The sequence below is a fragment of the Triturus cristatus genome, chromosome 2_2 (assembly GCF_964204655.1).
Source record: "Triturus cristatus chromosome 2_2, aTriCri1.1, whole genome shotgun sequence".
NCBI lineage: Eukaryota > Metazoa > Chordata > Amphibia > Caudata > Salamandridae > Triturus > Triturus cristatus.
Genome location: NC_140582.1, coordinates 205,874,386 through 206,390,571, shown reverse-complemented (window position 1 = coordinate 206,390,571; position 516,186 = coordinate 205,874,386). Strand labels below are relative to the sequence as shown.

The following is a 516,186-nucleotide window of genomic DNA, read 5'->3' as shown; positions in this document are numbered from 1 at the left end:
ATAACCCAACTCAACAACATAATTCCACCAACCTCTGGTAAAACTGTCCAAAATTCACCATAACCCCCGCACAGCACCTGCTCCAAGCGACAAAATAGAAGCGTAGAAACCCCCTGCACACCTGTCCCAAGAAAAACCGCCCGAAAATTAAGAAAGTGGAAAAAAGAAAAGCAATAAAACTAAAAAATTAAACAAAAAGAGGGGATGCCAAATACAAAAAGTGTTTTTTGTGGGAGGGAAAGGGTGGGGACAAAAAACACGCCACAAGCCTAGCTCCCAGCCACCAGGTCACCAAACCTAAAATGGTGGCCGGGAGCAGGCGCCCAAAGTATTTATACTTGGGCTACATTTGGGCTACAAAAAGAAGCCCAAATTTGAAAATGGCCGCGCGAGGCCAGCCATGCCCCCCCAAACGCCCCCTCCCAAACTGCCCGGGGGTGGGGACTCCCTACGGTCGCCTGCCCCCCCAAGCCCCCCTTGGGAGGGAGGGGTGGGGGGGAAGCAGGCCACTGACCAAGAATTGTGTGTAAAAGGCCGCTTTATTGGAAACAGGTGCACATTACAATTTTAAACCTTGGCCGAACGCCTTCCAAAACTAGACCTCACTAAATATAACATACCTAACCCCGCACCCCGCCCCTCCCCTAAATTCCTTCGAGCCCGCCCCCGCCCGTACATTACAACATTACAACAATATCAAACATTACATTCCTGTATAACCCCCCCAACAATCTCTAAATACAAACCTTCCGTTAACCAAACTCCCCTGCCTGCCCCTTTACAGCTATCGGCCCCCAAACTGTGGAACCGAACTAAACTTACCAACCTATCCTTTCCCTGTCGATAACCCAACTCAACAACATAACTCCACCAACCTCCGGTAAAACTGTCCAAAATTCACCATAACCCCCGCACAGCACCTGCTCCAAGCGACAAAATAGAAGCGTAGAAACCCCCTGCACACCTGTCCCAAGAAAAACCGCCCGAAAATTAAGAAAGTGGAAAAAAGAAAAGCAATAAAACTAAAAAATTAAACAAAAAGAGGGGATGCCAAATACAAAAAGTGTTTTTTGTGGGAGGGAAAGGGTGGGGACAAAAAACACGCCACTAGCCTAGCTCCCAGCCACCAGGTCACCAAACCTAACATGGTGGCCGGGAGCAGGCGCCCAAAGTATTTATACTTGGGCTACATTTGGGCTACAAAAAGAAGCCCAAATTTGAAAATGGCCGCGCGAGGCCAGCCACGCCCCCCCACACGCCCCCTCCCAAACTGCCCGGGGGTGGGGACTCCCTACGGTCGCCTGCGCCCCCCAAGCCCCCCTTGGGAGGGAGGGGTGGGGGGGAAGCAGGCCAAACTGTGGAACCGAACTAAACTTACCAACCTATCCTTTCCCTGTCGATAACCCAACTCAACAACATAACTCCACCAACCTCCGGTAAAACTGTCCAAAATTCACCCTAACCCCCGCCACCCAGAAAGAGAGTGGTGGTGTAACCACCACCCACCCCTCTTTCTGCCCCCCAACAACAGAGAGCTTTAAACTCCTCGAGCATGATTCTGCACGTTCAAACACCGAGACAAAACCTCCCTAATTTCCAACAAATAAAGGTCCATGCCCAACCTTGACAAATGCTCCCCGTCACCACGAAAAAACTCTACAGTCTCAAAACGAATATCCTTGTGTGTCACTCTCCCGAAACCCAAATTGCGGCAAAACCTGGAAATCTCCGCATTCACCTTCTTCCGAGCCCTGTCAATAGCTCTGGGATTCAAAGCCCCTCTCCACACACTCCGCGGGACCAATTCCGTCCAGAGCACATGGCAGCCCGACCAGCGCTCCTTCAACAAAGCCAAATCCCTTTTCATGGCACGCAATAAGACCAGCCCTTTCACACTGCAAAGATCGTTCTCCCCCAAATGTATCAAAAGAATATCCGGGCATTGTCCCCTCACCATGGCTTTATTTAAACATGGAATAAGCTCCTTCCAAAGCATACCCCCTTTCCCCTTCCAGATCATCCGAAAAAGGCTGTCATTGAACCCCAAACTTCCCCCAAAATAACTTTTGCACGCTTGTACATGTGCCCACTTGACGAAGGAATGCCCCACAATCCACACCGTCAATTCCTTTGCGTGGGGCCCAGCCACCGAACCTGAAAAGAAAAACAAGAATGAGACTCATACCAAAGAGATTGACGCATGCGCCTCTGCTGCATTCGCTCTTACATATTTGTGAAAACAGTCTGATGACCAACGCCCTAAGCGCATGATGTCACCCTGAGACCAACCCCCGGTTATGCGCTTCAGTCGCTGCCCCAATCCTAAAAGAGTGAGTCCCAAACTGGGCCCCGTCCAAACCAATCCGCTGTAACCCCTTGCGCAAAACCATACGCAGCTGATAGTCAGTGACGCGTGACCCATTCATAAGTTTAAAAACCAAGTCGCCCCCCATCTCCTCCTGATAGTATCTTCCATTGCTTCGCCAAACGCAGCGGACAAGTACGACTGGGGGTTCCTGCTTCTAACCACACCCCCTTTCCAACACCCCTCTGATCCATTTTTGAACTGGACAGCCACATGTTCACACCTGTGTCCGTGAAGAACACGTCCTGCCAACAAATGCCCTGCTTTACTTTGGTCCCGAGGAGCTCAGAAACCCGAAAAGCCCCAAAAAACATGAACACCATAAGGGTAGCAAACAATGTAGCCTCAGAATCGTCCCTGCAAACTGCAGGCAAAACTGTCAACAAACGTGCTAACGTCTGCCAGAAAATCGGTAAACGGGACATAACGGTTCCACCCCGCTCCCTAGCCCAGCCCTCAAGCATCCTGCGTCCTATTTCCCCAGCAGAAGGGGAATAACTCCAAAAGAGCTTACCCTTAAAGGAAATCCCCGCCAGCTTCCAAGCAATAGTGACTCTAGACAAACCTTTCTCAATGAGGTCCAGGGTAAATTGAACTACATCTTCCGAACTGCGCCACGACTCCTCCCTCCTACAAGCTTCTGAGGACAAAAATTCTTTCCACGCCAAAGCATACGCTGCACGAGTGGAAGGAGACAAAGAACCTACCACCAGTTGAAATACCCTACGTTGCCGACAGACCAGAGGTGCTCCGGCATCGGGGTCGGTGTCCTGTTCGCCTCCTTGGCCAGTCCATGGAATCTCCCCCACTGCGAACGAGACAAAGCATCCGCAATGTCATTGTCCACACCTGGCACGTGCAAAGCCCTGAATGAAATATCGTAGCGCAAACAGCCCAGCACAAACACCCTCATCAATTTCAAAATCTGCTCATCCCTTGCTGACTGCTTGTTGACTATTTGCACCACTGCCATGTTGTCCACACGGAACAGGACCCTCTTATGTTCCAGCTCCTTGCCCCAAATGGTCAAAGCGACCAGGAGTGGAAAAAGCTCCAAAAAGGTAATGCTCCGCCCACCATTCCTCCAATCCTGCGGCCATTTCTCTGCACACCATCGTCCTTGCCAGTAAATACCAAAACCATCACTGCCTGCTGCATCCGAAAACATTTGCACATCCCACTGCACATCCTCGTCCCTGGCCAGTGGCACTCCGTTAAAGGAGTGCAAGAAAAAGGACCACATACGCAGGTCCTCTTTTACACCTGCCGACAAACGCACATGATGGTGAGGTAAATGCTGACCCGCCAAAGCCCGGCCCAGGCGCCTGCAGAAAGTCCGTCCCGCCCTTACAACTCTGCAAGCAAAATTCAAATGGCCTAACAACACCTGGATGTCCTTCACTGTCACTTTCCGCCTAGCCAACATCGTGTCCAGCAAAGCCAACATTTTGCATTTCTTATCCTCAGTCAAACGAGCCTGCATTGCAACTGAGTCAAGCTCAATACCCAGAAAGGAGATGACAGTATCAGGCCCCATTGTCTTTTCCGGTGCTAACAGCACCCCCAGCTCTTCCATAAGCTCATGAAAAGAGTCCAGAGCATGCTGGCACTCCGAAGAGCCCGGGGAACCCACAAAAAAGAAATCATCCAAATATCCAAATAATGTGTGACCAAGCTGTGACCAGTGCGATTCGTGAAAAACCACTGTAAAAAAGTGCTGAACAGTTCAAACAGAGCACATGACACCGAGCAGCCCATTGGTAGCGCCTTGTCTACATACCATTTACCCTCAAATTGTATACCCAGCAAAGGCCAATCGTCCGGATGAACCGGGAGCAGCCTAAAAGCCGACTTGATATCACACTTTGCCATGCCTGCAGCTGCGCCCGCGGTCACCACAAGTGACATGGCGACGTCAACTGAGGAGTATGACACCGAAGCAGCGTCTTCATCGATAAAATCATTGACTGACGACCCTTCTGGCCATGACAAATGTTGAATCAGCCGAAACTGCCTTTCCTCTTTTTTGGGCACCACACCAATAGGGGAAATGATCAAATTATAAATTGGCCACTCTCCAAAAGGGCCTGCCATCCTCCCCTCATGCACTTCTTTACTCAATTTCTCACGCACCACCAATTTGTGCTCTGATGCGGATTTCAAATTATCCGCCCACCTTCTCAGCCGGGGCCCGTGGTACCCCAAATGAAAACCCCACTTAAAACCATCCAAAAGTGTCTTTTTTGCCACCAAATCCCCGTAGCCCTTCAATGCTTCCTCAAGCTGAGCCGATTTAATTGGCGTAGGAGCCCTTTGGCCCAGAACCCTGTGCACCCCTGCCTCCCCGTCCACCCTGCGACTGCTGCGCATTGCCAGACATCCCTGCACCTGCCTGCTGCCCTTGCTGTCCGCCTGATGGTCTAACGCCCCAGCAGTTGACGAGAGAATGCCGCTTACCGCACTTGGAACACTCATGTCGGTATTTGCAAAATTCCCGTGTACATAAGCCCTTGTTGAAATCCCAACATGCCCCAACTCCAGTTTGTGATGCGGCTGAGCCTCCCACCCCACCCCGGGTGGGCTTTCCCTGAAAGGGCCGGTCAACTAGAGGCAGACCTCTAGCCGTAAAAATAGTCTTACCCCCTGGCGCGGCCCCCATGGTATGTTGCCACAAATCATTATATAGCTCACCCCATTTTGCCTCTGAATCCCAAGCCATACGAGCCCTAAACTCTTCGTCATACTGTGCCCAGGCGTAACCACTACCTGTAATCTGGGCCTTCCTTATTACATCCATATACTTAAATATTGCCACGCAGCGCTCCGGAAACTTCTCACAGTACACACTGGCGTAAATTAGAAATGCCGCCGTCCAATTCTCAATTGTCAGCGGCACCTTAGGGCGCTTAGCTAATTCGTACTCCTCCTCCTTAGAGCCCTCCTTAGTCCTCACCTCCCTGTGTAATAGCTTCAAAATCTCGACATAATCGCCATTCCATATACGCTCCTTTGTTGCCAACATTAAATGGGCACCTAAAGGCTTAGTCACCCCCATATAAGGAAGCTTTTTAATTTTCAACTCTTTGCTCTGTGGTGTCTCCTTAATACCCTCTGTATTAGTCCCACTCTCAACCTTGGCCCCCGACACCACTCCCACTGATCCCGTGCCAACCCCTGTATCTCTTACATACTTTCCTTTGTACAATCTGCCCTCCGACACCCCCCCTCCCCCGTCTTCCCCGGACCCCACAGACACCATAATAGGTTTGGCCTGTGATGTAACGCTCTCACCTGGCTCTAAAGAGGGTGCGCGGACCGACTCCGACCGCCGCTCCAACCTCTCAGAAGAATCCCTTGGAGGTTGAGCCCTTACCGATGGGCCGTGCTCTCTCTTGGATTTCACCACTACATCCTGTTTAATTGGTGCCACACCTGAAACCTGCAAAAAACTACGAGAAACATGAGAGTGTCCCTCCTCCTCATATCCCCGTATTTCCCCTTCTTCAGGGCTGTCCTCCTCATAATCAAGCAGAATTGGCTCCTCCACCTGCAAAATTTCCTCAGCAAAATCCACCACACGGGCCTTACCAGACCCTACATCACCACAGCCGGCCTTAACGGCCTTAGAACCACCATGCGGGGGAGCCGACTGTACACGCCGGTCCTCCCCCTTTCGTTGACTCAAATAACCATCCATTTTATCTGAAAACTCTGTCCACCTTGACCGTCGTGATGTTGGGGCCAGCGAGGTCGCGCCTGACCTTCGTATGCTGGCCGCGACGGGATCCCCCGCCGGTACGGAATGTGCCGCGCAAGGCCTCACCCTCCCTTCTCCTCGGCGATAATGGGCCGCACCTCGCCCTACCGAGTCTGCTGCGCTGCTACGCTTCTTGACCTGAAAAGAAAAAGGTTGGACTGGTGTGCTGGGTCCCTGAAAGCTAACAGCGCCGCCTGCCCTATGACCACTCGAAAAAACTTCCCTATTCTGCCGACCCCCAGAAAAACCTGCCTGCACTCTACTGCCCGAAAACGCCGAAACCACACCTTCCTCGTCTCCACTCCAATCTAGCATCGCCTGCACCACCGCAGACGCAGCTCCCCTATCCTGCGCAACCCCACCAACCCGCGAACTGCCTACCCCCACGCAAACCGAGCCACAAACATCCCCACCTGCCCGCACCCCTGAATCCAAATCCCCGCCGCGCCCCTGCACCTGAAACGGGCCCGACGCAACTTCCCCCCCAATCCCCCGAACCCCCTCAGACCAAGAGGGAAAAATATCTAAACCTTCCCAGGCTAAATCCCCCCCAGCTGGCTCCAGATCCCCGAAAACCAAAACCTCCTCTCCACTACTACCCCCACCCGCCCCTGCCCTGCACTGACCTTCTTCAAAACTCATAGAACGCAAACCCCCCCACGCGAAGAAGCTGAAGCCCGAGAAACCCCATAATCTCTGGAAGTACGTAGGTCCTGCTGAGAGCCCCACCCCCCCACCTGGGCCCACTCTCCTTCACCCAAAGAACTCGCCCCTACAGACCCCGGCCCTCCCCTTAAAGATAAGGGGGGGGAAAACAATAAAGGACTCTCCCCTCCTGAGACCCCTACAACCCCTTGCTCCCCAGCCTCATCCGACATGGCGAACGCTCCATAATCCTGCTCCTCGCTTTCATGCCCCACAAAACAATCCTCAAACGTGCCAGCAGCAGACAGCTGGCCCCTTAAACCCCCCACGCTGCCTGCCCTGCCACCCGCCTCCCTGAAAACACACATGCGAGGAGAAAATGCGGCACGCGCCAAATGCGCGACCTCCTGACCCGCCCGACCAGCTCCGCGCACGTTGACGCCTCCCGCCTCCTTCTGTGACAGAGCCGGAGCCTCCGGCATGGAAGAGGAACGCCTCTTGTACACGCGCCCTCCCCCGCACTTGCCTCTCACCGCGGGGGAAGAATATGAGCGCAGCGCTGCAGCCGGCACCCTCGAAGTGAGCTCCCCAGCGCGCCAGCCCTCCCCACTCACACCTCCCGCGTCACCCACCGGTACGGGAGCCCTCCGCTGTATACCGTCAGCTCGGGCCGCCTTCTTAAAGCGCTGGCGGCCCCATTCACTCACCGCCATATGCTTCATTCGCTTCGGCGAAGTGCATGCCGCCAACGCCGCCGCTACGCCTGCCGAGGCCTGTCGCATGGGACGCGACGGCCCCGCAACTTCACCAACGACGAGGTCCATCCGGCCCGCCTCGCTCAGAAGCCGGAGGGCTTCCAAAACGCGGTAATCACCTTCCGCCATCGTAAAAGCGCTAAATACCACCTATTGACAGCTAAAATAACCCTGACAAAAAACACGCCACTAGCCTAGCTCCCAGCCACCAGGTCACCAAACCTAAAATGGTGGCCGGGAGCAGGCGCCCAAAGTATTTATACTTGGGCTACATTTGGGCTACAAAAAGAAGCCCAAATTTGAAAATGGCCACGCGAGGCCAGCCACGCCCCCCCACACGCCCCCTCCCAAACTGCCCGGGGGTGGGGACTCCCTACGGTCGCCTGCCCCCCCCAAGCCCCCGTTGGGCGGAAAGGTGAACTCTAGCTCAATTTCACGTTAAGGCATATTTCATTATAATCTTCGTCTGTTCAATTGTGGAATTATGTTTTCTTAGGTGGTAAATTGCCAGATTTTTACCAACAACTGCCACAATGCAAAGACAGAACAAAAAATATTCTTTTGCGTTGTGATAGCGTCGGTATGCTACAAGTTAGTGGTTCTTAACTTTTTGACTTCTGGGGACCCCCAAGATGCACTTGGAACAGGTACAAAAGCTCTTTTTTGTTTTCCTGCACATCTAAGGAAAATTGGATTCTTGGTGGAGCAAAGAGAAGGGACTATTGGCTTTGAATTTCTGTTACCTGAAAACATATGCCCACAAGGAACATATACACACGAGAAAGATATACACACAAGAAAGATATACACACAAGAAAGTCTAAAAAATAAAAAAGAATAAAGACTGGATGAAATAAAGTTTGGCAATTTAGCATAGTGTCCCACCAGCCCTGGGAATGAAGCGTACTTCTTTTAATTAGGATGTGCGCCTATAAATTAGTTAAATGGTATCTGTGCAAGAGAGCCAATGACTGAAGTGGGTGGGTCCACTGCCACATCAGGCGTGCCCTGGTGGGTGGAACCAAATGTGAATGACTGTTGAAAAGACTAATGGATGAAGAGTGCTGAGGCAAAGCTTCTTTATGTCTGTATACATATATGATTCCAATATTTTATTATTTTTTGATGACATGAGGCAGATAAACAACTAAAACCGTCTCTAGGCCAGATCTAAAAAGAGCATTGATGCTATTGGCAGAAAGGGAGCTTGAAAAGTGCCCTGTGAGGCCACTTAGACAGCATTTTATTGCATTCTGCTGCTTTGCGTATTATTGGCTGTGGTGGTGTGGCAAGGGAGGCAGGGGCGCCACTTTTCAGTCAGAATGACGTATTCCTCTACTCCATCTGTGTCATGCAAATACAGAGGGCATTCTTTCTCTAAAATTAGTAGAGGGCCAATATTCACTGGCATCCAGCCCTGTCAGTAAGTGAGAAATAAATTAAACCTTGGAGTATTTCCTTTTTTGTCAATGATCAATATTCTACTGTTGTAGTATCAATCAATCAGTTCAAACTTTATTTGGAGGCACAGAGCATCCATAGAAGCAGATCGCAGTACATACGAAGTTTAGGCTACATAACATAGAATTTGTTTATATCAGTACAATAAGCAGCCCATTTTAACAAGCATTTGCAATGCAATAGCTCAAACTCTCGCAAATGCGGGACCTATTGCATCGCAAATATTGTCTGTGTCAAAGCGCCCCATGCTGCGTTTTCACGTTAATGGAGGCTGCACCCCTTTCTTTAGACAAGTAACGTTTAAAGAAAGTGGCATGGCCGACATTAAAGTGAAACCACGTCATGGGGGCTTTGACGCAAAAAAGCATCTGTTTGTCAAGTGGACAATTTTTGTAAAAGTGCCCCATGCTGAGCTTTCACTTTAATAGCGGCCGCGCACCTTTCTTTAGACGCGTCTTGTCTAGAGAAAGGGGCACGGCCTCCATTAATGTGAAAGCGCCGCATGGGCGCTAGTAAACAAATAAAATGTAAATAAATAAATAAGTGCAGCCACTATACTTAAAGCGTACTGCACTGCTAAAATAAATAAATAAAGAAACATGGCCGCTATAGTTAAATCGGACCACCATTAGTAATTAAAATAAAAGTGGGCGGTGTGCTCCAACTTAGTGGGTGGAATAGGGCCAAATCATTGAACGAAATAGTGCTCACAGCCAAGATAAAGCAGACCGTGTAACAAGACAAGTAATGGATCCAATCGTTATGGGAGGTTACAAATGCAGACAAGGCGGTACCAAGGAGGGTCTAACAAGACTATTCAGGAATGAAAAGCAACGATTTCACAAAGACGGTAACAGGAGCCAATTGAAAAGAGGGGCGGCACATAGGCGGACCTTCAAATCCGTACCTCAATACAGCATGCCTCGCAGAGCATGCGCTGCCCAGGCTCGATCTAAAAATAACCCAATGTGCAAAAGTGCCTCTTTACTGGTTGATAACAATAAAGTAAAAAAAAACAGGTCTACATTGGACAATATGAGAACAATACTTTTTAAAAAAGGGGTTACAAATTGCCTAGTATACATGGCATAAAATTGACAAAAAAAACATGAAATGAAACATAGATTGGATGGGCACACCATCACAAGGACATACTTTGACTTCAAGGTTATGAACAAAGTCTGATGGAAAATATAGCACGTACTTCATTGTATCCGGTCGAAAGTGGGAAAAGCAAGGAACGTTCCCAACAGCCACGTGCACCTTGAATATAATCGGTGGTGCTATCAGTTTTTGACAGGTTCAGATAACGAATCACATTTGGCTTCCCTGTCAGATTCATTATCCTCTGGGATCCAGCCGGCTCGAAAAATACACCGGCTACTGTTTTCCTATTTATGCTAATACTGAGTAAAGGATCCAACAAATGCAATGCAACCCAATTTTCAAATACTCAGCTTCCCATACGCGATCCTGGGAACTGACAGACCTCTATACAGAGATAGGCAATCGTTTATAATATCTCTCGATAGACTAGCTGCAGTATTTTGCCAGATAGATAGCGACAGTAAAAGAGGCCTTACCCTTGTCAACCCAAGTTCTTTGTGGCAAATTACATCTGATGCCGAAATAGGGACCGATAAAATATTTCTACAAAACCTATTTATACTGTTGTAGTAAGATTCAACAACATTTGTGACTCCAAGCAGGTACTTAATATTGGAAATAGCATTAAACCAGTGGAATGTTGGCCGCCAATTATGTCACAGAAGGCCAATAATGGCTGGCATAGCCCTCCGGCTCAATTATTCCAAAATTGGTCTTTCTGATTCTTCCTGTTTAGCTTAAACATTCTATCCTCAGTGAGTGGAACGTTCTAATAGCATTATAGCCCTTTTGCATCGGCTGTACATTAAAGTCTCATTGCCGTTATCGACCTCGCTGCTAGTTCAGGTATATAATTTAGGTAGACGGCCTTTTATGACACTTTTAGCCCTCTGCAATGGGCTGTGATGCCATAATGTGTCCTATTACACAGTTACATGATATACAATGTTGCATTTAAAGGCATTGCATAGAGGAAAACCCAAATAGCTGATCATTTTCTATTATTGCGGCAAGTTTGTAGGATTAACAAACAGTAAAACCTCTTCTGTTTAAGGCCACTTGAAGTGGGAAGGTGACTTACGAATAATGTTTGTACTTAAAGCCACCATTCTGCTGCACTTCAGCTCCACCCCAGCTCCACCCCCTCGTTGCCACTTGAGGTGTAATAATAACATATTGTATGTGCTCCTGCTTTACAACAAATATTATGCTTGATTCATTTAATGAGCAATTTGCCCCAGCCTGGTGTATTGCTAATATGTGCATTTACAACACTTTGTGTAAAATCAAATTTGATAAGTGGACAACATAGGCGTTTCTTCCACTCCTTATCAATTCACGCCCAGGCAGGTGGAATCTCTCTTGCTTTCCACTGCTAGCTGAATAAATGAACAACCCATTCTCTCATTGAGGACTTTATGGATAAAAGGAAATGAGGCATTTTCAGAGAGCACCAGGGCCAGACTGGGGACCCAAAAGCAGTCTTTGCAAAAATTCTCAAACCAGGCCCCTCTTTTCATCTTCTCGTGCAATCTCTCTTTCCATCCATCCTTTCTCTCTCTCTCTCTCGCTCTCTCTCCTTCTCTCCGCTCTCTGTTCTCCCTCTCTGATTGATTTCTTTCTACATCCCCATCCCTATATTACTGTCTCTTTTGAAGCCTCCCATGCTTGTTGCAATTAATCCCAGAGATATGCGGAAAGTGACAGGCTTCAGGTGCTAAAAACCGTCCTCCAGAGGCTTCAGCCCACCTGGCAAATGCCCGATGGTATAAAAGGCCTATCCGGCCCTGGAGGGCATGCAACCTTTCTTTCTGAGGCATTTCCCGGGTTGGCCCAAGCCTGATGGTGCAGTTCATGGAGTTGAGAGGGCACTTTGTGGAATAAAAAGCTAAGGTGAGGTATTAACTTGCTTTAGGTATCTGTAATTTTCTGTATTTCTTTATTTGGTTTCTTTCGAAAGGACTAGCTTGAAACGACAGCCGCCTTGTATTGCTGGTGGTGTAGTTGACAGAATGATATTGAGGTGACACTCCATCCTGACTTGCTCCCTTTAGGCCCTTGCTTGATAGGGATTATGAATTATGAATGGGCATTCAAACCGAGGGATCCTTGAGTCCAATCTGTAGACAGTGGGGCCCGGGCACATTTTGGAGGGCCAATGGGTAACCTCAGTGCCAGTGTTAACGTGCTGTCACGATAAGACCTCGTTGAGGAGGAGTTATGTTCTCAGTTTCGTCTTGAAGGCAGCAAGGGTTGGTTGTGCACCAGGGTGTGGTCTATTTCAGAGTTGTACTCCTATCTGCCAGAATAATCTGATTCAGAGTGACGTTTGATTAAGTCTGCCTTGAGCCATCTGATTCACATTGCTGGACCTCATGGCAGGCGCGCATCGCCCATAGGGCTAAAAGGGCGTAAAGCCCCCCCAACCCCCCGGCCCTCTCCTCCCTATCGTGTGTGTCAGCCCGAGCTGCTGCCGCTCGAGCTGCTGTGGGCTCAACTGGGCAGTGTCTGGAGTCTTATCTCTGGCACACCTGAGTTTTTCACAGGTCTTTAAAGACCATTTGCATATTTACATGCCTTTGTAAACTGGTTACCAAGGCTTAGTTTTTATTCTGGTTCCAGTACCCTCTGGCACCCCACTCTGCCTATTCCTTATATTTGTATTTTACATTTACTGCTGTAGTGTGAGAATGCATTTCATGAAAAGAAATATAAAGTAGGGTTGTCAAAAGAAAAATGCCAGCCACGTGTTGTTTAAAGAGCCTGCAAAGACCTCGTCTTGACACTAAATAGGGTTATAAATAGAAAAGTATGTATTCATTTGTAATGTGACTTTTCTGTCTTTGTCCCATTTAATTGTCAGTCATGAATCATTCAGGCAGCCCTAGAACACAATTAAAAGTGCTTTCTATTTATATTTGCTGTTCGAAGTATGCACAGATAAGTGCTGAAAATACAGCTTTCGGTGACTGCTTATTTTTGTACTGTCTGGTATAATAAAATAATGAACTGGTAACCCTAATCATAAGACTGGAAGTTTCTTGCAGGATCAGCACATTATTTATTTCCTCCACCCTCGATCCCTGATTAATCCCATAAGAGCAATAGTTAAACTTATGTCTGAAACCCTACGCTGCCGTCAGTAACATGCTGAATTACTTCAAGTGTCTGGGAATGCACCCTGCATTCAGACAACTCATTCCTCATTCTCGGCCTTCACTTTTATGCTCACCCTGCACTCACAGCGATCACAATGCACTCACACTGAAAACCATGCACTCACACCATTTACCTGCTCACCCTGCACTCACAGTGATCACTGTGCACTCACAATGCACTTGCTCTGTTCACCCTGTACCTCAACCTGCAGTCACATGAGCACACTACTCACCCTGCACTCATATGACACTTCACTCACCTGTCCCCCTCACTGCTCAATCTGCAATCTCACTCAAACAAGCCCGTAACTAACCATACATTCATTCGTCCTACTCTGCACTTACAGCCGCACCCAAATTCATATGGTCACCTCACTCACCCTGCAGTCACTCCTCTTACCCTACTCTCACTGTCGCATCCCTCACCGTGCACTGAGATGGGCACTCCTGCCACCCACACAGTGCAGAGGGTTAATCTGCCTGCCACAGAGAACTTATACCATGCAAATCATAGAACTGAGTGTGAGCAAACTATGAGTAGCGCTATAAAAAATGAAATGTTTGTCAGAAAGGTTTTTCAGAAAATGTTTGTAGAGAGATGAGATGCATTGTTGGTGAGTGGTAGTCAGGGAATTCACGGAATAGGAGGAAATGGGGTAGGGGGCACCAAAAAAAGACTGTTGCACCATGTGCGACCAGTGCTAGGACCAGCTCTGGCTGGAATTGTTAGTATCCTCACGAAGTTCGGGTCTAGTTGCGCCGCTGCCATGGTATGGTGGGGTTATATAGTTTAAAAAATTGCATGCTTTTAGGCTATGGCTTTATGGTGCTTTCAAAACGGTACAGCAAAGTCTGTACTCCCTGAGCCAGTAGGAGCTAGTGGAGGGCAATGAGAGGCAAATCTAGATGCCTAGTTTTGTAATATTATAGTTTCACAGCCTCTTTTTGAGAGGCACTTTTACAGATAATGTGGCATTAATCCAGTCTTCACATCACGAGGCCCATGGTCACTTTGAAGTGATGTTGTAGTTGGGGCAGAGGGAGGATCTTTCTCAGGAACCGGAGATAAAAATCAGGATTTCTTATTACAAGTAACATTTGGTGGCCAAAGGATATTTTAGAGTTAGACCATGGCCTGAGATTCTTTTTTTGTTTTTCAGTATTTTCATATTGGTATATATAAGGAACATTTGTGCGACAGGGAAACAATATCATTTTCACTTTCATGTCAGTAGCTAAAGACACAGTTATTTTTTAGGACATACATCCAACAGTAGTAATAGTTTTTGCACAGGAGAGAAAATCCCAAAATAAAATAAAATAAAATAAAAATAACGTGAATGTCTTACTGGTAATTATGAACCCTAATGGAACAGGGCTAAATATGGAAGCAGGGTAAAGGGTAAAACTGGCAAAACACCTAAAACATTAAGAAACTTCAAAGGAAACAACTGACAGGTGCATGACATTCACAAGGGTACAAATTAACCCAGTCAGGATAGTGCAAGGTATGTACGCCAACGACATTAGAATGGTTCCATCTATCACCAATCTGGCTGGGAGTTGTTGGGAGGAACCCCTAGGCACCCATATGATCCCAAAGGGAACTTGTAGTCCCTGACTGTGCTTGGATGACTGCTTAGTCAAGGCATAACAATGTGACCAGGAAAGCATCTGAAGCAGTATTTGGGGCGAGACTGTTGGGTCCCTGGATTGAACAGTTACAATCAATACAGGACATAGGACTGAGGATCAGGGCGGTGTGTTATTGAGATGTCGAATCTCACATCAATGGGTAGTGGCATTGTGGGGCAGGGAGCGTCTAACAGGTTTGGTGAACCATGTCTTATGACCATTGGTGGGGAGCTGGGTGTCTCAACATCATTCATCAGGGGCGTAGCCATATAGGAGAGATCCAGAACTATCCAAAACTATCACAAAATATAAAGACTAAAGGGGTTAGTTAAATTTTGCTGAGCTTTCCAACTGTATCTGTGGTGGGTGTGGAGGGAGCGTCTGTGAGAAGTTGGCCTGATATATGATGTCACTAGTTCTAGTGTACACCTTGTATCAGTCCAAACAACCCTTATGGTGATTGGTTGTAAAGTCAACCTTATAGACCAGCTATCTTAGCGGTAGCATGGACAAGAGCAGTCTTAGGCTAAACTCTGAATGGCATGTGAAGCCAGCTGTTATACCATATATAATCTCTTGAATACCAAATGAAAGGACACCACAACAGATATATATATAAAATAAAGTGTATTTATTCTAGTCAAACCCTCAGCACTCTTTATGAGATTCGAGGTAAGTACAACACAGTCTTATTCAAGCATACATTAAGTCACACAGGTAAGTAATACAGTTAGGCCCTAGGGGCCACGCAAACCATATACTAAGTAAGTGGTATAAGGACCACTGTCACGGAAATAGGATAGGCCTAGGCCTAGGGAATCGCTGGGGCTACACTATACTACCCAAGGTTAGGAAGTGGGAGGCCCACGGGATTCAGGTGCAGAGTGGAAACACTCACGCGTAATGCGTATCATCGATAGAAATAGTACAGTTTAGAATTAATAAGATTTAGGACACTTCTGGAGTAGCTAGGAAGTCGAGACTTGAGAACTAGACACTAGGATAGTCAATACCCTGATGAGTACCGGAGTACCCAAGTTACCTAGCCCACGGGCTGCGGGTGCATAGGTGTGAACTTGCGTCGGGTTTCGTCGTCGACTCCTATGGATGCCTGAAGGAAAGATGCTGACACGCAGTCAGTGAAGAGTGTCCGGTGGATCCCAAGGCCGGGATCAAGAAGGAAGGATATCTGCAAGCAGAAGGGACAGAGTCTGGGTCACTAGCCAGTGACCACGTGGAACCAGGAAGGAACCAGGCAATGTCGGGAGATTGCAGGTGAAGAGGTGAAGCTTGTCGCAGCAGCCACGGGTATCAGGAGACGTCGAGGATGACCAGGACCAGGAGGCGAGCTGTCCCACGAAGGCTTGTGCTGTCGGCGGCGTCGAAGTCGAACTAGGACTCACCAAGCCTTGGCAAGCGGAACCCACGAAGAATGGAGGACTTGCTTCTGGTGCAGACCAGGAACATCTGGGGTGCTTCTCGCTTACAGAGGAGCAGGAGCCAGTCTGGAGGAGCCAAACCAGCAGTGGAAAATTGAAGGTGTGTCGTCGCAAAGGTTACTAGCCAACGGGCAAGCAACCGGACAGATGCGGCAAGCAGGAAAATGCAGAAGGGCCCCACGCAGGACTCGTGGAGTGTGGGGGGCTGATCTTTGGTGCAGATGGTGCTTGGGGTTGGGGCTTCTCAATCCCCGGTGCACAACCTCGAGGGTGCCTCAGAAGCTGCGCTGGAAGATACTCGCCACTTTTCCCAGGTAGCCGGTCCCACGTCTCTCGTCGCCTCCACGGATCTCAGCTCGGCTGTGGGTGTGGATCAGGGTCGGAGAAGTCTGGAAGTCAAGGCTCTGGTCAGGCTCTGCAGTCGGTCCCTCGTAGAACTTCAGCAAAGCAAAGGGTAAGTCTCTTGATGGTGCCTGTTCGCACAGGGTGACCACTCCTTGGCCACAAGGGAGATTCTTCAGTCTTCTTCTTTCGTCGAATGTCGAAGGTCCAGAGTTTCTGTTCAAGTTGCAGGTTCAGGATAATCTAATTTAGAAGGGCCCAACTAGCTACTAATATACTGGGCTAGTGGGCTGGGCTACCTGCAAGGTCCCTCCTATGGGTGGGACCAGGAAGGGGAGTGGCTACACCCCCTTTCCTTTGTCCAGTTTCACGCCAGAGCTGGGGCTGGAGTGCCCCAGCACCGGTTTGAACTGGACTATGCATGGAGCACCTTGTGTGCCCCGGGCATGTCTCATTCCTTTCAGCCCTCCCTGCCCCAATACACTAAAGTCTGTCTGGGGAGGTGCTAGCACCTCCCCAAGCAGGAAACCTATTGTCCTGGCCTCCCTGGCTGGGAGGGCTCCCAGCAGCAGGAGGTCAGACTCGTGTCTGTGGCAGCAGCATCCATTTTGTGATGCTGAGGCTTTGGTGAGAGTTAAACAGCAAAGTAGGATTTTAACATGTCTCTCCCTCTAGAAGGGAGGAATAATATCCTCATCACCAGAAATGGTATGGGGGTATTATTCCAAAGTGTTAGACACCTTACACGACATGTTTTGATAAAGCCAAACCATAGTTACCATAACCGTTTAAGATTATAAGGCACTTTAAGAGTATATGGTAGGCTATATCATAGAACAGCTATAAGGACATGGTTACGAAAGCTGCAAACAGGCTCAGCTCATGCTAGAGCACCATCTCACATGTTACCAAGCACTCTGCCTCCAGGATTGTTAAGGCCTGCCATAGGAGTGGCTGATAGGTACACATGTGTCTATATATAAGGTAGGTATAGGAATACTACACCTAAACAAGGGGTGATTACACGACCTTGCCCCAGCTGAGTGATCAGCCAGTTGTGTCTGATTGGAAGGCCAGACCAGGGGTGGCATAATACATGCTGCAGCCCCTGGGAGGCCTAGGGTACACCTATGCCTTGGGTACCTAGAGTACACTGTACAGGGTCCAATAAGGTGATCCTTACCAATCGGGTATGTACCTAGGGTACATGGAGTCCATTTTAAAGAGAGAGCAGACAGCCTCAGACCCTGAATGGCAGGATCTCAGGCCAACTAAGTCGAAAAACCAGCTAGACACTAGGCAAAAAGTTGGGGGTAACCATAGTCAGATATCCACCTTCCTACAGCGTCCAACATCAATGTGACCCAGTAGAGAGCGGACCACTGAATCAATGGTTTTCTACACAGAAGGTTGCTGAAGCTTCTTTGTTGAAGCTTGCAGTTTCAATTTATATTTTGGCAGAAAGGAAACTCTGTTGCAACAGTGTCGGAGTTCCCTCCCTCCCAAGACTGTGGTCCGTCCGATTTAAATGCCAGTGGACCATAGCTTGGCAACAGCAGAGACTACATGCGTCTCCATCATGATCAAACTTTTTCGATGGCCTGACTATAGGTCTGTCCACCTAATTTAGATGGGTGGAATTATAGCTGTTTTTCAATGCCTGTCACAGCCAGGAAAAACCTGGTGGTAGGAGGCATTGAAAAGTTATCCAAGCCCCCCCTTCACCCCCCCCCCCCGCCATGGGATGAAACTCCCATGGCGAGGGGTGCATTGTGTTTTTTTATTTTCAAAAACAAACTCTCACTTTGTGATTTTCTTTTTTAAAATAAGAGAAAATTGGTAAGTTTGCCATACGCCTCCATCATGTACAATACATTGACAGGACCCGCGGTGCCTGCGGTTTCTGCAAATGCTAGAAATGTCCGCTGGGCCGGCGGACATTTCTAAATTTGGTTGTTGGCTCCTTCATCAGGGCTACAGAATAATTTTCTCCATTGCCCTTTCCGGAGGATGGGCCGACAGTTGTGATATAAATGAGGCCTTAAAGGCTTCAAGGGAACCACAAGTGTAGCGGTGACGAGCACCACCAAATCGCGCCGTTCTCCTGTTCTGACAATCTCTAAACAAGACCCTAAGAAGACTAACATGAAGGCAAAATAGACAAAAAAACTGAAAAGAACTAGTACAGAGACCAAAACCAGCAGTACTCATGTACTTGTAAGAATCAACATAAATGGTGGTGACAGGGAAAATACCCTGCTAAAAAGAGAAATATTTTAATCAAGTCACAGGGCACCCTAAAACCCTAGGCCAATAAAAGAAGCCTTGATACCCTTTTCTGATCATGTCTCCCTCTGCAAAAACTGACTGGAGATTATGTTTCTGCCTCCCAGGTCAGTTGTCTCTCCCCTGACATGCTCTAGGTAATATCTTTCCTCAACATGCTTTGCTGTTTTGCTTTTAGCTTTATACACTTTATGACTAAACCACAGTTGGCCTGTCACCCATTTCCTTGCCTTTTCAGGCTACTTCTAGTCCTGGGGGAAGCACCAAGAAACCACCACAGTATTCCATGGGAAAACACCACACCTGGGGAAGTTCACTCCTTCCCGGGCTTATCTGAACAGCCACACTTCATCCCTTCTAAACCAGCTTTCAGCCTCAAGTGAACACATTCAGTACTGATAATACTGCCTCCATAGAAACAGTTGGAGCTGCTCAGCCTATTTAAATTAGTCAGCAACCTGCTTTTTCTCTTCTGCAACTACAAATCTACCGGAGAGGACACTTCAGGAGACTTTATTCAAGAGAGAACTTTGGGATTATGACTGCACACTGTTTCAAGTATTTAGGTAATTGGTTTTTATGTTTCCGTTTTTTTGTTTTTTACTTGACATGATCCTAGTAGGGAGGAGGGCTTTTGAGAAGCAATTCAATTCAACTTCATTGGAAACACTTTAAGGCCTGTCACTGCACTTTTACGAGGTCAAGGCACACACAATACTTGGGGCATAAGAAAACGGAGAAGCAGTACACCATAAAGTCTGATTTTCCCTTTAATTTGGTTTCAGGTCTTACTGTGTTTGACTGAGTCTCATGTGGGTGATCGAATAGGGACCTGGCACTCATTTGATTATTCCACACAATAACAGACACAATGGTATTAGGGTTGCGGTGCTCTCAAAGGTAGGGAGATTCACCCAACTCCCCAATAACGTGATCAATAATCACTGTCAATAGCACATTCTAGCCTCAAGCACACGCTGCATTAAGTGTTTAGAGTACAGAAACATATGTTTCACAATCTGTATTCCAAATTTTTCTTTAATCATTCGGCCTGTCGGTCACTTCTTTCTTTTTAGCCACAAATCCAACATATGTTTCGCCTTTAATGGGGCGTTCCCTGCGACTTCCTCAGGGCTGAAAAATAGGAAATGATCTTGATTGTATTTTTACATATTCCTATATCACCACTTTACACCCTTAAATCGGTGACCTTGGTGTAAGTATCCAAATTCATTGCTGTCCCTATCCGTGACATACATATGGAAACCCATGCACCAAACCTGTAGCATACTGCACTCACCACTCTATATCATCAAGCATCCAATATTCCATATTTTCCTCATTTGCATGGGACCATGCCTCCATGCAAATGAGGGAATGCCCTTCCTCGATAGCGCCATCGCTTTTATGAATTACAGAAGGCGCCGCACAAGTCTCTGAGGCCCCTTCTGTAATACCAAAGTACTCCAGGGGCAAGCTAAGTGGGCACAAACACCCATTGTGCCCGCGGGGCACTTTTAGTAATACGGCCCTGGTGTGTTATGAGTGTTTTTCAGTTGTTGTACTCTGACTCTACTGTTGAACGTGACTCACTCCCTTTATGGCCACTCTGTTTAGTCTACACATTCAATTTACTTCGCAATGTCTACTGGGCATCTTCTTCAACGAAGGGTTTCCTCTGAAGTTCTTCCACCTCTGTGTCTGGTACTGTATTCCCTTCTAAGGTAAGTTGTTAGTTCTTTTGGGTGTATGATTGGTTTTCCTGTATGTATTGGTCACACACCAGGTATTTTTAGCATCTGTTAGGCTTTTGTCTGTGTCCATTTTAGTGCCAATTGGACTCCATGAGGGTGATGACATAATCATGCAATGGCCCCATGATGTGTTTTTCATTTCCTGTGGCATTTGTGACATACCACCAACTATGTTCCTTGCTTACACCTTAGAAGAATAAGCCATACCTCTCATGATCAGGTGATTTGTTGTGTGCTCTCATTACCTTTGCTTCAGCATGCACTAACAAGGGTTTGCAATAACTCCTGACACAGTTATGATACTTTTGTTTTTATTTGTACATGGAATTTGTGGCCGGCACCACTCATGAGGTAGGCTACAACCACTAGGTGTGAGGGCTGTTCTTTAAGCATGTTTATCATCACATCCAGTTGTTTAAGTACATCACTACTGTTGACTCTATGTGGTAAAGAGAGCCTTTGAAAGTGACTGATCTCAACTACTAATTGGTGAACAGGATGTCACGGCCTTGCCCGCAGACATATTTCTTGCACATTCCTAGGGTACTAGACCGTGGAATGCTACTTGGGGTGAAAACAAATATAAATTCCCCTTATACTCACCCAAAGAATGACTCATCACTCTGTCGTGCACTTCCAGTGAGGTGGGGATACATTAATTTGCCCACATGTCTAAATTGCTATAAAACAATCTGGAATAGGTGAACATGACAAAAATCACACGCACTATACAGACAGGTTCATGAGAATCTACAGTCCACTTGTTGAACAAACGAATAATGCAAAGGATGTAAAAAACAACTTCCTGCAATTTACTACTTATGATGAGGGAAGAAGGGAGAGGGCGGGGTATAGGATAATTAGGGTTAAATGCAACTGCGTAGTGTTACTTCTGCTCCAGTTAGGTCTGGCTAAGGGGTGGCTTTAACTGTTTCGCCAGCCTCATGCTTTCTGAAAAAAATCACATACATAAATATATAAACACAATGCCTTTTGATTAGTTCTCTCCATCCATTGATGTAACCTCCTGTCATTCACATTTTGAGTCTCCCCACCACAGCAAACGCCATTGGGTCAGCACACTTCAGCCATTAGCTCCCTTCACTGAGAGTGACAGGCAGTATTTTTACCACCAAAAAAGCTGTCCACTGACGTGCCAAGGCTGGTGGGCCCATCTCAACTTAAATTTCTGCTGTCATTTAGTTTTGTATGTATTTTTGAAATGGGTCATTTTTTGCTTATTGTTTTGCACACATATGCACACCACTTTTAGACAGCGACATTTTTACTTTTAATACTTTTAAACTCTTAGTGCCTGGGTTTGCAAAAATACATATTAAACAAATCACAGACTTGCCAAGGCCAGACCTATTGGCTTTGACAATGCTTGTTAAACATTTTAGTCATAAATATTGTAACATAACAGTGACGCATTTGTGAAACATTTCTCCAAAAATGCTCAGCAGGAGACAACCCCTAACATCACTGCAAAACTGAATTGAAATGCTGCTGATTGTTCACAGACACAACTGGCCTAATGTATTTTCAAATACACTATTTACATTTCTATCCTGTTTAAAAAACTGTATTTAGCCTCCCATTTTTTTCAAATGCACAATTTTCTATTAATTTATCTAAATATTCATTGGGTTATAATGCTACCAGTATTTTAGAGAAATTCCATAAATGTATTGTGCTTCTTAAAGTCTCACGAAATTGCATAATTTTTTACAAAAATATCCCAAGGGTAAACTTGGCTAAGGATCTAACTGGGCGGAATACCGTCTACTCATCATGGACTTGAAAAAGATGTTCGATGGAAATAGAATTGCATGGAAAGGAATTTGGATGGGGAATAATAGGACTGGACCAATAGAGATGCGGGCCAGATTTATCATTCTTTTACGCAGCGCAACGCAGCAAGCCATCTTGCGGCACCTCGCTGTGTAAAAGGGAAGGAATGCACCGTATTTACCAATATACAGAGCACTCCTCTACTTTCCTTGCTCTGGCGCTGTTTTGGATGCCTAGTGCCAACACAGGCGCCCTTGCAGTGTGGTGCAAGGTTGTCTGCGTTGTAGGCAGGATTGTTTTTTTACGGTGAAGGAAGGGACACCTCCCTGCACAAAAACATTCTTAAGAGTCATTTTCCTCTTTCTAAGTGTGCTGCAGAATGCATCACATGTAGAAAGAGGAAAAACCAAGGAGAAGTAAAGATATTTCACCTCGTTACGCCTCACCTGGGGAGACGCAGCATTTCGACGCATTCCCAGGTCTACCGCTATTAGTAAAACTGGAACTGCGCCAGATTCCACGGGTCGATGCAAAGGAACGCCCACGCTCCACCCATGGAAGGCCTTCATGCCGCAAAGCAACGCAAAACAACGATTTGCACTGCATTACGTTACTGAAGATTTAGCAAGCCATGCAGGGCCACAGAAGGTGGCCTGGCGTGGCTTGATACATGTCACTTAGGTTCTGTGTTGGCCTTGCGTCCCCTTGCGTGGTGCAGGGCATCGCAACACCTTGATAAAACTGGCCTTCAATGCACGTTTTGCTGACCTGAGGAAGGATAATGGCGTTCCACGAGGTGAGTAACAAAATACCACAGTCCCTCTGTTCCCTTCCACCTCCAAACGATGGCAAGGCGAGATGGGAAAATGTAATTAACCTTATTATTGGTAGCTGAGTACATTTTGGGAACTGATGCCTCCTACCTCACGGCCCGAGACATCTGGGACCCTTTCCTGACGTGGTTGAGGGAACATAGTGAAGCAGCTGATGTGGCTCGGGGTGGGACCGTCGGTCCTGACCAATAGCTAGACTTGACTTGGGGTGGTGCACTGCTGGAAGGGACCACTACACTCCTGCAGCACGGACTGTGTACACTGTGGGGACCATAGGCCCTGGGAGAGATGGCAGCGCTGCTACATGGTGCATCAGATGAACTGATCAGTTTGTTATGCAGATATAAGTCGAGAAGGCCGCACTTGGGAAGAAGCGGGGCACTGCTTGACGGGGATGGGTATGAAATTGTATTGCAATGTATACATTGTCATTGAGCCATTACTCATTATGTCGTATGTAAGGCTGGCCTGTTCAATTGTGTTGCCCTTTTTGTATTTTGTAAAATTTCAATAAAAAAATAAAAATAAAAAAAAAACGTATTATTGGTAGAGGAGTATTAATTTATGGGAATCACAAAACAGAACATAAAGTAACTTTACTGATGAAGTTAAAGATCTGGATAACATATATCTTTCTGTGAATATTTACTTTCATTGCAGTTTGAAGCAAAATTAATCCAGTTGCAAACGTACGTCTATGCCCAAATTAAACTATTTTTAGGCATGCCAGGAATCCACAAAGTGATCCTGGGCGGCCAAAAATCCATTCATTTTCGTGGATTACTCTGCCGCAGTGTGGGAGGAATCTGCAGAAGTACATTCTCTCAAGGGGGTAGGAAGTTGGCTTTCCAATAATATGTGGTTTGCCTTCAAAGGATGGGAACAGCCACAAAGATGTACTTTTGTGGGCATTCCCACACTCCTCTCTAACCCATTTCACCCTGGAAATGGTTATACCCCATGCATGAAATAAAACATGCGTTTGCACAGGAGGCGCCATTCCCACCTTGCAGACGTCTCTGCTATGGGGACCTCCCCTCAGGAGGAAAAATACTTTAGAAAACAAAACAAAACACGACATTCTCGGGTGCGCCTGTAACCCTGGGCCTGGAACAGCTGTCAAGAGTATTTCTGGGAAAGGATATGACGACCAAAACGTAGTAAATCTACACGCTTGGGTAGGTGTAATTTTGGGGGTGGAGATGTCCTACTTTACTGCTTTTTAGGTGAATGGAGCCAATAGCGCATCACTATAAAAAGGTGCAGTTGTCATTAAATGAAAAAAAAAATGCTGCTTACCTTTCGTTTCCTGGATCTTTGAGCTCTTGTGTGGGACGCTGACTGTGTTTTAGGACAAGGGAAGGGCCTTGAAATAAATTATTTACAGAAATAGGAGGAGAAACTGAAGATATCATGCGTGCAGCCAATGTATCATGTCTCCATTGACACCTTTTATTTGTTTTCTTGGGCGTGATCACGTTTAATCCCTGACCTCAGTGCAGTCCCAGCATTTACTGACAATTGAGACCTCGAATGGAGGCTGAGGTTGGTGGAGAAACAATACAGGGTGACTCTTAGGTGGGTTACCACAGAGACAGTGCATAACACAGGACACCGCAGAGTCAAATATTAATTTAGAGTTTAAACTATGAATTATCCCTCTGACAGTGCTTCATTTCTGGGGCAAAAAAAAAAAAAAAAAAAATATATATATATATATATATATAAATGCAGGCTCTAAATGTTTTTTTAGGAGCCTGCCATCGATTCTGCTGCTGAATACCACGGCTCCCTAGCCTTCACACCACCTCATGCCTCTTTCTTCCACAACCCTACACTCCCTGCATCTTTAGCTCATTCTTGCAGGTTCTTTTTCATCCATGATTTTTCTTTTTGTCTCTATTCTCTTACCTCTCTTGTCCTCCTTTTTCTGTGTCAGAGTCTGATGATGAAAAATAAGTCCTGCCTCCAAAAGCAACATCAATCCCAACATCAAGCATCACTTAGAGTAAGAGACGGCCTCCCTCTTTGAGAAAACACACACACACACAAACACCCTCCTCCCGTCCCCCAATTGGCAGTTCCTCTGCTCGTGGATCAGTGTAAAAAATTTATATATGATAATAACAGAAGTTATCGTTGTTATCATTTTCTTTTTTGTCCGCTTGGTTGGGCGGGTCCGGCACTTCCGTAACGTTCAGTAGGAGGAGTGGTTTGCACTCCTTAAGTGCGCATGACTGCTTGGCTGGCCCTCTCGGGCTGCCCAAACAGTCATGCGCAATTTGCATGTCCCCCACCAGGCTGCATTACACAGCCTGGTGAGAAACATGCATAGCCTCCCAATCCCAGGGTGAGAGACCAATCACAGCGCTGCAATGCACCGTTGAGATTGGTCAGGGCAGGGAGCCTATGTGTTTCCTGGTTCCGGATAGACGATGAGGGACAACACGATGGAGGAGAGGCGGTCGCGGACTCTGTGCAGAGGTAAATGTTTTTTTAAAATTTTGTAATCCCCCACCTGCGACCCTCCCACCCTCCGCCTGCCCGCCAACCACTCTTGTTTTCTGCCAACTGCTACTGACACACACACACACACACACACACTCTCTCTCTCTCTCTCTATATATATATATATATATATATATATATATATATATATATATAGAGAGAGAGAGAGAGAGAGAGAGAGAGAGTTGAGTGTTTTCAAGGTGGTGCATGCTATCTACAATTGAGAGCAATAGGAAAGGTAACGGTTTTATAGCAAAAAAGGTGCTTTGCACCGCTTTGTGTCAAGGGAGCCTTACAGGGTTGATTCAAGAAAACCACATATATGGTTTGATGCACAACCTAATCTACAAAGATAACCAAAATAAGTTTTGGTCAAATATTAACGCCTCCTTGGACAGGCGTAAACAAAGGGAATTGTGCTAATTTCTCAAAAAATTGACCCATTGCATATGTGCTGTATTGCACAACATATATCCAGGGGGTGGGAATCTTCTGAGTTTGTCTATTGTAAGAAACTGGGGGCCATATTATCAAGATCAGCGTTAAAATGATCGCCGCTTTAGCGGCAGGAAACTGCCGCTAAAGCGGCAATAATGGGCTTGATAATATGCCCTTGTGAATTCCCATAGAAGCTCATGTTCTGGTGTGAACATGGGCTTCTATGGGAATTCACAAGGGCATATTATCAAGCCCATTATCGCCGCTGTAGCGGCAGTTTCCTGCCGCTAAAGCGGCGATCATTTTAACGCTGATCTTTGTAATATGGCCCCAAGTTATTGGTTGAGGAGGGTGAAAACTCTACTCAAGCAACAACCACAATCCCTGTCAAGGTGAACCATTAAAGTCACTAAATGAACCAGTGGTTAACCTTCTGGCAGCTTGGCACAAAAGCAGTCAGGCTTAACTTAGAGGCACTGTGTTAAGTATTTATGCAGCACACAAACAGCACTTAAGTGAAAATACAACACAAGGAAAATCCCACACCAATTTAAAAACATGAAGAACATTTTTAATAAATAAAATGAGACTAAAGTGACAAAAATCCAATCAGTAGAACTGGAGATACTTAATTTTTAAGTTTTAAGTAAAAATAGCACCAAGAAGCAGAAAGCGCTAACTGTGGGTATCCTGTTGCGCTGGACAAGGACAAAGTCACTAGTTTTGGCCGACCGCGAAAGAGCGCAGGCTGGGCACAGGATCAAGTTTGGCCAACTGAGAGTTATACCTTATGTCCTTAGTGCGAGGTCTGCACGGTGTAGCTTTGTGCTGCTTTGCTTCGGTCCCGATGAGGCTTTCAGATGTGTGCCGATGCCTTGCGTCACTCATAGTTAGTTTCGATGAAGCTTATTGTGTGCCGTTAGGCTTTGAGGAGCTTTCTGTCACTCTGTATCAGTTATGATGAAGCTTGTAGCTGTGCAGCGAGGCTTTACGGGGGATGGCGACGCTTGGCATTGGTTACAATTAAACTTTTAGCTAAGTGGCGAGTCTTTGTATTGCTCGGCATTGGTTCTGAAGAAGATTTCAGCTGTGCAGCAAAGCTTTGTAGGGCTTTGCATCGCTGGGCATTGGTTCCTATGAAGCTTGTAACTGTGTGGCGAGGCTTTGCGTCACTCGGCATGGGCTCCAAGGAAGCTTTCAGCTGAGTGGTGAGGCTTTGCAGGGCTTTGCGTTGCTTGGCATTGGCTCCAATTAAACATTCAGCTGTGTGGCAAGGTTTTGCAGAGGTACACGTCACTTTGTGCCAGATGTAATGGAACCTTAAGCCAAGAGAAATTCTCTCTGATGCAAGCCAAGGGTCAAGGACCTAGGGAGGCTCCTCTGGGGATCAGATACCGGTTCCAGCAGAGGCCATCAGGGCTCAGGTAGGTCCAGTTGCAGGTTCAGGCAGGTCCAGAGCAGCAGGTCAGCAGGGCAGTTGCACAGAGGCATCTGGCATTTGTTGTGTCCCTGTAGCTCAGAAAGGAGGTCAGCCAATGGACTCTTGCAGTATGGGTGACTTATCTCTATTAAAAAAGAAGATTTAGGCTTGGCACAAGGGTTATTTTACCTGGTCAAATTGGCAGTTTAAAACTAGACTGCAGGCTGCAATATCAGTCCTGACATGTTTTAAAGTGCTACTCTAGTGGATGACACAATGAGTGCCGCAGGCCCACTGGTAGGATTTAATTTACCAGCCCTGGGTACATGTAGTATCAATTTACTAGGGACTTACAAGTAAAATAAAAATGCCAATGAGGTGTAGTCCAATTTGACCAAGTGTAAGGGCGAGAGCACAAGCACCTTAGCACTGGTTAGCAGTGGTAACGTGCAGAGTCCTAATGCCAACAAAATTCAGATAATAGGAGGCGTGATGGTAAAAAGTTTGGGAGTGACGCGGCAGATAGGGCCAAGTCCAACATCTCTGCATAAAAATGTGTACTGGAAAGTTATGCCTTCATTACAAACCTTATTCTAGACTGCGCACACTCATCTCTGCACTCTAGTGTAAGGCTGTGTGTCACGACGCTCTGATTAGCAAATTTGGATGCTGTGCTGCATTAAAACATAGTAAATCTGGGCAACACCATTACTGCAGCAGGCAAAACAGAAGCAGGTGCTGCTCTGCCTGCTAGTTTTGCAAAAGACCAAAGTATGGACAACATTCTGAACAAATCAAACATTCACCTCCAGTCACAGATCTGGGTTAAATCCATTGGTTTTTTTTTGGTACCAGGATGCTTGTTTCCGGTCCAGGGAGGACCTGTCCTGGCAGGTCAGGCTGGTCTGTTCCCACGAGGAGCAGGGTCAAAACTGATTTGCACTTGGCTAGGTCCAAACTGGGGTGACATGATGAACAAAAAAAACAATTGATTACATCACATCTGTGACTGGGGTGAATGTTTGATTTGTTCAGCATTCCGTCCATCATTTGTTCTTTTAGCTTTTGTCGCCCTAAGTAGGAAGCATATGCCCAGACGTGGGTCACGTACTCACTGTGCCACTGGATTCAAGCTAGCCTAGCTGATGAGAGGTGACACTCATAAACCAATCCATGGATGTGTGTTTCCGGTCCAGGGAGAGCCAGACCTGGCAGTTTGGGCTGGACGGTTGCCATTTGGAGCAGGGTCAAAACTGATTTGCATATGGCTGGGTCCACACTGGGGTGGTGTGGTGAGCAAAAAAACGTTGAGTTAAACCAGATCTGTGACTAGGGTTAAATGTTTGATTTGTTCAGCATTTTGTCCATCATTTGTTCTTTTTGCTCTGCTGCTAGGATTCACAACACTTACTCTGATTAAATTACTTTCTTTGTTCTATGCAGTCCTGCCAAATTCCACACTGCATGACAATCTTAGTTCCTTGCACAGATAAGTGAAGTTTACAAACGTGCAGTTGTCTAACTGGGGATGTGTGGCACTTAGGTAGGCTGCTGACAAATGCATGAAAAATGCATTCCGCTAATTCAACAATATGATACTTCCTCACATATATTAGGGGAGAGGGTTGGCCTAACGGCTACAGAGGTCAACCTCCAAACTGGGGAACCAGGTTCGAGTCTCAGCAGGGATGCTCAACATCGAGGAGCGGTCACTCCTATTGCGAAGTGGTGAAGCAGGGGAGGGGGAACACAACAACAAAAAAGAATTATAAAGAAAGAAAGAAAAGTGCACTTACCTGCTCCGACGGCTGCCGCCTTCCTCCGAATCTTCGCTGCCCCGACGTCCAGGAACTGCTGCACAATGTGCAGGCTTCCTAGCCCAGCACTGCTCGCATGCTGGGAATATTATTCCCACCATGTGAGCAGCGCTGGGATTGGTCTGAGCGCCTCGGTTTGGCGCTTAGACATAGCCTGGGAGCCTGTGTTGGTTTCTCCACCCAACTGTACAATGCAACTAGGTGGAGAAAGGCCAAGTGCGCATGACGGTTTGGCCGGTCCCAGAAGGCCGGCCAAACCGTCATGAGCACTTGGCAGTGCCCACCACTCCCCAATCCTACCTGGCTCCAAATGCAGCGTCTGTGTAGGCAGTCACACCCCTCCCTCGGCTTGCAGTTGCAGCCTGCAGGACGAAAAATAAAATGATAATAAAAATGTTTTATTATCAATTTATGTTTGTGCTTTGCGTCTGCTGGCTTTCAGCGGGGGGATGGGGGGGGTGACGTTCCTCCGCCATAATGGAGCAGCCACCCCTGTCAACATCCTGTGATTCTGGGCAAATCACTTAATCTCCCTGTGTCTAAGAAGAAAAAAAAAATTAATGTGTCCGTGTGTAACGCAACTGGAAACTAATGTATTTGGGTCAGAAGAACAAACCCACAACTTAAGCAGGTTATATATTTATGAACCAACACATAAACTATTTGCATATTCTCATTTACACCCACAAACACGCACATTCACATAATTTACTTCACGCATGCTTCCTACTTCCACACACTCAACCGTTCATGTTTACCTGATTCACACCAACAAACACATAACAATCACAAACACACCAGTCCATCTTGCATCTTTATCGGCCACTAGCCATTTACAGGCACCCAACATGCACGCACCCATGATATTGAGATCAACACCATTCACACACAACCAAACCTGCCAATGTGTCAAGAAGCACTTTCACATAGAAAGCAGTCAGACCTATAGAATTGGACAATTTTTGTTTTATTTATGCCACTGATATGATATATGATATAGATAAGCTATTTAGGTTGCACACAGCTACTCCAAAGAGTGTCCCGGCGCAGAAGTAGCAAGGTCAGCGGAGAAGGAGTTAGGCTTGCACAAAGAACCAGGTTTTCAGTTTCTTTTTAAATAGCACTGGGTTAATCATGAAACACAGCTCCAACGGGAGCTGATTCCATGCTGTCGAGCAATGTACGGAGAAGTGAGAATGTGCTGGAATAAGAGAGTGGACCACTCGAAGTGAATTTAGGTAGCTGCGTATCTGTAAAAGCACTTTCCTTCCACCCTAGTGCAGTGAAATGAAAGGCTCGGGTTGCAGCATCCTTTTCATTTACTAAGAATGTGATGAAATGACAGATTAATTTTTTTAAATCTTTTTATTGAGTATAAAAAACGAACTTGTGGCAGCGTATCATAAAGTGACATCGTGCATCAGTACCTTAACCATTACCAATTCGTCAGTACATTTCAACATTACATTGCATATCGTCACGTTACATTATGACCACTAATTTCACGGAGTTATACATTCCTGTATATGAGATGACAGATTTGACAATTGTGAGGAAAGCAGGAACCCTAACAAATATGGTGGGAAATGGAAGGAGGGGAGGGCTTTGCATTGACTGACTATAAATGAATATTGACTGATACATTTTGTTGTAGAGCACACATTGCAAACGGAATGCTTATGGGCATGAATATATTTTTGGTAGGTAAGAGGGCTAGATATGAGGTTATGGGCCCAAACTCACGTAATCTCAGCTAAGGGGTCATTTGGGATTTCAACAAAGTGTCCTAGTTTCAAACAGTACAACTTTACCTCTAGGACAGATAATAATCCTAGAGAAACACGAACGAGAAGTCACACTCTTCAGCATTCAATGCACACATTGTGAACCTTCTGCACGTCCATAGAAGGACGGCTTCAAGATGTGAACCTGATGTGTTTTCTTTGTAGATGGTTTCCTTGTTTGCATTTAAATTCTACCAAGCACACCGAAGTTTCACAATGGCAAGCTTTCAACGTGTCATTAAAGGGTTCTGATGGGATGAGGTCATTTGGTGTTAATGGGGCTTCCTTCTGCTCGATCCCGAGCACAAAACCTACAAGAGGACACGGTCACCACAAAGTATTTATGTCACACGCATTCTTAAGAGAAATATGACTCGATACAAAGATTAGGGTTAGAAGGACCCAGACATATCAATTATTTAACCGACTTTGTTTGAGGAGTCTGGGAATACACAAGGCCCATCAAATATTAACGGTACGCGTTTAATCATCACCGGGAGGTGTGCAACCCTATAACGCCCCTGAGACAGCATTAAATGTGGTTAAAGGGCAATCACCACCTCGCTGAACAGTGAGTGGGCGTTCATCCTTATATTAAAACTGGCGAGCACGCTTCCCACTACAGCAGTGCACACCAAAGCAGACATCTGATCATTTTATCTTTAATTCTCTTTCCCTGACTTGTGCCCTCTCCCCTCTTTTTATCTGTACACTTCTCTGTCTAGGCAATGCTCTCCGGCTCTCCGGTACAGCAGGAGATGTGAGGTAGAGGTAAAAGGGAGCTAGGGTAGAAAAAAAGGGTGAGGTGGGGAGAGACTTAAGCTAAAGAAAGAAAAGTGAGGTAGCCAGAAAGAAAGATAAAGAGATTAAAAAAACAGGGAGAGAGGTAGGTAATGTTTTAGAGTGCGGCAGATAAGTAGAATGAGCCAAAAATAGAGAGAAGGAAATACAGAGTGAGGAAGAGAACCGGGGTATAGAGAGATGTGTGGGAGAAAGAGGTGACCTGAAGAAAGTCAGAGGCAGATCAGCAGAGAAGTAAGGATCTGAGAGAGGCAGAGTGAAACAAGAGGGATGAAGAGCAAAAAAAAGCTGAGATGTAGAGGGAAAGGAGGTGACGTAAAGCACAGATGTGAGGTAGAGAAAGAGAGAAGAGGGTCATATAGATATAAAGTGAGAGGGTGAGATAGGAAGAAAGTGGTGAGACAGAGACAGTGTGCAGAGAGAGGAGGGCTAGAGAGATGAATACAAAGAGTGCTAGAGAGATGAAGAAGAGAGGGTAAGTTGGAATAGAGAAGGTGATACAGAGGAAGATGCAAGAGGAGGTAATAACAGAAAAAAGAGTAAGAGAATGGAGTAAGGTAGTGATGGAAGTCAAGCACAAGGACCTGAGATTAAAGGAGAGTTTGTGACGTGAAGAAGTATTCAACAAATGGTGAGGTAAAATGCGATGTTGAGTAGTGAGACAAAGGGAGTTGGTGTAGAGAGATGCGAGAGAGAGAGAGGTGTGATATAAAGAGGGGGTGACAGAGAGAAGTAATGAAAGATGAAGGGAGAAAGGGAACTGAGGCAAAGAGAGAGAGATACGGCTGAGAGAGAGGTGAAGTAGGCCAGAAGGTAGGTACAGGGGGTGGTGGAAACAGTAACCAGGTGCAGGAAAAGTGGTGAGTGAGAGAGCTGAGGCAGAGAGGGTAGAGAGGCGGAGGTCATCAGTGAGAGGTGTATTTAGAGAGAGGTTGAAAATTGAGAGAGAGAGGTGAGTAGGTGCAAATGTAGAGATAGATAGTAAGCGAGGTAAAAGAGAGTGGTGAGGCGAAAGAAGTGAGGTGAAGTAAGAAGAGTGATAGGAAACGACAGGTGAGGCAGAAAAGGAAAGAGAAGGTGGTAGGGGAGTTGACAGAGGTAGTCGGAGAGTGAGGTAGGAAAGAAAAGTGATGTAAAAAGAAGGACGGGATGTAGTAACTGGTGTGGTTGAGAGAAGCACAAGATTGTGAGGAAAAAAATAGGCGAAATAGAGAAAGATATGGTAGACAGAGAGGGAAAACGAAGAGGGACACGCAAGATAGATGGATATGACTTGAGAAGGATGTTAGTAGGAGGAAGACAGAGAAGTACAGAGGGGTGAGGTCAAGGAGGCAGACAGAGGTGACATAGGGGATGTAGAGAAAGAGGTAGAGGAAGAGGGTGATAAGGTAGGGATAGTAAGAGAGACAAAGTCAGAGGTATAGGCAGACAAAAAACGGTATAGAGGATGAGATAGAAAGAGACAGGTGAGAGATGAGAAAGATAGAAGGAGGAGGTAGGGCAGAAAGTGTGCGAGAGAGACACATTTAAAGTAAAGGGGAGGGAGAAAGATGTGAGGTAGCGATAAGTGAACTTGAAAGAAGTAACTGTTTTGATATCCAGTTATTAAAGCAGGACTGCCCTGATGTTGTTACGTGGACATCCTTAGAGGTACGGGCAATTGCCCACTTTCCCTGTGCCCTACAACGGCTCTGACCAATAGGTCAGACCTCTTTGTCAGATCTCTGACTAGCTATCTGGACAGCCACCGCGACTAACACCAGACCCCAGGAGGCTCTCTCCTAAATCACTACTAGGAAACAACTCCCTGCATAAACACACTACTAAAAAAATCTTGGGGGACGAGGTAAGGGGGATGGGTGAAAAGTGTAGTTCCGCTAATGCGAGAGCCTAGATGTGACCACAACCAGGCCTACCACACACTCAGGCATTGTTAACATGGATGTCCCACCCAATACTCACATACAAGAACGGTAAATTCCCAAATCTCTAGGGAAAACAGGGAGGAGAAAATTATCTTGCGACCCCTAAAGCCAATTGTAAACCTCTAATTTACAGAAGTGTTTGAATCGCCATTGGCTCGGAACCCTCTGGTAGTTTCTTAAGGTGCTATTGCAGTTTGCAAAGTTGTTCTTTATGAGTTCAATGCCCAGTCGTTGAACTTCACTGGCATCTTAATCCTTAGAGCAAAACATGCCCTTGGCATCTCAAACTCTAAAAACTACATACAACGGCGTCCCAGACCCTGTAAACCGTATCCAATGGCATTTCAGATCTTGGAAACCACATGAATGGCATCTCAGACCCTGTAAACCACATTCAATTGCATCTCAGACCCTGTAAACCATATCCAATGGCATTTCAGATCTTGGAAACCACATCCAATGGCATCTCAGACCCTGTAAACCACATCCAATGGCATCTCAGACCCTGTAAACCATGGGTACTCACAAACTTCCTCTCGGGGGCCAAATTTACAGTGTGGTTTGTGGCTGAGGGCCGCACCGTGGGGGCGGGGTCATTGAGGAAGGGGGCGGGGCTAGAGCAACAAAAAAACCTGTGACCATGAGGTGGAACACAGGCCCCTGCAGCGAAAGCCTACGTCCACTGAGCCACCGGACCCGGCATACACATATCTCTCTCTCTCTCTCTCTCTCTCTCTCTCTCCCTCTCTCTATCTCCCTCTCTCTATCTCCCTCCCTCTGTCTGTCTCACTCCCTCTCTCTATCTCTCTCTCCCTCTCTGTCTCCCTCCCTCTCTTTGTCTCTGTGAGACCGGCCTCGTGGCGTGGGCCCTCCTGACCAGCAAGCCACCCCGCGAACCGCACCGATCCCCGATGTCACAGACTTCCGGCCACCATGGCCCAACATCCCGATGGCCGGCCAGACCCCAACATGCATGCCCGGCCGAGGGAGAGAGAAACCCCCCCAAGTCAGACCGGGAGGCGCCGTCCCTGTCACACCTCTGGTCTCTTCCCCAAGGAAGGTTTCGATCGGCCACCAGGCCCCCGGTGAGCGGCGCCTCGCCTGCTGGGTGTCTGGAGTCCCTCCCAGACCCACCTGAACAGATCAAAGGGCCGAGCGACAGGAAGTCCCGACACACCGCCCCCATGCACCAAGACCCCTCTCGGCGAGGATTCCGGACTTCAAAGAGGAGGGGGAGTATAACAAGGGGTGCTGAAGGGACGGGAGGCAGAGAAGACCTGGACTGACGAGAGCCTGCTGACCTGGTTGCGGCTCGATCGCTCCCCGAACCTAAGAACGCTACCCGAACTCTGAACCATCTGAGCCCTGCTGACGCTGTCGCGGCTCCCCGAACTCTGAACCATCTGAGCCCTGCTGATGCTGTCGCGGGTCCCCGAACTCTGAACCATCTGAGCCCTGCTGACGCTGTCGCGGCTCCCCGAACTCTGAACCATCTGAGCCCTGCTGACGCTGTCGCGGCTCCCCGAACTCTGAACCATCTGAGCCCTGCTGACGCTGTCGCGGCTACCCGAACTACGAACCACCTGTGCCTGCTGAGTGACTCGCGGCACTCTCCTCCAAGGGAATCGGCACAGATTGCCGAGAGAAGCAACATCCCCCAGCTCGAGGATTGAGGGCTGTGCGCAGGATACTCCGCAGAGACACTGAACTCAAAGACTGTCCCGCTACCCTCTTACCCCCATCACGAGATCGCCGCTGCTTGTGGCACTGATTCCATACTTTCATTTCGGATCATAAAGATCCCTTACGTCTACGATAAAGTATACTGTCTTACGAAGAACTACTGTGTGGTGTCCCTCTGTCAGAGAGTGCAAGCGCAGTGTGTACGATCCTAGGTACGAGACCCTTCCAGGAAGGGCCTCCCCGCCCTTGCTCGGCCTAACTCTGGGAGAGGTGGGTCAACGGGTGGTCAGGAACGTATTCCGAAGCCCCCCGGAGAACGCCTTCCAACATTTGGTGGCAGACGACGGGATCCGAGCCGACACCTAGAGATCGTGCAGTAAACAACTGATGCACTACCGGAAAAAAATGGAAGGAGAAATCTCCCTAGGTGCCGCAGGTACCAACACAAGCACGACATTCCGAGAGGACCAGTTAGAATATTATACGCACCGAGAATTAAAACAATTCTGCAAAGACCTTGGAATCGCTACCACCGGCTTAAGCACGAAAGAGGATTTCCAGGGAGCATTGAAGACCTGGGTCGAGGCAGGAGCTTCCCGGGCCCAAACAGAAGGAGAGCCGCGAAACGAATCACGAAGCATCCCGGGGAGGAGCAGCGCCCCAGAGGGGGGCCTATTCCCGGAGGAGCTAGCGGACCGAGAAAGGGGCCGCAACCACGAACTAGAGCTAGCAAAACTGAAAATCGAGGGAGAGCTAAAACTGGCCGAGAAGAAACTGGCAGTAGAACAATTACGCCTGCAAGGAGAACTCGAGGAAAAGAAGCGACAGAGAGAACACAAAGAAATAAAACTCCAACTAGAACACGAACGCAGCCTGAAAGAGATCGAGCTCAAGGCTAAAAGTGAGGAGGCCAGACCCTCGGGAAAACAACCCCTCTCCTCCGTCGTGGAACCAAAGGTCCACATCCCCAAGGATGTGGTGAAAGAATATTACAAGAACAACGACATCCAGCAATGGTTCAAGGCCTACGAAGTTGCCATGACCTCCCACCGAGTCCCGCAGAAAGACTGGGGGGCTGGGTTGTGGGGTCGGTTCCTGAGCGAGGGGAGAGATACCCTGCTAGACCTGCCCTCCACGGTGCTGAACTCCTACAGTCACATGAAAGAGGCCCTAGTAGCCAGATATGGGCTCACCCCCGAAATGTACCGGCAACGGTTTCGAGACTGCAAAAAGATACCCGGTACCACATGGGTGGAGTACGTGAACTTTTACAGCCGGGCGTTGGACGGGTGGATCAAGGGCAGCAAGGTCTCCACCTTTGAGGAGTTGTTCGACCTAATCGCGTGGGAACACTTGTCCGCTAATTGCTTTGTGGAGTTACGCCAGCACCTCCTGGACAGCAAGCTCACTGACCCTCGAAAACTGGCCGTCGAGGCTGACCGATGGGTGAACACCCGGGCCTCCCGGGGTCCCGTGGGAGACTACGGTCGCCACAGTCAGGGACCCCCCCGCCAGAGGGGCGGAGGGAATCAAGGCCAACCGAGAGAATTCCCGGGGGGCTCCCAGCACAGTCCGCCCAGAGGACAACCTCCGCACTTTCCAGCCCCACCTCCAGCCAGCACCGGGCCACCGGGGAAGTCGGGACTCCGAGTCAGGATCACCTGCTTCCGCTGCCAACAGACCGGACACTATGCCAGTGACCCCCAGTGTCCCATGTACCAACGACCCGCAACAACAACCCCTCCGGCTCGACAAATGGCCTCCGTAGCCCTAGGAGAAGAGATGGAAGACTCCGAAGAATGGGAGCCAGCCGCCATGGCCCTGGTCTCCCTAGGTGACCGAGAGATGGCCCCCGGAACACCCCTGCCCGCCAACACGAAGAAGTACCGACAGCAGGTGACGGTCAATGGTCACCGTGTCGAGGGCCTCCGCGACACCGGGGCGAGTGTCACAGCGGTCCACTGCCACCTGATCCCGACGCCTTTTGTCCAGTCATATCTCCGGACAATTCCGAGAGCCTATGCCGGATGGCCCTGGTCCCCTTCGAATGGGGGGGAGTCACCGGTAAATTGAGGGTGGCAGTCCGAACCTCCCAGCCCGTAGACTGCCTCCTGGGCAACGACCTTGAGAGTTCCCCGTGGGGACAAGTGGAACGAAGAGCCCATCTAGAGATGATGGGCCTACCCGAATGGGTATGCGCCACCACGCGCTCTATGACTCTCAGATTGCCTTCCTCCGAGGGAGGTGAGGCCATCCCGCTGAACACAGTCACCGTCCCCGAGGTCCGGGACGCACTACCCGAGGCCGACGACCCTCGTCTGGAAGAAGCAACCATTCCCGATGACGGGTCGGTGCATCCAGATCCCGAACCACTGACCGAGCTCGGGGACCTGCCCGAGATGGCCCAGTGGCACTGCGAGGGAGGTCCCTCCCGAGAAGAATTCTGCCAGGAACAAGCCACCTGCCCTTCCCTCATTGGACCCCGACAACAGGCCGAAGCCCAAGCAGCAGGCGACCAATCCGGAACCCACTGGGTATATTGGGAAAACGGCCTCCTGTACAGCGAACAGAAGTCGGCCGAGTTGGGATCGGCCCGAGTACTGGTGGTACCCCTGCACTTCCGAAGTCTCCTCCTGGGCCTGGCCCATGATGTACCCCTGGCAGGACACTTAGGCCAAGATAAGACCTACCAGCGACTCGTTACCCACTTCTATTGGCCCAAGATGCGAGCGAATGTGGAGGCCCACTGCAAGTCATGCCTCACGTGCCAGGCCAACGGAAAGAGTGGGGGGAAGCGCAAGGCTCCGCTACAACCCTTCCCCATTGTTAGTACCCCTTTTGAGCGGCTGGGAATCGACATCGTGGGACCCCTGGATCCCAAGACCGCCCAGGGCCACCGGTTCATCCTCGTCCTGGTGGACCATGCCACCCACTACCCTGAGGCCATTCCCCTCCGCACCGTGTCGGCCCCCGTGGTAGGCCGGGCCTTGATGGGGATCATCTCCCGCGTGGGGTTCCCTCGCGAAGTCATGAGTGATCGTGGCACAAACTTTATCTCCAAATACATGAGGTCCCTATGGCAGCAGTGCGGGGTATCATACACGTTCACCACCCCATACCACCCCCAAGGGAATGGCCTAGTCGAGCGATTTAACAGGACCCTGAAAGGGATGATCATGGGCCTCGAAGAACCCCTACGCCGGAGATGGGACGTCCTCCTCCCTTGCCTCCTGTTCGCCTACCGAGAGGTTCCCCAAAAATCTCTGGGGTTCAGCCCGTTCGAACTACTGTACGGACACCCCGTCCGGGGACCTATGAGCCTGGTCAAAGAGGGTTGGGAAACGACTCTCCGGGGGACCCCTCCTGATGTGTTCCGATACATCCTGGCGCTCCGCAACCAGACCCGGAAATTCCGAGAACTCGCAGAGACAAACCTCAAGGCTAGCCAGGGAGAGATGAAGCGCTGGTATGACCGGAATGCCACGCTGGTCAAGTTTCAGCCGGGCCAACAAGTCTGGGTCATGGCCCCGGTGACACCCTGCGCCCTCCAAGACAAATGGACTGGTCCCTTCAAGGTGGTCGAGCGGAAGAGCCAAGTCACCTATCTACTCGATGTGCAGTCCCCGCGGAACCCCCTCCGGCTCCTCCACGTGAACAGCCTCAAACCCCACTTTGTGAGGACGGAGTTGAGTTTGCTCCTGGCCACCGACGATGGGACTGAAGAAGACACAGAGCCCCTTCCAGACCCCCTGGGTGCTAAAGAGACCGATGGCTCCGTGGAGGGGGTGAGACTGTCAACCACCCTCACCCCCCAACAGTCCGACGACTGCCGCCGGCTACTAAGGCAGTTCACGGACCTCTTCTCCCTAACCCCTGGGGTCACCGACTGGTGTGTCCACGATGTAGACACCGGCGACAGCCCGCCAGTGAGACACCGAGCCTACCGGGTCCCTGATCGGGTCCGAACCTGCATCCAGACCGAGATAGCTAAGATGTTGGCCCTCGGGGTGATTGAACCCTCCGACAGCCCCTGGGCCAGCCCGGTAGTCCTGGTCCCGAAAGCGGCTGCCCCTGGTGTCGCCCCCGAGCTGAGATTCTGTGTGGACTACCGAGGACTCAATGCGGTCACCCGAGCGGACGCTCACCCTATCCCCCGCGCCGATGAGCTCATCGACCGCCTCGGGGCCGCTCGCTACCTCAGCACCTTCGACCTAACCTGCGGATACTGGCAGATTGCACTCACTGAGGGAGCCAGGGAGCGCTCCGCCTTCTCCACCCCGTATGGGCACTACCGCTTTAGGGTGATGCCGTTTGGAATGAAGCATGCCCCGGCCACCTTCCAGCGACTGGTGAACAGGGTCCTGTCCGGACTAGAGGGGTTCAGCGCAGCGTACCTCGAGGATATAGCAGTATTCAGCTCCCAATGGACCGAGCACCTCCAGCACCTCCGACAAGTACTGCTGGCCCTGCGCCAGGCCGGCCTCACCATCAAAGCCAGCAAATGCCAAATTGGACAAGGCTCCGTTATCTATCTGGGGCACCAGGTGGGAAGCGGGCAGGTCGCCCCCCTCCAGCCGAAGATCGACGCCATCCTGTCCTGGGAAACCCCAACGACCCAAACGGAAGTCCGGGCCTTCCTGGGCCTCACCGGTTACTACCGGAGGTTTATTAAGAACTATGGCAGCATCGCAGGCCCCCTCACAGAGCTAACCTCCAAAAAACACCCGAAGAGAATACAATGGACTCCCCCGTGCCAAAAAGCATTCGACGCCTTGAAAGCCGCTATATGTACTGCCCCGGTACTCAAGGCCCCCGACTACTCTCAGGAGTTTGTGGTCCAGACGGACGCCTCGGAACACGGCATTGGGGCAGTCCTCTCACAGTTCAACGACAAAGGCATAGATCAGCCCATAGCCTTCATCAGCCGAAGGTTGCTACCTCGAGAACAGCGGTGGAGCACCATTGAAAGAGAGACCTTCGCAGTAGTCTAGGCCCTCAAAAAGCTACGGCCCTACTTGTTCGGAACACACTTCCAAGTTCAAACGGATCACCGACCCTTGCGGTGGTTGATGCAGATGCGAGGAGAAAACCCCAAGCTGCTACGATGGTCAATCTCCCTCCAGGGGATGGATTTCACTGTGGAGCATCGCCCCGTGACTGACCACGCCAACGTGGATGGCCTGTCCCGATTCTTCCGCTTCAGCGAGGAGAACCCCCAAGTGGATGGGTAGTTCTCCCCGCCTTTCAGCTGGGGGGGGCACGTGTGAGACCGACCTCGTGGCGTGGGCCCTCCCGACCAGCAAGCCACCCCGCAAACCGCACCGATCCCCGATGTCACAGACTTCCGGCCACCATGGCCCAACATCCCGATGGCCGACCAGACCCCAACACGCATGCCCGGCCGAGGGAGAGAGAAACCCCCCCAAGCCAGACCGGGAGGCGCCGTCCCTGTCACACCTCTGGTCTCTTCCCCAAGGAAGGTTTCGTTCGGCCACCAGGCCCCCGGTGAGCGGCGCCTCGCCTGCTGGGTGTCTGGAGTCCCTCCCAGACCCACCTGAACAGATCAAAGGGCCGAGCGACAGGAAGTCCCGACACACCGCCCCCAGGCACCAAGACCCCTCTCGGCGAGGACTCCGGACTTCAAAGAGGAGGGGGAGTATAACAAGGGGTGCTGAAGGGACGGGAGGCAGAGAACACCTGGACTGACGAGAGCCTGCTGACATGGTCGCGGCTCGATCGCTCCCCGAACCTAAGAACGCTACCAGAACTCTGAACCATCTGAGCCCTGCTGACGCTGTCACGGCTCCCCGAACTCTGAACCATCTGAGCCCCGCTGACGCTGTCGCGGCTCCCCGAACTCTGAACCATCTGAGCCCTGCTGACGCTGTCGCGGCTCCCCGAACTCTGAACCATCTGAGCCCTGCTGACGCTGTTGCGGCTCCCCGAACTCTGAACCATCTGAGCCCTGCTGACGCTGTCGCGGCTCCCCGAACTCTGAACCATCTGAGCCCTGCTGACGCTGTTGCGGCTCCCCGAACTCTGAACCATCTGAGCCCTGCTGACGCTGTCGCGGCTCCCGAACTCCGAACCACCTGTGCCTGCTGAGTGACTCGCGGCACTCTCCTCCAAGGGAATCGGCAGAGATTGCCGAGAGAAGCAACATCCCCCAGCTCGAGGATTGAGGGCTGTGCGCAGGATACTCCGCAGAGACACTGAACTCAAAGACTGTCCCGCTACCCCCTTACCCCCATCACGAGATCGCCGCTGCTTGTGGCACTGATTCCATACTTGCATTTCGGATCATAAAGATCCCTTACGTCTACGATAAAGTATACTGCCTTACGAAGAACTACTGTGTGGTGTCCCTCTGTCAGAGAGTGCAAGCGCAGTGTGTGCGATCCTAGGTACGAGACCCTTCCAGGAAAGGCCTCCCCGCCCTTGCTCGGCCTAACTCTGGGAGAGGTGGGTCAACGGGTGGTCAGGAACGTATTCCGAAGCCCCCCGGAGAACGCCTTCCAACAGTCTCCCTCCCTCTCTCTCCCTCCCTCTGTCTCCCTCCCTCTGCCTCCCTCTCTCTCCGTCTCCCTCTCTCTCCGTCTCCCTCTCTCTCCATCTCCCTCTCTCTCTGTCCTCCTCTCTCTCTGTCTCCCTCTCTGTCTACCTCCCTCTGTCTATCTCCCTCTGTCTATCTCCCTCTGCCTCCCTCCCTCTATCTGTCTCCCTCTGTCTGTCTCCCTCTCCCTCCCTCTGTCTCCCTCCCTCTGTCTCCCTCCCTCTGTCTCCCTCTCTCTCTGTCCCCCCCTCTCTCTCTCTCCCTCTCTGTCTCCCTCCCTCTGTCTGTCTCCATCTGTCTCCCTCCCTCTGCCTCCCTACCTCTGTCTGACTCCCTCTCCCTCCCTCTGTCTCCCCCTGTCTCCCTCCCTCTGTCTCCCTCTCTCTCTGTCTCCCTCTCCCTCTCTCTCAGTCTCCCTCTCTCTGTCTCCCTCTCTCTGTCTCCCTCTCTCTCTGTCTCCCTCTCTGTCTCCCTCCCTCTGTCTGTCTCCCTCTGTCTCCCTCTCTCTGCCTCCCTCCCTCTGTATGTCTCCCTCTGTCTGTCTCCTTCTCCCTCCCTCTGTCTACCCCTGACTCCCTCCCTCTCTCCCTTTTCTCCCTCCTTCTGTCTCCCTCTCTCTGTCTCCCTCCCTCTGTTTCCCTCCCTCTGTCTCCCTCTCTCTCTGTGTCCCTCCCTATTTGTCTCCCTCCCTCTCCCTCCCTCTGTCTCCCTCCGTCTCCCTCTCTGTCTCCCTCTCCATCTCTATGCCTCTCTGCCTCTCTGTCTATGCCTCTGTCTGTCCCTATCTTTGTCTCTATATGTCTCTGTCTGTCCCTGTCTCTGTTTGTCCCTGTCTCCCTCCCTCTGTCTCCCTTTCCATCTCTGTCTGTCTCTGTCTCTATCTGTCTGCCCCGTCCCTGTCTCTGCCTCTATCTGTCTCTGTCTGTCCCTGTCTCTGTCTGTCTCTGTCTCTATCTCTGTCTGTCTCTATCTCTGTCTTTTTCTGCCTCTATCTGTCTCTGTCTGTCTGTCCCTGACTCTGCCTCTATCTAGCTCTGTCTGCCCCGCCTCTATCTGTCTCCCTCCCTCTGTCTCCCTTTCCGTCTCTGTCTGTCTCTGCCTCTATCTGTCTGCCTCATCCCGGTCTCTGCCTCTATCTGTCTCTGTCTGTCTCTATCTCTGTCTGTTTCTGCCTCTATCTGTCTCTGTCTGTCTCTGCCTCTATCTGTATCTGGCTCTATCTTTGTCTCTCTCTCTGTTTCTATCGCTGTCTGTCTCTGTCTGTCTCTACCTCTATCCGTCTCTGCCTCTATCTGTCTCTGTCTCTGTCAGTCTGTCCCTGTCTCTGCCTCTATCTAGCTCTGTCTGCCCCTGTCTCTATCTGTCTCTGCCTCTATCTTTCTCTGTCTCTATCTGTCTCTGCCTCTATCTGTTTCTGTCTCTATCTGTCAGTCTGTCCCTGTCTCTCTCTGTCTCTATCTCTATCTGTCTCTGTCTGTTTCTGTCTCTCCCTACTGCCCTCTGTCACCCTCTGTCACCTCACTCGACTCTAACACCCTGCTGGCCTCTGTCATTCTTTGTCACCTCTCCCTCTCTCTCTGTCCCCCTCTCTCTCTGTCTCCCTCTCTGTCTACCTCCCTCTCTCTGTCTCCCTCTGTCTGTCTCCCTCTCCCTCCCTCTGTCTCCCCCTGTCTCCCTCCCTCTGTCTGTCTCCCTCCCTCTGTCTCCCTCCCTCTGTCTCCCTCTCTCTCTGTCCCCCTCTCTCTCTCCCTCTCTGTCTCCCTCCCTCTGTCTCCATCTGTCTCCCTCCCTCTGCCTCCCTACCTCTGTCTGTCTCCCTCTCCCTCCCTCTGTCTCCCCCTGTCTCGCTCCCTCTGTCTCCCTCCCTCTGTCTCCCTCTCTCTGTCTCCCTCTCCCTCTCCCTCTCTCTCAGTCTCCCTCTCTCTGTCTCCCTCTCTCTGTCTCCCTCTCTCTGTGTCTCCCTCTCTGTCTCCCTCCCTCTGTCTGTCTCCCTCTGTCTCCCTCTCTCTGCCTCCCTCCCTCTGTATGTCTCCCTCTGGCTGTCTCCCTCTCCCTCCCTCTGTCTACCCCTGACTCCCTCCCTCTGTCTCCCTTTGCCTCCCTCCCTCTGCCTCCATCTCTCTGTCTCCCTCCCTCTGTTTCCCTCCCTCTGTCTCCCTCTCTCTCTGTGTCCCTCCTTATTTGTCTCCCTCCCTCTCCCTCCCTCTGTCTCCCTCCGTCTCCCTCTCTGTCTCCCTCTCCATCTCTCTGTCTCTCTGCCTCTCTGTCTCTGCCTCTGTCTGTCCCTGTCTCTGTCTCTGTCTGTCCCTGTCTCTGTTTGTCCCTGTCTCTGTCTCCCTCCCTCTGTCTCCCTTTCCATCTCTGTCTGTCTCTGTCTCTATCTGTCTGCCCCATCCCTGTCTCTGCCTCTATCTGTCTCTGTCTGTCCCTGTCTCTGTCTGTCCCTGTCTCTGTCTGTCTCTGTCTCTATCTCTGTCTGTCTCTATCTCTGTCTGTTTCTGCCTCTATCTGTCTCTGTCTGTCTGTCCCTGACTCTGCCTCTATCTAGCTCTGTCTGCCCCGTCTCTATCTGTCTCCCTCCCTCTGTCTCCCTTTCCGTCTGTGTCTGTCTCTGCCTCTATCTGTCTGCCTCATCCCGGTCTCTGCCTCTATCTGTCTCTATCTCTGTATGTTTCTGCCTCTATCTGTCTCTGTCTGTCTCTGCCTCTATCTGTATCTGCCTCTATATGTCCCTGCCTCTATCTTTGTCTCTCTCTCTGTTTCTATCGCTGTCTGTCTCTGTCTGTCTCTACCTCTATCCGTCTCTGCCTCTATCTGTCTCTGTCAGTCTGTCCCTGTCTCTGCCTCTATCTAGCTCTGTCTGCCCCTGTCTCTATCTGTCTCTGCCTCTATCTGTCTCTGTCTCTATCTGTCTCTGCCTCTATCTGTTTCTGTCTCTATCTGTCAGTCTGTCCCTGTCTCTGTCTGTCTCTATCTCTATTTGTCTCTGTCTGTTTCTGTCTCTCCCTACTGCCCTCTGTCACCCTCTGTCACCTCACTCGACTCTAACACCCTGCTGGCCTCTGTCATTCTTTGTCACCTCACCCCCGCTTGTGTGGCAGCTGAGGCAGCTTCCCTTCCCGGGCACACACACAGCCCCACCCGAGTACTTCACAGTTCTTTAAGAGACCATTTGCATGATAAGGAGGCTTTGTTGTATTTCACCTCATTCTTAGCGCCCCAGCAGCTCCACTCGGACTATCACTTGAATCGCCCGGCCCCCACAGAGCAGAGTCTGTGTTTGCTGACACTGTTAATAAAACCAAAAAACACCGGTACGATGTCTGCAAATTCCGCGGGCCGCCAAGAAAGGCTTGCCGGGCCGCTGGCGGCCCGCGGGCCGTACTATGAGTGCCCGTGCTATAAACCATATCCAATGGCATTTCAGATCTTGGAAACCACATCCAATGGCATCTCAGAGGCTGGAAACCACATCCAATGGCATCTCAGACCCTGGACACCCTGACCAGACATAGAATGCATGCCCTTAGTATCTTGGACTCTATCAACCATATTCAGTGACATCAAACCATTGTGACAATCCTCATAGTCAATCTATTCATTCTTTCATTTATTCTTTTTATTGACACTTCCACAAAAAGAAACACAAGCACAGTCATAGTTACAGTAATGTTGTTAACAGGCAATCACCATAATTACATAAGAGAAGGCGTTAATGCCCAGGGTCAGCATTTGCACACAAGAACATGCACATGGTACAAGCAACACCCCCGCCTTAATTAGAATCGTCACCATCCAGCTATGCATATATACACCTATACAAAGGTAATCTTTATTGCTTGATTATTAAAAACCGTTGCAATACCGCACACTGTAAACACATTAAAACATATATTAAAATATTTACATAAAACAGAAACGTGGTGCCATTGGCTTTTAAAAGACGGAGCCCCGGAAAGGGACTCACTTCCTGCCCTGTAGATTAAGGAGAAACTAAGGAAAAACTGCCCCAAGCCTGTATAAAAATTGAGACGCGCCAATAGAGTGTGACCAGTTTTTTAGGTAAGCTCCTCCGGCCCCAAGGTGTTACGGGTTCAAGTGGGCAGATCTTGTGAAACAGTGAACCCATGAAAGTGTAGGTGTGGCAGCTAAGTGCAGGGGGCCAGATTTACAAGAAAGTGCCGCAGTGCGGCACCGCAAGCCCTTTGGCTGCGCAATGCTGCAGCACTTTCAGAACACAGGAATGCGACATATCATTGTAAAAATTCCTGTGCTCTCCCCAATGCTGGCACACAAACAGCTGCCATGCACCGGCGCACGCACGCTTGCACCATGGTGCAAGGATGCCTGCCTCATGGTGCCTAGGATAAAATGAGAACTGCATCAAGACTGTTGTTGTTAAAAGGTGCATGTGCACAGGTCTAGGCATCTAAAGGTTGTAGCCGACTGATGGACCTGTGCAACGGATAAAGTGCAATGTGCTTAAGCTAGAATAATAACTGCTTCAGAGCAAAGGCTAGTTAAAGTGCTTGGGCTGCTATCACTAAAAAGGTGTGTGTGCAAAGGTCTAGGCTCTGAGGGCTTTAGCCGTCTGGTGGACCTACGTGAACCTCGTGAGTCTTTAGAGGGGAGGTCTTTAGAAGTGTTCCAAGTGATGTACATTGAGGGAAGGCAAGGATAAGAGCACTGTCTGCAATGCCAGGATGATAGGCCATTGGAGACATTATCTGAACAGGCGCGGAAACAGTGGGCTAGGCATGTAGCAATCTTTACCCTGCCTGCGTTCCGGAACATATTGCCATTTGAGCTATTTAGGCTTTGCAGGTTGGACTTTGTGGACTTGATTTAAAAAGTACATTGTAGTCCAGTACATTAACACAATTTGAACGGAACATACTGAGCCATCCACGTCATCTGATTTTTCCATTTGGATTCCATCGTGAGGCACTGTGGGACCAGTAGGCTCTTTAATGTCATTGATTTGCAGATAAGGGCTACAGGGGTAGTACAATGTTTAAAAATGTCAGTAGTTGTTAAAGCCCAAATATGCAATTGTATCTGAAATGAGATGCTAGGAATTACTATGAGTTTACAACATATTTATTAATTGCACACTGACGATCTTAGGTGACACAAAAAACATAAATCATCCGTTTTTGAAGGTTTGTTCTAGGAATAAGCTTTTAATTTGGTAATTCCCCTAGAGCTATTTGTATACATTTAGCATTAGCATGGAATGTGTTACGATACTTATGTTTATTAACTGTTTTTATTTTCGCAGGGTACGAGATTTGCAATTCACTGCAGGGAGGATTTCTTCTATGTTTATGGTTTTAAATAGTATATAAAGGTTGAACTAAACTGCGCATGTCAGATTGATAAAGGCTCTTGTACAGCCAAAATGCGTCTCTCTGTCTTTGAGATCCTGGATCCTGAATGGCCTGATCCAATAAATACAGGTTAAAGTCTCCCCTGTCTCCGAGTGCTGGCTCTTCTGTTATGAGGTGTAAGAGACAGTAAAGTGTTTAAAAAGGCGTCAGCGGTGGCGCCCTACCAAGCACCATCAGCATTTAGGGGCACGCAATATAACCGCAACTTGTTTGGAGGAAATATATGTATATATGACCTACTGGCGGTCGCGAGTAGGTAGTTATAGTTAGGACATAGTTTCCATAGGAAGACTAAGGTTGTCTCCACTGTAAGTTTGGTAATAGAGTGTCTTAGTTTCACTGTCCCTTCACTAATTTCTAAAAAGACAATTCTGTATAGATTCCAGTGAGAGAACGAAGTAAAAAAATAAAAATAAAAAATCTTCTCAGTAACCTTGGACAATTACACTCATATCGCTCACATCAAAATTTATAAAAAGGTAGTCCTAGATATCAGCACATGAATAAATCCAGTCACATGTTGTCACTATAACCCAAACTTCATGTTGTTTCTCAGAACTCAACTTGGTTCCCAGAAAGTACTGTAATTCATGATCAATGTTCAGTCCCTTTTCCACCGAATGTAACTGCATTATCCACCGGCTTTACACTGCCTTAATCTCAGTTCCCGATTGCCACCCATCACATCGTTTAACACAGACTCGACCTCATGGAACCTAAACCTCAGATGCATATTGTGAGCATCACAATCTTTTGCATGTGTCGCTATAGGGTATCTAACATCTTGTTCTTTTAGCACTCTGAAGTGCTCAGAGATATGTTCTCTCAATGGCCTGATGGTACTACCCACATATACTTTACCACATTTACAGATAAGACATTTATACGAACCCTTTGCTTTCTTATGTAACCATGTTTCACATGCTCGTTGTGTGGGGTAACTAGGGCTGACTATATTACGTAACGTCCTACCCCAACGATACATCATACTGGGATGGTCTGTCAAAAAAATGCTGGCTGCAAATTCCTGTCTGAGGTAAGTAAGAACCAATGTTGCCTGAGTATGTTGTACACTTTATGTGAATTTGGGTAGTAATCGGTAATCAATCTCGCTGGTGCCTTTTTTCTCTTGGTAGCATTCTTCACATCTTTGAGTGTCTCAGTGTGTTCCAATGTACAGGAACTCCTACTTACCTTTGTAATTACTGTTTTGTCATATCGGCATGCTATAAATCTATGTTCTATGTCAGTAATGTTCCTCAAAAATTCCGAATCATCTCTACAGTTATGCTTCGCTCACAGGATCTCTCCATATGGTATTGGGTTGATCTGACACCTTGGGTGCGAGCTACTGGCGTAAAGTAGGGAGTTGCATGATGTCTTCTTTCTTTACATCCTGCTGATAATCTTGTCACCACATATATAAAGCTCAACATCTAAAAACACAACCCATTCCTGACTGTGTTACAACATGAAATAAACATCATATGTGCTATCATTTAGAAAGGCAAAAAACTACATCAGTTCCAACTGACTACATGTCCAGATCATTAAGCAGTTGTTAATGTATCCACCCCAGTAATAAATGTGGCCATCTAGATCCTACCGGACCCCAGATATGCACCACCTCGAACCACCCCATAAATAGTTTGGCATAAGGCAGTGCAAATCTGGAGGCCATTGCAGTCCGACACAGTTGTTTATACCACTTCCCGCTGAATAAAAATACATTGTTTTCAAATATCTTGTAAAGAAAGCGTCTCAAAGCAGTCACACCATTTTGATACAATATATTGGTGTACAAGGACACCACATCCCCGGTAACAAGTATCATGTCCGCGTTCCATGCCCCATCATTTAGTAAATTCAAAAAATGCTAAGTATACCCGTATGTGGGAAGGGAGGTTTGATATAAAAGGGCATAAAAATATATCGACAAACTCCAAGCGTCTCTCTGTTGGGCCCCCTATACCCAAAATAATTGGTATGCCTGGTGGGGAGACCAAGTTCTTATGTATTTTAGGCAAGGTGTACATACAGGGGTACCATGGATGGTCCACATTTAGATAAAAGTACTCATCATCACTTAATAATCCTAATCCCTACCATCATTTCAAACTAGTGTTTAGTGGTCTCAGGAATGGGTTTGTGACTCAATCTTTGATAACATGTTACATTGTTCAGTTCTCCATAAATCTCATTATCATATGCACATCTATCCATAACAACCATGTTCCCTCCTTTGTCCGCATCTCTTATGATCAAATTCTGATCCAACCGTAATCATTTTAATGCATCTCGTTCACCATAAGTAAGGTTGCTCTTGTGATACCATGCTTCTTATATAGCAGTTTTCACCTCATCTGTCAATTTCATTCATCACCACTTTATAGAAGAGATCAACATTATTTCCACTTGATAGTTGGAGAGTCCATTTAGATCTTAGTTCAAGACCACTGTCTTCACCTAAATTGGGACATAGTTCTAAGTTATACAATACAATGTGAATAGTAATCGCAACATGTTCACATTCTGTTATGGATTGCAACATAGTCATGTGACGGACATCCTGAATTGAAAATCCCCAACCAATGTGTCCTACATAGACGGTTTACCATTCTTAGGATTAGTTGAAAAATTGTTTTCAACTTAAGCTATCTAACAAATTTGTAAACATCAATCTTAATGTCGGAAATGTCACAATTTGATGTTGGACACAAACTTGTGCCCTTCTGAAGTATAGACAGCATATCCTTTGTTAATACCTAACTAGATAAATTCATCACTTTCACATCTAAGGTCCGATCTCTAATCATTGTTAGTTCCTGCTCCAGGATCTTGTTTACATCCGTCTCTTCTCTTCAAACACCCCCTCTCCCCCTTTCTCCCCTTCTGGTTTTTCCAACTCGTTTCCTCATAGACATAGATATCTGGGTGGAGCCTAAGCACAGATCTCATGGTGAGATCTGATTGAGTGCGACCATTTCAACCAGAAAGTGTTGGCAGCCATCTTGGGACTCAGACTTGGCCGAGTCCAATGAAAAACAGTAAAAAAATACACCAGGTGCAGGGTAAGAATACCCTGATCCCCTAGGCCTGGTGTTGGGGTCCCACAGAAACCCCGACTGAGGTCAAAAACTTTTTAAAAAGTGTTTACTGCGGATCCACGAATCCATGGTAAAATGAAAAGAAAAAAAGCACGTACTGTCGAGCCCTGCCAAGCACCAATCATCAGGGGTTAAACGAACACATTTTAGTGCTGGTGTGCACATCACCACACTAAAATGCATTAGATCACTTCCCACCTCTTGTGTAAATTATGCAAAAATATATTAAAATAGTAGCCAGCACAATTAAAGGTGTTCTCCATTCCACACAGCACCAGGTAATTTATTCAATGCCGGCCGGGCCTGAACTTGTTGCTTTGGTGATGGATCAGGAGGGGAGGGGGGGGGGGGGGGTCACTTAAAACATTAACAACAGAAAGTGCTGGCCCAGCTCGTGTGGATCCGGCACCTCTTGTTGCCTTCCGGTTGACTCCACAGTTGAATGGTTCCAAGAGGTGAGATTCTTGTATGATATTTTTCCATTCTGTGCAACTGCAACTGTGCGATGGTTCGAGCAGTGAGTGCTGTGGGCATCGTCACTCCTGTTTTCTGCCCCTTTGCCATAGTATCCTGATTGTTATCCTGGCAGCGTTTGTGAGGTAAGCAGTCTTTATTTCAGTTTTGTCCCCCCAATCCGTGCCAGAAAGGTCTCCCACTACAGCAGGCCGACCTGTCAAAGGCCTGGCATGGAGAGAGAGAGTCTGACACTCAGACTGCTCCAGGAGTCAGAGGCGGCTCCTCCGTTTAAGCGGAGGAGTGGAGCCCCACTTAAAACTCTCCCAAAGATGAAAAATACTAATTAATTACCATTTTTATTGTTCATCCCCCGTCCCGAGCCGAACGTCAGGACGGGGGCGGGGCCGCTGCTGAGTGACAGAAGCATGTCACTCAGCAGGAGGAGGGTGGGCTGATATGGCACTGTTCAAAGTGCGCATGTTTTTTTGGGCGGCCGTCTTGTGACGGTCAGCTACACATGCGCACTTTAAACATCTCTTACCCAGCTGTCTTAAGACAGCTGGGTTAGAGAAAACCAAAGCCTCCAGATGGCTGTGGAGCACCAAGTGAGGCTGCTCCCACCAATCCTAGGGCTGCCCTCATTCTAGTGAGAGCAGCTCTAGGATTGGCCGAGGGAGTTCCTGCTTCCGGTTCCTGTGTTGAAAGAAGAGGTCTTAATGTTATACCCTACTTAATTGTATAACATGTACTTCAGCCCTGCTGCCTCTAGCTGCTCAGCCAGAGCGTGAGATGGTCATGGAATGTTGGTGTGCCTGTGATGCATGGAATGCCTGGGTGTCTGAGTGGATGAGTGTTGGCAGTTGAAGATGGGCTGAGCAGCTAGGCAGGATGCTCCTGGTGGGGCTGGTACCACACTAGGCTGGCAGTCAAGACTGATGTGACCTGTACTGGAGACTGAATAAAGAAGGCTTAATATTACCTCCTGACTCCAGGTGTCTATCTTCATAGATTACAACATAATTTTGGCGACGAGCGGACTTGGACCCTAGAGACTCTTGGTACAGCACAGAAACAAAGGAACTACAAAGAAATTAAAAGAGAAACCAAGAGATACTACAAGCTTCTACATCTACAAAGAAAGAATTCCCAGGCAAGCCAGCGCCAGCCCCACGAGTGTCCTCACCAACGGACAGCCCCACAGAGAAGTGTCATCACCAAAGGACACTACAGCCTGGGAGTATTACAGCCACCTAAAGGACTACAGTGAGTTGGAGGAGTAGCTAAGCTACAGCCACATCTGGTGTTCCAGCCACATCATATCTAAAGGATTACAGTGAGTTAGAGGAGTAGCTAAGCTACAGCCACATCTGGTGTTCCAGCCACATCAAACATAAAGGATTATAGTGAGTTGGAGGAGTAGTTCAAATACAACCGCATATGGTGTTCCAGCCACAAAGAGGATGAAAAAGACAATTTGGGAGTTTTAGTCATAAAGATGTAAGAACCAGTGTGCTGTCGCTGCTCAGATGGAGAATTTATGGGTGCTTAATTGATAGTTGCAGCGATTTGGAGTGCCTCCAATACCACAGTGACCCGCATCATTCTACTAGGACCGCAGTGACATCAAGGAAAAGGCATAAATTGTGGTACTTTGTACCGGCTGCGCAGATGGAAGAAATTGTTAAGCACACTGTTGCCACATTTGTGTATTCTTGCTACATCGTGTGAGGAGAGGAGGTGCACTAATAGTACGTTTGCCCTGGATTTTGATGGTTTGGAGACTGCGGTTTGGGAAAATGAGGGTCAGCCTCTTTGTAAGGACACTAAACGGAAGGTGTCATGTTTCCTATCTGCACTGGAGCAGGCACGAAGACCGGCCGTGTAACTCCCAAGCACAGAGTTAGCAGTGGACTTTTATTCTGTTCTCATGCTATTATAGGCAGTTGTTGAATCAACGTTTCCCTGCCATCATCTTTATTGGTGCGAGTATGGGGGTAGGCCATTTTCTTGGTTCTTGGCTGCCCTTTGGTATTTTGTCAGTTTGACTGCAGCCTTCATTTTCAAATGTACACGCACGCGCTTACCTTTGCCAAGCTACTGGTCGCGTGCAGTCCTGCGGCGCAGTTCCCTGTGTTCATCTTCAGTGTGACGTGCACGGCTGCTTCGCCTTCGTCTTCTGGCTCTTGTGGACGTTTTGGTGCACGGACGCACCGTGAGCCACTCGGCAGCAACGTAGACAGCGTCCCGCCATCTTGTGGTGGACGGACGCTTTTGTCTTTTCCCTTTCCGTAGTTCCTGTTTGCTGCAGGGTTGCCAACCACGCCATTTTCTGACAACCACAGTGATTTCAATAAAGTTTTGTGAATGTCGACATGAGGGCCGGGGACAACGCGGTGTCTTCACGACTTGAACATCATCTGGAATTGTCGATTTTGGAATTTTCATGTAGATCCTCCGTTTCATGTATGTCGGAGGTATTGTACAGTGTTCCTGCTTGCCACACGTCACAACCATTTTTCTTGCTACGTGTTGTTTTTTTGCCACCAGCTATTCTTTATCTTTGCAGCGAAGTTGTCATGAGGGTGACAAAATTCTGTACTTTGGTAGTGACTTCAACTTATGTATTTGGACAGCGTTTGCAAGTGTGCTGTTTCAGACTAGCTGCCTGTATTTATTCAGAGCCTTATCTGGCAAGTCATGACAACCTGTCTGCGTATCGAGTTTGCTTTAACAAAGTTGGGGGTTATACCGTACACATGAACATGCTCCATTAATTTCACCTACAGTATGGTCTATATCTCATGTCATGAGTGGATGAGTGTTGGCAGTTGAAGATGGGCTGAGCAGCTAGGCAGGCTGCTCCTGGTGGGGCTGGTACCACACTAGGCTGGCTGGAGTCAAGACTGATGCGACCTGTACTGGAGACTGAATAAAGAAGACTTACTAATACCTCCTGGCTCCAGGTGTCTATCTTCATAGATCACAACAGAGTTCCTGCTTCCGGTTCCTGTGTTGAAAGAAGAGGTCTGGGCGAGGTTCTATTTTTATATATATTATTTTAGGTGCGTGCGCCCGTCCCCTGCCGCCATAGATGCCAGCCGCCACTGCCAGGAGTACAAGCGAAGGCTGCCAAATACATTACTTGAGTTCTTTGCACTCAAGGAAAAGCAGGGAATTGTGTTAAAAACAAGATGTGGCGTTAAGGCCAGAGCTGCCGACTTTGGAGTTGGGGAAACAGTTCAAGTATCAAGGTCAGCAAAGTGCCAAAAGCAGTGGCGTCGCCCCACTACTCTGCACCAGTAAAAGAAAGGAAAAAATAAAATGATAATAACGTAATGTTAGAATCATTTTATTTTGTCCTCCTGCTGCTGCAGCTGTGAGTGAGGGGGTGGTGAGGGGTTGCAGAGCAGGAGAGGAGTGGTAGAACTCTCCTAGGTGTGAAATGACTGTTTTACCGGCCCTCTCGGGCTGCCCAAAATGGTCATGCACACTTTCCCTGTTCTCCATGCAGGCTGCATTACAGCCTGAGTGGAGAACATGCCCACCCCTCCGGCCCCTGCGCTCAGACCAATCACAACGCTGCTTTGCAGCATTGTGAATTGTTCAGGGGAGCCTGGCTGTGCATCCTGTTCCTGGAGTCGGACGCAGGAGAGCAGGAGCAGAGACGCGGGACCCGGCGGCAAGGTAAGTGCTAATTTCTTTTTTTTTCATTGCAACCCGCGCCCCTTAACTCCTACCCATGCGCCCGCCACCCGCGAGCTGTGCCGCCCACCACTGGCCAAAAGTGATTCAAGACGCCTTTAGAGCACAATGTTGCAACTGAAACCAACCTTATCGGATCATCTCGAGTTCACTCCCTGTGCCTTGCCAAAGAGAGGCCTTCGAGACTGTTCTGAATAGCTCTCAAAAGTCCAGTCAAGCTATTATTTTTTTAATTGCAACAAAGCCTGTTTATTCAGGGCAGACTGCCTCCCTGTGCACACAGTTTGCTCTCTGTGTCATGATGACTTAAAGGTTAAGAAAGAGGTTTCAAGGGTTTACTGCAACCAATGCTTGGCTACATTTACAAGTAATAAAATAAAACACAAGTGTGTGGAGGGGAATGACACTGTGGGTTTAGAGACTAGTAAAGTGGCGCTGCGTGGATTCACGTATCTTGGGAGGCATTGAAACTCGGAAAACAATACTTTGAAATTAGCAAAAATTATGTTTAAAAGGTATCTTTTCATTGTAATTAGACCTATAATCCAGACCATCCTGGTTCCTTTGAATCATTGTTCTTTTTGTGTATGTCTACTACGGCATGCTTTACTTTCACTACAATCAATTCCTGTCACCTGTTCGAATTCTATGTTGCCACGGAATTTCTGATCATGTAACTCCTTGATTAGCCCAGCCTTGAGTTGGGGAACAATTGATTTTGTTCCCAATTGTATAATTATTTGTAGACGAGATGTAGCCTAACGGCCAGATCTGCAGCCTTTGGAACAAGGGAGCCAGGTTCGAGTGCCGGCGTCAGCCCACCATTCTGTGATTCTGGGCAAATTAGTGGAAGAGGTGTGGCGCAGCGGCCAGGGTATCTGACTCCAGACCACGGGGTTCACGATTCGATCCCCTGTGCCGGCGGCAGGTCAGCCCAGCACCATGTGACTCTGGGCAATAGCTCGATTATTCTTCCCGAGGGCCCCCAGCTAGGGTGACCAACTGCCATTGGTGCAAATTCAGGACGGTGAGTGTAAAAATTCAGGACAAAGGGTCAAAATTCAGGACACAAATTCAGGACAGGAGGTCAAAATTCAGGACAAAACTTCAGGACAATAGGTACGTTTTACAGACACATCAGAGGAGGTCACGCAATAGTATATAAGTAAGCCCAGACATATCCAAACATATTCAACCATTTGCAAACCTATCCATCATGTATCCTTCCATCTATCATTTCACTCATCCATCCCTTCATCCATCCTTTCACTCATCCATCATCCATCCATCCACCCTTTCACCCTATCCATCAGTACACTCATCCATCCATCCATTCAGCCATTTACCCTTTCACCCATCCAGCCATCCTTTAACTTACTCATCCATCCACCCAGTCACTCATCCTTCCACCCATCCACCCTTTCAGTCATCCTTCCATCCTCCCTTTCTCTCTCCATCGACCCTTTCACTTAGCCATCCTTCCTTCCATCCATCCACCCACCCACCCATCCATCTACTTATGCACTCATGAATCCATCCATTTACCCTATCTCTCATCCATCCTTTCTCTCATACATCTATCCTTTCACTCCTTCACTCATTTATTCATCCTTTTGTCCATCTACCCTCCCTTTATCTCACTCATCCATCCTTACATCCACCCTTTCACTCATCCCTCCATCCATTCACCCTTGCACTTATCAATTCATCAATCCATCATTTCACTCATCCATCCACCCACTCACTCATCATCCACATTTTTACCCATCCATCCTTTTACTCATCCATCCACCCTTTTACCCATCCAGCTACCCTTCCACCCATACATCCAGCTATTTACCTTTTCTTTCATCCATCCTTCCACTCACTCATCAATCCATCCTCTCTCATTATCCATCTATTCAATCTTTCATTCATCCATTCTCCCTTTCACTAATTCATCCAGCCATCCAGCCATCCCTTCACTTACTCACTCACCCACCTTTTCATATTAATTTTGAGCTGAGCCTTTTTCAGAAGAGGCCCATCAAGAACTTCACCCTCGCTGCAGGAGCCATTCCAGGACTGGGACAGGATCAACCACTGGGGGGGAGGGGGTCAGGAGCCATCACAGGGGGGGGGGGGGGGGGGCAGGAGCCATCACAGGCGGGGGACAGGAGCCACCACATGGGGGGGCAGGAGGCATCTCGGGGGGGCAGGAGCCATCACAGGAGGGGGAACAGGATCCACCAGGGTGGGCATGCAGTATTCTAGTATCATCTTGGTCTCTTCCAGGGTGGGGTAGGGCTCCTCACCCCCTCCTGGACAAGGCAACGAGAAGACAGGCTCTCTTTCCAAAATGTTAGTTTTGCCATCCCCCACTGTGATGTACAGTACTTAAAGGAGATACTCCAAGAGAACTGATTTAACTGATTGTCCTCCATACTTTGTTAATCAGTGTGGGTGTGTTTGTGCCATTTCTTTATTTTATTACATTATAGACTGCATGTTTGAAGAACCGAGGTTTGCTTACAATTTAGTGACAGTAATTAAGCTCTGTGAAGAGAACCATGTGCTGCCTCGGAGTAATCAGGGCCGGTTCTAGGATGTTTGGGGCCTTGGGCAGAAAGTGAAAGTGTGAGGCCCCTCTAAATTGCAGAGACATGACACATTCAGGGCTGTTTGCATCTGAATAGATGCCCCTGCTCCTGAATCTGCAGCCCATCCCTCTCAGTCACCTTCAAGCACCTCTTAACAGCTCATCAAGGGCTGAAGGTGTGAGGGTAGCCATCCCGCTGTGCCTCTCCAATGCTGCCGAGTATCTGAGCTTTGGTCCTGCATCGGAGTCTGTTACAACCGACCTCAACAGCATCAGAGTCAAGAAGGGAGGTGGGTGGAAGCTGTGCCGGTTTTAGGGTGGTGCGAGCGGTGCCCGGTTAAAATTACGGACAAATGGCGTCCGTTAAAGAATCCTTCATGGGCAACAGACAGAAGGCCGAAATTACGGACTGTCCGTGAAATTTACAGACGGTTGGTCACCCTACCCCCAGCGCCGGGAAACCACTTAGGAGGTAGCTGTGCGCTTTACAAATCGAAGGTTATTATTATTACTTAAGGGGTAACACATAAACCTGATCTTGTGAAATGTAACTGGTGCTCATAAAGCGTTCCAATACATTCAGCTCAAGTTTGTGCAGTGTAAAACTGAAAAAGGTGCTTTTAAAAGAATTCTCTGTTCTGTAGCATGCAAGGACATAGACCTAGACTTACACCATAGGCAATAAAACGTTTCCGTTGTGCTTAATTATTTTATTGGGTTTCCCGAAAATGTAAAGGAGGTCATTCTTGCTGTATCATAAAAATTATATTTGTTGCAACAATGTGGTATGGGAAGAGCAAACTGGTATTTTACATTGAAATGTGAACGTTTTTGGGACACACTGTGAATTAGCCTACATGTTTAACGTTAAAATATCCGTTTTTTTTAACGAAATACTTAGCCCCATAGTGGCATATGTACAAGCTCCTATCGCCACCACAACATCACTTTTACCGACGTTGTGGTGACGCTAGGGGCTGCGTCTTATGTACAAGGCAGCGTTAAGCCACTAAACGTGGCTTAACGCTGCCTTGAATGAATGTGAAAGGTGCACACCTATTTAATCTGAATGATAGATAAGCTTATGGCTAATTTATAATGGGTGCTGAGGTACTAAATCCGTTGTCACTACGGATGTGGAACCTTAGGGAAAAAATATAGTGGGAGAAACCCACTATGTACCTCGCACTGTTCACTGGTTTGAAAAACCAACAAACCGGAGTTTAACAGATGAATGAACATAATTATAGACCAAACATTGGAAAAAAAACGTTGTGCATTCATATTTTAGCAAAAAGTGCCCGGGAAATCCTCATTACTGTCATCACGTACCCTGCTGGAATCAACTGCTTCCAATCTGAATCCACGACGTTATTGAGGATTTTCCGACTATCGTATTAGGCCAATTCACATGACTTATTGCGCCTCGCAAACTTTCACGCGGTTGTATATTCAGCCCCGCGCACCCTGCTGGCATCATCTGTTTTCTATTTGAATCCACGACAGTAATGAGGATTTCCCGACCACCGTACTAGGCCAATTCAGAGACCTTTTCCCCGTTCTGTTCCGGGTTCATCTATTATACTTATTTGCCACGCCCTCTAGAAGGGCCATTTCCCTCTGAACAGAATCCACGTTACAGCACTAGGTTTTCCCCTGACGAAGAGATTTACGATCCTGAAATGCATCGGGCACTTTTTCAAAGAAAAGATGAGGAAGACTGTTATTATTGCTATTATTGTATTCATGGAAATTCTCTATGATTATTGTACACTCGATTAAGGATAATTAATGTGGTGTACCTGTATTTCATTTGATTACGATGTAAAAATGGACACTCCACCATTATATTTGTATTGATTTGCTAAAATATTAATGCACAACCTTTTTTTCCAATGTTTGGTCTATAATTGTGTTCATTCATCTGTTACACTCCGGTTTGTTGGTTCTTCAAACCAGTGAACAGTGCGAGGTACATAGTGGGTTTCTCCCACTATATTTTTTATTTAACGCTGCCTTGTACATAAGGTCCCCTTTCACGCTATGGTTAGCGCGAAAGGGGTGGGCAGTGGTGTTGCGGTGGGCGTTCCACTGCAACACCCATTCATTTTGACGCTGCCCCCAATGTGCAAGGGTGGTCTACATAGGGGGCAGCGCCAAAATGAAGACCAGGCAAATCCTGTACTTAACTTGGCAAAACGAGGAGTAATGCATTATTTATCCTCATTTTTGCTTTTTCCACCACATGAAAAAAGCAAAATGCCATGGTTTGTTTATGTACAGGAAGGTGTCCCCTCCTGTTCATAAACAATCTTTAAAGCACGCATGAAAGTGACAGAATGGCATTTTAGGATTGTTTATGTGCAGGAAGGGACACCTTCCTACACAGAAACAATCCTCCCCTGCTCGCAGACACCCTTACACTATGGTGCAAGGGTGCCTGCGTTGGCACTAAGTTGCTAAACTTAGCGCCATCGGAGGGGGAAATGCAAGGCTGCACCACATTCTTGTAAATATGGTGCAGCCTTGCATTTTAGAAGTGGCGGAGTGCAGCGTTAAGCCGAGGGGGCTAACACCACGCTCCGCAACTTCCTTGTAGATATCTACCATAGTTTGTTAAGGGTCATCCTTTATTGAGCATGAGTTGTGGACAAAAACAGGAGTTAAGAGATATTAAAGGAGCAGTAACGGGGACAAAATAAGATATGGATATGTGTGGACAAAGAGAAAAAATAAGGAAGACGCGGGCGTAAAAGGGAAAGGAGAGGAAAGACAGCAGGCAGGTGAGGGAAAGGAGACCTAGAGAAGTAGAAAGATGGAGGGAGAGCGCATGTTAAGTTGAGACATGGATCATGAATAGAGGAAAAGTAGGAGGAGAGGTCAAGATTGAGAAAGAACAAGAGATGAAGGAAGGGTGGGGAAGCAAAATGTATTCGAGGGAGGGGGCAAAGAAAGAGAAAAGACTAAATGTCAAAGAGAAGGATGAGAAGGGAGGGAAACGTGCCAGGAGTTTACTGATCTGTAACAATAAGGAAACCGCGGATGTTGTGACGGCTGCACTATCTAAGATCTCATGAGCGACAATAGTCTGTGGAGCCTGATTTCAGGATGGGCTTTAATGCAAAATATTCAGATTTTTAAAAGTAGTTCTAAATCTGGTGAAAATCCGCCAGTAGAATTTCTCTCATATAGGCATAGTACTGCAGCAGACGTGCTACTGGTGCTTTCTTCCCTGGTTTTAGGACTTCCTACAGAAACAGGATTTTTAATTACATTGTGAAAAGGGGGTCATTCTAGATATTTACTTCACTAGGTGAACTTAACTGTTTTGTTCTCTTTAAGGTTTCACTCATGATGCCACGCATAAGGCACGGAAATGTCACTCATAAATGTACTGAAAATATGAAAATGTCACATATGTGAAGTGAAAACTTGGCAACTATGGTGAGTGTGTGTGTGTATATATATATATATTCACTGAAAAAAACATAGGTTTCAGGGGCGTTATAGTTAGCTGGACTTTTCACTTGTACAAAACCATTGAAATTCCCCCGTTATAGTTAGTTCAGCTAACTATAACTCGCGCGTCCGCAATGCACTGCTGATGACGTCACATATTACATCACTCATGACATGGTCAGTGACATCACTCATGACATCACTGATGACATCTCAAATGACATCACTGATGACATCACTGATGACATCATCCAGTGAATGTGTGTTTTTCTGAAAATTAAATATGTTTTATTTATGTATATCTCAAGGTTGATGGAAGAATAAATGGGTATATAAGTGCCTAAATGGATGATTTGTTTTTGAAAAATTGATTGTATAACTGACTGATTAAGTGTATCTTAGTGAATACATGGCTTAGTGAGTAATGTTTAAATATGTAAATATCTGTATCAGTCTCTCACTTTGTGTATAAGTGGCTGCATGGGTTGTTGAGTAGCTACATGAGTGTCTATATAGGTTATTAGTTGGTTTTTTGAGTATCAGTATGAGTATCTGAGTGTCTGTATGGTTCGGTGGGGGGTATTACGTAGTGCATAGATGCATGAATGAGTGACTCACTGTTTGTATGTGTTGAAGACAGCATGTGTGCAGGACTGTATGGGTGGATGAGTGTGTGCATGGGTGTGTTAGTGAGTGAATGACTGTCTCAATAGTGTCTTTATGAGAAACTACATATGTTTTAAACTAGTATATGTGACTATTGGTGTATGAAAGTGAGTATATGTGAGAGTGAGAGATTGGAAGAGTTTCTGTATGAATAAGTATGTGTTTCTATAAGTGATTGTTTAAAAGACTAAGTATGTGTAAGTTTCTGCAGAAATAAGTGTGGTGGTGTGTGTATAACTGTATATGCAAGTAAAGGGATGTTTGATTCTTTATTAGCATGAGTGACTATGTGTGTGAGTAACTATGTTCGAGTGGCGTTATGTAACAGGATGTATAGGTGTATGAGTACATATGATGAGTGAGCACATGTATGAGTGACTGTATAGGACTGTTGGTTAATGAGTGGATGTGTATGTGGATCTTAGAATTACTGAATAGGTTGTTGTAACTGGTATTGGTATGTCCATTGTTTTGAAAATTTTAGTTTCTATTTTTGAATGTGTGTATCAAAGGTTATATTAGGGTGAGAGGAGGTCTGCCATTCTATCACAAGGATGATGTCATCAGTGATGTCATTTGAGATGTCATCAGTGATATCACTGACCATGTCATGAGTGATGTAATATGTGACGTCATCAGCAGTGCATTGCGGGCGCGCGAGTTATAGTTAGCTGAACTAACTATAACGGGGGAATTTCAATGGTTTTGTACGAGTGAAAAGTCCAGCTAACTATAACGTCCCTGAAACCTATGGTTTTTTCAGTGAATTTCTAAGGTTTTTAAAATGCTAATTCCTAACTATAACGTGCCTGAAACCTATGTTTTTTCAGTGAATTTCAAAGGTTTTTTAAATGCTAATTTCTAACTATGCCTACAGAGATAGGACATGTGAAGAAAGAAGAAAAAACGCACAGAAAGAAAAAAAAGAAATGCAGAAAGAAGCAACAGAAGTCCTCAAAGACGAAGAAAAGTGCAGAAAGAAGGATAACGTGCAGAAAGAACAAACAGAAGGGCAGAAAGAAGCCTTGTTGCAAAATCATCCTGTACCCTCAACTTTTTCAGATGGATACTGGTGGTAACTGAGTCTGACTAACCAGTGCTAGAGCCAGTGCTATGTTAAAAGACACTTAGAATACAGTGAAAACACCTACATACACTAGGGAACACTATGCGTTGGGGTCCCCCTGTGATTAGCACGACCTCCTATGTAAGCCCCTAGTATATAATAGGGCAGGGGGATTAAAACTACCTCTTAAAACGTGCCGCAGGGCGTGTTTGCACACGTCACCTCAGGCCACGTCCCCTTCCTTCCCCACTGTGTAAACACGCCCTGTGGCCGTTTTAAGTTGGGAGATTAAGTCCCCTTGAATCCTGAGGGTCCCTAGGGTCCAACTAGCTCACTAGGTACCTCCAGTAAGCGGCACAGAGCTGCGTTGCAGAGGGATGTAAAAAGGGCCACGGCCTAGACCACCTCTCTGCAACGCAGCGCAGTGGCACTTACTGGAAGCACCTGGTGGGCTAGTTGGCCCCCAGGGTCCCTCAGGATTGAAGGTGAATTATTTCCCCAACTTAAAACGCGCCACAGGGCGTGTTTGCACACGTTAACTCAGGCCCCGTCCCCTCCATTCACCACTGTGTAAACACGCCCTGTGGCCATTTTTAATTGTGAGATTAAGTTCATTTGAATCCTGAGGGTCCCTAGGGTCCAACTAGCCCACTAGGTACCTCCAGTAAGCGGCACAGAGCTGCGTTGCAGAAAGATGTAAAAAGAGGCACGGCCTAGACCACCTCTTTGCAACGCAGCGCAGTGGCACTTACTGGAAGCACCTGGTGGGCTAGTTGGCCCCCAGGGTCCCTTAGGATTGAAGGTGAATTATTTCCCCAACTTAAAACGCGCCACAGGGCGTGTTTGCACACGTTAACTCAGGCCCCGTCCCCTCCCTTCACAAGTGTGTAAACACGCCCTGTGGCCATTTTTAGTTGGGAGATTAAGTTCATTTGAATCCTGAGGGTCCCTAGGGTCCAACTAGCCCACTAGGTACTACCAGTAAGCGCCACAGAGCTGAGTTGCAGACAGGTGTAAAAAGTGGCACTGGCAGGACCACCTCTCTGCAACGCAGCGCAGTGGCGCTTACTGAAAGCACTTGGTGGGCTAGTTAGCCTCCAGGGGCCCTCAGGATTGAAGGGGAATTATTTCCCCAACTTAAAACGCGCCATAGGGCATGTTTGCACACGTCACCTCAGGTCCCGTCCCCTCTCTTCCCCACTGTGTAAACATGCCCTGTGGCCATTTTAAGTTGGGAGATTAAGTCCCCTTGAATCCTGAGGGTCCCTAGGGGCATAATAGCCCACTAGGTACGTCCAGTAAGCGCCATTGCAGAGAGGTGTAAAAAGGGGCACAGCCTGCACCAACTTTCTGCAACGCAGCGCAATGGCGCTTACTGGAAGCACCTGGTGGGCTAGTTGGCCCCCAGGGTCCCTCAGGATTGAAAGGGAATTATTTCCCCAACTTAAAGTTCCTAATACCCACCTTCTCTGAACAGTTAGCTTGCTGCTCCATCCACCTCCTCCCTATCCTCTGTTGTCTGAATCCATGGACTAGCCTCCTCCCTCCTGCCATGCATGGTCTGATGTGCTGCCACTGCCCTCCATTTAGCATGATGTACCAGTCCACTCCTCCTGCCCTCCATTGCCCAATTCTATGCCCCTTCATTGACATCCTGCTTAGCCTCTGTGCTTAGCTTGCTGCCCCTATTCTCCTTCCCCCTGCCCTCCGATGTCTTTGTACATGCCCCTGCTCCATCCTTTTTGCCCACCATGTTCCATGGACCTGCCACTCCTATCTACTCTGAGTGTTCTGTTGAGCTGCCACTCCCCTCCCACCTGCCTAGCATTGTCAGATGACTGTAACCTGCCCCTGCCACCTCCACCCTGCCTGTTCACATGCCATGCCCCTATCCCCTTCCTCCTGTCCTCGATGGTCCATTTTACTGCCACACCCTTCTGCCCTCCCTGGTCTGTTGTGCTGCAACTGCTCCTCCTGCCTGCCCCGCGCGGTCTGTTGTGAGGCCCCTTCTCCTGAAGTCTCTTGTCTGTGCCCAGGTCCTGACCCTCCCTTCTATCCTCCATGGTCCTTTGTGCATGCCCCTGCACCCTCCTTCTTGCCCATCATAGCCATTGTGCTGCCACTAACCCTCCTGCTTGCCATGCATGGTCATCTGTGCTGCCAAGGCCCCTCCCACCTTCCCTGTGTGGTCAGCTAGCTGCCCCTGACCCCCTCCCACCTTCCCTCCATGGTCTGTGTGTATGCCATCATAGTCTCACTGTTGCTCTCCATGGTGTGTCTTGCTTCTAGTGCCCATCCTGCCTGACCTCCATGGTCATCTTGCTGCTCCTGCCCTGCCCCCTTGCCCCCAGCCCTCGGTTTCCATGTGCAGACCCCTATTCCCTCCCTCCTGGCTTGTCTGTTCCATTGTAATGCCCCTGATCCATCCCTCCTGCCCTTTATGGTCTGTTATGCTGCAGCTTTCTCTCCTGTCTGTCCATTATGGTCAGCTAGTTACCATTGCCTCTTTCCCCTCTGTTCTCTGGTGTCCATGTGCATGGTCCTGTCCCCTCCCTATTGCTTTCTATGGATTGTTGTGCTGCACTCCCGTCCCGCATGCCCTGTGTGGTGTATTGTGGTGCTGCAAACCCTGATGCCTGCCCTGTAGGGTCAGTTTGGTGCACCTCTCCATGTCCCTCCAGTCCTCTGTTATCCGAGTCCATGTCCCTACCCCAAATCCTCCTGCCTTCCATGATCCAATGTACCATACTTGCGAACATTTTTAATTTGGTAAGAGGGAGATTTTGAACAAAAACTGGGGTATTGATTTTCCCCTTTGAGTTACATTGAAAAAGAGGAGATTGTAGACAGGAGACAGATCAAATAAAGCCCATCTGAGCTTAAAAACATTGGACGTTTCCTGGCTGAATCGTGTCTGTTGGCATGTATGGTTGTACTACCAATGCCTCTTCCTTCTGCCCACAATGGTCTATTATATTGCCACAGCCTCTCTTGCCAGTCCGGTTGTAGGAGAGTAGGGTCTGCTATCCTATGGTCACCCCAAATTTTTGCTTTTTGCTTCACTGGTTTTTGACATATTGAGGCTGTGGGCCTGCCAATCAGACCCCCAGCCTGCTGTTCTCTCTACTAAATTTACACTATGCACTATAGGTGCATAACCAATTGGAACTAGATCACCCTGTGAGCCCCTTGTACCAGTGTACACTAGGTACCCAGGGCATTGGTGTATCTAAGGCCTACCAGGGGCTGAAGCATGTATTATGCCACCCCTGGCCTGGCCTAACAATTTGACACAACTGGCTGATCACTCAGCTGGGGTAAGTTGGTGTAACCACCTCTTACTTAGGTGTAGTATACCTATACCTAACCTTAAATGGGACACATGTTAACCTATAAGTCACTCCTATGGCAGGCCTTGACAATCCTGAAGGCAGAGTGCTTGGTTCCATGTGAGATGGTGCTCTGGCATGAGCTGAGCCTGTCTGCAGTGGTCAGAACCCCTTCCTTCTACTGTTTCCAGATATCGTCATACCATATACTCTTAAGTGCATTATGAACCTCGCGGTTAAATGCTATCTTTGGTTTGACTTTATCAAAACATGTCGAGTAAGGTGTCATACGAATTGGAATACTAACCCCTCGCCAATTCTGGCGACGGGGTTAGCATTCCACCCTTCTAGAGGGACACGACATGTACAGTACCTGAAACCCGGGTAAAATCAGACATAGCCTCAGCTCCACAAAATGGATGCTGCCACCACAGACACAAGTCTGCCCTCCTGCTGCTGGGAGTCCTTCCAGCTTGGGAGGCGTGGACAAAGGGTTTCCTGCCAGGGGAGGTGCGTGCACCACCCCAGACAGGATTTTGTGTATTGGTCAGGTAGGGCTTGAAAGGAACCAGACATGCCTGAGGCTCACAAGGAGCCTCGGTGCATATGCCAGTTCAAACCGGTCCTGGGGCACACCAGCCCTGGACCTGGGGCGAGCTGGACAAAGGATTGGGGGTGTAACCACCCCCCTTCCTGGTCCCACCCTTAGGGAGGGACCTAGCAGGTAGTCCGGCCCCTAGAATCCGAATAAAGGTAGGAGCTGTGTCCTAAGACTTTAGACATCCTGGAATCAACTTGAAACTACAAGAAGAAGACGGGAACTTCGACGCTCTGCCGCACAGAGGACTGAAGCCAATCTCCCCTGTGGTCAGGGAGTGACCACCTTGCTAACGCAAGCACCATCCAGCGAATCAACGTCTGCTTTGCCGCCGCCTCCCGCTGGAGCCCAAGCCCAGAGACTGACAAGACCTGGACCTCCAGACCTCTCACCGCCCGATCCACAGTCCCTGAAAAGAGGAGACCCGTGGAGGCACCAAGACACGTGGAGCCAGCCATCTTGAAACGACCACGACAAGCTCCAAGCGCGACAACCAAGGCTCCCTCCAAGTTGTGCTTTGGGATCTGAGAAGCCCAACACCCGAGCAGCATCTGCACCAAAGGTGAGCCCTCCAGCATCTCCACGATCTGCGTGGGGCCCCTCTGCATTTTGCCACTCGACGCGCCTAACCGGTTGCTGGCCCGCTGGCTAGTGGCCATCTTGGCGACGAACTTCAAGAACTACACTGCTGGTCTGGTTGCTCCAGACTGGCCCTTGCTCCCCTCCAAAGGAGCAGTCCTTCTGACCTTGCTGGTCAGAACCATCAGCTTATTTCGTTTTCCACAACAATTGCTTTTGCCAAGGCTTGTTTGCTTCGATCAAGTCGCCGACACTGCCGTCAGTGAGAGCCTGCGTGGGACAACTCGTGAACCGACTCCTGGACGCCGTCGACCTTCAGGGACCACGTGGCTGCGGAGACAAGCTACACCTTCCTTCCTGTTTGCACCCGACAACGCCTGGTACCCACCTGGTGCCACGCTGGTCACCGGCTAGTGACTGTGAACACTGTCTCCTCTGCTTACAGGTCTTCTACAACTCCGATCCACCCTTGGATCCACCGCATCTCTCCCGGACCGACCGCCTGCAGCATCTTTGTCTTCAGGCTCCATTGAACATATAGAAGAAACCCGACGCACCTCGAGACCTATGCACCCGCTTCCTGTGGGTGAGGTAAAGCTGGTACTCCGGTGCCCAAGTGTAGAGTAACATCTCTAGTGTCTGTGTTTCCAATCTTGAGTTCATAGTCCATCCGGAAGTTCCTTTTTGCAGTAACTTTGTAACTTTTACGCACCCATTGAAAACCTATGGGAGCTCGCGTGTGACTATTTGCTCTGCACACGCAACCCGTGGACCTCCTGGTCACTAACTAAAGTTAGCTCCTTGTAGGCCCAGCGATTCTAGAGGCCCTAGGCCTTTTCCCTTTTCTGTTCGTGGTACTTATACCACTATTTTAGTATATGGTTTGAGCGGCCACCAGGGCCTATCCATATAAAGTGCAACTTCTGTGTATTCTAACGTATTCTTGTTTAACGATTTGTGCTTCTGTGCTCATAAAGAGTCTAGGGGATACTTTGAGAAATAAATACATATATATTTTCAATATATATCTGTGTGGTGTCCTTTCATTGGTATAAAGGGGGGTTACATTTGGTAAAACAGCCTGCTTAACACGTTTCACGAGTTTAGCCTCAAAGACTGCTTAGCCTACGCTACCACTAGGGCAGCTGGTCCGAAAAGGTTGACTTACAACCACACCATAAGGGTTGTTTGGCATGGTACAAGGTGGTCACTTTAACTAGTGAACATCATATACCAGGCCAACTTCTCACATTGGTGAGCAGCGGTTGGATTTGAGCTTGCTGTGTTTTACCATTGTAATCTCTTGGTTACCAATTGAAAGATCACATAGGTACCTGTAGGTACATATAAAACAAGATTAGATATACTTAAGTTCTACTGAACTTAGTATTGTAGAGCAAAGGGAGTAGCACACCCTGACTACAACTACTAGATAGGTTTAGTAGGTAAACCCAAGTGTAGGTAGATTGCAACACATCCACCCACACTTAAGAGCAATGGCTGGGGCAGAGGGGTCCAATGTACCCATCTCTGTTGAGAGTGACCCCCAGAGGGCACCATCCATCTTTGCTACCCTTAATCAAAATGAGCTCAGGCAGTTGGCAAATATCAGGGGCCTTAAACAGCCCAAGAATCCTACTTCTGCTGAACTCAGAGAGCTTTTACAGGCTGATGAAGATCAGAAAGCTCTCGGGAAAGCCTCCCAGTTAGCCCCCTTAGGGACAGGAACAGGAGGCCCCCCTTCTGAAGATGCTACTGAAGTACCCCTTTCCAATAGCCATCCCTTAGATGAGAATCATACTACAGAGGAGGAAAGTGGTGGGGATACAGAAGGTAGTGAGGATGAAGGGAGAATTAGCCCAGTGCCAAGTGTTATACGTGGCCCAGCTAACTTAAGGCTATTGGGGACTGACAATGGGATCATCCCATTTGATCTCCCCAGTGGACTTAACCAGGGGCTTGGGAGGCAAAGGAATCACTCAGGTGACTCTAATGCTTCTCATGCCTCTAGAGGCTCTCAAGGTCACTCCAGGAGAAGGATGACACCCCTCAGAGGAGGGAGCATGAGGCCAGAATGCAGGAAGCCCAGCTGAGGATCAGGAAGCAGGAGCTAGAGGTAGCCCTGATGGAAGAGAAACTGAACAAAGCTAGGCAACCTAGAGAGAGTGGGTCTATACCCACTGGTGGCAGCATTGTCCCTAGGGACAAAGATAGGGTCTTTGATAATAGGAACCTGTCCAAGGTTGTGCCCCCCTACAAAAGTGGGGATGACATCCACAAATGGATGACTGCTCTTGAGAGAGCCTGCAAAGTACAGCAGGTTCCTGAAGACCAGTGGGCAGCAATCCTCTGGCTCTCCTTTGAAGGAAGAGGCAGAGACAGACTCCTCACTGTTAGGGAGGAGGATGTCAGAAACTACAGAGTCCTGAAGAGTGTCCTAGTTGATGGGTTAGGCTTAACCACTGAACAGTACAGGTTAATGTTCAGAGACACCCAGAAGACACAGACTCAGGACTGGTCTGAATACATTGAATGTGCCACTAAGGCTTTGGAGGGTTGGTTGCTGGGAAGTAAGGTATCTGATTTTACAGGATTGTACAATTTGATGATGAGAGAACAGATTTTAAATAACTGTCAAAACCAGCAACTGCATCAACACTTGGTTGACTCTGATCTGACCTCTCCCCAAGAATTGGGAAAGAAGGCAGACAAATGGGTCAGAACCAGGGTTAAGCAAAAGAACCAGAACCAGGGCCAAGGGGGTGATCAGAATAAAACAGACCAGAAGGGTGGAGATCAGAAATCTAAAGACCAGAAGTCTTCAACAGGGCCCCAAACTACTGCTAAGGAGGGTGGGTCCCAACAACAATCCAAGGGAAAGAAGAAAGAAGGTCAAAAGAAACCCTGGTGCAATCATTGCAAGAATACAACTCACTGGACTAGTGATTGTAAGAAGGGTGGAGCCCCCAACACTGTTGCCCCTAAGGCACCTGCTCCCAGTACTACTGTTAGCAGTGTTGGTCCCCAGACAAAGGGTGTAGTGGGAATCACTATGGGAACTGAAGGAGATTCTGACTTAGACAGAACCCTGACACAGGCAGTCTTGATCTGTGATGGGGACATTGATTTGTCCCTGACTGTGAGCCCCAGTAACCTGGGCAAGTACAGACAGACTCCTTTAATTAATGAAAAAGTGGCTCAAGCCTACAGGGACACATGTGCCAGTGTCACTATGGTATAATATAAACAATTGGTTCTGTCGGGTACAAATTATCTCTTTAAATTGCTAGTCCAGTCATTTGTTTACTTACATGAGAATATCAAAAAACAACACACATATAACACACATATAACGACCATCCAGGGTATTCAAAAGTTTTATAAATTACCTCATTTATAAATACCCACATTGATTTGTGTGGCTGTCAGAAACAAAACATACAGGGCATTTGTAATCTGTGACAAGGTGAATATAGTGCTCAGTGACGTAGTGAGGGTGCAATATATACAGAGTGAATTCTCCTAAACTGTTATTAAAAGGCCAGAAAAAGAACAACAATGTTTGAATAGCTCTGTAGGTTGAATGAATAAGTCTTGAAACAGAGACTTTCAACTGGTCCAGGGAATATGTCGACGTTTCAACCCAGGGGGCATTACTAAGTCAGTCAATGCGGGTCTTCATCAGGACAAGTGGCGGACAGCCTATGGAAAATGAGGGTAATGGTCAAGTGTGTTGTGAAGGTGATTAATATAACTAATTTCGGCAATAGGCGGGAAACTCACCTAAAAAGCCCAATTTCAAACAATGGGCGTGTGTACCTTCAAGAATTCAAACAGTTTCCAAGTTGTACTGTACTTCCAGGATTAATCCAAAAAAGGGGGGGGGCCTATTAATGAAATGAAGCATGTTTAGGGAACCCAAGCGCTACAATTGATTAATAAAAGGCGCTTAGTTGGGTGTAAGCACGAGCAATAGAATTGTGTAATGTGGGCTTACCCTAGGATGGATCAGTCATCCACGGTTACCACTGGTAAACATTAACCGGCGAATGGAGAGGCAGCCTGTCCTTGCATCTCTAATGCAGTCGATTGCGTGTTTCTAAATTAAAGGTTAAAAACGGAAAATCAGTTCCTGCGCAAAAGGCATCTGTGCTCGTGGAGAATCTGCCTCACACGCATGCTTACCTTTTGGTCTAAATTCCTTCCATAGAACCGGGGGGCCAAGCGGAGCGGTACAGGCAAGCGTCCTGTTACGTCCGTAGAAGTCGCGGCAATGCCACTCGACTGTAGTTAAGAACATAGACGCGTGTACGTTGCGTGGCGTCTGTGAGACTGGTTGCTAGGCAACGCAAATTATCTTTAGCGTGCTCTGTCATGGAGAGTCTACGTGCGTTACGTGGCATCTTTGAGGATAGTTGCTAGGCAACGCGTAAAGTATCGGGCGCGCGTTCTGTAACATTAGAAGGCGCATGTGTGTTACGTAGCGTTTCGGTTGCTAAGAGACTATGTGGCGGGCTACGTGGCATCTTTGAAGATAGTTGCTAGGCAACGCGTAAAGTATCGGGCGCGCGCTCTGTAACATTAGAAGGCGCATGTGTGTTACAGAACGCGCGCCCGATACTTTACGCGTTGCCTAGCAACTATCCTCAAAGATGCCACGTAACGCACGTAGACTCTCCATGACAGAGCACGCTAAAGATAATTTGCGTTGCCTAGCAACCAGTCTCACAGACGCCACGCAACGTACACGCGTCTATGTTCTTAACTACAGTCGAGTGGCATTGCCGCGACTTCTACGGACGTAACAGGACGCTTGCCTGTACCGCTCCGCTTGGCCCCCCGGTTCTATGGAAGGAATTTAGACCAAAAGGTAAGCATGCGTGTGAGGCAGATTCTCCACGAGCACAGATGCCTTTTGCGCAGGAACTGATTTTCCGTTTTTAACCTTTAATTTAGAAACACGCAATCGACTGCATTAGAGATGCAAGGACAGGCTGCCTCTCCATTCGCCGGTTAATGTTTACCAGTGGTAACCGTGGATGACTGATCCATCCTAGGGTAAGCCCACATTACACAATTCTATTGCTCGTGCTTACACCCAACTAAGCGCCTTTTATTAATCAATTGTAGCGCTTGGGTTCCCTAAACATGCTTCATTTCATTAATAGGCCCCCCCCCTTTTTTGGATTAATCCTGGAAGTACAGTACAACTTGGAAACTGTTTGAATTCTTGAAGGTACACACGCCCATTGTTTGAAATTGGGCTTTTTAGGTGAGTTTCCCGCCTATTGCCGAAATTAGTTATATTAATCACCTTCACAACACACTTGACCATTACCCTCATTTTCCATAGGCTGTCCGCCACTTGTCCTGATGAAGACCCGCATTGACTGACTTAGTAATGCCCCCTGGGTTGAAACGTCGACATATTCCCTGGACCAGTTGAAAGTCTCTGTTTCAAGACTTATTCATTCAACCTACAGAGCTATTCAAACATTGTTGTTCTTTTTCTGGCCTTTTAATAACAGTTTAGGAGAATTCACTCTGTATATATTGCACCCTCACTACGTCACTGAGCACTATATTCACCTTGTCACAGATTACAAATGCCCTGTATGTTTTGTTTCTGACAGCCACACAAATCAATGTGGGTATTTATAAATGAGGTAATTTATAAAACTTTTGAATACCCTGGATGGTCGTTATATGTGTGTTATATGTGTGTTGTTTTTTGATATTCTCATGTAAGTAAACAAATGACTGGACTAGCAATTTAAAGAGATAATTTGTACCCGACAGAACCAATTGTTTATATTATACGTTGTTGCCCAGGTTCTGAGGGATACTGGGTTACCCCATTGTTACTATATAGTGTCACTATGGTGACACCAGGCTTTGTGGACCCTGGACAGTACATACCAGGTGAGAATTACCTGGTGACCAATGCCAGCAATGCCACTACTTCACATAGTGTGGCAGTTGTTAACTTCTCATGGGGAGGGGTAACTGGCCTCAAAAGGGTTGTGGTTAGTGCAGACCTCCCAGTAGAATGTTTGTTGGGCAATGACCTAGAGAGTTCTCTATGGTCTGAAGTGGAGTACAGGACACATGCAGAGATGTTAGGTATATCACCACATGTCCTTGCTGTGACCAGGTCACAGGCCAAAAAGTGCCTTACTGAACCTCAGGTCTTGGATCCTGGAACAATGGACCAAGCACCTACCAAGAAGAAGAACAGGAGGGTCAAGGCTGTGCCTTCCCCCCTGCCTCAGAGTGATGATCAACCTTCCCAGGAAGCTGATCTAGAGAACCCTGAAGGAACTGTCCCTGAAGAGCTTGAACCTGATCAGGCTGAGTTTCTGGGGACAGGGGGACCTTCAAGGGCTGACTTGAGGTAGGCTCAGTTATCCTGTCCCTCTCTTGAACCCCTCAGACAGCTGGCTGCTGCTGAGGCTGCTGGGAATGCTCAAGGTACCCATAAAGTGTATTGGGATGAAGGGCTCCTTTATTCAGAGGCTAGAGACCCCAAGCCTGGTGCCACCAGGAGGTTGGTCATACCTCTGCAATTTAGGGGCTTCCTTCTTACCTTGGCCCATGATATTCCTTTAGCAGGACACTTAGGCCAGAACAAGACTTGGGACAGGCTTGTCCCTCACTTTCACTGGCCTCACATGAATGAAGATACCAAGGAGTTTTGTCGCTCCTGTGTGACCTGCCAAGCCAGTGGCAAATCAGGTGGCACAACAAAGGCCCCCCTGATACCACTACCTGTGGTGGGGGTCCCCTTTGAAAGAGTGGGAATAGATATAGTGGGTCCCATGGATCCTCCCACTGCATCTGGGCACAGATTTATACTGGTGGTAGTGGATCATGCCACCAGGTATCCAGAGGCAATTCCCCTTAGGACCACTACAGCACCTGTTGTGGCCAGGGCCCTGCTGGGAGTATTCTCTAGAGTGGGGTTTCCTAAGGAGGTGGTTTCTGACAGAGGTACCAACTTTATGTCAGGATACTTGACAGCTATGTGGAAGGAATGTGGTGTCAACTACAAGTTCACCACTCCTTATCACCCACAATGCAATGGGCTTGTTGAGAGATTCAACAAGACCCTAAAGGGTATGATCAAAGGATTACCTGAAAAGCTCAGGCGAAGATGGGACATCCTTCTACCCTGCCTTCTGTTTGCTTACAGAGAGGTCCCACAAAAAGGAGTTGGCTACAGCCCCTTTGAATTGTTGTTTGGGCACCCTGTAAGAGGCCCACTGTGTTTAGTGAAGGAAGGATGGGAGTTACCTCTCAAAAAGCCTAAACAAGACATAGTGGACTATGTACTTGGTCTCCGCTCCAGGATGGCTGAGTATATGGAGAAGGCATCCAAAAACCTTGAGGCAAGCCAGGCCTTACAGAAAGCTTGGCATGACCAAAAGGCTGTCTTGGTTGAGTTTCAGCCAGGACAGAAGGTATGGGTGTTGGAGCCAGTGGCCCCAGCAGCACTCCAAGACAAATGGTCTGGACCCCATACAATCCTGGAAAAGAAGGGAGAGGTTACCTCCTTGGTGGACCTAGGAACTCCCAGGAGTCCCCACAGGGTACTCCATGTTAACAGGTTAAAAGCATATGTTGACAGGGCAGACATGGGCTTGCTCATGGCTACAGATGAGGGACAGGAGGAAGAGAGTGACCCTCTCCCAGACCTGTTGTCTCAGAACCCTGAAGATGGCTCGGTTGAAGGAGTGACCCTTGGAGGCAACCTCACTGCCCATCAGCAGACTGAATGTAGACAAGTTCTACAATCATTTCAACATCTGTTTTCCCTAATACCTAGCCAAACTGACTGGTGTACCCATGTGGTGGACACTGGTGACAGTCTGCCTGTGAAGAACAAGCTTTACAGACAACCTGACCACGTCAGGGACTGTATAAAGGCTGAGGTACACAAAATGCTGGAATTGGGTGTCATTGAACCCTCAGAGAGCCCCTGGGCTAGCCCAGTGGTTCTGGTCCCCAAACCTCACACCAAAGATGGTAAGAGAGAGATGAGGTTCTGTGTGGATTACAGAGGACTCAATGCTGTCACCAGGACAGATGCACATCCTATTCCAAGGGCAGATGAGCTCATAGACAAACTAGCTTCTGCTAAGTTTTTGAGCACATTTGACTTGACAGCTGGCTATTGGCAAATCAGATTAGCTGAGGAGTCTAAGGCCAAAACAGCATTCTCAACCCCAGGTGGGCACTACCAATTTGTGGTGATGCCCTTTGGTCTGAAGAATGCACCTGCCACCTTCCAAAGGTTGGTGAATCAAGTCCTTATTGGGTTGGATGACTTTTGTGCAGCATATCTTGATGACATTGCTGTCTTTAGCTCCACCTGGGAGGATCACCTGATCCACCTGAAGAAGGCTCTTGAGGCTCTGCAAAGGGCAGGCCTCACTATCAAGGCTACTAAGTGCCAGATAGGGCAGAGTAAGGTTGTGTATTTGGGCCACCTTGTAGGTGGCGGCCAAGTTCAACCACTGGAGAGTAAGATACAATCCATCAAGGACTGGTCTCCTCCAACCACCCAGACTCAAGTTCGAGCTTTCTTGGGCTTGACTGGGTACTACAGGAAGTTTGTTAAGAACTATGGGTCCATTGTGACTCCTCTTAATGATCTGACATCCAAGAGGATGCCCAAAAAGGTTCAGTGGACAGTAAGCTGTCAAAAGGCATTTGATGACCTGAAGGAGGCCATGTGCTCTGCACCTATCCTGAAAAGTCCTGACTACTCCAAAGAGTTTATTGTCCAAACAGATGCTTCTGAGTTGGGTGTGGGAGCTGTGCTGTCACAACTTAATGTAGATGGTCAAGACCAACCCATTGCTCTTATTAGCAGAAGGTTGACCCCCAGAGAGAAGAATTGGTCAGCTATTGAGAGGGAGGCCTTTGCTGTGGTGTGGGCCCTGAAGAAGCTGAGGCCATACTTGTTTGGCACTCACTTCAAGATTCAGACCGACCATAAGCCCCTCTTGTGGCTAAATCAGATGAAGGGTGAAAACCCCAAACTGCTTAGGTGGTCCATTTCCCTACAGGGGATGGACTTTACAGTGGAGCACCGGCCAGGTACTGACCATGGGAATGCAGATGGTCTCTCCAGGTACTTCCACTTAGGACATGAAGACGAGACTGGTCAAGGCTAGTTTAATGTCCCTGCGTTTGGGGGGGGGGTTGTGTAGGAGAGTAGGGTCTGCTATCCTATGGTCACCCCAAATTTTTGCTTTTTGCTTCACTGGTTTTTGACATATTGAGGCTGTGGGCCTGCCAATCAGACCCCCAGCCTGCTGTTCTCTCTACTAAATTTACACTATGCACTATAGGTGCATAACCAATTGGAACTAGATCACCCTGTGAGCCCCTTGTACCAGTGTACACTAGGTACCCAGGGCATTGGTGTATCTAAGGCCTACCAGGGGCTGAAGCATGTATTATGCCACCCCTGGCCTGGCCTAACAATTTGACACAACTGGCTGATCACTCAGCTGGGGTAAGTTGGTGTAACCACCTCTTACTTAGGTGTAGTATACCTATACCTAACCTTAAATGGGACACATGTTAACCTATAAGTCACTCCTATGGCAGGCCTTGACAATCCTGAAGGCAGAGTGCTTGGTTCCATGTGAGATGGTGCTCTGGCATGAGCTGAGCCTGTCTGCAGTGGTCGGAACCCCTTCCTTCTACTGTTTCCAGATATCGTCATACCATATACTCTTAAGTGCATTATGAACCTCGCGGTTAAATGCTATCTTTGGTTTGGCTTTATCAAAACATGTCGAGTAAGGTGTCATACACATTGGAATACTAACCCCTAGCCAATTCTGGCGACGGGGTTAGCATTCCACCCTTCTAGAGGGACACGACATGTACAGTACCTGAAACCCGGGTAAAATCAGACATAGCCTCAGCTCCACAAAATGGATGCTGCCACCACAGACACAAGTCTGCCCTCCTGCTGCTGGGAGTCCTTCCAGCTTGGGAGGCGTGGACAAAGGGTTTCCTGCCAGGGGAGGTGCGTGCACCACCCCAGACAGGATTTTGTGTATTGGTCAGGTAGGGCTTGAAAGGAACCAGACATGCCTGAGGCTCACAAGGAGCCTCGGTGCATATGCCAGTTCAAACCGGTCCTGGGGCACACCAGCCCTGGACCTGGGGCGAGCTGGACAAAGGATTGGGGGTGTAACCACCCCCCTTCCTGGTCCCACCCTTAGGGAGGGACCTAGCAGGTAGTCCGGCCCCTAGAATCCGAATAAAGGTAGGAGCTGTGTCCTAAGACTTTAGACATCCTGGAATCAACTTGAAACTACAAGAAGAAGACGGGAACTTCGACGCTCTGCCGCACAGAGGACTGAAGCCAATCTCCCCTGTGGTCAGGGAGTGACCACCTTGCTAACGCAAGCACCATCCAGCGAATCAACGTCTGCTTTGCCGCCGCCTCCCGCCGAAGCCCGAGCCCAGAGACTGACAAGACCTGGACCTCCAGACCTCTCACCGCCCGATCCACAGTCCCTGAAAAGAGGAGACCCGTGGAGGCACCGAGACACGTGGAGCCAGCCATCTTGAAACGACCACGACAAGCTGCAAGCGCAACAACCGAGGCTCCCTCCAAGTTGTGCTTTGGGATCTGAGAAGCCCAACACCCGAGCAGCATCTGCACCAAAGGTGAGCCCTCCAGCATCTCCACGATCTGCGTGGGGCCCCTCTGCATTTTGCCACTCGACGCGCCTAACCGGTTGCTGGCCCGCTGGCTAGTGGCCATCTTGGCAACGAACTTCAAGAACTACACCGCTGGTCTGGTTGCTCCAGACTGGCCCTTGCTCCCCTCCAAAGGAGCAGTCCTTCTGACCTTGCTGGTCAGAACCATCAGCTTATTTCGTTTTCCACAACAATTGCTTTTGCCAAGGCTTGTTTGCTTCGATCAAGTCGCCGACACTGCCGACAGCGAGAGCCTGCGTGGGACAGCTCGTGAACCGACTCCTGGACGTCGTCGACCTTCAGGGACCACGTGGCTGCGGAGACAAGCTACACCTTCCTTCCTGTTTGCACCCGACAACGCCTGGTACCCACCTGGTGCCACGCTGGTCACTGGCTAGTGACTGTGAACACTGTCCCCTCTGCTTACAGGTCTTCTACAACTCCGATCCACCCTTGGATCCACCGCATCTCTCCCGGACCGACCGCCTGCAGCATCTTTGTCTTCAGGCTCCATTGAACATATAGAAGAAACCCGACGCACCTCGAGACCTATGCACCCGCTTCCTGTGGGTGAGGTAAAGCTGGTACTCCGGTGCCCAAGTGTAGAGTAACATCTCTAGTGTCTGTGTTTCCAATCTTGAGTTCATAGTCCATCCGGAAGATCCTTTTTGCAGTAACTTTGTAACTTTTACGCACCCATTGAAAACCTACGGGAGGTCGCGTGTGACTATTTGCTCTGCACACGCAACCCGTGGACCTCCTGGTCACTAACTAAAGTTAGCTCCTTGTAGGCCCAGCGATTCTAGAGGCCCTAGGCCTTTTCCCTTTTCTGTTCGTGGTACTTATACCACTATTTTAGTATATGGTTTGAGCGGCCACCAGGGCCTATCCATATAAAGTGCAACTTCTGTGTATTCTAACGTATTCTTGTTTAACGATTTGTGCTCCTGTGCTCATAAAGAGTCTAGGGGATACTTTGAGAAATAAATACATATATATTTTCAATATATATCTGTGTGGTGTCCTTTCATTGGTATAAAGGGGGGTTACATTTGGTAAAACAGCCTGCTTAACACGTTTCACGAGTTTAGCCTCAAAGACTGCTTAGCCTACGCTACCACTAGGGCAGCTGGTCCGAAAAGGTTGACTTACAACCACACCATAAGGGTTGCTTGGCATGGTACAAGGTGGTCACTTTAACTAGTGAACATCATATACCAGGCCAACTTCTCACACCGGTATTGTTGGTTTGTTGCCCCTGCCCCCCTTTCCACTGCCCTCCATAGTCTGTTGTGCTGCCACTGCCCTTCCTGCCTGCCCAGTGTGGTCAAATTGTTGCCTCTGCACCCTCCTACCTGCCTTCAATTTTCAGAGTCCGTGCCCCTGGCCTCTGCCTCTCAACAGTATCCTAATGAACAACTAGATTGCTAACATTCTATATTTATTACAAAAGTGTGGCACGCCTGACGTCATCTTGATGTAATCAAAACTGTAATACCTAGAGCATTTCCTTTAGAAATTACATATATAAGAGGGTCTTATTTGCATCAAAATTATGGTTAGTGCTCTAAAAAACTAAAATGAGGACATATTTTCTGAGTTTTCAAATAGCGACAAAGCACTTTTAAATTATTTGTTATCTTTATGTTTTTGTTATACAGCTGACCACTTGATTAAATGTTGCACTTAGGGGAGAGGATGTGGTGTTACTTCCAGAGCTGCAGACTTTGCAACTGGGGAACCAGGTTGGAGTTTCTGCTTCAGCTCGACATTCTGTGATTCTGGTCAAATCACATAATCTCCCCATGTCTAAAACCAAAATGAATTTGTTCTTGTGTGATGTAACCAATGCTCTTGTAAAACACTCCAATACCTGACAAGTCTACACTATATAAAACTGCAAAAACACAAAAAATAAAAAGTGTTTTGCACACTTCTGTCATTGGGCTACATGTGAGCTACATCTGGGTGATATTTGTGCTGCATTTGGGCTCTTTTGTCTCTGGTGGCCATCTTGGGAGATTTATTTGTTATGAAGTTTCCTAATTTCCTCATTTACTGCAGTCTCCTCAGTAGGAAATCCTTTCAGTTTTTTACTTTGATTCCATCAAGAAGGTGTTCAGATATGTCACACATTTGCCATAAATTCTGAATGTTAGCACTCTAGTTGCTCATTAGATCACTGTAGTAAAGCTACTGCTCACCACGGAAGACTGCTGCTGGTATTAACAGTGCATGTTTCAGTCTGCATGTCAGAATATTTTAATGAAATAGAAGAGGATTTGAGAAGTCACTCAAAATGTGCACAAATTTTTCTTTCTTCAGCACTAATCATAATTTCTATGGCAAAATGAACCCCCTCATTGTGTTCCTTTTTAAATTAAATGTTTTAAGTGTTACCAGTTTATTCCAATCAAGATGGCTTCAGGTGTGCCATACTTTTGTCATAAGTAAGACAGTAAGCGCTCTAGTTGTTCTTAAGAACACTCTGGGACATTCTGTCATTGGGCTATACTTGGGCTACATCTGGGTGATATTTGTGCTACATTTGGGCACTTTTGTCTCTGGTGGCCATCTTGGGAGACTTATTTGTTATGAAGTTTCCTAATTTCCTTATTTACTGCAGTCTCCTCAGTAGGAAATACTTTCAGTTTTTTACTTTGGTTCCATCAAGAAGGCATTCAGATGTGTCACACATTTGTCATAAATTCTGAATGTTAGCACTCTAGTTTCTGATTAGATCATTGTAGTAAAGCTACTGCTCACCAGGGAAGTCTGCTGCTGGTTTTCAAAGTGCATGTTTCAGTCTGCATGTCAGAATTCTTTAATGAAATAGAAGAGGATTCGAGAAGTCAAAATGTGCCCTAATTTTTCTTTCTGCAGCACTAATCATAATTTCTATGGCAAAATGAAACCCCTCATTGTGTTCCTTTTTAAATTAAATGTTTTAAGAGTTACCACTTTATTCCAATCAAGATGGCTTCAGGTGTGCAATACGTTTGTCATAAGTAGGACTGTTAGCGCTCTAGTTGTTCTTTAGAACACTCTGGGAAGCTGCAGTAGAACACAAAGGAATCAACTGACACTCTCTGCCCTTGTTGGATGTACATGTTTTACTGAGAATGTCAGACTTCATTCTCACATGACTGAGAAAGATAACGTGAATTTACAGAAAATATGCTCTCAGTTTAGCTTATAGATCACCTTCCAAACCTCTGAGGGAAAAGCATGAGAAAATAGTTTTCTCTCAAACATGATTCATGATATCACAGCAGAAGTCTTTTTCACATGGTAAGATCACCTTAGAACACACCACAATTCCTAAAATGAGTATGGTACCATCAACAAATGATTTATAATGTAACTAAAGTCTTAAAACCTTCTATTAACTGCAATGCTTTTTAATGAGATGCTATCATGTATATTGGTCCAAAGATGGCTGCCAACACTTCTTGGATGAAGTGCTGACAGCCAATCAGATCTCACGATGAGATGTGTGATTAGGCTCTGCCCAGATATATATGTGATTTTGATTTTCTCAGGAAATACTGAACGGATTTGCACCATTTAAGCAAAAGGCACGACTCTGAACCAAGGTCTGCCCTTCTGCCAAATTTGGGGTAATTCCGTTCAGCAGTTCGGGCTGTAGCTGTCCCGATGGAAAATTGCATGGAGAAAACACGTTTTGGGACCCCCCCTTTTTTCTCGGACCCGATTGACAAATCACCCCGAGACTTTCAGGATAGGAGCGGACCGGAGCGGGCAACGAGTTTTGAAAAATTCGCGAAGATTTGTCAAACGGCACCAAAGTTATTCCAAATAGAATGTTGCGGATTTCCTATGGATAATAGTTCCTAACTATAACTACCTACTGGCGACCGCCAGTAGGTAATATATATGTATATATATATGTATATATACAAAGGTTAAAGGGACGCTATAGTTAGGAAATAGAGTTTTTATCAACTTAGAATTTTACTGAAAAAAACAAAGGTTACAGGGAAGTCATAGTTGGGCTGAGATTTTAAATGCACAAAATTATAGAAATTCCCAAGTTACAGTTACCTGAGCTAACTATAACTTATGCCAGGCAGTGCACTGTTAATGACCTCACATACTACAACACTCATGACATGGTCAGTGACATCACTGATGACATCACTGACTGCGGTCCCCCTACCTAAAAAGCACTTACTTCTGTAAGGCTGAGGTGTAGATATGTGAATGCCCATCTTCTCTATAGCGGTTTTACATCAGAGATAGGTATAGTCTCACCTTTTGCTTTCTGTCAGCAAAACTCGGATTTGTCAGTTTGGTGTTGTGCAAAACAAATGTTCTTTTTAAAGAGGTGGGATGCAGAGACGATTTGGATGCAAGAAAGTGGACTTAGCCTCAGTAGTCCAAACACTGGTAACCCAATTTTTGGAACGCTCTCAGTCTGTTAGCATAACCTTGCCATAAAATTGAGGCGATGAAGAACAGTGGAGTGTCTGCAACATTTTTTATTTTAACATAAATTCCCTTTGTGGAATGATGTGCATTTCACATTATAAGTCTGGTGTTAGCCAAGACCTATTGTATTTACTAAAATTATATCTATACTATACTTCTAGGGGCTTTCAGCTAGTCCTATTCATCCGTTGGTCTGTTATTTTGTCCTTCACATTTTTCTTCCGGCTACTACTGCATGCAGCATAGGGCAATGGGTCAGGCTACTTCAGTCATTGGCTGCCTGCATTGTGAGGCACTGCTGTTTGCCCTTTCACAAGGAGCCATCTGCACACAATGTAGTTCCCTTCGGTGCCAGGGATTTCTATGGCAATGTGGGCATTTTGAGACCCCAAAAAATATTCTTTTAGTCAGTATTTGTTTGTTTTTTTATTTAATTGATGAGGGCCCAGCACCTTCCGGACCAATAAAGTTTGCAAAATCGATAACAAAACAAGCATTGAAAAAGACAGAAGGCTAGTAAACAGCACCAGACAGATTAGCTTTGCCAATGCTTGTTTTCAATAGGAATGAAAGCATCTTCTTTCTTGTTCAAGTGAATGTTGGTATTCTCTGTCGGACGGGTAGTGCTTTGAGGTGATATTTTGCACTTTTGCAGGATGAAACGCATTGCAAAATGTCAGTATGCATCTATGTACATTTTTGTCATGCAGGTGAAAATTAAGCCCCTCATGCAATAAATGATGGCCCTTTTTAGACCGACCTAGCTGCAATGTGCACTGTGAACACCCACATTTGAGTCGGTCTCTGCCTACCTATCTCGACACACGGTTCACCGGCCTCAAACTAGCATGTAGTGACAGGCTTTTGATGCAGTCACTACTAGAGTTACCCTACTAATTCACTTTGTATCGAGATTGAAAAATGTGCTTTTCCCTTTCCCACGAAAGTAAGATACACGCGCAGGACCACTGCCCCCTCGACTTGTAGCAGGAGGCCATGTTTACTCTCTTTCTTAGGGGGGCTGTGATGGTGACTCGCCCCCACGAAAAGGAAAGTACTGAAGCAAAACAATAACGTCATTTTTAGGTCATAATAGCATTGCCTCTGAAGGATTGGAATAATATACAATATTGTTTGGTTACGTTTTACAGATTACCTAGCAGTTTATGGCCCTTCTGTATCTTGACAAAGGGTGGTAGATTTAGCCAACTAAACCAGTCACCAGGCCCCTTTTTAGGTCTCGCCTGACCCAGCGCATGCGCTGGTCTGGCGAGACTTATTGAGAGGGCTCCAAAAAGTGCTACCAGGCCACCCTAGAGCTACAGCGCATGTGCGCAGGCGCGCGCGCCTCGCTTTACCGCAATTACTTTCACTTTCGCAGCCGCTTTGATGTTTGATCGTGATCACTTTCACTTTTGCGGCCGCACGGCCGCTTTGCATAGTCAATAGGTCTCGCTTTTGGGACCTTATAAGTATTTAGTTATGCAACTGTTGCATAGCTAAACACTTATAAGGTCCCAAAGGCGAGACCTATTGGCTATGCCAATGCTTGTTAGGTCTGGCCTAGAGTTGGCTTTAGCTGTTTCGCCAGACTCATGTTTCCCAAAAAATCGCAATAAAAATACATACACATTTGCAGGGACTTTCGGTCAGCCCTCTTCATCCATCAGTTTGTTTGTTTCAAGTTGTTAGGCTTTTTTGGCCGTTTTTATATAGCGCAAACTTAGCCCATGGCATTAAGCACTTTATATGAGAATACGATATTTGACCCTATAATCAGTTGTGATGCTTTTTTAGGCACATGCGGGTTAGGTGATTTGCCCAGAATCACAGTATGTTGAACCGAGGCTGTGATTTGAACCTTCATCCTCCGTTTCTTAAGTCAGCAGCTCTCGCTGCCGGGTGGCATCTCCTTCCTACTGTCATTCACATTTTGTTTTGCTTTCACTCACCACAGCAACCGCAAGTGACCAATGGGTCGGTCGATTTCATCCATAGGGTGTCTTACGCTGTAACTGATGGGAGTTTTCTCGTCCAGCTGCGAGAAAAGGAGTGCTTTTCAGTGCCTGGGCTGGTGGCAAAATGCATGCTTGCAACAAAAAACAAGCATTTACAATGCAATAGGTCTCGCATTTACGCGAGTTTGAGCTATTCACATTGCAAATAACAATACCTTTTATTTGTGTTTTCGTTTTTCAAACATAAATAAAAGGCATCGTCATTTACAATGCCAATAGCTGAAACTCGCGTAAATGCGAGACCTATTGCATTGCAAATGCTTGTTGTTCCTTTCACTGTAGCAGTGACCTGGTTTGGTTTTAAAAAAATAAGACCTTTGGCGTCATGCTGTTTGTTCATTTGCATCTCACTGATGCTGGGAACAAAGAGATTGCAATCTTTACTGCCGATCTTAAAGCACTTAATTATCTTGTCCTGGTTTCGTTTCTCAGCTGGCGCAAACAAGCTGACACTTCACACTGTACCAGACTTTCTGTCTCTCTTTTTCACATCCTATTCCCAATTAAAGGACAATGCGAAGTGGCTGCTTGGGTGTTGTATGGACGCGGGTAGAAAACACTGGTGTTATGGTGTACATAGGTGCAGCGCTTTATGCAGTTTTACAGTTCTTCCCTGTCTCTTTATAAATTTATAACAAATGGCACGCCATGTCCTGACTTTGTAACGATAGCAGGGTGATTTAATGTCTGAATTAAGTCCTGTAAATATACAATCACACTTGATGTCATAAGCAAGCGTGAAACTTGCTTCAGTTTTATAATTGCACGTTCACTCATTATCAATGATATGCTATGTACGGAGTGCGTAAGGATAGTAGGGTGAGTTCTTGTTAGTATTGAGTCCTGTAAACGTACCGTCCCACTTGATGTCAGCAGCGAGAGTGAAACTCACTTTAGTTTTATAATTGCACGTTCACTCACTCTGAATGGTATGCTATGTACCGAGTGCGTATGGATAGCAGGGTGAGTTAATGTTTGTATTGAGTCTTGTAAATATACCGTCCCACTTGATGTCAGCAGCGAGCGTGAAACTTGCTTCAGTTTTATAATTGCACGTTCACTCACTATCAATGGTATGCTATGTACCGACTGTGTAAGCATAGCAGTGTGAGTTGATGTCCTTATTAAGTGCGCTAAATATACCTTAACATCTAATGTAAGCAGCGAGCGTGAAACTCGCTTCAGTTTTATAATTGCACGTTCACTCACTCTCAATGGTATGCTATGTACTGAGTGCGTAAGGATAGCAGGGTGAGTGCTTGTTAGAATTGAGTCCTGTAAATATACTATCCTACTTGATGTGAGCAGTGAGCGTGAAACTCGCTTCAGTTTCAAATTGCACAGGCATATGCATAACACGAAACATTATTTTAAGCTATGCATGTACTATACTAAATATGGGTCAGCCCTTTAAGCTGTTTTTTGCATGTGTACAAAACAAAGCATTATTTGTTAAAGCTTTGCTTATGTTATACTGAATATGGGCTCAGCGCTTTCAGTTGTAATCTAGTTTTGACCTCTAGTTTTAGGATTCTTTATAAATGCTCTGTCATGTACTGACTGCGTAGGGTTTGCAGAGCTAATGTTAGAAATATGTGCCGTAATATACCATCGCACTTGATGTCAGCAGCGAGCGTGAAACTCGCTTTCGTTTTGTAATTGCACGTACACTCATTGCCAATGGTATGCTATGTATCGAGTGCGTAAGGATAGTAGGGTGAGTTCTTGTTAGTATTGAGTCTTGTAAATATATCATCCCACTTGATGTCAGCAGCGAGCGTGAAACTCGCTTTAGTTTTATAATTACAGGTTCACTCATAATCAATGGTATGCTATGTACGGAGTGCGTAAGGATAGTCGGGTGAGTTCTTGTTAGTATTGAGTCTTGTAAATGTACCATCCCACTTGATGTCAGCAGCGAGTGTGAAACTCGCTTTAGTTTTATAATTGCACGTTCACTCACTCTGAATGGTATGCTATGTACCGAGTGCGTAAGGTTAGTAGGGTGAGTTCTCGTTAGTATTGAGTCTTGTAAATATACCGTCCCACTTGATGTCAGCAGCGAGCGTGAAACTCGCTTTAGTTTTATAAGCGCAATAAATGGCAGATACTCAAAACACTAAAACAAAAGTTACGTTACATGAGGTAGTGGTGGCCGTTGTGCATGTATCAAAAACACACAAAATACTGTGTTGCTGAAATAAACTGTGTTGCTGAAATAAACGAGCGCCCGCCGCAAAAGTGAAAGTAAATTTGTGACGCGGCGGAGTGGCGCACGCGCTTGGCGGTGGCGGGGGACTGCATTACAGGCGGGGGAGCGGACCCTTTGAAGTTTGATGCCGAGGGCGCCAGAGATGGTGGCAATGGTGAGGCAGGAGGGCCAGAAGGGGCATACCGAAGCCTACAGCACCCGCGCGAAGTTCCATTTGGGAGAGGGGACAAGAAAAGAAAAATTGACTAGCAGGTGTCTGGTTAAGCAAATGATTTTGCAATATAAAAGCAGATCTTACAAGCTTTGTAGGTGGGTTAGGTATTGATGTGTCTCCCTGCTAATGGGGTGCTCCATTGGCTGTTTCGACCGCACGAGGTTCGTTTTTGTGGGGAAAAAAATAATCATGGCTAGCATCAGTATCAGAATTTAACAGCGAGCACAGTGGAATTTCACACGATTGTAGTGGAAAGAAGTGACTCAGGCAACCTTCACAGTGGCGCTGTTATTCTGCGTTTCATTGTACTTGAATAACCTGCTTTTGGTACAACCTGACAACCCAAGCTGCAAAGACCCTTTTCAGAAAGGGTCACCGAGGCAGCCACTGGGGATATTGCAAAAGATGTTCCTGAGTTTGCTCTCATAGTAGTCTGGCCCCCTACTGTCTTTCACAATTGGTTCCACATTCCTAAACGAGTATACTGTGCATCCAGCGGTGGGATGGAGATACGAGATAGGATAGGGAAGGGACGCCCGGCGGGAAACTGGCACGAGCTATTTATTTATTTATTTATTTCATTAATGCGTTTTTATATAGCGCGGACTTTACCCGAAGGTGTCAGAGCGCTTCACAATAGGAGCAGTAATGATACATAAGGAAAAAAATTACAAGTGAGCATGTTACAAAATGAAACGGTACGTTACATGAGGCAATAGTGACAATTGTGCAAGTATCAAGAGCAAACAAAGAGGTAGCAAACGATACGTTACAAAATGAAAAAGTGACGTGTGCAGGTTGAAAGAGCATATAGGGTACACGTAGAGGTAAAAAAATTTCAATAAATGGCAGATACTCAAAACACTAAAACAAAAGTTACGTTACATGAAGCAGTGGTGGCCGTTGTGCATGTATCAAAAGCACACAAAATACTGTGTTACTGAAATAAACTGTGTTGCTGAAATAAACGAGCGCCCCCCCTGCAAAAGTGAAAGTAAATTTGGGACGCGGCGGAGTGGCGCGCGCACTTGGCGGGGCGGGGCAGTGCATTACAGGCGGGGGAGCGGACCCTTTGAAGTTTGATGCCGAGGGCGCCAGTGGGCTGAAGCGCTTCCCAAAAGCGGATTGCATGGCGGCACGATGCGCGTGATTGTGCGCGTGCTTGCCATGCAATCCGCTTTTCGGAGCACTTTTGGGAGCCCCTTACTATAGTCTCGCTTTGCGATCGCTTACGCGATAGCAAGGCGAGACCTAAAATCAACAATACGATCAAAAGGGTCGATCTATAGGATTTGCCAATGTGTGCATCAGCCGTGACACATTTCATGGGTTTGTGTCTAAACATGATCAGGTTATATTCAGAAGTGGATTGGATAAAGTACGGTTTCTCATTTTGAAACAAAGTTGGTGGCATTCGTTCATTCTGTTTAAAAATTTTTTTTAGAAAATGTATATGTATTTAAGGGATTTGCGGCAGATTTGGCTCAGGCCAGTGGTTACTAACGTTCCTCTTAGGCGCTTTTGCACAATGTACAAGGCTCTTACAGGTACATACATCAAGGTAGGATTTTGCGAGTCCTTATTTGCGATTATTAAGGAATCGCAATTAAGGACTCGCAAAAGCATATGCATGTAGGAATCGCTCTATAGCGATTCCTAAACATTCCTTAATTGCGACTCGCAAATTGCGAGTCGCAAATAAGGAATGGCTTCCCATTCATTCCTATGGGCCTACAGGCCTATAGGAATGAATGGGAAATTGCATGCGCAATTTCAAGGGTGCAAGGGTGACAAAAGGACACCCTGTTGCTCCCCTGAAATTGTGATGTGCACCCATGTTGCGCACACACATGCCCCAAGGGCATTTGTGTGTGCAACAGGAAACTTTGAAAAATGCATTTTAGTGCATTTTTCAAAGTTTTTGCAAATTACCGACCAGTTTAATTACTCGGTAATTTGCGGCCCCAAAGAGCGAAATCGCTATTTAAAAGTGGTTCTTGCATTGCATTTAAGCAGTCGCAAATTGTAAATTCCTTAAATGCAATCGCAATTTAGGAAATCGCAAAAGATTGCGATTACCTAAATTGCGCGTCCCCAACACTTTCTAGCACATGCATCAAAAATGCCATTTGCGATTCCTTATTAGCGAAAAATAAGGATTCACTAATAAGGAATCGCAAAAGCCTATGCATGTAGAAATCGCTTACAAAATAGCGATTTCTAAATATTTCTCAATTGCGAGTCGCAAATTGCGAGTCACAATTAAGGAATACCTCCCCATTCATTCCTATGGGCCTAAAGGCCCATAGGAATGAATGGGAGGACGTTCTCAATTTGCGATTCTCGACACCCTGTTGCACCCCTGAAATCGATCTGTGTACAAATGTTGCGCACACACAAGTCCAAAGGACATGTGTGTGTGTAACCTACCACTTTGAGAAATGCACTTTCGTGCATTTTTCAAAGTTTTTGAAAATTACCATGAAGTTCAACTTCATAGTAATTTGCGCCCCCTAGCAGCGAAATTGCTAATTATTTTACTTTAATGCATTGCACTTAAGCTATCTCAATTTGCGATTCCTTAAATGCAATCGCAATTTGAGAACTCGCAATTAATTGCGAATTCTCAGATTGCGAGTGTCTTGACCCTTCATGCATCGCAAATGCCCTTTTTGCGGGCGCAAACGGCCGATTTTTGCGAAGCGCACCGTTTGCGCTCGCAAAAATGGTTGATGCATGCGCCCCTTAGATCCGTTTGTGATCGCAAAATGACCTTTTGCAATAAAAGGTCATTTTGCGATCGCAAACGGCCGATTTCTGCGAATCGCACCGTTTGCGCTCGCAAAAACCTTTGATGCATGTGCCCCTTAGAGCATACATTGGGGCATTCGTTTGCTGGGTGAATACATCAAAATGCTAAAGAAAAGAGAAACGATATCTGCACAAAAGAACGTTTGGTTCTGCAGCTCGCACAGAGCGTTGTCACTCGTGACCCTCCCGAAAGATGTTTGTGTTGCGGTTTAAAATGGTTCTGCAGTTGAAAGGCCTGTTGCCCCGCATAAGGAAAGTAAACACAACTCTGAGTGCCCAAGTGAGCCAAAATGCACAGGGCCAGCAGGATAACAAAAGCTTTATTCCTTCCTGATAACACCGAGTACACGTGAAATGTAGCTTCTCCTAACCGTTGACCTCAAAAGCATAGGCACGCATGCCAACCTGTTTTTAATGTAAATGCATTTATATAGCGCTTCATAGCCTTCACGTGGCGCTAAAACACACTTATATGTAGCATGCTGATCTGTGAAAGTGATGTGAGGGTGGGCCATGTAGGTAGTATAAGACCGTGTGTGTGAGCACCAGAATGTGCGCTCTTATCATGTGCATGTCACTGTAAGTTGGAGTGAATCTGAAGAGAATTAACAGCAGGTGTGCGAATGGGCAGGAAGTCTGTGAGTGTATTGTAGGCATCCGTCGGAAGTGTGATAGTGCATAGGCATGTGAGGAGGCGTGTTGGTGTCATACATGCATGGAAGAGACTCTGGGCCATGACACTGCAAGCATGTAGCTGAGCCTGCGCATTGGCTGTAGAATAAAGTGAGAATAGATGCTTTCCTGCATTCGTATATCAGGAATCTCTGGAGATGTCAGTGACCTACATCTCATGTCGGAAAACTAGGGGATTATGGCATAAGGCCCGCCATAGCACATGCCTTACGAGGCTGTCGTAGCCTTCAGAACAGTTATCGTGGGCCGGACAAGTTAAGCAGAGGCAGGACGCAGATGGACCAGTAATAATGGGAGTTATAAATCTAGCCATGGTGGTCGTGGCAGATGAGTCTTACAAGAGAAAATATGGATCGAGAGGCCGCCCTCGAGAATCTGTGGCCTTCAGAAGCCAAGGAGGATCTGGTACTTCCGGCAATAATGCGGACCACCCTCAACGCTAGCGACGCTGACCGCCAGCGTGTCCAACGGTATCGTTAAGTTCAGGCACGGCTTTATAGAATAACTGCAGCAGTGGTTGTGGAGTAGATCACATTTCATGCCAGTGATTCCCCTCACTCTACATGGGCAGATCAGGAATACATTTAATGTCAAGTGGGTCTTGTGAGTCCACCCAGGTTTGACACAGGAAATGGGCATCGGGTGATCAGTTGTGGTAGACGTTAAGGGTTAGTTCAGGAGGGCAAAGCAAGCGACCTGCTATGGCCATGGAAGAGTCTGACAGTTCTAGCAGTATCTGAATTACAACTGAGAAGTGCCAGTGTTGTTCACACAAAAAGGGCAGTATGAGAACGCATTTCAATTCATGCTTGCCTCAGACAAATTAAGTAACGTAGGGAGGATAGTACAGCAAGTTACCATTGATTCTGGTGGCACTGTTTATGCAAACATGACAAAATCAAATACATTTCACATATGATCAGCTAATGTAATAACAGCATTACACTAATTGTAATTTACTCCATTGCTACGGCTTGCACCGTTCGAGAGGTAAGAGTGAGATAGAGCATAAAGCTCAAATTCTATCAATATTAGCAGAACATCCCATAAAGAGAGGTTCACGAACCTTAGCAAAATAAGAGAAAGATAATCATGCAGTAGCAGGAGCAAACTACATCAGCAATAGGTTTGGAAAAAGAACGGCAAATCAGTGTTCAGCCTTCAGCATAAAGCCGTTAGCTTTCATCTTCAGAATAGGTATGGCCTATGGGTATGAGCATGAAGGGGGAAAAAGCATTAACCTACTCTAGGAACACGCACTAATATTAATCCTTGGAAGTAAATGTTGCAGTTCAAGTTATATCTTCTTCTCCTCTCATCCAATGAGCTTTGGTTATTCTTCTGAGAACAGACCCTCCTCTTTCTTTCTCATGTAAGGTACAATAGACTACAGAAAGTTATCATAAAATGTGAAACCTCATTAAATTTGAATCTACGTATGAGGCCATTCGATTTCCAGACCTTCTTTTCCCATAAGCATGACTACATTTCTAACCTTCTAACAAAATAATTTGCATGTTAGCTAAAGAATGGGATATGTGAAATTAAAACTCTCAACACAGTTGACCAAAGGATTGAATTCACCCATTCCATAAGTAAGGAGTCTATAACATTTCTGGACACTCTCATAACAATCAACCAGGGAAACCTAATTACACAAGTGTACACTAAACCTACTGACCGCAACAATCTACTACACTTCCATAGTTTCCATCAACCATCACTCAAGAATCATCTTCCATACTCTCAATTGTTGAGATTGAAAAGGATTTCGAGTACCAATGATCTATATGAAATCAGCAAATCAACCTGCATCTCAAAGTTCAAACAAAGTAAATATCCCACTGATGTTCTTAATAACGCTATTTCTAAGGCAGATAAACCCACACGACAAATGTTGCTCCAACCCAAACCGTTTAAAACATCTGAACAGAGAACGGCATTCGTGTCCAAATTTTCTACACAAAGTTTTCACATTAAGAAAACCATCCTTAGATACTGGCCAATGTTAAGCACCGAAGCGGATTTCTGAAACATTTTTGAAATACCTCCAAGATTTGCCTACCAAAGATCACGTAATTTCAAACAAATTTTATCCAAAACCAAAGATTTCTCAACTAGTACATATAAAGGAACCTTACCGTGTTTAAACTGTGGCAATTGTAACTCTATCATCAAGGGCAACGTGATCCAACACCCACTACATGGCTACCCGATCAAACTGAAGGTAACAGCTACATGTAATAGTCAGAATGTAATTTACATGTTAAAATGCCCATGTGGCCTGGTCTATGTGGGGAAGACAGAAAGGAAAATTCGCATAAGAATCAACGAACATAAAAGCAACATACGAACCCGACAGGCCAAATCTCCAATTGCCAATCATTTTCACCATCATCAACATAACATTTGCCAACTACGTTTTCTAAGAGGACGGGACAACAACAAATATCTGTTACAAAGAGAAATTTTTTGGATACACAAACTGAACTCCACCCATCCGAAGGGTCTGAATGAGCGTTATGACCTGGGCTGTTTTTTGTAAATGAGTCTCCTACTAGTGAACTTATTCAACCTAGCAAGAACTTGTCCATTTTGGGAACCTAATTACCTTGAGTCACCGATATCGTGAAACCATCACATAATTGTTTAATGTTCTTTTCATGTCTGTTTCGTTTTCAGTTTTTACGCATATTGAATACCATGACTCTTTGAACATTCATGACACTCTTCCCGAGTGTTTTCGTTTATTCATATTTTTTATGTTGATCCTTCATGTTTATTCACCAATTGAACGAACGTTGACAGATGTATATCACAGAGACAATTTGATATACTCTTGAGATCAAGTCCTCACGCTACATTTTTCTGATAGTTTTGGCTTTACTGGCATCGTACTCTATTGTCGAGGTTTAGACATTTACTATGTTTGTTCTTAGTTCATGAATACGCATTTACTATATTTTTGTTGACATTCACAAGTCTGTTTTTCACATCGTTTTCCACCATGGGAACTACGAGTCTGTTTTCCATGTAGTTCTTGTCTATCCACCTTCTTATACACTTGCGTGTTTCACTGTCACATGACCGCCACCCGTCGGATTCACACACTTGCCGGAGCGTTTAGAAGCGTTTCACGCTAAGCGAAGATACCCTTATCTTCATGCCTAACCGTAAGTTTATGTTCACAACTACCAGGGCACTTTTTGATCACATGTTGGTAACTTCACGTATTTTAACCACAGTCCCGATTCCACTTCATTAATAAGGGATTCACGACTTCTACAGTCGTTAACATTTTCTTTTCCTTTCTTTTTAAACACCCGGGCTAGATCTTTATGCACGTTCGGTTCCTTGTTTCTTTATGGGATACACCGTGATTTCAATCTGAGTGTTTCGCTTGGTCTACTAATATCACCAATTTAATAGTTACTCATAACTGCGTAAACCACCTTTTTTGAACACAAGCGAAACTATTTAACTTCGACCTCTTCACGTATTGATTCACCTTGGGTTCACCTCTCGGGATTCCTTCAGATATCTTTCCACCACTTCTATCTTTTAGTTCAGTTTCATTGTTTCAGTTTGAAGACTGAAGCTGACTCCTGGCTTTATCCTTTCAGAGTGCCGCCCCTGAAGAAGGGCTTAAACAGCCCGAAATGCATTGGGCATTTGGATAAATGTTATATTGAACAAGCAGAATGTATATAATTCTACAGCATCATTTGAAGAAAAGGCTCAATAAATTGGATTGACCTCAGAACAAGTTTTGCTCAACTTACTTTATTGAAAAAGATGAATAATTTTTTATTCAGAGTGTAACACGAGTGACACTTTTCTACCCGGGAGCGTGCTTACTTACGTTATATTGTTTCCCCACTCAGGGGGATTTACTCGTCTGCACCAACAACCAACTTTAAATTCTTTTCATTTCGTCGAAAGTGAGTGCGCACTTTCTGTTTTTCTACTATATGTGAAATAGAAACATCAGCTGCAACGAAATATTATTCAGCGCCACATCCTTTCTTTATAAAATGAGAAAAATATATCAAAAAGGGTCAACATTTGTATTCATGCATTGTATTTTGTGTGAAATAAGTTTTCCTTTCATCTAACAACAAAGAGTTTTCTTGCAAGCATTTTCAAAACATTATTAATCAAAAAATTCTGCAGTGTTATGTGAAGCTGTCATTAAAGACATGTCAGGGTAAGGTTAGCTTTTAAACATTGTATATGAATCTTAGCACATTTGGTTCAGTCACATGTTAAACAAAGCTTGCTTTATGCATTTTTGAGGCCTAGTACTATGAAGTATAGTTACATACTACATTTGGCACATTTTTAAATGTTGTGTCAGTTCAAGCATTTATTTGGATTATATGTATGTATCTAGATATGTCTATTCCTTTGTACAAATGTGTATAATAATTATGTTTATAAATACATAGATATTCATTAGGTCTGCTTAACAAATGTACATATTACTTATGGTTATATTATTCTATGTTTAACATGTATATAGGTCACTGCATATATAGGTGCATTTTTATCGTAACTATTGATCTACAATAGCTTCACTATTGAATTATTCAAAGGAGAAAAAGGGAAACATCATTTTAAAATATAGCTTAAATTACAGCAACACATTAAAGTCTGAGTTTCTTAAATGCAACTTAAACCTAGATGTGTTACCTTCCATGTAGATATGTACCTTCCATGTACTTATATATCTTTATATTTATTGCTTTATTCCTAATTCAGCATCTCCAATGCACTACCTTATATTTCAACCTATACCTCTCTCAATAAATCCTCTACCTCCACCCTATGACTCATCTTAAACCTCATTCCACTACTCTCACCAATGCACTACCCTATTTCTCACACTATACCTCTCTCAATATATCCTCTACCTCCACTCTCTGACTCATCCCAAATCCCATTCTACTACTAAGATCTCCAAAATAACCCTAGCTAAACTCTTCCCTCCTCTACCCCTCCTTGCATCATCTCAAACATCTTTTACTACTAAGATCTCTCAGACAAGCCTTTCTAAACCCTTCCCTCATGTATCCCTCATAGACTCATACGATACCTCATCTCTCGCCCTAATCCACTTCTAGAGACTCTTTCCTCCTCCATCTTTCCTTTACTCATCCTAAACCTCTTCCTACTGGTATGATTGCCAAATAAACACTTTCTAGACCCTTCCTTCTTCTATCTCTCCACTATCCTATCTAACTAACTAACAGACTGACATGTCCAACGCTCAAATTAATTTCATGTTTCCCTATTCTAATTCACATCTAATGCTTTTTGGGTTCCGGAGTAGTGTGCTACTTGCCGAAAAGCACTTTGATACCTCATCAGGGGTAGTAAGCACTATATAAATGCAATTAAAATTACGAGTATAAATCATCTGCCTTTCCACTGTGAAAAGTTATATGTAATCCGTGATGGAGGTGTTTGCATCCTTGCTTTTCTTGAGCGCAATGTCTCACGTAGTGTCTGCGATGAGGGGGTTCTTTCTTGTCATCTGCTGCAGAGACCAGAGATCGAGTTCTAAACTTTTAAAAACTAGAAGTATGTAAACTTCCCTAGCAACCCTGCTCGATATACATTAGCAGTACTCAGTGTCTTCTCACACGTTTCTAAGGATGATGGGCAGCTAACTAAAAGCCCCCCTAGCTTGTTTTCTGACGATTTTGTAAACAGGTTCTTGATGCCTAGGACACGATCACATCTCCACCAAACAAAAAAGCACTTACTGACCAGAGATCATGTTCTAAACTTTTAGAAACTAGTAGTAGGTAAACTCACCTAGATGCTTGAGCGTTTGGTCCCGCCCATATACATTAGCAGTATGCAACGTCTTCTCGCACTTTTCCCAGGATGATGGACAGCTTACTAAAAAAGGCCCCCCAAGCACATTTCTCAATGATTTGGGGGACGGGGTCTTAATGCCTAGGAATAAGATTGCATCTCCACCAAACAAAGAAGCACTTACTTCTGTAAAGTACAAATCACCCAAGCGCGTTTTCTCTGTAGTTCCACCTTGTAAAGTTATCTGTAGAAGACGCTTGTGCAACAATCACATTGACAAAGTTACAGACACACAAGGCTACTGGAGACATTTCCTTGGCGCCCTGTACGCAGCTGTAGTGTAGGAGATGCACTATACATTAACCCAACGAGGTAGCAATTACTAATTAGCCTGTAGAAAGTGCTCTAGTTGGGTAAAGGTGTTGCACAAAACGGTGGGGTCTTCTTGGATAAATACCCAGGGCAGAATTCATTCTGGCATGATGCTCATTTCACAGAAATGAAACCTCAACAGGTTACACTTAGAAAATACATTTTAAAAAAACATTGAAATTCACTGAAAAAAACAAAGGTTGCAGGGACGTTATAGTTAGGAAATAGAATTTTAAAAAACCTTAAAAATTAACTGACTTGGCAGTATCGAGTGAAGGGGGGGGGGGTTCAGGGAGAGGGGGGTTCAGGGTAACGAAGTTATGTTAGTTGTTGTTTACATGTGCAGCCACATCTCCCATTCCCCATTAGGCAGATCAGTGTTGTTAGACCCGTACTCAGTAGATGGCATCTCATGCAAAGGTCTCCCATTTGGGCAAACTAACAGTGGTGACGTGGAATGTACCGGGACTCCTAAATAAAGTTAAGCAGGGGGCCATACTACGGCAAGCCAAACGTTTAGGGGCTGACGTCCTGTAATTGAAAGAGACACATCTTCTGAGTAACAAGGCCCCTTGCCTAGCGCGATTTGGGTTCCGCCAGGTGTACCATGCGGGATTCCCCAGGGGCTCCCGTGGGACTGCTATACTTATTCATGGACGTGTCCCCTTCCTCCATGCGAAACACTGGGTTGACCGGGGGGCAGGTATATCTTCCTGAAGGGGACACTCTATGGTGAAGCGCTCACGCTTGGCAGTGTATATGCACCCCCACCTCTTGGGACTACATTCATAGAAAGCCAGACTAGATTGTGGGGTGAACTGCCATTGGGCATATCTCTCCTGGGCGGTGACTGGAACGATACCATGACGCCACTAGACAGTAGAAGGAGCTTGGGCCCTGCTGCCCCCACGGGTGCCTCCAAATTGTCATCGCTTGTGGAGACATTAGGGTGGGCTGATATCTGGCAGGAATGCCATCTGGCCTAGTTAGGCTACACGTATCTCTCAGCGGTGCATGACTCAGTGTCTCGCCTTGACAATCTGTTCACACCTCAGAGCTATGTCCACAGGTTCGCCCAGGCCATGCATCATCCAAGAGGATTGTCGGATCACTTACCAGTCTCAGTGACGCTCCTCTTACAGGTTCACAGGCCCCCATTAAGATGGCGGATGTCCCCATGGTATTTGCGTGCCCCGAATTATCAGGAATGTCTCCATACAGCGATCCAAGAGTACTTTAACCTAAATACAGACTCCGTTCCCTCCAAGGTGACCCTGTGGGAGGCCCTGAAACCCACTATTAAGTGGGTGGACATTAGCTATAGGACCCATGATAAACGCAAGCGCTCCACTCAGAGATATGACCTAGAGACCCAGTGCCTTTCTTTAGAGGCGCAATACACGACTGCGCCTACTCCAATTCTACATAGGAACCTATTGCTTGCGCAACAGCAGCTCACTCATTATCTACTGAGGAGGCAAAAGAAATATGGTTGGCATCCCAATACCGTATCTATCAGTGGGGGACAAATCCAGCAAAATGCTACATAGACTATGTCAGGCAAGACAGACCCCGGCCCCGGTTCACGCTATCAGGGGTCGGGACAGTGTCCTGTATACCTCTCCAGGTGAAGTGGTGGAAGAATTCGTACAGCATTTCTCAGAGCTCTACACCCGGAAAGGACCAGGTCTTGAGCGACGTGATCACTGAGTTCATGCAGGATATTCCCCCTCGGCAGCTCTCTGATCAGATGAGAGATTAGTTGGATGCCCCTATCACAGCTTACGAATTAGAGACTGCATTCCATGCAATGCGACCATGCCGAGCCCCAGGGCCTAACGGGTTCCCCATGGAGTTTCTTCAATCTTACTCCATTGTACTAGGCCCGCACCTACTGGACGCGATTCACGAAGCTCTTGAGCAGCTCGTACTAACTCGAGACTGGCGGCAAGCTGAAATTGTCCTCCTTTTAAAGCCTGGTCATTCACCGGAGGACTCGTCCTCCTATAGACCTATTTCTCTCATAATTTTTTAATCTAAGGTGTTGGGGAAGGTTCTTGCGGGCCGCTTGCGAGCCTACATTCAGGACTTGGTCCACCTGAACCAGTCAGGTTTTATGCTGCACGGGGCCACTCAGCATAACATTCGAGTTCACACTGCTACGGCCATGGCCTCGGGACTGGGCCGCCCTGCGGCCTTACTCTTGGCTGACATCGAGAAGGCCTTCGACTCCTTCAGTTGGGAGTACTTATTCCAACTCCTAGAAGCGGTCAACTTTGGTCCACGTTTCCTAGCATATGTATGCCTACTTTATACCGAACCTATGGCCTCTGTTTGTATTGCGGCCCACCGCTCTCCCTACTTCTCCATCGGTACAGGGACACGGCAGGGCTGCCCCCTGACCCCTCTCCTCTTTACCCTTGCAGTGGAACCTCTGGAGGCATGGGTCTGCAGAGACCCGGTGCTCAGGGGCTTTGATTGGTCACGGCCGGATCACGTTGCGCTTTACACTGATGATGTATTGTTTTTTATGACTGACCCCTGGATCTCGGGTCCCCGTATTCTGCAAATCCTTCGGCCAGAATACTGGGCTCCACACAAACCCTACGAAATTGGTGTTATTCCCGGTATGTGGCCACCAAGGCAGGACTATGCAGGCTTCCCAACTTCCACATGCCACTGAAGGCTTCCAATATTTGGGAGTGTTCGTATCCCCCTGTCCGCGGCTTTCATGGGCCCGTAACATAAGCCCGCTCCTTGTCAATATCCGCAAGGAGACCTCTATTTGGTCCTCCCTGCCTTTATCGCTCTATGGACGATCTGCCATTTTCAAAATGGTCTCACTCCCCAGGGTACTATATCACCTACAGAATTTTCCATACCACATCCCACGGGTGTGGTTTGCTCAAGTCAATGCTATTCAGAGTCAGTTTTTAGGGGGGTGGGGGGGGCAGTTTGGGTGGCACTGCAGACTTGTGCACAATCCACTTATTACGGGGGAATTGCTGCCACCGACGTCTACTCCTACTACGTGGCAACCTACCTTTTAATCATAAATGACTGGTGGTACAACTCACCCACTGACCTGGCATTCGCATTGGAACATGCTGCCATGAAGACTCCCCTCCTGTGGCTGCTCTATAGTGAGCAGAAGCTCGACTTCTTACCGCACGCCACCCAAACAACGATTAGGTTGTGGCGATACACTGTCCGACGCATGGGTTGGAACCTGCAGCTGACACAGGCGACACTCTTGTGGCACGGCAATTACCTTCGTCCGGTGGCTGCACTGAAGGGGTTCTGCCAATGGGATCAGATTGGTATCTCTAAATTGGAGGACATTATGCGTGGTTTGGTTCTTAAATCCTTTCAGCAATTGCAAGATGAATTCCAGCTCCACCAAACCCAGTTCTATAGGTACCTTGAATTGCGACATGCTCTGGCCCCCGAGCTCGTAAATCTTGCTGACCTCCCCGAATTCCCTCCGCTTGAAGGCCGCCTTCTTATGGGCGATCTTGGTACATCTAAAATAAGACAAATATAACAAATGCTGACGACGCACTCCACTCCCACATTACATAGATCAAGGAAGGCGTGGAAAGACGACATCCCTGATCTGACAGATGATGATTGGGCAGAGGTAATAGCTAGCCCTCTGGGTGCTGCAGTAGCCTCCAGATACCGTCTTATCCAGTTCAAATGAGTGCATTGCGTGTACTACACCCGCATCCGGCTTTGGAAGATGGGATTTGTACTATCTCCCCTGTGTCTGCATTGTGAAAGGGAGGAGGGGCCATTTCTCCACACGGTGTGGAGCTGCTCAGCGTTGCGTCCCTTTTGGCGCAGGTTGTTGCCTTGCCTTAGAGAGGTGATGTCCTGGGACCTGCCCTTTGATCCTGATTGTTCCTGCTACATAGTACGGAAGACATTGGTGGGAATCGTTATAAGCAACATCTACTGTTCCTAGTCCTTACGATCGCCAAGAGGGACATAGCCCAGTTATGGATGGGAACCTCGCCACCGACGATAGGGAAGTGGCGAAAATAGTTGGATAACTGTATGGGTGCAGAGGTGGTAGTATTTCAAGCGAGGGGCTGCCCCCTCAAGCATAGAAAGATCTGGTCCCAGTGGGCTACCTATCGCAGCATTGATCTCCCTCCTCTTAACTCGCAATCCCCATAGGAATGGACTCCTGTGTAATTTGTGGGCCCACAGGTACGATATACTGTTTCCTCATCTTGGTCATATGTGCATCTTGAATTTTGCTTGCCTTTGTAGGGGGTATGGGGATATCTGCGTGTAGTTCTTAGTTTATTTTCTTATGTTTTGTATACAAACAGTATCCATTGATATTTCTAATGTTGCTATCTCTTTGAAACTTTGTTGCCAAGTGGATTATGCCGGGCATATGCCTGATTGGTACTGTAAAATCTCAATAAAATATGTTTTAAAAAAAAAAAATTAACTGACAAAACCAAAGGTTACAGGGACATTATAGTTAGGAAATAGAAATAAAACACCTAAGAAATTCACTGAAAAAACCAAAGGTTACAGGGATGTTATAGTTAGGCTGACATTTCACGCATACAAAACAAGAAAAATTCAGCAGTTATAGTTACCTGAGCTAAATATAACTTACGCCCCTGCAATGCACTGCTTATGATCTCACATATTACATCACTAATGACATGGTCAGTGACATTACTGATGACATCTCAAATGACATCACTGATGACATCACCCACAGAACCACTCACACCCACTCATATACCCATTCACAGACCCATACAAGAACTCAAAAACCCACTCACTGATCCATAGAGCCACTTACAGATCCACATACATATACAACCAATCACACAACCACTAACTTACCCATATAGCCACTCAGGCACCCACTCACTCCACAATACAGCCACTGACACATCCAGTTATTTAGACATACAGACACTTACACACCCACTCATACATCCATACAGCCAATCTCACACTGAGACAGTCACTCACACACCTACTCACTCACCAATACAGCCACCCACTCACCCATACAGCCACTCACACACCCTCTTACTTACTCATACATATACTAACAAGTACTCACTTATACAGTCATTGACACAAGCACACACTCACCCATACAGGCACTCTCACTTTCACTCACTCACCCATACAGTCACTCACATCCCCTCACTTAGCCATACAACACTTATGCACTCAGTTACTCACTCATACAGCCACTCACACACTAACCATTACATGCATCTTACATATCCACTCACTCACCCATACACCCCGACACACCCTCTCTTTCAGCCATACAGACATACCCACTAACACACTGATAAAGCCACTCACACCCACCCATAAAGCCACTCACACATCCAATCACTCACTTATACAGCTGTTCACACACCCATACAGCCACTCAGACACCCACTCACATACGGATACACACAGTCACATATTCACTCACATAATATCGGTTAGAAATAGTATCACTCATTACTAGGACACAAACTATACTAATTTAAGTAATATAGTGGTTTACTATATATACTTAACACATAAACGTTTAGAAAACACTTACCCTTAATGAGTGATGTCATCAGTGATGTCATTTGAGATGTCATCAGTGATGTCACTGACCATGTCATGAATTATGTAATATGTGAGGACATAAGCAGTGCATTGCGGAGGCGTACGTACTAATTAGACCAGCTAACAATAACTGCTTAATTTCTCTGGTTTTGTATGAGTGAAATGTCAGCCTATCTATAACGTCCCTGTAATATTTGGTTTTTTCAGTGAATTTCTAAGTTTTTTAATTCTATTTCCTAAGTATAATGTTCCTGTAACCTTTGGTTTTGTCAGTGAATTGCAAGTTTTTTTAAATGTATTTACTGAGCATGAGGGTGCACTATCAGCAACTGCCAGTTCACAGTTGAAAGAGTTCCCTTTAGATACCAGGGGATAAAAGTTACAAAGGATACCTGTGAATATGTGACCTCAATCTAATGCAAGCCTTAGGTTCAGTGCAGAAACAGAACATTGGTCCATCACCCACTGTCGATATTGGAAAGAGCGTCTATGCACAAGATGCCACACTGTAGAGATTAGTCTGTGTACCTCAGAGTACCCCAACTGATGGCCAAATGGTCAGAACACCGTTCCTTAGGAGAGGAGAGGCAGATGCCAACAGACAGTTTTGACAAGTTGTGAATAGCAAGTGCTGTCAAATATTTAAGAATGTTGAGGTACCACCTAACTGTAAATTGAGCTCCTATAGACTTAACTTAAATGCACAGTCAGCTATTTAAGAGAGGGTGCATGCACAGGGCAGAAGTAAGAAGGACTATGCTAGATTGGTGTGACACTGGGGGCAAAATAAAAGTCAGTAACCCAGGTTCACACAAAGTTGGGTACTCAGGGCTACATGCCTACATACAATTCAGGGGACATTCCCATGAAAATGCTGGGTAATATTGTTTGTCTGCACAATCCAGCTTTTCCCTGTTTCTCTGCATCACTGAAACATTTTAATGACAACCTCTTTTTCACTCCAGAATTTCGATAGCTCGCCTTTTACTCCAACATTTTCTTAACTCTACCTTTATTCCATCATTTACCTGAATCTGTCTGCATGGTTAGTGCCTACAAAACATGGTGGGACAGCTTTGATAACAGGGGCCAGATTTAGCAAGGGAATGCATTGCCCTTGCATCAAACAGGGTGTTGCAAGGGCATCGCAACCCCTATGTCAGATTTACCAATGGTGTGGTGAGCAAAAAATTATGGATTTAGGCCCAGATCTCTGCACTGGGGGTGAGTGTTTGACATTGTTCAGCATTTCTTCCATCATTTGCTGTTTTTGCATTTGTCGCCCTAGGTGATATGTGTATACCCAGACATGGGTCCCGTGCCCACCATGCCACTGGAGTCAAGCTATCCTGACTGATGAGGGGTGATACCCCGAACCCGGTCTTATGATGCTTGTTTACCGTCCGGGGAGGATATGACCTGGCAGTTCGGGCTGGGCTGTTCCCAAGCGGAGCAGAGTCAAGACTGATTTGCATGTGGCTGTGTCCAGGCTGGATTGGTGAAATTAGCAAAACAACAATGGCTTTAGGCCCAGGTCCCTGAGGTCTCTGAACGGGGGGTGAGTCTTTGACATTGTTCAGCATTCCGTCCATCATTTGTTCTTTTTGCATTTCTTGCTCGAAGTCGGATGGGTATGCCCAGACGTGGGCCCTGTGCTCATCATGCCACCAGAGTCAAGCTATCGTGGCTGACACCTCCAAAACTGGCCCTAGGATGCTCGTTTCCGGTCCAGGGAGGACATGGCCTGGCAGCTCGGGCTGGATTTTTCCCATTGGGAGCAGGCTCAAGACTGATTTGCATATGGCTGGGTCAAGCCTGGAATGGCTTATCATTAAGCACATGAGCGGTCTCCCGAGTGGTTTCCCTGCTCTTGATGAAGAGGGAGTCCGTGGAAAAATAGCTGGAATTTGAAAAGTTTCATTTGTATTTTAAGTTTTTTGAATCTTTCTTCTTTAGAGAAAACAATTTTGGATCATGGTAATATACAACTTCGAATATAATGAACACCCTAAGCGAATATTGACTCTTTTCATAATTATTTGTTTTTGTGCAATGACAACATTTAATTGTAAGGTTTCTACATATGTTGTACTCGGGTGCTCTAATAGATGTTCAATTAGTTTTGCCAATGTTGGTACATTCTTCCCATATATTTGTGCTAAATTTGAAGCTAATATGTGTTGATGGGGCAAATGTGATGCTGTTATTTAACCACGCGGTCACCTTTCTTCAGATTAATAATGTTGATCACTGAGGTATATTGGCACTGATTGTAAGGGCTGATGGAAAACTGCCAATGACTGGTTAATTTGGGTTTCCACACAGGTAGTAATCAAGGACAGGGCCAGATTGCCTTTTTATTAGTGGACACATATCACTCCAATGTGTAATGCTTTTTTGCCTGCAACAAAGAAAATCCATGCCCCATTTCTGGTCATGGACAGGCGAGACACACGTTTGGACCCTACACGGGGCAGGTGCCATTGACATGTACCGGTTACTGACACTTCTTTCAAGCTCAAACCCTCTACAGAATTGATGCTAAAGCCCAACCCATTGCTATTGATCATTTCAGTGAACTATGCTGTAAAGTGCACCATTTGCCACATATTTCCCATGCATTAATTTTAGGTGGAATCCAAAACCACTCACCGACAACGCTGTTTAATAATGCTATCTAGTTTTCACCAATGGTACTCAATCATATATTGAAATGCACATTCTGCTGTGAGTTTTCCCAAAAGTTCATTAACAAAGAATGCCAAAATCCCCTGGAAATTGTGTTTAAATTCTTTCCAGCACTGAGTAATGTCACTACTCCAATGTGATTTTTGAGATGTATTATTTTTCACAAAATATGCCAAAGATACCTTTTGGGGAGATCCCTTAGATTACCGGTATAATTATCTCAACACTTTGTAGTACTTTAAAATCTTACAACAGTTTCAAAATGTTTCTGGAGAAAGACCTCCCCTCATCCTCCCCAACTCCCCCAAGCCCCCATCCTCAGTAGTTTAAGTTCATGCTGTTACATCAACCATGCTGGAAAAAAAATAAATCCTGGCTTCTGCCGTGACAGTTGTGTTAACCCACTGAGCCGTCCTAGTGGCATTAGACTATGGCCCCTAAAGTCAAGACCCGGATCTCTGCTTTTGGTACATTAACCGCTGAGGTGTCTTATTGTTATTCAAAACTTTAACCTGCAAGCCACCTCAGTATCACCCGTACAATTTGGAAATGTTATGTTATGCAGATTTGTAGAGCACCCTATCACCCAGGAAGGTATCCTGGCACTGAGCAGGTGTAAGTCTAGGCACACCTAGGAACTAGTGAGACCACTCGTAAAGCCAGGTCTTCAGCTTCTTGCAGAACTCAAGAGTTTGGGAGGAGGCTCTTATGTGTAGAGGCAGGTCATTTTATGCTTTAGGAGTGATGTACGAGAAGGCTCGACCACCAGATCTGGTTTTCCGTATGCGTGGGATTTGTGCAAGTAGGAGTCCGGTTGAGGGGAGCTTTATGAAACGTTAGTGAAAGCAGATGTGATTGCGGAGGTATGCTGGGCCAGAGTTATGTAGTGCCTTGATAGTGTGGGTGAGGAGTTTGAATTGTGCTCATTTGTGAATGGGGAGCTAGAGAAGCTCCTTGAGGTGTGGTGTGATGTGAGAACGGTGTGGAAGGCTTTGAGAAATTGTGGTTGCAAAGTTCTGAATGGTCTACAGCCTTCTGTTTTTTTATCCTGGCATAGAGGATGTTCCCAAAGTCCAGCTTGCTTGTGACCAGGGCATGTGTGACGGTTTTTCAGGTGCTTACTGGGAGCCAATTAATAATTTTCCTCAGCATCTTCAGGGTATGGATGCATGAGACAGAGACAACATTGACTTGGGTGGTCATGAGTTTGCTGTTGATGATGATTCAGAGGTCCTTAGAATGGGTGGTGGGAGGGGTGTCCGTCCTAGCTCTGTTGGCCACCAGGTGGAGCCCCAAGGGGATTTTCTCTTCCTGAAGATCACAATTCGGTCTTGTCAGTGTTCAGCTTTAGACAGTTGGCCTTCATTCAGTGGGCAATTATAGTCATGCAGGCATTGAACCCGATCTGGGCACTGGGTGTCTGTCCATGATGGAGAGAATTAGTCACATCTCATCTACGTAGGAGAGGACATTGATATAAAGGGAGCTGATGGTGCTGGCTAGAGGGATCATGTATGCTTTTAAGAGGGTAGGGTTCAGGGAGGATCCCCACGGAAGTTTGCAGATGAGGTTGTGGGCGTCTAAGGTATACAGTGCCAGGCTGACTAAATGTATACTTCCAGTCAAGGAGGAGCAGATCCATAGAAGTGCTTGTCCTTGGATTCCAATAACGTGTAGGCGTTGGATGAGGATGGAATGAGAGACTGCCAAATACTGTGGAGAGGTCCAGGAGGATGAGGGCGGCCATGTCTCTTCTGCCCAGAACATGCACGTCATCCTGACAGCAATGAGGGCAGTTTCTGTGCTATGGTTGGGTCTGAAAACAGTGGCGTCAAGTAGTTGATGGTTGTTGAGGTACTCAGTGAGGAGTCTGTTGATGATTTTCTATAAGACCTAGGCCCGGAGTGGTAGAAGGGAGATCGGTCTGTTGTTGATGAGCATTGAGAACAGTTGCATATTTTCAAGCATCTAGGAAGGTCATGGAAGAGGTTAAGGCATTCAGAATGGGTGTGAGCATGGCGCTGATGGGTTGCAGTCCTCTGGAATAGGCGTGGCGAGGGCAGGGGGCAGGTGGAGCCCCCTGAGTGGATGGACTTCATGGTAGCAGAAGCTTCTTTTGGAGTTATGATGGGCCAAGTGGTTAGCATTGGGTCTTTGGATCAGATCTGGAGGCGTTTGGGAGGTCTGTTGGGTTTCAGTTGCAGGTTGAAGTTGCTGAAGAATTGAAAGAGATTATTGCAGAGGCCCTGCGAGGGAGTGGAGGTGGCCGATGGTGAGGTGAAATCTTTCACAATGGTAAATATTTCTAAGCTTCTGTGCTTGCATCGATGCGGTGTGCCAGAGCAACGTGTTTGGTGGTATGAATCATTTGGTGGAGCATCTTAGGGCGGATATCAGCATTCCCCTTTCTGCTTTGTCCTGGCTCATTCTCCATTGGCATTCCAGTTGTTTGCAGTGGTGTTTCATCAGTCTGAGCTTCTCTGTGTACCAACTAGCCTGGTGTCTGAATCTTTTTGTACTGCTGTGTTTGAGGGGGGCCAGGAAGTCAGCGCAGAAGGTGATCCTATTGTTGATGGCTTTTGGGAGGCTGTCGCTGTGTTCGAGTCAGTGGGTGTTGGATGAAATTCATGCATTACCTGCCCTCTCCCTAACTTATCCTTCCCTGCATACTGGTCTTTGAATACACAAATGTTTTTCACAACACAAAAGCCTAATCCCTTTAATTTGGGTCTGTTTATTTGTTGTTTTATTTCTCTTTTCATTGCTCTTCTCTTCCTTTTTATCTGAATTATCTCCTTCCATCTGTTATTTGAAAACAATTTTCCTTTTCCTTTTCCTTCCTATTTGTTTCTATCTCCTTTTTTGTTTCACATGTATACATCTGTCCAATATGAACATCAGAAATCCTGTTTCATTAATGTACTCTCCTTTTTAGGTCATGCCTACCGGACAGCACAGCTATCTTGCTGCTAAATACTAATTAGGGGCATTCTGAAAGCTACCCTGAGAATGGATTCCATCTATTGGTTACCGTTGGCTTTGTAACCATTTGCTTGCTTTCTAAATGCCGACGTTATGTGTTTTAGGCTGTCCAGCAGCTTCATACCAAATCCCAGGGTGTAATGTGATATACAGCAGTAAAAAGGGATGTGGGCCTGTGTAGAGAATCAGTATGGTCAGGGTATACAGCATAAAATGCCAAGCTGGGCCCAAAGAACCTTGTAAAACTTTGAATCAAGAATATATTCATGAGTCCATGAATAAAGAAGCATAGAAGAGCCATTTTACCTTGTACCAGGGTCACTGCCCACCTGGGAAGATTACTTTGTTGAGCGGAAGGCCAATCTCCTGGCAGTTGGAAACTTGCCTTTGAACTACCCTCTACATATCATCAGTAATGACAAAAATGTCCCCATCAAGTCTCCTCCCAGTTGGACTGAGAATCCTTTTAAAGGTATATGTAGGCTGTCCGGAATTCGGTTAAAACCGACTCTAACCGACAGTACCCTACCGGATGAAAATCAGCGGACCCGGTTTAAACCGAGTGTCACTGGTTTTCATAGTTGAAGTGGGGGGAGAGGAGCTGTTGTGGTCTGCGGTCTGCTGTCTGTCTTACTGCGGCTGCACCTGAGTACTTCACAGGTCTTTAAAAACACCATTTGCTTAACGAGGCTTTGTAGTTCTTTCGCCCCTTCTCAGAGCCCCTGGGGGCAAAGCTGAGCGCAGAAACAGTCTTCGTTGCCTGCGGTTTTGGCACATGTCTGAGTACAAGACAACAGCAAAACACGACGGGCCTAACCCTGTAGAATCTATACTTCTTTTAGTTTCCCATCTCTCTTCTGGAACGTCATTGTGTGTACATCAAGAGTATTGATGTGCTTTGTACCATGAAAATCAAATGATAGAAATATATTTTAATGGAATAGGGTGCCTACTGCACACGTTTTAAGATACTTTGCAGGTCCTTTGTCGAAAACAAAAATGTTCAAATGATAGAAAATAATGACAAACCTCACTTCGGAAGTTGGCGTTGGGTTTGCTTTGTAGTGACGTTGGGGCACAATATCTCCAATACACAATAACCAAGAAATATAAGATTAACAGACATAAATAGTAAAATTACAGTAGCAAGAAGATATGCGCCTTTCACTTGCATGCTGTATTTACGTCCTAATGCCCTACGGATTGGATTTTAAAATACTCTCTTCCAGGCAAGGGTAAGATATCTTTATTGATTATCTTATCACTTTTACATCAGCGTGGCGCCCGAGACGGCTTATCTAAAGTCAAGATAACACTGGGTAAAGGTGTTTGTATGTCCATTTGTATGTCTTCTGAGAGTGTGGGTGCGTCCCCTGTATGGGAGAGGGTGTTCATGGTGAAAATTCCTACTGTCCGTTTCGTGAGTTTATGTGTCTGTCTGCTGTGTAGTGTTTTTATGAGTGCTCCAGGGTGGTCATGGTGTGTGTGCATATGTCTGCATTCTGTACGCTTATCTGTGGTAGGTACATGTGTTTGTGTTACATGCTTGTTGATTATTTTTCTTGTGTGGGTGTGTGAAAAATTATTGAGTTGTTGCCCGTGCATAGTGCATGCTTATATTCTGTGCCCGTGGTTTATGCCGGGGTTCCTAGTGTTTGTATATATTTCCAGTTTGTGTGTGTTTTCTTTATCTTCTGTGTGTGTGATGTAAGTGTGAGTAGGTGTGTCAGAGACCAGGTTATGCGTAGGTGTATGGTTGCATGCCATATGCTTACCAAAGGCGAGTGGGGTGTGTGCATGTTTAAGTGTGGGGGTACTGTGTATGTTTGTATATTGTCTGCTGGTCCTCCGTGTATGATATGCATGTGTTGTGTGTATGATGGGATGGTGCATCTTCAAGTGTATCTCTGCCTGGTGTGTGTTTATATTCCGTGCATGGTGCGTACGCTCCTCTTTTGTGTGTGAAGGATATGTTTTTTGTTTGTGTGTGTGCCTGGTGTGTGCTTTTCTTCTGTGCGTGGTGCGCGCTTGTATGTGCGTGAAGGACACAGTGTCTGTTCACGTGTATGTCTGCCTGGCATGTGTGTAGTCACCAGCTTCTGTACATGTTTCACTCAGTGTGCGGAGTGGCCTGCACCGGTCCTGCCTGCTGCTGCCACCATGGTACATGCTTCGAATACCCCTGCCTCGCCCCAGTGCACAGCACATGCACAGGCGACGAACGCACATGTAGCCGGTCTCTCTAACCACACAAGACATCTCTCCCCACACACATGTAATAGCTTTCCCCACACGTAAGTCCCTTACCCCACACGGGTAACACACACTATCGTTTCTGCACTCTGATGTACTATGGAAGCACGGCTGCACGCTCGCACACTGTTGAAGTAGGTACTACATAACATTAATGGCTGCTGTGTTTACAAAGAGGTCTTGGAGTTTATCTGTGAGATTGGGTGGCCGGGTGATTTCTAGCAAGTCCCTGAGATAGCTGGGAGCCTTTGGCCCTTTAAGGCAGAGGGCCTTGCCACTCAATAGTTGGAGACATTTGATAAGACATGCAAACACCCCCACCCCGCACCCTGTCCCATCACAAGACAAAGGCCGGCTGCAAAGTGCCCCCATTACAAACACTGCCACTTTGATATTTTATTTGCAGGTGGCGCCAGGGTCTGGGGTGGTGAAGCAAAGAGGAACCGCCAACACAAGCTGCTCACACCTTGACCCGTCTCGGCGATCCTTATCTCAGGCCTCAACTGCTTCTGAGCTCAGGAAACGGAGGCCGAGGAAGGGGACAGCAGGCTGAGGATGTCTCTTTAAAAATAAAACTAAAAAAATGGACAAAGAACCTGCACGAAATTAACCCACGCTTCCTCAGATTGCAGACCGGTAGCTTGTTGGCCCGGGTATGCAGGGAAACTGTTGAAAATAGAAATGACAGCGGCATTCATACCAACCAGCACTTGCAACAAACTACCACACCACCACCCCCACCTACTCTCATACCCGCAGCATTCCCGCACTCCAACACAGACCACCACAATCATACCCATGCTATCTTCCCACACTCCTACCTCCAGCACTACATGCCCACTAACACCTACAGCGTTCCCACATTCCACAAGGACAGCCACACACACACACACACACAAGCTCCCCACACTCCCACATCCAACTCCACGCACACACTGACCTACAGCGTTCTCACATTTTCATCCATGCACACACCTACTCCTACACCACCTCCCTAAACGTACTCCCCTTTTCAATGCCACATTCAGCTTGCACACCATCCTTACACAGATGCATACCACCACCATCCCACAATTACACAAATACAGCTAGGACAGTGTCTCTCAGGCGCAGTCAATGCGAGGTGCCTCTCTCTGATAGCATTGCAAGGAGAGGTGCTACTTACAGACACCACTCAGAGCACAAGAGTTGCAACTTATGGACACTGCACTCACAACAAGAGATGCCTGTCGCTGACACTCCATAGACTGAGAGGTATCTCAGAATGGGGCTGGACTGAGAAGCCATCTACAGCCCCGGTTGTAAGCGACCACAGTCAAGTTTCGAAACTCACACCACATCCACCTTTTCACGAGCACCTTTGTGGCAGTATTTATTTATACATGTCTGTGGGAGGAACGTGCTGCAACGCAGTAGGCATCAGACCAATGCTTTTACCCTTAGAATTGGTAGTTAAGCATCTTCTGTAGGGCCTCTGTTGAGGGATTCCTTGACTTGGTGTAGCATAGATGGTTGCACGAAATGTCTTCCAGAAACAAGCAATAATAAAAGCAAAGCGTTCCATAAACACCGGTAAAACACTGTTTCAGTTGTTTTTTATGGGGTGAAAACAAGTAACCACTGAAAAGCACTGTTTTTTTGAGGTATTGAAATCACTGGAAAACACTGAAAAAACACCACCAGAATTTACCAAAAATAGAAACTGAAAACCGGAAAGCCTAGGTATATGCAACCAATTCATCAATAACTACTCTGTACAGTTCTCATTACTGGCAAGGATGCTGGGCATTCCTACACCACAATAATTAATAAACGGATTAACGTAATATTATGAATGCTGTGGGGAGCTGTAACTCCTTCTGATTCACAGATATCTAATTAGTATACCTTTCACTTTCCGGATGCATACATGGATACTTGAATGCAACTTTTTCTATCTCAAGATGGTCCAGTTAACTCACCCCTTCTTCACCTGCCTGTACCAAAAAAGCCCCATTTCCCAAATTTGACCACCTGGCCAGAACCACTACCATGCAAGTTCACCACATTCATTATCCCACATTGACCACTGTGGGTCACAATAGAAAAATAACATGCTATTTGTGTAAAAGGATATTTGATTTTCCATGCACCAATATAGAATTTAAATTCTGTCAAGTGTGCCTCACCTTATCCACTTCAAAAATGGTCCCACATCTAGGGCAAATAATAGAGGGGAGGAAGATCTTTCTTGCACCTCACTGAATTGGGAATGTGTTAGCTATCACCCCACTCATACAGAAGCTGGCCCTACCGGAGAAACTTTAAAGCCAAGTTAATTTTTCCAGAGATGTGGCGCATAGAACCCTCCTCTATCATGTCAAAGGTCTTGCCAAGGTCTATCTGAGATTGTGACGGTACATCAATTTTGTTTCACCTGGCTACTATGTTAAGCAAGCACTTGAGGCTATGTTTAGTTGACCTATTGGTCATAAGGCTATTTTGATCTGGGTGGATTAATTTTCCAACCATGTTTAACAATTTATTTACTAAAGAGTTGGCTAGTATTATTAACAATATTTGATCATGAAAATCAGGCACTGTAGCCCACATACATTTGCTGTCCTGCCTGTTTTTGGCATTATTGAGATAATCGTTCCTCCTGAATCTTCCAAAAGTGACCCCATTTAGAGACACTCTTCACCTGTACTGGTAGGAATCTCTTAAACAGTATCACTACTCCCCTGGAGTCAATTGTGAAACATATTCTAAAACCAACTTCAAATGTGTTTAAACTAGAAAGTGCCACCCTGTGCAACCAGATGTGGTCCCCAACGAAGCCACTCTTTCCCCAAACCTTTTGTACCGAGCAGTCTTCAATCCCCTCCTCCCCAACTTCTCACCCGTTCACTCCTCCTTGGCTCTCCCAAACTCTGCTCAACATTTCAAAATTAGGAATGATAACATCATCTAACTCTTCTGATTTATCTTTTTAAGGCAACCCATTAAAACCTCCTTTTCCCCACCCACCTTTGTAAATGTAATTCATCTCAGCATTTTAGAGGGCCCGTGGCACAAATCAGGATTCTTCATTCAGAATGATTTCTTCTGCCTTCTTTGATGCAGTCTGGGAGTTTTGTATTTCCTGCACCTTTTCAAAATTTGAGGTTCCTGGTTTTCCCTCTACTTGTTCACCTGGTTTTTCTCACTGACGTATTGTCTGTATAAACAGCAACCCATATTTTCAAATGTTCTTTTTTTTTTAGGATCATGTTGCTTCATGTGTTTTTTCTTTGTTGTCATCAGGCACACGAAGGGCCTGGGTAGCTCTCCTGGGAGAGCCTTTGCACCTAGGGTGCTGTAGGAATACTCAACAATAAAGCTTCCTGAATGGTATGCTACCCTCAATGGCTCCTTATGGCTATTTTCAACATTTCACTCTGTCTGGTATAACCAAATGTCTCTTTCTTCAAGACCTTCCCTTTGTATCTTCCACTTTTTCTTCAAGTTGTTTTCAGGAAGCCAAGAGGTTTTTCATCTCACCTTCATTTTTTTGCATATTGTCTTGACATTCCTGATGCTCTTCCATCTGCTTTGGTGATTCTGTGACCTTCCATGGATCTTGGCACTGAAAAGAGACATACACTCTGTCCACACCAATCTTTTCTACCATCAAAGTTAAAGTTCCTTTGAGGATCTACAGGAACATCACTGTTATGGTGTCTCTAACGTGTAGGCCACCATCTGCTATGAGAGATTCATCAGGAGCATTGGTTTGTTTCTCTTGTAGTGTTGGTGTCTTGATGAATTTGTTTATCTTGCCTCGTTGAAGGCACTGAGTGGTTTTGTTCTTCACCGTTTCAAGTCGATGATTTACAACTTCCATTGTGTACAAATAGGATGTCCTTTCTGTATCATCAACTGCTAATATTTCTGGTCTTAACCCTCATTGTTGAACTTTAGTGATTGTTAATGTGACTATGCTTTTCTACCTAATTTGCTCATCACACATCTGCCTTCTTTCCATCTGCTTTTACTGATGCCTGTCTAGCGTCTACAAGTATGTGCATGGGCAGCTGCTGATACAGGCCTGGGTAGCTGTTTTCAGGATTCATGCCTGTCAGAAGCAGCATGAGTTCAGCAACCGCATTGTTGTATCAGCACGTCCTTGATTTGCCTACCCCCCCCCCCCCCGCGCACAAGTGTAATTACGTTCCTTTCAATGGAGGGTGATCTCCAGTTTTCTCCACCACAGGTACATTTTACTGCATTGGACTTTTTATGGTCTAATCAGAACAGTGTTCCTTATGTGTACTTCCTGCCCAACAGATATTTTCCATACACTGACTGGTAACAGTCATTATCAAGGCATACTTCCAGAGGCTTTCAATTACATATCATAATGTTCTCAGGTAGACTTGTGCACATAAAAATAATGCAGGTCAATGTGTGCCTATTCAGACCTAGTATCTTAAAACAAATACCTTATTCCCCCATATGCATCTTCATTGCTGGTCCAATTGTTTTTCCTCATCGCTCAAACAATATGGACACTTGACCTTGGATCTGCCCTCTAAGCCTCCATGTGCTGAGGCCTGCTTACTTCAGAGTACTACATCAATCCCCCACAAAGGGAGTCTTTTAAGCAGTGGACAGACACTCTTGTATCTCCATTCTATATGATGGTGCAACTATTTACAATGATCCCAACTCCTTAGGCCTTAGTTTCCATGCTGGTGCACCCTTCTGAGGTAAAACCAGACCAATATCAGTAATAAAGCATGTGATGGCTGTCAAAGCCTAGGTCCTTCCCAGCAGGGAACTGGAGATGGGCAGTCTCAAAATTCAGGACACAGAGGGCCTTCACACGTCCAGGCCTGGGCATAGTTCACAGAGTTTTGCTATGCGGAACTCCGCGAAGTTACAAAAAAACTCTGCAAAGTTACACTCGTGGAGGAGTGCAATGCGAACTGCAATTTGTGCTGGTATTCCTGCCGCTCGGGAAGAAATTCTACCCGAGCAGCAGCTCGTGAACTTACCATTCGCGAACTTACCGTTTGCGAGCAGGGAAAAAACTCCGCTGCACATCGGGAAGTGGAGTTTTGTGCAGTCCACGAGCTACGCGGAGTGCGTAGTGCAGAAAACTCAGCAAACTCCGTGAATGGAGCGCAGTTCACCGCCCAGGCCTACTCAAGTCTACCTAAAAATTGTCCCTGGTGTATGCCATGATTATCTTTGCTTCCCAGCCTTGGGCCAAATTGCAAAGACCAATAGGCATTCACCCATACTTTCGAAGAGGCTACAGAGTTGTCACCAGGATCATCAGGGAGCACTGGGGACTTCGTAGATGAGCATATTTACTTAATGGCCATGATGGTAGGTGCCAGGATGAAAAGGTATCACAGATTTAAAAATGGTTGGGATTACTGTTGTGAAGTTGAGGCATTCCTTTTACTTATGTGTTGTTAATCTGTGTTTTCATAGGACAAACGTCTTCATAATCATTAAGCGAGCTGATAATCACCATTCAACCCTAAAAGGACTTTGTGCTTAGTTAGATATGCATGCTTTAGAGTAGCAGTATTTAATCCATCAAATCCTAGAGCCATGTGAGGATAACTTTTTGACACACTATTGTAAACTACTTGCTTCGGTGAACATTTTTTCTATAGGCATACACTGGAAGTACTGATTATAACTTTGACAAGTTTGTTTGCTCTTTTTACTTGTTCCAAACACTCAAGCCCGATACATGCACTCCTGTGCATACTGGAAGACCTTGTTATTAGTAGATAAAACTGGGCATTTTTAGGGCAAAGTTTGGTTTTGGCTACAACGGACAATGCTCGAGAGCAATTGAAGAGCTGAGCAGTGCCAGGTGGAAGGCAGTTCCAGCCCAATGTAAACTAATGGAATGGAGTGACCCAGATACAAAGCTCACAATTATACACAGAAGCATCAGAAGATTTGAGGCAGGCAGATGAATAGCTGGGAGACCCTTGACTAAAACCCACCAGATGTGGATGTTCAAGAGATAAACTGTATAGCTGGTTCCTACTGACCATTGGGATTTTACTGCAGATCCCACTGTACCACAGATATTAATGCTGAAGTTACTCAGATAGTGTTGTTGTTTTTATCATACATGTGGTTATCCGTCATTTCTTTTTAAAAATGCCAGGGAAATGTTTTATTAAAAAACAGTAATGCCCAACAAGGAACACGTGATTTGCTAATGTTCAAACTCTCCTGACAAGTACCAATACATCACAATGAAGAGCTTAGAAGCCTCAGATCTGTACATGATTGAAAGAGGGTTTCCAAAATCTTAGGATACACAGTACAAAACAACTTTTCTTTTTCAGAAGGCAATGCATGCTGCGTCCATCTTGTGTCAGAGTTCGACCGCTTTTTCCGCAGGCGGCACATCTTTAGATTTCCACAGGTTTCCAAGCACTATCCCCAAGAAAAGAATAAACCCCACAGTCCGGTTGGAGGAGAACTTCTTCCAACAATCCTCAGGCTTGTGGACGTCCAAAGTGTAGATCTAAGGAAAAGAAAGAAACACCATCAAATCACCATCAGGCATTTAATGATGTTTGTTCACATGTCTCAATCAAGGCAATCGCTACGAATTCTCCATTAGGGTCAGAGTTTGCCAACTTTGATATCAATGCTGAATCTTGTTTTACCATTGCAAAGGAAATTATAAGACACACAGAGGATGTCCAAAAAGGAGTTTTCATACGAAGGTAAATAGCTCTCTCCGTTTCGGTTATTCGAACTAGCTAAAAAAAAATCAGATGAGCGTTCAGATGGAGGCATCTGACCTAGATGGAGGGTTCTTTGTACTTTAAATTTAAAAAAAATGAAAAATCATGCCTCAAGCATGCTATTGGCAAGTTACAAACCACCTGGTATTATACCCACTAACACTAACAACCTGATTCACAAAGATAAACTTACACTTTTGCATAAGTTTATGATTGTTTGCTATTCACAAAGGAATTTTACTAGTAGTATCTTTACGACTGCTGAGTCTCCGCGCATAAAAAGTTGGGACAGTCCGATCTTGCACTCCTCTCAGTCTGTACTATGAATGCACTTCTCACAAGACATTGCTCAGTCCTTCGCCCCTTGATTTTCACTCTCTTCAAAATCATTTCTCTCTAGCCTCTCCTATCATCCTTCTGTCAACAACAGTACATAAATTACTAGTTATTTTCTGATTAACCATTGTCAAACACATATAAAATACAAGAAAAATTATTACTACTCATTTCTGAAGACACAAGTGAGCTTTTTTCACAGGAAAATAGTTCTTCCTTGATTTTAATGAGCAGTTGTCCATTGACGGTTATACAGAAAAATAGAATAGCAAATGTAGCTATGACAACATGTCCTAGCCACACGTGGGAGAAGAAGGAAAAGTCAACCATAATAAGCAGAAACAAACATATATTCGCGGGTCCATATAGATTTTGAGTGTTTACTATGCTAGTAATGCCAACAATCCTTTACAAACAATATGGTTGGCAAAAGGAAGAACTATAAGAGACAATGCCTTAGGCCTCAAATGTTTGTGTTTGGACGAGGGTATAAGGGGGATGGAGTGTGCGGAGGGAAAAAGGGAGAATACGTTCGGATTGGGGGACGTCCATGGAGCCCACACTCTTCACACTCACCAGATTACTTCTGGTCATTCTTCTACATCAGTGCCCACATGTTCAGGACCCATCTAAGAATTATGTGTCCATATGAATATTAGTTTTCAGCCTCAATGTTCATTGAGGGTGTTCATGAGACAACCTACTCAGCAACATTTGGATTACACCCTCTCTAAACTTAAACTGGTTTATGGCTGCATCAGTCTTTACTTGCGTCCAATCAAACTATTCTGCCTTCCAGGTGGAGGTTCTGGGTGGACAGGCAGACATGTTGATTGTGACTGCTCTTTGGGACAATAGCGAAGCAAACTCAATGACTTTTCAGAGCAATTCAACACTCCTTGATCTTGGCATTAGTTCTAGCCGTCACAAATCTGTTATGTTTGTCTACTAGTATGGTTAGCTCCTTTGCCGCAGAACGTCAACATATCAGTACAACTTCACACCATGTGAAGGAAATCAGCAGTAGTACCGCTGCATCCTTGAGCAAGTGTCAATGACTTGTGGGTGAAAAGTGGTATGTTGCACAAAACTGAACCATAAATCAGGCATTTCCAGAAACGAGTGCTACATACATTAGTACTGAAGCTTACTGATGATCTAAGACATCTCGACCCAGCTAAGCTCCCACCATGTTCTTAAACTGTTAGATCAACCAATGGTTTGTCTCTTTTGGCTCACTGCACGAAGTGTCCCCTCCATTTGTAACAGCTTCATTCTGGTTAGAGCTTCATTTGTACTCTTTTGTAAGGTCATTGCCCCAACATACTCCTATACTGTGTTCGATAACAGCGAGATATGTTTATCGTCTTATCAACAATCCATTCTTACAAAGCAATATTTATTCCTGTACTTTGATATTGGTTTATACATATCATAATTTCATCCAGTATAATATCTGCCACCCTTTTAAATTAGCACCTCACTGCCGAAACCCTGGATGGGTCAAAGTTAACAGAACGCTAACGGATTTTCTGAACCTCAGTTAATGATTTGTATCTTTCAGCGACTACCGCAACTTATGACCCAACAGTCCAACGCGCGCGGATCAAGGTCAGTCATCAAAGTCTTCCTCGATGCAAGTATCATTTGCAATAAAGTATTTGTTGCAATTAGCATTAACACATGCCCCATCAACGGCAGACAGACAATTCTCAATGAAACATGTGCCATTGTGGACATGGCGATGCAGGTTCATATGAGTAGGTGGAGAAACATTCACATCCTATTTCTGGTGTAGGAAGGCACAGGACTTCCGATAGGAGGAAATGATTGCTTTGAGCTGGAAGATAACGCGTGGCAATCAGAGTGAGAGAAAACACGTCCTCTGAAGGGGATAATCCTTTTCGATATCTTGTGGTTTCAGAGAATTACAAGATCCATGGGAACACCACAGGATGGGCAGTGTTTCTCCTAAAAGAGGCAAAATGTTGGGGTGGAATAAAAGGGGGTGGGGAGGATGGCAAATAACTGCAGAATTGGGTTTGGTATTCTCGATTCCATCTGTAATTCAACATTTCTCAAGAGGCTCTCCGAGACCAACTTCTACTTGTGTAGTACACTCCCCTCCCCCCGAACCAGTGAGTAAGAATCTCCGCTGGAATGACGGATGCCCACGGTACTGGTGCCTCCAACACAGAGAGGGGAAAATTGGGCAAAAGTCAGGACCATATGTAACTGCCTCCAAATGTACATATTCATTATATTTTTAGGAACCGTAAAGCCTGGTACCTTTGAAAAGTATAGACATTAGTGTAGCACTAGTAGTGGTACTAAATGATGGTTTGCTATCCATTTAAATTGATATCGCCTTTTAGTACTGTCATCACTGCACCAGGACAAGTACCGCAAATTTCGCCATCAAATATGTTATGTATGAGTCTCGCTGAGAGCTACTAGCCTGAACGCCAGAATCTAAAAAGTGATTACTCACTGCAGTGATAATTGTTGTTACCCACTGTTGCTGTGTAATGAAGGAATTCTAGGCTGCTCTAACAGGCCTCTCCGAGAGCCTTGTCCTCACAGCGTTGCTCTGTGCTTAGAGGCAACGCAGAGGACACAGCTTCGGGAGTGGACGGGTAGTGAGGTGGAGGTCAGGTATTTATTTTAATAAACAATGTTTTAACATTTGGGATAGAGAGGAGAAGCCATGTCACGTATGGCTCCCATTACTCCTCTGCCCTTGTGTAGCAGTTGAAAGCAGGGAAGGACAATTTGGGGTTCATACCCCACGTAAAATAATAAATGGGTAAAAAGTGAATAACGGTGATACGGTTCACCAAGGGGTTCTAGGACACATCATATACATCTTTCTTGTTTCTATGTGATGTCACTCAGAACCCATTGGTGAAAATCCTCCACTTTAGTCACTGTTACCCATAATAAATAAATAATAATAAATAAATAAAAAATATATATATATATATTACACCAGATGCTTAATCTAGTAATTCGGTGCTATGATAAAGTAATAGTTATTAACAAAACTCATTACCCGGTATTGCAATGTAATAAAGACTATCCAGGCCAGGCGGACAGGCTTTTTTGACTGAAAGCAATAAACACAGCTGCAGGAGTGGGGAAGGAAGGCAGGGAAGGTGGTGGGGGCAGATGAGGTTTTTTTATTTTTTATATTTGGGACAGGGAGGAGAGGCCAGATTATGTCTAAAGCCCCCATAGTTCCTTTGCCTTATAAGCGGGAGTAGATTGTTTTGGGGGCCACACATAACATACAATTATAGATGGGTTAGTGTAAGTTACAGGCATATGTTTGACCTTCGGGTTCTAAGTGACATTATAGAAAACTCGAGCTTTGCTCTCCTTGTCTATTTGATAAAACTCCTTGGTGAAAACCAACCCGTAAATCACAGTTGCCTATTTATAATTAAGGCTCCCTGTTTTCCATTTAGCTGATTTTTACAGATAAATACAAACAGAAAACATTTATTTTCATGTCTGTATTTATTTTTAAATGTGAATATTAACAGAAATTGGGTTGCTTTTTGAGTAATTCTAAATACTGTCTGCCAATCCAATAGCTGTGTGGATTGATAGGTAAGGGGGCTAAAAAACAAATAAGGGATTTTAGTAAAAAAAGGCTTTAACAGCAATATATAAATATACATAAGGCTAATACTAAAATTTGCATTTTTTCACATAAGTGCATTGCATTGATTTATCTTCAGGGGGTGTTCGCAGCATTGAATCCTGGCAGGCATTCAAGCATGAGTGCATATTTATCAGTTAAATAAATGTGGAAATATACTAATTTCAGCTTCATTTTTTCACAAAACACAAAATAAATACGAATAAATACAGAGTAAATTAGCAAAAAATAAATATGGATAAATACAGACGGAAATGTCAAAAAAATAAATACCATAAAACCGGGAGTCCTATTTATAATTCTATATATTGAAGATCAGAACACTGGAATGTTGAGCGATCCACTGAAGACAATGGAGTGGCTCAGAGCCAATAATGGCTTCTGCTCCAAAATTCTAATGTTTGCCGCCCTCTTTTTCCCTGATTATTTTAGAACATTCTACCATCAGTGAGTGGAATGTCCTAATAGGATTACAGCCCTTTTACCTCAGGTAATACCGGTTGTGAAAGGCTCTCTCCCTCATTATAGGTGCTTGCTGCAATTTGGGCTCAAGGCCTCTAACAACCGGGATATATCCCTCAGCAGCATTCCTGATGCTATAATAACCACTGCAATGCCCACTCCTCCAACTTGTGTGTCTATCTGCTACCACAAACAAGATAAACAGGCCTTCAACTTTTAGAATAGAAAAAATACTCAAAGTGTAGCTCTCCTTGAGCATCTGTACTTACAATAAAAAAAGGGAGGGGTCTGGAGAGGAAAAGAGAATGAGAAGGAAAGGTTAAAAGATGTTGGATAACATAGCAAGAGAAAGGAGGAAACACTTTGGCATAATACCTCAGAAACAAATGAGAAATGTAAACTCTGCCACCCATTCCGCTGAACCTATGTCACACTCAGTTTTGACACTTAAGGAGGTTCAAGCAGTGCAAAATAGACTCCAATCCATCTAGTTTAATCTCTGCTTTAGCAAGCGCTTATCTATTCTGGGTATCATCTTAGGACTGTTCAAAACAGCCTATTGGAGAAAAATGTATATTACGGACATGCCACACTTTCAGTGTTGAAGGGTTCCATGCTGAGGCTCTAGGAACCAGAACAGAAAGTTTTCCACAAATAGTCTGCAATTCTCTTCCTTTCCATTGAGTCTGGAAACCATTATCTGGGAAGAGCAGCATTCTCATGCCCTCCACTAGAAGAGCCAATATAAAAGAGGCCACAATACACAGTGTGAGATCTCTAAGATCCAGCTCTGGAGCACAACAGAGATAATTTTCCATTCTAAGGCAGTAGAGGGTGCTGAAGATATGGAGGACAGTTGGTATACCCTCCAAAGCACCACCAACTGGAAGTGCCAAGTGGTCTGAAGGAAAAGTTGGCATTGCCACACTGACTGATTTGTCTGAGGCCACAAGGAGAAGGGGACGGGGAGAGGTATGGAAGGATTTGGTGGGGTAGCCCAGGACCCAGATATTTGGCATTGGCTTTAATTTCTTAATTGTTTTCTTCTTGTGTTCAAGTAGATTTGAGGCATTTGTTACACAGTGCTGACGTTTCATGTTCTATAGAGCTGCCCACCCGTTCCACTAGCTAGAATCTCCAGCTCCAATGCACTACTATCCAAAGTGTCCATCACCATTTCCACACTTTATGATTACATTTCTTTTAGGCCAGATTCTACAGTGTCAAACTCATTTTCAACCTTTACCAGCTACTTAAGGATAGTGTCCAGTGTCGCCACCATTTACTTATGGCTGTGGGTAACTATCCTACAATTGCACCATTATCTCCTTCTTCTGTTTCTTCACCCCTACGGGGTAGCTGCGCATTTAAGAAATTCTGTTCCCCCTTGTCTTTGCCATTTTTTAGCCTTGTGTGGACAGTCTTCACACTGTTTGGACTAATCCTGAAGATGCACACTGCTATCATAGCACAGATGGCTCTTGGTATGGTCCTCACTACTCCTCCTGGGGCACACGTCCTACTTCCTCCTGCTCTGATATCTCTGGCGCTGCTAGGCTGGCAGGTGGGGGGGCCCACGCCACATTAGGTTATACCAGCACCCATCATGTGTCCATAGAAGCATCCTCCAGAGCCACCATCATCATTAAACACCATCTTGATTTCATGACAAACCTAGGGGAGAGCTGTCCCAGGGCATATAATACAGAAAACCCAGGCTCTTCAGATCCAACTTATTTCTATTACCGTTCTATCAGTTCTTCAGCCTATATCACCGAACCTGAGGCTAAAGGAGCATGATGGTACACCACAAAGGACAAACTATTTATGTATTTATTTATAAAGTTTTATATAGCACGAACTAGACCCGGTGAGGGTATCAGAGCACTTCAAAATTGTTACATCAAAAGAAATAAAGTGAGAGCTAGGCACATAGATATGAGTAGCTAACAGGAGAGCGTAAATGTTGTCCGTACTCGTTGTAGGTCCAGAGGTATTCAGGAGTGTGTTAGTTATTCTCTCTTGGAGTTCATCTTGGATCCTGGTAGGTGAGCTGCGTCTGGTTGGTACCAAACTCGCACCAGAACTGTGATCAAGGGAGAAATGTGTTCATTAGAAGTAGTTTGACTTCTTTTTTGAAGGAGGTGGTAGGGGGGTTCATCCTGATTACTGGCGGCAGTGCATTCCAGATCCTAGGTAGTAGGCCGGAGAAGGTGCAGGAGTAGGTTTTCTTTTTCCGAAATATTCCGGTTTCAATAGCAAAGTGTTGGTGCTTTTTCGTAGTTCTGCTACTGCCTGATAATTCCAGTTTATTGGCTAGATACTTTGGTGTGTTGAAGTGCAGGGCTTTGTGTGTCATGCATGCAATTTTTAGCTGTGATCTTGCCTCATATGGGAGCCAGTTCAGTGCCTTTAGATCAGGGGTGATATGGTTGTTCTTTTTGGAGCCGGTGACTTGCAGCCGTGTTGAATGAGGCTCTTAGAGGAGCTAGTCTGGATCTCGGTAAGCCACATAGGGTTGTGTCTATTCTGGGTATCACTAGAGCTTGTACGGCTAGTTTTAGGTCATCGTCGTTGAGGAAGGGTTTTAGTTTTCTGAGAATGTTCATTAGAAAGTTTGCTCCTCTGGTGGATGTGCTGATGTGTTCCTGCATGGTGAGATTCTTGTCGAGTATTATTCCCAGTGATCTTGTAGAGTCAATAATAGGTGGTTTGCAATTGAAGGCTGTTAAGTGTTTCATCCAGTATTCTATGTCGCTGTTTCCTTGTGGTGGGGAGATTAGGAGAAAGTCTGTTTTGAGCGTATTGAGTTTGAGATGTTTTTTGTAAGCCAGTTGTGGGTTTTTTGCAAAGTTGTGTTGAGTGAGCGGATGTCATCCGGAGATGAACTTTTTAGGTATAGTTGGGTATCATCCGCATACATGTGGTAATGAACATTGGAGAGTTTCAGAATGTCAGTTAAGGGTTCCATGAACAGATTGAAGAGGGTAGGTGATAAGGAGGAACCTTGAGGGACTCCCAGGGTGAAAGTTGTGGACAGTGATTGGCTAATCTTGATTCTTTGTGTTTGGTTGTCTAAGAAGGAGGTGAACCACTTCAGGACAACCCCTGATAAACCCATTCTGTGTTCAAGTAGGTCCAGGAGACTGTTATGTTTGACCGTATCTAAGGCTGATGATAGTTCTAGGAGAATTGGGAGGCAGGACTCGTGTTGCTCTAGCATTCTGAGCGCGTCATCGACAATGTGTGTCATGGCTGTTTCTGTGCTGTGATTCTGCCGGAAGCCTGATTGGTACTGGTCAATGAGGTGGAATTTAGCTATATGGTTGCACAGTTGGGAATGGACACATTTCTCCAGGAGTTTTGCTAGGGAAGGAATAGTGGATATTGGACGGTAGTTGTCTGGTATTGTGAGGTCTGCTGTAGGTCTTTTTTAGAATGGGGGTTGTCTGTCCTGCTTTTAGGCAGTCTGGAAGGGTTCCTTGTGATAGTGATGCACTCACTATCTTTGTCCAGATGGGTATAAGAGAAGTTTTGATCTCGCTGAAGATGTTGGCTGGGAGAGGATCGAAGAAGTGATTTGATGGTTTGAGTGTTGTTACTAGCTTGTGAATGTCATTTTCTTCAAAGTTTTTGTAAGTGCTCCAAGACGGATAAAATCTTGAGAAGAAACAGCTGTTTCCAAGGGCACCAGGCTCTAACCCCTTCAATATACCAGCTTGCTCATAATGGGCTGTTAATCTTCACGGTTTCAGGGGCATTTTGGAAAGGGGACTCAATGTTCTGCTTGGATTCGAAGTTTAAGTGAGTCTGTACAAATTACTGAATTTTTCCCACAAGAGGAAGTCTTACTAACAAGAAAATATGGGAGGAAAATTCACTGTTAAATCACTCTGACCTCACTACAAGAAGGCTACACCAAGTTATGCTTATGTGGGTTGACAAACCCGATGGTTTATGAGCAAATCATCATGAGACGTTGCTGGGTCCAATGAAGCCTTGCATTAAATATAAGGGATGGAGAATATACAACAATGGTTTTCTAGTATGGCACCCACCTTAAAGTCACACTAAGGTAGAATATCCCATTATAGTTGCAGAAAAACTCAAAATATTTGTTTGCAAGATTGATCCCTTTAGAATCTGTTTCTATGGTCAAAATGTATATAAAAGTGATCCCGGAAAGGAGGACTCTAAAATAGCTGCTCCAAATTTCATCTGCACAAAGCAATCCAAGAGTCCTACAGTGGCAGACATATGTATTCTTGTACAATGAATACTGGCTTCCTCTTGGTTGATTATGGTACGAAAAAAGGTCAGCTGATTTTCACTTTCACAACAGAATTTAATGCATGAGGGTATTGAGGTTATCCACCTAGGAATATGTCATTTGGAGACATCTCTGTTAACATTGTAGGTGCACGTCACAAATAACTACCCTATGTTTCTTGGTGCTGAGCCCTTTTGACAACAAGAGTTCCCTATCTTCAGAATAAAATAGCTTTTTAATTAGCGCTGCATCTTGTTTATTGAAAATTAAATTGAACTAGACACGAAAAGAGTGGCAAAAAACAGCATGCCTGGACATTACAATACTACAAGAAAGACAAGTACTGACAATGCCAATATGTCTGGCTTATGAATGAAAGTGGCTTTGGTGTCACTGATAGATGTAAGCACTTAATAAGTCATCATACATGCACTCTGTCACTTAGTTTTGCACTCATGCATCCCTTCAGCCAGCCATTGACTAATTCTTGAACTCACCCTCTGGCAAAACCACAATGAAACACACACAAACTCAACAACGTGTGCAAGAACAATCAAAAGAATACAAGTAGAAAAAAGAAACATGCTGCCATCCAAACACGGTGGGCATAGGCTAGCAATAATAAAAGGAAATACAGAAGCGGGTGTCTGTTATGAAGAGATATTGTAAATAGTGTATCATCGTTTTAAAGTTCCAGCGAGGCCACCACAATCAAAACCAACAAATTGGCCATCTTAGAATAGTAAAACAATGATACACTATGGACAAGAGCATTCAATAATGATCTCCTGGTTTAGAAGAAGTGACCAAGTGGCATGTGGTACACTGCATAAGAAAGAGTGGCATGAGCAACCCACTAGCACTGCCGGGAGAGCTGTAGTATTCTCTTAAGAAACATTTCAACAAGCATTTGTAGTAGAGGTATTTGGCTTGGGGTCTTCAATTGCTCCGAAGTCCCCTGTTGACCTCTCTGTACGTTGATGATATCATGATATTCGTCAGAAATCCAGCAATCAATCTGCCGCCCTTACTCTGCGAAGTGGTTCACTTTGGGGCGGTGTCTGGACTTGTGATTAATTGGGCCAACTCGGAAATCTTCCCTTTAACCAATGCCACTACTAGCTGCGCGCTGAAGGTCCCTTTGAATTGGTGCTCTGACCCACCTAAGTACCTTAGCATTTATCTACATCGGCATAGCGCTGAGGTCATTCGGTTGAATTATGGTCCCGCAATTGATAAACTAAAAATCGTAGAGGATAAATGGATCACGCTGCCATTATCCATTGCCGGCAGAGTTGGATTAATTAAAATAGTTCTCTTGACGCGTTTCTTATATTTATTTCTCAATATTCCTATTGCACTAACTGCAGCGTTCTTCGATACGCTGCGCGGTATCCTTTTACGGCTGGTATGGGCAGGTAAGCAGCCCAGGATTAATTGGAAGACCCCGACTTTATGGTACACACGAGGTGGCTTCGAAGTACCAGATCTTTATCTTTTTCACTTAGTGGTGCAGGCTCATTTTGCATACCACTGGTATCATTATGATGCACGATTACAGTTTTTAAAACCTGAGGGATCGCAGATACATCCTTCCCCTCTCACCACAATTCTCCTGCGCGGGCTGCCCAGAAAAGCTAATGAAATCTATTCCCTCTCCACTACTTGCTGGGCCTGGACCAAGCTTCAAAGAAACTTGGGCTACAATTACCTATATTCCCCGCGTATTCCACTGGCCGACAACCCCTGGCTGCATCTAATTGCTGAGAAGCGTACTAAGCTAACATTGACTGATTGCCGACTGTCTACATTAGGGGACTTGTTTCAGGGTGTACTTTTGCGCTCCCCCTGCATCCCTTGTGGACGGGCGCACCGACTTACACATGGACATGTTCATTATACATCGACTGCATGCTGCTGCCCGTGCCCTGATCTCGACGGCTCCATCGGAGCCCCCCGAATTCCCGTTATTGACCCTAATCATCTCCATCCCGATACTGCCCACCTTATTTCGTGGCTATACCATGCTGCTCTATCACTTAAACCTGTTCCAAGGAAGGGGGCCCAGGGAACCGGGGGGCAGACCTGGTAGACCCTATATCCGACAACGTCTGGCATTTCTGCTGTGAGCAGACCGAATTGATCTCAAATAACTACTGACACAAGCTCCTGCAATTCAAATATATACATCATGTATACACCACCCCTCAACTGATGTCTAAATTGGACCCCTCCAGACCCCATTGCTGCGTTAGGTGCGCCGCGGACCACGTAGACTTCCTTCACTTATAATGGGGCTGCGCGCAGATATCTGCCTTTTGGGGTGTGGTATTCAAGACCCTGTCTGAAATGATTGAGATGGAACTGGTCCTATCCCCACTCATGGCGCTGTTAGGCTATGTTATGCCGCTCCCAGTCACAGTCAGGTAATACATTGCCATTGCATTATTACTTGCAAAACGACAGGTGTCATTGTATTGGGGTGCTGTCTCGGTTCCCACACTACAGGGATGGATGAGGGATCTAGATGACTGCAACACAATGAGCGACACATATGTCTCTTTACAACCTTCCTCCTCCAGACCAAAAAAAATGATGGCATCCCCTGCTTCAGTACCTGCTCGCTCACACCTCTGATGGAGAAACCTTGGACTAATTCCTACATTGTCCCGGATTGTGGGGGCGCGGACACAGCACGCAGAACCAATATTTCGACTTGTGTTGAGTCTCCCTACACTGTGTCACTTCAGCCTGCCTGCAATTAGCCCTTCTTCTGCTGACACCATTTGTCTTCCTTGCGATGCTGAATGGCGATGCCCTGCCCTGTTTCCTTTGCTGGCACTATTTTACATGATGTGACACTATGATCTTGTGACTTTCCTTCTCAATCATGATGTCCAAGGCCGCTCGATGTACCTGTAAATGCTATGATTAAATGAGACTTTCCCCATTGATATTGATATTGGCTGTGCTTTCCCGCAGCGAATTTTTCTTTTATAATCTGTATTTTTCTTTCTTTTTTTTTTCTCTCTCGCCTTTCTGGTTTGTAAGGCTCTGTAAAATCAATAAAAATATTTTTTTTTAAAAGAAACATTTCAACCAAGTAAGGTGAACCGAAGAAATTATCAGGGAACTATAAATGGAGAAAACTTAACACAAAAGGACTGGCCGGCCAGCCCTGACACTGAAGCACACTCATTTTCAGGTGGATCTACATATGTGCTCAGAAAATGTCATCATCACGGCCGGACTGGGAACAGCAACTGGCCCTGGCAAACTACTCAGCCGCCCCCAGAGAAGTGGGGGTGAGGTGGGAGGGGGGGTGAGGGGAGTTGGAAGCACCAGAGAGTAATGTGCAGCTAGAGATCAGCCCACTTATTTTCTTGCACAATTGTGAGCCGGAATTGGGTATTTTAGACAAATCAATCACCATGTGTGGTCTACAAAGCATCTACAGCCTGCATCTGGCAATGTTTTTACTACACACTAGTACTTCTTCAGAATTTTACTCACATACAGACCACATTCAGGTGATTTTGAAGCTAACCAGTGATTTTTCAATGGAAATCACCAGGTTTTATAAAACAAAGAGGGATGACGAGACTTGCAGTAGAACAAGTTTGATCTTTTTAAACCATGGGTATTAACTGTAGATCCTGGATGTCAGATTCAGGCCATATTTTCAGGATATACACAAAGGATACATTTACAAACAATGACAAAGGATACATTTACAAACAATGAATCCCTACCCAGATTTAGGGGTTATTCTCAAAGTGCGGCATGGATTTGGCTTTCTTGGACATATCAAGAAGACCAAGGTTGAGTCTGTGGTCCTTTATTCAAATTTAAGAACGCTTCATATTGCTATTACCACTTGGCTATAGGAGAACCCCTTATAGTTTCTAAAGTGCAAAACATGGTATTTAACTGTACTCCACACGGCCTACTGACGCCTAGCTGAAAAGTGTGGTTAGCATCTCTTCCTACTGCCCTAAACTCTTCCACTCAGTCAGCCCTATATGTCGGTAGCTTGGCCCATTATTTGGGCAAATGTTTGCAACCACAATGTGCTGCAAGTAGGTCTGTTCACTTGGTTGCCACAACACCTCCAATTGATCCAAAATCAAGTTTCTGGGATTATGACCAAAACGTTTTGAAGAATGCATATGACAGGAGTCACTCGTCTGTTTCAGTGGCTTTAAGTTTAATTCAATACTGCACTGAACTAGCTAACTGTGACCCACTGGGCTTTGTCTGGACAAAGGATCTATAATATCCAAAACCTGATTTAGCTCGTTCGACAACTATGTTCCTTGAAAGATGCGAACCTTGTGATGTCTACAGATTCAAGAGAGCTGGAGCAGGTGGGTAGAAGTTTTTTACTGAATGGCACCAAAAAATTAATCTTTTGATCCCTTGATTTGTAGAAAAGAGTGTAGTGAGTCAAGACCCTTATTTAACAGCTCTCCCATTTCCAGACCATCTGTCATCTGTTGACGGTGACAAGTCTTTTCTGTGCTTTCCTATTCTCTTTAGTTCTTGAATCACCCTTCTAGGTCTTCAGTACTTTATATAAATGCACCACAATTCCACCATGTGCTCCATTATTTTTAGCTGGCCCTATTTGAGGAATCAAATGCATTCTTCATGCGTTCATGTATGCATTTGTTTTGTTTGTGATAGGGCAACTGGAGGATGCTTTAAAATGCTAGAGAAACGAGCAGATGAGAAAAAACAGTAGACAAGAGAAGTGACACGCAAAAACCTGATAGTAATGACAGGCTTACAGCATGGTTTCAAGGCGTTTCTTGAATTTTGTAAGGTCAGCCTTAAGATTAAGATACAAAAGAAAAGAGTTGTAAAAGGAAAGCCCAGTAATGAAGTGGTATTTTCTCAAACTGCGTGTTGCCTGCAGCGGATTGAGACATGTAAATAAATTGACAATAGGAGTCTAGCAGAAGACAGAGTATAAAACATATGGAGTGGAATCCCAGAGAGAAGCCGCTACTTGTTTTAAATGTTCTATTAATTGGGACAATCAATGAAAAAAGAGATGAAAATGTTACTTGACATGTACATTTTGGGGTACAATGATGTGTACTCCTGCACCATGTCCTGCCCTCGGCTATTTGCAATGGAAGAACTAGCATTCAAATGGTCAGGGTTTCTGCATTCGTCCGGGATGTCCCAGAAATCAAGAGCACAGACAACTGGTAGCTTCACTTAAGACAAGCGTGCAGCATCTAAGGACAAACTTCTGTCGGATCATGTGACACCTGTTGAAACAAACAAAGTTCTTGGCTATCTTGCGAAAAGTAAGATCTCATTTTCGTACTGAACCAAACAATGGTATTAGCAATGACCTGGTCGCGGAATCGGGAACCAAATAAAACACCAGTGCAGCGCCATGTTCTACCAGTCTGACAAATACTATAAAATTTCCAGCTCCTATGGAATTTGGGAAAAGGATGTGGGTTGCAGGTTCTAATTACTAAAACCTCTAAGAGTCGGTGATGTTTGAACAACCTGTCCGTTGTGGATTGCTAGAAAACAGAAATTTGCCCAGCTTGCACCAAGATCAATTGATTAAAACAACGCTAACAGAACAATCTGGCTGACTGAGTCTGAATCGCGGCAGTTTGATGCAGGGTTGTTTACATAGAGGAAGCTTTGGAACTATATTCTGTCCATCACTGACCTCCTCCTATTAAAAAACACTTAGGAATTTGGATCCAGTCTGATTGAATGCAAACCAATTCTAGTCACAAATCTCTTAAGACCCTAACATAGATAAGCACTGAACATTTTACGATGGTCATTCTCCTTCTATTAAAAAAACACAGTAGTGTTTTGGCGTGTGCTTATGTCGACATGTATAGTGGGTGAGATGCAGTAGAATACTAAGTGAGAGAAACGTTGTGATGATACTTAGAGTGTTGGTATAGAGAAGTCAGTAAGGACAGTGATTTACAGCAAAGACCCCTACCACTGGCCTCACGGAGGTGTGCCAACTACCGGGGGTGGTGGATCCCACTGACCCCTCTTCTCCCCAAAAAGAAGTGGTGCATGCTCTTCTGAGAAGATTAAAAACAATTTGGGTGTATGGTAATAGTTAAGAATGTTACAAAGACCAGTACCACCATTCTGCCAGAGGGGAAAAACACACAGACTACACACTCCACCTATATTGTACAGCGTTTCTCGAAGATATTTTCAGGAATGTTTCTGTCAGATTTTCAGAAAAAATTGAGGTAGCTGTGTCCATGTGGTAAAAATATGGAAACTAATGACTGCAATGTTAGACTTGTCAGTCTTAGGGTCTTCTTCCTCCAAACTTTTTGTCTTACACCTTAATTTTAGCTGATCTCGTTTTTGTTGACCTTAGGACTTTACCACTGCTGACTAGTGCTAAAGTGCATGTACTCAATCCCTAAAACATAGTAAAATTGGCTTACACTCGATTGGCACATTTAGTTTACTTGTAAATCCCTAGTAAAGTGGCACCACCTGTATCCAGGACCTGTAAATTAATTGCTACTAGTAGGTCTGCAGCATTTACTGTGCCACCTACTTACATAGCCTTGTAAACATGTCTCAGGCCTGTCATTGCAGCTTGTGTGTGTAGCTTTAATATTCCATTTCGACCTGGCAAAATAAACATTTAGCCAGGCATAAACCTTCTTTTAATACATATAAGTCACCCCATATGGTAGGGTGCAGTGTATTTAAAAAGCGAGACATGTACTTTTAACTTTTACATGTCCTCTTAAATTCATTTTCACTACTGCAAGGCCTGCCTCTCCCATAGGATGACATTGGGTTATCTTATTACCTTTCATAAGTGATATTTCAATTGGGAGTAAGTAAGAATGTTGAGTTTGGTGTCTATAGGATTGTAATTTATTACCCTCTTTAACTGTGAAGTTGGATTTTAAATCACAATTCTGAAAATACCACTTTTTGAAAGTTGGCATTTTTCTTGTACCAACCATTTGGTGCATGCAGCCTGTAGCATGGGTCACATTACAACGTGTAGCTGCCAGTTGGCCTTTGTGTATTGCTTCCAGACAGTGTAGCAAAGGGGAACAAGTGTTGTCAGGATGGGCCATTTCTGACTTGATAGAGGGGAGGGACTGTCACCTACCACACTTAAACATCACAAAGGCTCTTCCCCAGCACACTCACAAAGGGTTTCACACTAGTATTTCGTGCCCCCAGACAAGCTGTGGCCAGGGCAGGGAGGAATGAAGCTCCAGACACCTCAGGGGGTGGAAGCCTCTTGAAACTTCTCCTACTTCAAAGCTATCATCACCAAGTATAAATATTGGACTCCCAGACCTAATTATTCAGTACACATCTGGACCTGTGGAAGATTCATAAGAAGGCTACTCTGCTGCCTGAGTGAGGATGATTGGACCTGCATCTTGAACCCAGGACCACCAGAGTGACTCCAAGGGCTATATGTCTGTCCTCCTGATCATAGCCTCATAGGACAGAGAAGGCTACAACCACCTTGAACCCTGCGCCTGGACTCTGCCTGCTATGAGTCTTGTCCCCCCAAGTGGTGCCAACCCAGTCCTGGACCCTGGAAAGTGGCCTGAAGGTGCTCTGTGAGCCCAGCTGTGGTCTGTTGGGAAGCACAGATGCAGTGTGACACATCTCCTTGCTGCTCCACATTGGAGCCGCTGCCGTGCAATGCCTTCTTGACGCAGGTCCTCACATCGCAACCCTGCAGCTCCTTGGAAATATCACTGCACGATACATCGAACTGCCGCTGCTCAATGTATCCTTGACGCAGAACTTTACATCGCACACCATTTGTACTGCCTTTGTGTGATGCATCCTCCACAAGGGACCTGGCAACGATTCGCAACCAGGATTTAAGGTTCTTCGTTCAGCAGGCCTCCCTTGGTCCCTGTATTCGGCCCGGACTCCATCATGGCCATGTTGAACTTGCGGCTTTGTTGCAGTCCGGCGCTACCAGATAACCACAGTTGGCGCTTAGTGCTTTTAAGCAATAATTTCATCTAAATCTTTAAAATTGCATGTGTCTGGTTCAACTAAATGGATTTATGTTATTTTGGTGTCAGATGATTTATTACATTTTACTTATTTTTGGTGTGGGATTTACCTTGTGTGGTGTTTTCACTGTGTTACAGTTTGAAATGCAGCATAAATACCTGACACATTACCTCTAAGTTAAGCCTGACTGCTTTGTGCCAAGCTACCAGAGAGTTAAGCACAGATTAATTTGGGGTTTGCCTATGACTTAAGCGTGATAGGAATTGTGGTTATTTCTCGATTAGAGTTTCACCCCCTTCAACCAGTAACACAATTTTGTACATGTAACATTTATCAGGCAACCTTTAATTCAGTCCAGACACACTGACATTATCAGAATTCCCTGCTAATGTTTACTATGCAATGTCACGTGACTATGATGCTTGCTCGCACTCCGTCCCACCTATAAAATGGTAGGTCTGCCTAACCAATGGCATGGAGGCAGGCATCAGATGGAATGCATTTATTTTGGTAGAGTCAGCCAGGGGTCCCTCTCTCCACCCTTCACCCTGATGGAGTGAGGTTTGTAAAAATACACCCTCATGAAATTAAGTACCTTCATAATAATGTATTAATTGCATGAACTAACCAACTCTGAATACACACACAAACAAACGGAGCAAACGCATTATTTCCTAATATACTAAACCATGATGGCATGAGCACGTATTAACTGTTTACGCTGTGAAAAGTCGTACTAGTGCATGTTTATGCTATGTTGTACATTGCACGATTTGCATGTTGTGGACGAATAACAGAAAAGCTGGTTTAAATTATTAGCTTTCGCTAGGTAAGAACTAATACAGGGTAATAGTATGGTGGGTGGTAAACATAATGGCCTTTATTTTATGATTTAATATTCTTTTGTGTTTATTTGCTTTAATACGAGATTGGGCCTGCATAAAAATGGCCTCTTGTCCGAGCCCGCATGTGGTTGTCTTGATCTGTACGAAGTACGCATGACCCGAGAGCTCTGCCTGCTCACAAACTGCCGAGTGCACCAGCTGATGTAATCCGTGTGAAGGCCATGTTAACCTGTGTCCTATTGTTTATGTGCCAAGATGCAAAGCGGCTGTGGGAACTGCCATCGCTACGTGCAATTTGAATGTGAAGCGGATATCATAATACGAGAATGTTGCAAAATGTAAAACTATTAACCCCTTCTCTGCCAGGCCTTTTCCCCCTCCTGTGCCACGCCCTTTTTTGGCTATTTGGGGTAGTGCGCGCTGAGGCCCCTGTAACTTTTTGACCACATAAGGTATCCACGCCAAATTTGCATCCTTTTCTTCCAACATCATGGGGATTCTGAAGGTACTCAGGGTTTGTGGATTCCCCTGGAGGGGTCACAGAAATGAGCCAAAATACAGCAAAATGTAGGTTTTTTGGGGGAAAATGGGAAAAACGGGCTGCAAATGAAAGCATCTGGGTTTTTCCCTGCAAATGTTATCAAAAAAGGGTTTGTGGGGCTGAAATCACCATTTTCCCAGCTTTTAGGGGATACCAGACTTTTGTCTGGAACCCAAAATTTTTTCCACAGTTTTGGCATTTTTCTGGGACATAGCCTATTCCCAATTCTTGCTATTTTTTGTGCTTTCAACCTCCTTCCAGTTAATGGTAGAAATGGGTACAAACGCAATAATAGATCCTGGAAAGCTATACATTTTAGAGAAGTAGAATTCTGAATTCAGCAAGGGGTCATTTGTGTAGATCCATCAAGGTTTCTTTATAGAAACTAACAGTTAAATATAGGATAAATTGAAAATTTGTTCAAAAAAAGCGCCTTTTGTGTCAACGTTTTCACCTGTAACATTCTTCTAATTTTGACAGCTCTTTGAAAGCAATATACCGTTACATCCACTGGACATTACTGGTTGTGGGGATATATAGGACTTGTAGGTTCACCAAGAACCTGACGAACCCAGAGCCAAAAACTGAGCAGCAACTTGCAATGGGTTTTTATTATGTACCGGGTATATAGTAATTATTCTGTAAAAATGTGTACATGGAAAAATCGGTATGAAAGACACCTATGTATTTCTGAAATGGGAACAAAATATAGAGTTTAGAAACAGTAGATATTTGCACATTTCCGAAATTGGGATACTCATACTAGCAAGAGAATTATCAGTCATTTTTTAGAATGACTTCTTTTTTACACAATGTCTTTCATTTGGAAGGCAGAAATGCATCGAAAGTCAATAGATAATAACAGTTCCTTTACAAATCTGAATTACCCAAAGTCTCCCGATACAAATGGTACCTCACTTGTAGGGGTCGGCCTAGTGCCCGCGACAGGAAATGGCGCAAAACGCAACGTGGACACACCTCAATTTCGCTGTGAAAAATGACCCTTTTTTGGCAAAGTGCCTAGCTGTAGTTTTTGAACCATAGCTCTGCCGGCACCTAGGGAAACCTAGCAAACCTATACATTTTTGAAAACTAGACACCCAGGGGAATCCAGGATGGGGTGACTTGACTGCCTCCCACCAGGTTCTCTTACCCAGAATTCCTTGTAAACCTAAATAATTGCCAAAAAAACCACTTTTTCTCCACATTTCTCTGGTGGAAAGTTCTGGAATCTGCGCGGATCCACAAATTTCCACCCACCCCGTGTTCCCCAAAGTCTTACGATAAAAATGGTACCTCACTTGTGTGGGTCGGCCTAGCGCCCGCGACAGGAAACGGCGCAAAACTCAACGTGGACAAACCTCAATTTCGCAGTGAAAAATGAATCTTTTTTGGCAAAGTTCCTAGCTGTAGTTTTTTAACCCTAGCTCTGCCGGCACCTAGGGAAACCTACCAAACCCACACATTTCTGAAAACTAGACACCCGGGGGATTCCAGGGAGGGCCCAAAACGTATTGAGGCGACATGAAAATTGCCTACCTCAAAACAACCTGGTTTTGCAAGGGGGGTCACCTGGGTTTTTGGCCCGGTGCTCGGCGGCCACCTAGGGGAACCTACCAAACCCACCAAACCCACACATTTCTGAAAAATAGACACCCGGGGGATTCCAGGGAGGTATGGCTTGCGTGGATCCCCCAACCTTTCCTTACCCAGAATGCCCTGCAAACCTCAAATTTAGCTGAAAAAATCATCTTTTTCACACATTTTTGTGTGGGAAAGTTGTGGCATCACCGGGCTGACACAAATTTCCTACCACCCAGCGTTCCCCCGGGTCTCCCGATAACAACGGTGCCTCACTCGTGTGGGAGGCCCAAGTACCCGCGACAGGCAAGGGCCCAAAACGTAGTGAGACCCTTGCCTGTTGAGGCGCACTACGTTTTGGACCCTTGCCTGTCGCGGGTACTTGGGCCTCCCACACGAGAGGAGACCCGGGGAATGCTGGGTGGTAGGAAATTTGTGGCAGCCCGGTGATGTGGGGGGGGGGGGGGGGGGGAGGGTGGGGGCATTGGCGCGCCCGTTTCGGGCAGCCCACACCTTAAACAATTGCGCAAAAAAAAATCCCTGGTGTTTAGTGGGCTTTCTGCCCCCCCACTGAAGGGGTGGCAGGTTGGGGGCCAATGCCAAAGGCTGTAATGGTGGCGGGTGGGTGGGGGCATTGGCGTGCCCGTTTCGGGCAGCCCCCACCCTAAAATAAACTGAAAACAAATCCCTGGTGTAAAGTGGGCTTTCTGCCCCCCTCCGAAGGGGCAGATTAGGGGCCAATGCCCCATCTGCCCCCCGGGGGGGCAGAAAGACTGTGATAATTGGGGGTGGGGTGGGGGCATGGGCCTGCCCGTTTTGGACAGCCCCCACCCCTATTTTTATTTTTTTTTACAATTCCCTGGTGTCTAGAGGTCTTTTTGCCCCCCCGGGGGGGCAGATTGGGGGCCAATACCCCATCTGCCCCCCAGGGGGGGGCAGAAAGGCTGTAATGGTGGTGGGTGGGGGCATTGGCATGCCCGTTTCGGGCAGCCCCCACCCTAAAATAAAAAATGAAAAGAAATCCCTGGTGTATAGTGGGCTTTCTGCCCCCCCCGAAGGGACAGATTAGGGACCAATGCCCCATCTGCCCCCCGGGGGGGGGGGGGGGGCAGAAAGACTGATAATTGGGGGGTTGGGGTGGGGGCATGGCCTGCCCGTTTTGGGCAGCCCCCACCCCTATTTTTTTTTTTTTAATTCCCTGGTGTCTAGTGGGCTTTTTGCCCCCCCGGGGGGGGGGCAGATGAGGGTTACTGCCCCCATCTGCCCCCCAGGGGGGGCAAAAAGACTTAATTTGGCCAAAATTATTTGGGGGGAGCAAAGGCCCTTGCCCAAGGGGCCGCTCCCCCCTCCCTGGTGTCTAGTGGGTGGATCCCTGCTTGGGGATCGCCCTCCTGTGACGATCCCCAAGCAGGGATCCACTGGGGAGGGGTACCATTGGAAAGGGGAGATTCTCCCCTTTCCAACGATACCTCTCCCGTCTTTCTACGTGCTCAGGGGGCTGAGATAGCCCCCTGAGCACGTACAAAGTGAAACTGAAATGAACCTCTTGGCTCATTTCAGTTTCAGTTTCAGTGTAATGACGTCGGCGCGACGTGCGCGACGATCGTCATTACACTGAAAGCAGGGGGGGGGGGGGGGGCCTCGGGAGCTGGGGAAGCTCTTCCCCAGCTCCCGAGGCTATTTTCACTAAAAGGGATTCCCTCTGGTGCCCGCACCAGAGGGATTCCCCAGGGAATGCCTCATGACGAGCTAGACTCGTCATGGGCACAGCGCGACTGTGCTCCATGACGAGTCCAGCTCGTCATGGGTACTCTAGGGGTTAACATTAGTAGTATATGATTGTATTTATCCTTAATACTTCCTTTGTTAAAACCTGTATGGGATGGATTTGCAATGAGAACCTGATGAGGAGACGCTAACATGACCCGTGTCAACCAATCACAGGCCGAGTTTCTACTGACACTGCAACATTGTAAGATAGTGAGCTAGGAATTAGGGTATAATTGATATACCAATTTGGGGTGTGGAGAATCGAGAACCAGGATGTCAGAACGAGAGCATCGAGACAGAGATCAAGAGAGAGCACTTTAGGTACGAGAACGTTGCGGGAGTGTTTGGGAGGAAACTGCGTTTGAGGAGAACTAGATCAAAGGTAGATAGGTTGGGAGATTATTGACTTGTTTGCCGGTTATTTACAAGACTTAACTGCATCTGCCATGTTAACTTTGTTCTCTGAGCCTATCTCTGGGGACCTTTGCCACAACCTCGGCAGAGGAAGTGGTTTTCCTGATTCTTTGGTGGGTATCACCCACCTTAAATGCTTTAATTCTGCAATATATTTCTGCAAAATATTTTTGCTGTACCTTCTTTACCTTATCCCTATGCACGCTTTGATGTCGAGGCAAATGATACATTTTTGATTACATTGCTTGATAAACTGTTCTCTTATGAGTGATCTTGTGTGTGCACTGATAATCTGAATTATGAGCATTTAATTTTAATAAGATAAAATTAATAATCGGATAAATGAATCTATGGTTACTTAATTAGTGTTAAACTGTTTAGTTAATCATAGCCACCATCAACTCGTCAACTAATGGTCCATCGACCAGAAAAAGACAGTTTAAATTAAGAATAGTTAGGAATATTTAAAATGTGTCATTAATGTGAAGTATAAAACTGTACATATACAAAAACTGACAAATTAAACCCTCCTAATCTAGCGCTTGTCTTTAGGGATCATTTATGGGTAATGTGTGATGGGCCCCGTTGTTTGGTAAGTGATTTATGTGTGACATGTTTCCTGGTTCATGAATTTTGGGGTTGCGCTGGATCAACCCTCACTTCCTGTTTGTCTGGTTCATATATGTGCTATCAGTGTGTTGGTGTCGTGAAATGGAGATGTGCCCACCCTTATCCCACATTGAAGTTACCAAGGGGCAGCTCTGTGCCCCCACAGCTATGTGGCTTCCTAAATCTTGACTAATGCCTTAATGGAGGAGTGCACGATGTGAAGCGCCCTGCCCCAAGGATAAACATCTCAGGCACAAACCTTGAGCTGGAGTCATGGAATAACTGTACCAGGCATGGAGTGGCTGTGCCATGAAGGGGGAATGCCCGTGACCAGGGGGACCTAGCTATATGATGCCTCCTAGCAGACAAAGGGACTATAGTTGTGGGTAGGAGGAGCCCACTGAAGGTGGCAGGAAAACTGCTAGCCACAGCTGGGCAATAGAATTCTCGGCACAGATGGTGCACTCGGGTGTGCAGCTATCAACATGCAGTAGGTGAAGTGGCACCAGAAGCAGGGCTCTTTGGGCCTAACGCACTTAAATTATGTTTTTTTTTTTTAACTAGGAAATCAAGGGGTGGGTGCAGGGCTTTAAGTGGGCCGGATGCTGCCGATGCTGAGCACTGGCAGTTCTAAAAAGCAGGTGCTGAGACAAGTCTCTATCGAGCTCTCCATTTTTGCCCTCACCCTGAGGGTGAAAACTCTGCAGCTGTACCACCCTCCACTGCCTGTGATGTAACTTGTAAGAGACTTGTTATAGTTCTTTCACAGTCTCATCATTTGACAACTGAAGCATTTTCAATATTATATACCACGAATCCATAGTTCTCGCTTATTTATCTTTTGCAACTGACAACCATTGACAAAGTCAACAGCTCTGGCTTGTTGCAAGTATAATGATACTTGTTGTATCATATCTGGATATAATGACAGAAACAGCAAACTATCAGTCAGGCAGCACGCTATGCTAAGCACAGGTTTTTCGCTTAAGTGTGTTTTAAGCCACGCCCTTATTTACATCGGCCACGAGCTTTGAGAGCCCTCCAAGTTTTTTCATCCCACTTAAAGCCCTGGGTGGGTAGTTCGTTTTCCTGTTATGTTTTCGGGCCGTGGCATTGCATCCTTCCTCTGCCACTGTGTTAGGGTGACCAGCAGGCCCGGTTCTAGGGGATGGGCCGGGTGGGCCAGGCCCACCCAAACATGAGCCTGGCCCACCCACACATGAGCCTTGGCCCTGGCAATGAATCTGCCACCGATGTACAACAATAAAAAATGGTTAGATAACTGGTGATTTATGATCCTGCTGGAGAGCAATCATGTGTCTGTTGGTAGGTTTTAAATGCAGATAAACTGAATTTTATGTTGATAGCTCAGTGGGTTACTGCCTTTGTCACAGATATCCTTGTGTTACTTGCAGTTCAGATGTTACTATCCTAACATAGGACAGTGACCTATGAATTATCATCAAAGAGATGCATACAAACTTCACCTTTTTTGTATTGTGAAAAAGTTGGAACTTCTCCAGTCTTTCATTATTCTTATGTTGCTAAAAATAATTTGTTTGGGCAGTTATACATTTTTATCAGTAAAGCCAACCCCCAACCACTAACTTTAAATCCTGAGTTTGTGCTTCTCCAGACCAAACGCTTGTAAGGGACAGTACATGAAAAAAAAACTTTTTGAGAGTTATAACATTTAGAAAGAGATTTAGAAAAGAGTGCGTTTTACTGGGCCTTGTAAGACTAAGAAGAGATAAAGGAGGGCCAGGAATCAGGCCTGGATAGACACATAAGCGCCGAATCGGGCCTGCAGTGGCCCACCCAAATACACCCTTGGCCCACCCAAATAAAAGTTCCTGGAGCCGGGCCTGGTGACCAGGCGTCCTGGATTTGCCAGGGCAGTCCCGGTTTTTCACCTGCTGTCCCCGCAGATTTCAAGAAATTCAGCTCATGTCCCAGTTTTTAAAGAGGGTCGACTGAAAACGGCAGGAGGTGCTTTTTATGTTTTACAAAGCGGTGACAATTAGCAGTTGTTTCAAGAGAGCAATTGAATTAACAGGCAAGCTACTGGGCTTAAAAAAATTGGATTTTATTTATGTTCTTACTGCCTGTTCTGTAATTATCTTCTGAGGAGCGCTGTCCTTCTGCGCGCTCGCTTTAAGTAAAGTTGTAGTCCTTCTATTTTTGTGAAATTTCTCAGTTTTTAGCTTTAAAATTCCGGTTACCCTACACTGGGTGCCCTCAGGAAGGCAGGCAAGGGTACAAACTGACAGGCTGTCTAGCTGGACAGAAGGAGCCGGGCACTGTACCACCAATGAGCGGTGTTGTTTTTGGATCTCTGCAGAGACTGCAACCCACAGCATGGCAGGACATGCCAGGGGAACGCCGTTTCCCGGGGTGAGCATGTTTGGGCAGGCGCAGGGCAGATTAGCGTGGCAGCGTCTTCCCTTTAGGTGGCATTAGTTACTGGTTGCCCTGGTGTCGACCCGTACACAAGTTTAAACTTAAGACCCAACTCTGTTCTGGGCAAACCCCAGACAAAGGGTACTGCGTTAATCATTAAACCTTGAGAGCGACTGCCCAATCCCTCCCTGCCCACGGCAAATCACAGCATGAAAGCGAGGCTCCGTTATTTTTCCACGTGTTTGCGCAGTGTTTGATGCCTTTGCGTTTAGTAGTTGGTAAAACAGCCTTGAGCGCCTGCGTCACTAATACAAGTATCCTTTTGTTAAAAGCTGCTCTTAAAAATTCGGACATAGTTACCGACTTGCTCTCGCTTTGTACTAGACCCGTTCATTGCCCCTTTTCACTTCTGCTATTTAAAAGAACATTCTAGATCACACTGGAGGGCACACGGCTACCCCACCAAATGGAAACCAGGAATTGACAACACGTTTACGTGGCTCACGCCTCTGTGCCCAGGTGCCACTGCAGCTGCTGCATCAGTGGAAGTTCCGCCCCGTCCTACAAATGAGTAAGTCTCTTCTCCAGCATATTCATACTGTAAAGCAGCATAACATAGTGCTCAGTTAGAAACGTAAACATGAGAGTTTTCTTTCTCGAGTACCGCCTGTCCCACATTTGATTCGTCATGGAATTGACGTCCAAGTAGTATTGACAAGTGAACATGTGCTGCGCCTTTCTATTTCCTCTTCTCTTACCCAGGAAATGATATCACAGTTTCACATAAAATAACTTTTAGTGGATTACATTTAAATGGATGTTTGTTTCCTTTACTTGCTCTTTTTAAACATTTTGTTTAGGCGATGAACTCACGTGTTTTACTGATGGGAAGAATGACTGGTAATTATTGTGTTATGCTTTTCTCTTGGCATGAAAATTGAATAGGACTGAATGCGTGCTCTCTGAAAGGTCTTAGCTGTTTACTTACATCGCAAAAAGCTCAGGGCATTTCAGCCTAGGCGTCCAGGCTAAGGGCAGAAAGGACAAGGGCAGTTGCCTGTTCGGGCCTAGAGTCAGAAATGCTGCCCTTTTTCCCCATTCACCAGCTCCCACCTTAACCCATCCACGTCCACAAACATACTAACACACTCACAACAAATGTAATCAATTCATTCACTACACACAAACCCTACACACATTTCAATGTCTCAACACACACTACAAAACCCCACAAACCACACCCATACACCCTTCTACCTAAACTCCCACACATTTACACCTCCCTGCTCTAATTACTCCTAACAGACACATTTCTGTCACCAACAAACCTATACTCAGCCGTCCATCTTTTCATCTACCAACACACTCTTTCTTTTTTTATTTCCAAAAAAACACAACCACTCAACCCTTACACTCCACTACGCCACAAATTATACCTCTTTCAGCTATAAAATCTAACACAATCTTAACTCTAATTTATCCCCTCACACACACCACATACACTCTTTTAAAAAACACATCAACCCCCCTCCACCTAGCAGCTCCCATTCACCAACAATACTTTACATACAAATACTTCTCATAAAACAAATACATTATCACCTCCTTCCACTACTCCTCAAAAACAAAACATAGCACACACACCAGCACAACAAAATCCCTGACACACACTACCTCATAATACTTTCAACACAAACTAGAAACATACCCACTCTCCTGACTACACAAATAATACACACCCTAAACCACATCCACTGTCAAGCTTTTCCTCTTCCCTCACACTTAACACATTTTCAGCAACTCTCTTTTAACCACCTCTCATCCACTGGACAATTTAGAACATTACAACATGACCCACATGCTGCACCACCACCTCTAACTCGTACACCTTCCACCCTAAACAGATGCAAACAAATTAAACATGCCAGTCTTCACAACTTCGCATCTCCATGTCTACTACAAAAGCTATTCTACAAAAAAACACAGCTCACCAACTCACTCTCAACCACTATTTCCCCCACCTACACACACAGACCCATTAAAAATGCCTTCTTAGCCTGCTGGCCGAGGAATGCTATACAAATCAAAGAAAGCTTTATTCGATTTTCGGATCAAAATCATAAAAGCATACATTAAAAAGTACAATGAACATTCAATACAATTAAAGACAGTGACCTGAATTGGAAATATTATTGATATAACTGTCATATGTAAGTCATAAAAAATTCATTTAAGAAGAAGCTAGTATTCCTCGAGGAACAACAAGGTCTAAAATGTAGGGTTAGTACTCAAAATGATTGCATTGAGTTCCGAAACCTGATGACCAGTTTTAAGAAGCTAGTTACGGCAGAGATGACAAATTCGTTTTCTAGCTGTAGTAGCCTGATCATAGCTGGTCTACACGTACGGATACCCCAAGCCTTTAAAATTGGTTTCAGAAAAGCCCCCCTTGGCATCTGATAAAATTTACAAAATAAAACACAGTGGATATTTGATTGAACAGAGATATCATCACAAGGGCATACTAAAATTTCATTTGACCAATTAGTACAAACAGGAAAGGTGATCATACGAAAAAAAGTGCCAAGTCTAAGACGGGTCAATAGCATTCGGGCATAGCAACTTGACTGGATCGACAGGTACCCTTGGAGCCCTTCATGAACAGTTATTTGCTGGTATTCAATGACTGTATTTGTAGTTTTTTCCAGATTCCACCTTTTATTTGTTAGATGGTTGAGAGCCAGCTCTCTTAGCGACTTTCTGGACACCATTTCCATACTTGATGGCCTCACAAAAAACTCTGGATGTCCGAGGTCCGTTAGCATGTTCTTTACATAGGTGAGCCATTTGATATTACTTATTCCATCAAGTTTGAGGCAGTCAGTGATTAAATCTCTGTTTAATGAAGTCTCAGGGGTAACCCAAATTTTATGCCACAATAATATAGGCGCGATTTTAATAACATCAGAAATGTACAATAAACCCAGCTCAATGTGTACAATGTAGGTTGCTGATTATTTGGGGACCCCTAATAAATAGCGCAGGAACTGATTTTCAGTTTTTTGTATCAGTTGTGGGTTTTCAATTCCCCAAAGGCCAGACCCATAAATAGCAGTAGAGATACATTTTGCTTTATAGATTGAAATCAATTCTTTCACGGGTCTTCCACCTAGTTTGGCCGCAAAGTTTTTCAGGGCTCCTATTGCTCGGGTGAAAGCTAGATGTCTGGCATTTATTGCTGCGTGCCAGTTACCCTTCCTGTCAAAGTTTATTCCGAGGTAAGAAAATTGATCCGTGGTCTCGATCCTCTTGCCATCCAGGAAAGTTGGACAGGGTGCTTTCTTTGTCCCGGGACCACAAGCCATGGTGTATGTTTTTGTAGTGTTAATTTTTAGCCCTCTGTCTCTCATGTAGTTAGCAAATTTCAGGACGGCCCGCTGTAGGCCAATCCTGGTTCGGGACATAATGGCGGCATCATCAGCATAAAGGAATAATGGTGCCGATGTTCCCAGGATAGTTGGGTAATCGTACTGTGACTCCTTTAAGTATTGACCGATGGAATTTATATATAGGGTGAAGAGAAGGGGTGCTAAGATGCACCCCTGTCGCACCCCTCTCTTAATAGGGAACTTGTCAGAGCACTCACCCTTGTTGCCATAACGTACCCTGGCACCTGCGTCCCTATACAGTGCTTTTATGAACTGGAGAATGTTAAAATCTATGCCCATTTCAGATAATGTGGACCATAATTTCTCGTGGTCCACACAATCGAAAGCAGAACTCAGGTCCACAAAAGTAACAAAAAGGTTACCCTTTTTAGCCTGAGTGTACTTAGATATAATATAACTAAGGCCAAATTTAAACCCTGCTCTATGGTGCCTTTACCCGATCTGAATCCGTACTGTAAGTTTGATACTATGTTATTCTCTTCTGCCCAAAGTTGTATCCTGTTTAAAATTACCCGGCCGGCTACCTTCATTAATGCATCTAGTAGTGATATTGGCCGGTAGCAGGTGGGGTCATTTCGGTCTCCTTTTTTAAAAATTGGAACTATAGCTTCGGACCAGGACGATAAAAACCCATGTCAGTTGGAGTGGTTTAAAACATTTGTTAGCAAGGGAGTCCAAAGATCAATCTCAGCTTTGTAGACGTCTATCGGGACTCCGTGCTTTACCTGAAGGGCTTTCTTTAATTGCGTTAGTGACCTCCTGACAGGTAAAAATTATACCTAGCGGGAATATGTTCAATGAGTTTATAGAATGTTGGGTACCTGTCCCAACAATCGTGGGATTAACATGGTCAAAGTTATTAACTTTGTCATACAGGTGTTTAAAATGGTTAACCCAGATTTCCCCATTGATGGCTGTATCTATAATGTCTGTCTGTTTGTTCTGTAGATAAGGAGCATTTACCGCTTTCCAAAAAGCTGTATTATCCTTAGATTTAGAGGCTTCATGGAGGGCCGACCAAGCCTCTTCCCTCAGGGCTAGTTTCCTTGATTTTACAGCCAGCTGATACAGCTTTCTAGCTTGGCAAATCTCCGCAGGGCATTTTGTTGTTGCATGCAATGCCCTTCTTAGAGCTTTGAGTGCTTTTGTGCAGCTTTTATCAAACCAACTATTACTGTTATTGGGATTAGGTCGGTACTCCCTTGTTAGCAGCTTTTTGAGTTCCAACTGTATTTTTAGGAACGAGCTCATAATTTGTGATGACTCCTCAATTTCTGACAGACAGACAAGCATATCTTCTTGAGTAATTACTGACTCTCAACCACTATTTCCCCCACCTACACACACAGACCCATTAAAAATGCCTTCTTAGCCTGCTGGCCGAGGAATGCTATACAGAATAGCTACAATATTTCTATCCTCAAACAGCTAATACCAGCACTAAGGACACACCTGCTACAAGTCCACAAAACACTGCTCACTCGTCTACAAAAGAAAGTCACACCATCATCAAAACACATTCTCCAACCCAGGGCCGGTTCTAGGATTTGCCGGGCCCTGGCCCGGTTCTAGGATTTGCCGGGCCCTGGCCCAAAAGGGAATGTGCGAGGCCCCTCTAATTTAGATAAGTGACCCCTTGCAAGGAGACCATTCATAGACTCTGCGGGACGCCCATTGTCCAGCATTTTAGCGCCCTCACAGTTTTACCTTTTAGGCCACAAGCAATTCTCACACCTTCAGTCCGATAGGTGTGGGAATTGCTTGTGGGCTAAAAGTTAAAATTGTGGGGGAGCAAAAATGCTGGACAATGGGCATCCCGCAGTGTCTCTGAATGTGTCTCCTTGCAATTGGGACAATAGGAAGCGTCTCCCTCCCCTAGGCCTCCAGACACCATCCCGGATAGGCCCGGGGCGGGGGGCCCCTCCCATGGACCCTAATTGCAAGGCGACACCTTTCTTTAAAATGGATCGCCAGGGAAACAACAGGACACACCACCAGTGCGGGGCCCCATGCTGGTGGGCTGAGTGCGAGGCCCTAGGCAGCTGCCCACACTGCCCATGCCTAGCGCCGGCCCTGCTCTAACCTGCCTACTAATAAATGCATGAACACTATAAAAAAACAAGCATTGGCATAGCCAATAGGTCTCGTTTTTGGGACCTTATAAGTATTTAGTTATGCAACTGTTGCATAGCTAAACACTTATAAGGTCCCAAAAACGAGACCTATTGGCTATGTCAATGCTTGTTTTCTTTCTAATCGTGGCACCGGTGCTTTACTTTTAACATTAAATGTAAAGAGCAGGTGCCGCGATTATAGCAAAAGTAAAGAAATAGATGTTTGTTTCTATTTCTATACTTTTGCTATAATCGCGGCACCAGCGCTTTACTTTTAATGTTAAAAGTAAAGCACCGGTGCCGCGATTAGCAAGCTAAAAATGCTACCGCCGGCCACAGCTTGCAGTGCATGTGCTCGAGAGGTGCGCGCGCAGCAGTAATCACGCCATATGGCGCCTCTGCTGAAGCGCGCGCCCGCGCACATGCACTGCAAGCTGTAGCCGGCAGTAGCATTTTTTAAAGCCCTTACTAAAAGTCTCTCCGAGCAGCGCATGCGCGCTGACTCAGCGAGACCTAACAAGCATCACATCTACTACTTTCTCACTGACGCACAACCTGACTCCCTCTGACATGGCTCCTGTGTTACATGAAGCCGTTCCTCTACGCTATTAAACCATCACACAAAATCGTATAGGCAAAAGAGGAGGTGGCCTAGCTGTTGTATTCAATCAAACATTAAATATCGCTAAAGCGGACGTCTTCATACAAGGTTGTGTGGCCCTCTTCCCCAGATGCAACCCTACACCGTCTTCCTCCTGTAACTTCCTACTCCTTTACAGACCTCCACCTAGCAATGCAGCATTCCCATACACACTTTTAGACTCCACTTCAAACCTATGCATTCTTGGTGACCTAAACATTTGGTTTGACAAACTCAATATGCCCAATCGAAAAACAATCATCACTGGCCTAGACGCACTAATGTACATCAGATCGTCCACAAACCCCACACACATCGCTGTACACATCCTAGATGTCATTTTTGCAAATACAGAACTAGTTATCTTTCAAACAATTACTCCAGGCACACGGTCAGACTACCATTTTCTTGCTTTCCAACATAAAACTACACAAAGCATTACCCTTAAACCACCTTACATGCGTCCACCTATCCATGGAACAAACTCAATTTTGAACACTTAGAAACACAACTAACATCCAGTACAGATTAAGACACAATACATTCTATTAAAAAACTATTTGAGTGGCTACAGGAAGCTTTTGCTATCCCAAAACCACTAAGAATGACAAAACAAAAGAAAACAGGCACCATGGAGAAATACAGAGGTAAAAGAGAAAATGCAGCAAATTGGAAAGCTGCAACACACCTGGCTCAAAACAAAAAACAATCAATACAAACTTCACCAATAGAAACTTAACAGATTATACAAGTCAGCAATCAAGAAAGCTGAGAACCAATACTATTCAGACAGAATTGAAAATGCTAAATGTGAATATAAAGAATTCTATAAAATTCTCACTGAATTTCGTAAACCAAATTGCCTAGCAGCAGCTCATCCCATTACTCAAGAATTCACAGACAAACTGGCAATTCATTACACGACCAAAGCAGAAAATTGGACTCCTATTTAAAACAAAGAAAACCACCAGCACCGAGCCTTTTCCAAAAAAATGCACAAGAGTAGGCTAACCCAGCGTCTGCATTCCTTCCAACAAATATCACACAACACAATTAATTTATGGCCCTGGTCAAAGAAAGCAGGCCTGCCGGCAGAACATCGGACCCATGTCATCACAAACCTTCAAGAAAATTCCATACTTTCAGACTTCCAAACAGGTTTCCGTCCAGGACGAGGCACAGAATCTGCCCTCACTGCCATGTGGGATGACCTTAAGAACACAGTTGACTAGAACAGGGTTGCTGCACTACTTCTATTGGACGTCTCAGCTGCCTTGGACACAGTTGACCAAGACACTCTAATACAAAGACTCTACGAAGCAAGCATAGAGGGGACTTCTCTCGAGTGGATCACATCCTACCTCCAAAACAGAAATAATGATGTCATCCATACACCCCTTTCTTGTCCAAACACACAAAAGCAGGGGTCCCTCAAGGTTCTATCATCTCACCCATGCTTTTCAACATCTACATGAAGTCATTACCGGCACTGATCAATCGATTTCACCTCACGTGCTATAACAATGCAGATTACACACAAATACTCTTAAAACTGGAAAGCCCCAAAGACGTTGGAAAATCACAACATTTTTGTTGCCTCAGAGGCATTGATCAGTGGATGACACAGAGCTATCTCAAACTGTATGCTTCCAAAACGGAAATACAGACATGCGGCGACTGGAAAAATTATGACCCATGCACCGCCTGGCCTGACGATCTGGTAACGCCTCCCAAAGCATCTAAGGAAATAAGAAATCTCGGAATTACCATGAACTCCAAGCTATCAAAGAATGCTCAAGGGGACAAACAAGATCAAGCTTCATTAATGTAAAAATTCTGTGACGCATCTCCCCCACCTGGGATTACCACACAAGGTCCAAGCAACTGTCTAAACTCGATTACGCCAATAGCCTGTACCACAAATCATCTTTAACTATGAAAAGACTACAACAGATTCAGAACTCTGCTGCCAGACTACTCTTATAAATAAAGCCACAGCCCACACCCCCCCGCCTTGAATGCCCTACATTGGTAACTGGTTGCCAGAAGATCCACATTCAAGCTGCTTTGTATCACCCACAAAGCGATAGATGGAACAGGACCACTCTTCATCAGGAATAAAATCACCAAATACATTCAACAAAGGAACCTCCAACATAGATTGGCACCTCGCCTCAAAATCTCACCATTCATGAAAAAAACCATAGGAGTCACATCCTTCTCTGTTCTAGCAGACAAACTATGGAACTCTTTACCCCTAAACATAAGATCCACTGATAACTATCTTATCTTCAGAAGACTACTCACGAGTTGGTTCTTCTCCACATAACCACCATGTTCAAACAGAGGTGGAACGTGTCCCTGTGTATGAGAGCATCTATTTGGACTATATGTATGTACCTACATATGTGTATTATGTTGTATAAACATGTTTAATATTTGCGTTTTTAAATATATATAGATATTCATTGGTTCTGCTTGGCAAGCGTACATATTACTTATGGTTATATTATTCAATGTTTAACATGAATAAAAGTCACTGCATAAATAAGTACATTTTTATCGACTATTTATCTACAATTGCTTCACTATTGCATTATAAAAAATTATAAAAACAAATAAATTGGCTTGAAGTACAACAACACTTGAAAGTCTGAGTTTATGAAATACAACTTAAATCTACATATATTAAATTCATTATATATATATTCCTTACATGTACTTATGTATTTTATATTCATTACTTTACTTCTAATTCAGCATCTCCAATGCACTACCATACATCCCACCCTATACCTCTCGCAATATATCCTCTACCCCCACTCTGACTCATCGTAAACCCATTCTATTACTCTCTCCAAAGCACTACCCTATTTTTCAACTTATACCTCTCACAATATATCCTCTATCTCCATTCTCTGACGCATCCCAAACCCCATTCTACTACTATGACCCACAAAATACCCCTTTCCAGACTCTTCCCTCCTCTACCCCTCCTTGCATCATCTCAAACCTCCTTTACTATTCAGATCTCCCAGGCAAGCCTTTCTAAACCCAGGGGTGTGGAATTTAATAAAATATCTACTTGTCCATGGGGCAGTTTGCTTCATAAATCTTCTTGTCCTGTAACAAAATACACTTGTCCCTTTTGTGCCATGTAACGTGGCGACAAATTACGGCAGCAATCTCACTATGCAAGAGTTCTGATAAAGCCTCTCTAATTATGCCAGGGCTTGTACCATAGTAGGGTTTGAATACTAGCAATTCCCTTATATTGCTACATTTCTGCAGGTCTACATACTGGGGCTGAAGGTAGTGGTAAGCAATAGTTCAAGGGTTGGAATGCCCCTTTGAGTCTGTGCAAACCTACTAACTTGTATGTTTTAAAGATTTTCACCAACTCTTTTCTAATCTTTTCCCATACTGAAAAAGGTTGGAAATTTACTCCTGGCAGTGGCAGACGTAAAACTTCTTCAGGGTTGGGAAAAAAGTGGTTGGAGGAAAAGTGAACTTGAAACATTCAGATTTTCACATGAGCAAATCTACACATGCACATTTGCTCATGCTAAAATGCAGTTCACCAATATTTTCTAGGAGTACTATTTCTTGGCCTATTTCTGTAAATTCTTGTGAATTCACGGAGACTGTATATATGCACTTAATGCAAGGATATACACCATGGATGCACTTTTGAGACTTTCTTTAATTAGTGGGCCTCTAATTAGGCCTGGGGTTAGCCATGACCTTTTGTGTTTAGTAAAATTATCTCTCTTTCTCTCTCTCCTTCTCTTGGTCTATCAGCTGGCTTCACTGTGAGTGACAGTATTCTGCTCTATTACAAGGAGCATATTGGCACACAAAGTAGTTTTGTTCAGTGCCTGAAAATGCGGTGGCAATGTGTGCTTTTTGAGACCAAAAACTGTTTTTTGCTTTTGGCAATGCTTGTTAGAATGGCGAGGGCCCTGCAGCTCCCACACAGAAAAGGTTTTACAAAAACCATGCCTAAAAAAGTCACGCATTGACAAAACCAAAAGCCTAACCACCAATTTCAGACCTACTGGCTTTGCCAATGCTTGTTTATTTTTGTTTCCCACAATCGTATTTTAACTGGTTACACTGATTTTCCATTATAAATATTTTTGGGGAATAGAAGCATACATCAACATGTTACTAAATGATGCTGCAAAGATATGGTTCCTAAAATCTTACAGTAGTTTAGTAAAATATTTTTTTACTACTTCCAAGAATCATCACTGTTGCTTTCAAGCTTCTGCAAATATTTGCATATAATCAGAGAGCATTCTGGGAGCATTATACATAGCCTCATATTACTACACTTTAAAAACGTGTGTACACGTTTATACTGGAACCACCGTCAGTAGTGCACGCAGAGCTGACATTTACTTTTAGTTCTCACCCTAATAATAAAGGCTTTGCATTAATGAACCATAAATACAAGTTTGAACAGTGTTAACACATGGACACACATATTACCTTAACTGTAGACAATGCCCTTCCTTGATCCATAATGTGGTACTGTAAACTGGCAGCTAAAGAGTTTGTGCTGTAGGGGGTTGGACCTACTTGTCCCAATAGACATTAACCCCTTGTGTGCCCCGCCCTTTCCCCGCCCTGTGCCGGGCGTTGAATTAGCGGGCGGGGTTCATGACGAGATAGTCTCGTCATGGGCACAGCGCAACCGCGGCCCATGACGAGACCATCTCGTCATGGGCACTCAAGGGGTTAAAACTTGTTGCCCTTGACCCCAAACAATATGTCCCAGGTGTCGGGCTATAGGAATTCCACATCCCTGTAAACCCTTCCCTCTCACTCATCCCACCTCTTATTTACTCATCCCATACCTCCTCCTACTGCTACGATCCCCAAAATAAAAACACTTTCTAGATCCTTCCCTCTTCTATCGCTCCACTATCCTATTCCATCCAACTAACAGACTCACATGTCCACTGCTCAAATTGATTTCATATTGCCCAATATCAATTCAATTCATAAAGCTTTATTTCGACATATATCATAAAAGCACAAAATGATACAACAAACATGACAAGACTATATAAAAATACTACAATACACACTAGCACAATTTAAATTATTAAATTCTATAAAGCTCCACTATGAATTAAAAAAATCATAAAAACATATAAAACATTTGTATGTGAATTTCCCTAGTTAGAAAAAAAAGAAAATCACAGAGCATGGGTGTGGTAACAATTGTTTAAATTTAGACAATAGCAATAGAATTTAAAGTGCCTGTGCGGATGGCCCAAAACCAACTTAAAAATATAGCGACAGCAATAGCTATATGAGGACTGCAATCGGAGCCTAGAACTCTTAAAGCGGAGATGCAGCTCCGTGTACCAAAGGACAAACAAATTGGTCTCAGCCATTTGCGTCGCGGAACCGCATATAGCGGACAGATAAAAAATACATGTGGAATGGTTTCATCCTCAGTCAAGCAATTATGACACTTGCCACTAGTACTAGAAGCCCATTTACGTGTCAAAAATGTAATAGGAAGAGAACCGATCCTAAATTGGAAGAACAGTTTCCTATCAAATGGCTTCTCAATAAATTCCCAGTACTTCTCACACACAGGCCAGGATTTGAAATCCAAAAACCGGCCTGATAAACTAGTGGAAGAAATAGATTGAAAAGATGTTAAGAAAACCAATTCCCAATATTTTTGCTTTAGAACCATCTTAGTTGGAAAAACTGAGGTCTCCGGGCTATCCCAGAGATGCACCAAATCAAGCTTAGTAAGTATGGTTCTAATTTCTTTGAGCCATCCTATTTTGTGAAAGCAATCTAAAGCAATCACATCTTTGAGGCCCTGGGCAAAATGTGAAAGCTCCGGTGTAGACCATAAACGCCTCCAGTATAAAAGCGGGCGTAGCTTTGCCATATCCTCTATATTTTTCCTGCCCAAAATCTAGGCGGAGAGGAACCATCGGAGTACTTTGGGGGACCCCTGTGAGGCAACGTAAGAATTTGTTCTCTGCCAGGACTATACATCTTAAGTCATTGAATCCCCACAGTTCTGCTCCATATACAGCTGAGCTCACCGTCTTAATGTTATAAATTTCAAGGGCCGGGGTGACAGGTTTTGTAAGAGACATTTTATGCTTCTTTGTCAAGGCACCTATATGCTGGTGAAATTTTAAAGTTGTGAGGTTCAAATGACTTTTCCAGCCCATGTCCTTTTGTAGTGTTATGCCTAAGTACGTAAAAGCATCCACCTGCTCGAGGGACACATTATTTAGTAAAATCCTTCCCTTGAAAGACTTGTGCTGGTTGATTGACAAGAACTTCGTTTTAGAGGTGTTCATTTCGAGCCCTCTTTCTATACAGAAGCATTCACAGCCCTCTGTAGACCACTCGGGGTCCTGGAGACGATCAGCGTATCGTCCGCGAACATGAGGACCGGGACACGAGTTCCCGCCAGGATGGGGGCGTCAGATGGTATCAGGGAGAGGTATTCAACCGCCCCGTTGATGTACAAAGAAAACAGGGTGGGAGCCAGCACACAGCCCTGCCGTACACCACGCTCGACAGGTAAGGAGTCGGTAACCTCCCCCTGTGACCCCACCTGATCCTTGCAAAATTGTCCTCATGTAGGCGCACGAGTAGGGTTAACAATTCCCGCTCCATCCCCATTTCCCCCAACACCCCCCACAGTTTTCCCCTGGGGACTAAGTCGAAAGCCGACTTGAGGTCTACGAAGACGACATATAATGACCCCTTGCCCAAGACCACGGTTCTCCAGTAGATGGTAATAAACCGGAAAACCTGGTCAATGGTGCTAGTAAAGAAACGGAACCCGGCCTGAAGCGGAGACAACATTTTTGCTTCTTCAGCCCACACTTGTACTTTAGCACCAATCGGCCCACTACTTTCTGTATAGAGTCAATAAGACTGATGGGCCTGTAGTTGCTAGGAAGAGATTTATCTCCTTTCTTAAAAACGGGGATAATTTCGGCTCCCTTCCAAGATGGTGGAACTGGGGACCCGTTGGCCAAAGCGTTAGCTAGAAAGGCTATATACTGGCACCAAGTTGGTCTATCGCTTAAAAAGACATCAGCAGGAATACCATCCATGCCGGGGGCCTTCCCACCCAACACACAATCAAGTGCAATGTCTACGTCCTTTGGGGAAAACACCATACCTTGATAAAATTTAGAAGGATTCATAAATGAAACATCATCTATGGGGCCTCTAGCGTACTGGGGTATAAAGAAGTCAAGCCACTGCGTTTGCGCTACATTATTTTGGGGCGGTTCCGGACATCCTCCCCGATCCCAATTAACAATATTCCAAAATAATTTAGAGTCTTTGGCTACACAAGCACTTCTGAGTTCCTGCCACTTTTCATAGTCACATTCTCTCTTTGCCACCCTTTGCACTCGCCTGTAATTGTCCCTAGCGTCTCTCACCCCAAAGTGATATTTAGATTTAAGCACTTCAATCAATTTCTGGCGGGCCAGCCTACAGTTGGCGTTAAACCATCCGGCCTTATTAAATTTTGACGCCTGCTTACCATTCCTGGAAGCTTGAACAAAATAAGTTTTTGGCTTGGCAAAGAGGGATAAATGGGAATCTATCATAATTTGCGGGAATTCGGCACTAGTAACTCTAGATTCAATAAAAGCCGTTTGCTTCATGACCTCTGCTTTAAGGACTGCCAGCTTCAAGGGATAATCCCTAATCTTATTCCATTTTATATGGTGCTTATCATTAGAGATAACCAAATCGGGAGATGTTAGGGCCTCTGTTGGATTCACAGCCCTCTCTTCATTTATTGTCAAGAAATCTAAACAGAGGGGGTTATGATTGCTTTCCAGACGCCACACTACCTTCATATCCTCTAGGCGCCACCAAAGCCTTACGTCTACCAATAGATAGTCGATCCGGCTTCTATGGCATCCATTATCAAAGGTGTTAGCCCCTAGGGGGTCTGATCTAGTACGGCCATTTGCTGCTCTAAGCCCTCTTTCGAGGCATAGTGCTTTAAGTTGAATAGCAGCATCAGTCCATCTTTTGACGAGTGGAAGCTCTAGTGCTTGGATACCCCATTTGATATCCTGGGCTGAGGTAATCTCCTGCTCAATTCCCAAGGGTTCAAAGGTGGTATTAAAATCTCCTCCCACAATAGGTGCTATGCAACCAGGAAGGGTGTCCAACTGCAGATCCAAAGCGGTTATTACCTCAGACCTTAGCCCACCCCTGTAACCCCTAGCATAAACATTAAATAAGGCTAGGGTACACCCATGAGGCCAAATGAGTTTAATTGCTAGGATGTCACTTCCGATAGAATATATAGGGAGAACTCTACAGCACAAACTTTGGCGAACCCATATCACCAGGCCACCAGCGGGGCGCCCTTGGAGTTTTTTAGAGGCAGGGATATAGAAATTAAGATACCCCATCCGGAATACTGGTTCAACGGCCCATGTTACTTGTATTAGACAAATATCATGTTTGTCAATAAAATTACCCCAATCCTCTAATAAAGGTTTTTGGCCGATACCGGCGATATTCCATGATAATATAAACATATTGCCTCCTCTTCTAGGATTTGATGGAGGGGCATTTTGGATTCCATACAAGGTTGGACTTATGGGCTCACAAACTGGGTTACTTCCAGAGGATGCTATCAGTAGGGAATTCCTAGCATCAGATTGTAGAGTACATAGAGCTCCACTGTTACCATCATTTATTGCCCGAACAAAGGGCTGTAGAATACCTGCAGAGGGAGCAGGCACTAAACTTATGGCTTCCACCCAGAGTCAATCGAACTCCTCCAGGTCTGTCAAAGCTGAATATCTATTGTCTAAACTAAGATCACTTGAATAACTTGGAAGTACCCTCCTAAACAACAAGCCATTCTGGACCCTAGATATATTAGAACTCATATTTTTCCGAATAACACTCTGTTGGAAAAAATCCAACGTTAAAGGAATAATACCAGGGACCCTTTTCTGGGGTGGGAGCAGGTTAGCAAGTACATTAGGTAATACATCCTTCCTGGAAAAATTAATGACAATACAACCCCCCCCCAACTTTTTCGCATTTGTGCCCACCCGTGGTACTCGTCTAGCCATAATAATCTCCTTAGCCAGTTGATAGCCACCCCTTTCGTTAATGTCCATGTTGTTAGTTAACCAGAATAATGCTTTGTCCATCAGGGTGGTAGATGATTCCACTTGGTCGGGTCTCAAAGGTGGCACGTTGGCGAGAACAAGGACCAGCGGAAAAGCTTCCCTGACTAACGTAAACCCCTTGCCGGAACCAGTTTCACAAAGACTCCTAGAAGTTGGATTTGAAGCACTGGAAGGCTGCCCTAGTTTGGGGGCAGGTGGATTTAGGGGGTTATGAACCCATGAAGGACAATTAGGTTTTAGGGCATTGTTGGGGCAACCTGCTCCAGATGATATAGAAGGAGCGTCAACATTTGAGGAAAAATCAATTGGCATTATAGTTTCAGGAGGTTCAGGCTGTTAAGTAGCACAAGGGGGTGCCATGTTAAGCAGGGGGGATGTACACTTAAGGGAATACCTCTAAGTTTTTGTTCTAGAGCAGTAACCATCTCCTCAACAGAGTCCAATCTACAAATTAGGGGGGCCAGGGTGGTATCAATCTTCTCCTTGATGTTAACCCAAAGTTTTTTGGAGAGGGACTCAGGACTTGGCTGAGGGGCCGACCCAGCTTTAGAAGCCTTTCCCGATTGTTGCTTCTTAACTTTCGAACCTGGTACCAGACCCGCCGCCCTTGTACGCCTAACTTGAATAGGGGCGAGGGAGGAGGGGACAATAATCGGCGAATCATCAATGAGTACTGACCCAGTTCTAGACTCTTCCTTCCCAACGGAAGCGATGGGAGGAGATGCGATTGGCACAGGCAGGTCTGCCAGGTCTCTAGGTATCCCCAGCGTTGGCGATGGAGAAGATAATAACAGTTGAGCATCAGGAGGCTCATCAGAATTGTGGATTAGAGCTGATGTTACATTCATTACCTCCATAGACAGACGCCTTTCTGTTCTCTCTATCTCAGCAGTCAACACGGTTGCGGCTCTAACTAGATATGAGTCCAGAGTGGCCCCTGCCACCCCATTTAGCTTAGCTCCAGTGACCCTCTTTTTACCCATCATCTATATTCGACCCCGCGGCCACCACACCTTACCGTCGAGAAGATCTCAGAGGGGTGGCCCAGCACAGCCTCTTCCGGCCCCTGACGGCCTAGGACGGGCCCGCGCGCGTCCCGCGCTGCGGGGCACCAGGAATCCTTTTGAGTGTCCCAGGCGCTGCCAGACGCCGTCACCGGCGAGCGCCCGGGGCTTGGGATGCTGGGGATTGTAGTTGCAATGGCCGTTCCCCTCACGGCGGCGGTGGTACTGCGCTTTGGTCTTATGTCCCCCAACGATGGCCGTTCCCCTCACGGCAGGTAAGGAATTTAAATTTTGTGTCTCCCGCTCTCAGGAAGTACGTCCCGCGCTGCGGGGCACCAGGAATCCTTTTGAGTGTCCCAGGCGCTGCCAGACGTCGTCACCGGCGAGCCCCCGGGGCTTGGGATGCTGGGGATTGTAGTTGCGATGGCCGTTCCCCTCACGGCGGCGGTGGTATTGCGCTTTGGTCTTATGTCCCCCAACGATGGCCTTTCCCCTCACGGCAGGTAAGGAATTTAAATTTTGTGTCTCCCGCTCTCAGGAAGCGCGTCCATGCTACCCACCGAAAAGCGCTTCAACACCTCATTAGGGGTAGCAAGCGTTGTATAAATACAAACCCTTCCCTCTTCTTTCCATCCACTATCCTTTTTCAATCAAAATAACAAAATCACATGCCGACCACTTAAATTAACTTCATATCTCCCTAAACTAATTCACCTCTATCCTCTTTGAGTTCTGGAGTACAGTGCTACTCACCAAAAAGCACTTCAAGGCCTCGTTTGGGGTAGTAAACTCTATATAAATACAATTACAATACAATGAAAGTGCCACAGGCTGCCAGCAGGCTTACTGCAGCTAGATGCACTGATACATGTCATCGCAGCACCATTGCTTCGCAAACTGGTGCATGTGCGTTACTGGCTCGACTGTGGAAGTCACTCCATCCGTCTTCCTTCCTCACGGGCGCTATTATTTTCTTGTCGCTTTTGTAATGCGCCGCGAGTTTCCGGTTATTAACTTTCCTTGTTCTTCATGGATAAGTGGCAGCTTAACTGTACACAAATGTGGCCAATGTTTAAAATATATGGTTCTTTACTCGCTCAGTTTTCTGTGGCCTCTTTCCCTCCTCCTACCCGCCACATCCCAATCCAGCTTGATGGCCCTCACATCCGAACGCACTGCTTTAACTGCCAGTAAATCCATTCTACAGCAATAACCAAGCCCCCGGTCTTCCTACCCAGTGGCCTCTGGTACAGCCTAGCTGCTGCTAGACCAGACAATCCCCGTTGCTGTGTAATAGGCTGACATGTTCTGCAACAGTCCTTTAGCAACTGACAATCTGTTTTAAGATATATATATTTTAGGTGTTTGGGCCAAAAGCTGTACAGCAATAAATGGCATTGCTTAAACAATCACAAGAATAATATTTACCAAAATGATAGTTCTAGGGGGATAGCGTGTTACAATGCTCGACCGCATGAAACCAGTGTTTTCCAGCATTCTCAATCAGAAAGAACATTTTCTGGTTACACCAGTAAACAGGAGAATCTGAATGCTCTGTAATTAGGACAATTGTGAAGTGTGGGGAGCATCCAGTCGCTGCTCCGGCGCTCACCGGCTCGTGGGCATGCCTTTGTTTGCAATAAGCGTTACAACAAACAAATGATGGACGGAATGCTGACAATGCAGACATTCTCCCCCAGTCAAGAGATCTGGGTTAAATCCATCGTTCTTTTGCCCACTACGCCACCCCAGTTCAGACATGGCCATATGCAAATCAGTCTTGACCCTGTGCCTCATGGGAACAGTCCGGCCCGAACTGCCAAGCCATGTCTTCCCTGGACCGGAATCAAGCATCCTAGGACCGGTTTCTGGCCATCAGCCATCATCAGCCAGGATAGCTTGACTCCAGTGGCGTAGTGAGCACGGGTCCCACGTCTGGGAATACCCATCCCAATTAGGGCGAAAAGCGTTACAACAAACAAATGATGGACGGAATGCTGACAATGCAGACATTCTCCCCCAGTCAAGAGATCTGGGTTAAATCCATCGTTCTTTTGCCCACTACGCCACCCCAGTTTAGACATGGCCATATGCAAATCAGTCTTGACCCTGTGCCTCATGGGAACAGTCCAGCCCGAACTGCCAAGCCATGTCTTCCCTGGACCGGAATCAAGCATCCTAGGACCGGTTTCTGGCTATCAGCCATCATCAACCAGGATAGCTTGACTCCAGTGGCGTAGTGAGCACGGGTCCCACGTCTGGGAATACCCATCCCACTTAGGGCGAAAAGCTTCTGCATTCTGTCCATCAATTGTTGTTTTTGCATTTGTCACCCCGAGTGGGAAGGGTATGCTCAGACGTGAGTCCCGTGCTCTCCATGCCACTGGAATCAAGCTATCCTGGCTGACGAAGGCTGAAAGCCCGAAACCGGTCCTAGGATGCTTGTTTTCAGTCCAGGGAGGACCTGGCTTGGCAGTTCGGGCTGGACTGTTCCCATGGGGCACAGGGTCAAGACTGATTTGCATATGGCTAGGTTCAAACTGGAATGGCATGGTGAGCAAACAAACGATGGATTTAGGCCCAGATCTCTGTACTGGGGTGAATGTATGACATTGTTCTGCATTCTGTCCATCAATTGTTGTTTTTGCATTTGTCACCCCGAGTGGGAAGGGTATGCTCAGACGTGAGTCCCGTGCTCTCCATGCCACTGGAATCAAGCTATCCTGGCTGACGAGGGCTGAAAGCCCAAAACCGGTCCTAGGATGCTTGTTTTCAGTCCAGGGAGGACCTGGCTTGGCAGTTCGGGCTGGACTGTTCCCATGGGGCACAGGGTCAAGACTGATTTGCATATGGCTAGGTTCAAACTGGAATGGCATGGTGAGCAAACAAACGATGGATTTAGGCCCAGATCTCTGTACTGGGGTGAATGTATGAAATTGTTCTGCATTCTGTCCATCAATTGTTGTTTTTGCATTTGTTTGCAATAAGCTTTCTTCCGTAGCTTAGTGGTTTGTGGGATACAGTCACAGCTAATCCTCCCCACATAAAGCACAGTCACGTGGTTGGGCACATTAAACAAGCCAAGCAGCACATCACCAGCCTCAAAGGGAGACAAATGACGCACACGTCATCTGCCATCATGCTGCACGCTTTGTGAGCGTCTGCAGGTAAAACCACAAACGCTTGTTTTAAAGCAAATACCTATTACAAGTTACAATAAGCATTTGCAAAGCCAATAGTTCTTGCATATCCCAGATCTACTGGCTTTGTCAGTGATTTTGTAGCCATGTGCAGCATGGTTGAACGTGGATTTTGAAAAAAAAAAAGCGCTAGAACACTTTCAAGCTGGCCGCGTCATAGCAGGGTTTTTTTTTGTCTTAACTTTCTAACAGCTGCGGCCCATGCCGGTTAGGAGTGGTGATGCAGTGTGGGGGAGGAGGGGGGAAGTTGGATTCGACAAACGCCGAGGGAAACTTAATTATTTATTTAAATTTCCCTCATGGTCGTCTGTCGAATCCCCCCCAAACCCGCTCCCACTGCTCTTGCTTGCATGTACTGCGGCTGCTTTCTACCATGCTGCACAGCAGCCGTGCTGCTGTTCAACATGGCTAGCAAAAAAACACTGACAAAGTCAATAGTCCTCGAGTAGGCGAGACCTATTGGCTTTGCCAATGCTTGTTCTTCTTATGATTGAAATGTAAGTGCGCTCTCCAACTACTAATTTGGTTTTACACAGCAGAAAACTGTAGCAGGCGCAGTACTATAGAATCCGTGCGTCTGCAAGGACTGTCTCTTGCTCCACATGCAAAAAGTAGATGCCAAGCCAGGAAGAAATATTTGGTTCTGTCTCTAGGGAGTACTTTGATAAGGTCTTTGAATTCAGAGCAAGTAAAGGCACTTCCTATTCTTTGATAAAAGAATAGAAAAGGCGTGGTCTGTCTGACGTGAATCAGACAGCGTTTTGTGAATAAACGTAGGAATGCTGAACTTACATGTTCGGGTAATAGCTATACCAAGCTCTGTCTCCCAAGAAATAAATATATAACATCCTCTTTCTGCCCAGGCTGGAAAGGCTGGAGCCTGGGTTCTGCTAGCATGGCACTCAGTTCTCCTGTGAGTGATCGTCTTTGTATCGGGTTATATATATCCCGTGATTCATTCGCTCAAATAGTTTGACAACATGATAGGAAAAAAAGCAAATGGCAGTCTTGGCTGACCACTGAGGGCTGCAAGGGCAGACAGGTGCACTCTGATGGTGAATGGATGCTCAGACTGCCAGGGACAGAAAGGAAGGCAATGCTTGGTGCAGAGGAGCATTGGTGAGGTAAAGACTACTGCTCCTACGTCACACACAGAGGCACGCATACGTCTTCATATGCCCTAAAACAAGCGTACAGCAATGGCTGCAGACTGTTAAAGCACCACCGATAGCGCCTTGAAGAGATAAGTCAATTTATTTTACGGACGGCTAGCCGCATCTGTTGCTGAAGTAGCTGTAGTGTTCTTATGTATGTCATTACATAATGTTGAGGCCGTCATGGGGAGAATGCCTTTCATCAGAACCATCTTGTACCGCCTCATTACTACAGTAGCGAAGGGGTTAATGGCATTACAAATATGCACAATTATAGTGTTTATGCAGACGCTCTCTGCTGACGTAGCGAGTACAAGTGAATATAGCATTACGGCGAGAGCTGCCGACTGCATAAAATGGAAACCAGGCTCCAGTCTCGGCGTCGGCTCAGCAACCTGTGATTCTGGGCCAAGCACGTAATCTCCCCGTGTAACTGATACTCATGTAGCGCCCCGGTGCCCTAGGACCGAATTGGCGCTATATTAAACTGCAAAAATATTAATACAAATATCCGGCGGTGCATTTTTGGTGACAATAAGTTCTGTACTGCCAACAAGTATGATGTGAAATTCAGGTTAAAGGGAGGCGCCATGGAAAAGCTGTATGTTTTACAGAATTGCACTGCGGCCTTCTTGCAGACCTTAAGAAGACATACGTGACACAGTTTGGGGGTGGGGTGAGAGGACAAAGTCTCTCGACAACACATATATTCCCGGATATGTCTCCCACACGCCACACCCTCGGTGTGTTTTCACTTCCTGTTTTAAAAGGAAACTTTCTGTTATGTGTTTGTACAGTGACCAACGGCACCCTTCACAATGTTCAGAATGTAAATATTTTCGGTACTCTGTGATCAAGGTTCTGTTATCCGGTTTTATCATGCGCATTTTACCTAAAGTGTATAGAAAACCGCCTGGTATTGCTTTGTCAGAATTCAGCATGAACCCAACACTAAATAGCAGTATCGAATATTTCAAACAAGTTGCGTTTTGAATGCCACACACCTTCCTAGCACATTTCCGTGATGATATAATAGTGATAGAATCAATACCTGGTAACTCACACGGTGCGACCGTGTGACACACTATATCAGCTCCCATCACACGGTCCCCCGGTGAAGAGTCCATTTCACACTGTAGCAGGAAAAACAAGCCGAAACCACTGTAAATAGTGGTTTTCCAGTTTGTTCTCCGAGGCTGTGAACTGCCGATGTCCATCAAGGGGTGTGAAAACATCCCAGGACATCTTTATTAGCCTGAGCAAGCTTTTTTTTTTGGGGGGGGGGGGTTTGAGGGAGGGAGGCGGCTGGGGGGGAGGGAGGGGGGGGGGTTTCAATAGTGCCTCGTAGGTACTTCTCTGCAGGAGGTCCAGTCGCTCCTCACACGGTGAAATTGTTCTTGTAGTTGGCAGGTATGAGAATGTGCCTCACTTATTCAAAAAACAACAGTTGATGGACAGAATGCAGAACAATATCATACATTCACCCCAGTACAGAGATCTGGGCCTAAATCTATTGTTTTTTTACTCATCATGCCATTCCAGTTTGAACCCAGCTATATGCAAATCAGTCTTGACTCTGTGCCTCATGGGAACAGTCTAACCCGAACTGCCAAGCCAGGTCCTCCCTGGACTGGAAACAAGCATCCTAGGCCCGGTTTCGGGGTTTCACCCCTCTTCAGTCAGCCAGGATAGCTTGATTCCAGTGGCATGAAGAGCACGGGACCCACGTCTGGGCATACCCGTCCCACTCGGAGTGACAAATGCAAAAAAAGCATTGGCATAGCCAATAGGTCTCGCCTTTGGGACCTTATAAGTGTTTAGCCATGCAACAGTTGCATAACTAAATACTTATAAGGTCCCAAAAGCGAGACCTATTGGCTATGCCAAGCGGGCGTGCGGCCGCGAAAGTGAAAGTAATCGCGGTAAAGCGCGCGCGCCCGCGCACATGCACTGTAGCTCTAGGCTGGCCTGGTAGCACTTTTTGGAGCCCTCTCAAAAAGTCTCGCCAGACCAGCGCATGCGCTGGGTCAGGCGAGACCTAAACAACAGTTGATGGACAGAATGCAGAACAATGTCATACATTCACCCCAGTACAGAGACCTGGGTCTAAACCCATTGTTTTTTTGCTCACCATGCCATTCCAGTTTGAACCCAGCCATATGCAAATCAGTCTTGACCCTGTGCCTCATGGGAACAGTCCCGCCCGAACTGCCAGGCCAGGTCCTCCCTGGACTGGAAACAAGCATCCTAGAACCGGTTTCGGGTTTCATCCCACTTCAGCCAGGATAGCTTGATTCCAGTGGCATGGAGAGCACGGGACCCACGTCTGGGCATACCCGTCCCTCTCGGGGTGACAAATGCAAAAACAACACTTGATGGACAGAATGCAGAACAATGTCCTACATTCACCCCAGTACAGAGATCTGGGCCTAAATCCATCGTTTTTTTGCTCACCATGCCTGGGTCAAGACTGATTTGCATATGGCCAGGTCTAAACTGGGGTGGCATGGTGAGCAAAAGAATGATGGATTTAACCCAGATCTCTTGACTGGGGGTGAATGTTTTGATTTGTTCTGCATTCCGTCCATCAATTGTGTGTCTTTTGCTCACTGCCTCAGGACCTGCCTGGACGCTCTGCTGTTTGAAGTGGGAAGGCTGCTCTACTACTCTGCTGCGGGACTGCGAGGACCACGGTGCTCAGCGCACAGCTGATTAGACTCACCTGGCTCCTGTTCCCGTTCCTGCCTCCACCATCAACGCCACGCCTCGCGGCCCCCGCTTCGCGGGAGCCGCTCACTGCGTCAGATCGTTTAAAAGACTTGGTTGGTGCTCAATCCGATTGTGCCTCTCACTGCCTCAGGACCTGCCTGGACGCTCTGCTGTTTGAAGGGGGAAGGCTGCTCTACTACTCTGCTGCAGGACTGCGAGGACCACGGTGCTCAGCGCACAGCTGATTAGACTCACCTGGTTCCTCTTCCCGACCCCGCCCCCTCTTGCCCTCCTGTTCTTCTGTTTGACCCCGCCTGAACGTGCTAGCGGAACGCGCGCGGGACGTAGCACGGGGCGAAGACCGGGCTAAGAGCGGGCCGTTTGTGGCCGTTCGTGGACGGCCGAGGACGGGACAGGCTATCTTCCTTGAGTGTGACTTTGTTAATGTGTCACATTCACTTGAGCCCCTGTGAGTACATATTACCCTGTTGATAGGTGGTTTGCAATATCCAGCTGAGGCTGTGTAAATGTAGTATTTTAGCGTTTGTTTTTGATTGTGTTCCTAGGTGTATTATACTGTAACCTGAGGTCTTTTAACTCTTATTGGTCATTTTCCAAACTGTCTGCTTTTTAATTATAAATATGACATCCCTAAGGTCTGGTAGGAAGGTTGCGCAGGCTAGCAAAGGGGGCCAAATAGCAGGGACTCTTGACAATTTTATTACAAGAGCGACTCGCGTTCTTGAACAAGAGATCATCCTTACTGAAAAAAGACTGTCTTTAGAAATTTTAGCAAAAAGATCATCACTTGGTAACATTATGACAGCCACTTCCCCACAAAGTAGATTGCCCCAAACTGTACTTGATATACCACATAGCACTACCCAAATGTCGTTGGATATAACTTCTCAGGGCTCGTTGGAAAATTTAAACGAGTCATTAATTATTACTGAATCCAATGGCTCACCCACAATTATTAGCCCCACCCATCCACAGTCTACCTCGGAGCAATTGCTTACTGATGCTTTGACTCTGGGTAACAAGTCCAAGCCTAATCTTGGCAAAAGAAAACGCATAGGAATACCTCCCAAGGGTAAACGTATAAAAATGTCCAAAGCTTCCAAACTGCCTAAATCAGCCAAAAATTGTGAAGCTCCTAATCCCGTCACATCTTGTAACGCTACCCCTGTTCCTGGAGGTTCGGGATTACCTTATACTCCTACTATCCTCCCCAGTTCTGACCCCTTACCCCCTGGTTTTCTCCAGCATGTAGAGAAATTATTTAAATCTCTTCTTCTACCACTATATGAGAGAGTCAATCGACTCTCCACTTCGTTGGAGAAAATAGAGGGCATGGTGTCTACCAACACGCTTCTGTTGGAGAAGGTTACATCGTCTCCCATCGGCCCCAAGTCTTCAACTATCCCTGAAATTGCTATTATAACTGGGACTGATTCTATTGCCAACACTCTTATGACTAAAGCACCCTCTAATCTCTCTGCCTGTAACGATCATGATGTGGAGGCTCCCCGTCCTCCTACTAGCATAAATGTGCCGACTAATCCAGGCTGTAACACGAATATCAACATTGCTACCAATAAGAGTAATTCCATCATTAGAAAGCCTAGTTTAGAGGGAGTTGATCTTTTTCAAACACTCCCACGTATTAATCTCCCGCCTGAGTCAAAACCTTACAACGTTATAATGGTAGGTGTTCCTCGGCTCCCCCAGGCTAAGCCAGAGTCTCATAATGAGCTGAAGAACAAAGTTATACATTGGCTAAATGGTAATAGGCCACTACCTGCTAGACTAAGTGCGGAGATTTTGACAGTTCGTAGGGTGTGTTGGTTGGGAAATGGAGTTAAGAAAGTGGAGGGAGATTGTGTGATTATAAACTTCCGGGATCCAAGGGTGGTGAACCATATCTGTACCCATCCTAACATCTCGAGTGCTACTGGAATATCCACTCTGGACTTGTCATATTTCTATCCACACAACTCATGTGTCTTACCATGTGACATGTCTACTACCTGGGAAAGGGTCAACAGGAGTTCCCATCGACAGACTGAACTTGACTTCGATCTCCCAATGTTTAATTTCTATGCCCCACTCAACTCTCGAGGGGGTTGATTGACTACCACCAATCTTAAATAACTTGGGTAGTGTGTGCACGGCCTATCCTGGCCCAGAAAACTCGGGGACAGTAGGGATGGGCGGGAAAAGGGGGGCATTATTGGGCTTGGGTTCATCGCCCCACAAACTCACTCGGGTAATATCTAATAGGCCACCTCCCTTATATACTGAATTTTGTACTCTCGAGAGTGAGTGTAAGGGTTCTGGTAATACCCCACCCCAATCAGCTATATTGGGACCCGCTCCTGTTTCCCCGCTGATTATCTCTACCAGAATTTCTCCTCTAACTTTGGTCTCTTGGAATATTGCTGGTTTGTGTAGTAAGATAACCTTGGAAGACTGGTTTGGTTGGATAAATACCCACGACATCCTGTTTTTTCAGGAAACATGGGCTGTGGACCCTATTTATTTTTCTGGGTATGTAAATTTTTCCAAGGGGGCCTCACGTGGTACAAAGGGTCGTCCGTTTGGCGGTCTCTGTATATGGGTCAAGCAATCTCTCGGGCATACTCTTAGGGAATTGGATATAGACAGCCCTGACCTGTTGATTATCTTATTACAACTTAATGATGAACCTGAAATTATGATCATAAATGTCTATAACAGGGGCCTTCCAGGTGGGCGTGGTACAAATACCTTCTTACAACTGGATGGGTTTTTGGACACTATTAATGTGCGTACTAAAGTTATAATAGTGGGTGACTTAAACTGTTGTTTTGAGCCCCTGCTTACTGCTTCTGATTCACTCACATGGGAGGTGGATGCGATCTTAAATATTCCATCTCTCGATCTTCCTCCTATAAAGAGGTGGACAGAATCCGCTACTCAGTGGATGAGCTTATGCTTGGAGCGGGGTTTTAGGGCTGCAAATGGACGGACCCCTTCTGATAAGGGCGGCAAGATGACCTTCTCTGATGGCCGACGCTGTAATAGTAGAATTGACTACGCCCTAATCAAAGTGGAATTTTGGTCCATACTATGTGACATGGTGGTTTGTGATCGTCCTGAGAGTGATCACAATCCACTGGTTCTGAGTCTTCTACTTTGCCCAGCCCATAGAAACAAACCCTCAGTAATAGCGACCGCTGACGCATTCTTAACTAACAACCTACGGCGAGTACGCTGGGAAAAGGTAGCTATTGACAGTGCACTTCTACTTGAGATTAGCCAAAAGGTTTCCTGTGCCCTGGAGGATTTACAGTCTCTTCAAGGCAATGTAGATGAAATTGGTGAGGCTACCCGTGTACATGAATATCTATTTTCTGGTCTGAAGTCCCTTTTTTCTAAACCTTGTAAGGCTAAGAAATCCACCACTCCAAAACACAACTCCTGGTATAACAAAGCTTGTCGAGTTTCCTATAGCAAATTAAAACATGCTATTACTTCTAAAAATTCGGCTGTTATTAGACAAGCCAGAAAAGATTACAGTAAGGTCAAAATTATAGCCAAACGAGAGTGGGATAACGACCATTGGAATGATCTTTTGGCTGCCAGTAAACACAGGAATTTAACATTGTTCTGGCATATTGTTAAGTGGGGTAACTCTTCAAGTACCCAGGTTCCTACTAATCACGTTCCTCCGGACAACTGGGTGCTGCATTTTGAATCCCAGTTCTCGGATGGAAATCGGGCCGAGGGGTTTGTCCCCGCAGTTAGTAGGGATCTGTCCATTTCCCAGACATTTAAATTCGACTGCGCTGAGGTCGCAGCGGCATTGAGTAAGGTACCTAGTGGTAAGGCACCAGGAATGGATTGTGTCCCTGCGGACCTTTTTAAATCTGACGTCGGCAATTGGGTGCCCTATATCGCACACCTTGCCAATGCCATAGTTAGAGGGGCCACCATTCCTGACTCCTGGAGGGGCGCTGAGATTCTGCCAATCTTTAAGAAAGGAGATCGCTCCTGCCCGGGGAACTACCGCCCGATTAGCCTGATTGATTCTGTCCAAAAGATTATCGCAAGAATGATCTTGGCAAGAATTCAGAACTGGATTGAGCAGGAGGATATCATCTCTCCCCTGCAAGCCGGTTTCAGACCTTGCACTAGTACCATTGACCAGGCATTCAAATTCCAATTGATTGTCTGGAAAACGGTATATCTGGGTGGTGGTACCTTATATGCCGCCTTTGTTGATCTTCGGTCAGCATTTGATTTAGTCAATAGGACTAAACTATGGGGTGCACTGGCTGAGCTAGGGATTCCGGGTGATCTCTTGAACATTATCATTAGGCTACATGATAATAACTTTGCCCAAGTTCGATGGGGGAAACAGGGGCAGGTCACCAAAAGATTTTTGGTTAATAGGGGTGTTAGGCAAGGGTGCGTCCTCGCGCCCACACCATTTCTGTTGTTCATTAATAAAGTGGTCCAGTACTTTTCTTCTACTCCTACGGACGCCCCCATGTTGGGTGGTACAAAAATTCCACTCCTCATGTTTGCCGATGACACCCTACTTCTCTCCCAGACTCTTTCTGGGTTGCAGGGGGCTTTGAATGTTTTTTCTAACTTCTGCACTGACTTTGATTTGTCAGTCAATGTTTTAAAAACTAAATATATGGTTTTTCACAAAGGGAGATGTGTGAAGGGTCAAGTTTCCATGAATGATGATCTGCTCGAAAGAACCAATGTTATGACTTACTTGGGGGTAGTATTTGAAAATAAGTTGGATTGGAGGCCACAAATTGATGTTCTTACACTCAAATTTGCCCAGCTCTCTGGTTGCCTTGTTAAAGAACAGAAGCAATCCCAGTCGAAAATGATCGGCCCCCCCATTAAAATTTTTAATGCAAGGATAAATTCGGCGATCCTTTATGGAGCCGAGCTTTGGGGTTTTGCCAATCTTTCTCCCCTGGTCAAGGCACAAAATACATTTTTTAGAATGCTTACGGGCCTTCCCAGTTCTACCCCAATGAAACCGCTCCTGTTGGATCTTGGTTGCAATTCTTTTGATGACATTGCTAGGTTCAAGCCATTGGCCTTCTGGAGGAGACTCTGGACAGTTCCTGAACTAGGCCCTTACACCAAGGCCTTTCTTGATGTCCGCTCCATGATGGGAGCTGGCAACATTTCTTGGTTCAGGCAGGTTAGACTACTCCTAAATTCTATGGGCTTGGGAATATTGTGGACTGACCCGGTAAACAACCCCTTCCCCTCAAAAAAAGACTTTAAAGGCCTCTATTGGTCAATGGTGCTGCAAAAACACCTATCTTCAGTTGCAGTCGAATCTTTGACAGGCAGGTTTTTCGATCAAAAAAATACCCCACATTTGGAAGCCTATTGGGACACCATCACCAGGCCTAGAGACAGGAAACTCTACCACCAGTTTAGAGTTGGTACATTACCTACAAACTCATTCACAAAAAAATGGAAGGGTGTTTCTTGTGATTCTTGTGACTGGTGTACCGACTGTGTTGATTCCGTGGGACATGTATTCTTTGTTTGCCCAGCCTATGCTGCCCCTCGGGCCAAATGGCTCAAACCTTTATGTCGCACCCTGGGAACAAGACAAGGGCTAGAAGCACTCAATATCCTGCGTTTTGATACTAGCGAATATGTAGTTGTTGCAGTGGCTAAATTTTTAGCCTGGGTCTGGGTTATTAGAAGCAGAAGGTATTAGGAAAATGAATTTTGGTTTCTTCTGATCTTATGTTATTATGATTTGTTGAAGCAGTCTTAATTCTGTATTTTGTTGTATTTTTATTCTGTAACTGTATTTTATGATGAAACTGTCGAAAATAAAGACTAATGAAATGGAAAAATGGTCTTTTGCTCACTTATTCCAAACACGCCAAACCGAGGCAGCCACGGATAGCAATATTAATAAGGAAGCAAAATGTTCACCGATTAACTCTGCATAGCACACAATATACAAAACCGATTCTCTGAGTAAGTTACTCAAACAAGCTGCTAGTGGTAGAGTAGCGGGCTACAATGCGGAATACGCCCAAACTATTCGAGAGGATTCCGGGCATTGTGTTGGGAAACTCTGCCATTTGTTCAAGGTCACTTCAACTATAACTCATTCAAGTGATGAGTTTTATCTACGCCTCATACTATCTCTGTTATTCGTCATATTCAGATTTTAACTACGTGCCCTTGTATGCAACCTACCATGTCATACAGTCCCACAGTTGCTGCACTTATCTCTTGTCTAGTAAACGCGCTTCCCGTCATATCTTTACAACAGAGATAACTTTTTGTTGAAGTATTTAAGCGAGGAGTCACAGGCCTGCATTAAAGTTACCACGGCAGTAGGTTTTGTGAGTGTTCGCCTCTGTGTGCGCTTGTGAAATGCACCCATTTCCAGAGCATGCCCGGTCAATGACAAAGCAAAACCCAGCTGCATTCAACAGAGCACAGGCGGCCTAGAGCATCAAACAAATCAATCAATTCTCAATTATCAATCAAAACAAGAAGAGCTAATTGGGGAGACAAGCGCTTCTCTGTCGCCACAGCCAAGTTGTGGAACACGCTTCCCCTCTACATTAAATCTGCGCCAACACTGCTCAATTCCAGGAAAAAACTAAAAACTTGGTTGTTCCCAGCCTAAATACTCCCCGATTCATTGGAAGTTCTACAATTACAGCGCCGAGACACCCTTGGGTATTTGCGCGCTCTAAAAATCGCTCAAATAAATAAATAAATAAATAAATTCTCACAGAGCACAGGCGGCCTAGAGCATCAAACAAATCAATCAATTCTCACAGAGCACAGGCGGCCTAGAGCATCAAACAAATCAATCAATTCTCACAGAGCACAGGCGGCCTAGAGCATCGAACACAAACCAATCAATTCTCACAGAGCACAGGTGGCCTGGAGCATCAAACACAAACCAGTCAATTCTCACAGAACACAGGCGGCCTAGAGCATCAAACAAATCAATCAATTCTCACAGAGCACAGGCGGTCTAGAGCATCGAACACAAACCAATCAATTCTCACAGAGCACAGGTGGCCTAGAGCATCAAACACAAACCAATCAATTTTCACAGAGCACAGGCGGCATAGAGCATCAAACAAATCAATCAATTCTCACAGAGCACAGGCGGTCTAGAGCATCGAACATAAACCAATCAATTCTCACAGAGCACAGGTGGCCTAGAGCATCAAACACAAGTCAACCAATTCTCACAGAGCACAGGCGGCCTAGAGCATCGAACACAAACCAATCAATTCTCACAGAGCACAGGTGGCCTGGAGCATCAAACACAAACCAGTCAATTCTCACAGAACACAGGCGGCCTAGAGCATCAAACAAATCAATCAATTCTCACAGAGCACAGGCGGTCTAGAGCATCGAACACAAACCAATCAATTCTCACAGAGCACAGGTGGCCTAGAGCATCAAACACAAACCAATCAATTTTCACAGAGCACAGGCGGCATAGAGCATCAAACAAATCAATCAATTCTCACAGAGCACAGGCGGTCTAGAGCATCGAACATAAACCAATCAATTCTCACAGAGCACAGGTGGCCTAGAGCATCAAACACAAGTCAACCAATTCTCACAGAGCACAGGCGGCATAGTGCATCAAACACAAACCAATCTATTCTCACAGAGCACAGGCGGCCTAGAGCAGCAAAAACAAACCAATCAATTGTCACAGACCACCGGCAGCCTAGAGCAGCAAACACAAACCAATCTATTCTCACAGAGCACAGGCAGCCTAGAGCATCAAACACAAACCAATCAATTATTGCAGAGCACAGGTGGCCTAGAGCAGCAAACTAATCAATTCTCACAGAGCACAGGCAGCCTAGAGCATCGAACACAAACCAATCAATTCTCACAGAGCACAGGCGGCCTAAAGCAGCGAACACAAACCAAACTATTCTCACAGAGCACCGGTGGCCTAGAGCATCAAACACAAACCAATCAATTCTTGCAGAGCACAGGTGGCCTAGAGCAGCAAACTAATCAATTCTCACAGAGCACAGGCGGCCTAGAGTATCGAACACAAACCAATCGATTCTCGCAGAGCACCGGCGGCCTAGAGCATCGAACACAAACCAATCTATTCTCACAGAGCACTGACGGCCTAGAGCAGCAAACACAAACCAATTGATTCTCACAGAGCACAGGCGGCCTAGAGCAGCAAACACAAACCAATCAATTCTTGCAGAGCACAGGCGGCCTTGAGCATCAAACAAACAAATCAAACAAACCAATCAATTCTCACAGAGCACCGGCGGCCTAGAGAATCAAACACAAACCAATCAATTCTTGCAGAGCACAGGTGGCCGAGAGCAGCAAACTAATCAATTCTCACAGAGCACAGGCGGCCTGGAGCATCGAACACAAACAAATCTATTCTCACTGAGCACTGACGGCCTAGAGCAGCAAACACAAACCAATTGATTCTCACAGAGCACAGGTGGCCTAGAACAGCAAACACAAACCAATCAATTCTCGCAGAGCACAGGCGGCCTAGAGCATCGAACACAAACCAATATATTCTCACAGAGCACTGACGGCCTAGAGCAGCAAACACAAACCAATTGATTCTCACAGAGCACAGGCGGCCTAGAGCAGCAAACACAAACCAATCAATTCTCGCAGAGCACAGGCGGCCTAGAGCATCAAACACAAACCAATCTATTCTCACAGAGCACTGACGGCCTAGAGCAGCAAACACAAACCAATCTATTCTCACAGAGCACTGTCGGCCTAGAGCAGCAAACACAAACCAATTGATTCTCACAGAGCACAGGCGGCCTAGAGCAGCAAACACAAACCAATCGATTCTCGTAGAGCACAGGGGGCCTAGAGCATTGAACACAAACCAATCTATTCTCACAGAGCACTGACGGCCTAGACCAGTAAACACAAACCAATTGATTCTCACAGAGCACAGGCGGCCGAGAGCATCAAACACAAACCAATCATTTGGTGCATTGAAATAATGTTGTTGAACAAGAAATACAGCCTACTGCCACTAATTTCGCTGTTCTGACTTAAAATGGCCTGCATACGAGATGAAAGCACACTGGGCTTGCTGACTGAAAACAGCTTAAAATGTATGCCCAATGCAAAGCACCTGCAAATAGAACTGAAACTGCGCAGCTGCTGCTTGCGAGCATTTAGAAGTTGATGGCAACTTACAGGACACATTTATGTAATTCCTTGGTTATTCACAACAAAAAGCACACGGCCTGACCAACCAGCACTGACTGTTTTCTCCGCAGTGGCATAAATGGAGCATAGTATACGCTAGACACCATGGGTTTGTTATTAGGTATTAAAATAGGCTTTGCAAAAATCTTTTGTTCATGAAACTCATGTCCTGATTTCCATCGCAAACCAGAACTCCTAATGTCATAACAAAAGCCAATCATGTAAAACAGATGCCTGTATGTATGTTCTAGAATATGCTTGAGCACATGCGCGCACAGGCAACCACAAACGCGACCTGTCCTATGCACCATGGAGAAGCACAAACCCTGATATTTGTTACAGAAATTTGTTGGCTCCTCGTTTCGCAAACTACTCTGGTCCGACTGCCAAACCTGAATGAAAATTTCCTTAGATTCTGTGAGAAGTTGGCCTGGCATATGCTGGTCACTAGTTATAGTGGCCACCTTGAACCAGTCCAATTCGACTCTTAAGGTGATAGGTTAAAGACAACCTTTAAAGAAAGCTATTCTAGTGGTAGCTGTGGAGAGCAGCCTTCAGGCTAAGTCTTGAAGGAGTGTTAAGCTTATTGTTTTACCATAGATGACCTCTTGAATAACCAAATGAAGGAGTAGTCCACACAGGTATATATATAAAATATATGTATTTATTCTAGGAATAACCCCACTCGTCCCTTTATGAGGCTAGAGGTGCAGATACAATTCAAACAAGCATTGATAATTACAATAAATAGCACTGGAATCACAAGGCCCCAGGGGGGGACCAAACCATATATAAAAAAAGTGGTATAAGAACCACGACAATTCTACAGACAATGCCTAGGGCATTTAGGGTCGCTGGCCCCTTGTGAAACCACCCAAGGTAGTGAGGAAGGGGACCCACGGGAGACGCGTGCAGTGGCTAAAGCTACTGTCGGGATCTCTATTATAGCCTATGGAGAATGTCGCGGTTGAATTTCACATGTTTAAAAACACTTCTAACAGGAGTTCAAGTTCAACACTTTAGAGTTAAGCTTTTGAAGGGCCCACATCCACGAGAGTACCGAGGTACCACTGTTACCTGACCCAGGGAAGCCGGGTGCATAGGTCGTTTTCGATGTCGGGTCGCGGGCTGATTTTCAATGGCAAAACGTGAAGAACTGCTGCTAGCCACAAGCGTCGTCGTTGTCGTGAAGAATGAAAATGTAGATCTTGTAGAGAAGGACCTGAAAGCAGAGGGGACAGAGTCTGGGTCACGGCACAGTGACCAGGGGGCTCAAGGGAAGGAGCCCTTCAATGTCGGGTGCTTCCAGGTTGAAGAGGTGTAGCTTGGATCGTTATCCACGGGGTCCAGGAGGCATCAAGGAAGGCCAGCTTCTGGAGGGCGACTGTCCCACGAAGGATGAGGGTTGCTGCGGTGTTAGTGTCCGGATTGGTTCCACTAAGCCTTGGCAACCGCAACCCACGCAAGAAACACAAAGCAGCTACTGGTGCAGACCCACAAGGTCTGAGCGAGGTCTCCAGCGAGGAGACGGAAGAGCAGGCCTGGAGCAACCAGGGGAACTCTTGGTATCGAAGATTGACCTCCGCTAGGGTCCACAAGTCGAGAGACAAGGGACCGCGGGAGGCAGCAATTTGGCGTGCGTAAAGATGCGCCCACGGGTCGCCGGAGCGGGCCAGGGCATCGATCTTTGGCACAGATTAATCTGAGAGGTTGGCTCAAAAATGGGCCAAAGCACAACTTCCCCACTCGTCGGGTTCGGTTGCTACGCAAGAGGTGGCCGGTGTCCTGGGGTATTAGGGATCTCGGCACCCACGGGGTCCACGGTGCAGAGCTTTGCTGTGCACACTCACTGGCCTCTGGGATGCTTGGAAACCCACCTCAAGGTAGGAAAGAGTCGTTGATGTCCGAAGGAGCAGCGAGGGTCCAACCGGGTCACTTGCAGTGTTTCAGGTGCCTGCCAAGCAGGGGGGGGTAACTCCTTTACCCCAAGGGAGATTTCTTCAGGTAGCTGTGCGGCAGCAAGTCGAAGGTCAAGACTGTGAAGTTCAAGAACAATCTGAGGCTCTGGGGACCCAGTATTCACCTTTATCCAAAGAGTAGGGGAGTGTCGAGCTCAGAGCCCACCAATGAGAGGTCAGGCGGGAAAGGGTGGCTACACCCTCTCCCCTTTGTGTGTTTCCCGCCAGGGCAGGGGACAGGATGCCCCTGAACCGGTTCCAGGCGGTGTATGCAGAATGTAGGCACTAGAGAAGCCTACGTGCAACTCTGAAAGGTATCCTATGGTGCACCCACCCAGTTCCAATCCACATAGTCTGTCTGGGGAGGTGGGAACACCTCCCTGCAACAGGATCCCTATTGTCCAGCTGCCGTGGCTGGAGTTCTGCCCAGCAACAGGCAGCCAGAGTCGTGTGGGTGGCGGGTAGCATCCATTTTGTACTTCGCGTGCACTTTTAAATTGGTGTCTAAATTCTGCCGCTTTTCCCATATCGCCCCTCTAGCAGGGGGGAATCATGCCCTCAGTCCCATGGCTGGATTGGGGGTAGGATTCCTACATGTTTGACACCAAACACGATATGGTTCTGTGTAGCCATTCTCAAGTTATCACGCTATCCCGATATACTTATAATGCGGTTAAGAGTATATGGTATGGCTACACTACAAACAACCCAGTAATGATTTTACGAAGATTGCAGAGGGGCCCTACTGAGGTAGGGGTCCCCCCTCACACATATCTCAGCACCCTGCCTTGTAGGATTAGCAAGGCCTGCTCTAGGGGTGACCTATGAGGATATATGTGTTGTATTAAGTGGGATACAGGATACCTATATCCCTGTAAGGGGTGCAAGCACCACCTTACCCAGACGACAGTAGTGGTCTGGTGGTGTCATTTGGTATGGCTGTCCCAGGGGTGGCACAATAAGTGCTGCAGCCCCTGGTAGGCCTCTGAGGGACCCATGCCCTGGGTACCTAGGGTACCATCTACAAGGGGCAGGTAGGGTTTCCTCAGTATCCAATTGGAAGGTACCTAGGGTACTCACATCAGTTTAGAGAAGAAGCAGATAGGCTGGGGTCCTGGATAGCAGGGCCACAGCCTGGCTAGTGTCATAAAACAGTCAAAACATCACCAAAAAGTTGGGGGCAACTATGCAGTCGATGCCACTCTCCTACAGATTCCTTCTATTTTTTCTTTTTAAGTTTCAAGAAGGTATGGCAACTTTGCATCAGTGTTTGAATGACCGACCAGTGGAAGACATTTGCACCCCTCCCATCTGTACAAAATTACACATTGCTTCTCAGGTCGGTAGATGCAAATGTGTGTGCAAATTTGGTGTGCTCTGCAAATTTAAGCAACCTGTGAAATTACATTCAATACTAGCTTGAACAATTTCTCCTTTTCACAAGCCATACCATACGACACACCATACCACACCACACCACATTCATTGACAGGCCATTCCATACTATACTATAAAATGACAGGCTATAACATACGTCAGGCCAAACCATCCCATACGACAGACCATACGACATCACACCACAACACTCCTCATTCAAAGGCAGGCCGTACCATACCATACTATAAAATGACAGGCCATAACGTACAATGTCGGGCCAAACCATACCATACCATACCATGCTGTACAATGAAAAACGATATCATACAATGGCAGGCCATATCATACTACACAATGACACGCCATACCATACTATACAGTTACAGGCCATATCATACTATACATTGACAGATGTCAGAACCCCTTTCAGAGGGCCACGGGGCACGCAGGGTTCACTGGGCCCAACCGTGGGGGTTGAGGCATTTTACTCCTGATGTCCCAGGGTCCGACCTACTGAGGGTCCTGAGCAACTGGGCCAAGTACCCCTTCTGCACTGGACTCTCAGTGATAGACGTGAATTAGCAGCAGTCTAATGCTCCCTTGTGGGAGGGGGGGGGGGGGGGGGGAGGGGAGGGCAGCGGATACAGGTTAGTGAGCACAGCTCATAACTCAAAAAGTGTGTGCACCAGCAGCTTTAAATCAATGTCCAGCAAAAATACTACTTTTATAACCAAAAGAAGTATTTTATTTCTTACTCTACTCCGTCAAAGGAAGGTTACAGGATTCACAGACAGCACATTTCCCCCTGAGGTCGGGTTAATTGGCAAGCCCCTGTCCCACTCGTTCCTCACAATGAGATCAGGATCATTCCTCGTTCACTGCTGGTCAAATCCAGGGAATGCTCACTAGTAGGTCATATATAAAGAAGTCACTCTGACTCTTGGAACACAGTCACAAGAGTCTTAGCGCAGCAGCAAGTCCCCCAGGGCCCAGTAGGCCTGTAACAAGTCCTACCCACTTAGCCAGGGAGGAAGCATGCAGCGTCTTGAAGGGTATCCAGTCTGTGGGCACTCTCAATAGCTCTAGTCCTGCGCAGGGGAGTCGCCTACACGCAGACCTAGCGACAGCACTCGGCAATCACAGGCCTACGCGATCATGCTTTGGCAGCGATTGAAGGTATTTCCGCGCTTCTCTTGCGGGGTAAGTTTCCACATTCCCCAAAGGGGGGCAGAATTATTTAGACGCTCCTGATCTTCATCCCACCCAAGGTGGCGATGCTTCCACGGCATCCTCACTCGGGTCACTGCTACTCACAGTTCAAAGGCTTCTACCCAATCCACACAGCACAATAAATCTCGGCAGCCCTTCCTGGCATACAGGGTTGCAGCACCAATGCCACGCAAGTCTTCGGTCCTTACCGCATGGCAGTCCTTACCACAGCGGCCCCTCCTGCATACTGGGTCACTGCTGTGGTATTGCACAGGCTTCTGCACTGATCCCAAGGCTGTCCTGACTCCTGGGGTTGCAGCAAGGGTGCCGCACAGGCTTCCGCCCTTACCGCACAACAATCTTTTTACATGGTGAGCTTCATGGTGGCCCTCCCGCGGCATACAGGGGGTCACCGGCTCAGTCCTGCACAGGACAACTACCCTATCGGTGCTGCAGCCGTCTCCTGACACCTCGCACCCAGAATCCACTCAACAGGGCTCCCCACTGGAATTCGTTCAATCCAACGGTCTCTTCTTCCTCACAGGGCGCACTGGTCTTGGCAAGCAGACTGGCGCTGGTGCTCAAGGCTCCAGAGAAGTTGGTCCTGGTTTCTATGGCTGACGTCTCCTGAGCCAGCAGGGAGACGAGCAGACTTTGGCCACCAGTCCTGTAAACAGGTAGAAGTCTTGCAGAGTTTCCCTTCCTCACACATCCCATCTGTCTGCTTGGCAGTTGACAATTCTTTGAGTCTCAACACCCCCCTCTTACAGTCCATTTACAGACACTAAATGTGATTTAGGGTCTGGGTCTTTGAAGCCTTATATTAGGGTGCTGCTTCTTTTGAAGTACATACATCTCTCCCTCTTCCTCTTGAAAAGCTGTCAGTCACAGCCAGAGAGACTCTGAAGTTGACAGTCCCATAACAGAGGCCAAGTGAGAGACTGGATTTCACACCTGGATGTCAGCCATAGGGATATGTGCATCAAAGGGTTACTCTCGGGTTACCATACCTAACTAAAACGTTACTTTAACCATTATTTTTTTCCGAGGTTTGGAAAAAAAAAGTGACACTTTAAAAGCTGTAATTTTAATAAAGGCAGACCTCCTGGCTTTGTCAAAAGGTTTAAAGACCAAAATATAAAAGACAGACCCATTGGCTTTATCAGGGGGTCAGCAGATCTACATATTGAAAGCAAACTGATTGGCTTTGTCAACAAATCACCATAATAATTTACCAAAAATTATAATGCAAAGTATTCCATGCACATATATAGCAATAAATAATATTTACTGCCACAAATATTTTTTAAATGAAGAACTGTTATTAAAAACAACCATAAACATGTGTTGAGTCTTTTTTTAACACTCTTCAGGCAACCAAATGTAGCCACAGGGCCAACCACAAAGTGGTCCTGCATTTAATCAAAAAGACCATGCTTTCTATTTGAATACCCCTGGGCCCGAGGGGGCATCCTGCAGCCAACCCCCCGCCGCGCCAAAGGCTGTATGTGGCGGGGGTTTGCATTTACGTATGGTAATTAAATATTACTTTATGTTACAATAAAACCTAGAAATGTACTGAAAAACCAAATGTTAAAGTAATGGTACAGTTAGGTGTGGTAAAAAGGCCTGTTTTTAAACCTTGGAAATTCACAAAAAAACAAAGGTTAAAGTAATATTAACGTTTTGAACAAAGAAAAAAACCACAGAAATTTAGCAGAGATAACTAGAACTTGAGCCCCCGCCATGCACTGCTTACAACCTCACATATTACATCACTCATATATGTGATCATAAGCAATGCATGGCGCAGGCACAAGTTATAGTTAGCAACTGGTGAATTTCTGTGTTTTTTTTTTTTAGTTCAAAACGTTAAATGTGGTCACTGACATATTCACCTAACTATAAGTTACTTTATTTAACCTTTGCTTTTTTCAGTATATATTTATCTCCCAAAAAAAACGTAACCTTCTCCAAGAGACGGGCACAGACACCGGTGTGTATTACTGTTTTTACTGCAGTTATGACGCGTTTCATGCAGTCCTGGCCTTGCTCACATATGCGCCGCAAGAGTTAAAAGTCCATTTATAGTCATCACGTGGTGCATAAACATAAAAAACATACTTGGCACCTCTAATAAATCCCAATTATAAACGTCACAGTTGCAATAAATGTAGAGAATAGTATCAGTACTAGCTTATATAATACATAAAAAAGTGCATAGTGGATCAAATAACAGGGATAATTGGGTAAGGAATATCCACCCAAAGGCTAAGACCAGGGACTCAATGTATCGTTGTGGAGATGTTACACTGGATGAATCCATAATTTCAATCTTGCATAAAGACATCCTCCGCCAGATAATCAAAATATTTCACTGTATAAATACATAAACATGTGACTAAATAAATAATGGATATACAAGTATATAACTATGTAAAATACATAAATAAATACCTATTGTGGGTGTATATCTAGAATATTGATAAGGAGGCATTGGTAGAATTCAAACCTGATGCTAGTGCCTGCAATTGATCTCCCAATGTGAGTTTGGTTATATAACAGGACAAATCCATAGTATAAAAGATCGAAGGGATGCCATAAAATCAAGATAAAACAACTTCTCATAGTATACAGCATACCAAGCACCCCAAAAAGAGGTTGAGAAGACACCGTAATTTCAATGTAAAACACCTACATATCAACCCCAGCATAGCAGCAATGTTCCCTGCATCCCCACTATAGAGAATACCTCTGCATATTAACTGCAACGCCTATACCCACCAAAAAGTGCCTAAATAAACATGATTAGTAACGGGAAGGTAGCAGCAGAATAAACAAATACTCAAATGTGAATCACATATGCGGATACCCAATCAACTGCAAAAACATTTTTATACTGAATGCATGCATCTAGAGAGAGTTATGAAAATCACAGTCTACATTAAGCCCATTGGGAGCGTCGGAATCGAGATTTAATATATAACGTGTCTCAAGTTGTCTAAGCAGCCTCTCTCGATTGGCCCCCTGGACCAACTTCGGAAAAGAATCAATCGGAAAATATTTAATGTGATTCAAATGCCCCTTAGGATGCTGTTCAAAGTGCCTGGCGACTGGGTATGTCTGCTCCCTTTTGGTGATTGCTCTCAGATGTTGTAGCACACTCTTGTGGACCTGTAACTTGGTGCTGCACACATACTGCAATCTACAGTCACATTCTAAAACAGACTGCATGTTCAGTTTCACAGTTGTACACCCCTGCTATGGATTGCGGTTTCTCGCAGAACGGGGTAAATTATTCACTAGCGTTCTTGCCAAATGTGCATGCTCTGCATGTGCTGCATTTATGACACCCGCGTCGAGGCTGTAGCCAGCTGCTTCTGGCCACTATTTCAGGACTGGTCTCCACCAGAGCATGCCTCATGCATGGTGCCTTGCGAAAGGTAAGTGAATGGCCGATTGGGGAGTGTAGGTCCTAAAATGGGATCCCTCTGCACTAGTCACCAATATCCGTTACATATAGCCCGTATTTATTTCTCCTGTTTACTGAAAGTCAGAATGAGCCTGGTGACAGGATCTTGAACTTTCTGACTTCAATCAAATAGAAGAGTCTCCCTGCTTTTCTGATCGGCTTTTTTTTGTTGTTTTTAACAATTTTTATTGGCATTTTATTGTATCACAGTAGGTAGGAATACAAATACGATAATTAATCAAGACTTAACAGCCATATGTTACAGTACATTAGCCTGGGGAAGACCCTGGGGCGCAAATAACAACAGGGAGAAAATGTAATGGAGTTGTGTGCATTTTGCGACATTGTGTAGGTCTTGATAGATTGCAGTGCTTGCCTGACAGTATGCTATATCGTGAGAGAGGAGGCCGGTTTGTTAAAGGAGAGAATCAACCGGCACGGGTGCCTAACTGGGGGTTAAAACTTGGGGAGCTCGGTCAGTGTCTGCTTTGTTCTTTAGGGACAAAGGAAACTACTTCGTCGTGTGTCTTCATCAGCTAGGGGATGGGGGCAGAGGTTCTACTACAACCTTATTAGCTGTTGAGATACTATTGGGCCGTAGTGTTGTGTGCTGTCTCAGTGCTCCATTCCAGGGGTACTGTCTGATCATGTCTCTTGGGGACGTTGGGACTTGCCTCCGTCAAGAGGGAACCTGGGTTGTGTGGCTCGATTGGGGCTATCAGGTGCACTTGGGGGCAGCACCGGTTCTGATCAGCTTTCTTTTTTTTTTTTATAACTCTTTTTATTAAAGAAACATCGACTACAAGGCATAGTTTCGTAGGAACACCGCATAGGTAGTTGCAAGCACAAGGATTCAGCAATGCATAACATATTTGTACAGTTGGAGTTACGGGGACGGGGAGACATCTGCGTCGTAAAGTCTGGGGGGGGTACATATTTCGCCTCGGTATAAGTTCCAGGGAGTCCAAATTTTGGACCATTTGCGGGGGCAGCCCCTTGCAATGTAGACAGATTTTTCTCGTTGCATGCACCAATCAAGGTCCTTTTTCCAGTCTTTCACTGCAGGTGCCTGTGATGCCCCCCAGTGCTGCGCAATGTTCCTCTTAGCAATCATGCAGGCAAGTGTCACCCAGTGTATGGCATAGGCATTGAGGTCCGTGGGCTCCCAGATATTTAGGAGGCATCTAGAGGCTTCCGGACGGATGTCAAGTTCAAGGGTTTCACTCATGATGGCATGGATCTTGTGCCAGTACTCCTGAATGAACCTGCAGTGCCAGAGGATGTGTATGAAAATGCCTGGTTGGGAGCACCCACGTCTACAAGACCCATCCGTGTGCCTCCCCATGTGTACCAATTGGGGCCCCGTTAAATATGTTCTGTGTAGGATTTTTAGTTGCACCAGGCGGAGCCGGGCCGAGATTGCTACTGTTTTGGGGGAGGAAATCGCCGTCTGCCACCCTTCGACATCTAGTTCAATTCCGTCCTCTGTCCATTTTTCCCGCAGCAGGGTCAGGGGGTCATGCATGTTATTTATTATCTTCCTATACGTCAGGGATATGGCACGCTCCGGGAGGTAGCCATCAAGGAGTCTGTCCTCCAGCGGGGAGTTGGCTGGTAGGGAGGCGCCCCTTGGCAATGCGGCCTGAAGCGCGTGGCGGACCTGAAGGTATCTGAACAACTCTGAGTCAGCCATTGAGTGTTGCGTCTGGAGCGTGTTAAACGACTTCACTCCCTCCGCCGTCTAAAGATCTCCGATAGTGGAAATACCGATGAGGTCCCACTTATCAAAACCTTTTGAGGCGCCCAGGTATCCTAACTTTTGTGAGTTCCAGAGCGGGGTAGCTAGCGTTAGTTTGTTTGCCCAGCCCAGTGATTTTGTCGCAGCGTGCCATATCTTAACCGTGTGGTTGGTGGGCCCCGTCAGCGGGATCTTACCAGGTAAGGAGTATAGTGCTCGGTTGTATGTCCCGCCGGGGAGTAGCCAGCGGTCCATACGGAAGCCAGGGGCATCAGGGGGGCCATAAGTGCCATGGTTAATGGCAGCGAGATGAGCCGCCCAATAGTATTTTTTAATGTCAGGCAGCCCAATTCCACCGTCGTACCACCCAAGCGTGAGCTTTGTTATGGCTATACGAGGCCGTCCACCCCAGAGTAGGTCCCTCTGTAGGCCCTCTATCTCCCCAAAGTATGAATTGGGCACAGGATCCGCGGCGTTCTGAAGTGCATATAGAAAGCGTGGTAGGGACATCATTTTGAATAATGCTGCCTTACCCAATAAGGAGATAGGGAGGGTTTTCCAGTGTATAATGTCGTTTTTAAGACGTTGCAAGGGTGGGCCCAAATTGCGGGAAAATCTGAGTGTCGGATCCAGGGAGATAAATATGCCCAGGTACGTGAAACCGTCTGTGGCCACTGGTATCGGGCAGTTTCGAGGCAACTGAGGGGAGTCCCCACTTAGAACGTATATGAGAGACTTCTGCCAATTGATCCGGAACCCAGAATATCGCCCGAAGATGTTTAGAATGTCAAGCAGTACAATAAGGGACCTCTTAGGGGAGGCGAGATACAGGAGGAGATCGTCTGCGTAGAGAGAAATACGGTCCTCCCATCCCGGCGCCCATTGCAGTCCGCGAATGACCACGTCGTTGCGTATCCACGCTGCTAGGGGTTCGAGGGCCAGAGCGAATAGGAGAGGGGAGAGGGGGCAGCCCTGTCTGGTGCCACGACCCAGCACAAAGGGGGCGGATTTTCTGTTATTGACGATCACCTGTGCCATGGGGTGGGCGTAGAGGAGTTTCACCCAGCTGATAAAGACAGGGCCAAATCCAAGTTTTGCTAGCACTGCAAACAGGTAGTTCCATTCGATGGTGTCAAAAGCCATAGTAGCGTCTAAGGACGCGATAATGGCGTCCTCCCGTATGGTTGGGGCCCTGCCCAGTACCCCGTGCACCCTGCGGAGGTTAAGTGCAGTATTGCGTCGAGGCATGAATCCGGATTGATCTGGATGGACCAGGTCCCCTATGACCTTGATCAGTCTATTAGAGAGTACTTTAGCTAGGATTTTAGGCTCGGCGTTCAGTAGGGAGATGGGCCTATAGGAGGAGCAATCAGTTTTGGGTTTCCCTTCTTTGTATATGGTGACGATGGTGGCCAGGCGTTGGTCTGACGGCAGTATGCCCGTCTCAAGGCTGGAGTTATACATGGATTGGAGATAATGTCCCAGTTTGTCAGGGCGGAGCTTGTAAAGCTCAATAGGGATACCATTGGGGCCAAGAGCTTTACCAGGTCGAAGCGTCCTAATTGCCAGCGCGATTTCGTCCGTAGAGAGGGAGCTATCTAGAAATTGGCGACTCGTGTCCGGCAGGGTAGGGAGGGAGATGTCTCTGAGTAGGTCGATAGAATCCTCGAGTGTGTAAGGGGCCACCGAAGTATACACCTTTTGGTAATGGGCTGCAAATTGGGAAGCTATGGCTTGGGGGTCTGTCACAGGGTTTCCGTCGGTCCCTTGGAGTTCAGGCACCAGACGACTAGCACGCTCTCTCTTGTCTAGCCAGGCTAGCAGTTTCCCCGCCTTGCCACCCCAGTCGTATATACGGCCCAGCTTTTCTTGTCCCATTATTTTGGCGCGCTCTGTAACTAGGGCTCTATACTCGTCTTGGCAGAGTCTTAGTTCGTGTAATGCATCGGGTGTGGGGTTTGAGTTGACAGTCTGCTCCAGGCGGGGTACCCTATGCTCGACATCGGAGATGTCTTTCAGTCTGTCTTTCTTTGCACCCGCTATTAGGGAAAGGGCCTGCCCTCGGACCACAGTTTTGAACGCTTCCCAGAGTGTTTGGGGGGAGTCAACCGTATGCTCGTTTTCTGTGAAATAGTCATCAATGGATTTGATCAGATCCCGTCGTATCTTGGGGGTTTTTGAAGTGCCATGGATTGAGGGGGGCTATGCGTCCGACTTGCGCGTGGTCCAGGACTATATGAGTCCAGAGGGGGGAGTGATCAGAGATACCCCTGGGCAGATGTCTGATCTCGTGAACATTGGCAATCTGGGATGCGGGGGCAAGAATATAGTCTAAGCGGGAGAGGCTGCGATGAGCATGAGAATAAAAGGTGTGTTGTATTTTATCCGGGTGGTAAGCTCGCCATACATCTATTAGACCCAGTGCGTCCAGAAAGCTAGAGAGCGAGTGTGCCGCTGCGGGCAAGGGGCGCGGCGGGTGCCTGTCCAACTCGCCGGAGACGACAGAGTTAAATTCCCCACCCAGGACAAGGTGACCCACTGGCAGTGTGAGGAGTAAAGCACTAAGGTCGGTAAAAGTCGTCGATTGCAACCCGGGGGGTGCATAAACAGAGAGAAAGGTTATGGTATGGCCCTCCCACGTGCCTGTTTCACCCACGTATCGCCCAAGGTCATCAGTGAATGTGGAGACAATCGACAATGGGAAGGATTTTCTAACCATGAGGCCCACACCTCTCGAGCCAGACGTGAAGCCCGCATGTGCTGCCATCAAATATCCCCACCTGTTCAGTGCCCTACATTTGTTACCCAGCAGATGCGTTTCTTGGAGTAAAACTATGTCAGGGGAAAGTCGTTTGATGTGTTGGATCACTACACTGCGCTTGATCTGGTCTCCCAGCCCGTTAACGTTCCAACTTAAGATTTTGACCTCCTTGTTGCGTTGCGTACCCATTTGTGTGTCGGTGGTGCATATGTTTGCGGTGTACAGTTAGAGACCATGCCGTCGAACACAAACAAATACTAACCAAGAAAAAATAAATTCCCTCCCAACTTCCCCCCTCCCCGCTTCCCTGCACTCTGGGCCTCAAACTGCCCATGTGAATAAAAAATGCAGAGTGCCTGTCGCCCATTAAACAAAGTGAGAAAAAGGAAAAGAACCAGCTAAAGAAAGAACGTGGGGGGGAGGCTTCAACCGTTCCCCGATCCTCACTCCCAATTGTAATCACATCGGAACCAGTGTTCAGGAGGGCCAGACTGAGCAATGTCTTGTAACGTCCCAAGTAAGCACATGTTCCCGCAGTAGGCGCCACAGGGGAGTCTCTCCGGTCAACGCCACACACACCGGGAAATAACGACATCAAGATCACAGCATTGTTTCAACGCCCCTGCTGCCCGCCTTTCAGCTGCCCGAGGGGCCGCTCCCCCCTCGGTCTCCTCGGCTGTCCAGCCAGTCCGAGGCGGCCTCAGGATGGTCCAAAAAGTGTGTTTTTCCCTCCGCCTCGACCCGCAGTCTCGCCGGAAAAAGCATGGCATATTTGAGGTCGACGGCCCGGAGGCGTTTTTTGACATCTTGGAACGTGCGGCGACGCATCTGCACCCCGCGGGTAAAGTCAGGGAAAAAGGTAATAGTAGCATTATCCAGGCGGAGCGGGGGGGCCACTCTGGCAGTCTTGAGGATGGTATCCCTGTCGCGGTAGTTTAGCAGACGGGCCAGTATGGGGCGGGGTGGCGCCCCTGGCCTCGGGCGGCCCCCCGGTACCCTGTGCGCCCTCTCCACGACAAAGAGCTTGGAGAGTCCCTTAGGTTGCAGTTTAGTCGTGATTAAGTTCTCGATGAATAGGTCGACGGCAGGGCCTTCCATTTTTTCCGGCACCCCCAGGACGCGGACGTTGTTACGCCTCATCCTTCCCTCATAATCATCGAGCTTGTCCTCTGCGAATTTACGGAAGGCCTGCAGCTCCGCAACATCGGTTTGAAGCCGAGCGGTATCGCCCATGAGGCTTGTGGTGGTGGTTTCAAGCTGCTGCACTTTCTCTCGATAATTGGCGAGGTCGGCCCTGATGAGCGTCATCTCTGAGGAGAGAGTGTCTATGGACGTGCGAATGCCCGTTATGGCTGTCATGAGGTCCTTCATGGTGGGCTCAGAAGGAGTCTGGTCTGCGCCACTCTTGGGCATGTCTCCCTGTGCCCTCTTGTCGGGTAGGTCTGTCTTTGTGCAGGCGTAGCAGTCTAATTTGCTTTGCTGAGATGCCCTGGCCCCCTTAACCCCAGACATCTCGATGCCCCCGGCTAGCCCTGCGGAGGTGGATAGGCAGTTAGTAACCAGGGTGCCGCCGGAGGTGAGCGAGCGCCAAGGTCTCCTCACAGGGGTCACTGCACTCTGCCCACGTGGGAATGGCGGCTAAAAAGGGCGTCCGTAAAGTGTCTCTGCCGCACCCTCCCGACCAGGAGAGGCCCACGTTGTGGCCGTCTACACTTGCAGGAGTTCGTGAAGGGTAGTGCCAGGTGGCAGAGAGTTCGCCCACCCCACAGTCTGTGTGCTCGTTGCGTGTATTTCAGGGCCAGCAGGGAGTCGCAGCGCGTCAGGTCGCCAGAGCCCCAGGGAGCCGTGTTGCCAAAGTTCCAGGAATGGGCCACTCTCGGCGCCGAGTCCGAAGGCGCGCCTCCGAAAGATCTTGCGCGGGGCACACAGGCACCCCGCAATAGGTGGCAGGGAGCACAGGAGGGAGCGCCCCAGTCCGCAATCCCCCCGCAGGCGCACACCAACGCTGTACCTCTGTGCAGGGATCGTCACTTTACTCCGGCGGTCCCCAGCAGTCCTCAGCTGTCGAGACGCGTGGTGAGTGGAGAATGCACCCCCTCGATGTAGCGTGCGACGTCCCCTCAGAAAGGCTCGGGTCCTGCGAACTGTCCCCGTGGGTATCGCGGGGGGGGGGGGGGGAGCGGCGCCAAGGAGCGATGCGAGGCGCGCCCCCCACCCCCGAGAGGAGATCCAAGAGTTGCTCCGGCCGCTTCTGGTGAGTCGCGGCCGCACGCACAGCCACGCAGTGCCGATGTCCGGGCCCACCTCAGTCCCCGGACGCAGGAGTGCCTCAGGGCCCAAAGCAGCGGGCGTTGTATCTCAGGGACGGAGGCAGCGCCGAGGCTCCGCCAAGCAGCGGCAGGGATCGCCAGCCTCGGAGAGCCTATTTCCGGTGCCAGATGTCAGGATAGCTTGCAGGATGGTGTATTGGGAGGAGGTTGTCGGCGGAGCCGAGGCACTACGCGTCCATTTTGCCTCGCAGTCAGGCCACGCCCCCCTGATCAGCTTTCTTAATGCCCATATCCAACACTGCCTGAGTGTAACCCCTCAGTGGGAATCTCACAGTCATCTCTTCCTGCATCTGAGTAACATCAGCAGGGCAACTGCAACTCCTCCTCAAGCGGAGCATCTCCCCATATGGAATGCGGTCCTTCAGTTTTTTGGGGTGAAGCCTGTTAGCATGTAATGTAGAGTTCCCTGCAGTGGACTTCCTGTGTAAACAGGTCTCAATTTTATTGTCCTTAATGTAGACTCAAGTCCAAAAATTCAGCCTCCTGATTGCTAATATGCGCCAAAAAGCATAGGTTGCTTGTATTATTGTTAGTATTATCAACCAATTAATTCGCCGTTTCAGATGTGCCCTTCCATATAACAAATAAATCATTGATGTACCGGAGCCAACATACTATGTAGTCCTTCCACAGGTCACCATGGTGGGCGATGAGCACCAGTTCCTCCCACCAGCCCATGTGTAAACATGCATAACTGGGGCGAAGCACGTGCCCATCGCCATTCCGTCCACTGATGGAACAACTCTCGGTTGAAGTAAAATAAGTTGTTCTCCAGACTTCATTGGATCAAGGATAATAACATACAATTGTGGGTATACATGCACAATGGTCTGCTCTTCAAAAAGTCTTCAACAACACGTAACCCATCTAGGGTATTGATGCTGGTGTACAAAAGAAAATACATCGAGAGTCATTAGGAGATGATCTGAATGCCAGGGAATTTCATAGATATGTTTAAGAAAATCCCCGGTATCTAAAATGATTGAGGGAAGGTTTCTCACAAAATCCTGCAAAAAGAAATCAATGTACCAGGAGGTATTCTCAAAGGTGCTTTGTCGTGCAGAGATGATAGGTCTGCCAGGGGGTCGAGTTAAATTCTTGTGCAATTTCAGTAGAATATATAGATTAGCCAATTTGGGAAAGTCATTTTTTTTAAAACTGCCATTCCTCAAAACATAGAGTCCTTCATCTCACCATTTTTAGGTCTCACCTGACCCAGCGCATGCACTGGTCTGGGGAGACTTATTGAGAGGGCTCCAAAAAGTGCTACCAGGCCAGCCTAGAGCCACGGTGCATGTGCGCGGGCGCCGCGCTTTACCGCAATTACTTTCCCTTTCGGGGCCGCGCGGCCGCTTTGATGTTTGATCATGATCCCGATCGCGATCACTTTACCTTTAGCGGCCGCACGGCCGTTTTGCATAGCCAATAGGTCTCGCTTTTGGGACCTTATAAGTATTTAGTTATGCAACTGTTGCATGGCTAAACATTTATAAGGTCCCAAAGGCGAAACCTATTGGCTATGCCAATGCTTGTTGTAGCTGTACTCGATACGTCGAGGCAATGTCCGTACAGTGTTCCAACTGCTCCTTTCATAGCATGTCATCCTCTTGTAGATAATTTTGCCTCAACCAGAGGACAATATTGTCACCCTTATCTGAGCTGCAAACAACAACTTGGTCCTGACTTTGCAGTTTCTTTATGAGGTTATGGTATTGGACCTGTTGAAAGTGATACTTCCTCCGTTTGGGTGGCGTAATATGGTTCAATTTTTTCACATTTTCCGCGAGCTTGTCATTAAAAATGTCGATAGCATCACGAGGCATGACAGGAATGAAGGTAGAACTTGGTTTGGATGGGGTAGATAAACTACTGGTCACATCACCTGAGACTTCATTGATAGAGTTTGTATCGACATGCCATGTTCTGTCAAAGAGCTTTCCGCTGGTAAGTCGCACAAATCGCGTAATGTCTGCAGATCGCCTACTTGTAGCTCAGCATTACCACAGGAATAAGGAATTGCTGCATCCAGTCTTTGCTTTTTAGATTTTAGTAGATGGAATTTAGATAATTTTAGGATAAATATTTAGATGTCGATCCTTGTCTGAGCATAATTAAAAGTGCTCTCCAGACAGATCTTAACTACTGTGTTGCTGATATTATTGCAATTTGCTGTGTGATTTATTGCTTCCTTGACCTATATAACAGTTGCCCCCAGGCGAAGTGCAATCTTGTAGGTTGCAGCTTTATTAGCAGGAAAACAGCTTCGGTGAACAGAACATAAAAGGCAGAATCATGCCTGATGCGTTTCGGACTTAACGTCCTTTCTCAGAGGCAGCACGTGCCAAACAGCAAAACTGCTCCCAATTTATCCCCTCATTTCGCATTCATCTCAAGTAAGTTGCATAGCTGACACAATACAATATAGGTTTGGAAGTCCAAATGTTACCCATGTGGGTTGCTGTTAAAACACATGCCCCTTTAGTTACCCTTCTGCCAATGCCCTTCACTGCAAAGTCCGTATTAAAATTATAAGTCAACCTGGTTGCGTCTATTGCCAAGGGGCAACTGTTTGTTTTTGATATAGGCGCTCGGTCGTCAGTGATAAGCCTCTGCACTCACAGGCAAGTGCTCGACCGTGCGAGGGTGAACTTGAGGAATTATATCACTGCTTCCACTCAACGACAAATGGTCAGCACTCACAGGAGGGGTTTCACTTGATTTTAATGAACGGGTGTAATGACAGACGCATTTCGGCTAGCGCCTATGTCAATGTCCTTTACACAAGTTCATTAAAATCAACTGAAACCCCTCCCAGGAGTGCTGACCATTTATTGTTGAGTGGAAACAGTATATATATATATATATATCACGCTCCACCTCCACCTCTTGCGGACGGGTACGGTTTGCGGTAGTGGACACCGCTAAATGTCCAAAGCTCAACTTCCCCTTGTTTGTCGAAGAAATACCGCACTCCGGGGGGACAATCACAGTAGTTGTTTATTCAACGGCAACGGCAAACAAACAAACGCGTTTCAGCGTAGGCCTTCTTCGGTGAACACCGAAGAAGGCCTACGCCGAAACGCGTTTGTTTGTTTGCCGTTGAATAAACAACAACTGTGATTGTCCCCCCGGAGTGCGGTATGTCTTCGACAAACAAGGGGAAGTTGAGCTTTGGGGACGGACGGACACACACACAGACACACACACGGACACACACACACACACACACGGACACACACACACACACACACACACACACACACACACACACACACACACACACACACACACACACACACACACACACACACACACACACACACACACTCACACACACACACACACACACACACACACACGTTACCATCCTTGTGGGGACTATGTGTGAACACCTGCCTTGTGGGGACTAACCTTCCCCAATGGTTTAAAAATATGCCAATAACAGAAATATGTTAAGAAAAAATTCAAAATACAGGATCCTGCTTCAAATTTGCAAAAATATTGTTTTTTAATCGTGCGCACAGAACCATCCTTGTGGGGTCTTGAACATGTGTTACCATCCTTGTGGGGACTTACTCAATAATTATCATTTGTGATTGAATGCCTTCATAAACAAATGGCTAAATGTAATTTTTAAATGCTCTACTTAAATTACATGATAGTTTAGTCATATATAAATAGCTCATTGTGTCCTACGAGCACACAGAACATGGACTGTGATGATAATGAATTTCTCAGCGGAGGCCTATAGCATATGAAGTCCCTGGAAAGAGATTTACAGATATTTAGCCTGTTACTGAGTGCTCACAAACTTTCAAGAATAAGTAAACAACACAACGTTAAGATTATTTAGAGGCCAAACATCCTGCAATGTGGTCAGATAGGAAAGTCAAGTTGAGATTACCTAGTTCATTTTCATCAACCTCACCACTAGGCATCATTTTCTTTGCATGTTATGCAATGATAAGCCCCAAAGATTTTGTATGGTATTATAGTAATGTTCTACAGCTGACAGAGAGAGTAATTGATGATAATCATTTTTAAGCCACTGCAGAGATAGGGCGTGATTTTATTAAAATTGTGTTTCAATGTAGTCAGTCCCAAGTTCCTATAGGCATAGTGTGTGTTTATATTTATGTTCAAGTCCTGCCTAGATTATGTGTGGTTTTACTAATGCTTAAGTCCCCAATGAGGTGGTATTTGATGCTAGTTCCGTTTTAGTCACGTGAGATAGTTTGTCATTATAGGGATGCCAGGTTCTCACACAGATAGTGTGTGATTATAGACATGTTGAAATCCTCCAAAACAGTGTTCGATTTTAATCATGTTTGATTATAGTCAGGTTCAGGTCCCTCTACAGATAGTGTTCAATGACAGTCATGCTGCAATTCATGCAAATATAGAGTGTTATTCAAGAAGTGCCCAGGTCCCCATAGAGACAGTGTGTGAATATTGGCATGTTCAAGTCCCCACAAAGATAGTGTGTGATTATTGGTGTATTCAAGTCCCCGCAAAGATAGTGTGTGATTATTGGTGTGTTCAAGTCCCCGCAAAGATAGTGTGTGATTATTGGCATGTTCAAGTCCCCGCAAAGATAGTGTGTGATTATTGTCACGTTCAAGTCCCCGCAAAGATAGTGTGTGATTATTGTCATGTTCAAGTCCCCTCAGAGATAGTGTGTGATTGTCATGCTGAAGTCCCCGCAGAGATAGTGCGTGATTATTGGCATGTTCAAGTTCCCCCAGAGATAGTGTGAGATTGTCAGGTTCAGGTTCGTGCAGAGAGAGTGTGTCATAATTATATTCAAGTCCCCACATAGAAAATGTTATAATAGTCATATTCAAGTCCATGTAGAGATAGGATACGATAATAGTCATACTGATGTTCATGTAGAAATAGTGTGTCATTACATTAATGCTCAGGTCCCCACAAATAAAGCGTTTAATTATACTCACCTTGAAGACCATATTGAGATAGTGTGTGGGTATATTCATGTTGAAGGTCCCTCAAATATATTGTGTGATTAGAGTTATGTTCAAAACCCCACAGAGATAGTGAGTGAGCATAGTTATGTTCAAGTCCCCACATAGAGAATATTATAATAGTAATGCTCAGGTCCCTGTAGTGATAGTAGGTTATTATAGTCATACCCAGTTGCGTGCACAGATTATAGTCTTGCTCAAGTCCTGCAGGGATTGTTGTGTTGTATGATTATAATGAAGCCTAGGCCCCCATAGAGATAATGTGTGATAATAGGGTTGCCCATATCCCCACAATAGTGACTGTAGACCTGCAGCGAAAGTGTGTGACAACTGTCAAGTACAAGTCTCTCTATGGAAAAATTATATGAGAGACACACTCATGTCCCTGCAGAGATAGTGTGTGATGGTGATAATGTTCAAATTCCCACAAAGCAGTAGTGTAATTACATTGATGCCCAGGTCCCAATAGAGACACTGTGTGATTATACACATGGCAAGGTCACCAGTGAGATAGTGTGTGATGATAGCCATGATCAAGTCCTCAAGAAGATAGTGTGTGATGAATGATATTGTTGTCCAGATTCCCACAGAGATAGTGTGTGATTGTAGGAATGTCCAGCTCCCCACAGAGATAGTGTGTGATTTTGAGGATGTCTAGGTCCTCACTGAGATGGTGTGTGAGAATGGTGTTACCAGGTTCCCCATAGAGAAGGCAGGTGCAGTGTCCTACTGCAAAGATAGCACGTGATTGTTTATATTGATGCCCAGGTCCAAACAAAGATAGTGTGTGATTATTGTGATGGCCAGGTCCCCCCAGAGATAATGTGTGATTATAGGTATGCCCAGGTTCCCACAGAGATATTGTGTGATTATAGGTATGCCCAGGTCCCCACAGAGATAGTGTGTGATTATAGGGATGTCAAGGTCCCCACAGAGATGGTGTGTGATTATAGGGATGCCCAGGTCCCCACAGAGATAGTGTGTGATTATAGGGATGCCCAGGTCCCCACAGAGATAGTGTGTGATTATAGGGATGTCAAGGTCCCCACAGAGATGGTGTGTGATTATAGGGATGCCCAGGTCCCCACAGAGATAGTGTGTGATTATAGGGATGCCCAGGTCCCCACAGAGATAGTGTGTGATTATGTTGATGGCCAGGTTTCCACAGAGATAGTATGTGATAATAAGGATGCCAGTCCCCACAGAGATAGTGTGTGATTATAGTAATGTTCAAGTCCCCACAGATATTGTGTGTGATAATAGGAATACCCAGGTCCCCACTGAGATAGTGTGTGATTATAGGAATGGCCAGGTTTCCACAGAGATAGTGTGTGATTATAGAGATGCCTGGTCTCCACAGGCAGAGATAGTGTGTTATTACAGTATTATAGGGATGCCCAGGTCCCCACACAGATAGTGTGTGATTATAGGAATGCCATGTCCCGACAGAAATAGTATTTGATTATATTGATGGCCAGGTTTCTACAGTGATAGTTTGTGATTATAGGCATGCTCAGGTCTCCACTGAGATAGTGTGTGATCATAGAGATGCCAGGTCTCCACAGACATAGTGTGTGATTATAGAGATGCCAGGTCTCCACAGAGATAGGGATGCTCAGGTCCCCAGAGAGATGGTGTGTGATTATAGGGATGTCACGGTCCCCACCCTGATAGTGTGTGACCATAGTCAAATTCAAGTGTCCATAATAATGTGTGCAATGATGCTATGTTGAAGATACCAAACAGATTATATTAGTCTGATGGATCTGTACACTCATGTATTCACTTGAAGGATCAGTGTTTGACCTCCCACTCACAGTTTGAATCCTGGTGTTTCCACTCAGCTCAACTTATAATTACTTGAGGTAACTATAACTGGTGAATTGCGGTGTTGTTTTTAGTTTAAAATGGCATGTGAACTGTCTTTTTCACCTAAGTATAATGTAGCTTTAGCCTTTGGTTTAGTCAGTGAATTTCTAAGGTTTTAGTTTTTTAATGTAAAGTAAGATATAATTACAATTCCTAATGTCCCTTTAACCTTGTTTTTAGGTCTCGCCTGAGCCAGCGCATGCACTGTACTGTTGAGACTTTTAGTAAGTGGGCTTCAAAAATCTCACCACACGCTTTGTGTGGCCTAGAGCGTGCGGTTACGTGCACAGTTACACGCACAGGTGCCATCTGGCTTTCTTCTCGTCATGGCTCATTAGGCGCATTGCTCCTGGGCACCCTTACAGCACGCGATCGCGTTCACTTTCACGTGCCTCTCTCATCGCCCACTCACTCGCTCTCGTTTTGCCTCTCCATTAATGCGCCAGTCCCACATTGATTTCGTGTTTTTTTTCCCTATATATTAAGAGGTTTTATTTTTTAACCCCTTCGGTGCTCATGACGGAACGGTTCCGTCATGAGCCACGGTTGAGCTGTGCTCATGACGGAACCGTTCCGTCATGACCACGCCCGCGCAAGATTCCGTCAGCACAGCGGCGGAATTTGCGCAGCATGGAAGGGGTTAAAGAAAGAAGGTACTTCTGCAGCAATGCCTCCTATTCATGCCTTCAAGTCAGTGGTGTCTTTCGACACTTTTGCTTAGCCCTGTTTTTTTTCTTTGACTCCACCTTACATGCTTTGTTTTTTAATTCCACACCTATAATGGTGAAAAAGTCCAATACCGTTTTGACCCAACCTAGCGTGTTATGCATCAGTGTAAGTGCAGGAAATCAGGTCACGGCTATCTTTTAAAATATCACTTATTAAATATGCTGTTTGTGTATGTGCATTTGTTTCCTGGTTTTTCTGCTTGTGTAACAGGAATTTAGCAAATGATATTCACTCCTGGGCAAAGCACAAACTGCTTCAGTTTATATAATAATAAAATATATAATTAATATCCAATGAGGCAAAACGTGTTTCTTTCAATGCACCATTGGAAATATTCTATTATGTATCCCGTAGTTGACATTTACCTGATGACATTTTACCAGCCTTTTTCTTTTTAATTTAAAGTGAGAACAGGCAGTATCTACAGCTTGTGCGCAGATCACAATAACTCGACTGTACCTCGTAGCATTTCCACCTGCGCTATAAACAGCTAATGTCACCCCCCTCTCTGTGAGCTCGAGAACTCGTGTGCCCCGCGCTCACAGTATCGGACTCGTCTGCCTTGGAAGTTCACCAAGCTTATCTGACTTCTCCACTGGGTTGGTGACCTTCAGGCAGTTTAACCAGGGCTGCATTGCCTAGCAGGGACCGAGATTACATTTCATGCCCTTGCATGGAGCTTTCCGCCCTGCGAATCTGTGCAGGGAGCTTTTTTTTTTTTCTTTGAATGAGCTTGGAGGAATTTCATCCTCAAAATGGAGGACATTGGAAAGACTATAAGTCCCAATTGGGCCGGCTGTGGTGTAGTCTTTCACCGAGCTCTCTTTTCATAGGCAGCTGACCTCATCCTGAGAAGATGAAAAATCCAGCCCACTGCAATATGAGCTGCTTTGAATTTTTCTAGACCAGACCTACCAAGTTAGGAGAGGATTGAGCTAGGGAAGTCTGATAATTGGTACTTTGTGACTTTTTTGAAGTTCCTTTGACACTTCTGTTGGTGCTCTGTGTGACTCACGTACATAGATATTTCCAATTTTTATTTGATTTGTTTTGTTCATCTAAGACCACGTCTCTTGTAAAGGATTTCGAGATAAAGCTTCATTAACCATGCCACTTTTAAAGATAACCCTTACCATTCTCATCCCACTGAAAGCACTAATGCTTAGGACTGCCAAAGGGACTCTTTTCCTCAGACCCTGTGCTTTGACAGCACCGGTGCTTGTGCTATAAAATCTATGCATAGGTTTCGAAGCTAGCATTTTGTGTTTTTTCATCTCAGCTGATGCATTTGAAATCATTAGTTGGTGGCGGAGACTGGAGCTACTGTGTTTTTTCTTTCCCATAACACTTTATTTTAAAACTTCAGAACAGGCGCTTGTGACTTGGGGCCCAGCATAGTTGTTTGTATAGGGGTCTGTAAAAAATGCTGACATGCCCGGTGCTGCTAGACGCTCCTCATGCTCTGCCTTGCACCCTTCTACCCCTCTGCTGTTGCATGGCTAAACACTTATAAGGTCCCAAAGGCGAGACCTATTGGCTATACCAATACTTGTTATATATATTTATGTGTGTGTGTATGTGTGTGTGTTGGAAATTGGGTTCCTGGTTGACTGGGGTCAAGCAGCAATCAATCCTAGTCCACGTAGGTAATGAAACTTGAGGGGGCCCCCCCCTGCAAGGTACATGCAAGGGCTCCGCTCCGGATTTACTCCAGAGCTCCCAGGCCAGAGTACTGTGCTGAGGGGGTTCCCTGCAGCTCGGGGCCCCCCTGCAGCTCGGGGCCCCCGCACCACCGGGGCTGCGGGTGCCTGTGGTACGCCACTGTCCTAGTCACTAACTATTTTACCCTAATTTTCTCAGAAACTACTGAACAGATTCACACCATATATGCAAAAGGCACGAGTCCAAACTGAGGACTACCTCTTTGGCAAATTTGGTGTCATTCCGTTCAGCGGTTCGGGCTGTAGCTGCGACAACAGATCCTATGGGAAATTGCATGGGGAAAACGCGTTTTGGGAGCCCGCTTTTTTCTCGGCCCCCGCTTGACGAATCACCACGAAACTTTCGTGGTAGGAGCGGAGCGGAGCTGGCCAAAAGTTTGGAAAATTTTGCGAAGATTCATCAACCGGCGCCAAAGATATTCCCAATAGAATGTTGCGGATTTTCTATGGAAAATAGGTCCTAACTATAACTATCTACTGGCGACCGCCAGTAGATTATATATTTATATATATATTTTCACTGAAAAAAAACAAAGGTTACAGGGACATTATAGTTAGGCTGACATTTCACTCGTACAAAACCGGAGACATTCATCAGTTATAGTTAGCTGAGAGAACTATAACTTGTGCCCCGCAATGCACTGCTTATGACTGCACATATTACATCATTCATGACATGGTCATGAACACCTTAATCAGATGGCACCTGCTTTATATTTAAACAAGGTGGACAGGTGCCTTTCTTTTCTCATTATGGAGATCAAAGAAAGACATACAGCTGCTTCCTTTGACTTTAAAACAGGCTCAATGCGTGCAGTCCAACTGTGCACTGAGGCCTGTGAGGCTGCTCTTCACTACACACAGCCCAACCCCTGCTTGGCCCCTCCCAGCTACTGACTTGGTGTCAACCCCCCTGGGACAGTTTCTTTTTGTGGCTGCTGCTGGCCTCTGAGCCTGAACATTATGGCGGCCACCGAGATCACACGGCAGATAGTGAGCTGTGCATGATGGAGCCACGGGGTCGGTCTGGATGGCAGACTTCAGGGGCTGTACAGATGGATAAAATGTGACACTTGAAGGTGCATTGATGCAGCTGCCAAGCATGGCGTTGGGCATGCTTAAGAGCTCTGGAGGGAGCACAGCTAGAAGGGATGGTGAAGAGCAGTAGAAACTGACCACAACCCCCAACCCCCACACAAGGACACTCTTGAGAATGAATGGCAGACAGCCTTCCCCAGCCGCACACAGCCTCGGACTGCCAATGGTCACAGCACCCAGCTGCTGTTACCCAGGAGGTCCTGTCCTGCTAGTGTTTTGCCCGCTCCCTGCCACCTGTGGTATTTGCCCTACCCTTGATCTGTTTGTTGGCAGATCTGGCTGCTCTGGTGCTGCGATAGGTCTTGATTTGCCCTGCGCTAGGTCTTGCTTTGCCCTGCTATCACGTGAGGTTCTCACAAGTATTGGGTCTGCCTTACCTTGGCACTACTGGCTTGTGCCTTGCAACTTTACTTTCCGCTGTGCCATATTGCTGTGCTGGCCCTACACTGGTGCAGGTCTGGATCACAGGGTAGTATGGCAGTATGCTTGGTGCACCCTGCACCTCGCCGTGCCCAGTGGAGCTCTGCCATGGCCTGGTGAAGCTCTGGTCATGCCCTGGTGGAGTTTTGGGTGACGTTCGGCCTTTGTGCTGTTATTGGTTTACCTTTTTGCCAATTCAGTCAGCTTCATCGTATCGTTCTGGATTAAAGCCAAGCACTGCCTTGTTTTGGTTATGGTTTGATGCTACTCAGGGTCCCACTGTGCTCAGGCCGTGCCTTGCTGGTACTTTTGGTCTGTCAATGCCCTGCAGATACTGCAGGATTAGCCTGCTGCTCGGTCTGTATGTGAACTGGCGCTACTGTGTTTCTGCTTCAGTGTTTCTGCTTCAGTGTTTCTGGTGGTGCCCAGTTATTGCACTGGGTCTGGCAATCCACAGGGTCTACTTGTGTCATGGTGCTATAGTGTTATGGTAGGTTTCTATGGGTGTTTCTGTGTCTGGTAGTGGCTTGTGCTATTCTGTATTTGAACTTCTCTGCTTTTGGTAGAACACTGGTGTGGCACTGGTTTAACCGTGCCCATTAGTACGGGGTTGGTGGTGTTATAGTGTGTCCTGGGTGTTACTGTGTGTGGTGGTGCCCTGGCACAATTATATGTTAATGCTGCTCTTTCAGTGGTGCCCTCGTGTGTATGATAGGTGCGGTACCCTGAGCAGGGGCCTTCAATGGCAAGCCTCCATCACCAAAATATAGGTCCCTACAAGGTTCAATGTCATGTTTAACAACACCTTTGCTATGCTGTTTTCAGACAACTACACAATAATTACAGGAAATGTTACATTACTTCTAATAGGTCTACAAGTATTAGTAATCAAAACATTCTGTTTGTATCTTAAAAGCACTGGGTGAAAGCATCACGTGTGGCAACTCCACCTCACAGCTATAAAGGTATCAATCTGTGCAAGAGTGAAACGCAAGCCCTCGCACCGTGGCGGGTGTATATATGAAAAATGTGTACCCCTGAGATAAATCTCCCTGGCGGGGCTCAACTGACTACCTTAGAGTGCCTGCTCAGTATTGTGCTCCGGCTCTCGGCGCACAGGGCTTCATGACATTCGCTGGTGCAGCAGCATTCTCTATCCTCATTAAGCCTTTTTGTGTTTCTTCCCCCCCCCCCCAACAAAAAAAGCTATAACAAACCAACTTTAGAGCAGGCAGGAAAAATTTGGCAGCATTCCAAAGACAAACAAAACAGAAGACTTTTTTATGTTAGTTCTTTTTTTAATATGGTGTTCAGTTGTACATAATGTCTTCTTGGTTATATATAAGGTAACAAAAATGCTTATAACACTGTTTATAATAACTTTCAAATGCTTATAACACCTTTTTATAATAACTTTTCAACATGCTGCACAGCAGCTATGCTGCTCTTTAACATAGCTTAAAGACATTGGGAAAGACAAAAGCTCTGGCTAAACGTAAGGTCCTAAAGGTGAGGCCTATTGGCTATGCCAATGCTTGTTTGAAATAGCAGCACATTTTTGCAAGTAGGAGTTTGATAAATTTAAAAAAAAATCATCCCCCTTCAAAAAGACCCAAAAAAGAAGATGGTGAGGATTTGAAATGCTCAAGGAAAAATAATGGCTAGAAGCTGAAATATGAATTTAAAACGAAAGAAAGCATTGGTGCTTTCTAATAAAAACAAAACAAGGATTGGTGTTAAACTTTCTGCATGCCTGTGCATCTGAAATCCCTGTGCTGTTCCGTTCAATAAATGCAGTTGTACAAGGTGCTTAGCCCTTATTAAATCACGAGGGTGCCTCAGCTATTGGCATTTTTATTTTCTAGCGCCAACTTGACTCAAGGACATTACATGGCTGGGCTGTGTTTTTTTCACTACCAAGAGAATAAATACATTTCCCATAATCATGGGCGGTTTAGCAAACCCTGGGACTCAAACCAGGACTCTAATGTCCAAAGTAGGCTGCTGTAGCCTTTATAGGAATGCTACTGCTCATCATTTACTGCAGTTGAAAACAATACTTTTTACGTGTTTTTCGTGAGCTTGGACAAACGTGTTTGCTGTAATCACAGACACGCATCTTTGCTGTGAGCAGAGAGAAAAAAGCGTTGACAAGATCTTCAGCCTTTCAGCAAGGCGCACCCACCGCTACTTGCTCCGGGCCTCCTGCTCTGTCTGCTCACACAGCCAAGGTGTGTGTATTAGGCTGCAGGAGCGCCCATCCCCCAATCTCCGACAGTCACGGCCAGCAGGTATCAGCAAAGTTGATTACTTGGCCCTTTGTTATGCAGATGTGTGAATCAGCACATCTTTGGCTGACCATGGAAACGTCCTGAGCCCTTTCTTTTTCTTTGCACAGGAAGGCTGGGCAGAGACTTTGGAATTCTTTTAACAGGAATCGAAAGAACCATGTAATTTTAAACTAAATGTCTGCAAAACAACCGAATATCTAGATATATTTAGAAGCACATGTCAATCATTTGCAGAGAATAATAAAAACGCTGCACAGGAAGGGTCTGATATTTTTAAGCCCTTCTCAGATTGTAAATTTTCAGTTATTTGACATGCTGGTTATTTTGTCAATAGCTTTTTATCTTTAACTATGGTTTTGTACAGGTTGTTTCTTAAATTGCTACAATTACATTGCACGATAGCAATCCAAATAGACGAAGACTCTGTTTAAATAGTGATTTTTCTCTGTTCGAGGCCAGTGTATCGTCACTATCACTACATTCGGTTTTTGTCTGCACTTTTAACAAGTGGTTTGCTCATCTTTTCTGTCGCAAGGACACTTAGGGATAGAATTTCAAACATTTTGTTGTGGGCTAGCATCACAAAAGTGACGCTAACCAGCACAAAATGTTTTTTTCCAAATGTACTTGAAAGCGTAAAAGTAGTTTTGCGCTGGAAAATACCCTAAAAGTAGCGCAAAGGAGCACAAAACACTGTTTCGCATTACTTAGCGCCAAGGGGGCGTTACATGGGCATTCCTGTGCAACCATCCCTGTCTTTTGACGCAAAATCCTATCCACAAAGAATAGTAGACAGGGTTTTGCGCCAAAAGTTAACACCACTCCAAGATAGGCGCTAACAAGAGAAATGTCTAGCCTGGTAGGTTGTATAGGAAGGGTATCCTTCCTATACAAAACCTATGCTAGACTCACGCGCACCCCCTGGATCTGTGGCACTAAAGTGTGTTCGTAGCACTCAGTAGCTGAAATTAGCACTGGCACTAGGGAGAGGGGAGGAATCAGCCATATCTCCAGGGTTTTAAGTTGGCCGGGTCTCACAGGTGCTGATCACCTGCAGTTTTTTAAAGGGGGGCTCGAAACGGGTCTCTATCAGTCTCTGTTTTGTGCTCTGGCACAGGCGGTCTGTTTTTCCCAGACTGCAGTGACAGCAGCACATCGATGTGCGCGTGCTCAAACTGCTCACTAGTGGAGAAGTTACAGCATGATGTCATGCCAGGTGAGTGTTGTAGGGGAAGGAAAATCCTTTAAAGAGAGTCATTTTCTCTCTGGATTTCCCTTTTCTTTTTGAAACTCGGGAGCAGCAACATTGTTGTGGTGTCACCAGAGCTTTAAGTGGAAGGTTTTTCAATATTATATACAAGTCATAGTTGCTGCTTATTTATCCTATGCAACTAACAACCATTGACACAGCCAATAGTCCTGACTTGTTGTAGGTGTGATGTTACTTATTGCATCATATATCTGGCTGCAATGACAGAAACAGCAAAATACAAGTCGGGCGCTACACTAAGCACAGATTTTAAGCTTAAGTCTTTTAAGCCACGTTCTTGGCCCGCCCCTTTAAGGGACACCCCAGTTATTTCATCCCACTTCAAGCCCTGCATATCTCTGAAGATATTGTGTTCTCCTTCTCCCTCCCTGTCACGCAACGGAGCACAGCCTCTTTGGGTGCTGCATTGCGTGTATTTTTTGAAAATCTTCCCATAGGGATAGAACATTTTGCACTGGTTTAGCATCACAAAATTGACACTAACCAGCAAAAAATGTTTTTGGGGAAAGTTACTTTCCAGCGTAAAACTTGTTTTGTGCTGGAAAGTACACTAAAAGAAGTGAAAGATGTGCAAAGCACTGTTTTGCATAACTTAGCGCCAAGGGGGCCTTAAAGGGGTGGTACATGGGAATTCCCATGTAAACATCCATGCCTTTTGACGCATAGCCCTACATACAAAGAATTGTAGACACAGGTTTGCACCAAAAGCTAACGCCTCTTCAAAGGAGGCACTAACAGGAGAATTAATTTGATTTTTTCCTTTCTTTTCCGACTTTGTAGTGGAAAGAGCCTTTAAACTTGTCTATGCATGGTATTTTGTACAGGAAGGTACCCTTTCTATACAAAACCTATGTTAGACACAGGCGCACGCCCTAGCGCTATGACGCTAAGGTATGTGCGTGGTGCTCAGCAGCTGAAATCAGCACCAGTGCTAGGAAGAGGGTGGAGAGAGACATATCTCTGAAGATATGGTACTCTCCTGCTTCATCCCTGTCATGCAACGCAGCACAGCCTCTTTGGGTACTGCGTTGCTTATGTGTTTTAAAACATTTGCTCCATTGGGCTAAATTTTCAAACATTTTGGGCTGGATTACCATCACAAAAGTGATGCTAACCAGCACAACAGTTGTTTGGGGGGAATTTACTTTCCTCCGCAAAACTTGGTATGTGCTGGAAAGTGCCCTAAAAGTGGTGCAAATCCGCGAGAAGCACTACTTAGCTTTACTTAGCCCCAACAGGGCGTTACATGGGGGGTACATGGGCATTCTCATACAACCACCAATGCCTTTTGAGGCAAAACCCTATCTACAAATAATTGCAGACATGGTTTTGCGCTAAAAGTTAAGACCACCTCATAGGAGGCGCTAACAGGAGAAATGTATTAATTTCTTCTTTCCCGACTTTGCATACGTGCTGCACTGTGCAGCACACATACACAGTGGGAAACACGTTTAAACTTGTCTAGGCATGGTGTTTGTACAGGAAGGGTACCATTCCTGTATAAAACCTATGCTAGACTCATGCACACACCCTCGTGCTATGGCGCTGAGGTGTGTGCTTGGCACTCGGCAGCTAAAATCAGTGCCGGCGCTAAGGAGAGGGGAGGAAATAGCCATATAAAAGATATGGAGATCTCCTGCTCCCTCCCTGTCACGCAACGTATTGCAACCTCTTCGGGTGCTGCGCTGCATTTCATGTATTTATTTTAAATCTGCCCCATGGGGTATATTTTCTTCTGGACCAGTTCATATGCACTTTGGGGATTGGCTGCCAGTAGAGAATCTTCAAGCGAAAATAAGTCCACCACAGGAATGGTATGGAATGGCAAATCTGCTGCTGCATCAGGCCCAGCTCCAGGATTCTACATCTCGGAAGGCTATGAAGAAGCCTGGGTGGGCCATGAAGTTACATGGGGGAAGCTAGAAAAATTAACCAAATTATTTTGAGATCGCTGTTTAGACTCTGACAAAATCTTTCTAAAATATACATGTCTAAGAAACAAAAGTAGCATATGTTTAGTAGTGTTCAATCTAGTGGGCCGATCTGTGGCCATGCCCCGGGCCTATTTTCCTGTCTTCGACTTAAAACTACCATCTAATGGGAGCTTGCATTCTCTGTCTTTGGTTGCAGTGGGGTATTGTGACAAACCGAACGAATAGTTTCTGAATGGGTGATGGATCTAATAGCATCAGATTTCCTACATTGGGAATTCAAATCTATCCACATAGAAGACTATTTGTAGGCCAATTTAATGAGGCATTCAGCTCTTCCATCATGAGCCAGGAATCTAACATTTCTCTGTTCACCCATGAGGCCATGAAGATTGATTTTGCCTAGATTATCTTAATAATCAATGATTTTTGGGGTGATTGGTGCAAATTCAGTGTCTGAAAAGTCTTGAAAACCCTGATTATGGGCAGGTGACTGTACTTATAATTTTTAATTGCCATACATTTAGTTGAACTGTAGAGTTAAGAATAATAAACCTATAATTACCTATATATACTTGCCTTTTGATATTTGTCCATATTTGTGCTTCAATACTAAGATAGGACAATATGTAATTATGATATTTTAGTACCCTACCCTACCCTATTACTTTTCATGTAAAAATGTACACTCAGCTCCTCTTTAAGAATTGTTTGGAAGGCTCAATCCCCCAGGGCCTCAACTCGGAGTCATCATCTGGGTACATTAGGCCGAGTTCTCACTAATTCATATATCAAGGTTAAATGGGAATGGTCTGACAGTCCTGCCCAAATTCTCCATTCCAACACACTAGTCGAAGCAGCCAGCAACCTCACACAGTGGCTGACCGCCTGCGCCGACGACCTCGCACCACTGAAGAACCCTCCCAGCAGACCCGGCAGCAAGAAAGCCCCCTGGTTCACCGACGAACTCAAGGACTCCAAGAAGAACTGCCGCCCCCTCGAGAAAGCCTGGCGCCACGACCAGACCGCAGACAACATGACCGCCCTCAAGCACGCCACCCGCAGGCATCACCAGCTGATCCGCACCACCAAGAAGACAGCATACAAAGAAAGACTGGACAACAACCCCCACAACAGCAAGGAACTATTCAGCATCATCAAAGAGCTCTCCAAACCCAGCGCCAGAAACAATGACATCACTCCCTCACAAGACCTCTGCGACTCTCTCGCCTCGTTCTTCCACCGCAAGATCGCCAGCATACACAACAGCTTTGGCGCACCAACCACGCACCCAACCGCCGAACCAACGCCCCCCACCACCACCCTCTGCGCCTGGACCCCGGTCAGCACCGAAGACACCACCCGCACGATGAACACCATCCACTCCGGATCACCTGCCGACCCCTGCCCCCACCACGTCTTCAACAAGGCCGACTCCATCATCGCACCCCAACTACGGGACATCATCAACACCTCCTTCCACACCACCACCTTCCCGGAGAGCTGGAAGCACGCCGAGCTCAGCGCCCTCCTGAAGAAACCAACAGCGGACCCCACCGACCTCAAGAACTTCCGCCCCATCTCGCTCCTCCCTTTTCCGTCAACAGACAGCTTGCCGCCTTCCTCGAGACGAATGGATCCCTCGACCCCTCGCAGTCCGGTTTCCGAGCCAACCACAGCACCGAGACCACACTGATCGCAGCCACCGATGACATCAGATCCCTGCTCGACAACGGGGAAACAGCAGCCCTCATCCTCCTGGACCTCTCTGCAGCGTTCGACACTGTCTGCCACCGCACCCTAGTACAGCACCTCCGCAACATCGGGATCCAAGAGAAGGCACCGAAGGGGATCATCTCGTTCCTCGCTGGAAGAACTCAGAGTCCGCCTCCCCCATTCAGATCCGAGGCCACCAAAGTCATCTGCGGCGTACCACAAGGATCATCCCTCAGCCCAACCCTCGTCAACGTCTACATGAGCCCCCTCGCAGCTATCGCACGCCAACACAACCTCAACATCATCTCCTACGCCGACGACACCCAGCTGATCCTCTCCCTCACCAACGACCCCGCCACCGCCAGAACCAGCCTCCAGGAAGGGATGAAAGACGTTGCCGAATGGATGAAGAACAGCCGCCTGAAACTAAACTCAGACAAGACGGAAGTCCTCATCCTGGGATCATCGCCCTCTGCCTGGGACGACTCTTGGTGGCCCCCTGCCCTGGGCGCCACTCCCAAGCCAACGGACCACGCACGCAACCTGGGCTTCATCCTGGACTCCTCCCTCTCGATGACCAGACAAGTCAACGCCGTCTCATCATCATGCTTCAACACCCTTCGCATGCTCCGCAAGATCTTCCGATGGATCCCCACCGAAACCAGGAAGACGGTCACCCAGGCACTCGTCACCAGCCGACTGGACTACGGGAACACCCTCTATGCCGGAACCACAGCCAAACTTCAGAAAAAACTCCAACGCATCCAGAACGCCTCCGCACGACTCGTCCTGGACATACCCCGACACAGCCACATCTCCGGCCACCTGAGAGACCTGCACTGGCTCCCCGTCAGCAAGAGGATCACGTTCAGACTCCTCACCCACGCACACAAGGCTCTCCACGACCTGGGCCCAAAGTACCTCAACAGCTGCCTGACCTTCTACATGCCCATCCGCCAGCTACGATCGACCAGCCTCGCCCTCGCCGCCGTACCATGCATCCGCAGAGCCACCACCGGAGGAAGATCCTTCTCCTACCTGGCAGCCAAGACCTGGAACTCCCTCCCCATCCACCTTCGGCTGACCAAGTGGCATAGAGTGGAATAGTGTAAAGTTGAGTGGCAAAGAGTGGAACGGCATAGAATGGAGTGACATACAGTGGAGTGGAGTAGAGTGGAATACCGTACAGTGGAGTGGCTTAGAGCAGAATAGGGTAGAGTGAATTACTGTAGAGTGGAGTAGAGTCAAGTATTGCAGGGTGGAGTGGTATAGAGTGAAATGACAGAGTGGAATGGTGTAGAGTGGAGTGGCGTAGAGAGGAATATTATATAGTGGAGTAGCTTAGAGTAGCATATCATAGAGGGGAGTGGCGTAGAGTGGAGTGGTATAGAATGGAATAGAGTAGAGTGTAGTGGCATACTGTGGAGTGGAATAGAGTGGAATACCTAGAGTGGAGTGCCATAGAGTAGAATAAGTTAGAGTGGAGTGCCCTAGGTGGAGTGGCGTAGAATCAAATAGCGTTCGGTCAAGTGGTGTACAGTCGAATAGCATAGAGAGGAGGGCCATAGACTGGAGTGGCGGAGACTGGAGTGGTGTACAGTAGAGTGGTGTACAGTAGAGTGGTGTACAGTAGAGTGGCATACAGTAGAGTGGCATACAGTAGAGTGGAACAGTGTAGAATGGAGTGGCCTACCGTGAGTGGCATAGAGTTTAGAGGTGTAGCGTGGAGTGAGCTGGTATAGAGTGTAGTGGCATAGAGTGGATTGGTGTACACTACTATGTTGTACAGTGGAGCGGTGTAGAGTGTAGTGGCACACACTAGGGCACAGTGGAGTGGCGTACAGTGGAATAGTGTACAGAGGAGTGGCATAGATTTGGGTGTCATACAGTGGGATAGCATACAGTGGAGTGGCATACAATGTAGTTGCGTACAGTAGTGGAGTAGGGTATAATGGAGTGCCGTAGATTAGAAAGGCATACAGTGGAGTGACGTAGAGTGGAACAGCGCTGAGTGGAGTGGCGTAGAGTGGAACAGCCTAGACTGGCGTAAAGTGTTGTTGTGTACAGTGGAACCAAGTTAGACCTGCCATCCATCACTGGTGGTTTTAAGACCAGAGGCAGTGTTCCACAATAAGCTATCAAATGGATCATTGATAATAAGCAGACACTCATTTTAGCTAGTCACACAGTCACAATGGTCACCATATCTTGAATTTACATCCTCAACTAGCGGATTTTATGATATTGTGTACTCCAGTGTTATAATGGAAACTGTGAAATGCATGGTCAATGTGTGGCTCACTCTCATCTTCCAGTTGTTGACTGGAGGTGCGATTGGGCTTCGTCATAATGCTGTAGTGCATTGCACAGGGTAAAGACACTCACTTGCTGAATATACTAAAATATATTCTACTGAGAGAAATGCTTGGAAAATCCAGAAAAGAGGATTGAGCAGGTGCAGGGAGCACAGGGCCTCATATTCTTCAGGAGCCCACTGCATCCTCCTCCCAGCATGGATCACAAGACCACAGCAGCCATTAGTGCTCCAGGAGCACTCCACGAGGGCACATGGGCCGGAGGACCCATTGCAAACTGCTCCCAGGTTACATAAGGGTTAGTATTCTGTGAGATAGGCTCTCAGAAGAGAGCACAGGAGCATTGCTAACATTAGTACAGCTGGTACAGTGGGAATGCTGCCCAAACGAATTAAGTCAACTGCAGACTGCTCCCAGCACAAAGCACTGGGGTGCTGCTATTGTGTATTGTATTATAACACGTAGATAGTGCTTCATATCCTATAAGGGGTTCTGAAGCACATTATTAGATGGCAGCATGCTACACAGTGGGTGTGTGTGTGGTTGACAGAGTGCTGTATTTGTTATCATCCTATGTGGAAGCGTTTCAGTGTTGTCCATGAGCAACCAGTAAGGTACTTTTATCATTTCTTGTGCTCAGTGCAGAGCAACTTGATTTTTTGGAGGGGGTAAAATCTGCGGATTATGCAGCAGATGATGGATAATGTGGCAAATGCAGTAAGAATTATGACCTGTCCAGGTAAAATTCTCTAAATATACCACTTGCTGTTTTCAGACAGGGCTGGCAGACCTCAGAGGGAGACCATGGGGTAGATTTATGAGGCCCTTGCGCCTCATTTACGCCGCCGTTGCGTCACTTTCGTGACGCAGCGGCGGCGTAAACCCTGCACCATGGTGCGGGATATTCATAATGTGACGCATCTGGGCGATGCGTCACGTTATGAAGCTCTGCGCCACATATAGGCATTCCGGCGCGGGGGGGCGTTCCGGCGCAGGAACGCCTCCTAAAAGTGGCTGAGTGAAATCTGCAAGATTTCACCCAGTCACTTTTAAGGCCATGCTGCGTCAAAACCCTGCGCCTGCTTGAAGCAGGCGTAAGGATTGACGAAGCATGTTTGGGATAGGGCACCCCCGAGCCTTGCTGGAGCTGCGTCGCGCTTGCGACGCAACTCCAGCAATGCGCCGCCTTTCCGACGGGGGATGCGTCACGCATCTGGCCATCCGAGCGCCACGGTGCGCCGCATTGTAAATGCGGCGCATCAGTGGTGGCACACGGGTGGGCAGATGCGTCGCAACTCTTCTGGCGCATCTCTGCTGATTAGCAGAGATGCGCCAGCAGACATAAATCTGCCCCCATGTTTCTTGTGTTGCAGTACAGAAATTGAAGAATCCCGTAGCAGAAATCAATTTAGTTAACATAGATAATGTTATGTTTAAAGATCCCAGTTAGTTCCCTTGGTGCTACATTCTGTGTTGTTGAGCACTGTCAGATAAGTCATTCTATGTTGCGTGGCCGATGTAGAATTGTAGTCCTTCTTTGTTTGTGTAATCCCCAGCTTTGGATTTCAAAATCTGTTCATTCTACTGTTAGCCTCATTTTTTGTGTTTTTTTTTTAATGAAGGACGTTGCCTAGCAGCTACCCCAACAATGGGTTTCCCAAAAAACAAGCATTGACAAAGTTAAAAGGCTGCCATTGAATGCTGGACCTATTGGCTTTGCCATTGCTCATGTAAAGGCAGGGAAACTTCCTGCAAATAACATTCTTTACCACACAGGCCTTTATCTCGCAAGCTTTACAATGGATTGGCCTTAACAACATGGTGTAATACAGGGCTTTACCACCCATTCCTTTACCACACAATGCAATGGTATTTTCTGATATTCCTATATAAATATATATATGTATATATACATATACACACACACACACACTTGTTTTTCCATTGGGGAAAATATGTAAATATTTTTTATATTGGGGGTTACTCCGCCAACATCCTCTTTTTTGTTACTTTTTTGAATGTTTTCTTTTTTGCGGTAATACCTCATCCCTTCGTTTTTTAAGCCCTTTACCTCCCTTTACGTCTTACCGCCCATGAACCCTAACACTTACCTCAATGTATTTTTACTTGCCCCTGAACCCTAAAAACCCTTACCTCTCATTTCCTCTACCTATCCCCGAACTCTATAAATCCTTTACTTCCCTTTCCTTCTACCCGCCCTTGAACCCCAAAAAAACTTATTTCCCTGTTTTCTTACCCAACCCTGAACCCTAAAAACCCTATTACCCTATTACTATACTTACTATCCTGTACCTAAACCCACCCTGGAACCGTAAAAGCCCCTTTAAGACTTGTATCACCCTGAATACTTACCCATTCCATTTCCCTAAAATCCCCTTTTTTTAATCACATAATATTGGTGACATTTAAAAAATAATTATCTTCGTGATAAACTATTGTGTGGGAAAGTTCCCAAAAATGTCTTGCATACTACTTAACTGTGTTAAGCCGTCCTGCGGAGTAAAGACTGCATTCCTCTGTCTACTACTGTGAAATCATACTCATTTACTTTAGGCAGAGCACCATGAGCTATGAAAGGTTCAACTAAAAAATCTGTCACTAAAATAAATGCATATTTAAGGATCTTGTAAGGGTATGTTTTGATGAAGAACAAGAACATTAAACCATGAAGTACTTGCTTCGAAATAGCACAAACATTGGCATGCAGCTAGCATCGGCGCATGGATGCATGTTAAGGCCAGGACTGTTGGCTTTGCCACTGAATCTGGAAAGAAATCACCACATCGTATTAAAATATACTTTTCTTGTGTTCGACATTTGTCTTTGTAGCAGGTGTGGCGGCCTTTTCACATAAATTAAAGGATGATAAATGTTTGATAAATATTAGCATTTTCAGAATGGCTTGCTTTAAGCTTGTGCGCTGTGCTGACTTCGAAGAAAGTGACTCCAGATTGTTGAGAAGTGCTGCTGCTCAATAGAAATGCACATACACCGGTGCCAGTGGGTGAACTGCCTCGGCTGGAGCTGGGAGTGTCAAGGTCTAGGCCCTTTGACATTCAGAGCTGCCTGGGACGGCGCGCATTTACACCTCTTCCTCAGCTTTAGGCATGACAAAAGAAGCCCGGCAATCGCACGTCAACAGGAGGGGGAAGGGCTGTTTCAGAGAAGAGACACTGACGAAGCTCTTCTCTTTGGAAGTACAATACTGTCCTGTATGCAGAGATGGAGAAAGGGGACCCCCAGTCTCAGGTCTTTGAAAAGCATCATTTCACCACATTCTAAGAAACGATTTTTAAACAATGACTGCAGTCTATCTCTGTCAACATTTTACATTTCGAGCGAAATACAAAATGTCTCATCTCAAATCTGTAGATATATTTTTTTTTTAAAAGACAATCTGTACCCATGCATTATTGCAAGAGGTTACAACACACTTTGGATGCGCTTGCAATTTTTCGCTGGCTTGAATTTTATCTCCGATAATATATTTGGCTTTTATTCAGTGCTGTCTGTGTGATTCACCACTGGGTTGTAGCAAGTCTCTCCCTTTGAAATGGGAAGCTGAGTGCATACAGGATGGGCTTTCATATAGTCTCCTATAAAATTCTGGTACTATCCTTAAAGTTTTGCAAGTTGTAGTTCAGCTTTTCCAATTTTAAATGCAGAACAATAAGCCTTAGAATGCAACAAGCATTGGCAAAGCAAATCGGTCTGGCCTGCATATTCAGCTGTACTGAACTGTACAGAACTAATGTTTTTGCTTTAGTTAAAATGTCTATTTCATTCTCATTGGGTGGCCGCCTTTTAAAGTTGAGGCATTAAGCGGGCTAAAAAGGTAAGATAGCATCCTAGACCACTGCAGCAGAGTGACAATAAACCTATCCAGCACTCAAATAAGCCTCGCCCTGTTGCTTCGGCCTGTAGTGAACAGAAAGCAACAAAGCAGCAGACTGATGCATGCACTGCTGTATTGGAGAACATACAGGATGCACTGCATGGCAGCTTGTTTAACTGTTATCAAACAAGAACCGCTCAGTATTGTCTGACACAGCTTCTTTGCTGCTGGTGAGAGGCGTGGCAGCTTCCCCATCTCTGCATTGCAGTGCATTCATGACCTACCATGGATACCATTCATAAAGATGTCAGGCAGTGAGAGCCTTCCCAAGCCCACACAGGCTCTGCGCCTCCTTATCTATGCCTCTTTGGTTTTTACCCATAAAACGCCAATCTGATTTCAAAGTATGGATAACCCAATATTATGTGTCGAAGTTCTCACAAGGCAAAGTGATTGTCACGATAAACAAGAAAATGAATGCAAACATTTAGAAGGCACCCGAGAAAGAGAGCGTGCATATATATTTGTATGAAAACAATGCTATTGGAGAATATCCTTAAGTGCACATTACATTTTTGTATGTAGGATCAGTGTATTTATTTATTTTCTATTCACATATTCACAATAAAAATAAAACTGCTCATTGTTAATCCCAACTCAGTTAACTGTGGGTAATGTTACTCTATCCTTCTCAACTAGTGCCATCCTTGGAGATTAACACATACAGAACGTTACTATTTTCTGTTAAGTACCTGGTGTGCGCTGTTAGCACAAAATGATCTTATAAATGAAATGCGGTGCCCATTTCGTAAAAAAAAAAAAAAAATGATTAAATATAATGAGTTACTGTCTCTTGAAATATTTCTGCAGCACACATACAAAGAGAAAATTACCTTAAAGCATATTTTTTTCTGCAGAAAGGGACCCCTTCCTGCACAAAAAAGTATGCTGACCACAACGCAGACACCCTTGCACTGTTAGGGTGTCTGCATTGGTGCATACCTGCTGAAATTGTGCCAGTGCAGGGAAAGAGCAGAAGTGTGTCACTTCTTCGTAGTCATATTAAGCTTTATTTGATTGATAGGAAAATAAAAAAAACATATGAGCATAAAAGCAAAGACACCGAAAGCCATGATTCATGTTTAAAATACAGAATACGATACAGCATATAACCTAAAAGAAATTGCCATTAAAACATGCTTGTGCAAATGTTAAAAATACCACAATTAATATACAAAAAGGTGCAATTTTATCACGTTTCACCGATAACCAATCAACATCCCCCCACACACATAACACCAGAGTATAATAGGCAGTTAACTTCCCCATCATTTTTCACAGTCTAAAAGCTGCAGAGAGAAATATATATACCATCAAACATGTGTATTGGGATGATAGCATCTGCAGTTGGTGCAGAGCGGGTCGACATAATCTAACATTTTGGGCGCTCAAGAGTGGGAGCAAAAACCTTTCGCTAGCAAAAGAAAAAGAAAGTAAGTGTATTATGGGGAGAGCTTGAGTCACAAGGACACGAGCTCAGATTCATGAAAAGCTTTGCTAGGATATGAGACCAGAAAGTGCACTATATTAAATCTGGACCGTATTAAATTAATTCTCTGTGAGTGCTGTGAGTGCTGCAGAGGAAAATATAGATAAGATTTCATCTGGTCCGTAGTCACAAGTGGGATATAGGCAGGAACTCTTTGCTATGCACCACTTTGTTTACAGACAGGGATACTGCCTATTAATGTAGAATTATATGTCATTGACTTGGGAGAAGTTCACCATGAGATATGGAAAGACCAGTCCACTGGAAAAAGTTGTAACTAAAAGAAACGCTGCTCATGAGGTGATCTTATGAAGAGAACAAAATGTTACAAGAATTATAAGAAAATGAAGACCATTAGAATATAAAGAAGCGGCTTATAAAAGGCTCACAAACATTAGCATGCAGTCAATAGTGTTATTGATCACAATTGAAAAATCACCTTCTTGTTGTGTGTTTCCATAGTGATGCGTGCCTCTACAGGATTGTAATCAGCTAAGGTGTGCTGTTGCACTAGGGGTGTTTTGAGGGCATGACACAACTGCAAGCATTGGTAGATATGTATTCTATGCATGTCATATGTGGCAGCGAGGTGCTGAAATGCACAGATGACGTTGCCCATGGGTATGCCCAGATGTGGATCCCTTGCTTGCTGTGCCACTGGATTCAAGCTAGCCTGGCTGATGAGGGGTAATACTCCAAAACCGGTCCCAGGATGCTTGATTCCGGTCCAGGGAGGACCTGGCCTGTCAGTTCAGAACAAACTGTTCCCATGGGGAGCAGGATCAAGACTGATTTGCATATGGCTGGGTCCAAACTGGGATGGCATGGTGAGCAAAAGAACGATGGTTTCAACGCAGAGCTCTTGACTGGGAGTGGGTGTTTGAAAAGATTCAGCACTCTTTTCATCATCTTGTATTGCTAGCCACTGCAAGGGACAGGGCCTCCCAAGTGGACATGCTGTAGCAAGTACGGGACAGTAGAGCTGTTATCCACTCTAATCTACCCCACTCTACCCTAGTCTACCTGACTTTATCCCACTCCAGCCCATCCTACTGCTATCTACCCAACCTCACTCTATCGCACCCAATCCTACCCCACTCTAATCCACTCCACTCCAATCTATTCCACTCCAATCAACCGCACTGCAAACTACCACGCGCCAGTCATCCCTCTTCAACCTAGGTTATGTTAATTGGGTTTTGATATAGTGTGCAACTTGTCCGAGAAGGGACATCTCAGCACTTTAACAGGCAGGAAATGAGAGGGAGTTGTAAGATCATCTTGATTGAACACCCACATTTAAGATGTTTTTTAAAACGGACAAATAAACAGCAGGTGTTTAATCCAGTGAAGCGGAAAATGCCTGGTCTTCATATTTTGATGTGTGAATGCATCGAGGTTGTAGCAGAAGCTGATTTTGTTATCTTAGTTTACTGTCAGGGAGGTATGGGGTAAATCATTCCTGGAGATATTTTAGGCCTAATCCTGACCTAGATTTATAGGTGAGGGAAAGGAGTTTGAACAGTGCTCTTTTTTTATATGGTTGGCCAGTGGAGTGCTCTAAGTGTGAGGGCTGACGGAGTGTGTGGAGGCAGGTTGTTAACCATTCAGACAGTGATTTTTTTTAACCACCTGCATTTTAGCTGCCAGAGATTCGTTTATGCAAAGGAACAAATTGCCATAATCTAGGCGACTGATGATTAATTCCTGACGAGTGTCTTCTGAGAATTCATAGGAAGCCATTGGAAGACTTTTCTAAGGAGAATTAGTGTACCAAAGCAGGTACTGTAGATGGAGATGATCTGGTCTTTCACGGACAAAGTGTCATCCAAAAGTATACCCAAATTCCTAGCTGTTCTGCTGGGCTCAGGGGGCGTAGCAAGTTCAGCCGATCACCAGTCATTCGACCAATAAAGTTGGGCTTTACCAAACAAAAGAATCTCAGTTTTTTCAGTTGGAGACAATTATGGGACATCCAAATTCCTCATACAAGTAACAAATTGCTGTTTGACATTCTTGATGTCATACCCGAATCAGATAACTAGTTGGGTGTCATCAGCATAGGAGAGTATTTCAAACCCGCAGGAATTTACCAACTTTGCTACTGGGACCACATTGATTGTGAAAAAGTGAGGGGCTCAAGGAGGAGTCCTGGGGGACCCCTTGTCCAAGCAGGTGGTTTAGAGTGATAAGGGCCAATAGAGACAGTCTAGACCCTGTCATAAGAAAGCCCTTCAGCCAGTTGTGTGCGGCGCCCTTGATGCCAATCTGTTCAAAACCTTTGTGTTAGCATGGAATGTGAGATGGTATTGGATGCCGCCAACAGATCAAGCAAAACCAACATGGCTGGATTTCCAGCATTAAGGGATAGCCTGACAGTATCTGCTGAGTCAAGAAGGGTCGTCTCCTTGCTGTGGGAAGGTCTGTGACCTGTTTGAGAAGCATCCGACAGGCCATAAGTCTCCAAATACGAGGACAATTGTTTGTTGATGTGGGTCTCCAGAACTTGACCCAATAGAGGGAGGAAGAATTTCGGGCAATAGTTAGCTGGATTGCTCGGGTCTGCATTTATTCTTATCAGAATTTATGTAACGTGGGCTGCTTCCCAATGTTGCAGAATAGAGGCTTGAGTCAGGGACTGGTTTCATAGAACTGTGATAACTGGAGCAAGAAGAGAAGAGAGAGTGGCAATGATATAAGGGGGACAGAGGTCAGAAGGAGAATCAGATTTTGCATTATGCAGCAGGTCATGCGTCTGTGTATTAGAGATAGGGTTAAATCTTTCCAATATTACTGATGCAGTCGTTTGAGGTGACCCATTGGTTAGAGAAAGGTCTGGTGCATTACTCAGTAAATTAAAACCATTGTGAATATTGCCCATTTTAGTGTGAAAATGTCTTGCAAGGTGTCAGAGTAGTTGAGAAGCAGGGATGGCCGCTAAGCAGGCTTGAGGTTTAGCAAAGTTGTTTAAGATTTTAAATAATTCTTTGGAGGAATTGCCTGCTTGTTCTATTTGGTTGACAAGGAAATGCCTTCAGGCTGATCTTTAACAGTGGTAGGTTCGAAGGGCAGATTTATATGTTTGTTTGTCTGTATTTGTTTTAGTAGCTCTCCATTTACATGCATTTTTTTGTTATTTTTCACAACAGCTGTGTACCACGAATCGTTAGGCCTAGACATTATTGCGGGAAGTTACTTATAAGTGGCAACGATATCAAGTGCCTCCTGAAAAGGTGTCATGGAATAGGGCTAAAGCTGAGTTTATGTCCTGTGATTTGTCTAAGTTGGGAGCAGTAAAAACAGATTGGGAAGTTTCCATAGTAATCTGCTTCTATTGTCTCAAACTAATGCCCTTCTGAACTGTAGGTTTGGCAGATCTGATCCTGGTAGGAATCTGAAAAATTATCAGGAAATGGTCGGTCCAGATTAGGGAAATTGGGGTGTTAGCTTGAAGAGAGTGGAGAGTAGAGAAAATGAGGTCCAGTGTGTGTCCCACTGCAAGGGTAGGACCAGTCTTGGTCAAGTGAAGGTCTGGCAATCTCCAATCGACCCTACTCCATTCCAATTTGCCCTACTCTGATCCACCCAATCTGCCCCACTCCACTCCACGTTAATCTATCCCATTTCACTCCATGCCAGTCTATCCTACTCTACTCCTCTCTTCCCCAACCTAGCTCACTCCACAGTAATCTATCCAACTCCACTCCACCCCACTGTAATCCATTCCACTCCACTCTACCCCAGTCCAGTCTTCCCCACTCCAATCCATCCAATTTGCCTCACTCCACTCTACTACGATCTACCACACTCCAGTCCACTCTACTCAGGCTACCCCACTCCGCTTCACTCCATACTACCACATGCCACTCAAATCTACTGAATTTTAGTCCAATGTAACCCACTCCAATCCACCCAATCTACTCCACTCCACTCCATAATACCACATGCCACTCAAATCTACCCCACTCCAATCCTATTCACTCACCCCAATCCACCCAATCTATCCTACTCAACTATACCCCAATCTACCACACTCCATATTACCACATGCCAACTCCACTCCAATCTACCTCAATCCACCCCACCCTACTCTTCTCCAATAACCACACTCAAGTTTAATCTACCCCACTCAACCTCACTCCATACCACCACATGCCACTCAAATCTACCCCACACCAGTCCAATGTAGTCCAATCCAATCTGCCCCACTGCAGTCCACTCTACCCTAACCAACCAAACTCAATTCTACTCTACCCAATCTACCATACTCCAATTCACTTCAGATTACCAAATGCCACTGTAATCTACCCCATTTCAGTCCATTCTACCCACTACAATCCACCCAATTTACTTGACACCAGTCTACCCTAATATACCACATTCTATTCTACTCTAGCCAATCTACCCCACTCTACTTCACTCCATACTACCACATGCCACTCAAATCTACCCCACTCCAGTCCAATCTACCCACTCCAATTCACCCTATCTAACCCATCGACCCTACTCCTATCTGCCCCACTCCAATCTACTCAACTCCAATCTACCCCACTCCAATCAACCCCACTCCACTCCAGTCTACAATATTCCACCCAATCCACCACACTCCACCCCAATCTACCCCACTCCACCCCAACCCACCCCACTTCAATTTGCCCCCACTCCAATCTACCACGCTAATCTACCCAACTACACCACTCTAAATTACCCCACTACAATCACCCCACTCCAATCTACCCTAATCCACCCCACTCCATTCTACCCAAATCTACCCCACTCCAATGTATGGCAGTCTACCATCCACTATACCCCAATCTACCCCTCTCCAGTCTATCCTACCCCACCCCATGAACTTTTAGCCTTGCTGAACAGCAGCCGCAGTGGTGTACAACATGGCTAAAACACATTGCCAAAGCCAATAGCAATCGCATAGGTGAGACTTATTGGATTTGCCAATGCTTATTTGTAAAGCTTTAGGAATAGTTTTTAAATTAAATTAAGCAATTCAAACAATTTAAATGTAATTGCATAATATGATAATAATAGAATATATCTTCTAAGAAGTTCATTTTATAAGAACATACTTCAGTTCACTGTCTGAAAGAACGTAACCCATAGCAAAGTGGAAGCTTAGTCACTCGCTTATCTAGCAATCATCTAAAAAAACATATTAGTGTGCATATAAATATGTAAACTGAGGAAAAGCAACATACATTTTAATGTCTGTACCAGGAATTCAGAATTGTAACAATAGGCATTGATGCCTGTAGGTTATGTGCACAAAAATGATCAATTCAGTTTATACTGAATCACAGTGTAGTGCACCATCATTGTTTAGTTACAAATAAGGATCAAATGGCAAGAGCAAAGAATGTTGGGATTTGAAACTGACCCAAATTACTTTTAGCGATGTTCATAAAACCACTAATAATTTTTAGATACAAAAAAATCTAACATCAATAGCTTCATGTAAATAAATTTTTATTTTAAATAAATAGAGAAAAGTTTAATTTGGATGAAAAATATTTGGATAAGCACAACCTATGGAGCTTTTCCTTTGAAATATCTGTCCTTTCTGCTGCTAATGGGTGTTTCTGGTCAGCAAAGTGTGTTTAAATGCAAAGTGTGTTTAAGACTGCAGTACCGCCTCCTGTCTACGGGGGCAGAGCTGAGCAGAAATATAAACACACTTGATGAAACACAGGTCCCCACAAGGTAATTTTTTAAAAAGTTGTAAAAATTGGCACAGATGTTCCTGAAGTCATTTTTTACCATTTAGAAGACATTGCCTTGTGGGGACCTGGGTTCAGGTCCCCACAGTGCAATCAAGTCCCCACAGCGTGAGTGTGTTATCACACCCAAGTCCCCACAAGGATAGTAACACAAACCCACACAAACCCACACAAACCCACACACAAACCCACACACAAACACACACACACACACACACACACACACACACACACACACACACACACACACACACACACACACACACACACACACACACACACACACACACACACACACACACACACACACACACACACACACACACACACACACACACACACACACACACACACACACACACACACACACACACACACACACACACACACACACACACACACACACACACACACACACACACACACACACACACACTCAAGGGTGGCATATACAACTCTTTGCCAACCTAGAAAGAAAGGACAAATGGTCCTTCAAGATCTAATGACTTGTAACAGCCTACCTGCTGCAGGACCTCACAGAATGGAGCTACAGAGCCTCTGAAAATCTTTGGAAGCACATGGATAGAATAGTGGTGGGCAGAACCCTCAAGGGTCTTCTATGGAAACTCAACCAAGGCCTTTGAACACATATCTCAGAATGCCCACTAGCACCACACTAAAGGGATAGGAGCCATTAAATACACAAATATAACTATCATCTTACCCATGTCCTCACACCCTATATATTAAAACCAAACTTTTACTGCAACTGCAAACCCAGGTCCATTCGATACCTGGTGTAGGGGTGTTTGTCTCATTTATTTATTTTTTTTAAATATCTTTATTGCATTTTTATCTTTCCTGTTACATAGGTACTAAGTATCAGCACATATTCCATTTATAACAACATCCTTGATATTATGTCGCAGTTACATCAATCCAATTATTTCAATCACAGAATTATGACATAGTGCATGTTAACTTCGCAGGGATTGTCGTGCGTTTGTAAAGTATCATAGGCAGTATCTGCCCCCCTGTCCTACCGTCTCATCGGAGGGGTGTTTGTCTCATGATACCAGACATGCTTAGAAGCGGTCCAATAAAATAATTTGAAGAGCGTAAAAAGGATTTCCGACGGGAGAAATCAGAGAGGCTGCATTACGCTGAGAAAAGACGCTTGATCTACAACCTTTGATTAGGGAAGCTGCAACTCGGGAACCGACTCCATTTGAACTATTTGTGTGAAAGTCATCAGGTTCCAAAGGTACTACTGCATCATTATATCATTTACTCCTGCTGACATAATCCCTCACACTTAATTCCTACAGGCGAAAAAGTCCACAGCTGTGTAGGGGGAGTTAACAGACACTCAGTGGACAATAGAGACAATTAAACCAGAATACTTTAAGCATGTACTGACAAGGCACATTACAAGATAATCTTTGACTAGTACCTATACCTCTCCAAACTAAATACATTCTGACCCTCAATTCTGACCCGCTGTGTTGAAGGAGATGTGGTAATCTGGGACATAGTTTGGGTTATCTGCAGATCAACCCATTTGATCAGTAATTCTGATGGCATTAAAGGGGTCAGCACCGAAACTGCCCTCATCGCCGCCACCGATGACATCAGGACCCTGCTAGACAACTAAGAAACCGCGGCCCTCATCCTCCTGGACCTGTGAGCCGCCTTCGACACGGTCTGCCACCGCACATTACGAACACGCCTCTACGACGCCGGAATCCAAGAGAAGGCCCTGGACTGGACCTCTTCCTTCCTCTCCAGCAGAACACAAAGCATCCGCCTCCCCCTTCCGCTCCGAAGCCACCGAGATCCTCTGCGGCGTACCCCAAGGCTCATCCCTCAGCCCAACGTTGTTCAACGTCTACATGGCACCACTCGCCCACATCGCACGACGGCACGACCTCAACATAATCTCCTATGCCGACGACACCCAGCTGACCCTCTCCCTCACCAAGGACCCCCACACCGCCAACCTCCACGAAGGAATGAAGGCCGTCGCCGACTGGATGAGGAACAGCCGACTGAAGCTGAACTCGGACAAGACGGAGGTCCTCATCCTCGGTTCCACCCCCTCGGCCTGAGACGACTCCTGGTGGCCGACTGCACTAGGAACACCCCCAACACCCACCGACCACGCACGCAACCTAGGGGTCATCCTCGACTCCACCCTCTCCATGACGAAGCAGGTCAACGCCGTCTCCTCCTCCTGCTTCAACACCCTCCGCATGCTTCGCAGAATCTTCAAGTGGATCCCCACCGAAACAAGAAGGACGGTCACCCAGGCCCTCGTCAGACTGGACTACGGAAACGCACTCTACGCAGGAGCCCCGGCCAAACTCCTGAAACGGCTTCAATGCATCCAGAACGCCTGCGCACGCCTGATCCTCGACATCCCTCGCCGCAGCCACATCACACCCCACCTGAGAGACCTGCACTGGCTCCCTGTCAACAAGAGGATAACCTTCAAACTCCTCACCCACGCACACAAGGCACTCCACAACACCGGACCAGCATACCTCAACAGACGACTCAGCCTCTACACCCCCACCCGCCAGCTCCGCTCCGCAGACCGCGCCCTCGCCACCGTCCCCTGCATCCAAAGAGTGACCGCCGGCGGCAGATCATTCTCCCACCTCGCCGCCAAGACATGGAACACACTCCCCATCCGCCTACGGCAGACCAAAGACCTTCTGACCTTCAGAAGACTTCTCAAGACCTGGCTCTTCGAACAGTAGCAGATTTCCCCCCTCCCCCCCCCCTCAAGCGCCTTGAGACCCTCGCAGGTATGTTGTGTGCTTTACAAATGCCATGATTGATTGATTGATTGATTGATTGATAGATAGATATTGGGCTGTCCTATTCCAAGTCGCTTAGCAGTTGCGCTTCAAGGAGCTTGGCTACCTAATTTACAATACCAGTGACCTGCAGGCAAAACATTACTATGGAATTGCCTTGGGGCAACAAAAGTGACACTAGCAGCCCACTATTGGGTAAAAAGACCCTCTGCCTATCACACATTGATTCACTCTCCTATGGGACATTATGGTCCAGGAAAAGCTTGTCAAAAACAGATATTGAATCAATTTGGGGTCCGGTATTAACATATTTGTTGGAGGTCCCCAGTTTCACAAGTATAAATAAGTTAACAAGGAAGACATGGTAAACATAGGCTCCTGTACATATTAATGAAGGTCTACTGTTGATTTTAGGGGATGGGAGGGAAGGTGGGAGTTCATTTGCTGAATAGACCAGAGACAAAATAGTGACAAACACGAAATAGCTAGAAATGTGTTTGATCGTATCTGTGGATATGCTTGGCATTTGCATCCTTTATCCTATCTCCTTCGTTAATGTTAAGTCTTGGATGTCTGGTTGAAAATTAAATTAAAACAATATAGTTAAAAAAATAATATTTAGAATGAATTTGCATGTACATTCTACACAAACATACTTTTTATAATTTTCCCTATGTTTCCCTATATGTACCACCCAGAAATCAAAGCTTCTCAAGACGCTTTCTTCTCCACCGAAATTGCCCATCCTTTTAACTCTCATAAAGAGATTTGTAAGATTCTTAAAGATATCACGGAGGTGCCAACAATTAGCCTCACTCCAGATGCCTCTGTTGAGTACAGTGACAATTTAGCACATTTCTTTCAGAAGAAAATTTTAGACATCTACTCCTCCTTCCCGGAGTCAACCAATCTGATTGATTCCCCTTGTAGTTCAACTATGTTGGATCAAAAATAGGGTCCACTCACAGCCTTCCCAAATCTCACTGTGAGCCTCGTAAAAGATCTCTTAAATATGGTAAAATCAGGCTCTCCCCTAAACCCAGCCCCTTTCCATATCTTCCGCCAAGGGTCTGACTATATTGCTCCCGTGTTGACAGAGTTGTTAAACATCTCCTTCTCCTGCGGGCAGGTCCCTCATCAGTGGAAGCATGCAATAGTCATGCCACTTCTAAAGAAATCCAACTTCGAATTACAGGCCAATTTCCTTGCTACTTGCAGTCTCCAAACATTTAGAAAAATACATAAGTAACAATGTTTCTGCCTTCCTTGAATCTAAGGAAGTGCTCAATCCTACTCAAATGAGTTTGACTGCAACACAGCCCTGAAACAGCGCTCTTAGCGATGGTTGAGGAACTCAGGCATCTCCCGGACCAAGTAGGATCTGCAACCATTATTCTCTTAGATCTTAGTGCTGCCTTTGACACCGTGGACCATCCAACTCTCATTCAGAGAATCTCAAAGGCAGATGTCAGGGACAGAGCACTGGAATGGCTCTCCTCTTTTTAGGTCTCCCTGAGTCAGCACGCATGTGCTACTCAGAGAGACTTTAGTAGGTGAGTTTTTCAAAGTGCTGCTGGCTGGCGACAAGCTTGTGTTCACGCGAGCGTGCACGTGCGAACCGCCAGCCTTCAGCAGCACTTTGAAAACTCACCTACTAAAGTCTCTCCGAGCAGCGCATGCGCGCTGACTCAGCGAGACCTAAGAAAGTCCCTTCCTGTTTTTGGGGATTTTTTCAACATTAAGCACTTCAGCAGAATCCTACTGTGCCACTAATACATTGAACAGGGTTTAGTGTTTATTTTTTTAATCTATGCTACATCCTATTTGCAGTATTATCGTTTCTGCAGGTTCTCAGTCGAATGATATGGCATTGTCCCACACTACGTCACTGACCTACAGTTTATAATAAATAGCTTTCAGATGACTACAGTGATGACAAAAAAGAAAGCAAGATGGAGTTTCTCAGCAACAAATCACGTCGTCTTCATACAGGCAGAGCTAGGACAAGTTGACAAATGTTCCCATGCACCAGACTATACCTTCATCCAACGTCTGAGGACGAATGTCAACAGGGAGACTGCGAAGCGCCAGAGGGAAATAAGAAAATAGTCCCTCATAATACACTGAAAACGATTTCTACTTATTTTTGTGTGTGGCAAACGAGACGCCTTTCTTAAACGCGAGTGAGAGTAATTCACAGTGAATGACACTTGGCAGGTGTGTTTGCTGCTGCCCGACTTCATGTTTCAAAGCAGCACTGTACTGCTGACTGGCGGTGGTGACTGACTACCAGCAGCCATCTACCCCCTGCAGCTGCCTAAACTCATATGACAAGCTGCTGTGCAGCTGAAATACATCGAAGGCAACACCAAAGTATTAAAGTACGACGCCGAAAACCACAGCTTTCCAATGAAAGCAGAAATCTGCACATGGCTTTCTAGCTACAGCTGCAGTACAGCTCTTTGTAAGGACAGGCAGCCAGCAGGCTCGGTTAGGAGAGCTCTGAGCAGCCAATGCGGTGCGAATATTGAGGCCACACCCCCTGGAATCTATGTTTAAGCTCATTATCTTCCCGAGGTGGAGAAAATGTCAAACATTTTAAACTTGGGGACATTGAAATGCATCAGTGGTTTATACAGAACGCTGAAGTCATTCAAGGAACGAAATATATAACCTTTTGTTGTATCAACTAATTGTTCACTAATAGCTTGTAATAAAATATGTTTTTGCAGGAATTAATCATTATCGCCGTACTCCTCCACCACGTCGACCCCCTGGTCCCCTACATCAGGTAGGTGAACGCCGCAAGCACAACCAGTGTACAGCATCCTAAGGCTTCGTCTCACTTTCAAGAAGAATAACTGCCTTATGTAATGCAAATGTAGATAGCGGCTATCACAGGCTTGCCGTTTCGAAGCACTGTAATAGGTGATATTAACACAACTCAGTGATACTTATGGATACCTCTGAAGATTAACATGCGCTCACTAAGATTAGAGTATGTTACTGCGTGACAGATCTTAGCGCTAGGTTTTTAAATCTTTACCTTATCTTGCCAGATATGTTTTTATGTTAACAATCAATCGAATAGTCAGGGCTGTCCCCTCTCGCACCTGCTTTTCGCCTTAGTGATGGAGCCCTTGGCGGCCTTGATGCGGTCTTGCGATCAGGTGCGAGGCTGGGAGTGGCCCAACGCTGAACCGGATAAAATCGCCCTCTATGCGGACGACGTCCTCATCTACCTGGCGGATCCTGCCCGGTCCGGTCCCCACTGTTTACGTATCTTACAGTCCTTTGCACAGGTCTCAAGCCTCCGATTGAATCCCAATAAATCGGTCCTAGTTCCCCTTCACCTCTCACGAGAATGCTTTGACTGGCAGCTCGAAATACCTCTACGCCGTCAATCATTCAAATACCTCGGGATTTGGGTGGCCTTGCTGCCTGAGCTCAGCTGGGCCCTTAATGTCACTCCGCTGGTGAAGCGGGTCAGGACAGATCTCCAGCGGTGGCAGTCGCTACCCCTCAACTCCATGGGGAGGGTGGCCCTTTTTAAAACGATGGTGCTGCCCCGCTTTCTATATATGCTTCAGAACACCCCCACGTGCTTTCCCAGAGATTGGTTCCGTGAACTTGACGGGTTAGCCAGCAAGTTCTTGTGGGGAAGGGGTAGGTCCAGACTAGCGCTCAGTACTTGCAGGATCCCCTCGTTCGACGGGGGGTTGGGGATGACTCACCTTTACCTATACTACTTAGCCACACAACTTCTCTCCATACATGACTGGTTCAACGGGGGTGGTCTGACCCGGCCTATATGCTTGAGCTGGGGGAGCTGGGCCTTGCTAGAATCCAATCCTTTCTATTTGGGACCCCGATTCCAGCCTGTCTTCCGGAGGGGAAACGCTCGGTGTTACTGGCCTGGCGGGCGGCTCTGCGACACACCAACTGGACACATACACTGACCCAATGTACACCTTTGTGGCATGGGACCTGGCTCAGGGAGGTGACTGGGCTTCGGGGATTTGAAGCTTGGGACCTTATCGGCATCACACAGCTTGGGGACGTGTGGGTGGGGGACCATATGTGTTCCTTTGAAGATCTCCGAACCACGTACTCACTGCATTCCTCACAATTTTTTCGCTAACTCCAGCTGCGACATTCCCTACGCTTACATCTCACAACAGGCACGAGGTTGCCAGATCATAGCCCGCCTGAAGCCCAGATTATGTATGGGGACTTGGGGAGAGGTGGCATTTCCCGCACTTACCGTTCACTGATTAACAATACCCCGACTTCCTTGGACCGACTGCGGACGCAATGGGTGGATTGGGTGGGTCCCCTGGAGGAAGAAGACTGGCGGGACGCCCTTATGGCCCCCAGAACGATCACTGCATCCGCTAGGCTGAGCTTGGTACAGCTCTACAATAAACATGCTGCATATCTTACCCCTGCGCACCTTCATCGCGCAGGGCTTAATCCGTCCTCAGCCTGTACCAGGTGTGGACATGAGCCTGCTGACTTCCTCCACATGGTTTGGGCTTGTCCCCTCTTGGCGGGATTTTGGTGGAGCAACGAGGATGAACTCTGAAGTCTTGGGGTGGGAAGTTCCACACAACCCTAAACACACGCTCCTGGGCATCACTGATGGGCAGGACGGGTCGCGCAATGAAAAACTGTTCTTTACTACAGCTATGGTGATGGCTAAAAGAGACATTGCGGCCTCCTGGAAATGCCCCGAGCCCCCAGGGGTTGGGCGTTGGCGGAATGGAGTGGACTGGTGCGCCACACAGGAGACCGTCATGTATGCAGCACGTGGTTGTCTCAAGAAAATCGCAGAATTTGGGGGAAATGGTTGGGAGGGGGGGGTCTAACTGTGAGGGGTTTGACTGTCTACATCTTATTTCTGCTCTATTAATGTCTGCATGTTGGGTGTTGAGAACTCGTGCTTGTAATCCTCGATCATTGCAATACGGTGCGGATTGGTTGGCGTTTTCCTTTTGTAAAATGAATTAAAAAGTTGTTCATCAAAAAACAATCAATCGAATAATGTATTTGAGAATCCCTCCTTCACAAAAGGAACAAACACTGCTCCTGAAGAACTTTTTGCATGCATACATGTCCAGCTTATTTTATAGAGAGCCTGGAAGTCACTGAAGGTAAGGGGTGTCATGACCATGTTATGAAAATTCACTTCTTTGGCTGCAGTGCTTACAATGTAAAAACAATAGAAGTGTGGAGTCCCAAAATATTTATTTAGCAATTTCAACTTTGACCACTAGCGCTGTCGCCTTCCGCCACTGCCCCCTCCCACCACTGGCGCTGCTCACTGCCTACAAGTGTTATAAGTGTTTAGCCATGCAACAGTTAATGTTGTTGCACTAAGGATATTGTGCTGCATAACTAAATACTTATAAGGTCCCAAAAGTGAGACCTATTGGCTATGCCAATGCCTGTTTGGAGAATGGAACCTTGCAGGTCCTAGATCAGTCCTGTTACTCTGCCAGTCTCCCCCTTAGTTGTGGGGTTCCTCCGAGCTCATCTCAAAGCCCCACCCTTTTTTATCTGTATATGCTCCCCCAAGCTGACATCATGCGCTCATTTGGGTTACTATTGGTTTCCTTTGCAGATGACACCCAGCTGGTCATGTCAATTTCCCCTGACTCCACTTCTAGCCACCTATCTCTAACTCCACGCATGCAGGCAGTAGCCAGATGGATGGCTGGTTGCAAACTAAAACTTAACGAGGACAAATCTGAAGTTATGCTGCTGGGAAACAACTTCTGCAGCAATGTCCCGAGCACTCGTAAATCCTATTGTAGGCTCCATTTCCTGATTTGAGGGGGTCGAGAGATGTAAGTCTACACCTAGACGTAAATGTCTACACTTGGAAATAGTGAACAGCAAAAAAAGTGCAGACCTACGTATAATAATAATAAAAATGAGTATTTTTACCTTAGTATATAGGCCCCTATGTGTGTTCTCTCTAGTAATGAACTGATAACAGAGGCACAATTAATCTAAAAGAGGGTTTAAAAGCATTATATTACCTGTGCAACTTTCCACCCGCACATGCCCAACCCCAAAAAATGATTTATTGGAGTTTGAACTAATAAAATATTATTATCCTGCTTATCTGGAACATTTGCGTACAGGTGAGTCACAAGTGATAGTACACAGTTTACTTTCAGAGGAAAGAAGTACTATAGCGAAAATAGAAACCACTTCCTTGTTACAGTTAGTTGTTACAATGACTTTGATCCCTCGCTGACATTATTGCGCCAAGTGTGAGTACAACGGGGTTGCTTTTTGTGTTTTTCCCCACAAGGCTATCAAGCTCTAAATACTACCTTACAAGCAAACACAAGTGTCACCCCCTATATCACTGACATTTGTATAGCACACGACTGCCACTGGGTATGACCTTGCATCAAAGTAACCTTGTCTGTTGGAATGCGCAGAGGATCCCTGCCTGCATGCAGGAAACGTTGATGTTTGGTTGCTGGACTTTAGGCAGAACTTAATCTGTAAAACAAATTATTGAGGAGGGGCACAGATTATTTTAAGAGCCCACTGCTGATTACCGTGGTTTCCAAACAGCTGTACTGGCTTGTCTTGATTCCACCTCAAGGCGCTTTTCTTCCACTATTTTTCTCTTCCTGTATCTCAATCTCATTTTTTAAGGTTCTTTTTCAGCTGTTTTCTCTGTTTGTCACCACTCTTCTCTTCGTCCTGCTGTCTCCATTTTCTGCTTTTCTCTAACTTGCTCTGCTTAAATGTCGGATGATGAAAAATAAGTCTGGGACTGCAAAATGAGTGCTGGAGCCCACCAAGTGTTATCTTAAGCACAAATTACATTTAATGGGTAAAGTGAGGTTAGTGTGAAGCGGAGTTGTGGCAGACAGGACACTGAGGCTAAGGCCTTCTGTGCAAGGTGCAGTATTCCACCCAGTGAGGTAATTCCAGGTGGATTTCCGCCGCTCACAATTTCAAGGAGCCTGGAGTCTCGTGGTCTGTATTTACAGGTCTGCAAATTCCCTACCCGGGAATCCGAGGTTAGCAACCTCAGGACCCTGACATTCTGGGCCCAGAGACGTGGGGCCTGGTTTAACTGGGTGCGAATGAGCACCTTGTGAAAACACCGCAGTGAACAAGGGAGAGGCTGCAAATAGGAGCATAGCCCAGCCACTGCCCGACCTCTGCATGGCTGTCAAGGTTTCAGATTGCTATGTATGACATTTTCATAATTTGAGTGTAATTATGAGTGACATTCCAGCAACTATGAGTGACACTTTCTCGCTGGCAAAATCAAACAATGAAGACGAGGGAATCATATAAATATCGGAAAGTACTCCCATTTGAGTATAGCTGCTAATGTTTCAGATTGATTATGTGTGACATTTTCATAGATTCAGTGGATTTAAGAGAGTCAGGCAACGACTAAATATGTAACACTTAGAGTGGCACTTTCTTGCGATCAAAATCATGGAATTAAGTCAATAGAAATGGACAAATACCAGAAATCACACTAATTTGAGCAACATGGAAGTCAAACTCTGCAGCAGGTGCTTTTAAAGCTATTTTTTAATTTCTAAACAATCAGCACCCTGCATCCCAGGCTCTGCAGTAACCCATGCGCCCCTGAGTCAGGGCGTGATCCCCTAATGCCTGCCTCCACCCCTCCTAAGCAGCAAGAGCAGAGTGCACAGACAGACCCTCTCATGCACAGAGCGCCGGGCCACAGAATGAGCCCCAGGGCAGAGTGAGACTGAGCCCCCACCTGACTTCCGGTCCCAATCCCCACTCTGCCCCCGCAAAGCAGACACAGAACTGCGCTGAGAGAAGTGTCCAGTGTAGTACAACATGGGAGAAGCACTTAGTGCTCCCACAACCAGGCCCCAGGCCCTCCTACATCCCCCTGCCCTTGTTCCAACCATCAAACGTAGGACAGACAGGGCAGGGCATTACCATGTCTCGGGCTGTGAGCATCCTCTCATCCCTTCTCCCTGCCGAGATGACATGTGGGAGAGTAAAGTCCTTTAGGCTGCACTGCTCCCCCACCCACGGGACCCCAAACGTCATCCTTCAATGACTCCCCATGATTTTTGTTGCCTTCTCCGAGCAGGTGGAAAGTATCACTGGATTTGTCCCAGAACCATGGAAAAGTACATGGAAAAAGGCCTGGCATCCCTGGGTCTGTGTGGTCATTCCCGATTCAAGGTGCAAAACTCATAAAAGCAGGGATTTCGTCGATTCCAGCCCCTTGGTACCTCTGCACCAATTTCCGGCTAACTCAAAATGCGGGCGTAAGGGTGCCGGTGTTGTGAAGCTGTGAAAAGAGCCGCGGGTGACCCGAAAGCGGAAGTGTCGTTGGAAGGTGCCCAGGAGGGAGAAGTCTTGTATGGGAAGAGTATGATGTCAGGAAGAGGCGCAACTAGAGCCAAATTTCGGGGATGGTGGGGGGCTACTAAAAATTGTGTGTGTGGGGGGGGCTGACTCTTCGAGCAATATGCAGAGTGGAGATGCAGGGGCTCGCATAAGGGGTGAAAAACAACAAAGCCTCGTTAACACGTAAATGGTCTTTTACAGACCTGTGAAGTACTCCGGTGGGGAGGGGAGGGGGGGGGGGGGAGGGGGTTGCCTGGGAAGCTGCCTCAGCCAGGCAACAGGGGGGGGGGCGCTGAAGCCCTTTCAGCCCAAAGGGATTTGCGCGTCTGATGTCACGTATGAACGCCAGAGATGTGCGTGAGTGTGGCTGGTCACATTGGTAAGAAACCAGCGCAGGAGAATAACCATTCTTGGAGCGCGAACTGCAGCAAGTACCACTTTTTATCAGGGGAGCTCGGAGATGTGTCAAGTGAGCAAGCTGACAATGTTGGGTGAAGTTTTGAAAGGAAATAGCCATTTTATGGCCATCCGCAACAAGAATGGTCTTGGGTTCTTAGGATGTGGATTGGTAAGGAATTACATAATTTTGTTGTTTTATACTGTAACATATGTCACTATACTAATTCAACACTAATCCTTTACGGGTTCCGCAGTAGCGTGCTACTCGCCAAAAAAGTGCTTCAACACCCCATCAGGGGTAATAAGCGCTGTGTAAGTGCAAACCTTTTCCCTCTTCTATCCCTCCCCTACCCTTCTCAAACCAAATAACTAACATATCCACCACTCAAATTACTTTCATATTTCACTATACTAATTCACCACTAATCCTTTATGGGTTCCGGAGTGGAGTGCTACTTGCCGAAAAAGCGAGTAGACGCCTCGTCAGGGGTAGTAAACGCTATATAAAAGCAATTACAATACAATCTCCCTTGCATGGGGTGACGAGAGTTCCAGAACCAAAATCTGGGACATACCAAAGAAAAAGAAGTATGAAAACAATGTGGCATAGATTCTGGGGCATACAGGAGCAGAAATTAGAACATTCATAACATAAAAAGGGTATATGAGACTGAGGTCACTAGATCTGTTTCGTCGGATTATAATGTAAGGGAAATGAAGTGCATGCTGGACAAAAAGACATCTGTTTACCTTAAACTACAATCGCAGAGCAGCGCATCACTCGCTGAATCTTGGCAGAACACTTAGGGCCCCTGATTGCTGCACTCTGGTCATGTGAGTGACAGTGAAGCAGTTGCATTCCTAATATAACCCGAGCATGTGATGGTCACCAGAGATTAACCAATGGAAAAGCAGCTTTTTATGCCTCTTCAGCTGTTTTTGGAAAAACAGGAGCATGAACTTGAGAAAAATATGTCAGGACCCTGAAACAGACATCAAAACACCGGCAAAGACCCGGAAAATTTGTGATGTACGGCCAGTCTACCCAGGCATGATATGTTAAATCACAGAACCAAGAAGGGGTCTTTACGAAAAGCCTAAAGTTGGGCTAAAAACAGTGAAATGTCAACTGGAGAAATGCAAGTGCAATTGCTCAATAAGCAACAAAGAGTGTTGGTGGGTCAGGACGTGAAGTAATTTTGCAGATGAATTCTGAACAATTCGAAGATACTCCGATACATCGGACCAGTGGTTTTACCCAGACGAAGAGTAAAGGTTCTAGAGTGGGTTGTGCTCAATAGAGAAATCCTAGGACAGGGAGTATACACCTCGCTGGTCTGAGGAGCTGGAGGGAGAATGTGATCACTCAGTTGATCTCAGGTTCAAAGGTGATGCCAGAATACTAGGTGGCTCCAATGCGATTCACAGAATTGGATGGGAAAAGTTGGAATTGGAGTAAACTGCCGACTGTCACGACTTCCATCTCGCTGGAGTTTAGTTTTAGATGATTCCTAACCCACCTTTCAGTTGTAGAAAGGCAAGGTACAAAAGCTCATGAGTGCAAATCAGCAGACATTTGCAGTTTTGGGTTGACTTGCGAGTCATCGGAGTCACAGGTAATGCAGGGACTGGAAGAGGATGAACAGGGGACTGAAATATATTGTGAAGAATAAGAATTCAACAGAAAAGTCCTGGTAGTCTGACATAGCAGGTGAGAATAGGAAAAGAATGCAGGGAGCGATACAATATGGATGTCATCAATGAGAAACCTGGACATCCAGCGAAATCTCAAAAAGCTAACAGACACCAATGGTGAATCTTGTCAAGTATTGATGACAAGTTCAGCAGGATGAGAGTAACACCTCCATTTGCACTTGACTTTGTTTTGAGATCAACCCAGGTAGCATTCAAATGTAATTCAATCCCTTGACAAAAGTGGTCACCTTTAGAATGTTAACAGGCATCATATTGGATCCTGAAACTTTTAACAATGTTCCTGTTCTGTAGTTAGATATAGTATCTACAAAAAAAGAGTGTTACCGTAAATAACTTGTTCTTCTGGTGGAACCTTCCAACTGCAGATTCCTCACCTTTAGAACAGATACCAAAGCAATGCCGCCCAAGGCTGGAGGGTCTGTGGAGTGGGCTCAGAACAAAAGGTCCGGGAGGACCGAAAAGGCTAAATGTCCTACCTTTCGGACCTGGCTATCAAGGCAGTGGTGCTTCGTGAACGTGTGCACCGACACCCATGTTGCAGGCTGACCGATGTCATGGACAGGCACTTTGCATACTAACGCAGTGGTAACAGCCTCAGCCTCGCTGGAATAGGCTCTCAGACCTTCTGTAGATTTTTTGGTCAGTGCATAGCAGATCTTAATACAGTGGACTATCCACTTAGATAGAGTCCTCTTCCGCGCAGCCCCCACTTCTGCGTCTCCAGGAACGCCACAAACGAAATTGCTTGTCTACTCGATGGGCCTTGGTATGATCAATATAAAAGCTCAAAGCTCTTTTAGGGTCCAATCGATAGAGCATCTCCTCCTCTTTCGAAGGGTGAGACGGGACAAAGAATGCAAAGAGAGGGTTGGATTGTCCAACGTGGAAAGGAGTCACAACGTTAGGCAAGAAGGAGGCATGAGTTCTCAGGCACCAGTCTATCCAGAAAAATGGTGGCGTAGGGCCATTGCACTGGCAATGTCTGGAGCTCACTCACACAATGAGCTGCAGTGATTGCAATATGGAAAACAGTCTGTAATGCCAGACTATGCAAAAAGCAGCTCTGCATTGGCTTGAGGACAAGAGAAACTTCAAGACCAAGATGAGGTCCCACTGTGGCATCGCAAGTGGTTCGGGAGGGAACATGCATGTCAAACCTTTAATAGTCTGCATCGCAACAGGTGATTTGAACATGGATGGTTTGTCCGGTACACGCAAAAAGGTTGAAATGGCTGACCAATAACTTATGTTTTCTCCAAATCTGTGTATTAAAGTTTTCAATCTTATATCACATGTGAAAGTAATGAACAGGTTTCAACATATTATACAGCTGTCATCATATGTTTACACTGGTTCAGTAATGGCATCCTTACAATACTTCGCATTTCTATCATCTTAGTAGTTGAGTGTTCAGTTATATCCTGCTGTAAACCACTGCCAGCAGCTAGGTGAATAGGTGAGGTACATCCTATGTAAGCGGTGGGGGTTATAGTACCATCTTGTCATGAGTTTGTATGCGGTTTCTCGCTGGGGTGTGCTTTTGTATATTTTCGGTATATCGCGCCATAGTTGCTTCCATTGCTTTGAGGTAACCTCATCTGTTAGGTCTGTCTGCCATTGTACTTGGTATGTGTGGGGCCTATCCGGAATGGAGTGCTGTAATACTTGATAGGTGCGGGAGATCAGGCCCCGCGAGCCATCGTATGAGCGCACTAGCATGTCAAAAGGGGTGAAAGGCCGAGTTGCCCCTTGAATGTTTAGTGGTGTGTGTAGCCAGTGGTGGAACAGATAGTATTGTAGTCTATCCTCCTCAGGGAGATGGTATTCTCTCTGATCAAAGGCTTTTTAGCTTATTGCCTTCAAATAGGTCCCTAACTTTGCTGCATTCTCCCTCTCTCCAAGCCGGGAAGGACTGTGGCTGCAGGGAAGTCCGGCTTGCGAGCCACCGGTGTGTTGGGGGATGGAAAAGAGGTGAGGCCCCTGGAGATTGCGACTGCGTCCCCGACGTCCAGGTCAAATGCTTTTTCAGCATCAATTGACAATAATCTGGCGAGGATGTCCCGACGGTGGGCCTTTTCCACCAAGTGGGCTAGCCAACGCACAGTGTCTGCCCCTTGGCGTTGGCGAATGAACCCCACCTGATCCGGGTCGATCAATCCAAGCAGGTAGGGCTCCAGTCGGTTGGCCAAGATCTTTGTGTAGATTTTGGCATCTGTGTTTAGGAGTGCAATAGAACAGTATGACGGACCAATGTATGGTCCTTGCCTGGCTTAGGAATGAGGGCTATTTCTGCCATTGCCATTGTGGGAGTGAGCCCGGGACTGTCTGCAAATGAGTTAAATAGTTGCAGCAACTGGTCTTGCATTTGCGCTAGAAACATGCGGTAGAAGTGAACTGGGAGTCCGTCAGGACCCAGGGCTTTGCCCACAGGTATGTCCTTTGATGTCCGTTGGAGATCAACTAGCATGATAGGCGCTTCTAGAACCTGGAAATGTTGCTTGTGCAGGGGGGCCACGGGCCGGTTGAGAGAAGAGAATGTGTCTGACCCGGGGATGAGGAGCCACTGTCACACAAAGTGGCGTAGAAAGTGTGGAAGGCATTTAATTTGTCTTGTTCTGATATGGCCAAGGTTTGGTCTGTGGTCCTCACTTTTGCGATGTGTGCCCTTGCTTCTCGCCGCTTCAGTCTGCACGCAAGAATGGACCCTACCTTGTCCCCCCGCCATAATACCTCTGTTTTAGCGCTAGCAATGCTCGTTCCGCCCTGTTTGTTCTGTGGGACCTTAGTTGGCCTCTTAGTATAGCTAGGCAATGTTCATGCGCCCTGGAAGGGGTCAGGTGATCTAGTCTCTCCAAAGTTTTATTGTCGCTGGTCAAGCTAGCTTCCACCAACCTGACCTCCCAACTGCACGCTATGGCAAGTGACATAATCACACCCCAGATGTGTCCCACAGGACAGAGCAGGGGGTTTCAGGGAGGTAACTCGATGTGAAATAGGCCAAGATCTCGGTCTGAATCTCTGCCACATTCACCGGGTCGCACACAGCATGGGGGGGGGGGGGGGGGTGTCGCTGCCACCAGGGCGTGGGGCGGGTCGAATTGGCAAGTCCATGTATTAGCTCTTCCAGGTGAGCATGGTCGGAGATGGAGATATCGGATATAGAGGCAGTTTCCATGCTCCCCACGAGTGAGTGGGAGACAAACAGGTAATCAATGCAGGAGTATGGGTGGTGGACATGGGAGTAGTAATTGTAATCTCACGTGTCAGGGTGATGATATCGCCAAGCGTCTATTAGGCCCAGGTCAGTGAGGGTCTGCTTCAGTGCTGGAGACAGCGCCCCAGTAACCTGGAAAGAGTTAGAACTACAGTCCAAGTCGGGGTCCCAGACTAGACTGAAGTCACCCCCCAGGATTAGTTGGTTTCGTTCCTGCGCCTCCTGATTTCTTAACACGTTCCTAAAAAAGTGGTCTTGTGTTTGATTGGGTACGTATATGTTGAGGAGAGTGAGAGGTCGTGTCCCATAGTGCAGTTCAATTTTAATGAACCGACCCTCCTGGTCTCTCACCACCCTTGGTTTCCCCCGGCTTGTTCTTGCTATGAGTAAGATTGCGACCCTCGTGGTCTTAGTCAAGGAGGATGCCCAATATTGCATCGGGTATTTAGGGTGTGCCATGCAGTGTGTGTCTGAGTGCAGGAGGTGAGTCTCTTGTAGAAATATAATATCCGGGTCCTGCAGAAGCAGGTAACGCCACACCTGGCGTCTTTTTTTGGGGTTATTGAGACCTTTTACATGAAGCGAGAGCATTTTAACATAGGAGGTGGTGCCCATTGTAAGAGAATGATTGGTAATGGCGCCTTTTTGATCTGCGAAGGGAGCTTTCCCCCGTACCAGCCACCACTCCCCCAGTGTTGTCAACAGTTTACATGGTTTAATGTCGCCTGTGTGTTTGGAGAAAGAGAAGGGCTAAATAAGCTTGTGGGGGCATAGGCCAGGGCTAGTAACAGAGGACAAAAATCGCAGTAATCCCCAAGTGAGACCCAACTCTGTCCACAAAGCTAACTCCGTCCACAAAGCCGACCAGTTCGGGTTTTCCTTCCACCCTCATCCCTTGTGAAAGTAGGAAAAGAAAGAGAGAAGGGATGAAAAAGAATCATCAATAAAAAGCGGCCAACAGGGCAAACAGCATCCTTTCCAGTTCAGAGAAGGCTCCAATGAAAGGGCTCGGGCTGTTCCGGGGATGTCACACTTCCTTGGGCAGGATTGGTCAGGGAGGGCCAAGAGAGAAAGACTCATCTAAATGTTGGGCCCAGTCCCCCACAGCTGGCCTGTGTCACGGTAAGGGGAAACAGGGTTTTATGTTCAGTGTGGGGCTCTGGTGATAGAGAGGGTCGTCTGCTTTGGGAGGCATTGTTTCTGGATGAAGGAGTTCGGCATGTCTCCCCTCAAGGGAGGGGTGCTGTGGATGATAGATTAAGGGTACATTTAGAAAAGACATGCAGTCTATGGTTCAGGTATGTAAATGTAAATGTGTATGTACTTATATAGCGCCGAATCACCCCTAGGGGTATCTCAGCGCTGTACTCATACCGCTGAAGGAACCCTTCCTGGGTTTCCGTGTGAAGTGTCCACTCCTGGGCACCCCCATGGTGAAGCCAGGCATCCCAGCGCTGTTGGGGCCGTTGTGGAGATTAAGCAAGCTATTGCCAAGAGTTGCAGCGTGGGACCCATGATTAGAATAGGCACTGAGGCGAGAATATCCGGTCCAAGGAATTTATAGCCCGAGACCCTGCCGCGGCAGGAATCGAACCCTGGTCCCGGACCAGTGCTCTGCATCGAGATCTAACGCTCTAACCATTGAGCCACACTTCTCCACTTGTGGCCTAGTCACCGTGGACTATTCCAGGCACGTGTGCTCCCTAGAGGAAGAGAGTGGCGGAGGGGGGATAGCCTCTCTGGAGGATCTTGGGAGCTGTAGCAGCTGTTTGGCCTTCGTAAGGAGCGCATTACTTGGCATCTGCCCTCCCAATCGCCCTCCCAAGTGAAGATCAAGGCAAAAGGGTGGCCCCATTCATATTAATTGTCTAGTTCCCGCAACTTGTCTGTGATTGCCTTGAAATCCCTCAGGTGGTGCAATGTTACTGGGGCGATGTCTGGTAAAGTTGGATAGCGTGCCTCTTGTGAGTTAGTTCCGTCTTCCCCCGCAAGGCCATCAGAATCTCCTCCTTCTCAGCGAAGAAGTGCACTCCTGTGAGGATGTCCGGTACAAAGTCTGGACATCCGGGGGGCACAGCAACTCAGTGGGCCCTGTCCAGGGCAGGTGGGGAGGTATCATCACCACCTCTGATTTCGTGAAGCAGGTCATGATGTCTGCGCCCTCCGCTCCCCTAGGACCCATCTGATTCAGATATTGTTTTTTCTTATTCGATTTTCCAAGTCCTCTTGATTAATCTGGAGTTCGATATGTTGGTCTTCCAATGCCGCCATTCTCTTCCAGAGGATTTCTTGATCTTCCGTCCGCTTGTCTATGGTGCGCTCCAGGTCATCTACTCCCTCCCCAATTTCTGTGATGTCTCTCTTCAGCTCTTTAAGGCAAGTCTTGAATTCTGTTTTGAGAGATCCAATCTCTGTTTTGATTTCTTGGAGGAAGGAGTTCATGTATGCCTGCATGATCGGTTCATCCTGCACCTCTTGGATGGACTCCATAGGAGCAGGGGTAGGGGGGCCAGATTTAAGCCACAGGGAAATGACCAGGTTGTCTTTCGCTAGGGTTGATGTGGATTCCTTGCAAGCTTTGGTACACCGCATATTCCCCGGAGCACACCCTTTTCAGCACGCTGTCGGGCCGCCTCCCAGGCCCACCACTCCTGGAGACTCTGCCCCTCACCTGCCAGAGGCAAGAACAGTTCTGTAGCGGGTCAGGCACACAAGGAGGACACCGATGTTTAAACTGTGGCCACAATTAATCCCTCCAGTCAAAATAGATAGAGGCTGCGTAACAGGTCGGGGGTAGGGCCCCAGCTCTCTGCGCAATCCCAAGGCGATTGAACCTCCCCCAGGTGGCATGATGACAGTCCCACTGGGTAACCCAAGTTATCGGGGGTCTCCAGGCTTAGAGGGCAGCCGGGGGTGACAGGGAGATCAGAGTCTGGTAAAACTGTATGCAAAGGGACTGGGCGGCTGACCCAGTGGCAAGGAGGGAGAGCTAGGCTCACTGCGCGACCCTCACAGCTGATCGCTCCTTACCTCCAGAAGATGGTTGTGGCCTTGATGGGTGCCCCCGGCCGATGAAGTCCTCCAGAGTGCAATAGCAGGGACCACGTGTGTTCCTGGATAGCAGCCTGTAGTTCAGAGGGGGCGAGCACCGCTCAGGAAGGGCCCCCAGGTAGGTAAAGCAGGAGCAGAGGAGTCCGATCGCCATCTCCCTCTTGCAGCAAGTCTTCCTGCAGTAGGCCCAGCTCCTGGAGGCAACCCTTGTGAGAAGCGAAGCGCCAGAGGCAGGCCCCCCCAGAACAGCGGACGTCCAGAGCAGCAGTGGTGTCGGGCACAATCAGGGCCCGATGCAGAGGAGAAGCCCTCTAACACAGTGGATGTTACCGAGCCGATGTATCACCAAGCACTAGATTTCAGTCCAGCAGGGGCCACGGATGGATGCGGTGTGCTCAGAAGTAGGCCCCGTGCCCTGACCACACCAAGCAATGTAGTGGTCCCGGCTCCATCCCCGGGTCACCTCGTGGAGCAGGCCCGGGTGCAGGCTACCTCTACGCACCAGGGGTGGAAATGCGTCACAGCAGCCTCCACTAGGCTCAGAACGATGGGAGGGACTCAGGCCTCCTGAGCAGCGGCCGACACGGGCAGCTCCGGCAAACGTATTGCAGGCCTCGCAGGAGGGGGAAGGCCCCCAGCCGCAGTGAAGGTCTCCCAGCTGGCGCACTGCTAGTCACCAGTCTGCAGCGAAGCAGCGACCATGGGCAGGGAGGCCGCTCAATGTTGAAGGAGGCCCAAGGTCCTGCCCGTTTCAAATGACACAGCGGGCCCGGCCCAGGCTCCACCCATCATTCTGCAGCCACTGTCACCGGGATCCAGAAGCGGAGCAGTCGCCGGGGCTCAAGTGCTGCAGGGAGGAGGTCTGCCTCCATTAAGTCCCAAGATGGCGGGCCTCGTCTGACGGAGGGATCACCAGACAAGATCAGTTCTGTTCGTAGGGAGCCAGGAAGGTATTTTCCACTCCTGTGACTACCCTAGCCTCCTATTGTTTTTCGGTAGCCCAAAGTCGGGGTTCACCAGCCCCAATGCATCAGGATAGCTAATACTTAGGCCGCAGGGTGCAGAGACACAAAGAAGTGCGTCTCACTCCTTTAGCGGCTTGGCCACGCCACACCAATAACTTTTAATTGTGGCCACAGCAAGGCCTTGCTGGGTCAAAGACAAAACAAACAGGACATTCAACAGTTTCATTTGTAACGGGTCTGTCTTGCGGACTTCACACCAGGCCACAAATTTGTTCCATTACCCTGCGTAAATGGACTTCATTAAAAGATGCCTGGAGACCAGGCTTACATCCACTACTTTGGGAGGAAAATTAAAGACAGTTAACTAGACACAGCTCAATCGCCAAGCATGGAGGTGTAGATTGTGCATGCTAAGGTGAACGACCCTGCCCTGCTGATGAAACATGATATCATCTCAAGAAGAAACTAACACATTGTGTATTTTAGATACTGCTTTGTCATATGCCAATACTTTGCCTGTAATAGTGGAGGGCGATTTCAACTGTAAATTTGAGTCCCTTGCCCCAATCCCTGCTGAGTTGAATGAAGAGTGGGACAGAGAATGGCATATCCCATCGCTCGATCTTCCGGTAATAAGATGATCCAAGAGAGGTGCACAGTTAATGGCCCTTATGATGCAACATGATCTGAGAGCCACTAATGGAAGGACACCCTCCGACCTTAATGGGAATTTTACATTCAATAGGCCAGGCTGCGAAAGTAGGATGGATTATTGTCTGGTATCCCTAAATTTGTGGCACTTAGTAAAAGATATGGCCGTAGTTCAAAGGGTCGCTAGTGATCACAATGCCCTAGCACTTACTTTAACTCCCAAGGGCATTGTTAAGCCCACCAAAAGGGGCTGCTCTGACTTAGGCACCCTGACAATTTCTAACAACCGGAAGAAAATTAAATGGGACTGGGTGAAGGCCCACCCAGGGGCTTTAGATATTGCCAAGAAAACGGTTTGTACACTTATGGAGGAATTGGCTAGCTGTGCTTTTGATAATGTTGTGAAGACGATGGGCCCTAGACACAAATCCCTATACAATGAACTAAGGGGAGTACTTGGGAAAACCATTAAACTCCCAAAAGATAGCTAGCACTAGTACACACCAGAGGATAGGTAAGCAGGATGTCTTTTACAACAAGGAGTGCAGGCCTCACAAGAAGGCACTCCTAAAGGCAGATAAGCAAAAAGAACACACTGAGATTGTGGCCTGTAGAGCCAAATACAAGTGGGTGATTGTATCTGCAAAGAAAGAGAGGGAAAGCTCCCTGTGGTCATCTCTATGAAAGGCACTGTCAGCTAAAGACTCAAAGAATTTCTGGAGTATAGCAGCACACTGGCTAACAGGTGAAGAGAGAGCCCTAGAACATGCAGTCTAGCCAGAAGACCGCGTAGCATATTTTGGCTCTCTCTATGAGTCCAGGGATGGTATAGCTGATGAGGCACCCCAGGGTCCAGTCTTAGGGACTGTGAATGAGGGCGGTGGTCTTTCTTTTTCCCACGAGGGAACACAAGCTGCAGTTCACTCGTGTATCTCGGCCCGTGCGCCTGGACCAGAAAGGATTCCTAATGACCTTTATAAAGAGGACATAACCCTCTGGGGGCTCTATAATAACCTCCTTACGAATTCAATTCTCAATGGTACTCCCATCCCTCCATCATGGAAGAACGCAGAGGATGTCCCTATTTATAAAAAGGGGGATAGAACAAGGCCATCTATTTATAGGCCGATTAGCCTAATAGACTCCCTGCAGAAGATCTTTTGTAAGCAAATACTGGGCCGTATCCAGGATTGGGCTCTTGAGTCCAAAATTCTGAGTGATCATCAAGCAGGTTTGCGAGCAAAAACAAGCACCCTTGACCAAACCTTTCGCCTATTATGTATTTACTGGAAAGAAGTGCAAGTCAAGGGAGGCAAGCTTTATTTGGCCTTTGTCGATTTGCGGTCCGCCTTCGACCTTCTCCCACGTGCTAGTCTTTGGAGGGCTTTAAAGGAGCAGGGCAATCTTTTAGACATTTTGATCAGATTTCACACATCTAACACAGCACAGGTGAGATGGGGTCCGAAAGACCAAGTAACAGAACCCTTTCCAATTCAGTGTGGAGTGATACAGGGTTGTGTTTTAGCCCCCACACTTTTTATTCTTTTTTATTAACAAGCTTATAAAAACTTTAGACAGAAATGGCTGTGATGCACCGAAAATTGGCAAAAGGAGAGTGCCTGCACTCCTTTTTGCCGACGATACTTTATTGATTTCCAAATCACCAGTGACTGCAGCAACTTTTAAATGATTTTTATTAAATTTTGTGATGGGCAAGGGCTGGTGTTAAATGAAACTAAAACCAAATATATGATTTTTAGAAAAGGAGTGGCAAACCTAACCAAAAGACCTGTAATAGCTGGTAGTACTAACCTGGATCGAGTTGAAGCCTTTGATTATCTAGGCATTCGCCTGACCCCAACATTAAACTGGTCGGCACATATTGAAAAAGTTAAAATGCAACTCACACACCAGACTGCCAACCTTACAAAAATTCACAGGAAAACCAAGTCAAAAAAACTTGCACCGGCTCTCGAGATCTAGAATATAAAAATCCTAGGTGGGGTACTATATGGAGCTCAGTTGTGGGCCAGTTGGATGACAGATTGCTAGTCCGCAAATGAGAATCGTTTTATCAGATCTTTGGTAGATTTACCTGCAAGCACCCCGCTGCTGCCATTATACCTGGATCTTGCACAAAGGCAGCTAGCACACAAGTTAAGTTATAAACTTCTCATCTCTTGGCATAGGTTGTGGACCGTGGACGAACTTCTGTCTTATAGGGAGCCACTTCTTGATCAATTGAAGTTACCATCAATAACCTCGATTCCCTGGTTCAGATCACTTAGAGTGTTATTGTTGAAACTTTGAATGGAGGGTGTTTGGAATGACCCAGACAGTCTGGCAGATGTACCCCGAAAGAGTTTGAAAGAAAAATTCTGGGAAGTAACATCATTGCACATCTTTGCTAAAGCAGAGGGCCGATTGACCTCTGAATATTAACATTTTAAATCGTCTCCCTCCTTTGAGGACACATTAGATTAAATTGTCCCTCCTGTGGCCCGAAAATTATTCTTCCAATTTCGGTATAAGACAATACCTACAAAACGTTTTAGTAAAAGTTGGCTAAAAGATGTCCCTAGCGAAGACCTTTGTCCGGCATGTAATGTCACCCAAGAATCTCTTATTTTTTTGCCCTAACTACAAACTCCTTAGGAAAAAATGGATATTACCACTTTGTAAGTTAGTTGGCAGGAGTCACTAGCTGGAAGTCTTAAGAATCTTGTGCACTGATACTCGTAGAGTAGTGGTTTTTAGTCTTTCCAGATTTTGGTACGAGTTACGGATAAAACGTTTGAAATGCACTTTATGACACATTGCACTTTCTATATCAACTTGACTTCAAATATAGCTTTGGAAAGACAACATGTATTTTGCTGATTATTCTAGGATCTACTCTATTTTTAACTTCGTGATTTTATCTTAAAATATTTGTAATCAATGTTTGTCTTTATGTATAATCTTTCTTGTTCTATTGTATTCTGTGCTGTGTTCTTTTAAGATCCATTGTGATCGAAATAAAGAAATATGATGATGATGATGATGATATCATCTCAAAGCGGAAACTTGATTGGAGGGAAGATGCTCATGTCAAGACATTCCAGGTACCACACTCTCCTTGCCTAATATGGAGCCACTAGAATGACTTGGGCCTGATTTTGCTTCAGAACTTGGGAACTATAACACCCAAAACCTTTGACACTGCATGCTCTCGATGGTGGCGAAAAGATCTAGTCAGGGCTTACTCTACTGATGGAAGATGCCGTGTACCACCTTGGGGTGGAGGAGCTATATGTGAACTGCCACAGATGCAAGGGCTCAGATCTGGCTGAACCCCAGCCGCAAGATTTCTCACAAATCTGTGGGTCCCTTGAAGTCGGACATATCAGTGTCGAGTTCCTGCTAAAGACAATTGTTTTTGGATCAAAAGCTCTGAGCGGGATTTTGTAGCCACTGAATTTACTTTGTCGCTGGGCTCAGATTTGCCGCCTTGTCCCAATCCAAGATTTTACTTTGAGACTTAAGAGGGTCATTAGGATAGAGGGCGGATCGCCACCGCCTGTATGGCGGTGGCGATCCGCCCGCCAAAAAACACCGCCCACATAGCAATTTCCCACCGCCACATTACCATGGCGGGGGGGACCCAGGCAGACGGAAAGACCGTCCGCCGGTAAGCAATCCGCCTGATTGCCTACCGGGCGGAAAAGCTGTCAATATGGTGGTGGTGTCTGGTAGACACCACCATCCATATTAGAAGGCAGGGACATGCCTTTCCGTGGCGGCGAAAGGCAGGCGGTTCTCGCCATTGGGGGCCTGTAGCGGGCCCCTAGGAATTCTGGAGGGTGCACATGGGGGGTACCTGTGGTACCCCCTGCTGTCCCATGCACAACATGGCAGGCACCGCGTGGTGCCCGCCACGTTGCACGACATGTCTTCTTGGCATTGCGGCGGCGGTGCTGAGAGCACCGCCCGCTGCAATGTCAAGTATGCAGGATGCGCCCGCCAGTGTGGCGGGTGCATCCTAATGTCACCAACGGGACCCCCGCACCAATGGAGGGCGGTCCCATTCTACAAAAGGATGGCGGGCGGACAAAGTCTGCCCGCCATCCTAATGATGCCTAAGTCACTTTTGTGGTTCTCAAAATGCACTAGTGGGGCAAGGATGGAAGCTGGGGCTGGGCAAGGTTTCACAAGGTCAGATACCTTTACCACAAGATTACGCTAAAACAGTTATCAGTCAGATAAAAGCTCTGAGTAGGAAAAACATGGTGTTCTTACCTGCCAAGAGCGTGCCCTCCCTGGGCAGCCTCATTAACTTTGTTAAGAACCCCAGGAGATGGGAACATAACCAAATCTTTTCTCCAGCTCTTGAGAAAGCTCCTCCTGGTCACACCTGCATCCATTATGTCCTCAGGGCAGAATTCTAGGTGCCATGTCTCTCTTTATCCAGGGTTCTAGCAGAGTCCAATCCTTAGTGTGTCCTCAGCTGGGCCCTGTTGGAGTCAGGAGGTCATCAGCCTTTGTGTCCTAGGAGCAGGCACACCGGGGGCCAACCAACTGACTCCAGGCGAGCTGTTCCAGACCCTGGTTGTCAGGAGTTCTTTTCTTCCAGTAGTCTGGCAGAGTATTCTTTCCTCAAGATGGTTTCCTTCCAGGTCCGGGAGTGTTTATTTATTTAATTGTGCACAAACAGAAAACCTATTTTCACAATGAAATCAGATTTTTAAATTTAGGAGAAAAATACATTTGAATCAAGCCTAGTCTTTTCCCAGGAGGAGATATAAAATAATGATTGTATTCATTTCTTGAACGAAATGGCTAAAACATGAAGTTTATAGTCAGTGCGTATAAGACACTGCATTCAGATCACATCTGCAAAAATAAACTTATAGAACCTAGATATCAAATGAGTACTGGCGATGAGCAGTTACTTCACTTCACATTGCTAATAATAATAAATAAATAAATAAATAATGACTGCTTATACAGCACACAACACAAACTGCATTGACTTAGCCATTAATTATTGGTGTTAAATACAACTGTACTTAAAAGGTACTCATTTGGTCACCCTTAGAAAAATGGAAGATTGAGTCAAAACTGACAAGAATTCTAACTTATCATCCCTTAGGCTACGTGTAGCTGTCTACATCACACATATACACCATTAGGCCATTTTAGCAGGATTTGGAATATCTAACCAGCAAGGATTCCTGCAATAAATACATCATGTAGCTGGGCTACATTTTTCCATACAAACCAATGACCAACAGGTTACACTCAATGCTTTGCCTCAGCCACAATAAAATTCTGAGCTATTTTAACACAATTCATACCTGTGATCATCAGACTACATGCTCTACGAAGCATGTATGTTAATCACTAGATCCATCTGGCCAACGTTATGCAGCAATATCTGCAGCAGGTCCTTTGATACTCTTAGCTACCTTACAATGCATTCAGATTATGTCAGATAAAGAAGGACTGAATCATTTTGGCTTAGTGAATTACAGGTTCGAGGCGGACATACCCAAGAAGCACAGATCGCAAACTCAACTGCAGAAAGATAGACCCAACCTTCAATGACCAGTAACTCGAGTTCCATTAATCTGAGTAATAGTACCACCTATACAACCTTTGTTGTAGTTGAGTTGTATAATGCACTATGTAAAAAAAGTTATTGTGTTCCTAAATTACCCTACAGAATGGAGTTTAAAAAAATAAAATAATGCATCTTTGGACTGAATCCCTCATGATTTCACCCTATCTTGCTCCATTTACTTCCTGTCACTACCCTTCCAATCAGTGGGCTTTCAAAATAATTGATTTCCCATTTCCAGCACTGGTCAGGCTCTCTCTAAAATGCTTAGTGTGCGACTGCTGCAAAGTCTGGTGAAAGGTGCAGAAGCGTGAAATAGGAAGAACCTGTATTATTCCAAACAGAGCAGCAAGACACTTGTTGTAATCAGTGACGGCCGGCACAGATTGGTTGTGGCGGGCGTGGGGGGGAGGGAGGAGTTGGAAAACAAAAATACACGGAAAAAGCATACCTTATCCCTGCCGTGTCTCTCCTCCATCAGGACTCTGGAACCAGGAAGCACCCAGGCTCTCCTGACCAATTACAACGCTGCAATGCAGTCTGAGCGTCGTAGTTCAACACTCTGCCAGGAACAGGAAGCCTGTTCATGTTCTCCACGCAGGCTGTAATACAGCCAGGTAGAAAACAGGGAAAGTGCGCATGACTGTTTGACCGGCCCGAGAGGGCCGGCCAAACATTCTTGTCCACTTAGGAGTGGGCAAACCACTCCTCCCCTGCCATCGGAACAGCCCCGCCCGCCACAGCCGCAGGAACAAATAAAATGATAACATTCAGGTATTATCATTTTATTTTTCCTTTGTTAGCCTTAGCGGACGAGCCGCCACTGGTTGTGACCCCATCCAAAGTAGCGTTTGTAATCTAAGCTGAACCATACATTTCCCAGGCTGCTTTGCTAATAATTCTGCTGCAAGTGCACTGACTCATAGAGCTACTTTCCTTAGTATTTGGAACATAGGGAGACCATCAAGCTTGTTCTTGCACCCAACAGCTCTGTACTGATCAATATGTGTTGTTTTGTTTACAATCCAAAATGTTGCAGTGCCTACTGTGAGCTAAGTGTTTGAGCCTTATTGAAAAGGTGAATTACTAAAGGCCAGGAAGCAAAAGTCTCCTAGGGAGCGAACAGTATCTCCCAGTATTCCTATGCACCCTAACCTGCTCAGGTCAGTGAATGTGCCTAGGTGACGCACTCCTACTCTTCTATTCCATCCAACCACAAACACCCATATTTTAGAGACGTCTTTGCCTGGCATGACTGGACACTCCCACATGCACATGCAACATGAGATAGCAGTCACTGACATGTCAAGGGTTTATGGAAATCAAACTTAAAACACTCAATTTACCCATAGACAGAGGAAGCCTAAGAATTGGGAATTTGAGGGGTGCTATGGCAGCTTATGGCAACCAATTTAGACTCGAAGCATAAGGAGGGAAGGTAAGGGGTGAGTAGGAAGGAATGCAAGAAAGTTGGAATGAAGAAGAAGGAAGTAATTAAGAAACAAACAGATGGATAGAGGATGGAATGTAAGGAGAAAGAAAATAGGAAATGTACAAAGAAAAATGGCCTCTGTTCCGTGTCCCAGACTGGCACTTGAGGTCAGATGTTTAAATCAACTGAAATTGTAGAATTCATATATCCTCCTCCTCAAAGGGCACACATTTAAATTTTTGTTCTCTTTAAGCCAACAAAGATGAACTTGTGTTCCTTGGTACACTATGCATCACAGTTTCTTTGGTACCTGCGGCGGCTTATCCGCTAAGGCGGAGGAGCGTCGTCCCACTGCTTTAAAGCAGTGCAAAGAAAAAATAAAATGATAATAATGGAATGTTATTATGATTTTATTTTTAATATTCCAGTTGCCACCAAATTAGGGCGGGTAGGGGCTGGGCACCCATGACTCAGAGGGAGGAGGAATGGGAGCTTCTGCACCTAAAGTGCGCATAACTGTTTGGCTAGCCGTCTCGAGACGGCCTAACAGTCACGCGCACTTTGCATGTCCTCCACCCAGGCTGTTTTATAGCCTAGGTGGAGAACATGCCCCGGCTCCCACTCCCTCTCTAAACGTCGAACCATGGCACTCAAACCAATCACAACGCTGCTTTCAGCAGCTTGGTGATTGGTTAAGGGACTCTGGAAGCCTGAGTGCTTCCTGCAGAGGAGAGGCAGCAGCTTGCAACCAGCAGGTAAGTTTTATTTTGTAATTCCTAACCGCCCCCCCCCGCCCCGCCTTCCAACACGCCATCATCACCTACCAGCCACCACTGAATGGCACAGTTACTAACATCTCACTCTTGCTTCTCCGTATGCGGAGAGAGGATGGGTAACCGCCCAAGTGTGCACCTTAGAGGAACGTTAGTTTAGGGGTTACTTATCGAATACATAAAAATAGGTAAATCACTTTTCCCTGCCTTATGTCCCTACTGCGCCTTTAAACTTCAGCTCAGCCAGAGCACAATGGTGTTACCAAATAGGATCCAAATAGGTATTATCTATGTGGGCGGCATGAATACACATTGCAGCCAACAAATTGCATTTAACTTCCATACCACTGGTGCACATACTGCACCAACTTACAATGTCTTTACTTGAATGTTAAATACAACAACTGTGTGAAACCAAGTTTACAGAAGCTTTTTAGGAGCAGAGCACAAGCATTGGGGCACTGGATGGCATAAAGCCCTAATTCTAGCAAATATAAGGTCCAGAAAAAGGCCAATATCTGGGGTGACTACGCAGAAGACTTAACTATATGTACCCATAGCCTCTCCCCATTTATTTAAATCCCTTCTCCATAGGGATATCAGTGGGTGTTCGGAGAATTTAATATCATGGCAATTTCTCTTTAGCTAATGTTAGTGACAAATTTCCACTCAAATGTTTATCTTTTTAGATCTAACCATTAGAACAAGTAAGCAAATGCTCGTAATGACTGGACCAGCCGACAACGTATGCACGAGATGTTCGCCTTCAGTGTGGTATCTAAGACATTCATCATTGATCGCTGGAAATAACTTGTGACAGTGGCTCAGCACTAAAATATTGTGCTGAATCAGTTTAAGCCTTGCGTTCCTAGACACCATTCGTATATATACTCCACAACTGATTACAATCCCACCTTAGATAAGACCTCACCAAATCCTCTTCCTGGCCTTCCACAGTGCTTCCAGGGTGACGCTTAGTCATGTGCAATAAAGTGTGGTAGAACTGGAACACCACCTCTTTCCCTATGCCCAGTTCAAGAAGTAAGGGGAGCACTTTGTGAGTTAGCGGTAGCACCGATTTGCAAGCCCAGACCTAGTTCAGTGTTCTAACCAATATCTGTAACTTTGTTTCTCTAAGCTTACATCATCTACATAACTATAAAAAGTTGCTTTTTGATGCTATTCCTTGTATTGATCAATTTTAGGGGGCATGGGATAAACACTCTACGTGTGGAACTTAGCCAGAATAGTAGCAACAGATTTTATCAGCAGATTGTTCATTAGGTTAAAATCACCACATTCTTGAGTTGGTTCCTAGGCTAATTATAAGAGTAAGTGTTTTCTCCACAGAAGACTAGGATAAGCAACCTTAAGTAATGGTCTAAACTTGTGAAATTGCTGACACCTGAATGAAATAGTTGTGTAAAGTGCAGAGAGGCTGGGGAAAAGCTTCTGTGTTCCCAATTTGTTTGTGGTGGATGTGGCAAGCGAATACATTTCATGAAAAAAAATAAAACAATTTGCAAGGGAAAGAAAAAAGGGAAAAAGTTATTTAGTAAATTTCAGTTTCCCTAAATGTACGCAGGCAGAAACTGCACCACGGAGAGATTCCAAGTATGTAGGGTTTGTGAAAACTGGTATACGCTAGTAAGGTATGTGAATACAATACATTTTGGTGCATACGTTTCCCACAATGTTAATTAATTTAAACGTATGTTGGAACCCTTTTTAAATCTGTTTTTCACTCTCTCTCCAAAATGAGTAAAAGTACACCAATTCCTCTAATATTCTACATCTTCTTTTGAAAATCAAGTCCTTGATAAACATTCACCCAAAGCAAATCTTGATGCTGTTGGCAGACAACAGAGTTATACTGTACTGACCTTAACACTACTCACTTTATTGATCTCAGGAGTATTTCAGGCTAAAGGGACTCCTTACTCAAGCCTGTGACCGTGGGTTGTAACATACCACTGCAATGGCTGCCTTAGCCCAGTAAGCTACCTGACCTGGTTCTGTTTGCAATGAATAATGGTATGTCACCAGTAAGGGATGCCAACACCTGAATGAATCGAAACAGAAGAAATTCTACAAGAAAAGTAAGGGGTGCGGCTGGAGATGCTCTTATGTTCTTTTCAATGTTCTAGTATTTCTGGAACAGATCCTTAGATTTTAGTGGAACTATTATCTTGATACATATCTTTTTTATGAACACATGAGTAACATTTTTGCATGCATAAAAACAGGTCCGCAATAAAACAACATCAAGAGTTGAGGGTTACCTGATGAGCGAAGTGAGCTCCAGTTACTGCCAGGGCACCGTAATAGGGGAGCGTTTGGTCACAGTTCATGCCAGTCACCGTCAAACCCACCAGCATGGCAGCACTGAAACAGCTAAGCCACTGCTTTGTCTGCTCACCAAACCGCAGCGCTGTAGACTTTACTCCTATGACCATATCATCTCTCTTGTCCTGCAGGCAAACAATAAAAACGGTATGAGTTCTCTAAAGCACTGCTGCTCTTGTCTCTATGAAGAAGGAAACCAACCATCATGAGCGTTATTTAACAATTGTTTTTTAAATGATTGATGCTCTTATTGGACTGCATTTTTGTGTTCTAATATAAATGTATATGCAGCTCACCAAGGTAGATATCGTAAAAAGGAGAGAGGAAAAAGAACTTAATTTGAAATTGTAGTTTATCCAATGCATATGTTTCCTTATCTCGAGATCTTACAAAAGTTTCACTTCATCTTGTACATATATTTAAAATAGATTAATTTTTTTATTTAAGAGTTTTATATAGCGCTGGCCAGACCCAGAGGTATTGGAGCGCTTTACAACATTTATATTGAAGAAATTGAACACATAGTATGGCAGTCGTACACACAGTGAAACATTAGTACACAATGGGTCACGATGAGTCTAGTACAAGGAGGGGGGACAGAGGAGCATGTCAAAAGGTAGGTGGTATGGAATCCTTCATTATCCACGTTGTTAAATGCTGCGGTGTACGTGATTCTCCGTTAGGGGGCAGTTAACCATTCGGAAGAGTACGGTTGAGGAAGAGGTCTTTGAGCTGACTTTCGAATTTTAAGAAGGAGGAGATGGTTCTGATATGGAGTGGAATGGAGTTCAGATTTTGAGAGCGTTTCCAGGGAAGGAGCGTGATAGGGTTTTTTGCTTGCGAGTTTTCGGGGGAATGAGAAGTAGAGTGTAAGTACTCCTGAGGGTTCTTGTTTGGCCGGCCTTATTGAGTTTGGCGGCCAGGTAGGCAGGTTTCCCAGTGTGCAGAGCTTTGTGTGCGAGACAGGCAGTTCTGAAGTTGGCACGCATTTCAATTGGGAGCCATTTTAGCTCTCTGAGATCAGGGGAGATGTGTTAATATTTCTTTACTCCAGTGACCATCCTGGCTGCTACATTAAGAGTTGATCTGAGGGGAGCAAGGTGGGCTTTTGCTGTGCCTGTGAAGGTTGCGTTACCGTTGTCCAAACTGGACAACACCAGGGATTGAGTTGCCTGTTTGAGGTCGTTGGGAGGGATGAAGGGTTTTATTTGGTAGAGAAGTTTTAGGTTGAGGAAGGCGCTGTTTGCAGTGTTCTTTATATGTTTGATCATGTCTAAGTTTGGGTCTAGAGTGATTTCCAGTGATTAACCGAGTCGGCTGGGGTGAGCTGGCAGTTGAGAGAATCGACAGATTAAAGCCATTCTGTGATTTGGGGAGTCTGCTCTTTATTTGATATGAGAAGGATTTACGTCTTATTCTTGGTTGAGTTTCATGTGGTAGAGGGATAGCCAGTGTTGAACTTCTTTTTGGGTGTTGTTTAGTCACTGAATGTCACAGATGGAGGAAGTTTCTAGATAGATCTGGGTATCATCCGCATAGAGGTGGAAGGGAATATTGGCTTTTTTGAGTATGTTGGTGAGAGGCTCCATATAGATGTTGAATAGTTGTGGGGAGAGGACTGATCCTTGAGGGACGCCCCTGTTAATGGGGAGTAGGTCAGATGTGGAGTTTTTGATTTTATTCGTTGGGTGCGGTTTTACAGGAAGGAGGTAAACCATTGCAAGACCACCTCTTTAGCTCCGACCCTTTCTTGAAGTACCTTGATGAGTAATTTGTGGTCAACAGTGTCGAAGACTGACGATAGATCTAGGAGTATGAGTAGATTGCATCGGTCTAGAGATTTGTAGACATTATCAATGACAGTCAGGATCGCGGTCTCTGTACTGCAACCTTTTCTGAAGCCCGATTGATGAGGGTCTAGCAGGTTGTTGCTGTCTATGTGTTGGGTGAGTTGAAGGAGAACACATCTTTCCAGTATTTTTGCTAGAAACGGGAGATTGGAGACAGGTCTGAAGTTATTGAGATCGTTTGGGTCAGAGCCTGGTTTTTCTAGTAGTGGCGTGACTTGGCCGATTTTGAGGCAGTCTGGCATGACTCCGGTTTTCAGGGAGCTATTTATAATCCTGGTCCACAGCGGGGCAAGGGTGAGTTTGAGCTTTTCAGCCAGTTGGGCCGGTATAGGGTCATCAATGTGTGACGAGGGTTTGGAACTGGTAATCATTTCAATGATCGCTGCTTCAGAGATGGGGTTGAATGGTTTCCAGTTGTTGGGGGGGATGCTGGGTGGGTTGTTCTTTTCTTCTCCGGGGAGCGGGCTATCGTTGGGAGGTCGGCGGTAGTCGTTCATTGAGAGCTCAATCTTGGTGATTTTCTCATTGAAGAAGTTGGCAAAGTTATCACATAACTCTTTGGACGCCTGCATTGTAGATGAAGGGGGCTTGGATGTCTGTTGTCTAATGATATTGAAGAGTTCTTTGGGCCAGTTTTTGGCATTGTCTAGTGCATCATAGAAGAACGTTTTTTCGTTCTTGATGTGTTTTTTGTACTTCCTGCGTTCAGACTTGAGTTGATCGAGATGGACTGTGGAAGGGTTGTTCAGCCAGAGTCTTTCAGCAGGTCATAGTTGTCTTCTTTCGGAGTTCATGTCTGTGTTGACCTAAGATCTAGATGGCATATTTCTGACTCTTTTGTTTCAAGTGCGCTATTTGGTCTAGTATGGAAGTCATTGCTACGTTGTAATGCGCGGTGAGCTCAGTTGCAGAAAGGTCATATGGGATGGTGGAAAGGTGTGAGCTTTCCCTTTCTTCCAGGTCGGACAGGGGAATCTGTCTGAGATTTCTCATCCAATGGGAGAGAACCTGTGTACGAGGAAGGCATTGGATAGTTTAGTTTATGTGGAATAGAATGATGTGGTGGTCTGACCAGTCAACAGGAAGGATGTGGTCGATGGTGACTGAGTCTTCATGAGCTATGATAGCATCCAGGATAGAGCCTCTGTTGTGGGTATGTTCTGTGCAGTGTTGGGTAAGGTTGTTGTTGCATAGAAGTTCGTTCAGGGATTGGATCAGAGAGTTGTTTTCCTCATTCCAATGCAGGTTGAGGTCACCTAGAATTATATAGTTGGAGTCCGAGTGAGCAGTGGGTTATCAGGTCAGAAAGGTTTTCTAAGAATGAGGGGGTGTTGCCTGGTGGGTGGTAGAGGAGGTGGCAGTATATCGTTTTGTTGTTGATCGTTTTAATGGTGGAGGTGAGGTATTCGAATGAGTTGTATTTGAAGGAATCTGTTTCCGTTACGGAGAGGTTGCTCTTGTGGATGATTGCAATACCCCCGCCTCGCTGGTTTTTCCTGTCTTTATTGATTATAGAGAAACCCAGGGGCACAAGCATGTCCATGATTGGGGAAAAGGATTCATTCAAGTGTCTGTGATGAATGTGATGTCAATGTCATGGGTGAGGATGGTTTCTGCCAGTTCTGTTGTGTGTTTGGTAGGTGATCTGCAGTTAATGAGCATTCAGTCGGTCGTCCCGTTGTTGCTGAGTTTCTTCGTTAGTGGGTCAATGGGGATATTAGTAAGTAAGGATGGAGGCCTCTGCGTTCTAAGTGGGGTGCTGTCTCTTCCAAATCCAGTGATAACCTGGATTTGGGAGCGGGGGAGGGCAATAGAGGATATGCTGTAAGAGTTGGCAAGACCGGTCGCCTCTCTCATGGACATTGCGGCACTCGCTCTTTTGGGTCTCTGAGGTTGGTTCAAAAGGGGGGTTGTGTTCCAGCTGTGCCTTTGAGCGTTGGGGGGGCTTATGTGTTTAGTGTTTAGATGAGCCTGATTTTGAAAACTTTGAACTTGTTCTGCTTTCTGCCATAGAGGATATCGTTCGAAAGCTATAAAATTCAGTGAGTAAACTAGAGGCCCTTCCAGCGATACCTGGTAAGAAAAATATATAAATGGTAGCTTTTGATATCTTATGTGTGGTTAATACCTTTGTATGTATGGATGTATGCGGTATACATATGTAGCCAAAAGGCAGAGATGTGTTGTACAGGGTCACAGAGAGATAGCTGGTTTGTGAGCTCTTAATGCAGTGTCATGTAGTGTTCTTTAAAGAGCTGCGTCTTTAACTCTTTACTAAATTGGAGCAGTGTTATAGGTTACCTGATTGGGGGCGGAGGGTTGTTCCAGATTCATGGTGCATAAATAGAAAAAGCATGCAGCCGTGTTTTTTTATATATATATTAGTCTGTAGTCTGATGCTACCCTGGCTGTGGTTGTGACAATAGCCACCATAGATGGTGAGCTGGTCTGCAAGATAAGCGGTGGTGCAGGTTTTGACTGCTTTGGAAATGATGCAGCTGGTTTTGTAGATGATGTGGGCCCTGTGGGCCCGCAAACACTGGCGTAACATAGGCCCCAGAAGACCCCGTGGTGCCGGGGCCCTGAGCTCCAGGGGGCCCCCTCAGCACAGTACCCTGGCCTGTGTACTTTGCATGGGGGCCCCCTCATGTTTTGTTACGTCACTGCCCGCAAGGCGAGTGGCGTTCCACCAGGATGGTGGTCATGTGGACATTTTTCTTCAGGTCCTTGATGAGATGTGTGGTAGTGTGTAGAATGCCCTTAAATGGTTCCAATGTGGAATCTTGGAGGCTATGAAGTAGGGCACTACCATCATCATCCACATACAAGAGAGCAAGACTTGAACAGCAGTTCTGAAGTCCATTCAGGAAGAAATTATTTCAACTCCTTAAAAGAGACTGCTGGTGCCAGGCCGTCTTTGTTTTTTGGAAATGTGTTCGTTGAGGATGAGGTTGATGTCTAGGGTGAATTGAAGTGACTTGGCATTCAATTAACGATGCAGTTCGAAACCATCAAGTTTCAGGTCATTGAGCAAGGTTTCTACTGTTTCTTCTTCGTTGTTCTTCAGCAAATAACAGAAATTCTGTCTTGGTTATGTCAGACTTCAGGTAGGCGCTGGACATCCATGTCTGGATCATGTGCAGGCAGTGGTGAGGTGGGGGATGTTTGAAGCAGAAGAGCTTTTGAGTAGAGTCTTGTATCATCAACATAATGGTCAATCTTGATGCAGTTATCTGTGAGTAGAACACCAAGAGGCTTCATGTAGAGGTTGAAGATGACAGAGGATAGTACGTAATCTAAGTGGACTGGAAAAGTGATACTGATCTTTTATGACCGGTGGGTGCTCAAGTGAACAAACTGGTGTTGGTTGGAAAGGTAGGAGAACCAGTAAAGGGCAATGCCAGTGAATCTCCTTCAGTACTTCAGGATGTGTATGACGGTGGCATGGTCAACTGTGTTGAAGGCAACCGAGAGGCCCAGCAATATCAGGAGGCAAGTGTCATCTTCATTTGTGGTCAGGAGGGCATTGTGTACAGTGTGTAAGGCAGCAGATTCTGTGCGCTGCAGCTTGATCTGAAGCCATACTGGCAGTCGTGTAGGAGATGGTTAGCATTAATGTGACCTTGGAGTTGACCACAGACTGCTTTTTCATTAATCTTGCTGATAGATGGTAGATGAGTTAATGACTAGTAGTTGGCAAGGTCATCGGGGTATAGTGTAGGTTTCTTTAAGAGTGGGCGGTCTGCCTGACTTGAAAGCTTCTGGGAAGATGCCCGGAGTGAGGGAGGTGCTGACAGTGGTGAGCAGGAGTGAGAGAGTGACTCAAGGAGGTAATCCTTCTGAACTAAAAACTGCCATTGTACATCCACTATTGAAAACAAAAATGTCTGGATGTCATTGTTCCTGACAACTATAGGCCTATATGTACATTACCTTTTTTCGCCAATAATAATGAATCTATTGTAACAGCCAAGCTTCAAAACTAGCTAGAGGCCAGTTGTCTTTTCTCTGACTTTCATGTGGATTTCGGCCCTCTAGCTAACCTTGACATTACAGAACAATCACTATGCCTTATGATCAAATGCAAATAGAAGCGCTTATCTTATTAGATCTCTCTGCAGCATTTGATACATTAGACCATGGGTTGTTGTGCAAAAGACTGGAACAGTCATTGAGCATAGCGGGTAAGGTCTGGAATGGATAGGTACTTTTGTGAAGGGCCGTACACAGCAGGCTCACTTGAATTGTCTTTCAACCATACCCCGGGATCATATCGGTGGAGTTCCACAAGGCTCCACCCTTTCTCCCAACTGTTCAGTGATCAAAGTGATTCTATTTAAGACCAATACTCTATCCCTGCTTGGTTATGTGACTCAATGGCTTGGATGGCAAATAATAATGTCTGCAACCACAAAATGGCTTTTTGGTATGCATTAAATCCCTTTTGTGAGTTTAGAAAAGCCTTCGGGTCACCTTTCCCTTTGTGAATTGTGTCAGCAGCCTTGGGGGGGAAAGCAGCTTTCCAGAGGAATCATTGCTTGCTCTCCCCACTCCTGTTGTGTTCCGAAATGGGAAACTTTTCTTAAATAGCAGTATTGCATCCACTAAAGAATACAGTCTGCATTAAAAATTACTTTCTGGGAATGCGAACATAGAAAATAGCCTGCACGGAGCAGCACAGGTGTGGGATGAGTCCACATCTATAGAGTTCCTTGTAGGCAGGCATCCCTGTGTTTGTAGCCAATCAAAGGTGGTCACAAAAAGTGACTTTACTATTAATATTCATTAGGCAAGTAGCTATTGTGAAGCAGCATGCGTAAACATACTGCTGCAGTACATTAATAGCCTTCAGGCACTCATAAACCGTGCTATTCGATATTATTTTGCAGAAAAGAAACCATATTACCGCCTTTCGAATAGAGTTCGGTAGGCTTCCTGAGAAGGAGACAATTCAGAGTCCTGGTTGTGGTTTACTAAGCCATCTGCAGCCCTTCCCAGCCTTTCTATCAAATCAGTTCCAATTACCAGAACCCTCCACTCATCCTCACACACTGAGTTAATGATCCCAAAATGACACTGAAGTATTGCGGGGGTGGGGGGATTGGCATTTAAGTAGGGTAGCTGGTGCACAACTATGGAATCAATTTGCTTTTGATTCATGACACCTAACAACTTTCACACTTTTAAAATTAATTTGAATGAAAGGTAGACTTCTTTGCCAAGATTTGAACTTGCAGCCCTCTGATCGCCTCACGTTTCAGAAGTACATGTTCAACTAACATAGTCATCCTAATCTAGGAGTAATCCTACAGGAGAAAGTTTCCAGGTTTTAGGTTTCAATCGTTTTTATTAACGTTAACAAGGTAACCATAAAACATTTGAAATCGACCCACCGCCTCATTAATTCCACAAAATCTTCAGTGCAGAATCCTCCGACCAAAGTAGAATAAGAGAAACACAGCCTTGATTATCTACGGTTTATCCTGATTAGTTCCTTCAGAATCCTTCACCTACCCCAGAACCGGCTAGATAATGTGCAGGGATTAGAGGGGGAGTCAGTGGAGTTCCATCAGGATGGGGGTGTAAACTGCAAGGAACAGGGTTGTTGCAGAGTTACCTTCGATATCGACCCAACCATAATCAAGCAGCCTTAACCTTAACATCCAACATTGTCCTCAATTGCCTCTTGGAGCACAAAGGAAAAATCTAAACGGAGTCAGAGACAGGAGGGATCAACTTCTTCAGCTGCATCTTATTACATAGACTGTTGAGAAAGGATTCTGCAGCAACCATCTTAGGAAATATGTGTGCCTTTCCCTCCAACGCCACCGTCAGTCTCGCCGGGTACCACAACAAAGCCTTGCACACTCAAGCAATCAAGTCTTCCTTAGCTAGGTAGAGCTCTTGTAATTGTAGCCTGGCAAAATTAAGATACTTCCACCCCCCTCCCCCAAAGTGTGGCTTCTCCTACTGCGTGAAGGGCAGTATAACTGCTTGGTTCTCCCGGAGATTGCTCAACTATGTATTATCATGCGCCTCTTTTTTCACAATCCCCACCGGCTTTTTTCGTCGGTAGCTGATACGCTCTCCACACCGTCATTCCAGGCGTTACTCCAAGTGGGAGAACCTCTTCAGCCAATAACCTCTGGATTGTTAACGTGAGTGAGTTCTCATCATTGGGATCACAGACCTCCCAACAGACGGAAGTTACCTGCACAGGTCTCATCCGCAGGGTGGTCTATCTGGCCTTCCAAGTGTATCACAATGGTGATTGCACAGCTCTCAAAGGCTTTTAAATTCTTTCTTTCTGAATGTAGGTCAACCACAGAGGATTCCAGATAAAAAACCTTCGTAGAACTCTCCTGTTCCAAAGCCTCCAATGAGACAAGTTATCCGCAGCAGACAGAGTACTCTGGATTGCAGAGACCTTCCTCTCTATAGAGGAGGAAGTGCACTGGAGTGCCACCAAAATAAAGCATCACTTTGCAGGGCTCCACTATCCTCAGGCTCATCACCATCATCAGAGAGTGCTTTTCTCACATTCCCTAGCCATGCTAATAGTGGCATTCAGTTTGGAATTATCACTGACATTAAAGCAAATTGACCCACAGTAATATTGGCCATGAAGAAGTCGCATTATTTGTGACGAAACACGTGTTGGCTGAGAACAGAGAGATTTGAGAAGAGAAACAATAAAGAAGTGGACACTAACTATACACTGGAAGCGGCCTGGAGTTTATTGATATTAGCGTGTGCTGGGGAATGTGAGAAAAACGTTTAGTTGGCGCATGGCACATTTTGGAGAGAAGGGTGGTGCTTTCTACCCTTAGGCACCGCGCAGAAGTGCGTTTGTTACATAATATTGTGAACTTCCCGTTAGGGGGCCAATATAAAATCATCAGTGAGTGCCGCCACTATTCCAGAACTATATGTACCAGAGTCCTGTTATTGCTTCTTTACTGTCGTTATGAGGCATCGTCACAGCTTCAAGGAGCCCAGACTGTCATCAGCTCAAACTAAGATTTTTTTCTGACGGTTTTCAGTGTCGAGCAGTCGCTCCCTCCGTGTGTCCAAATATCCTCAAGCACCTCGCAGGAGCTTTTCACACTGTCTTCACCACCACTACCTGGCAATATTCTAAAGTTTAGACTTATAAAACTATGGCTCTGTGAATATGGCCCACTGTGAGCCGAAGCCTGAAAAAGAGCAGACTATTTCATGTCTGAACTTTTATGTTTCAGTTTTATTTGTGTCATATTCACCAGGGTAAATTATTATGTTGGTATTGATAGGGTAGGACCTGTGCAGTAATGTATGCGAATAAACCATGCTGCTCCTAGTACAACAAGAGTGCTTTGAATGTAGAGCATCAACATGTAAGCACTTTAGGCTGCAGTACACATGGGGTAAGCACAGCATACTGATGTTCATATAAAATCGATTCTTCATCCTATTGGAACAGGAGCCTACTGTCATCCACAAAAGAAGCTGAAGTCCTTCTTCCTTTGCAGTTCATTTTTCAATGTTTGACGCCAATGCTCCATCTTCTGAATCTACCCACTGCTTTGCTTATTGAATGTGATGTTTGCTGTGTGTGTGTATCAATCTGCATGCATAACTTTGTTGGTCTGGGTAGCAAACAGTGCAGTCTATCTTCATTTTTCAGATTTTCAGGTCACTATAGTTTTCTCTAATGTTTAACATTTATGGCAATATGTCAGCTAATGACATGCCTCAGTTACTGATGTGTTCTAAGGAACAGTACCTTCGAAGTATTTTTTTAATCTGAGGCTACTGCAGTGAACCTCTGAGAGAATCATCTTCTTCTAGAGAATACAACTATTTTCTAGGGGTCATACAAATGGGTATGAAGAACAGAAATCTAACTTGTTTGAACATGCAATAGCATTTCTTAAATAATTGCTCCACACACAATGAACACTGTAGACAAGTCGAGTACAAAGGAAACGTATTCATATGTTTTGGGGATTTACAAGCTCAATAAATCAATGTGAAGCACACACGTTGACACAACTTGCGATAAGGAACAATGAACAAAAAACATTTTTTGAATATATCATGATCAATACAGAGATAAGTCAATTTACTTAAATGTCACTAGCATGAGTATTAGTTTATTAAAAGTGCATTTCACAGACTCTTTCCATAAAAAGCTAATCGGATCTGGCATGTCTGCTTGGAATGTTATTCTGCACTACATGTGGATGGAGAATACTTAAATGCCACAGTTTCAAACCAACTTTTTAAGACAGGAGGATTATGTCACCTCAACTAACAGTCATTGTTTTTTTTCTTAAAATTGCATTCTCCTTTTTGTGCCTTGCTCTGTAGTGTATCACACAACTTGGCTGTGGAAAACAATGAGGAATAACAGCTCGGGGCAATGCTATTATAATAGCTTTGGTGTGAGGACAATCTACTTTAAATTCAAATTGTTCATAGAAACCAGTCTTAAGCACCTCTTGCAGCATCATCATTTGGTTGTGTTCAAATGTACAAAGCTAACTTCAGAAATCCTAACATCACATCCTAAATATGAAATCAATGTACTTGCATGTCACTTGTGCTGCTTAGACGGTGGCTGATAAAATAAATCAGGCGAGAAAAGCAAATCCATTGCAAAGAGAGTAAGCATAGTAACAGCATCCTGCAAACAGTTAAGAGATGTGGTGTCACGTGCATCAATACTTCAAATGAGTGAGCCCTCCATGCCCCCTTACCTATGATGTATACCCTTGCACATGACCTCTTGTCCTGTGTGAGGCAGCCCTTAAGGGCAATCTGATGCTGCCTGGATATATTTACGGATATTATTTTTAAGTATTAGTAATTATAATAGTTTGCCTGTATTATATGCATGCATAATATCTAAGGTGTTATTTGGTGAATAGTAGTAATGCATGTGTCTCTTTAAAGTACATAAAATCAATAAATTAGGCTACCAAGCCGATAATATGAGCAAACTCACTACAAATTCTCATGCTACTGCTTTCCTCACACATCACTATGATAAAGGACACATTCTCATAAATCCAATGAGAGAAGATACATATGACAAAATCCTCTGTGCATTCGGGGAGAGTGAGGAATAAAAGCATCAAAGGAGTAGCAACTCCAAGGACATCTGGTATCTTCGCCAGATGCAGCAGGTATCTTCCCCAGATGCAGCGCCATTGTAAGCATTGGTAAAGGCTCTATTCTAGGTCTGTGACATTCTACATCGGAACTTAGCCACTAGCAATTAGGGTTAGGAGACGTAGGAAATATATCTACAAATATATTCCATACTTGGGTTCTTCCTTTAGTAAATTTTCTCGTATTTGTTATTGAGATTACAATTGTGATATTGGCCGCCATTGAGCTACGTAGGCATGTACAATGTTAGCAATACTAACAGTTTATGAAGTATATTCATCTCATTGGATTGTACTAGTGAATATCGACACAAATGTACGAGTTACTTACCTTCAGTAACGATGTATCTGGTAGAAACAATTCCAGCCGCAGATTCCTTCACATAGAATTATCCCCAGGCGTGAGACTGGGTCCAGAAAAACTTCTTGCCCAGCATCCCTGCACGCCGGGGGAACGACATCACGCGACTCCGCCCAGGCGTTGTCCACGCACGTGACGTCAGCGAGGTCACATAAGTCCCACCCCGGCGTGCCTACGCCAGTTTTCTTCTGAGAACTTTTCCACGTCACAACGCGGAGCCAGCAGACAAAACTGTGAGAGTATAGGAACAGTGTGCGAAAGAGCCAAAAAGGCATGGCGAGGAAGAACACCATAAAGAGCAGTGCCCAGCACTGCATTACCCAAAGGCAGGGAAAGAATAAAGGACAGAGCAGCAACCCTGCGAGTACAGAGACAGCCCCGCCCCTCAAGACAAGGGACATGTGTAAAAATGTCACAATAAAATGCAACAGGACTACAATCCCAACCAAAGACAAGGAAGGGGAACCAGTCGGGGACATACAGGGAACGACACAACTGGAAGACATCCCCATCACAGAGTATGACAACCCTCATCAGGAACAAGGGCAGAGGCACAGCCAAAAGCCCCCAGCCGCAAGGATCGCAAAGAGCCAGAATTACCAACAACCTAACCTCCCATGTGACAATGGGGAGGAAAAAGGGACAGCCTGATAGAAAGAGGGAAAGAACGTACTCATAGAAGACACCGCCACCACAGGGAAGCGAGTGGAAAAGACCAAATCACAAGCCCTCGCAGAACGGGAAGGAAGGGCGGGCCGTGAAGGAATCTGCAGCTAGAATCATCTCTACCAGATACATCGTTACCGAAGGTAAGTAACTCGTACATCTGATAGAGACTACTAGCCGCAGAATCCTTCACGTAGAATAGATACCCTAGCCATCCCCAAGGGGAAGGAGGGTCTGTAAGAGGACTCCACCCACTGGGGCAGAACAGATGCCCACACGGGGCCCAAGTCCCAAACAGGACGAGGAGCCCCGTCTCCCAGGCAAGGGGAAATGAAGAAGAAGAGAGCCTGGCTGCACTCAGCAGAGGGAACAAGGCAAGGCGCAAAAAAGCCACACACCCCACGCCCACGTGAGGCAACAAAACCTCCGCCCAAGGCCAAAAAAGGGGCACCGAAGGAGAAGAGCAACCAAGAGACTCCAAGGAAAAGAGGCAGAGCAAGGGCACCGGCAGCAAGAAGCAGGCAGAAGCCGAAAAAGAGGAACCAAAGGTCACCCAGGAAGAAGCGTCCAAAACCCCGCAGGGACAAACTGCACCCACAAGAGGGTCCAGAAGTCAGGGACCATCCCCCCACAGGGAGAAGATGTGGAACCGAGTGCAAGGCCCACTGGAAGCAGCGGAGAAGGCAGAATGACAGTCCCTCTAAAGCCCCAAGAAGGCACAACAGGGCAGAAAGAACAAGAGGGCGGCATAGGCACGCTCCGCCAGATGCCAGGAACACCCCAGAACCAATACTCGAGCAAAAACGCAAAGAAGAAGGTTGCAGCCGCAACATACCATAATGCCACGAAGAGCAGGCGACCACAACTCCCCAGCACATACCAGGGCTATATAACAGCCAACCCTGCCCCACATGGGGCATGTCACATCCCAAGACCTGGGAAAGTCTTAGGAAGAAACTTCCGCATCAGAGGACAACAAAAAGAACCCCGGCAAAAGAAAACCCCGCAGGAGGACCATCAAGCAGCCAGATGGGAAACGCAGAAGGCCCTATCGCAGGCCCAGCATGGTGTGAAAAACCCAAAGGAAAAACACACAGTCAAAAAGGGTCTGGCCAGCAGCCAACAGAACCACAACCTCAGCCAGACAACCGGGGCGACCCGCCCCAACGGAAGAACAGCTCCAAGAACCAGAGCAGCACGCAGGTCACTGAGGAGGAGAAGGAGGGGGAGGGGGAGGAGGAGGACGAAGCCCCGCCAAGAACCTCCGGATGGCTGAGTCTGCAGGGACATGGAACAATAGAGCACCATCGAAGGGAAGGTCCACCAGCCATTCCCGAACATTCTCCGGGAACACACTGTCTCAAAGCCAGGCATGGCGACGAAGGGCTACCGAAGAAACCATGGCACGACCCAGCACCCCTGAGATGTCCAGAGCGGAGCGAAGGATAAATGCCGCCAGCTCCCGACCATCCAGAACATGGTGTCGCAAATCCACACAGGCACCCTCCTGAGAAGCGGCAGACATAAGGGACTCCACCGAGCCCCACAAACAAGAAGTGGCCCTAGCCAAAACACACAATGTGTTAAGGGCCCGCAGAGCCGCACTGGTCGAGGCAAACACATTGAGTCCCCATGAGTCCAGCCAGCGTGCCTCCTGTGATGGGGGGGACAACAGCAGCGGCAAAGCAGGAAAAGCAGACTGTAAAAGGGGGCCTCTGGTCGAAGGGTGAAGAGAAAGGCACACCGGATCACGCAGTGCCGGATGGTGGCGGTGCAGCAGGTGCTGGGGCACCGGGTTCCCCGTGGCAGGATGTCCCCGAGCCCCCAAGAGAGCAGAATGGAGAGAACCCTCGAAGGGAAGCAACAGTTCCCTACCACCAGAGCCCTGGTGGAGAACCTCTAAAAGATGATCGGCGGGGAAATAGGCAGCTGGATCACCTATACGCAAAATGCCCACAGCCATGGAAACAGCGCGGGCGAAAGCCGCACCTGCCTCCATGGGGCCCCGCGGAGGGGAAAGCAGCTCCTCGTTAGGCGACGGCTGCAAACTAAGGCGGCCATCCCCCAAGCCAGCCTGAGGAAGGAAGGGCCCAGAAGGAAGAGGGACCGAGGAATGGGGGACCTGCGGCTCATCCGGCGAAGACCGCGGTCGTGGAGACGGCGAAGAGCCGCCTTTTGACGACATCGGGGAGAAAGCCACAACACGGCGGCCCGTCTCTGGCGAGGATGACACCAGCAACCGCCAAACCTCTGGAGAAGAGGAGGCGTCCGAAGACGAGTCAACGACCCAACGTCGGCCCGGTGTCGTAGAGTCCGCAACCTGAGGCAGGCCACCGTCGGCAAACGGCGCCGGAGGAGACGCCTAGGCGACCTCCGACACAGCACATGGTGCAGGAGACCGGAGCTGGGCAGGAGCCAGGGTGTCGAAGGGGCAGCGCCGTTCCGGCGCCACCCTGACCTCCAACGAGGCAGCCGCCTGCATGGAGGGATGAGAAGGGCCCGGTGAAGGACGAGGAGTCCCCCACCAGCTACGACTCGAGACAGGGCGAGATGGGCCCTCCGCCGACTCCTGCGCCTCCGCCAGGGCCAGTAGTGGCCGGCGCCGCAGCGGCATCACCTCGGCCTCGGACAAGGACGCCGCCTGTCCCGAGGACCGAGAGGGGCTCGGGGGTGCGACCCGAGCCCCGGCGACTTCCCGCGATACCACAGGGACTCCCACAGGAGTTTGGGGCGAAGCAGAGGTGCCGTGGTCTGAAGGAGAGACCCCCGAAGGGCCGCACCCCAACGGCACCACATCCTCCGAGCCTGGATCCGAACCACTCGGCGCCAGAGCCTGAGCAGTCGGCAATGCCGCGGAGGGCCCCGCACACTGCAAGGGATCCGCTGACGTCCCAGGAGGGGAAGGAGGAGAAGCCAGCGAGGCCTGCAAAGCCGCTGCATATGTCTCCATCTGGGCTCTGAACGCCCCCACGCCGGGAACCGGCGGATAAGTGGACGACAGGCGGGGCTGCACCACCCGCGGAGAGCCCACGCCCCCGACAGGCCGGAACCAAAGCCTCGGGGACAAACTGCGACACTTACCGATAGGTGAGCAGCGCTCCTGCGACCTAGAAGAAGATCGAAGTCGGCGCGGGAAGCCGCGGCCCCGAGAACCCTCCGCAGGGGCCGGACAAGGTGCCGACGCCGACCTGTACATACGAGCCGAAAGAAGTTTCATCCGGCGCTCCTGCCGGGACTTCGGCTTCATCTGCTGGCACGCCTCACAGTCAGTGGAGTCGTGGTGCTCCCCCAAACACCACATACAGATGGGGTGAGGATCCGTCGCCGACATGAGGCGGCCACACAATGTGCAAGTTTTAAAGCCCGAAGGCATTTGCACACTGTTCCTACACACGCAGCAATAGCGTAATGGAAAGGCCTAAATAGGCCCAGAGCACAAACCGTATCCGCAATGCACACGGAAAAGGAAAAAACTAACGTAGGCGCGCCGGGGTGGGACTTATGTGACCTCGCTGACGTCACGTGCGCGGACGACGCCTTGGCGGAGTTGCGTTATGTCGTCCCCCCGGCACGCAGGGATGCTGGGCAAGAAAGTTTTCCGGATCCAGTCTCACGCATGGGGATAATTCTTGTCCTGCACCACTGACTTTACTAAATGAACCAATAATCAGCTCTGAAAAATAAAGTCACTAATGCAAACTGCAATCTCTTCATTGATGAGGGAAAGCTGTTGTGGTTGCTTTACCTAGGTCCACCCTGGCCCGTGTAATTGGAGGCAAAAGATTGACCACTTTACCCACTACTCATTTCCTAAAAAGTGGTCATTCTACAACTACAACCTCTTTGCTTACTAAACAGACTAATAGTGGTTGGGGGCTCCTAAACGATCAAAAGCCAATCATTTCTAACTTTGCAGACTACACCCTCATCGGTCTAAAAAGCAAAACTCTAAAACAATGTCTTTTGGTGTGCATCCGAGATACGAAGAACTCGACCAGCCAACGACCGACTCTTCCACTCTCTTGTTCTAAAAAGTCTTAATGAATCACCTTTTGAAGAGTATGTGACATTCGACCTTTAACAGAATAAAGTCCCCGTTTGTGATTACTATGTTCCTCATGGGCAGCTCTTTGCTGCTCCTTGGAGAGGCCCACACTTTAAAAGAATATTTACATTAAAAATAAGTTGAACGACAAGCGAAGGCGAGGTTCATTACATACGGTGAGCACATTAACATTAGGCTGATGGCTCCTTAATCCAGATTTAAGGGTGGTACAGGCAACTGTAGGACAGTCACTTTAATATCCTCCTTACGAGTGAAACCAGACTAGCTGATGACTCTGAGCCAAACATGGCAGAAACCCACCCATCCGATTGTATCCCCACCAGACCTCATTGCAACTCTCCTACCTGGGGAGGAATTGCTGCCATAATCACAAGAAACTGGGTTGAACACAGCCCTATTTCACTTCCTGTCTTTGGGACAGTGCAAGTAATCACCTCAAAATGTGACCTTCTCCAACTTCATGATTACTGTGATTTTGGTCTATCATCCTACTGGTCATAGTGAGGTTTTCGGGAGTAATGTAATTTTCTCTGCTACTACCAGCTTTTGGTAGTCAGCGTTTTAAACTTTTGGAAAGGATGAGCCAGAAGCGTCTTCAGCCATCACCACTCCCCCAAACACTGCACCACACATTTTTTTCACAAAAAGTGCTCCTACATAGTTTTGCAAGTTGCAGCACGCCCCAGACAGGAGCTGTCTGGGATGGCCCCAATGATGAAGCAATTTTTTCTTCTTAGATTCGGGGCGTTCTTTCGCACATTTAGCAGAAGCCCTTCCCTTTGGTTAGGTTCTCTGATCTGCCATTTACAGATTCGTTAATAACTATACATTTGTGGTGCCAACCAACATGCAGTTTATGTTCCTTCACCTCTGGTTCTGTTACTGATTTGTTCATGTTGGGTCATTTGCCCATCTCATCCAATCCCAATGTATCAATATTTACACATACAGCGTTTACACACTCCCTCAGCTGAATGAAGACCAGCATGTCACAGTGTCACATGTTCAGCAATCTGTGACGGGGGTGTGGGACTGGATAGGCAGCAACTGAGGCCTGCTGACCTTGGTGCCTATCCCATTCCGGCAAAGGTGGTCAAGAACCTGGGAGTCAAGCCAGGTGTAGAGTGGACCAAGGGCCCCCCGATATGGGCAATGCCATCATCCTGTGTTTTCTTGATAAAACTGAAGACAGATTGTACAAATAGCCACATATTGTATCTCCACTGTAAATTCTCTGGCAGGATAAGGGCTGGACTTCTGTAATGTTGTATACATGGGATCACTCATTATCAGCTTCAAAGACTCCAGACAGTTCAGAACACAGCTCCATTCTAACACAGATTGGTTTTGATCTTGGTTCTCGAGTGCTTCAATCTCCATTGTCTTCTTACAGAAGCTAGAGTTTGTTTCTTCACTGACGTCAATTCAGTAAACACCTTAAAAACCTGGATTTACTCCTATTCCTCTCATTGTTTTTTTTCTGCCTATCTCTCAACATACACCTCAGTGGCTAGTGGCAAGAAACCCTTGTGAATGACCATTGGTACTCTACAAATGCTGTCTGATTGATTGAATAACTGGGAGAAAAACAGCTGTGATGCACTCAAAAAGGTCTTCTAGTTCAAACCATATCTCAAATATTCTGCATATTCAAACTATCTTTTAGGGTTATGTGTGCACCAGGGTAAGAGAGGGTAAGAGATTAACCAGCGCCTGCATGCCACCACTTTAATCCAATACCACAAAGCAAGTCGCATACCCAGGGGACTGCGTTTAGCAATTAAGCCTATGTTATTTAAAATGAATAAAAAGTTTATGGAGAAGTGGTACACTATTTTGAATAAATGCTCCCTTGACTTGATTTTGCTTATTGTTGAAGAACTTTCACTAGTCCTTATTGGTTTAGAAACAGAAATCAAGGAACTTCAGGCTAATCTGGTGTCACGTATGGAGAATGAAGCATGGTCCAGTACCCTCACAGACATCAACACGAAACTAGATGCATATGCTAAGGAAATACATGAGCGAAAAGTGAGGAAATTTCGCCGTGACACAATTGATTATAAGCTGGATGAAGTTTATTCTTGGGCGGAAGTCTATTCTCAGAGACGAAATTGGCAAAAACCAACTACTACTTCTTCTGAAGAAAGTATAGCCTCTACTAGTGACACTCAATTATCTCGACCACCTGTCAGTGCAAGTGGTCCACCACCACCCCCACCGGGTGAGCGTCAATCTCCGGTCCCTAGCACATCTAAGGTGTCTTTTTTGGCCACCAGTCCGGCTTCAAATCAACCACCTACGCAGCCACCCACAGAACTAGTCAAACACGTAGAGGTCACCGATTCAACAAAAACAGGGACAAGTCGCCGCACAAAGAAACACTAGTGGTTAACATTTCCTCTAAGTCACTGACTGACAAGCAGATTGCAGTACTCAACAAAGGTTGTTCATTTGTACCTACTTTCCAGTCTAGAAACTTAGACTCTTTGATTGCTCTCTACAAATTCACCAGGAAATTACGCCTAAGACTCTTTTTTTCAACAATTGTTACTGAGTCGCAGTCAGACACGGAGGTTGAATACCTTGAGTTCAAGCCACGTAGCACCTTTGTATCCCCCGTTACACATAAGGCTATAGATTTGTTTGAGACTCTTGTTAAACAAGATATATCCAAGTTCACTTCTCGTCCCCCGGGTAATTCCAATCTATCTAAGAGCGAGAGTTTTGTTTTGAAATCATTACAATCTCAGAATACGTTACATTTCACTAAAGCGGACAAAGGTGGTGCTCTAGTGGTCATGGATCTCAGCAAATACGAGTTGAAGGTAGACCAGATGTTACAAGATCGGTCCACATACTTGCCATTAGAGTCAGATCCTACAGATGAATTTTTGAAGACACTGGATTCCATTTTGTCTCATGCACTAGAAATGCAATGGATCACCACTAAAACTAGAGACTATTTATTCACTCAATTTCCAAGAAGGCCGAGCCTGTATATGCTCCCAAAAATTCATAAAAATTTGAACGATCCTCCCTTGAGACCCATTGTCTCGGGATGTGACTCCATTCATGACCCTCTTGGTCGTTATTTGGATACTTTCCTTCAACCAATTGTTCAAAGTTGTCCATCTTATGTTCAAGACACAACTCATTTATTGACAATACTCCAAGACATTCATATTCCTGAGGGTGAACAACTGTGGTTATGTACAATAGATGTTGTTTCTTTGTACACATCTATTCCTCATATGGATGGCATAGATGCCATTGAATGGGCCTTATTGCGTCAGAATGATGTCAGAGCAAGTAAAGTTTTTCTTGTCGAAATTTTGAATTTTTGCTTGTTCCACAGTTACTTTCAGTGGAAGGGCCAATTTTTTCTACAATCCAATGGTACATCGATGGGTTTTTCTGGGGCTCCCAGCTACGCGAACATTTTTATGTTCAAATTTGAAACGGAGCACATTCTTACAGACATTGCATGGACCTCAAATCTCCTTTTATACCGTCGATATATCGACGATATATTGATTGTCTGGAAGGGGTCGCAGAGTAGCCTTGAAACTCAGATTTTGTCACTTAATCAGATCAATCCTCGGATTCAATTTACACACTTGATTGATCCATCCAGCATAGCATTCTTGGATGTACAATTGACCCTATTAGATTCTGCTATCCGGACCACTGTCTTTACAAAATCCACAGACCGAAATAATGCCTTGCTGTTCCAAAGCTTCCATCCATGGCCATTAAAACGCCACCTCCCGTATTCACAGTTCCTCAGGATCAAGCGTATCACGTCTGATCTGGAGGTTGGCACGCAGGCTATCGAAGCCTCTAAAAGAAAATTTCTTGACAGAGGATATCCTATACAAATTGTTGAGCAGGCGGCCACAAGGGCCACAGCGACCAATCGTGAAGACTTGCTCAAAAAGAGAATGCCACTCACTGAGAAAAAGAGAGAGGTTTTCGTTTCAACTTATTCGACGGACTCTTACCTGTTAAAAAAAAGCATATTGCAGAGATGGGATCTACTAAAATGTGAGCCAGACCTCCAAGGTCTTTTCACTGAAGTTCCATTGTTTGCATACAAGAGATCACGGAATTTAAAAGAACTTTTGACCAAACGTAAAATCAAACCCAAGGTGGTTCACAAAGGAATGTCTAAATGCATGAATTGCTCACACTGCAATAATGTAATGGTAGGCAGGAGCCTACCCCATCCTCGAACAGGCAAAAAGATTGATTTACATTTTAATGCCAACTGCAATAGTCATCATGTAGTTTACATTATAAAATGCCCATGCGATTTATGCTATGTAGGCAAAACAGAACGTGCTCTTCGCACAAGGATAACGGAACATAAAAGCCGGATTCGAACTAAAACTATCAGTTCCCCGCTTGCACAACATTGGACTAACTCCAAACACTCACTAGCTCAGCTTAAATTTGGGGTTCTTGAAGTCATTGAGGACATCCCAGGGAGAAACTTGTCCAAAATGCTTGCACAAAGGGAGTCACATTGGATTTGGTTTTTACAAACACTTGCCCCAACGGGGCTGAATGACAAATTTGAATTATCATGTTTCCTCTGATCGTTTTTGCACACTGTCATCTTTGTGTATAACTGGCATCTCTCTGTTTGGTACTCTATTGTTTATCATGTTTTCAATACCAATTAATTGCTGTATCAATGTTGTTATTCTTTTTCAGTAATTCATGCACAGTGTCTAAAGCGTCGTATAATGTCAAGATGTATTGTTTTATTTTTATTTATTTTTTGAATTTTACAACTTTATTGCACAGTATTAGCTCTTATTTCATTTGATGACTTTTTAGTCTTCTAATTAGAATGTGTTATTCCTGTATCTCTTACTGCACCACACATGGTTGCGGTAGTTTAGCAACCTATTTTTAGCCAAAACTTGTATGTTTATTGTTCTGTTACACTCTTCGTGGCATTCCTCATTGCATCTTTCAATATGGCTGCGGCAGTTCACCGACGCAGTCCTCTTTCAATTTCACTGATTTTCATTTATAACTCGCATGTTCCACACTACGTTGCACCCCTTATTCTGGTTAAGTCGACACTTTGGGTGACGGACTGTTGGTTTCAAGACGAATGGTAAGCTACTGACGGTTCTTCTTTTTCATGCACCATTACGGAGCATTATGTAAAACTTTTCGAGTCACTTACGCATCTGCGTGTCCTTTTCGCATTTCAGTAATTCTGTTTCCTCTGAGCAACCGCCGCACTCAGTACCGACTTGTGTTGGTAAGACGATCTTTAATACACTTGGTTTTTGAGTCGTGTACATCTCATGGTTCTTCTTTTTATTAATGTTGTTTAATTTCACCTTGCCTCACGTTCAGGCTTTCCATTATCTGTATATGAAGATCTGGCACGTATTGGATATCGTGTTTATTATTACTTCCTGGTACGATATCAGTTACTGTTTTTGTTCAAGTTAAACCTAGCATGAAGCTGGGAGAGGGTATTTTTCTATTTTGACACCTGACGCTTAGCTGCACGACACTCGTGGTGATAGGAATCTTTAATCCACCTGGCAGTTCTATCATTATTTTTGGTTTTCATTCTTGACGTAGTAACACTTTCACTGCTACGTACTGTATGCAAGTCACGAATCCTGCCGAATTAATGGGCCTTAATTGTTAGCTTTACAATGTGTTTATAAGGTGTATATATATAGGTTTTACAATTATGTACATTGCTGTTATTTATGTTTCATAGATTCCCCTTGACGAAGGGCTTTGCGTTATCAGCCCGAAATGCATTGGGAAATTTCGAAATTGCGACCATTTATTTGAAAATGTGATCAACACAGTGGGATTTCGCTGTAACAGCTATGAACTTTGATCTTTTGTGACAGTAAAGAAAGAACTGTTTCACAATCAACACACGACTGTGTTTGGATTTCGTTTGATTCATTGATAAATGTTTTGGTTCACAGATAACAGTGTGATACATGTGATATATGTGATTTAATAACCTTTGAAAGATGTACACTGGATAGTGTATTTTTGTAGTGCACTAGGTACCCCCAGACACACCTCTGGTTATTTGTAGTACGTCTGATTGATTGAGGCATTTACAAAGCGCAACACTGTCACCCTTAGGGGTATCTGGACCCTGTGTCACCATCGAAGAGCCATGTCTTGAGTCTCTTTTTGAAGTCTGCCAGCGAGAGGGCTGTACGTAGCTGGAGGGGAAGGTGGATCCAGGTCTCAGCAGCGATGTAGGAGAAGGAGCAGCCACCACTGCGGCTGCAACAGATGCAGGGGGGGTGCAAAGGTGAGTGAAGAGGAGCACAGGTGTCTGGAGGGTTGGTGGAAGTTCAGTCGGTGGTTGATGTAGGCAGGCCCTAGGCCGTGAAGGGCTTTGTAGGCATGCGAGAGGATCTTAAACTGGCATCTCTTCTGGATGCGGAGCCAGTGGAGGTCTCTCAGGTGGGGGGAGATGTGGGTAAGTTTGGGGAGGTCTAGGATGAGTGTGGCTGCAGAGTTCTGTATGGATCAGAGCTGGAGCTTTTTACTATGGGGAGAAAGTCTCTTCATCTGCAGCCGACAGTTGTGGAGGATGTTCCCCCTCAATGTTCTCGGGACCATAGAGGTCTGTGGTGTCATCGCCGTCCTGCGTGACATCTCAAGTCGACATGCCCGACATTCGTGAAGAGTCTTCTTGGACCGGCTGGAGTGGCAGGCATCGCAGGCAGCTTCGTTGTCCTCAGGCACAAATTGCTGACCTAACGGAGGTCGGTCCAATTATATTTTGCGTGGCAGCGAGAGCAATATCAGAATGGCGTCCATTCCATCACCATCGAGGCATGGTGGACTGATGCGACCGAGAGCAGGCCCTGGAAGGCAAGGCCCACGAGGGGCTGTGGTCAACCCCAGACCCCACTCGAGCGAAGTAGTCAAACGTCGAGCCAAAACGGACAGTAAGGGAGACGCCATCGAAATACAATACCAACGGAGGGAAGGAACCAGAATGAACCTGTGTCCTCATTTAGCGCAACTGGTGCTATGTAAAGCGCTCTGATACCCAATACCGTCGGGTCACGTAACGCTACATAAAACTCCTCAAAAATAAAAGAGCACCACAACGGTGTTGACATGAAGCACATGTCCACACCCGTCGACAGAAAGAAAACAATCTAACAATGGAGCCAATGACCATGCGCATTACCAGCAAGATGAGGCGTCAATATACCTCCTGACTTGAAAGACTTCATCGAATAAAAACAACTTACGGGTCCAACACTAGAAGACAGGAGCATGCACGGTGTGTTATTCTACAGCCACACATGCCTTGAACATATGATTCCTGGACATCAGGATTGTTTTAAACCTTATCTTCGGAATCCACATTAAAAACAATCCTTCTAGGGATTGCAAGAGATAGTTTTAAGTTTGAAGCAATCCTATTCCTATCGTACAGCAATCTCACATGCTCTTCGATGACCACCAATGATGAAGCGTGTCACAAAATGTGGGTGAAGTTTACCGGCCATATTTGTGATGCACCCAGGTACGTGGGAAGCAGACACTAATCTGTACAACACTAAAACTGTTTGGTAAACCGCTTTGTGTTGCATTCGGAGAAGCTGGTATAGCTGACATCAATACCTTTCTATCCCTCATCGAGAGAACTGGGTAGGATACGCCATCAAAACATGAGGAATATCCTATCGACCATATCACAAGTGCCAAATGCATCTGTAATACAGCATATGGGACAAACTCTTAATATGACCCTCAGTTTTCCACTTTATGTGGTCAGTTTTGCAGATGGTGTTTATAGTGGTTTCATGTCATTACTCAGGTTATTTTTAGATACCTATCTGTTATCATCATAAGGTTTGCCGGGGAGGTAGATGTGTTTTGTTGGATTTCTGCTTTTCTGTTTTCTTTGCTCACTATTAGAATGTGATTAGGTGATGACGGCTATAGGATTGGGAAAACAATAACTAGAAGATTCCTGTGATGGACACAGCTCGTGTCATTAACACAAACAATCCTACTTCCAACAAACAACATATATTCACTTTTACCTGCAGTTTTAGTATTTCTCACAAATGCAATAGTGAGAAGAAGCTTTCTTTGGAACTTTGAAACCAAGGGAACTGTCTTTCAGTTGAGGCCAGTCCGGTACACTCTTAACTACAACTGTTTCGAGTTTTTTGCTCTCTGACCAACTGCGAATTAGTCTGTATCAATGCACTGCACGCTGATTACACTAATTACCAGGTTGCTCACATGCAGGGGGATCTAAAGTATGACAACAATTCTGATCACTGGCATCTAAAAGCGAGATGCCTTTGCCCGTTTCCATGAAATCTTCAATTGCTCTTCGTGAAACCCACTGTCACCTTAAAACTGCTCTCCGTCACCTAAGCATGTCTCTGTGGGACGGCTACACTTTAACAACAAAATCTTCTCCTGTGTTGCTTGCTGAAACGTTTGCCCCATTCCACATTCAGAGAATTCCCTGCTTTCTTCCACTGCCAGGAACAAATACCAATGTAGCCCTCTATCATGGTGGATGCAGTGCTCTGATTTGTGCCTGACGGCAATTGGGTGGTGTACGGACCAGGGTTTGAGTGCTTGCTCGGCAATACAATTGTGAAGTCTGCATCTCCTGCACTAACCTTTAAACTGTGTGAGTTGTCGCGTGCACTGCAGACAAGCATGGAAACATTTGGCAGACTAGATATTTTGTGTTTTACTGCTGCTCTGCATGCAGCGCATGTGCTGACAGCTGAAGTTAGTGAGTCAGCTCAGGAGTTGCGGGCAGCGCAGTTTTATTATCGCAGTACCCCAGCCTGCACCATGTTCACCGGCACTAAGCCAAATGTTGTGCACGCCACGATTTGGCCCATGGTGTTACAAAGGGCATGGTGGAATGGCATACCATGCCCAGAATAGGTGGAACAATTCATATTAATTCTTGGTGGTGTCATGAGTCCTACTGGCGTTTACCTGGAGTCAAAGGGTTGAGATTAAATCTTGTGCCCAGGCTAGTCAGTGACCCGAAGATATTTGTGCCCACCAGTTCAATGGTAGTAGAGGAAAACTGATTGCTATGGCTATTTTCCCACCTGTGGAGAGAGATTACTTTATGTAATCCCTACGAAAGTCTGTATAAAAGATACTCAGTGGTCATGTCATATCTTACCAGACGTCCAGCTTTATGTTGTGCTGACTCTTCACACCCGTCCTGATAACTATTTTTGGGTGACAAGGACCTTAGTGACCAGCAAGAAGAGGGGGTCTTTTTGATCACTGCTGTAAAGGGTTGTAGAGGTAGGTCCTGCTCCAGATGTGGGGCATATAGTGTCAGACTCTTAAAATGTAGCAGGCACTCTCCTACTCACAGAGGTGAGCAGAAAGCATGCTTGACAACCACAACGCTATGAATGCATGTGTAATAAGAATAAGTGGTGTTATATCTAGTGGTCACCCACAGAGGCCCGGGCAAGGGGTATCTTAACTGAGCCAATGTTAGACACACATATTGTAATAGTCTTGTGGGAGACTTTCGTTCTTGATGGACTTACTTCTCTCCCTGTTTTAGCCTCTTTTAACTCTGTAAATCAGTATCATATGTTTGCCTGACCCACCTCCTGAATATGAAATTATCAAATGAGTGCTGCTACGTAATTAATCCTGACCTTTGCTGTCCTGGTTTGCTTAGTCTGCAAACTGTGGACTTCATGTTGCTCTATAAAGAATATTAACCTTTGATGGCCAATTTTCTCATCGATTCTTGCTCAGTTCTGTGAAAAGCAGGCAGTTAAGCTTTCTGACCTCATCTTTTCAATGTGCAGTTAGGTCTTACTTAACCTTCATCACCTGCAGTGTTCTAGACCGTGCTGTATTATACTTTCCTCTATTTATCAGGTTTGCTTAATCGATAAGAATTTATTCCATACAAATATGAAGACCCTGCAGATCCATACCAATAGCTAGTCCAACATGTTCAATCTGCAACTTTAATGTAATCAACAGAACTTTGATCCTCCCTTGATCTGCCGTGTTCGATCAGATATGCACTTCTTTCTTCTAGTGGGTTCAAGCGAGCGCTTTCGTATAATGCAGTATTACCACATACACAGTCTGGCAATATCTTTTACAAATACTGTAATATCACAGCTGGACTTAAATAGGTTTTGAGGTTCTACTGGTGACGCAGAAGGCAGAATGGTCGATCGGGATCAATGCAGAACAAGCATTTACAATGCAATAGGTCTCGCATTTACGCAAGTTTGAGCTATTCACATTGCAAATAACAATGCCTTTTATTTGTGTTTTCGTTTTTCAAACATAAATAAAAGGCATCGTCATTTACAATGCCAATAGCTTAAACTCGCGTAAATGCGAGACCTATTGCATTGCAAATGCTTGTTGTTCCTTTCACTGTAGCAGTGACCTGGTTTGGTTTTACAAAAATAAGAGTAACAACAGGACAACATAGGGGGAGGTCCAAGGGAAAGATTTTAAAGACCTGCAGGTTGCGTATCCCTCAATTTGAAACAATATAAACACTAAATCAACCCGGGTCTGGTGCTGTGTCAACAAAAAGGAGAAAGTATATCTAACTATTCCGACATCTCTTGTTAATAGAGAACCCTTCTAGGAACAGAACCCATCAATCACAGAGGAGTAGTGTATTTGTCATCATTTGGGTCTGTATATCTCAATACAACGCACCAAGTCCTGGTGGAACGACCTGGTGACGTGTAAAGAGAAATGGCATACAAGGGTTGCTGTCAGATCTCCAATGATATCAGGAATGTGATGAGCCCTCAAGTTTGTGAATGGGGTCCTAAAAGTGCAGCACTAAATCATAAAGGTGACAATAAAAATGGCTAGTGGAACTCAAATGTGCTTTAATTAGTAGAGTGCCTCTGCCATCATTAAAAAGCAATATGGCAATTTAGCATAAATAATTTGTCATCATGCTCAACATCCATAGTAATCTGGTCGACATGTTTCTGCCCATTTAGATCTACACAGTATCAGGGGCATTCCTCAGGACCTCAAAATGCTGCTACTATGTAAAAAAGTGAATCAAATTAAATGAAAAATTCACAGACACTCCTACCGCACCGGTCAACTCTACAGATATCGAAACCGGATACCTAGGAAAACAAAGAGATGGATAAGAAATACAATCATCCTGGATTTTGTATACAACAGCAAAAGAGCAGTCTTATCATATGACATCAACAGAAGCACGACTAGTGCTTCACAGCATCTAATAGTGTATCAAATTGCACTTACCCAAATATTTTGGGTGATACCCTCACCTCAACCTGGTCTGTACTCAGGGAAAGGGGCCCCGCTCTAGTAAAAGGGAAGACAAAATGAAAGGTTGCTGGTTGACATACCTAAGATGTATCTCCCCATTAAAAAGGCTAAAGAAATTGTATAGGTAACGTCCAAGTACTACAAAAACTGTGTGGATACTAGCATCATGGTCATGAACAAAGTGGTAGCTCAACCTGAAACTGCATATCAGGTCAAAGAGCTCGAAGATGTAAAATAATTCTACAAAGAGAACTGCTCTTATTACAGAGCCGATCACGTGTGACACACATATTCAAGAAAAACACTGTACTTCTACCTAGAGTGACTTCATCGAGTGAATAATCGCTCAGCAGGTAAAGTTAGAGCCTAAATACAAGGACAAGAGTTTAGCGCCGCACTTACCTATCCGTCGGTACCCCGGGGCGGTCTTTAAGTAAAGACCAGAGGTACCGGCAGGAAAGGTTCGGCATGCTTTATAGTGATAGAACCTCAATTGGTTGCAGCTGCGTCTACTCTTCATGGTAGCCAAATGAGTGCCTGTTGCGTTGTGTACTGGCACGCATGACGGCACAAAAGACCCAAACCGAGGTAAGACCTCAAACAGACTGCGCATGTGTGAAAATAACCGCTAATCTACTATAGCCCAATGCGCATGTGCCATCTGTCTGCACTGATCTAATACAGCTCCTTAGTCACAGACGGATTCGTAATAGACTCATTATCAAAAATGCACTTGAGAATGGAAGTATAGGATGTTGCACTCATGCTCGAAACAGAGGTAACCAGTTGACAAGTGTCACAGATCATAACAACAGCCAAGGGATATCATCATTAAGCCCCATAACATCAGAATGTAATCGGTAAACCCATTTCTGTTCTCTGCATAAGAGGAACCGTTGAACATCTGTAATGTGTGGGGGAATGTAGGGTTGTTCAATGATAACCCAATGTAAATCAGGATCTTTATGGCCTGCTGTGATAAAATGACTAGTGAGTTTAGTAGCACTTTTCTTGCATCGTATAGTGCTCTTATGTTCTGAGATCCTCAGCTTAATTTTGCGAGAGGTCATCCCCACATAATTTTTTCCGCAAGGACATTTTATTAAATAGATAACCCTGTCACTGTTGCAATTGGTATGCTTATTAAGAATCCAGGGTCTACTCGTACAGATGTCGACTTCCGTAGTGTGTGAAGTCTGTGGGCACACTGAGCAGTTCCCACAGGGGAAGTGGCCTTTGACTGGGGGTAAACCCCAAAGGGGGATGTCCGCAGAGGTTCTCAGAGTTCTAGGACGTGTGTGTAGCAACTGATCCTTGATGTTGCAACTCCTCTTAAATGCAAACAAAGGGGGAGGTAACACCTTGCCTTCAATTTTAAGCACTCTCCGGTTTTTTAGAATGCTCTTCTTTAGTGCATTAGAATAGCTGGAAAAAGTGTTGACACATGTAATTCTCCTGTCCTCAGAGGTAGGATTGCAGATTTTCTTCTCTAGAAGAGCCTCCCTATGATTATTTACAGCTCTCTTCATTGATGTTTTAATAGTTCTTTTGGGATATTGTCTGTCCAAAAGTTGAGAAGAGAGTTGGGCGGCATGTTCACGGTACTTCGAGACGTTGGAACAATTCCGACGAATACGAAGGAATTGCCCAAATGGCAAATTTTCCCGCAGAGCTCTAGGATGAAAGCTCTGAAAGTGTAACAAGGAATTACGAGCCATCGGTTTTCTATACAGTTCCGTGGTGAGTGTTCCATCCTGAGAGCCGATCAACAGATCCAAAAAGGGTAGGTTCTCTTTCGAGACCTCACACGTAAACTTCAAGAAGCCATTTCTGTTATTCAACCATGAGTGGAATCTCTCAATCGTGTCCATAGAGCCTCTCCAGATGACTAAGATGTCATCTATATACCGTTTCCAGGTCAAGATATGACCTAGAAACGGATTGGCTGTGGACAGAATCTCGGTCTGTTCAATTTGATGAACATACAAATTGGCTAGGGAAGGAGCAAAAATACTCCCCATGGATGTCCCAGAGATCTGTAGAAATAGCGCATCTTCAAATTGGAAAAAGTTCTCCTTCATGGCCAATGTAGCACAGAACATGATGAAATCCACTGGTGTAGGACTCTGCAGATCCCTAGCTTCCAAAAGTGTCTTGATTACTGACAGAGTCTCATCCTGTGGAATGCAAGTATATAGTGACTCCACATCGAAGCTCACTAAGAAATCTTGTGTAGTGTCAAAAGGCATTCCATCTACGATGCGTAGCAGATCTTTCGTATCCTCAACATATGAGGGCATCGTTTTCACTAGTGGTTTCAGAAAGAAATCTGCAAAGGTAGACAGGGGTTCAAGGAGCGACCCTATCCCCGAAATTATGGGTCTACCTGGAGGGGGAAGTACTCCCTTATGTATTTTAGGTAATACATAAAAGTATGGAATTACTGGAAATGTTGTTTTCAAAAAAAGTGCCTCATGATTCGTGATCCATCCTCGTTCCAATGTATCGTCTACCAGATCTTTGATTGTAGCCATGAGTCTCTTAGTAGGATCCAATTTGAGAGGCCGGTAGAAGGTGCCATTATTTAGTTGTCTCTTGCACTCGCTCCTATATGCTTCTGAATCCATAATAACCGTAGCTCCCCCTTTATCCGCAGGTTTAATAGTGATTGACCTATCCATTGATAGTGTCCGGAGTGCAAAGCATTCTTTCTTTGACAAGTTGGAAAATTGCCGGTTATCAGTTTGGAAGAGCATTTCAGCATCTCTTAAAACGGCCCTCTCAAAAGTGAGTACTTCTGGTGGAACTAGATGTGTAGGTGGATTAAATGTGGATCTCGGGCGTAAGCCAGTGTTGGTAGTATTCTCCTCGTCATTCTCTTGTGGTTTCTCTTTGAAGAAAGCACGTAATCTCACTTTTCTGAAAAAGCCAGCCAATTCTTGTCTGGTCTGGAAAGAGTCTCCTTTGTATGTTGGAACATACCCCAGCCCCTTCTCTAGAACATTAGTTTCATCAATAGTGAGAGAGCGTTTACTTAGATTGACAATCAGGCTGTCGTGTTGCTTGATCCTGATACCGCAGGATCTCTCTGGTTGCTCCGTGTGCGAGACGACGGAGGGGGGCTCCAATGGACGTTTGGTTGAGCTGTTCTTCTCTTGCCCCTGGAGCGGCGGTGGCCTTGTCCTAAAAAAGGCTGTTGTTGGAAATTGTCTGTGTGCATCGGACCTGGATACATTGGGTGTTGGAAATAAGGCTGTGGATAGTTATAGGGTCCTGGCGGCCACCATTGTGGCGGCGGGGGGGGGGGGGGGGAACTCCAAAAAAGGTACCTCTCCTCGGTCCCCTTTTCCTCCAATTCTGACCTCTCAATGACTGGTGCGCACCTGGATCTGAATCAGACGAGTCACCATCACCACCAGATGTAGAGTAATTAGAGCCAGGTCTTCCACCTTGTTGATTGTATGTAGGTGGAACGTAAGAGTCACTGGTGTAGGGATATACTCTTGTCATTGAGAACTTAGCCAGATCTTTTTTGAATTTCACAATTTTGTTTGCTAGAATAGTATCTCTGAATTCTTTACTGGTTTTGTCAGTTTCTTTAGACTGCTTATTAAAGGTAGCTGTGACCAAAACTGATTTAATCTGGGACTCTAATACCTGTATCTCAACCAAGATGTTGTCAGCTATTCTCTTGGCTGTTGTTATAATTAAAATTAACCAGTCCCGTGTGCAGCGCCAAGCCACCAGGGACCAGTCCTTCAGGAATGTCTTGTCCTCCAGGAACAACCTGGGTGCGTTATTTACTATAAGGCCAGTGGGAGCACAGTCTGACCGTAGATATTCGGTCATTATTGCGCCATGTACCTGTGTCCGTGCATGTGAACGTTTTAGAAAAAGGACTTTGCTCCAATCATCGTTATTGATGATAGTAGTGTTAGTAGGTACATCAATAATACTTGGTGTTTGGAGGATGTCCAGAGCTACTGCGTCATCGAATGAAAGACCCTGCCTCTCAGACATTGTGGAGATGAGTCTGAGGACAACTTTGCCCAGAGAAGTAAAATCTTTAGAAAGAAAAGAAAAGATTCCTTTAAAAAAAACAACTATGCCAACCACTGAAAAGTAGTACAGGAAGAAAACCATACAAAAAAGCCACAGAGCGTTTTAATTCCTTGTTTTGAAAGGAATATAAAAAATAAAGGACCTACGGCCAGAGGCCGCTCAATAACAGTAACAACAGGACAACATAGGGGGAGGTCCAGGGGAAAGATTTTGAAGACCTGCAGGTTGCGTATCCCTCAATTTTAAACAATATAAACACTAAATCAACCCGGGTCTGGTGCTGTGTCAACAAAAAGGAGAAAGTATATCTGTGAGAAAGTGGCTCTGTATATACTGTTCCCTAATAGGTACAGGGTGTACAGAGTCCACAGTCCCCCAGAGGCTGATAGAGGTCAAAGTTAGGTATGACCTTACTCTCAAAAGTGGTAGCTTGGTCGAGCAGTAAGGCAGTACCAGAGGACAGTGTAAAGCATTTATTGTACACACTCAGTCAGCAAATGGTTTCACACACTCAATAACTGAACTCTAGGCCAATGATTTGTATATACAAAATATATGCTTGTTTTATTTTTAGAACCACAAGGGGGTAAAAATATACTTTCTCAGAATGAGGGGTTGAATATAAATACTTTTGTTTCAAGCAATAAATTTGTGTAAACAGTCACAGTTGGTTGCAATAAACAATCCTATTTCCTAAACATAACAATGCATTGAGCTCAATGGTAAATTCAGGTTATTTGTAATAAATTACTTTTCAGATTACTTTTGGAATTCCAGGTCTGGATCCTAGAACCAGCCTGGGGTCAGTATTCAGAATCAAGTGAAGAAAGTCGACTTAATAACTGTAATGATTTTTAGATAATATTTAGCTATTTCAAAAGTTAGCACTTAGAAAATATTTCACAGAAAACATTCAATGGATCTCTATGGCAAGAAATTCAAATTGCAGGTAGAGTACTTTATCGTTACTTTAGCAATCCAGGACTGGGTGCCTAGACCCAGGACTGGGGTCCTTATCAAAAGCAGGTAAGTAATTTCGTTTGCAGAAATGGTACGATTTTAAAAGAATATTTCAAATTTGCAAAAGTAGACACTTAGAAGAAATTTCACAGAAAAGCAGGCAATGGTTTCCTATGGGAGAAAAATGAGTTAGAAGTAAGTATAGTTGTGAACACTTTTCAGAGTCAGGGCTGGGCACCAAGCTCCAGCACTGGGAGCTCACCTAGGAGCAGGTGAGTAAACTCGTTTTTGTCACTTGGCTGATTTTTGGTGAATTTTTGCAGTTTTGAAAAGTTCACACTTAGAAGATTTTTGAAGAAAAAGCCAGTCAATGTTACCCTATGAGGAAAATGAAGTTAGCGGTTTAAGGGTAAGTACTCGACTGGTAGTGTTGAAATTCCGGGCATGGACTCAGGGGTCCCCCAGTGTCAGGTAGGTACAGTTGGTTCACCCTCAGCGGTTTCAGGACGGCCGGGTGCAGCGAGAGTTGGGCCCAATGTTATCCTATGAGGGATAGGGGGGCCTTGGTTGGTGGCTGCTGTCTGGCAAGCCACGCGGCTGTGGGAGCTGGGCTCCTGGTCACTTACTCAGGGCAAGTGGGGAAGTAGGTTAGAGTAGAGAGGGCACTGCCAGGGCCACTCGGGCGGCTGGGTGCAGGGTGCTTTTGAGCCTTAGGGCGCTCAATGGAAATCAATGGGAATGTTCCGGTTTGGAAAGAGGCTGCAGGCTCGGGGACGAGGAGGTTTCAGGTGCCACCACCACTTCGAGAGGTAAGTTGGGTAGTTGTAGGTTAGGTGGGTACCCCAGGATTGGGCACAGGGGGTCGCAGGGCGCCGGGTGCAGGGGTGCCTTTTGACGTCGGGAATCTTACCCTCTGGTTGATCGCGGCTGGGGTGGCACTTGGTTCTGAGGCTGCAGGCTTCTTCCGGGATGTCGAGGGGGGTCCTTGGGTGCCGGACTCTGGGTCACAGTCGCCGTGGGGTCGTCCTCTGGGTCTTTGTCCACTCCGGCACTGGCCAGGCTTGGCTGGTGCAGAGTGTGTTGGGTCCGCGGTCCCGGGCTGGTGCCAGGGATAGCAAGTAGGTTTCTTGAGTAGAGCCTCTACTCGTGGGAGTCCCAGGGGCTTAGAGCTAAAAGGTAGCCAGGTCCTCCGGGGTTGGTGAGGTTGCTGGCCACGTGGGATGCCGCGCTGGTGCAGGTTCGAGAGTCGACAGGCCGGTAGGGCTGGGGCCAAAGCAGTTGGTGTCTTCTTCTCTTTTTAGCAGCTGCAGGGCAGGTCTTTGTTCTTCTTGCTCTTCTTGTCGTTTTTCTATCTGGAATCTGAGGAAGGAAGGTTCAGGGGGCCCCTAAATACTAGATTTAGGGGCGTTACAGGTAGGTGAAGGCCAGGGACCAATGGGTCCTTGTCCTGGGGTGGGTACACCCCCTATCCTGCCTCTCTCCTGTGGGAGGGGGGCAGTAGCCTAATCCTGATAGGGTAGGGCCTCCCATCTTCAAGATGGCGAGAGCCCGGAGATGTGCTTCACCTCGCCTCCCCCACCTGAGGGGTGGGGTGGGCAGGCTGGCACATCCCCTGTCCTTGTATGGGGTTTCCGGCCAAGCTTCCCGCCAGAGTGGGGGGTTGCAGTGGCCTGGGGAAACTCCAACTGGCGGCATGCCTTTGAAGCTTCCCTTTGCTCATCCTGGGGGAGGAGATTTCTCACCTCACCCAGGATGTGCATTGTTGCAGGCCCGGGAGAGCAGGGGCTCTCCCACCCAGGGGTCCAGCAACGTGTCTGCTGTGTGGCAGCCTGGGCAGCCTCAGAGCAGACGTGGATTGCAAGTTAGCTGTAAGGGGGCATCTTCTAAGATGCCCTCTGGGGTGCTTAGTACATTAAATCCTACACTGGCATCAGTGTGGGTTCAATGTGCTGAGAAGTTTGATACCAAACTCCCCAGGCTTCAGTGTTGCCAATATGGTGCTGTGGAGCTCGTGTTTGACAAGCTCTCAGCACCATGTATTCTTAAATGACAGCACTGCACTTACAGTGCCCAGGAATGGACCCGGGTACTGTAGGGGCACAGGGCTCCTGCTCCTGTGCCCACACCATAGGCGTAATGCACCCAGCTAGAGGGGTGGCTGACATATGCCTTGGCAGTGTAGGTGATGGGCATGGTACACAGTGATGTGTGCCATGTCGACTCTTTGTTTTGTCCTGCACCCAGACACTCAGCCTGCAAGGGCAGTGTGTGTGTGTAAGGGTACAGGGCCTCTGAGGGTGGCACAATGAGTGCTGCAGCCCTTAGAGGCCTTCCCTGGTCACAAGGCCCTGGGTACCTAGGGTACCATTTACTAGGGGCTGACATGTGGCTAGGGTTTGCCAATTTGGAGTTTGTGTGGTTTAAGGAAGGAACATAGGCCCTGGGCACCTGATTGGCAGGAACCCAGGGTACACTCAATCGAAGTACATTCAGCAATTTAGCAAAAAGTGGGGGCATACCATGCAAGAAAGATGGCACTTTCTCACACAACCCCCCCCCAAACGAAAGGTGATGAGACTAACCTTGTCCTATGGAGTCTTCATTGTCTAAGTGGAAGAACCTGGAAAGTCCATCTGCATTGGCATGGGCAGTCCCTGGTCTGTGTTCCACTTCAAAGTCCATTCCCTGTAGGGAGATGGACCACCTCAGTAGTTTTGGATTTTCCCCTTTCATCTGCATTAGCCATCTGAGAGGTCTGTGGTCAGTTTGAACTAGGAAGTGAGTGCCAAACAAGTATGGCCTCAGCTTCTTCAGGGACCAAACCACAGCAAAGGCCTCCCTCTCAATGGCACTCCAACGCTGCTCTCTAGGGAGTAGTCTTCTGCTTATAAAAGCAACAGGTTGGTCTTGGCCTTCATCATTGGTCTGGGATAGGACCGCTCCTATCCCTAGCTCAGAGGCATCAGTCTGCACTATGAACTGCTTGGCATAATCTGGAGCTTTTAGAATTGGTGCTGAGCACATTGCTTCTTTTAGGGTGTCGAAAGCCTTTTGACAACTAACTGTCCAGTTAACTTTCTTGGGCATTTTCTTGGAGGTGAGTTCTGTGAGGGGGGTCACAATGGACCCATACCCCTTCACAAACCTCCTGTAGTACCCAGTCAAGCCAAGGAATGCCCTGACTTGGGTCTGGGTTGTTGGAGCTATCCAGTCCATGATGGCCTGGATTTTGGGTTGTAAGGGCTGTACCTGGCCTCCACCTACAAGGTGGCCCAAGTACACCACAGTGCCCTGCCCTATCTGGCATTTGGATGCTTTGATAGTGAGACCTGCACTCTGCAGAGCCTCTAAAACCTTCCCAAGGTGGATCAGGTGATCCTGCCAGGTGGAGCTAAAGACAGCAATATCATCAAGATAAGCTGCACTAAAGGACTCCAACCCAGCCAGGACATGGTTCACCAACCTCTGGAAGGTGGCAGGGGCATTCTTTAACCCAAAGGGCATCACAGTAAACTGATAATGCCCATCAGGGGTGGAGAATGCTGTCTTTTCTTTTGCTCCTGGGGCCATGCCAATCTGCCAGTACCCTGCAGTTAAGTCAAAGGTACTGAGAAATTTGGCAGCCCCCAATTTGTCTATCAGTTCATCTGCTCTTGGGATAGGGTGAGCATCTGTCTTGGTGACAGAGTTGAGCCCTCTATAGTCCACACAGAACCTCATCTCTCTCTTTTCACCCTGTTGATGAGGTTTGGGGACCAGAACTACTGGGCTAGCCCAGGGGCTCTCTGAAGGCTCAATGACCCCTAACTCCAGCATCTTGCTGACCTCAGCTTTGATGCTTTCCTTGACTTGATCTGACTGTCGATAGATTTTGTTCTTGACAGGTGCACTGTCACCAGTGTCCACATCATGGGTACACCAGCTTGTCAGACCAGGGGTCAGGGAAAAGAGGCTAGCATATTGTTGCAAGACTTGCTTGCAGTCAGTCTGTTGTTGGGCAGAGAGGGTGTCTGAGAAAATCACACCATCTACTGACCCATCTTTTGGGCTGTAGGATAGGAGGTCAGGGAGTGGCTCACTCTCTGCTTCCTGTTCTTCATCAGTCACCATCAGCATGGTGATGTCAGCCCTATCATTGTAGAGTTTAAGGCGGTTCACATGGATGACCCTTTTGGGTGTCCTGCTAGTGCCCAGGTCAACTAGATAGGTGACCTCACTCTTTCTCTCTAGGATAGGGTAAGGGCCACTCCATTTGTCTTGGAGAGCCCTTGGTGCCACTGGCTCCAAAACCCACACCTGTTGCCCTGGTTGAAATTCAACCAGTGCAGCTTTTTGGTCATACCAGTGCTTCTGGAGCTCCTGGCTGGCCTCAAGGTTCTTGGATGCTTTTTCCATATACTCAGCCATTCTGGACCTTAGGCCAAGCACATAGTCCACTATGTCCTGTTTGGGTTCTTGAAGAGGCCTCTCCCAGCCCTCCTTTACAAGACACAGTGGTCCCCTTACAGGATGACCAAACAGAAGTTCAAAGGGTGAGAAACCTACTCCCTTCTGTGGCACTTCCCTGTAGGCGAAAAGCAAGCATGGTAATAGGACATCCCACCTCCTTTTGAGTTTCTCAGGGAGTCCCATGATCATACCTTTCAATGTCTTGTTGAACCTCTCAACAAGGCCATTGGTTTGTGGGTGGTAGGGTGTAGTAAACTTGTACTGCACTCCACACTCTTTCCACATGTGTGTTAGGTAAGCAGACATGAAGTTGGAACCTCTGTCTGAAACCACCTCCTTAGGAAAACCCACCCTGGTGAAGACACCCAGGAGGGCCTTGGCTACTGCAGGAGCTGTAGTAGTCCTAAGTGGAATTGCTTCAGGGTACCTAGTAGCATGATCCACTACTACTAGAATGAATTTGTTCCCTGAGGCTGTGGGAGGTTCGAGTGGACCCACAATGTCCACACCTACCCTTTCAAAGGGGACCCCCACCACTGGTAGTGGAATGAGGGGGGCCTTTGGGTGGCCACCTGTCTTGCCACTGGCCTGACAGGTAACACAGGAGCTGACAAACTCCTTCACCTTTTGGTGCATCTGGGGCCAGTAAAAGTGACTCACTAACCTTTCCCAAGTTTTGGATTGCCCCAGATGTCCAGCTAGGGGGATGTCATGAGCCAAAGTTAGGAGGAACTCCCTGTACTTCTGTGGCACTACCACCCTCCTGGTGGCTCCAGGAGTGGGGTCTCTTGCCTCAGCATACAGTAATCCCTCTTCCCAATAAGCTCTATGGGTACCACTGACATCTCCCCTGGCTTCTGAAGCAGCTTGTTGTCTCAGGCTTTCAAGAGTGGGACAGTCTTGCTGACCCTGGCACAGCTCTTCCCTAGAGGGTCCCCCTGGGCCCAAGAGTTCAACCTGGTAAGGGTCAAGCTCCATGGACTCAGTTCCCTCAGAGGTATCTACATCCTCTCCAGGGGGAGAGGGGTTCTGAGTGTTTGGCTGTACAGAAGCTGGTCCCCCAGTCTTCTTGCCCTTCCTCTTGGTTGGTTGGGCCATTATTCCAGGCTCCAAACCTACTTTTTCACCCTTCCTCTTGCTCTGTGCTCTGGTTTGCACACACACCAATTCAGGGATGCCCAGCATGGCTGCATGGGCCTTTAACTCAACCTCAGCCCAGGCTGAGGTTTCCAGATCATTTCCAAGCAGACATGCAGCTGGCAACTTTGGAGAGACCACTACCTGTTTCAGGCCAGTAACCCCCCCCCAGCCTAATGTTACCATGGCCATGGGATGACTAGTGGTGACACTGTCAGCGTTGGTGACTGGGTAAGACTTCCCAATCAAGTATTGCTCAGGGGAAACCAGTGTGTCTTTCACCATAGTGACACTGGCACCTGTATCCCTCAGAGCTTCTACCCTAGTTCCATTCACCCAGGGGTACTGTAAGTATTTCTTCAAGTTGGGGGGCCACACAGCCACAGTGGCAAACTCCACTTCTCCCAAGGAGACTAAACTTGCTTCAGTGTGTTCCCAGATTTGCTCAGGGTACACCTCTGATCCCATTTGTATACTTGCTGCCCCAGGAGTGGCTGTACTGGGTGCCTTAGGGGCTTTGTTTTGGGGGCAAGATACAGTTAGGTGTCCCTGCTTCTTACAGGTATTACAAAAGGCCTTTAAGGGATCAAAGTTCTTCCCCCTATATGGTTGGGGCACATAGGGAGTAGTTTGGGTCCCACCCACCTGAACAGGTTTTTGGGGCCCTTTGGAAGACTCAGACTTTTTATCTTGGGGATTCTCACCACCTTTCCCCTGGGGAGGTTTTGTGACCACCTTCTTTTGGTCACCCCCAGTGGTTGTCTTGGTCACCCTAGTCTTGACCCAGTGGTCCGCCTTCTTTCCCAATTCTTGGGGAGAAATTAGACCTAGGTCTACCAAATGCTGATGCAACTTTTCATTTGTGCAGTTACTCAAAATATGTTCCTTCATGAATAAATTGTACAATCCAGTAAAATCCTGCACACCATGTCCAGCTAACCAACCATCCAGTGTCTTCACTGAGAAATCTACAAAATCAATCCAGGACTGGGTCTGGGTTTTGTGAGCCCCCCTGAATCTAATTCTATACTCCTCAGTGGTGAATCCAAATCCCTCAATCAGAGCTTTCTTCATGAGGTCATAGGATCCTGCTTCTGGCCCAGAGAGAGTCAGAAGCCTGTCCCTGCAGTTACCAGAGAACAGTTCCCACAGGAGTGCCCCCCAGAGAGGTTTCTTTACTTTCCTGATATCACAAGCCCTCTCAAAGGCTGTGAACCATTTGGTGATATCATCACCTTCCTCAAATTTAGGGACAATCCCTTTGGGGATTTTAAGGTCAGAAGTTTCCTCCCTATCCTTGTTTTTATTATTGCTGCCACCATTGATGGGTGCTAAACCCATCTCTCTCCTTTCCTTTTCTAGAGCCAGGAGCCTGGACTCTAGATCTATTCTTTTGGCCAGCCTCACAAGGCTGTCCTCTTCACTGGGGGGTCCCCCAGTGTTGTCTCTGGGACCAGAGCCACCTGTGTGGTCTCTAGGTGCCCAGATGCTATGTCTTGAGTTGGAGGGTATGGGTGCCATCTCCTCCCTAGGGAATAGTATGGGGAGGTTGCTGTCCTCCTCCCCTGTTTCCCTTTCCTCATCTGACTGGCCATCACCATGTTCAGATGGGTGGTCTTTAGCATACTCAGCCAGGAGCTCCTGGAGCCCTTGTTTGGATGGATGCTGACCCATTTGTAAATTTTTGAGTTTACATAAGGACCTCAATTCCTTGAAAGACAAGTGTAAGTAAGGTGTGAGGTCGAGCTCCTCCACCAGGTCCATGTTATTATTATCACTAATAGCTGGGTTTGTTTGAGACATTCTAACCTGACAGTTCTAACCCTCTACCCTGACTATAGTGACTTTTATTTTTCTAAAATTCTAATGGGACTTAAGCAAGGCCCTAGCAAGACTTTTAGTAATTTTGGAAAAACCAATCAGAATTCTAAAGGCAATTTTTAAGAGTTCTGTCGTGTGATCAGATGGTAACCAAGTAGTCCAACAAATGCAAGTTTGTATCCCACCGCTGATCCACCAATGTGAGAAAGTGGCTCTGTATATACTGTTCCCTAATAGGTACAGGGTGTACAGAGTCCACAGTCCCCCAGAGGCTGATAGAGGTCAAAGTTAGGTATGACCTTACTCTCAAAAGTGGTAGCTTGGTCGAGCAGTAAGGCAGTACCAGAGGACAGTGTAAAGCATTTATTGTACACACTCAGTCAGCAAATGGTTTCACACACTCAATAACTGAACTCTAGGCCAATGATTTGTATATACAAAATATATGCTTGTTTTATTTTTAGAACCACAAGGGGGTAAAAATATACTTTCTCAGAATGAGGGGTTGAATATAAATACTTTTGTTTCAAGCAATAAATTTGTGTAAACAGTCACAGTTGGTTGCAATAAACAATCCTATTTCCTAAACATAACAATGCATTGAGCTCAATGGTAAATTCAGGTTATTTGTAATAAATTACTTTTCAGATTACTTTTGGAATTCCAGGTCTGGATCCTAGAACCAGCCTGGGGTCAGTATTCAGAATCAAGTGAAGAAAGTCGACTTAATAACTGTAATGATTTTTAGATAATATTTAGCTATTTCAAAAGTTAGCACTTAGAAAATATTTCACAGAAAACATTCAATGGATCTCTATGGCAAGAAATTCAAATTGCAGGTAGAGTACTTTATCGTTACTTTAGCAATCCAGGACTGGGTGCCTAGACCCAGGACTGGGGTCCTTATCAAAAGCAGGTAAGTAATTTCGTTTGCAGAAATGGTACGATTTTAAAAGAATATTTCAAATTTGCAAAAGTAGACACTTAGAAGAAATTTCACAGAAAAGCAGGCAATGGTTTCCTATGGGAGAAAAATGAGTTAGAAGTAAGTATAGTTGTGAACACTTTTCAGAGTCAGGGCTGGGCACCAAGCTCCAGCACTGGGAGCTCACCTAGGAGCAGGTGAGTAAACTCGTTTTTGTCACTTGGCTGATTTTTGGTGAATTTTTGCAGTTTTGAAAAGTTCACACTTAGAAGATTTTTGAAGAAAAAGCCAGTCAATGTTACCCTATGAGGAAAATGAAGTTAGCGGTTTAAGGGTAAGTACTCGACTGGTAGTGTTGAAATTCCGGGCATGGACTCAGGGGTCCCCCAGTGTCAGGTAGGTACAGTTGGTTCACCCTCAGCGGTTTCAGGACGGCCGGGTGCAGCGAGAGTTGGGCCCAATGTTATCCTATGAGGGATAGGGGGGCCTTGGTTGGTGGCTGCTGTCTGGCAAGCCACGCGGCTGTGGGAGCTGGGCTCCTGGTCACTTACTCAGGGCAAGTGGGGAAGTAGGTTAGAGTAGAGAGGGCACTGCCAGGGCCACTCGGGCGGCTGGGTGCAGGGTGCTTTTGAGCCTTAGGGCGCTCAATGGAAATCAATGGGAATGTTCCGGTTTGGAAAGAGGCTGCAGGCTCGGGGACGAGGAGGTTTCAGGTGCCACCACCACTTCGAGAGGTAAGTTGGGTAGTTGTAGGTTAGGTGGGTACCCCAGGATTGGGCACAGGGGGTCGCAGGGCGCCGGGTGCAGGGGTGCCTTTTGACGTCGGGAATCTTACCCTCTGGTTGATCGCGGCTGGGGTGGCACTTGGTTCTGAGGCTGCAGGCTTCTTCCGGGATGTCGAGGGGGGTCCTTGGGTGCCGGACTCTGGGTCACAGTCGCCGTGGGGTCGTCCTCTGGGTCTTTGTCCACTCCGGCACTGGCCAGGCTTGGCTGGTGCAGAGTGTGTTGGGTCCGCGGTCCCGGGCTGGTGCCAGGGATAGCAAGTAGGTTTCTTGAGTAGAGCCTCTACTCGTGGGAGTCCCAGGGGCTTAGAGCTAAAAGGTAGCCAGGTCCTCCGGGGTTGGTGAGGTTGCTGGCCACGTGGGATGCCGCGCTGGTGCAGGTTCGAGAGTCGACAGGCCGGTAGGGCTGGGGCCAAAGCAGTTGGTGTCTTCTTCTCTTTTTAGCAGCTGCAGGGCAGGTCTTTGTTCTTCTTGCTCTTCTTGTCGTTTTTCTATCTGGAATCTGAGGAAGGAAGGTTCAGGGGGCCCCTAAATACTAGATTTAGGGGCGTTACAGGTAGGTGAAGGCCAGGGACCAATGGGTCCTTGTCCTGGGGTGGGTACACCCCCTATCCTGCCTCTCTCCTGTGGGAGGGGGGCAGTAGCCTAATCCTGATAGGGTAGGGCCTCCCATCTTCAAGATGGCGAGAGCCCGGAGATGTGCTTCACCTCGCCTCCCCCACCTGAGGGGTGGGGTGGGCAGGCTGGCACATCCCCTGTCCTTGTATGGGGTTTCCGGCCAAGCTTCCCGCCAGAGTGGGGGGTTGCAGTGGCCTGGGGAAACTCCAACTGGCGGCATGCCTTTGAAGCTTCCCTTTGCTCATCCTGGGGGAGGAGATTTCTCACCTCACCCAGGATGTGCATTGTTGCAGGCCCGGGAGAGCAGGGGCTCTCCCACCCAGGGGTCCAGCAACGTGTCTGCTGTGTGGCAGCCTGGGCAGCCTCAGAGCAGACGTGGATTGCAAGTTAGCTGTAAGGGGGCATCTTCTAAGATGCCCTCTGGGGTGCTTAGTACATTAAATCCTACACTGGCATCAGTGTGGGTTCAATGTGCTGAGAAGTTTGATACCAAACTCCCCAGGCTTCAGTGTTGCCAATATGGTGCTGTGGAGCTCGTGTTTGACAAGCTCTCAGCACCATGTATTCTTAAATGACAGCACTGCACTTACAGTGCCCAGGAATGGACCCGGGTACTGTAGGGGCACAGGGCTCCTGCTCCTGTGCCCACACCATAGGCGTAATGCACCCAGCTAGAGGGGTGGCTGACATATGCCTTGGCAGTGTAGGTGATGGGCATGGTACACAGTGATGTGTGCCATGTCGACTCTTTGTTTTGTCCTGCACCCAGACACTCAGCCTGCAAGGGCAGTGTGTGTGTGTAAGGGTACAGGGCCTCTGAGGGTGGCACAATGAGTGCTGCAGCCCTTAGAGGCCTTCCCTGGTCACAAGGCCCTGGGTACCTAGGGTACCATTTACTAGGGGCTGACATGTGGCTAGGGTTTGCCAATTTGGAGTTTGTGTGGTTTAAGGAAGGAACATAGGCCCTGGGCACCTGATTGGCAGGAACCCAGGGTACACTCAATCGAAGTACATTCAGCAATTTAGCAAAAAGTGGGGGCATACCATGCAAGAAAGATGGCACTTTCTCACAATATCTAACTATTCCGACATCTCTTGTTAATAGAGAACCCTTCTAGGAACAGAACCCATCAATCACAGAGGAGTAGAGTATTTGTCATCATTTGGGTCTGTATATCTCGATACAACACACCAAGTCCTGGTGGAACGACCTGGTGATGTGTAAAGAGAAATGGCATACAAGGGTTGCTGTCAGATCTCCAATGATATCAGGAATGTGATGAGCCCTCAAGTTTGTGAATGGGGTCCTAAAAGTGCAGCACTAAATCATAAAGGTGACAATAAAAATCGCTAGTGGAACTCAAATGTGCTTTAATTAGTAGAGTGCCTCTGCCATCATTAAAAAGCAATATGGCAATTTAGCATAAATAATTTGTCATTATGCTCAACATCCATAGTAATCTGGTCGACATGTTTCTGCCCATTTAGATCTACACAGTATCAGGGGCATTCCCCAGGACCTCAAAATGCTGCTACTATGTAAAAAAGTGAATAAAATTAAATGAAAAATTCACAGACACTCCTACCGCACCGGTCAACTCTACAGATATCGAAACCGGATACCTAGGAAAACAAAGAGATGGATAAGAAATACAATCATCCTGGATTTTGTATACAACAGCAAAAGAGCAGTCTTATCATATGACATCAACAGAAGCACGACTAGTGCTTCACAGCATCTAATAGTGTATCAAATTGCACTTACCCAAATATTTTGGGTGATACCCTCACCTCAACCTGGTCTGTACTCAGGGAAAGGGGCCCCGCTCTAGTAAAAGGGAAGACAAAATGAAAGGTTGCTGGTTGACATACCTAAGATGTATCTCCCCATTAAAAAGGCTAAAGAAATTGTATAGGTAACGTCCAAGTACTACAAAAACTGTGTGGATACTAGCATCATGGTCATGAACAAAGTGGTAGCTCAACCTGAAACTGCATATCAGGTCAAAGAGCTTGAAGATGTAAAATAATTCTACAAAGAGAACTGCTCTTATTACAGAGCCGATCACGTGTGACACACATATTCAAGAAAAACACTGTACTTCTACCTAGAGTGACTGGTCACTCGCGTATAGTGAACTGTAACGCCTATCTGAATCTTAAAACAGATAGAACTTCATCGAGTGAATAATCGCTCAGCAGGTAAAGTTAGAGCCTAAATACAAGGACAAGAGTTTAGCGCCGCACTTACCTATCCGTCGGTACCCCGGGGCGGTCTTTAAGTAAAGACCAGAGGTACCGGCAATTTGATACACTATTAGATGCTGTGAAGCACTAGTCGTGCTTCTGTTGATGTGATATGATAAGACTGCTCTTTTGCTGTTGTATACAAAATCCAGGATGATTGTATTTCTTATCCATCTCTTTGTTTTCCTAGGTATCCGGTTTCGATATCTGTAGAGTTGACCGGTGCGGTAGGAGTGTCTGTGAATTTTTCATTTAATTTGATTCACTTTTTTACATAGTAGCAGCATTTTGAGGTCCTGAGGAATGCCCCTGATACTGTGTAGATCTAAATGGGCAGAAACATGTCGACCAGATTACTATGGATGTTGAGCATAATGACAAATTATTTATGCTAAATTGCCATATTGCTTTTTAATGATGGCAGAGGCACTCTACTAATTAAAGCACATTTGAGTTCCACTAGCCATTTTTATTGTCACCTTTATGATTTAGTGCTGCACTTTTAGGACCCCATTCACAAACTTGAGGGCTCATCACATTCCTGATATCATTGGAGATCTGACAGCAACCCTTGTATGCCATTTCTCTTTACACGTCACCAGGTCGTTCCACCAGGACTTGGTGCGTTGTATCGAGATATACAGACCCAAATGATGACAAATACACTACTCCTCTGTGATTGATGGGTTCTGTTCCTAGAAGGGTTCTCTATTAACAAGAGATGTCGGAATAGTTAGATATACTTTCTCCTTTTTGTTGACACAGCACCAGACCCGGTTTAAAAAAATAAGACCTTTGGCGTCACGCTGTTTGTTCATTTGCATCTCACTGATGCTGGGAACAAAGAGATTGCAATCTTTACTGCCGATCTTAAAGCACTTAATTATCCTGTCCTGGTTTCGTTTCTCAGCTGGCGCAAACAAGCTGACACTTCACACTGTACCAGACTTTGTCTCTCTTTTTCACATCCTATTCCCAATTAAAGGACAATGCGAAGTGGCAGCTTGGGTGTTGTATGGACGCGGGTAGAAAACACTAGTGTTATGGTGTACATAGGCGCAACGCTTTATGCAGTTTTACAGTTCTTCCCTGTCTCTTTATAAATTTATAACAAATGGCACGCCATGTCCTGACTTTGTAACGATAGCAGGGGGATTTAATGTCTGAATTAAGTCCTGTAAATATACAAATCACACTTGATGTCATAAGCAAGCGTGAAACTTGCTTCAGTTTTATAATTGCATGTTCACTCACTATCAATGGTATGCTATGTATTGAGTGCGTAAGGATAGTAGGGTGAGTTCTTGTTAGTATTGAGTGTTGTAAATATACCATCCCGCTCGATGTCAGCAGCGAGCGTGAAACTCGCTTTAGTTTTATAATTGCACGTTCACTCATTATCAATGATATGCTATGTACGGAGTGCGTAAGGATAGTAGGGTGAGTTCTTTTTAGTATTGAGTCCTGTAAACATACTGTCCCACTTGATGTAAGCAGCGAGCGTGAAACTCGCTTCAGTTTTATAATTGCACGTTCACTCACTCTCAATGGTATGCTATGTGCGTAAGGATAGCAGGGTGAGTGCTTGTTAGAATTGAGTCCTGTAAATATACCATCCTACTTGATGTGAGCAGTGATTGTGAAACTCGCTTCAGTTTCAAATTGCACAGGCATATGCATAACACGAAACATTATTTTAAGCTATGCGTGTACTATACTAAATATGGGTCAGCCCTTTAAGCAGTTTTTTGCATCTGCACAAACAAAGCATTATTTGTTAAAGCTTTGCTTATATTATACTGAATATGGGCTCAGCGCTTTCAGTTGTAATCTAGTTTTGACCTCTGGTTTTAGGAATTCTTTATAAATGCTGTCATGTACTGACTGCGTAGGGTTTGCAGAGCTAATGTTAGAAATATGTGCCGTAATATACCATCGCACTTGATGTCAGCAGCGAGCGTGAAACTCGCTTTCGTTTTGTAATTGCACGTTCACTCATTACCAATGGTATGCTATGTATTGAGTGCGTAAGGATAGTAGGGTGAGTTCTTGTTAGTATTGAGTCTTGTAAATATATCATCCCACTTGATGTCAGCAGTGAGCGTGAAACTCGCTTTAGTTTTATAATTACAGGTTCACTCATTATCAATGGTATGCTATGTACGGAGTGCGTAAGGATAGTTGGGTGAGTTCTCGTTAGTATTGAGTCTTGTAAATGTACCATCCCACTTGATGTCAGCAGTGAGCGTGAAACTCGCTTTAGTTTTATAATCGCAATAAATGGCAGATACTCAAAACACTAAAACAAAAGTTACGTTACATGAGGCAGTGGTGGCCGTTGTGCATGTATTAAAAGCACACAAAATACTGTGTTGCTGAAATAAACTGTGTTGCTGAAATAAACAAGCGCCCGCCGCAAAAATGAAAGTAAATTTGTAACGCGGCGGAGTGGCGCGCGCGCTTGGCGGGGGACTGCATTACAGGTCACCAGAGATGGTGGCAATGGTGAGGAGGGAGGGCCAGAAGGGGCATACCGAAGCCTACAGCACCCGCGCCAAGTTCCATTTGGGAGAGGGGACAAGAAAAGAAAAATTGACTAGCAGGTGTCTGGTTAAGCAAATGATTTTGCAATATAAAAGCAGATCTTACGAGCTTTGTAGGTGGGTTAGGTATTGATGTGTCTCCCTGCTAATGGGGTGCTCCATTGGCTGTTTCGACCGCACGAGGTTTGTTTTTGTGGGGAAAAAAATAATCATGGCTAGCATCAGTATCAGAATTTAACAGCGAGCACAGTGGAATTTCACACGATTGTAGTGGAAAGAAGTGACTCAGGCAACCTTCACAGTGGCGCTGTTATTCTGCATTCCATTGTACTTGAATAACCTGCTTTTGGTACAACCTGACAACCGAAAGCTGCAAAGACCCGTTTCAGAAAGGGTCACCGAGGCAGCCACTGGGGATATTGCAAAAGATGTTCCTGAGTTTGCTCTCATTGTAGTCTGGCCCCCTACTGTCTTTCACAATTGGTTCCACATTCCTAAACGAGTATACTGTGCATCCAGCGGTGGGATGGAGATACGAGATAGGATAGGGAAGGGACACCCGGCGGGAAACTGGCACGAGCTGTTTATTTATTTATTTCATTTATGCGTTTTTATATAGCGCGGACTTTACCCGAAGGTGTCAGAGCGCTTCACAAGAGGAGCAGTAATGATACATAAGGAGAAAAATTACAAGTGAGCATGTTACAAAATTAAACGGTACGTTACATGAGGCAATAGTGACAATTGTGCAAGTATCAAGAGCAAACAAAATACAAGAGGTAGCAAACGATACGTTACAAAAGGAAAAAGTGACGTGTGCAGGTTAAAAGAGCATATAGGGTACACGTAGAGGTAAAAAAATTTCAATAAATGGTAGATACTCAAAACACTAAAACAAAAGTTACGTTACATGAGGCAGTGGTGGCTGTTGTGCATGTATCAAAAGCACACAAAATACTGTGTTACTGAAATAAACTGTGTTGCTGATATAAACGATCGCCCGCCGCAAAAGTGAAAGTAAATTTGTGACGCGGCGGAGTGGCGCGCGCGCTTGGCGGGGCGGGGGAGTGCATTACAGGCGGGGGAGCGGACCCTTTGAAGTTTGATGCCGAGGGCGCCAGTGGGCTGAAGCGCTTCCCAAAAGCGGATTGCATGGCGGCACGATGCGCGTGATTGTGTGCGTGCTCACCATGCAATCCGCTTTTCGGAGCACTTTTGGGAGCCCCTTACTATAGTCTCGCTTTGCTATCGCTTACGCGATAGCAAGGCGAGACCTAAAAATCAAGCATGGGCAAAGCCAATAGTATTGGCACTGGCTGTTGACCATTTGGATTTTCAAATTCTTATTTTGTTTGCGAGTGTTTTTTGTATGAATGACACCGGACACTTGAACAGCCCATTAGTAGTTTTGGGGGAGCTGCTTGGCCCCTTTCTATGTAAAACAAGCATTGCCTAAAAGCCAAAATATGTGTTTTAATTTAAAACCACACACTGCCCCAGTAATTACCTGACATTGAAGGGGGCTACTGACCCAGTGTCCCATGCTGCATGCTGTGGTGGAAAAAGTAAAATGGGAATTATACTACAGCAGACTAATGGGGAAGAGGATAAACTGAAAGGCACTTCATATAATTATGTATAGTACGTATATTTTTATTCCCAAAAAAGTTCTTGACTAAACCAAGCCCTAACAGAAGAAAACGTGGTGGATTTATGTTTGCTATTATTTTTCTTTTTAAGAAAAAAATAACCAGCACGCTGAAGTGGCCACCTCAAAACAGTTTCAGGGGTATTTGTGAGGAGACAACACGGGTAATTGAACGTAGCTGCTTAAACAGCACCAAAACCCGAGGTGTCCGAGTGATGTACCAAATAGTGCATGGTTTTCACAGTCTCCTGCAAAAATGCAGCACTACCAGTTGCTTTCACGCCCAGTTCCTCGACGCGAGTGAAGTGTCTATTTTTGCATTCCTTTCTTCCCAATTTAACCAGCAAGTATGCGTGAAGTTTGTCAATAGCGTTCAGCGGCGGAATATTCACTCGCTTAGTGATCCTGAACACCTTCCTTTATCTAGTTTCGGGTATGCTGCAAAATCGGCCGAGCAACCAGGGAAGAGCAATTCCAGAAAGTAGCTGCGTTCATTTGTGTCGAAGATATCTGTGCGTTTGAAACAACAAACACGACCTGCACAGAGGGGCTTGCGCAGACCCCAAACGCAGCCACAAGCAGAACAAAAGTGAAGGGCAACGAAGACCACAACCGAACCGCGTGAGCCACGAGTACAACTTCTCAGGGGACAGGGGCTTCTGTGAGCAGAAGTCCACATCTCTCTATGCTTCACAATACTGTGTGGATTCAGGCTTTGTTGAAAGGGACCTGCCTGTAAACAGAGCCGTGTCTTGGTGCATTGAGTTAACACAGCCGTGTACGCTCTGCTGCAAATCAGATAAAAGTATTTACGAGCGGCCTTCATCTCGTTCTGTGGTAAAAGCAACTGGCTACAGATAACGAACAACCGCGCCTTGATCTCGGTGACTCACACTTTCCTGTTGCCTGGTGTCCGGACACACTGCAGGAAGCAGTCGAAAGAGTGACAGTCGAAGTAAAAGTGAGACTACAGAGAAATGCCTCTATTATGCAGTTTAGTCACCAAATGCCCCTGTTATAATGTAGTAATGCCTCTCCTGCCCCGGTATTCACTGATGAAGCATTGGGATGAGTCGAGAATGTTTACTTCATCCAGACATTAAAACCCGGGTCTGATGAAATAGAAACAGAAGAAACAATTATATAGGATCAAATGAAGGAAAAGCAACAGAAACATAAAAGAGGGGGCAACTAAGGGTCTGATTTATTTATTGATGTTATTTTGTTTGTAGCACGTACATGGCCGTTAGGCACCAGAGCACTTTAACAGAACGTATCAATACAAGTGCCTGATGAACCAGAAGCAAAAGAAACAGAAGAGGCTACAATGCAATGGCCTCATTATTCACAAAATTTCAACAAAAGTGGCCATGATAGAATACAGAAGTACTTCTTGAAAACAACATTTAACAAGACAAGCCCGGCAGAGCGTGGCGCGCGCGCTTGGTGGGGGCGGGGGAGCGCATTCCAGGCAGGGGAGCGGACCCTTTGAAGTGCGATACCAAACGGATTGCATGGCGGCACGATGCGCGTGATTGTGCGCGTGCTCGCCATGCAATCCGCTTTTCGGAGCACTTTTGGGAGCCCCTTACAATAGTTTCGCTTTGCGATCGCTTACGCGATAGCAAAGCGAGACTTAAAAAAGAGGAGCTGACAAAAAAACATCCTTGGAAAAAAAAAGGATAACGGGGAAAGTGTTAGAGGACCCAGAGACTAGAACCACCTGTAGGAGAAAAGAAGCGGAGAATGGCAGTTGGAGGTGTAGGGTAAAATACTAGGACGAAAAGATGTCCGACTCTGGAGCAGTCATAGTTGGGAGAATGCAGTTAGCAGAAGGAAATTAGCTGAGGCATGGTCCAAATGCAGTGATGAGAGAGATAATTAGCTAACAATACAATACAATGAATTTCTAAATCACACAGCTACCTAACAAGGTGTCCCGGTGCTAGCAGAAAGGATCCCCACATTGTCTGAGTATGGGAAAACAAAGTTAGGAAGTGTTCAGAGCAGAATCAAAGAGAAGCGTTTTGAGTCCTTTTCTGAAACCATTTTAGAAGGACAACTTTACAAGGCCAGAGGCAGCGCATTCCAAAGTCTGGCCGTCACGTGGGCAAAGGAATGGCCTCCTCCTCTAGACGTAACAAGCATTGGCATAGCCAATAGGTCTTGCCTTTGGGACCATATAAGTGGTTAGATATGCAGCACAGAAGCTGTGTGTTTATAAATATTAGAAAGTAGACAGAGCAACTAGTTATTTAGTTTGTGAGAGTGAGATAGGTATTTAATTAGTTAGATTGAGAGTTAGTTAGTGAGAGTGAAAGTGAGAGAGTTAGTTTGTTATTTAGTTTGAGAGTGAGAGAGTTAGTGATTGTGTGAGAGAGTTACTTAGTTTGTGAAAAAAAGGAGTGAGTTAGCCATTTAGTTAGTGAGTGTGTTTGAGTGAGATAGTTAGTTAGTTACGGAGAGTGAGAGAGGAGGTAGTGAGAGAGAGTTTGTGTTTGAGAGTGATTTAGTTAGTTAGTGAGTGTGAGAGAGTTTGTTAGTGAAAGAGAGTTATAAAGTTAGTTAGTTATTTATTGAGAGTGAGAGCGTTAGTGAGTTTGAATGAGAGACTTAGTTAGTGAGAGGGAGAGAGTTATTGAATTAGTGATAGTGAATATGTTTTTTTTTATATGGGGTGGGCTTAAATAATAGAACGGTGAAGGTTAGTTTGTTAGTTAGTGTGAGAGTTTTTTTGTTATTGAGAGAGTGAGAGTAATTTAGTTAGTGAGAGATTTAGTTAGTGAATGATAGAGTTAGTTAGTGTGAGAAAGTGAGAGTTATTAAGTTTCTTAGTTCATGCGTGAGTCAGTTAGTTAGTGAGAGAGTTAGTTAGTTAGTGAGAGAGGATGCTAGTTTTTCTGAGTGAGAGTTTGTTAGTTCTTTAGTTTGTGAGACTGAGATAGTTAATTATTTAGTTCGAGTGAGAATTAGTTAGTTAATGAGTGTGAGAGACGTTGTTAGTTACCGAGAGTGACAGAATCAGTTAGTTGTTTACTTTGAGAGTGTGAGAGTTAGTGATTGTGTGAGAGAGTTAGTTATTTAGGTAGTGAGAAAGTGAGTGAGTTTGCCTGGTATTTAGTGAGTGAGATTGAGTGAGAGAGTTAGTTAGTTAGTGAGAGTGATAGAGTGAGTGAGGTAGTGAGAGAGAGTCTGTTAGTGTTATAGAGAGTCAGTTAGTTAGGGAGAGTGAGAGAGTTAGTTAGTGAAAGAGAGTAAAAAAGTTGGTTAGTTAGTTATATATTGAGAGTGAGAGAGCCAGTGAGTTAGAATGAGTTAGTTAGTGAGAGTGAGTGACTTATAGAATTAGTTTGAGTGATAGAGTCAGTGACTGTGTTATTGAGATCGTGTGAGTTAGTTAAGTTGAGAGTGATAGAGTTATTTATTTCTTTAGTGAGAATGAAAGAGGTATTCAGTTAGTTATTGAGAGATGTATTGAGTGACAGTGGTAGAGTTAGTTATGCAGTTAATTTGTAGGATGAGAATGAAAATGTATTTTTGTGAGATGTTTTAAGCCAAGACTGGAGGAAGTGCAGAGAGAGTGAGTGTATTTAAGAATGCTTGGAGTGGCCACTTTGGAGAGAGTTGGAAGTGTGTGATGGTCAGTTTGACCTGCAGTTATTGCTTTACGTGAAATAGCACCAATAGTAATGAGTGACACAGAAGCATTGTGGCATTTGTCAGTAGGGCCATTATTTTGAAAAAACGTTATTGTCAATGTAATTTTTTATCCTTATAAATCAGCACTGTTATAATTGCGGATTTGCGCAAGATCACACCTACCAATTCTTCTGGCCACAATTCCATAAAGAAATGGAAATTCTACATATTAGTAACTCGTAAACCCATTTTCAACAGCGTACAAGGTCTAAGCAATCATTTTGCGTTCTGGGTAGGGTAGTGGTTTGAAGGACGACAATGCGCTTGATCCTTCACTATTGTCAGTGATGTAAAAATAGCAACAAAAGACACCCGTAAAAGGAGAGAAAGATTTCTATCTACTATTAGTTTTACAAGGTGGAGCTTTCCGCACAATTCTAAAAGTTACTTTTCCTCTAGATTCAGTATCAAGGAAAAGGGTGCCCACTGGGAAGTCCCATAAAAAAGCAAGAAACTCGACTCAAATTGCTTCCAAAAGACCAACAAGTGTAGCCGCCATCAAGTCTGTAGTGGTGTGAAACGTTCCAATAGTTACGGAATGTGGTTGAATGGGACTCTGCCTGGCACAATGAAGAGAAACTTTTGCTCCTTGTAAAGATCCTTATCAGCAGTAGGAGATGCAAATGTGGCTTTGATGCAGTTTCACTTGGGGGTGATGTTTTAAAAAAACATTCTGGCAAGTTTGTACCTGCGTAAAAACAGATTCCGAGAGATTTTATTGTTTTTACGCTGTAATAGTTTGTTTTCTAAAAAGTTTACCAAAATACTCTTCCTAGCACTGCTTTCTTTTAAAACCCACGGTTTAAACCTCGATGCTAACATTAAAACAGAGTCCGCTAAACAAGTTACAGCAAAATAGCTTTTATGCGCGCTTTGCCTTCCTTAGCAAACAGTCCCCAATTAAAATATACACACATTCAAAGGCATACAGACGCTGAGGAGGGACATAACTAGACATTGCATAAACGTTTTGGAAATATAAATAAGGTTGTGCGGAAACGCTAATTAGAATGAGTGCCTAAGGTGTTGGTGTGGAAGGAGGGGGTCTGGGGACACAGAGGAGCAGCGGGTTATACAGTTTACAAAAGTGTGCATGACATGGTACGTTCCCTCACGTTCCTTTGTATTCGGCATGCTAAACACTCTCACAGGGTATCCCCTATAAATAATAACAAACACCCCATAGATTGGCAGAACTGTTCCAATCTCAAACTCTAAAAATAAAGTCAGAAAAAGTACAGTTTCACTGTGAGAAAGGAAGATTCAGTGGCTCATTGCTTTGCCTGTCCAAAAAGCTGAGGCACGGCAATAAATATATTTGCGCAAGATCACAGTTTTGTAAAAACGATAACTCACTCCTACCACACCTTTAGGCCACAATCCCCTAAACAAATGAGATTCCGACATATTTGTAACTTGTAACCCCCTATTCACCATCGTAGAAGTTGAAGCAATAATTTAGGGTTTAGAGTACAGTAGTATTTTGCAGGACGTCAATGCTTTTCATATATAACCCTTCACAATTGTCAGTGATGTAAAAATAACAACAACAAAACACAGCCAAGGAGTACAAACGCAACTCAAATAGCCCATATTATTTTATTGCGTGCTAATAAGGTATCAGCAATAATGCTGCACTTCTTAAGTTCTTCGAAAGGCAACCAGGCACGCCTGCCCCATTTGATGCTGTTTCCTAAAGAAGACTTCGACTCAGTGCCCACAGATTGAGCATCGCTGAAAGATGCATTTCTAAAATAGTCCTTCTTGGCAACGGAGGTCTCGCTTTGCATTCATGAGAGCACTCTGGACCCTGGCTATATTTTTTAGTTAATGTTTGCCCTCGCACGCCACAAGAAAAACAGCAAGTTGCAATTCATGAAGCTACCACCGGAGGGCAACAGAAGGCAACAAACCTCTCAGTGGTGCGTGCGTGCGCAGTCTGCTCTTTTTGGAAGCACATACTCGTGCTTGTGGCACGCCCCTGCATGCTCCCGCAAGGTGGATGCCGCCACAAGCACGAGTATGTGCTTCTAAAAAGAGCAGAGCGACGGCTAAAGGTCCTCCTATGCAACGCATGCGCGCTGCGTAGGCGAGACCTAAGAATGCGTGGAGCTTGAAACAGCTTGAGATTGTTATAATGCAATGAGTGGGCCTGAAACAAGGACTTAAACAGGTGCCTAAAATAAAGGGGTCCCTTTAGATGAAAATTTTTAAAGGCAAAAGTGAGGGCCTTGAACAGGAACCTTATGTTGATCGGTTAGTCAATTAAGGTGTCGCAAATGACTTGAGATCGAACCACAGGGAGGAATTTTAAGGGTCAAACGAGCAGCAGCGTTTTGAATAATCTGAAGACGCTGAATAAGAAAAATAGAAAGCTCGAGGTGCAAACTGTTGGAGTAGTCGAATTTGGAGGTGATCACGGCATGGACGATAGTTTTTTGATGTTCCATGGGAATAAAGTGTTGCATACATCTCAAGGACCTCAAAACAAAGAAACAAAAACTGGACAGTGCTTTAATCTGAGGCTAAAAAGTGAGCTCAGCATCAAATTTGACCCCAAGGTTCCTTACAACTGGGTAATGACAAGGGGGGAGTTCCCATCTCTGATGGCAATCAGAGGTTGGAATCAGGGATAGATTTAGTACCAAAGAAAAGAATATTAGTTTTGTCTGAGTTCAACTTTAAAAAATTGGTATTCATCCAGTCCAAGACGGATTTAAGACGAGACTTACTATAACTCAACAAGGAGGGAACATTTTCATGAAAAGCCAGAAGAAGTTGAGTGTCATCTGCATAGGAGACTACTCTAACTCCCAAGGACTCAACCATATTGGCCAAGGGTGACATATATAAATTAACAAGCATTTGCAATGCAATAGGTCTCGCATTTATAAGAGTTTGAGCTATTGGCATTGTAAAATTACAATGCCTTTTATTTATGTTTTGGTTTTAAAACAAATAAAAGGCATTGTCATTTACAATGTCAGTAGAATAAACTCGCATAAAAGCAGTGTGCGGCATGCAGCAGTGTGCGGCGTGCAGCAGTGTGCGGCATGCAGCAGTGCGCGGCACGCAGCAGTGCGCGGCGTGCAGCAGTGTTTCGTGTAGCAGTGTGAGGCATGCAGCGCTGTGTCGCGTGCAGCGGCGTGCAGCAGTGTGCGGCGTGCAGCAGTGTGTTGGTAGCTGGTGGCAAATGGAATGCACGTGGTTGTGAGCGTAACCGCCACCCGATCCGCCAGGGAAGCCTTTGGGAGCATTTTCTGAAGCCCCTACATAAGTCTCGCTGAGCGATCGCTTGCGCGATAGCCAGGCGAGACCTCAAAACGGGCAGTAAGGATAATCACCAAAATACTTTGAAAGTCTTATCACAGCACAAGCAGCAGCAGGTCTCTCAACGCAGGAGCAGAGATAGCTAACAGTGGGGTTAGTTGCTGCCCGTGTAGGTAAAGTGAACGCAGCACTTTAATGTGAAACAATATTGTGTTATGTTGTACATGAATAGTGTTTTACTTTTTATGTCTGAAAATTACAAGTATGTGAACAACTCCATAATTGTTGTTGCATTCTCCACAACCAAGATGTCATCAGTCTGGAGGACAATAATTAGTTGAGGAACTTAAGGGCACCTTTTGCAGTTGTGCATCTGTGCAAGTAATACAGATTTTTTTTTAAACCCGAAAGCAGAATGTTGGAAAATAGTAGAATAAAATGCTGGCAAGTTTGTATGCAGAAGGGCATTATCTGAAGGATTCCGTTTTGGTCTTTTGGTTAAAGTGAGCTTGGAAAACAGTATTGTTTCTGATTAAAAAAGGGCCACCGAAAAAAAGATACTATCTTGTAAACCATATCTACAAATTATACAATGTGTGTGTTTGTTGGAGGTTTGGGCTCGACCTGGCTCTGAGCAAAAAAATATTGCATTTTATATGTGCCAAAATATGTAAAGGATAATTTAAACAGGAGCAACAATGTCTTTTTGAATAAATGCAACATTTTTGGGTGCAATAATCGACAACCAATTCGACTCTCTGTGCGAGAAAGAATGCCTTCATATGTTTGACTGCTTTGTTAAAAGGTTGAAAGCCCCGACCTACGCGTGACACTATCCGAGCACGCTCCCACCCCCTGCAGACATACAAAGGCTGCTCTGCCCTCAGGACACATCTCCTGGTAAAACAACAGCAATTATAATGAGGGATGACGCTTAAAAGGACATTGGGGGCCAGGCCACGGTCCGAGCACCTCCCTCGGCATCCACTCGCGCAGGGCCACCAGATCAAAGGGATCCCAGCCACAACAAAAGGTAAATGTAACCGGATAATGCGAGTTTTACATGCATGCTAAATCCACGACTTTAAAAAAGTCCGTTCAATTAATTCTCATAAACTGAGCTGGTAAACAGATTGGTGGTTAGCCTTGGTGTTGTGTTTGTTTAATGTAAGACACTTTTCAGTGAAACCTAAAGGACAGCATCTAACCTGGTTTGTTTTTTCTTCAGCTAAAAATGGAATGTTCACCAAAAAGTAAAAAAGATGATACACCCCTGAAAGAACACGGATCCTGCTCTGGTAGCATTGCATTAATGCAAAATCAATGCAGTGCTGTTCTCCAGATTCAAATCTAAGTACTGTAGCCTAAAGGTAGGCGATAACTGAACACAACAACACCTAGCTTATGATTTGAGGGCCCAAACTGTGGCCAGAAAATCTACAGATGAGCAAGAGCCGTTCGGTGGAGGGAAGTGAATAACAAATACCGAAAAACCAAAATAAAAAAAAAGAAAATGACGGGTGGGTGAAGAAACAGATGTGAAGGGAATGAAGCACGGAAAGAACGTGGAGGGTGCCGGTAGCAAGTATTTGTTGGGGGGGGGGAGGCGGAGAGAGACCGGCCTGTAAAGCACATGCACAGAGGACTAAAGCAAAAAAAAAAGCACCATAAAAATGAGCAGTGAGACAAGAGAAGGCAGCCAATCAATCAGAGTGATGGTAAGGGGCTATGCTACAGGCGAGAGACAAACGAGCTTTTAAAAAAAAAAAAAAAAAATCTATGGAATAAGGAACAGGCAAAAGAGAGAAATAATAAAGCCAACCAATTGTAAGAAACGTGTGGGCTGCAGGCCCTTTATAGTCTTGCTAAGCCCACAATATGTCTTTAGTTTCAAGTTTTTTAAAGTTGCATTTAAAGTAATCCCCTTAGGATACTGCTCCTTTGTTTAACGATAAAACGGCTCCCCAGCTTAACGTGTAAAAGACGGCCGTGCCCATATTTAATATCATGTTCAAGTTTATTAGCATTATGGTTAATGGAGGTAGTTAGGTAGAATGGGATAAGACAGTGGTCTGACCAAAGGAGAGGGATGGGATCTTCGGTTATTAAGTTGGGGATATTAGTGCAGAAACGGTCCAAAATGTGCCCAGCCTTATGTGTGGGTTTAAGAACTAGTTGTTTAAGATTCAGACCGATTAGCATCTCTGTTAGTTGGGTAGCTATGGGACATGTGCCACTGTTCATATGGACATTGAAATCCCCTAATACCAAAAAGTTTATGTATTTTAATGAGAGGTCAACGATCTGCTCGCAAATTTCCCATAGCTCGGCGGGCTTGGAGGTAGGTGGCCTGTAAATCAGCAATCCCGCAATGGAAAGATTAGGGGAGATTGTGATATTAAAAGATAGAGCTTCTATCAGGTCAGTATGTTCGACCCTTCTATGTAAGATTTCCCAGTCCTTCCTGATAATAACCGCAAGTCCACCTCCCACTCTATCACCTTTCCGACTTTCTAATACTATTTTGTAGTTTTCTGGGATCGCCTTTGAAATATCAGGGGTAGAACTCTCTTTCATCCATGTTTCTGTTAGAAAGATGAGATCCCAAGAGTTAGTCAAGTAGTAGCCAAATATTATCTACATGTTTAGGGAGAGATCTGCAATTGATTAGGCAAGCTTTTATTTTAAGGGTAGAGCTATAGCCCGTGGTAAGGGGCTCTGAGGATCTAGCTTTTTCAAGGACTTTGCACTGTCTTCCCAATATTTTTCTATCCAATTTAAAAGAACAGGACTTACAATTAAGTCCCACCTCACGGAGCCCATAGTCTAGTATGCAGGGGTCAAAACATGTTGGCCTATGGCAAGTGGGTAAGTTAAGCTCCAAAATTTGAGCTTTAGATAACATGATACGAGAGTCTGATTGAGCTTGGGCAGCATGGCTGGCGCTGATCGCGGGCCGATCGCAGACGGGCGCAGACGGGCTTGCGTTATGCGCCCCTGCATGCATCCGCTGCGCGTCAAAGCCAGGCTTCTTTAAAATACTATTAGCGGGAGAAAGGCCCGCCTCTACCATCCCCGGAAGTGTGTTCCTCTCAGGGGATGTCCTGCTATTGGTCAGAGTAAGCCCTCCACTACAATCGACACAGGCCGTGGTGGACCGGGGCAATGACCAGCTGGAACTACGGCGTAGTAGCGCTGGAAGTGAGCTTAACGTGAATGGGTGAGTCAAGAAGCGTGATTTTAAGTAAAAAATACAATACAATGCAGTATTCCTTTAAAATAATAAACTGTTCAATTTCAGAGACAGTTATATTAGCGGCGAATAAGAGCAGAGAACACTTACAGCGTAGCTAGCACCTCCCCATAAGCGCGCGTCCGCTGCGCGTCAGAGCCAGGCTTCTTTAAAATACTATTAGCGGGAGAAAGGCCCACCTCTACCGTCCTTGGAAGTGCGTTCCTATCAGGGGATGTCCTGCTATTGGTCAGAGTAAGCCCTCCACTACAATCAGCACAGGCCGTGGTGGACCGGGGAAATGACCAGCTGGAAATAGGGCGTGGTAGCGCTGGAAGTGAGCTTCACGTGAATGGGTGAGTCAAGAAGCGTGATTTTAAGTAAAAAATACAATACAATGCAGTATTCCTTTAAAATAGTAAACCGTGCAGTTTCAGAGACAGTTATATTAGTGGCGAATAAGAGGAGAGAACACTGACAGCGTAGCTAGCACCTCACCATAAGTGTTGTAAGTATATGGCTATTTAATTGGTCATGGAGGTTTTGAACAAAGCCACGAGGTTGGAGGACACTAAAATCTGACATTTAAATAGCGCCTCAGCTTCCCTCTTCGAGCGAGTGGAGAATCGAGGATAGAATAAAGAGAAGGCGGGAATGGTATCTGCAAGTAAGAATAAAAGAGCGCTAGGATGGAGCTGTGCAGTGGGCGTTTGGGAGGAAATGGGGCTTGGGCAGCAGGTATGACAGGAGGGAGGAATTTAAATGGAGTAAAGAACAAAGAATGATAGTGAGCTAGAGAAAAAATCAAATACACACTTTTTAATAGACGGGGAAACCTGCAGAAAAGAGCTCTTAAAACAGCGTATCACATTGAGAACGTTTTTTATTAAAAGTGAACATACTTCTCCTTGAGTATGGAGGATCAGTACGGTGGGATGTGTCATGTCCTGGATGCAGGTCCAGAGTGACCACCCTGCACTCAGGCATTTCCCTGGTAGGCTGCAGGCTAGGGAGGAGGCTACTTTCAGGGCAGGATGGGCTCCCACGATCAAACCAGGCCCCTTTCCTTCATTCTGGTCGTAGCCTCATGTCGCAAAAGGCTAGTTTTAACATTTTTGTCAGGGCTGATTTTGATTTGCAATCCTACCCTGCATTTGGGACCATGTACCTTGGCACCTTTAACTCGGTATGTCTCTTGGCTCTCTTTATCTCTTTCCAGTATGTATGCAAAACAAAGTCTTGGATGGATTTCAGTGGGCTTGAGATTAATATGGATAAAGCAGAGGCGCACATTTTAGGCAATATTCTGTTTCCTGGCCTGACAATCTGGGCTCCTGACCTAAACGTCAGACGCAGGTAAAGAGCTTGAGAATAAAAAAAACTGACACAGAACCAAAACTTGAGTCACAAATAGTGGGGACTGTTTCTTCATGTTCTGTTGCAGAGAAATCTTAAACCTATCCTGGATTTACTTCCACAAAGTCCTATAAGATGGTTGTATCCACCACTATCTGTGCTGGTCTTGATTACTGCAATGCCCTTTACCTGGATATTCGATAGCGCCTCATTTGGAAAATAGGACTGCTGGTGCCAAAAGCGCTGCTCAAAAGTCTGTGTCTGGTGCCATTACATATCCGTGCACCGAATACCAAGGCTGTGTAGTCTGAAATCCACCTCAGGGCCTCTTTAATCCACTGCCAGACACTACCTGCACCTTTATCTCACTCTTGCAAGCCCCTACTTTCTTCCTTTGTGACGTTTTTTTCCGTCATTCTCTTCCTCCTTTTTCCCCCCGTTTGTGTGTATTTCCCTCTCTTGCGAAATGTCTGATGAGGACAAATAAGTGCTGGTCCCCAAAAAACATGAGTGCCAGTGGCCCCCACCGGCTCAAATTAAATGCTGGCTATTCTCAAATATCAAATGAAGTGCCAGCAACGGGTTCAAAACCAAGCTGTGCGTTATATTCTTGATGCTCCATGATTTTTGAAAGCCACACTTCCACTCAAACTACACTGGCTTCCGAATGATAACACAGCTTTTTAAATCCCTTTGCACTTTTCTCAATGGCTAATTCGTACATGCTCCAGACTTCTCAAAGCCCGTTTGATCCTATATACTCCTGGTAGATCCTTAAGATCATCCCCTGCCAATCTCATTCGGAGTCCCAGGTGTAAGAATTCTTTTAACGATAGCAGGGCCTTCTCGGTCCTGGCCCCTACATTTTTTAACCAGTTGCTTCCAGAGCTATGACAGACTCACCCTTTTCTGTTTCAGAAAAACCTAAAAACACTTCTGATTTCTGCTTAAATTTCCTTGTTCTTCACAGGCTACACTAGCACAATGAGATCCTGAGGTGAATAAAGCATTACACAACATAACACAAGTTAGGAAAGTAAAAGTGGCATTATGTTAGGCAATATCCGTAGAATGCCACATGCTTTTAAAGTTGACAGATCAATAGAAAATTGGTCATTCACAGCAGTCCTAGATTCAAGGCAGAACAAAACTCTGAGGAGCCTATTCACAAAGGTAAAGAGACTTGTGTATACACACCGACGTGCAGATCTACACAGTTTTGCTATTCACAATTGCCAAGTGTATATTTATACCTGGGGTAGACCTGTATGCCTCCACCTTGTTTAATGAGGGGGCGGAGCCCTCAGAATAGGATCTACAAGTGTAAAGTTACCACTAGTAACTTTACAAACATAGTTAGAGACATATGCAACCGTCGCTGAGATCTCCCAATGGGGAAATTGTATTGCCCATGTGTGGAATCGAGCTGACAAGGCTGGGAGGACCAGTTAAATGAATGTTGCACAGTGGCCTCCTTGCGAAAGTGAGACACCCACCAGCCAAGAGGACCTTGAAACTAAGCTGGCTAGAACTAAAGATGTCTTAATAGTGGCTACCAATTTCCTCTGGATGTACAGATACACACAGCCACGGCCCGTGCAGGTAAGAGCGGTGGGGCTGGGTTGGGGGAGGGGATTCGAGAGACGACCACGAGGGAAAATTAAATAAATAATAAATTTTCCATTGTCGTCATCTGTCGAAATCCCCCCCCCATTTAATACACGCTAAAGTACGCATATCAGGGGTGCAAAATTTTGAACACACATTGGATAGGTAGCATACGGAGCAAACGTGTAATTCTCTACACCCTTGCACATTATTGTTCTAACAGGTTGACATTAAAGTGCCTAAATAATACAAAAAGCCACAGGCCAAGCAAAAGAAATCTTGGGGAACAGAGTGAAAAATATTTAAACTAGCAGAAAGTTACTGACTTATGGTAACGGTCTTTCTGGTGGATACTCCAACTAACTGGAGATTCCTCACCCTGTGAGTTTCCTCGAGTGCCAGAGCGGATCCGGACACTCTTGCCATAGCTCTTGTATTCCAACAGGTAGTACCACTGGCATCCGTCAAAGCTCTATCCCGCCTCCAGGCATGATGACACAAGGCCACTTACAGGCGCCACCCAAGAGCGCTGATTTCAATGGTCTCGTATTTTTTTCCACAGACTCAGGCACGGAGGGTGGTTGAGAATATTTAGTTTGCCTTGGCAGTGTGCAAAAGCTAATTTGGAATTCTCCTGCAAGTTTACTCCACAGAACATGGAGGCCAGCAGGCTGTGAGGAATCTACGGTTAGAGTATGTACCAAAAAGACCATTACCGATCTTAAGGAACTTATTCTTCTGATGGATATTTCTAACCACAGATACCTCACCTTATGAATCAATACTAAAGCGATGATCCCTCCAACGAGGTGGGTCTGAGGAGTAGAAATCAGGAAACCCTGCAGGACACAGGAAGCAAAATGGCCCTTTCTGCAGACATCAGAACTGATGCGGTAATACCTGGTCAAGGTATGGATAGATGTCCACATAACTGCCTGGCCCACGACCAAGACAGGGACAACCTGAATCAGTATGGTTGACCTGGTGGATGATCCTTTTTGGCAAAGGCATAACATATTGTGATGCAGAAGATAATCCATCGAAATAAGGGCATTTTCTGGACTGTCTTTCCTTTCTTCGCACTGGAGAACTCAAACATTTGATCGTGCAGACGGTGCTCCTTAGACCTAACAATATAGGAACTAAATGCACACTGCGGGTCCAGCCAGTGCAGCATATCCTTCTCTTGAGGTGAAAACAAGGATTTAGGGAGTGTTACTGCCTGTCACACATGAAAAGGTGATACCAGTTTCAGAAGAAAGGATGTACTGGTTCTACATGCCAGCTTGTCAGGGGAAAAGGTAGCATATAGTAGTTGAAATTAGAAAACTTTCAGTTCGCTGAAGCCACATGCAGAAGTGATAGCAGTGAGAAACACAATTTTCAAGGTTAATCGCTTCAAAGTGCGCCTGTGGAGAGGCTCGAAGGGAGCACACATTAAAAAGGTCATGATCACGGTAAGATCCTGCTGTGGTCGCAATCAAATGGTGCGGGTGCGACATGTAAAAGTCCTTTTGAAAAACATCACAACCAGTGATTCGAATAGTGATGGCTAAACAGGCAAATGAAGAAAGGCTGAAAGTGCCAATAAATAACCGCTAAGTGTGCCCACATCACAGACTTGCCAGGCCAAAGACAATGCAAACAACAAAACACCTGCCTCTGCTTAGTCCACTTGCTTCTATGCACAACAGGTAACCGATTTTCCCCATGGCTTGAATATATAAAGCAGCCAGAATATCACCACTTGTGACAGAAGTTCAAATAAACTTATTAGGTTCTGTTCAAGCTCCATGCATATAGGTGTAGATTGTTCTGGGACAGTAAATTCTACCAAAGAGGCAGCCAAAGTGGAAGGCATATGCTAAGAGACAAGCTTATGGAGGGCCAGACCCTTCGAGTCCAGTCCGGGGCTATTAAAATGAGCTGAGATCTGTTCTCGGGACTTTGTTCAGCAACCGCAAATCAGCAGAAGAAATTAAAAGGTGTACCGGGGGGCCAAAGTCCCACCAAACGCAGAATATTCCTCCTGCAAACCTCAGAGGGAAACTCTGGAGTGCAAAATGATAGGCACGGAGTATTTTAGGAGGTGGCAAAAGGTCTACTAGGGGCCCCCTTCACTATGCAAAGATGCCCTGCGCCACTGTCGGTATCTGACCCCACTTGTCTGCTGGTGAGTTTGTCTGCCCTGATGTTGAGGGTTTCGGCTAGATGATTGGCCATCAGGGAGATCCTGTGACGTGCCAGCTAGCGTCGCAACCTCAACGCCTCCAGGCAGAAGGCCTGTGATCCCACACCGCCCTGCATGTTGCAGTACCATATGGAGGTTATACTACCCATCAGCAAATGGATCTTCCTGCTCCTGATGGGAAATAGAAAGACTAGAAGATGTATTTAGTGGAGCGGCTCCACGCACATCTGCTAGGTTACTTCCCCACTGGGGAGAAGATGCAGTGTCACCACTTGACTTTTGGAATGGGGAAGTAGAATGGCCTGCCACCCATCAAATTGGATCAGTCATCCACCACTGAGGTCCTGAGCCACGTGATTGGAGACCATTAGGTTTTGGCAATGCTGGGCTCATAACTTTGTAGGCGCTGTTTGCACTGAAGGGCCACATATGCCACCGGGCATGATGCACCTCAAGTATGCACAATGCTAACAGACACAGGCTACTCAGATCCACCGGGACTAAAACAGATCTAGCTCGAAACATCAAGATCATTGCCTGAGTATCGTAGACTCTCTGTGGAGGTGGAAAGGCCTTTAAACTGACCATCTCCTGGATAGTCACGATAAAGGGTAACCTCTGTGGAGGTTGAAGATAAGACGTTGATTCATCGATGGAAGTTACCAGGGTTCACAGCAACAAGACTTGCTGAGATAAGCCTGCCAGCATCAACCTGTATCTCCCGAGCTGCAAAGATGGGTCGGGACAACTGACAACACTTTTGTAAAGAACCGAAAGTGACCTACAGGTAGTCTGGGCCCACTGCAAAGTGGAGATACTTAACGTAGGACTGGGATATAAACATATCTGTCCTACAGGCCCCAGGGACACCACTCAGTCCAAGGCTCAGAGGTCCAAGGCTAGAGTCATGATATTGAAGTTCTCCTTTTCAAGAACGGGTTCAGTAAGTTGAGGGACCAGGAAGTGCTGCGAGTAACTTCCTAGTCCACATTCCGCCTCGGATTTAAGCTCGAGTGCCCCCTTAGTGAGCAATATCAATATCTTTGGAAAGGACAGTGGTAGAGTCCACCAATGCCTGGGTATAAACAGGGGAATGTGAGAAAGGGTGTCCAGAGAGGGGAAGGCGTAACCAGCTTGAACAATCCGTTAGAGCTACAGGTCCGAAGTGATTAAGTGCCTGTAGGGTAGGTTAGGTTAGATAATGGTAGGTAATGTTGTATAGGACTCCTACTGGCCCAAGATGCCTGCAGGAGGGAAAATTTAAAAGGTTTGAAAGTGTTGCCTAGAGGCAAGCAGGAAGAGGATTGATGTTGCATGTATTTGATTCAGGGAGAACCTAGCCTGGCAGTTCGGGCTGGACTGTTCATACTGGAGAAGAGACAAGACTGGCACATGGCTGGGTACAAACTGAGGTGGCATGGTATGCAGAATAACGATGGACTGGGACGCAGCCCAAATAACTACCAGTGGTTAAGATGAATTTGAGCATTCCATCCATCATGTTTTTGTATACTTCTGCCCCTAAAACAGTCAGCACTGGTTGCTGGATGGGCTGAGATGGCTGCCAGTAAGGGATGGTGAAGCCCCTAGTGTAACTCTGAACTCCCTCTACTGCAAGTGGAATTGGCGGGCTGGGGATAGCAATCCCCAGGAGCGAGTTGCAGCACTGCTGTCTTTGAAACAATCCAAAGCCACATCAGTCTTTTCTCCAAACATTTGGCCCCATAATCCTGCCTGGATGTCTCCAGAAAATCCAGTTGAGCGCATTCAGGTATATAGTCTGGTAATGACACTGGTCCTCAGTCAGTGGTGTCCAGACTAGAACCTACTATCGACCAAGTTTGCTTGCTACAACTAATCAGGCCGAAGGTAGTGACGCTGGGCAAGGGCAGCCTCTATGTGGCTTTTATGGACTTACGAGCAGCGTTCGATCTTGTCCCTACAGCCAAGCTGTGGGAAGCTTTTTCCAACCTGGGGATGCACCCCCCCCCCCCGACCTGCTGTCTATCATTGTTGCTTGCACACAGAAAATTATGCTAGGGTTCATGGTGGCCCAGAAGGGGAACTTACATTTAAAATAATAGTTGATATAGGGGTGCGCCAGGGGCGTTTGCTGCCACCACTCTATTCTTATTGCTTATCAATGGATGAAATTAGTTAATGACTCGCCCACCTCGTCACGGGAAACAAAAAATCCAGCGCTGCTTTTTGCTGATCATACCCTCCTGATTTCTAAAATGCCCAGAGGCCGACAAACCTTAGTAGACCAGTTCAACCAGTTCTGCAGGGGTAATGGCCTTGAAATGAATGCCTCTAAGACTACATTTATGAGCTTTGACGTAAAGCGGCCTAACAGGAGCAGCATCCTTGCGGACTCTGAACCCCCTGAGAGAGCTAAGGAGGTGGATTATTTGGGCATAAGATTGGCGGAGAGCAAGGGATGGGGGGAATAGGTAGCCAAGAGCAAGGCATGTTTGAAGCACAGGGCTAGCGCCATTATTACGTTTTTGGGGGGAGTTTCAAAAACATTCCTGTTTTCCCTGTGCTGGAGGTGTACAGAAAGCAGACTGCAGGTACAGTGTTATACAGGGCCGAGCTGTGAGGCAACAGCCAAGCTGAAAACTTACTCTCCCCTGAGAACTCATTTATTAGATCATTGCTAAAACTCCCGCAGAGCTCTCCTTTACTCCTCTTGCGTTTGGGCTTAAACATTCACAAAATAAGCAACAGCGCGAGGCTCAGGCCTATTCTTTACTGGCTTAGGCTCTGGTCCACAGATGAACTGGCCCACTATAGGTCAGTCCTGAGTGATTTAATCAGCAGACCGCAGGCTCTGAATATCCCTCGGCTAAAATACATCCAAAGTTCTCGACTTGAGCTAGGTGCAAGCAAGCTCTGGTTCGATCCTGGCTCAACTCCTCCCCGCTCAGTCCCACCGGTAAAAAAGGCTTTCTGGCATTCCACCCTGAGGGCTCATTGTGGTGCGGCATCCCATGGTCCCTTAACTAAAGTTTTCTTGAACAAGAACATAGATTACAAGTTGAAAGAACTTCTTGACTTCCTGCAAATAGCACTCTAGAGGAAGCTGCAGTGCTTGAAATGGAAAAATAGAAGTGCAGGTACTCTGTACTACAGTACCTGCTTCTTTCTGAGAGATGCCAATTAAAAGTATTGCATTTCTCTTGAGAAGTGCCTGTACTCTCCCTCTCAAAATAGAAAAGTGTTGGTACTCCGTACCGGACAGTACAGGCCCATTTAAAGCACTGGGAAGCGTTATATTTAGTTACGCATGGATATCCTTCCATTGAGTTGGTTTACGAGTATATGGTCATCTCCTCTGCTCAACAAGGGCACTTGTTTGATGTGTAAAGCTGCCGGTGAAGATGCCCAGCACGTCCTCTTTTTTTGCCCGGCTAACAAACTTGTCCAAGTAAAATGGATTAAACCACTCTGCATAAGCTTGGGGACTAAGCGCTGCAAGGAGGCCTTACCAATCTGCCAGGCCGATATGCATCTTAAGATAGTGCACTCTGTGTCTAGCTTTCTGAGAGCAGCCTGGCTCAATAGAAGCACATGTTTGAATACTAAAAAACACAGACATATGAATTAAACAGAGTATTTCATACAGCAAGGGTAGTTGATGATTGCATGTACTGTTTTTATACCCTCTATGTTTTTACTTTGTTTTACCTTTTTATGCAAATGCTGCTATCTTGTTTTAATGTACTGCTTGTGTCGATGAATTCATGTAAATTCGAAACCACAAATAAAATTTAATGAAATATTGGGCATATTGAACCCAAGAGGTATGCAAGTTTGCTAAATGTTTGCTAAATGCATGAGCGAATGTTGTTTACACCACATATACCATAACAAAGGGTACACCGCAAATTGCGCAGGCATACGATGTAACCCGTGGGATAGTGTTCCTACACTTAGTCAATTCACACGGATCTGTATTGATGTCCTGAAGAAAGCCCCCAGACATGACATGGGCTTAAGTGGCTGAAACATGTCGACCTGTTGTGACGGTGATGCGGTGGGACCCATAATATACCTCCATTTGACATCCCTCCTGTTTTTAACCTTACCCTAGTAACCATAAACACATTTTTACCGGAAGACTTGAGATAATTTTAAACTTCCCACGGGTAAATCCCCTTAGAAGAGCTCCCTCCCTCGGGAGACTGAACTCACCCAGACACACTAGGTGGGGACTCGATGAGAAAGCATGCCACTGGAGTATCCTAGTGGGTGAGAGTCCTAAAATATAAAAGGATTCCTAGGTGGGGAGAGGTATCATTCCGGCTCCATTCCCCTTCTGTTTGTTGGTTTTGTCCTATATATACATATATATGGTGAAATAGCCCCTGATATTTAACATTTTATACAACTTTAAGATAAATGGAAATAAAATGAATTAATGGAAAGGCGTACACATTTCAATAAAAGGGAGCGGCGCCACCTAGTGTCCACAATGTGCATCTGTAGAAGAAGGAACATTTAAAAGCACTTGCCGCATCCAACAGAACAGCAATTCCGCTATGAGTTTACAGCAAAATCAGGTAATTCATTACGACTTTTCATCTAAAAAACAATCTTATCTGTGAAATTCTGGCAAGAAGCAGGCCAAACCTGTCAACATTTCAAGACAAAAAAGACGGTGACGAGCGAGGCGCTCCAAACACCTTCTGTCACAGTGCGTGTTTTCGCTGCCTACATTCCTATTCTCTCACGGGTCGTTGGAGGGTTCTCTGAATACATCTTTATTTTAAACCACGATCTAATGCTGAATTTTAAAAACACATTTGCTGATTTTATTTGTGAATTAAAAATATACATTTCATCAGTATAACTGCCCAGGAAGCCATTAATGAGACCCTGTCAGAGGCATTAAGCTGCCAATAACTAAACAGAAGCATTTTTATTTTTACAATTTCAAACATTGTGGTGGGAAATGCAGAGCCCCTCAGAATAATGTCCTGGAAGAATAATGTCAACAGATCAACTGACCACTGGAAGTCTACTACACACAACCCAGCACAGTACATGCACTACAATATTGTCATAGGATGGATCCTACCAAGGATAGAAACGAGAGGAGAATAAAAAGCAGAGATGTGATCAAACGTTTCAGACTTCGGCATCAGGCGGCCTGGTCTGAGTCCCGGCGTGCCCATTAACCGAACTATATGATCCTGGACAAATCGTCGGTTTTCCCGAGCCTTCAACGTCCTATCCATCATTGTGAGCCATGGAACAACCACACCAGCTGACACATATACCATTCTGAGGGTACAATAGAGGCATTAGTGCACTACACTAATGCATGACAAGACCTCTCCCTCCCTCTCTCTGTCCGCCCCCCTCTGTCTCTCTCCCTCTGTCTCCCTCCCTCGGTCTGCCTCTATCTCCCTCTGTATGTGTCCCTACTCCCTCTGTCTCCCTCCGTCTGTCTCTGTCTCCCTCCGTCTGTCTCTGTCTCCCTCCGTCTGTCTCTGTCTCTGTCTCCCTCCCTCTGTCTCTGTCTCCCTCCGTCTCTGTCTCCCTCCGTCTCTGTCTCTGTCTCCCTCCGTCTCTGTCTCTGTCTCCCTCCGTCTCGGTCTCTGTCTCCCTCCGTCTCTGTCTCTGTCTCCCTCCGTCTCTGTCTCTGTCTCCCTCCGTCTGTCTCCCTCCGTCTGTCTCCCTCCGTCTGTCTCCCTCCGTCTGTCTGTCTCCTTGAAAAGAAGTCACAGGAACCGTGAGTTGAATTACTTCTTTATTAATCCAGCAGGACACAGGGACAGCCAATATGCCAGCTCTCTCCTCATCTCTCTCCCCAACTGTCACCTTCCTAGCTTCTGGAACATACACAGGAACCTCCACATGAAAGTTCCACGCAGCACGCTACAGCTAGAACCTAACACATCTTTCCCCTATACAACTGAAAACAAATTACATACATCAATATTACCACAAACCAAAAATTAATAACTAAAATTCTAAGATATTAAATTGTTCATTAATACATTTCATAATCACGAAACTTGCTAGGCAATTTTGTTGACCTGGACGAACGCTCACGAATGTGGGGATCGAGGCATGTACTGGTTTGGCTAGGATAAGAAGTAGGCCAATTAACACAAGATGAATTGTGGTGGTTGAAAACAGAAATCTTGCCCCTATTCCACCACCTTCCATCTTCCAATTGTACAGCACTTTTATTGACCCTCACTACAAGTTGAGGATGAGAAAACTTAGATGATCCTTTAGGTACAATTCTGGAACACTTTACATGCACCCAATCTCCCACTTTCACATTGAGCTGTTTTGTACTAGATTGAACATACTTTTATTGAGCTTCAACTCTTTTCTTGTCAACCTCTAGTAATTTTGTTACTGGCACGCTAAAAACCCCCATCCATCCTCTCAACATTTTAGAAGAAGGAATCCGACCTCGGAGTAAAACAAAAGGAGAAACTTTTGTGTCAGAATTAGGAGTGGTGCGTACAGCCCAAAACAAATTTTTAAGTTCTTTTTTACAATCAAGATTACTAGCCTTAGAGAGCTGTATGTTGTCCTTAATCACCCTATTGAACCTTTCCACCAGGCCGTTACTCCTAGGGTGATAAAGAGAAGTTTTGGTATGTTTTATGTCTGGGAAATTTAAAAAGTCACCAAATTCCGAAGAAGTGAATTGGCAACCATTATCAGAAACAATTTCGTCAGGAACCCCGTCTCTTGCAAAAAGAAATTCTAAGAATTCTATGATACAAGACGTTGTGGGAACCTTCACAAACTTCTGGCCAACGGCTGTAATAATCCATAACAACGATACCATACTCCGACACACCATGATCCGACAACTTTAATGGACCTATGAGATCAATAGCCAACTTGGACCATGGTTTTGAAGGAACTTCTACAGCTTGAACAGGGCTGGGAACAGTAACCTGAGTTGTGTCGCTAACAACACATTGCATACAATCCCTGACAAAATGTTCAACATGTTTGTCAAGACCCGGCCACCAGAATTGCTCCCTAACCCTTCTCTTCATAGCACGTATCCCTATATGTCCTTCATGACCCAGGGTAAGAACCTTATTCCTCATAGCTGTTGGAACTACAAGAGAAGTAGAACGAAATAAAAACCCATCAATTATTGACAACTCAAAGATATGTTTGAATTTACCAATAGAATCATCAAGAGGTGATTCATTATTCCATCCTGTATGTATCGTGTCCATTACCTTCTTGATGTCCACATCACTAGAGTAAGCCTCTCTCCATTCATTTTCTGAAATAGCACTACAAGGATTAAAAATGGCAAAATAAAATAAATCTCCTTCCTCCACCTCATCTACTTCTTTTATGTCCTCAATACTTGGCAACCTAGACAGTCAATCCGCCACTATGTTCTTTTTTCCCGGAACGTACTCCACCTCAAAGTTATGTTCTAACAGTCTATATTGCCATTTCGCAATACGGGGTGTTGCCGTCTCCGCTCCTTTACGGGGTGTTGCCCTCTCCGCTCCTTTTGTAGTGAAGAGTTGTACCAAAGGTTTGTGATCAACCCTCACAGTAAATTTAGAGCCCCATAGGTAGTGCTTAAAACGAACAATTCCCCACCAACAAGCTAAAGCTTCGCGCTCTATTACTGAGTATGTTCCTTCTGCACCCTTTAGACCTCTTGAAGCAAAAGCTACGACATCCTCCCTTCCATCCCTGCGCTGTATTAATACCGCGCCAAGACCTTTCTGACTAGCATCTGTCATTATTATGGTCCTGTCATTGATATCAAAAGGTTTCAGAGGAATAGCATGAGCAACCTCATTTTTAATCTTTTGAAATTCCTTATTGCATTCCTCACACCATTTGAAAATGACACTCTTCTTCAGGAGATTCCTCATGTGAAAAGTTTTAGATGGGCAGTTGGGAACGAACCTAGCATAAAATTCAATGAGTCCCATAAAGGATCTCAATTGATCTTTGTCCATTGGGATACTGAAATTTTCTATGGCTCTAACTAGGCTATCTTTTGGTTCGATCCCTTTTTCAGATAATTTATACCCCAAATAATCCACTGAGGAAACGTCCATTTTGCATTTGTTTACACTTAAGGTAACACCTTTTTCTTTTAGAACATTGAGTACTTTAGACAACGTCTCATCATGTTGACTTTGATCCGAACCATAAACCAAAACGTCATCCTGGAACGCCATCACCCTAGGAATGTTCTTAAACATGCATTCGACAATTCTTTGGAAAACTGCAGAGGCAGATGCAAGACCAAATGGCATGCGTTTAAATTGGAACAATCCTTCTGGGGTGATGAAAGCAGTGTAATGCCGCGAATCAGGATGCAACTCAACCTGGTGATAGGCCGAGGTCATGTCTAACAAACTGAACTTTTTCCCATTCTTGAGGGTGCTAGTCATCTTGGTAATGTTTGGTAAGGGATGCTGATCTATCCAGATGTTCCGATTTAATTCTCGAAGGTCCACATACATGCGAAGAGAACCATTGGCCTTACGCGCTAAATCTATGGGGGAAACCCAATCAGAAGATTCTATGGGCTCAATGACTTCACTCGCGCAGAGTTTATCTAGTTCTTTCTTAAGTGCCTCACGCAGGGCCAATGGTACTCTCCTAACTTTATGCACCACAGGTTTACTACTCCACAATTAGCCTAATTTTGTGTTTAAAGCCTTTAATTAACCCTAGCTTATCATTAAAAATCTCAGGATGAGTATTTACCCAAGTTTCATTCGTAAGTGCATGTACTAGGACCAAGTCTTTCTTTAATATCACTTGTTCAGGGTCACTAGGATCTAAGATAATTCCTAGATTACCTTGGTCCTTCAACTCAAAAGACATGTGTCATCCTTAGCAACATAAACAATTGTGTTAGCACAATTACCCTTCAAACATAAATTAGCATCAAATTCACCTATAACATTTATGTTCTTTCCACCATACGCTATAGGTTTTACTAAAGAATGTCTTAACACATGGCCTTTAGCTACGAAAAATTCTTCCCATATTTTGTCTGAAATTAAAGTAAATGGAGATCCAGAATCCGCCAGTACTTTGATGTTAATACCATTTACAGTTAGCATACATATGGGTCGTTTAGTCTCTGACTCAATTATAGCAATCACATCCGCATTTTGAGCGTCAGACAACATACAAATCTGTTCTTCTTCACTAGAGGAAGATGTGTCCGAGGATTGCTCAATGTTCTTGTGGATGACGTGTTTGGTTTGCTCAAAGACGCCTTGCTATTGGATCTGCAAGCACTTGCAAAATGTCCCTTCTTTTGACATTTACTGCAAATTTTATTGAGGGCAGGAAAAAACCTGGCATTGCCCAGGTGGGAATTACTCCCGCAACGGTAACACTCCCAACGTTTATTAGCTCTGGAGTTTTTGTCAGTGTCAAGTTGCCCATCTTTTTTCTCTTTGCGCTTATCTTTTGAGAAGGAATTTGGCTTGGTTTTCAGAGCAGAGACGGCCTGAGCTTGATTATCTGGACTGGAGATAGACATTTGTTCCAAATGAGAAGTACTTTCAATCCTTGTAGCTATTTCGAGCGCTTTCTGTAGGGACAAATTAGGCTTGTTTAAAAGAGCTTCTTGAACCTTTTTGCTATTGGTTTTTTCTACCAACTGATCCCTTATCATTTCTTCTTCAACATTTTTATAATCGCACGATTCAGCTAAAATACGCAATGCGCCCACATAGGTAGTAGCAGATTCACCAGAGAGCTGTGCTCTTTTTCTAAATTTGTGTCTTTCTAGGGTTATATTCTTGCATGCTTTGAATCTATTATCTAGAGACTTGATAGCTGTAGAATACAGATCCTCCGCACCATCACCTTCATCTCCGCTCAAAAAAACGACGACTTTTGGGGTATGTTTAAGGATGGTGCGACCTTCGGATCCAAGACAGCGTCTTAAAATTGAAAATGTCCTTTTTTGTGTGAAGGAATCGATATCAAGCGCGTCGAGATATGCCTCAAAACTTTCTTTCCATTTCTCCCAGTCCAACTCTGGAGAGGATGAGCTTGGAGAAAATGCTGAAGGAGCAGATATAGATTGTTGCATGTTGTCAGCAGTAGTTCACAGCGTAAAAATAAAAATAGTTGGTTGTGTTGAATGCTAAAAGTATTTTGTCATGAAATGGGTAAAATGTTGATATAATTATAGCACAACACGATTAAAATGGGTGAACATCAACTGGTTGAAAATTTTTGGCAACTTTAATAAAATCTGCTATCTTGAGGTTGAAGTGTGTAGACAGTCTCTATAATTATGTTAGCGTGCGCATCGCTGAGTCAGAAATGCGCTATTGCTTGTCTAGGGATGGAAAGTCGAATTCGTGCGCGCGTTGCTAAGCAACGAGCAGACGCACTACGAGTTCCGGGTGAAGTCAGCTGAATGCGTGAAGAGCGTATATGTCATACGCAGGAATTGAGAAATGCGAGGAGGAGCGCGTGAATGCTGGGCGCGAGACAACGTTCGTTATCCTTGATTTAGGTCACATACCTCGAAATTGTAGAAATGTACACGAGATAGTAGCCCCACTGCTGTCCAGATACTTTAGCACGACATCGGCACACGGAAGCTGCTTATCGTAAAACGATCTCTAGGGCTCCGTCGTCTGCAGACTGAAGGTTGCACGCGTGGATGTCCTGCTGGCCAATCGTCGCCAGTGAAAAGAAGTCACAGGAACCGTGAGTTGAATTACTTCTTTATTAATCCAGCAGGACACAGGGACAGCCAATATGCCAGCTCTCTCCTCATCTCTCTCCCCAACTGTCACCTTCCTAGCTTCTGGAACATGCACTGGAACCTCCACATGAAAGTTCCACGCAGCACGCTACAGCTAGAACCTAACACTCCTCCCTTCGTCTCTCTCCCTCCCTCCGTCTGTCTCCCTCCCTCCGTCTCCCTCCCTCTCCGTCTCCCTCTCTGTCTGTCTCTCTATCTGTCTGTCTTTCTGTTTGTCTATGTCTCTATCTGTCTCTGTTTCTATCTCTGCCTCTGTTTCTGCCTCTATCTGTCCCTGTCTCTGCCTCTATCTGTCTGTCTGTCTCTATCTATCTCTTTCTCTATCTATCTCTGTCTGTCTCTATGTCTCTGTCTCTATATCTGCCTCTGTCTCCATCTCTGCCTCTGTCTCCATCTCTGCCTCTGTCTCCATCTCTGCCTCTGTCTCCATCTCTGCCTCTGTCTCCATCTCTGCCTCTGTCTCCATCTCTGCCTCTGTCTCCATCTCTGCCTCTGTCTCCATCTCTGCCTCTGTCTGTCTCTGCTTCTGTCTGTCTCTGCTTCTGTCTGTCTCTGCCTCTTATCTGTCTCTATCTTTATCTGTCTCTGCCTCGATTTGTCTCTGCCTCGATCTGTCTCTGTCTGACCCTGTCTCCATCTGTCTCTGCCTGTCTCTATCTGTTTTGATCTGTCTCTGTCTGTCCCTGTCTCTATCTGTCTCTGCCTGTCTCTATCTGTTTTGATCTGTCTCTGTCTCTATCTCTGTCTGTATCTCTCTCTGACTCTAGCTGTCTGTCTTTATCTGTCTCTATCTGTCTCTGCCTCTATCTGGCTCTGTCTGTCCCTGTGTCTAACTGTCTCTGTCCCGATCTGTCTTTGTCTGTCCTTGTCTCTGTCTGTCCATGTCTCCCTCTGTCTCTATCTCTATCTATCTCTGTCAGTCTCTATCGGTCTCTGTGTCTCTATCCGTCTCTCTGCCTCGATCTGTCTCTCTGCCTCTATCTGTCTCTCTTCTCTGCCTCTATCTGTCTCCGTCCAAACAGGAAGCTTCCCAAAAGGCCCTTTTAAAAGTTAGCTGTGAAAGCGCTTACAGCTGAATTTTAAAGGGACTTTTGGGAAGCTTTCAGAAGGTGCCCTGACGACACAGAGGCCGTCAGAAGATGGCCGCAGGAGCATAGTAGTGAATACCTATTTAATACGTATTCACTACGTATGGTCCTGCGGTTATCTTCTGTGTTTACTGCCGGCTGTGGAAACTGCAAGGCAAGGTCCGTGGGCCGCCAAGGAAGGCCTGCCTGGCCGCTGGCAGCCTGCAGGCCGTACTAGGAGTACCACGGGTCTATATGAAGTGTGTAATTACTATTCTAACTCCACGCGCACTTTGATAGTAGGGTAGGTTATAAAGCATACCGAGGCAAATCTAACTGAGCTTTTACTTTTTTGATACACTTGCTCGAATGTACCTAACACACACTACAGGGATGGGTCCTCAACACAATAGTGTTTGTCTGGTTCTGACAAGGTTAACCCATTCTATGAGGACCAAGCCATTCCCCACAGCATGGGACACACACACACACAGACACACCTATGAGACTCATGAACTGCAAATAACAAACCTCTTCTGCAGTAAAGAAGACTGCAGCACCACGTAGTCTCCTGTTCACTCAGAAGAGTCGGACCAGCCAGGCTGGCTTCTGACATCAATGTTGGTCGCAACGGCATGCTGGCGTCTTTCTGCTAGCCAGAAGACCTGCACAAGTTGGCCTACAAAACTCTAACTTGTACTGGCGTTCATCAAGGAGTTTTTGACTCAACATACAGCAACATTCACTGGAATTTGGGGTTTCGTATACCTTGGTGTCCTTTTCTCTGACATTTACAATGTTCTGCTTCTAGATCTTGTGCATGGACTCCCATGAGCAGTCTAGTGCCCTCGCCATGAGTGTCTGCTTCCTTTGACTCCTGCAATTCATCGACAGAATATTTTCCTTGTTGGCAGTTTGTGGCTTCAGCCATCTTTGTTCTCTGTTCTAACTTCAGTTCCATGTCAGTCATTGCAATGTTACAGTTCTCAGTTCCAGACCGCAAACTCCAGTCCCTCATTTCCCCCTCTCTGCTGCTCCCTGAAGGTCTTCTACTGGTGGCGTCACTCTTCCTCGTTCTCAGTGGTGTCCATCATCTCCAGGACCCTTTTAGGTCTTGCCTAGTTTTAACAGTCTGTTCTTGAGGACTTATCATGTACAATAGCAACACATGGAGTGGGTTTTGGGGAAGTCCATTGCTCGTCACTAATTGGCTTTCGGGTCAATTTTATTTACTTTCGTCCAATCCAATGGCTTTGCATCCCCTGCTTCTATTTGTCATTCCCCTGGAACATATCCTCTTTACCATCCTTTTCATTGTACAATCTTATCCTTCCACAGGGGACATCAGTGAACTATTTTATTATTTTCCTTCAAGCACTCTATTTTAGTGCATGGGTTTTCTCACACTCTTTACTATGTGCTGCATCCTCTCGCATTCCCCTCCCTCTGTGCTGTACATGTTGGTTCTCCAAGCTCCTGTAACCTCCCCCACCCCTTCCCATCCTGCTCAGGATTTTGGTCATTTTATTTTTAACACTCTTTCCTTACTCCTATGGTGCCCTCACATGTGCTGTTTCGCAAGGTGCTAACTCCCCCCGTCCCTTCCCCACTCCTCTACTGTATGTCCACCCTACCCCTGCCAAGTACCACGAATCTAGGGTTAGACTATCTCATTTTAGTGCTGGTGTCCGCATCGCTGCACTCCAATGCACACAGCACACATCTTCTGACCTCGTGTATTGTGTACATGTGATGCGAAAATATAAACATCACCCAGCACGATAAGGGCTGTTCTGCATTGCTCACAGATCCAGACAATGTACTCGCTGCCAGCTGAGCCTGGACTTGTTGCTATGGTGAGGAAATCAGGGAGGGGAGTCACCTAAAACATAAATAACAGCAAACCTCCGCCCAGCTCATGTGGATCCGGTGCCTTCTGTTGCTTTCCGATTAACGCTGCAGTTGATTGGTTCTTGGGGGCAGCAGGTCTTTGATTTCCTTTTCCAAAGCTGAGCAGTGAACTGTATGGTGGTCGGGGCAGTGGGTGCCTGCTTTCTGTCACTTTACCAGGTTTTCTGATGGTTGGTTATCCTGGCGTCCTGTGTGACCAGGCTATATTTAAATGTATTCCCTCCACCCTAAAAGTCTTCAAACTACCACAGACCGATATGTCCCTTGCGTGGAGAGAGGCAGTCTAAGACTCTGACTGCTCCAGGGGACAAGCGGAGCTGGCCACAAGCATGACCTAAGGGAGTCCTTTGCACTCGAGGAAAAGTAATGGAATGTCAATTTTTAAAAAACAAGCATTGGCAAAGCCAATAGGTCTCGTCTATGCAAGGGCTATTGGCTTTGCCAATGTGTTTTATCCATGTTGTACAATGTAATAGAGTGTCAGAGTGGACTGGTGTAGCGTGTCAGAGTAGAGCAGAGTGGAGTGGAGTGAAGCAGAGTGTCGGGCGTAGAATGGAGTGTAGGGGCTTTCTGTGTTGTAGAGTGGAGTATGCATGGTGTGGTAGCACACTGTCATTACAGACAACACCTTTTCAATTTAAATGTCCATTACATTTGCACAGACATATAGTTTTTCTGTAAAAAGTATACAGCGGACTTCCTAAAACTGTAAAAAGCCACAGTTTGATCATTTATCAAAGAATAGTGGTAAGACTTTGATGGTTATTTATGTCCACTAATTCTACAGCCCTAAGAACAGCTTCCCTGCAACTGCAGCGATAGAATAATCCTGGATGCTGGGCAGTGCGAACGATGAATCCTTTCTAATCACTCAACTAACGATGACACGAAAAAGCCAGTCTTGATTACAAGTAGCACAAAAGAATGTAAACATGGAACCCCCTATATCCATTGTAGTATAGAAAGGAGATGGGGTCCTTCGTGAATTCCCTACGACATTGCTACTTTAATTCAGTACTTCGGCTCTAGCGGATGGCAGCGGATTGCAACGCCCTAGCCGATTCCTGCACTTACATCTTCCTGCTGCAGCTCAAACTCCTCTGCTGCTCTGATATCGCCAAGCAAGGCTTTAATGTAGCATTCTCTCAACCGTTAGTTGTATGAAATCAAACCACACAAATAAAAGATCACCACGGCCTCGCTATTAATGACAGGTATGATACTTATATTGTGAAGAAGCACGTCAGTAAACTAGGGATCGACTTTATCTTTTCGAATGGGATGGATAAGCACAGTGAAAAGCTTGTTTATTCTACCTCCATATATAGAGTTTTTGGTACACATTAATGCACGTGCTCAAGCTTTGGTCCCTGAAGACATCCTTCAGAGGTACCCACATGATCTTTAAGCAGGGTCTCCTGTAAACAGGGAATAAGGGGTTGGTACAAGGACACAGTATTGCCCTTGCAAGGTATCTGACTAACAAGGGACACCACTTTGTGATGACCCATAGCCATATTAAAATAGAAGGAAATAATTATGAACAGACCTACTCATTCCTAATTTTCTTTAAATATCGTGTTAAAATGATGATTCTCTTGGAAGCTACTGATTATTTGTTCTGCCACTGCAGTTCTTCAGAAAGAAACATTAATATCGCCAAGCATTTTCAGGACAAAGTAGAACTTAATTTCTATGACGTGTACTGCACTATGGAACCTTCAGACAATACCCCAACCTGAGAGAGTTATGAGCCTGCAGCTACTTCTGACTTGCCTACTTCTAAATTTGCACCTCTTTTCCCAAACAAGGTGAGGGATCTCATCATCTCAGTGAAATCAGGTTCCCCTCTGGATTCGTGCCTGGTATCTGTTTTAAAACTGGTGCCGGATATTATCGCAGATAACCTCATCACTCCGCTCAACTCTATGTTTGATTCCGGATGCTTTCCCAAGATTTGGAAATTAGCTTCTATTTTACCGATCTTGAAGAAACCTATCTAATTCCCAACTACCGTAACAATTTTCGCCCTATTTCCCGCCTTTCTCTGCCAGCCAAATTGATTGAGAAAACGAGGAATCTTCAACTCTCGTCTTTTATTTCTAAGCACAGCTTGCTGGATGACTCACAAAACGGTTTTAGAGGTGGCCACAGCACAGAATCTGCTCTGATTAAATCACTGGAAGACATCAGAGAGGCCTTAAATGGGGAGGCAAGGCAGCTTTGATCCTTTTGGATATCTCGGCGGCATTCGACACGGTCCATCATGACATTCTTGTGGCTCATTTAGCATCATTAGGAGTTCAGGATACAGCCCTTAGCCTTTTGCGATCCTTCCTTTTGATTAAGAAGCAATTTGTTGCTCTGGATTCATATATCTCCGAATTTTTTTCTCTACCCGTTGGGTTCCACAAGGTTCTTCCAGCAGCCCCACGCTATTTAATCATTAAGTGGCAGTCTTGTCGCCTGTAATCAAATCCTTTGGGTTTTCCCTGACCTCTTACATTGACGATACTCAGATATTCATCATTGTCTCTAACAAGGACAATAATAGTGGCAAAAACTTTCATGACTGTATGTTAGCTGTTAGTTCTTGGATGAGTAGTAATTGCCTAAAACTTAACTCTGATAAAATGGAGGTTGTACTATTTGACAATAGCCCACCCTTTTGGTCTCCAGTGTGGTGGCCAGGTGAACTGAGATCACTGCCCACTCCAGTCATGAAAGCCAAAAATTTGGGAGTGATCATTGATAATAAGGTCTCCTTTGGCAATCAGGTCAACTCTCTCACATTGACTTTCATCACTCTAAGAATGATCAAAAAGATCTCACCTTTCATTCCCCCAGAATCCCCAAAAACAGTAATGTCTGCCCTGATTTTGTTGGGGTTGGACTATTGCAACCGTTTGTATATGGACATGCAGCAACAACACATGAAGAAGTTACAGGTGTTGCAAAATGCTGCTGCTAGACTTTTGTCTCGCTCCCCCCAATTTAGCTCAGTTAAGTCAGTAATTCGAAAACTGCACTGGCTACCAATGAGAGATAGGATCAAGTTTAAATCTCTTGTATTGCCTACATGGCACTTCACAATATAGGCCCTTCTTATCTTAATCAGTTTGACTGGTATGTACCGAACAGAACCGTTCGGTCAGTGCTAGAGCCATGGTTGTCCCCAGATTTAAAAAAGTTAACTGGGGAGGAAGAAGTTTCTTCATTGGCACAGTCAAGGCATGGAATGAGTGACCCATTTCCATTCGGGCTGCCCTGAGTGTGCTTGCCTTTAGAAAGGCAGTGTGCAAACAGTAAACATGTATTTTACTTATAAGTGTTAACGTTTATCGTAGCACACTGTAAGTTTCCCTGAATGTTTAACACTGGAATAGCAGGTTTAATTAGCCAAATATTTAGAACCCCATATTTATTAAGGGTTATGGGTTATCAGTTATTGAGCATGAGTTGGGGACATAGAGAAGAGACGGGAGTGAAGAGAGAAAAAACAAGCATTTAGAGGATCAAAAGATGATGGGGAGACAGGTGGATAAAGGCAAAAAGGATGACAAGAGAGGGGAAGTAGGAGGAAAAGAAAAGGAAAGACCAAGCAAAGGGAGGAAAGGATACCTAGAGAAGCAGATAGACGGGGGAGCGAGAACGTAAAGGTGAGCAGTAGCTCATGAAGAGGGAAGGTAGGAGGAGAGGTTAAGTCTAAGAAAAGACGAGAGATAAAAGAAAGAGGGGTGGGAAACAAAATGTAATGGGGTGAGGTGATGAAGAAAGAGAAAGAAGATGAAGTGGAAAAGAGAAGGGTGGAGAGGGAAGGGAAGAATGTGCCAATCGGTTTTCAAATCAATATTAGTAGACAAGAGATTCTACATGAAAATTTTCACACTGCACAACCTTTCAGCTGTAGTTTATTGGGGAATTTCACTTCAAATGCAGTGCATGGTAGAAGATGCAGGTAAAGGGGAACAGCTGCTCCAATTATGTTGCTTTAACTGTGGCTCACACAGATCCTCAGTGGATCCATGCCCAGCCAATTTTCAAGGTCATCTTCCTAAAAGGCTGTACAGAGACAGGGCCACAATTGATCATTCTTTAACAACAGAGACTACCCCAATAAACTGAAACAACACCTATCAAGCCCATAGTAAAGAAACACTGATTGGATCCCTCTGAGCCAAACAACTACTTTTTACATTACATTTTCCATCATGAAATGAGTCACAAAATTACTCCTCTCACTGTCTGGAGTAAATCTGTTTTCCTGCTAGCAACAGGGGAGGTCCACCCTAAAAATTAGTAGAAGTAAATGGAAAGAGGTATCCCCATGAGGGAAAGAAAATATTTTCTGCAATGAGAAACAAACAAAAACACTGAGTGCAAATGAACTGAGAACACTGAAGTTACACATGCAGAAATGTACTCTTATTATATTTCTGAATATATTAATGTTTACGCATCTGAGTAATTCTGGAAAGCTGCCACTACTCCTTGAATTGTGGGTGAATGACAAGAACCCTGTCGTACACCTATGTGAGTAAATTTCCAACTTTCTTTCTCAATCAATCTTAAAAGGTAACATAGACTGGCTCATAGTTCCCATGTTCTGAAATGCATGGCTGTCAATGCTGCTGAGGCATGAAGGATGTGGACAGAATTCTGCTCTTTTTGGTTTGCCGACTTTGCAAATGGGACCAGTCTGATCGCCTTGGCCAACCACAAAACAACTTTCAATTTCAAAGGGTTATTTCCGCTTTTTCAGGAGTCCAGTGGCAAAAATATAAATTTGCACAAATTAGAAACCTGGTCTGAAACAGTAAGGAAATTGTGGATATTGTGACTGCGGCACTATCTCAGATTGCACACAAATGTGTCCCTGCTCGCTGCAATATTAATACATCCTCTATTTTACTGGAGGGCACAGATCCTAGAGCACACCTCACTCCTTTTGTACACGGCGAAGTACATCAAAGCAGAACTATTTGTTTTGGGTGACTCAAATGTGAGATTCCCTTTGAGATGAAAAAAGTGGGCCGCCTTTGACTAATGACTGATCGTTAGGACCCCAAGGAAAATCCACCACAGCTCACAATTACAAAAGGACCACACTTCATGAAACATGACTATAATCTGCACAAGTTCAGTCGCAGTTAGCTTAAAGACAACTGAGTTGACTTTGCAGCAGCATATCAGTCCACTCATTCATTCAAATTTCAATAGTTCACGGATTGTGCTACATCATTTATCACATTACCTGATGTGCATAGATAGTATCGTATACCAACGTCCACATCACACCGGAGAAGTAGAGGGGCAAGCAGACAGACCAGTCGCAGGAGCCTCTGACTGCCGACCACCCAAGCAAGGCACCCCAGTTGAAGGCTAAGCCTAGAAAATGATTAAACACAGAAAGGGGGTAAACAATTGATCAAAGGTATCACCCAGGAAGCAACAGTATGCAAATTGAGGCAGAATTAAGAAATAAAACAAAAAACAGTCATTGCAGGTTAAGCAAATCAGAATCATAATAAACATTGGATATTTAAACGAGGTGATAGAGCATCACTTCCTGCATGGTGCAAAATGACTCCATACCCAGAGACACTATGCTGAGACTAGACTTCTGCATTTTATGGGACTGATTCTTTCATTAAGGCAAAGGACCTCCACCGAGTAGCTGCCATCGTGAGCCTCAATAACACATCAGTGAAGAACAGTGGTCATTATACAGTCTGTGTTCAACACAATACAAGTAGAAAAGAGATTCTACATGAAAACCTGCACACTGCACAACCTTTCAGCTGCACTTTATTGGGGAATTTCACTTAAAATGCAGTGCATGGTAGAAGATGCAGGTAAAGGGGAACCGTTGCTCTAATTATGTCGCTTTAACCCTCTCACACAGAAATGGCTGAGGCCCATACAGATCCTCAGTGGATCCATGCCCAGTAAATTTTCAAGGTCATCCTCCTAAAAGGCTGTAAATGGCCAGGGCCACAATCCATCATTCTTTAACAGCAGGGACTTTCCCCAATGAACTGAAATGACACCTATAAAGTCCACAGTAAAGAGACGTTGACTGTATCTCTATGAACCAAACAACTACTTTTAACAAGACATTTTCCATCGTGAAATGAATCACAAAATTACTTCTCTCACTGTCTGGAGTAAATCTGTTTTCATGCTAGCAACAGGGGAGGGAACACCCTCAAAATTGGCAAGAATAAATGGAAAGAGGGTTGCCCAGGGAGGAAAGAAAATATTTTCTCCATTGAGAAACAAACAAAAACGCTAAGAGCAAATGAACTGATAACACAGAAGTTACACATGCAGAAATGTACTCTTATATTTCAGAATGTATTGTAGTGTAATTGCATTTATATAGCGCTTACTACCCCTGACGTGGCGTTGAAGCGCTTTTTTGGCGAGTAGTACGCTATTCCGGAACCCATAAAGGATTAGTGTTGAATTAGTATAGTGAAATATGAAAGTAATTTGAGAGGCGGATAGGTTAGTCAGTTATTTGAATTGAGAAGGATAGCGGAGGGATAGAAGAATGTGTTAACGTTTATGCATTTCAGTAATTCTGTAAAGCAGAACTCCCACCTATATCGTCATATTCAGTGTAGTAGAATACACTGATCTCTACGAACTGTTTTACTGTGCATTGGTTTTAAGTCTCCTAAAACAATTGCATACTTATTAAAATCATTATGAATATAATAACTATTGCAATTTCTCATTTGTACTAAATGGCTCACCATGCTTTATTATCTTTTTAAAACAGTATATATTATTACAAAAAAAGTCTGGAATTACAAACTGGAGGCTCAGTGGGCCAGTGGATCACACTCCAGGGACCTGTATTTGACCTCATGGTCACAGGTTCAAATTCCACTGCACCCACTTAGCCTTTTGTCCTTCTGTGGGAGATAAAATGAGTACCACTCAGATTGTAGAATGTGGGCAAACATTTGCATGATGATTGTGGAATTACATTATGATTGGGTTTCCCAAATGTCCCCCCCTATAGTAGCGTGTTGAGTGAGCAGCAGACAATAATACATTTCTTCACAAACATTTTGTGCTGTAAGAGATGCAAAGTGAAAAGCAAAGATCATTAGGAGCCACTGTTGCATGAAGGATTTCTCCCTACATATAGGAATTCATTTATCACAAAACATATTTCCTGGATTGGATGCAGATGTGGGAGACCTTCAAAGAAATCTTCTGTTCCTTTTCTACTGAAGCTTCCTCAGAAGTGCCTACAGACACAAACAGATACAAAATGAGGCTCACCTAATACAAACTGTGGCCAGTAGGTAATCCTCTTCATCAAGGGGTATGTAACCACCAGGGCCAGTGATGCTGCTCCAAGGGCAATACTACAACAAAGTGTGCAAAAACAAACACAACATCAAGAGGAGGTTAAGAAAATGAGACATAACATTCTAGACACTAAGGAGCTAAGCGACTTCTTTTGTCAATTTAAATAGCACTTAGATGCACAAATTTGCATTGGTAATTGCCATATCCTAATTCACTGAATTCAGCAAGTGAGGCATGGCGGTCCCAAGAAGAGAAACCAAATAACTGTCTGGGCGCGGGAGAAAACTTCCTATAGGGCAGTGTGGTACTGTAAATTTCGGAACCATGTTGGTAGCATGGCCCTACCATGCCGATTTTGGTATCAGCGAACCGCAAATGACTAATGCGGTATGTATGAGTGTTTTCGTCATGTTTCCCCGATGAACTCACCGTGTATACGATACTACATATTAAACCCTCGAGTTCCATTTTAAAACGGTAACCATTTTGTGGTTGCCCTCACATAGGCTGCACACTGAGGCCATGCCTAGGCCTAAAGGACACGCAATCTTTCTGTGACTTCTTTGTGACCTGTGCAAACTGACTCCGCTGCCCGAGGTCAGTCCTGCCCGGCCGGTTCCTTTTACTGCGGCCAAATGGGATTAGCATCAGGGCCCGACACATCATAAAGTCGTGTATCCCACACTTCCCTGACTAATCCCTTTCACACCTGACTCTGTTTCCTACTTTATGGCTTGTTTTACGAGGAGGAGGTGTCCGTTTTATTGGGGTCTGCTGATATCTGATGAGGGTTCTGAGCCTCGCTGGGTAAATAATTATGGGCTGACCGAGCTGAAATGTGGGATTATCATCATGACTTTGCTCTTTCTTTGAAGCGAAAATATGTGAATGACCACTTGTAAAATAGGGGCGGTGTTGCCCAGAGCGTAATATTCTGTATATAAGAAAAGACTGGTTTTTGGTTGGGAGCAGTCTCCTGAGAACATACACCGTGCTGTACTTCTCGGATACCTGTGATTGGTCTGCAGCCAATAAATACGATCTTTGACTTCACCTAGAAGACTCTGTGTTTCTGTAGTCTGAAACAGGAAGAACTCGAAGTCTTCGGGTGTGTCCCCTGGCACCGCTGGGTTGGTTCCGAAAAACCCGGTACTTCAGCAGGGATATAATGTTTCCAGCAACAAAAACACTTTGTGGGGTTATTTCTGGAAAGCACACTACCTTGCAGAGCGGGCTAAACAAATACAGCACCCACTCATCAAGGTGTACAGCCTTCACTGCAGTTTCCTCACTGGTGGTTGCAAATGAAGGCTTTACAGACCCCCCGCCTTGCAAGCAGCGATCTCTAACAATGCCAGATTCCTCCTGCAGCTTAAGCTCTGGTATTTCCTGCTATTCCCTCTACTGCCCGCTGCTGCCCGACTTCTTGCCGCATTCTTAGGAGGATGTTTTATTCATTTTTTTGCCTCTGGGAGACTGGTGCTTTCTTGTTTCGCCTAAATGTCTGCAAAACTGGAGTTTGATATGGAAAAGGAAAACACAAGGCCTTTTCTTGCGTTTCAAGAAGCCCTACCTAGTTCTACTCACACAGACTGACAGCACAAGACTGAGTCTTGAAGAATGAGGGCGTCTGAAAAGGTTGAGCACTGCAGAAGCAATCTCCCTGACATAATTCAGAAGCAATGGGATCCTGTAAAAGGACATCTTCCCGCCCAGCCAAGAGTCTGGTCTTCAACAGTTGCTGCGGACCCCTCTGGACCACTGACCAGGGGTGTATGAACCTGAACCTCTTCTGGACAGTTTAGTCCGCTTCTGTTCTGTGTGAGCATTCTTCCTCCTCCGCTCTACTGTCAAGTTGCCCAGGTGAACTGCTCCCTGGGAAAAGGGTCAATGGGTCATCTGGAGCTGACATAGACCTCAGACTGCCTGGCTGCGCTCCCTGGTGCTCTTCCAGGAGCTGTACATTAACTAAGAACTCTTGCTGCTCCGAGGCCGGGGGCAGCTCCGCTTCAAGGTATCGGGCACAAATAGACAGTGGTGAAAGCACCTCAACGACAGAATCAACTTCCACGTACCTAAAAGAAACCTACGATCCTCCAACCTCGTAGTGGCTGAAACCCCACGCATCCACAGAGCCAGAGCAGGTGGGAGATCCTTCTCCCACGTTGCAGCCAAGACATGGAACGACCTACGGGCAGACATCAGACGAGCCTCCTCCCTGAACACCTTCAGGAAGACCCTCAAGACCTGGCTCTTCGGCTAGACAGTTCCACGTTCCCCCCAGCGCCTTGAGTCCCTCACAGGAAAGCCGGTGCTTCACAATTCACTGATTGATTGATTAATTGATGTGCACTTGACCCAGTGTGTCTGCCCCCTCTTCCCAATTGCTTATCCATGTGTGTTTTTTTTCAGAACGTTTGCTATGACTGATGTACTTTCTGTATGAGCTTTCTAGCTACCACACTTCGTCCCTGCTTTGCCTTCAAGGCCCTTTTGCTGACAGGTGCCACTCCCGGCAACGCCCTCTGTAAAACTCTACCACCAGCAAGGTTTCCCAATTAAAGGTATGCCTTTGACATCATGACTACAGAGATGCATGAGACCTCCAAGCAAACTTAGACAAATATACCTTTCTCCCTTTGTCACAAGGAACAACTAAAACCACAAAAACTAGTGACCTTCTGGCCAGGCAGACACCGGTCACAGGAACCCTGTCTTGAAGAAGTGCTCTTCTCCGCCACCGATTCCAGAACCACACTTGTGAAAGAGTGATTTCATGAATATAGATCTTAACTTGGTAAACACTGATTTGAGGGAAAATGCAAAACATGGTTGGAATAAAGCAGCAGGATGTGAGAGAAACCGCAAGTGAAGTGAGACAACTGAAGGTAAAGACCCTTACATAGCATTCAGCTGAATGATCCACTCCCGAACCATGGGCAGGAGGAAAGACACAGGATCCTGGCAGCAACCTGAAGGGAACTGGCTAAGACACCAAGGACACTCACTTTACAATGAGTGAAGTATCTGATGTGGTATTTGTGTTGTCGTTCTGCACCAGTGGAAGTCACTGATGTTTGACTCCATTGGCACTTGCTGCTGGGTTTCATTGGCCCTAGCAGTCGCTCTCTGTTCTTATTATTAAAAGGAATGGAGAATGGTTCATCCTTACTATTAAAATTCTATACGACTGTTTTGATGGGCAAAGATTGCCATCTGGGTTTGGATGACTGATGCTTGTTTGAATAGATCATTGGATAAGGATCCTGCTCCTATACCCTTCACAGGTTTCTTTTGTCAATACTGACGGGATTACTCAAAGCAATATTTCTTTAGACTTTTTTGTATTAATTATGTGGTTATATTTGGGTGAGAGGCACATTGTGCACTGGGGTGATAGGTTGCATCAAACCTATTGTGCAGTGTATGGGATGTGGGGAAACTTGGTGAGGGGCATTTAGAGGAGCGTGGATTGCAGCAACCAGTTGGGAGGGGGAATGCCAATTCTTCAAGTGGATGGAAATTTGTGCTCATGTAAAGTACAATATTTTGTAGCTCGAGAGCAACAAACATGGCGTCCGCTCTGCAAAGTTCACAGCCTTTATTACAACCACCACACCAGCAGTTGCAATTAACCCCTTGTGTGCCCATGACGAGCTGGACTCGTCATGGAGCACAGTCGCGCTGTGCCCATGACGAGTCCAGCTCGTCATGAGGCATTCCCTGGGGAATACCTCTGGTGCGGGACCAGAGGGATTCCCTTTTAATGAAAATAGCCTCGGGAGCCCCAGCTCCCGAGGCCCCCCCCCCCTGCTTTCAGTGTAATGTGACGCCGACGTCATTACACTGAAAGTGAAACTGAAATGAGCCAAGAGGCTCATTTTTGTTTCTCTTTCTATGTGCTCAGGGGGCTATCTCAGCCCCCTGAGCAGGTAGAAAGACGGGAGAGGTATCGTTGGAAAGGGGAGAATCTCCCCTTTCCAATGGTACCCCTCCCCAGTGGATCCCTGCTTGGGGATCGCCACAGGAGGGCGATCCCCATGCAGGGATCCACTCACTAGACACCAGGGAGGGGAGTGCGGCCCCTTGGGCAAGGGCCTTTGCTTCCCCCAAATAATTTTGTCCACATTTAGTCTTTTTGCCCCCCCTGGGGGGCAAAAAGCCCACTAGACACCAGGGAATTAAAAAAAAATAGGGGTGGGAGCTGCCCAAAACGGGCAGGCCCATGCCCCCACACCAACCCCAATTATCACAGTCTTTCTGCCCCCCCGGGGGGCAGATGAGGCATCGGCCCCTAATCTGCCCCTTCGGGGGGGCAGAAAGCCCACTATACACCAGGGATTTCTTTTCATTTTTTTTTAGGGTGGGGGCTGCCCGAAACACCCACCCGCCACCATTACAGCCTTTCTGCCCCCCCCCCTGGGGGGCAGATGGGGCATTGGCCCATAATCTGCCCCTTCGGGGGGGGGGGGGGCAGAATGCCCACTAGAAACCATGGATTTATTTGTTTTATTAGTGTAGGGGTAGGGGCTCCCCAAAATGGGCCTGTCAATACCCTACCCCACCCCACCCCCAGAGAAATTCCAGTCTTTCTGCCCCCCCCCCCCGGGAGGACAGATGGTGGCAGTGGCCCCTGATCTGCCCCCTGGGGGGGCAGAAAGCCCACTAGGCGCCAAAATAGGGGTGGGGGCTGCCCCCAATTATTACAGTCTTTCTGCCCCCCTGGGGGGCAGATGGGGCATTGGCCCATAATCTGCCCCTTCGGGGGGGGGGGGGCAGAAAGCCCACTAAGCACCAGGGATTTTTTTTGCGCAATTGTTTTTGGGTGTGGGCTGCCCGAAACGGGCACCACATTGCCCCCACCCTCCCCCCCCCACAAAAATAACAGTCTTTCTGCCCCCCAGGAGGCAGATGGGAGCTGTAGCCCCAATCTGGCAAACCCTGGGGGCGCAGAATGCCCACTAGAAACCATGGATTTTTTTGTTTTATTAGTGTAGGGGTAGGGGCTCCCCAAAATGGGCCTGACAATACCCCACCCCACCCCCAGAGAAATTCCAGTCTTTCTACCCCCCCCCCACCCCCCGGGAGGACAGATGGTGGCAGTGGCCCCTGATCTGCCCCCTGGGGGGGCAGAAAGCCCACTAGGCGCCAGCGAGTACGCAGGCTTTTTTTATGCGTGGGGTGGGGGCTGCCCAAAATGGTCATACCAATGCCCACACCCCCACTAAAATAGCCACGGTCTTTCTGCCCCTTTAGGGGCATATCAGGATGAAACCCCCTTCCCCGATTCCCCCCAAGGCGGCAGAAAGCCCACTGGGCTCCGAATTGTTTTTAGCAATGTGCATACCTGTGGATTTTGGGCCCTAGCGCAGTTGGCACGTAGGCAAACCTAGCAAACCTGTACATTCTTTTAAACTAGACACCGAGGGGAATCCTGGATGGGGTGACCTCACTGGCTCTCACCAGGTTCTGTTACCCAGAATCCATTGCAAACCTAAAAATGTGTCCAAAATAACACATTTTCTTCACATTTCTGTGGTGGAAAGTTCCGGAATCTGCGTTGGTCCACAAAATTCCACCCACCCTGCGTTCCCCAAAGTCTTTAGAGAAAAATGGTACCTCACTTGCGTGGGTAGGCCTAGTGCCCGCGTCAGGCAAGGGCCCAAAACCTATTGAGGAGACATCAAAATTACCTATCACAAAACAACCTGGTTTTGCAAAGGGGGTCCCATGAGTTTTTGGCCCCGGGCTTGGCGGCCATCTAGGGAAACCTACCAAACCCACACATTTCTGAAAACTAGACACCCGGGGGATTCCAGGGAGGTATGGCTTGCATGGATCCCCCAATGTTTCCTTACCCAGAATGCCCTGCAAACCTCAAATTTAGCTGAAAAAAATCACCCTTTTCACACATTTTTGTGTGGGAAAGTTGTGGCATCACCGGGCTGACACAAATTGCCTACCACCCAGCGTTCCCCCGGGTCTCCTGATAAAAACGGTGCCTTACTCGTGTGGGAGGCCCAAGTACCCGTGACAGGCAAGGGCCCAAAACGTAGTGAGGCGACATGAAAATTGCCTACCTCAAAACGACCTGGTTTTGCAAGGGGGGTCACCTGGGTTTTTGGCCCGGTGCTCGGCGGCCACCTAGGGGATACTACCAAACCCACACATTTCTGAAAACTAGACTCCCGGGGGATTCCAGGGAGGTATGGCTTGCGTGGATCCCCCAACGTTTCCTTACCCAGAATGCCCTGCAAAAATCACCTTTTTCACACATTTTTCTGTGGTAAAGTTGTGGCATCACCGGGCGGACACAAATTTCCTAGTATGAGTATCCCAATTTCGGAAATGTGCAAATATCTACTGTTTCTAAACTCTATATTTTGTTCCCATTTCAGAAATACATAGATGTCGGTCATACAGATGTTTCCATGTACACATTTTTACAGAATAATTACTATATACCCGGTACATAATAAAAAACCATTGCAAGTTGCTGCTCAGTTTTTGGCTCTGGGTTCGTCGGGTTCTTGATGAACCTACAAGTCCTATATATCCCCACAACCAGTAATGTCCAGCGGATGTAAGGGTATATTGCTTTCAAAGAGCTGTCAAAATTAGAAGTTACAGGTGAAAACGTTGACACAATAGGCGCTTTTTTTCAACAAATTTTCTATTTATCCTATATTTAACTGTTAGTTTCTATAAAGAAACCTTGATGGATCTACACAAATGACCCCTTGCTGAATTCAGAATTTTATCTACTTCTCTAAAATGTATAGCTTTCCAGGATCCATTATTGCTTTTGTACCCATTTCTACCATTAACTGGAAGGAGGTTGAAAGCACAAAAAAATAGCAAAAATAGGCTATGTCCCAGAAAAATGCCAAAACTGTGTAAAAAATGTTGGGTTTCTGACAAAAGTCTGGTATCCCCTAAAAGCTGGGAAAATGGTGATTTCAGCCCCACAAACCCTTTTTTGATAATATTTGCAGGGAAAAACCCAGATGCTTTCATTTGCAGCCCGTTTTTCCCATTTTCCCCCCCAAAAACTAAATTTTGCTGTATTTTGGCTCATTTCTGTGACCCCTCCAGGGGAATCCACAAACCCTGAGTTCCTTAAAAATCCCCATGATGTTGGAAGAAAAGGATGCAAATTTGCCGTGGATACCTTATGTGGTCAAAAAGTTACAGGGGCCTCAGCGCGCACTACCCCAAATAGCCAAAAAAAGGGCGTGGCACAGGAGGGGGAAAAGGCCTGGCAGCGAAGGGGTTAAGGCTTTCCAGATCCTCACATAGAAGGCATGGGCAGCGGGCAGAGGATCCCCACCAAGGAAGCAGATGCTTTCACTAACAATGGTAGGGGGGGTCCTCCTTCATGAAACACAGTATTTGTCTACCTATAGCATTGCGCAGTGGCAGAATTATGGGGCTAGACGAATGGTAAATGGGCTGCGGTGCAAGTTTTAACTTGGTGTCTTTATCCAATTCTGATTCTGCCCTAAGCCAAGAGACACACCTCTTTAGTGATGAATTTCAATTTGTAGTTAAAAAGGAATATACACTACTTACCCATGCGGGTGTCATGAGCAAGTTGAATGGAATGATGATTTATGTTAAAAATGTCATCACATTCTCAGAATTGTCTGGATACTGATGACTGATGTGCCATGATCATGGGCACCTCATATATCACTGTACTTATACACTGGCATGAAATATGGAAGCCGATCGACAACCTTACAATGCCTTTAAAGGAGTCGCCATGGTTACGGATTCTCCGAAGACATAGCGATCTCCTCCAGGCTGGTGGAGATCTCTAAAGGTGGGCATGCCAACAAATAACAGTGCGAGCTTTAAGAGCCAAGCACGAGCCGAGTGCTGAAAATGTTTGGCACTAAACGGTGCAACAAACAAATATGATAAAGTCGCTTCAAATTTCTAAAAAGTGTATTGCTTTAACATGCAGATGTTTTTCAGCTTAGTACATCATATTATATCACTGTATTGAGACATTTATTAGAACTTAATTTCTTAAAACATTAACTTTAAAATATTCAGGCTGCCGCCATGACAACATAGTCATAATTGAATTAAACTACAAGTCTCTTGTCATGTACACCATATATGTGGTCGAAGATTCTTACGTGAAGCAACATTATAGCCTAGTTAAATCATATAGAAGAGAGATGCTGGTACACACACCCTGAACTCACGTATTTCAAAGTACTCTCCAATGCAATAAGAAAAAATAAAAAGTAACAGATGATAGACGGAATGCTGAAAAATGCAAACATTCATCCTCAGTCACAGATCTGGGTTTAATCCATTGTTTTATTTGCTCACTATGCCACTCGTTTTGACTAAGCCATATACAAATCAGTCGAGACCCTGCTCTTCATGGGAACAGTATAGTCCAAACTGCCAGGCCAGTTCCTCACTGGACCAGAAACAAGCATTCTGGGACCGGTTTTGGGGTATCACCTCTCATCGCTAGGCTAGCTTGAATCCAGTGGAACAGTGAGCACGGGATCCACGTCTGGACAGCATACCCTTCCCACTTAGAGTGACAAATACAAAAAGAACAGATGATGGACGCAATGCTGAACAATGCAAACATTCACCCTCAAAGGTTGCGAACTTGCTGATATTCTTAATCATAAGCCAATAAACTCATGCTAATACAAATTATATGCATCTCAATAGGTTATTCTTCATTAAAAAACATAATTATCAAGACTTCCAAGATTTCCAAACATAGAATACACTTAAAATTAAAAATACATTATATTTAAAGTGCTAGTGCGAACAATATAAACCCATAGTGTTAAACGGTAGCGGCAGTTTCAGTCGATAACCTTTCAAGTATTGCCCGGCGGTAATCGCCTCTTATACCATTCGATGTTAAACCAATAAAGAGGCAGGCGCCGGAGACTGGAAGGCAGGAAACAAAGTTTTATTCCGTCGGAGCAGAACACATCAGATCAGACAGCAAGGTATCATCACGAGGTGCTCTAACTGCATCTCCGAGGCCTGGCCTCTTATACACAGGTTTATGACTTTATTGCAGAGTTATCATACATGGCACATTCTTGAGATTGTCTTGGAACATGAAAGAACATCCTCGGAATCCCCACTTCGAGCTCGTTCCCACACATATCTACAGTGGAAGTCCCCACCCCATCCACAGTAGGAGATGGCTATCACACAGCTGGACATTCCGCCAACTCCCGGGGGTGTGTGCGACCGGCCGGGTCTCAGGGGGTAGGGGCTTTGATCTACTGTAATCCCTTTGATGTGGGGTGTTTCCCTTACAGTAGGGGCAATAAACTGCATCCGCAGGGCTAGGTGATGGCCTGGGATCGGTTCGGACAATGGGGCGCAGAGGAAGGGGGTTATCAAAGAGATGCATGACCATGTATGGGATGTCGGTCAGGCGTGGGATGTGGTTCCATGGCAGGGTCGCGCAGAAGGAGAGGGTTTATGGCCCGTGTATGAGAGAGCAGGGGTGGCCGGCGCGCGGGGGATGCTTGCAGCGCCAGGGGGACGCGCTGGCGATCGGCAATGAGCAGGGAGAGACCAGGGTGCCTAAAATGGCTGCCGTGCGCTTTCCTGTGTGTCGCGCTGGGGAGAGACAAGATGGCGCAGATAATGTTCAGTTTGCAAGCTAAATTTCCACAGTCCTCCCTTTTAACATGTCTCGCCAGGTTGTCTAGTTCAGATCTATCCCCATAATACTACGAACTTCCATCTCATACAGAGCTTTCATTCGTTCCGCTTCAAAGTTCAAAGTCTTAGGGCAGATGCAGTTCATAAAAAGCGAACATAAAGGTGGCAGACACTGAATCCCCAAGCAGCATCCACATAGTATCACAATTGGTATTAGGATAAATGAAAACAGCCTCCATCCCCAACTTCCAATAGTGTCCCAAAACCAACTCCCCAGTGACCATTCTTCTTGCTCCTGATGAACCTCTGCGGAAAGTCTGTGGAGGTGTTCAATTGCTTTGTAGACTGAGGGTGAGTTATCCGGTACGTAGGTACAACAGCTGGACCCAATGATGCGGCATGCTCCTCCACGATCAGCCAGAACCACATCTAGAACGAGGCGGTTCTGAAGAGCCACTAGGCGGACGGCCTGGAGCAAGGCGGTGTTGTTGGCGAGGATGCCAGCCGTAATGTTCATCGCCGTTTCGACTGCCTGGGTTAAGTGGCGGATGGCACGGCTGTTTGCCATTGGACCCCAGAGTGGAACAAGACCTTTTACTGCGTCCATGAACTGTGCTCCGGTGGAGTCGGCTTGCACAATGTCTTTGGCACGTTTCTGTCGGTGATGGTTTGCTGGAGCCACATATGTTGGAGGAAGGACAAAGGCGATGTAGCAGGTGCCTCCCCAACCTTTCGGAAGCCAGGTGTAGGCCTTAGTACCACAGACGAAGTACATATTCGGGGAGGCAACAAAGGAGGGTGGATCAACTGAGTCCAATGTTCGGGTGATGAGGCAGGAGCTGTGGCCCACCAGCTGCGCCCCCAGGCCTTCGAGGCACACAAATCCAGTGATGTTGATGACGGATAGGGACACTGTTAGGGTGGCGGCCGTCCGTTTCCGGAGGTAAGAGAAGGTGGGTCTGGCTGGGTTGTTGAACACTTGCATTTCAACTCGTTCTTTGGCAGGGATGTCCATGTGAAAGGAAGTGTTTGATCTCAGAGGACAGAAGGGGGCAGAAGTTCTTCCAGTTTTGTTCAGCCAGAACCCATGGTAGAAGTGTGACATAGTTCTGCCGGAAGTGGCATTGTCCTTGTAGCTTTCTTGCAGGAGGATTAGCCAGGCGAGGCAGGAACCATGGATAGAAAAAGGTGAAGGGATGAAAGGGATAGAGTGTCCAGTAGCATGTGGTAGCAATCCACAGATCCAGCAATTAGTGGCATTGGCGGCAAGATTGTGTTGGTGGAGCAACTGCACAAAAGAGTTATTCCAGAACTCCTTACGCCTTTCTCGGAGTTGGGGTGAAAGTGAGATCAGATGGTGTTCTTTCATGGTGGTAGGTTGAACGGTGGTCAGCAATGTCTTATGAGCGGGTGTGCTCTCCTCCATGATCCAGAAGGTGACCATGAGGAGAAGGCAAAAGAGAAGGGTAATGAAAAGTGCAATAGTCTTTGAGCTGTGCATTCTGTCAGTCTTTGGGTTTTTGTAGTGGATCTTCGGACGTCCGGTTGCTTCCATCATCTTCATGTCGGGCGCTTCCATCACCTTCAAGAGACTCGGTAGCGGGCAGAACCACAGACTTTGTTTAGTTTCTCTCCTGGTGGCCTTTGAGGTGACTAGGCTACCGCTCTGAGATTTCTACTTAGTTTGTGGTCTGCTTAGCCGAAGTTCTCTCCTTTCGTCGCAAGTTATACCCTTCCTTGGATGGCACGGTGGGATCGGGATATTTCACTAGCTCAAGTGTCTCCGTGTCTGGGCGGCGGTTCAGGGATGGTCGGTCTCTGTCCAGAAGTTCTTCTTGGGCGGTGATGTTGTCCGTAGTCGTCAGGGTCGGTGATACCTTCTTGCAGTGGTGTGCATGCAGCCAATTGCGTTTCCCCTCCACTCGAAGAGCTGTTCGGGTGGTGATCAGGACTTGCAGGGGGCCCGTCCACCGGGGCTCCAGACTCTTGGTGCGCTGGAAGTTACGCACTAAGACAAAGTCACCGGGTTGGATCTCGTGCCCGGGGCCCCTGGAAACATCGGGAATGGCTTGCAGCACCATCTGATGGATAACAGACAACGTTTTAGTTAGGTTATACAAATAGTCAGACATGAGGACGTCCGGGACGTCGTGGATGGATGTTGGTTTTGGTGCAGTCCAAAGGTTCATGGGCCGCCCGAAAACGACCTCGTAGGGGGTTAAGTGGTGTTTAGTGGGGGTGGAACGCATTGATAGCAATGCTAGCGGGAGAGCGTCTGGCCATTTCAGTCCTGTGGTGGCAACTATTTTTGCTATCTTAAGCTTCAATGTGGCATTATGTCGCTCAACCAAGCCTGCAGATTGGGGATGGAAGACCGCGTGGAATTTCTGTTTCACACCCAGCCCCTTTAAGATGAGTTGGATAACCTCGGCTACAAAGTGGGGGCCATTATCGCTCCACAAAATTCGACAAAGGCCGTATCGGGGGAAGAATTCTTTCAGTAGTACTTTTGCGGTAGTCATAGCGGTGTTGTCGTGGGTTGGGTAGGCCTCCACCCACTTGCTGAAGGCACACACAACGACAAGTACGTACTTAAAACCTTGGCACCTTTCTAACTGGACATAGTCCATTTGTAGGACTTCATAGGGGTGATTGGGAACCCCAAACCCTCCCCGGGGTACAGCAGTTCCTTTCCCAGGGTTGTGTTGGAGGCATACCAGGCATTGTTGGACCAGACGTTTGGCTGAGTCTGGGATTTTGTCGTTGTGCCAGACTTTGGAGAGGAGTTCGATCATGGGGGCAGACCCTATGTGTGCGGGGGAGTGTGCCATGGTCAGCATGGGGATCAAGTATGAGTCGGGTAGCAACCATTTGTTCGAGTCTTTAGTTCGCCAGCAACCGTCATCGTCCTTCAATCCCACCCGGGCCCATTCAGTTAATTCGTGTGGTGTGCTGGCTAGTTGGATATCCCTAATCGTTTCCCTAGCATCCTTCCATTTCTCAGTTTGTGACCTATGGGTCGTGGACCTATTCTCGGCTGTGGTTCGGGCAGTAATGTCAGCTAGTGCATTTCCCTGTCCTATAATGTCTGTCACCTTCTTGTGTGCCTGGCATTTGATCACAGCCAGCCGTGTGGGGAGGAGGACTGCTTCGGTCAGGGCAGAGACTAGATCTCCATGCAGGATGGGTGTGCCATGGGAAGTAAAGAATCCCCTCTCTTTCCATAAGAGCCCAAAGTGGTGAACTACCCCGAAGGCGTACTGACTGTCTGTGTAAATGTTTGCGGTTGTCCCTGATGCCAGGATGCATGCTCGTGTGAGAGCAATTAGTTCCGCCGCCTGTGCGGATCGCTGTGTGATGCGGGCTGTCTCAACGACTGTTCGGGCTGTGGTGACTGCATAGGCAGCTGAGGTGGTGCCATCGGGGAGCTTGATACATGAACCATCCACCCACAGTTCTCCGTCAGGGTCCGGGAAGGCAGTATCCCGGAGGTCAACCCTACTCTTGGTCTGTTCGTCGGTGAGGGTCACGCAGTAATGTATAGGGGACGCATTGGGGTCAGCGTCAGGGAGAGGTAGTAGAGTAGCTGGATTCAGAGTGGTGCATCGTTTCAATGTGATGTGGGGTGCAAGCAGAGTTAGTTCGTAACCAGTCAGTCGTGCGCTAGTCAGGTGTTGGGTCTTGGTTTGGTTCAGGAGGGTGTCAACCGCATGGGGTACCAATACTGTGAGGGGGTTCGAGAGCACGATCCCCTCACTTTGCCGGATAGAGACAGCAGCAGCGGCTACTGCTCAAAGGCAGGCGGGCAAAGCTCTGGCTACAGGGTCAAGAGTGGCAGAGAAGTAGGCACAAGGGCGTTGTTTAGGGCCTATGGACTGGGTTAGAACAGACAACGCACATCCCTCCCTTTCGTGGGTGTAGAGGGAGAAAGGTTTAGTGTAGTCTGGGGTTCCTAGGACTGGGGCCGAGCAGAGGGCGTCTCGTAATTCTTTGAAGGAGGATTGGCATTCGGGTGTCCAAGGGAGGGGGAAGGGGACATCTTTAGCCAGCAGGGAAAGCAGAGGTTTTACAATAAGACTGAAGTTTGGCAACCATTGTCGACAAAAGGAGGTGAGGCCTACTAGAGACCGCACTTGCTTCTGAGTTTTGGGAACAGGGGTTTCTAGGATGGTCTGAATTCGGTCAGGGGTAAGTTTCCTCCCGTCTTTGGATAGTAGGTGGCCTAGATATGTCACTTGGGGTTGGCAGAATTGCAACTTCTTCCTGGAGACCTTGTGACCGTTTTCCGCGAGGAAGTGGAGGAGGTGAATGGTGGCTGTGACGGCAAGTGGAGTGGTGTCGGCTGCCAAAAGAATGTCATCGACGTACTGTATTAACACCACTCCATCGGGTAGTTGGACTGCATCTAGTTGTCTCTTGAGGGCTTGGCTATAAATGCTGGGACTCTCAGTGTAGCCTTGGGGTGCCCTACAGAATCTGTACGAACGGGCTTTTAAAGTGAAGCCGAACAGGTAGCGGCTGTCTGGGTGGATGGGGATGGAAAAGAATGCGTTCTTGAGATCAATAACGGTAAAAGTGGTGGCAGTGGACGGAATCGGGGTGAGGATGGTGGTGATGTCTGAGACCACGGGGTACTGAGGTATGACTACTTTGTTAACTTCTCGTAAGTCAACAATAAAACGGTATGCTTTCTCATCTCCCTCGCCTTGCTTTTTTACAATGGGTAGGATAGGGCTGTTGCAAACATTACTGACTACTTCTTCTACCACTCCTGCATCGACTAGGGACTCGATGATTTCCACCAATGCCTTCTCGCCTTCGGGCGATATCCGATACTGTGGAAGCTTTGGGAGCACTGCGTCCGGTCGGACGGTTATGTGTACTGGGTCGATCACCATGCGCCCTACATCTGAGTCGGTTTTAGCCCATAGATGTGAAGGTAACGTGTCGAGTAGGGACAGGTCAGCATCGGTTATAGAGAGTATACGCCGTGTGTGACAAGGTCTGAACAGATCTGGGTCATCGTGCAGGATGACTCGAACTCCGTCTGGGGAGCATCTGATGGTAGCTCGAAAATGTTTTAGCAAATCAAGTCCCATAATAGCATCGGGGGTGTTGGAGGAGAGTAGAAAGGTCGTGTCAGTGGCGTTATCTTCTAAGTCAAAGGAGATTGGTGCTGATAAGGGGTTAGTGGAGGGCGTTCCATCGAAGCCTATTGAGGTTACGTGTGAGCCAGACAAGGGTGCCCTAGGAATCAGTCGTTTAGATAACGCACTACGTGTCGCCCCAGTATCTACCAGGAATGGAGACTTGGTGCCCAAGACCTTAGCAGTGACGTAAGGACCTTGCTGGTCAACACGGAGTTCGACTGGATCCCTCCCTTGTCCCTGGCGGTCCTATGCGAAGTAATGGGTGCTTTCGTAGTCGGACTGCTGACACTGGTTTTGTCGGGGGCGATCAAAGGTGTTTGGTCTGCCTGGCCTGTCGTTGATGGCGTCGTTCGTGTACCCTCATCCCTGTCCTCTATTTCTGGGGTCATATGCTGTGTCTCTGGGGTCCCTATTTTTGTTCAATTCCAGAAGGACCGGGCACTGGGATTTCCAGTGTCCGAACCCTCTACAGAACGCACATTGGTTCCCATCTAAGTCTCTCCGTCCGTTGTAGGGTGCAGGGGTATGGTCTCTAGGGGGTAGCTTTCTAGGGGCGGTTGGTTGGTAATTCCCTTTCGGGGGTTCCCTTCCTATGGTCACCCCTTGCAACTGTGCTATCATTACCCTCTCCTTCAGTTCCTTTTTCTTCCTCTCTGACGCCCTATCGTTCTCATTCTTTTGGTTTTCGTAGTATTGGGCCATCTGGAGGATTGCTGCGGGTTTGGAGGCTGCCCAACTACTCTCGCTGGTCTGTAGCTTCTGGGAGACTTCTTGTGACAGACCCTTCACATAATTCTGGACAAAGAGGTGATGTCCGGTTGCAGTGGTCATGTCCTGGCCACTATAGTCGGAAAACACAGTCTCGAATCGAGAGAAGTATTCAGACACATCCTCCTGGGGTTTCTGGCGACAAGCCATCACTATTGACCAGTCTACCTTTCTTTCTTGGATTAGAGTCTTCAATTTCTGTACAATCTTGTCTGGGAGCTCCAATATGGCTTTCGGGGGTTTCTGTCCCGGTTCTCGCTGTTTATCTATGGTATCGAGTTGTACCCAGGTATATCCGAACGGCTCAGCGTGGTCAACTTTCCGGATTTGCTTCCACACATCAGCCGGCAGACATAATCCGAAGAACAAGTCGATATCTGCTAAAGTCATTATTGTTGAGCCTAAGGCTGTACCTAGTTCGGTGTAGAAGGCAGTCGGGTTCTTTCTTAAGTCGGGTAGAGTTTTTCTAAAGGTCAAAATATCTTGTCGGTCCCATGGCTGGTAGACCCAATTATATACAACCCTTCCCTTTGCATCTTGGTGGTTGATGTCGTCATGAGTTCCCTGACCTCGTGGGGGGACCCAGTAGGGGGCGGCCTCTTTGATGGGCATCATGGTATCAGTCCTTCCTTCCTGGGGCTTAGTCGCTATGGGGGTTTCTGCTTTGGTGGCCTGTCTGTGTTCTTTAAGGTGTCGATAGACCTCGAGTGTACGAGTGAAGAGGTTCGTCACATCGCCCTCTCCTTCTTCCCCAATGTCTACCTTCCTATATAGGGCCGCTAAGCCTTCGGGACCTTTATCGTGGTACCTATCCTCATATGTATTCAGGGCGTGATAACAAAGTCGTATGACAAAGTGTCGTCTGCGGCTGTCGGCATATGAGTTATACACGTCTGTTATATACTCCTCACTTTCCTTTCGCTCCACCAGTGTCCCTACTATCTTGTCGATTCCTGCTCGTTCATCCCTTGTGGTGGAATCTTTCTTTCTCATCTCAGGGTCATCCAACGTTATTGCCGACGTTGTGTTCAGTACAAGAGGCTCGGCCGGCGCGGAGGCCGTGAGGACCGAGGCCCCTGTACTGCTTTCGCTTGTGTTTGGGGGTTGTGGGTGTTGCACTACCGATTGGGAGGGTGCGTATGGAGGGGGCATGTAAATGATCGGGGGACCTAATAGTAATTCGTCATTCGTTCGTTGCTTAGAGGACAACTCAGGGTAGAGCATAGAGGGGGTCCTAACAGCGTACTGGCCTGATGTTTCGGGCTCCTGTCTTAGTTTAGTTTCCCTTCTCTCCTTTATTTCTTCTTCTAACTTTCTAGCGGCAAGGTGAGCTGCCTTTCGTAATTCCTTTTCTGCTTTTACCTCTTCCCTCTTTTTTCGTTGTGTTGCTTCTTTGCGCCACATGCCGATACTGTCAAGCATAGTAGGCGTCGTCTTATTGCTACGCAGAGCTATTTCTAGCATTTCTATCTTATGGTCGTCGAAGGATCCCATCAGTGGCCACTGACTCTCGGGGTCCTTCCTTGTTTATTTATGCCATAGCTTGCTATAAGCTACGGCGACTAGTCCATATTTAGTGAACATGTCCTTATTAGGGGTGCCTTCCAGTGGAGCCGGATGGTCCACCTCTAATAAGCGGTCCGGGCAGAACCAACTACCAATCAGTGGGGAGAAGATAGGCATGACGGGTTTCAACGGGTTTCAACGGGGACAAAAGTCAGCACTACCTATCTTTTCACTGCTTGCAAAGACTAGACAGAATATCTCTATTCCTCGTTATTTGTAAGCAGAGAATACCTCCAAAGAACCAATATCGAACAACTAGTGTTCGGACAATCAATCAATCAATCAATCAATGGGGAGATAAAGATAGGCACGACGGGTTACAACGGGGACAAAAGTCTGCGTTACCTACCCTTCACTATCTGCAAAGGGAGAGAGAGAGAGTATTTCTACTCCTCCCCGTTTGTAGACAGCGAATATCTCAAAGAGAACAATCAATAAGCAATACTAGTATTTCAAACAATCAATCAATTATTTCGCAATTTTCGTGTTTCACGACCTTACCCGGACCGCGTGGACAGTTTCTCGTCTTCCGCCTCCAGCGCCCGATCGTCCTCTACTCTCCGTATTTGCCGCGGCACTCCTGATGGTTCCCAGTCAGGACCGTAGATCACTCGAGAGAGGTCTGCTCGGAACCAGTGAAGTTCGGATGATCGGCTGCCAGACGAGGGTCTATCGGGCAGGAGCTCTCCCGATCGTTGCAGTCGTTCACTCTGTCGTCGGGACCTCTCCCACTGGATCCACGTGTCGCTGATGGGCCCCACGCTTGGGACGCGAATTGTTAAACGGTAGCGGCAGTTTCAGTCGATAACCTTTCAAGTATTGCCCGGCGGTAATCGCCTCTTATACCATTCGATGTTAAACCAATAAAGAGGCAGGCGCCGGAGACTGGAAGGCAGGAAACAAAGTTTTATTCCGTCGGAGCAGAACACATCAGATCAGACAGCAAGGTATCGTCACGAGGTGCTCTAACTGCATCTCCGAGGCCTGGCCTCTTATACACAGGTTTATGACTTTATTGCAGAGTTATCATACATGGCACATTCTTGAGATTGTCTTGGAACATGAAAGAACATCCTCGGAATCCCCACTTCGAGCTCGTTCCCACACATATCTACAGTGGAAGTCCCCACCCCATCCACAGTAGGAGATGGCTATCACACAGCTGGACATTCCGCCAATTCCCGGGGGTGTGTGCGACCGGCCGGGTCTCAGGGGGTAGGGGCTTTGATCTACTGTAATCCCTTTGATGTGGGGTGTTTCCCTTACAGTAGGGGCAATAAACTGCATCCGCAGGGCTAGGTGATGGCCTGGGATCGGTTCGGACAATAATGGGGCGCAGAGGAAGGGGGTTATCAAAGAGATGCATGACCATGAATGGGATGTCGGTCAGGCGTGGGATGTGGTTCCATGGCAGGGTCGCGCAGAAGGAGAGGGTTTATGGCCCGTGTATGAGAGAGCGGGGGTGGCCGGCGCGCGGGGGATGCTTGCAGCGCCAGGGGGACGCGCTGGCGATCGGCAATGAGCAGGGAGAGACCAGGGTGCCTAAAATGGCTGCCGTGCGCTTTCCTGTGTGTCGCGCTGGGGAGAGACAAGATGGCGCAGATAATGTTCAGTTTGCAAGCTAAATTTCCACAATAGGATGTCAGATCTCATAAGCACATTCACTTACAAGCATTTTAATTAATTTTTTAAGCGGCTTTTAAGTAAAAAATGATTTAACAAAAAGTGTCTTGTATAATGACTATATTACCCATGTGTATTTGAATGTGCTTATGAGATCTGCAGTTGCATCATGGGCGCCTGTATAACCAGAGACCTGATTAGTATTACGAAATGTGGGGATATAACGAGGAATAACAAGTTAAAATATTTCCAGAAATGCAAGTGGAGTTTGAACTGAAGCACAACTTCTGAGTTATCATCTAAAGCAACATTCAGAATGACACCCCGATCCAAGCCAGGCAAGCCTGATAGATGGGGCAAGTTGCCAAGATTTGCAAGACTCCTCTACAATATACCAGCTACCTAACTGGGATTGAGATATTGGCAGATCACTGATTTAGGCCTGAATGCAGATGAGGATTGGGACAACAAGTTTGTGCATCTTACAGAGGTGCTTATAAATCTAATTTCACACTTATCCAACTAAAAATGTTACATAGATTTTGACTTCCATGTGTCACAAGAAGGGGCTGAATGTTAACTCTAATTAGGTATGTTGCAAATATTGCACATTAATGGAATAGTTATGAAGTGGTGAAGGTCAAAGGTGACTCGAGAAATAAGATGAAAGCTAGGCCAATGATTGTAACAGCAAGTCATAATGGCAATTGTTGAATAGAGTTGGAAAACAAAAGATGATTGATTGGAACTGGGAATGCGTACGATAGCCATGGAGAGGTTTCATGCACTCATTCACCTATTTGTGTAAATTCTAAAACACTCTTCTGATTGACACCACACTATATAAAAGATAGTTATGTTGCTGCAATCTTCTTGTAATAATTCATGTTCTGCTTTTTATGTTTAAAAGTGAAAAGTAACACTATAAAATATGTTTTTTCCCCAAAAGATTAAGTTCCAAATACTACCTGCACATGTGAAAGCCCTAAGCTGGGTTGTGGATATTATTTTCTCTGAAGCAATGGTTTAAAAAGTGTGATCATTATAATAGTAAAAAGCCAACATAAGCCTCTTCTCCTTTAAAATGATAATGAGGCTGGATGGGTCTCAGCATGTCTTTGAATATGTGAAGAATCATTGGTTCAACTGCTGGCCCACTTTTTGTTTTAATCAAGTATTTTTTATTGAAATATACAACAAAGAGCAACAAAACAAGCTGACCAGACAAAAAGATCAGAATAGCAGCAATGATATCAACAAGTCTGATTGTGTATCAAAATGAAAGAAATAAGGTAAGGCGGAAACGGGGTTAGGGTAGGAGACAAGGGCGCTGCTAGAGATGAGATTAGAGGAGAGGACGGTCGGGGCACATGAGAGATGTAGGGCTGGAGCACGTGATCAGAGGTGGATTGAGGAGGAATAAGAAGGATCTGCCACATATATATCAACAACTTCATATCCACCAAAGACAGTGAAATCCTACTTATATACTCAATTGCTGCAGCTGAACAGAAGGAGCCTCTGGAGGCAATATGATGACTTCTTTCTGGTAAAGCTCCAGGACCCGACGAATGGCAAATTATCCACCTGTATCACTGATATTAACATGTAATTCTCAAAAGAGTCTATCCACAAATGCTGCAAAGACCCTCAAAGTCCCTTGCACTATTTGAACTCAGCCTGGAAAACGACTCGCTCATAGACTCGTATTGGGATAATCGCACCAATTGACCCATCACAGACTGGTTTCCTCAAGAATAGACTATCTCATGACAACATAAGATTATTTGATCTGTCATTCATTGTGCAAAGCATCTTGTAACTGCATGAAGTCGAACATAATGAAGTTAAACCTTTGTCAGTGTGAGAGGCACTATCTAAAACACCAAAACCATTTCTTAACACAAATTAATCTGCCTCCTCTTACTTTATATTGCAAAAGCGTGAATAAGTGAACTCTTGCATTTATCCACAGTGTTTTTTGAGTTTCTCTAAAATGCCACTGTTGGGACAGGAATGTCCCCTGCAGGGTGTACAGTCGTATTCCCCAGCCTCCAGTGCTCAACTGCAACTATATGGTATCCAGTTTTTTTATTTTGTATCCAGCTTCACACTAATCAAGCATGTCAGCGAAGGTCTGGGACTGTCTTGACATGAAAGAGCTCCTGGACCTGGAGGGATTCACAAACATGCTCTCACTGGTTAGACAACGTCCCGTTCATATGTTTAAGATGTTAAGATGTTGGAAGGAACACTGGACAGTGAAGTAGTCAAAGAGGAGGCAGGCTTCCCTTTAGAAAATAGATACGCTCTTTTGCAGAATCGAGAAGCTGATCAGTATTCATGAGTACTGTCATTTGGTAGGTGTTGGGGTGAAGGGTAAGAATGCACTTTCTGTTGTTCAGCGTGTGAAGGAGCCTTTAGGAAATGCCAGTATCTTGCCTTTTTTCCTGTTAACCACTGTTAAATGTGGCTGTTGATAGCTAGATGTAGAATGCTCACATTGCTTGGTCTCTTTTTGGTGGGACCTCCAACCTGGAGATAACCCTTCTGTGAACACACAGACTGGTCTGTAAGACAATCTGAATCTGGAAATGACACATGGAAAGAGATCCAACCCAAACCAGTTCTGAATATACAGACAGAGAAAACTCATCCCCTGTCTGCTTTATCTGTGCAAAGGTCTGAGCTGCTTACCTACTTGTTCCTTTTCCAAGTTCTCTCTGATCAAGGAAGGTGGTTCTCTGCAGAGTATCCAGAGGACTGCTTTTCTCTGGTGTCTGTCTGATAGATTCCCAGAGGTGAGTGGACATCACCTGGAGTCTGATCTAGGGTAAAGTGTTGTTGCCCTATCCTCAAGCACCTGGAAGCTGACCTGCCTGAGAAGAGGGAAAGAGTGAACCAACCCTGTAGGAAGTGTTGTCTACTAGGGGAAGCAAGAAGATGTGACCCCGGAGCTCTGGGCCTGTCCACCCAGAAGATACTTGCGAGATAGTGACCAGCGTGCTCTTGAACCGGAGTGTTGTCTCTCTTGCCTGCAGTGGCCTGTGCCATGTCGCTGTCCCGAAATGTGCATGAAGTGGACTGCGCCACTGTGATTCCAAAGCAGCAGTACTGTGACACTGCCGAAGTATGCCCAAGCAGACTGCACACTATGACCATGATTAATGTGCCCCAGAGTGGACCACGGCCGCCGTGACACCATAGAGAGTGCAGTTAGAGCCACCCTGCTGCCTTAGGAGTTCAGACAATGGCCCTGTGACCTCTGACCCCGCTTGATTCACACTGTGCTCTGTTAAATACCAGCAATGAAGCCTGCCAATGGTCAGCCCTCGGGTAGTTGCCCCTCTGCTAATACACCCAAGACTGGAGGTGGAGTGCTATCACACTCAGAGCGAACGACTTATATCCGTCATGTTACCACCAATGTAAGACAATCAGTCATCAACAGATACTCTAGTGGCAAATGAGTTATCAAACCATGAAAATATAAACATTGAAATGTGAATGGGTTAGAGAAAATAATGATGGCTCACCTGTAATAATTTAAGCATAAAAGCACACCAAGGGCCAAGCTTAGCTGCCCTCCAAGAAAAACAAGGGATTGAAAACGAGAAACCTCTCCAGCCGCTATCGGTCGACTTGCTGTTCTTTCAACCTATTCGAGATAAAAAAATATAAGTGCTTAATACTTATTAAGAGTACTTAATTGTGCCAAGGAAAGAACAGCTGCAAGGTGTCACATACTGCAAAGCAACCAAACACCTAAAGCACACAGATATTTGGTTTCATAAAAGGAATCAAACTATAAAAACATTCACCTATATTTCTACTTCACTTTTTTTCATTCTAGAAGTATGTTGTTCAAATTATTAGCCATAAAAAATGGACTGAACAGTAACATTCAGGTAAAATTTTGTTTAAAGTCAGAATAAAAAGTGAAGTTTTTGCTAGATCGGTCACCATTTTCTACTTGTGTATATATAACAGTAAATCTGTTTTTGTGTAAACATGACATCTTATTAAGGCTGTTGTGTCCAAATTTTCAAGATGATGTCACTAAAGAGGAGTTTGATGGGAGGGAATCCAATGAGTAACTGACAAAATGTGTGCTAGCCTCAACACAAAGCTTGCAAGTGGACCAAACTATAGCCACCTATAGAGGGAGAAGGTATAGCTTTGTACAACACATTATTATTAGCCATTGCTGGCAATACTGTCCCCAATAAACTGGACCAAGTAAGAAATCAGGACACCCACAAAGCTTGGCTACACCTTACCTCACAAGCCCTACAGGCTCATTATATATTTCACTGAAATTTCAGTAGGAGGCAGTAACTGGGGTTAGCGACTCACTCAGAACAACAAGATACATGGGAACATTAAGTAAATAAAATGTTTTATTTTTCCTTACACTTTACAATACTTTCTGCATGGTAAAATATAGGACATTTTTGTTTTAAGTACCGCACTGTTAACATAATTTTTAAATAAATCTTTAGTTATTAAATATATATCACATTATATTAAAATTATTTTTCTACTTTAAAATCAAAATAAACTCATCTAAAGAAAAAATATTTGGATTCCCCTCTGCCGAACACCTGCACTTCCACATCCAGACCACCTCCAAAGCCACACTCCGAGGAACCCTCGTCTACAGACCCCCGGCCGCCGAACACCCTTCGCCACCACCATCACCGACTTCATCGCACCCCACGCCATCATCTCAACAAACTACATACTCATTGGAGACCTGAACTTCCACCTCGACAACCCCAGTGACCCCAACTCCACTATCCTTCGTGACAACCTCACCAGCATCAGACCTAAACAACTAGTCAACACACCGACCCACAGAGCAGGACACATCCTCAACCCAATCTTCGCGGCAGGAAACAGCGTCAAATTCAGCCACACAACGCAGCCGCCATGGACCGACCATCACTGCGTACACTTCGCCATCAACAAACCCATGGCACCCAAACCAGCCCCACGCCCACCACGAAGGAACTGGAGAAAGGTTACAGACGAGCAACTTAACTCCACCCTCACCCGAGACAACCACACCTGGGAACCCGACTCAGCCAGAGAACTCCACACCTGGATCTCCAACTGCGCAGACAAGTTAGCCCCGCTACGAAACCCCGACAGACAATGCCCCAGAAAGCCGCCTAGTTCACCATCACTCTCCAAGAAGCCAGACGCACCTGCAGACGCCTGGAGAAGAACTGGAGAAACACCAAGACAACCGAAAACCACAACACCTACAAGGACGCCATAACGGACTACCACAATCAGATCAGAGCCACCAAGAGGAACTTCATCCACAACAAAGTCCTGGCCAACTCCACCATCACCCCATCCCAAGACCTCTGCGACAAGCTTGGAACCTATTTCCATCTCAAGATCAAAAACCTCTACAACTTCATCAACCATCCACCAGGCGCCACAGACGGCCCCCGTGCCCCAGAAACACCAGCCAGCCCACCATCTTCAACTGGACACCGATCACGGCTGAAAACACTACCTCCACCATGAAAAGCATCCACTCGGGGACCCCCATCGATCCCTGCCCCAATCACATCCACCGCAGAGCCGAGGTTGCCATCACACCTGAACTACAACGCACCACCACCTTCAAAACAGGCACCTTCCCAGATGACTGGAAGCGTGCAGAAGTCAGACCCCTGCTCAAGAAGCCCACAGCTGACCCCACCGACCTCAAGAACTATTGGCCCATCTCGCTCCTCCCCTTCACAGCCAAAGTTGCAGAGAAAACAGTCAACAGGAAACTGACACTATTCATTGAAGAGAACGCCATCCTCGACCCGTCCCAATCCGGATTCCTGTTATATTTCATATCGGTCCCCAACTATAGGTCCAGGGAACATCGTACACTTTCCCTACATCAGCTCCCGTTATTTCATATGAACAAGCCTTATAAGGACATAACTCCAAATAAGGACAGAATGCCTTATGGGGACATCACGGCTTATAAGGACTGTAGCCTTTTATGGACTAAACCTTTCACCTAGTTCCATGCCGAGGGTGGGATATTCCCAATCGATATTGCTAAGACGTTATCCTTAGCACATATGAATAATTGAGTACACTCTCCAGGAGGTATACTTCACCTTTCCCATCGACGCACAAGGTTTAATCCCTAACGTCATCCTCATACTGAACAATGTGTAACACACGTACATAGACTGTATAAATATAGCACCTCTTGCTATCAGAAGGAGGAGGGACCCGAGACTTCAAGGCCGACACACTGACCAGAGACACTGCGGCTCCGGAAAAACATCGCTCCACCTGACAGTGGTCTAACTATCCCTTGCTGGGTGTCCAGCTCAAGTACAGGACGAAGTCCCACATTCTCACAATCCAGGTATAGGGGTTCGACTCAATCCTAGCCGGATTCTTGGCTCTTAGATTCTAGACTATTAGGCTTTTAGGCACAGTCGCTCTTTCACACCTACTTACATGCTAGGTACACTCAGGTACATCTAGTCAGGCATCTTAGGAGTACACACTTTATTTTTATAAATGCATTTCATATTAATGTATATGTTCATGACTATTGCAAAATGGTAGAACAATACTATTCCTTTTTATTCACTGTACTGCTGGTTCTATATCTCTGCTACTATGTTACAGCTGTAACAGCACATTTATGCTACATGAGAAGAACTATGGTACAATAAAATCTTATTATAAAAACGCTCAACTGTTTCTTCTCTGTATCTCTCTGAGAGCAAAACAAGCAAGGACAAGGGACTGGGTGAAAAGTGATATATTGTTTCTACGAGTGAGATTATTGTGTTCTGAGGTTGCAAAAACGAATCTCTCTGATAACAGGAGATTTTAGTAGCACTACGAGCTAGCTAATGCAAAAACAGGCTAACATATTCGGTGGGGGTGTACAGAGTCAGTCTGCCACCAGGCCCACAGTTTGTTATCCGCAAATGCGTAGGTCCTGCATAAAGGGTGCTATTGGAACTACACTACATTCCGAAGCAGCCACAGCACAGAGACAGCCCTCATAGCCGCCACATACGACATCCGTACCCTCCTGGACCAATGCCTCTCTGCAGCCCTCATCCTACTCGACCTATCAGTGGCCTTCGACACAGTCTCCCAACGCACACTAGTCGCCAGACTACACGACGCAGGCATACAAGGAACAGCCCTGGACTGGATCCGATCATTCCTCACCAGAAGAAGCCAAAGGATCAGACTCCCACCCTTCCTCTCCGACCCCACGAAAATCACCTGCGGGCTCCCTGAGCCCCACCCTCTTCAACATCTACATGGCTCCCCTCGAAACCATCGTCCGACAACACGGCCTCAAAATCGTATCCAACGCCGACGACACCCAGCTCATCCTCTCCCTCACCAAATACCCAACCACTGCCAAACTCAACTTCCAGAAAGGAATGCAAGACGTCGCAGTCTGGATGACCAACAGCTTCCTGAAGCTCAACGCCGAGAAGACAGAAGTCCTTGTCCTCGGTACCACCCCTTCTGCATAGGACAGCACTTGGTGGCCGACCGTCCTCGGAAGCCCACCTACCCCCTCAGACCACGCCAATATCCTCGGCATCGTACTCGACTCATCACTCACCATGAACCGACAGGTCAACGCCATCACCTCCAGCTGCTTCAACACCTTCCGCAAGACCTTCAAGTGGATCCCCCCTGAGTCAAGGAAGACAGTCACCCACGCACTCATCATCAGCAGACTGGACTATGGAAACGCACTCTACGCAGACATCAACAAGTCCCTACTCTGCAAACTCCAGACAATACAGAACACCGCAGCCAGACTCGTCCTCGGCATCCCCCGACACAAACACATCAGCCAACACCTACGAAGTCTCCACTGGCTCCCCGTGGAGAAAAGAGCCACTTTCAAAATACTCACTCACGCCTACACAACAACGGACCCAAATACCTCAACAACAGAATCAACTTCCACGTACCCAAAAGAAACCTCCGATCTTCCAATCTCGCACTGGCAGAAACCCAGCGCATCCTCAGAGCCAGAGCAAGATCCTTCTCTCACATTGCAGCCACGACCTGGAACGAGCTACCGGCAGACATCAGACGCGACCCCTCCCTGAACACCTTCAGGAACACCCTCAAGACCTGGCTCTTCGGCTAAACAGATCCGCGGACTCTCCCCCCTCTCCTCCTCAGCGCCTTGAGACCCTCACGGGTGAGTAGCGCGCTTACAATTCCCTGATTGATTGATTACACATTAACAATTATTAAAAGTGATGTATCGTATTAATTACAATTATTTTAGTTATACCTAAAAACACGATTGTTTAATTTTTAAATTCAAAATAGGGTATTAAAGTATTTTATAATTAAATAATAAATATGCACTATTTTATAATTGTTTTTAACGTTAAATTATATTTGCTTATATTTTTAACTACATTAAATATTTTGATTTAACATTATTTCCTGTTGGGTTTTATTTTAATTCCATACCTCTGTTAGTTTCTTTGGTAGGGTGTCGCAGTACCAGTGGTTGTCATGTGTGTGGCAAGTTACTTTTTTAGAAGCAACTTGCACTCGGATTTTGCGAACAAGCAAAAAGTAGTAAACATACTCAAAACTGTAAATTACTCAAAAGTAAAATTTACCTTTGTGAATCAGGCCAAAAGTGTTCATTGTGTTTTACCCAGGAGAAGCAGTTGAGATTGTGGGTGTGCTGGCGCTATCACTCAAATAATCTACATAATAGTGGCGGCCAGATTGCGGGGTCTGGACGGTGTTACCCTCAAGAATAAATAAAGCAGTGTGTCCCTATGGATAAGATTCACACAACTTTGCTAAAATACAGTCAATCAAGAAAGGGCAAGCTCAAAAAGGGATTTTGAGATCAGCAATTTAGAGAAAACCATGAAGGTTTACTAAAAAATTAGAGAAAAGAACCAAAGGCAAAAATATAGCTCAGTTCAATAAATCAATGACACAAAAGGCTTTCAGAAAAATAGACACATTCAGCAATGAGCAAAATCAGGAAAACAGCCCAAGTCCCAAATATGCAGCAAAGCAACAGAGATTTGGAAGTAGATACCAAAAAGATCTGGCTCACCCCCAAATTCAGGGTTTTTATGTAATGAATTTACCATAGAAAGCAATAAAGAGGTGCACAGTCAGCATCGAATGAGCAGATGTATCATTCATTAACACATCAGAATTGAGAAACAAGAAACGACATAAAACACACTATGTTAGCACTAGCCTACAACTTGAATATTGATTTACCTCTTCTGACCTAATGTCATCAGAGGTGGCAAAGACAATGTTTTACAATAAACAATGGAAAGACTCATGAATGTTCTGTCTACAGAGTGTGAGTAGGAAGAGCCTTGAATGGTGTAGAGGTTTCTCTGGAGTTCCTCCAGAACAGCATCTTATTACAAAACTAACAGTGCACTTTTTGCTGCTTGCAGTGCCAAATGAGAAAAAAAACCATTATGTTGATTAGGAGTCAGCAGCAGCCATCTTTTCTAAGATGGCGACAGGGCCTAGTTAAACATAGGCCAGAAAAACATATTTCTACAAACGTGTCAAAGTTTTCGTTTCAACTGCAATTAATTCTTATTAATATGCCCATATGATTCTGATTAGAAAATAATGCATCAAGATCTCTGGCTTAATCACTTCTAACCTGACCTCATGGCTGCTTTATTGCGAACTAAGTGAATGTGGTGGTTCCCTTACATCACAATTTGCCTGTCCTTCGCAAATGCTTTATTTGTAAATAAGTGAAGTAGGTTGACGTAACAAATATATCGTTAGTGACCTAAGTAAATCTTAATGCTGCTTTAAAATCGCATCTGGTTTGGACTTAAACACGCTTTACATAACTGAGTACTTCTTTGCCTTACTTTCAAATCATATTGGATTGACCTGACAATAACTTCACTCAGAACCAATTAAACCAGTTTGAACTCATAAATGTTCCTTTAATCTGCATTTGGTTTCACTTTACAAGTAAATTGAGCCAGAAAATAACTTGCAGCACGTGCTGTACATTTTCCTAAAGACCTGTTCTTTTAATTGTGGACATGTTGTAGCTCTCTGTAAGTCACATCTGTTTAACCGCACAAATAACTTTACAATCAATGCAAATATGCATCCAGTTCTTGACTGGTATCTGAGCTATCCTTTCGATTCTGTTTAACCGCAGGGCCTCTTGGCACTTCTGTAGGCACATTAGAATCAGCTTAATGGAACACAACATGGAAGATAGATTAATGTTCATGTATCTAATACATCTGTATTGAGAGGATATAAAACATTTTGGGACTGGATCTCTGTACTGCGATTAAGTTCTGGATGGGCCCTGGACCTGCTTTAAATACTATCCTATCAGGAAGAAACTGGAGATGCGGATAAGTAATTGCCAGAGGACCAAGATCTTCTAGTCCGCACCCTTTCAATATAGCAACTAAAGATATTGTCATAGCTAAAAGAAGCAATAAGTAAACCCTTTAAATCTGTAAGTAAATACGATGCCGAGACAGAGGAATACATTATAGCACAGAAGTTACACAGTCAAGCGACATCCATATCGTCTTATAGAGCCCCAGGCTTCTCTAAAATTCATTTTAACAGTCCATTGAGCTTCCAAAGTTGAAAGGGGGGGGGGAGCAACTCCTTTAGGAATACACTACCGACAACATCTAAAGGAAAGGATTAAAGGTTTTGGGAATATGGCGGTATTTCTTAGACCATTCTTGAAAACAGGCCCAGTGATAAACATAAGAAGCAATAAAAGAAAGACAATAAGATTCCAAAATATCCATCACTATAACATCCCTGATGTTGTCATCCTAACCTTTCACCCTTCAGGCCGTAAGGTGAAGACAGTGAAGAGTCTGAAGAGGCAACTTTGGATATTGAAGAGGAGAAGGAGATAGCAGAAGATCGAGTCACAAAAAACTGCATAATGAAATTGGAGAGAATGCATAAACAAAACCATCAGGCCAAGTTAGAGAAAGGGAATCCACTCCAAACCCACAGGTGCCATCTCTCTCTCTAAAAAAAGAAATTAAACAATGGGAACCAGATCCTTTTCCTGGGAGGCAAACAGACATAAGTGCAGGAGACAGAATTGACTTATTGCCATCTAAAATACCTCTAGATATTTTTAGAAGGTTACAGACAAATGGAACAGTCTGCTAATCAGCAATCAAAGGTTTCTTTCCTGGTAAATAACAAGCATTCAGAGATTAAAGATTACTCTGTGCCCAAAGAATACATTTACTTACTGTGGTAAAACAAAAATTTGATCGATATTCTACATGCAGATTCCTAACAAGTGAACATCACCAAGTGTCAAACTGATCTGGAATTTTTCATAGCTCTAAATTGCCGAAAGGGGGGGGCTCAATTCATCTCGGCGCCTGGTGATGTAATGTGAGCCCATAAAGTGCTCCCCACTGGTGAGCTGACGTCAGTTCACATTCACTTTTTTCCATGCCTTATGAGGGCGAGATATGAGTGACATTCGATTAAAACACAGTACAGCGAACTCTAACTGGGAGCTTTAATGTAAGAGCCTTATGTGACTATCCTTTAGAACAGGTAGGATCAGTGAGTATCCACCAGTAAGATCGTTACCAAAGGTAAGCAACTTTTTCTTCTGATGGATACTTCTACCTGCAGATGTCTCACCTGTGATTACATTCCAAAGCAGTACCCTCCTTAGGTAGTAGGCTTGAAGGAATGGTCTCACTGAAAAGTCCTGACACATAGAAGATGCGCAGTGGCCATCCCTTAGTACTTCACAGTCCAGACAGAAATGCAGAGTAAATGTGTGATGGGACGGCCAAGTCACTGCTCAACAATGTAACCCTGTGCTAGGGGCTGAAGAAGATGCGTTTGCTTTGCTGGAATGGGCCCGGAGAACTTCCAGTAGTTGTTCCTTGGGCAGTGCAGAACACATTTTAATACACTGGCTTAACCATTGTGATGAGGTTTTTTTGCACAGTAAGTAATTTTTTTTTGTCGGATTAATAAAAATCACCACAAAAAGATACTTCACAATAATCATAAAAACACAACTTGCAATCTTAAATATTCAACTAAAATTGCCATATATTTAGAACAAGGTGCACACATTATTCATTAATTCCCTATTCAGAGACACTCAGCTGCATTAAATTATTGCCACCAGAAAACAAAAACCATGCAAACTTTAAACTGCCACGTGCTTATTTAGTCAGTGTAGGACACCACAATAACTTGTTACAATGATTCAAAGTATCAAGTGCTTGGAGACAAATAGAGCTTAATCCGGAGTCAATAACACCACCACAAGTTTGAATTTTACAGTACTTGAAAAAAACATAATTTGAACTGCTACATTACACATATGAATACGTTAGTCATAATAAAAAAGTGCCATATGCCCTAATATAATATGAAGCTTTAAAAATCTGATCATGTAGTATATTCAGGCAATAGCCAAAGATATACAAAGTGCTTAAACTAGTATATTAACAAGAGGTTTAAGTCGCTTAGTAAAACAATAATCACTCAAAATGATAAAAAGAGAAATAAAAACAACAGTAGAAATGACCATGTTTATCCTGCTAATGCAAGCACTCTTTCTACAATAGTTAAAAACTTTATAAAATGACAAGATAAAGAGACTGAGCACCAAATAAGCATAGAATAAGAGCCTGGCGGGTGGATCTCCGCGCTACATTAAGAAAAGAGGACTTTAAGAGAATACGGCATGCATTAAGCGAGTTTGGGCAAACACAAACAATGTGCGATAAAGTTTCTTGCGAAAGCCCACGCAAGCTTCAGTCATCAGTTGTCCTTTGCTGAACCCATTTTGGCATACCGTCTCTAGTGGGATACCTGCCAAGCTGAACTTTTAGATATTTATCTCTCAGACGAGATGAAAAGAAAGTTGTCAAATAAGGCTGAATTCCCAAACTCTAATGCGAGTTGATAACCATCCAGGGGTCATATTACAGAGAGTGCCCCGAGGGCGCAACGTGCTTTTGCACCCGCTTTACATGCCCCAGGGCACTTTGGTATTACAGAGGGGGCTGCAGATGCTTGTGTGATCCCTTCTGTAATATCGATAGCGCTGGTGCACATAAAGCGCAAGCGCTAGCTGCAAGGGGGATATCCTCATTTGCATGGGGGCGTGCCCCATGCAAATGAGGGAATCCCTTTGCCTTTGTGGCTGCGCCATATTATAGACACGGGAACAGAGGCAAAGAAGCTGTCAGGAGGTGCACTGACAGTGCACCATCTAAAAGGTGGCATATTGTCAGTGCGCCCCCTGATAACAGCCCTCTGGAGGGGGGAAAGGGGGTCCTCTGGACCCCTTAGACATCCCATTACAGGCAGGTGCAGTCACTGACTGCACCCGCCTGCAAGGGGATCTCTAATCTTCTTTGAAAGTGCAGCCAGGTGCTGCCTGCACTGTAAAAGCAGCCGCTTTTGTTTTTCACAGAAAGGCGCTGCCCTGGGGCAGTGCGAGTTCGCGGCTGCCCTGGGGCAGCGCATTCCCCATATTGGGGTGCATTTTCATTGTTTGCGCTGGGCCCACCTTTTAAAAGGTGCACCCGGTGCAAACAATGAAAGTGCGCATTTTATGTAATACCTCCCAGGCCTGCTTCGTTGTAGATAGAGCCTCTTTATCTGCAACACATGAGTTAATTTTTATCATTCTGTTTAGTTGCTGTTTAAAAACGAGCTTATTCATTTCCAGAGACCCCGGCTGCAGATCAAAACATTACACAGCTTTGCCTTTTCTGGCACCAGCAAACCCCACAATTAGTTGGGTGTCCAGGCTCAGTTCCTATTGAAGTAAAAGATGATAGCGTCTTTTGGACTGAGGCAATGCAATCTCTCTTCCTCCCTGATAGGATGAGCAGGAGGATAAAAAGTATGAAGGGTGACAGAATGCTCCAGATGGAAAGGGGACGCAGTCTTTGGGAAGAAAAGAACACTAGCTTGTCAAGAAAGGAGCATGTGAATGGGGGTTTGATGCTCAGTGCTTACAAGTCACCGGGACATCCGCCCAGTGTAATAGCAACAAGACAAATCGTCTTCAGTTCAGTGTGTGAAGACACAATTGAAAACTATGAAAAGGCTCAAATTGCGTCCCCATCAAAAGGTAAAAATAAGGTTTAAATCCAACAATCCAATATTAAAAGGTGTGGAAGGGAAAAGATTGACCAAAACCTTTAGAAAACTGATAACAATGGTTAAGTTGAACAGTGACTGTGTGTCTTGGAGGCAGAGGAATGCCGACAAGGCTGCCATGCAACCTTTAACATTGCCCACCCACAGCCCTGCTGTGCTAGCCAAAGTGCAAATCGAAGCATGTAAGATAGATGGGCTTTAAAAGGCTCCACGTCTTCTGCATACTAATTGGCAAACATAATACACCTCCCAGAACAGACCGATTTTATGGAAGGGTGACAAACTGTCGAGATCACAGACCACCTCCAGTGGCAGCTGGAAAGCATCCAGATGTCCCTGCTCAATCTCTGTGCATGAAGGTGTAGGCTCTTGAGTTTGGGTGTAACACTGGACCTCCAATTGGGAAAGAGTGTCCATCCTGAGTGGAAGTCGGAGCAGGTGTGAACAGGAGAGGTGCAGGAGGTCTGTGCACAACACCCATCTCAGCCAGTCTGGAGTGATGAGAAGGACTTCTGCCCAGAGCTGACAAAACTTTCTCAGAACTTGAGGAATCAAGGGCGTGAGAGAAAGCGCATAGTGAAGCAAAAACTTCCACTACAACTGAAATGCATCCCCTGAGGCTCCCTACAGCAGATACTGGAAGGCACAGAACACTGGGCAATGGATGTTCGTGCAAGTGGCACATGAGGGTTTCCCTGCAAGCTACAGACGTGCTGCAATGCCTCAGAATGAAATTGCCACTTGTGGTCGGAATGTGATGCCGCCTCAAACTTATTCTAGTGCTCAGAGAGCTGGCCAAATGGTGTGCGACATGCCAGAATCAGTGGTGGCATGCCCAGGTCTCAAAGCCTTTCGACAACGATGGTGAAACCTACATTCCCTCCTGTTTGCTGACATACCAAATTGCGGCCATATGGTCTGTCAAGATCAGGGCAGACTGGCTCTGATAGGAAAAAAGAAAGGCCTTGAGTGCTAGCCGAATTGCTCTTAGTTTCAGCAGGTCGATTTACTGAAGCCACTCCTTTGGAGACCAGAGGGCTCTTCCATATGAAAACCTACCTCAAGGTGGAGGAATCCGTCACCACCATGGCCACAGCTGGTGAAAGGTAGAAGGACATTCCCAGAGAAAGGTTCTTCTTCACTGACTGTAAAGCAAGGTCCACTGCAGTGTCCCAGGAGATCAAGATGGAGTCTGACAGACCACCTCCGTGTTGGAACGATTGCTTGCAAAGGCACCACTCAAGTGCCAGCGTGCATGCATCACCAGAAGGACGCAGAAGCCAACAGATCTAGTAGGTGTAGACCCTTCAGGACTGGAACCCGTGCTCCCTCAGGAAACTCAGTATCATATTATGAATGTTACGAATCCTCTGCGGGGAAGGGATTGTTTGAAGGATTGTTGTGTCCATCCTGCCCACGAAAAGAAGGCACTGAGAGGGTTCCAGGTGAGATTTGGGATTGTTGATGGAAATACCCAACAGTTATGGCAAGGATGTTGCTGCCAGTAAGTGGTGAGGCACCATCTACAGAGACTTGGCTTTGAGCAGCCGGTTATTCAGATAGGAGAATACAACAAACCCCAATCTTTTGAGATGGGCCACGGCCACTGATATCACCTATGTGAAGACCCTATGTCCGGATGTCAATCAAAATGGAAACATAGCAAGCTAGTATTGAGTGGACTCCACCACAACCCACAAATACTTTCTACCAGACAATCTTTCGATTCTAGTGTAAATAAAACCTAAACGAGGGACAACATTTGAAACTTGTCCTTGTGGACAAACAAACTGAGTAACATGAGATCTAGGATTAGACCTAGATTTTTTCTTTTTGTTCCTCTGATCACTTGGAGGATGTAGTGTGAGACCTAGTAGGAAAGTGGGCTCAGAACATGGATCTGGATTTTCATTGAATTGGTCTGTTTTTCTTGGCCCCTCTCTCCTTAAGGGCCTTAGACAACAAGATACGACACAGACAGCAACAGCAGGAGTCATGACTAGAACCCAGACACCAGAAGCAATCTTCACATGGGCAGTGATTGACATTTGCCTGTCACAGGTCCAGATGCACTGGAGCACTGACTTTTGACATAGTGACATTATTACCCCCCCCCCCTCCCCCCAAACTACACTGTGAAATATGTTGTTACTCTGATGTAAACATTCCTCTCAGAGGGAAGCTACAGATCCGCATCGCTAAGCGGGGAAAAAAGAGAACTGACGTCAGAACACCAGTGGAGTGCTTTAATAGCTTAAATAATGTCCCTTGATGCGGGTTCTGAAGCCAAGAAGAAGCCAGCATCACCTCCTAGTGCAGAACAGCTATGAAACTTCTGGATCTAGTCTGATGTCTGGGGACATTTACAGATGAGGAATCTGCAGGTATCCATCAGAAACTGTCCTTGGACCTAGTTTGGCAAGCACATGCCATCTTGCTTCACCTGATGATTGATATCGACTTTTGCCACCTGATTGTCTGTCCAAATTAGGATCGTTTTACCAACTAAATCTGGAGCGAAACACTAAAGGCCCTGGCAAATTGCAGAAAGGTTCCTCCTCTTCAAACGACACACTGCTTCTGTTTGCGACCTATGATACTTTTCTATAGTTTTCCCAGAATGGCATTCCAAGACCAAACACTGACATCTATTATCAGAAGTGGAGAAACTGAAGAAGATAAGGCATCTGCTTAAATTCGGTGTTCTGAGACTAACTAGCAGTGTATATCTTAAAATATCATTGTGGGTTACTGGTACTGAAATCTCACTTCATTCTGGAGCCCAGTAAGTGAGGAGATGCCTCACTAAAGGTCTTATGTGGAGTCTTGCACAAGGAATCTGTAGCCATTCTCGAGCCAGACCCACCTGGTATCACAAAAGTAGTCTAAAATTGGACTGCAGAGAAAGTCTACTCTCCTTCTGGAGGAAAACAGATCCTACATCTGTTTTAAAGAACAAAATCTCCAATGAGACGTCTTTCTTGGGATGGCATCAGATGTTTGCAGGATTCTGAATGTTTGACTTTGCCTTTGAAAAAGACGACGCAGAAATTAACTGGTCAACTAAATAAGGAAATATTTGCACTCTTTCCAACTGAAGAGATGTAAATAGAGGTGCCAATACTTTCATTAATATTTGGTGAGCAGTTGAGGCGTAGAACTCGTGTTAATAATTCAAAGGAATCTCAGTGAATCTGGTTGAGTTGGAATGTCAACATAGGCGCCATTTAAGTCAATGCCATCTGACAATCTCTTGTGGATGTCAAAGAAACTTTTGACTGCAGACATACCATTTTGAAAATTAAATGAAACACACATTGATTTGTGCCTCTCAATCCTAGAACGGATGAAAATTCACATTTGGCTTTGGAAGCAGAAAATGACTTGAATATACTACAAGCCCTATTTGGAAATATGGAACTGGAATTGTAGCTCCTGAGGTAAGCAGAACTTGAAGTCTTCTCAACAAGGCTTCTCGATGTATTGAAAAAAGAGGAAGAGATTCTTCTGAAAGCATTTTAATTCCACAGAAAAAAACATATTTTACAATCTCTAAATGCATCCTGACCCGAGTCAAAGGGCTGAGAAGCCTTGTGATTCTGTGCCCAATGTAGGCACAGTCAAGCCTTTGGATGTTTCTGTGGTTGCTTGTCAGATCACAACAGTGATCAGGATTCATTTGAGAGTGCAACCCCAGAGGCAGAATAGAGGAATTCCTCTGAGGAAGTCAATTTGTCAGAAAAGACCAAGAGATGTTCGAAATAGCTGTAGAATTTTCTTTTCATCGGCTGACTTTTGGATCAGTTAATTTATGTCAGTGCCAAATAGCATGGATCAAGGAAAGGTAAATGATCAATGATTGTTTTCTGCCACACTCCAAGCTTCCATAATTTCATCCATCCAAAGGGGCTCTAGGGGAAGCAAGTCAAAATGTGTGCCAGATAGAAAGAAGCCATAAACTTCATAGCCGCCAACAGCGAAAATAGATCATTTGTTCTGTGAACACAGTCAAGGATGGAAAATCCATAACATTTGGTGATGCTGCAGGATGAGGGAGAACGGTCTTTTAGGAAGCTAGAGATGCAGAAAATGTCTTATTAGACAAAATAAACTTAACTTTAGGAATATGGGAACATTTCATAAAATAAGATAGCCTGTAGCATTTGGACAAAGAATGAGCCCCCTTCATGCACTAGGAGAAAACTCCCAGAATGTATGGCCATTACTATTTTGTTTTGCATTAGACACTTTGGTTGGTTAAGACTTGCTTACAGAGGAAGCAGCAGTCTTTGCAAAAAACAGTAGCATGTCCTCAAGGCTATATATAGTAAATGGCCACTCAGATGTTTGACCATTCTGCCTCTGCACATTGTGTCACATGCTTAAATAGACATCTGTGCAAGAGTCAATGTTGATGGTGAATGCCACCAAGGACTCAATTTTGGGTACTTAATAGCAAGATACTATACTTGATCTTGAAAATGTCAAACAGCTCTGTCTGGTTCAGGACTGTATTTGCCTGCCTGTTTGATATAATCAATAAATATTGTTTTTAAAAATAAATATTGGTGAAAATTCTCACATCAAGTGTAGTTTTATAAAACAAAAATGATAATTTCTCACTATAAAGTATTCAAAATACAAGAAAGAGCCTATATGTAACACTATTCAAGATGCAATAGTATTTAATAAATCAATCAATCAATTTATCAGGCAATTGTAAGCGCTCTTCTCACCAGTGAGGGTCTTAAGGCGCTGGGGGGGAGGGGTGGGGGTTTCAGTGTTCCGTTCAGTCGAAGAGCCAGATCTTGAGGGCCTTCCTGAAGGCGTTCAGGGAGGGGGCGTGTCTGATGTCGATCGGGAGCTCGTTCCAGGTCTTGGCCGTGATGTAGGAAAAGGGTCTTCCTACTGTTCTAGATCTGCGGATGCGCTGGGTTTCGGCGAGGGCGAGGTTGGTGGATCGGAGGTTTCTTTTGGGTGCCTGGAAGGTGATTCTCTCATTGAGGAATTGGGGTCCAGTGTTGTGGAGGCATTTGTAGGTGTGGGTGAGTATCTTGAAAGTTAATCTCTTCTCGACAGGGAGCCAGTGAAGGTTCCGTAGGTGTTGGTTAATGTCCTCATGTTGAGGGATGCCGAGGATGTCTGGCTGCGGTGTTCTGTATTGTCTGGCGCTTGCGGAGTAGAGACTTGTTGATAGCGGTATAGAGGGCATTTCCATAGTCCAGTCTGCTGGTTGAGTGCATGGGTGACTGTCTTCCTTGACTCGGGGGCAATCCATTTGAAGGTCTTACGGAGGGTGTTGAAGCAGCTGGAGGGGACGGCGTTGACCTGTCGGTCCATGGAGAATAATGAGTCGAGTATAAAGCCGAGGTTTCAGGCATGGTCCATAGGGGTCAGGGGCTGCCGAGGACGGTGGACCACCAGGGGTGGTTCCGAGGCTGAGGACTTCTGTCTTCTCTGAGTTGAGCTTGAGGCAGCGGTTGCTCATGCAGGATGCAATGTCCTGCAATCTTTCCTGGAAGTGGAGTCTGGTGGTGGTGGGGTCCTTGGTGAGGGAGAGCTGTTGTCGGCGTAGGATACTATGCTGAGGCTGTGCTGTCTGACGATGGTGGTGAGGGGGGGCCATATAAATGTTGAGGAGGGTTGGGCTGAGCGATGATACCTGGGGTACTCTGCTGTTGATTTCCATGGGTTCGGAGAGGAAGAGTGGCAGTCTGATTCTTTGACTTCTGCCGATGAGGAACAAGCGTATCCAGTCGAGGGCGGTTCCTTGTATGCCAGCGTCGTGTAGTCTGGCGGCGAGAGATGGTGTCGAAAGCTGCTGAGAGGTCGAGTAGGATCAGCGCTGTTGTGTGGCCTTGGTCGAGGAGGGTGCGGATGTCATCCGTGGCAGCGGTTAGGGCAGTTTCGGTGCTGTGGTTGCTGCGGAATCCTGATTGGGAGGGGGGGGTCAAAGGATGGAGTTGCCTTCGATGAACCTTGTTAGCTGTGCATTGATTGTCTTCTCTGCGACTTTTGCCGCGAAGGGGAGGAGAGTGATGGGCTGTTAGTTCTTGAAGTCCGTGGGATCTGCTGAGGGCTTCTTTTTTTTTTTTTTTTTTTTTTTTTTGAAAAACCTTTATTAACATTGCAACCAAAGACAAGTATGGGCCTACAACCCTCGGGGCCGGCCGCTAAGCAGTTAAAGTAACAGCAAGCAAATCTTAATCACACGCAGCACCTCGGGAAGCAGATTCTCCATGCTAGTATACTCTAGTCCAGTGAACAGCCCAAAGGGGAAACCAGGATATAAAAGGTTTTCATTTTACAATAAGGGATAGAAGGATCAGGTGCCAATCAAGTTCTCAGCAGCGAAAAATGGCAGGCAGAGTAGTGAACGTCAACAATGAACAGCAATCTATCAAGTCACTGGCGCTGAAACAGGAGGTTCAGGATGTGGAGGAATGTCACGAGCCGTTTGCGCCTGCAGTCCCCTGCCCTAGGACCCAGAAGACATCACGGAAATTGATGCACAAATAAAAAACAATGATTGGCAACGAAGGAAACCTACCGTACTGACCCCAGAAAAGAAAGACAAAGAAGAATAAGAGAAGAAAAAGGAGGCCATAGGAACAAAGTAAAGGACTAAAGAAGCCCCTCCCCCAACCCCCCACCCTGCACCTCTGCAGATGACTACGGCCCCCCCCCCCCCGCAGTGTGCCTGTCGCCCCAGAACCAGACCCGAAATATAGAAGAAACAGAGAAAAAGGGGAAAGAGAGGAAACCCCCCCTAACAGAGAAGGGGAGAGAGTAGTAATAAACTGGAGGAGGGCCTTCAATCATGCCCCTGGCTTCTCCCTCCCGCACAATATATTCCTCCCCAAAACAAACAGTAAACAACCAAAATTCGACCATGTCTAAGAGAAATGGGGAGCATTATTCACAGACTACACTATTAGTTATGCCGTGAGAGCACACAACCCCCAAGCCCGCCCGCCTATTAAATGACAACCTCTGAAGGATCAGCCTTATCCTTGGCCACGCTTTGCGAATCCACCAATGCATACCCAGCGACCCATTATCATGTCCAAAGTTACAAGGAAGAGGAGCGTCCAAAGAAGACCAGGAAGGGACACACACATGTAGGGAGGATGTCTCTGAACACCAACACAGTCATCGTCATGGAAGATCACCTTTCCCAGTACTGCCCCAGGGCCTGCGCCGCACACAAGGTCCAGGAAGGAGGAATCAGCCAGAGCAAGCGACCGCTGCGGGAAGATCGCCCGGGTCGCCGGAGGCCGCGCATGGGACAATGCCACCACCTTCTGCTAAAGTCCAAAATCTCCGGAACAGGCCGACCCCACAGCCAGCCGACCACCCGCTGCCACAGTGTCCGAAATTTCCAGCTGTCCCTTATTCACAGAGGCGGTCACGTTACTTTCCTCCTGTGTAGGGTGAAGCAGATCCTTGTGTACCTGGGGACAGGCAGACCGCAACTGTTCCGACGCTGACGCAATACCATCCAGCTTCCTCCCCAATACCCGGGCGCCGTGAACCAGGGTGGAATGAAGGGCTCCGAGAGCGTCGAGAAGGTCACCGTACCCCAGCACAGCCCCCTGCGCTCGCTCCGCTACGCTCCTCTGCGCCACACACTCCCAATCTTGCTGTGACCCAATGTACAGGATGATAGAGTCCATCCCATCAAGATGGCCGCAGGGCAGGGCCACCCCAGATGGGAACCGGGACTCAGGCACAAGCGCATCAAGTTCCATGGCACTGCAAACAGGGTTCCGGAGGCAGGCAAAATATGCATCCAGTGTGTGGTCACAGGTAACAGTCGTTCTCCTCCTGGGCCAGTGCCCGCGAAAACCGGGAGCAGCCCGCGCAAATCGGGACGAGCCACAGGCCGCGTCCGATCAGTTCACTGGCGAGGGCCCAGGCAATCGCCGAAAGACCCTGGAATCGTCACCCCGGGTATGCACCCACTACGCCACGCTCGATGGTAGGAGCGACCACAGCGAGATTTAGGCCAATATTCGCTCCGCTTCGGTATTCCGACTCCACCCGGTCACCAATGGCCGCTGTTGTTGAACTGCCGCCCGGCCATGTTGTCCACCCGAGGTCCCGGCTCCAGGGCTGCACAGGCCGCAAACTTCAAATGAACATTTCTCAGGCGGTACCGCCGCCAGAAACTTCAGGATCACACGATCGGTTGCCGCTCTCAATCACCAACACGGGCATGTAGCGCAGGCTGAGGATCACATGCAGGATATCTGTGCGGGATGTGGAGGTTCACGGAGCCGGGAGCCTACGCTGCCGTCCCGGTCGCCATCTTGGCTCCTCCCCCTTGCTGAGGGCTTCTTAAGCAGGGGTCTGACTTATGCGCGTTTCCAGTCGTTGAGGAAGGTGCCGGTCTTGAAGGTGGTTTTGATGGTGCGTCGCTATTCTGGTGCGATGGCGGTGTGCAGGGTTCTGAGGGGGCCCTCGAGTTGATGCCTTTCATGGTTGAGGCGGTCTCTTCGGTCGTGACCGGTGTCCAGGAGGAGATGGTGGGCTGGCTGGCGTTGCCGGGGGTGGGGGTGGTTGTGGAGTCAGGTGTTTGGAGTGCATGCTCGGAGGAGGCAGCAGCCCAGATGGGTCCACTGTCACCCACTCAATACAAATCATACAAAAACAGTTCCTGCCCCATATGTTAACCCTTTCACCGCGGCGGGAATTCCGCCGCGGTGCTGGGGGTTGCGGGGGGGCAGCGCGGTGGCGCTGTGCTCATGACGGAGCCGCTCCGTCATGAGGCACGGTTGAGCTGTGCTCATGACGGAACGGTTCCGTCATGACTCCGCCCATTTGTGTTGTCCCCCCGCACAGGCGGGGAAACAGCGCCGCGTAGGCGGAGCGGCCGCCAACGGCCGTAACATGACGGAACCGTTCCGTCATGAGCACACGGCAACCGTGGCTCATGACGGAGCGGCTCCGTCATGAGCAGGGAAGGTGTTAAAAAGATAAACTTCTGCCACTGATCCCACTTTGGTCACTGGGGGAATGCTTACATGGAACTTGTTTCCCAAATTAAGCAAAACCCTGTGACATTTTCTGCAATCTACAGAACTAGAATTGTATTGAAAATCCACACATAGATTGAACTATTCATCAATTAACCAATATTATCCAGAGCAGCGGGCACTCCAAGGTAGTTACAATCCGGGGTGGAGTTAGAGACCCCAAGTGAAATCAAGGATCTATACTACTACACTTAGACAACATTGCTGTTCTAAAGCAGACCCAAGCCAGTTTGCATGTAATTCTGAGTATTTTTGTAAAATTATGTTTTTCCATGGTACTTAATACGTTGAAGGTTACGTGGAGGATAGTAGATGCGTTTCTTTGTTGTAAAGGCTAGGCTATTGTTCTCCTACAACAACATGGACTTTAAATTGATGTGCACTGGAGAAGATGACAGAGGTTGATGGTTGTGATGGAGTGCACTGTGGCATGGCACACTGGTGTACAAAATAAAATAAGAACCCAATGCCCATTTTAGATAGCAGTTAGTGTGCAACTCTAATTCTATTAAGGGGAGTCTTTTGCACTCGCGTCACCCGTTTCTGAGATGCCAGCAAGAGGGTCATTTAGCAACAGAAGATGGGGGATTTGCTCCTAGAGAAAATACGCAAAAAACAAGAGAAAATAAGAACAACAAGAAAAGGACAGCAGTGATTAGCAGGACAGTAATCATTTTCAAGCAGCAGAGATACATGATGCTACAAAGAATAAAACTACTACTGCGCTATTTTTGGGCAAAGGTTTAAGCCCTTCTTGGTGGCCTTCCAGGCATGACAGAAGACAAAGATTACGCACGTTTGATTAAAGTATTAAATTATTATTTTACCCCAAAGACAAATCCTGACTATCATAGGCTCAAATATACACACTTCAGGCAAAGCGTAGAGGAACCCAAGGACCAATATCATCCCTGGCTACAACACCTCACTTCATCTTGCACCTTCACAAACAAAGAAAATGAAATTAGGATCAAAAATAATTCTTGGATGAAATCCGCCAAAAGTGAGAGGACACATTGAAAGCGGCTTTAAACTGACAGCAAAAGACATCAGGGAAACAGCACCTGCACTAGAACTGGCTGGAATACAGGCTACAAGCTAAGAAGAAAAGCTCAACTAAAAATGTAGTAACCAATAAAGTTTGACAGTACGTGCACTACAGCTACAACAGGCATCCCAAAGAACACAAACTCCCACAAGGTGTGGAAGAAGCTGAAGAAACAGTAACAGAGGCAGAGGAAGATCAACCGGTCATGAGACCAGTGTAGTCTGTGGAAAGTATAGAGGAATACATTAAATCGAAAGAATTATTCTGCATTGGAAAAGTCTGTAGAAAATGTGGTACATTTAAACAATTTCCTTTTTTTATGCAGGTCACACAGCAAAAGAAGGCAAATTTATCAATACACAGAAATTAGGGGCATAAATTGCCTAATTGTTGATGAACCAGGGAGCACAGAAAATCACAACTTTTACAGTTGTTAGGGAGAAGAACAGGAAATCAATCCTAAAACAGGCCAAGACAATGCATATCTATTTGGAATATAAATGACAATATACTCCGCAAAGGATCCCACTGCCCAGGTATAACCTCGAAATCAAAGGGTAAGAACTCCAAGCAGTAATTGACACTGGAGCTTCAGTGAACATAATGACTTGGGCTGCGTACAAATTAATGGACAACATATCATATTTGCAACAAAAAGACCTTAAAATTTACACGTTAGTCAAATACTATCCATGGATATTTCAGCATTACAACAAAAACTAATTCAACGGGGGGAGGAGCTTCGCGCGCATCCAAGATGGTCGCGTGAGCACAGGGCTCCACGGACCCTTGCCGCTCCTCGCAACTTATCCTGACACTATCCTGGATTTGTGGACAGATTCTGGAAGATGAACCTTGGCTGAATCCATAACTCTTCTCAGAATGAAAATCGGACCGGGGCGACCTGAAATACAGCGTCTTGTATTTTGGAGGCCCACCTGGAAGCTGTGCCGGGTGCTTTGGTGAACCGTGGGGCCGGGGAGTAGTTGAACAACAACGGCATCGGAGCCTTGCCAATGACCGCGCACCCACTTTCGGTTTCGCTTTTGCACTTCTGCTTGTCCTGATCGAGGAGCTACTTCGCACGGCTGGGGCGTCCTCCGGCCTTGGTACCGGACTGATTTGTGCCCCCTTTTTCACCACTCTCCCGAGCGGGCTCCCGGACATGAGGAAATATGAATTTTGTGATCAGTTATGTCCACTATCGTAGACCCCAACGGCTCCATGTACATGCTATAAGTACATGTATGTTCCCTCCTGCTCCAGTTTTGAAGACGCAAATATATGTGCGTCCACCGTCAACATGTCCTCTTTCAGATCCGCCATGAATGGGTCAGATATTCCATTCCTAAGTATGAAAGGCCACCGACTTTATGTGGTTCACTTTCCACATTTTACAGATTCAGGCGAGTAGGCCCGAATTCTGTCATCAAGCCTTTTCCTGCTCTCTGCCTCTGAAAGCTCCAGTCTGAGCCTGCATCTGTGTCCATGAACTTTGTCCTACTCCCTGCGCGGCTAACGGTGCCTGATCCAGCCCGTCGCCTGCCAAAAACTGTATTTCACCTTCAAGATTATCTCCTCAGCTCCTCATCCGATGCATTCCTGTCTAGTAGTTTAGGTAAACATTCCTCCAGCTACCGTGCACAGGGCCAGGCCTCGCTGTCCTCATGCAAGTAATTCATAGCCCCGTTACCATGGAATATTCCTACCCCCTCGCATCTAGTGTAGACACTTAGACGCTTGTACACGCACTAACAGTCAGTATAGTCAGTATAGAATAAGATTCTATCCTAAGAGACCTCTCTTTTTGGATAACACAGTTCTTTAAACATAGGATATTAGATATGATTTGGGATTAGGTTGACATAACCCCAGACTTCTGTCTCCACATGTAGAGCTAAATGTCAAGTCCCCTTCTCCCTCTAGTTGCACGTCAATCACACGTCATGCGGCTGCGCGCGCATCTCTGCCAAATATTTCTGCTGACATTGCAGGGTTCTCTTATGGATCCACCCACTTGTGACATCATGTATGATGACGTTTATTGAATTACGCCCATGTATACGCCTCTATTAGCTACGTATGCACAGTTTATCTGTATTATCAGCTGTTACGCCTCTTGCATCTGTTTCACTGTAATGTATTTTCTATAAAACTGCCTGTCAATAATATATGCCCTTCCTTCCTGAACTTTCGTGGTGATGGAATAGAATGCCTACAATTCGAATTGTATTCCTTTGTATAGGAATAAAGCCTTTTAAAACCTCTAATACCACGGATTCTGCCTCTTATATTTACTGAGTTATTCTTAATAGACTTTACCGCATAAAAAATAGTACCGGTAACGAAATATTTACCACATAAATTGGCGCCCGAACAGGGACACTTTCTCATCTCACGCGCCGGAGGTGCGTTGCAGGCCCGGTCTCCTGCCACAGCTGGACGGACAACAACGCGTACCCGCAGGATTTCCTGTATCTCCCTCCGGCCAAGCGGGGGTGACTGAGGCTGCGATCAACACCCAGACGAGGCGGTGAGAAGTGCGAAGTATCCCGACCAGAGCCTAGCTGAGAGAGCAAGATCCGAGGTATACAGAGTCCCACCAGGTTCCGAAGTTCCGAGTCCAGTCGAGTCGAGTCCAGTTTCAGTTCCGTTCCGAGGCCTTCCGTTCCGAGCTACCCGGTGAGTACCATTGCCGGGGAGGCAGTTAACGTGCACATAGTCTGTGCCGGTCAAGACGGGTTTGGGTACACAAATCCGGTCTGCACTGTTTTAGCAGTGTATCTGTACTGTTTAGCAGTATATATAGTATGTTTTGCATATAAATAAGTATAAATAAGTACTATCTAGTGTCAGTATTATGTCAGTAACTAGTTTTCTATTAGTTATCATTGTTCGTAAAAACTGTTAAGTGTTAAAATGTTTTAAATACGTTCTATACATTGTGGTGTGAATGACTGTTCATTATTGTGTTTTCTTGTATAAAGTGTGTTCTAGTAATAAGGTCTAAAAGATGCCGCTCTTTTCGAAACTAAGACAGATCAAAACTAGAAAAGGTGTACTCGAAGAAGCTGTTCCCATCCCACCTAGGGACACTCCAGGGTACTTTATGTATCATAAGCATGGCCTAGATGCCGTATTATTTCTTGATTTATGGGTGGACTACACTAAGGATTTGCCAGAAAATCAGAGATGGCCCGCAGCAGGGACCTGGGATGCAGATTGCATCATGAGAGTAGAAGAAGAATTATGGAAAAAGAAAGCCAGACAGTCACAGAAAGATGCCATTGAATTATGGCGTAAAGAATCATATAGACGTACAGAAAAAGCGCTCAGACAGGAAGAGAAAGGTAGAGAGAATTCAAATAAAACTCGAGAAAATCTATTACTTGAGGAAGGTACCCGAGTAAAATCAGAACAAGTAGATAGACAAAGAAACGCTCTTATGAATGGTATGTATCCACTTCTGGCCGAAGGGTTACCTAAGGCTACCCCGGAAATACCAAAAGACTTAACTCCTCCATTGCTCCCGATAAAAGCACATCCCAAAACACATCCCAAAACAGCAAAAGACGTTTTCCTTTCCTCCTATTTAGATGACGCAGCTCCCGAGTATGCTAATGCCATACCACCCACACCGCTTGCCGATGGTGTTCAACACCAAGAGCATCCTTCTGTGCCCCCGCAGCAACAAACTCCTACGCAAGTCCCGTCCGTTTCTACAGTTTTTCCCGCATCTACAATCTCTATCCTACGCCCAACGAATCCTTTCGTGCCTAGCACTTCAGAAGGTGCTACAGGAGGTACGACAGACATGTTTGCCACACCGCCGCGAAATAAACAGACCCTTAGGGATTTAGCACTCCAACGTACACCCCAACTAGCGACATCCGACATGTTTAAAGAACAGCTTGTGGATTGTAGATACGACCCAGTACCAGGTAAACAGGACAAATTGCTCATATCATCACTACGTATAAGACGAGCTACATTATATTTAATGACAATACCAGGAATGGGTGAACACCTAGACAATATATATCGCTTTGTCCAAACAGGGCAAGGTCCAGAAAGTATTAACGAAGCTATGGAATATCAGAAAGTGGATGTCCAAAGACAACTACTACGTTTTTTCATAAATTGTGTAATTAGGAATCAAGACAGACCTGGGGCAGATCACGATACCATGCAAAGACTTGCCAAATGGGGTCAGAACATATCCGAAGAGAAACATGATAGACAGGCGTGTATAATCGCCATGTATCGGAAGATCCGCAAGGAAGTAGAACGAATACATAAAGAAAGACGAGAAACAGACAGAGTAGAATCAGAAGAGGAGGAGGAGCAAGAATCAGAGCAATTAGATACGATAGCTTATGTAGGTAGAGGAAGATCCCATAATAATACCAGAGGTTTTAACGACCCAATACGTCCAATACGTCCGGAATATAATAGACATTTTCCAAACCCTATGCTAAATACAAAATCCCCCGAACACCTATTCCAAGCCGCTGATAAAATACTCCGAGATCGAAGAGGGTACCACATGCTCGATTCCATGGACGAACAAGAATTAGCCAGGTCAGCAGTACAATGGGCTGACAGTCCCGGCGAATACAATGATGATGTACTTGCACACACGTTTCTGAACCTAGACCCATATGAACAACGTTTCGCTAGTATATACATGATTCAACACCTCCTTATATTATATAAGAGCCAACACTCCGATCCAGGACCCTTACCTGACATATTGACAGAACTACTCACGAACATATGGAGAGGGTCAGGTACTGATTTGATTAAGGAAATTCTAGAATCCCGAAACCATTATTTAAATTTCGTATGCCCAGAACACGTTCCAGTTCCCATCATGGGAAGAAAAATGTATCGCATAGATAGACAGAACCCGTTACGCGAAGTGCACCCAATCAGAGGTGCCGGTGATAATTTTACACGCGTGTTTGTGTACACGCCTATAACTAAATTGGAATTATTAGAAATGAAGAAAGTAGTACCCAGCCATGACAAGGACCCAGCAGGTTTCCACCGTGAGATAAAAGACATGTTACTCATGGGAGAGTATACCTACCCCGATATTATGAAAATATTGAAGGTCCTATTACCCGCCGGTGTTTATGAGAAACTCAAAGAAAAGGAATGGGAGGTGGGAGACCAAAAGATAGATTGGACAGCATTAGAAAACGAAGAAAAGGCCCGAGCTGCAGGAGCAGGGCTTAGGGAAAAGACTACAGCACTAGCAGGGCTACTAGTGCAGGTACTGCCACGTTTATTAACTACGAAAAAGGAAGACTGGGGTGCAATATCAGCCTGTAAACAAAAGCCAGATGAAGACACTAGTGATTTCTATTCCCGATTTGAAAAATGTTTTGGTATAAATAGTGGCATAAAAGCCAGTAGCGAGTCATATCCACATCTGTTTGTGACAAAATTAGTTGAAAATTCTCTGCTACAAGTCAAGAATAGAGTATTGAAATTCGAAAGTACCTGGCAAGGTAATACCCCATCACAGATGTTACAGATGTTACAATATCACCACAATAGAATTAGAGAAGAACAAGAACATGAGCAAAGACGTATGAAAGATACAAAAATGAAAATGCTTGTTGCACAGTCAGTTCCAGTCGATAGTCATCAAAAGGGTGATTCCGCAGGTCCTGCGAAAGGGACATGCAACTATTGTAAACAACCAGGTCATTATATACACGATTGTCCAGTCCTGAAACATAATATTGCCACAGGTAGAACACATGAGAGACCACGTCCACCTAGACAGGATCAGAATCAACAACAAATGCCTCAGCAGGCACAACCTAGGTTAGCCCCGCAACAACTAGCTCCGCAACAAGCAGCTCCACAACAGATCGTAGCACCACCACAAGCGCAGCCTATTGCTGCTACACAAGCAACAACACAACAGATGTATCAGTATGCACAAACAGATTATCCCGATTATCAGCGATACTCATGAGATAGCCTAGAGAGGGAAGTTGGCTTACCCCTTATTGAGGTTCCTGTAGACCAAGAGGGACCTTATGTACATAGTGAACTATTAGGGGAAGACAGAAAGTTTTTACTTGATACAGGGGCAAGCAGAACAACTATAAGACGCAGTGAAGTTCCAGGGGCACCCCTCTCAGGCTCACAAAATATTTCCCTTGGATTCTCAGGAAAACCTATAATCAATGACGTAACACAACCTCTTCCACTTACAGTCGGTCCATTGACACGTACTACAGATTTATTGCTTACTAAATCATGTCCAGAAAACTTGTTAGGTATAAAAACATTGAAAGCTCTAGGAGCCATAATATGTTGTTCTCCGGAAGGAGTACGACTATTTTTACGTGACTTTAAAGGTCACTACGTATCCAGAGACATGGATCACCGACTGCAGAATTTACCTACACATTTATGGGCACAAGGCCCCACTGATGTTGGTTGCATGAACATTACACCATATCGAGTTACACTGAAAACAGGAATAGTACTACCACGAATGCGACAATACAAGTTACCACCAGATGCTGTAGTGGCTTTACTGCAAATCATTGACGAGCTCATTGCACAAGGAGTGGTTGTCGAAACAGACTCCAATGTATGTAATTCCCCGATAATTCCGATTCTTAAAAGAACGGATCCAAAAGCACCACCAGTATATCGATTAGTTATTGATCTGCGCGAATTAAATAAATGTATTGTACCACAATACCCTGTGGTCCCAGATATCTCCTCATTACTCACAGCTATTGACTCAGAAGCAACGTTCTTCACTGTAATTGATCTCAAGAATGCTTTCTTTAGTGTCCCAATTGATCCAGAAAGTCAATATCTTTTCGGTTTTAGTTTAAATGGACGAAGTTTTAAATTCACACGCGCACCTCAAGGATTTACAGAGAGCCCCAGCATCTATAGCCAAGCACTGAAACGAGAACTTGACAGTATCCACATGCCAGTTAACACTGCCTTGCTTCAATATGTCGATGATCTGCTGATCACCGCCCGAAGCGAACCTGAATGTGAGACAGCGTCACTGACGGTTTTAAAATTTCTGGCTGACAAGGGGCACAAGGTGTCCCCATCTAAGCTGCAATTCTGTGTCCAGCGAGTTGTTTACCTTGGACACTCGCTGTCCAAGGAGGGAAGGCAGCTTACACCCGACCGCATCCAGTTAATTGCTAACATGCCACCACCCAAGACACAAAAGGAGGTGCGGGCTTTTATAGGCCTCACTTCATACTGTAGGCAGTGGATCCCTCAATATGCATTTCTAGCAAAACCACTCATCCAGTTGACAACACAGGAGGCAGCCACATCGACTGTCCTCCCTTGGACTCCAGAACATACACATGCCTTTGAAAGCTTAAAGAAAGCTTTATGCCAAGCACCTGTCCTAGCAACACCATGTTACAGTAAACAGTTTACACTCTTTGTTACAGAACGCGAAGGTACTGCTTTGTCAGTACTCACTCAGGAACAAGCAGGATCACACAAACCATGTGCTTATTTCTCTAGTACATTAGATCCAGTAGCTCAGTCTCTTCCAGCGTGCCTGAAATCAGTGGCAGCAACAGCTTTAGCAATCAGACAAAGCGATGCCATAGTGTTAGGACATCAATTGACAGTACAAGTACCACACGCAGTAGAGGTTCTTTTGAACCGCACACAAACACAACACTTGACTATAGCGAGACTCACCGGTTACGAATTAACATGGTTTCAGCCACATATAGAAATCAGACGTTGTAATACGTTAAATCCTGCCACACTGTTACCAGTAGGCGGAACAGATCCATTGGCACATGATTGTGTCGAAGTCATTACTATCACGACGAAACCCAGACAAGACTTGACAGACATCCCTTTGTCAGATCCAGACTTGACATTGTATGTAGATGGATCATGCATGAGAACAAGTACAGGAGAATTAGTGGCCGCTTATGCAGTCACAACAGACACTGAAGTCATCGAAACAAATTGCATAAATACTTTGTCAGCTCAAGCAGCAGAACTCATCGCTCTGACACAAGCCTGCATCCAAGCCACAAATAAGAAAGTCAACATATACACAGATTCACGTTATGCATTCGGAGTCGTTCATGACTTCGGCGTGCTGTGGCGAGAGAGAGGTTATTTAACTTCTCACGGTGCCCACATCCAACACGGACCCCTCATTCAAGCCCTATTAGACGCGATTCATCTACCTACTGCAATATAGATTATGAAATGCAAAGCCCACACAAAAGTTACCGATATTATTTCTCAGGGTAATGACCTAGCTGACAGAACAGCTAAACAGACTGCTCAGAATCAGACTCACACAACTGACATGACAAAGACAATAGTCCTGACACCAACACATTGCATGACAGTTAAGGATCCCGCCCTTGATGTAATTGACATACAGACACATGCTACACCAGAAGAAATAAAGAAATGGACTGAATTAAGAGGGATCCAAACAGATCAAGGATGGATGACGAAGGAAAAATCTATATGGTTTCTTCCCGACTCAATGGTCCAAGTCATCATTAACACTATACATAGTCCAGCGCACTTAGGAGAAAAAGCTATGCTAGACAGTATTCAGCACATTTGGTTCAACAAACATTTACGAGCCGCAGCTAAACAAAAAGTTCGTACCTGTATGATATGTTGTCAGTTTAATCCAGGTAAAAGCATCCCCGTAGAACAGGGTGGATTCCAAACTCCCGATCATGCTTTTGAAGTCCTCCAGATGGATTATATCCAGATAGAACGATGTCGAGGATTCAAATATGTTCTCGTAGTTGTCTGTGCTCTTTCCCGTTGGACAGAAGCATACCCGGTTTCAGATTACACTGCCCCGACTACTGCCAAACAGCTAGTTCGAGAATTCTTCCCACGGTACGGTTTACCACGTGTTGTCTACTCAGATAACGGCCAGCCGTTCTCATCCGAACTAATGAAACACGTTTCCCTTCTATTAGGCTACCAATGGAAATTCCACTGTGTCCGACATCCCGAGGCGGCAGGTCTCGTGGAACGTCATAATCAAACTCTGAAAATTAGATTGTCCAAAATATGTAGAGAAAAGGGAGTCGATTGGATAGTAGCCTTACCAGTTGCGCTCTTTTACATGAGAATGGTAGCACATTCTCGAACAGGGCTATCCCCGTACGAGGTGGTCTTCGGTAGACCACCAAATATGTGGGGGACGCCTATACCTCGCAAAATCACTGATGTTGACTGTAATATGCTGACAGATTACCTGGCTTCCTTGATGTCTGCACTACAATCTTGTCGTTCACAGGTATCCGCAGCTTTTCCCGACAATACTGAGGTGAAGCCCCATGACGTGGTTCCTGGTGACCTGGTGCTGGTCAGGAATTTTGACCGAAAGACCCAACTGGATCCTAGGTGGAAGTCACCGAAGTTGGTTCTACTCACCACAAGGACAGCCGTGAAAATCGAGGGAAGGAAAGGGTGGTTGCACTCGAGTCATATCAAGAAATTTTATGGACTACCATCCAGTGTAGATACTCAACCCTGTATTCCCTCACAGACAGACTCAAAGCTCCCCTTGGCTGAATTAACAAAACCAGAACTTTACAGACTAAAATTGAGGTCTAGTAAGTCAGACAATTTGATTGTTTAAGTCCTCTCCAAGGTGAATCGGTTGAATTTGTCTCTGACATGTATCCTCTAGACCGGAATAGAGAAAGAAATCATCAGATGCAGCTCAAGAAGCATGCGTATTGTAAATCATTTCGTAGTCACTGCACAGTAACATTATTAATTTTGTTTTTTCTAAGTCTTCTGATCATCATTGTCAGCATCCTATTGCACATGTATTACCCTATTCCTAAACGTGCTTACAATATAACTGCAGAACATTCTTTTAGCGAATTACCTCCGCATGAGTTGTCCTATAGATTTGCGCTGCGCAACAACACATTCATTAGTATGTTACATCATTCCCATCAAACCAGCAATGCCACAAATTGTTGGATATGTGGCCGACTCCCTCCCTATCAGAACTATAAGGGAGTGTTGCCCCTCTTTCCCTATCCGTTCACACACAATGGCTCCTGTGGAGCATGGTTTAGTTTGATTAATTCCCTAGATTCAAATTCCGCAGTTTATCAAGACAACTGGGTATGGGGAAACCTGAACTTAGTTTTGCTTAAAGTCTGTTACCCTAACAAGGAGGGACTTCCCAAAAGAACAGGAACTGATCTAGAAAATGAAGTATATGGATTAGGTAACTTTACACTTAACCTCATGATCCTGAACGTTGAATCTGAAGCTACACCAATCTTGCCCGCCATGTCAGTATTCCCAGTAAAAGGGGAATTATGTATAAGAAAGAATGGCTCCATACACATGGGCCATAGTAAATGCACCACTGTAATAAAATTCAGTGATCAAGGCAAGTCTACATTCAGAGCTTCTCGCCATTCCTACTTTATATGTGGCCAGACCGCATATATACGTCTACCTTTAGATTGGGATGGTACCTGTTACATAGCATTCCTTCTCCCACCTGTTTTCCTAGCCCCTCCTGATTATCACAGAAATACCCATTTAGTACACAATAGACAGCAGAGAGATCTCCCAATTGTCGATTACACTGAAACAGCATGGGAAAAATACACAGATTTCAATAAAGGTTTCATTCCCTATATAGGTACAGTTACTAATAGTAAGCTGATACGTAGATTAACCAGAACCCTTGAAGCAGTAGTGAACGAAACTATTTCCGCCTTAGGCAATTTAACAGAAGAGCAGTCTGCTATGCGGATTGTTGTGCTTCAAAATCGTCTTGTCCTTGACGTCATCCTGGCCGATAGGGGCGGAGCTTGTAGGGTCATCGGATCAAGTTGCTGCGTATTCATCCCAGAAAATTCGCCATCTGTATATAAAGCTATAACTCGCCTTCATAAGATTGTAAGCCAGATACACCAGAATCCAGGCACCTGGACTTGGTCCGGTTGGTTTTGGAGCGTGTTGTCAGCCTGGGGATGGAGAATCCTATCCTTCCTAGGTATTGGCTTTCTCATACTATTCAGTTGCTGCTTATGTCTACAATGTGGGCCAGCGATTTGTGGTCTGTGTGCCAGCTCGTGTATCCCACACCCAAGTTTTCGCTCAAGATCCCGGAAGAAGAAAGAAGAACAAATGATGCTATATGAACAGATCGATGAAGATCGATATCTCCTGAGGGTCCGTAGGGGACAAGGAGGGAATGAGGAAATATGAATTTTGTGATCAGTTATGTCCCCTATCGTAGACCCCAACGGCTCCATGTACATGCTATAAGTACATGTATGTTCCCTCCTGCTCCAGTTTTGAAGACGCAAATATATGTGCGTCCACCGTCAACATGTCCTCTTTCAGATCCGCCATGAATGGGTCAGATATTCCATTCCTAAGTATGAAAGGCCACCGACTTTATGTGGTTCACTTTCCACATTTTACAGATTCAGGCGAGTAGGCCCGAATTCTGTCATCAAGCCTTTTCCTGCTCTCTGCCTCTGAAAGCTCCAGCCCGAGCCTGCATCTGTGTCCATGAACTTTGTCCTACTCCCTGCGCGGCTAACGGTGCCTGATCCAGCCCGTCGCCTGCCAAAAACTGTATTTCACCTTCAAGATTATCTCCTCAGCTCCTCATCCGATGCATTCCTGTCTAGTAGTTTAGGTAAACATTCCTCCAGCTACCGTGCACAGGGCCAGGCCTCGCTGTCCTCATGCAAGTAATTCATAGCCCCGTTACCATGGAATATTCCTACCCCCTCGCATCTAGTGTAGACACTTAGACGCTTGTACACGCACTAACAGTCAGTATAGTCAGTATAGAATAAGATTCTATCCTAAGAGACCTCTCTTTTTGGATAACACAGTTCTTTAAACATAGGATATTAGATATGATTTGGGATTAGGTTGACATAACCCCAGACTTCTGTCTCCACATGTAGAGCTAAATGTCAAGTCCCCTTCTCCCTCTAGTTGCACGTCAATCACACGTCATGCGGCTGCGCGCGCATCTCTGCCAAATATTTCTGCTGACATTGCAGGGTTCTCTTATGGATCCACCCACTTGTGACATCATGTATGATGACGTTTATTGAATTACGCCCATGTATACGCCTCTATTAGCTACGTATGCACAGTTTATCTGTATTATCAGCTGTTACGCCTCTTGCATCTGTTTCACTGTAATGTATTTTCTATAAAACTGCCTATCTGTCAATAATATATGCCCTTCCTTCCTGAACTTTCGTGGTGATGGAATAGAATGCCTACAATTCGAATTGTATTCCTTTGTATAGGAATAAAGCCTTTTAAAACCTCTAATACCACGGATTCTGCCTCTTATATTTACTGAGTTATTCTTAATAGACTTTACCGCATAAAAAATAGTACCGGTAACGAAATATTTACCACAGACAGTCTGTGTCTGATCTGCTGGTGCCCATTTGCTATCGGTCCGGGCGGACCCCACCGGTGAGCATCGCCCAACATGGGGGGCAAGGGGGATCCCGAGAAATGGAAGACCAAGACATCCCTGCGTGGAGGACCAGTCCAGAGTAACATCATGGATCGCTATACCCAGGGTAAAGGGACCCCCGGGCCGGCGGGTGCCGTCACGGAGGACTCAGGTGGGGGTCCGTCCGTCTCCACGGAATTGTCGCTGCAGGACGTTATGGGCGCCATCAACGGCATAAGGGAGACCATCGCCCAGCAGTACGAGGCTCTGGCCCGTAAAATTGACACGGTTGCCATTGATGTTACGTTAATCCGGGCGGATCTCTCTACGACTAACGAGAGGGTTCAATCGTTGGACTTGAGGACGTCCACTCTTGTCACGGATGTATCAGACCTCCAGGCAACTCTTGGCGATCTAAAGTCTGCAAACGACGCGATGTCCCGGCGGCTGGAGGATTTCGAAGGACGGGCACGACGCAATAATATCCGTGTCATAGGTGTACCGGAGACTTCCAACAATCGTCCGGTGGACCTTATGGTCGAGGATCTCATCCTCAATCATCTTGCTCCTTCAGGCCTGAGCAAATTCTTCGCCGTGGAGCGTGCCCATCGTGTCCCTGGCGGTAGGCCTCGACCAGGCGCTCCCCCGAGGCCTATCATTGCAAAACTTTTTCATTACAGAGACCGGGATGCGATCTTGCAGGCCTCGAGGGTGCACGGCCCATTTAAGTATGAGAATTCCTCCGTCAACCTCTTCCCGGACTTCACCCAACTCGTTCAGAAACAGAGAATGAGCTTTCAGGGGGTGAAGCGCCGTCTTCGAGATCTGGACATCAAATACTCTATGCTTTTCCCTGCCAGGCTTCGTGTGGAATATGAAGATCGGACTCTCTTTTTTGAACGCCCCGACACAGTGAGTGACTGGTTGGATTCCCTGCCGGAACCGGGTGACCGAACTGGGCGTACTGGCGGTGCCGAGGGCGGTGGGCCTCAGCAGGAATAATTCTTCGCCCTTTACTTTGACATTTCCTTCTGTGCTCAGCCAGGTTCTACTTCAATTGTATATTTTGCCTATTAATGATTCGTCTGGGTGCGGGTGGGGACGGGTCCCTTTCCTCCTCTAGGGTCTTCTTGTAGCATGGGGTTGTTAGGGGGACAGGCACACTGCAAGTTGGGGGGGCTGTATAGTCCGCAGGGATGCAGGGTGGGGGGGGTGGCAATGGTGTGGGGGTGGGAGGGTGGCAGTGGTGGATGGGTTGTGTGTTTTTTCTTTTCAAGGCGGTGTTATTGTTTTCTTTCAGTTTCAGGTGTCTGGCTGCGTGCCCGGGGACTCCAGCTTCTTGTGTTGGGATGGGGGGGGACGGGTTGAAACTGATGTCTTGGAACGTCAACGGATTGGGGGACCGTATCAAACGTGGGGTTGTGTTGCAATATCTGCGTCGATTGGCCCCTGATGTGGTATTTCTTCAGGAGACGCACTTGGTGGGAAATGTATGTCATGCTATGAACAGGGGGGGCTACCGACTGGTCGCACACTCTGGCTTCACCACTGGCTCCAGAGGGGTGGGCATCTTGCTGCGCTCCTCCCTCCCGCTTGAGATAGACAAAGTTACTCTTGATGATAGAGGGCGCTATGCGTCTTTGACTGGGCGGTGGGAGGGGCAAACTCTTTCATTGGTTTCGGTCTATGTTCCCCCGGGCCTCCAGACCTCCACTTTCTCTGATGTGGGTCGCATGTTACTTGAACTTCCTGATAGTCTCCTGATTGTGGGTGGGGATTTTAACTCCGTGATTTCTGGCGAGTTGGATCGTTACCCTCCCAGGGCCCTCTCGGCCGCCCAGGCGTGGCTCGGCGGGTTCTTGGACACTTTCGGTCTGGTGGACTGCTGGAGGTTGATACATCCGACACAGAGTCAGTACACATTCCACTCCGGGGCCCACGGGAGTCTCTCCAGACTAGATTATTTTCTAATGCCCGCGGCCCAGACCACCCGGGTCTGGGAGGTTAAGCACCTGGCCCGGGGCATTTCTGATCATTCCCCATTGTGGCTCCTCTTCGATACCGGGATGCGATCCGCCGGGCGGATCGCCCCCATTAACCCCTGGTACTTGCGTGACCCCAAGATTCTCAAGGGTCTCATTAAGTCGCTTGATCAGTATTTTCTGGAGAATGAGGGGTCCGTCGTGTCCTCGGTGTCCCTGTGGGAGGCCTTCAAAACGGTCCTCCGAGGACAGGCCCTATCCCTGATCGTGGAGGCCAAGAAAGCTAAGAACGGGGAGGTGGTTGCGTTGGAGGCTGAGATATCGGGGTTGGAGGCTGCCTTGGAGACGGGTGTCACTCAGGACGGGCTCCACGCCCTCAACCTGAAGCAGTTCGAATATAAGTCCCTTGTTACGGATGCTGCTCGGACAATGTATAGGGAGCAACAGGGTAGACTGTATGATGCTGGGGATAAGGCAGGTAAATTGATTGCGTGGCTTGATAAGAAGGAGAGAGTGAATCGAGTGGTCCCCGTGCTTCAGACGTCGGAGGGAGTGAGTGTGACTGATCCTGGTGAGATTGTGGAGTGTTTTGCGGACTACTTCTGTGCTGTGTACTCCCCGGTGTCTACTAGAGATGAGGCTGACTCTCGCCACTTGTTGAAGGATATTGCTTTGCCCTGCTTGTCGGTGGAGGAGCGTGAGCAGATGGATGCCCCGCTTTCGGTTGATGAGATTGCAACCGCGATCCGTTCCCTTCGCTCAGGCAAGGCTATGGGCCCCAACGGACTCCCGATTGAACTCTATAAACTGCAACCGGATAAACTTGCGCCATTTCTCCGTCGTATGTTCTCGGAGTCGCTTGAAATCGGCTCTCTCCCTAATGACCAACGCCTGGCCACTATAGTCGTGATTCCCAAGGACGGTAAACCTCGGGACCGTTGCGCCTCGTATAGGCCTATTTCTCTGCTGAACGCGGAGCCGAAAATCCTTGCTAAGGTTCTTGCAAACCGCCTGCTTACTGTTATTTGCGATCTGGTGCATCCGGACCAATCCGGTTTTATCCCGCACCGGAATACGGCCCTTAACTTGCGGCGCCTACATGGCGTACTTGCAAGGGCGGAGTATCTTTCAGAGCCGGCCATCTTGGTTTCCTTAGACGCCGCAATGGCCTTTGATACGATAGAATGGCCGTATCTTTGGGCTGCCCTGGCAAAGTTTGGCTTCGGGGCGGGATTTGTTAATTGGGTTAAACTCTTATACGCTGCCCCGCTGGCACAGGTGGTCGTTAACGGGAGGGTTTCCCGGCCCTTCGTTCTTGGGAGGGGCACTAGGCAGGGGTGTCCGTTGTCTCCCCTGCTCTTCGCGTTAGCTTTGGAACTGCTCGCTGCTTGGCTCCGTTGGGAACCGTCGATAAGAGGGATCCAGTGGGCCCCTGGCTTCGAGGATCGTGTTTCGTTGTACGTGGACGACATTCTCTTGTACCTCACCTCACCACGTAGGTCACTCAATGTGCTCTTTGACATCCTCACTTCCTTCGGCAAGAACTCTGGTTTGATCATTAACTGGTCCAAATCTTGTGTCTATGCTATCTCCGGTGACTTTCCTCTCTTGCCCTCTCGTTTTCCCATTAAGGCGTCCAGCTCCGGCTTTACGTACCTGGGGGTGTACGTCTCATTGGATCCTGCTGTCCGCTACGAGCATAATCTCCTCTCTCCACTTCGGTGATTGAGGTTAGACGTGGCCCGCTGGCGTAAGCTTCCCCTGTCTCCCCTCGGTCGTGCGGCACTTTTTAAAATGATGTCCCTTCCCCGATTTCTTTACGCACTTCAGAACTCCTTTGATATTATTCCGGCGGCCTACTTCCGGGAAGTAGAGAGCTTACAGAGGAGACTTGTCTGGGGCGGTCGTGCACGTATTGCTCTTGCAAAACTGACTCTCCCCTGGTACGACGGGGGCATCGCGCTCCCGGACATCAGGAGGTACTACTGGGCTTCCCAGCTATCTGCTAATAACCATGCAACGTACTCACCTGGTCCGAATCCGGCTTTCGACATGGATAGATTTTTGTTGCCTGGCGGCAACTTTAACAGAGCGCTTTACTCTCGATCGGCTGGGAGGACCTTAACCGGTCCCACTAAGATTGCAGTACGCTTGTGGAAGGCTGCGAATGTGGCCATGGGCTGGAATGATCGCTTGACGGGCGCGACCCCTTTGTTTGCGTCTGAAAGATTGGGAAGCCTCTGGACGACGAAGGGATTCGAGCGTTGGGACACGATTGGCATCAGCAGAGTGGGTGACCTTTGGGTGAAGGGTGCGGTTAAATCCTTCGCTGCGCTGCAGAGTGAGTACGAATTGAGTGAGAGGGAGTTATTTCGCTACGTTCAGGTTCGCCACGCTTTGCTCTCGGTCATCGGGGCGGGGACTGCAGTCCCTGTGTCTTCGCCACTCGAGGACCGCATACTCGACGGTCACTTGCCCGACAGTAATATTTCCCTTATCTATAAAAAGCTAATAAACATTCGGGCGGATCTCCTCGTACGTCTGCGGGAGGCGTGGATCGGGGATGGGGTGGAACTGGACGACGAGGACTGGCAGTCTGCGCTGTCCTCCCCTCCGTCTTGTACAGCTTAAAATTCTCCATCGTGTCTACGTGACGGGCCCTCGTTTAGTTCTGATGGGTTTCTCTGAAGACGGGCTCTGTAGGCGCGGCTGTGGGCTCAGCGCCACTTTTCTCCATGTTCTCTAGGAGTGCCGTAAGGTTGCGGAGTATTGGCGCCGGGTGCATGCTGTCATGGAATGTGTCACTGGGGTCGCCCTGTTGCCTGAGGTTCGCCGATGTGTGCTGAACGTGTGGGAGCCTAACGATTATAATGCGGCTCAGACTCGGTGGGCGGCCCTTGGGAACATGGTTGCTAAGAGGGACATCGCACAGCTTTGGGGCTCCCGGCGGCCTCCCACCGTGTCATTATGGAAGAAGAACATGGACTGGTGCATGTGCAGAGAGAAGACTGTGTATGTGGCCCGGGGTAAGCCAGGGGCATGGGGTAGAATTTGGGGCCAGTGGAACGCGTACCGTGGGAACATCTGCACAACCCCCCTCGTGGACTCATCTGATGCTGCCTTGTCCCCCTGATCCTGAGGTTCCCGGACTATTGCATTTCACCTGTAGATGGTTATGGCTCTCCCGTCCCCCCCACCTCCCCCTTGATCATCCTCATTGACCATCTGAGGGTGGAGTTGGTACTGTGTGGTCCCCCAGCCGTGGTTAGACGCCTCTTTTTGGATGGTTTCCGCCTTGTCTTTTGGTGTTATTTATTTTTCCTTTTTGTTTGTATTTTTAAAACTTATGTATCCGGATAACTTCGGAGGTGCACCCAATATTTCGTCAATTGGGCTGAGCCCCAGGGGGCCCATTGTTTCCTTGATGTTGTTGATCATGTACATATTAGCGGCCGGCCCTGGTGGTTGTAGGCCCATGTTTGTATTGATTTTTATGTGCAATAAAGGTTTTTCAAAAAAAAAAAAAAAAAACTAATTCAACAAACAGAGACAGACTTCTTTGTTTTAAAGCATGGTACAGGAATAATACTAAGCTCGAAAACAGCACAAGACGTGAATTTCAGAGCAATCGCATCTGTTGCTGAGGAAGACAAAAGAAAGAATCCAATGATTGCATCCAGAGTTATTTCAAGGAACTAGCAAACTTAACGGGAAACAAGTCAATCTTCATATAGATGAAACAGCGCAACTAAGGGACAGGACACACAGCCTAATCACTTTTTTTAGAGTGAGAAAAAGTGTAGCAGGAAACTGAAAAATTTGATTATTGAACATAATAGAAAAAAAGTGACAGGCTCAGCGCCATGGGTTTTACAAGCGGCGTTAATACCCAAACCCAAAAGACCAAATGAAAGGCCTGATTACAAGTTTGGTGGTCCTGGAGCAGGCCACCAAGCCAGCACCCCGCTCCAGGACCATCTAATCTCGTGGTCTGGCCGGTGGTCCTTTGGGGTTCCCAGGGCAGGACCTATCAAAAAGGCACCGCAATGGGAACGCCAAAGCCCATTCCTGTATGGCATGGACTATAAAGTCAATTCCACGCAGGAACTGGGGTGCATGCTCACAGGGGGCAACATCATCGCCCTGAGGCAGCAGTTTCCTCTCCGCCACAGTTTTCATGCCATATATGCTTGGCGGTGCCGCAGCAGCATCACCATGCATATTGCAGCCTCAAGACTGCTGCAACACCGCCAGGTATTTCTGAGCACTGCACCGCCACCACAGCTACGGCAGTCCATCGGACAGGCTCGAAATAAGATTGTCTGTTGACATGAGAATGCCAAAGGGGGCAACTCGATGCAAAAGTCATGCAACCCCCACCCTCGATGAAATAATAGCGAAACCGAATAAATCTACAACCTCACGAAATAACATCTAATATCTGGCTGCTATCAACTGGAATTGGAGGAAGACTCCTGCCAGATCACTAAACCAGCAACTCCTATTGGGCTGCAAAGATACAAGGGCCTACATTTCAGTATATCTCCTGCAGTTAAACTTTTCAAAACCACCATTCAGAAAGTGCTGGAAGGACACCCATGGGTATTTAATGTGAAGAACAACACATTAGCTTTTGCCAAGGAAGAAGAAGCAGCATGACCAATGACTAATAGTTAATCTGAAAAGACAAAAGAGAAACAGGTTCACTCTGAACAAGGCCAAATGCAAGTTGAAGAAAAGTAAGACAATTTGTGGGTTACTTATTCTCAAAACATCGAATTATACCAGCCTACCAGCAACTGAAATGTGCAGCTTTCTGAGGCCTGTAGATTATTGTGGGCAATTTATAAGAAATGTAGTCACTCTCACAGGACCATTCAGATACAAAATGCAAGAGAACATGGCCATGGAGTAAGGAACAGGACTAATCCGATAAACTAAAACATGCCAGGATTGAAAATCTGCAGTATATTTGCCACTTCCTCCTGAGTCTGTCGAGAGACAACAATGATGATACAACTGAGATAGGACTACATGGTAACCTAATTTTAAAAAATGAATAACCAAAAACAATCACCCTAAAAAATGCCTAAAGAAATGTGCAAGGATTAATGTCAAAAACTGGCAACTAAAGCCCTTATCAAAAACAGATGGAACACACTCAGACAGGAGATAAATAAGCAGAAACAAAAAAGAACAATATTACAAACCTTATGAAAAGTGTGAAATGAAGTGAGTACAAAAGATCATGGTTTACTCCTCAAAGAAACAAGATTGTGGCACCAAGTACACTTTGCAGAGACCTGGTTAAGCTAGCACATGAGCGTCACCTGGTAACTATGAAAATAAGAGACTCGTTTGTGATTAAATCTGATTCCCAGGCATGGGTTCAGAGATGCAAGTGAGCAGAATTCACAAATTGCAAACTATCCAGAATGCAGCTGCCAGGTTGCTTTCAGGAACCCCAAAATATAAGTCAATTTCCCAGGTGGTTCGAAAATACCACTGGCTCCCAGTGAGGAATTGGATTAAATTTAAGGCCTTGTGTATTGCGTATAAAACATCACGCAACACTGGACCCCACTTTCTGATCAAAGACCTGGCAGCCTATACTCCGACCCGGGCGCTTCGTTCATCTACGTCATCTCTGTTCACAGTGCCCCGCACCAAAACGGCCGCCTGGGGCGACAAACGCTTCATTGTCGCAGCTGCCAGACTTTGGAACTCGCTTCCCCTTAATATCAGAACCTCTCAGTCACTACTTTCATTTAGGAAAATGACCAAAACGTGGCTATTTGCACAATAAGTCCTTGGACTAGGTTTCATGCTGTTGTTCTTAGCGCCGAGACACCCACGGGTATTTGTGCGCTTTATAAATTTCATAAACATAAACAGAAAGGTCTGGTGTCAAACCACCTCAGCAACATCATCACAAGCGCTACTGATTACAGTGCAGAATCAAAGTCAAGACAGTTACCAAGTGATAAGTACATCCTAGTTCTTAGGGCCATCTATTTGTGCTACCCGTTTGCAGAAACTGTGAGCAAAACCGATGCCAAGGTCAATATTACAAAGTTAAACTCAAAGTTCACTATCATAGGACTCTCAAGGGAAATCAAAACTGACAACAGTCTGACGTTTCATAGTAAACAATTCAAGCAATAAACATACTATGATGGATTTGAACACCCGAGGATCAGACTGTGCTGGTCCCAAGCCAATGGGCAATTTAATGTGACCCTTCAAACATGACTAAGCATCACACAACAAACTAGCGAAGCACAACAGTAAACTATCAAATCACTCTTGAAAGCGTAAGCACATCACTACACTAAACCACTGGAGTGGCCCCACAACTACTGGCTTTCAGGAAGTTGATGGCAACAAGAACGCCACATGTGGACAGGCAAAGAATTAAGAAACAGCATATGGAAAAAAAGATTATCTGGTACAGGAAAAATAATTGGTTTGCCATGGAACATTAATAAGGGATTTACAAATTGGAGACAAAGTATGGAGATGCTAAAAAAGAAGGTTGAACAAGTACCAGTTAAAGTATGAGCCAGACTCCAATGCAGTGGAGAAGAACCAAGAGATCAAGAAAGTAATGGTCACAGAATTAGTCACAATTTTTGAAGAAAATGAAAGACATCAAAAGTCCATGAGTGGTGAAGAGAGCCGGACCATGAAGGAATGTGAGGTTGAACAAAGCTTGTTAGAAAGAGAGAGACAACATTAAAACGCCAAATGCCTACTCCTCACCATCTGCCAAAACCATGCCAGTCCATGTCGGTAACACTGGTAAGGTCGAACGCGCAAGTTGAGTTGTTCTCATAGTTGATGGTTCAGGAGCAATGTGAAGGAGCACGCAGACCTGCACAAATTATAAGTAAAGACACTCCAGCCATTTTAGATGGCAGATAATGCAAGGTGCTATTTTCTGTGTGAATGTATCTTTTGATATCGTATCCTGTCACCAATTTTTGAGCTACCAGGGCCAGTACAAAAGCAAAGTATCATGACAAAAAAGATTTTAATGGCTTTTAATCACAAATTAAGTCATGTATGGTTGATCCCGCAATGAATGTATGCATTGTGAGAAATTTCTTGACTTATTTCCTGATGGCAAAAATCTTTATCCCTGCTGCTTCAAGGATCATCTTTGATAGAAAACAGTTTTCGCTCAATTGTTTTCCTGGAAATTGTGAAGATGTCCAGGAAGCAGCAATCATGTTATATTTTCTCTAAATCCACGGACATCTTACTCGTGCATTTTAGAAACAAGCATTTACAATGCAATGCTATTGGCATTGCTCATGACATTATTTTTGTTTATGTTTTTGTTTTTAAAACATTTAAAGAAACGGCATTGTTATTTACAATGTCAATAGCTTAATCACTCACAAATGCGAGACCTATTACATTTGCACCCACACAGAGACACACACAAAGCCACCCACACACACAGAGCCACTCACAGAGCAACCCACACACAAATAGAGCCACCTACACACACACACGCAGTAGCCCACTGACCTATTTACATTATGTGGTTTTCCGCAACTGTATAACATCGGCACAGCAGGCTTTGTAATCTGAATATTTCTTGATTAAAGAATACTAAAAACAAATGAACCTCAATATAGATCTCACTATAAAGTGCAAGTGACTATTTTCAGAAACATAATGGTCATAAAACAATGGCCAGCAAAAGATTTTTAACCAATCCCACAGTTCTGGCCTGAGGTTTCTAAGGCTAAAAAGAAACATTTAATTACATTTAGCAGCATCTACAGGATAACACAGACCCATGCAAGTGAGCCCTAGATATTGAAACTGCTTCAATAGTATATAAAGTTCTGTAATCTGAGAGGATAAAGTGCTAGGTATGGTACAGGACTGATGATAAAAATAAGCACTTCGTCGTCGGAATGGTTGGTCTGTCTAACTATGGGCAGGAGAATTTGGTAGATTACATAAAAACGTTCTTTGAAGACTGCAGTGCTAGGGGTGTTATTAATGCCAAGCCAGCACAGGGACAATAGAAATGTACCACTCTAAAACAAGCATACTCGAGGGACAGAGGTTAAAGTACTATAGTAAACAGCTTAATTTGAGCCGGTGCTTTCGGGTGCTTAGCACCTGCACTTTTTTTTACAGGGCCGGGACTACTGCTTTTTCTCCAGTTGGTGGTGGTCCTGAACTGAAAATAAATTAAAAGCTTTAACTCATTGGTATATTATGTCAGCACTTTACTTTCTAAAAGGGACGTGGAGGACTACTTTCCATGATTGGATTCGGCTCATGTCACCCTTACTACACTACTGGAATGACTAATATAGAGCGTTCAATCGAAAGTGTGGCATAGCTCAGGGAGTTAAGGCTTTGCTGCTTTAATTTGTATGCAGTCTGTATGTCAAAGGCTCGACGTCTAGCAAGTCTGAGTCGCGTTTCATTTTTCCAAACACATAAACATTAAAAGTGTTGTTCCTGGTTATATTATCATCTGAGGCCGCATACATAATGCATAAATAACTGGTCCATGGCAAGTATACATGGACCAGCACAGAGAAACAACCCAGGCATTCAGAAGCGGCAGGCTTCTGAAGAAAATGTGAGCCCCGGCACCTATTCTTTTACAAATTAAGCACTGCTATATTCCTGGTAGGGGCAGGATAGTTAAGACTGCCTCATTAAAACGAGCATCCAAGACAAATAAAACCAGAATAAAAACGATAACATTCCTCTAGCCGCCTAACCGCTGTTTTCACGGGTAGTCCTTTGTTCTTTGCCCTTTAACCTCTTCGATTACAACAGAAGTAGAAGAGCTGGTTATGTAAAACAACACAGGGAACTTGGAACTCTGTTGCTCTAAACCAGGGATACTCGGGGACGGAAGTTACGCATATTACAGTAAACAGTGACTTATTCTTTTCGGTGCCTTTGCTTTAAAACAGTTTTGTCGCTTCTCCTGCTTCCAAACCCATATGCAGCCCCTCCAAGTCTCTTGCTGGTGTCCTCACAGAGACGTCTCCTCTCCCTATTCCCGCTGGGGGTCGCCCTGCAAAGCACTCTCTAACTTCCGTGACGTCTTTGTTGCCACGGTTAGCGGCTGTCCCTGGGGAGGCTCGCGCGGGCGGCTGGTGCTCACGCGTCATCTTAGTTCAAGCGTCATCACGTGGACGCAGGACGCCAAATTGCGGTTGCTGCGGCGACGAAGGTTCATGTAGTTGATACAGGACACAGCGTGCGCTTAAGACACGGAAAGAGGCTTGAATATGTGCGTTCTGGATGTCGCCATCTTAAAATATATCGACGGACTTTTCATGAAAGCAATTCTCAGATATGAAAATAGAGTGACAACGGAGGACCCCGGCCTAAGATTGGTATAACAACACGGGGGGAGGAGACCAGAGCAGCAGCCGAACCCGGGAGCCGAGAGCAGGGGGAGAGGACGCCATTAACACCACGGCCTTTCTCCGAGGTCAAGCAGAAATGCCTCGGAGAAACGCAGCGGCGTTTTCGGATTCGGGGGCGTGTTTTTCTTTCTCTCCTCTTGCCATTGGCTGGAATGTTTACATTCAGAGGAGAGAAAGAAAGTAAAAAACACGGCCCCGAATCTGAAAAAGACGGGGCTTCTTTGGAGAGACAAAGCTCTTCTCCAATGGCTGACCAGCATTTAAGAGGCCAGCCAATGGAGAAGAGGGAAGAAGAGGGGCGGGTTAAAGCCCCACTTCTAAAACGTTAAATCTCGCGAGCGAGACTGCGCAAGCGCAGCCTTCGCTAGCCGAGACCTAAAAAGTTGGATGGGTGGAGATAAACACACTCTCCACAGAAGCAGTTTGTCAGTTGAAGCCACTGTGCTCTACTGTAGCTTCATCACAGACTTTCAATGAAGAACTAGAATGCTAACACTCTGTACTGATGACAAAGGACATACACACCCGGGCACCAAGCTGCTGGAACAGGAGCTGTGGAACTCACCACTGTTGCAATTGGAAAGGCTGCAGGAACAATTAGAACATACAGTTTCATTGTATACTTTTTATTTTCAGAGCACATTTGAACCCCACTCTTTTCAAATGTGAGGAGATGGTCAGTATTTATGGGTCGATTTAGAGTTTGGCAGACAAGACCATCAGGGCGTTGGAGTTGCCCTGTCTACCAAATTTTGAGATGTCCGCCAGCCCAGCAGACATCTCTAGCATTGCAAGGAACCACCGTCACGTTGGTTCCTGTCAATGCATTCATTGTAAGTTTGATGGACCACTCTGACATGACAGAGCCGCAGGTCAAACGTAGATTTTTTTTTTATATTCCAAAACAAAAAAACAAAGTGGGATTTTGTTTTGGAAAATTAAAAAAAAAAAAAAAAACAATGCCACCCTCGCAGTGAATGTTTTGGGGCCATTTTGCGGTTTTCACTGACCCTTACTGCCAGGTTTTACCTGGCGGTGACAGACAGTGAAAACTGGCCATGTGTTGGCCCACTTTAAATCAGGTGGGTGGTCACATGATCAAACCTCTGTTGGGCTGTCAGACGTTTATATCACAGCTGAGGCAGAGCAATCTCCACTGTTGGTATAGAGCTTGTCCGTGCCCATTTCTAAATTATGAGGGCAGACCATCAGGATGGCAAAAAGGGTACTCTATCGCCAGTGCGACAGAGTACCCTTTTCGCCAACATCTAAATCAGACTCCTAAGTCTTATAATGGCAGAGTATAGATTCAAAAGGCTCAAAACAGTGAAAATGTCCAATCTTCATCTAAATTCCCTTTCTTCATCTGTTTCCTCAGACTATCCATTCTGTCATTTTTCAAAATTAGATTTTTAAATCTAAAAAAGAATCATTTAGAAAGGCAATTAAGTACTTTGCTAGTCTTCTAATGTAATGTATTGGAATTGATGGTTTCGAGAGGCAGGATTCTATTTGCAACCAGATCAGATCACATATTCCCAATTTATAGGTTTTACCTGGGGTACCTCCAGCCCGATTCCGATGACGATCTCTTCATTTTCACATGTGTCTTTCACTATCATCCAGGAACTGCATTCTTCTCATCCTGCTTCACTTCTCCATTCTCTACGGATTTTCTTACTATTCCCTGTGCTTTCTCGCTCAATTTTAATCTTTACCTCAGGCTGCATCTCTTTCTTATTTTTCCAGCCCCCTTTCTGTCACAGACGTTTGCCTGGTCCTTCTTCCTACACCTCTGGTATCACTCACCTCTTCTTCTCCCGTCAGAGCCCTAACAGCACTCATCTACTCATTCTGCTTTAACCCGCTGGTTTGTAAATTGTTGTTCTTCCATGAATTGTTAAGTACCATCCCCTAGCGTTGGTTTTTCTATATTGTTCTTGGTAAATCTTCTGGCATAGTGCTTTATAAAAATGCGTAAAAGGAAAATAAAATAGAGAAATAAGCCTTGAGGTACATCCTACCCAAATCAATTATATGCGTTTTCAGCTGACAAAGATCTGAAAGCTGCTCTGTGTCCAAAGCCCAACTCACCAGTGGCCAAACCCATAACTACTAATTCCATCCCCCTGATATAGCTCTGTAAAAGAATTGTTGTCCAGAGATTTTAATTTTTGATATGTGTTTTTGGATCATTAGAGAAGTAAGTAAGCTTAGGTAGACATTGCTGATCCAGGCCGAATTTTCCTGGCTGACATTTTTAAAAATAGCAGATATGTTGCAGTGATGATGCAATATTTCAGGAACCATGAGACCTACATACTTCATTTTGGTATTGGATATCTCCTCAGAGCAACCCTTCTGCCATTTTCCATTATGGCAGCTCTATAATGATGTATTTTAGTCATCATATTGGTAATTTATTTTAATATGGTTTATGTTTTAGGTTTTCCATTGATTCAAATTCGTTAACATGAGCGAAGCAGATGGCAGCAGAGGATCGTTACCTCCTGACAGAGTGTTGCTAACTACAAAATTTGAGGACTCCTTCAACAAAGAAAAATGTGTCATATGCCAAACTAATTCGACCGAAAAACTAAAATTAATTTGGATGGACAGAAGAGAGTTTGAGATGCTGCAGAAATACTGCAAGACGAAGTCTACAAAACATTGAAACTGATGGGTGAAGAGGATCAAATATTTTATCATTGTAACAACAAGTGGTACAAATTGTATACAATGGAAAAAGCATGAAAAAAAAATCATTAAAAAAATAGCAGAAACCAGTGACCCACAGCAAGAATCTGAGTTTTCCGAAAAAGTGACTAGAACCAAACCCAATGCCCAACCACTAAGAAGATCGATGGCTACCCCTCGTCTACCTCCAACAACTGATCAGAAAGCAGAGGATATGCAATGTGTTATCTGTGGTTTAGCCAGAACAAGGGCCAAAGAAATTGACCAAAGAACAAAGTACAGAGTATGTGAGTCTCAAGGGCAAACATGTTATCTGCAGCTAGTTTCTTCCAGGATGAAGTTTTCGGCCGAGTAGCTGATCTAAACAGCGAGATGAATGTGTTTGCAGCGGATTTGTATGCCCACACGTACTACATGCCTGCATACATTCGAAAACATGAATGTACAATGAGCTCCCAGCAACAACGTAGGTTTAGGGGCCAGTCCACTAACTACTTTAACTGTCCAATAATTGCTTTAATTGCGTAGACTGTGTTAAACCATAGACTCTTTTTTACTCTCTAGTCCAATTTACGCCACACCCAGGCATACATGTTAAGCTGGAGGAAAAACACCTAGGAGAGGGTAGGTTTAAAGGGACCGGGTAACAATGATGGATTGTGACATGAAAGAAATCAGCAATGGTAAAGATTGCACTAAACGTGTAAAGCCCACACAAGCTAAACAGAAAAAACGATTCTTCTAGCTGACGTAAACCCACAGAAGCAGTGCCTACCTTTTTGTCGTAGTCTCGATCCCACATGTCATTGATGGTACAGCCTGCCCCACGCATCAGTACAGCTCCAGTGCCAAAAAGTGCCAGCATGCCCAGGTCAGGAAGGCAGCCAGATTCTGCTGCCAAGCCGATGCTCCAGGTGCAAGGTAAGTACAACAGCCATGTACCTGCAACAGAAAGACACACAACAGATTGGTCAAAGCTGTTATGATAACATAGATTAAAGATATAAACCAGAATAATAATAAATAACAGGTCTTCGGTAACTTTCATATGGACACGATTTGTAGCCAGAGTTCCCTGTAACCAAAGTCTACTTCACGCGAGGCTGCTACCCCAATTCACAAAGGGAAAGGGGTCTAAAGGGGACTCTCCCCTTTGTGAAATCAATTAGAACCCCAACTTGGGAGTCTGTAACGGACCAATAGTTTGCCACTGAAATTATAGTTGAAAACCATTGATAAATAATCATACTAACTCGAAGTTTGGAAGGAACAGCCCTTACACAATCCTTCCAAACTGCAATTCACTATGAGTCAGTAACCTCAATATGCAATTTTGGAGAAAAAAAAATCTGAATCACAAAATGGTGTTATTACAATAGAAAATGAGTGCAAACTGTGATTTTGCCAATTGCAAGGTTATGAGTGCCAAACCCGTTGTACATCCTACCTTTATTCCAGTACGATTTTGCTGTTTTTTTCCATTACTTAGGAGTATATAAACTTTCACCAAAAATCACTAAAACAATCAAACTGTTTAAGAATTCAATGTAATTACACAATCGGTCATAAAATCATATTTTCTACAATTTGAACTGACAACCCAAAATAGTGATGTCTTGTGTGAGAGTCCTACAAAGTCATCAAAGATATCTTGGAGGTGAAGGAATCAGTCTATTTCAAAAGACCAGTGTGTTGTTAAGATCTTCACCACTTGGGGTGGGTTGTGGGTAGTGCTTGCGACTAGCTCCTGCCCTGCCAGGAACTGACTGATTTAGATTCCTGAAACGCCCCCTTTGAAGGGCAGATTCGATGACATTTTGCAAACAATAACGGATACCAAGACCACACTGAAAGGAAAGATAAATAGTGTGGTGATTGACGTGGGGATCATGTGTGTCGATCATTCAAAATTCGCTGAAATTGTGACAAATTAATTTTAGCATCCCTGAAACCCTCTCTGCTAGAACTGCAAACTCAGGTCAGAGCCATGGCTCTGTAGGTAAAAGAGTTACAATGCACAAAGGAGGACGCAGAATGGCGACAGTTAGTAATTGGGTGCCTGGTTGACTGGGGTACAAGCCCTGGGCAAGCAGTAACCATAATCCTAGTCAGGGTAAGTCACAAACACACCCTACATTAACATGTGTTCACCCTCTGGTAGCTTGTCACAGAGCACTCACGCTTAACTTAAGAGGCAATGAGTAAAGTATTTGTGCAACACTTCAAACTGTAAAACAGTGAACAGACCACACAAAAAGATTCCAGACCAGGTTAGAAACGTAGCTCACAATCTAATTAATAAAACAAGACCACCATGACAAAAATCCAGTAAGTAGAACTTGAGATATTTTTTTTTTTAAAGAATAGCTGTAAAGTAGCGGTTAGAAGCAGTAAGCACTTCTTGCGATATCTTTGCCCCACGGACTATGACAAAGTTAAAAGTTCAGGCCAACCGCAATGGAGCTCGGGTCGCATACAGAGACCCAGTGAGGCCCACTGAACAAAGGTACCTTGATCCTGGTTGTGTCAACATCGAAGATGCGTAGTGCAGCGAAACGATGCGTCAGTGTCGATACCCACAGCAGAGGGAATGCGTGGATCTTCTCCACGCAGTAGAGGATATGTGGCAATTTTCCCCTTGCAGCAGTGGTGATGCGTTGGTTCCGAAGGCGATGCAGTGATTCTGCTCCCGCACCATGGGGTGCGCCCGTTCTGAAGGCGATGCACTGGTTCTGTTGCTGCAGCAGAGGATGCGTGGATTCTGCTGGGAGCCCACTTCCAAGAGTCCAGGAGTGCAGTGGCACCACTTGGCAGGGCAGACTCACAGATTGCAGAGTCCAGCAGCAGGATGGTTGGAAGTCTTTTTTGTGCCTGGGACTTCAAACCAGGAGGCCAGCCAGCTCGCCCTTGGAGTCGTACATAATTTCTTTAGCAAGAATGAGAGGTCTGAAGCGGATTGTTCTGTACTCTTGGAAGCATTCAAGGTGGTAATACGTGATGTCTCCCTCAAGACTCTGTTTGGAGTTAAGAAGGTATTGACGTGACAGATACTGAAAAAAGAAACAGAATGAAGGGAACTTGTGGCTGGATCAGAGCTCGATGTGGCGACTCGGAAGCGTAAGTCAGAGGCTTTCAAGGTGCACGCAAATTTAGTGGACAGAATTAGCAGGGTCCATTATAAAGAATAACTGGTCACACTGCATGAAGACGGAGACAGGGCAGGTCAGATGCTGGATTGGCTGCTGCGCGACAGTGTAGACTGGAAACCTATCAGTGCAATTAGAGTGGAGGGGGCGAACATTGTTTACACACAACAGAAAATTAATGCAGAGTTTGCCCCATAAGTTTCACTTTATTCGCAGCCAGGGCAATTAGGCAATCAGTACTGTCAACAAGACTTTGTTTTTGAAGCTTATCCCTGCCCATATTGAACACAATGCAGTGCCTATTAATAAACTTGCCAAGAATAAAACTCCATAGACGGATGGGCTGCTAACTGAATTTTAAACGGCCTTCCGACAACTAGTACTACGTTGGTTAATATTATACAACAAATTGGCCACTGTGAGGACACAACATCAGCCCACACAAACGGCCACTATAGTGTTGCTTAAGTCAGGGCATTACCCTTTTAGATACATTCTTAAAGGATCCTCTCGATGCTCAATTCAGAGTATAAAGTACTAGCAAAGGTGTTTGCAACTCTCATCATACCCCTGACGGTGGTGCTCATATTCCCTGATGAAAATGGGTTCATTCCAGATAGACAAACACATATGAAGCTCAAAAGGCTGTTTAATGTCTTGGACCAGGTCGCCATTGGTCATTTGACTCGAAAGGTTTTGTCTTTTGATATTGAAAAGTTATTGGACTTCCAAATCTGGCCATACTTGTTTACAGTTTTGCAAAAAAACGAGCTAGGGGAAGGCTTTCTGAATAGGTTCAGTTATTGCATTTTGCTCATAAGGCAAGAGTTAGAAAAGGCTTGGTCGTCTCGGCCTTGTGGTAAATTTACAGAGTAACATTGCACTGGCAATGGAGCCATTGGCTTGCATGTTTCAGAAAAGGGCAGATGATCGGGGCATCCAGCTATTGCATATATTCTTGTTGTATGTGGCCCTGCTCTACTTGTAAGACCCGCACACCAGTTTTGGGGGGTGATGGAGCTTCTGTCATGATTTGGGATGTAGGAGACTTAAGGACTAATTGGGGTAAGTTGTGGCTCCTTTCGATACATGCTACGGACGCAGAGGCCCATCCAGTGGGCTTCGTCACACATCTAGCAAGATTGGCACAGACTTGGAAATACCTGTGGGTATATATTTATAGGTTGGACAAGCAACTAATAGGAGGTAATCTGGGTGAAGCGGTGACTGGTATCCACTCATCTGCTCACGTTTAAAAGGGGCAGGGAGGCAATCGTGAAGATAGTAATTGTCCTGAGACTGCTCTATTATTTCTTGGTCTTATCAGTATACTTGCGGAGTTTATTTTTTAAAGAGTTGAATAGCTTGCTTTCAAACCTGGTGTGGCCAGACAAGAGGATAAGAATGTCAGTAACTAATCTCATGCTAGTGATGCATTTGTGAGGCTTATTACTTGATGGTTGAGGTGCAGTAACCAACGCGATGGCTTGGAGATCCAGAGGGCTGCGATACACTGGAAGTTGAGGGAACACTGGGCGGAACTTCCTTGAATACACTGAGGCTGGGGTAAATGCATTGCTTAAGCCATGGCTTAGTGCACTCACAGTAGTTAGTTGTGGCCAAAATGGGCTGCCACAACCAACCAGAAAAAAAATGCCTGATTCAAAAGATTAAAGGCTCCTTCAAGCGTTGAGGACACTCCGTGTTTTGTGCCTGATTTAGAGGGAAACATGCTCTTTGACCCCCATTAACACTAGTTCTGACTAGCTGTGATGTGTATTCGCCTCCACCTGGACTTGTTCTGCTGCTCTTGCTAAGAGGAATGGCCACAACACAGGAAATGGAGGATGAGCGAGTGTAACCCAGGCAAAGGAAACCTAATGTAGGATAAAGGGAATGAGCCAATACTTCTTCTCCACCACCACAAGGTAAATAGGTTCGAGGGTGGGAGACAGGGACAGTGCAAAAAAAAGCAGGCTGGTATATCTAAGATTAAGACCATCAGCTCTTAGAAAAGAAACAATTATTTTGTGTACTACAAACATATGGGAGCAAATGGACCGCAGCACTCAACAGACATGATGAATGCAGAGAATCTCACATATACAAGACTGAAATTACTTTTTCCAGGCGAGGAGGATACAAGATAAAGGGTCCGTGCCTCCGACTACACACATTCCATCACTGCCAGGCACCACATAGGCTGAGCTGAGATACTAGTAGCAACTCAACCATAAAAGGGGGTACAGTCTGGTTGTTCACTGCCATCAACGCCTAGCTCTAATATCGAAAAAAATAGTAGAAAGTAAAATCCTGGAGGCGTTGCATTTTTCTCGACCTTAATGGGGAAAACACAATGGAGTTGTTAGGAAATGACCATGGTCAGGGTGAAACAGCTTCCCAAAGCTACGCAGAAAACTTTAACTCCAGCAATTACGAAATTCAGGCGTCACCTCTCAGTACACATGGAGAAGTGTGGCTCAATGATTAGAGTGGCAGACCCTGATGCAGAAGTCTAGCCCGGGACCAGGGTTCAATTCCCCGCCTTGGCGGGTCTTGGGCTCAAAAATTCCACGGACCTGATAATTCTCGCCTTGGTGCCTATTCCAATCATGGAGTCCCACTCTGCAACTCTGGGCAATAGCTTGCTTAATCTCCACAACGGCCCCCACAACGCTAAGGATGCCTGGCCCCCACCTTGGGGGTGCCCAGGAGTGGACACCTCACAGGGAAAGCCAGGATGGGTTCCACAGCGGTATTCGTACAAGCGCCTTGATACCCTTGCGGGTGAGTAGTGCGCTATTCAAGTATCAAATTTACATTTTATTATCCCTGCACTCAGCAATTATAATGAATTGCAATAAATTACTCATTATACTCTGAACAAACATTTCAAGTGTTCATGCGTATGTAGAAATATTCATATTAGGTTTAATCAATAACTTTCTTTTGTATAGTGCGATTGCCATTACAATAGTGGCAATACCTTAGTATTTTGTTTTCCAAGTTATAATGCAGTCAGAAACTGTATGTCATCTTCACAGATTCCTCCATTAAGACCATTAGTTGATATATATATATATATATATATACACACACACACACATATATATAGATCTATAAATATATGAGTATTATTCGAAAGCAAATAGAATTGAAAACAATGAAGATAGGTGTGGATTTTATTACAAGACAAGAGGCTCTTATTATGCATTACTTTTCTCGCTCGAGTTCAGTAGCAGCCAAGATAAACAAACGACTTTTCTGATGGAACACTGGGGAAAAACAAACTACATGACGAAATCATAAAGAGCATAACCAATGAGACGTTGTATTGTGCAATAGCCTTGACTGGGAGCAATAGCCTTGACTGAGAGCAACAAGCCATCTTTCTTGCTGCTCAGTCAAGATAAGTGCCTATTCGAATTTTCCTCACTGATTTTTACAGTTTATTAACATTTACAAAATTAGCTTTTCTGTCACTTTCTTTATAGCTTTGTCAGCGCTATTATTACATTTCTTGACTGTATTTGTACCCCTTGGTCACCACTTACCAGTGTGCGCTCGCGGTCTTCAGCACATTTCCCCTCCGGGCATTCTGAGGTGATCATTACCACCCAAGGGAAGATGCGACCTGCTGTATCTGCTTGAAGCGAGCTGACTTCCTCATTTTGCAATCAGCAGTGAGGGCGCATCTACTTTTCTCAGCATTTTCTTGGGTGAAGCTTCATGTTACTTTGCCTCCTACCTGGTGACAAGCCTTCGGATGGCATATACCAGCCATGTAGAGCCCCTTCAGGGAACACCATTTGTAAGGCTGTGCGCGGCGGGGACCCCATACCCTGCAGAGCATGCCACCGAGCTTTAATTGGCCCCAGAGACTCAAACCCACAGGGCTAAATTCCAATAAAAGGTGAGGTGCCCACATGTGACCAATCCTCCCTCATTCACAGAGCATTCATAGGTCCCTGGGACCCCATTCCCCATGGTAGAATTCCATTAGAAAGGAGAAGGGGCCGGGTGGCCCAAGCCTATTACGGTCCCGGGAACCCCATCCCCTGGGGCCTCTCGAAATTATAAATGGGTGCCTGAGTTCCAATCTGGGGCACCCACCATGCAACAAATAATAAAGGAGGAGGGGCACGCAGCCCTCACACTGAGCCTCATTAGGCCACAGGGCTAAATTCAGCTAAAAAGGGGAGGGGCCCCAGGGACCCAGAGGTGGGTGCCGCGGTGCCCACCTAAGGCAACCGCAAACCAAATATTGGGGGCCATAGGGGTGAGTGCATGGGGGAATCCCTAGGATCCCTGCTGTCTCCCGCCGTGCTGCATGAGTTGGCATTGTTCCCACCCAGAGGGGGCAGCTTTTTTTGGCTCTAAGCGGAGCAATATGTGTTCCCGCTGGCAGAAATCTACCCCCACCCGGACGAGCATGTTTAAATCTCCTGCCGGGTGGGAGCAGGCTTGCCTTACCTGCCTGCACTCCTGCAGGCAGAGAAAGCATGTTTGCTACAGTCTGGCCGCAGATTAAAAACTCTCCAGTCATGCGGGAGCAAACATATGATTCCCTGGCCACATCAGTGTGGGCCTAAGCTTTTTTCAAATTTTGATGCGGATCATCTGCAAATTTGCAGCAACATATTTTAAAAAACGTTTTTGGCTCCAGGCATGCTCCCTCTGGGACTTCACCACCAGGTCTCGGGGGGTCAGGGTATACCTACCCTGCCCCCTTATGTCTGTTTTTTTCTTTCTTTGGACTTGGTCACGAGTCCTAAGATGGCTGACACCACATCCTTGATTATGTTGTGGCAGTCAATCAGATCTCAGCTTCAGGTCTCTCAGGCCTGTGCAGCCTCCACAGTGTGAAATACAAAAAGTTTTTGAGCATTCATTGCCTAAAAACTACTGTACAGATTCACACCAAATCACAACAAGCATCGGCAAAACCAATGGACCTCTGAGAGAGCTATTGTTTCGTTTTTTTAGCTGTGTTGTACATCACTGTGGTTGTACAGTATGTTTAAAATGTTATTCTAAATTGCTATTAAACAGTCATTACTGTTTTGCTATTTAATAATGCATGAGGGATGGTATGCGCTTTGAATTAAAATGTGGAAGGGAAGGGAAGTGGCAACACAAACGGCGGTCTTAAAACAGTATTATGATATAGTGAACACTGCACTTTTTAATGGGGCTTTGGGGGTGATTAATAGAGCAGGGGATGGGTAGTGGTAGGTAACAAGCAAGGTGGATAATGGGTAGTGTGATAGTAAATACGAATCATGTTTAGTGGAAAGGACTGTTTAAATTTAATTTATGAAATAGTTTAATTTAAATCGATGGAAACGGTGCAAATTAATTCACATACACATGTAAAAAAGATGAATGAAATTTCCCCCGTAACATTGCAGAGGAGGAGAGGTGGGAAGCACATTTTCCTATCTCAAATGTAACAGAACCCACAAGAGAGTGTATATAACAGGCAATCAGTTTCCCAAGTGTGATAACGTGTGCTTGAGCTAAGAATGAATGCTGTTTTTGAAAGCACAAAAAAAGTTGAAGATAAAAAAAACTTAGGTTGTGGGTGAAGTGCAGTCACAAATATTGTTTAAAGCTCTCTAATATAACAAATGAAAGGCAGCATTATTCGGGGGGGAATAAAACTCATGTTGTGGTGGAGGTGCAGTTGCAAATATTGTTTAAAGCCGTCTAACATAACAAATCAAAGGCAGAATTGTTCGAGGTGGAATAAAGTTAAGTTTAAAGCTGGATGTAAATGCTGCTCTCTTGTCTGTTTTTGGGATATCCATAAGCTAACATAAGGGAAGAGTAGCATACCTTGCGCACATCCTGTGTTTTTGCATTCACAACTATTGTTTAAAGCAGTCTAAAAAAAAGAGCTGAACGGCAGCGTTGATGCAGCAAAATAAAACTCATGTTGTGGTTGAGGTGCAGTTGCAAATATTATTTAAAGCGGTCTAAAATAGCGAATAAAAGGCAGCATTGTCTGACGTGGAATAAAGGTAAATTTAAAGCTGAATGTAAATTTTGCCCTCTTCTTTGCTTTTTGGACACACCGTTAGCTAAAATATGTGAAGGGTAACATTTTCCCATGTGCCTTGCACATATCCTGTGTTTTTGCAGTCACAACTATTGTTTAAAGTCGGTTAACAAAAGAATTGAAAAGCAACATTGTTCGAGGGGAATAAAACGTAGGTTGTGGCACAGAATAATCTAGCCCTCCTTTTAACATTGCAAGTAAAAGCAGTATAGGAAGCGCATTTTCTTAGCACAAGCAAAACGGACCTGCATGTGAGGGCTTGTTTATTTACCTTTATTCCACCTCATAAGATGCTGCCTTTCATTTGCTATGTTAGACAGCACATGCTGCCTTAGAGTCAGAAAGGTAAGAAAAAAAACAATTAAAAAAATGATATATTTCAGCACTTACAAAAGGCTACACATGTTGCCTCAATAAACGAACCACAATGAATAAACTAAAATGCTTCACAGAAATGTTTAGGAGGAGGGTCCTAGGGAAATGTTTCAAGACCTGCACAGGATTACATCCCCAATTCTTTACTTAAATACACCATAGAAAATCCTTGGGTCTCTCGTGAAAAAAACAGACGAACAAAGACATTGACAAAATCACACAGACCTAACTGTGGGATAATCCCTTTCAGGACGTAATCCCTCACCCACCAAAGGTGGCATGCTTCATCATCTGGGATTCTCCTCTTGGTGGAAAAAACTAGTTCCACCAAGGGCTACAACCCCTTCTGTGAGAGGGAGGAGCTCAGGGATGTTTTGGTATCTACTCTGAAAGAATATTCTAAATCCACCAGATGAGAGAGAATGGGTTTGGGTGAGGACGCAGCACAACAAAAAGATTTTTCTAAACGTGTAGGGAGTGATTTAAAACTAACTAGAGAGAACAATAATGTACTTTGTGTGTTCTCGCTGTCAGGATTAAAAACAGTGCACCTGCAGTATGGATATAAACCGCATGTGTCAGACGAAATGTGAGGTCAACATGTTTCAGCCGTGATGACCCGCAAGGTGTCAGGGCTTTCATCAGGACCTAAAAGATACTGCTGCTATTAGACAAGTGATTGGTGAATACAAAATTAACTGGACTAAAGAAGAAACAAAGTTAAATAGAGACATTCTTACAGATAGTCTCAAATTGGAAGGCGCCCTAAAGATTCCATGGATAAGATATGTCCGAGACTTTTTACAAGATTTAGGTCGTATAGAATATTTGACCAATCCAAGTACTACTCAGATGATAACGAGGAAGGAATTAAAAGAAGAGGGCCTCCTGTTATTAGATACTATTAGAATGTCATCAGAGATTACAAAATCAACCGTCCTGCACAATCAGTTGATTTTAACTACTTTTAATATTAAACTATTTAATATTTGTACCAGGTGTTTTTATTGACCAAATTTAGGTTGGGGGCTTTCACAGACTTATTACCCTTCCAAAAATGAACGACTGGGCTCAAAATCTTCAAATGTATCCTTGTGATAACTATTCAGCACAGTCTACGATACATGCTGTTCTTTTTTGTAGGTATTATACTTATGTGAGGAAAGTTTGTATATTACCAGTTCTAAAAACGTTGGGGCTCCGACAATGTCGACCTGCTCTCCTTGTATTACAACTTTTGGATAATGACCATAGTGTTTTTAGGATTGTAATTTTTTTTTTAAAGTGTATTGAGTCAAAGGAAATGTATGTCTATTTAATTTGTATTGGAAATTGGAACTATGATTGCTCTATTATGTCTAAAATTGTATGATGAATTATGGATAATATTTTTAATTGTCTGGTATTTTAACCTATGAAATGACCGATGTGTTTATTTTTATGTGCTTTTATGAATGTTTGATATCTCAATCGAATAAAGCTGTCTTTGACGTGGAAAAAAACCCCAATGAAACTGAAATAGGGAACCATTGGTGCATCTGGTTCCAGTTCAAAGGAAGGTGACTGTACCTAATAGGAACAGATACAACAGCAAATATAACAAGGTCAGTGACTTTGAACAAAGGAACTACTTACAAACGATGTGTCTGGGACCCAAGGGCTCCCCACACTCTATGAAACAACTAATGAGTGTATTAGGAAGGTCAAAATTGGCATACCAGTTATGTCTGGGTTGATTACTTCACCTCTACCTGGCAACAGCTCAGGGAAGGGGGGCAGCACTGTGAGAAGTTGGCCTGAAATATGCTGTCCACTAGTTATAGTGGGCACCCTGTATCAGTCCAAACAACCCCTTATTGGTATAGGTTAAAGACAACCTTTATTGAAAGCTATCCTAGTGGTAGCTATGGACAGCAGCCTTCAGGCTAAGTCTTGAAGGAATATAAAGCAGCTTGTTTTACCAGTCTATAATCTCTTGAGTTCCTAAATGAAAGATATCCACACCAGGTATATATATAAAATATATGTATTTATTACTAAACACACCCTCCTAGTTTCTTTATGGTACTAGAGGTCAAAACACATAATTTACACTTCAATAATCACAGTAAAATAGCACAAATACACGTCAGGCCCTAGGGGCGAGCCACACCATATACTAAAATAGTGGTATAAGAACCACAGCTTAACTAGACACAAGGCCTAGAGCCTGTAGAAATCGCTGCGTCCCCAAGGAACCACCCAAGGTAGTGACACGGGGGACCCATGGGGGCCGTGTGCAGTGTGTGAACACAGCCGGGAGCTCCCGTTACCTTCTATGGGGAAGTCGTGGTTAGATTTTTATAGATTAAGGACACTTAGAAATGAGTAAGGGCCAAACCCTTTTGGACTTAGCAAGTTCTAGGGCTAGCACCCACGGGAGCACCGGAGTACTCGCGTTACCTCACCTAGGGAAGCCGGGTGCATAGGTGTCTTTTGGTGTTGGGTCGCGTCGTTGATTTCAATGGGAGCTGGCGAAGAAGTGCTGCTGCCACTTGTCGATGTCGGGTGATTTCAGGTGAAAGAGGTGAAGCTTGACTCTTTAGCCACGAGGACCAGGAGGCGTCGAGGACGACCAGGAGCTGGATTCGAGCTGTCCCACGAAGGATGTCGAGTGCTGCAGCGTCGGTGCCCGGATTGGACACAACAAGCCTTGGCAACAGCAACCCACGCATAAACGAGAAAGATGCTTCGGTGCAGACTAGCAAAGTCTGAGTGACTCACCATTTGGTAGGGAGTGGGGGGGGACGTCAGGAGCAACCAGGGAAGCCCAAGGAGATTCAAAGTTACCCCCTCAGGGACCCACCAGTCAACGGACGAGGGATCGCAAAGGGACCTTGAGACGAGAAACAAAATGGCGGCCCACGGGTCACTCGGAATGACCAGGCCGACAATCTTCGGTGGATTCAGTGCTCGAGGTGGGGGCTACAAGTCAGCCCAAGCACGACTTCAAGAGCCGTCGAGAAGTCAATGCACTTGCAGAAATGCACGGTGACCAGGAGTTCCGGTTCCACGCTACTCGCGAGGGCTGCGGGTCTCAGCTTTGCTGGGGACTCGGGTCGGCCTCTGAGATGTCTGGAAATCCTCTTCCTGGGTTGCAAATACTTCGAAGTCCGGAGGGAGCTTCGGAAATGCAGACCGGCAAATTGCTTCGTTGGTGCCTGCCAAGCAGGGGGAGTCACTCCTTGACCCCAAGGGAGATTTCTTCAGTCCTCTGGTCTTTAGCAGAGCGTTGAAGGTCCAGGATTCGGCTTCAGGGTTTCGTCCAGGGTAATCTAAAGTTCTGGTTACAGAGGTTCCTTGCTTATACCCAAGGAAGGGGTTGGACTAGCTCTGGGGACCCACCTATGGGAGGGTTTGGAAAGAGGGGTGGCTACACCCATTTCCTTTGTCCAGTTTCGCCGGCAGAGCAGGGGCTGGAAGCTCCTGAACCGGTTTGAGCTGGACTATGCACAGGGACACCAAATGTGCCCCCAGTGCAGGACTTCAAAGCACTCAGAGAGTGCTCCCACCCAGCCCCAATACACATAAGCCTGTCTGGGAGGTCGTTACACCTCCCTGTGACAGGAAACATATTGTCCAGGCCTCCCATACCGGAGTTTTGGTCAGCAGCAGGAGGCCAGACCCGTGTCTGTGGCTGCAGCATCCATTTTGGGATGCCAGGGCTCTATTAAGGTTCCACCGGGTAACTTAGTACTCTCATGTCTCTCCCTCTAGAAGGGTGGGATCATACTCCCACACCAGTTACTGGTGTGGGGGTAGGATTCAAAGGTGTTTGACACCAAACACGACATGTTTCCGCGCAGCCAGTCCAAAGTTAGCATTTACTGTTTGGTTATAATGCAATTAAGAGTATATGGTCAGGCTGCACTACAAACAGCATCAGAGAAGGGTCTCTGAACGCTGCAGAGGGGCTCTGCTCATGCAGGGGCACCCTCTCACATAAGAACCAAGCACTCTGTCTTCAGGATTGATAAGGCCTGCCATAGGAGTGACTTATAGGTTTATATGTGTGTATATGCATAGTGATATAGGTAACCTATATCACAGTAAGGGGTGCATGCACCACCTTACCCAGGCTGCAGTAGCAGACCTGTGGTGTCATTTTGGGTGGCTTCCCAGGGGTGGCATAATACATGCTTCAGCCCCTGGTAGGCCTCTGGGGTACCTATGCCCTGGGTACATAGTATACCATATACTAGGGACTTATAAGGGCACCTCAGATCCAATCTGTAATGTACCTAAAGTACATGGAATCATTTTACAAGAGAAAGCAGATGGGCTGGGGACGTGATTAGCAGGTTCCCAGCCAAACTAAGTCAAAAACCATCAAAACACCAGGAAAAAAGTGGGGGCAACCATGCAGTCAGATTCCACCTTCCTACATAACCCCCCACCCTCCCCCAAACAAAAGGAGATAAGGCTAACCTAGCCCAGTTGAGCCTTTATTGACTAAGTGGCCATGTAAGGAAGTACCTGCACTAGCATGGTTACCCCCTGTCTTATGGTCCACTAGGCTATCTCTCACCCTAAGGGTATGAGAGGGTCTCCACCATGGGGAATCACTACCTGTTGTGTGTTTTGGTAAAGGAGAAGGCTGGTGAGGTGTCTGAGTAGGGAAGTAAGGCCCTAATAAAGTTGGTCTCAGCTTCCTCAGACCACTAGTCACCATGTATGCCTCTCTTTCCATGACTGAGTTTTACTTTGCTCTAAGGGTCAACCTTTGGCTGCCTACAACTGGGGGTTAGGTCCCTTTGGATGGAACACTGGAGGGACATAGCAGGTTTGGAACCTTTTGGTCCCAGGTCTGCCCTTGCCCAACAGAGTTCTTTTGCGGGAGATCCCTACACAAAGGTATGGGGGATCCCTCAGTGTGTTGAGGAATTTTCACCTGGCTAGGGCTACTAGACTGGGTGCCCCTAATCTGCTGATGTGGGGGGGGGGGGTTCCTCTGGACAGGGGGCCCTGTGGGGTCCACTGACCTCCCTTACCTCTGCAGCCCTGGGCTGACTAAGGAAGGGTGGTGAGGAGCAGGTTACCTGCTCCAGACTGGGTACCACCTTGGAAGGGTCCCCTGCCATCAGAGGTGTTGCCAGGACAGGCCTGACTACCTCTGGGGCAGTTCCTTCACTAGGGGTAGGGTCAGTTCCCTGAGGAGGCTGACCCTTACCTAAAATCTAGGGGGATGAAGACTTTTCTTCAACCCCTGCGCTCTCTTGTGGGGGAGAGTGGGCCATTTATTCAGGCTCCATCACTCCAAAATTTCTCTGTGGTTGGGCTGTGGCCATCACAGCCCCACTAACTCTTTCAGGGATGCCCAGCATTCTTACATGGGCCTGGTGTTCAACTTCAGCCCAGGCTGACATTTCCAGATCATTGCCCATCAGGTAATCTACAGGCAAGTTTTGGGGCACTGCCACTCTCTTTGGGCCTATGACCCCTCCCCAGCTCAGATTGACTATGTCCATGGGGTGATCTGTTCGGACACCATCAATGTTGGTCACCTGGTATTTAAACTCAGGTAAAAGCTGCTGAGGGGGAACTGGTTTCCCTGTCACCATGGTGACACTAGCCCCTGTGTCCCTGAATGCCACAGCTTTCTGACCATTAATCAGTGGCTCCAATCTGTACCTGCCCAATGCATTGGGAACTATGGTAAAAGTGGCAAATCCATACCACCATCAGAGTCAGAGGAGTCAGATGAGGAGGACCTTCATAAATTAGGGCCTACCTCTGTTCCACTTGTAAACGCACCAAACCTTTTGGGTGCACTACTCCCAACTGGGGGATTACTACTGGTAGTACCAAGTGGGGTGTTAGTGTTAATTGGTGGAACATTTTCTTTATTGCCAGCCCTGGGGCAACTGGGATCTGTTTTCCAGTGTCCAGGCTTTTTACAGACATGGCAATATGGTTTCTTTTCAGGAGAGGAAGGAGTTTGGGACCCACCCCCAGGGGAGGACTTTTGGGGCCCTGTAGTGGACATATCCTTAGATTTATCCCCACCTTTCTCTTGGGACTTGGTAGTATCTTACTTCTGGTCACCACCCTGATTCTTAGGCCTTACCCTGATTCTGACCCATTTGTCTGCCTTCATTCCCAATTCTTGGGGAGAGGTCAGATCAGAGTCCACCAGGTGCTGGTGTAAAAGCTGGTTTTGACAATTATTAAGGTTCTGCTCCCTCATAATCAAATTGTACAATCCTTGAAAGTCATGCACTTTGCTACCATGTATCCAACCTTCCAGAGCCTTAGTAGCACAATCTACAAAGTCAACCCAGTCTTAGCTGAGCCTTTTGGGTGTCTCTGAACTTCAACCTATACTGTTCAGTGGTTAGGCCAAACCCATCAATCAGAGCACTCTTAAAGACCTTGTAATTGTCAGCATCCTCTTCTCTAACAGCGAGGAGCTTATCTCTACCTTTGTCTGCAAAGGAGAACCATAAGATTGCTGCCCACGGCTCCTGGGGGACCCTTTGAACTTTACCGGCCCTTTCCAGTGCAGTTATCCATTTGTGGATGTCATCCCCACTCTGGTAGGGAGGGACAATCTTATTCAGGTTTCTATGGTCATGAGACCTCTCCCTATCTCTAGGGATGTTGCTGCCACCATCGGATTCTAGTCCCATCTTTTTTCTAGCTCTGTAGAGCTCTAGGGCCTCCTTATCTAGGGCTACCTGCTTTCTTCTGATTTGAAGCTGAGCTTCCTCATACTTAAGCAGTCTCTCCCTTCTCCCCTGAGAGTTTTCCCTCCTGTGAGAGGATATTGAGGTCCCTATAGATGAGTTAGAATGGTTGGACTCCACTGAGGGAGATCCTGACCTTCTAGGCCCACCACCAACTCTCCCAAGGGGGACAAACAGGGGTCCATTTTGGTCCTCTCCATCAAGTTCTAGGGGAATTGGATTTTCCAGGTCCAGATCATTGTTATCTGCCTGGTCAGCCTCAGAGGTCAGGTCATGGGGAGTTGCCCCCTAGGACTTTCCTCAGGTGCTGTCCCACCCACTCTGCCTAACCCTTCAGATCCTAAAGATCTGCTAAGGTCATCCAGCCCGAGTACCTCTATGAGATGCTGGGTGGTTGGACTTTTGCCTGTCTTCAGTTTCCCAGCTGTACATAATGCTCTCAATTCCATGAATGGGAGGCTATCATACTGGGAATCTTGAAGCCCATTGGCTTCTGGCAAGGACCTACTGGTTCCTGGCCTTGAAGACATTACTAGTGTGGTGTGGTGTATTGCACTACCTACTCTAGTGTGACCTACTAAACTCTCTTGAGTTGTAGAAAGGGTGTGCTAAGCCCTTAACACACAACTCTAAGTTCAGTAGAACCTACTGTATTCTAAAGCTTGTATTATATGTATCTAGGGTACCTTTAGTGGTTTTCAGTTAGTCACTCAATTGAGATTATCTGGTAAAACAATAGCAAGCTGGAATCCCACACCCTGCACACCAATGTGAGAAGTTGGCCTGATATATGCTGTCCACTAGTTATGGTGGGCACCCTGTATCAGTCCAAACAACCCCGTATTGGTATAGGTTAAAGACAACCTTTATTGAAAGCTATCCAAATGGTAGCTATGGAGAGCAGCCTTCAGGCTAAGTCTTGAAGGAATGTAAAGCAGCTTGTTTTACCAGTCTATAATCTCTCGAGTTCCTAAATGAAAGATATCCACACCAGGTATATATATAAAAAATATATGTATTTTATTACAAAACACACCCTCCTAGTCTCTTTATGAGACTGGAGGTCAAAACACATAAGTTACACTGCATTAATCACAGTAAAATAGCACAAATATACGTCAGGCCCTAGGGGTGAGCCAAACCATATACTAAAATAGTGGTATAAGAACCACGACTTAACTAGACACAAGGCCTAGAGCCTGTAGAAATCTCTGCGACCCCAAGGAAACACCCAAGGTAGTGACATAGGGGACCCACCGGGCCCGGGTGCAGTGTGTGAACACAGCTGGGAGCTCCCGTTAGCTTCTATGGGAAAGTCGCGGTTAGATTGTTAAAGATTAGGGACACTTAGAAATGAGTCAGGACCAAACCCTTTTGGACTTAGGATGTTCTAGGGCTAGCACCCACGGGAGCACCGGAGTACTCGCGTTACCTCACCCAGGGAAGCCGGGTGCATAGGTGAGTTTTGGTGTTGGGTCGCGTCGTCGATTTCAATGGGAGCTGGCGAACAAGTGCTGCTGCCGTGAAGATGCAAAGTGTCCCAAGAGATCCAAGCCTGGATAGAAGATGAGAAGAACCTGAAAGCAGAGGGGACAGAGTCTGGGTCACTAGCCGGTGACCAGGAAGGCGATGGACAGATGCCCACCGATGACGGGTGTTTCAGGTGAAGAAAGTGAAGCTTGACTCTTCAGCTACGAGGACCAGGAGGCGTCGAGGACGACCAGGATCTGGATTTGAACTGTCCCACGAAGGATGTCGAGTGCTGCAGCGTCGGTGCCCGGATTGGACACAACAAGCCTTGGCAACAGCAACCCACGCATAAACGAGAAAGATGCTTTGGTAGGGAGTCGGGCACGTCTGGAGCAACCAGGGAAGCCCAAGGAAATTCAAAGTTACCCCCTCAGAGACCCACCAGTCAACGGACCGCGAAGGGACCTCGAGACGAAACACAAAATGGCGGCCCAGGGGTCACTCGGAATGACCAGGCGGACAATCTTCTGTGGATTCAGTGCTCGAGGTGGGGGCTACAAGTCAGCCCAAGCACGACTTCAAGAGATGTCGAGAAGTCAATGTACTTGGCCTCTGAGATGTCTGGAAATCCTCTTCCTGGGCTGCAAATACTTCGAAGTCCGGCAGGAGCTTCGGAAATGCAGACCGGCAAATTGCTTCGTTGGTGCCTGCCAAGCAGGGGAGTCACTTCTTGACCCCAAGGGAGATTTCTTCAGTCCTCTGGTCTTTAGCAGAGCGTCAAAGGTCCAGGATTCGGCTTCAGAGTTTCGTCCAGGGTAATCTAAAGTTCTGGTTACAGAGGTTCCTTGCTTATACCCAAGTAAGGGGTTGGACTAGCTCTAGGGACCCACCTATGGGAGGGTTTGGAAAGCGGGGTGGCTACACCCATTTCCTTTGTCCAGTCTCGCACCATAGCAGGGGCTGGAAGCCCCTGAACCGGTTTGAGCTGGACTATGCACAAGGACACCAAATCTGCCCCCAGTGCAGGACTTCAAAGCACTCAGAGAGTGCTCCCACCCAGCCCCAATACACGTAAGTCTGTCTGGGAGGTGGTTACACCTCCCTGTGACAGGAAACCTATTGTCCAGGCCTCCCCTGCCGGAGTTTCGGTCAGCAGCAGGAGGCCAGACCCGTGTCTGTGGCTGCAGCATCCATTTTGGGATGCCAGGGCTCTATTAAGGTTCCACCGGGTAACTTAGTACTGTCATGTTTCTCCCTCTAGAAGGGTGGGATCATACTCCCACACCAGTTACTGGTGTGGGGGTAGGATTCAAAGGTGTTTGACACCAAACACGACATGTTTCCGCGCAGCCAGTCCAAAGTTAGCATTTACCGTTTGGTTATAATGCACAAGAGTATATGGTCAGGCTGCACTACCATCAGAGAAGGGTCTCCGAACGCTGCAGAGGGGCTCTGCTCATGCAGGGGCACCCTCTCACATAAGAACCAAACACTCTGCCTTCAGGATTGATAAGGCCTGCCATAGGAGTGACTTATAGGTTTATATGTGTGTATATGCATAGTGATATAGGTAACCTATATCACAGTAAGGGGTGCATGCACCACCTTACCCAGGCTGCAGTAGCAGACATGTGGTGTCATTTTGGGTGGCTTCCCAGGGGTGGCATTATACATGCTTCAGCCCCATGTAGGCCTATGGGGTACCTATACCCTGGGTACATAGTATACCATATACTATGGACTTATAAGGGCACCTCGGATCCAATCTGTAATGTACCTAAAGTACATGGAATCATTTTACAAGAGAAAGCAGATAGGCTGGGGACCTGAATAGCAGGTTCCCAGCCAAACTAAGTCAAAAACCATCAAAACACCAGGAAAAAAGTTGGGGAAATGCAGTCAGATTCCACCTTCCTACAACCGCTCTATAAAAAATAATATGGAAGGTGCAAGTGTTTATTTCACACTATGTGTCAGTAGCATGAGAGTCTACCACACACTAGTCATAAAAACCAGTATACATGAGAGAATAAAATAAAAGAGAAACCCATAATATATGCGGAGTAACTCACGCAGCGATGCCTTACCTGTCACACTTGTTCCACTTGTTACATAGATGTTTACAAGAACATAACACATAAGGTGGTGTTACATGAAAACAACACCCTAGGTATGAGCAGTCCCCATGTCTTCCGGGAGTATTTAAACTGCTAACTTTATAAATCTCCATTTAAGACGGTACAAGACAGAGCAAGTGAACCCGGCTCAGTACTAAAAATCCATCCACATTAATCGTAAGACTGAGACGGAGAGGTGAGTGTTTGGGGAGCAGTAGTGATGCTCTGGGTGTGTATTAAGGACTGCCTATACATCTATCAACTAGGCTTCACCCCTTCTTTAAAGCTATCACACTGTTGCTCAATTGACAGGTTGGCCTGGGCTCACCTCTATTAATAGAAGTGGGGAGAGGGGTTGGTCACCACAGTGTGTGTATGGCCTTTAGTCTTACGATTAATGTGGATCCCGAAACTGTCTAATTAGGCTCAAAAGGCAATTTGCATTTTAGGAACCGGAAATGTGTCTTATTTTCGAGGAACAGTAGAAAAATCTCCTATTAAAGATAGACTCCAAGTTAGAAAGTTTATCTTATAAAAAAGGTGATTAACAGGCAAACAGCCGGCTTTGGAGGCTCATTTATAACGGAAATAAACAGGTATGTGTCTACTTTCAAATTTATGGACAAAGCCTAGTTCTCCTTGAAATAGATCTTCGGATCTAGGGTTTTGGCAGGCTGACAAAGGAAAGACTTGCTTTGCTGGCTATTACCTCTCACAAGGGAATAATTACTACAGAGGCTCCTTTGGGTTGACAAGATAAAAACCTCAATTCCATTCCCATAGGAGTAGAAGCTTCAGCGTCAGGGGATTTAGTCATAGAGTAGTGAAAACTACAGGTAAGAATTTTAAATTCTGACCTTCATTCAGTAGGGAGCTGATTGGCGCTCTTTGTACCAGCATGGCAAACCATCACCTCAGACCAGTGGACACAGCACACAGTTCAAGGATATAGTATAGACCTATATCAAACTCCCATCCACCACTTTCTTCCTCATCAGCTCTTTTTGTCTCAGGAGCCAAATCACTTGGAAGGAAGCAAGAAAAGGTACAAATTTCAACCATTTGTTTTTGCAGTACAACATTTTTAGTTCACAAGAAAAACAAAAAATTCCACGAATGAAAAATCTCAAAATATTTAACAATTTTGTAGTATACTATAACTTCAAGATGGAGAGGTTTGTACATATCAGAGATTCGCATTTAGAAGGTGAATGGATGATCCGTTTGGACCTTCAAGTCGCTTACCTCGCAATCCCAGTTCATACTGCATTCAGATAATACCTACAGTTTTAGTGGGAAGAATCATTCTTCAAATTCAAAATAGTCTTTTTGGCCTCTCTTCAGCACCATGGTGCTTCACAAAGATAACTAGACCAGTAAAAGAATATGGTTAATCGTCTTTATGGACTATTTTCTCCTCATGGCCCTCAACAAAAATCAGCAGCAATCCCAGTTTGTGGAATGTCTACAGTTGTTGCAGAATCTGGGGTTCCTAGTAAATATGGAGAAGGGATTTCTCATACCTTCAAATAAAATAGAGTTATTGGGTTTCCTAATAGATAAAAAAAAAAAAACCTTCCTCATTAAAGAAATACAACACACATCAAACATGTCGGAATTATCTATGATATTTTTAGCACGATTAGCAAACCTTTAAGCTTTGACCATTCAAGTGATTTTTCGATGCCCTCTGCACGAATGAGCACTGAGATTATAAATTCAAAACCTTTGCAAGGATCTATCTCTCTTATTCAGGCTCAATACCCTCGGGCAGAACTTCAGTGGTGGTTAGATCATCTAGATGCATGGACTGGGAGAGTGATCTTCTACCCCAGATCTTGTGTTAGAATTTGATGCAAGACAGGTTGGGGCGCAAGATGTGGCCAGTACTCGACTGGGGGGTACATGGTCAGAGCTGGAGTTACTTCTGCACATAAATTGTTTAGAGATGCCAGCAGACTTCTTTGCCATCCAAAATTCACAAAACAAATAAGATAAGCTGTTCAATTCTCTTATGAATGAACAATTACTAAGCTGTGAGCAACAACAACCATTCGAGAAGAACAAAATTCAAACAAATTGACGGAATTAGACAAACATTTTGGAGAATTTTGTTTACACCAAAGACCGTTCAAGCAGAATATTTACCGGGAAATCTAAGTACCAACGCAGATTGGTGTTTCAAGCACCTTCCAGACTCTAGCGATTGGCGCCTAGATCCTTCCATATTCAGAAAATTATCTTCCAAATGTGGTCAAATGACACTAGATCTGTTTGCCTCCTGCTTGAATACCAGCTTCCTTCTTATTTCAGATGGTGACCACAACTTCAGGCTCTAGAGAGGAATGCCTTGCTTCAGAATTGGTCCCAACATCTCAATTACACCCTCTCCCCATTCATTATGGTAGCTCATGTTTTAGCTCAAATGTGGTGTCAACAGACTTCCCTTGTTCTAACAACCCCATTATGGCAAGCTTAACCATGGCCCCCTACCATCCTAGAACTGTCAATAGACTACTAACATTTCCCAATCGCCTTCTGTATCTGTTGCGTCAATAGCACAGCACGATACTCAACCAGGCCCCAGTCTTGGTAGCCTGGAAGGTTTTCTGTGGAGAACCCCTTGAATATTGGAGCAAGCTGCTCAATTCATCAACCAGTCTAGGCAATAGAGAACAACTAAGCTTTACAAATCCGCTTGGATGGTATGAAATACCTGGTGTCTGGACAGAGATTTAGATCCCTTTCCAGCAGATGTAACCTTGATTGTTAATTTTGTAGCCTCTCTGGCTTTTCAAGGTGAGACATACAGAACGGTAAATACTTCTAGATCTGCTAAACACAAAAGAGTTGTTGGCAGGCCAGTTAGAGAATATCCACTAGTTTGTCATCCCTTAAATGCAATGAGATTTTCCAAACCTTTACCAAAGTATAATCAAATGCAGAATGTTAACCTAATTTTTTATTTGGTTATTAGTTGACATGATAATGTTGATCTCTCTTTGAAATTCTTATCATTACAACTAACAGTTTTGTTGAGTCTCATGTCTTTGAAATATCTTTGATGTCAAAGCCTTGGATAATTCCTTAGTTCACTATAAACTACAGGTGTTTGTTTCCAAGTCCGAAGAAGAACAAACATTAGCATAATTACAGTTCATTACCTTCTCAACCTGAATTTTGTGTAGAAAATAGTTTAAAGACATGTATATCTAAAACTGCAAATTTGAGAATGTCCTCATTGGTCCGATAGCTTGTGTCCTTTCAGAAGTCTCCACTGTCCTACCTGTCTTCTACTACTCTAGCTAGGTCAAACGGCAATTGAATTTAGAGGGTATCGATACCAGCCCTTTTGGTGCACACTCTAGTACAGGAGCCATGGCTTCACAAGCTTTTTGTGGCTGCTTTTGTGGGTGGTGTTGATTCTGACATTCTCAGATCAGCAGACTGCTCTACTGTCTTTATTTTTAAGTTCTATTATTGTATACCTATTGCTCATATGGCGAATGCTGGTGTTGCTATGCTTTGAACTAGCACAATAGGAGTTTCCGGTCGTGTACTAGAATGCAGATTTTTCTATCTTCAGTGAAGGAAAGTGTAGATTTTATTAAAGACACAAAGGATAGTATTATTTTGCGCTTTTTATAATTAAGGTTTCCATTTTGTTCTCCTTAGTGCCAGCTGCACTCACAGCTCTTTCCATCTAAGGAAGATATACAGGGCATGTGGGAAAATTCACAGAAACAATATTGCATTCATTGAGAAAAATGTTGTGGTTTTATCAGTCTGCGGGTCATTTGCAGCCTACTTCAGTTCTTATGTTGGATTTGATCAAGGGCATTGTCACCTTTCTTATTGCCTTTCCGATAATTATCTTTATTATTAGTAGGTTACGTTACCCTTGAACTACTCTCGCAAGGAAAGAGGTTGTTGCTCCCAGTCAAGACTTTTATTACACAAAATGACATCTCATTCGCTATGCTCTTTATGACATCATCTTGCAGTTTGTTTTTGCTAGGTATTGTAAGGTAAAAGTATTTTGTACAAATTGGCTGCTACTGAAATAACGCAAGAAACGTAATTCTTAATACTCGCCTCTGTCTTTAATAAAATCTAGACTTATTTACTAAAACTAGGCAAATCTCCATTTCAATAAGCAAAAGCATTCCTTAGACAAAGTATGTGGAAAATACAAGTATTGCCATTAATGAGTGCTCTTATCTTTAGTAATATAAATAACATTTTGGATGGAATGCTTAAATTATTCTCCACCACTAGTTAACGCTCAGGGCCACATTCCTTTCCATCGTTTTTATTCATCCTCAGTGCGATGCCATAAGTCTAGCAGGTATGTCCAGACGTGGGTTCTGTGCTCCCTGAGCCACAGGACTCAAGCTATAATGCACTGAGGAGACCTAACTGGGCTGAAACCAATCTGACGTTGTGTGTGGTTCCAATCTTGGCACTTTGGGCTGGGCCGTTCCTAGTAGAGCAGAAGCAAGCTGGAATTTCACATGGCTGGCTCCTCTCCGAGGTGCCATGTTGGGAAAACAAAACTAGACTGGGACACTGCACAAAGTAATTACTAGTCAGCACGATGAATTCAAGCATTCCACCCACGTTATGTTAGGTTATTGAAATTTATAAAGCGCATGAATACCAAACGCTTTCCTGGCGCTAGCAGTCCTGAGTGAGCTGGAACCTCTATTTGTTAAATAGCCAGGTTTTGAGAGCTTTCCTGAAGGATGTCAAAGAAGGGAGACTTCTGATGGAAATGGGGAGGCTAATCCAGAGCTCTTCTTTTGTTTTTATCTTTACTAACTAAATCACATGAGAACCGAGAAAGATGCACTGTTTAAAGACGTGTATCTGTAACTCCAGACTGCAAGGCTGTGCGTGTGTACATGCCACTGAACTGTATGTGGTTTATAAGTGTACGCATGGGGAAAGAGGTTGGCTGGTGGTACTGTCCAGCTAGGAAGAACTAAACCAGGCAGAATTAAAACAGCACTTGTCAGAAGGGTAGAGAGCTGAAAGAGTGACTGCTTAAGGGGTAAGATAATCCCCTTGTCACAGGACGGGCCTGTCTCGGCTCATATTCAAACTGGGACATGAGATACTAGATCTAGCCGTTCTCAGTGAGTACCCAGTTGAAAGGTATGATTTCATGTGGAGGCAGTCTGGAGACTGAGACACACTTGACAGTATGGGAGACATGGCAATGTAATATGTATTTGTAAAGCGCACTCCACCCCTTGGGGCATCTTGGTGCTAAAAAAACATGTTTTTTTTAAAAGCTAGATGGTACTCAGAAGGATGAAAAGCTGAGTTGACTTGCATGGATTAAAGTTGTAACCATGAGGTCAACCCAGAACTGCAAAGTGAATACATCAGTCCACTGAATCACCAGACCCAGTACAATTAACCCCCATCAATATGTTCTCAGTTATCTTTAAGGGTGCAGAGGGAACCTTGCCACTCTTAGGTGCACCAGATTGTACTTGTCAAAAGACATTTCATCAGAACACGGTGGTTGTTTAAGGCACGTTTCGCAAAAGTACTTACCAATTGGTTTGTCGAGTCTCATGAGTCGGAGGTAGGGCTGAGTGGACTTTGGCAACACCTCAACTAATGCAGCAGCTGACCACACAAAGCTTCTTCTCTTCTGCAACTTGATGATCTGAGAAGGCGCTTTGAGGAGACTAGCTCTCCAGAACCCCCGGGGTGCATTCAGAACACAGTTGGTACTCACAGGCCTTCTTGTATTGTAGACAGATAATTTCTGCGGTCTGTGATCAACATTTACATCAGAGGGATATAAATTGAAATTTAAGTCAGTGACAGCTGCCCTCCTGCAGGGCTTCAGACTGGATAAGAAAGGGACAAGAGCCCTGGGGCTGGTGAATGTCATTTTCAGTGCCTAAAAATTAAAAACAAAATCAGTTAGCAACTTTCATAAAATGTCAGTGTGATAGCTTTGCACACGCTTGACTAAAAGGATTCATGTGGTGTCTAATTCAACCAAGAGGACATGCTTACAAGATTCAATTCCTTAACTTAACTTAGAGTTAAACAAACTCCATTGATTTCTATAATTTACCAGTAGGAAAATAAACATTATTAAAATTATTTCAATCTCTAGTCAATGCCTCGAGCATATGGGCTTCCCAAGTTGCCTTAAAGCATACCCACGTCTCTCAGAACTTCCTAAAGTGGTCTCCCAGATTTCAATGTAGAACCCAAAAATCACACAAGATCCTTCAAAAGTCCTGGTGCACAAGGAGCGAAGGAGATTGAGAAGGGCTTTAAACAGTAACAGCAGGATTTAATACTATTGGTTGAAGGCAGACTGTCAGCCTGACTGGCTTAGAAGTGGCTTTTATGTAGGCCTGTGTGCTGAACTTCGCGGTTTTCTGCACTCCGCGGAGCTCGCGGAGAGCAGAAAACTCTGCTTCGCGATGTGCAGCGGAGTTTTTTCCCCGCTCGCGATCGTGAATGGTAAGCTCGCGATCGGTAGGTTCGCGAGTGCGAGATGCCGCTCGGGTAGAATTTCTACCCAAGCAGCAGGAATACCAGCACAAACTGCAGTTTGCACTGCACTCCGCCATTCGCGGAACTTCACAGAGGTTTTTTGTAACTTTGCGGAGTTCCGCGTAGCACAACTCCACGAACTACGCCCAGGCCTGCTTTTATGCATGTTTTCATGGTTTACTGAGCGAGCTATGGAATCGTAGCCCATTTCCTGCTGCCACACTAACATAGTCCTTGCTCCCTAGGAGCACCTCACTAAACTAAGAGCTGGCAGACAGGAGAGAAGAGGGATTCTGCAAGGTGTGATTTACCCAGTGCTTAATTCGTAAAGTCACAAGTGAAGGGAGCAAACGTTTAGCTTAGGAGCTGGCTGCTGAAACAGCTATAAATGCCGGATTACATATACTAAGTTGCAGATGCCTAGTTTTGATGCCTCCTAAAGCCTTTCTTTGCCCACCCTAAACATCCTCTTTAGGTAAATCTGGTAGGTTTTTCCATCACTGCTTTCTATCATCGTGTTCATATTTTTCTCTCCCTCCTTCTTTCTCCTCTTCTGCCTTTATCTCGCTCTTGTTCCAAGTCAAAGTCTGAAGACGAAGAATAAGTTCTGATGCTCAAAAACCAGTATTGGTGTCAACCACCTGCAATCACTGCCACAAATTAAGCACAGGAATTAGTAAATAGGGGAATCCTGCAATAAGGAAGGGCCATGGTAGGTCATGCATGGGGTGCAGTATACCAAGGAGATTCTGTACGGGGGACGGCCTGGGGCAGAATCCCTCAACTATTGGCAAAGGCTGTAGCAACAATTATTGACCTAGAGGTGTGCTGGGGCCCTGGCTAGGAGGTGGCGAAGGAGATTGTTCATTTAGGGGGCCAAAGTGGAGATTCAACCCCGAGGATCAGGTTCCAAGGGAGATCATGCATGGGGCAGAGCGAGAGAGACAGTGGCATAACAAAGGCCCCCGCAGTACGGGGGTTCGAGCTCCAGAGGGCCCCCTCAGCACAGTACACTGGGCTGAGAGCTCGTGAGTGTGGAGGGGGCCCCTCCATGTACTTTGCAGGGGGGCCCTCAAGTTTTGTTACGCCACTGGAGAGCGAGTGCTGTACTATAGTAGCGAGGACTCGGTCAATGCACAAGCTTTATGGATACTTTGAAGCACAGATCACTGCCTACTCTGCACTAAGATTATAGGGCAGATGAAATATGAGAATGATGTATAAAAGCTGCATCCCTCAAATTTACTTTTGGTTTACATTCTGAACTTTAGCTTCTTGTTGTTGCAGGGGGAAGACTATGGATCATTTATGCTAAATCTCAAGAGGTTTTTGTTTTAGGAATAAAAACTGCCCCCTTTTCCAAGTTACTTTGAAATAAAGAAATACAGATTTTACACTTAGGGGCTTCTGCGCGCTGCCTGAGCATCACTTTTTTTGAAGCTTCGATGGCACAGGCCTCTCAATCATAGCTTTGAGGCGACGCAAAGCCACCCTCCGTGGCTTTGCATGGCCTCATAGATATGGAGTAAGGCAAGGTGGCGCAAACCACTGCTTTGCCTTACTCTGCATCAAGGAGGCATTCTATGGGCATTGCGGTGGGTTTTACCATGCAACACCCATGGATTTTCGACACTGCCCCAGATTTACAAAATCACATAAACCTGGGGCAGTGCCAAAACATTATGCCTCTCAAGAGCAGGCATAACAAGGAGAAATGTTTTAATTTCTCCTTGTTTTTTTCTCTTTCCACGTGTGCTGCATTAGAGGAAAAGGTCTCCATGGATTGCCCTTTCCTGCACAAAAACAATCCTGCCAACAACGCAGACACACTTGCACCATGGTGCAAGGGTGACTGCTTTGGCGCTAGGCATCAAATTGTGCGTCTGCTGAAAAGACAGAAATGCACCCTATTTCGTAAATACAGTGCATTCCTGCCCTTTCAAATTGGCATAGGGCAGTGCAGCAAAAAGACTTGCGGTGCTGCCCTACGCCAATTTCTTTTGTAAATATGCCCTTCAATGTTCACGTACCTCGATACTCGCTTTATGTCGGGGTGCCTCACGTTGATCCAACAACGGCGAAGTATGCCACATTTTCTGGATAATGATGATGTTTGTACAATCATTCCCCATTAAAATTCATTGCATTTACGTCTCTCTCGTGAGAATATCCTGATAATGTGGCACCGCTATAGCCCTCGTGGACCAACAATGGACAGTGCTCAATTTTGTTTACTACAGCCGTGATCTCGGAAACTACTGTTTACTGTAGACTTAGGGTAGGCAATTCATTCTGTCATCATTGAACCCTGTTTTCAGTCCTGGACTATGGCTGGAGAACCTAATGTATTCTGGGAGTTGAAGGCTTAATCTGTTTCTCTTGACCTAACTTTTCTAACCCAAGGGACAGAACATTGTGTCCTGCAGATACAGAGCGAGTGAACTAGCAATCATACCTCGAAACCTATCCTGTGTTTAACGCAAGAATTAAAAAAAATAAGACCCAATAAAGGATTGGCTAATACATTCTGAATGGCTGTTAAAGACAGCTTTGCAGAAAGGGTAGCATTAGAGGACAAACCAACTTCATAGGAGCACTTAAATTGATCGTTTCATTGGACTGAGATTAATGACAGCCGTTCTATGATCCACAAAGGTCAGTTGTGCCCACTTCAAAATTGTGCCATCACACAACATCTGATATTCATCTTTTTTTTTCTCCTCCATGAGAAGTCTTGCATGTATTATTTTTTAGCGGCTTTCAAATCAGTAAGGCAAAAGAACAATAAGAGCACATTATTTAAGTGAAAAATAACTTTAGATAGTTTGCCCAATTAATTGTAAATGAAAAAGCATAAACTTCCAATAAAGCATGACAGGTTACACATTTTATCCTTAAATTCTTAAAATCAGTACATTCTAACATCCGAACATGCCTGTAATAAGGCGATTACTGCACAAATGTTTCGTAATAACTTATTAATGATAACTAGCAGCTGCACAACACCATGGACAGTGTTGGGAAGAAGGTGCAGTCAGCGGGGATTTTATATAAAGACTGGCCTGCTTTGCGACTTCCCTTTGGTTTACTATCACTCCCTCCATCCCACATTTCTCTCCAAGCCTGCCAAGACAATCCAAGAACTGTGATCAGAGTGATAGAAAACAAGCATTTACAATGCAATGGTCTCGGCATTGGTAAAGTTAGAGCTATTGGCATTGCTCATGACATTATTTTTGTTTATGTCTTTGTTTTTAAAACATTTAAAGAAACGGCATTGTCATTTACAATGTCAATAGCTTAATCACTCTCAAATGCGAGACCTATTGCATTTGCACCCACACATAGATTAAGCTATTGACATTGTAAATAACAATGCCGTTTCTTTAAATGTTTTAAAACAAAAACATAAACAAAAATAATGTCATGAGCAATGCCAATAGCTCTAACTTTACCAATGCCGAAACCATTGCATTGTAACTGCTTGTTCTTAATGAATGGTTGTCAACTAAGACGTTGCTCGGTCTCAAATTGTTTGGCTTGCACCTAATCGCCATGTCGGAATTTCCATATTATCCAACGTTCACTGGATGTCAAAAGTGAAACACGCTTTGCCTTGATTCAATTTGAATGAAAGAAAGTGCTGTTTTATTTCCTTAAAAAACACAGCACTTCCTATTAAAATGTGTTAGTTTTAGCAATATCGTAACATATCTCAAAGCAATTACAAATAATTAAGAGCATCGCAGAGACCTTGTTTAAAGGGCAAAGGGCCTGTTCACAAACCCACCTGTATTATAAAGAATATAATGATCAATACATAAATATAAGTGAATGTTTACCGATTTTGGAAATGTCGCTTTCTTAGGGTTTACCAACGCTAGCTGCTCATTTTCCAGCCAGGCTAAGGACAAAGGGGAGCATGTATGCATGACTGATTTAAAAAAAAAAAAAAAAAAAAAAAGAGACACAGTGAGCTGTATATACTCTGACAACGGAGAGAGAGTCACAGGGCAATCTTGGGTATTTATACTTCTATCAAGAATTAACTGAAGCCACATTACACAGATACAGTTAATGCCAGTTGCAGATTAAGAGCGGTCGATTTGCCAGGTTGCATAAGCAGTGCTGAATACTTAAGCAGATTAAATAGACTTTTTGAAGTATGCACAATAGCTTTGAATACAGATCTGTATACGCTATTTGCGGAATTGGATGAACTAACAATTGATTCCCCTCACCTCTCAAACTGTATGCTCAAAGTTGCATAGCACTATATTTAGATGCACAGTTCAAAAAACCTTTATTGTTACCAGGCCTTCATGGATACTGTTTGCGAGAAGGGCTAACATTAGAGGATCTCACCAGTGCTGGCACCGCAGGGTGAGACTGCTGGAGACCTTGTAGATTTGGGCAAGACAAGTTAGGGACAAATGTAGTGGCAAATGGAACTTATAAATCGCTCCTTAGGCCTGTTGATGCTGGGTAAACAGTTGTAGAACAGATACACCACTTTAGTGAGGGGTTTGGAGTGGAGGTTTTGGCAAATAGAACACTTCGATAAGAGGCAAGTAACATTGGTCACTTTTTCGTAAAATGTGAAGACCACTCTACAGAAGGGACAAAAAAAATACTTTCAGCCTTTGCTACTGAAGTAATTTTTAAAATGCTCCTGCTTTAGCCAGTCAACTGGTCTAACCGTGGTAACTAGAATTGGAGGCCATTTTAAAGCTTTCAATACTATACGCAGCAGTGTTACCACTGAGAACACTTTCTCTCTGTAGCTAATCCTCATCCTGAGTGATTACATAAATGGTCTTCAACGGGATATACACTTCCAGCAGTTGGGGCTTCCTTTTCTTTATTATATTTTGGGACTATAGATTAAAACTATGATATTAGAACAAAACAACTAAAACAAGCAATGGCAAAGCCAATAGGACTCGCGTATGTGAGATTTATCGGCTCCGTCAATGTTTAGCCATGTTGTCTGGCAGCATAGTTGCTGTGCAGCATGGTTGACAGTACATTTTTTTTTAAATTACTATGGTGTGGTGAATGCAGGGCGTGGCAATTTTTTTTTTTTTTTAAACTTTCAACCATGTTGCACGGCAGCCGCAAGACCTAATGGCTTTGCCAATGTTTTTTTTTTAATTTACTGCTGACCAGGTAATACACCAGGATGACGCTGAGGAGCAGGGCACAAAAGAGCGTGAGCCGGCGGCAGGCCTTCTGAAAAGAGGTGCCCGACAGCAGAAGGAAGATCGGATGTTCCTTCATGCCAGAGGCAGACGCAGAGATTATGGGGCAGTGGCTGTACCAAGAAAAGGAAGCAGGCAGAGTTCATTAGCGCGGCGCGGCCAACTCCATCCTCCGTCTTGGGACACCCACGAAGAGCAAAAGCCGCATATCTGGGGAGGTTGCTTTGGAGTGGAGAAGGAGAGAGGGAGGATAAGCTCGGGTGTAAGCAGAGTGTGTGGAGAGACCAGTGGCACCAGACGCGTGTTGTATGTTTCTTTATTGGCCTGAGAAAGGACTATATTTCAGGGCGTTAAGAGGTACAACCAGGCAGTAGGGATGCAAGAGGACATTGGGGAAGAGCGGGTGTAAGCAACAATATGGGAGCAGGGCGGTAGGGCAGGTTGCAAGCAACGACACAGGCAGGGGAGGACAAGGTGCAAGCAACAACGTGGAAGGAGTGCAGTGGAGTAGGCATTCAACTTAACTGACATTCCGGGAGGGGATTGTGCGAGGGAGCAGCAACACAATGGAAAGCAGGAGGGGGTCGAGCAGCATGAGGGACCGTGGGAGTGTCAAGCAAGATGACGGACAGCGGGAGGAGGATGGTAGTTGTCAGGAAGATGAAAGATAGCAGGAAAAGGGCAGAGGGGGAATGGGTAAGCAACGAAGTGAAGTAGGGGAGATGGACAGTAAAAATACAAACATATGGATTGTAACATCTAAAGTAAGAAAAACAAGTAAACTAAAAGTGACAGTAGAAGCACACTTGACATGGAAGAGGTAATTGGTCCATGCTCTAGTGAAAGCACAAACAAACGAAGAGAAAATACAACTTTCATGCGCTGACCAATAAGAAGCAAAGAAATGAGGGTGACGATGAAGCCAACCTATGGTAAGCATTCGGCGGGCTTAGAGCCCTTTCCAAGTTTTATTTTAGTTAACAAACTATCTTGCAGGCAACAGCACATGCGCCGCCTCAGGTGAGACATACAAACAACCAAATGTCATTGATTATGTTGTTTCATTTGGTCATTGCTGACTCAATAATCAACATAATTCAGCAGCAAGAACACGGAATGGCAGTGATCATAGGGAGTTGCTTAAGAACAATAGAGGCAATCAGGAAAAGAAGACGGTCAAAAACAGAAGGCAAAAATAATTGAGAAGGGGGTGAAAATATTTACTTTTAGGGTTTGTTTTAGGCGCAGCCAATTGAAGCGCAGAGTAAACATGACATTTTCATATTCAGGGCCCGGCCACCCATCCCTCTACACTGCTGCTGCCGGTCAAGCTGGGATGCGGGTAAATAAACTTTAAGTGGTTGGCGGCTTGTCCCATGCCTGCAGCGCTGATGCAGTTAAAAGCAGTGGGAGGGAATGCTGATAAGGTGTCTGTGTACTCACCAGGCCTCGCTACCGGGCTCCGCCGTGCTCCGGGAGTGCTGGCCGTGCTGCCTCCGGGGTAGGCTCCTCCATTCTTCCCGTGCGGCCGCTGATCCGTAACGTGAAACTCCCCATATGTCAATGCCCGGGGTCAATACTGCGCATGTGCCACATTGCACGCATGCGTCTAAGCACGCCACTGCATTTCAGTCCTACCAAAAGGAGGGCACTCTACGTAACAGATGCATCTTTAAAAGATTGAGAGTATACAGGATGCCACGTGTTCTTTGGAGCTCATAACGTCTGCTTTTCATTTATAAATATATTATTTCTTGTAAGCCATATCTGCCGTGTAGCGAATAGTAACTGATCGTATTCCAACTAGGGTGACCAACTGGCATTGGTGCAAAATCTGGACTGTGAGTGTAAAAATTCAGGACAATGGGTCAAAATTCAGGACACAAATTCAGGACAGGAGGTCAAAATTCAGGACAAAGCTTCAGGACAATAGGTACGTTTTACAGACACATCAGAGGAGGTCGCGCAATAGTATATATGTAAGCCCAGCCATATCCAAACATATTCAACCATTTGCCAAATCTATCCATCATGTATCCTTCCATCTATCATTTCACTCATCCATCCCTTCATCCATCCTTTCACTCATCTATCCATCCATCCTTTCACCCTATCCATCTGTACACTATTCCATCCACTCTTCTACCATCCATACATTCACTTATCCATCCAGCCATTTACCCTTTACCCATTCAGCCATCATTCACTTACTCATCCATCCATCCACCCAGTCACTCCTCCTTCCACCCATCCACCCTTTCAGTCATCCATCCATCCTCCCTTTCACTTAGCCATCCTTCCTTCCATCCACCCACCCATCCATCTACTCATCCACTCATGAATCCATCCATTGACCCTATCGCTCATCCATCCTTTCTCTCATCCATTTATCCTTTCACTCCTTCACTCATCTATTCATCCTTTTGTCCATCTACCCTCCCTTTCACTCACTCATCCATCCTTACATCCACCCTTTCACTCATCCATCCATCCATTCACCCTTGCACTTTTCAATCCATCCATCATTTCACTCATCCATCCACCCACTCACTCACTCATCATCCACCTTTTCACTCATCCATCCTTTCACTCATCAATCCACCCTTTTACCCATCCAGCTACCCTTCCACCCATACATCCAGCTATTTACCTTTTCTCTCATCCATCCTTCCACTCACTCATCAATCCATCCATCCTCTCTCATTATCCATCTATTCAATCTTTCATTCGTCCATTCACCCTTTCACTAATTCATCAATCCATCCATCATTTCACTCATCCATCCACCCACTCACTCACTCATCCACCTTTTCACTCATCCATCCTTTCACTCATCAATCCACCCTTTTACCCATCCAGCTTCCCTTCCACCCATACATCCATCTATTTACCCTTACTCTCATCCATCCTTCCACTCACTCATCAATCCATCCATCCTCTCTCATTATCCATCAATTCAATCTTTCATTTGTCCATTCACCCTTTCACTAATTCATCCAGCCATCCACCCATCCCTTCACTTACTCACTCGCTCACCTTTTCATATTAATTTTGAGATGAGCCTTTTTGAGAAGAGGCCCATCAAGAACTTCACCCTCGCTGCAGGAGCCATTCCAGGACTGGGACAGAAGCCACCCAGGGCGGAGACAGGATCCACCACAGGGGGGGACAGCAGCCATCACAGACGGGGTGGACAGGATCCACCACAGGGAGGACAGGAGCCATCACAGGCGGAGGGGGGGACAGGAGCCACCACAGGGGAGGACAGGAGCCATCACATGCGGAGGGGGGGACAGGAGCCACCACATGGGGGGACAGAAGCCATCACTGGGGGGGCCAGGAGCCATCACAGGAGGGGGAACAGGATCCACCAGGGTGGGCACAGGGGTGGGCATGCAGTATTAAAGTATGATCTTGGCCCCTCCAGGGTGGGGTAGGGCTCCTCACCCCCTCCTGGACAAGACAACGAGAAGACAGGCTTTCTTTCCAAAATGTTAGTTTTGCCATCCCCCACTGTGATGTACAGTACTTAAAGGCGAAACTCCAAGAGAACTGATTTAACTGATTGTCCTCCAGACTTTGTTAATCAGTGTGGGTGAGATTGTGCCATTTCTTTATTTTATTACATTATAGACTGCATGTTTGAAGAACCGAGGTTTGCTTACAATTTAGTGACAGTAATTAAGCTCTGTGAAGAGAACCATGTGCTTCCTGGGGGTAATCAGGGCCGGTTCTAGGATGTTTGGTGCCCTGGGCAGGAAGGGAATGTGTGAGGCCCCTCTAAATTGCAGAGACATGATGCATTCAGGGCTGTTTGCATCTGAATAGATGCCCCTGCAGCTGCAGCCCCCCCTCTCAGTCACCTTCAAGCACCTATTAACAGCTCATCACGGGCGGAAGGTGTGAGGGTTGCCATCCCGCTGTGCCCCTCCAATGCTGCTGGGGATCTGAGCTTCGGTACTGCATCGGAGTCAAGAAGGGAGGTGGGTGGAAGCTGTGCCGGCTTTAGGGTGGTGCGACCGGTGCCCGGTTAAAATTACGGGCAAATGGCGTCCGTTAAAGAATCCTTCACGGACAACGGACAGACGGCCGAAATTATGGACTGTCCGTGAAATTTACGGACGGTTGGTCACCCTAATTCCAACCTAAATGCCCCGTTTGCATATGCCGAAGGGATTCGGCAGTAGCCACGTGCACGGACGTAGAAGGGATCTGCCTTTTGTGCCGCGGCGGAGGCTCGAAGAGTGGCTTGGGAGCTGGAAATGTGGCAGACTGCGGTGCCCTGAGCTGAGCCTTGCAGCCTTTCTCCGAGGTGAAAGCAGAAATGCCTCGGAGAAAGGCAGCGTCATTTTCGGATTCGGGGGCGTGTTCTCCTCTTGCCATTGGCTGGAGGAGATAATTAGATTTGTTGAAAAAAACAAGCCCCCGAATCCGAAAAGGACGGGGCCTGATCGGAGTGACGGACCTCTTCTCCAATGGCTGGCCAGCATTCAAGAGGCCAGCCAATGGAGAACAGGGGAGAAGAGGGGCGGGTTCAAGCCCCTCTTCTCCAAGTCATTAAATCTCGGATCGAGACTGCGCAAGCGCAGCCTTCGAGCCGAGACCTAAAAATGTTGTCAGCCATTATGACCTTAGGGTTACAGTGGCAGCACACATTGCACTGTATTGCACTGAAATTCGATTTGTATAGCATTTGATTTCATTTATGAGGCAGGTATTCAAGATGAACACTTTAAAATTCAGACACTCGGCACCTTTTGCTTTACATCAAACGCCCACAGGAGCTTACAACGATCGGGCTCTCCCCAGGCAACACTTACCCAATAATACTGCATTCTGGGAGCTGTAGTCTTGGTGAAGCTACAGAGGAGTTGCGACCATGTGACCGGAGGTCAAGCGGATTACCGCCAATGGGAGAGAGCCAGGACATTCAAAGGTGGGGGTGGAGCATCTTGCAATTAGCGACATCCGAAGAAGGCCGCAAGGCCAAAATGCATTATGCCCGAGCTATTCTATTAAAGGTCTTCCAGCGTGTCCCCCGAGTGGCCTCTACTTCTTCTGCATGAAAGTGGTGTTTTGGATATTTTCGTGCTAACCAGAGGCACGTAAGAGGCCCCGTTCTGTGAAGAGGCCGGAGTGATGCTGGTACCTGCTGCAGCTGCAGCTTTCTTACACGTCCAAGTTATTGGAAGAACTCCGGCCCGCCTTCAAGAGCTGGCCAAGCCATGGGCTGCTGCCAGGCGCAGCTCGTTATGAACGAGGAGGCAAGTTCACTGTAATTTTGTCTCACGGCCCTGCGGGCTCATGTACAACGAGGCTGGAGCGTCAAAGGGGACTTGAGGAAGCCCTTTGACAGATCTCCAAACAAGGACTTTAAAATTCGGACACTCCACACCTTTTGCTTTACATCAAACGCCCACAGGAGCTTACAACGATCGGGCTCTCCCCAGGCAACACTTACCCGATAATACTGCATTCTGGGAGCTGCAGTCTTGGTGAAGCTACAGTGGAGTTGTGACCACCGAGCTGTTCTATTAAAGGTCTTCCAGCGTGTCCCTCGAGTGGCCTCTACTTCTTCTGCATGGAGTGGTGTTTTGGAGATATATATATGTTATTTAGAGCTTTAATGCGCTCCAAAGTACAACAAAAATTTGAAATGAAAATTGTTGTTGCCAATGTGTAAAATCCAAAGATAAAAGCGTTTAGAGAGCAAACAGTCTGTTTCCTTGACTTCAATCTTTTTTAATAAATAATTCTTTGTTCCATTCAACAACTCACAACGTAACACCTTCCTATGTACAGTAACAATGTGTTGTCTACAATGCAGTCTCCTTTGCAGGGTAGACTAAGTCTCACACACAGCAGGTACAGGAGCAACATCCTCAAAATTACAGACCCTCTGGCTGACTTTAACTTCAATCTTGTTGGGCGCAGATGATATTTACTCGTATATTTCTCAATTAAATTATTCTATTACTCTATTAGAAATTCTTACGTTTGGAATAGCATTTAGCCCTTTATTTTTGGTCTCAACCAAGGCTCCCAAATTAAAACAAAATATGGGGAGATGTTGTTTTTTCATGCTTGTTGTCACTTTTTAAAAGCCCATTTTTATCAAGTATGGTACAATGACCTTGCAATTGTCGAAGTCGTTGTCGGTCGATATGAGCTGTAAGGGCGCTGGATGTAGGACTTGGGGGTGTTTTTTAATTGCTGTGAAGGATGAATGTATAATTCAGGATATCAGATTAACTGGGAGAAGTCAGTGTTATATCAGTCCAATGGGCTGGTACCTGACTGTGATCCTGCAGAGACTGGAGGTGGTGCCAGAGAGGTATGACTGAGGAATAATTTGGGGCGGGTGGTACAGGACTTCCAGGAGGCTGCTGAGAGATGGCATGGGCTACCCCTCACACACCTGGGTAGGGCGGCCCTCTTCAAAATGATAACAATCCCTAAGCTGCTCTGCACTCTATAGAACATGTATTATCGTATCCCGCAAGACATGTTTGCCAAAATAGAGGGGGCACTGAGTTCCCTAATATGGAACAAGGGCCATCCCATAGCAGCACTTAAGACACTACAACAAAATCCCTACAACAGAGGGATCAATCTCCTGGATATTAAGACCTACTACTGGGCGGCACATTTGACAAATATAAACAATTGGAACTTTGCTCCCCAGGACCACTCAACTTTTCGGATTGAGAGGGTGAGGCTCCAGACACGAACACACCCACATTACATGCATGGGGTGTTAGACCTGTCATCTTTTGGCATGGTTACCCGTGTCCTTTTGCTTCTGACCTCCTGTTTTTGACTGTGTGCTGCATTTCGTTTTTGCTGGTGTTAGCACTCTGGGCACTTTACCGCCTGCTGACCAGTGCTACTGTGACAGTGCTCTATGTCTAAAAGGTAATGGTAATTGGTTTCTCCATGATTGCCATATTTGATTTACTAGTAAGTCCCTAATACAGTGCACTGTGTGCCTGGGGCCTGTAAATCAAATGCTGCTACTGGGCCTGCAGCACTGATTGTGCCACTCTCAAGTAGCCCTGCAAACATGCCCCAGGCCTGCCACTGCAGTGTCTGTGTGTGCAGTTTTAAGCTGCCACATGGACCTGGCAAGTACACCCACCTGCCAGGCCCAAACCTTCCCTTTTATTACATGTAAGGCGCCCCTCAGGTAGGCCCAAGGTAGCCCCATGGCAGGGTGGAGTGTATTTAAAAGGTAGGACATGTATTGTTGTGTTCTACATGTCCTTGGAGTGAAAAACTGCTAAATTAGTTTTTCACTACAGCAAGGCTTATCCCTCCCATAGATTAGCAGTGGAGCTGTTTTGTAACATTTTACAAGTGCATCTTTCAATTTGGAGCTGATAGAAAATTGGAGTTTAGTGTCTCTTGACTCACAATTTAAAAATACGTCTTTTAGTGAGTTGGTTTTTAAATTGCAGGTCTAAAAATGCCACTTTTAGGAAGTTGTTGTTTTATTACTTTAACTATTCTGTGCTTATGCCTGTCTCTGAATAAACATCTGGGTCAGGATGACAGTTGAGCTCTTTGTGCATTCACTCCAGACAGTCACACAAAGGGAGCAGAGGTGTGCCCTGCATATCCTGATGGCCCATCACCAGGCCGATTGTCCTTCCTGAGCTAAAGTGGTGGGAGGAGTTGACACTGACACCTGAATAGGGCAGTGCCTGTCCTCAAACGAAGAAGTCTCCACCCCCTATTGACGGTCTGGAGCCAGGGCAGGGAAAAGCAGGGGCTTGTGTACTACAAAGACTTTTCTTTTAAGTTTGCCTACTTCAGGCAGAAATGGGTAAAAGAATTGGCCCTGTGACACCATATACTCTGAACACTTCTAGGTTGAGGACATTGTGCCAAGAAGAAGAGCTGGATTGCTGTCAGGAGGGACTGCCTTTTTCCTGTTTGCTTTGCTGTGTTGACATGCTGCTTTTTCGTTGCAGCGCCTCTGAAGAACTGCAGATGCGTAAGTCTTGAGCACAGCATCACCGAAGTCCGTGATTGATCGCCCGATTCCGACGCAGCATCTGCTTCAACGCTGTGGAATCGATGCAGCACCACTTGGCTTTCGACACATCGTCCCTGGGTGCCAATTTCTTCATCGACACCACGCCGCAGTAAGATATCGAGGCCACATGCCTAAAAACAAAGCATCACCTCCCCTGCAACGATAAGGAGCCAACACATCACCTCCCCTGCCTAGCAGTAAGGAACCGACCCATCACCTCCCTTGTAGTAGTGAGGAACCAAAAACATAACCTGCTTTTTCAGCGCCTAACTTTTCCTGCACCTCACATCATCTTTGATTTTTGACGCATCCTAGGTATTTTGTCCTGATCAAGAGCAACCATTAACTTTTAAGAATGACAACTTTATTTAATATTTGAAAATTCATATCTTGACTTGTGTATGATGTTTTTTTTGTCGTTTTGGACTTATTTTATCCAGAAAATATAGGCTATTTTTCTAAACTGGTGTGGAGTCCTTTTGTAGTGTTCTTACTGTGTTACTCTGCGCTTGTGTGTGTGTGTATACAAATACTGTACGCATTGCATCTGGGATAAGCCTGACTGCTCATGCCAAGCTGCCAAGGGATGAGCAGTGGTTATCTTAGATGTGTAACTTACTTACCCTGTCTAGAGTGAGGGTCTCTACATGGACAGGGTGCAAACCTCTGCCAACAAGAGACCCCATTTTTAACAGGGAGGGAAAGAAACCTGACAGTTGCTGCTTCCTAACCCGAGTGGCATTAGGCGCATGGGAAAAAGCTAATAAATGTATTGGCTGGGGACATGAAGTCACCAGAGAAACGCCACTGTGGATGGGATTGTGGGTAGGTGCGGGGTTTGGGGCGTGTGACATCACTGGAAGCTCCAAAGTTAGAGTTCTGCTGGAAAATGGGGACCTCCTGCCATTCCTCTCCTAACTGCAGGAAAATTGTCTGAAACTGAATCACTTCCTGAAGTATGCTCAATTGCGACACGCTTGGCAGCAGAAGAGGCTGGAGGGGACTGAGATCCCGGAATATGCTCCCTTGGAAAGACAAATTCTTATGAATGAACTGAGGAACGGGGCGATTTCCTTTACATACAAGAAATTGAACAATAACATTCCAGACATTACACAAGCTCAGGGATAGATGGGAGAGGGGCATAGGAGTGATGGAAGACATTGATTGGGAGGCAGTATTGATGCACCCAAGGGAATTGGCAATAAAGTCTAGATTGTACTTGATACCATTCAAGATCTTACATAGAGTCTATTATGATTGACACAGACTGTATGGTATAGTAAGGGCCGCATCCTCTGTTTGTGTGCGGTGAAACGGAGACAGGCGGACTTTCCTGCACATGCTGTGGAGCTGCCGGCTCATTCAAATGGACTGGGCTGTGATTACACATGAACTAAGCGCCATCTTGGAGATCTCCATCCCACTTGAGCTACACTATGTTCTTCTGGGTATACCCAATCATGTAGACGCCCTGCAGGGCTTGATCCTGTTCAGTGGCATCGACTTTGTAGTAGCTAAGAGACATGTGGGTAAGCTATGGGGGACACAAGAGATATATACCATGCATGAATGGAGGCGGGGTATATGGCTGCAGAGAGGGTTACCTATAAAAGCAGGGGATGTCCGCTTAAAATTCACAAGGTGTGGAGCAGCTGGCTAAAGTACTATGCAATGGGGTCAACCAATGGGGCAGATGAGACCTCAACCAAGACCAAGTGCCATCTAAAGCCATGCAAAACAGTAGGGACGATGTACTTACATATACAGATAGCAGATCGATTGGATGCCTTATGCTTTATATATCACTGTTATGACAAAGAGGTTACCTCCCTTTAAGTTTTCTAAGTTATGGGTGCGTGTTGGCTTCAACTTTGGTTGCTCAATCTTGAAAATAAAACATATTTAAAAATATGTATGTGTTGATTTTACAAGGCATTTGCATTTATTCAAATACATTCTTGTTTATCAGAATGTGGTCTAAATAAATACAATTTTGAATCTACAAAAAATTCATACATTTGAATCCCACAGTATGAGAAAACCCATAGTGGGATGGAAGGTTTTCCTCAACCCCAGAACAAAACGCGGGATAATGAGCAACTCTTCTTCTTCAGGTTCACAAAGGAAGTTGCTGGATAACCCTATTGCAGTTGTCACTCTAAGCTTCTCCCTACGTAGGTAAAGGGCAAACTGCTTCACCTCTGTGTTCTCTGCTTGAAACTGATTTGCATTCTTACAAAGCAGCCTGTTAGAAAATCTTTTCCATTTCACGGAGTATACACAGTTTTGGCGGAAACCAACCTTTCTTTCTAAGATAGGTGTGCCTTTTAACCGCCAATAATGAAGCCAGTGGCTTCCCTCCTATTCGACACAGCAAGTCTTTTCTCTTCGGCAGGCTCAAAGGCGAACAAAGGCTAAGCTAAGAGATAAGTTCTTGATGCCTCGTCTGCAAATATGAGATCAATGCCACTCTTTAGATACATCATTTTGCAACATGTACATTAACACAGGCCGTGAAACACAAATCTTCATTACAATGCCCACCTTCTCCTCAGCACATCCTGAATCTTCTATGCACATTTCCGTCACCAGTTTCATTTCCATGCCTGTGTCTGTCAAAAGGTCCCCAGTAAGTTCTCCATTGAATCCATATTTTCTCCTATTCACTCAGACTTTCCCTTCCTTCATATTGGTACTTCTCGACCATCATACACACATACTGAATCTCACCTGTGGACAATGTGAAATTGGGGGGAGGAAACTCCAATGGTCCTCAAAAGCATTTCCTAAATTGCCCTGTTGATGAAATTCTAGGTATCAGAGAAGAACCCTACTATGATCAGCACAGGTAGCAAAGCAATAGATGCAAGCAGTTTCCTACTAGAAGAGCGTCATCTGAATTCCTTCATATGCTTAACATTTGTGATTGAAACTCTTAAGCCTCCTAATAGCGTCCACTGTCTTACTTTTTGCTCCAGTGAGATGAACAGCAGCAACTGGCAATACCTAGTACAGGTTCCAGATTCCCAGCTGAATGGCTTTACTGCAAAAGTACTTGTAGCCTGCTGTATGATGTCTATTGATATAGTGCACGGTCTTTCTATTGCCCTTCAGTCCTGAGCACAACTGTACTGTACAGAGGGCAAAAAAGCCATCAGCATTTGCTGACTGGGTTGTATGCAGCCATACTGAATTGAAGCTTGGACTCCTGAAAATTCCAAAGGTTAATCATCAACACCGTCTACTTGAAGTCCTCAGCTCCGTTGTAAGATATACACAGTATTAGTCGGCAGAGGCCAATCTATCTAAAAGTATTGAAATCAGATGGTGTCATTGTACATCTGCCACAAAAGGTCTTTACTCAGCACCTTGAAAGCCAAAACACTCTTACAGAGAGCACTGTGAAAGAACTGAACACATCAAACAAGAACCTGTCTATAGAAGAGGTCAAGAGAAAACTGCAGGTGATCTTTTGCACAGGAGGAGGAGCTCAGTTTGTTAAACCATATTTAAAGATCTAGGCACACATGTATACGCTTTCTGCGCAGATGCCATCCTGCCTCAGCGAGACCATTGATGAAGCCTTTCAGAGCAACGATCAGGTGGTAGCTTTGAAAACTTGAATTGCTCTTGTCCGACCACAAACCTCAAGATCTCCCAGCAGCAATTCTGAATGGACTTCTGGACAAAGGAATCTTCGATATAAAAGACAATTGGCAAGTGGTGTCTCTCCAGGGCTTGCATTATTTACAGTGTGACCACCATAAATCTCTACGCCTCGGAAACTGGTTGGGAAAAAGCAATCAAGGACTGGGCAAACCCCCACTACCCCTTCTTAGGCACTACAAAAGTATCTGAAGTGGCAGTTCTTGTCTTATTCCTGAAATGGGACCTTCTCAAACAGACCCTTTTGCCAGAAGGTCTTCCAATTCTGTCATAATGATGTCTGAGGGAAGGGTGCAAGGAGGAGAGATGGGGTCGAATTCTATGTCAGGACCGGAGGCGAGGATTAAGCTTAACTTCCTTGCTTTATTCACCAGCAGCCATTTAAAGTATGTAACAGCAACAAACTACATCACCCATCAGTCCATGGGAACAAAAAATAAAATAGATCCTCCAATCACAACAGCGTCAGTCTTTCAACAGTCCTCGCAGACACTCTATCCTCTCTTCCTTTGCTGCTCCAGCAGCCGAAGATAAGGGCCTTTATCTCGCTCCGTTTGTCATACACTAATTATTTACTGTTCTTAAACTGTTGCTGCCTTGCTGCATTTCGACGCCTCTTCAACGGTGCTACCTCTGTACTGTTTGTGCCCAGAAAGACTATTTGCCTGTGTGACCGCGGAATGATTCTTTCTCCTTCACGGTCGCTTTGAAGTCATTCAGGCTCTCTGAGCATCGCCGTCATGCGATCGCTGCGCAAACACTTCAAACTTGCTCTACACATCTGGCCAAACCCCACCCCCAGATGGCCAGCGCATCACTTTCACCCAGTCTAAAACTGGAGCAGTGAAGCTGCCTGAAGTCTGGTCTTTTGGAAGGAACTACGCTGCCAGGGGCATAACACCCGCCCCCGCGGGTAAGACATATGTGAAGCGATTGGGACTTGCCCAGGCAGTGATTTCAGTTCTCTTCAGAAAGAGCAGGGAGTGCTAGTCCCAAGGTCTTCACTGCCTTTTGCCTTTATTATTAACTGGGTCTCCCCAGACCAATTACCCCCTGCTACTACCCCAACCTTATCCTTCTGGCATAATGGAAGAATATGAGGATTACTTTCAGGAAGAAGACGTCACATATTTACCCATCGATGATCAGTTTGGTCAAATAAAGTACGTTTAATTTTTTTGTGCTGTGTCCCAGGTGGTGGCGCCCCTAGAGAAGAGAATACAAGAGTTGCAGGCGCAATGCCCCAGGCCCCTTCAACAATGGGAATAACTTGATGGGCCTCAGGGCAGCCCACACCATTTCCCGACAGTAAGCGCAAGTGCTCAGGGGATACAGACACCTTTGCTTGCCTCAACAAGGCGTTCATTGAATCCCAGCATTCCACCTCTGGTCCTCAGCCAGATACTTTAGGGGGCCCCCTCCTTCTCTGCTCCTACTCCTAAGCCGAGGGACAGAGATGATTTACCTTAATACATTCTCAGGATTGCATGGTCCACTTGGACCTCAAGGATGTCTATCTTACAATCTCAATGTTTCATGCCAAAAGACAATTTCTCTAATTCCTGTGGAGATTGCAGGCATTCAAGTTCACCTCCCTTCTTTTCAGTCTGTCATCCGCTCAGTGGTGTTTCACCAAGGTTAGGAAACTGGTGATCAAACACCTGAGGGCTCAAGGAATAGTCTACCTCGACAACATTTTAATCATGAATCAGTGTTTCACACGTCTCTCCCAGCATCTCCAGATGTCCATAGATCTGTTGGAGTCTCTGGGCTTCGTGATCAACAAGGACAAGTCATCCTTGATCCCCTCTCAATCCACTCGAAACGTACTACCCTGCAGTAATTGATTTCCTGTCGCAGAGTCTCAGATGTGAGAGTGATGGACCCCAGAAGGGGTGGTTATCACGTTTCTAGACGTACAAAATGTAGTTCTCAGGTTGTGTCATACCCGGCTTTCTCTGATGTTCCTGATGATCAATAACAGAGGATATACGCTGTCCAGGTGAACGGCAACTGCTTATTGCGCTTACAAAGCCTCACAAAGCTGTTTCTTTCCCTACCATTGCCAGATGGGTCAGATGCATTTTGCAAGAAGCGGTAATTGATGTATCCAAGTTTGGAGCTCTTTCTGTACAGGGTGCAATGGCTTCCAAAGCTTTCTGTTTAGGAGCTCGTTTGGAGGACTTCCTTAATGCAGAAGATTCGTCCTTGGACACTACTTATAAAAGGTTTTATTTTAAACCGGTTAGGCATCTGGCATCTCTAGCGGTGGAGAAGCTTTACACTAGCCTAACTTTTGCCTCCGATCCAGACACAGAATGAACAATTTCCGAGCTATCGTAAAGGAAAGTTTCCATTCTATTAAGGACTCAGAGGTAAGGATTAGCCCACCCTTAAGTGAATGGATTTTAATCTTCCCACCCTATGGTCATTTTATTGCCTGGGGTTTTGTTGCATGCCATGATTATGTTTCACTTTATATTACAGAGAAAGTTTATCTTTACACTTCGCTGAATATTGGCCTATTATGTTATCATATTGTTTTCTTTAGATTTGTCCTTTGCTCTTTCGTTACCTTACATCAATTATCTGTCTTCTCAGGGACTGGGGCATATAAACAAGAATAATTCCCGAAGGATTCAGCTGTGCTCGTAGAATGAAAGAGAAGGATATAGCGTCTACAGGGACTGTTAAAGGACTGACACTGTTATGATTGGAGGATCTGTTTTGTTTTTATTCCCATGGACTGATGGGAAATGTAGGTTGTTGCTGTTACATACTTTAAATGGCTGCTAGTGAATAAAGCAAGGAAAGTTAAGCCTAATCCTCTCCTCTGAGTCCTTAATAGAATTGAAACTTTCCTTTACAATAGCTAGGACATTTTTCATTCAACTTTCCTGGAGAATGGGAGGAATTCCCTTTATTGTAATATCTGAAGAACACACAGGTACAAGGTACTACCCAAACATCTCTCCTTTCACTTCTGAAGAAAAAACTAAACGTTTTCTGTCTGATGGGGTTCAGAGACCGAGGAGGACGGGAACTCAGTACATGCTAACCTTGGGCCTACACTCATCTGTCAGTGAGGTGGGTCTGCTCTACCATGTCAGCAAGTAGCTGAGGTTCACTTTGGGTTTTACTAAGTTTCAGCTGTATAATCCCACATTCTCCTTGGCACTGCACTTTGCTCTCTAGGTGGACTGTTCAAAGGTGGTCCTCTGATTGGTGGGTCCTCATAATGTTGCTGCATTAACATTGGCGCCGCGAAGAATGTGTGTGCTGTGTTGTAACCATAGTTTAGAGGCCTTGGAGGAGTGCAGATGAGAGTGGCCCTGACAGGTGTTGCATGCTCCTGTGATGAGGGTGCAGCCATTTATTTCAAGGAGGTTTCTGTCCAATCCAAGATAGATATCACAGTAATTGCAAGAGAGACTACCCCTAGATAAGACGGTCGCCAAGGATCCCGGGCTACATTTCCTGTTTGTGCAGTCTGTATTTCCTGGATGGCTCCTATAGAAAGAGAAGTGAACAGATAGTAGCTGTTTCTTAAAACACACGAAGAGCTATTTTTCATCTGATTCATCACCTCTCTGCCCACCTGTTTGACCCTTGACTTTTGCAGTAGTTCTATTCTTCTACTAACTGATGACTATTGGAAATATACAAGAAACTAATATAATTGTCCTGCCCATCTGTCTACGGGTATTCAGTGCCTGGTTTAACTTGAACCATAATTTTTGATTCTTCCTTTCAGTAAAACTCTTGCCATGAGCTTTTTTTTTGCCCTAATAGCATTTTCTTCTTAAGCGAACCTTTCACCAACGCACCTGTTTCTTCCATATGTATATACAGGTTATAAGGGCAAAGTAGCTCCTACGGGGAGTTGTCTATTGTTTGGGTGAGCTAAACAATGATTGAGAGAGAGCCCCTTATGTCCTGCTTTAGACATAGCCATTGTAATATTGTGCACCTTGGAGATGAACTGCTTAAGGGTTTTGGCATTGGCAGAGTTGATGATGCTGTCCTTTGCTGTTACTGGCCCGAAAGGCAAAATGCTGTATGTAGAAATGATAATCTACTGAGATTGTGGGAAAAAAAAAATTCTTTTTTTACGCGATGTAGCTTTATTGGTGAAATAACATTCAACAAATTAACAAGCTCTTTTACGTGAACGCTCTGTTTTAGAACACCTTTTACATCTTTCTTAAGCACGAAATCTAACTGCAAAAATTATATTTCAAGACAGTTCTGTATGTTTTTTCTGAGGAATTGCCCGCATGTTTTTCCATAGAAGATATGACCCAATCTCACCTTTTTCTTCTTTTACAGTGATAGGGAATTGAGGTTACAGTAATTTTATTGGATTTTTGTTACCACTTTGCAGCCTTGTACAGAAGGTACCACTTTAAATCTAAAATGAGCACAAGTAATTCTAGACATTGTTCCATATTTTCTTACCCCTTTCCGCGCTGCGCAAATTTTCGCGCTGTGCGGGCGATTTATTGAGAGGGCGGAGTTCGGACAGCCCCTGGCGTCCTCCGCACACTCCCACCCTAACGTTGCACGGCCGGGGGCCATACGAAGCACACAAGGGGTTAAATATGCTTTCCTGTTTTGGCAAATTACTAAACGTAATCTGAATATACATGCGTGGAGCTGAAATTTTGCTTACAGACCATGCAATTCTGCCATTTTCCCTTGTCTTTGAAGTTTATTCTATTTTTTTTAATTAAAAATTCACAGTATCAAAAAGACATATAAGAATATATCTTAAATAAGGACACAGTAGTAATTCAATTCATTCCCCTGTGTAAACATTGATATCAGTCCATCATAGAGACATTTCATACAACTAAAAGTGTCAGGCATCAGTACATAAAACCAGATCTTACACCAAAAGAAAAAAAAAAAAAAAAAGACAACAGCATTTCAAAATCATTCCCTTGGATACATGCTAGTGTCAACCAGTCATTGCCCCCCACACATAAAGACCAACTTTTTGTTTTCTGGGCCCTTTAACAGAATACAGACTAAACTCCAAATTAAAGGTGTTAAAAAACTTAGCCCGACACATTTCGAAAGATGGAGCCTCCCACTGCAGCCAAAAGGATGCTATACATATCCGTGCCACTGCTGTTGCAATAAAGATTAAATAACGAAATGTGTACATTGGCATCCCTTGACAGAAATCCTCCCCAATCCCTAACAACATCATGGAGGCCGAGATTTTTATAGAAACTCCAGTAACCTCTGATAAAAACCTTTCTATGTATCCTAACAAAGGGGTCAAAAAGGAACAGAAATAAAATATATGGAGGATATCAGCATTGTCTGCACCACACCGAAAACATTTTCCATCGTTTTCACCCCCCCATTTCAGCATCTTCGCAGGGGGATGGTACAGGTTGAATAACGTTTTATAGTGCTGGGTTTTTAAGTTAGCTGGGAGGGGAATTTTCCCTGCGATATCAATCGACTTCTCTAAAGAGAGCGACTGGTCTCCAAGCTAATTGCCCCCATTTAGAATTATACTTCTCTAAGTCATCCAACATTGCTGCTAACAGTATTAATACTAATAGCTTCTACTATCTTATACGGTGTCATGGTGGTCGTGTGTTTACCTAAGAAATCCCGTATTTGTAGAAATTTGAAGAATTGAGTTTTAGGTAAATGGTATTTATATGCAAAACATGAAAAAGAAGAGCATACCACTCCCCCCCCCCCCACCCCCCAGACTGATAAAAGTCACCAATTAGGGTAATCACCTGTTGGCTGATCATAGCCTGATGGGTGTTTGGGGCAGTCTACATTTGCAAGACCCAGGGTATATGTTTTATTCTTACCCACATAGCAAGTTAGTACGGCTTGATTATTTTTTTGTATCCCCTTTATTGTTCGCAGGAATTAAGATACAAGTCTATCCAAGAATCACTTCTGACCATGCACCAGTAGTATTTGATATTCCCGCACTTGGTACATGTGTAGCACCAAGGGGCTTCACCTTTGATAGGAAACACCTTCTGGACAATGTTTTTATTGACCACATGAAGGTTTGGATGAAGGACTTCTTTTAAATCAATCGGCACTCCACGATATGTGAGGTTGTCTGGGATACATTCAAAGCTTGTTTTAGAGGTGAAGTCCTGAGCTATGGACTACATTTACAAAAACAGGCCAAATTGGCAGTACAGGAGTTATATAATAAACTTAAAATAGCTGAAGAGAATCTGGCAGGTGGGATAGCGGCTGGTAATAATATTATGAATCTTCAAACCAGTTTGGCTAGATGTAAAGCTAATATTAATCTGTTATGGAGTAAAGAAATTGCACTAAAATATCAAATATCAAACCTACAAAAATGATTGCTATGAATATGGGGAGGCCACAGGGCGCTGTCTAGCCCAGAAGTTACACACAAAGGAGGCAGGGCAAAGAATTACTTGCATGAAGAATGACTTGGGTAAATACAGGACACGATCCTCAAGAGATCCTTAAGGTTTTCTACAACTTTTATACAGAACTCTATACAGAGCAAGATATGGGGCAACATCCAATGGATTTAGGGCTCCCATGCTCATTGTGGGAACAGTTGGATCATGAGGAAGCTGAGATGTTGGACAGCCACATCACTATTGACGAACTAGAGCAGGCTATTAACAGTTTGGCGACTGAAAAAGCCGCAGGCCCGGATAAACTTCCACTGGAAGTTTATAAGACCTTTTTTCAAGACCTCTAAACTGATATGCTTGTGGTTTTCCAAGCAGCGCGAACGGGGGATGCACCGCGATCTTGGGACGAGGCTAATCTCATCATATTTAAAAAGAAAGATAAACCATCTGATCTGCCAGGGTCCTACCGTCCGATTTCTCTCGTCAATTGTGATGGTAAAATTTGCGCTAAGATTCTTGCGATATATCGATCTCCCATGGCCAAAATATGTTCAATGGGGTGTACTTCTGAGGCAATCCAGATTTCCAGAGGTACACGGCAGGGGTGTCCCTGTTCCCCGCTCCTGTTCACGCTGTACATTAACCCTTTTATAATTATGCTAGAGCTGAATGACCAGATTGCACCCTTTATTGTCAGGCAGGATTGTTTTTGTGTTTTGGCATATATCGATGACATTGCGATCGTAACATCTAATTCTGTAGCAGCTTTACCTGAAATTGAACATCTGGCACCGGAGTTTGGTTCTGTTTCCGGCTATAAGCTTAATACATCCAAAACACAAATTCTGTGTACGAGCCAAATTTTGGTCAACGATCCCAGAGTAGTCAAATAAGTTACATATTTGGGCATTAAGATTCGGGCCTGTTTAAAAGAGCTAGTCGAGGTTAACTGGGGCGATATTATCGGTAAGGTGAAACTATCACTAGAGAGATGGGAGAGCTTGCACCTCTCTTTGGTCGGCAGATCTAATGTCCTTAAAATGTATATTTTGCCCAGGGTTACGCACTTTTTTAGAGCAGTCCCTTTGGAAATACCCCGTGGACAACTTCAACATTTACAATCACTGTGTGCCAGATATCTGTGGGCCCCAGGGAAACCACGCAGAACTGCTCGTTTCATGACTCTTCCTCGAGATAGAGCTGGGTGGTCGTTCCCGATTTTGCTCTTTATTATTATGTGTGTATTTTGTCGAATATACACATTTTATTGACCGGAGAGGAAGTGAATAACTCTGCTGAGGCCCCCCAATATATCAGATGGTTTTGGGCCCTGAGGTTAATAACTGCCTGTTTAAAAGAATTGATGGTAGCTACTATAAAATAACCCGCTTTTAAGTTCTGGGAACAGTTTTTAAAGTTTGGAATACAGTCCGAAAAAACTTGCAGATTCCAGGGCTATCATTCTATACACCCACCGCAGCAGCAGGGCTACTTCCATCAATCTTCTGGGATCATGTGGCAGCTAACTGGAGATCAAAAGAGATTGTGGAACCTTATGCAATATGGGATAACAAGTTGACTATAGCCCTAGAAAGTGGGATATTGTTGAAGGACATCTCTTGCTGGAGTAGTCAGACCCAAGGAGCTGGTCACGGCCTGGCTTCACTCAAAATCCTCCAAAGATTTATTGGATTTCTTATTGACTTACTTGTCTGAGACATAGTCCATATCAGTTTATCTGGCCTGTCCACTTTCTGAAATTCTAGAAGATCTTCTCAAACATATTTCCTAATTTAGAGTTTGGCAGAAGGGGTACTCCATCGCAACTGAGACGGAGTTTCCTCTCTTCCAAATCCTCGGTCTTCCTGTCTGATTTAACCCGTGAAAATCCGGAGGTAAGGACAGTAAAAACATTTAAATGTCCCCCATGACAAGGGAGACAACTGCCATGATGTGGGGTCATTAGTTTTGATTTTCTCAGAAACAAAATCCCACTTTGTTTAAAAAAACTCAAAGAAGTTAAGAGTTTGACGGATGGACGTCATGTCTGACAGAGCAATCCGCCAAACTCTTAACACAATGTTTAGCCAATGTTAAGAGATATCCACAGAGCCAGCAGACATCTCTAAATGGGTAGACAGGTACTCAGTCAGGGAGACGGAGTATATTACGTTGTCACCCTGACGGAGTAATACCTATCCATGGCACTTTAAATCAGGTCCTTACTGCCTAATGACGGCACACATGGTCTTGAGCTAGCCATTTGTGCCCAATACATAAAAGTTAGCTTGAATATCTGCATGTTTGCTTGGTGGCATGAATTGAGTCATGTACAGAAAGAAGTGTATTATAGAAGATGATTTTAAGACAAATTTGCCACTTCACAGAGGGTAAAGCAATGCCCGATAAGCATTCAAAAGGCATTAGGAGCATTCAGTGCCAACCTGTCTAAGGAATAAAGCTTTACACCGATTGCATCAAAGTGGATCCACCAGGTACCTGGTAGGATGTGGTGGGGAGTAGAGGCACTGGAGGGAAACAACTGGGTTACAACTTAGAAGGGGAAGCTGGGAACAGAGGTGAAGCAATAGTTGACACATGGGACAAATCTAGCTCAGTGAACTACACATATCTTGGCACGTCTCAACAAAACCCTTACAGCCTGTCCTGTGGCCCTTCAACTGTAGGACAACATCTGTGTAAAGAATTTTAACCTTACACCTTCACCACTCTGTGAAGAACTGAGCCAAGAGAAAGCACAGCCTATTGCAAACAGCAAGTTGTCTTGAGCCAAGCACTCAACATCATAAGCCTCAAACAGAAAGTCACAACTATTCAGGAGAGGCACACACTAAACTCATTTAATTCACACATCCATCAGAAGCTACATTGGAACATAAGCCCAACATCACCACCAGCTTTCCTCAAAGAAACAAAGGTCGCTCACAATCCCAAAGCCTCAAGCCATAACCTAATCAGAGGGCACACCAAATACACAAGGACTACACCTTCAACCATACACGACCCATTCCAGGACAACTGAACTCAAACTCCCACCAATCTGCCAGTCTGAGCTAATATTGAAACCCAGAAATATACTGTAGATACCATGACAGTGCAATCCATAAATGGACAGCAAGGCAAACGATATCACATCCAAAGCACATTTGCCATGGGCAGCCAACAGAAGCACTGTGAGAAACGCAAACGTTAAAAAAGTGCAAGTGCTTTAATCAATCCAAGAGAACAGACTTACAAACTCTTCCAGAACCCTTTTACAAATTGTGCATCCAGTAACATTTATAGTCATGGTGGATTCTGAAAAGGCCACAACAAGCAGCAATTCCTGGATGCAGCTCCCTGGCCAGTTCTGTTAAAGAACATGTGATGCTCCCTTTTGGCTGTTCGAAGTTGGAAATAAAAAGCAAGAGTGTAGCAGAAATTAACACACAACTTGTTCACCCACTCCACTCTTCAACTACCTAAAAGGTAGAGTGACCAGACGTCCTGGATTTTCCCAAACAGTCCCGGTTTTTACAGGACTGCCCAGGTGTCCTAACACTTTTCTTAATTTGAAGTAAATGTCCCAGTTTTGACAAAGGTCAGGTCATTCTGCAAAGCAGAATTTAAAGTTATATTCTCCATTTACAGCTGAGGACTCCCTGCAGAGGAGACAAAAGGAGGGCAGGGAGAGCTCAGGGTGGAGGTGTGGAAATCTGAAATAATTTCTGTTAGCATAAGCTGAAGCCATCTTGGTTGTGGCATCCATTTTGTTGGCTTTGTAATTCTCCCATCCTCTGCTGCTCGTCTTTTTCCCTGCCTGTGCTGTCTATTTTAGTTGACTTCCTGACTCACCTAAAAGCAATGTGAATGCTAAAAGTTTGTAGCTGCCAGAACACCTGGTCTCAGACTAAACTGTCAATCGTTTACTGCTGCCATAAGCACTCCTGCTCCCCCTCCCACTTTGCTGACTAAGTGATCTCCCATCTGCCCATGTATGTCGGTAACTATTCCTGTGTAGGCCTGTACCTTCTATTTGTATCTACATGCTTACCAGTGCAGAAAAAGCTGTATATAAGGCCTGTGTTCTATGACTTCAATGTACAACCTCAGGCAGCACTTGAGAGTGCTGTGTGGACGTGGTCCCACTCATGAGTGATTAATAAACTTGTTATGTATTCCCAACTCCAGTGCTGATCTTTACTTTGTTGGTTTTTGAACCCGTGGACAAAAGGGTGACCCTGCACCAGTGTACCCCTAAATAGGTATATTTTCACATTGGAGGTCCTGATATAAAAAACACCAATGCAGCGGCACAGCATGGAATATCGGCATCTGAAAGGTATTAATCCAGTTTATCTTTATTTATTTTCTTATGTGAATTCTAAGACATTCACAAAAGCATTGAATAATTTTAAAATAAAGTGTTAGACACGTTTTGTCTAACGCCTTCGACTTAGTCTAACAGACTCTGTGGCGTGTACCAACCTATTGCCAGTCCTTCCTCTTTTGGTCACCCATGTAACACTAGAGCGGCAATTTCCTTCATTCTACATTGGTAAATTATTTCCACCATGTTTCCAGCAGTATAGATTCTAATCGCTAGACAGTCCATCCAGGGCTTTGACTGGGATGAAAAAACTGGGAGGGTCTCTCAAAGGAGCGTGGCTAATGTAATTAAGGGCGTGGCTTAAAAAGACATGAGCTAAACATCTGTGCTTAGCATAGTGTGCCGCCCGACTTGTATTTTGCTGTTTCTGTCATTGCATCCAGATATATCATTCAACAAGTAACATCATACCCACAACAAGTCAGAACTATTGGCTTTGTCAATGGTTGTTAGTTGCAAAAGATAAATAAGCAGCAACTATGGCTTGTATATAATATTGAGAAAGCTTCCACTTTAATCCCTGGTGACACCACGACAATGTTGCTGCTCCGGAGTTTCAAAAAAAGAAGGGAAATCCAGTTAGAAATTGTCTCTCTTTAAAGGATTTCCCTTCCCCTACAATGCTCACCTGGCATGACGTCATGCCATAACTTCTTCACTAGTGAGAAGTAAGCAGTGTGAGCACGCGCACATCGATATGCCTGCTGTCACTGCAGTACGGAAATAAATGGGCCGCCTGTGCCAGGGCACAAAACAGAGCCCGATAGAGACCCGTTTCGAGGCCCCCTTAAAAAAACTGCCGGTGCTCAGCACCGCTGAGACCCGGCCTACTTAAAGCCCTGAGCCCATCTCTTTTACAAGCATTTCATTTCCATATGATTATTGTGAATTTTCACTTCAGCATAGATATTGTACGATTCCAAATTGCACATTCATTTAATGTTACATTTTTTCAGGTCATTCCTTAATTCGAGCAAGAAAATTGCAAATAATAACCATTTGTTTTCAAAAAGCATTCCTATTATAAGAATGTTGCTTGTAAAGATCATAATATATCCGCCCTCAAGGACCTTTCAAAAGTAATGCTTATACAAATCTATACTTCATATTCCGGTTGTGGAAATTTAGCTCGCAAACTGAACATTATCTGCGCCATCTTGCCCCTCCCCAGCACCACGCACAAGCGAACGCACGGCTGCCATTTTAGGCACCCCACTCTCTCCCCGCTCACTCTCGACCGCCAGCGCTTTCCCCTGGCGCTGCGAGCATCCCCCCCCCGCGCGCCGGCCACCCCCGCTCTCTCATACAGGCCATAAACCCTCTCCTTCTGCGCGACCCTGCTACGGAACCACTTCCGACCGAAAACCCATACATGGTCATGCCTCTCCTTTGATAAACCCCCTTCCTCTGCGCCCCATTGTCTGAACTGGTCCCAGGCCATCACCTAGCCCTGCGGATGCAGTTTATTGCCCCTACTGTAAGGGAAACACCCCACATCAAAGGGATTACAGTAGAATCAAAGCCCCTACCCCCTGAGACCCGGCCGGTTGCACACACCCCCGGGAATTAGCGGAATTCCCTGCTGCGCGATAGCCATCTCCCACTGCGGGTAGGGTGGGAACCTCTACTGTAACCATGTGTGGGAGCGGATCTGAGCCGGGGCTTCAGGGGATATTTCCCCGCACATCAAGGGAATCTCAAGAATGTACTATGTATAATAAAGCAATAAACCAGTGTATAAGAGACCAGGTCTCAGAGATGCAGTTAGAGCACCTCGTGACGATACCTTGCTGTCTGATCTGATGTGTTCTGCTCCGACGGAATAAAACCTTGTTTCCTGCCTTCCAGTCTCCAGCGCCTGCCTCTTTTATTGGTAAATTATCGAGTGGTATGAGAGGCGATTACCGCCGGGCAAATACTTGAAAGGATACCGACTGAAACTGCCGCTACCATTTAACAATTGGCGTCCCAAGCGTGGGGCCCATCAGCGACACGTGGATCCAGTGGGAGAGGTCCCGACGACAGAGTGAACGACTGCAACGATCGGGAGAGCTCCTGCCCAATAGACCCTCGTCTGGCAGCCGATCATCCGAACTTCACTGGTTCCGAGCAGACCTCTCTCGAGTGATCTACGGTCCTGACTGGGAACCATCAGGAGTGCCGCGGCAAATACGGAGAGTAGAGGACGATCGGGCGCTGGAGGCGGAAGACGAGAAACTGTCCACGCGGTCCGGGTAAGGTCGTGATACACGACAAATTGAGAAATAATTGATTGATTGTTTAATGCTCTGGAAATACTAGTATTGCTCATTGATTGTGCTCATTGATTGTTCTCTTTGAGATATTCGCTGTCTACAAACGGGGAGGAGTAGAAATACTCTCTCTCTCTCCCTTTGCAGATAGTGAAGGGTAGGTAACGCAGACTTTTGTCCCCGTTGAAACCCGTCGTGCCTATCTTTATCTCCCCATTGATTGATTGTCCGAACATTGATTGTTTTGAAGAATAGTGCTTTTGAGATATTCTCTGTTTGCAAATAACGTAGAATAGGAATATTCTGTCTAGTCTTTGCAAATAGTGAAGGGTAGGTAACGCAGACTTTTGTCCCCGTTGAAACCCGTCGTGCCTATCTTTATCTCCCCATTGATTGATTGATTGATTGTCCGAACACTAGTTGTTCGATATTGGTTCTTTGGAGGTATTCTCTGCTTACAAATAACGAAGAATAGAGATATTCTGTCTAGTCTTTGCAAGCAGTGAAAAGATAGGTAGTGCTGACTTTTGTCCCCGTTGAAACCCGTCATGCCTATCTTCTCCCCACTGATTGGTAGTTGGTTCTGCCCGGACCGCTTATTAGAGGTGAACCATCCGGCTCCACTGGAAGGCACCCCTAATAAGGACATGTTCACTAAATATGGACTAGTCGCCGTAGCCTATAGCAAGCTGTGGCATAAATATACCAAGAAGGACCCCGAAAGTCAGTGGCCACTGATGGGATCCTTCGACGACCATAAGATAGAAGCGCTAGAAATAGCTCTGCGTAGCAATAAGACGACGCCTACTATGCTTGACAGTATCGGCATGTGGCGCAAAGAAGCAACGCAACGGAAAAAGAGGGAAGAAGTAAAAGCAGAAAAGGAATTACGAAAGGCAGCTCACCTTGCCGCTAGAAAGTTAGAAGAAGACATAAAAGAGAGAAGGGAAACTAAACTAAGACAGGAACCCGAAACCTCAGGCCAGTACGCTGTTAGGACCCCTTCTTTGCTCTACCCTGAGTTGTCCTCCAAGCAGCGAACGAATGACGAGTTACTGTTAGGTCCTCCGATCATTTACATGCCCCCTCCGTATGCACCCTCCCAATCAATAGTACAACACCCACAACCCCCGAACACGAGCGAAAGCAGTACAAGGGCCTCGGCCCTCACGGCCTCCGCGCCGGCTGAGCCTCTTGTGCCGAACCCAACGTCAACCACAACGCCAGTCGACCATGAGATAGGAAAGAGAGAGTCCACCAGAATGAATCGACTAACTAAGGATGAACGAACAGGAATCGACAAGATAGTAAAGGCACTGGTAGGATCCTTTTTGACCTTACAAAAACTAAGATAACGCTAGGAGTTAGCCCTTTGTGGGACATATGAAACCAAGGGAACGAGTCAAGCTCACGGTCGAGACGACCGCGAGGTAGCCCGACTCCATTACTCTCGCTACCTAAACATGTCTGCCCTACTGCCCACCCCGCCCAATAAGCATGACAAAATCCCGCACAAACGGAAGCCTGCTGACACCCACCATCGACGTCACCAAACTAGGGCTAGATCGCGCACAATTGGGCTATGTTAATTTTCCGATTGCACAGTAACCTCCTTGTGCTCGTCATCAAACTACGAATATGTACAAACACTCCAACGAAGTAATGTAGTTATAACATTTTAATAACTTATAGGATATAACAAACACACCAACAGGGTAAGCAGGTTAAAACACGTTTTAAAACAACTATTTACATGACAGTCTGCTGCAACCTCCATCCCAAAGCCTTAACGTCCACGTGACACCGTCCTCGCCTCTCCTTCCTCGAAATTGCAACATTGGCCTGTTTTGGGCGGTCCCTCTTAGTTGACTTTGGGCTATAAAAGCCATGCAAAAATCCATTGACATCAGTGGCGAGCGATTGTGCGAATAGGCCGGAGGCTATACGAAGCGCCGAAGTTCTGGCAACACCAAGGCGGAGCCCGCCACGCTGTGCGGCCCTTTCCGCTTTCTCTTCTTCTTTCTTTAATGAGGGCTGGTGCCCTGGCGGGGGGAAGCGACGCGGACGGGCCTCCCCCACCTCCCCAGGTGGAGGCTCGCCGGGCACCCCAACCGTCTTTAACTCTCCGGCCAGCTAAGCTGCACCCAACCGTCTTTGACTCTCCGGCCAGCTTAGCTGCACCCAACCGTCTTTAATTCGCCGACCAGCTAAGCTGCACCCAACCGTCTTTCACTCACCGGCCAGCTAAGCTGCACCCAGCCATCTTTTTCATCGGCCTGCTGAATTTCACCCTGGCACGCTGTGCGGATCTTCCCAGTCACTTCTTCCTTCAATAACGGAGGGTGCCCTGGCGGGGGGAGGCGACGCGGACGGACCTCCCCCACCTCCCCAGGTGGAGGCTCGCCAGCAGATGAGGGCACCCCAAACCACACCTTTCACACGTCGGCCAGCTGAGTTGCGCCCTGCCACTTCATTCGCCGTTCGGCTGAGCCGGCACCCCTGCACGCGGCCGCCAGGCAACCACCCAAGCACCGGGTTCACCAGGACTGCCGCTAGCGCCCGACGTGAGGAGTGGGCCCCCGCAGCAAGGTAATCGGGGACCCACCCCGGTGGTGATACCATCCAAACTGCTGTCGTCACTGCTACCGGAATCACCCCGGTGGCAGCACCACCCGAACTGCTGCTGTTACTGCTGCTGGCTCCTCTCCGGTGACTGTACCGAAGAGCTGCTGCTACTGCTGCCCTTGAACTCCGGCGGTTGACCCCTCCGGTTCCAGGCCTGGCCCACCGTGAGACAATTCTGGACTCGAAAGCTTGTTTGCTAGGGCATGGGCCCCACCCTTGACAGAACGCTCCCCTCAGCCTTGCAGAATTGGTTGGAGTCATTTGACGTTCGACTCCTGCGGACTTCCGGTAAGGACAAAACCACCACCATTGCTCTTTTTGCCCCCGGGCGGCAGCCACCTTGCCTCCGCTTGATACAGTGAGACAGTAAAGCGTCGGCGGAAGAACCCGCCTGCTGCCCCGCCCTAAGAACAAACCGTGGCATTGCTACAAGGTTGCAGTGACGCCATGCTGGCGCAAAGTTGACGCTAACGAAAGTTCTCGAACTGCCGAAAGGAATTCTGGTTCAACTGCTAATTCATGGAAAGACTTAGACTGTGCACTGACCCGACCCCGCCCTAAGATGGCGCTGATGTAGGAGTGGCCTACAACTCCTTGTGGCGTTCCAGTCACGTGACATTTGTGTTAAAAAAAGAGAGAGATATATATATATATATATATATGCGATGCTTACACACGTGATGGTGGGGAAAAAGGGGGGGGGGGGGGGGGAACCGATTTTTATGTTAATCCAGTGTTGCTCATGTTGCTCGACGCCTCTCACACCGTGGCCGGTCTATGGCGGCTGTAGGCCCGTACTTCCATACTGACATTGTTTTAAATAAAGGGCTTCTTAAAAGGGAATTACGAAATCAGTGTCATGACTAATCATCTGGGTTGTTGAAAGTTTTTTCTTTTAAATAAATGATTGTTACTCCTAAGCGAAAGCATACAGATAGCACAGACACAATTTGCCTAAAAATCTTTTTGTTTAACGGAATTTGTACCCATCACGCCTGCCCTTTTTCCAAGAATTGTCAAATCAATAATGAACTATAACTTAAGGTATATGTCGCATGCAAGGTATGGTATCCTGCACCATAATACACGACCAATTGAGAAATACGTGCATGACCAGGGAACGCGAATTTAGGGGATGAATGAACTAGAGCATCTTTGCCTCAAACTAAAGAATAATGGGTCCGTGGTATTACCCAACCCTGCGGCTAGCCTGGTACATGGTAGGTAGAACCTTTCGTGTCTGCGCGCGCTGGGGTATTTTGAATACTGCACCTTCCCTCCCCTCCCCTCTTATTTTCCCCTCTATAGGTCACGACGAAGTTCCGACTGAAGAGTGGAGTGGACATGGACCGAACCAAGTTCAATATCAGGGAAAACATAGACAAACGTTGTGAGATAGTGCGTAAAATTACAGACCACCATTGGGAACATGAAAAACTGTATGATATGATTGTGCGTGTGTACTACGATTATACGATATGAATGTGTATGCATTTCATGTTCGGGTCACTTGAAGAGAGCGTCATCGTATGATTGAGGTGCTCGTCCACCGATCAAAGGGAGGAAGAATAAAGGGTCAGACAACCCATAAGATAAACTACAAAATGCTAAAGGTACGCAGCATACATAGGAATAGAGGACAGGAAAGGAGAGGTCCCCGTGCTCGACGCAGCCCTGAGTCTCCGTCTTGATGCATGTACTGTCACACCCTATCCGGCATTTGTGTGTACGTGGTCACCGAATTTATGTCTTTTCCCCGCTTGTGTTTTCTTATATGAAACAGACCCATGCTACTCCATGTTGTGTGTGCACCAAGTGGCCTATTATCTTACCCATCTCTCTCTCTCTCTTGTTTTGTGTCGTATGTACGCCAAAGTAGCCTACTTGATGCACACGTCTCTCTCTCTCTCTCTCTCTCTCTCTCTGCACACGTCTCTCTCTCTCTCTCTCTCTCTCTCTCTCTCTCTCTCTCTCTCTCCCCTCCCTCGCAAAGGGCTCTTTCTTGTCCTCCTTCTTCTTGAATAAATTAACGACATACACCTCTTTGGTAAGTGTATAATTGGCCCGAACACGGTGTTGTTCGAACAAAATTGACAGAAACAAAAACGACCATACTTTACCACGATTACTACCTCTCCTTTCTGCAAACGTTAAGCCTAATCGGCTGAGAAAGAAAGGACAGGTAAGACGACTGATGTCTCCCAATTTGACCCTCGACACGGGGACTATATGTCAGTGGTTTTTGTTCTTAACCCCTTCAGCGCTGGGCGAATTCCGCCGCGGTGCTGAAGGGTTCGAGCGCGGGCGGGCTCATGACGGAACGGTTCCGTCATGAGCACAGCTCAACCGTGGCTCATGACGGAACCGTTCCGTCATGAGCATGGAAGGGGTTAAAGGACACCATCCCCACCACCCAGAATCACTCCTGACCAATTAGCCCGAAATAGAATGTCTAAAGCACCCTGTTCTCCCAGAAATAACTCCAGCCCTATACTAAGCCGTCTCAGAGTATCCCGAACGAAACAACTGATGGCCCTGTTTTAAGCTGATAAAGGGTCACCTACTGTATGAAAAGGATACTCATGAACGCATGACAGTAGCACCTCGCACTTACGGGTACTACCAAACCTTGTATTATAAGGCGCAGAAACCGACACCTAGAAGGCCAGACGATGGACAGGGACACCCACAGAACCCTGCACCACAGCAATAGTTAATAGATTAGTAACACGCACATTAACATCAGAGTTAATAGGCACCAATCATGTAGTAACAGATAAGAGCATTTCCGCAACTACTCAGTGGTTGGGAGAGAGAATGAAGTATGTAAATGTCTTCCCTGCCAAGATCTCTAAGACTTTCGTTTCTTATAACCTATTCAAGGATAACCTGCAGCCATCGGAAGAGAGGGGTCGGATGTGACGCACAGTCTGGCTGCGGATCATAAAACATCTATGACATCGGCCAAGGGGGAAGCGACGAAGCAACAAGAGTGTGAGACGAGGCACCATTTTCAGAACGATGAGCGCGAAGGGCTACATCGAGGCCCCTGCTCACTGACCAGCGTGCCTGAAGTCTTAACCCGTCGGGCCCGATTGATGGGCCCAGTGCTGAAAAGATTCTGCTCTCCTTGGTCCGCATTTTTGATCCGATCCCATGCCACCCCATTCTCTCTTCCTCTTTCATTTGGACTATGACTTTGACCTACTACCGAGGAACAAAAGGCCGGCACCCTGTCTCAAAAGTACCTGTGGTGAACTGTGTTAAGGAACAGGACTGTGATCAAAGAACAGTGAGTGGTCACACCCTGCCACGTGAAGAAATCGGATTTGAGCTGGACCTTAGTTCCACCGCCGGTGCTCAACAGTGCCAACGAAAGAAGAACAACAATGAGAGCTTACCAGTGATAGCTCTTTATAAACAAGGACACTGGAAAGAAGAACCCATGTCAAAGTTGAAAATCCTCTCCCAACCACTTTATTATATTAACTATTTTCTTATCAAGTTTTCATGATGTTGCATCAATCACTTCCGACTGTACACTGAGAAGTTAAGAAAATGTAACTTTGTATAGTAACATTCATACAACACCAGCCATGTACACAACTATACTGCAACTTTGAATGTACTTCCTCCTCGCCTACTTTATCAAACTGTATGAGACAATGTACAAATGTGTCAGATTACTCCTGCCTACCCTAAAACGACTCTGTATCTTTAAAATGTGTGACGAACCTTGACGATACTGTAACTGAAAGGCTAACAAAGGCGAATATTGGCCGGACAAGCTGGCGAGATATGTTAAAAGGGAGGACTGTGGAAATTTAGCTCGCAAACTGAACATTATCTGCGCCATCTTGCCCCTCCCCAGCACCACGCACAAGCGAACGCACGGCTGCCATTTTAGGCACCCCACTCTCTCCCCGCTCACTCTCGACCGCCAGCGCTTTCCCCTGGCGCTGCGAGCATCCCCCCCCGCGCGCCGGCCACCCCCGCTCTCTCATACAGGCCATAAACCCTCTCCTTCTGCGCGACCCTGCTACGGAACCACTTCCGACCGACAACCCATACATGGTCATGCCTCTCCTTTGATAAACCCCCTTCCTCTGCGCCCCATTGTCTGAACTGGTCCCAGGCCATCACCTAGCCCTGCGGATGCAGTTTATTGCCCCTACTGTAAGGGAAACACCCCACATCAAAGGGATTACAGTAGAATCAAAGCCCCTACCCCCTGAGACCCGGCCGGTTGCACACACCCCCGGGAATTAGCGGAATTCCCTGCTGCGCGATAGCCATCTCCCACTGCGGGTAGGGTGGGAACCTCTACTGTAACCATGTGTGGGAGCGGATCTGAGCCGGGGCTTCAGGGGATATTTCCCCGCACATCAAGGGAATCTCAAGAATGTACTATGTATAATAAAGCAATAAACCAGTGTATAAGAGACCAGGTCTCAGAGATGCAGTTAGAGCACCTCGTGACGATACCTTGCTGTCTGATCTGATGTGTTCTGCTCCGACGGAATAAAACCTTGTTTCCTGCCTTCCAGTCTCCAGCGCCTGCCTCTTTTATTGGTAAATTATCGAGTGGTATGAGAGGCGATTACCGCCGGGCAAATACTTGAAAGGATACCGACTGAAACTGCCGCTACCATTTAACACGGTGTGTACTGTTATTTCCAGCTTGTGCTTTTCTCTATACATACAAGGCACAGGACACAGCTCCTTTTACTTGCAAAGACGCAACTCTAGTCCAACCCCTCAATGGGTCCTATATACTGTGGTAAATAAAATAAATATTACCGGACTGAATTTCATGCGGAATCTTAAATTAAAGTAAATAGCTCAAAATAACAAGAGGCAGAATCCGTGGTATAAGAGGTTTTCTAATGGGCTTTATTCCATTCAAAATGGCCGACTCGAGTCGCGGCCCTCAGGTTCCGTCACCACGAAGGTTCAGGAAGTGAAGTACAATAATTTATTAACAGACATGTATTTTTATAATAAGTACATTACAATGAAACGAATGTAGAAGGCGTAACATTTGATAAGAAAAATGACGTGACAGTGACATAATCGAAACTAGGCGTAATAAGGAATAAAAGAAACATGATTGGTTAGAATTATCAGGCATAGGTGGATCTATAAGATAATACTTGGCATAGATGCGCGCGCGGCAGCATGACGTGTAATTGACGTGCAACTAGGGGGTGAAGGGGACTTGACATTTAGCTCTACATGTGGAGACGAGAAGTCTGGGGTCAAGTCAACCTAATCCCAAATCATATCTAACATCCTATGTTTAAAGAACTATGTTATCCACAAGGAAGAGACTCTCGGACAGAATCTATTCTATACTGACTGTGTGCGTGTACAAGCGTCTAAGTGTCTATATGAGATGCGAGGGGCAGAAAACTTTCCATGGCAACAGGGCTATGAATCACTTGCAGGAGGACGGAAAGGCTGAGTCCTTTGCTTGTGAGCTAAAGGAAATGTTTACCTAAATCACTGGACAGGAATGCATCGGCTGGAGAGCAAAATAGATAATTCGAAGGTGAAATACAACTTCTTGGCAGACAGGCGAAAACTGGCCGAGGCAGGCACCGTTAGCTGCACAGGGAGTAGGACAAAGTTCATGGATACAGATGCGAGCTCAAGCTGAAGCTGTCAGAGACAGAGAGCAGGGAAAGGCTTTGAGGACAGAATCGGGCCTACTCGCCTGAACTGTAAAAATGGAGTAACTTAGCCATATAAAGTCGGTGGCCTTTCATACTAAGGAATCGAATATCCAGCCCATTGATGGCGGATCTGACAGAGAACATGTTGACGGTAGACACACATATGTTTGCGTCTTAGAAACTGGAACTGGAGGGAACATACATGTACTTGTAACATGCATATAAAACCGTTGGGGTCCAAGATAGGGGACATAACTGATCAGGAAAATCCACATTTCCACATTCCCTCCTTGTCCCCTTCTTGCCCTTCACGAGACATCAATCTTCATCATTCCATTGATTTGCTCATGGAGCATCATTTCTTCTTCTTTCTTCTTCCGGGATCTTGAGCGAAAACTTTGATGTGGAATACACGATGTGGCACACAGACCACAAATCGCTGGTCCACATTGCAGGCATAGACAACAACTGAAGAGCATAAGAAGGCCAATACCTAGGAAGGATAGAACTCTCCATCCCCAGGCTGATATCACACTCCAAAACCACCCGGACCACGTCCAAGTGTCTGGATTCTCGTGTATCTGGCTTACAATCTTATGAAGGCGTGTTATAGCTTTATATACAGATGGCGAATTTTCTGGTATGAATATACAGCAGCTGGATCCGATGACCCTACAAGCTCCGCCCCTATCGGCCAGGATGACGTCAAGGACAAGACGATTCTGGAGAACAACAATTCTCATCACTGATTGTTCCTCTGTCAGATTGCCTAGGGCGGCTATAGTCTCGTTTACTACAGCTTCAAGAGTCTTGGTGAGTCTGCGTATCAGCTTACTATTTGATATAGTACCTATATAGGGAAAGATACCTTTATTGAAATCTACATACTTGTCCCATGATGTCTCAGTATAATCGACAACTGGGAGATCTCTTTGCTCTCTATTGTGTACTAAATGAACATTTCGATAATAATCAGGGGGAGCTAGGAAAACAGGTGGCAAAAGGAATGCTATGTAACAGGTACCATCCCAATCTAGAGGCAGACGCATATATGCAGTCTGACCACATATGAAGTAGGAATGGCGAGAAGCTCTAAATGAAGATTTGCCTTGATCACTATATTCTACTGTAGTAACGCATTGGCTATGGCCCATGTGTTTGGAACCAACTTTTCTAACACATAATTCACCCTTAACTGGAAATACTGACATAGTGGGCAGAATTAGTTCAACTTCGGATTTGACATTCAAAATCATAAGATTAGGTGTAAAATTACCTAATTTATACACTTCATTTTCTAAATCAGTTCCTGTTCTACTGGGGTGACCCTCCTTATTAGGGTGACAGACTTTGAATAAAACTAGATTCAGATTTCCCCATATCCAATGTTGTTGATAAACTGCTGTGTCTGGGTCTATGGAATTTAATAAACTAAACCATGCTCCACAGGAGCCATTGTGTGTGAACGGATGTGGAAAGAAAGACAGAACTCCTTTGTTATTCTGATAGGGAGGAAGTCGGCCACACACCCAACAATTGGTCGCATTACTAGTCTGATGGGAATGATGTAACATACTAATGAATGTGTTATTGCGCAGCGCAAGTCTATAGGATAATTCATGTGGCGGTAGGTCACTAAAAGAATGTTCATCAGTTATATTGAGAACACGTTTAGAAACAGGATAATACATATGCAACAATATACTTGCAATAACTATTAAAAAACTCAAGGAAAACAAAATTAATAAAGTCACAATACAGTGGTTACGCAGTAATTTACAATAAGCATGTCGTTTCATTATGATTCTGGACTCTACATCATTCAGACCTAAGGGATACATGTCGGGACAGATTCAACCGCTTCACCTTGGAGAGGACTTAAACAATCAAATCGTCCGACAGTTTAGATCTGGACCTGAGTTTCTGTTTATAGAGTTCGGTGCTACTGGCCTCAGCCAAAGGTAGCTTTGAGTCAATGGGGGAAGACACACGGGAAGTACTGTTTGTGTCAGGAGGAAGTCCATGAAATTTTTTTATATGGGTGGAATGCACCCATCCTTTCCGTCCTTCGATCTTCACAGCTGTTCTGGTCGTCAGCAGGACCTGCTTAGGCAACTTCCACCTAGGATCCAATTGGCTTTTCCTATCAAAATTCCGAACCAGGACAAAGTCCCCGGGGACCACGTCATGGGGTTTCGCCTCAGTGTTGTCGGGAAAGGCTGCAGCTACCTGTGAACGAGAAGATTGTAGTGCAGACATCAAGGAAGCCAGGTAATCTGTCAGCATATTACAGTCAACATCAGTTATTTTACGTGGTATAGGCGTCCCCCACATATTCGGCGGTCTACCAAAGATCACCTCATACGGGGATAGCCCTGTTCTAGAGTGTGCTACCATTCTCATGTAAAAGAGTGCAACTGGTAATGCTACTATCCAGTCGACACCTTTCTCTCTACATATTTTGGACAGTCTGATTTTCAGTGTCTGGTTATGTCTTTCTACGAGACCTGCTGCTTCGGGGTGTCGGACACAGTGGAATTTCCACTGATATCCCAACAAGAGTGAGACATGTTTCATTAATTCGGATGAGAAAGGCTGACCGTTATCTGAATATACAACACGTGGTAAACCGTACCGTGGGAAGAATTCTCGAACTAGCTGCTTGGCAGTAGTCGGGGCAGTGTAATCTGATACGGGATACGCCTCTGTCCAACGGGAGAGAGCGCAGACAACTACGAGGACATATTTGAATCCTCGACAACGTTCCATCTGAATATAATCCATCTGGAGGACTTCAAAAGGATGGTCAGGAGGCTGAAATCCACCCTGCTCTACGGGAACACTCTTTCCTGGATTAAACTGACAACATATCATACAGGTACGAACTTTTTGTTTAGCTGCTGCTCGTAAATGTTTGTTGAACCAAATGTGCTGAATGCTGTCTAGCATAGCCTTCTCTCCTAAATGTGCTGGACTGTGAACTGTAGCTATAATGGCTTGAACCATGGAATCAGGGAGGAACCATACAGATTTCTCCTTCGTCATCCATCCTTGATCTGTCTGGATCCCTCCTAGTTCAGTCCATTTCTTTATTTCTTCTGCTGTGGCATGTGTCTGTATGTCAATTACATCAAGTGTGGGATCCTTAATTGTCATACACTGTGTTGGTGTCTGAACTATTGGCTTTGTCATGTCTAATGTGCGATTCTGAGCAGTCTGTTTAGCTGTTCTGTCAGCTAAGTCATTGCCTTGAGAAATGGTATCAGTAACCTTCGTGTGTGCTTTACATTTCATAATTGATATAGCAGTGGGTAGATGAATCGCGTCTAACAGAGCATGAATGAGGGACCCGTGTTGAATATGTGTTCCATGAGAAGTTAAATAACCCCTCTCCCGCCAAAGCACTCCGAAGTCATGTACGACTCCAAATGCATAACGTGAATCAATATATATGTTGACTTTCTTGTCCGTGGCTTGAATACAGGCTCGTGTTAGAGCAACAAGTTCTGCTGCTTGGGCTGACAGAGTATCTATACAGTTTGTTTCAATAACTTCAGTGTCTGTGGTGACTGCATACGCGGCCACTAAATCTCCTGTATTTATTCTCATGCACGATCCGTCTACATACAACGTCAGGTCTGGATCTAACAATGGAACGTCTGTTAAGTCTTGTCTAGGTTTCGTCTTTATTTCAATGATTTCAACACAATCATGAGCTAGTGGGTCTGTTCCAATTACAGGTAATAGTGTAGCAGGATTCAATGTATTACACCGTCGGATCTCTATGTGTGGTTGAAACAATGTCAGTTCATAACCGGTAAGTCTTGCTATGGTCAAGTGTTGCGTTTGTGTTCGGTTCACAAGAACCTCTACTGCATGTGGTACTTGAACTGTCAATGGGTGTCCTAATACTATGGCATCGCTTTGTCTGATTGCTAAAGCTGTCGCTGCCACTGATTTCAGGCATGCAGGCAAAGCCTGAGCTACGGGATCTAATGTACTGGAAAAATAAGCACATGGCTTGCGTGATCCTGCTTGATCCTGAGTGAGTACTGACAAGGCAGTACCTTCGCGTTCTGTAACAAAGAGTGTAAAAGGTTTGCTATAACATGGTGTTGCTAAAACAGGTGCTTGACATAAAGCTTCCTTTAGGCTTTCAAAAGCTTGTGTATGTTCCTGAGTCCAAGGGAGAACAGTCGATGTGGCTGCCTCCTGTGTGGTTAACTGAATGAGTGGTTTTGCTAGAAATGCGTACTGAGGGATCCACTGTCTACAATATGAAGTGAGGCCTATGAAAGCCCGCACCTCCTTTTGTGTCTGCGGTATTGGCATGTTTGCAATTAACTGAATGCGATCAGGTGTAAGCTGCCTTCCCTCCTTGGACAGCGAGTGACCAAGATAAATAACTCGCTGAACACAGAATTGCAGCTTAGAAGGGGACACCTTGTGTCCTTTGTCTGCTAGGAAATGTAAAACTGTCAGAGAAGCTTTTTCACATTCTGGCTCGCTTCTCGCGGTGATCAGCAGATCATCGACATATTGAAGCAGTGCAGTATTGACTGGCATGTGGATACTGTCAAGTTCTCGTTTCAGTGCTTGGCTGTAGATGCTGGGGCTTTCTGTAAATCCTTGGGGAGCGCGTGAGAATTTAAAGCTGCGCCCATTTAAACTGAATCCGAACAAGTATTGGCTTTCCGGATCTATTGGGACGCTGAAAAAGGCATTCTTGAGATCAATTACAGTAAAGAATGTTGCTTCGGAATCAATTGCTGTCAACAATGATGATATATCAGGGACCACAGGGAATTGTGGTACAATACACTTGTTTAGTTCACGCAAATCAATAACCAATCGGTACACTGGGGGAGCAGTAGGATCAGTTCGTTTAAGAATCGGAATTATCGGTGAATTACATACATTGGAGTCTGTTTCTACAACTACTCCCTGGGCAATTAGCTCATCAATGATTTTCAACAAAGCCACTACAGCATCATGCGGTAACTTGTATTGTCGCATTCGTGGTAATACCACTCCTGCTTTCAATGTAACTCGATAGGGTGTAATGTTCATGCAGCCAACATCCGTAGGGCCTTGTGCCCATAGATGTACTGGTAAAATCTGTAGTCGGGGATCCATGTCTCTAGACACATAGTGACCTTTAAAATCACGCAAAAACAACCTTACTCCTTCCGGAGAACAACATATTATGGCTCCTAGTGCTTTCAGAGTTTTAATTCCTAACAAATTTTCTGGGCATGATTTAGTAAGCAATAACTCTGTAATTCGTGTCAAAGGTCCTATCGTAAGTGGTAGAGGCTGTGATACTTCATTAACAATAGGTTTTCCTGAAAAACCAAGGGAAGCATTTTGAGAGCCTGAGAGGGGTGCCCCTGGAACTTCACTACGTTTTATGGTTGTTCGACTTGCCCCTGTATCGAGTAAGAATTTTCTATCTTGACCTAATAATTCACTATGTACATAAGGTCCTTCTTGATCTACCGGAATCTCGATAAGCGGTAAGTCAACTTCCCTCTCTAGGGTGGTTCATGCGTAACGCTGATACTCAGGGTATTCATACTGTGCAGTCTGATACATTTGTTGTGTTGTGGTTTGTGTGGCAGTAGTAGGCAACGGTGGTGCAGCTGGCACAAACTGTATGGGTTGCTGTGAGGCTGGCATAGACTGTTGCTGAACTGGCACGGACTGTCCATGCTGCATAGCTCCTTTTTCATTCTGATCTTGTCTAACTAATCGTGGTCTCTCTTTTGCAATACCTGTAGCTATATTTCGTTTCAGGACTTGACAATCATGTACATAATGGCCTAGTTGTTTACAGTAATTGCAGGTTCCCTTTACAGGAACTGCAGAATCACCAGAATGTGTCACACCCTTTTTGTGACCATCTGCTGGTACTGTCTGAGAAACTAGCATTTTCATTTTTGTATCCTTCATGCGTCTATGCTCGTGTTCTTGTTCATCCCTAATTCTATTGTGATGATACTGTAACATTTGTAGCATTTGCGACGGAGTGTTACTTTGCCAGGTACTCTCGAATTTCAATATTCTATTCTTCATTGGAGGCAATGCATTTTCCACTAATTTTGTCACAAATAAATGTGGATATGAGTCACTACTTGCTTTTATACCACTATTTATACCAAAACATTTTTCAAATCGAGCATAATAATCGCTTGTGTCTTCATCTTGCTTTTGTTTACAGGCTGTGATTGCACCCCAATCTTCCTTTTTTGTAGTTAATAAACGTGGCAGTACCTGTACTAGTAAACCTGGTAATAGTTTAACTTTATCCCCGAGCCCTGAACCTGCGGCTCGGCCCCTTTCTTCCTCTGCTAATGCTGTCCAGTCTATCTTTTGGTCTCCCACTTCCCACTCTTTTTCTTTCAGTTTTTCATATATGCCAGCAGGCAAAAGCACCTTTAATATTGTCATAATATCAGGAAAGGTGTACTCTCCCATCAGTAACATGTCTTTAATTTCTCGGTGGAAACCCGCTGGGTCTTTGTCATGACTAGGTACTACTTTTTTCATTTCTAATAATTCCATTTTTGATATGGGTGTGTAAACAAATACACGGTGAAACTCATTGTCTTCGCCTTTTATTGGGTGCACTTCCCGTAAAGGATTTTGTCTATCCATGAAGTACGGTGCTCTTTCTCTGGGGGGCAGGGAGAGAGAATCCGGACTTACAAAAAGAACATACTGCTTACGTGACACTAATATCTCTTTAATTAGCTTGTTACTAGAACCTTTCCATCTGTACGTGAGTAGTTCCGTTAATATATCAGGTAAAGGACCAGGGTCAGCATGTTGGCTCTTATATAATATGAGGAGTTGCTGAATCATATAGATTCCAGCTAAACGTTGTTCATCTGTACTGAGGTTGAGAAACGTGTGTGCTACGGTCTCATCACCGTATTTTTCAGGACTAACAATCCAATGAACGGCTGATCTGGCTAATTCTTGCTCATCCATGGAATCGAGGAGGTGGTAACCTCTTCGTTCTCGTAGTATTTTATCTGCGGCTTGAAACGAATGTTCAGGAGACTTCAGATTTATTACAGGCGTCGGATACGTTCTGCTATTATTTGGACATACAGAGTGTATTGGATCAGAAAAACATCTAGTATTTTCACAAGATCTTCCTCTGCCTACATAGGCTATGGTCTCTGACTGTCTTGCAGAGTCCCCTGATTCGGACACTTCATCTTGCTCAAACTCGTCTGTTCCCAATCTCTCTTCATGAATACGCTCTATTTCTTTACGTATTTTTCGGCACATGGCTATTATACAATTTTGCTTATCGTGTCTCCCTTCTGATATATTCTGACTCCATCTTGTAAGAATAAGCATTGCATTCCGGTCTACCCCCGGACGATCTTGATTTCTGATCACACAGTTTATGAGGAAACGTAACAGTTCCCCCTGTATCTCTACTTTCTGGAATTCCATAGCTCTGTTAATACATCCTGGATCTCGTCCTGTTTGAACAAAATGATATATGTTATCTAGATGCGTAGCCATCCCTGGTAACCTTGCTAAATACTCTGCGGCTCGTCTGATACGTAATGATGCCAGGACCATTTCGTCCTCTTTACCAACCACCGGGTCATATCTACAATTTACAAGAAGTTCCTTAAGCGTACGTTCATTTACGAACTTAGGTGTACGTGAATGTGCTGACTCTTGAAAAACAAGTTTATTTATTCTAGGTGGTGTAAAAATACTGCTAGCACCTCCCGTGGCCCCATCTGGGGCGTCGGGTGTGAAAGGGTTCGTCGAACGTGATACAGCAACTATGGGTGTCGATACCCCTGTAGAGTCGACTGCGGAAACAGATGCGGAAACAGATGTGCTTGCCGATGCTTGTATCGGGACTTGCTGTTGCACGGGGACAGATACCTGATCCTGACGTTGAATCCCTCCGCCAGACGGTCTATGTGGTGTGGCGTTAGCATACTCGGGGGCTGCATCGTCTAGATATGAGGAAAGAAAAACATCTTCTGCGGTTCTGGGATGCCCCTTTGGATGTACCTTAATTGGAAATAATGGGGGTGGCAAGTCTTTTGGCACCTCCGTAACAGCCTTAGGTAGTCCTTCGGCTAGAAGGGGATACATACCATTCATAAGAGCATTTCTTTGTCTATTTACTTGTTCTGATTTCACTCGGATACCTTCCTCAATTAATAGATTTTCCTGAACTTTATTTGAACTCTCTTTACTCCTCTCTTCTTGTCTACGTGCTTTTTCTGTTCGTCTATGAGATTCTTTACGCCATAACTCAACGGCGTCTTTCTGTGACTGTCTGACCTTTCTTTTCCATAACTCTTCCTCCACTTTCATGATGCACTCTGCATCCCAGGTTCCCGCTATGGGCCACCTTTGACTTTCCGGTAATCCTTTGGTATAATCTACCCATAGATCAAGAAACAATATGGCATCTAAGCCATGTTTATGGTACATGAAATGTCCTGGAGTGTCTCTAGGAGGAATAGGAACTGCTTCTTCAAGCACCCCTTTTCTGGTAGTAATCTGTCTTAACTTCGAGAAGAGCGGCATATTGACAACTGATCTGATACTTACTCTTGAACTTACTTAATACGAGAAACACAATAATGAACAGTGAACAATGAACAGTCATTCATACCACAATATGCAAGACATTTTCTGAATACTTTAAACATTAAACATTAAACATTATAACAATGATCGACAATGATGACAGTCTGCCTAACTAATCACCACGCTGAATTCTTGACAATAACTGAATACTTCGGAATACTTGATATACTGCTAAACAGTACATATACACTGCTAAACAGTGCAGACCGGATTTGTGTACCCAAATCCGTCTTGACCGGCACAACCTATGTGCGCGTCAACACGCCTCCCCGGCGATGGTACTCACCGAGTAGCTCCTTGAAACGGAAGGCCTCAGAGAATGGACAGGACTCGATAACTGCGGACATCGGACCCTCTGGACGTCGGAATTTCGGAAAACCTGGTGGGCCTCTGTATACCTCGGATCTTGCTCTCTCAGCTAGGCTCTGGTCGGGATACTTCGCACTTCTCACCGCCTCGTCTGGGTTGATCGCAGCCTCAGTCGCCCCCGCTTGACCGGAGGGAGCTTACAGGAAATCCTGCTGGTACGCGTTATGGTCCGTCCAGCTGTGGCAGGAGACCGGGCCTGCAACGCACCGCCGGCGCGTGAGATGAGAAAGTGTCCCTGTTCGGGCGCCATTATGTGGTAAATAAAATAAATATTACCGGACTGAATTTCATGCGGAATCTTAAATTAAAGTAAATAGCTCAAAATAACAAGAGGCAGAATCCGTGGTATAAGAGGTTTTCTAATGGGCTTTATTCCATTCAAAATGGCCGACTCGAGTCGCGGCCCTCAGGTTCCGTCACCACGAAGGTTCAGGAAGTGAAGTACAATAATTTATTAACAGACATGTATTTTTATAATAAGTACATTACAATGAAACGAATGTAGAAGGCGTAACATTTGATAAGAAAAATGACGTGACAGTGACATAATCGAAACTAGGCGTAATAAGGAATAAAAGAAACATGATTGGTTAGAATTATCAGGCATAGGTGGATCTATAAGATAATACTTGGCATAGATGCGCGCGCGGCAGCATGACGTGTAATTGACGTGCAACTAGGGGGTGAAGGGGACTTGACATTTAGCTCTACATGTGGAGACGAGAAGTCTGGGGTCAAGTCAACCTAATCCCAAATCATATCTAACATCCTATGTTTAAAGAACTATGTTATCCACAAGGAAGAGACTCTCGGACAGAATCTATTCTATACTGACTGTGTGCGTGTACAAGCGTCTAAGTGTCTATATGAGATGCGAGGGGCAGAAAACTTTCCATGGCAACAGGGCTATGAATCACTTGCAGGAGGACGGAAAGGCTGAGTCCTTTGCTTGTGAGCTAAAGGAAATGTTTACCTAAATCACTGGACAGGAATGCATCGGCTGGAGAGCAAAATAGATAATTCGAAGGTGAAATACAACTTCTTGGCAGACAGGCGAAAACTGGCCGAGGCAGGCACCGTTAGCTGCACAGGGAGTAGGACAAAGTTCATGGATACAGATGCGAGCTCAAGCTGAAGCTGTCAGAGACAGAGAGCAGGGAAAGGCTTTGAGGACAGAATCGGGCCTACTCGCCTGAACTGTAAAAATGGAGTAACTTAGCCATATAAAGTCGGTGGCCTTTCATACTAAGGAATCGAATATCCAGCCCATTGATGGCGGATCTGACAGAGAACATGTTGACGGTAGACACACATATGTTTGCGTCTTAGAAACTGGAACTGGAGGGAACATACATGTACTTGTAACATGCATATAAAACCGTTGGGGTCCAAGATAGGGGACATAACTGATCAGGAAAATCCACATTTCCACAATACCCAGTCCACACCCTGCCCATATGTAGACGGCCCATCCAACATTTGTTCAATTTAAAGTGCATAGTGCATCAGATTGGTTTGATTGTTCAAAAGAGTTCATCTTATCTATAACGTGGACAGTGCTTGTTTCCAAGCGCTCTTATAATCTCAATACACCCAAGTACTAAGGACCGTACACTTCTCCATTATAAAGTGCATAGTGCGTCCCATTAGTTAAAATATTCAAAGGTGCATCTTATTTATAAGGTGCACAGTACTATTTTCCAATGGTTCTTGCAGTCCCAATGCTTCCCAGATGAGACCCACACTTAATATACAAGAGTCAAAAATCATTGCTAATTTGAAAGAAGTTACATAATAAAACCAAACTCAAAAATATGCCGTACTCTTAACATGATCTTGAAATATGCCCTTTCCGCATACAGATATATGCCATTTGATGATCAATGGTTTTTCACTGTAATGATCAACATATATATGCACCGTTCTTAAAGTGCAAGGTGCTTATATCTAAAGGATCCTGCAGTACTTAATCTCCCAGGGTCCTCAAAGGTATATAGCGACTCCTGGTTGAGTGGGGGTCCGCCTTCCTGGTCGACCCTCCTTAAAGTGCCTAATATGTCATGTATTCTAATCATACATAAAGTGCAATATGCCTATAAAGTGCTATATGTGTAAAGTGACCTGTGCCCAACTTGAAAATAATTTCTTAAAAATTTCATTTTTCTTTCCCAATATTTTTACATTTTATCACTTCCTTAACATCAACAAGCAAAACCTTAAGTCAGGAAAAGGAGAGAATGAGAGATGGGATCCAAAAAAAAGTGTGTGAAAAGACAAAAAAGGGACAGGAAAGATGGTATTGGGATAAGAGCCAGGGTTCTCAGATATAATTCCCAAATGATAGTCATTCTCATATATCACAGTCACATATATAGGATTAAAAAGCTAGATTTTTAGTCAGTTTCATGTTCATAATTTGCCACTTTTCCATTAAAAACATATTTCTGTCAGACAGGAATCTGTTTACCTGCTACCAAAATCTCCAAAATATCTGTGACCAAGAAAGTAAACACCCCTTGGACACATTTCAAAAATGATAAAAGGATTTTCTCATAGTGTCAAACCACAAAATCCTCATATTATGAGGTAGACACACTTCCTCTTACTTTAGCCAAAACAAATGTCATGCACTGATTCCAAACGGGCTAGAAGTCCGCTTATACCTTACAAACACTACTGTGTCTAACTCCTTAAAAATTGGAAATATTAAACCTTTACTCAAAAAAGACAGAGGAGCTAATCCACTTTGAAAATCTCCCTCAGTCACATCTATCATTTCTCAGGAAAATGTTGAAAAACGTAGTTGCTTTGCAACTCATGGAATTTTCAAAACTAAACCATCTTTTTGGAGGGTCTTTCAATTGAAATTCCTTTCCAGACACAGCACTGTATCTTCCATGGTGACTTTGGAGCATTATGCTTTAAAAATGTTCGACAATAATGAAAAATGCCTTTCAATTTGGTTAGATTTATCCCGACCATTAATATGATGGATCAAAAATCACCCAAGTCACAGTTATAGAAGGGCTAGAAACCAGTGACACTGTATTAAGTCGGCTGGAAATACACCTTTCAAACTGGTTTCAACAAGCAAAAATTGATGAGGCTATCTCTAAAACGGCTCCTGTAGCATGTGAAATACCCAAAGGTTTAATATTAGCTACATTACTATTTAATATGTTTGTTGAGCCCCTTGGACCTCTACTAACTGTGCTGATTATACTCCTAATGTGGATTGTACCTAGTTGTATATGAAATTGAGACCAATCAGTGTGGTTTTTGTCACTACCCAAAATCAAGAATGGCTAGACTTTTAAAAGGCAATGATTTTAAAGCTGAGACTCTACTTTTCTCAAGAACCCTAAACTAAAACACGAATGAGAACTGTGCACACACAATCCAAAAATCAGCAAGTCTCAAAGATTGGCAGCAGACAAAAAAAAATAAGCTCATATTAAAAATCTGGTAAAAGGGGGTATTTTACCAGTAGTTTTGATGTATAGAGTCTTCAATTTATAAATTAGTAGACCCCATTCTCTGCAAAATATAAACATAAAGTGGCCCACAACTATAATTAACTATTTCAGGTTTTCAAATAGTTTATTGAAAGGTGTGCCAGGACTGTTAGAAGTGATTCCGGATAAACCAATAGTGACATTTAGAAAAAGTCTGACGATAGGAAATTTAGTGTCAAGAAATTACCTTGAACCTGTGAAATTAATTGATCGCAATTGGCTACCATCACCGCCTAAAGGATTCTTCACATGTGGTGCCTGCAATGTGTGCAATTTAGGCATTAACAGAATCAAAGAATTTAATTATAACACCAAGAAAAAGTACAAGATTAATGAATGTATCAATTGTAACAGTGTAGTGGTGGTATATATCATCCTTTGTGAATGTAAGACGATATATATTGGGAGTACAAAAATAACTTTAAAATTAAGAATCCAAGAACATAAAAGAGCCATTGCAAATAAAGATGCGAAATCTGCCATTTACCAACATATTAATAATAATAATGAACATAAAACAGAAATAAAATTCCATGGGATTCAGAAAAACGTGCCAGAACCTAGGGGTGGCAATTGGGAATTATTCCTACGCCAACAAGAATCTAGGTGGATTAGCAGGTGCAGAGCGGTAAGCCTAGAGCTTAACAGTGATAATGAACTACATTATTTTTTATAAGCTGGTATGAAAAGCAGGATGATGTGGACAGTTAGATCGCACTGGGAGCAGCGGGGATTCCATGACCAAGAGAATCCTTTACAAACTTCTTTGTAACATATAGTGAGTAATACTTCAGAACAGTATGACGTAGTCATGTTTGATTAACAATATGAAAGAATAAATAGGCCAGTCGAAATAGACAATACCACCCAACAAGGACTGTAAATTTGGTCCATGAGAAATTGGTGTGATATAATAGAAAAAAACACTCATTTTGGACTGTAATTGGGTTTATGATTATTGTCATGAGACTCATATTTTGAGTATTTGAGTTATATTTACACATAGATAATTGCCATCTTGAGGCCAATCGTGTGAGAATATGTTAGAAATTAACATTAGAGAGACCGTAATAGGCAGGAAATTTTTTTAGATAACACATTATATTTACATATATTTGAGATAAATAACACCGTACTGTCAGGATATCACGTAATTAGTAGTAATTAAATAAGTGTTTTCCTTTAGGTAATATTAATTTAAAGCGAGAAAAGAAAACGAAATTTTAATAGCGAATTAAGCTATATGTAATACATAAGTGAGGTTTGATTGGCGAAGTAATAGTAGCCTATGAAAGTAAGCGAAAACTGGAATAATATGGGGGATTTGATACTATTAGTTTTATATCTTGTAAATAGTTTAAGCTTAGGAATAAGAACGGAACGAAATATGAATTGGGAGTTGATACTCGACGAAATGAAATGGAAACTGGAAATACGGAGAGTAGACACTATTAGAATTATATCGCCTAAATAGTAGAAGTAGATGGTAACGAATGGAACTTGAAAAGGTGAATTCTTATTGGTGAAGTCACAGTTGCCTCATGAAAGTGAGCGGAAACGTGTACCCGAGATGTTTACATGTGATATGACTGGTCGCTCGACATTATACTAAAGTTGGACTGATGTCATTAAAGGAAGCGTAAACTAATAGACATCAGCGGACCCGAGAGGGAATATGCCAATATTGAATGTGATTGGATACCGGGTATCAGACAGGTGTTGGGTAGACGCGTGTGAGAAGTTGGCCTGGCATATGCTATTCACTAGTTATAGTGGCCACCTTGCACCAGTCCAATTCGACTCTTGTGGTAGATAGGTTTAAGACAACCTTTAAAGAAAGCTATCCTAGTGGTAGCTGTGGAGAGCAGCCTTCAGGCTAAGTCTCTGAGGAATGTAAAGCAGCTTGTTTTACCTTATAATCTCTTGAATTACCAAATGAAAAGACACCACACAGGTATATATATCAAATATATATGTATTTATTTCTAAATATACTCTACTAATCTCTTTATGAGATTAGAGCCAGGTAAACATTCAAAAGATCAACAGTTCTCAATAAATTAAGCACAAATATGGCTGTAGCCCTAGGGGCGTACCAGACCATATACTAAAAAAATGGTATGACAAACTCGACTTGCAAAATGAAGAGGCCTAGGGCCTTGGGAATCGCTGGGGCTTCACTTCTGCAGTGTTAGCAGGTAAGTAATCAGCCCACAGGAGACACATGCAGTGTCTAAACACACACGCAGGTTTCCTATACGTTTCAATGGCAAATGTCGCGGTTTGTAATTTACAGTTTTAGGGCACTTCGCAAAAGTCAACAAGCAAGCAACTTACAGGGTAAGTATTTCGAGGGCCAACACACACTTGGGCACCGGAGTGCACAAGTTACCTCACCCAGGGAAGCCGGGTGCATAGGTGTCCTTTGGTGTCGGGTCGCGATGCTGTTTTCAATGGAGATCACTGAAGACTTGCTGCTTGTGACGACTGGAGAGGTGTCCGCTGGAATCCGAAGATGGATTGGAGTTGCAGAAGACCTAGAAATTGAGGGGACAGAGTTCAAAGTCACTTGCCAGTGACCGGTGGCCAGCAAGATGGATGACCACAGCTGTCGCGTCTCTTCAGGTCGATGATGGTGTTTTGTCTCTTCGCTCACGAGGTCCAGGAGGGTTCGACGATGACCAGCAGCTGGATTCGGAGGGTCCCACGACGTCTGCAGCTGTCGACAGTGTCGGCACCCGGATTGGAGCCAACAAGCCTTGGCAACTGCAAGTCTCGTGTGGAGTGAATATTGTCGATGGTGCAGACCAGCAAGATCTGATGGACTTACCCAGCGAGGGTAAGTGAGAGCAAGCCCAGAGCAACCAGCCGAGCCCTTGAAGTCGTTGTGGAAGTCTTCAGGTGAGTTACTAGCCAACGGGCAAGCAACCGCGAAGACGCCTTTGCAGGAAAAGTTTCACAACAGCCCACGGTCACTCGGGACGGGGTAGGCCGCTGATTTTCGGTACTAGACCTGCTAGGGACTTTGACAACAAATGGTCTAAAGCACAACTTCGTTGGATGTAGATTAGGGCTTGCACTCGAAATCAGTGCACGGTTCCCTGGTATTGCTGTTCCTCGTCACTCGTGGGGTCCAGATGCCACAGCTTCGCTGGGGACTCAAAATGGCCGTCGAGAGGTCAGGAAATCTGCTTCAGGGGACGCAGGGACTTCGGGCTCCGGCGGGAGCGGTAAAGTTTGCAACCGTTGTAGAAGAGTTTTGGTGCCTGCCAAGCAGGGGAGTCACTCCTTGACTCCAAGGGAGATTCTTCAGTCTTCCCGAGATAGTGGAACGTCGAAGGGCCAGGATTCTTCTTTGTAGAGCGTCTTCCAGGTGTAATCTAAGTTGCATTGGCAAGCTTTGGTATCTTATAGTAAAAAGATGGGAGGGACTAGCTCTATGACCACTCCTCTAGGAGGGTCAGGGTAGTGGGTGGTTACACCCACTTCCCTTTGTCCAGTTTCGCGCCAGAGCAGGGGCAGGTAGCCCCTGAACCGGTTTGAGCTGGCATATGCACAGAGGAGCCTACTGCTCCCCCAGTGCAGGACTTCAAAGCACTCTAAGAGTGCACCCACCCAGCTCCAATACACTAAATCCTGTCTGGGAGGTGGTGACACCTCCCTGTGACAGGAAACCCTTTGTTGGGCTTCCTCCACTGCGAGTTTCGGTCAGCAGCAGGAGGGCAGCCCGGTGTCTGTGATGGTGGCATCCATTTTGTGATGCCAGGGCTCTAGATGATTTCTACCGTGTAGTACAGTGGGTACATGTCGTCCCCTCTAGAAGGGTGAGATCCTACTCCCACACCAGTTACTGGTGTGGGGGTAGGATTCCAAGTTGTTTGACACCAAACACGACATGTTTTGATGCAGTCATTCCAAAGTTAGCATTTACCGCGAGGTTATAATGCACTTAAGAGTATATGGTTTAACCGCATCCACAAACAGCAGCAGAGAATAGACTCTGCCAGCAGCAGAGGGGTCCTGCTCAGGCAGAAGCACCCCCTCACATAGTAAACCAAGCACCCTGCCCTTGGGATTGATAGGCCCTACCATAGGGGTGACTGATAGGTTTATATGTGTGTGTATGGTGAGATATAGGAACCTATACCTCAGTGAGGAGTGCTATCACTACCTCACACAGGCTGCAGTAGCAGGCCTGTGGTGTCAGATTGTGAATGCTTCCCAGGGGTGGCATAATACATGCTGCAGCCCCTGGTAGGCCTGTGAAGTACCAATGCCCTAGGTACCTAAGGTACCATATACTAGGGGCTCATAAGGTACCACAGTATCCAATCACTAGTGCATCTAATATACACACCAAGTTGTTTAGAGAGATCAGTTAGACTGGGGCCCTGATTAGCAGGGACCCAGCCAGACTATAGCCAGAAACCAGTGTATACATCAGAAAAAAAGTGGGGACTCAAAATGGCCGTCGAGAGGTCAGGAAATCTGCTTCAGGGGACGCAGGGACTTCGGGCTCCGGCGGGAGCGGTAAAGTTTGCAACCGTTGTAGAAGAGTTTTGGTGCCTGCCAAGCAGGGGAGTCACTCCTTGACTCCAAGGGAGATTCTTCAGTCTTCCAGAGATAGTGGAACGTCGAAGGGCCAGGATTCTTCTTTGTAGAGCGTCATCCAGGTGTAATCTAAGTTGCATTGGCAAGCTTTGGTATCTTATAGTAAAAAGATGGGAGGGACTAGCTCTATGACCACTCCTCTAGGAGGGTCAGGGTAGTGGGTGGTTACACCCACTTCCCTTTGTCCAGTTTCTCGCCAGAGCAGGGGCAGGTAGCCCCTGAACCGGTTTGAGCTGGCATATGCACAGAGGAGCCTACTGCTCCCCCAGTGCAGGACTTCAAAGCACTCTAAGAGTGCACCCACCCAGCTCCAATACACTAAATCCTGTCTGGGAGGTGGTGACACCTCCCTGTGACAGGAAACCCTTTGTTGGGCTTCCTCCACTGCGAGTTTCGGTCAGCAGCAGGAGGGCAGCCCGGTGTCTGTGATGGTGGCATCCATTTTGTGATGCCAGTGCTCTAGATGATTTCTACCGTGTAGTACAGTGGGTACATGTCATCCCCTCTAGAAGGGTGAGATCCTACTCCCACACCAGTTACTGGTGTGGGGGTAGGATTCCAAGTTGTTTGACACCAAACACGACATGTTTTGATGCAGTCATTCCAAAGTTAGCATTTACCGTGAGGTTATAATGCACTTAAGAGTATATGGTTTAACCGCATCCACAAACAGCAGCAGAGAATAGACTCTGCCAGCTGCAGAGGGGTCCTGCTCAGGCAGAAGCACCCCCTCACATAGTAAACCAAGCACCCTGCCCTTGGGATTGATAGGCCCTACCATAGGGGTGACTGATAGGTTTATATGTGTGTGTATGGTGAGATATAGGAACCTATACCTCAGTGAGGAGTGCTAACACTACCTCACACAGGCTGCAGTAGCAGGCCTGTGGTGTCAGATTGTGAATGCTTCCCAGGGGTGGCATAATACATGCTGCAGCCCCTGGTAGGCCTGTGAAGTACCAATGCCCTAGGTACCTAAGGTACCATATACTAGGGGCTCATAAGGTACCACAGTATCCAATCACTAGTGCATCTAATATACACACCAAGTTGTTTAGAGAGATCAGTTAGACTGGGGCCCTGATTAGCAGGGACCCAGCCAGACTATAGCCAGAAACCAGTGTATACATCAGAAAAAAAGTGGGGGCAACACAAGTGCAGATCCTACTCTCCAACAACGCGGCACTGAGTGGACACAATGATTGGCCCGATTGCATAACGGACCAAATAGAGAACGTGTAAGCGACTAGAACAGGTGGCATAGAGAGAGAATGAAGCGGATTCGATAGTGAGTGTATTATACATCGATTCTTATTGGTTGGTTGCAATTTAAATATTGAAGTGTAGAACGTGAGTTTTCATGGTGGCATTCAAGTAAAGCGGTGAATCTGATACGTTTCAACTGAAAGGACTGCATGGTAAGCAGCAGTTATAGATAGTTTAAGATTAAGTTCTTCCCATATTTGAAAACCTGAAATAGTTAATTATAGTTGTGGGCCACTTTATGTTTATATTTTGCAGAGAATGGGATCTACTAATTTATAAATTGCAGACTCTATACATATAACTACTGGCTGAGAAAGAAAAAGTTGCAACTTAACTTGGAGGAATAATAAATAACGGTATGTAGGGGCGGTTTATTGTTGTTACAAACTTAAAAGATAGTGAATTGGATTGTGGTTGGATTTTAAGTACTTCTTTGCAGACAGATATAAGGGATTCTGGTCATTTTCAGAAGTTATGCATGGTCAAGCAACTTGAGCTAATAATTCAGGTACTGAATTTATTAAGTACTGATACGTAGACTTTGGTTTCACATTAAATAGTAGTCAATTGTATTCTCTATTAAACATTAAGTTTGAAACCAGATTATACTTATTCAACTAGGTTGAGGAGGACGCTGTGGCAAAGAAGTTGTATACGAGGGTACCTTATATTAATCCTTCTCAACATTTTTTACAGTATCAACTAGCAGCAAATATTTTTTCAATTGAAATTGGTTACCAAATACAGTCCCAAATGGTGTGAGATTTGTTCCTATCACTTAAGATTAAAATATAGAGTGTATATCGTACAGGTAGTTCCAAGGACTGGAACAACAATGTATTAAATTGTGGTGTTATCATGTGAGAACATAAGTAAATTGATTACAAATACTGTAGATACGTTATTGGCTAATAAAAATGTAACAATTAATGAAGCAGATAACATGTTGAACTCAACATTAATGAGTAAATGTCTTCCATCTAGATCAATATGGGGATAATAATGCAGAATGGAGATAGGCAGATTTAATTGATGTTGGCATTTAAATCAATGTACAATTGTATGCATATAATTTGGAGTGTCCATCACACTGATTGGTATATATTTCTTATTCTTTCAGCCCTGATGAAGTCCTATGTTAGGACGAAATGCGTAGGCTGACACTGTATGAAATGTGCTTTTGATTGTTCAGAAAATATGGATGGATCAACTAATATGTGAAGAATATGAATAAGAATATGGTGCTATGAGCTTTAAAGAATAAAAGATTCTTCAATAACGAAATATTATCTGCCTATGAAGTGGAGTGTTTGATCGACACAGAATAATTGATTCATAATCATGTTTGTAAATTGTTTCGCTCCTTTCATTGATTATATGTTTTGAGATAGGTGGACTTATAGCGGTGGGCCACTGAGAGTGAGCGCAGTAAAAGTGAACTATAAATTAAAATCTAGCTGGTGCACACATAGTTCTATAACCTCAACCGCTGACAATGTGTGATAAGAAGGTATTTTACCAGCATTAACTACTTTGTAGATGCAAACATTTTTACAATCTGAAGATGTAAAATAACAGTGCAAGAACTTATCGTACCACATTTAGATTTCGGCAACGCCCTTTACACAACACTACTATAAAGAGCCTGCACCTCCGAAAGCTGTTCTACATGGCTGCAAGTTTAGTCTCACTATCCCGCAAATATGCCCACATCCATTATGTTCTGGGTTCCTTAAAGTGGGTCCCGACTAAGGTGAATGCAGCTATAAAATAGCATATATAATTTAGAAGGCACCACCTCTAAATAAATACCTTTAAAATACATAGTGCACAGGTTATGGGAGCTGTTAGGAATGGAAAAGCTCACGACGGTGGCAGAGAACCAGTTACCGCGCTTTGATAAAATGTGGGGTCCCTGTATTAGCTATCTTAGCAGGGAGCTTAGAGAGCTAACCTGCCCGATTTATCTTAAGCTGCTACGCTTGATACCCGCGGAACCTAATGATGCGACTCAGACGGCAGGCGGTTCCGGCCCTGGGGGCATTTTTTAACAACATCAGTGGGTAGATGGGCAGCGCAACATCACATTGCGATCTAACACCTGAACAGATTGCATGTTGCTTTCTCCGCGTAAGATCCCCCCCTCACCCCTCTTTTCTCTTAAGGTTATGATATGTTCTTTTTGTGAACTTTTACTTGCTAATGTTGTATAAATTAGTATTTCTAGCCTCACCGGACGGTGGTTGTTGGTGAGAGTATTTGTGTATTATTTTCCTTAAAGAAGTTTTTGGAGATGACTCCTTGTTGAACTCTTGAAAATCAATAAAAAGTCTTAAACATAAAATACATAGTGTTTTTCCATGGGCTCCCGCCTGATAAGGAAATATTATCGTCTCCCAATCCAACACACCAAGAAAGAATCCTCTCCTCACGTCTCATTTGAGGAACTCTTTATCTGTACAGGAGTGCCTCCTAAAACCTAACCTTCTTGATAAATACCTCTGAAACAACATGACCTGGCAAATCATCGCTCGCTTGGCAGTTTCAAAGATGCTTTATGTCGAAAAACTCTTGCTCTGGTAAAGGAGTTTACTGAAGTGGCACCCTGAAAAACTCTGGAATACATTCCTTGTGTGGCACAGATGTTAAACCTCACTTTGTCAAACTACTTCAACAAAGTATGTTTAATGACCGGATGCAACACCCACTTAAATATTTTGTCAGAAACGTCTACGATTTAGAAATGAATAAACTATGCAGTTCAGTTATGTTCTCCAAATCCCTCCACATAAAAAATGAAGCTCTACAGAATAACGAAGCTAATGTATCTCTGAGTATCTGAATGTTTGTGTAGGTTTAGGGTCTAGTCAACGAGTCACACACATGTAAAAGATTAATGCAGGCTATAATTTCCAACCGCTTAACATTGCTCCCTTGTTTCAATCTTCTTCTTCATCCGAGTCCTGCTTTTTTAAGCGCAACCCCTGCCGACCCTTTTGGATGAGTAAATTGTAGGCCACTCTTCATAGGATCGTGGGACCCCAAATTTTATGGCAAGGCCCGGAGGTCAATATTATGAACACAAATGTATTGCTCGCAACAACAAAGTAGAATTAGAACATCAACAAAACTCTAGAACACTGAACATGCATATAACATCAGAACAGGCACACATCTTCCTCTTTTGTTGCTGCTCAAACACAGATAAGTACATTCATATCTTTTGTTTGATTATGGTATGGTTACTTATTTAAATTAAGGTGAATGAGTTTTAGGATATGAATGAATTAATTTAGATACATATATATCAGGATATTTATTATATATTGGAATTTTGAGGCGTGTGCATATTAGCCTCCGTGCCTATAATAAAATCATGATTTTCTTCCCATTAAAATTGTGGAAAATCTGCATTTAACCTGACAACTGCAAAGACAGTAGGAAGGACATGACGCCTGTCTCTTAATGTTGCTATTACGATTAAAATATACTAACGGTACGCTCCCTGAGAGAACTTTACAACAAGGTGCCTATACTTTAAAAGCGAACCCGGTCCAGAACAAACACTACATCGCATCGCACCAGTGCCTCATGAAGTTCAAACACTATTTCTCCCTTCCGAAGGTACCCACCCCCTTGAGTGAAGGTCACACCATATGCACGAACCTCCCGTTCCCGTAATGGTATGTAATTAAGACTACCCTATTCGACAACTAGACCGCGCAACAGAATACAAGTCCGCGTCATTTATGGCGTGGTTACGTCAATGGAACGTTCTGTTGCTGAGTGCTGTACCCTGCTAGCCCTCGCTTAACAGATGCCCAGGGCTCCACCAAGGAACGCACGGTACGCACCAACTGGTGGAAGGCGGGTGTATCTTACAGAGACTATTGCAGACGCTTCAATATTAAAGAATGAAGGCGGCTAACTACTGAGCTCATAAACCTATACGTGTGAAACGTGTACGGTTCCGAACATATTAACTATGGCTGCTGGTTAGACAAACTGAAAAATTAATTCAAAGATCAAACCCGATTCCGAGGGCCTTTGAGCACGCCCACTTACCGCCCTCCAACGTACGGGACCTGACGTATCCTCTGCATGGTAGGCTTTAGTTTTTCCCCTCACTTTCCGTCAGGGGCAGCATTGCAGGCTCTGATTGGCCCACGCGTTCTCTGCTTCAATTGGTCGCAGCTGAAACAGTACTTTTAATTGGGCAGTTCAGTCTAAGAGTGGCTGCGGTTCTGACAGCTAGTACATTATGCTAGCAGCCACGGGTCCTAGGAGAAGCTCGTGAATGAAATCACTGGAGCTTTTTCATTTACAAAAAAAAAAAAATGCTTCAATGGAGCTCCTAATGCTCCGCATTACATAGCACTCGTGGATAGCCTAGGGAGAAAGGCGAGTACATGGAGGCATACCTGCCAACTCACACGGAATGTAAATGGTGGTTTTCCAGCTCGTGAAAACACCCCAGAACATCGGCACCAGCCTGGGAAAGACGGTGCTTGTGGTCGGGATGGGGTTCAAAAGTGTTTCGTAGGTACTTCTCGGCCGAGGCCCTGCCACCTCCTCACAAGGTGGGATTGTTTTTCAAGTTGGTAGGTATGTGGGGCACTCAGGTAAACAAAGGGGAGGTAGGGTCCCAGTAAACTGGGCTAATGAGGGCCTCTAAGGGATGGGCACGAGGGACGACGGATAAGGGGTGTGTGATAGAGGAGAGTAGATGAGTATATTTGAGGGTGAAATCAAAGCAGATTAAGTATGTTGTTGCTAGAGGAGTGTAAAAAGTGCATTCATTTAAAACATAGTGTTTCGCCTTAGTATATCAAATTATAATAACTGCATTGAGATGCATTTCTTAAAAGTGCTAGTTCACGGCCATAGAAACATTCATGGAGTCGTCAGTTATCATGCGCCTTCTGTAGGAGGCCAATATTCCTTAATATGAAAAGGAGCAAAATTATCTATAAAATGAAACACGAGAGGTTTTTGTACAGCATTCATCCTGAACTTGTATTTTTTAAAAGGTATTTTCATATGCAATAAGGAAGCACTTAAAATAAAATATATGCTGAGGTTCATAGGATTTGGTTAAGCAGGGAAGCCCGAATTTAGCCCATGTTTTCTGGCTTCACATTGTACAATTTAGGCACTGGATGAGAATCACTTTCTCTCTCCTTACATCCAGTGGTGGCTGGCATTAGTGGGAAGGCGGACACGCACGTTAAATTAAAAAAAAAATATATAAAAATAAACAGGCGCACAAATAAACGTAAAATATATTAAAAGTAGACTTATCTTACTTCTCCTGCAGACCTCTCACAACTGCAGCTCGGCCACCCGGAAACTCCCTAGACCAATCCTGGCGCTGCGCTCATGCTGTGAGAGCAGCGCCCTAACTGAAGGGACCGGCCTCACTCGGCGCTTCCCAGCTCCCTGAAGGCCTGCACTTGTTCTGATCCAGTTGTTTTAAAACAGCTTGGTTATAGTTTTCAAAGTGCACGTCTGGCTGGCCGTCTCAAGACGACCGGCCAAAGGGACATGCGCACTTTGAAAAGTGCACACACAGCCCACCCTCCTCCTTGCTGCTCTCATTCAGCAGTGGCCTGCACCCCTCCTGACGCTCTATTCAGGACGGCAGGATGAAAAATAAAATGGTAATGAATTACCATTTTATTTTTCATTTCGGAGCTTTGGGGAGGATTTTTAAGTGGGGCAACACTCCTCCGCTCAAGTGGAGGATCCGCCCCTGCTTACATCAAAGGTTAATGCTAAATATTTAATTCTTGGCACATGAGGCTACAGTGCACATTGCAGGCAAAAGCCACATAAAAAGTTTGGCTCGTTGTGGGCTTGAGGTTCCAGCAGGACATTGAGCTAGGCCACGGTCAAGCATAAGGCTCAAGTATTCAATGGCTCACCCCCTTCTTGGAAATAATTGTGGTTGGGTGACACACAAAGGAAAGTGTGGTATGGGTGCTGAGAGACTACAGGCAATTAAGGAAAGTGCTGCGGACCACCAGGCATTACCTGATTAATGGGTTTGTATCTGATCCAGTGCGGGTTTTTCTGTGCATTCTGGCATTTACAGTCCTTGTAATAACAATATAAATCTAGTACTGCAAGTACAAGAACTCAGAGAAAAAACTTGGAGTGGATGAGCTTTTAAGCACAGGCTTGGAAAACTTTAAAACTCAGGATGCCATCCTGGTAAATGGCATTTTGAGACCCCGTCCCTACAGAGGGAATGTTACGAATGACTTGTTAAAAAACCCCTCACTTCCATACCAGGAGGAATGAAGTAACAGAGGGACAGGATGATATCCCCTTAGACAAAAGGTGTTTTACCTCTCTCCAGGGATATAAGGGCAATTAGAGCAAAAAGGGGCAGCAAACTATTGCAACGTAGCTGGTTTTCTGGACAACATGGTGCTGATGGGCTCCTGTACAAAAAACATTTTTTAGGGATATAAAAAGGATTAGCTCCGCGGTGCAAAACTGCAGTTACCAAGATTTCACCTGGGAAGGCGAAAAGACATGAGCAATGGTCTGTGAAGACAGTGACATAGTGATGAGGCAACCATGTGGCGGGCGGTTCACAAGTGCAGGAAGGATGCTGCTCAGCAGTAGGAAAATGAGGGCTTCAGGAGAAAGGGGGGCTCCAAGTGGAAGAAAAGGAAGAAGTCACAAACGGGGCTTGCTCAAGCCTCTCAATAGATGCGTATATCAACCATGAAAGGTGGGCCCAATGCTTTGAGTGTGCTGGGCACAGCACCAGCCACACCAAAAAGCAGTGTCAAGACTGGTCTCTACTGGATCTTCTTTTCCTATTCTTGATACCATTCTTTAATATAGATTTTGTGAGTTGCTGATGCGCAGATGGCATGCAAGGGTACTAGGAGTGAATGAGGTCCAGGTCAGCAAGAGAACCAAAAGGAGGAAAGGAGGACCAGCAGCAAGAGGCTGAAAACTATAGGGATGATAGTAAGGCACAGGAGGAATATGTTTTTGAGGACCATAATCTTTAGGGACTGGTCCAAATGAAAGACCAGGAGGAAGAGGACGATTTGTGCAAGACAGAAGAGGAGAAGAATTGGGTGAAGGCCCCAAAAGAGTACTAGGATGAGAAGAATGCCAGGAATAGGAGGAGGTGGAAACCAAGAACAGGAAGGACATGGAACAGAAATACCAGAATGACAACCTGCACAAATAGCTGGAGTAGAACCAGTAGGAATATATGGATGGTCAACCAGAAGGAGTACTAAGAAGAGGAGGAGGACCAGAATGAGGACCATTAGGATGAGAACCATTGGAGGAACAGCATCAATTTATATGTGTATGGTAACAGAAGCCAGAGGTATGCATATTGTGGATACTGGAGAGCACTGGCCTATGACGGACTAGTAACCCCTTGTACCTCTCGGACGCGCAGCATGGAACAGTACTGGAAGCAGCCTTGTGCATCACCTACCATCACTCATGATTCATTTCTCTTTGTTGATGGGTGCTAAGGTCCAATTAAGCAGTCTGACTGCTGGGTCCTGATATCTGACTCGTGGAGCCTGAGATTTGGTTGTTGTGGACTTAGTCTGACTGGAGGATTCACATGTTTATCCAGTGGAGCCTTGTCCCTGGTGGTGGGTCCAGAGGTCCGACATGATATGTGATTGGGTCCTAAGGAATAGTGGGTAGGAGCAGTGGATCTTCAGGAGATGGCTGAAGACTTGCTATTGGGAGCAGAGGTCCAGCGTGTAGGTTCTAAGGCTTGTTTGCTGAGCTTCGAGTGGGTTGTAAGCTGGTGTGATGGCATCTGACACAACACTAGTATGTTCTGATATCAGAATGGGTGGTTCTAAGGTTTGACTAGTGATCCATAGGTCTAACTAGTAGGTCCTGATGTCTGGCTGGTGGGTCTCAATGTCAGGCCATTAGGTACCAGTGTCTGGCTGGTGGGTCATAAGGTCTGAGTGAAGGGTCTAAAGGGTTGGCGTGTGCATCCTTAGGCGTGGCTTGTGGTTTTGTGTACTGATGCATTGCTGATGGGTGATGAGTTTTGTTTGATGGGGCAATGCCTGCTGAATGGGTGGGAAAGCACCTCATGATGTGTCTCTGGTTGGTGCTGTATTGTATCCTGAGGTTTGCCTGATAGTGGGTGGTGAGGTCTGGGTTATAAACCCTGGGTCTTGCTGGCATGTCCTGAAGCTTTGCTGGTTTGTCTTGCTGAGGTGCCTTAAATCCTGGCTGACAGTTGATGAGATCTGGCTGGTAGATGGTGAGGTATGTCTGGAAGGTGGGCCTCAAGTTATGGCTGGTGAGAACTGAGATATGGTGGTGAATCCTTGCATTTAGTTTGCCTCCCCAGTTTTGTTTGTGGCTTTCTAAGTGTGACTGGAGTTTGGCAGGTGGATTGTGAGGTTATTCCGCCGATGGACAGGAGGTCTGGTGAGTGGTTGCAAGATCTAGCTGGTGAACTCTGACATGCGAATAGTTGGTGCTAAAATCCAGCTTGTGGGTGCTGATGCCTGGTTGGTTTTTCCTAATGGCTGGTTGGTATATGCTATGTCAAAACCAGCCTGTCATTGCATGCTTTGCTGTCCAGAGGGAACAGCCTGGCTTTTTGGACTGCACTGTTTCTACTGAAGCTGGGCCATGGCTGACATGCATTGCCTGTATTGGTATAGTAGGTAAAACAAAATGGGCTGGAATTTGGCTCGACCGATTACCAGTGGCTGCGACCTTTGCAAGCATTCCACCCATCACCTTTTTGTCTTACTTTGTAGGTATGATAGGAATGCTCAAATGTGGGTCCCTTGGTTACTACATCACTCAAGCATTATTTAACTTACTAGACCTAACTAGGAAAAAACTAGTTTGGATTACTTGTGTTTCTGTTCAAAGGGGACTTGGTCAGGCAAATTGGTTGGACTGTTTCTACGGGAGCAGGACCGGCCAGACTTCTCCACATTCCAGGAGACACAAGCCCAACTTCAGGACAGACAGAAAGGGGTCTGGCAGGAGTGTAGGGACATCTAGCTTGTGAGTGGAGTGTTCTTTGGTGGGTAGAGAAGTGAATTGAATTTTAGGTATTTGTAAAGCGCATAATACCCACAGGCATCTAAGCGCTCAGCCGGAAAAGACAGATGTGAGGAGAGTACCTCCCGCAATCAAAGCTGCTATCCTAGTACTAAATTGAGAATAACCAGGTTTTAACCGGTCTCCTGAACACTAAGTAGGACCTTGTGCTCCTGATGTTTTCCGGTAGAGAATTCCAGAGCCTTGCCGCTGCCACCGAGAAGGCCCGATCTCCCCCCCTAACTGTTCTGCTCCTGGGTATTTCCACATTTCTCCCTCCTGCCGATCATATGGCTCTACTTGGAACATACAATTTAAAGGCTGCTTTCAGATGTGACGAACCCTGAAGGTGAAGAGCCTAATGGGTCAAACGTAGGGCTTTAAAGGACACCCTTTTCTGCATCGGCAGCAAGTGAAGGGTTCTCAATCCTTCCCTAACAGAACAGAATTTTGCCCAAGCCACAATCAGACAAGCTGCCGCTTTCTAAATAATTTGAAGATTGTTTAATGAGGGATTGTTAGTATTGAGATATAAGTCATTACAAGAGTCAAGGCAGGATGTGATCAGTGCAGTCACCATCGCTACCCTGAGCTCATTGGGGAGAAAAGGCAGGATTTTTTTCAAGGTCTTAATGATCCAAAAACAGGTGCTGACTGTCTTGTTAACCTGAGTGTCAAAACCCAGTGTATCATCATATATCACACCCAAATTTGTAACTGCAGACACTGGCTCTGGTCTACTACCACAAGTGTTAGACCACTAACAACCAGATAGCATTATCCATCCCAAATACCATGATCCCAGTCTTCTCCCCGTTCATCTTCGCCAACTTTCTTTCATCCACTTACTGACTTCTGACATGCACCTCCTAAATCTGTCCGCCACCTCTCTCCAATCATTGTCAATAGCTACCATAATCTGGGTGTCATCTGCATAGGAGGCCACTCTAAACCTGAACGAGTGCACCTGTTTTTCTGGGATGTTACATAAAGATTAAATAAAGCACGACTGAGTGCAGACCCGTGTGGAACCCCGCAGGGGAGCTGAAAGTGGTTAGCACTAAAACCCCCACAGCTGACTGAGCGTTCTCTCCCCTAGGAAAGATTACAGTGGGTTCAAAGCTGAGTACCTCAGCCCTGCTTGCCTCAAACTTTGCATCAGTATATCAGGAGAGATGGTATCAAAGGCAGCGGATAGGTCTAATAATATTGAAATTGCTGCCCCTCCCTTGCCCACCTGCATCTGGTTGCTATAAGTGCTGATTCAGTACTATGATTCTTCATAAAGCTATTCTGTGAAGGGTCTAAGCAATCATGGCTTGAAAGATACTTGGCTAATTCTTGGTTCAGGTGTTTCTCCAAGTCTTAGCCGGAGCAGGCAGCAACACAATCGGGTGCAGATTATTGAGGTCTCTTGAATCCCAGTTAAACTTCTTTTTCAGAGGAATAAGTACTGCCTACTTTCACTCGTAAGGGTATTCCTCTGATTTCAAAATTAGGAAGTATACCTTCTCCAAGGCCTCCGCCATTGACGCAGGAACCAGCTGCAAAATCCTGGGGTGACGAGCGTTGTTCGTGGAACCTGAGATTGACCCACTTAAAAGACTCTTGATTTTAGCTGCCTGTAACAGGGAGACACTAGGTAGTCCTCTGGAGATGGCTTGCTCTGGCATCAAGCCAACCCCCCCCCCCTTCTGTCTGTACCATGCAAGCATTCTGGGTCAGGCTGGGAGAAGGTGAGGAATGGGTGGTGGATGGCAGGGTCTTTTTAATATGGGTCTTGTGGTCTGTCTGATGTTCTGCAAGGTTTGACTGCTCAGTGGCGATTAATGGCTCATGGGTGATGAAGTCTGGCTGTTGGTTGTAAGAACTAGCTGGTGAGCCTTGACGCCTTAATGGAGAGTGCCAAAATCCTGCTGGTGGATCCTGATATTAGGCTGGCAGGGTTTGTATTAGATTGCAGAGTTCAGATGTCAAGCTGGTAGAACCTGAGTTCTAGCTGGTATAGCCTGTGACCTGGTTTGGGTGCCCTGTGTCCTGGCTAATGCGTCCTAAGGCCAAACCTTTGTGTCCTGGAACCAGGCTTGTGTATCCTGAGATGTGATTTGTGGGTGGAGTATAGTGACTGGCAGCTCTAGTGCTGTGGCCAGTAGATGGAAATACCCAAATGGTGTCTACAGAGTTCCAGCTGGTGGGGGTGAGACGTCAGCAGGTAGACGGTGAAGTCTCAATGTTAGACTGGGATTTCTGCGTGCTGGGTGGTGATTGATGGCTCATGACTGATGGGATCTGGCTGTTTGCAAGGCTAGGCTGGTGATCTGTGAGCCATGGATGTTGAGCAGTGACATCCTATTAATGGGTGCCAAGACCCAGCTGGTGATTTCGATATTAGGCTGGTGTATTTCAATTTTAGGCAGCTAGCTTTGGTTTTTCGGGCTGAGGAATTCATGTGTAAGACCCAGTTTGTGATCCCTGATGCCTATATGTTGTATCCTAACACCTAGTTTTAGTGTCTTGAATCCTGGTTTGTGTGTCCTGAGATGTGGCTGGTGGGTAGAGTCATATAACTTGTTGATGAGGTTCAGCTAGTGGGTGGCATTGTCTGCCAGGTAGGTGGTGAGGGCTGGCTCCTGGGTGGCGAAGTCTTTCTCTTTGTCAAATACATTATGGCTGTTTTTTGCAAGGCCAGGATGTGGGCTGTAAAATGTACCTGGTGAGCTCTGATGACAGTCTAATATTGCGTACCAAGATTGAGCTGTTAGACTCTAATGTCAGGCTGATGCATTTTAACTTCAGGCAGTTGGGGTACAATGTCGGGCTGCTGAGTTTGTATAGCAAGCTGGTAGAACCTGAGGTCGAGAAGGTTGTCAGGCCCTCTGGGGAGGTGGAGCACAGGGCAGGCAGGGGCTATTTGGCCTCAACTGTGGGGGTTGAGATTGTTTGCCACTGACGTTTCTAAAAAACTAGGTCAAGTAAAACCTCTTCCACAATTGGCTTGCATGTTAGAGCAAGCACCCGCAGGCTTCCGGGGAGGAAGTGTGGGGTTCTCAAGCTCAGAAGTCAACTATCTTCCAACAAAGAAAAGAACTTTAATCACACAATTGTGTAGTAAATACTACACATTCCGATGACATTTAAGTCAGTGATTTGGGGTGCTATTGAAGGAGCAGGATTTTTGATACCTGTTCATTTTCGTATGTCATTATTAAAAATACTACTGATTAATTAGTAATTACTAAAGATTTGTCGAGTCTTGTTTAACCAACCTTATTAACGGAAGAATTACACGTGGGAATGCAATTGCATGGCTGAAATAATAAGTGTACTAAGTTGGTGAGCAGATTGACAGTATAGATGTTGCTTATGTGATGTTATTGTGTTTTTGCGCCTATAATTAATATGCACTAATGGCTTTGATGTCGCAAATGGCTAGATAAATACATACACATAAGGGTATTAGAAGGGGAATAACACTGTATAATCATTTCCATGTAGTAATTATGTTTGGATCTCTTTTTGCTTAAGTTGACCATTGTGGCATGCTATAAAATGGCCACCACCCGCAGCCTACATTCGAGTAGATGAATAGTTTGAAAAGAGGCTTCGCGCTGACTGCGACCCTGTCCTCATCTTGAACTGAAAAGCCATGAACATGACGACAGATCTGGGAGGATTTCCAAACGCCCCTGAACATGAAGAATTGTTTCAAAACTGTGAAATCCGACCTGATGAACTTAATAGTTCTACGAATAAGATACATTTTATCCTGAGGAAACATCCGTAGTTGTAACGAATTAGACATGGACTTCTAATTTCTATTCGTTATTTGAAACAATCAATATGTGAGAGAATTCATCAGTGTACCAAGACAACCTGATTTCCGCCATTCAACTGTTTTTGAAAGATATGATTGCAACATTTGGAATGTAAATTTGGTATAAATATTAGTAGTCTAGAGAGGTCTAGCGCCACTTCTTCTCGAACCAATGATCAGATGTCCCGACGCTGACGGAGAGGACGGTGACTCTACATGACGGCTAGAAACTTTAACTATTTGCTGAGGACCAGTTCTGACTTAGAAAACGACTTTTAGCCAGAATAGGTAAATATGAAAGAAATGATTTTGCATTTAATTGGCTTTCCTATAATTTGATCTAGATAAACAATATTTTGTTTGAATTACTGAGTCGGGTGATTATTTTTGTCATGTTTATTGAATATTTAGAGTGTTATGTTGTATCACCAAATCTATAGCAACTGGTTGATCCCATTGATCTCAGGGTACATGCAGATTGGTTGAGTATAGAAAAGTGTTTCCCTTATACATGGCACGGATAGAGTGGTAGGATGAATGTTGGTGTTATGGGCCCCACCAGCGTGTGATGTGTGTGTGCGTGTGTGACTGTGAGATCACTCCGTCCGTGGAAGTAGAGGGGATTCGGAAGCTCCGATCTGCACCACTATCTCTTGCAGGTGTTGCACCACCCCACTACCTCTCTTTTTCATGTCGGGTGCTCTCTCTGGGTTCTGAGTTCCTCCTTCCACTAAGCGTCGTCCGGAGTAGCAAGAATCATGCACAAGTGTAGTTGGTTTTTGACCATTTTATAATCTGCTGTCCCTTATCTTGCCCCTTTCTGCTGCCACCATGTACCCAGAGCGGCCCGCCTGCACACTTCAAAGAGCCAAAGAGAACCAGGAAGCCTTTGTTGGAGTTCATCAGTGCCAGATGCGGGCCTTAGTCAGCTGCTCCCCCTCCCAGCCTTTCATACAAGGTTGCACTGGCGATTCCTGTTGTGATGCGATTGAGGATCAGCCCACAGCAGCCCGAATGACACTGTGCTTTTCCGAGCAGATATGGCTGGCTTATTGGGTGATATGCAGTTCACAAGGGTTGGAGCCCCAACTGTAGGTACAGTCCCGGGGGGGGGGGCACAATCGGCAGTAGCAGCCATTGTTCTGACCTACTGTTTAGCAGATTCGGCCCCCAACGGTGTCAGCACCTCAGCAGCTGTAGTATTGGGATTCCCTCCAGGAACCAAAGTGAGCATCTCTGTGAAACCCACAGCCCCTTCAAGATGTGCAGTTTGTCTTTGCCTGGGCACCCCACTGCAACTTGAGACGTTTTGAACCTCACTCCTCCTGTAGGGCCTGAAAGGCTCCTTCCCTCTCTCAGTAGGCGTGCAGACTTCTAGGCACTTAACAGCAGGTACATAGCTCTTTCATCAGGCAATCCAGACTTCAGGTGATGTCTTCTCAGCCTGGAAAAGTATATCTGTGTCTTAGGGTTCCATTTTGAAAGACCCTGGCCTGAGCATGGACACAAGACAGAGAATGTGGTGTTTCGATATGGCAGACGTTTACTATAGACGTTCCTGAGTTGGGAAGAAGGAAAACTGTCTCCAAAATGAGAAACACTGAGACTAGCTTTTCCTTCGAAGTAGTTGGGACCTTTCTCTTCCAGAGGGCTATTAATTAGTCTTACTGTAATTGCTATTTGACGGCTGGCAGTGTGGTGTGAGGCAAGAGCTGAGTATCTGTTGCAGTGTTCCGTTGAAGGGGAGCCAACCTTTGTCCCTTCCTGATCTCTTTCAGAAGTGGTCATAAGTAGTTAGGGTGTAGCCTTCTAACACCTCTTTTGTGCCTCCATAGTTGGTGCTCCACCTGGAGACTGTCCTTCTGTGCAGAGCATCACTCGAGAAATAGGCCTAAACGTACAGTGCTCTGTGAGAGGGGAGGAGCTGTCCACTGCAGGGCCGCACTTGGCCCTACTTCTGCATCGATGAGCCCGCAGAGGTCATTGAGTGAGACTAGAGCTGCGTCAGGCATTCACCCTATGACTGGTGCCTCAGAGGGCCAACCCATCTGGTTGAGGCACATGCATCCCCTGGGAAGAATTGCATCCCCCCAACATCAAGTAGCACTCCACAGACAGAGCATGAGAGGACTTCCGACCACAGAAAGCGGCGATCACCTGCCTACCTGCCAGGAAGCAGAACCAGCCATGAATACCAGGGGTGGCACACAGCTGTTTGACCTGACTGAACCCTGAAATGCCTATAGTCGACTGGAGAGGCCCAATCTGGCCCAGCAATACCCCCGTGAGAAGGTCCCATCCTGACGGACAAGGTTTGTGCTTGGTTTGAAGCCCCAGTCAGAGCTGAGAGACCAAACAGCTTGGTGGCGGGCACCGTGCCCCATGGGGAGACTTGGCCTGGGGACTGCGACCTGGGTTTAAACCCAGGAATCATCCGACAGAGAATGCACCCACAACACAACAGCCTTGCAGTGAACTGAATGAGCGGGGAGTGCAAACACATAACTGAGAGACCCACTCAAGGGGCCAGCATCGCCGGCACCCCCTGAACGATCCTTATTAACTAGTAAGGAGCATAAACCGCACTGCAAGGCACGAGATCTGGGACCTCTACCACAAAGGCAACTCTCACACCCAGGAAAGACACTGCACTTAAAGATATGCTCACCAAGACATCTGCAAAAAAGTGGAGGTACACTACAAGTAGAGATCAGAGAGAGGAGAGACTGGTCCCTACAGAGCTCCTCACCTTCCATGGTTGACTGACTCCCCCAACTCCCTTGCCTTTATGGAGGATCTCTTTGGCAAACTCTGACTAGACATCTGTAACTTCCTCTTGGTGTAAAGAAAGGATATGAAGGAGATGTTCCACAATTAGTGCAAACTAGGACAGCAAGTCTCTACGCTTGAGAACACCCGCGACATGAAAGAGGAGGAACGGCGCTCATTTATACACAAGCTGTTAACCTTCCTGGACCGAATCTTGTCATTTCAATCTCATCTGGAGGACCGGTAGAATAGATCAAAACGTTGCAATATGCTCATGAGGGGAGTTCCCAGAAGGGCTGAGAGAGGGGACATTGATAACTATCTGGATTGTTTATCTCACAACATCCTTCCTGACTTACCTACCCACCCCGACATACAACTCAACAGGACACATAGGAGGGTCAACCGCAATCCTGGCGCTGGAAACTCCCCATATTGGCATGTACGCGCTACTGTTTCCAAAAGGAGGCTGTCATGACTGTGGCCCTCCAAGTGGGTGTTTTTCATTTTGAGGGGGCCATGATCTGGCTTTATCAAGAACTCTCCCCTGTCACACTACAGCTACGTCGTTAACTCAAATCAGTCACTGTGTTGCTACAGAGTAAAGCAGTAATGTACCGATGGGCACACCCCTTTCAACTACTTTTCACCGGGAACAGGGGAGGGGGGGGGGGGGGGTTGAGAAGGTGCCGCGGTCCGCTGCATTGCAGGTGCGGCATCGATCTGGATGCTTGAACAAATGTCGTATCAGCTGGGAACCACATCGACCGCTGGTTGGTCCTCACGGAGGCAGGGAGGTGGATGATGATCCCACAGAAGACATCAACATCCTGACCCACTGAGGAAGAAATGCAGCTTTAAAGGAAGGCAGTTTTAGATCAACTCCATTCAGACAACCTTAAGGCAGAGGATTGGACTTGAGCAGAACTATCTGCCAGACTCAAGAAAGGAGCCAGACGGGGCGGTAAACGTTTAGCGACCTACTGAATGGGGGTGGGCGGAGGAAAGATATGCACTCTTCATTGGACTGGTGCAATGGACCATAGGCCAATAGAGCTCAGGAATGGACCTGGCTTGGTGTTGTATGCTCCACTAGGGGTGAGTTGTTGTTTGTTAAGTTTAATTGATAAGTTCGGAGGAGGGGACCCAAGACCACTCTCACTTTCGACATTGTTATTTCCATCCCTCATACCATACACATTTGGCCTCTGGGACGCTGAGGTAGCAGTCCAGGTGAATGCTGGGCCACCTAGAAAGACTAAGTTCACAAGTCGCTGAAGATCCTTGGATTAAAAGTCTGGGGCCTCAGCAAAACACAGTGCAGTCCTCCAAATGCTCAGGGCCTCTACATGTGATACATGTCTCCTACAAGAAACTCATCCCCTAAAGAAAGACTGGGCACGCCTGCGCTCCTGCTGGCTTACTCACCAACTTCTACTGTCTGACCCACATAAAAAAGGGGAGAAGGTAGCTATAATTTTGCCTAACACGTTTAGAGGCGAGATCATTTCCATTGTTGCTTAAATTCCTGGCAATTGCTGGCACTGCGGATAGAGCAATACACTCACGGTTGTGTGGCCGAACCGTTGTGTGCCGGAACCACGCATGTGTTTACCATGCATGGTGGTTCCACGCAGTCTTAACCATGCATGCCTTTACAACGAGATATGTGGTTAAGGCATGTATGGCAAAGCCATTTGTGTGGCTTATCAGGTAAGTCTTACCCCCCAACCCCCTGCTCGGAGACCTAAAACTACCCCCTCCCGCCTGAAAACAAACACCCTCGAGTCCTAAAAACGTCCCTGTCTCAGCCCTAAAAACTACCCTGCCCTCACCTAAGCCCTAAAAACGACCCAAACACTAAAAATGACACTGCCCCCGGTCCTTAAAAGTATCCGGATCCCTGCCTCCCACCCTGAGCCTTATAACGGATCTCGAGCACCTGCCCTGAGACCTAAAACTACCCCTTTTCTCCTGAAAACCAACCCCCTCCCCTGAACCCTAAAAAAGTCCCTTCCCCAAGACCTAAAAAATACCCTGCCCCCCAAGCTCTTAAAACTACCCCCCCTCGAGCCCTAAAAACGTCCCCGATCCCCCAGCCCTGAAAACTACCCCAACCCTTAAAAACTACCCCCACACCCCCAAAACCCAGCCCCACTCACCTCACAGCGTCCTCTCCAGATCCTTCCTACTTCCGCCCAGCAGCAGCTAGACCGCGCACTGCCTTAACCATGCATGTGTGTGGTTAAGGCATATGCATGGTTAAGGATAGCGTTTGCGTTGTTGGAAAACACGTGGCTCGGCCTGCGTTGTTCCGACGGTTTCCCTACGCACACACCTCTACACATACCACTGCCTATGCCCCAACGGACAACCAAGAACGCTTTTTGAAAGACATGATTTCTCAAATCATGCGAACCCCAGATACAGTGATACTAATCGAGAGTGACTTCAACACAGTGATTGGCTCTGGCCTCGATTGCTTGGCACTGAGAGTGGGACAATCAGGTACCTACTCGAATGCCTGGCGAGCATGGCTCAAGGACCTGGGACTAACCGATATTTGGTGCACCCAACACTCAGCTAGCAGAGACTGCACGTTCTTCTCTGCATTACACCAAACATATGCTAGACTGTGCTACTACTTAGGCCCCCCCCCCCCCCCCCCCCCCCCCGAGCTCCAAGCATGAGCCCTGCAGGTGGATATAAGGGTTACGGCTCGCAATGATCATGCCCTGGTACTCCTCAACTTAACATGCCCCCCAGACAGAGACACAGGTGGCGCAACGGCAACCTTTTAAAACAAAAGGACATTATGGACTCGATCAGCAAACTCATCACTACATAAATGCAAGACAACAAGGGTTTGGTCTCACAGCTTGCCACTCTCCTGGATCCCTTAAATCCGATCCTCAGAGGGGAGTTTATCTCCATTACATCCAAACTCAAAGCTGGCAGGAGGGCTAAAAGACGAGAACTGGATGAGAAGGTGGGCAACCTAGAGAGTCAGCACAAGACCTCCGGGTGCTGAAAAACTTGCCGTCAACTCACTGCTGCACGATAGACTTAGGCTGAGATGCAGCGGAGTACGCACTACTATGCACAAAGTTCAAATACCATACCGGGGGCAACAAGGCTGGTAAATGGTTGGCTTGCAAGCTTGGGTCCCAACTAGCGGGCCAGTGCAGCTCCCATTGATAACAACAGAGGGAGGACGCCCATACACCAGGGAGATAGCAGAGGCATTTCGACATTTCTACTCTGAGCTGTATACTTCCAAATCCATTTCTGCAGAGGCTATCCAGACATGCCTCAGTATGATCCGGATACCGACTCTTACTTCATAACAAGCAGACACATTAGAGAAAGAAATCAGAGTATAGAAAGTCATAGTTGGTATCTCTAAACCACATTGGTAAAGCTCCAGACCCAGACGGGTTTACAGCGACCTTTTATCAAATATTCTGGTCACAACTTGCTCTCATATTGATTAAGCTCTATAATTCCTTTGCTGACAATGGCTCTCTTATGCCCACAATGCAGTCAGTGGCCATCACGGTTATACACAAGCCTGGGAAGGACCCTGCAAACTGCCTCATACTGCCCAATCGTGTTTCTTCTTTTCATCAATGTACATTTAGATTCTAGTAACTCAACGATCCATTTATCCTACAAGCACTTTTCATCTTTACATAGCTATTTTGAGATTTTATCTTCACATAGCTATTATACGATTTAATATTGCACATTCACTTAAAGATAAAATTAAAATTTTAAACCATTCCTTACTTTAGACACAAAAATATAACTACAAAAGACAACCCTTTATCGTCACAAAGCTTTCCAACTGTAAAATGTTGCTTGTATACATTGAAATAACTTTAGAACTTTAGAGGCTGAAATCTGCACTTCAGCTATAGTTGATTGATACCATAGCACTAGCTTGTGACGCACTTTCATGCTGGATATATACGATTAAATTGGTACTTTAATGATTTTAGTGGTTAACATCTGTGTTTTACTCTTTTGTGCTCTGATCTGTATCATAGGATTATCTTTGGTTGCACAGCTCTCCGATCGATACATAAAAGTACCAAGAACCTAATACATCTTCTATTTGTCAAATCAAAAACTGTTTAATATACCGGCTGTATTTGGTTTTACCCTATGAATTTTATGCTTGTATTTGCACATTACTCGGAAAGTGGTTTTAGATAATGATTATTTATTAAATCTCAACAATTGTATTCATGATAGTGTATTTTAAAACCAAATTAAAATGTTACTCTACCCACTTAAAATGTGTTTTAAATTTGTTGAATCTATATGTGTATCTTTATGGTTTATTAAACCGAATAAAGATTATTAAAATAAGGCTGCCCCCAAGGATCTTTCAAGAACGATTATTGCACAAATCCATAATTAACATTTAAGATATACATTCGTTTATCAGGCATATGCTCTTCTTTACACATTGAGACACAGGATCCAAAACCTTTCACCTTCAACTGAGATTCCATATCAAAACCACATCCCATAAGGTACCCCATGTACGGAGTCATGGTATTTCATGTTCAACACCTTTTGTATGTATAAAAGGCCCATCACGCACTTAATCATTATAAACTGCGCGGTGCATCATTTGGTTTAAATACTCAAAGTTGCATCTTGTCTATAAAGTGCACAGTGCTTATTTCCAAGGGTTCTTAGAACACCAATACTTCCCAGATGCTAAGGAATACAATGCAAATCATGAGACCTGCATCTGATATGTTAAAATATATATATATATATATATATCCACTCCAATACTCACCCCCATCAAGAATGAGCCCGACACAGTGAAGGTACGTTGCATAGTTGGTTTATTTGCATGGCAGAAGCAAATAGCAGTGAGAACTGAAACACTTCGGCAGACGCGTTTCAGTAGAATTACTTTCCTCAGTGCCGGTTTCAGCGTTGGAGGGTCATCACACCTGAGGGTTTTTTGAATGCACAGGTCTTCCCACCAATTGGCGCTTAGTTGTTACTTGCCCTCGAAATTAAAGGTACAGTGTCCCAACCTGCCGCTTGCTTCTCGGTCCGCCTGGATGCATGCGATCGCCCCAGTCTGCTACGGAAACTTTATACAGTGATAAGACTTCCGTGCACTAGGTAGTGCCCCAACTGTTGTTGACCCGCTGACTTGACGATCTCACATGCAGCTGGCTCACGAGTGCTGTACATCATACCAAGGCAGCGTCCCTTAAAGCATTTAAATAATGCTCCTCTTTCCCCTTTGTTTCCGCTGGGGGGGCAACACGCATCTGTTTCACAGAAATGTCCCAGATGCTAAAGAATACAATGCAAATCATGAGACCTGCATCTGATATGTAAAAATCAATATATATATATAAATTATCACTGAGAAAGCACATAGGGACGTTACAGCTAGGAAATAGAACCAAAAAACCTTAGAAATTCACACAAAAAAACAAAGGTTTCAGGGACGTTATAATTAGGTTAAGATTTTGCACACACAGCACCATAGACATTCCACAGTTCGAGTTATCGCAAGTAACTCTATTTCCCAACCATTTTGTCCCTTCATCCTCCAGTTTCTGCAGTGAATTTCAACAGCTCCTCAATGCTATTTCCCAACCACTTTGTACCTGCAACCTTTTCAGTGAATTTCTAGGGTTGTTTTATTGTAAAAGTAATATTTAATTACCATACATCAATCCAACCGCTGTCTGCATGTCCTTTACCCATGAGCTCAGCGGTGGGGGGATGGCCGCAGAGCCTGGGAGACACGCAGCCCCCCATCCTAGGCCAGCACCGCCCCCAAGCACCCCATCTCTGGAGGCCCTTTTTGTACATAGTAGGTTAGTCTTGTTATTGCTTTTAACTGAACTCAAATAAATTTGTTTTCTAGCATTGTACTTAATCAACACATCAGTGACTTTCACTGCTCACTTTTGATTTTAATAAGAAATTTATTTCAGTTTCATTGTCAACTTTAAGCATATATATATATATATATATATATATATATATATATATATATATATAAAGCAAAAACAACATCTTTCATTAACTTTAAAAACAAAATATTGTTCTTTTATGGAACTGGAATGAGTCTTTAGATTCAAAATTACATTCCATGTTCTGATATATGCACAAATATGGAAGCAATGAACTAATAAGCATTTTTCAATGTTCGATATCGTAGATTGTTCTGCAAATAATTTCGCACCCTGCATTGTAAACATTAAAAACCTGAGGAGCACAACCATTGTTTAAAAAGATGATGCTCTGATCATTTAAGTCATTTATAACAAAACAAGTTTATTGTTGTCCATCACAGATACCCTTAATAGTTTACTTACTGAGACTCCGGTATGAGTGTCAAGAGAAAAGAGCTCCCCAGAGGAAGGATTCCTGATCCAGTCTGAGGCTACTGATGTGAAATAAAGAAGGGGAAATTAATCCATGCGAGGGCCCGAAGGCAAATGTAAGGATGACATCCACCCTTTCTTAGTACCGCTGAATCATCAGCTTGGATGTCAGATGAAAGGACAGGAAGGCAAGAGGATACAGACAAGTAAAGGATAGAGCATTTGCCTCGAAGAATAGAGCATCTGCCTCCGGTAACCTCTTCTTCAGGTAACAGGAGAGAAAGCAAAAATGCACACTGCTGTGACCTGCAAATAAGTCCACTGGAAGAGCACCATAGTCACTGCACACTATTGTAAACCTCAACAGAAACACCAAGAGGTAGTGTGATCCCCCACAATGTCTACACCCCAATTGTGAGAATCACAAAGGGCTTATAGGTGCAACTCCACCCATCTGCGATCTAGAAAGCAATTTTAGCCAAGGTCGCCAAACCTGCTCCCGACTACCTCTTGTCATCAATCTTTGTGACCATGCTGTCCTTGTGGAGAAGGAGAAATGACACTAGGCTCCCCTAGCAAAGACTCAAGATGGAGCCTTGCATACCAAGCCAGTCCGTGGCCAGAGCCTGTTCCTGAGCTTACAAGAAGGACAGGTGCATTTCTTGTCCTACTTGTTAGCACATGAACAGACACTGAACATTTGGGCACCCATTTTGGAATGAAAAACGACACTCACCAGAGTCTAGAAATGAATTCATATAAACTTCACATTCTAGGAGGGAGTCCTATTGAACTTCTTGTGATGTATGAGGAACCCATAGCAAATGAGGCACTGGCACACCAAGCTCGTGTCCACACAGGTTTTTGAATCGAACATCAAGTGGATCAGTATGCGGCCTCCATATGTATGTACGTGATTGCTAGAGTTGTGAAGAATAGCCAGCTCCTATGGAGCTAGTACCTTGTTGAAAACCTTGTGGGAGGATGAAAGACCAGAGGGCAACAGACAGCACAGCCAATTATTTCCCCGCATGCAACACCACTGAAGGGTACGGTGGGCCATAGGGATTGGAACGTGGATGTAGGCATCCTGCAGATGTGCGGCTACCAAAATCTTCGCCTGGGAAATTAGTGTATAATGCTAGGCAGCATGTGTTTTTGAGATGCACAGTTTTTATATTGCATATCAGCCCCTGCACACTAAAGATCAGTTAATTTTCTGGCAAAGCCTGGAAAACTGAATACACTAAGCACTCCACTTTGCCACAAAAAGGAAACATGTACATTGTTTTGCACCAATTCCACAAAATCCCGAACAAGAGTCAGCTACTTCAGTGCGGAAACACCTGAACCTGGAAGAATGGAGTTAGAATCCATGGTATAACCCTCAATTTCAACCCTCAGGTGTCCATAACATTCGCCTCCCAAACCTAGCTTAAGTAAGAGACAACGCCCACACCAGTCTAATCGAAGGCAGGGCAGTAGCAGAGTCGACAGTTGCTTAGGTTTCACCGTAGATGGGTCAATGCACAAAGCCCTTAAATACCATGACTGGAACCAACCTACTTTAATAGAAGGGGTGCGCTGATGCGATGTCTGCGGAAAGAGCTTCTTGGATTCTCTACTGGTTTATACTACATTTTGAATGTCTGCCAAAGTTTTAGATTCTTTGAAATCCTAACAAAGAAGCTCCTCAGAGTTAGAACTGCTGTGACACAAAAAGGAACATTTTACTTGCTCTGTAAGCATCCGTTTGTGGCATGTAGTGCTATAGATTCATATGCTATGCATACTCCTGCCATCTAGTGTTGGGCCCGGATGTGTGCAAGTTGTTATTCTTTGAAGAATTCTTCTCAAGTCACGAGATACTGTGACTCCACCTCTTGCTTGCAATGCACATTGTTATCACCTTTATTGCCAGATTTTTTTTCACATAGTGGGCGAGTATGAGGCTGGAGGAATGCGATACAGGAGAGAGAGATATAAAGAGGACCGTGCACGAGAATTAAGAAGCAATGGTAACTGCAACAGCCTGAGGAGGCATCTGGAGAGGAGGGTGGGTGCATGTAAATCTTCAGCACTTCATGCCATGAACAGACACTAACGTGGTAACTAACATTTTCCATTCAGATCATGTGTGGCTGTAGATGCACATGCTGTGCATAGACTGTAAAGCAGTCCTCTCTTAAGCAGTGGCTAGCCTGTGGATAGGGTTTAGTGAAAGTATGTGGTGTAGATCAAGTAGCTGCTTTACAAATGTCTGCAATTGGGGTGTGCCAGAGGAAGGCCAAAGAGGGCCCTTTCTACTTGGTAGAGTGGGTTCTAGGGGTAGCAGGTAAAACTCTTTTAGCTTTTGCATAACAGGTTTGGCTGCATTTAACTATCCCTCTGGCTATGCCCGATTTTCATAAGGCCTTCCCCTTATGTGGTTCAGAAAAAGCAACTAACAGTGGCTGAGTTTTCTGAAAGGGCTTTGTTCTATCCTCATAGTACATTAAGGCTCAGCTGACATCTAAGGTAAGAAGTGCCCTTTCTATAACTGATTCAGGTTGTAGAAAGAAAATTGGGAATTCTATAGAGTGGTTAAGGTAGAAAGGAGAGACAACCTTAGGAAGAAGATTAGGGTTAGTGCGAAGGACAACCCTATCTCTACAAACCTGAAAGAAGGTTTCTTCTTAGGTTAAGGCTTGGAGCTCACTAAAATGTCTCAGTGATGTGACTGCCACCAGGAAAGCCAATTTCCAAGAGAGAAACTGTAAGGGACATGACTGAAGGGGCTGAAACAGGTGACCCATAAGTCTATTGACGATAATGTTAAGATTCCACACCAGGGCCGGTGGCAACTGGGGAAGAATGATTCTTTTGAGTCCCTCCATAAATGCTTCAATGACTGGGATCCTAAAGAGGGAGACATGTTGCCTATTTTAGATACAAGCAGCCAATTGTAGCTGAATGGAGGTGAAGGCTAGTCCACACGTTTGGCGGTGCAGACGGTACCAAACAAAGTTTGGTACGCCGTATGCTAAGGGGTTAATCTGGTTTGAAAGGCAGTAGCTGACAAATCTTTCCCATTGGCAGCATAGCAGGCACAAGTAGTGGCCCTGTGGGCTTCTTAAAGAGTGTTCAGGCAGTCAGGAGGTAGATTAAGGTAACCAAACTCTAAGACTTCAGGAGCCAGATCACAAGGTTGAGATGCTTGGGGTCAAGGTGCCTGATTTCTCCATGGTTCTGTATGAGAAGGTCCAGCCTGTAGGGGAGCCTTTCGTGCGAAACCACCGAAAGCTTGGTGATAGTTGTGAACCAGGGTTGGTTGGCACTAGTGGGAGGCACTAGGGTGAGAGACTCAGCCTCCGAACCACGAATGGAATGAGGAGGAGGTTGAAAAGCATAGGCAAATATCCCTGACCAGTACATCTGTACAGCATTGCCCGTGGACTGTGGGAACCTGCAGGTGAATTGTGGGCATTTTGCGTTTTCTGTTGTGGTGAAGAGGTCCACGTCCGGAGCTGAGCTTGCAGAGAAAGCTGGGGAGAGCAAGTGACTCCCTGCTTTTGAATAGAATCTGCTTCTGAATGTAATACATGGCTGTGATGTTGTCCGTGTGCACAAGGACTACCTTGCCCACTATATGGGGGGAAGGAAGGCCTTCAGGGCTAGGTGGACAACTAACAACTCCAGATAGTTGATGTGGAAACCCCTGTGAGTGGGATCCCACTGATCCTGGACACCCACCCCACGCTGTGGGATATATCCATTGTAATGGTGATCTACAGAATTGGGTAGAGAAAAGGCCACCCCTGCAATAAGTTGTTGGTGTTCCACGACTGCAGAGAGCAAGGAGTACGGCAGCTGATCAAAACTAGATCTTCCTAATGACCCTCCACCTAAGACCACTGATTCAGTAAGCTTTACTGCAGCATGCACATGTGCAATCTTGCGTGGGGTACTATTGTGATGCAGGAGGCCATCATGCCTAGGAGGCGTATGACTAATCGGACTGTAACCTGTAGATTTGGCAGACAAAGGGGGAGCAACGCATTAAAGCACTGGACTCCTGCCAGATTAGGATAGGCTTTGCATACCTCTGCATTGAGGATGGCTCCTAGAGAAGTTTGAATTTGAACAGGCTGGAGATAAAACTTAACAGCGTTGATGGTAAAGCCCAGTTTGTGAAGCAGGTCTATAGTGCCTTGGGTGTGTGCACAGCACTGCTGTTGCGCTCTCTCAGCCAATCGTCTAGGTATGGGAATACATCAATATCCGATCACAGGTGCACAACTACCACTAAAAGGCATTTT

General features: G+C 45.6%; 1 protein-coding gene across 1 annotated transcript; it reads right to left on the bottom strand.

Annotated features, from left to right (window-relative positions):
- Positions 1–116,137: 116,137 nt before the first annotated feature.
- Positions 116,138–494,022, bottom strand: COQ2 (coenzyme Q2, polyprenyltransferase). The gene is made up of 8 exons (XM_085641189.1): positions 493,919–494,022; positions 432,248–432,602; positions 407,564–407,730; positions 359,449–359,570; positions 337,107–337,192; positions 335,062–335,195; positions 252,012–252,200; positions 116,138–116,560 (listed from the first exon to the last, which is right to left on the bottom strand). The coding sequence occupies exons 2-8, from the start codon at positions 432,591–432,593 to the stop codon at positions 116,408–116,410; spliced, it is 1,197 nt and encodes a 398-aa protein (XP_085497315.1). The 5' UTR covers positions 432,594–432,602; positions 493,919–494,022; the 3' UTR covers positions 116,138–116,407.
- Positions 494,023–516,186: the final 22,164 nt, after the last annotated feature.

Bases quoted from the DNA above. Each gene is read 5' to 3' on its own strand.
- COQ2 (XM_085641189.1), bottom strand. From the start codon at position 432,593: ATGACATTCACCAGCCCCAGGGCTCTTGTCCCTTTCTTATCCAGTCTG. The intron at 359,571-407,563 runs GTAGGCACTGCT...TATCTCGAATAG, and splicing joins ATCGAGACTACGACAAAAAG to GTTGAAAGAACAGCAAGTCG. The intron at 116,561-252,011 runs GTAACCCTCAAC...TCTTTTCCTTAG, and splicing joins GAGCTCACTTCGCTCATCAG to ATCTACACTTTGGACGTCCA.